The following is a 480,530-nucleotide window of genomic DNA, read 5'->3' as shown; positions in this document are numbered from 1 at the left end:
GACAGCGTTGGATAGTTTCTTGCGATTACCATAGAACTATTAACGTAGCATTTAAAACATCCCGAATTGTACACAAGAACAGTGCTATATTCCCTTAATATCACCGGCCTAATTGATGAATCATCGTCACAAACCACTAGAGAAATGTCGAGGGTTCATATTTTGTGACGACCCGGCAAATCTTCGTTCGTGATGTCAGAGAAATTTTTAAAATAAAACGGCATCTTTATTCTAGGGTCATTTGTGCTGTGTGAGAGTACCTTTGTTAAATTAAAACCTTCCCCGATTACATGAACAATAATTCTTCTACAGTGTCTATGATCTCTGCTGTTTATTGGTTCAGAGAGTAGCACAGTTTAAGGCGTATGAAGTGTTTACTATTATCTCTGCCAAACAATGCACTTCCGTCTGCAATAAATGAACATCAAGACGAAAGAATGGGATATTCTTGTCAAATTCAGATATATTCTTCTTTATTGCAGCTAAAAATACGCTCATCAAATATTACATTTTCTTCGAAAAAGTCTCATAACGCAATTAAATCCTTGTTTTTTAAGTCTAAACGTGATAAAAAGTTTGTAAACACAAACAAGAAATTGCAGACAGATTTACAGTTACAAACTACAGAGAAGATTTTTTGACATCACTGGCTTTTCTTTAAGTCTCTCTTTCTTCCTGAATTTATTTTTTGGGCTCCATAATTTACATTTATTACGGTTTTAATTTAGACTTTATTTTCTGTTACCCTTCTTGCATTAGCTAAAGTATGAGCCCTTTAGTCCTTTCGCTCTCTCGAAACAAACTTCGCTTATTGAAACGATTAGGTACATTTCGGATTTATTACAGTCATTAGATATCTCTTTGATGTTCCACTGTTCTAAATAAATGCATTTAAATAAGTTTTATTAAAGATACAAATAGCGGAAGGCCGGTTTAACCTAATCTAGGACTGACACGGAATGCAACAAACTTCCAGAAACAAGTCGTTAACACGTTGACGGGTTATTTCTTATTTGAGGCGAAGATCAAATTTTTTTTTAAAAAAAAATCAGCCGATCTTGGACCTTAAAAGGGTTAATTATCACAACTGCAACATGTGTGTCGTCTGGCATAGGATTTTGACCACACTTCTTGTATTAATACACGGCTCTGCGTGTTCAGAGCTCTTGCTGGACCACAATGCATTTTTCTCTTTGGAGTTCAGCCAACCGTGTCGACTGATCGGCGAGGGGTCAAGGGGGTGGATGTAGGGTGTCATCACAAAGGGCAGAACTCGCTTTGCAAGACAAGTTAGCGACCTCACTGCCAGCCACCGTCAACGCTTCCACGTCCCCACAACATCAAATGTTCCTACGCTGTCTTGGAGACCCATAAATATCGCAGAGATGTTCCGGTGTTTTCAATTCCCTAGACGAACATGGCGACAGCGAGAATTTGTGGAGTGAGAAAAATGCTGTCACCATTAAATATTCAGTCCTGAAGATAGAGACAATATGTTTCTCCGAAACGGTATTTACCCACAAGTACAAATAACGTTACAATCCAGGTAAACATCGACAGTGACGAGAAATGTCTAAAATTTCGAAGCTAAATTAGTGTTTTAAATTATGGGACTCGATGTATAATATCAGTGTTAACACGGCAAAGGATATAGTCAATTAGAAAAAAAAATTATATTATCTCTAAACGTTTGTTATAAAAGATAATGAATTCTTTCTCTCGGATTATGCTAGTTTCATCTCAATCGTCGTAAGTTACAATATATTCCGAAAGCAGACAACTTATTTTATTTCGTATTTATAGTTCAATACGAGACACAGAGTAAGTAATATAAATGCTGTTGGACGAAACTGCAGATCAGAGAAAAGCTGACATTTGCTGAGTGTTGTAATAATTATCACAACAGATAATTATCAAACGGAAATCCTGGACCATTTCATAAACTGACGAAAGTAATAAAACAGTTAAACACAAAAAAAATTACCAAGTTTTATTTTTTTTTTTCCATGAGGATTTATTAAATGTCACGTTTTTAATTGATAAATGTTAACTTAAATCAAATCCCTTCACAACTGGGAATGATAATTTGAATTTTTACAAGTATTGTCATACTTATAACGAAAAATACAAAACAAACAAAATTGTTGTTGTCACAGACAAATTATAAAATGGCGGACGTTGTGTTTCGTCACTTCCTTTTGAAACAAGTGACGGCGTTAAAATAACATCGCCAGTACACTCTCCCCTTCTGCTGACCGCGGCGCTGCAGGTCCATCTGCAAGAGAAAAACTTTGCTGTTTAATGCATTCACAAAATCAACAAAATTAAGAACAGTTTAAATCAAATATCGGGTTTAAACTCGGACCCGGTTGGAATAAGTTGGTACTCCTGTGAAGAACACTTCAGTTGCCAGTTGAATAATTAAAGTAGCGTCTATCACATTAACATCCGCAGTTTAACAAAGCAAATTACAAGCGGCATTACAGGGTTCCGAAGGTTGAGATCTTCCACCAAAACCCTCAAACATACACGAATTTCCTGCATCTGTATTAGACTTAAATAAAGACTTCATTTCGCTGTTGTCGATTAGACGGGATGGCTCAGTCGGTAAAGGTGAGGGACGGACAACCTGGCTTCGATTCCCGGAAACGAGTTCCTTGCCACCCTACGCCGCTACCCCCCAACCACCACCACATCCAACATGCTGATGCGTAAAAATGACCAATCATATGCATCCATTGCGGGGGTAAATAATGACTGGAGCTATTCCTCCACTCCCCCGTACGTTATCGTCCCTGGAGGACTAGAAGTGTCCAAGGGTTAATTTGCAGTATATAGAAACTCCAGAGCTGAACAGACATCTTTGTCGGGAAAACCAGATATCGAAAGAAAACATTTTTTCTGATGCTCTTTGTGGTTTATTTTCCTTGAGGTTAGAGTACGGACTAATGTAGACACTCGAGAAGCTTCTGTTTGCTCGGCCACTCGGAGGAAGTGGCTTAGTGTCCGGCAAACGCGAAGGTTGTCTAAACAAGGTCCCGGAATTCGCGTGGGAGATGCAATTAAGACGAACATTCTACATGACATTTGTTCGTCACAAACGTTTGTTAACAATATCATAAAAGACATCGAATAAATATGAACGTCCAAACCGAAACTAAACTTAAAATCAATTCAGCTCATTTCACAATGTCAACCGACGTATTGTCACATTTTAATAATGTTTTCAAAAATGAGGTTTTATATTTGAGCGTAAACACGTGACAGTCTTAACTGTGCTCTAAAGTGTTATGTCCTGCCCGTATCAGTTGTATCTCTACTAACTTAAGGACCACGCAACAAAGGCGTATGGACAAGTGGAGGTTTATCTCCACGCATAAACCTCGGTAATATGTGGAGGCAATGGTCGACTTCGATCCGCCACTGCTGCATTCAAGCCAAAGGGTAAAAATGGCTGACCCCCCTCAAAAAATGACATTTGGGGCACGCCGATAAACCTGACCGAATACGACGGACGCCCTTTGTAACATTCCGTGACACAAGTTGCATTACGCATCCATACAATGCACATCTGTAATCAATTATAGGTAAAAGCAGATTTGCACTAATGCGGAAAGACTGGTATAGACGCCGGGAACGTAGGGAATGTTTATCCCATCGCATGGGAGAATTGACCTAACCCAACCTCTACGAAAAAAAGTTTACAGACCAACATCGAGGAGCATATCAGATATCTGAAGAATAATTTACAGACTGCGAAAAAAAATCTGCTGAATTACTAACAAACGCTGATAAAAATGTCTACCGAATGACTCATTAACACTGCGAAAAATACCTGGATCTTTTAATTAACTCCCTGGTCCAGTCTTCGAAACTCAACAGTTAAAATTTTTAACGAGAAACTTAATTTTCTTTTACACAAATTAATCATATACATTAAGGGAGGAATAGGGAACAGTGCGTTTCAGCAAGATCTTGAGGGTATATTTTGGCCGAGGGGGGACGAAGTGACGAGAGGCTGAAGAAAACTACGCGAAAATCTTCAAAAGTCTTCAGCAAATATTATTTGGGTGATGAAATAAAGGAAATTTAGATTATCAGGGAATGTAGCACGCACAGGAATATAATAAAAAGGATTAAAAATCTTGGTGTAAGAGCTGAACGAAGAAACAACTTGAGAAATCCATGCATAAATGAGAGGATAATATTAAAGTGGATTTTAAAAAAATTAAAATTCGACGGTGTAGACTGTACTCAACCGGCTCAAGACAATCCAATGGTGGAAAGAAATTATTGCAACTTTTGGATCCATGAAGTAAGAAGTAACTTTTTGAGAAGTTCAGCGATTATCACCTCCTCAATGAAGTGTCCCACGTGCATATATGGAAGTGCATGCTTCACAGTTTATGATTGTCTTCAGATACAAACCTTAGACTTCACTACCGAAATATTTTTACTGACAAATCCTTCTAGAAATCGCACAATCGTAATACGACAGAAATAATCAGCGACGGCTATCAGAACTATAGCAAAATACCCTGGGAAAAGCAAACAAGGCATCGGTTTGGAACCTGATATCAAACAGTGCACCTAATAATACAACAGAGCACCTACAAGTCTTGGATCCACGACAAACACAAGAATGGACGCAGACACAAGATGACGTCGTGAAAGCGTACGTTCACCTTAACCGTGACGTCAGAACGTGGTGAAGCCAAAACGACAATACTAATAGGTCACAATAGGCCTGTATCAGAGACAATTCCAAGCAACTTAACCTTATTTAAAGCAGGGCAGATCATTTCGGAAAACGCAACGAACTAAGGCCAGTCTGTGTGATGAAGATCATAGGTAATTCATCCCTGAAGATGGAGACAGACGTGAACGTTTCAGCCCTCGTAGGGCCACTGAGTGTCTTCCTCGGTGCTTTTACATTTCGTTAAACATTCTTTTACAGGTATTAATATTTTAATGCGAAAGTTCACAGCAGCGGGTCCGCTGTCTAGAAAATCCGAACGTATTATGAAAAGTTCCGTATGTAACGACTATTTTAACATCAGGAAATTCTGTGTTTTGTGTTCCGTTTTTGAGTTTCTCATTATTCTCAAAATAAAAAGCGACTGTTTCCCTGAACAGTGTCAACCGACTGATCGTTGCCATGGAGACGGGTTTTGTTTTCTTTGGCACAAGAGCTGTAATTTTAAGTATTACTTAGACGAACTTCGTGCTTCAAATAAATGGCACCGAAAGGCCCAGTTGTCAGGTCACATGTGGTTTTATAGAAAAAGTTAATTAAAATTTTGTAGCTAATCTTATATATAATTAACGAACAAAAATTTTATAACTGTGTGGGCAAAATGATTTTCTATATTCTGATAATTTTAGGTTAGCCACTAGAAGAAGTATGGCTCTCGATAGGGACCAGTGGCGGGTTCTTGTGGCCACGGTGATGAACCTTCGGGTTACATAAAATGTTTGGGATTTCTTGAGTGGCTAAGCGACTGCTGGCTCCTCACGAAGGACTCGGCTCCGTGGAGTAAGCAAATAAGCACGCAGAAGAAGTAACGTACTTCGTAATTTCCACTGAACTACAAAGAAACACGTAATCTGTAGAGCTGTGTTTCCGTTTATGGCACATGTGCGTATATAAGCCATTATTTATGTCTGGCCTCGCATTAACGCCTTTTGCATGATAAATAAAATTGTTTTTCTTACATGACTGAGCAATAAGCCTTCCATTTTCCTTTGTACTGTGACAGATCTAGAATCACTGCCACATTTACAAATAAATATGAAATTTCAATACTAAAACGCTGCCTCACGGGTGAAATTAGATCTTTCACATCAAGGAAGGAACGCTGATTGATCGGAAAACAGTGACAACTCAGTCGGTACAGGTTCTGGAGTTTAACGAGCGCGGTTCGATTACCGGAAGGGAATTTCTCATCTCTTTGCCACAATGCCCAGATCGGCTCTGAGGTTCACCGTCTTTATCCACTGAATACAGGGACATTTTTCGCGGGGGTGAAATAGAAGAAGTTTGGACCAACTGCATATAGTGGGGAGTAAGAATGCGTGGAGTTATACCTCCACTCCTCCATATGCCTGCATTACGTGGTGCTGAGCGAAGTGACAGTGGTAGATTGAGGGTGTTTGAGAGAGGGGTGGTGAGGATAAGGGATGAAGTGAAAGGGGGTGGAGGAAGTTGTATTCTGAGGTGCTTCACAATTTGCATTCAAGTCACGCACAAATACGCACCTTGTTCTCTGCAACGTTAGAAGCGAAGTTGCGATCGCCCTTACCATCCTCCACAGCCTTCTGAAGGGCCACCATGATCTTGTCCAGCAGAAGGGCCGTCCTTTTGGGAACTACCACCTGCATGCATGCAAAAACACATCTTGTTACTCACTCAAACACCGGTTCTTACTCAGACACTCGGTACGGAGACAGAATCTTTTCTTCCACGTGCCATCCTACTCACAATTCACAATCATTTAACGCTACATAACCTCATCAGTTGATAACGCAACGTAAAGTTACCAACAAGAAACTTTCTATTGATGTTGCGCCTTATAACCTCGTAGAAATTGACTGACATTTCAGAGGTTTCGTCATCAGTAAGCACCTCCGAAACGTCGGTCAATTTCTTCGAGATTACAAGGCGCAACATCCCTGAAGACGGCCATCCTCATAATTGCCGCTGTGAACCTTCGAGGTGGTCAGTGCGTGAGTATTTCCGAATAAATTCGTCTTCGATTTGTTACGTTTATTTTCGCGAGTATTTTCAGCAACTCGATTTCGACCATAAATGTTACAGCTTTGAGAAGGAGGCGAACTTTGACCTACCAGGGTCACTCATATTAGAAGTCGCCTGGCTTTCCAGTCCTAAACGTAGATTAGCTCTGTCAGCATCGCTGACAAAATGTTTCCCCGATATCAAATCTAAAACTTTTCCCCGATAACTTATCATTAACTCAAAACAAATTCAGATCCGTAAAGAATATATTTGAAGCATACCTTTTAAGACGTGTTCCTTGTTCACCGTCTCTAGCATGAAGAGAAGATCTACCCCAAGATCGTCTAAAAAGTATTTAATAAATTCAGTCCGTACCGCGAAGAAAACACAACACCTCACCATTACAAAGATCAACTGGTTAACGCTGTTTAAGGAAATAATCGCTCGTTACAGTGAGAATCATAATTCGTCTGAATGAAGAAAAAACGTCGATTCTTCCAAGCGGTAGGCCACTATCAGCGTTCCGACACTCTGCTGAGCATTGCAAGGAGCAGCCAACACTACACAGAACTTTGCTACTCTTTGTATCTCTTGCAATTAAGAACTTGAAGGCTTCGGATTACGTCTGCCGTTACAAGCACCGCCCACCTCTTAGAAAGGCTACAAGGAAAGCACAGCAGTGTTTAAATTATAACTGCGATAGGAACGAGATTATTAAAATTGAAGGCCACGGAACTTATATAAAATAACAAAGAGGCGCTGAAATTACGGCGGCCCTTTGGCATTATAAATCATTAGACGGGATAAGCGGACTCCTGAGATAATGAGGTTCAGTTCTGGAATGAAGAAAATAAGCCCGAGTCTTTCAGTAAAACGAGCAAGTGCCAATTATTCTAAGAATTTCTCTTCAGACTTCACTTTAGCGATTAAATATAACGCAGTGTTACGTTGCATGTAATTGCAAAAACACGTAAAAACATCAGCTTCAAAGCCTTGTAGTTTTTTGTTTTCTAAAATATGTCATCCGTCAGATTCTTTTTATGTGGGAATGGCGGAATTAGTGATAACATGTGATGAGGAGTCGCTTTGATTAAGTATGAAAAATTTATTAAACGTCCTTACAAATTATGCACAATCAACTTTTTGGTCAAATTACAATCTTGGCAAAAGATGGAAACATTTGAGGTTATGCCCGACTAATTTAATGTTGCCAGAGGCTGTTGCGGTGAAAATTTTAACAAAAATAAACACAAAATAGTGAAATTATCTCGTTAAATTTATTGTTAACCTGGCCTTAGTGGCGGAAGCCTTTCAGTGCCAGTTTGTATCAAAGTCGCTCCCAGAACTTCTTGCTATGTCGCGTAATAAACTACGTTTCATGTCCCCGAAGAAATTGGGCCCCTTCTATGCAACAAAGATCAACTGGTTAACGCTGTTTAAGGAAATAATCGCTGTTTGTAGTGAGAATTATTGTTCGTCTAAATTACATTTAAGAATTTAGTCCGTACCGCGAAAAAACACAACTCTTCACCATTATAAAGACCAACTGGTTAACGCTGATTAAGGAAATAATCGCTGGTTACGATTAGAATCATAATTCGTCTGAATAGTATTTAAAAAAAACTCAGTCCGTACCGCAAAGAAAACACAACTCTTCACCATTACAAAGATCAACTGGTTAACGCTGTTTAAGGAAATAATCTCGGTTTACTCTGAGAATCATATGAAACGCATAAATGCACTATGTGGACAAAACGTAGTATTACTGTGACGTCAAAGTAAGTGGTACACACAGTTACCACTGTGCTTCGCCGTGCAGTGAGACAGCTGAACGATTATCTGACAGAGGTAGTGTTTCAAAGAACGGGACAGACGTCCGACGACCACAACCGGGGCAGCAAACAAGGCGTCCCGTGGCTGTCAAGCGGCTAACACGATGTAGCATCAGGACGAGAGGGCCTCACCCGCGAACATTCTCAAAGACGAAGCTCGTAAGCTAAGAGTGCGCGCAGATTGAAGGAATCGCAGCTTCTTTCTTCGTAAATGGCTTTGTCGGTGATACAAGAATCATAGCTGACGAGTTTGGTTTCATAAATTTGTGCAAAACAACAAAACATGATTTTTTTTTTTGGAAATTTTTGTTCGCAAGCCTGAAAGTAGGAGACTATACGGAAGACCTAAGAATAGATGGGAGGATATTATTAAAATGGATTTAAAGTAATGTGAGGGAAGTTAACGCGGAGCACCTATAATATACAACTCTCTGAAGAATTTCGATAAACCATCGATTGTAATATCGAGGGCAGTATCGAAGCAGACGCTGACCGAGTATCAGCTGTTCTCCACTGTGTCATTCAGCGCATCGGTCAATCCAAAGTGATTTGCCCCTGACGATCGAGCACTTGACATTACAAAATACTAATTAATTCGAGTAGTCAGTGATGCGAGGGTTATCCCTAGGGCCACGGCCTCCTTCCAGTTACACAAGATTCACTGCCCCACCAATTCCTGTGTCTTGTAACTATACTGAAATTTGTAACCGAAGGTAAATTCTTACCACACTGAGACTTTCAAGAACATCGAAATTAAATTAATAACGTCGCCACTGATGTGGTGCATTTCGGTTTCCGAATGTTTAATGCGTACAGGTTTCAACAAGAGCCCTATTGCCGATGTAGAACCCCTCCTCAAGGGCGTGGTTTAAGTTCGCTGTGTCAAAAATAGCTTTTTTGGGGGCAGCGAACTCTGTTAACACTCATCAGAGTCTAAATATATTTTTAAAAAATTTTAAGCCTGAAAGAAAGATAACATTCTAAGACCTTGGCGCAGATGGGATGATATTAAAATGTTTCAGACACAAACTGTAAGAACGGATTGATTCAACTGGCTAATTACAGCCTTGTCCCTTAATTGTTAGGATGAAAAAATTAAAAACAAAGAGGCTACAGAGTTTTGGTGGGGAAAATCTGAAGAAAAACAACGATTGTAATCACTTTTGCAACAGAACAAGAGAGAGAACAACATTAATATTTATCTGGCAAAAATATGTATAGAATCCTAAGCAATTTTAACGAAGCCGAGCCAAGCTTTTGTCTGGAATTTCTTAGATAAATAACCGATAACTGAATCAGCGATATCATTCCCCCAGTCTAGATATCAACCCGGTACCTCCAGAACAAAAGTAAAATTATTCACCGCTGTTCCAAATCACGTGAGATCAAAACTGGAGTTTCTAAAAGCGAAGGCTTAATTAAATATGACTTTAAATTTTCATCAAACACTTTTCTTACTGAACGGGTGCTATACCGAATTATATTCAAACAGAATGACGGACAGGCGTGTTTGCTTTGTTACTGAACACAAAACTGATTACTGCTGTGTGTAAGGAAACAAAGAGACGACTTGAAAGCGTAGCAGATAAACTAAGAACAGCCAAAAGGAGGGGGAAATTTGAACTGAACTGAGCGCAACGAATTCTTTGATCAGTGATCGACTGTATTTACCAACATCTACAGCGAACTTTTATCCAAGTAAGCCAAAAATCAGGTGTGAAATATTTTTAACAAGCGTTTGAGATAAACCCAAGATCTATATTCGTATGTAAAAAATATTCGTTAAAATTGTCAAATCTAATTGAAGACTGGCATGATTCGGAAATGTTTAATTAAAATCGCCAAAACAGATTTGAATTAAAACCAGATTATCCGTTCTCTAGTTGATTCCAGCGTACGGTGGAACATTATTACGTTCTACGTCACATCAAAATGGACGCTCCTTATATTTCCCACCATGACTTCAAAAGCATTACTTTGAAACACGAACATCATCTGAATAATATTACAAATATAGTCCGTACCTCAAAGAGAACACATCTCTTCACCATTACTAAGATCAACTGGTTAACGCTGTTTAAGGAAATAATACCTCTTTATTCTGAGAATACGAAACCCGTACACTCACTGCGTGGGTCAAACTCAGAGTCACTACAAGTTAGGTTAGGTTTTGCGTAGATTCCATAAGGTCACCACGGCGCTTTAAGGGGTTAATATAGAATGTCATATATTTGGTTACAGAAACGCTTAGTCTGACCACACGAATGATGGAGACAATACAATGTCGGGTCTGCACTTGTGAACTTTAATATGGCGAGCGGTGAAACCAATCAGGAACTACGGTTAAGCTACTGGGGTTTGCACACGTCATGTTCCAACCTCGTCATGACGACAAAATATCCCATTGCAACCCGGTAAAGTTTACTGAAAAAATGTCATAACTTCCTTCACGAAAGTGAAATTCCCTCTTTCCGAGTATTAAATCTATATTAAACTACTGCACTCTAATTTATACATTATTATTAACACTTTAAAACCCTATGGTAAATATATGTATTACCCGTTTAAACAATAAGCAACTTTTCATTTCGTATTTATGTGTTTTGTATGATTTTCACTGTAAACAGCGATTATTTCCTTAAACAGCGTTAACCAGTTGGCATTTGTAATGGTGAAGTGTTGTGTTTTCTTCGCGGTACGGACTGAATTCTTAAATATTATTCAGACGATATTCGGCTTCAAAGGCATATGGCGCTAAGTAGATAAAGTAGAAGCTGAAAAGCCTCACCTGCCCCCACCCCCACAATCAGAATGACATTTGCAGACTTGAGTATTTGCGCGGGCAACTAGCCCACGTCAATAAAGAAAAGGCTTTTAAGTCCGTGGCATTGAAACACAACAGACTTCGCTGTTTTCCAGTCGTACGACTTGAAAAGAAAATATTACACACCAGGAATTTGTTTTAAGCACATAATAGGCAGGGGTATTGAATGTGACACAATGCATTTGTCCCGGAATAAACCACTGCGTTTTTGTGATGAATTTCCAGTTCAGAATGGTCTGTACACGCGTGCAAATGTATGACGCCATTGCTTTTCAGATTCGCTTTAGGAAAGTTGAGGAAAATATGGAGAGATTGCAGTTGAATGGGACACGTCAGCTTCTGTTCCATACTGATGATGACAATTTATTTGGCGAAAATATAAAGACCAGAAAAAAATAAAAAATATTGGATGCTTGAAGGAGGTCACTCGAGAAACAGACAAGGAGAAAATTAAGTGGGTCTGTCCGTCCGTGTATCGTTACGACTTTACGAAACAAAGCCGCTAAGTTCAGTGGTACTTAGCGGCTTTACAACGACAGTGTCAAGCCTAGTTTACGTTCATGAGGAATTTAAAAGCGGATTAAAATAGGAAGGTGTTTGACTTCATAAGGTTCAGAATCGTTAGTCACTACGTCTACTATCATGATTGCAACATACGAAAGCATAATTTAATCGGTCATTTGCAAAATCAGACAACCAGACTGCAACATAGAACCAGATTTTACCGTCAGTGGACAAAGAAGCTGGTAGTCAATGGGACAAGTTCTCCTCTCGAATTTCAAATGTTCGCATCCCAACACTTCTTGACAACTGGCGGAAGAACCCGATACCGTTCCCGCCAAGTCCGTTTCACGGTGGCGCTGTCTAAGAACCTTCTGTCGCCAAGTCGGATAAGCAGTTTGACAATCGCGTTTAACGACAAAGTTGCGTGGTTCGACAGCACGAACTTACACAACTTAGTGTCTCTGTTACCACCACCAACTTTCTTGTTTAGTCGGGGGTACAAAACAACAGAGATCTTCGATACCAAGTCTTATTCAGGGGAAATGAACGAATCGACTAGCTCCAATGGCGAAGAAATTGTTTTGCGAACGCCTGACGCAGATTTCTCTCATCTTCTTACAAGATCGAATGCAGATGCGTTTGTTAACAAACAAAAACCTTCTCCGAGTCTCAAAGGACTGTACACGAAGACGCCGTGTAGTCTGGTAGATATTGACTGACGTTTCAGATGTGTTTTCTGCTTCCATCATCAGGGAGATAACACCTCTGCACCTCTGAAACGTCGGTCAATACACTGCGCATCCCAAAAGACAGCCTTGTTCACACTCGCCACCGAGAGAAACTAAAACTTACCAGGATTCACGTCGATTCTAGACGTGCAATTCGCTACACTTAACTGTTCTCGGTGATTATTTATGACGCATAAAATATTTTCGTTCGATGACGATAATCATTAATCATTTTAATCTGACACGAGAAATGCGTATGGTTTCATGTTAAACGCACATGCCCTGTAATAGTATTAGGAATAAAACCGATTTAGTTTTAACCTTTGGCAGTCATTTCTCGTACCATCGCGATTAAAAGTGTTTTAATACGCGTTTAACGCAAAGGAAGCAAAAGTAGGTTTATTTTTTCTTAGAACATTCCAAGGCGACCACTCCTTGAGTCTCGGTTCACATTTACTTAATTTAAGAAGTCTTTGCAGTCTATCAGATTAAGGCTGTTTGAGAACACAGCGGTAAATACAATATTTGGACCTAAGAATGAAAAAGTGACAAGATTAGGAGCTTTTTAATTTTCACTCTTCAACAGATGTTATTAGGGTAAACAACTGAAAGTGGTGGAGATGGGCGGGGCACGTAGCGCGCAGAAATTCGTACAAAACTGACGTTAAAAACCTTATAGAAAGATATCATTCAACTGGAGAGAACTAGACGTAAATGGGAGGATAATATTAAAATCGATCTCAAGAAAAGTTGTGAGGGCGTAGATGGATTCATCTGGCTCTGGATGGTGAACAGTGGCGGAGTCTTGTAAACACCGTAATGAGCATTCTGGTTCCATAAAAGGCGAGGTATTTCCTGAGTAGCTAAGAGTATTATTAATTTCTCATAAGGGACTCTACTTCATGGGGTTAGTCGTAAATGTGTAGCCACTTTTCACTTTTAAAAATACGGTTTCACCACGTCAGGATTACCAACACTACAATTGTTACCATCCCTTATCGTTAGGGGAGTGTAACTAATCTTGTTTATATGCAAGTGACTTACTGAGGTCTCTCTGGGAACAAATTCCAGTCAGCTGAGGCTTTATAAATCAGCGCATGCGCGGAGAATGTCTGCACGCTTCTAGAACTTAATTACATTCATTTTCCTATAACCCGAAATATGGAACCACCGCAATTAATTGAACTTCAGTAAATTTAAAATAAAATTACCTTCAACACGCAACAAAGCCAAAATATTCAGTTGGAAAAAACGTTGTTAAATAAATCAAACGAACTTTTAAATTAGTTTGTCACAACCCTACTTCTCTGTTAGAACATTGGATATTCTGATGCTAGGTTTTCCTCAGAGCGTCCCTGCAAATGTCTAAAACTGGAAGTTCTTCTACCTGCATCCACTTAAATTCACGGTGATTTCAGCAAAGTTAAACAATATCTAAAGCAACTAAAATCACCTCTTTACCTCTAGCCTTAATAATTTCAGTATATGGTACAAATACGTAAAATAAGCCTCAACGCTACCATCAGCTTATCTTCGCTTAGAACTTCACATTTTCGCGAAGGGACGGCTTCATGCAGCGTACAGTGACAATGAAAATTAAACGAAGATGTCGGTGTTGGTATTCCGGGTTACACATACGTGTCGACTTGTATGTAGCCCTGAAGATGGAAGCAATATATTCCCCCGAAACATTAGTATTTACCTACAAATCCACGTGGCATTAATTACGGAGAAAACCAACGTCGACATTATGCTTTCACTACATTAATCGAATACGAGAAACGAGAATCGAACCAGGCATTTTCTAATTTTCACGAAGATCGCTCTCTGTGAAGACGGCAAGGGTAAAAACGAAGAAGCAGAAAGGTAAGTTCATGTGTACGTAAATGATACAGAACCCGCCTCCGGGGGACGACGTTGGATGTCATCCGACGGCTGGACCGAGGATGATTCTGTGGCCGCTGTAATTTTAGTCCGGTTTATAGAGAGCGCTGTGCTAGCCTCTGTGGGCACTGCCCTTCCACGCAATTCGAGAAGCTTAATGTAGGATTTCCGAATGAAAAGTCTTCATAAATTTTACCTTCCGTAAAATGTGTGTTCCTTCATTAAGCCCCATAATCGCTCGGACGTTCGGTGAAAATTCTCGCTTACGTGTCTAATTGTTCCCAGATATTAAATTTCACAAAAAAAGGACGAAAACTTGTGGAACAAACTTCGTGGTCCAGCAGTTATTAACACTCTTACTTAATATTCGAGGGATCGCAGATATGTTGATCGATGTTTCGTAATTTTTCTCAGTTCCTCCAGCCAAATGTCGTGATAGTAGTCAGACCACGAAAACATCCTTCCACACCCTTTCCAATCCACTGTTCTGTAATTTATTTGTGGGTTATTTAAGGACAAAGTCAGTAGATCGGACTACATAGAGCCTTATGACAGGATTTTCAATGAATAATGAATTGGGAAGGATGTGGAAGGAAACAAACAAGGTCTGATATAAGGCGTTGTCTCGGTATTTGGCTGAAGTGACTCTGAAAAACCACGGAACCCCACAGTGAAAATATCCGATCTCGGGGTCAAGATTTTAACCCGGGACTTCAATCCCTACAGATTTCGTCAAAACACGACAATTCTGTGCATGAGCACTAAACCTTTTCAACTAAGTACATGGAGCAGAGTAGTTCTTTAGAAGCTGATATTTGCTGAGCGAGTAAAGAATTTCCCGGTCTTCTACAGAAACAGAAAGTTCATTCATTACCGCGTTCACAAAAGCCCGGAAACCTTCCCTACCCCGAGCCAGATCACAACCCCATTCCCCAAAGATGTATTTTAATATTATCCCAGATGTTTCGAGTGGTGGATTCTCACTCACCGGGTACTCGTCGTATCTCACTCCGGCCTGGTAGTCGGGGTAGTCGGCCACTGCAATTTCCCCCTCCGAGGGGCTCCGCTTGAACACTCGCTGTTCAACGGGTGACGTCACGGGGTTGCCCTCCGCTGAGGCCAAGAACGTCCCGGAACATGACACGAAGACGAGGGCAAAGAGCCAGAGGTACGAAGTGTTTCTGAAAGGCAGAGATGCGTTCGAGATCGGCGGAGAATGCAGAAGGGCGCAGGGAGTGTGTGGAGTGTTCGCGTGAAGTCTTCGCTGGTGGAGGCGCAGGGTTCGTTGTCCCATTGATGAAGCTGTCGGAACCTATCACAGACAGAGAGAAACGTACTCAGATCAAACTATCGCACGGGCCAATGAAATTCAGCTCTTTAACACACGATAATACTAATTGTGTAGCCACGGTGGTCTAGCGGTTAGAACGCTGGCCTTGTAATCCTGGGGTCTCGGATTCGATTCCCGGCGGTGTCCGAATTTATAACTTGTGTTGGGCAAAGCCGTGGTCTAGGCAACACGGAGTTTTCCTCCGGGGGCTTCCCCGGTTTCTCCGTGGCATCCCAACAATTACTCCATTCACACACAGAAGAAGGCAATGGCAAACCACTTCTGGATCATCTGCCAAGAACGTATATGAACAGGTCCCAGTCCGAGAAAAGGATGGAAGGATCCTGTTCATATGGACCTGTCGTCAGACAGAACACTAAATAAAAAATACTAATTGTAAACAACAAACAACAAAAAATAATACTTACAAAGACAGAACGACGAAACAAATCAGTTTGGTGTAATAATAATTTTATTCAAGTTCTGATCTGATTTCTTCTTTTGAGTTTCCAAAGTAATGGTAAATTTCTCATGGCAAGTAACCTGTCTGTCGATGAAATTAAAATCGCGAGAGAAAAAACAAAATGCACTTGGATGGACAAAAACTCACGCTAAAGTTAACGTGGTTGGGTTACGCCTTCGTGTCAATGAAACAAAAAGATTGACGTTTTCCGAACCACATTCATGTAAGCGGTTAAATTCATCTGTAGAAGCTCGGGTATGTTTGTCTGTGGGTTTCCATACCAACAAATCTACAAGCGTTAACACCTATGAACCTGTTTTCCGCGTTCATCTTCAAAATAACACGGTCGACTGTCGTGTTTATGATACGTCATTAGTCATCTAGACATTATTAGGAAACACACAAGAACATGTTAGATTTATATAACTTTAAATTTCACTGGAAAATGTCTTCATCTATCCACGATCTCCTCATAATATACTCTTATGTCTCGATGCACTAGAACGCGCTAAATACATCCAGAATTCAGTAATTACCATGACGACAAGTAATTATTGTTATTATTAAGAGTGGCTTAAGTGAAAATTAAGTCCAAAATTACCATAGTAACTGTGTTTTAGTTATAGATAAAGCACACTACGACAACTTCCAGTTCAGATCACCAACCACTGTCAAAAATACTTTCGGGGGGGGGGGGTCATAGGAGCCTCAGCGTCTGTGACTATTTGTGACTGTACACAATTCAATTACGCAAATTAGTTACCCGAAGTAAGGCAAAAATACACAGTACCTGTCAGGCAGCGAAGGTTCTGGTAATTGTGCTTAAGAATCAAAAATGAAAATTCTTACAAGAAGTCTTTGTTAGAAACTGCTAAAATGTGCCTGTAAATAAATTAACCTGGATGAAACCTCAAAATGCGTTCACAAAAAACACACAACACCACCTTAAGAAACAATTTAATTTTACTTTAATTTAAAGTAGGCCAACACAAAAAATATTACTAAAAATATTCATTTCTGTTCTGCTTACCTCACTGGCTTTGAATCTCGTTTGTTGAAGACAGAAATGTGCTGGTACAAATTCATTCAAATTAAACAAACCGCAGGACATAATTGTATGCGTCATTTCAGCTTATCTAACGTAGGGGCTTTGTTGACTAGTAATATATATTATTAATATTAATTTCGCGCCAACAATATTAATGCACACAATTACTAACTTAAAGCGTTTTACCTAAATCCAGTAAGTAATTTGGAAGTTGGAACATGCAGACTGACGACCAAAACCTCATCACCGATTTTTTTTATTTTATACAGTGTTTTCTACTCAGCGCAACCGAGAAGCAAAAATATGCGTCAAGGGTCGGCCGGACCTCCGGGAGGAGCGACCGACTCGTACGCTAGCCCGCGCCCACCAAAAATTAAGAACTCCCTGTATAAAGAATTAGCAGAGATCTTCACAAACAAAACTGAAGCGGTGAGCGTAAGTTATTTAACTGGACTTGTGTCTTAATACAAATTTCTCTTTTTTATAATTTACTAGACGTGCTTAAAGCCAATCATGACGACGTTTAAATAAATTCCAAATAAGGTTCTTTAACACTGTTTTAAGAACGTATGCCACAATTAAAATACTTCGACAAATTTGACAAACACACACACACACACACACACAATATGACACTAGTAAGCTGTTAGATGATTCATAAGCACTCCGTCGCTGGAAAACACACGTTGGTACTCTCTTTCTTGACTTACAGAATCCTCAAGCTCATTAGAAGGAACGCTTATATAAACAATTCTATAATTAAACACATTTACAAACGTTTTCTATAATTAAATTTCTTTTCTAGTTAAAACAAGAAGGCGCATAATATATTCGCGGAGAAAAGAGGCAAAATTAATACAAAAAATCACACACAGAAATAAAAATAAATACTATTAACTAGTGTTTCATTAACGATAGCAAAATGTGCACGATATCAAAGCCGTGGCTTGTCAATGTATTTTCCAACTTGCCGAGATCCCTCTTGCCACAAACTAAACTACGTGTCTCGCGAATAATTATAAACCAAGCGAAGAAAATCATACGACGGCTAGGAGTGACGGTACGCAGACTTAAGCAACGCAAAGTGTACAAGCAGTGAACGACTTACAGAAACTTGACGGGCGTTCGGCACACGTTCGCTGTCACTTCTTCCGACACTGTGGATCATGTCGGTCGCCGTCCGCCCTTTTATACGTTCCCCTTGTTAACGTTCGTTTCGAAGTGCTTACAGAAACAGCCGCGACAAATTGTAACTTTTCCCTATTAACCACCCCCGCCCCCCGCCCCCCGCCCCCACGCAACATTTCCGAACGTCTCGATCATGCGCCGTGACAAAATTTATGAACCTATGTCCTTCCGCCCTCAGTTTACGTTCATGAAAGTTTCCAGGATGGCGGGCAGAGGTTACCTTGTGCGCGCCTAGGTTCCCCGACCGCCAGACGTCGCTCACACCAGGCGTCCACGCGCCGATCTGACGTAGTCCACACATAGACAGTCCGGCCACCGCCTCTCTGGGGTACCCGGAGCGAGAAGTCGGCCAGTCACCCCCTTCCCCCCACACTACAACCCCCCCATCCCTTCTCACACTTGATCATCACTCTCCTGTCAGATCCATTTCCCGTCCCGTATGTGTCGTAAGACCGAAGTATGCCCGCAGTTCTTTGCTGCTGCATTTCAGTGGACAACGTGCTAAGGAGATTATCTGGACCAAACAGGGATGAAGTGACAGGAGGCTGCAGGTTCATGGTTCGTACGTTTCACAAACAGTAATTACGACGATCAAATGAGGACGAGATGGGCGGGTTATATAGCACGCATGTTGAGCATTACATAAAAAATTTTAATCACTAAACCTGAAGGGAAGAAATCACTTGGGGAACCTGTTTCGACACTGAAGGATAATATTAAAATTGATCTTTAAGGAATAGAATTCATCTGGCTCGAGATAGGGACTGGTGGCGGCCTCTTGTGAGCACGGCGATAAAGCACAGGGTTCGGGGAAGGGTAATGTAAAGTCTGACCAGCTGAGCCACTAGTTTATTCTCAAGAAAGATTCTGCAGCAAAATAACATATAATTCCAATAAAGTTCATTAACAATTTTCGAAAATTTCATTGAACAGGAAGGCGACGGAGCTAAACTCAGCTTGACGACGTTCTAGGTTTTTGTAGCTGTGTAAACTCGTCCGTGAACGCCACTGTTTCCAAGGAACTGTCTACCAACGAGTTTACTCGGCACCAAAACCAAGAGAAATGTCATAAATCTTACCGCCATGAGAACCTCAGAACTCCACTGCATATGAAGTTCAATCGCTTGAAGCATTTCAAACGCCTAATCGTAAATTATTTTGCGTCTTAAAATAAATTGTCTCCAGGCCTTAAGTAGACTTATTTGGAAAAAAAAGTCAAACGTTTTATGTTTTAATCCCACTGTCTGAAGGCTTAAACAAGTCATTTCTCTGAAGCAATTAGATGATAAATTCTGCAAACCTGATATGATTTAAAATATCCCTTTGATTCTGGCTGGATACCCAGTCATCACTGGAAATGAGGAACTGCATTATAAAATTAAGTACGCTAATAAATGAACGTCGTTTTATGTAGGAGTTAAATTTTGATAGATTAACAGAGATTAAGGGCGTCTCAGGACTAGGCGCGTAAGAGGATATTTTGACCTAAGATAAATAAAGTGAAAGATGAAGGGGAAACAATTCAACAGCAAGCAAGGAGTGATTCATAATCACGCTCTTCACTTTGCGTTCCTTAATCAAGAAGAACGGATGGGCACGAAGCAAGGGAGAAACCTGAAACATATACGAAACGTCGATCTTAAAACCTCGAAAGCATTCGAATGTAAATTATCATTTGATCGGAGCAGAGGGCAGTATATGACACTTAGTCCCCTGAAGAAGGAAACGTTTTGTTCGGTCGATAGCTGTCATCTGTTCAAGGAGTGAAGAGTGTTGCGTATAATTGGGTAACACTATTAATGAACTTAGGGATATAGCAGTACACACCAAAACGTCGGTCGATATGTACAAAATTAGGTTTAGCCTCGCAGCCGTGAAAACGTGAAATCTTACCCACTGCTGGTGTGTTCGATGCTCCGGGAAGTGCAATACAAAAATGGACACTCAGACACATTAATGTGTATTCATTTACTTTATGCATTTAGAACATTTTAACCGCGTAAATTCTGAGGCAAGTGTGCCTCGCATTTCGAACGTGTAGGTTCGCAAAATTAGCTTTCTCCTTTGAGACATTCTGAGCACACGTTTGGTCTTACCAAGAAGCGACTGGGGCATAGAAAATGAAAGAGAACGGGGAGTAATATACAGAATAAAATGTGCGCGGGGCCTGCGAAGGTAGTAACAAGAAAATTAATTTGTTTATGGAAACCCTGCCGAGAGTGAGATCAAACGAGGGAGTTTCCCACCGATGTGTGTCCTTGTTCACGCATCAAAAAGATTTATATTTTATCATCGACGCAGAAACCGTCTTAAAATGTGATTATTATTTTCTTAGCTTTATTTTGCGTTCCACAAATAACGCCAAGATGAGTTTTGCTCCGATTATTTCTCATCATTACAACGCAACGGAGCGTAAAATCTTTCCTCGTTTCCTGATAACGCAGTTCTTATACCCGTGAGTTACAACAAGCATTATTAGGAGATGACGTCACGGATTTTACCTGGCTCCTTTTTTCATTCCTTTATCTTTATCTTTCCCTCTTCTCCTCCTTTACTCCCCTTTCTTCGTTCAGTTCATCTGAACTTGAGAACCTCAGGAAGAATTTTCATAACATTCGATAATCGGATGTTTTACCCAGATTTGTCGACACATTCAATGTTCGTTCATGATCAAACCGTGTTATAGGAAGGGAAATCCCCAAGTAGAGAATCATCAACCATACAGGCGCCCACTTAATTTGTGGGGAATCCTTGGGGGAATCACCACGATTACATCGTCTTGCCAGACGGGTGAAAGACTCTCCGCCCGAGCAAAGTCACTGAGCCAAGACTCTTATGATGTCACTCAGACAATTCGCAAACACCAAAGGTCACGTCTTGACAGAAAAAAGAAAGATTGCCTTTAAGCGTCAAAAATATTTATATAATAAAACACTCTCTAACTAAAGAAAAATTTAAAAATAACGAAAAAGGGAACGTGTCATAATTGATACGCTGTGCAAACATTTCTTAACTCGTTCCCTTTTTGCGTCTTCCTATCTACCTGCTACAAGAGCGTCGTTAAATTCTGTCAGGGCCTCTTAAAAGGACGAGGCCTCTCCAGGGTCTATCGCTACAGCCACTGGATCTACACTGACGGTGACGAAAAGTAGCGACAGAATTCGAGAATTATGACTGATGCCATTATCCCCTTTTTTCACACTTTATATTTCGATTCATTCGTAGTTCAGAAGCTCCCTACTTCGAAAATAATCCGGAAGAGGTCGTAATATCTGAGCACCACTTTAGGAAGATTAATTAAATAAACATCTGAGTCCCTGAATTAATCTTAAAGCTGCCATTGAAACGCCGTAAAGTGGGATTTTTTCTTTGTGCAGAAAGGATTTCCTTTAAATGAACGCAGTTCAATTAATTTTCCTTTCGTCTCCCATTCATGTCATTTCGTTTCACCAAGGTGTGTGTGGGGTTTTTACACAGCTTTATTAAGCCTTGCGTCTATTTGGCTAGATTCGGTACACATAAGTGTGATCTGCGATATAATTTCGGGTTTATTTTTCTACCCTGAATGAAACTTTTATCACGCAATCAAAACCTACAATTGTTTCAAAATTTGAGCGACACGTGAACACAGACGCACTAAAACCAGAACACTTACTTTTCCACTAATGAAACAAGATACTGAAGATGAATCCTCAAAGCATCCTTCCTCTCGCGAGAAATGGTAAAAAAATTTCCCGCGTCATCGTAAGATGAATCTTATAAGACAGTTTGTTTCACGCGGTATTTTTAAAAAAAACCGCGAGACAATGTCCTGAACCCGCGACCCGCGTGTATTTCTTACAACACAGTAAATGTTTAACATGAAAATTTGCTTCCTTGCATCAGAAAACACTATTATCGCAGTCAGTGTTTGTAAGTGATTAACACAGCAATAATCTGATCTGCCCAACAAAAAGAACGTGAAATGAGGGAACTTTTTCATGTACTTTATAAAATCTCGTACCATTACACAAACCTCTATAAGCTAATGCATCGATCTCATGCTATGCACTGTGAGTCCCTTTTATAGCTAACAACTTAACTAAATATCATTTCATGTACGCGATACTTTCAGCATTCAAGAGCCAGCGTGTACATCATCACCTTAATTTTTCTTGGCGTGCCACAGAAGGGTGGCCGGCAAAGAGGGTGATTAGTATGACCCGTTCTGCGCATGCCCTGTTCAGTACTACCGTACTGCACGCGCAGTATGCACTGTAACAACGGAGCGAACACCGCCGCGGACAATGTTATTTGATCGATTAGTATTACCTGCCGTGCCGTCCCGCTGCATAAACAGAACCGAGAAAAAAATGTGTGCAGAAGTCAATAAAGTGACGCCAACAATACTGTATTAAAGTCCACACATTCTATTAATCCTAAAACGATAAAACGTTCGAAGTACGGAAAGAGTATACTAATAATGAAGCCATTATATGCGATTTGTATTTTACTTACTAAGTAACTTCACTGGAACCACAAATCATTTACAAGAATTGAAACACAGCAAACGAGTTGAAAAGAGAATTTAAAATTATTTACATCCACGCTTCAAAAAAAATTAAATATTTATGCACTAGCACATTTGCTCACAGCTGAGTGGTCAGTGTGTACTGCTCACGCGTGTTAACAGTGTACAACTGCATTAAGCCAGTTTAATCCAGAGTTGCGGTAATATTTTAACGACGTCTCCAACAGCACCTTAAAATAAACATAATTAAGTCACATCTCTTACTGGATATTATTTCAATAATTCTCAAAATTAATCTCTACCCAGACGGCAGAGTAAAGTCATGTTTATATGAGCTTAAATATAAAGCCTTTTGACGTTGCAGAATATCGGATAAGGATTCTTGTTTTACGGCGGTATAAGTCGCAAGTTAAGACATGACACATTCGACTTAAAAGACACTTACCGTTACGCTTGAAAATTATTACTACGTGGAGCGTAAAATCGTCGAATTTTAGTTACACTAATTATCACTTGAGTGTTAATTAAATCTAGAATCATCTCTACCGAACACAGGGCAGACAGAGTACAGTACAATTTACATAAGATCGCCCAAAATATCGACTCGAAAGGTCAAAATCGTTGCCATATTAACGCTTTTAAGCCAATGCTCGTCTTCCTGCGGTTCTCTGCATAATAAAACCGTGTAATCGTCTAAGTGGTTATCAGATTTTTATAGGAATATACCACTTCTATCTACCTTGAACACGGCGGCAGCAGGTTCCTTAAAAACATCCGTAGCCACATCAAAATAAACGTTTAGTTCGAATGAGTTTTGAAATTCTCACGGCGTAGAGTGTTATGACGGCTGCCTTCTGGGTTGTAGCGAAGTTTACCAGATACATTTTACCTCTGTAATTACAGCTTTCTCCGTTTCTGGAAGTGCTCACTGGGACGCGTAGTGGAACACAGGCTTTTGGTATTTAATTCCTGTCGCGTGTTTCCATGCTGAAAGTGAGAGACAGGTGGTGGGGGGGGGGGCATTTGATGCGCATTATTAGCAACGAAGTGCCTCAGACGGTATCAGCAATCACTCGTCTCTTGTTACACTCAACAGCCACCTTCAGCTACCTCAGCTCAAGACACCCTCCTACACAGACACCACCGAGGAGGACTCGATGTCACGTACGTCAAGACAGAGCGACAACACTGATCTCATTAAATTTCCAGCAGAATTTAACAACACTGGACTATCACTTCTTTCCCCAAACCTTTTACTAATATTATCTCTGGTATGTTCCAACCCACGAATTTCTGTAACTATCGAACTCATCGCCCTGATGAAGGCGGCAGTAACAACGTGGAAGCAGCCCTAAATTTCTTCAGTTTCTGTTCTCCTACGAAACACCTAAGAAGGCAGAAGACGAGCTTAATATTTATTTACATATTTCGTTAATACGGGGCCTACAGAATACTGAAAATGTTTCATAATAAATGTACAGCTCTAGATGAAGCATGTATTTCTGGTCATGTACTATATTTTTATGCTATGAATAGGTTTAGATGAATTCTACAAAGTTCGCTCTCATGTTTTAGTATGCGATAATGTAGAGCTGATAGATCAGACACACAATTAAATCTACCAAAAAATATGGTTTATGAAATCTCACATCCTCTCAGTTGGTACAAACCTACGTTTAGGAGGAAAACGCATGTGAGGATGGTGAAATCGTGTTCCTTTCAGACGCCTGTATCTGCCATCCGCTCCGCACAGCTTCACTACCCAGAAGATCAATATCGATAAATTTTATGGCCGATCATAACAGCCTAATCCGTTTGAGGCGTAAATATGCAAAGTGACGAAAAGACATGGCCCCGTTATACACTGATCACGTAAAAAAACGCGTAATAGCTTTTTCAATCCTGCAAAACAGTTCATTTTAAAATACCAGATAAAGCCACGTGTCACGTGTGTAAGACAGCCGCACTGTAATGGACAAAACGCGAACTGTAAACCGCTGTGAAATAAAAATGAACAGGAAAATTTTATAGTTACACCCACCTCCATAATCACGCATTAGCTAAATGACATAAGCGGATATTAATTCTCACACTTCTGCAGATGGATTATTAACAGTTACATTAAATGTATCTATAAATTAATTTTGTCGGAACTGGACCTAACAAATTTTATGAAAAAAAAGGAGTGTGAATAAAATCAACATACAAAATTCAGTCCGTACCGCGAAGAAAACAAAATTCTTCACCATTACAAAGATCAGCTGGTTAACGCTGTTTAAGGAAATAATATCATAAATAACGTTAATTAACCACTTGAAGCCGAAGCTCGTCTCAATATTATTTAAGAATTCAGTCCGTACCGCGAAGAAAACACGACACTTCACCATTACTAATATAAAATGTTTAAAGCTGTTTAAGGAAATAATCGCTGTTTACGATGAGAATCATAAATACACTCTAGACCTAATGCAGATTTACTGAATGTGAAATCAGGTGGTACACATATTTACCACTGGACTTTAAAGGGTTAACAGAATCCTACTGTCGCACTATGAAACGAACTATAAACTAACAATCTGTGAAATCAGTGCCTGGATACTGAGGCACTATGTTACTTTGAAAAGCTTAAATCTGCCGACGAGTCTACACGGCGTCAAAACCCAGAAGAATATCATCAATTTACAAATAAATGCGTGCGTAATAAAGTGAGCTCATCAGAACACGTTTTAATAAAGGCAGAATAGCAAAGTTACAATAAAATGTGGAGGCAGGATATTCTCTGTTCCTTACACTTCTGAATTAATGGCGAGAGGAAATTCTGACGAGGCCAATGCTCCACTTTGAGCAGTAAACTCTGACAAAACTACACGAGCAACGAGAACAGGGCCATTTTGAGAAGCGATGGATAAGGGGACAGGCCGACGGACAAAGACTGACACTGTTTTGAGTTAAAGCAACTCACGAGCTAACTCCAAGGAAAAGGGCCCTTCTTGGGAAGATGATGATGGCCCAACAACAAATTCCTCGTCTCTTCCAAGAACCATGAGGTTTCTTAATTTTCCCGCGTAATCCCAACAGTGGGCCATTTTTGGCCCAATCCAACATATACGAGGTGCGATCGGAAATTTTCAAGACTGTGTCAATAGAGGGCGAACCGGATGTAGTACGAGCTTCTGACTTTAGGGGGTGCGGCCTACATTCATAGTGAATCAGTGTGCCAGCCGGCATCATCGAATTAGCATTTGTTTCTTAGTTACGGGAGTTTTGGTAGTGCATTACACCGACCCTCCTGCGATTTCGGAATGGCGTGTGCATCAAATTTTGCCAAAGACTCGCTAAAACGGCTACGGAAACCTATGAAATGCTAAAGCAAGCATATGGGGAGTCCGCAATGGGTCGTGCACAAACATTTGTGTGGCATTCACGTTTTAAAAATGGCCGAACCTCTGTCGATGATGACGAGCGTTCTGGACGACCATCTTCGAGCACAACGCCCGAAAATGTTACGAAGATTCGGCAGGCCATTCACGAAGATCGACGTCGTACCATCAACGACTTGTGCGACATTGTTGGGATAGGCTATGGGATCTGTCAGCTGATTCTAAAGGAAGAACTCCACATGCGACGCATCCTGTCTGAGGACCAGAAGCATAATCGACTTCTCGTTTGTCAGGAGCTCAAAGATCTTGCAGGAACCGACCCCCAACTTCCTTTCTAAGGTTTCCTCTTCCCAAAGATGAAAATTCAGCTAAAGGGAAGGAGATTTGAGACGATAGAAGAGATTCAGGCAGAATCGCAGATGGTGCTTGACAGGCTGACAAAGAAAGATTTCCAGGGATGCTTCCAGGCTTGGCAGCGGCGCTGGGATCGTTGTGTTCACTCCCAGGGGAACTACTTCGAGGGTGATGGATGAATTTAATACCTGAGATAAGTGTACGGGTTTTTTATAGGAGCAGTCTTGAAACTTTCCGATCGCACCTCGTATATACACACACGCCCTTACTAAGATGATTTATGGGATGTTACATCGAACAGTCTTGTGCATATTAACTGACGTTTCATGGTTATTACTGCTTCCATCGTCAGGACGATGGTAAAGGCAGTAAGTATCTTTGAAACGTCGGTGAAGTTCCATAGCAGACGCCTTGAGAACCTAAAATCTTACATATAATGAATTGGTTGTTTACTATGAGCGCTGTTAGCTCCCACGCTCAACCTCCAAGCTGGAGTATCTCCCCTTGTCGGCTGTCCAGCTGTGACAGTCGTCCCCAGACGCAACCCGAGGATGCAATTTCGATGTTGCAAAGGAATCGTGGTTTATCGGATGCAAAATATGCCGCACTTTGGATAGAAAACAATAACGAGACACATCATTATAAATAAGTATAAGACCCAATTAAATAGAGTGATCGTTTTACATAAAACGCCATTTGAACCCGGTCGGCGTGCAGACGACCGCGCCTCGCAGCGGTAGGTAGAAGCAGACACGGGAAACCTCTCCGCGCGCAGTTTAACAACATTACAAACATTGTTGGGGGTCACGCTACAAGAACAATAGCTACAACCATTATAACTTAAAACTGGTGACATTAAGAACGTCGCTTTTCCATTTACTGCCATTGGTAGTAGCGCTGCCAATTTATGACGCAATAATACCTCCTTTTCCTGCGCCGTTCCACTGCGCAGGCAACAAAAGAAGGCAGGCAGGCGCTCCGTAGATTACGTAATAAACGCTGTATAACGGCTTTCTTGGCGTTGAGTCAATACAGAAAACTGCGTTGACCATCTTAATAAGATCACAAAGAATATAATGACGTATTTTATTTGTGATTTCGTGTTGGTTCTGGCTTCGTGTTAATTTATTGAACACGTAAAGTGATATACCGGTACCAATCCGTATTACGTAAGAGCAATTTTATTTGGTCTCCTGTTTTCCTGTGCTCACGAACGATGTGTTTAAATGGGATCGAATCCCGGTGAAGACACTGACATCGTGTCGAGGAATTATTTTTGCGTTGTTCTTCAATTACAAATTGTGGCTGCAGACAGGTCTCCAAGAGACTGATTAATAACGAAATCATATTTAGTAACTGAGAATTACCTTAAATTACGCCACGATGGCCTCCTTCCACATCCTTTCCAATTCATTATTCAATATCATCTTTCTACCCGAAGCTACATAGTATGAGCTACTGAAAAGGCGTTGTTAAATAATAAAAAATACATATAATATTCTTAAAAGTATTTAAGATTTTAAATATTATGCCTACGTATACGTTTAAAAACTGTAAGCATATAAATTCCACAACCATTTTACCTTTAAAGCTAAATCAATAACAGCACAAAAATGTGTTTTTACGCCATCGTTACGAATACATATTGTTAACGCCAGACACGAACAAACAAAGAGCAAACAGTTATGAAGTACAGAACGAGGCAGTTGATACTGTTATTGACTTGTTTTCAAAAACGTCTTTCTACTACTGACAAACTCTTCTTTTTTTTTCCTCGTACTGCAAATTGATTTCGTTAGAATATGTCAAACTGACATTCGAGTGAGAGGTTTGAACATGTTACAAAGAAACCGGAGACATAATGGCGATGCATTCACCCACAGGAATGAAGAGAATTTGAGATGTGTATCTTTCCGATCCAATCAGCATGCCGTTTGGATGGATGACTGTGAATGATTTGCCTTACGACCATGGACATAATTTTCGAGGAGTTGTCTCTCCAAGTGGGACATTTTCAGGGCTTGATCTACTTCAAAGTATTACCCAGTCGTCATAAGGGACTTGGGTAGGTTGATGCCGAATATGCGGATACCCCGGAGCGTAAAATCACTCGACGCTTTGCTACAGACGCGAGAGACTTCAGATCTCGATGCGATACGCCCGAACAGAATTGAGGCCCGTTCTGATCGAGTCTGAAGAAGTTCTCTTATTCCTCCGTAAGAAGGTTCATTCGCCTCGAAGCCCATTCGCGTTTTATTTACGTCTTTGATCGCGTTCAGATAAGGAATACGTACGTTCTGCCATCTGGGCTCGCTGAAAGATTTAATAATCCAGTCCGTACCGCGAAGAAAACACAACTCTTCACCATTACAAAGATCAACTGGTTAACGCTGTTTAAGGAAATAATCGCTGGTTACGATGAGAATAATCTGATTAATATTTAAGAATCCAGTCCGTACCGCGAAGAAAACACAACTCTTCACCATTACAAATGTCAACTGCTTAACTCTGTTTAAGGAAATGATCGCTGTTTATTCCGAGAATCATATACGAAACCCACAAATTAAAAAAAATCAGAGTTACTGGTTGTTCAAACAAGTGGTGCACATAGTTACCACTGAATGAACGCTGAGCTTGTGTAGGGATCTTTATGACAGTGAATGTCAGACCGCATTCCACAGCAGAGCCCTAGAACCCTACAGGAGAGGGCCTTTTAACCTAGAATAGTGTTCTAACAGACTGTGATCTTCAGGTTTAACCTCATAGATGGAGGCGAGAGTTGTTCAGAAAAATTGATAACCGCTGTTATGTTCAGATGTCAATATTATGTTTATTCAAGGAAATACCGTGTATGAAATCTGTTCCATATGATATTAGCTTTCGAATTATTACCTCCTCACTACCATTTAAGGATTCCCGACTTCATTAAGCGGGAAATCTGGTGACACAAAGATAAAGTACGCTTATATTACCACAAGACTGACGATGAAAGTTCTCTGTCCCCAGACATAAATCCCGTCTCAGAAGAAAATAACTCCATTAGCATTAAAACTACGATAAAATCTTAATCATGATCAATGTAGACACAAACATCTTTAAACAATGCGTTACCTTAATGGCTGCTTATTTCTGAATTAGCTGTGTTATTATTATAACCTAACTAACAAGCTCCATTGACGAAAACTAAGTCACTCGGCGACAGTCAAGAAATTTCGCGTCTTTTATGGAACCAAAAGTTTTATTAGCGTGTCCAATACCAGTCCCAATCCTGAGCCAGATGAATCCAGTCTGCGCCCTTCGAAAGTACTTCACTACCATCTACAACTAGGTCTTCCCAGTGATCTGTTCCCCTCAGGCTTCACAAATATAATTTTGCATCTCCGGGGGGGGGGGGGGGGGGTAAAAGGCACAGAAAACAAAAATTTCAAATTTCTCTGCGACTAAATTTAATTTCTTCTGTGTCTTACTTGAAACATGATCGTCTGCTTCTCATGTGCAGATGGAGGAATCATTGTCGTTGATAGAATAGCTTTTAAAACCTCCCCGGGCAAAACTTTAATCACAATTCTTGTGTTTCCTCATGACAGATGATCCCCTAATCGGCTTCTGTTTCCTTCGCATGTGAAATTGCGTCTTCCTCACTCTTTCTCGTTCGCACTGCCCCGTGTTTCAGTAGCAAACAGACGTACCATATTTTGAGTTGTCTGGTTTTACTTGAATGAACTTAATTATCTTAAAGGGGCTCAGTTACGGTTTCACACAGGAGTCTTAAAATATCGAGTCTGTAAAATTCAGTAGTTAAGTAGTAAGAATGGATTAAGAACAGTTACTTTGAAACAGAACATTTTTAATTATGTTCTGGCCTTTCCAGAATATTTACCCTTCCTTCGACAAAGCCAGAGATTCGTAACTTCGAATAGAATGGCAACTACCAGCGTCTAACTCCGTTGCTAACCCTCTGAAGAATGACAACAGAGAATCAGAAAGGGCAGTAGAAGAATAGGAGAGAAGTGAAAAATTATAAGAATAAAATATAGACATTACTGCTGGAGTGTAATATATAATAATATTTGCATAAGGTTCCCAGACTTTGCTCGCTTGTCCTCCTAACAGAGACATGGGATTCTGATTTTATAATTAATGTATGTTAAAATTATAAAATGGAAGTAGAAGTAATTTAGTGGTCTTCACAATAAATTGGTTATTTTGACGGATATGTGGCATGCTGCATCGTGAAATTAACCGACGTTTCGGAGGAGCTTACTACCTCCACCGTCACAGAATGGGATGTACATTACATCGTAGGCGACGGTGCTGATAACAGCGTAATGAATCCCCCCTATCTGTTCATCCACGAATTCATTTTGTCATTGTTCAGATTTCTATTGTCTGGGAACGACAATGTTGTGCCATTGTCTCGTAAATTTTTAATTAAAGAATTTTGTTATTCAAGGTCTTGCTTCCTTGTTGTGCAATTTACGCTCTGGAATTTTGTTAATCTACGCTGGCCTTGTAATCCTGGGGTCTCGGGTTCGATTCCCGGCGGTGCCCGAATTTATAACTTGTGTTGGGCAAGGCCGTGGTCTAGGCAACACGGAGTTTTCCTCCGGGGGCTTCCCCGGTTTCTCCGTGGCATCCCAACAATTACTTCATTCACACACACAGAAGAAGGCAATGGCAAACCACTTCTGGATCATCTGCCAAGAACGTATATGAACAGGTCCCAGTCCGAGAAAAGGATGGAAGGATCCTGTTCATATGGACCTGTCGTCAGACAGAACACTAAATAAATAAATAAATAAATAAATACTGTCAACATAACCTTGCTTTCTTAAAGAAACCTAAAACTAAAAATCATAATTTACAGCTAATAATTCAAATTACCTGCCTAATTCTAATTTCACGACCTCAAGGAAACTCCATTATTCATTCCGACGCCAGGTTTGTAATCATCACCTCATAAATGTTTCATACGAAATCAGTAAACTACCCAAAAGACATGACGAAATACAAATTAAATTCAAGTAGAGGACACAATGGACCGATGGACGGACATACAAAGTTCTTTTTCACAACTGTTGCAAGTAATTAATGTCCCTACAGGTTATTATTGTTGGCGCCTGCATCCGAAGCTTACATTAAAAGTGAGTCGCATTTCTTAGGCCATAAAATTCCGCCAGGGGGACAATTGATTGGCTTTGTCTCCTTTCCAGCTCCTGACTTACACACATACAGTATTAAAGAAAGCATCATAATCCCGGCGCTAAGAAAAACAAACGAAGAATTCATTATCGTGTATTTTCTTGTAATAAAGACATCATTAAACATCATATCTCAAAGATATGGCTAGTACATATAATTGGGAGTGGGTGAAAAAGGACACTTATATAATAAAGAACTCTTGATGGGCAATTCCTGGCAACAAAACGCAGACTCTTAGTAGCATGTTAAGTGCGTCTTGTAAAAGGTTTGTTGTTCTAACAGGCCTAGGATCAAATGTAGCATTCCAGTTCCTACAAGAAATTTCCAAATGAGAACATTCTTATATTTTATGCCCCTCTTTCATTTACAGCAGTGGTATTCAACCTTTTTGTTCGCGTACCCCCAGATATAATTTCTCTTCAACTTTGTACCCCCAAAGTTGTTGGTGTATAATTCAAGTTATACATATTATATATTCTACATCTAAAATAAATTACATTACTGATTATTCAGTGTTTATCATAAAATAATAAGGTAAAGCGAGTAGAGATTGTGCACCATTCGGGAAAAAATCACTAAAAATAGAATGTTTATCTATTTTCGTAAATAAGTATACACATGTGTTCTTTGGTATGTTAGGCATATTTAATGAACAATATTCCGATTGTTTTTTCAATTTTTGATAAGATAATGCAGTTTTTTCAGACATTCGATTTTACGCAATCTCTCCTAACCGGGTAGGTGAGATTGCGCAAATGGGTAGGAAAGATGGTTTATGGTTTGAATTACTTATTTCGATCAAACTTTATTAGAAATTGTTATTATAAAATGAATTAGAAGCTTTATTATTACAGAAAATGAATAGTAATGTTATTAAGAAAAGAAATTGTTTTATTATTACAAAAAATAAATAGATAATTGTATCCGACTGTTTATACTCAAAAGCACACATATTATTCTTCGTAATTTTAGGAAAGTTAAGTCGGCCTATTGTAAGTCAGGAGAAGAAACACACTTAATCAAACAAAAAACTGAATCAAACAACAAACGTACTTAATTACTAATATTAACCCTTTGCGGTCCCTTTTAAATACTACTACAGCTCTCTGCAAGTCTATTTCAATACCACTAAGCTGTATAAATTCAACTACTATTATGAACTGTTTTGATTTTTTTTTACTTGCATAAAACGGAAGAAACTGTGGTAAATATGGCAAAATATGTTCTGAGAGGATCACAGTTCCTCTTATTTGAATTCTGCCCGTGTGAAATATTTTTCACGGACTGTACCACTGTCGCTAGTGAGTTGCGTAATAAGCGGTGGCTACCTGCTTCCTGTCATTCGGTAGAGCAAGTCCAAGTCGGTAGATATGACTTTGGCGACGTCTAAACATCTCTTATTGCATTCAGATACGATGTATAAGCATTGGCTTACACATTCTCAGAGCTGTGCTTCATTTCGTCCTACTTGTTTTCGAAAGGTCAAGACGAAATTCAACACCAGGAAAGTGAAACAGAACGCGAAGTATAAAAGATAAAGTCACTACACACAAAGAATGCTTGATAAGAAGACGAAACAATATGCACATGTCAGTGGTGGATCTTACTGGGAAGACGGGATAATTGTTTTATAACTTTATCAGATATAAAATACTTCTATTCTAAGTAAATATGACAGCCACACAAACGATGATATTCCTTCGCTCTATGTTGTATGGCAAAACACTTCGTGTGGAATTCTGACTTCCTTTAGACACGTGTCAGAATAAGAAGACTTTTCCCTCCTGCCGCCATTCACTATTACAAGGTTCACAAAGTCTTACCAGGAAAACTAGGATAGAACTAGTACAAAGCAGAAGGCTTGAATAATATGCTGACACTGTTTGCCAGCCTCAGTTTGACTCCAGATCACGTAAAATACATGGTGGACTCAGTCCGACAGAGATGGGCTAATTTATTTTCCGTATCGACACCTAGTTGCGAATCTGGACCCAAAGCAGGCTTTCCAAAAACATTTCTCTTTAGCCTAATCCTCGAGGTGGATTCAGGAATATTGAATTTTCTACTTGCAGCGCGTATGGTAGCTTCTATAGCTCGTCGCAAATCCTCCTCTGACCAAGACCCTTTATTAGACTTTCTCACATAAACGTTTGGCATTATGACCTATAAGGAGAAATGCCAAAAATATAATTAGTAATACTCTGCGCTAGAAAAACAGCTCCGAAAACAAACTAGGAATTGCATGTATCATTTTATGCTATTTTATTCCTTAACTTATGTAAAATACAGTTAAAGGCAGTAGATAGGATGAAAACACAAAGAACATACTTAATTTTTGTTTGATTTTGCAATTAATTGAGTGAACAAGTTTATTTTAATCTCTCCTCCCATTGAAACAAATGAAAATCCTGCGCAAACTCTCCTAACTAGCGCAAGCGCCAACTATACTCATTGGGTAGGGAAGATTGCGCACCCACGTGATCGGCATGAAAATTTCCACAGTGACTCGCAACAGCATGAAACACTAGTCTCAACAAAGAACTAACTTAGAAACTACTTTATTTGCAATTATTTAGAGGTGAAACATTTCTTATGAAAATATACGAAACATTCCAGAAAATTCAAGCCCTCACCTTCTACAGAACAAGCAGAAAATTGGCAATAAAACACAGAGAACAGCTTGCATCGACACGTAAATTTAACTGAAGCCTCTACTAGTGGTGTGCTTACTGCTCCTCACGCTGTTGTACGCACATCTTACCCCCTTCCACCTGAATTTAGACATGCGCAAACTCTCCTACCGCGCAATCTCTGCTAGCTTTACCTTATATATATTTTTAAATTTCACGTACCCCCAAAAATGTCTTCGCGTACCCCAGGTTGAATACCACTGATTTACAGTACCTAAAAATCTAGAACTAACAAAGATAACACTTACTTCTCCTCATCAAGCAGTCAAAGGGGGTGACCTCTTCCGGCCTAAAACATAAAAAAATCTCTCTAAACGTCGTCCTTGACATTTAATACGTGTTATTTATTTACTTCTAATTTATTTAATAACGCTCAGATCATGTCATCGAATTACAGGGCGATCAGCGAATAGTGTATTAAAAAGTATATATAAGCAGGCAGTTTAATTTAAAATACACCGACATTTTCTTTATGGGACCGAGAAAAATGAAGAAAATTTTAACTCAGGGCAGTCGGTCTCAGGCATAATGTTTTGCATAACAACTATTCTAATTAACATTTTTAAATACGGTATTATCACACATTCACAAACCTTACAAATTTTCATAATTCTGAACGTCGATTCCTGCTCAATATTCTGGAGGTTCATCTCAGTCTCTAAAAGCAATTTTCAGGACAAAACCTTAAATTAGGCCATAACCGCCTTCTTCCATACGCGTTACAAATTATTTTTCATTAATCATTCATAAATTACTAACTCCCTGGTAGTAGACACCGTAGGTCCAACACCGACAACACCAAAGCTCGCCACCTGCCACGATCCTGAGCCAACCCCACCCATTTTCCACCCTCACAGCCCACCTCCCTAAGATCTATCTTGATATTACCCTCCCATCTACATCTGTGTCTGGCCAGTGGTCGTCTTCCAACAGACAGGCATATCCAAACTATTTATACAGCCATCTGTCTGTCGGTGTTTATAATTTTGATACCATACAGCGAATAAGGTTCGCCACGGTGGTCTAGCGGTCAGAACACTAGCCTCGTAAGCCTGGGGTCCCGGGTTCAATTCCCGGTGGTGCTCAAATTTATAACTTGTGTTGGGCAAGGCCGTGGTCTAGGCATCACGGAGTTTTCCTCCGGGGGCTTCCCCGGTTTCTCCGTGGCATCCCAACAATTACTCCACTCACACAGAGAAGAAGGCAATGGCAAACCACTTCTGATCATCTCTGCCAAGAATGTATATATGTATGAGCAGGTCCCTGACAACCTGAAGAGGTTGGAAGGATCCTGTTCATGATATATGGACCTGTCGTCAGACAGAACACTACAAATAAAATAAAAAAACAGCGAATAAGGCGACTGTCACAGAAATGGAGGGGGGGAAATGGAGTCTCTTCGCGATTGCATAAAATTATCAAAAATTATTATATTCAAAGCGTGTTTTAAAAAACTTCTTTCCACTGACTCCGTTGAAAAAATTCAATTAACGTATTTGCTACTCATATCATAATGGCATTTTCTTTTCAAACAAACGAGTAGTTTATCGACACACATTCCATAAACACGGACTACTCCATAAATCGTAGACTAATCTCACCGAATGTCAGAATAGCCTAATCACGTGGAATGTCAAATAACTTTGCTCTGTGTTAACCAAACAACAATGTCGAACTCTCAGGAGGGATTACGACTTCCCTGTTTATTTGGAACGCAATTAGTAAGTTTGCTGATGTGATTACGTTTTTACGACTTCAAACTGCTTCCTCCAGTGGACACAGATTGGTGCATTAATTCGCTGCAAGGCGTGCAGAAATTACAGAGCGTGTCCTCACAAACGACGCACTGACTCAAACTGAAGTCTTTTCATAACATACATAAATGACATTCCTCCGACAAAGCATAACTTATCAAAACCCATAATACTGACTGATGACACAAATGTCATAATTGCTAGTAAAAATGTTGATGATTTCTGTACATAGTTCCCTTTCGTATGAGTAAATGGTTTACTGCTAACAAAATCCAGATAAAACAAATGTATTAAAATCTATAACAAATAATTCACCACAATATGCCTTAAGTAATATTTATAATGGAAAGTATGTAGAACAGTCAGTAAATAAGAAATCTCCTGGTTTAGAAATTGATAACAACATAAAGTGGAAAAATCATTTTGATCAAATGGTTCTGAAATTAAGTGGAGCATGTTAGGTCAGGTTAGGTTAGGTTAGGTTAGGTTAGGTTAGGTTAGGTTAGGTTAGATTAGATTAGGTTAGGTCAGGTTAGGTTAGTTTGGGTTGGTTTAGGTTAGGTTAGTTTAGGTTAGTTTCGGTTAGTTTAGGTTAGGTTAGGTTAGGTTAGTTTCGGTTAGGTTAGGTTAGTTTGGGTTAGTTTAGGTTAGGTTAGGTTAGACCTATTTTCCATGCCAGCAACACTGACACTCGCAAATCAGCTAATTTTGCTTACTTTCACTCTATAATAAAGTACTGGATAATTTTTTGGGCTAATTCATCTAACAGCAAAAATATATTTACTTTGCAAAAGGAAATTGTTAGAATTTTTGGTGGTGTCAAACCTAGAAATTCATATAGAAGTCTGTTTAAGAGATAAGAGACCTTATCTCTTCAGTTTAAATACATATTCTCATTAATAAACTTCACTGTGAATAACCAAGAATATTTTCAGGCAGATTCCACTTAACACAAGAAATAAATATCAGGTGCCAATCTCTCATGCTCTTATAAAATTTCATTCAATGCTGGCATCAAAATTTTCAAGTTGTACTTTCTAGTCTTATGAGTCATGTGAATAAAAAGTCACAATTTAAAGCAACATTAAAAAGGCACTCAAATACACACTTGTTTTGCTCTGCTGATGAATTTATAATGTTTGAAAATGACCCATAATATTTTTAAAGTTTTTCTCGCCTTTGTTTAGTATAAATGGGTTATAAAATTTATTTGCTCTATATTTAAATTTATTTGAAACAGTTTATTACTTTATCTGAAATCTTTATTCTGTAAAAATTTTGAAATAATCTGAATTGAACTTGTTTATGTATATTGTATTTTTTATGACTTATTTCACATTCTAATGCCATCTGACTAAGTATGGATCCAAGCAATGTAATAATATGTATGTAACTGGTAAAGGTTTGCTGTAAACCACTACAAAACTCAGCTTTTACAAGGTCAGGTATATCAGTAATTTGTGACAGACTGAAGATAATTAATATTAATTTTGATATGTGATATAATAATATTCTAAGTTATTCGACAATCATCTCTTTTTCAGTGGCAGCCTGCCAAATCATTTCACTATACCTCCAGCCAAATCAAAATAACCAAGTTCAAAAACGACTCCAGATAACAAAATGCAGGTGATTTAAAAAAACATTGTAAATACTCGGTACTCACATTTCCAGGATCAGGTGTTATTTGAACAAAAAATATTCTATTTACCGTTGAACTCTGTCACGCTCATCACTAAAATAACCTCAATTCACATATTCACATTCCGTCAACGAACAGGATCACCACTGTAAATCACCACCAACCATATTGGCTATAAACTGCAAGCCTTTTGATGATTTGTTCACTGCGGCCGAATGCAAAGAGATCAAAAACGAGGAGTAGTCCTTCCTGGTTATAACCCTTGAAATAATCGACTAAATAGTGTCATTAAATCGATTGATGATAACGGTAATGAATGACAAATGTTTTGCGTGGAGGAATACATTAATTTCCATACTAACGTTTTCAAAAACGTAGTCCCACCATATCTGAACCTGGGACAGAAGTTATTTATTTAAAACGTCTATTCTATAACAAGTATTCATTTTTATTCCATGAACGGTTTTCGAGAAATGCGAAAATTCGGATTTAAACTTGGTGTAAAGCAGAGGTTATATGCGCAAAATACCGTGGCTAAGGACTGGCAATTTTGTGTGCAGATTCACGAAAATAATGTAATCGAAAACCGAAATATGTAACATGAGACATACAGGCAGACAAATGGGATATGCACGACCGATGCTTTTTTTTATCGTGTGAATATTTAGAGTTTCTCATAGTACACATGAAATGCAATAGGTGGCATTGTAAGCATCATTCCAGTACAAGGAAACCGGTCGTAGCATCAACAGATAACTGTTTCAAGGGCGTGTTCGTCTGTGGTATAACCATCTGAGGCGAGCTAGCATGAGGTTATAGCATTTACAAATTTAAACCGAAGAGGTAAGTCATGTGTTGAACATAATTATAACGGAAAACGAAATTCTGTGGTCTTGTGTCTCGTTAATAAACACATCTTTTAAGACAGCAGTATGCGTTCCTGTCCATGAATTACTACTTTTGTTTAGTTACGTCATCTTCAGTTTCGCTCTCTTTTAACCGAACGCTCTATGTTTGACGGCGATTTCAAACCGCGCTGAATTAAGTTGAACTGTATGCAGAAAGTTATTCTGGCTAAATGTAATAAAAATACAAAAGTTTGTTCGTGACAATGGAAAGGTGTTTTGACACCCAGGAAGTATATACAAAAGTTTTGGACAACATTGTACAAATTTAAGTGTAAGATTACCAGAAAAATATCTTCCTGTTGCAGTCGTCTTCAACCATACCCAATCTTTTCATGTAAACTGCAGTGATAACGTGGACGAAACACGACTTGGATATATTTGTTCCTAGTGCAAGACTCGGACCCGCGATTCTTGTTCGGTTCATCGTTATTATAGTTCTTAGACACGAGTGTGAACAATAATTGTTTCCCTGTTGTCGCTGTGCCTGCTTCCTTTTCCTTGTGCAATTGTGTGATGATGTTTCCTGGTCTGGCAACACAGATTTTTCAAGGCCTTCACGCATCTGATGGATCCTGGCATGCTGTTCGGAATTTCCTGTCCTTCGTACGTTGACAACAAATAACTGCATTTTGAATTTATAGGTTCGTATGATTCTCAGGTTATTTCCCAAATAGCCTTGACCAGTTACTGTCATGGAGATGCGTTGTGTTTTCTTTGAGGTACGGACGAAATTTTAAGTATTATTTAGATGAGCTTCGTGCTCCAAAAAGGTTGATCGTGTTTGCAATTGAAATGTTCTAAAAGTAATCTTACTAGTGAAATTCCAGGAAAACACTTTTTAATGTGTTATATATCGACCAGTGATTTCCAGAGTAAATGGATTTCCGTGTTGGATTGTTCCATTACTTCGTGAGTCTAAAAAGTAATTTTATTAATATAGGTGCGAAATCATCGCTCCCCAACAAGAAAGGGTTATGTTAAGAACGCGTTATTTTCTCGACTACTACCCATCCATATATGGCAGGCTAACAAGGCGGTCTAACGCGCTTCTAGGCTTAACATCATCATCTACTACGCGGATTATACCGGCCCACTAGCCTGTTACGGGTACCAAGGAGTTTGTTCTATTAACCTTGTTCTTGGTGGACTCAAACTACGTACAGCTTGATTTATTCTGTTGCTAATTTTCGCTCTAAATTCTCTTTCATGTTCTGTTTTTCTCTTTTTAAGGCCAAATATAGTCTTTTTCGTACCTATAATACTCCCATTCTGCTTATACTAATATGTCAATCTGTATCGTGCTGTGGATCATAGAAATTTAATTGATGCTGTTTGTATTCATAAATATATTCTATTTTAAATGCCCAAGGCGTGTATCTTGTATGGACCTAAGTTTAAAAATTTTAAGTGAGGGCAACGTAAGATTGCAGGTACAGAACCCTAATTAAACATGTGGGGCTTTTATGGCTTTCTAAAGTTGTATACTTGCAGATGTTGGCTTATCAGTATTAAAATATTTATCTCGTGTACGCTGTGTTGAAAGTCATAATAAAGTTCTGTAATAGCAGGTATTAGTAGACAGTAATCCATATTAAAACAGCAGATACAAAGCTAATTCCAAAACGAATTGTGCATTCAACAAGAGAACAATAATTATGAAACATTTTTGATTTTTGTTCATACAGGAGATAATTGTTGATGACGTAATTTTCCAAAATGGTTAATATAAGAGAACTCTGCAGGTCACCAACATTCCTGGCAAAAATACTGGAACTGGTAAGTAGACAAAATTATACAGACTTACATCTTGTTACGGTATCACGATTCTGCGGATTCTGTTTTCTTATTATGCAAACTTTGTATCATGAAGATGGTTGTCTTCCGGGTTGTTGCGCCATGTAGCATGATAGAAGTTTGGCAGTGTTTCAGAGGTCCTTGCTGCTTCCATCATCAGGGTGTTGGAGGCAGCGAGGACCTCTTAAACGTCTGTAAACTTCTATCAGGTTTCACGGCGCAACGACCCAGAAGACAGCCATCTTCAGACTCACCGCCGTGATACAATTACATATGCATCAATATTCTGAACAAGAAAGAATCTTGTCGTCATTAAGAACACAGTCTCAACCATAATGAACATCAAAGTTAATCCATTTAAAACAGAAATATATGAGCATCAGTTCAAAATATCTTATGTAATTATTACACATTAAAGATATTTACATAAAAATTACATATTTGATGTAACTCTAAAAGGTTCTAATGGCGGTGCGTTCGTCTAAACCGAGTTGAATTATTGATTTAGTCGAGAAGAACAATAAAATTGTATGCATGTTTGGTGTTCGTTATGATTGTGATTGTCTTTGCAATGAGCATGGCAAAGCGCTGATGAAAGCGTGGTTTGCCAAAACGCGTACGAGAACATTTTGTGTTGAAATTTGAATGGAAAATAAATACAAATTTAATAGTGGTTAAGAGTGTCTTAAAAGAAGAACCAACAGCCTCAAAGCACAAATATGGAGATTCATTCAATATTCTTACTAACCACAAAACATTTTCTTTTTAGCTTATAGACCCACTAAAATAATATGTAATATTTCACACAGGTACTGAACTGTCTATCCATAGTCCTGTTTATGTGGGATACGAGTTATCTGATCACAGCAAAGTCAAAATGGGCCGTGGTGTTTGGAACGCTCATAGGATTCCTGATGATCTCCATCATCATAATGGTTGCGATTGTAATAGATAGTCCCTTGCACCGAATACTGGTACGTAATGGTTAAACCCCTGATGATGTATGCGGTCTTAAGATAAATCCAAGAGTAGACTTCTTTTTCTTAAAGGAGCCATATACGGTCAGTTTTAACGCATTTTCAAAGTTTCTTTGACTTGCGACTGTGAGGAGGTGAGAGGTCAGTTTGCAATTGCTCCCACAGAAAAGGGACCGTTGTATCCAATAGATATGAGACTTTCCTCGCAAGAGCATCTTGAACATGTGATGAAAAGAAAGACCCAATTATCCCAACTGGGAACTGAACCTCCAACCCATCTCCAATCATTTTACTGACTTTGAATGTTTGTTATGAACCATAATTTTACTGTCATTTCTACATAATGGAAGACATGTAGCCACGAGCAGTCATATATGTAAATGTACGCAGTTATGTGGAGCTCGCAAGATTGATGTAACATAATCCAGCTCTTTGTGTTTAGATTCTGTTGGTAACGCTGCCTGCTGCCTTTCTGTTCTTTTCAACGGGTGGAATATTAATAGAGACGTGGTACAACGCCAAACACTCGACGGGGTACCTGATTGGATCTGGGATCTTAGCCTTTTTCAGTGGCATTACATACCTTGGGGACTTTGCCCTTACATTCTTCAAATATGGTTAACGTACAGCCATACGTTTCATGATTGTATACGTCAGGTTTGCCTCATCCGTAATTCCCCGATTTCATTGGCATTTATCTGCATGGAAGAAATATTTAGAATCTCAGCTGTGATTCCTCAATATGTCCTTTCCACAAAATGCACAGTGGAAGTTGTGTCAGTCTGGCTGTGTGCAGGATTAATCTCTCAAGCTAGTGAATGGATTTTGATTAAATTTAATATTTGTAATAAACATTGATAAAAATAATTATTGTTCAGGTTTGAGATTCCCATGGCCGGGAACATGAAGGTGGCCGCCTTCTGGGTAGTAGCGCCATGTAGTCTAATTGAAGTTTACTGATGTTCCAGTAGTGCTTGCTCCTCCATCATCAGTAAACTTCAACTGGACTACACGGTGCTACGACCCAGAAGGCAGCCATCTTGGCAATCTAGTTTCTTGTCAGTGCGGTATAACCACATCTTTACATGAAACACAAATCAATACGGATTTTCTCCAGATGGGTTACCACGCAAAGTGTTCATGTTTTTGTATCTACAATGTAAGTTTCAGACACTTCTCACTGTGATGAATATTTTTTGGTGTGACTCAATCTGCAGCAACAAATTTGTATCTGAAATAAATTAATATCAAGGTAAAGAAAAGCATGAATTAGGTGAGAATGCATGTGAAAAATATTCACACTTCACTGCAGAACATTTCTCTGCTTGTTACGAAGCGCATCGTCACGTGAGAAATTAGTTTTCATGAACTGTAAAACAAGTCAGTATAAAACAGTTATATATTTTATGCAGAAACTGTACAAAAAACAAAACTGAATTAAAATGAAGATACCTTATTGTAATTTTGTCACATTTTTCTTTTCGTGTCATATTGTTGTACCCAGTCTCACAGTCGAGTACTTGGCACTTCCCGTTCATATTCCAGAAGTTCCTTGTTTAAATCTTGGCCCGGAGACTGGCTATTCTAAGTTTCCCGCAATTTTCTCAGATACTCCAAGCAAATCCTGGAATAGTGTCTTAAATTAGATCATGGCTGGTTCCTTTCATATCCTTTCCACTTTATTATTCATCCTATTAATAAATGCTACTTGGTCCATCTGGTCACCAAGCAGATGAAACCATTTTCTATGTCTGAATACTAAAGCCTAAAACTTCACCGTCAGTTTTGCACTTTATGGGAACAGGACCCAAAACTTCAACACCAAAGCCTCCCAGTTAATACGATTCTGAAGCAGTTCACGGGCTCATAAAACTTTTCCCCACGCTCTAATCCTATCAGCTCCTTAGTTTTCCAAGTGGCTATTCTAATTTTCAAGAGGTTTCCCTACCATACTTCTATATGCAATTTTACCTTCTCCATCTGAGCTGTATGAGCCTCTCATAAAAACTTTCTTGATTTGATAATCCCAGCAGAACTAGGAGAGATGCACAAATCATGAACGTTCTTATGTGCAGGGTCGTCTGTTGCGATAATAAATCAATAACAGTTCCTCCTCGTGAGCTCCGTTCCATGTATAGCGCAGTTTTGACTTTTGGATTAGTTGATTATGGACATAGGTAAAGCATCAAAATGTGTAATTTAATGATGATAATAATAGTCACAACATTAGCAACACTGATTCACATTAAAACTTGAAACATATGATCTACTTATTGTCAACATAAGACAGTTCACACCAGGCAGAGGAATAAACACTGTCGCAGTTCTAGAAGATTTACTTTTTTGTTAATATGACCCTGATGGTGTGTTACGGTGGAAACATGAGATATATATTTATGAATATGACAATGTTCTGCAACTATTTGTAGTAAAACGACCAGGTAAGTAAACAAAAGCAATTATATAAAAAATGTATTCTTTGGTTATCGCCAGTTTGATAGCGCGTGTCGATCAAGACTGCAGGAGAAAAGAAATTAAAATCACACTTCTTATTTTCATAGAATGAGTTTCAATATCCAATTTCATACCACACAACATAACTCTGATTATCTTCATGACAATGTGATACTGATATTTCATGAATAGCTGCGTGACATTTAGCCAAAAGCGCACTCATCCATTTTTAACATAATATGCGCGCAGAGAAATAGAATGTAACATCATCACATGTTCACTTTCATGATGACACTAATTTATATATATTATGCACCATATTTGGATACATGTCAAGAACTCAGACTTGTGGTATGTTAAAATTAAATTATTACATACTGAAGCAAAATGCATGCAAAATATTTAAATATTTGGAATAAGAGTCTCAAACCCAGTGATTCCGACTTGCAGTTTTCATCAGTAATACAAGATTATAAGGAATAAAATTTGTAAAGTGCTTAATTCAGGACATAAATGTTTATTATATGTTCAATGATTGAAGCCGCTTATACCGAATGGCACAAGAAAAATTTTTATATCAAATATGAAGAGTACGAAAGGCTGCAACAGCATTAGACAACGGACTAGCGGAAACCAGTGGCTTCTGTCTTCATTATCTGCAGCATCAACTGACACAGATTCTGTTAAAAAAAATGTGATTCCATACGTACTTTATAACCTTAAAGATGAAAAATATTTTTCTGTGCAGTGAATAAACCAAATTGAATAAATCTTCTGTATACATACTTAGGTACGTTCTGTGCAATTTTTACAAGTTCCATTAAAATCTATACAGCCATTAATTTTTCAAAAACTTTCTCCATTCACTTTTTTGCTTTGCACCAACATGTATATTTCACAGCATGCATATACAAATAATGTTTAGAACCTAAAATAGCAATAAATATTTGCTTCAAAACTGCAGCTTTAAATGCTTAAAATATTTTTTTCATACATACTTTCTCTAATATTCTGCTCTAAATTTATATAATGTGAAAATACCTGTACTAAACCCATACATACCAATTCACTCTTCAAGAGTTATTTTTATTGTTCTCTTTTAATACTTAATTTAAATAAGTTTAGAATACTAATATATTTGATACTTTGAACAATTAAAATTGTGTTTTTATGTACCAGTAAAATAAATTGTATATATATATTCGTAATTATTCTCACTACAAATGAAGTGACTAGACGTAACAGTTTGCATTAACAACGAAAGCTAATCTAAATGAAGGCACCAAACCTCACCTTCTCATGTAGATCACATTTAAATTCACATCTGCAACATAAGACTCCAAGCATATTGTGCCAAACATCTCTTTTGACAATTTAGAAATGCAGATATTTGTAATAATTTCAATGCTGATATGAATGCTAAAAATATTTGAGCCAGACATTATTACGTAGCTCAATTCTGCCCCCCAACAGAAGTGAATGAAGCAATGGGTCAGAGTAAAGTTCAAACTGTAACTTTTTATCTGACTAAACCTTAATGAAAAACATTTTTCCCATCCTCCAAGTAAATATAACTGAATATATTATCCTCAGAGCGGCACAAATTTTATATTTGCAGGCCTCTGGCACTCCATATGAAATTTCTAAGGCACAAATCAAATCTTAAATTCAGCTGCTAAACTGAATGGCTAGATGAGGGACTCGTAAAATAAATTTGCATTCATTCTTCTCGCTTTGTCAGTACATGCATACATTGATATATATATTCCTTTGCAGAATTGTGTTTAATCTGCTCTTTCTTATACTTTTAATATGCAGATATGAATACGTAATCAATATAATGGTGGAGTTTATGACAAGCATTAGATTCTCTCCTCCCATTGGATGTGTCCGCAGTGCCCCAGATTCCTACAAAAAGGATGTTATCCATGTTCATTTACACACCGAACAGGCCAAATCTAATGAAGATGGTGACCAGTCATTTCATAGTTGGAAATATTTATGCTAAATTTCTCATTATCAATAAACAGTTAAAATAATCTTAAGCAGTTCTGACAAAGGACTTATTTGTCGTTAATATTCAGTTTATAACAAGTGATAGAAATCCCCAGTAATCAATCCGTAAGTCAGTAAAAAGAAAATATATGACAGCCGTGGCAGATACTGAATCTCTTAATAGTTGTTTATAGTAAAGAAAACAATTTCAGATTTTGATAATTACATTTACAGTAAGCTTCTGAATATACAGGCTAACGGAGGAGAGAAGATATGTAATTAATAATATAATAGTAGATAATCCAAAAAACATGGGCACTCCATCTCTGCTCATCAGAATTCTACCTTGTGAATTTTGAGTAACGCACCTCCGACTAGCACAATTGCTCCTGGGAATGTAACTATCATATAAGTCTGCGTTATCAGTATTCTGTAGTTTGAAGCGAGGAATACGTGATCACTAAACGCACTATTTACATGTCTCAATTATTTAATATGTCTCATGCCCTTTTGAATTACTGTAGTAATTATTATGAGATCAATTAATGAATTTTAAGGGAATTTGTGGTTAGTACTTGGACCCACTTGCTATTAATTGCTTTTCGGAAGCTGAACATGTGAAAAATACAAGAAAAAACAAAAAAATTATACTGGATATCAAAGCATTTCTTCATTACATGCATGAATGGCTTACATGATCGAACTTTCAGTTGCACAAGCTTTCTTTGCTTCAGACGGAACGCAGGGACATCCATAAACACAATTTCCCACTTATGACACAGATTTGGCAACTACGTTTGAAGTTCAATACCGTTTGTCGTAGTAGTTAAACACATATCGGAAAGTTCACAGTCATTTGAGTGTACAAAGTTTTAAAGATCCTGTTACTGCAATATTTCATCTTTCGGAAAAATAAATAAAGCCTTATAACTTTCGGACAAAAGTTTTGTTTTCTGAGTTTACATATTTCTTCAGCATGATGGCTCAAGGTCACTAAGAACTTGTAAGCAATTATGTTTGTATAACAAGAACGTTTAAAGAAAATTATACTAATTAGATTATTAAATCTAATTTACATATATTTATTGGAAATAAACCATTTTTTTCCTTTTGATATGAAAGTAAGCATTTTTCATCAATAAATAAATAATGGTAGATTAAAAAATATGTGAAATCACAAATCCATATCAAAGAACCACTTCTATAGAAATATGAGACTGAAAATTCATGTTTGCTTTGTATGTGTCAAAAAAATGGTGAAATTTCAGGTTCTCATGGCAAAAAGCATGAAGATGGCTGCCTTCTGCGTTGTTGCCAGGTGAAGTCTGGTAGAAGTCCACCAAGGTTGAAGATAAACTTGCTGCCTCCAGTATCAGATTGCCCTGATGATGGAGGCAGCAAGTACTTCTAAAACATCAGTAAACTTGTATCAGACTACACCTGGCAGCCATCTTTGCAAACAAACTTGATTTACCAATAATTACTGTAATTTAATTACTCTGTAATTCTTCAGTAATTCAAAAACAAGAAGTGCTGTTAAGGACGAGTAGTAATAAAAAGTATAATATTAAAAAAGTCATAGAGAAATGTGAACATCTTCAACCCAGATGGAAATGGAATTGGTTCATGAATTACAAGAAGCAGAATAAAGCTGAATACAAATTCTCAGTCAGTTTTAAAGGATTATGTGTTAAGTTAGAACTGTACACCTTCTGTTTAATATGTCGCAGGTTGTTCAGCGTTTATAGGTCACACTTACAATTTTATCTCAGTAAGTTACGCCGGAATACGTATTGGTCTGAAAAGGAAAATGGTCATTGTACAGTCGTGTACATCGCATCTTGTGGCACTCAGAGCTTCTTGTACCAGAAAAGGTAGTGATCGCCATCTTCAACAACTAAGCCATCAACTCCTACGGAAAGAATAAAGGGAACTGTTACAAAATGTTGATTAGGAAGTAGACAATGTAAGATGTTACAAAACACGGAACTTCATCGCACGCGCGACTCACCTTGAACTCTTAGAGTGGTCAAATGAAGTTCATGATGGGCAGAATGTGCAGCTAGACAGAGTGGGAGACAAGAAAGGTGCACAGAATATTGGCTGGAAAACCTATTGGAAAATAACAACTTGGAAGAAAACAAATAGGTTTGAGGATACTATTAAAATGGATCTTAAGGAAATGTACCATCAAGTTGCAAGGATCTTGTACAGTGACACTCTTTCATATCATCAATGTTAAACTCTGGATTCTGCTGCCACAAGGTTAAGTAATTTAAGGTTGTTTTTTTTTTCTCTGGCACGACGTGATTGGACATCTTGCAATTGCATTTATTACATTGAAACAAAAAATAAAAATTTGTCTAAAGGTGCATTAAATATTTGTTAAATTGGTGTTACTGTATAATTTTCTAAAAAAGATAGAATGAGGATGTTATTTTCAATATTTTCAAAGTCTGTCTTACCAAAAATAAATTATGCTCTTTCCTACTTTTGTCAAATCTGAGAAAAGACACACCTATTTTTTGAAGAGAAAGTCATTTTTAAGAAAATTACAATTCTCCATACATAATCACATTTCTCATTCACGTCTACACAAGTAAGAACTGAACATTATAGGCAAGTGGTTAGCATTTCTACTTCATACTCGGGAGATCTTGTTTTCAAGACCAGCTACCTTGACAACAGTTTCGTGGTTTTCTTCAGTAACTCCAAACAACTGCTGGTGCAGTATTTAAATCAGGCCACAACCAATTCCTTCCAAATCCATTCTGATTTGTTATTCGCAAATGAACCTACATTTGGCGCTACATAAGAAGTTAACTAAAAAGTGTGTCATTAAATAAAACAAAGAATAAATCAATCAAAAACAACCACTAGTTATGAACAGACTAACTAGTCCATATCTTTCTCGATAAATGGCACGGCAATGCTGACTCACCGACAGGCGTCACGAGATTGTTTCCTGGGGGGCTGGCAGGTTCAGGCAGGGTTGGTACCTGGTACAGCAGCCAGTAATGGTAACATGACGGCTCCTCCTTATAGCCTGCTATGGTGTGCACGTAATGTCCGTTGGGCCACTCAGTTGCCTCAAATCTGTAAGTACATTGTAATTTACCAGACTGTCTTCTGGGTTGTAGCACAGTAGATTCTGACCGACGTTTCAGAGGTGCTTGCCGTCTGCATCACCAGGGAGATGAGTCCCTATCATCACCCTGATGATAAAGGCAGTAAGCACCTCTGAAATATTAGTATCTACCTGAGTACATGGCAAACATTCCAGAAGATGCTCAACTTCAAATTTGAATTATTTCAGTATAGAAATAAAATAATTACAAAACGTACATGTTTGCCTGTTACGATTACCATCACCACTATCACCATCTACCCTATAGGTTGGGCTCAGTCGTATTCCGACATCTCTTAAATGATCGTAAAAGTTTATATATCTCCTTTTGGTTTGTCATGTACACGAAGTTCTGGGAATCTTTACATATTCTGTTAAGGTGAATTAATCATTATTCTTTTTATTCTTGTCTTTTATAACTTAACAAACATATGTTATTTATTTCACATATGCCTATATCATCATTTTAATTGTACCTAACCGGTACATCCCTTGATATTTTTTAAACCATTAATTTCTCTTACTTTAATATTAGTGATATTTTTATGATGTCCAAGGTTGTCACAGTGGCAGATTTCAATGCCCATTAGGGTCGGCAGTGAAGGGATTAAACCAGCAAAGGGCTCAAACACTCACAGGTAATGAGCATCCTGCTCTGCAGCGATCTGCATTACACGATAGAAACTTGAATTTTTCTCGGCCATCACGGTGATGGTGAAGTTCTCTGTCACATTTGTTCCGACCCATAATGTGTATGTCACAGTCACAAATTCCTCTCCTTTTGGATTTTCTCGAGGCGTTGTGCCTTCCACTGTCAAATTCAAGTCTGCGTTGGCCACGGCGGTAGGGGACAGCATTGTTGCCGTAGGTGGGCGAAGTCTGGGAACTGAAATGCGAAAAGGTACCGATAAATATTTGAAACAAACAGGACAAAATAAGTCAAATTCTGAAATGTGGGTTTCTCATGGAGGTGTGAAGATGGTAACAGAGGGGTAACCGTATAGGTTTTACCATACCCGAGGCAATAGTCGCAGAATTATCTCCGAGGGTAAATATCAGCTCGGGTGCAACACTGACCATACACCCCCATCTAGCATCAAGGTCAATAATAAGTAGGAGCTCTCTCCTCAAGCACCTCCATGGCGTGTTATCGGGGACAACTCTACTCTCTACTAGAAGGCCATAATTTTCTTGTACTAACCACTAGCAGCGAAAGCAGCACCTGTATTGCTGCCAGTACAGTTGAGATCCCTGATGGAGTTCAGATGATGTGAGCCTAAGCCAAGTACGACTTCAGTAGTACTGAACACGTCACCAAACGAACCATCAGGTGCCTGATGCGAAATCATGTAGTTTATAGCACTGCTGCGATTCCAATTAACAGGGCCACTGTTACCACCATTGCTTGATAACTCGGCATCCGCGATCTCCAAAGCCTGCAAAGAAGTTCAATGGAAATATTAAGGTCTGAATATAGGTTCAGTCAAAGAGAATTATGAAAAGTAAAGTGTTTTGCAAAAACTGAAATTGCTGTGCTATGCGGATTCAAAGTAACCGCCGCACAATCAATATCACACACACACACACCTGTACCGCCAGTGCCGTGCTGTGCAGATTACCAAAACTGCCATCCACACGCTGCTCCTCAGCCAGCCCAGAACTTGGCTTCTTCACGTAATGATCCAGATTCCGGTTCCGGTGATCGCGCGTGATACAGCTGAGTGCCAGCAATACCATGGAAAGCGTATCTGCATATCACAAACAGAAACACGCGTTCATGGAACTGATGCTATCACGCACCCTGGATTGCTTATGTATAAGATGAAGAGGGGTTAGCAGTCCGGTGCCCTGAAGTAAGTTATAAAGGACTGGACTTGCCTTGCGTACATTTAGAAAGAAATCAGAATTACGTTCATGAACATATTAGGATAAAATTAATTTCAGGGAGTGCTTGATACCATGCAATTCATAATTGTCTTCCCAGCTGCTATCTAAAAACAAATATTAAAATATACAAAACCATAATTTCTTTTTGTATGGGTGTGAAACCTGGTATATTACATTAAGGGAAGAACACAGGTTCAGGGCATTTGATAAGTGGGTACTGAAGGGAATATCTGGACCTTAAATAGGGATGAAGTTACAGGATGAGGTAGGAAGCAGCATAGTGACAAGAATTTATTATCTTCACTAAATATTAGGATAATCAAATTAAGGATGATGATGTGGACAAGGCATAAAGTGCACATGAGAGAGAAGAGAAATGTGTACAAAATTTTGGTAGTAAATCCTGAAGGGAAGAGACAGCTTGGATGACCAAGGGGTAGATGGGAAGACAGTATTAAAATGTAACTTTAAGAAACTGGAATATGGACAGGGTTCAGTAGCTGGTAATGAACCTTTGACTTCCATAAATCTGGGGAACCTGAGCATTCTACTGGGTTCTCAAGGACTCTACACAGTGGAGTTTTAGTTAGTGTGAATTGTAGCTTTATTAATACTATTAACAGCGTCAAGTTCGTACTAGGGTAATTTATGAAAATACTGAATCATGTCTACAAATAATTACATTGGACTTACAATGCTATAGAAATTAATAATTGTCCTGGGTGAAATACAGAATGGCTTGGCGTACGTCTCACTACACTCGAAGAGAAAGATAAAATGCTTTGAAGAACTTGATTGGAAAATGTGCCAGGGTCAAAACTGTCTGCTTACCAACATTGTGATCGCTTGCTCTATCGGCGATGTCCATAAGACGTTTTATTTGTCGTTTCCTGACGTGTGCACCCGAGCTGCAAACAGCTAAAGATGAGAATGCAAATTCAAAATCCAGTTCTGGCTCATGATGTTGAAGTGATCCTAGAAGAAAAATATTCAAATTGAGATCTCGATATTATTCCCGATCCATTATGACATGATTTGCTCTGTAGAACAAATCATAGGCAAGCGCCCACCTCTTAAATGTCAAGTATATTAAATATACTTCAGGAAACAAAGTTCATAACAACTGCTGTATAATTTATTCATGGTGCAGTAATCTGACAGACAAATATTTACATCTATCTACCACAACTACATTACTCACACCATCTACAAGAAAAAAACAGATGTGAAAGAGACGCTTCTGAAAACATAACGCTGGCTACATGTCCTGCCATAATTGTAGTCTTTCTTAAGTTAGGTTATGGTATAAGCATTCTTGTAACTCACCGATGAGGTCATGGCCATGAAACTGCCTTGGATCTCGACACATCGCGTTCAGTGCAAGAGTGTACTGTGCCAGTCGACCTGGAGTCATCGCTGAGTCGTGATGCCTGAAACAAACAAAGGTGCATCAGAATCACATTGAACACATTACAAAACCTGACAACAGCAGTGACAGTCTGAGGAGGTGGCTGAAAGAACAACGTAACTGGCACATTTTTATTTATTTATTTATTTATTAATTAATGCTTTATTTAATAACACTATCAATAGCTCAGTTTATATGTCGCCTAATTTAAGGTATTAACCAAGAATTTTCTGGAGGGACTGAAGAAAACAATGAAGAGATTCAGTCACAATAATCTGTTCCTTGGCTGAGATTTAGACTCAGGACCTTCCATACTGGGAAATCTGGAAGGCCATGAGCGGAAACTACAGTGACCTATATTAAGGTGGTATTGTCACAACTGACTGGGGAAAATAAAAAGAAGAAGAAAATTGATCAGGTCTTCCAGCCAAGATTTAAACTGGAATCATCTCCAGTACAAAGCATGAGTCTGAACCAAAACATTTCCTTTCGCATTACGTGACTAGAATCAAATTCATGACAGGTCACTGAAGAAGTCAAGGAAATTATCCACGGATAAATACCGCCAAAGATGCAGCAGGATTTCCAGTTCCATCTGCTTGCCTGACAGCTGACTCTCAAGGTTGTCGGGTACAAACCACGGTGATATGTTAGCAAGTTGGAGAGCAAGGACAGCTCTCGGGGTGTCGCTACCCCAACCCCAGTCTTCTAACCTTTGTTTCAGAAGCCATTCCACGGCTCGTCGTGCACTTACATCGGCTGCCACGAGGTGTGCTGTGGGGCGAGGTTCTGAAACAGATGAATGTAGTATTCCACACTAACCTTTGACATTATTTACATGTTTACATCTCAGGCACCAGGAAATTTTTAGGAGATGTACAGAATTCAATTTTGCATCTGTGACAGACACAAAAATAAGTTTTGTGCAATTTCCAAGACTTTCCCATGAAAAAGAGTGTGAATAAATAAGCTTGTGGCTTCATTCAAGTAAATAAGGGACTGAATGTATACAGTGACTTCAAAATAATATGGAAAAAGCTACGGTGATAGTAACAGCACAGGATAATTCGAAGTTCCTGTGCGCTTGCACACACTGAGTAGTGCACACACAAGTCATTTGAGTGTGCAGGAATTTTTGACTCATCCTGTAATAAGTATTAATTAAAATGTTTTAGTTGTAGCATAAGACTGATTACAAATCACACTTTGCCATGCTGGGGATTGTGTACATTTCATTAAATATTCCTGTCCACACGTTGTATGGGTCCTCAGTACTCTGTTCTCAAACATCCTTAAGACCAAGTAAAATACCCACGTAAAAAATTAGTAAAGTTGCAGTTTCCATATATTTTAATATTTATATTTTCAGATATCACATGGAAGTATTGTGAACTACATTTTGTCGCCTACTCCTGCAGAAACATGTTTGTATACTAAAAGGGACACCAATGTACAGGCAAATCAGCCTTTATCGTGTGGAAAATTTTAAGGTGACTGAAGGAACGGGTTCCTTTTAGATGACAAGGACTCATGAATGATTTTACGGCCATTAGTTTTATTACACATGACTGCACTCTCTTACAGAGTGACAGATGTCATTTTACACGTCAAAATGAAGATGACAGCTTCCTAAACCAATTTGTCTCCTAGAAACTTGACAGTGACGCTTCAGGCAATGCAAACCCACTTCTCAGCTCTTCAGAATCAGGAAAGGAACAAAAACAATCATTGTAAAAATATAATGAGATTTGCAATGCATAGAGAGAGAGTAAAATCAGCAGAGTTCTGGGACCAATAATTTTGAAAATGTCACTTTCATAAATTTCTTCTTATCTGTATTTTAAGAAATGGAGTTTCTGAAAATGTTCTAACATTCTGAATAAATTGGAAAAGAAAATGAAAATTTGTTCAAATTTCGTAAATATTGGTGAGGTTTATACAGGCCAGGACAGATTTGGTTATCCGTGTCTGCTCTCTGAAGCCGAAGTTAGACTAAATAATGTTTATGAATTCCCCTCCTTGCACCGCGTTCAGTTCAGGCTCTGAGTTCGACCTACCTCCTTTCCAATACGTACCGGATTCTGACAATTGTAGTATTTGGTTAAGAGTACGACCTACGAAGCTCCTCATTATGCAGCCCCCCCCCCCCCCCCAATCTAAAATCTCAGGTCAAAATATTACCCTCAGAACTCCATTCTCAAATAAACTATAGTTTATCAAGTGAAAAGAAAATATTTCAGCACCATTTTGGTTAATTGATGAATCATTCAAACCGTGCACGTGACAAGTCCATAGCAGTACAAACTGACATGCAGCCAACTGTTATCTAATATTTCGGAACCATGACAAAAGACAAGCGATTTCAATGCCAGTTCCCTCGTTACATCGTATTTACATATCTAGTTTCATTACATTCAACACAAACTTGTGCTACCGATTTCCAATGCGTGAGTTTCATTTCCTCGTCTTTCTCTCTGTGTTACACAATTTCTGTCTCTCTCTCTCTCTCTCCCTCCCCAACTATCGATCTCCTATTCCTGGCGTTGGCGACAACAGGGAAAGGCGACATCCAGGCGTCGCGGCGCGGCTGTAAGCCACTGCTACCAGATGGCACAAGATACAGTACCAACACTTTAAAGAGGGGGACATAAAAATGTATTTCCTGACGGCATCAATACGAACCTTGCTGGCATAAATGTGACCCCTACCTTTAATAATGCGAGTCCTGCTGGCACTCGTGCGAAATAGAATACCAGTTATGTTTGTCTTGCGCATGCGCAGACAATTATGCGCAATTGCGTCATCGTTACACATCGCGATTTTAGGCAACTGTCGCGTTGGTATTACTGAGTGCAGCAACTTAGAAGGTATGTGTTTAAATTAGTGACCTGTGGCATAATGTCCATACAAAATTTCATGAATCTCCGTCTAGCTAGTCCCTAGTTATTAAATGCGAGAAGTCGGATATCAGTTACGTTAGTGTTGCGCATGCGCAAAGAATCATGGGTTTAGCATCATCATCCAATAAGACTTAAGGAAAGTGTCACATTGGTATTACCGACTGTAGGGAATTAGAAGCTTTGTGTCTGGATAAATGCCTACGGGGTTCATAAAACGTTCCAGAAAAGCGAATTTCTTTGCCAGCTATGAACTGTGCTCTACGGAGTTAAAAATATGCTGTCAGGTGGAATTACAAACCTACAGGATAAGGAGTAAGTGTAAGAGAGAAAAAATAATATTTTGGGGTCGGTACAGGCATTTAGTTCCTTAACTGTTAAAGGTAAGATGCTTGCATATCGCATTAAATGGAGTTATATCGACGTAATATTTCCAACCATCCTGTTATACCGACTTGCAGTAAATTCAACGCGTCATTCTGTTTGACAGGATGAAATATCGAATAAATATTACTCCGGTTTCCACAGTAAAGCGTCAAAATATTTTAAATTTACATAACGGAAGATACGAGAACGTTTTGCTCATCCATTCAATCCCCCTAAAATGCGTTCCTTATCTTCGACATAGTAAATATTCCCTGACAAATGCACAGAGCAGAAAATATGAAAAATAGTATAAAATTCTACCAGCCTAAACGTTTATATCCCAGCCAAGGCTAATGACTATGTGGGGAGACACGGAATTATTCCAGTTGCTATGCGACAGGATCATCATATTTATTAGCTAGTTATATTTAGTAAAGCAAAGTAAGAAGAATCCACACTTTTTACAATATAATTTGAATTGTCTCTTCTTATTCTTTTGCATTTTAAAACCCGTGCAGCAATTCTACACATAACTGGTATTTTTATGTTTAAGTTTTCAACAAATGAATTACGTAAGGCGGAATTTCTATCCCTAAGCCCGTCTAAATTGCATTTAATAATTCAGTCCGTACTGCGAAGAAAACATGACACTTCACCATTACGAAGATCAACTGGTTGACGCTGTTTAAGGAAATAATCGCTGTTTACACTGAAATCACACGACAAATTCTGCTATAAATCATTTAACCTTCTTTTGTTTCCTAATACGCTAAGGGGGAACCAAGGACCAAGAAATATTTAAAAAGTTACGTAGTTGTCCCTTTGCCCCTGTGTGTAGGTAAAATTCTGTCGAAATAAATCAGGTGTGACCTACATATAAACAAGTAATAAAATTTGACATTACCTGAAACAGTTTGGCTTGTTATATAGGCCCTGGATTCACTGAGCCATTGTTTGTACAAAGATTTTATTGCGAAGCTCTGAACGTTTAATTAGAAGAGCCACAAGAATTAACTGTGTGTGTGTTCAAAGAACCGTAAAAGACATAGTTTGTACCGGAGTTGGGGTATTCTTCACCAAACATTATTAGCGTGATATAAATCAAGGAGGATTGGATTGGCAGGGCACATGGCACGCATGGGGACAAACATGTATATGTACTTTAGTCGGCCAGAGTTACTGGAAAAGACCATTCAGGAAACCCATGGAAAGATAATTATAAAGTGTGTCTTACATATAATAGGGCGTTGACTGGATTGAACTGGCCTGAGCCAGACATCTCTTCTGAACACAAGACCTTGATTCCGAAAAAGGCGGCAAATTTATTGACCTGCTGAGCCAAAAACCACTCCTCGAGATCTGCCCCCACTCCACGGAGTTTCATCGCGATGATATGGTGATCGAGGCCATCAAATTCAGTTGGGAATTGCCACCTAATGCAACTGTGGAGCTCTGTTCGTCGCTATAAGCCACTCGAAATTTTGCTCGTTATATGTTCCAATTTTTAGCGATACGATGCATTAGTATCGACTTTCAGCATTTTGGTGACTAAGTGACGCTTAAAGGAACTTAACCAAAGTAATTTATAGGCCGCAGGAGAGATATGACGTCATTCAACACTTAACTGGAGAGCTGAATGAAACGAAAAAGAGACAAATCAGACGGGGCGTGAGAGCATCAAGGGAATAAATCGCACGCAGCTCCAGAGGCGCTGTCTAGAACTTACAAGACACGTGACACGAACTAGTATCGATTAGAAAGAGATCTAAGCTTTCGTGTTTATAAGAAAATAAATTCGCGTTCATCTGTCCTCAAAATACACTTGCAACAATTATTCTAACATTCAGAATAGGTTTTTTTGTATATTTACTGAATTTTAGAAGCAGTACCTTCGGAGTTCACGAATTTTACACCTGACTGTGAGTTTTTACTGATATCAAGTTTCAAGTTAATGTAGGGAAGATGTAATACCAAATTTACATACAAGATATACGTCTAAGATTACTTTCTTCTGGGACGTTGCGCCATGCAGTCTGAATAGGAGTAGTGACGCTCAAGAGAACTGAGTAATGGCGAACCTCATAATCTGTATTCTTCGCCAAATATTATTATGGTGATCAAATTAATGAGGATGAGATGTATGGGCACGTAGCACGCAAGGTATGCGAGAATAATGGAGGAAAAATTTCTCAAAATGCCTGACAATAACAGCACACCTGGACGACCTAGGCGTAGAAGGGAGGTATATTATTAAAAAGTATGTTTAAAAGGGTTATTACGAACTGCATTGGATTCAACTAGGCCACGACAGAGTCAGCGGCAGAATGTTACGAAAACGGTGATGAATTTCAAGCTTCTAAGTGGGGGGAAAGAATTTCTAGGCCGAATAAACTGTCGACTGAAGGTCTCTGGGCCATGGACGAAGTCACTTCAAATCAATATTTCGTAAACAGGGCTCAAGGAATAATTCAGGAGGAGAAAATGGCCGACCTTGGCCCAGCGGGGGGCAGTCACGGTCCATCGATATCCGCGCTGTCTCCGCCCACACATACAGTGCAAGCTCACGCCTGCAGCTCGACGATCGTACCACCCGCCATACATTCCTGCCGAAGAAGATGCCGCATAAGAACGGCGTTACAAGCTTTCACCTGGAGACGACGTTGGTGAAGGATTCCCCGCCTCGTACTGACATTAACACTTGCAGACAATGAAAGTCGAAAATACAAGGAAGCGATTGGATTATACGGAATGAGTCACAATTAGGTCCCGATTTAAATAGATCATATAACTATGAAATAAACAAAGCTGCGAGTAAGACACGAAAACTCGTCATATTGAAGGAAAATTCAATTTTCTTTGTACAATTCAAATTTTCAGAAGCATTCAATATGACTGAGGCAAGTTGGTTTGAGAGTTATAATTTACTTAAATCCCGACCTTGCTCTGGCACACCCTGTATTTCGCTCGGTTTATAGCCCTCAATTTGTATTTCCTCCGGATGAACCTAATATTGAAATACGTTCCTCTGAAACGTTAGTAACCACACGACGTCACAAATAGGGAGACCATAATTCAAATTTCCTCACATCGCTTCTAGTTCTACGGCGCAAGGAAGCGTAGACCGAACGGGGTCACCACACTTGGGTTAAACAGCGGGGCGGATCACTGTGAGGAGGGCAGGAGTAAAGACAACGGAACTGGCGCAGTGTTCAGTTTATCGGCTCTGAACAAACATTCGGGTTTGTGTGCTGATTTCTTCTCACGCAAGACGAGGTTTAGTAATAGATTTTTATAGACGGTATAAAAATACTAGGCACTGCAATGTTCTGTTATTTGCTCAAAACAGAAAATTAAATGACTTTTCATCCATAAATGTCACGGGTGTCGATCATACAAAGGCCGAATAACGAATTACATACTGGCAGCTGTAAAACGACATTGGAACGTCACCATCAATAAAGTCCCCGTCTATTTACAAAATTTAATATCCATTTAATATTATGAAATATCCCACACCCTGTATTTATTCATAAGGTTGGAAGCCACTGATATTCGCCCTACGAACGTCATAAAATTATATACGAGTTATCTCTAACACATATACCGAAGTTTTGGAATTTCGATAGCTGAATCTACTGCATATTGGACGAATACTTTCTATGAAATGCAGACGAGAGCCATACAGAATTTTCGAGATATTTTCGATGATATGAAAGCAACAAAATCAACGTCTTATATCCTAAACACTCCGTTTAACCCCATTACTTTGAACGCGTTCATACTTGCGTATGGTAAACAGACCCAGACTATAGACGAAGATAAATTATTTTCCAGGCAAAGGACTAAATTTCTAAGGATGCTTCAAATCCGTCGGTGTAAATAACTTTCCTTTGGCTTATTCTGTGCAGGATAAAAAAATAACTTCACTTTTGTTCTGCTGGCTCTGAAATTGTTTGTTCAAGGTCATGAAAATAAATCGTGGGTTCCCACTGCGAGCCACTTCGGCCTGCCTCCCTCCTAATTCTAATCGGAAGATCTGAAGGGAAGAGACAACATGGAAGACCTAGGCGTAGATGGAAGGGTAATATTAAAATGTATTTTAAACAAACAGGGAATAAGAATGGTAAATGAATTCAACTGGCTCAAAAAATGGTCCAGTGACGGGCTTCTGTGAACACGGTAACAAACCCTCGGGTTACATAAACAACGGGATATTTCTTGGCTAAATGAGCGACTATCAGATTCTAAACAAGGATTCCATTCCGTGGAGTTCATCACACTGACAGCACGTAACGTAATCATATTTCTAATTACTACATTTGAAAAACTGGTAACATTTCGTTGTCCTGGTGACGATCACGTGACTTTCCTTCACTTTGGACGCATTAACGAGATAGTTCGTACACAGAATTACATTACACCTCTTCGACAGCGATGAAGCTCTTTAGACTTCATAATAATCTTTTAAGTGATCTTCTTATGTGCTTTGTTGTATTTTAATCGGTATTAAAACAGGTTTTGGCAGTCCGCTACAATCTGCTATAATAACCTAAACTTTATTAGTCACAAGCCTCTGTGAAATCGCCCTATCAAATACGCAAGCTTATTTCTGGAGCCATTAATGTAGTTAAAAAAGATACAATCCGCACTTACCGGGGTTTTGTGATGTTACCATCGACACCACTGCTTGAAGGAGCAATACTAAGAGTGGCGATGTTACAGCCGCCATCTTGGCGTCTTTACCAGAAACAGTTTCAACCTAACCTAACCTGTAAAAGAGATATAACAGTGCAGTTAAGACGACATTTTGCTTTCAGAACGTCATTTGCGCAGCTCGAAAACGGACTTACAGTTTTCAAAGATAGTTCAACTTACTTCATGTAACACAGTCCTTTTTCAACACTTTAAAGTCCATTGGTAACTATACGTTCCACCTGCTTTAACAATCAGTACCCCCTGCATTTTTATTTATGTGTTTCGTGTGATTCTCGATGCAAACAGCGATTATTTCCTTAAACAGCGTTAACCAGTTGATCTTTGTAATGGTGAAGTGTAGTGTTTTCTTCGCAGTACGGACTGAATGTTTAAATGCTATTTAGACGGGCTTTGGTTTCCCACAGCAGCTGACCGCGGTGTGTAGCCACTTAACAGCGAACAGCGGACCGACCAGTCGGAACCAGAAAGTTCATCTGCAATGCGACGCTGGCCTCTGGACCTTCATCACCGTCCCCGGGGCGAGACGAAGTTGGTTCGGAGCGGGTGAACACTGCCACGACGCCACGGGACAGTCTCTCCGGCTCAGCTCACAAAACCAACCGTGCGGTCGCCTTCACCCACTGGTTCGTGTGCATCAACGACGAGAGATCATTTTCACACTCAGCGGATCGGATTAAACGGACTGAGTGCGATCCGCTGACCACTGACGTGCGTGTCCTTATCCTGGCGGCCGTATTCGAGCTGGTAATGTTCGACTGAGGACGCCACAAATGTTTAAATCAACCCACCGGATAATTTTTAGACGATGGCTGTCTTCTGGTTTGTTGCGCCGTGTAGTCTGGTAGAAGTTTACAGACGTTTCAGAGGTCCTTGCTGGCTGCCTCAATCGGGACCTCATCTTCCTGATGATGGAGGCAGCAAGCTCCTCTGAAACGTCTGTAAACTTCTAAAAGTCTACACGGCGAAGCAACCCAGAAGACAGTCATTTGCGGAATCACAAAATACGACTTGTAAATAACTGATTGATTGGCTCAAGACCGATCTGGGACTTACTAATTCTTCTGGTAGCGATGTCCAAACTCAGTTCTGCTGCAGAAACGTCCACGAGCCGTCCTTACGCAATGGCAAATACTAACCTAACCAGTCGACTACTGACCGCCCATTATCACATTTCTCGACTCCCAGATTCTACACGGTGTCGCGTAAAATGACACCCAATTAAAAGTTTAAATAAAAGCGATAATATTCATATAAGGGAACACATATCTTTATGGACATTAATAAATATGAATCTTAAAGTGTTTATTTAAACTCTCAACCGGGTGTTATTTCGTGGGCCACCCTGTATAACAGCATCCAGTGGCTACTGTCTCATTTTGAAAATGCATCGTTCCAAAACCATCCAAGCGGGAAATTAACTGTACTAAAAGTTAAGTGACAGCCAGCTACTGCACGCTAAATAAGACGCCACACAAAGCAGTGTTTCTAGCTTACTTGTGCTATTATCACGAAGGACGCCTCAGGTCTCAAGTCTGTGCTGTACACGCAAAACTTTGCAGTCAAGTTCTTTGGACACAAAAGCGGGACAGGGTAGGTGTGGGGTGGGGGGACGCTGAGTCATCGACATTGACATGAAGTACCAGGAACTTGAAACGAGGCTGGCTGAGGTGGTCCTGGAGAACTTACACTGCAGTATGAGATAACGGAGTTCGGTAATTACACGCATAACAGTCAATAATATTGACGTAATCAATTGAGTTGCAGCAAAGGTTAGTTTCAGGAAGTACTTAATCTTTAATGACGCACGCGGAAACAAAGTTTATTCCATTAATTACACAGCACAGATAATGGGGCCAGTTGTTGTTTGGGCACGTCTCTAGATAAAAATAACCAGGTGACATAACCGTTTATATACAGCGAGATTTCAAGACAGCGAAACTGTGCGTTACGCGCCGGGAGGACTTTCTTCGCGGCGCCAATACAAGACGGCAGAAATGTGGTTAAATCCCATGGAATATAATTGGGCAAGATGGCAGTAAGTCACCGAAAGGCGTCGCGACGAACAGAAAAGACGCAAAAATTTCCGCACCTAATTCCCCATATGTTGAAAAGAAACTATAAAACCGACGCTGAGCGTCTCGAAGCTCTTCGTCGCAGTCTTTCTGTCGCGATGCCAGCAGATGACGCGGTCTTCGAAGGACGCCAATTTCACCGCGCAAGAGGTTCAATGTCCCAATGGAAACAACAAAATCGACGCCTAAAACACCAAATTTCATAATCGGGGGGAATCCGCCAAGACATTTAGGGGGTTTTCTAAGAGAGACAGTGCCTTAAGTCTGTCTTGCTCTATCAAATAAAGAAGGTTAAGGTATAAACAGCCTTACACATTTAATTAAGTTGCTATAACGTGATTACAGCTGAAAGGGAGATTTCAATTGAAGAATGCGCCTTGACAATTCAATTAGACTACCCCACATAACAAGCAGCTGAGTCAGATTTACTACGTACATTAAAATGAGTGCAAGGCTGCCAACTGCTGCGTCACAGCGTTTAACAAGGCGCCAGAGCTAAGCAGGTAAATGAGTCAGTACTTAAATATCAAACGAACTTCGCTGATGGCGAGAGACAGTTAATGTTTATCGTCCGTGAAACAGGTACCAACATTTGGGACCGGATCTGGTGGTTGTGTAAACATCACGAACGCGGCTTCGAATCCTACTCCACGTACTGATTTTACTTTTCATACTTTCGTCATCTTCAAAGCCTTGCCACTGCCTGATCCCCCATCTAAGGGTCCTACCTTTTGTCTTACTGGGAATTATAAAGCGTTTCCAAAAGATAAATGTAAGACTGCAACCCAGTTGATAAACAGAAGACAATGCTGTGTGATTTGTTAAATACACAGACGGGCTGAGGGCGACTGTTCTTAAATTCCTCCATCTTCAGGGCAACATCCCATAAGATAGTGTTATGTTCTTTGAAAGCGGATATTTTCTGACCAGCTTTGCAACTACCAGCCTTTCAACGAAGTCCCTGAATTATGAAGTTACTTAATCAGTTCCAGCTGCAAGCTTAAAGTTTCTGACACTCGAATGAAATTGGTAATCCAGCGACGGTAACAAATGAAGGGAAATTTGTAAAGATTTCTGTGACGTTTGCGACCTCAAGAGTTGCATAAACGAGTACAGCCGGGGTTCAAGTCTGACTTGCATGCGAAATCCAGCTAGGGTCTTTGCAAGGCCAAGCAGATTTCAAATACACGGTCTGGACAATCAATGGCGTGATACTGCAGTGTACAGAATGTTCCGCAACGCAGGTCACCACGTCTGCTCCTGGAATTAACCTTTTGAAGTCCTGTGGTATCTTTACGCACAAACAACTCTTCATTTTGTAATTATGCGTTTCGTAACATTCTCAGAGTAAACAGCGATTATTTCCTTAAACAGCGTTAACCAATTGATCCTTGTGACGGTGGAGCCACTAGTTGCGGCCCTGAGAGAGATGAATCCGGTCCACACCGCCACACCCTATTTTCCAAAGGTATGTTTTAATATAATTCTCCCATCTACACCTACATCTTCCCAGGGGGCTCTTTCCACCGAGTTTTAAAACTAAACATGCATTCATTTCTGGTCGCCCCTTGCGTGCTGCATGACCGGCCCATTTTATTACATAATTTTGCCCATCCTCCTGTAACTTCGAAACTCTTGCGTCGAAACATTCTCCTCAGTGCCTTGTCCTTAGAGAACGTCAGCCTTAAAGTGAAGTACCACGATTTACATCCAGACAAGACAACGGATAAAATGTTATTTTAACCTTGAAGTTTTTATGTCTCATCCGAGAACATAAAATACTCTGTAGAAAACAAATCCCACATTTAATCTGCTCTTTACTTCTTCAGAAATTGAATGTTTTATCTCTTATCAATGTTTGTAGAATAACGTGCACATTTTAACCCACACGACATTAACGGCATGTGATAAGGGGCCATATTAACCTTAAAAAAATATCGCATCAATAGTTTTCCGTACCGAATTAAACTTGCATCAGTGTAAACTGTGCTAAGCAAAAAAACCCGGATCTGTGTCGATTAAAATTGGAAAACTTCGTTCCACATACTTTCACAAATCGCCTGTCAGCGCAAAATAGACACTTTCAACAGTCGTAACTATCGGGAAAAGTGCAGAACCTCGTGTGCATTTTTCGATACATGATTTTAGGCGTGTATTGGTCGAATGCCGGTGGGGGGGGGGGGGGGGGTACGGCGTCAGGCAGCAGACCTTCAAAACCTCTCCACCTGCTATCGATCAGAGCCGCACGGCTGTACGTGCAGCAAGTTCTGACGACCAATGCAACAACCTGGCGTGTTCCACTGATCACCCGTTTTGATTTAAACCCATAAACAAAAATTGCGTCTAGACGTAAATACCTCAGTTCCTCACAAACGTACTAAAAAGAAACTTCACTGAGGTGAGGCATTTTTCCTTAGAGTTCATTAAATACGCATCATATAGAAAATGTTTAAAGCAAATTATAACAATGTAAGATTTCAGGTTCTCACAGTCGTCTGGGATGTTGCACGTCGCGTAGTCTGTTATAAACCGACCGATGTTTCGGAGGTGCTTACTGCCTCCATCATCAGGGCGGTAACTCATCGCCAGACTGCTCAAGCAGTCTACACGGCGCAATATCGCATAAGACAATCGCTTTCAGATGTTTATCACATAAGTGTTTGTATCAAAATTTGATTTTGTTAAATTTGACCGCTCGACTTGAGTCATGTAAAGAAGTGTAAAACTGGACCGATGCAAACCTAAATTAAACAAACTCGAAAAATTTTGGCGCACAGTACCGATACCAAGTTTAGTTGAAATGCTGTCGGTGGTTTCTGCGATGAAACGTCTCACCGGGCACATATCCATATTGTGTGTTCAATTCGTCCACATTAAAACGCCAACCAATAAAAGCCAGACAGGCCACATGCAAGACGCACTTACGTCTCTCCTGGCGTTGTAAGCCGTGCATGCGGACATTAAACCCGAGTTTCTTGATCCCCGGGTCGCAAAAAAGCCATCACCAATAATAACCGCACGACCGGACAGACTTTTAGAAGTCGCGTGGAGGAATTAAGACCAGAATAAAATGCGAATAAAGGCTGATGAGGACACGGACGCAAGCCACGCCGGCGATGGTGTGCGTCCACGAGGTTACACGGCTCGTAACGTACCAAATTATCTTAATTCATTCAATAATTCTACATTTTTTTATAATTGAGATTCTCATAGCGGCAAGCATGCTGTTTAAGGTAACAATCGCTGTTAACATCGAGGATCACGGTTCGTCTAAACAAAATTTAAGAATTCAGTCCGTACCGCGAAGAAAACACCTCACTTCACCATTACAAAGATCAACTGGTTAACGCTGGTTAAGGAAATAATCGCTTGTTACGATGAGAATCATAGTTCGTCTGAATAGTATTTAAAAAAACTCAGTCCGTACCGCGAAGAAAACACAACTCTTCACCATTACAAAGATCAACTGGTTGACGCTGTTTAAAAAAATAATCGCTGTTTATTCTGAGAATCATATACGAAACCCATGAACACACTCTGTGGGCAAAACGTAGAGTCTAGAATGAGTATCTTCTGGGTTCAATGCGGATTACAAAGCTGACCACACACCTCAATCCAACATCGACGTTAAAAATGCGTAAAGCTAAACCTCCTCCCCTCCAGAACATCATTATGGGGTGGGACTTTAGCTACGCGTTCTACAATCGCCAGGCGTCTCATTGTATTCGACTTAATATTTTGTAGACGTTGTTACTTCATCCCTCTTATTTCGAGATTTTCCTCAGCACCCTGTTGTCAAACACCCTCCATCTGCAAGCTTCACGCCCACACAAAACATTAAATCGGTAGGTCGTCCTTTGTCCGCGACCCTGGACTGAAACATTTTTGCTTTCAACGTCTAAAGCTAGAGGAAATAACAGCTGTTTCCTTACCGTGTTTCTGGCACAGCTGAGAGTTGTCCAAAGCGGCGCGTTGTCACTGTATGTGTGTGCGCTCCCCTAGAAAGCACGGGGTAGACTGGCTGACTGGGGGGGTGGCAGAGGCAAGGGGTGGGTCGAAGCAAACCCGTGTGTCGGCGCTGCGAACCACGCCGGTTCAAATAAACCCAGAAGCTTTCGACTGCATCTGTGTTAATTATAACATTATCTTGGTTAGCGTCACAAGCATGAGAGAAGTTACTTTATCAAACAATCAAAAACCAAATTCGTATTTCACTGACAAGGACGCGAATGATTTCGATCTATTCGATTTAACTCAGTGGAATCTGACATCAGAAATTTCTGCTTTGCCCCGATCAAGACGAATGGTTAAGCGGCGAGAAATGGAACCAGCGACCTTGAAATTCAATTTAAAATTATATTCAATATTTACGTTTCCAACGCAAAGACATTGGACAACGACTCCATGGTGCCTCGTACAAACAGCTCAGGGCATGTACAGTACTTCGAAAGAAAAACTGAACATATCGCAACCTTCCTGATTCCTTCAAATCCTTCAACTACGTAGTGATGCTAGCAGTAACCATAAAATAATTACACAAATCAGTCTACCACTTCCACTAGTACAGATTCTGGTTATGAGCCAAATCTCTGATCAGAAACTGGTTAACCTGAGGTTTCTCCTGCCATATCCTTTCCAATTCATTAATCACCCTATCACTTGACACTACATAGTCAGAACTATTGACAACGCCGTTAAATAACCAAACACCGAAGGAAAAAAAAACTTCACTTGACCTCAAACTAATGTTACAGCACAATCAGCCTATGATAGATGTTTCAGAAACACCCTGTATAGTGTCGAAAGAGGAATCGTGCATAAGGAAGCAGCCATGTCCTTAATTATTAGGAGTCGCTCCTTGCATTTGCAGGCGAAATTTTTTGCGTTCCTGCGAATCGCAGTGTACAATTAAAACCGCAAAATCATGACAATCGCCATTCTGACGTCATAATTCTTTCACGCTTCACTTTTCCCGAAAGGCCAGAAAGTTTCAGGCACGTAACAGGTTTTAAAATTTTGTCCCGAATAGGATACTGAAATAAAACCACGTGTGATAGTTTCGAGGGTCGCAGAAGGACCACGAAAAAAAACAAGGGACCTCCATGCCCTCCATTCTCACATTGGGGGCTCTCCCGCGTTGAAAGGCCCCGTCTTAACCGAATGGCCTGTCACATGGCACAGGCGTCCGATCCAATTCTAAACTGAGGAGAAACCACGCCTGGATATGGTTGCCACGTAACACAAGCGTCTCGACGCCTGCCAGCTGCTGAGCCAACGAGTGGAGTGAATCATCGGGCAACTGCAAGCGTCATGTCTCTTCCCCCTTCATCTACACGCGGGATGTGCAATCATTCGTAACTGCATCAGCCCTCAAGCAAAAATACAATTATTCACCCCATTTTAATGTCGTTCTAGATGGAAATCTGGCTTATTTCCACCACGTCACTACCCTCACACCCAACTCCGTTTCATCTATTCTAATATTATCCCCCATCTACGTCTAGGTCTTCCAAGGAGTCTCTTCCATTTTGGTTTTCCAACTAAAATTCTGTACACATTTCTCATCTCTCTCACATGTGTGACACCTCTTCCTCCTTGATTCGATCCTAATAGAATTATTTTTTTTATTTGAAGAGTATAAATTACAAAGTTCCTCATTATGTAGTTTTCTCAATTACCCTGTCACTCGTTCCTCTCAAACATCCAAATTCTGGTTTCTACCCTTAAGATGAGAAACCAAGATTCACGACGATACAAAACAAATGTGAATGACGTGGATGTGACGTAAAAGTGGCCGATGATCGCACGAAGACGTACAAACTTGTCGTCAGTTCACCGTGGCACGGCACATACACACCTACAGACGCAGTAATAGATAGAAACCAAAATATACAACAGAGCAACGTCAAAGCTGGATATTAAATCAATCACCAGTATTTGGAGAGAACAAAACAAACATGGCTTTATTTACAATTAGGGCCTAACACACTCAAACTTCAGGAAAAACTTGAGTTACTTACACACTAATGACCATTTCCATTTCAGTTTTAACAGAAATTAACCTTGTAAATAATTCTACAGATTGACCAACAAAATAAGACTTCCTCCTCCAGTTACAGGAACACAAATTACTAAAATGTCACAACAGACAAGAAATCCATTCACAGGCGTAACCAAGTCTAAAAATGTTTGTGCCGTCTGAGCAAGTGACCTGACGCCGATATCTTAATACGCCGAGCAATCCGTCATTGCTACATCGCAATACTTTGCAGACTTGCCACATCCTCTCTTACACCCCCAATAAATCAGAGAGAGATACTACAAATCCACCGTTAATTTGATCAAATGTCTGCTTGTGGTACCGGCTACTGACCGACCTTCAACTGACGCGGTGTCCACGACTACCTTCCCCACAATTGTGGTTCTCGACATTCCTCTTTCATACAAACATTTAAAAAATACCAATTAATCGGACTAACCCCTTCGCCCCTAACGTCGGCCGGTGACAATCAGTATTCAGGCATTTTGCGTGGCTGCGGCACAAAGCAGCTGCGATTTCAAATGCTGAAACGCATTTTTCCTGACTAAGATCAAGACATTCAATTCCAATAAACATCAGACATACGGAATGTTGGAGGGGGGTCAATATTCACACGGCTGACATCTTAAAAATGTGCGGTACAAAAGAGTCAAGTAAGATGCTGGTGCTCTTCCACATAAATTACTTCTCCTTTTAAACTTCTGCCTGGTAACGAGAAAAGTGACTTACGAACTTTTTATCAGTAGTCACACATTGAATGTGCGACCGACGACACACTAAAATAAGTTGCCTTAAGGATAAGAAATTAAATGCCTCATTTGTGTTTACCAAATGGAAAACGCCATAATACAAAACCATGGATAAATCAATGTACACACATCCACAAACTTCCCCCGCCAACTTACAGAGAACCGCATTTTGAGAGTGGCTGTACAGCTACGACAGATAAACAAATACAAAACATAGTAATTTGTAATGGGTAAAAGCTAAGAAGCGAGGAAATACCGACGACTCACAGATTCACAAAACCTCATTAATCTATTAATATTAGTGCATTCGGCTACTCGTTGACGATCACTTCAACTGCTCATTAAAAGATAAATAAATGATACTTTAAATCATGCAAAATTGCTTTGGACCTTTTCACACGATTAGACACCATATCTTACTCAATAATGATCACAGAACTTCAGGTATTTTTCTCTTTTCTTTTCAATGTAATCAACAACTGGGTAACAAAGACATCTGTTTACACAGATGTCAACATTTTATTATAAAATTTGCTCTGTCAGTAACAGACATTTGACACCAAATACATTCTGGATGTACGCTGTCATTTGTATATTTTTATCCCTTGGACATATTTCCGTTCAGAAAAATACATGATGCTCGGTGCATTAAAGTACATAAAATATTTTGTGTGATCTGTTAAATCTAAGCAGACAAATTTTTCAGAATGGAGGTCATTAAATCACAGCTTACAATGACCTTGAACGCTAAAATGTACACTCAGAGGCATGATTATTACAAGGAGCATTCCAGGCTTTCTAACTGAAATGTGTTTCACCGCAGGTTAGTGCTCTGCCAATAATAAGACTGCCGTTCCATTGCGTCACTGCCGAGGTCCCTCAGCCCAACTACCGAGATAAAAGTGCGTCCAGCAGTTCAGAACGTCAGTGTCAGATTTTAAGCAAAGAAATGTAATCATGACCGCAGAAAAGACAAGGATCCGAAGCAATCCACAAATACATCACAAACATGAATGGAGCAGACAGTGCTGACGAGTCCCGATGCCAAACTCATATGAACCGTGCGATGGAAAAGCAGTTCAACCGCAAACGCACGTCAAGCAGCTCCAGCCACGCTCAAAGAACATTTTGCTAATTTACAGCTTACACATTCCCTTCCACTGTATGACATGAACACGCACGCTATAGATCAAGCAGCGCCACCTGCTACCAGATGCTCTGGTTCCCAATGTTCAGACTGCAGCTCGGTGTCCTCCTCAGCACCTCAGTCAGTTCATGACAAATGCTGCTGCATATCCCACCAAAAGTACGAAACAGCATCTCCCGTTCTATGCCCTTAGCTCACAATTATGACATTAAATGATCAAATAGGCTGATAGACTTAACCTGGTAAATATTAATTTCATATAAAATGGGAAGTCTTCGAAGAATTCAAAATTCCAGATTGCAGAAAATAATGTCACACACGATATTCAGTCTTCAATATCTCAAGCACATGCATCAAGAAAATTTCTGCAGCGAACAGTTTCACGAATATATTTGTCTCCTCCACGATGCCTACTTCACATTTACCCACTACACAGAAATTATTCAAGCAAAATTATATTATACCTTGATTAGGGTAAACAGTGAAATATTTCTTTGATTCTTGGTAAACAAATCTCAAAGAACGGTACGTTGTAATTCAAGATGTGTCAAAGTTCAAATACAAACCCAAACTACACAAAAAAACAATGGAAGAAAACTGCGATTACATGTACAACTCAAAATCCACTCTAGACGAGTTGTAGAACTGACCATCCGTACTGCATTTGCGCACAAGAACCGATTTTTTGAAGTAGCCTTCATCCACCCAGGACTGCATCTGGGATGACGTGTGCGGTCCATGGATATCCGTACTCTTCTCATCCCACTTAAATTCCCACATTACCTCTGTCAAAATAAAAATAAAATCAGGTCTTGCAGTGCGACAGACTGCGAACGATATCCGTATATTAAGAACAGAACAACGATCCAGAGGTGCTCAAGGGAAGAAGGAAAGAGACTACTTGGAAGACACAGGCAAGGATGGAAGTACGTCATTCAGATACATCTCAAACCAGATCTAGGGTATGGACTGGATTCGTCCGGCTCAGGATGGGAACGGGTGGCAAAAACGACTGTGAACACAGCCGTGAACCTTGAGGATCCATAAAAGGCAGGAAATTTCTTGACCAGCTCAGCAAAGTACCAGCTTCTTATCAGAACTCAGCTCTGCTTTACGAGTGATGTGAGGTTGGCACTAAAAAACTTTCAATTCCGAAGTTGCAGCAGACAAAGGATTAAAAGCCTGTACAAAATCTAATATCGTCATCATCATCATCATCGTCCTAACAAACTTTCACACCTTCTCAAGAGGGAGTAGATCAATGGTAAAAAACATGATAAAAGTGCACCCTATATTACCTCGAACACAGCAAATGTCTACTGCAATATTTACCTTGGCTGTCTCCCTGCCCACCGCTCGCAGTTCCATTCCCCGTCGCGCCTCCATTTTCCGACTCTCCGCTTACGCCAGCTACCTCTTCTCCCCTACTCTTCTTCTTCTCTGCTTGCTGCTCCATTCTTGCTTTCTCCTTTTCATCAAAATCATCCGCGTACATATCTAACGCGTCCTCGTAATCTGCTGCTGGCCTGGATTGCATCCTCACATTTTTTCTTTCGGCATTTTCAATCTGTGAGGAGACGGATTTGAGGTTCTTATGGCAGAGAGTTTAAAGACAGCTTATTCTATATCGTTGTGCCACATAAGTAGATTACCAAACATATAGAACAGATAAAAGGAAATAAGGAAGAGGGTGAGAATAAAGATACGATGAGATCTGAGGTTTTCACGACGATGAAGATACCAATGTTCTTCCAGGTTGTGACTCTGTGCAGAAAGTAAGTTTGTCTGAAACATTGGCATGTACCTACGAGGCTACATGGCACCACGACAGAGGACACTGGCATTTCCCGGTGACTTTCAACGGGGTTTTTACACAAGTTTCAATGTGGCTAAAAGTCATAACATATACAGAATATTTCATAACACTAAATGTTCCATAAACAAATTTTATAGCCAGAATAGGTCACTAAGAATATGCTAAGGGCTGAATAACCAGGGTTTGGTTCCACTGCATCCAAAAGAAAACAAAAAAGAAAAAAGGAAAGAAATGTTGACCATTTTGGTTCACAGACATCAACAGTAGCAATGCGAAGGGTCACCAGGAGAATTCTTTTTTATTTTATTTGTAATGCCGACAAAGTACCTAAAACAGTAAGTATGAGGGTTTGCAGATGACAGAAAAAAAAACTGGGAACCACTGCCTTAGACCCAAATTGAGTTCATTTATCTACGACTACACGTCCATCTGTATGTTCAGAGATAAAACATCGCAACAATGTCTATGATACCTACCAACTTGACAATGTGTTCATAGCTTTCCTGGTAAATGTCCATGTTGCCAGTCTTGGTAAGGAGCCGATTCGCTAGCTCAGTCAAGTCTGTAACTTGCTGCTGGTTGTCTTGTGTACCATCATCCTGTCCGGCTTTCTTTCGTCGCCAGCGCTCAGATGCCGACAGACTTTTGTTGCCTCCTGTTAAACAAATGTTTAAATATTTAATACAGAAACAGCACACAAAAGAATCAAACAATTAAGGAAATACAATTACGCCTCAGTACTCAGAGCAATGCAGTTGTAAGTGTGCATCATCAAATAATAATTTTCGAAGAGTGCAAACAGTTGGATGCATTTCTTAGACCTTCCCATACCTCAATAACAACCTCATTAAGAGGGTTCCTTGTAAATTTGCAGCCCTAAAAACAAAACACTATAGGATATGTAGGATGTTGCAGGCAGCTCAAAACAACCATACGTCAGAGCTATTCTGCCATCCATTTCCCTTTCTGGTGGTGTTCTTACTTCAGGCTACATCGACTATAGACAAGAAGCAATGGGACCACCTTATCCATGTATATAAACTCTGCGGCAAAAACCAGAAAAACCTTTACAATCAGACTTGTTTTAAACTTCCGTATGTTCCTTAAATTTCATAACATTAAACAAGTCATAAAATATAAAACTATAAAGAAGTGACCACTAAGAATTCCTAATGCCGCAATGAACTCACCAAGCCTTCGTAATGATTTTGCAACAGATTCGCCTGGCTTCATTAACTCTAGCATTTGTTTATAAACAGCTATGTGATCAAAAGGTGTGCCAACATCAGAATAATCACTCTCGCTGTCACTTCCATTGCCTTCAGTTTCCTGAGGTAACTTGTCTGTTTTCTTTATCTGAAACAAGAAAAGAAAATTCCACATTTCTTCACATCTTCTTAGCATAGGTCCATCAAAGAACTGTACACAGAACAACCAATGCTTACACAAGTTTAATCTTCAGGAATACAAACATTTTCTAAATGTCACATCTGGATAACTTAGGGTTCAACAAATGTTCACTTAGTTCACTCATCAAAATGGAAATTTAATGTCACTAAATCTCTTACAGTGTTTTACGTCGTTATTATTACATCTATTACCACCACACAACCTCAAATGCTTTAAGTGGTTATTACCTTAACCCAGTCAATATTTTCTAACCAATTATCTTTTATTTCTGCTCCTTTTTTCCAATGATAATTGCCTTCAGTATCAAAGTGTCCTTCTTCCAATTCCTCCTTCATGTTGAATGGTGTAATTCTCACTTCACCATCAAAACCAGCTGCTCCCTCTTCTTGACCTGATCGTAAATAAAAACGAAAGAATCTGAATGACAATTTACAATACTAGTTGATATATAGTAATCTCTAAGAGTATCTAATTCATATTGAAAAATGTTAAGTTTTGAAAATTCAAAGTCTAAATTCTCACCTTCAATTTCATCTTCTGCTAGAATATCGTAAGTTTTTTCCTCTCCATCATCTTCTTCGTCAGAATCAAGTGAATTCTTTTTATTAGTTTGTTTGATTTTAGTCCCAGTGTCTGCCCAGTCCTCTTCGAGTTCATCTTCCAACTTTCGTTTTGGCATTTCTATTAAACTAACCACTAAATAAGCGTATAAAATAATGAAAGCGATGTACCAAACCTTCAAGACTGATCTACTCTAAATATCAGAACTTGAAAATCAACTAAGAATAAACTAATGATGGCTTTGCCTCCAAAATATAAAAATAAACAGCCATTAATAGCTTACATTTCGAGATATCGAAGTCCGCTGCGTTTGTGATGAACACAGATGAAAAACCGTAGTAGCTACGACTACTTTTTCATGTTCTGTACAGAACTTCCGTTTCAGAAAATGTGATGGATAAGGGATAATTAATGGGAATTGAAAAATATTTCGTCAATAAGACATTAAAAATATTTACCATCAACTCCATTATTGAATGTAATTAGGATAGACCTGTCTGTGTCGCATTTTTCAGCCAAATTCGTGCTGCCATCAATCGGTGGCACAGAGAACTATTGTGCCTTCAATATAATAATTTCTGAACGGATTTTCATTAAACTTTACAGGGAGATTGGCCATTGAAGCTTATTCAACAGGAAAGCTCCTTAATTTTATACAATGAATAATTTCTCAAACATGTTGCTGGTAACTTTTAACTAAACCAGCTACTATGATCCTGTGGTATGCAAAGATCTAATTGGACCATATACAACCACCTTTGAGAGATATAGTCTATCATAAACTGCTAGTGTAGAACAAAATGGTTCTCCTCCTAGACTCTAGATCCACCCAATGTCCTTCTGCGACATGAACCCTGTAGATTTATAACCTTCACAGAGTTTTAAGAAGAGGTGTTTGTACCTCCAAAATCAAACATGTAATCCAGAATTTGTGGTCAGTAGAATATGTATCTTCTTTACCCCTCGTAATATGAATGTACAACAAAATCTTATATCATCACATACCATTCAATTTTAACAACTGTATATTCTTCTTCCCCTTCCTCATAGTACGTTTCCACTTTATGTGGGTTGTCTATCTACAAATGGCACATTTTCATTAAATAATAAAACTTTCCGTCATTACTACAACCAAGAAGTATGCATTTTCAAAGTAACTTTTGGTGTCTGGCTGATATTCTATTATTAAAGAGTAAGAGTCACATTATAAGCACTAAAGCTCATCTCTGGATCCTGTCCTCAGCCAGTTGAATCAACCCTGACTTACATTTCATATCATCCTAAAATATCATTCACTGCAGGTAGCCCATCATGAACTCTTGTTGTAACAGTTCTACCATTAGTGCGAGATGTGTACATTGGGTAGTGGAAGCTGCAACATTATAATTTTCAAGCAAACAAATAAGTATTTTATTATTATAATAAAAGACATTTTAAGCAATATATATATTTCCTATTTACATGAATACAAATTTTATATTAGATTAGTAAATGAAAGATATATGTACAAATTGATAAAAAATACCTAAACAATTAGGTAGAATCACAAAGAGAAGGCAGTTAAATGTGGACTTTATCGCACAGTTCAGACACGATTTACTACTGCCATCATCAGCCAATAATGTATTGACTCTTCCAGGAAGAAATCTAATGGACAGTTTGCAGTAACACACATTCACTGCCAATAAAAGCAATTACTGTCCAACTGACTGCACTCCTAAAGCACAAATGACAGCTGGCAACATACCTTCATTGTATAAACATTTTGTCTTGCCTACAATAGATATCATTAAATTAACACAGAATCTTCATAGTACCAGATTTTAAAAATATAAATATCTTTATTTCTTGAAAATAGAACATCTGTGTCAGTCTGATCAGACAAGGCTACTTGACCAACACATTTAAAACTGGCACATAACCTCTATTAGCCACATGTCATGGCTTACATGCAGTCCATCTGGTAGCATAAAGTAAAACCATTAACCTAGGAGGGATAGATCACCTGGCATCCCTGAAGCACAAAATTAATTTACTCTATCTATTCTCTATAGAACAAATGTCAAAGCACTGGACCGTGAATGTGTTTTTGCATTGCCATGTACCTTACTACTCTCTTATCTGATCCACATACAATCTTCACAGTGCACGTGTAATTACACTTCAAGAATTGTTTTCAATTTGCCAATAAAGTGTTTCATACACTGAATAAACTCCAGTTTTTGTTTCAACACCAAAATTTCAATGACTTCACAGCTTTCAACCCTAACATGAAAGAAAGCATCAATTTACAACCAATGTAACATTATCTATGTTTTATCACTTTTTTATTATTTACAAAAATATTAAAAATTAAAATCTTACTTGCATGAAAAAATAAAAAGTGTATTAATAAGTTGCCTGTCACTTTGAGAGAAACAGGACCTGATTATGTGCAGAACATTCTGAATGTTTTCTTTAAAGTATTTCCTTACAAATATTTGACGAATAATATGCTGAACTAGACGGGCAGGAAAAAGCTTCTGTAAATGACTTCAACTGCTTAAGGACTGTCTTCAATCTGAAAAATAGGGGGAAAAATGGTCCAAATTTGCTGAATTAATAAATTATTGCTAAATAAGAAAACCAACAACAAAAAACCCTTTGGCTGTTCACACACACAATTACAGCTTGGCCACACAGGGTAACAAAACTTCCAGACCTTAGCAAGATAACTCATCCAAATTATAAATCATGCATGAGAAATCTCATCAGGGACAACTAAAGAATTAACAATATTAATAATAATAATCCGTGGCCTAACAGCCCTTTGAGATCCAAAGCTGGCTGCTGGCCTCACGTTCACATGCCTAAGCAGAGGTGAACGATCATCCAACCAGACATAGAGTGACGTGTGGTCAGCACAACAAACCCCCAGCCATTGCTAGTTTTCATGAAAAGAATTAATAAGAACAACACTTATAACAAAAATACAAACAAATATTTCTTTCAGTGGTATATTACATTTAGTATTACAGAACTTCAGGATTTTGTCCATCACCTGATATTCTGAGAAGAATACATTTTTGAAAACCGAAATAAGTTTCCGCTCTCAGGTGAAAATATGGGGAGAACCTATTGTACGCAAGGCACGAGAGTAGACGTGGCCTGTGTGGAAGGGGGGGGGAAGTGGGTTCTGCACATGCGCTGGTGACTTATTCCTTACCTAAGAACCTTGTGTTATCAGTCAGTCAGTACATTATCTCACGACATACGGCCTGTATAAGCTGCGGGTGTTTTTCGGTCCGCTAGTAGCACAGAATTCTACCCCACCTCCCTCAAAAGATGTCAGGTCTACTCTCGTGCCTCGCGGACAATACTATGTTAGGTCCACCAGAAAGAATCAACGTCAACCACTGGACAACACATACATTATGTTAATATTAGCTACGCATATTAAAAACTATAATTAGCAATGAACCGCTGTATACATTTCAAAGCTGTCTGTAACTCACAATAAAGATCCTTTCAGGTTGAAGCTTATGGTTTCATCAGTATCATCCTGCTGTACCGTAGACACAGAACACAGCATCTGAGGGGTAGAAAATCACAGGATGGATTTAAATATCACAACCAGAACATAATAAAATGTTACACAATAAACTGTGAAATGTTCTTCGTAATCTTCCAATCACACTGTTTCTCGATAGTTTTCCCTTCCCTGATTCAGGTAGTGACACTTCTACAATTTAAAGTATATGAACAGAATCTTATACAGACCTGAGTTTGCGTGATGAAAAATATAGCATCGCTTTCAAACATCTCCATCGCTGGCTGGTGGGTATGAGGCAGCTCGGATAAAGCTGCTACCATTGCCTACACAAGCAAACAAGTATTATGCTCCACCAGAGCTCCGAAGGAGGTTTTATTGTTTATCGCACTACTAAATGCAATTATAACATGCCACCATGTAAATTTCACAATGATTTATGACTTACTGTCAAGAGACCTTCAAACTTTCACAGTGACTATAAGTGATGAAATGTAAATGGCTATGTGTAGTCTGGTAGAAGTTTATTGATGCTTCATAGGTGCTGGCTGCCTCCATCATCAGGACAATAATCAAAACCCTAATGGTGGAGGCAGCAAGCAACTCCGCAATGTCAAAAACTTCTACCAGAATATACAGCACAACAACGTAGAAGACAGCCATCTTCATTTTCATACTAGCTGATGTGAAAACATGAAATCTCAGATGGAAATAAACTGGAGGATTGAAAATCAAGTTAAGAGTGAAAATTAAAATGTACTGTAGAAGAAACCAGGGTAGTTGGTTGAGCGGCAACACTGGCGTAACTCGAAGTGTCCGAAGACAAAGAACTGATCCAGTTAATGTCACAAATTTCTTGAGTTTGCACATAAATTCAAAAACATACAGACCGCACTTTGTTTCTAGCAAATATCTCCAATCCGACATTCACAACAATCCATAATTTCTCTTTCGGTAAGTTATAATCTCTCCAGCTGATACACCATTTATTAACCCAACAAATACATACCAAGTGCGCTTGCCTGATCGCAGCTATTTGCTTCATGGCTGCCAGAGCTGTTCTGTTAGCCACTGACTCTGAAACGTGGCTCAACTTAATTAAATCTTGTATTAGGAACTTTATGGGACCCTGTACTTCAAGGGCTGACTGGTTTACTATCACGTGATCTGACGGAAGGATCTTCCCATCAGCTCCATAAAGAACATCCCACGGAAGGACGGCTGACACAAAGGCAGACGCTAATTGAACGCCCACACCGCCGTACAGAACAGATCTGAAAACAAGAGCATACAACACTGAAGCCATGAAGTAAAATGGAACAAACGCTATCTGGAATGGGTGAAAAAATTACAGCCTCTTGAAGTTATTTTGTGTTGAACTATAATCTGAAATGGAAGCTATAATATCACACTAAGGAGCTTTGGGGAATTTTTATATTCTTACAACTTTCATAAAAAAAAATCAGACTAAACTGCTACTTACAAGGGATATTGTGGATGGAAGGCTGGCGTCACCAAGACATGGAGGGGTGCAACCACTTTGTTGGCTGGTGCCACATACGTCAGGCTGCTGCTGGAAGATAAAGCGTCTATCCACCTGAAGAAAATAAAAACTATACAGCTCATTATCTGAAGTACACAAAACATAACCTAACAGGATTTAACAAAGTAAATAAAAATGTTGTGCAGGTGCTTGTGAAGTGGTAATGAAAATTTAGGTTATGTAAGAAATAAGAAATTTCTAAACTACTTTAGTGGTTATTATCTTAGCAGTTCTTCCAATTTCTGTATTTAACTTCAAGCTAGAGAAAGAGATGAACAGACAGAAAAAATTAGTCAGTAGACCATCTTAAAAAAAGTATGTTGCAAAATTCTGAGGGTATGTAGAAACATTCTATATACCAGAGGCTCCCAAAGTGTGGGGTGCATGTTGTTTGTATGAAAAAAATTTTAACGAAATATGGAGAAACATTTTTAACATCCTTTGCTTGGTTGAGGCAGTTTAGTTGTCTTAAAGTGCTGTATACTCATAGCTAAATTTTATGTCAAATCTGTTTGCTTGCGCCTGTTCTGGAAGGAGGGCGTGAAATTTATGAAATGTTTTAAGGGGGGTGCAAGGTATAAAAGTTTGGGAACCTCTGCTATATACTAATAACATATCAGTCACATCACATACAGCGCAATCTGTTATCATGATCAGGAATGCAATGTGATATGATAACAATATCTGTGCTCACCTATGCTCTTCAGAAGGAGAGGCTAGCCGTTCTTGCTGGATTTCTCGCAAGAACTCCACACCATATTGAATATTTTGAAAGAAATCATTCTTCTGCACAAACAGTTTTGAATAATAGCGCTCCCTGTATTCTTTGGTCAAGAGATTTGGCGGAAATCCAACTTGTAGTTCCAGTGTATCTATCTGTGATAAATCGCAGAAAGTTACGTTTTCGTAAGTCGCTGTTTGTATAAATCATTCTCTTCATGCTTTCAAAATATATGTTCACAATGAACTTGTATTCTTTGTATAGATCACATAACAAAAGAGGCCATGACACCTGCTAATTCATGTTTCATTTCTCCCACCACTTCACAGTTCTTCAACAAACATTATTATTCAAGTATACATCAAGAGCCATCAGATGAATTCCGTTATGGTCCAATCTGGTCCACTATAAAGGCTTCTAAAGCTCAAACTGAACTTTGTCAAATTTCTCAAACACTGATCGATATACGAGAGACAAGAGTGCGTTAGATAAAGTTAACGAGTCATTAAAATATATAATTAATCTTAAACAATTTTATACAGTGTGTATTTTATAAAACATGATTAAAATACGTTCAAACTTTTTCAGTCCTTTACAGACTTGTTTTAAATCTGTCATTTAAGTTCAAACCTAACATTCAGCTGGTTCTGTAACATGTGATGGGGAAAAGGTGGCAGCTCTTACTTCGTAACAAAACTTGAATAGAAGAAACAAGAGACTCACAAATATGTATTTCATGACACACATCTTTGACAAACAATATTCTTAATATTTTAAATGTACCTTCTCCAGTTTGAAAGCTCGGAGTTCAGACTGAAGCCACTCGGCTTGCTCTACTCTCTTCCTCACTTGGTTACGAGTCAAGTCAAACATTTCACTCACCTGTAATGAAATAAATTAAGATAATAACATTAAGGGCCCTTAAAAGTAGTTAACATGCATGTATTAGAAAAAACAATGCAGTGGTATGGAAATGTGTTAGACAAGGGTAACTTCAGGACACCTGAACCCTCACTGAGATTTGAAACATTTACATTTCAAACGCAAATCAGAAATATTAAATTGTTTTCACTGATGACTGTGATGATGATGAGTTTCATCTAAGACACGCGCAATGGGCACAGTACTGTACGCATCCTCCATCTTGCTGCAATCATACATAATACATGATGATCTGAGTACGGTTGACGCCATTACGCATTGCACTCACCACGTTCGTGGCGGCATTTACGTCAGCCTCATTCATGGCTTCGTGCTGCAGTGCTGCTAGACCAAATCCCATGAACCTCTGAAGTGTTTCTATGCACATTTCCCAACGCTGCAGTGGTTCGTTTGCTCCTGAAATTAACACACAAATTTAATTACATAAAAATTCAGTCCATGTTGTGTTTTCTTTGCAACACAAAACAATTGGTTAGTGATATTTTGTAAAATAATCACTTTTTATTATGAGAATCATACAAATACCCTCTGTAGGCAAAATTCAGCGTTACTGGTGGTACATACAGTAACCACTGAGCTTTAATTAAAATGAATCTCAACATCCACTGGATAGGTGGCCTCGTGGCCCAGAGCCAGTCTAGACGTCAAACCAATAAATTCAATGGCACGCTTTTCCATACTGTGGAGGCACAAAAGTATAAAAATAAACATAAATAAACAAGAACGCGGTACACAGAATTTTACCTGTCATTTCTTTCGTAAAGTAATTGACGGTATCCCTGAATTCCTGTGACAGATATGGCAGGTAATGCAAAGCAAGGACCCACATCATATAGTTGTTCAATGACCTGAAATTAAGAAAAACACTTTGACAATTCCAAAGTTTACAATCATTAGGGGGAAAAAAGCAGTCACGTTAATTACGTTTAAAATGTCTTAATTTACAACACCACTTACCCTCTGTCAGTGGTAGACAGGATAGATGATACTTTCGTGATGTAATTCTCTGACGGCATAAGTACCTCTGTTTTGTCCCCAATATTTGCTTTAGGAAACATAGCGAGCAGGATATCATGGAAGGGAATCTAAAGACAGAATGAAAAATGTTACAAATTGTGACCTTATTAAAGTTGCAACATTTACTGCTCAAACTCAGCATATTAATTACTCACACCCAAACTAAAATAAGGTGAGCAATGGGAAAGCATGGGTTGCTGAGGTCCCTGCTTCAACCCTAAACATTGTCATCAATATTAAATATATGAACGTACTAAGAAAAACTGTCAGTGTCATGACGACCAGTCACCTGAAGACAAGATCACAGCCAGCACTCAAAACGTCATATCAAATACTGTGGATTCTTGTTAATTGGGACACATCAGGACTAGAAAACTTCGACCCAATTAAGCGGCTGCCCTGATTAACCGATGGCCCAATTGACCTGAATCTATTGTATATCTCAGACAATGGACAATGCCCAATATAATGTTGCCATAATACATAATCATTTGTCTATTTCTTATAGCCCTCGCCATCACGCAAATGTATTTCATAACCATCATGGGTTTAACTCACAGAAGGCGCCAGTATCTTGAGTTTCTCCACGGTTACAATCGTCGCCTGCGTCGGATCTTGCAAGTCCACAGAAGGCGGAGTTATCTCTGCAATACGCTTCTCAAAATGAAAGGTTTCATCGCTAAAGCGATCTGCAGCTGTACTGGTAGCACCAAGGTAATTGACGGAATCTCGCAGGTGGCGCTTGTAAGCTGTTACAGCCTGAAGCAGAATCATAGAACATGTAAACAGAGTTCAGTGGTTGAAAGTCTGTCTACACAACAATTTTTTATTACAGTTTCAATGTTTATTAAGAATCCACTACATGTTTCGACCTTAATTGATCATCTTCAGGTGGTTCTCTTTAAGTGTTTTCTAAGCTAACAGATATGACAGCTAATACAAATATGAAGATGGTGTCAACATCTGATGTAGAAGAGACCACCAGCATCATTTAATAAAAGACCTAGAAATTCTGTGTGGTGACAGATCTTCAAAAATATACAAAAATTCTGTTGAGGTAAATATTTTGTCCTTTTTGGTTCAAACACCATCTTCAGCGTGAAGACGATTTAGACAACATATTCCTCTATGACGTCCGTAATCACCTACAAGATCACACAGCATCACAACCCAGAAGATTACAATCAACATTCATATCCATGCCACGATGGACATGCACCAGTGGGGAAAGTACTCTAATCAGTACTGCCACCCTTGCAACTCACAATACTTTCTCATGGTTTAACCCATTGCCCCAGTTACCATATAAAAATGTAAGCTAAAATCTATTCCACATTACAATCAATCCCCTTCTAAAATTAAAAGTGATTCATATGTCAAATACCTAAATATAAGTACAAATAGAATCTTCATTAAACTAACCTTTCTTGTCCACATTTCACAGTCATGCAAACTGTGGAATCACAAGAAACATCAATAAGAGACGCAGAAGTACGTTATTAAGAGCAATATTACATAATGGCATGCAAAATAAAACTTAATTAAATTTATACTTTAAATATAAATACATATACTACACAGGAAACTTTGCAATGATATTTATATTTAAAATTAGGCTGCAGATTAGCGTATAGACAGGTAAGGTAAAGATTGTTTATTCAGTTATGTCATGACGTATTACGTCACAAAGTGCCGAGGGAGAGTCTAATAACACATTTGCCAAGGCCAAAAAAGTTTCATTAAAATTGCCTTAAAAGTACGAATTTTATTTGATAAGAATTTTTATTCACATCAGCCATTGTTTTGAAATTAATGGCTCTGAAGAAATTATTTATAAATTACAACTGCATTTGTAATGTGGGTGGAAATGGCTTCTGTAAGTTTTATTGACTACGTGTCATTGCTTGCATCATAGGAATGTATCATTAAACCATTAAATTCCAGCCGGCAGCCATTTAGTTCCGGAGTTAAATACTCTTCACCCAAACGACAAAGTTTAAATCAATATACAAAATAAATTAATACAAAAAATAAATTAAGTGCTAAAATTAATGATTAAACAATTAATACACCAAATAAAGATGGGTGAAAGTGGGTGAGTGCATACAAAAAATTTCCCTGCATAGTATTTTCGAACAACTCAAAGAAATTTAAATAATAGGTACAGTACTGTTTCTACAAATCTGCATCATACATCAAAATTTATAGTACATAACCTCTAAAATATGATACTGTATTCACACGATTAATAAAAAAACTATTTTTATTAAAATGCAAATTTCAATAAGACCTTGCTGTAAAATGATGCCATTTTATAATATAAATACAGAATACTTCAAATCCAGTGTCGTTAAATCCACGGTGCTTTACAGAGTTACTAAATAATTCGTGCTATAAGAAGTCTTCACTACGTCACAAAAGACTAAATCCATGCATCACAGAACACAAAACCACAAAACACATGTACAAGGATAAAAAAGCAGGTTTTGATTTAGAGAATTACATTTCTGTCAGCTATCAGCCTGAACAGGGCTTGGACGGATGAGACATTGGATAGATCGAGACAAACTCGACGGGATGGGGCCGAACCCTTTTGAGGGGGCTTGCCCGCTGAGCCTGGAAACTGCAAAACAAAGCAACAACACACGCAGAATTTTTACTTGCGGCAAGGACAGAGAAGGTCTGGTTGGAGGTTAAAAGTATCAGACACAAGCCGGGAATGCGTCTCGTTAAGAAATCTGCAGTTCCAAACGACTAACATTTGGCGATGTTAGGACGCTCGTCAGACAATTCCGAACACTTTAACCAGCGTTCAATATAATTCGAAGCTGTATTTATCTTGTATGATGTACTGATATCACAACTTCGTAAAAAGAATTGCACAGCGAACTAGATTTTCATTTAAACAGTTTGTGAATCAATCTGTGTGGCAACTGCCCTCAAACTTCCTTTCCAGCGTTCGAGAGCAACTGAACACGCCTATTTACAAAGATAACAGTGTCTATGTTGCAAGGATAATATAATACTTTTGATTTCTTAGATTTCCTTTGTATTACGAACTAAAGTAATTGTCTGACGATGGCCTTACAACTACTAAATTGATTAATTCATTAATTAAGCTTTTATCAACATGTTAAACATAAACATAAAAACCAAATTGTCAATTTCATCAACTCATAGTACCCACTACTAGAATGTTAATATGTAAATGAGCTTATGAAAGCGTAATCAATTACGAGAAAGTAAATTTTGTTTCTCGGAGCAATCAAATTTAAAAATATTGAAGCAAAAAATCTGTTGAAATACGAGTTTAGAATAATAATCACTATCCAATATCTGATACGGTACGAGTATTAAACACGCTGATAAATTAATTAGAAAATGATTAAACGATGTTAAAATACTGGCCTAGCACACGAGTCTTTGCATCACATTTCCTCAAATTACAATCAATTTCATGTGACACGTTAACACAAGATTCTTATTTTAATTTAAAGTCTTTATTTTACGAAAACAAATTTTTTGCTTTCAACAGCTCATTTCTACGGAAATGTTAATAAATCAGAACCGGAATGCAGCATCTGGTGGCGGAAGAATATCAGAGTAACCCGCAAACCCCCTCCCCTCACCTCCATAGCAAAATTAAATCACACCAAACTTCATTAAATTAACGCAAATTAGATAAATCTACTTACCGTACTATCAGATGGCCTATAGTAATAACTGCGGTCTGGAAGTCCTAGTCCAGCTGGGCTAACCTATAAAATTAAACAGTAATGTCTATTAGCCAGCGGACAACTCGCTCGTGGGACGTCTTAACAAATTATCGTACACAGTTCAGTGGCTGCAAACATCTTAACACGCAAAGGCCTTCAAGCCAACGTGTGGTACACGAAATATTTTCTCTCACCTGTATGATTGATCTTAAATGATCCCTAGGGTCAGGTACCACCACGACCTTAAAGAATGGAGATACGCCATACAGAGCATGTAAATGTTGAAGTGCTTGTCGATAATCCCACGAGTGAATTGAGAATTCACGTAGGACATTCCAACCCCCTGCATTAACAAAAAAGAATTTTATTTATAATTGACAGTGAACACTTCCACAAAGCAAATTCGAGATATTATTCGAGGGAAGGCAATGAATGTTCGCGTTCTCAGAAAAATTCAAGCATGTGAACCTAAGACAGAAATTAATAAAAATTGGAAGGAAGTACATGATGAAGAACTTTGTAATTTCATCATTGGCTCTACAGACCTCGAAGGTCCTTGGCCTCCTCACGCATTGAGGCGTCTTAATATTTGTAGGCATTCGGTAGGACTCCTTGAATGGGTAAAACAGTCCCGCTACACGCCATGTAGGTCACTTGGGGGGAGAGGAGGTATAGCTCCTACTCATTTTTGACTGAGTTTTATTAATTTTTCTGTATTGGTAAATTCCTTGATCAAATAACAGGCATAATAAATACACATCCAAAAAAATACAATATAATTCAGGTTACCCATCTGGTTAATGATCTTGCGCAGGGGTGTGTACTTGTCAGATTCGATGGTGTCGAGAGCCATGCATGACTCGTACAGTCGTGTCATCTTCCATTCAATTGAACTGTCCCGCGTTTGATGTGGCAGCGTTGCGACCAGAGCCCGGATAGCCTCTCGATCTGACGGTACGAGAAAGGATAAAAAAATTATCTAACACCAAACTGAATAGTTACCGCACTAAAGAATAACAATTTCTGCGATGATCACCCCTGGAATGGAATTTAATTGCTCTAATCTGTATCAGGGAAGGAATATGTGCTATTCTGTCAACCCCTTCCATGCCAAGTTAATTTTTGGGGATCTTTTCTCAATTCACTGTCAGTATCATACAATTTGAGTATATAAAAACCAAACATGACAAGCTCAAATGCTGATATGAGGGAACCCAAAAAAACTATCAATATGGTAAAAAATAATTTCCTCATCCCACACTGTGACTCACTCCTGAAGGCCATCTCCTCGACCTGACTCCATTTACTACGCGCCGCGGGTGGCAACGCGTGGTCCTTGAGCCAACCGCCACAAGCATAGTTCCAGAAATCCTCACATGGCGCTGCACTTCCATTCATCTTGGGTAACATCTGAAATGAAGTCACATCCGGTTACTTACGACACGTACACGTCCAGTTAACAAGCACTCAAAAGTATTGGAATTCACAGGTTGCAACGCAGCAGAAAACAAATAGTGTTCTCGACTAAAAAAATTATTTCCTTTAGACCGACAAAACCGCCACGGTGGTCTAGCGGTTAGAACGCTGGCCTTGTAATCCTGGGGTCTCGGGTTCGATTCCCGGCAGTGCCCGAATTTATAACTTGTGTTGGGCAAGGCCGTGGTCTAGGCAACACGGAGGTTTCCTCCGGGGGCTTCCCCGGTTTCTCCGTGGGATCCCAACAATTACTCCATTCACACACAGAAGAAGGCAATGGCAAACCACTTCTGGATCATCTGCCAAGAACGTATATGAACAGGTCCCAGTCCGAGAAAAGGATGGAAGTATCCTGTTCATATGGACCTGTCCTCAGACAGAACACTACAAATAAAAAATAAAAAAGACCGACAAACAAATGTCACAAATTCTTGTTAACAACCTAGACCAAATGTAATCATGTTGTAGACCTGCAACTACTTATCTACTGGATACAAACTTTTTGAACACCCTGTACATAAGAACCTCAGAAAGCAATGGAACAGACGCCGACACGTACAGTTTCACACGTCCCGACTCAGTGAACTTCAACATGAATACGTGAACAATCTCGTTAAAACCGTAACGCGTGTTACGCATCCCATCTGTCTCAAGTGCTGTATGGGTGGCATAGCTTCCAGGCGATTTCCTACTTACTATATTAACCGGACAGCGCAAGGGCCCATTTAAGAACGATGACACCGGGATCCCGAGCGTATATTGAATGTCTGGACGATAAATCTCGTCATCTCCATGCCCAAGGGATGTGTAAAACGCTCGAGCATTAACGCCCCCAGTTCGAACCCGTATCGGATCATCGACATTTGGCTCATCCGCCTGTGGCGTTATTTGTATAGAGGTATTAATTTTACACCCATACAAAACAATATGTAAAATTACACTTTTTCATGCGAGATGTCAGATGACGATGACCGTGTTCTGGGATACTGTGTCGTGGTGGCTGGTAGATACTGACAGACGTTTCAGAGGAGTTTACTGCCTCCATCGTCAGGGATAGAGGCAGTAAGGACCATGGCTAAAATAAAATAAATATCAGGCGGTATTAATCGTTTGTTTGTGAAGCTAACAGTCGCTCAACTTGTCAAGAAACCACAAAGTTACGGTCATTTTAGGTTCAATTTTTGGTTGTTTGACTTCGAACTGTAGGTTAGATTCTTGAATATGACGATCACACTAAGACTTCCAACTGAAAAGACCTGAGTTCCATCCCTCCTATAACCAGAACGGCAAGTCTACAGCCGTCCTCACACTGCGCCCTAGAGAGCTACCCGAATCGGTAAAGAGAGTGTTACAGAGAGGAGTAAATGTTTTTGAAAAAGCTGATATACTCAAATGGCTTGTGTTTTTGCATCAAGCCAGTGAATTGCTAACTCATATCCGGGAATTTTATCCCATCATCGCATTCTGGCATCACATATGCAACATCTGTCTCCTAGACACTGCGTGTCGACCCTGGAGACGATCTAGTGCTATGTTATACCGGAGCTGTAATAATTCCTGCGGACTGACACAGCCCAGGACAATGAATTGTAGTCAAGCAGTAAAATTAATTAGAATAAATATTAATCACGATGACCCTGACGGTCACACGGTTTAACCCATCAAACACGATGGTAACTATATATACCACTTTCTCCAATATTCAGTATATCTGCATTTTTCACCCAAAGTATATGTGTTTTGTATGATTCTAAGTGTAAACAGCGATTATTTCCTTAAACAGCGTTAAGCAGTTGATCTTTGTAATGGTGAAGTTTTGTGTTTTCTTCGCGGTACGGACTGAATTTTTAAATATTAATCAGACGAACTATGATACTCAGAATAAACAGCGATTATTTCTTTAAACAGCGTTAAGCAGTTGATCTTTGTAATGGTGAAGTTTTGTGTTTTCTTCGCGGTACGGACTGAATTTTTCAATATTAATCAGACGAACTATGATACTCAGAATAAACAGCGATTATTTCCTTAAACAGCGTTAACCAATTAACCTTTGTAATGGTGAAGTGTTGTGTTTTCTTCGCGGTACGGACTGAATTCTTAAATTATTATTTAGCCGAATTGTGGCTTCAACGGGTTAACCAGTTGATCTTTGTAATGGTGAGGTCCTGTGTTTTCTTCGCGGTACGGACTGAGTTGTTAAATGTCGTTTAGGAAAGCTCTTGCTTCAAAGGGTTAAGAGGTAAATGTCCCTCGTGGGAAAATGTCCATAAAGTTACAAAATTCTATAACGTTTACAGGGTTTGTTACATTTCATTCGATTCTGTTAAACGCAGCAAAGTAGCAAAATGTTTAAAATGAGGAAGTTGACAATAATTGAGTGGACGCTTGACAACGCATTAAAATAATACGTCACGAAGCCGCTCGTTTTGAAGGACACGTCATGCTTACGTCACTGCCGACACATGGTTATGTGCCCAGAAAACGTGCGCAATTCAGAAGCCACGACTCGACGACATCGAAATATCAACTGCGACTATTTATTTGATTGTCACAATCGCTCGGAGGAAGCACGCTTCAAGATAAATGTTATGAGAAACCTGAATTTCCCCTGGGAACACATTACAAAAAAAAAATTGTTTGTTGTTTTTTCTGCAGCGTCCTGTAAATATCTAGGTTTTCTCTCAAGCGCTGCTAACCTGCCATTGCTCAGAGGGTACAAAATCCCGCTTCCATCGCTTCCTTCCGTTAAATTTCGGAGCCATTAATAAAGACACATGGCCCAATTGCGTTAAATTCATTGTACTAGGCTCCACCATCTTGTAATTTCACCAGATTATGTTATATGAGTGTCAGAACCAGTTTGGAAGCGTTCACGAAATATATCGCCTTCAACGACAATAACTAATTCGGTTAGAAGATTAGAAGGTTCGATCCTTCTGAACCCTAAAAGAGCCATGCCAACAGCAAAATATGTTTCTTTAAACCTGCAGATGTTCAACTTAAACCAACAAAAACAGTCGATGACAAAAGCGCAACACATCCCGTTTCTCCAACGAGCCCACATGCCTTCCTACAGCCCGCATTGAAGTGATAAGCTGAATTGACGGGGACAAAAGTCCTGGGCGCTTCCTGGAATCTACTGTAAGAAATCCAGCAACAAATCTGCCCTTTCGCGCATACGCCATGTTATTATTTACATCTAACGAAAATCACTTAAGTAATGTCAGCATTCGTTTTGCGTATTCTTGACCTCGTGATTCAATCTCTCCGCCCTAAAAGTTTTGCTAATTATTTTTGCAGCTTTAAACAAGATGGCTGCCTTCCGGGTTGTAGTGCCGTGCCGCCATCTTCCTACTCACCGTCATGAAAACCTCGATGCTTCATAATTTGGGCTCGTCACCAGATGTAATTAGGATGATCAAATCAAGGAGAAAGAGATGAGATGAGAATATAGCACACTATTCTCACTGTAACCAGCGATTATTTCCTTAAACAGCGTTAACCAATTGGTCTTCGTAATGGTGAAGTGTGGTGTTTTCTTCGCGGTACGGACTGAATTCTTAAATGCTATTTGGACGAGCTCAGCTTCAAATATTTGGCGAATTACGAAAAGTTTAACAAATAGCACCACCTGCATACCCCCTTGAAATTTAACGGTAGATCCGCCGTCACACAGGACGAAAAGGTGAATCTCTTTTCCGACACGCTACAGGACATTTTTACGACTAACACGGACTTAGACCGTGATTTCACTCAACGGACCGAGCACACTGTCAGGGATATTCTAATCCAACCCCCCACCCCGTCGATAAGAAAAACAAACTACAAAGAATTAGGCTGGATAATTCGCCATCTCAAATCGCGCAAAGCAGCTGGTCCCGATGGCATACAGAATATCGTATTAAGAAACTTGCGCCCTCCAGCCCTCAAATTCATAGCCACGCTTTTCAACGCTTCAATAGCAAACAACTACTTCCCGTCTCAGTGGAAGGTTGCTAAAATAATCATGCTTCCCAAGCCGGACAAGGATCAGTCCTCACCACTTAATTACAGGCCAATCAGCCTCCTAAATTCGCTAGCCAAAGTATTAAAAAAAATAATCTTGAAACGCTTAAACGCACAGCTAAAAGAATTAAACTTAATACGGGAGGACCAATATGGATTTAAAAAAGGCCACTCAACCACTCACGCGCTGACACGCCTCATTGAACGCATTACCCTGGGATCCAATAACAACAAAACAACACTAGCCCTCTTTTTGGACATTGAAAGAGCTTTCGACAAGGTGTGGACAACCGGACTCATTTCTAAACTCATCAGGGCCGGAATTCCCGCACAGTTTATCCATATTATACACAACTACCTGAATAACAGAGTCTTCACGGTTGTCCATGGAAATTCGGAATCTACACGGCGTCCTATTCAGGCAGGAGTCCCCCAAGGCAGCCTGTTAGGGCCAGTTTTATTCAATATTTATATAAATGATTTACCAACCATAGAAAATTATAATAATGTGGCCGTCTCGATTTACGCTGATGATACGAGCGTCATTGCTCGATCAGGCAGCGTACAGTTGGCGGCATATAAACTGAATAAAGCCATTACAACTTTCGAGCCTTGGTTTGAAAAATGGAGGATGAAGATTAACGTTCATAAATGCGCGGTGACATTATTCTCTAAACGGCTGTCGCACCTCCGCAGCGAAGTACCTCCCCTGAAGATCTTTGGAGCAACCATCCCCCGGGTAAATGAAGTCATCCTGGACCGCAAACTCACCTACAAATCACATATAAGTAAAGCAGTATGTAGAGCCAACCACAGGCTCAGCTAACTCTATCCAATCCTTACCAAGTCCTCCTCCATCAACATTAACCTCGCACTTACAATCTATAAAACGTATGCAGCCCCGACATGGGGCCACGCGGCCAAAACTTACGTCAGTAAGCTCCAAGTTTTTCAGAACAAGGTGCTCAGAATTATAACGAAACTCCCAAGGGTAACGTCAATCGAAACTTTACATGAGCAAACTGGCATGGAGACGTTCCGCAACCATGTCAGGAAGCTAGCAAATAAATTCTACGCTAAAAGTCAAGCAAGTGAGAACTCCCAAATTAGGCAATTAGGTCAATATGACCCCATTTACGATAAATACCAGCAACCGCGGGCCCTACTAGGGGGCTGATCCTGCACATACTCTACAAATTACACATATTTAAATAAAGTAAAGTCCATTTTGGGCAAAAACCCTACTCATATTAGCCAGCCGTTCATCGGAGGACGCTCCAGCGGAACTCCTGCCATGGACCAGACCACGAAACCATCAGCTGAAGAAGACCATGGAAACACGGATGACCTGCATCCATCATCTTATGTTGTATTATTGCACCAGATGTACCTGACTTTATCAATAAAGCCTATGGCACAAGTTAGGGAAACCCAGGGGTCGTACAAATTCCTCTTTTGTCTGCTGGACCGCTGGCTAGTAGTTAGTGCGCATCCGGAAGGTCCTGCGACCGGCCATCTCGACACAGGTTTTCCTTGGTTTTCCTCTGTCTTCAAGCAAATGCTGAGATGGTTCCCAAGTTCCCACTGCAAGCTTCTCATGCAGCCCTCCCGATTTAAATTAATCAAAATTTACCACCCCTTAACGCCGTCAAAATTTACCCCCCCCCCCCCCCTCAGTAGGAACTTCTAAATTATGTATTAAACTTCCAAATTAATAGTCTCAGCTTTCTCTGATACAAAAATTCAAAATTCCGCCTTCTCTGCCAATCATCACACTAACGCCTTCACTCTTACTTTATCCTTAACAGAAGGACGAGCGGGCATTGCCTGGGGACCTTCTAGCTATAAGATGCTCTTTCTCCCCCCCCCCCAGATATCGAAGTGTCTCTCACTTCTCCCCCCACCAATTTCCACTCTCTCTCTCTTCTCTCTCAGCTTCAAAGGGTTAATTAGCGTTCTCAACATACTTTCTTTCTTAAACGGCGTTAACCAGTTGATCTTCGTAATGGTGAAGTGTAGTGTTTTCTTCGCGGTACGGACTGAATTCTTAAATGCTATTTCGACGATCTTCGGCTTCAAAGGTTTAAACAGGACAATCACTATGAAGTACTGAAAGTTGGCTAAAACGCGTCCAGGTCTGTTCTCGGCACGAGACGATTATCAGATCCTGAGCTGGCGGCTTCAGAGAGATCCGGACTTGCTTCCCGCCCTCAATACGCCGTAGAACAGAGTCGCCTTTGTCCCTAACAGGGAGACGAGTGTATACAAGGCCGGAATACAAGCTACAGCATAAACATCGTTCTTAATCATATGCAGACCGCATCAAAAGTACGAAGCGCCCTCCTCTTGTTTCTGACGCACTTCATCTCTGAACGAGACGGTCCTGAACATTCTGAAGCCCAAAAAAGAAAGACATTTTCAATGGGCATCAGAAGAATAGAAGCAAAGAGAGAAATACTGAGGAGAAGTTTTAGTATTACAATTCGAAGTTGATACTGATGTTGAGATAAATTTCTAAAACCGTAGTTATCAGAGAGATGTCGCCTTCTGGCATTTTCCGTGTCTTTAAACTGTTTATCTTAAATTTCTTGTTTACGATTTGGCCTATGGTGTGCTCAGAAGCACCTCATAACGTATCAGCGTATAAATTGATCTCACTTACTATCGAGAAGAGATCTTGTGTTCTGTTTACCTAGAAAACTATAAAATTCATGCCAGGTACTTTAACTAATTTATTTGCTAACAAATGTTCCCACCAATTCTAATTTCTTTTCTCGATTGTGACAAGAATAAGAAGTACAAATATACAAAATGGTGAGTCGTAAATTGAGTGTAACAGCTGCTTCCCGTTCGTTTTATTTATAGGCCAGCCGTTAAAACACGTTAACTTACACAATACTGACAGATAATCCGTTTATACAACCAATAAAGTATAATTTACTGCTCGTTGATTGGAAAGACATAACGCGATGTTTTAACTTGCGCAGAAGTGTTTCTTTTGTTTCATGGCGAAAGCTTGAACTGCAGCTCTTGACGGCAAATTATTACTTACGGGCGAAAAAAACAAAATACAGACATGCGCAAAAAGACGCCTCAAGACAGACAGATAAAAATCGGAGACGAAAGAAAAATTAATGAACCAGTTAAATGTCAGGCAGAAGAACCAGAAGGTTCAACACCGACAACACCAGATCTCGCCACTGGTCAAGAAAGAATCTTAATATTATCTTCGTGTCTCCTTCTCGGCCTTGCAAACTGACGTTTTCCAAGTTTCCCCACAGAAATTCATAAAAACAGACACGAAATTTCTATGCGTGCTACACGTCCTGAAAGAAAACAACCCGTCTCCATGACAACGATCAGTCGGTTAACGCTGTTTAAGGAAATAATCACTGTTTATTCTGAGAATCATACGAAACACATAAATACACTCAGTGAGAAATATGCTGAGTTGGTGAATGTTATATCAGGTGGTGCATATAGTTACCACTGAGCTTGAAAGCGTTGGAGAGACCATGTCTAATATCAGTAAACAAATCGACGCTTGTTTGAAAGAAACATTTTCGTTATGTTAGGTTAGGTTGGGTTGGGTTGGGTTAGGTTAGATTAGGTTAGGGTAGGTTAGGTTAGATTAGGTTAGGTTAAATTAGGTTAGATTAGGTTAGGTTGGGTTAGAATAAGTTAGGTTGGGTTAGGTTAGTTTAGGTTAGATTAGGTTAGGTTGGGTTAGGTTAGGTTAGGTTAGGTTGGATTAGGTTGGGGTAGGTTAGTTTAGGTTAGGTTAGGTTAGATTAGGTTAGGTTGGGTTAGGTTAGATTAGGTTAGGTTGGGTTAGGTTAGATTAGGTTAGGTTGGGTTAGGTTGGATTAGGTTGGGTTAGGTTAGGTCGGATTAGGTTGGGTTAGGTTAGTTTAGGTTAGGTTAGGTTAAAGTCAGGTAAGTTATTAGTCACGGCCGGTTACTTCCTAATCCTTCGAAATTCATGATTCAGCCATCAGACGGTCCCGAGTGGCACGGTGATCATACTGCACTTCATGATTCGCAGTGAATCAGTGCACACGTACCAAAACGAGGGGACGGTCACGCAAGAAGCTCTGAAGGAAAAATTTGCCCCACTAGACAAACATGACGCAAGTGAAAGCAAACCAATCTGCTGTTATATTTCAGCATTCTCTAAATACCATCTTATTTCGTAACTGATTTACTGCTGAGACCATGTACATTTAGACGAGTTTCGACTTTGAATGGTTAAATATCCAGAATTTTAATAACGTGACATGTAATTTGCCACAAACTTACATAACGAAGTCGAAATACGTCATTCATTGTCTTGACAAACATCCGATAAACACGCCTTCCGCTGTAGAAATTTGGCAACAAAAACATTATTATAATCTTGGAGGTTAGGATTCACACAACGCGAATAACAGTCAAAATGATAACTTGATTTTTTAGCTAGGCACAACACGATCAGAGCTGATAATTAGTGTTCAAGAAGGGCCAGAAAAGTCTTAAATTAAAAGAGTTGCACAGACATAAATAAACAATGTCCTTTGGTAAATGAAAAGTAACTTCCCTTTTTGCGAGTAAGGCCAACCTAGAAACTGTCTCTTACCGGCGTGACCGAAACAATGTACCTGTGTTTTACTGCCGCAATAAAAACCCGGAAGTGGTCTTTATAAACGCTGAAGTTAAAGATAACTCGAAATGCAATCAACGACGCTAATGGCCACACACAACGACGCTCCATCGCTAGAAAACAGCTGTTCCCACCTGCTACATCTCTCCTCTTGTTTTCAAATCCGTTCAGTTATAAACAATTTCCACTCGAAATGCGTCAAGCTTATTTCGTGACGCGCGAGGGAATTTGCCTTGCTTGACGTACAATGGTGTCACTTCAAGACTAATGGAATTGTCGGTAATTAATGACGTAAGCATGTTTGAAATCATGCATTATCTTCAATTCGAAGCATAGTGGTTACTATATTAACCACTTTCTTTAACATTCAGTCACTTCGCATTTTGTCCGCATGGGGTACATATGAATCTCACACAAACAACGACTATTTCCCTAAACAGCGTTAACCAAATGATCGTTGTTGTGGAGACGCGATGTGATTTCTTTGAGGTACGAACTAAATGTAATATTATTTAGACTAGTTTCGGCTTCAAAGGGTTAACTATGTGTGTCCTATCTCGAGGTCTGCTGACTGCAGCCACGCAAATTCTTACGAGGATCTGGAGCTACCAATTTTCGCTGAGCAGATCAGGACATTAACTGAGAGTTTCAACTGAAAGCCACCTGATGTGGAGAACCCCCTTAATTCGGCAACTCGGAAAGCATGTTTACCTACAGGTTTGAGGTTATGTTGGACGAATTTAGCGTACACCAATTCAGAATCGATAATTATATTGTAAGTATCGATTCTGCTTATCGAATTTCTATCGTTTGTTCTTCCAGAAGAGAAAATAACAACAATTATCTTTAAAAAAATAAGTTGTAACTTATTTACAATGGCAAATAACAAAATTATTACGACTCAAGCAGAATTAAGTATGAGTGTCATGTACTCAACACGCCAGGCATTCTATTGTTCGATTATAAATTTGCATATATACATATAACGTTAAGGAGACAAGACTTGTAAAAGTGCGCGTCTGAGCAACTCTAAAATAGACAATTCAAGAGCTATTCTGGGATATCCTTGTCTGTTTCCACAATACGTAACTTTTCAACAACAAAAAAACCACGCTAATACAGAAAAGGACGGCATTTGCAAACAGACAATAGAACAATTGAACGGGGCGATTCGTTGGCTTTGCTACCACAGAATGACACGTGACAGGACAACAAAGGGAACTATGAGTTTGTTTCATTTCGGAAGTGGGTCTGCTATAAACACGTAACAGCCGATTTAGACGTCAGAATCATCGGGAGGCGAGAATAAAAATACACAAACGTTCCGTTTTAAAACGGTACAAAGGGATGAGAACATTTCGACACACGTTTCTTATGTCAGATGGCATTAGTGTTTTCTTCCACACGTGTACAACAGCGTGCAAAATTTATAAGGTTCCTCTGTGTTCGGACGTCTATTTTGTTTTTAAAAATGTAGTTATTTATCGAAAATATTAGTACGCGTTCTGGAGCTAATGGAGAATTATGCGAACTTTATAGAGTGATCATCGTCGTCAGTATAAAACAGAACATCATCATGGGACTAAAAAACATGAAAATTACGTGTCAGCGTGTCTTCTACAACACCCCTCCCCGCCATAAAGAAAATCATAACAAATATAGGGAGTCCCAATACATATGTACGACATACACACGAAAGGTTCATACTCCGTATAACAGCGCGAAAACAACTTTTTGGGACACACTATATTCTTACGCCTTCCGCCCAGCCACGCCTCCTATGAAACAGCGATGGAACATGCAAACCGCATTCCAATTAATTCCCAGCTCCTGAATTACTCTGCGGTTCCATTGGCAACCAATCCACCAGACTCGAGAAGCCATGACGAATCAAACTGGTCGACAGTTCTTATTGCTACCGTCATCTGTTTATCGTATTATTGAGCATGAACAGCGCTGCGTTGCTATACCAACGACAGAGAATATCATTATCGACAAAGAAGTGAAATCCCCGTTTTGCACGACGATCTCATGAACTCAAAACCTCTTAAGACGGGTTTTCTACGCTCCGAGCGTTAATTCACGTGTACAAAACGTCGATTTGTGGACTCTCTCGTCTGTTTGCTTGTTTTGTGCTTAAAAGAACATGCCAAGGCAAAACGAGAAGCCTTGTTAAATCTGCTGACTAACAATGAATATATTACATTACAGAAACCAAGCTTTAACAATGGCTGTTGAAAACCATGTTTCAACTTGACCAAACACATAAACTATAAGCCTTAATTTTAACGCTTCCATTTTTTAAAAATGTAATTTTCACAGACCGAGTCAGTCACCGCGTAACGATTGTTAACTAATTTTAATTATTATCTATTTCCGTTTTTAGAGACAGTGTTATTCCCACATAAAAGATTGCATTGTCGCCGTGTTGGTATTATTATTATTATTAGTGTTCTGTCTGACGACAGGTCCATATGAACAGGATCCTTCCATCCTTTTCTCGGACTGGGACCTGTTCATATACGTTCTTGGCAGATGATCCAGAAGTGGTTTGCCATTGCCTTCTTCTGTGTGTGAATGGAGTAATTGTTGGAATGCCACGGAGAAACCGGGGAAGCCCCCGGAGGAAAACTCCATGTTGCCTAGACCACGGCCTTGCCCAACACAAGTTATAAATTCGGGCACCGCCGGGAATCGAACCCCAGACCCCAGGATTACAAGGTCAGCGTTCTAACCGATAGACCACCGTGATCACAAAGGAGTTTGAAAATATAATTATGAAATGGCTTCCAATAGCGTTATAATATTTACACTGTCATTCGGGTTCGGTAAACTCGTTTCAGATTTTCAGCACAAAGGCTTCAGACTGTCTACATAAACACGTCTTTAACCGCTGACACAACAATTAAAAAGAATGTTATGATGGACTACATTTTTACTCTTATAGCAGTTTTTAAGAAAGGTAAGGAGGCATTTTCTCTAATTATGTTGACCCTTTAAGCCACGAAGCTCGTCTAAATTACATTTAAGAATTCAGTCCGTACCGCGAAGAAAACACAACGCCTCACCATTACGAAGGTCAACTGGTTAACGCTGTTTAAGAAATAATCGCTGTTTATTCTGAAAATCACACTAAATACATAAATACACGGTGTGGACAGAATGAGGAGTTGATTAATGTCAAAGCACGTGGTACCTACTAAGTTTTAATTTAAACGGTTAAGACAAATCTTAACACCGCAGATTTGGGTTCATCGAGCGTCCACTGGGGTTTGAAATGGATTACTACAACGCTAATAGCTTCTTACTGAAAAACTCTTGTCTAGACAAAGAAATCTGCGATGCATCTCAGCAGTACCAACCGTTTGGCACAGAAACGAACAAGGTGCCTTACTTAAACTTTGCTCCCAGATACTTGAAGCCCCGAGGACGCCATCACCAGTCACACGAAGCATTTCCGCGTTCATGACGAGAAACCAGGGTACCACCAAAAAAGGACTCGCTGGTTGCTTTAATCAAAGTCGATGCCAAGAGATACAACTCGCTCTACATGGGTGTAAAACTTGGTCTCTTGTGAAGCGACCGAGTGGCTAGCGCTCCTGCTTCGTACTCGGGAAGTCTCGGGTTCAAATCTTCGCCCGAAGACCGGCTATTCTGGCTTTCCTTAGTCCCTCCAGGGAAGTCACGACCGCTTCCTTCCATATCCTTTACAATTTATCATCCATTAATTATCCTACCATTCAACGGTACATACAGTCTGAGCATAGTTAAATAAACAGCGAATAAATTTTAAAAACTTGAATTTATTAGCTGAGCAACTACTAGCTTCTCAAGAAGGGCTGTGTTCCATCGAGTTAGTTACCTGTGCAAAGCGTATCGGCAATGTTGATGGTCAATGCACCTCAGAAAAGGAATTTTTAATTTAAATGGGCAGAGGATAACAAAATTAATTACCACTTACCATAACGAGGAGTGTAATAAAACTTTGTGGTCGGTCCACTTGACTTGCGTTAGAGGTGTGAAGGTCTTGGGTTAAATAAAAGCACGAAACCTAACCTGCCAACTACCGCAGCGGTGTTCCGGGCGAGTACCTGGACGATCCGACCACAACCGTGGAAGAATGTCCACTGTTCCCTTCCTGCGAGAAGGGCCCTCATTCTACCATCGAGCAAAAACTTGCAATTTCGTCTCGAATCAGTATGAAAAGGCTCTGATTCAAGATTAAAGTTGAAGGTAGTTCTATTAAGAGAGCGAACGAAGAAAAAGGAGATGGGTGGGACATGTAGAGAGCACGAGGGAAATTAGAAATTTATATAGTTTTAGTCACAACACCTTAAAGAGGTGAAAGACCTATGAGTAAAAGATGCTAACATCAAAAAGGATATTAAAGAAACGTGATGTGAAGGCGTGGATTGGATAAAGCTAGCTCAGGATAGATTAATGATCCTTCGAGATCCACAAAAGGAAGGTTATTAGCGACTATGAGCTCCTTAAGAAGGGCTCCGTCTCCACAGAGTAATTCTGAAGCAATAACGTTGCTTACCACACGAAATGTGATCAACCCCCTCCGTTACACAAGATGGCGACCCTTTCTTCCACAAACGTGCAGTGCCATCTATCTGCATAAGTAGTGAAGAGAAAATAACACGACAATGGATGACCGGTTTGTTGTTTCAATCCGGATGCGAACTGGAGGCAAACAAAAAAACCCCGGAAGTTTCACCTCACACTTCCTACGTCCAGTCCCTGTTACAGGTTAATTTCAGCTCGTTTCGCACCAAAATGAAATTTTGTTGGCGGTCGAGAAACAGCAGGTTCAACGGGAAGAGAGAACTGCGAATCCGAACCAGGAACTGCTGTTGGTAATACTGTCGCACGAAGATCATATACAGTCCAGGTAATATTCAAGAACTCAGTCCGTACGCGAAGAAAACACATCTCTTCACCATTACAAACTTCAACTGGTTAACGCTGTTTAAGAAATAATCGCTGTTTATTCTGAGAATCATAATTCGTTTGATTAATATTTAAGAATTCAGTCCGTACCGCGAAGAAAACACATCTCTTCACCATTACAAACTTCAACTGGTTAACGCTGTTTAAGAAATAATCGCTGTTTATCCCGAGAATCATGCGAAACGCATATAATACACTCTGTGTGCAAAATACAGAGTTAGTTAATGCTGAGTGAGGTGGTACATATAGTTACCATTACACTTCACGATTAATCAAACTCCTTTTCGTCGTCCGAAAGTTTAAACATGAGGGTGGATGGAATGCGTCTTCCCACTTTGTGCAAGAATGTGGGAGAGCAGAAGCTAACAAACGAACTACAGACGCGTTACGTAGCAACAAAAGACATTTCCTCTGACGCAAATAATAAGCGATAGTTGCAAATGAAGCGCCGTGAATCAGTTCGCATCGCAGCCAAGTTATAATTCAACGAACGTGACAGGAGACTAGAGAAAATTTCGTAACGAATAACTTCCTAACCTGTGATATTAAAAGATCGATCAATTCAAGGAGATGAAACTTGGAAGGGGGGAATGTAGCATGCATGGAAGAGAGAGAAATACATAAAATCATTTTTGTTGGAATGCCTGAAGAGACGATACCATTCGGAGAATGGGGGATAATATTAAAGTAGGCGGAATAATGTGGACTTGCTTCACAACTTGATACAACGGTGAGCTTTTGTGAACATGGTAATGAGCCTTCGAGTTATATAAGAACTGGGGGATTTCTTGACTAGCTGAGTGACTATAAGCTTCTGAAGAAGAAATGTGCTCCAAGTAGTATCCAACGCACGTGAGATCGAAGCTCCTTTTGTGCTACGAACCGGCATGAAGCCGAGGCCGCAGAAGAGAAATGGACGCCAGACATGCTCTGTCTCTCCTGGTCAAACAAAAGAAGTTGCACTGAAATGCAAAATCATTCTGGGAGCAAGGTTGAAGGATCTGTCTGTCTGTCTCCCAGAGAAAGTAGCAGAGCTGGTAGGTTGTCTGCCCCTCTCAACGAACAGCAGGGCTAAGAACCTTCCTGAAGTGATTGAATTTCCAACACACGCAAGAAACTTCACCCTGAAGAATGCAAGGCCGTCGCCTGCACGTACACTTCCTAACTTGTTACTGAAAACACTGACAACTGCCGTTCCATACCGCAAGGCCTTCCATAATGGCAGGGGATTCCCCGTGCGTGGATTCCCCACCCACTCCCGCGCTCAACGATGTGAATAAGTCTCTTCTGGTTGTCCCAATTTGATCAAAATTTGGATGTGCTGACATATTTTAGTCAAAATATCGGATGTAATTAAAATTCCGTTCAGCCCGACTACGGAATACGGGCATTGTAAGTGTCGTAACCTAGGAAGATCTTCACATTTTCGTTGAACAGCCTCAGAACATGAAAGTTGATTTACGAATATCAGAAAGATATCGTAAACTCTTTCCCAGAACATAAAGCATAAATAGGTTCTTGCTGCCTCCATCATCAGGGCGATGGGTCACCCTGATGATGGAGGCAGGAAGGACCTCTGAAACGTCCGTAAACTTCTACCAAACTATACGGAGCTACAACCCAGATGACAGACATCTTGAAAACACACCACGTCTCCATGACAACGATCATCTGGTTAACGCTGTTTAAGGATATAATCGCTGTTTATTCTGAGAATCATAGTTCGTCTGATTAATATTTAAGAATTGAGTCCGTACCGCGAAGAAAACACCACACTTCACCATTACAAAGACCAACTGGTTAACGCTGTTTAAGGAAATAATCGATGTTTATAGTGAGAATCATAGTTCGTCTGAATAATATTTAATAATTCAGTCCGTACCGCGAAGAAAACACAACTCTTCACCATTACAAATATCAATTGGTTAACGCTGTTTAAGGAAATTCTGAGAATCACACGAAACACATAAATGCACTCTGTGGGAGAAATGCAGAGTTGTCAGTGTTAAAGAACCACTGTGCTCTAAAAGGTTAGCTCATGAAGCAAGTAGATGGAGGGTCACTGAAGTGTAATTCTACTTCGTAGACGTTGTACTGACTCGCTCGGAATAGCTTGGACATCCTGTCCATACAAGGCTTCCTCCATGTTTGGTAATAAAGACAATGAAAGGGACTCAGGAACAAGAAACAGTCGCAGAACAAAGTTAACTCTGCAGAGCGACCGGCCATATATATTACGCGCGATTTTACCCATATCTGAGCTCTCAGGAACGTGACTTCCGTCGCACACGATCAGTTTTTGCGTTAACTCGGGTACCACTGAGTTATGACCGCTTACCGATTCGACGACTCTGACGGGAAAGGGTATTTTACCTCGCACCACGTCAACACGGCGCGAGGCTAACACGGCGAAAGTGAGGCGCCAGGTTTTCGCGGAGGAGAAGATGCAGATCGTGTTCTTCCAGGTTGTGACGCCGTGAATATGGAAGCAATACGTTCCATCGAAACACTGATAACCTTCTACAAGAACGCATGCCGTCACAACCCATAAGAACACTACTGAAGTGTTTCTTGACAAATTTGTTAAATTTTCTGTCTTTGGTGAACGGCAGAGTGTACTGATAGTGAATAAAATTAAAACCTTTCCAGAAATTGTAATATAACCCTCTAACCCAGTGGTACTCAACCTGGGGTACGCGTACCCCCGGGAGTACGCGAAGACATCTTAGGGGGTACGTGAAATTTAAAAAATATATATATTATTTTATGATAAACACTGAATAATCAGTAATGTAATTTATTTAATTTATTTTAGATGTAGATTATATACTATGCATAACTTGAATTATACACCAACAAATTTGCGGGTACAAAGTTGAAGAGAAATTATATCTGGGGGTACGCGAACAAAAAAGGTTGAATACCACTGTTCTAACCCAATGGTAACTACACGTACCACTCTCTTTAACAATGCATAACTGCATTTCGTATACGATTCTCATTGTAAACAGCGATTATTTCCTTAAACAGCGTCAACCAGTTGATCTTTGTAATTGTGAAGTGTTGTGTTCTCTTCGCGGTACGTGCTGAATTCTTAATTAATATTTACACGCGGTTCGAAGGCCTTGGTTCAAGACAACGGATCAGTAGACGGAAGATAATGTTGACTCAGTTATAAAATGAAGGTTTCATAATGAGAATACCAAAGTACATGTGACGGGACATGTAGCATGCACAGGGGACAAGAGAAAAGGACGTACGGCAATGAAACTTCGGGCTCTTGGCTGGATGAGCGAATGTTATCTTGTCAAGCAGTCTGCTCCATGGAGTTACCTAGTCACATGCATATCCAGGTCCTAAGTAATGAAAGGAAATTTTCCGTAATTCATTTTAGAAGCTCTTCCCTCTGCAGGGTAGAATTAAATATTGGGTGTCATAGAACAGAAACTCAATTTTCGGTCCTCAATAATTGTGCCCACATTCAGATCGCCATTTTGCGGACATCCGAAGTCCTTCCCTGTCGGAAGATGAGGATAGGAGACGGGATTTATCCTCCCCTGTGCTTGCTTCCTGCTCCAAATGCCGAGGGGTGCGATCCAAAAGAAGGGTGAATCAGCCACCACTCTCTCCTCTGGGGACAATTAATGATTTCGTCTACCGAAGGGAGAGCTACTAGGACGATTGAATGGGCAGCCCCTGCCGTCGACTGGCAACCGCACAAAGACGATGATGTAACGACACATGGTCCTTGGTTTACGTTCGTCACATTTTAGGAGTCATCATTTCAGCTGCCGACCATCAAAATAGGACGCATCTCAGGGTCCCGTGTCAAGTTATAGTCGATTAATTTTCTTCAACACCAAATTAATTACGTTGTTAACATCTTAAATCCAGTGGTAACTATATGTACCACCTGCTGTAACAATCGGTAACCCTACATTTTGGAGTAATATTTTCTTTACCACCAGCGTTGGTTCAGTTAAAATTCTCACTGGTAATTCACAGACGGGAAGGCAAACAAATGCGGTGGGAAAAGCAGATGGCGTTCTGCAGTGTCAAAATTTCGTCACACAATAGGACAGAACGAGTCTTTTGGCCGGGGCCAGAAGACAAATAAGTGCAGAGGAACAGATGTTACAAGCAGATGGTAAGGAGACGACGCCAAATTCTGCATTTCCGTAAGTTCGAAGAGATTTAAACCTCTGGTCGGATCACCAGGTGCGTCTTTTCAGCGGCCAAGAGACCCTGCCCAAAGCGTCTGAAATGACCTACATTCATCCACAGTCTCGTTTCTTTGAGACCACGCCCCTCTGCTCATGAAAAGGGTTGCCAATATTCAATGCAGTTCACAAACAAAAGGGTTTGTCCCCTAAGTTTTGAAAATAAAGTCAGTCATGTTCTTCTGTGAACATGGTCATGGAACTCCGGGTTCCATAAAAGGCGGGGAGTTTCACTACCAGTTCAGCGACTATCAGCTTCTCATTAAGAATGATCCTTCATGGTTTTTGTTGTCAGATTACAGTAAACTATGAATTGGAGAGAATGCAGAAGGAAGCGACCGTGGTTTAATTTGACGAACTATCCCAGAAATTGCCTTGAGGGACTGAGTAAAACAACGAAAATCAGTATAGCCGGTCTCTAAACCGAGTTATGAACCCTGGACTTACGGAATATAAAGTAGTGCTAACCACACAACCGTGACGTCACAATCTTCGGGTGTTATTCAGTTAAAACACTGATAATTACGAATGTTCCAAGTGGAATGCATAAAAAATAGGCAATGATTTTCCCCAGGACGCTTTACGACAGAGCCGAACCTGGTACCTATAGGTTACAAAACCAAAAGTGTTACCACTGAGTTAATCTGTCCGACAGGACTGCGGTATTTATCCAACGAGATAATATTTGTGTTCCTTCGTGAACGAGCATCTCCATGTTAAATAACCACAGGAGAACGGCCCTCGTCATATAAAGACCATAGGTTAGGGCTCAGTCCTTCCAAATGATGACATAATATCTGGGACTGAAACAGCGTCTTTAAACAATCAAAGAAAAATGTATTAATGACGTAGAAAAACGTGTACGTTGACTATAAGACCTGCTGTTTGTTTTGTTTGGAGTTTTTAGCTTAAAGTCGGTCGAAAGTGGAAGTTTGATTCCAATAAAAGCTGTTAATTACTTCCTTCTAAAGCATCTTACTAAGCCAGTTCCTTTTTAAGTACTCTTAGTGAATCGGCAGAGCTCTCAAGGCAATAAACGTACAGTTAATCTCACCAGATACGTGGTACAGATATTATACCAGCAACGCCTCACTTTATGACGTAAGAAAAGATACGGCTATCGATTATCAAACGATATCGATACATCGAAGTGGCAGGAACATACTGATGCTTTTATAGTGTAGCGTGGGACGGTATACAACCTTGATTGTCAACCAACCAACCAACCAACCAAAAAGCTAACTGAGGGCGGAGGCCTGCGCAAGCGCAAGCATCGTTCCTACCTAGGTGAAACCATTCCTGCGCTCAAGGCGCATTGCTGGAAATGGTAAACGGTCTTAATATAAAAAAAAAAACGGAAATTTTGCTAACGCTAACGGGGTTTCGTCGTGGCGGGAGCCTCGACCATTCAAACTGGGATCCGTTGCTGCTGATGGGAGGTCATCCCGTCAGGCAAGTTGTCCAAAGGAATTTGGTTGGTTGGATCTCCGGGGTTTGAACCCAGAGAGGGAGGGGCCGTTTCGGCTGAAGGCCTCTGCGGCATGGGGGGAGATCATTTCAGCTGATGGCCTCCGTGATCGGGGTGGGGGTGGCGGGCCGTGCCCCTATTAAGTTATACCCTGGCATTCGCCTTACAACTGAGGAAAAGCACGGAAAACCTCAGTCAGGGTAGCCGAGTAGTCTAACCACTCGTTGTGCCGACTTGGCCGTCTTTTGGGGACGGCCTCGGCTGGCGTGAACAATCGACTCGATTGTCAACCCAAACCACCAACCAAAGAAGCTAACTGAGGGCAGAGGCCTGCGCAAGCGCAAGCATCGTCCCTACCTAGGTGAAACCATTCCTGCGCACAAGACGCATTGCTGGAAATGGTAAACGGTCGTAATATAGAACGGAAATTTTGCTAACGCTAACGGGGTTTCGTCGTGGCGGGAGCCTCGACCATTCAAACTGGGATTTGTTGCTGCCAACCAACCAACCAAAGAAGCTAACTGAGGGCAGAGGCCTGCGCAAGCGCAAGCATCGTCCCTACCTAGGTGAAACCATTCCTGCGCACAAGACGCATTGCTGGAAATGGTAAACGGTCGTAATATAAGAACGGAAATTTTGCTAACGCTAACGGGGTTTCGTCGTGGCGGGAGCCTCGACCATTCAAACTGGGATTTGTTGCTGCTGATGGGAGGTTATCCTGTCAGGCAAGTTGTCGAAGGAATTTGGTTGGTTGGGTCTCTGGGGTATGAACCCAGAGAGGGAGGGGCCGTTTCGGCTGAAGGCCTCTGCGGCATGGGATTTGTTGCTGCTGATGTCAATCGGCTTTTATACAAATGCAACAATGTCTATGCAACAATGTCAATAAACAGACGCAACAATGTAGACACAACAATGCTAAATGCAACAATGTCAATAATAATACAACAATGCATGAATACAACAATGTCATTAAACAGTTCAACAATGCCAACCCCAACACATCACAATAGTATGGGACTTTGAAATTGTACGTGGTGCAAAGGTTTCGAAAACGCGATGTCTATCTTCTGGGTAGCAACGTCGTTTGTCGGTACATACCAACATTTCTGAGGATCATAAACGACTCCATCTTCAGGGCTAGGTAGTTGGTATATATCAACAAATATGCGCGGCTAACATGGGCATTTTCACCGCCATGATAACCTGAAATATGTTCCAAAAATTCGCCACTTTCGTTGACTTTAATTAAAACTACAGAATGTATAAACAAGGCTTCGTAACTTAAACCTTACTGCGTTATTAACCACTCCTATCGAGAATAACCTATGAAATACTGAGCTAAAGCCAACACGAAGACACGTCACGTACGTTTCAGAAAATACGCGACTGGATGACACGGGTTCGGATCCCGATTATGACAGAGGTATTTTTTTTATTTGCCACCGCGTCCAGACCGGCTCTGGGGGCTCCTTCCTCGGGGATAAAAGGGCCGGAGCTTCAAACTGTCCACTCAACTCCACATAATTCGTTCAAGAGGGCCTACTCACCTGTGCTGAGGCCTGCAGACACGCCGCCCTGGTACACACGGGGAAGAGATGACTGTGCGGTGTTCGGGGCCAAGTTGAAGCCAGGGTGATGATAACAATGAGAAACACCAGCAACAACACAATCACGGCACAGGCAACAATCAGACCGATTCGAGACAAACCAGTTTTTTGTCGTAATTTCTGTTCCAATTCTGAAATAAACTGAGACGGTTTTCCTGCATCTTCGGAATCTTTAACTTTCCTGTTCTTACTCAGACTGTTAGTTGAAGAAGACTTTAAATTTGATTTCACTTTGACTGGTGCACTGTCTATTTCATCGGGGGACTGTTGTAATTTATTGTTGACAGGTAAACATGGGTCCATTTCTCCCGCTGCTGGTGATTCGGAATTGTCTGGTGATTCTGACTGCCGCTCACGTTTTCCATTAGCTAACGGTATATACACATCGGCTTGCAGCGTTGCCCTGTTCGCCTCTGAGTCTGAGGTGGAAGACCCGCTACCAGATGAACCAGACATTTCCATTAACCACTACTTAAACACGCGAATCGGGCATTTGAAGTGTCGAACTCAAATCCTGACGCATCAAAATGAAAAATAAACATAAATGTAATAAAAATAATACTCGCATCCGAAACAAATGTGTCTGCAGTTAAGTAGCCCAAGCTTCTTCAGCGTGTAAATCAAACAAATTAGAGGTTGCACTTCTGCTTACAAAACAATATGTACTCCAAATTAGCAGAGTTATTGCCCCGTAAAAACAGATGCTAATCGACGCATTGCAGTATTTCACTTAATATTGCATCACTTAAAGTGGCAAAGAGACGCTAATTTGAAATGCGAGTGTCATAACTGTAATATGTAAACATAACTCGAATGTTACTTATTTGTGAGTCGACTCAAACCACATCGCACAATGTGACACAGTAAAATGACGGAGAAAAGTTGCCAACCAACTGCGCGAAAGCACAGATTTCCACTGAAATGTTTCACTACACAAGAAAATTAACAAAGAACGTGACACTTTCCTCTGTAAATAAATAAATAATCTTTAGTTACTCCTTCATAACAGGTTATAAACAAGAACGTTCTCCTTCGACCACTTAAATCCGAGCAGTGTTGTTGGTATTACAGATTCACCGCCTTAACACGACGTTCACAACTCACCGGTAGAGGCTTGTGTGACAGCTTTAAGTTCTGCACACCAGAGGTCAGTCTGAATAGCGACAAAAGAACAAATGCGTATTACCGCGCGCAAGATTTGTGCCACAACAATCAATTATCTTCTTTCTTCCTGATAACAATTTAATCTTCCATGTTAACTGAGAATCTCATGTTACTGATAACAGCAAGACGCCTGGTGACGTGAGAATGGTTTTCTCACACGATATTCCTTCTGTCAGCGAAATGTGGTAATGATAAAAATGGCCGCGTACCCTTTCAGTCAAGGGCAAAAGCAATGATTAGCATTCACGCAGTTAATGGTAGGGATTAGATCGTGGTAGATCATTAAACACGGTTAATAAATTACCAGCTGCATTCATACAGACTTCATCCACTCAAAATCGACGAAAACAAAGCAAATCAAAGTCGAAGCAACGCGAACAAAAATCTGGAGCTTACATTCGAAGTACCGAACATCAGTTTTCATTCATACCGTCTGAATACATTAAACAAAAACAAAAAAAAAACATGGCGGCTGTGTGAGCTTGCAGGCAGTTGGATCTGACCTTCATTCAAAGAACCGAAGACCAAGCAACAGGTTTTGTCGACAAACCCAAGCCAAAGGGATGCACAAAAAATTCCAGGCATGGAAATAAACCAAACAATCCTAAATCACAGTTACACAGAACGAAAGTAAACATTACCGATAAAACAGAGTCCATAATTTAATTCATTACCTGTGACTGTAACAACATAATTATACAGCACGCACGAGGAAAGCAAAAGTGGAGGTCGAAACCAAGCTTAGCTTTAAAGTTGGAGATTTGTAATCTGGAAGCACCCACTTCAAATCTCGACTGTGATTTCGCCTAATCTCAAGGAAGTTTATCATTGGGACATGTAGAACGCATGCAAACAATGCTAAATGCATACAAATATTTCAGTTCGAAGCCCTGAAGATACACTTCAAGGTCAGCGTTTGCCTCGGATGAAATTTAAATTATACTAAGAGTTTCTTAACGTCTCTAAATCAGGCAACATTGAAGCCTGGCATCAGACGAGCGGTTTCGAATTCGTTCTGTGAATAATTAATTATAAATTACGTGAAAGTGGTTGTGACCTGGTCTGAAGTACCATTTCAGCATTTGCCCGAAGCGACTGAGGAAAACTACGAAAAATGTAGTTACGATAACCGGTGTCCAGGTTACGAAGCGAACCACTCAGTTGCGATGTTAGGTTAAAAAAGTATTTGGTGCCTTAAGTCCAACCGAGCGCGGACTGTAGACGTACATTTGTTAGGTTACTAGCCAATAACCATCAATCTATGGGATAAATACGCTAAAGAGTTATTAAAACACAGGGAAACTGCCACTGTTGCCAACTATCGCGTAACCATCATCTGTTAAAACTCGTCATTGCGTCATTGAAGCTGAAACCTCGTCTGAATAATATTTAAGAATTCAATCCGTACCGCGAAGAAAACACGACACTTCACCATTGCGAAGATCGACATACGTAAATATAAAATGGAGAGTTATTGATTGTTACAATAGAGAGAACGTATAGTTTACGTGGCTTTGAAGGGCCAGCACACAAGAAAGAATGCTACTTTATTTTAGTTTTTGTTGGAGACATTTGGAAGACCTCGGTGAAGATGTGAGGATAATATTAAAATGGAGTTTAAAATAATGTTACAAGAGTGTGTGGCCTGGACTTAATTGGGAGATGTTGCTGGATTTTGTGAACACGGTAATGAACATGAAAGATTCCATAATTGGCGGAACAGTTTGGCGACTGTTAGCTTGTCAAATAGTAGCTACTACATTTTTTTTCATGAGCCGCTGGAATTTGTATGTGTTTCTGGAGGCAGTAAGCACCTCTGAAACGTCGGTTAAGGAACAAAATCGCAGGAAACCTTCATTGAAAATGTTGTTTGAACGGATTTAAGCTCACTTCGACAACCATTCTCTTTTCGTACCATTACAAACAAAAGCGATTCCGATAAAAAAAAAAAAAGATTCAAGTTCGTCCTCCATCTTGGTAAGACGTACTTTCTCCCACCCACAGCCAATGGTGAGCCTTCCAGGTCGAGATGGTACAGCAACGACATCTCGAAAGAGCTACACGAGACAGAACATGACCAGTCACTCGCTCCCCCCTCTGCAAGATGGAGATGTAAATGCGCCCAGCATCCATGGATGTCCAAAACAGGCGTGACACAAAACTTATGACATGGTGGTTTATCACAGAGATGGCCGAAACAGGTAATTTACCGAAGTAGGAAACACGAAACGGACCAAATTATACACGGCGAGAATTGCTAAAAGCACATTGTTGGCCGTAGATACCACCAGCTCCAATAATTAGAACTCAAAATTTTGCCCACGCGGTGTGATTATGGTTTTTCGCAAATCAAATTTTTCGTAACCTGGGTACAGTCGTTGCATTTTGCAGACGACTGGGTTGTACCCGACGGAACAGTTACTGGCCATTAACACATTCATCAGGACGCTTCCCATTGCCCGAAGCTCGTGCTGATGGTAGACGGATTCACTCCAGCGAGAAACACTACAATGTGGTGTTCACACAAGGTGGTCCCCCGTTACAGTGGCAAACAGGTATAAACCCCTTAAATAAATACGAGATGTGTTGAGATTCTGCTTACAAACACGATCCCTGAAAGCCTCCGTAACACAATTGCTTAACAAACACCCACATTTTAACTTCAGCTGATCACGTCCTTTGCCAACAATGCAACTGTTTCATCAAAATGTCTTAAGCCCAAAATCTAGTTACAGCGCATAACAATGACATACAAAATAGGTCTAATGATACGTATACCGATTTAACGAAATGCACGTTTTGTTATTTATAAAAGGACATGACAAAAGTTACCGTTAACTAATTAAACATCTAGACGCAACAACGCAAACATTTTCCTACTTTCTTGCGATTTATTCTGACAACCATAAAGACAGAGAGATATAAGATGCTATAAACGCGAAAGCTGGTTTTATATTCGGTTATCACACGAACGTGCATCAACAAAACTGAATTACTTCATTTTAAATCACTCAACAATGGACACAAATTATATCGATAAACCGAACGGAAAGTGAGGTTAGGAGCTGTTTAGATAGAAGGTCTAATGCATTTAGACTTTATAAAATACAAGAACCATGATGCAATGCGAACAATAAAATTTAACAGCGTCAGAAATAGGGCCTCTTCAAACAAAATCTCTTCTTGTTATCTAATGACGTCTGCTGCCGAGTTCAAACTCAAGTATCGTCGAATTAACATCAGACGTCTGGCTACAGGAACCATCAAAAACAGCGCACGGAACGAAATTCGCGTGGTATCTCGAAACTTCTCGGTGGGTTAGGAAGATACTCTCAAAGAGAGAAAAGACATTTACGCTCTCACGCAAAGCGGTAATAAAAAAAATTCCCGAATTTAAATACAAATTAAAATTCTCTTAAAACATTTTCAATTAAATTCTCCAAAATTAAATTTAATAAAAAAACGGTCCATCAGAATATCAATGAGTCAAAAATTTTCACGGCATGTTCAAGATGTACCTTATCAAGCGACAATGAAACCAGTCCACATCCTCAAATCCATTTTAATATTATCCTCCTATACACACCTACACCTCTCAAGTGATATCAGGTTTTCTCCCACACATGCTACATGTCTTGCCGACTGCATCCTCAGTTTTACCAAAATATTATCTGGCAAAAAGTACAAATTATGAGGCGTCACACGACACACATTACGTATGCCATTTAGGGCATGTGCACGGTGACTTTTGAATCACCCTGTAGCAGAAATATGTTTAGAAGAGTTCTCAGTACGTATTTACTACGGATGAAACAAAGAACAAACAAACAAACAAAGAAGAAGAGGAATATTGAGTTTTAAATAACTTTTCAGATGGATGTTCCAAAATATTTCAGGAGCCCCAAATACCATAAACACACTCACATGCTCCTGCATATGAATATGTGCGCGCGCATGTGTGAGATCAATTTATTTGTGCGATGAAAAAAAATTAAGAGTGGGAAAAATTTTGGGGGCACAGACAAATTAATATTTTATTCACTTGACTCGTAAAAATCCTTAAAATCTTTTCATTACTATAACAAAAATATCAACTTATCACCCAACTGCTTTCAGCAACATTGTTTTTTTTACAGAGTACAGCTCTCTCTTACTTTCTGTAAAATGTTAACAACCCATTCAAGACGTAACACGTCAATATTTATAAAAGTGCGTCAGATTTGCAGCACTAATCTCAACACACTGGGTACCAGTCACAAGATTTATTTATTTTTTTACATTTTAATAAAGATAGACCAGTGACGAGGTACATTTGTCATTTTAAAAAATTTACTCCACCTTTTGGTGAAAAGATAATATTAAAAAAACACTAAAACAATTTTTAAGAAAGTAAACATCGCAAATCTTTTCAAATCCTGTTATTATTCTTCGACAAAAATATCTGGTACTCAATGAGTCAATTAACTCAGCTTAATTACATAAAATAGTAGAATTATATGAATTATAATATTCAAATTACAATATAAACACATAAATTGTTCTGAATACACCACCAATAACGTTCAGCACTACATATATTATAATGATATATTAATTATATTTGCGACCAAGTAGCAACGATAATAGAGATTACCAAGAACAAAATTAAGACTATAAAATCTTTCGCAGTGAATATTTTAAAATGGTCTTCCTTGATACGTATCACCATGACAACAAGGCCACACAATGTATTCAGAGTACTAGCAGAAAAATAATGGAGAAGTTCCAATTCCGTCACTTCCGCTACTCCATTCGGCATCAAATCTACGTTTGCATTCCAAGACAGTCCTCCGTCTCAGGACTGGAACGTCCCGCGTGTCGCTACGTCCAATAGTTTAATTTTAAAATTTAAAAACCTGTGTTCTTATGTTAGTGCAATAAGATCAGAGCAGATACGAAGACATTACATAAAAAATGTTTTCTGAGTCTGAACGTGGGACTCAAAACAGTCAAAGAAAATCTTTCGCTTATCGTGGACGAGATATTTTGAGGGTGCAGAAGACGACGTTAAAAAGTTTTAAACATCGCAGATCTTCCTAAAGCTGAGATTTTGTTCTGAAAAATGTCTTGGCAAAAGAGAAAAGAAACTGTCTCTGACACAAAATTACATCTGAAATGTATAAAAAATACCTTTTCGTAGAGATTAAAATTTATCAGAGTCAAAGTTCTGACAACGTGAACACAGATAACAGATACAAGACCATCATTTTGCTGACAGCTGAAGGTTTAAAACACGTGACGCGCGTATTCATCGCGTTCTACAGACAGTAAAATACCGTAAATGAGGAATACACAAAATATCCCTACAAAAACTGAACGTGAGTCCATTAATCAGGGGTAAATGAACAGAATATTTACGACACGCTCGTAACATCAAAGAAAATAAGTTAATATTCCGCGCTAAATTGAGACAAGGTAAAGTTTTCGCAAGAAACATCCAAAAATGTACGTGGACAGCCCCAGAACAGTCTGCCTGATAAAATAAGAAATATTATAAGAATTAGGCCACGTGTGAAGCAGCGAGGACGAAAACCCAAACCACGATTTGAACCAACTGGACTATGACGTCACGTACTATCGAGTTATAAAGTTAAAAGTGCGAACTGCGCGGCAATGAGAATCATTCGGATTCAGAAACAGGGCGACGTTTAAACTTCTGATGTCTGAACTTAATTTACTACAAAAAAGGAAACTTTCAGAGGACAAATCGAGAGGATCTGGTTCCATCGAGCGATTTGCTTCGAAGCAGACGGAGGAAGATCTCAGAATGCAGACTCCAGCAGAATGACCTAGATGCAAACCTAATAACTGTTGTCTTTTACGTATTAAACAGTTACTTCAAGGAGACAAAAGTGAGAGTAAGTCATCTCCCTGAGAAGCGTCTTCCCATCCCTAGGACCCGTAGCCTACGGAATTCAGATCCAGCGAAGAAAGAAACATAATTTCATGTTCGGAGGAAACAGAACTTACGGAAGCATGGATCGAACACTGTACCTGGCAGCCGCAAATCCTCTACGATCTTAACACGACGTTAGGGAGGAAACTGCAAGAAATACACAATTTAAAACACTGGACTGACTATAAGGAAGGTTTACACACTGACACATACATAATGCAACCTTCAAGCACCAAACATCTTCTTCCCCGACAGACAGACAAAGACGGAGCACGTCGTCGACCCCCAGAGGCGTCCTCTCCCGTCGCTGGGCCTGTACATACGTTACATTTCCATTCGCCATCCTGCTAGATCCCTGCCCCACCATCAAGAGCTGTCGTGGTGATTTGCGGTCACAATCGCGGCCGATTTCTCCCGCTTGAATTTGTCTTCAAGAGTGCCAGGAATCTGATACATAAACGAGACTTAATTATAATTGGTTTTTATTTTAATTAGAAATGTCTCTGGGTTGTTTAATTGGCTCAATAGCAGAGTTTACAAAGCATCAAACGAGGAATCATAGGAGAAGTGTGAATTTATAAAGAGCATGAAAGAAAAACAACATAACCTATTTTTATAATCATTTGAAGAGACTGAGAAAAACCATGACACATGGTCTTTATGGATGTGAAACCCCAACCACAGAACAATGCTTGTGGAAAATGTTCGAATAATACTTCTTCCTCACTTTGTAGTTCTGTAATAAAATGTTAAGGAAGAAGGAAATAAAGGAATCATATGGATAAAGGAAAACAAGACAACAAATCTTAGGAGGAGGTAGACACAAACTGTTTCGCACGTCAAAGTCAGATGCTTCATCGCACTCATAAATAGTCAAAAGTCAGTCAGAAATAACGAGGGAAGCTTTCTGCCCCCTTCCAAAATCTTTACCTGAAGCAGAAAGCAGAGTCCAGCTTTCGAACGGAGTTTCACAATTTTTTTATAACTTAGACGATGGACAAAGTCCAAAAGAAGAATTTTACAAATTAAAAATTCCGTGCTTAATCCTAGTAACACTCCAACAGCACGCCACTCAAAACTGTATAAATCAAGCTTTACATTCCAAAGATTTAAAAATTAAAATCGATTTTCTTTTAAAAAGTATAACGCGTTCTTCTATCCTTGAAGTTAATTGATGGCGAATTTTTATATTATTTCAAACCTATTTCATGCACACAATCTTTAAGCAATCCAGTAATGACAGATTTAACCTAAAACTTTCCATACGTAATTCACACCGGAATAAAACAACAGAAGCTCTAACATAAACCATCTACCGTCACGACAGAACAATTGCCTAGCGCGCACCGCACAAAGTCTTACGCCAACTGTCAAGGCACGTGTTACTTCAGGGAGTTCCCCAACAGCAGGTTCTCAATCTGTCGGGCATGACGTTTCGGCAACTCCACAGTCTAGAAATAAAGTCAAGACGCACACACGTGCAACAGCCATTTACTTCCACAATCGTACAAACTAAGACTCAGCTAATGAGTCATTTCGTCTCACCGGCAGATTTCTTCTTGTCAAATAAAATACGCCAACTAATCGCCATAAATAGACATAATTATAATAAATACAGGATATTTATTAAGTAGAATTTCACGATCTCATGGCACCAAATATGAAGACGGCCGCGTAGTCTGGTAGAAATCTGCCTCCATCATTGCCCTGATGATGGAGGCAGCAAGGACCTCTGAAAAATCAGTTTCTACCAGACGGCCATCTTCAGAGATTTAATATAAGCGTATTTTGTTTTGTTATTCATTTCTTGTTAAATTAAGATTATATAAAGACAGAAATTCAATAACAGTGATTTAGAATCCACAACTTAATAAGAGCAGAAACAGATCAAACAAGGCATTAATACAGCATGAATTATAGAGCATTTCTGTTACAAGCAGAAGTTTCTCATGAGCATGTTCACAGTTCTTTCTGTGGCTTACAAATGCTCACGGCAGCCATGCACACTCTGGCTTACTAAAATTACATAACATGCTCAGTACACCTTTCACACATGCACTAGGTTACAGGTACCCAAAAGTCACGTGAATGCTCAAACAAAAATGTCGCTAACGATAAAAGTAAGAGTTTCCAGCTGGTGGGCGATGAAGCACATTTTCGTGATCAGTCACACGTAAAACTGAAAAAAGTGATGACACGTAAAATTGTTTCGCCATCTTTTAAACGAGCAGATCAACAGAAAAGGGTTTTTGTGTTTAGTTCTGCCTGCGTGTTGGAAAAGTCCGCAAAAGTTGTACCGAGAATCAGCAAAATATCTGCCCGGTATCAGTCCGTCTGTTCTATGGTCCACGGTCAAAAATAAATTCGCTGTTACCCCCACCCCTCTTACCCTCCAGACCTCGCTCCCTGTGACGTAACTTTTCCAAAGACGAAGCAGAAGCTCGTCTACGAATTATTTAAGAATTGAGTCCGTACCGCGAAGAAAACACGACACTTCACCATTACGAAAATCAACTGGTTAACGCTGTTTAACGAAATAATCGCTGGTTACGATGAAAATCATAATTCGTCTGAATATCATTTAAGAATTCAGTCCGTACCGCAAAGAAAACACAACTCTTCCCCATTACAAAGATCAACTGGTTAAAGAAACAACGACACAAAACACAAAATGAAGAGTTAGCGACTGTTAAAACAGATGAGACACGCGGTTACTATCAGGCTTTAAAGAGTTAATGATAATTTGCAGATTCAGCGGATGATTAAAGGAATTACAAGAGAACAGCTCAAGACACGCTTCTGACGAAGGCAGAATTACTGAGCCCCGCGCGTTCATTCGTAACGGAAGTGTGACGAAGGGTACACGATCGAAAATTCGGTCACTTAAATAAATCTTCGCTTACGAAAACACATTCTCATAACTTTTGAGTACCACATAATTAATTTTATATATTACAAGGGCTAAGTTCCATATTCACTCAAAAATACAGACAGCAAAGACATAAAAATGCATTTTACAAACAACGTAATGTGTCTCTGACTATATTCATGTTTATGTACAAACATAAATGCACCCATGCACTTCATATATATAAATAAATATCTGTACCCACCTCCCTTCTTTTTAACCACGTCGACAGCAGCAGTTCTAAACTTCTTTGAGTACACGAGTACTACCTTTTACCGCGTTTTAACGTGTCCTAAACGACAACAAATTGAAAAAAGCGCTAATCGTCTCTAGAACGTTGAACAGAAGATTCCAGAAGATATAATTAGCGACAAGGCACGATACCGAATGCTAAGATTCAAAATTCTCAATTACATTTAACTTACTCTTACAAACAAATAAACAAACAAGGCTAAGTAACGCAAAAATTTGACAAATGCCATCAAATGTGGGATTTAAACATATTTCCAAGATTTAAAATTCGGGAAGTTAAAGACTAAACTCATGTTTTTTTTACGGCGTTGCTCCCAGTAATGTTACGTATGTACTTAAATATTTTTTTAATAAAAAATCTTATGATGATATTTGTAAATTTCAACTTGTGTTCACGTGCACCAAAGATTCAGAACCACTGCTTAAATAATCAAGAGTAACCACAAATTACAAGCCCAGAATAAGAACACAAAATAATTACAGTACACTCCCAAATATCTGTGCATGGATCCACACGCCATCACGCCTAATTAGTTTTCATTACCTATTAAATTTATTTAAAAGTTTATAAATTTGCATGTCCTCGTGTGGCGAGTTCACGGAAGAGGCAAACACCAGGACGACCCTGCACGGCGCCACGACTGTGAATACGACCAGCAAAAATTTCACGTGCAAATTGGAAATTTCAAAAAGTCTGGATTGACAGAAACAGTTGAGAGTATACTGCAATAAATAAATTCCAAGAAAATGTAAAGTTTCAGAATCCTAACAGTCAAACTGAACGAGTAGCATTTTCTTGATAACTTTCCATTACATTTATAACCTGGTTCCTGCCCCATTTAACTATCCACATTACCAAAAATTCCCCAATTTAAAGAGACTTGTGTGCGTTTGCAAACAGTTACTGGGAGTCAAAATCACATGAGTCCCGGCCACCATTTTCTAGCGGCTCCTCACAGATGTTTGGGTCTTCCTCATCCTGGAATGAGTTTAAAGTGGCGGTTACAATCCCAGTCTACGGCTACATTTTTGTCATTAAAGAACAAACAACAAATTTTATTTTTGAAAAACACATAAAATGGACACAAGTCTCAACGAAGAAATAAACATTCAAAAGCCCTTGAGCTACAGAACAAATGTCACATTTACATGAAATTCTTCACGACTGTGAAACGTATGAAAACACAGCGGACCAAACGAGATTATTGTTTCTGCCAAGACGATGCATGGACCGATCAACTTACACAATATTAAACGAGATACGTCAGAACCACGAAGAACGAATCAGATCAATGTGGGTACGAGCACACGAGACCTACTTTAAGGTGTCAGCGTACGTCTGGAGAAGACTTACGAGAAATCTCAGGATAATCAGCCTCTTGTTTGTTACTTTCAACCGGGCGTGCGAAATTCAAGTCAAGGCAGCAAAATATGAACAATTTATATACTTAGTAAAAATGAGATGATAAAGTTGCGTCATATTGTGATAAATATATATTTGTTTAAATCTTGTCAGTCTAATCACAATAAAATTCCTATTACTCCTCCACAACTTCATTTCTGGATGATACAAAAACAACAACAAAACGTTCACCCCCACAAAATCATGTTAAGCACGACGTACATATACAGAACAACTTCGAATACGATATTAAAATACAATAAAATCTGGAAGAAAACATCATTTGAAATCTGATAAACATATGACTAAAAGTTGCATTTAAGAAATTATATTTAAGTTTATATAATTTTATACACCTGAAGATAGTTCTTTTAGAACTGAAACATGTCGTATAAAAAAGTGATGATCTAATGTAAATCGAACATTTCGATAGAGAACATCATTTAATATATTTTAAATATTTAAATGTTAATTATGGTAATATTTTAATATTTAATAGGAAGTTTATTGTGATTAGACTGACAAGATTTAAACAAACAAATATACTTAGTAAAAATACTTAAGTACAATTGAGTAGCACTCGTTTTGTGAACAAGCATCATACAAGCTTGTTGGTGTTATTCGCTGGCACCGATGGAACCTCGCGACAGACTACGGCTACATTTTTCTTAACCTTTAAGGTACGGCATTTATATCTCATTAAGGGGTATATTATTCTACAAGGCAGTTAAAGGCGGTGTGACGTCACTGCAGTTGCTTAATTCCAGTGCAGTACTACTCTGAATATTATGTACACATGACCTTGAGACAAAGAATATAAGCCGCTGTGCAATGTGCCAATGAAAAATAGTACTTTGAACAATTACGTGATGGCAAAGCACGCAACAGATGTCACACAACACACTTACTAAGTTTAAGATCACTTAACATTCAACACTGTGGACAATTTTAAAATTACACAAAAATTGAGCCTACGACGCAGGTCGTCCTTGAGGAGCCGACATTCATACAGAAGCTCAAGACATTCCGCCTTTATGGAACCCAAAAGTTCACATTGTCATCACAAGATGACGAAGCTCAGAGACTGGACAACATGCTGTATTACTGATGATTAAAACTTGTACATCGCTGCAGAAACCAGCGTTATGACGCATCCAGTCACAAGGATGTTAATCACAAGGCAGACAAAGCAACATGTCATCAGAATTACATGCAATTCATGATTACGAAGTGTAACTGCGAAAGAAAAGAATCTGCGGCCATTTGACATATTACGCTACACACACACGATTCACAGACATTCTACACACACACACACAGAGATAACATCTTTTTGGTAAACCGTCTGTCCGTACAAGCACCCGAACACACAGCTCCGTCTGTCACGTGTTATCTTCCAACTTTCAGTCTGATTTCGACAAAATCTTGTATATACCAACCCTGTCAAAAGACGTCAATAAACCAGAGATTTTGAGTTAACTTGATCAGTAAATGTTGGCACATTACGTGAGGACTTGAACTACCATATTTACAGGTAAACTTAGGTTCTTGGGGATATGCAACTAGGATAAACCAAGATATAGAGACGTGTGACTTAACGCACCAGCAACGCATTTAAAAGAAATCCCCGTTCATTTTTGACAGCGACAATAAACTTACCTTCGGTTTGGGACGATGTGTGTCAACGCAATCGATGGGAAGTTTAATATGTTCCATTTTACAACCGTATGCCACTGGCGTCAATTTGATGATAGTATGGAGTGGAACGTACAGATACGGCAGCTCATCTGGAAAAACAAAGGATCGACATAAGCAGTTTTTCCTTCGAAGCATATGAGACACAACTGTCACCACAAATAAAAATCTTGCATTTGCATTCCTGTATCAAACACACTTCATTCTTTCATAACACTGTGTGCGTGCGTGCGTGTGTGTCCCCTTCCTATGGGAAAATTATAATTATGGAATAATCATCACCTTGATATTGTAAAAGAGAAATACGTTTCAGGGACCCAAAAGCATGGGTTTTGAAATGCACCGCACAACCTTAACGATGGAAACATGCAGTGTTTTTGTTGGAAGAAAACTATTTTCTAATTAGCCAGCACACATTCATATTAGACATTATTGGATAACAGAGCGTGGAACACACGGGGGGGTGACGGATGTCAGTGCAGTGCTATGGAAAGGGGGCACACTCCAAGCCAATTACGCGAGGCAGTGACCTTACTTCGCATGAAGTCCTTGCAACACAACGTTGTACTGTGTTCACAGCAGTAAGAGCAAGAACAGCGCGTCTGTTTCAATACTGTTAAGAAAAACAAAGCAAAAATATTTTTCATACTGACAGAAAACATTTACCACGTCGGTACGGCTGCAATTATTTGCAAGTGAACTACACATCAGGATGTTTCATGTGCTGTTTACAGACCATATTGTAACTGTTCAACGCAAAACACAGATAAATAAGAGATTCTAGGTGTTACAGCTGTGAAGGCGTTGGTTGTCCTCTGGGTTATCACGCCATGTGGACTTACAGGTGACTCCCGACATTTATAGCAGAACACACTGCCATCATCTTCACGGCTGAAGATGGAAACCTATGTTGCCGTGAATAGTTGGTAAGTTAACAAGCCATCATAACCCAGAATACCACCACTAACAAAGACAAATATTTTACCACATTTCTTCTTCTTCTGCTTTCAAGGATTAGGCCTTCTGGCACGTTACAATTCAGAATTAATACTGAGAAAGTGAATCTTTTTAGATATGTCGCAGGACACACTGCAAGACCTAACACAAAAAAACACAAATATCTACAACCTAAGTGGGATTCAAACCCATAATCTCAATGCACGTGCGATCGAAGACCACAGTTAAGCCTTATACAGGATTAATATTTACTTTACGAGTGACTGTTGGCCATAATATAAATTAGTTGAACGTGTGACATCACGTGGCGCTGGCGTAGCTCATTCACGAGCATGCAAAAGACATTCTGTTTTAGAAAGAGCGATTATAAATTGAAAATATAAAAGTATATTTTACTACAGGGAAAATTAAAAGGCATTTCTTACATCGCACACTCACACGATACAACCCGAAAAAAAAGTTCCACTTTTCATGCAAGAGATTTCATGCCCTCTTTATGTCTCCGAGTACCACCCGAATACACCAGTAATAAAGTCCAAACAGAACAAAGTAAGTTAACATGCTACTAGTGAGAAGGTTTGCTAGCCTGTATCACACATTTCTTATATTAGCCTCTAATATAAAACCGTATTTTCTATACATTTTCATATTTCTACAGACTTTGTAAACAAAAGGAGGAAGAGTAATCATGCTACAATGAACAGTGGTGCCATCTCAAAGTACTTTACCTCTGTCAAACGTTTCTTCGAGGTGGTAAATTGTTACAAGTGCCAAAATGTTTTACTGACCTGCTGATTTATCAAGAAAGTACGCCAGCAAACATCTGATCACTGCCTGGTGGCTCACGACAAGGACATTTCCTTGACGTTCCAATTCCATTATCACTGGCTCGAGTCGCGCTACCAGATCCTCGTAACTCTCGCCACGAGGATATCGGTATGTGAACTTGCTTTGATCGCGGGCTGTAAAATCTTCAGGATATTTCTCAGCAATTTCTTCATATGACATCTCTTCACAGATACCCTGAAAAATTAAATTAAAACTTCCTTGGTGACATGATGGCGGTTTAACCGGAATCTGGGAAAATGTTCATTTTCCTTCATAACATCCAAGTTTTTTGTCTTTCAAGAGCAGCGCAGTGTAATAATAGCGTGATTCAAGTTTCATTTATCACGTATCACCACATTTGTCTCAATGTTCCTCTCCAACAAACTAGCGGAGGATTAACTTCAGTTTCCAAACTACCGACTATCACGACAATTTTGTACTTCTAGGTTTAAAAATCTATACAAGAAATAAAGAAGATATTTTGATAAACATCGATACTCACGGCATCTATTTCATTGAGGGCCTTCCAGCGTTCTTGAGGTGCCGGGATTGTGGCTACTGTCTGAATGGTTCTTTTGAGCCACGACGTCCACACTCTAAGTCCCGGTATGTCTTGCTGGTGGATGTAATTCGCTAGCGCCGTCGCATATAATTTTCCTCGGTAAGAAAGATCCGAGTCTCCTCCGATACGACCCTCGACATTCATGTCGCTCTCACCGTGCTGTCCAAAGATAAATTATTATTAATACAAGTACTGCATATTTTCATATTAAACATCATATTTTAAACTCTCAGAAAGATTACTACATAATATAACTAGGCCTATTGGTAGCAGAAGAAAATTACAATAAAAACTGGTGAGTTCCAGAGAGGCTGCAGAGCTTGCGTAAATGCTGCAACACTGTCTACGACGTCAAGGTCGTGAGAATGTGTTACAGACGGGGAGAAATTAGGAAGACATTTTATTTAAAAAAAATACATCTTGTAGACTGGAATATATAGCGTTTTTCCGAGTCCCATGCCACAGCAATCTGTGTTTCCACCAGAAGAGTCCGCATGAACTTCATGCTGGTTGCCTGATGACCGAACCGTCTGTCGTCCCACAGCTCCACCTCAGTTTCTTTTCATACTCTTCCTTCTGAGCGACATGTATCCCAATCTTTTCCTTTTACTTTCATGTTCAAACCCTTGTTTTGGTGTCTTTCTTCATTCATTCTTAAACCATCCACTTCATTTTATTGTTATTTGTTAATATGAAGTAATGTTATTATAACCTAAAACTTTCACAGCAAGCAGAATTCATAAAATCCTCTCGGGCTATGAACCGAAAACTCACCGATGTCTCGGGAACCGTCTCTGTCTGATGTAATATCAGTACCACTACATTCTGAACGTGTATTAAAGCCTTACCCTTGTCAGGTAGATGGTGCGAGGGGTTATGTGGATGTTCATCAGGTAGTAGACGATTCGACTCTGAATGTGGCCCTCGTGCTTGTGGACCACCACCTTCTCGCCTGCATGCAAATAAACCGGTGACACGATAAGCAGTTTTCCATGAGAAGCAAGAAATAGAAGTAACATTTCTAGACGCAGAAATAATTAAAGAATTGCACTAATACACAAAAGACTACCAGCAAATAGATTATTAATATTATTACAATTCTGACTATAAATTAAAGATAATTGTACAAGTTTTGTTAATCTAAATAGGCAGAATTATGCAAACACACAGCGTATTTAATTCTCTGATTAGATGACCTTGCTGTTTGCACAGACCTGTGTTATATATCTTCATGAAGCTCAAGTCTGATTCCTCCTTCTCGTCCAAAGCCATGTACTTCTCCTCGTAGTGCTCGATCCTCTGCAGAAAGTCCTTCAGTGCCATTTCAGTGTTCATATTCTTATAATCAGGGCTGTTCACTTTAACTTCCTGTTTGAGAAACAATAATCATCAGCAACTAAAAACATTAGTTGTTCTTAGATATCAATTTGTATAACACTGCAAAACATCTGAAGGTATATTACCACACTGACTCCCATCAGGGTCAGAGGCGGGTATCACGAGAATAAATTTTAGAACCACGAGAGACACTGATAGGTCACAGCACTATATTGTTTATATAACGTATTTCTAACATCATAGCTGGGAAAGGAACAACGCATGAGGTTTTTGAGAGCCATCGAAGTGTCATGATTCAAACAGAGTTCTAAATTGTTTTAGGGGCACTGGTGGGTCGCAGGATGTAATTTATGCCTGGCAAAAATCGCTTCGGATCCAACGTGTTAACTCATGTATGAGCCAGGCAGCAGAGTCGACACAGTGACTAGTCTACAGACTGGATGATCTGGGTTTGATTTCTGGCAAGGACAAGAGATTTTTCTTTCTACTACTGTTTCTAGACCAGCTCTGGGGCCCACCAAGTATCCTTCCCAATGAGAACTGGGGGTTCTTTGCCTCAGGGCAAAGTAGAATGGGTGTAAAGCTGACTGCGTACCTGCATTGAATACAAAAGTCAAAAAATGAGTGGATTTAAACCTTCATCCACATACGTCTCCCTAGCAAAGTGCTTAATAATAAGTACCAGAGACAAATTTATTAAATTATGTGGCAGGATATTGAGAATTGAAAATTTTACATGAGCAGAAATATATTTTGAGGAATCATTTTGGACTGAGTAAGCGGAATTAGGCAGAAATTAAAATGGAGTAGAAGTAAACAAAACCGCTGGGCACGGGTTACAAACACGGTGGTGCATGCAGGGAGACAAGAATGGCCAAAGCGTCATCTTCAACTGTGACACAGTTTATCCCAGGCTGCAGGTTACCAATTTTGATTACGTCAAAAAGAAATGATGTGGACAACTCACCATTATGTTCTGTTCTATGATCTGTGGATCATCACAGACTGATTCAACAAAGAACAGCTTGAACCCCATCTTATTCACAACAATCTCCTTAATCATGCGCCGGCGATCCCACGTTGAATTAGTAGCATCAAACACCTGAAAATACAAAATGACAACATAAAATCATAAAATGCTGATACCAGATACTCTCATGTCAACAAATCAATCTAAAAACTAACTCACCGCAACTTCACCACCGTTCTCTAGCCAGGCGCACACATCGTGCAGAGCATCAATGGCGCACTGAGTCCGGATGGCCATAGCCTCTCTGTTGTCCGGCCTGAAGAATTCGTGGCTCTTGTATGCAGTAGTTGCATGTCGGCGGTATTCGCCAAGATTGAACACTGACGATAAAGAATGATACATACTTATTACTCAACAACATGAACCTATAAACTAATTAAGTGAGCAATTCACTCTTCAAGTGCTGTACTGACTGCACGGTGAAGGGCCAAAAAATTAGATAAACAGATCTGATTACTCAAATAAATCTGCTAGCTGAGTGAGACGTTTATACTGGCATTTCAGTGGCTAAAATAAAATAGCAGAAGAGGGAAAGAAGGACTCATTTGAACATGTGTGCATGTCAACAGTACTGACAACTCAGAACAATTTCAAACTAAACCAGTAATAAACTAATTCCACGGAGGACAGTCCTCGAGAAGCTGACAATACAATGTAATAATTACTGATATTATTAAACAAAATTATTGAGTAATTTGTGAACTTGTTAGGATACTAGCAAGTAACATTTTTAATAAAACTCAATGAAGTTCCAATAAAACGACCTCATTTATAACTTTCTGGCACCCGAGCCAATAAAAAACATGGATTTTTACCCTCAGACTTAAAACATTGCTAAAGCTTGATTCAATAATCGTTTTATATCAGCATAAAAATGAAGTAATAAAATGGATTACCTTTTGTGTTAATGCCAATCCAATTGAGGTACCTGGACAGTTTCTTAGAAATGTAAGTCTTGCCTCGCGCCGGGAGGCCGACCATGGCGATGACGTGGGGACTGTTGACATAGTTGGCGCGCTCACCTGCACAAACACAAAGCCACTCCTTACTTCCTTAAAACAAATCAATCAAATGAACAAACTCGTTGTAACATCACAGAGTCCAACTTTAAATTTAAAACCTTGAGAGATTTTTATGTCATTTTATATTTGCTTTCGACAGCAATGGGAAGTAGGGAGAAGAGAAAGACATTTCAAAAGGTAGAGGGAGACAAAGTATGAAGGACATCAACAAAGCAGGGTGTGCCATTTAGAACTTTCTGAGAGTGACAGACTAGAACATTTTAAAACTAGAAACTATGCCACAGCTTTGTCCAATCACAGACCTTGTGTCATTCTGGGTCATGGTAATAATACAGGGTTCTTGCCAACACAGCACAGTGTGTGTGTGTGTGTGTGTGTGTGTGTGTGTTCATCTACCCAGAAGATGGAGGGGTCATGTTCCTCCAAAATGTTGGTAAATGCCTAAAAGACCACAGGATATCACAACTCATAAGACTGCCGTCAGAGTCTCAAACCTCGGGCCTCCAAGAGCTGAAACCACTCTCTGCCCCTCGGAACAGTTTTGAGGTAACTCACACAGGATGGCCTAAACCACGACTAGGAAGGATTAGGAGGAACGAAGCCATAATTATTTCCTTAAGTAATGTATTCTGACATAACAGAAGTTACTTGCTATACCACTGGGATCACAGGTTAAAATCTTGTTCGGGGATTGAATCTTTCTTAACATTTGTCTGCGTTGCATCGCAAATGCGCCAAACTGCATATACAATGAGAAACAGATTAAATGAATGGAACAGACAGAAAAGATGAGAACTAATTATGGATAAGAAGAAAATACAAATGCAATCCAGGTATTAATTAACAGTTGGTTGGCTCCATAATCAGCATTAATTAAATCCTACCAGCATGACGTTTGTTTCTTCGTGAATTACAGAACAGAAGAAGTGCTAGCTGCAATGTTACACCATTTTAAATAAAAGAAATTCCATGCTTGGATAACGCAAGGAGAAATAGTCCATTTACAACTATTTTCTTTTGCTTGAACTGCGTAAGTCTGTTATGGGCATTTGATGACAGTTTGCATGATTTACTGAATCGTCAACTTCAATCCTACAAGATTTTTAAGAATGCCAACATTCAAATGTAAACCCACCACAACAGCCAGATTGGGTCCGTGGCATTGTGACGTATTCAGGAGCGGAGTCAGCTCCAAGCCCCAGCGGCAATACCCCCAGAAGACAAACCCCTCACCAACGTACCAACTGGACAGGATTCTGAGTGGGCCCCAGACGTGACGTGGACTGAAATCTGTGTCCCTGTCGGGATACGAACAACGATCATCCAGCCAGTGGCTAGTAACTTCAGTACTGACTGTGCCAGGGCTCACCCTTAAGAGTCGAGGGTGGGAAAGTTTCTATCCCCCCCCCCCCCCCCAGAACATAACGAATGGTCGATTCACAAACACTTACCTATACGAATGGAGACTTTGCGTTGGAACTGGGAGTTTCTACGCTGCATTTGTATCACGGGCATCTTGTCAGCGGCAAACATAGTCTCAAATTGCGTAACCAACTAAAAAACAAAAGAACGCAGAAACCGCGAACCCAAAATCTCTTCTTCTTTTTTTCACTCCCGGCTTAATCGTGCGCGCGAACACTAGAAACACATCAAATGAAACATCGCCAAGGGAACACAGAACACTACACACTTATGCCAACTCTGATATGCCCTTCAAACATAAGCACGAAACACACTCGTTAATCACACGGCGTGAAGTGTTCTGGACACCTGCCATCTCTTACACGACTAAATGAACAAGCCTAATCCGAAAGTGACTGTACTTGAACTACTTGTTGCAAAAGGGAAAGAAGACGAATGACGGACATGAATGATTACGATGATAACAACAACAACAACGACGACGACGACAAGTTTGACATTATCAATGTAATATTTCAATATTTCCATATCGGTAACAGAACTTATTATCCAAAGATGGCTGTGTTCTGGGTTGTAGTGCCGTGTTATCAGGACATGTCGCCTTGATGATAGAGGTAGCAAGGACCTCCGAAACGTTAGTAAACTTCTACAACCTAGAAGACAGCCATAGTCGGATTCACCGCCGTCAAATCCTACTTAACCAAAGTTTTAGGCAATTTTTACAACAAATAAGGACCTACCGTAACAAACCGTAACTTCAAAACAAACAAACAAGAATGGAATTACAAGACGTGCTTTTCACTAATAACGCCAACTTAATGTATTAAATATTACAAACAATTTTCCTTTTAAAAAAATAATTACGATGTGCGATGATGGAAGTAAGTAGTCACTGCCGAATTTTCCTTTCAATCAGCCAGTGCCAGTGCCAGTGCACTTAACAGGAGAGGTCTTTTCCTCCTCCCAGCTTTTAAAAGTGCAAGTAACAGCCTTGCTCTTCCGACCAAAACAAATTTTACAGACGCTTCTGTTAACAGCGAAAACAAACAAATTACTGATAGCGCGGAGAGCAAAGTACACTCGAAACAAGCCAAAATCTCGTATTTACCAAACGAACAACTTGTTCACAGACAATCCCACTTTATAAAAGGCTGCACAGCTGTGCAATTAACGTCACCGCAAACAAGCAAACGTGTACACACGCGAAAAGAAAGACCAGCTCACACCTTCTGCATCTCGACTATGCCGGATCCACGATAAGAGGATAACCTAAGTATAATTCTAGTTTGTATCTGGACCACTGACAGATGCTACGTTCCATCATCCCCTCCTCAATTAAGATATCAGCCCACTGCAGAAACAAGACAGCTGCGAAAACGTATGTTCAGGCAGGCAGAGTTGTGGATGGACGTAAGGTCGCCATGACAACGATACGAGACGCCATTTATGTGTGTGGAGGCGTACATACCACATTCCATAAAAATTCCCTAAATCGATATAAATGTTATTCGTGACAAGGACACTTCTAAATGTAAGAATAAGAGGGTTTTTTTAAAAAATATGTAATGCATTCAAATATGACCTGGAATTTTGGTCACAGCGTGTGTAAATTGTTTCATTAGGCATTCTTACAGAGACGCAAAGACACGATAAAATAAGGAGTACAGGCCACAGACTGTTGACTGCAAAAAATCACAACATCCACGGGAATGTTTACGAGAAATAACAAAAATTAGCACTCAGTTTGAACCATTTACGTAGCTTCCTTACTCTTTGAGAAGGTAACAGTACATCCTCGCATTTTATGGAACACAAAGATTCACCACCGTGTTCACAAGAGCCCGCCACCGGTCCCTATCACGAGCCAGATTAATCCAATCCACACCATCACACCATATTTCCCCAAGGTCAATTTCTAGGTATTCTTGAAGACATTAAAAGAATTTAACATAAAAGCTATACTGAACATAAAGCTCAAAATGTTTCAACATCCTGACAGAATAAAAGCAAAGCCTCGATAACTATTTTAAAAAAAATCACAAATCACGTAGATTAAGAAACGAAAGACGACTTTAAAGAGTTCTTGAGCAAGATTTGAGGTTCTCACGGTGATAAATATGAAGATGGCTGTCTTCTGGTCAGTTACAACGTGTAGTCTGGTAGAAGTTTACTCTTCGACCTGATGATGGAGGCGGAAAGGACCTCTGAAACGGCGCTAAACTTGTACAGGTCTACACGGCGCTACAACCCAGAAGACAAGCCATCTTCGTAGATTTTTAGGTTAGGTTGAGGCCGTAAGTAGCCTAACTCCTTGGCTATTGAATAATTATGATCATGATTTTCCACGTACATGACCTAACAGATCGCATTATAGACATCGCTCGTGAGAGATAAAATATTATTAATCAACTGCGTAAAAAGTAAACGTAGTTTCACAAGCGACCGACAGCCCGAAATATAATTAGCTGGGAAGACGACTGTCTGTGCGGCGCCAAACAAAACACCGCCTCATAAATAACTGGCTAGCACGGCGGTCCGGTCAGCGCCCAGTCAGGTCCAGGCCACGGGCTCCGTGCGTCGCGGCGGTCAACACCCATAATTCTTACATCGACACTCACAATACTCGATTTCTTTAAACCACGAAGCTGAAAATACTAAAAAAAAATGAGGCGGTACCTGTTGCCGAAACGTCGATCAACATCTACACAGGGCAGTATCCGAAAAAGACTTCCATCTGCGTTTCTTTCCTCTTGACGACATATAACAAATTTCCAGACCATAAAAATATTAACGTCACACGTAACAAATCCATCTCTCATCCTCACTGTTTTTCGTAGATCCATCTCTTTCTTGGTCTGTAAATGACCTTCCCTGCCAAAAATTTGTGCGCATTTCTACCTACACGCCCAGCCCATCACGGCATCCTAACTAACCACACCGAGTGACCTCAATAAATCATCAAGTTCCTCTTAAATGTCGTCTGGTTCCAGCAAGGACTTTGCTTCGGAACACCTGCAGCTTACGTCGCTTAATTAAGCACCACGAATAACTTAGCTCGTGCCTCAAAGTAAGAGACGTCAGACACCCATACAAAACATGTGGCAATACTGTTCTTCGTCGTATCCTGATCTTGCAGCGTTCTGGGATCATTTTTAGAGCAAAAATTGAAGGGGGCACATGATAAAGAAACATTTTAAGAGACAGGGAAACGGAAAGTTCCTTCGCCATACAATTCTGCAGTGGAAGACTAATTCCGTTTGGCAGAATCTCTCAAGTGTTCTGCAATAACCGCAGATCAGCAACTTATTTTAGCTCGGACAAGGGTCGAGAGATGTAGCCTGGGTCACGACGCGCCACGATGTTCCTGTGGGCTCAATCCGTGCGTCCGTCCGTCCGTCCGTCCGTCCGTCTATATACAAATCGCTCATACATGACGGTCATTGCGATAATCAACTCTCTGACGCCACAGATCAAAGCTTGTTAAATCATGTGGTACATACAGTTACCAGTTGGGTTTAAAGTATTAAACACAGCCAGTATCTAAAATTATTCTGTCAGGACTTTTTTTTAAATCACGACGTACCTCTCACCTGAAGACGGAGACAAAACCAGCCTCCGAAACGTCGTGATTTTAAAGAACAGAAGATGGAAAAAGTCCTGACAAAGAATAATCTTAGATGTAAACTACCGTCGTCAAAACCCTTTAGAACCGAATTACAGCCAGTATGTCCATAAGCACAAACCTATTATCACGTATTCGGAACAAGTTCGAGGCTTAATCTAACCTACATTTAACTTGTCTCGGATAACAGCAGGCTTCAGACAATTATTCAGTGTTTAAGTTCTTATATGCTGTGTATATTTATCAAAATACAGATAAATAACTCAAGCCCTGTACAGATATACCTTTTACTTATCAGTAAACGGGAATTTTACTGCTACCAACCATACGCACTAGTTATTTAACTATGTTCTTGCTAAAACCTTGGCCTCCTCTAATACTAAGACTTTCTAAATCCTTACAGACACAGACGGAAGGTATCCTTGTGTGAGAAATCGGCCGATCACAAGGTCTCTAGCTCTGTGGGACAAAACAGCGTGCAGACAAACACGTAACTCGGACAATATTCTGTTAACACAACTACTGGGCCACAATTTTATAAACAAAAGTCTGTGTCTTGCAAGGCCCGTCTAAACAGATGAATGTTGAAATAAAAAGTACAATTCTTGGGCGTTCTCGACCGTGGTGTGGGTGCCCAGGTTCAATTCCCTCTGTGGTTTCATGACGGCAGAGGATGGCCTCGTGCGTTCGTGTCTTGAAATCTCATAATTCAGCCACATGAGACCAAAGCACATATTGTTGAAGAACAGGACAAAAACAAACAGCTAGTTCACCTATCGCCCACGCCACGGCACCAACACAAGACGCAGTGCGACATCTGGAAGTGGTCAATGTAAGCAAGCGAGACAAGCTTCGGCCGCTCAATCGCGCAAACAGCACCGCTTTGCAATATGTTCCGAAGTCGATAACGGGACGAGAAATCACTCACATTTATTTACATAAGGCTCGTTTAACAACGCTTTGACAATTTGGCGTTGAATAACAGGTTGACAATGAATAATAAGTAGGAAAGGATACGTAAGGAATCGGTGATGGTGTAATTTAATGAACAATATCTACCTGGTATTGAGGAAAACATAAAAATCATGTCAGAAACCCATACAGGAATTGATCATGGTGATATTTAGCATAAACATGTCTGTTGATACGAATATTCTTTGTAATAAAATACGTTCAAATAAATCACCACTTCGTTGCAAAGGTGCAGAGCCCGTAAGTTATGGGAAACAGCGTAACCCTTCGAAGGCCATCCGATGCTTTAACAATCACGTGTCTTCGTATGATTCTCAGAATAAACAGCGATTATTTCCTTAATCAGCGTCAACTAGTTGAACTCTTTAATGGTGAAGAGTTGTGTTTTCTTCGCGGTACGGACTGAGTTCTTAAATATTATTCAGACGAACTGTGATTCTCACTATAAACATCGTTAACCAGTTGATTTTCGTAATGGTGAAGAGTTGTTTTCTTCGCGGTACGGACCGAGTTCTTAAATACGTATTATTCTGCTTCCGAAGGGTTAAGAAAAACTTCACCTGACGTAATCTGTGCCAGCTGAAGTATGGACGCCTGCCACACGTCATTCATTAGCTCGCCCTCTTAGCTCGATTAGCAAGTGTAATCACCAGTCGCCACTGGTGATAAAATACAACGCGAGGAATATATTCTATACAGACCTTGACCTAATGGGAAGACACAATTTCCAAGCGTCCTACGCACCACATAAATAAATGAGTGCGCAATGGCGAGGTCTCTCTAGATGTTTACAGCCGAACTGTCATCTTTACTTAAATGAGAACGGACAGCCACACCTTCAATACGTGTCTTAACTCAGCAAAATTTACAGAAGAAAAAAAAAATTAAGAAAATTCAACAGCTGATACTCAGTTCGTACCACAAGGCGTCTCCATGGCAACGATTGATCGGTCAATACAGATTGGAGACATAATCGCTGTTTATTGAGAATCGTAACCCATAAATGCTCTGCGTGGGCAAAATGTGGGCTTGCTGACCGTTAAAACGGGTGTTATATACGTTTCTATGCGATGCATCCCTTATACAGAACACTTTCGGCAAGAATGAAACTTAATTTTAATTATAGACCTACTACCTCAATTAGATTAATTTTATTTGTGAGTGTAATGTTCTTACAAACCACAACAGAATCATAATTACATTTATCGCGCTTGTATCCGTGATCCTAGACATCCCAATTAACACAGTCGCTGCCTAACCGTTTTTAAAAATTTCAACGACACATCCAGTCACCCCGACCCCGAAGATGGACACGATAAGTTCCTCCGAAACGCCATAAACCGATTACACGGCGTCACAACCCCACAAGACCGCGATAAACATTTCTTTCAATCTGATAACAATTGTTTTTAAACTCCACGAGTTAAAGCGGGCAGACGCGAACCAAATTAAGATTCGCCCGCCTGACAAATTCACTGGAGACCATTCGTACAAAATGTCATTATAATCAGCTCCGATGTTTTCATGATGCGGTCTTGCAGCCGAAATTCCCAACCCAAAGATGAATGGGTGTTTCGGTGGGTGGACCACGGGCCGGACACGCGGTCACCAAGGTGATTACACTGCGTCGTAAAATATTAAGAGACGGCTCAAGTTCAAGCTATAAGCATCTCTCAGATATCCTTGCCAAAATTTTAGCGCCAGTAATATAACAGGACTATAGGCGTCTCCCGTACAAGACGCCAAAAACTGTGAGACTTGTTTTATTTTGCATTTCAGACTTTAGCTTACAAAACAAAACGTCCTGGGAATACGTTTGGGGCCTATGGGTGTGTCCCCCCCCCCAAAAAAAAACACACACACACACACACAAGGTAGCAGAAACAGGTTTAAATAAGCATACAATAGATGTTCTATGTTCGATAAATAAAGAAGACATTAAAACATTTCACGACCTATTTCTCTTTAGTGTCCTTTAATAAAATTCCTACTTTCTGATACCTGTCGCATAAACCTTACCGCAAAGACATTTACGATGAAAATAACAGCGGACTAGACACGGGAAATGCAGTTCAGAATCTTTTATATTCCCGCCTACCTAAAAACGTGAGTATTAAAACACAAAAAAAGCTATAATTCTACCTGCTGTTTTGTATGGATGTGAAACCTGGTTTTTCACGTTGGTTAAAACACGCGGGGGGCGTTTGATAAGAGGGTGCCGAGCCGAATACCGGGGCCTAAGAGGGATGAAGCGACAGGAAGGTGGAGAAGACTCCACGATGAGGAACTTCGTAATTTGCACTCTTCGCCAATGTTAAGAAGGTGATCAGATCAAAGCACATACAGAACGCATGAGCGACAGGTGAAAGGAAAAAAACACCAGTCTGAGAACATGGGAGTAGATGGGAGGATAATATTAAAACGAACATCAAGAAAGGTGTGGACTTGGGATCTCGTGAACACAATTAATGAACCTCTAAGTTCAATGAAAGGTGGGTCAGGTCATCCATTAGGACTCTGCTCTGCGACGCTATTTCACGAAGTGCTGGAAGGTGTGAGTTACAGAAACAGAACTTTCGTAAAGCGCGAATAGTCTTAGTTCGGCTAGCCAGCTACGTACTATTATCGTGACCTCACAGGCATTCTATAATTAGTACCAGCGCCTCAGACGCTTCGCAGGCCGATGATACAATGTAAGGTAAGGTAATGTAATGAAATGTTTTATAGATAACAATAATGCCGAATAAACAGATGACGTTTCCTAGGTAACAAAATTGCCGAATAATGTAACGTTTCCTAGGTAACCATTATTGTCGATTTGTTGATAAACAGATGAAGTTTCCTAGGTAAGAATAGTGCCGAGTCAACAATTGACGTTTGCTAGGTAACATAACAATGCAGTTACACTTTTTCCTTTCACTTTTTCCTCCGGGGGCTTCTTCCCCGGTTTCTCCGTGGCATCCATTCACACACAGGAGAAGGCAATGGCAAACCACTTCTGGATCATCTGCCAAGAACGTATATGAACAGGTCCCAGTCCGAGAAAAGGATGGAAGGATCCTGTTCATATGGACCTGTCGTCAGACAGAACACTAAATAAATAAAACCTTACCTTACCTTACATTACTTTACATTACATTCATCTACCACAGACCCATCTTAAGCGTAACTAATTCAAGTTAAATAAGCAATGTCTTAATCAAACTTATCTCAATTGTAAAGCATGTATAAAGGAAATATTTAGAATAAAGCCAATATATAAAATTCCTTTCCGTGTAGACATATTCACGTTAAAAACAATTAACCCCTTGAAGCGGAAGATCGTCTCAATATTATTTAAGAATTCGGTCCGTACCGCGAAGAAAACACCACACTTCACCATTACAAAGATCAACTGGTTGACGCTGTTTAAGGAAATAATCGCTGTTTATTCAGACAATCATACAAAACCCATAAACACACTGTGTGGACGAAATCTAGAGTTAATGAACGTTTAAGCAGGTGGTGCATATAATTACCACTGGATCCTATAACTTTAATGCACGCAGCTAATCGTAACTTGTACGACACTGCCTTCGTACTGCGTCGTAACGTAACAGATACACGAAGTGCGCTTAAGATAATACAAGAACTAATGAAAGAGATAATGGACACGTAACGCCAATGCAGCACATTCCAACCAGCAGCATCCTCTGGTCCATCGTCCTCCGAGCGTTCTGCAACGTCTGGAAAAGTTTCAGAACTTGGCGCAAGACAGAACGGCCAATGAACACACGTCAAGTGAAAAACTTCATAATTCGTGTCCATCTGTAAATACCGCTGGCGAGATCAAATGAAGAAGTATGAGATGGACAAGACATGTAGCTTGAATGGACGGTATAAGATATGCAAACAAAATTTTCTTCGGAATAAGCATCTGCACAAAGGAGAAAATAAGATTACATTAAAATCGATAAGATGGTAAAGTTGCGTCATATTGTGATATAATAAGTATATATTAAATTCTTGTCCGTCTAATCACAATAAATTCTTATTAAATATTAAAACATTACAATAATTAACATTTAAAATATTTAAAATATTAAATGATGTTCTTTATCGAAATATTCGATTTACATTAGATCATCATTTTTTTTCCATTTTTCATGTGAAACATGAAAAATGATGGTCTAATGTAAATCGAATATTTCGATAAAGAACATCATTTAATATTTTAAATGTTAATTATTGTAATATTTTAATATTTAATAAGAATTTATTGTGATTAGACGGACAAGAATTTAATTTATAATTAAAATCGATATCAAAGAAACAGAATATGAAAACATGAAATGCCAATGGCTGGCTCTTATTAACCAGGTAATGTAACTTCGGGGAATGTCGTCTTAAGACTGACGACCATCAGCTTCTCAAGACCATCGCTCCATGGGGTATCATAACTGAATCTTTGACGCTGCAAACTTCACGATGTCCACAGCAAACTGAACAACCTCGAACGTTCTCATGATCTCAAAGTTCAACCAATATTTTATGCCATGATGATAATAATAATAATTACACATATTTCACATTCCGGCCAGTTTTATTACAAGGCCACAAATTAAAAACTTGTACTAGGATAAAGTATTTATTTCTGTCAAATAAAGTCGACAAGAACACATCACACTCGCTTGCTGGACGTCACACTCTGTCGCTCAGTGTTGAGGCAAATTTCGCGTTGGCCCTTCCCTAAAAACTCCAAACATCGCATCGGAATCCACGCGGACCCGAATCCTAATTATACGTACAGCTCGCTGGAAGACCGCGTCACTATAGAGACGTCATGTCATCCTATAAGCAACGGCCTAACGAGTTTATTAAGCGCTTTCTTTGAAGTGTCGACCTTCGGCCAATCGATTAGCAGACATTTCACAAGTAACAAGTGACTGACAGCTATTGTACGGAAAATGACATCTGTCGTACTTGCTGAGACATACGACTGAACGTTTCCTGCGGAGTCCAGGTAACCGACGACAACCTCTCCCATCCACGCCTGGACAGGTTCAGTGGCGGATTCTAACAAACAAGCCAATAAACCTTCTGGTTTCATAAAGGACGGGGAATTTATTGACATGCTGTGCGACTATCAGCTTCTCAGCTATGATTACTGAATGAAGTAGTGATAGCCGAACTCTGTCAAGGCAGGTTTGTACAGTGTATCTTCCTTAACCCATGTTCAAACTCCCCAGGCACACAGTGTGAAATGCTTCGTAGGATATTTGGGACGAAAGAGCACTTATTAGCCTTGGTACGTTCAGCGGGGGGCAGGAGAGGGGTGTGAGTCTGTGAGTCGTACTATTAGCGAAAATACACGACCCAGACATTAAAAATACACGTGAAGTAAAAAAAAACAGCTGAGGCAACATGTTACACATGAACTTCGTCCACTACTTACACTTTTCGTCAATTCGGCAGACACTTTCGCAAGAGTTCGAAATCAGCGGCGAGCCAAAAGGCAAACTTCCAAAACAATTGCCTGCTTTCAAGGTAATGCGTAAGGACAGTCATATTAGCCCTTCGAAGCAAGAAAGAGATGTAAGAGAAAGTGGGGGGGGGGGCATAAATTTGATTTGAGGCTACGAAGGTTCCCAGACTGTACCCACTCGTCCTTCTGGTTCGAAGGGCGAAGTTCGTCTAAATAGTATTTAAAGATCCAGCCCGTACCGCGAAGAAAACACTATACTTCACCATTACAAAGATCAACTGGTTAACGCTGTTTAAGGATATAAGGATATGTTTATAGTGAAAATCATAGTTCGTCTAAACAAAATTTAAGAATTCAGTCCGTACCGCGAAGAAAACACGACACTTCACCATTACGAAAATCAACTGGTTAACGCTGTTTACGGAAATAATCGCTGTTTATTGTGAAAATCATAGTTCGTCTAAACAAAATTTAAGAATTCAGTCCGTACCGCGAAGAAAATACGACACTTCACCATTACGAAAATCAACTGGTTAACGCTGTTTACGGAAATAATCGATGTTTATTGTGAAAATCATAGTTCGTCTAAACAAAATTTAAGAATTCAGTCCGTACCGCGAAGAAAACACGACACTTCACCATTACGAAAATCAACTGGTTAACGCTGTTTACGGAAATAATCGATGTTTACACTGAGAGCCACACGAAAAACATATCATTAAATCAGGTGATTCATATTCCACTGACTTTCAAAGAGTTACTTGTTCAAACATAACTTCCGCAACTCCTGGCAGGAGGTTTAAAGTCAATACCAACTACCAACAAAAAAATGTACCTGTTTTGAAAGCGTCATCTCCATTGATTAATTTGTTCATGAGAACTTAATAATTTGTACTGTTCTCCAAATATTATTAGTGAGGTCACGCAGGACGCAAGGAAACGAAGAGATATCCATAAAATAAAATTTTGTATGCACTTCTGTCAACTTCCCCACCCGTGCTACATGTCCCACCCATGTCACAGTACCACACTAGTTCATGAGCGATCAATGTTTTTACTACTGACCGTAGCGAACTGAAGACTACAAGGCCTACATTGACACAACTCGATCCTGAACTTCGTGAAAAATGGGTCAGTTGGTTCAAAGGTCGAAGGGGAGTTGCAGGGGGAGAGGGGTAGGGCGAAATATGCGGTATCTTCTGTTCGCAAGGAAAAAAAGAACGTACGCTGATGATTCAAATGGCAGTCACAAGACACTGATACCGCATATCGCTTTCCGTTTGACAGCAAAACCAAAGGACACGTTAATGACGCAGAACTTCTCAGCGTGTTTCGATCACATACGGAACAATTACTTTCTTGAGAAGGTAATGAATGAATGAATGGTCTGCTCAGCAAAACAAGAAATGCCTCCACCATCAGGTATCGCCCTGATGATGGAGGCAGCAAAGACTTCTGAAACGTCGGTAAACTTCCACTAGCCGCCTTGAGAACCTCAAATCCTTCTGCTGATAATTTTCACCCAAACACAAACTTAATGTCACAAAACGAGTACGAAAATCACAATTATTTTTTTCAAAACTAAAATTTGTTAATTAAACTAAAATTTGTTTAATACGTAATTTATACGGGAAAAACCTTCGGCGCGCTGTCCAACCAAAATTCTCAAAAAAAAGAGAAGTATTTCCATGAAATTTGGCAGTGGGTAGAGCTACCAATGTTTATCGACACACTTTGCCAAAATCAACAACAACAACACACTTCACATGACGACAAACATGTGCTTGGAAGTCACTGGGTCGGGAATCCCCAGTCAGCCGCACAATCTCATGGTGGATCCCCTGCAAGGGGATCCAACTGCCCTGGGACACAGGCATTGCGGGGGAAGGCATGCTGTCCACGGGTTGGGGACCGAGTTCACTTCTGTGTAATTCAGAGAAGTGGTAGAAGGGCGGAGGGCACGGGTAGGCGATTTCTTGCGTTTTTATCACCACAGTGCGCACTACGCAGTTGATATCGAAGGCGAAAAAAGGAAACTGGTAATTGTCCGCCGTGCAAATTGGAGGGAAAAGTGATGAAATATCATCGGGTTACGAAACACGACCTTCAATTCAATGGCCGGCTCATTGTGCCCACGTGCGTATCAGTAAACGCTAATCACATTGAGGCAGTGCGCATTTACGTGCAATCTAAGAGACCAAGGCTTATAAAAACCCATCACATTATCAGGATTCGCTGGAAAGCGAGCGCGTGATATCCCGTGATGATAAAACGACGCCACTGCGTTCCACACAGCATCGAAGAATACAGAACATATTAGTACGTAAGTGATAAGAAATCAGACATGCCTAACACCTGGCAGGTGCAACTGCGGAAAAACACGAAGTAATGAAAATGTGTGGTGCATTAAAGTAACTCCAGAGAGAAAAGTCCTTTAAAAAAAAAAGTTGAGAGTAGCTCAGTCAGTCAATTCAAGGTTTACAAAGTAGTCCGGCTAGGATGGGACTGAATGGCCGTGAAGCGAACTTCGATTAGGGCCCTCGCAGGAAACTGACAATTCCACTGCAAGGTCGAAACACTGCTTTGGCGCAAATCACAGCGTCTTTCGAGAGTAGTAAAACCACGACAGTTGAATTGGTTTTAACAAATGGATCGGGCAGATAATAAGGAAATCTGGTGGGCAATGACGGGAAACAGCCAAATGTGACGAGGGTAAAAGTTAAATGGGTGTTCATGTACGAACTGGCTTCAACCGGCTCTTAAATTGGCCAATCACTGTCCTGGGACGTATCAGAAGGGCAGAAACTGAAAGGCTGGATTATGGAGAGTCAATCTAACACTTTTAAGCCCACGCTCATCCGAATACCCATACATTAATTCCGTACCGCGAAGAAAACACAACTCTTCACCATTAAAAAGATCAACTGGTTAACGCTGATTAAAGAAATAATCGCTGTTTACGATGAGAATTATTGTTCGTCTGAATAATATTTAAGAATTCAGTCCGTACCGCGAAGAAAACACAACTCTTCACCATTACAAAGATCAACTGGTTGACGCTGTTTAAAGAAATAATCACTGTTTATAGTGAGACTCATACGAAACACAGTTGCCACGTCTTTAAGACACTCATTGAGTAGCCTGACATGGAAGATTTGTGTTCGACCCGCTGGTCCATCAGAGGCACCTGATACGAATCTCTGTTTTCCTCAGACCTTCCGGCAAAATCCAGTGCCAATGCCCTGAAGATGATCACCTCTTCTGATACATTATCGCAGACTTATCACATCTGATCGGACGGTTCACAGCCCTCATCAGAGTCCGCTTGAGGCATCAGTGGCCCTTATAAAACCAAGCGGTAATTATACGCACCGCCCGTTTTACCACTCAGTAACTCTGTATTTTGCCCACAGAGTGCGAACAAGGATCATTTCCTTAAACAGCGTCAACCAGTTGATCTTTGTAATGGTGAGGAGTTGTGTTTTCTTCGCGGTACGGTCTGAGTTTTTAAATAATCAGACGAACTATGATTCTCTCTGTAACGAGCGATTATTTCTTAAACAGCGTTAACCAGTTGATCGTTGTAATGGTGAAATGTGGTGTTTTCTTCGCGGTACGGACTAATTCTTAAATATTGCTTAGACGAAATTCGGCTTCAAATGGTTATTACGTAGCCTAGGGTGTCTGGATTTCGCCAGACACAAGGCCAGATACGCCACTGCTTATCTACCCGCTGAACGACGATGAGTCATAAAACAAGGCAATTCATTTTAAATTCAGCCATTGAAAGCGTAATTTCAAACAGGTTAACACATTACACAGTAAATGTCCTCGCGAAAAACAACCACCAGTCAAACATCTGGTTCTAATCTTTGCAACAGCCAATATGAAGTCTCAGATTCGGCACCCGATGTGACACTCAGGCTTGCGTCTGTTTCGCTAATCTTGCTTAGCAGGTTTGCAGGTGCGCTGAAGGCGAACGGGCCTCATGAAACTAAATTACATGGTTCGTGTGGCTGTCGGTCATTTTCGCACTTAACACCGGTTTTCTCATCGACTTGCAAAGCCATGGTAACCAGCAAAGCAGACCTGCTTCAATTACATTCGCGAAAAATCAGAATATGAACCTAACATCTGGCTAAGTAACCATACCTTCGCGCCTTCTTTCAACACACGAACGTTTCTGTTCTTTAACGTGACGTAAAACCAAAACTTTGCTTAAGGAACTGAAATGTTCGTACATGAGATTTAAGAATTGTAAAAATGTATGTATTACGCATGCTCAAAACCGTTAATTACTAAAATCAACCAAGGACAAACGAAGCAGAGACCTTTTTGAGACAAAAAAGTATTTAGCGAAGAATTTCCCCGTCTTTTATGACAACAGAAAATTTATCACCATACTCACACCCAGCAAACGAACACTTCTTTGCTCTCATCTAGATAAATCCAGTCTCAAAACCTATTTCGTCAAAGATAAATTTTAATATTATCCTCTCATCTATGCCTGTGCCTTCCAAGTGGTCTCTTCTCGTCAGGCTTTACAACCAAAACGTTGAACGCATCTCTTATCTTCTGAATTCATGCTACGTGTCTCGCCCAGCTCACCTCCCCTTGATTCGATCACCGTACTAATATTTGGTGATGAGTAAAAATTGATTAAGCTCCTCTTCAAGTAATTTTCTCCAGTCTTCACTCATTTCATCCCAATATTTTCCAGACACATTCAACTTCGATTCCTTCCTCAGGGCGAGATACCGATTAATACAAAACAACAGGTAAAATTATGGTTGCATTCGTTTTGTTTTTTTCCAGAGCAGACTGGGAGACCTACGACTATCAACCGAATGGAATGTTCACTTGACAGTCGACGTGAAGCCTTTTACTTATTTCAAACTATCATAACCCGGTTAAGGAGACCGACTTTCAGAAAACAGAAACGCGAAGACTTTGCTGATTGCGCTCTCCTAACAATTAAAACGATAGTCATCGTACATGGTGGCTCACAAGTCCGTCGATCGACACCTGACACAGCGTCACTACCCCAATTTCCGTCGCCTTACAATCGGTCATTTCGGCTGTACTCCCTCGAGTACAGGTTCCTACGTGTTTCTGCGACGAATAGGCATAAAACCATAGAGAAATAAAAATTGTAAAGAAAACTCAAGTGTTTTCTAAGCCGGAGTACGCCCTCGTCTTTTAAAACACAGCGGTAAGTATATGTACCACCTACTTCAACGTTCAGTAAGTCTGTACAGAGTGCATTTGTGTGTTTCGCATAATTCTCAAAATAAACAGCTACTATTTCCTTCAGCAGTACTAACAAACTTATCGTTGTCACGGAGACCCGTCTCTGCGGTACGCATTGAATTCACAAATAATATTTGGACAAGCCCTGGCTTTAAAATTTTAAAGAGCGCGTCTATGGCTTTCAGGTAGGACGGAGCGTCTTATTATATTCACAGCCGTTTCGCTTTGTCAGAGTTGAATACGGGAAAACAGGCCTTTGTTCCCAACAAGGAAGATCACGCTTATCAGCAGTGCAAATATCTTGTTCAAATGCGATTGTATCTTCGACTAAGGGGTAAAACCTCATAAATCACCGCTATCTCAAGAATTTAGAACCTACTATCTATCGCATGTAAAATTTGAGGTTTTCACAGCGGTGAGTATGAAGATTTCTGTCTTAAAATCGCCCTGATGACGGCGGCAGTATGGCCTCCAAAACGTTGGTTAACATCGACCAGTCTACACAGCGCAACAACCCAGATGATAGAAATCTTCTTATCTATCGCATATTTGCCTGTATTATTCAACGACTCCGTCTGTAACTCAGACACTAGTGTCGAATGATAAGACAATCGGCGATAACCCTTAAATCCCGGTGGTAACTATATGTACCACCTGCTTTAACAATCGGTACCTGTGCATTTTGTATTTATGTGTTTCCTGTGGTTCTCATTGTAGACAGTGATTATTTCCTTAAACAGCTTTAACCAGTTGATTTTCGTAATGGCGAAGTGTCGTGTTTTCTTCGCGGTACGGGCTGGATACTTAAATATTATTCAGACGAACTGTAATGCTCAGCCATCTCGACACAGGTTTTCCTTGGTTTTCCTCTGTCTTCAAGCAAATGCTGAGATGGTTCCCAAGTTCCAAGTTGCCACTGCAAGCTTCTCATGCAGCCCTCCCTATTTAAATTAATCAAAATTTACCACCCCTTAACGCCGTCAAAATTTACCACCCTCCCCTCTGTAGGAACTTCTAAATTATATATTAAACTTCCAAATTAATAGCCTCAGCTTTCGCTAATACAAAGTTCAAAATTCCGCCTTTTATGCCAATCATCACACTAACGCCTTCACTCTTACTTTATACTTAACAGAAGGACGAGCGGGCATTGCCTGGGGACCTTCTAGCTATAAGATGCTCTTTCTCCCCCCCCAGATATCGAAGTGTCTCTCACTTCTCCCCCACCAATTTCCTCCTTCTCTCTCTCTCTCTCTCTCTGTAATTCTCAGAATAAACAGCGATTATTTCCTTAAACAACGTTAACCAGTTGATCTTTGTAATGGTAAAGTGTTGTGTTTTCTTCGCGGTACGGACTGAATTCTTTAATATTATCTGCTTGATACGACTGACGTAAACCACTTAGATCCTAGGTCGGAATAGCCGGACTCCGGGCCAAGACGAAGCACGATGAGGGTGTCAAAGCACAGAATGTAAAGAGTACACTGCACTGTAGGCTGCATACAACCAAGGCGGCTGTTTATCTGGCGAGGTCGTACATTTGCTCGCTGAAGAAAAACTGTTTTCCTAGAACTATGAACTCCGAACGCAGTATTAATAGAAATTACAGGTGAATAGAACTCTGTCACAGATACAGAGGGCATTTCTAAAAATACGCCACGGATTTACTTGCATATAATCACCTAACTACTTCGTAAACATCAGTGTATTTGGTGTCTGAGATCAGCAGTCTCGGCAGATTGACAACGGCACAGATACGTTTCAGTGCGTGCATCACCGGCGCCCGCCCAGGGCCAACTGCAGCTGGGATTTCTTCGCTGAAGCTGTTCACAGCTGCCGAAATTAAAACCGGAGAATCTTTTTTGAAACACCCTGTATATTTTCGACATCTCTTAATGAAGCAACGTACGTTCATATACCAGGGACCACAACAGGATCCATTCTTTTGTTTGCATTCTACACATCACACAAAACATATTCATTAAATTGTAATACATTTAAACTCGGTATAAAGACAGTCAACAATAGTCTTCATTTCCGAAGCCCTGTGATTGGTTAAATATTCATACCCCATACTACAAACAAAACTTTAAATTCGCTACTGATTACAATGAATCTGTTAAGACACATTCTTCCACTTACCGATCCAACTGTCCTCGGACAGTCTCAGAACAACCATCTCGCTCGCTGCACGTTCGCCACTAAACAATGGAACACCGACAAACCCAAGTTCTCCTGGTCACTCACTTTTCCTTGTAGCGCTCAAAAGATTCCAATGTTTACTGGCTTCTATTATCTGCTCAAAGGGAGGGAGGGAGAGAGAGAGAGAGAGAGAGAGAGAGAGAGAAAGGTGAAGGTGTCCACGTGTTACGACGACCCTCTCTACGAAGGTGTACCGAACCATGCGCGCATGACACACCACAAAACACGAGCTTGATGGAAAATTTTCGATACCAAACACTAAGGAGGTCAAATTCCACCCGATAACAGTCCACAAGCAAAATACAGAAACACGACTCACAAATAATAAGTTCACACTTCTGTGACCCGCGGGTAACTGCCCTTTTATTCAAAAAATAACATCAAACTCCGAACCAGTCGAATGTCTACAGGTTTCTGCCTGTACGTCTAAAAGAACTAACTGCAATTCTTAGCCAAGAGCACGAAACAATGGATTTGTTGTCTTTAACATCGTTATCACAGCAACAATTAAAATACGTTACGCGTAACACGAGTACCGTGTTATTATATCTGCATACATTAGTTTAGTATTCACAATAAATTCATATAACTCAAAATACTTTGTATGTCATGCATCGTGGACTTCGTAAAAACTTATCATCTAATCACACAGAGCGCAAAAAAAAATCTGTACACTATGATCTATCCACGTGATGATCAGTCATTACTTTATCGATAATCACGAGCACAACATTCGATTCCTAACTCTTCTTCTACGCCAAAATATAATCAGCTCTCAACATTCAGTGTCTTCGCCGACGATTAATCGCAACAATGCACAATCAACCTATCGCTCTGCTATTTATGTTACATCCGAGACCTCATTCCCTGATTGGCCAATGTCAATACAGCTGGTGCAATACGAATTTCACAAGACTTGGAACCGGAGATATACGTAAAGCATTTTATCTTTTAAAAAAAGAATATACGTGCCTTAAGCGCACAACTGTACGTGAAACCCGGCACGTGATTGCATCTACCTGACAAATCCTGCATCGGTCATACAGAACCATAACGAAAGTGCGTTCAGAACGTGACTCACCTCACACATTAAGAAATTCCGATGAAAAACTGAGCCTTTGGCTTTACAGGAAGACAGACGCCATGACGTAAAGTGACGTTCAAATCAGTAGGACGTGTTGAAAAGAACGTACATTTAAGAGTCGGCACCCCGTTAAAATAATAACGAACCTCTGGGTTCCTGAAATAATTTCTTGGAATAACCTAGCGACCATCAGCTTCTCAAGAAGGCCTACTTCACTACACAGCACAGGTTTTTGGCTAATACTGCCTTCTGATGAAATAAGAGTCATCCGGACCACACAGCATGCTGAAAGACGATGAAACCTGAATACTGGACCTGACTCAGTTCCAAGTTTACGTCTGGCGCGGGCGAAGGTCAAATGCGCCTACTAACACTGACTGAGTAAACTTCTGCCCGTCTACAAAATATTTAACTAGAAAAATACAAAATAATGATGACCTTATCAAATTAATAATACCCCTGACATAAAAAAATATCCAAAACAGAAATACGATATATACGTAAATGTTCGTGGGAAACGTTCATATATTATATACAATTTAAAAATAATATATTTACAAAATTTTAAACCGTCTTGTAAAGTTAAAATTTTTAAGAGTCTAACTCGTTTGGTATGTGGAATATTTTACAGACTACAGAAACTATGTTTAAAGTTACATTTACATTTTTAATACCGCAACGAATTAAATTATATATTTTAACTTACGTGGAATTAACCTGAGTAACAGACAAATGACAGCAACCAAAATTCTACACACGTATTTCTATTCGAACTATACCATTACCTAATCAGATGCACGGACATACCTTCTTTTTTATAATATTTTAAATTATTAACTTGACGTAAGTTACTGACCTGAATCGATTACCCAAGACAGAGAATCGACCTTAATTATCGATGTTACTACCGACATCTAGTGGAACGGATTATGTCAAAAGTTCAAATGTTGGATTGCAGGTGTCGCAATGCGATTAGTTCGATTGTTTTTAATTTTGTGAATCGTATTATCAACTCGATTTTGATTTCGAATTTGTAAATTACTTTCCAGACTGCTATGTAATTATGGAGATCCTCATTACGCAATATTCTCCTCTCAAACACACTTCATGTGAGAGAGACCAATTTCAAAACAGATAAAAAAAATTACAGCAATTTTGAAACCGCAAAGTAATAGTCTAACGGGTTCACTGGACGATAAAGACGGAACTAAATACGTGTGTTTACCTTCCGCATCACGTCTGTCTGCCGTGTTTAAATCGGTTCTTCCAAATAATAAACTCAGCAAAAGATTGAATGGAATTAAGAACTTGGGGTAAATACGACAGAACCCAAAAATACGACGCAATCGATACTGAGCACTTAACCCTTTAAACATCGTATCAACGTTCACAAACTCCACATTTTATACATTATTATGGGTTTCGAACGATTCTCACATTAAATAGCGATTATTACCTTGAATACCTTTAACCAGCTGGTCGTTGTCATGGAAACGCGCTGTTCACTTAGCGATAAGAATTGGAAGCTATTTAAGTGAGCTTCGGGTATCAAGGGTTAAATGAATCTGTGACCAACAACCCTCCAAGTAGACATTACGTCAGAGAAGCAACCATGTGACTTCTATTCCGTAGTGACCTTCAACCACACACAAATCGATGCAGGGACATGCTGATGGAGTACAAAACTTCTATGAACCATCTCCCCCCTCCCACGAAATCTTCAAACTCCAGCCACTAGATGAACAAGTTAAAATAATAATATAAAACACAACAAAATCCAACAATCGAACTTAAATCGTTCATTTCCATTCGCGTAACAATGGCGTGATTTGGTAGGATGGATGCGAATGAACAGTTAAAAAGACGACGCAAAAGCTATCGTGGCCTGTTTCAAAGCAAAAATGAGATCAACATATTCATTAAGAGAAAATCCACGAAAAACCTGTCACAGGGCCCAAATTCAAACCTGAGACCTCCCGATTCTGGGACCCACGCAGCATAAAGCGGCCTTCATCGAGCGTCGAGGTAAAAAAAATCCTTAAGCACAGGAAGTAACTAACAAACAAGGAATTAATTGGTACAAAGGTGGAAGGAAGCGGTCGTGGGCTAATTTAAGTTAACAGCCCGGCCGAAAAATCACAGTCAGGATAACCTGGGCTTGATTTGAACCCAGGATCTCCAGAATACGAAACAGGAGTGCCAACCACTTCCATAACAAGTCTCGGAAACTTAAATAAATTACCAGTACTCATTATGTTATTGAACGGTTCAATTGAAATGCGCAAAGTTCATACAGCGTCCAAGTTGATGGGTAAACGAGAAAGTACGAACATGGAAATAAATCGCAGATTATACCAAGGCACATTCCAGCACTGGTCTGCAAAAACCACTACAAACATCAATTTCACTCAGTGAATGGCACAGCGGATATAAGAGCTGGGTACGTCCCAAACAAGAGTCTTGCGGCTACTCAACCTGCGATGTTTGTTAAATATAAATACTCTTTCTTGCTTGTAGTGGCTGTATACAATCTTGTCGTCTGAATAATACAACAAATTTTATCTCGCGACCTTGAACTACTTATTACTAAAAAACTTAAACTAAAATGGGACGACGACCAGTATACAATCTTTGCATTACAAATATGTGGGGGGGGGGGGCGCACGCGCGCAGAAATACCTATCTACCTGCTGGTCTGAGATACGCATCCACACCTGATCTAAACACAACTGGAAATTCAACAAGGACAACAAGGCATTTATATAAACATGTCTTTAAAGCACACGAACGGAGCGAATCAAGTTCCCTTTGATAATTTTCTACTTCCAAAGCCGCAGATCAATAAAGCTCAATGTGACGGTCGGCCGGCAAGGGATTTCAACCTAACCTTTACTTTTAAAGACATCCTTTAACAATGAGTTCACTTATCTTTTCTGTCTCGAAATATATCCCGTACTTTCGTTTGGATACTACACTTGATGTCATTGGGTGTGACTCTCCTATAGATGGAAACGTCATTGACACAGAACTCGTGCAATTTATCTCCATCATAAATTTGTCTTCTGAGTTTATACGGGAAACGAGAAGATGCAACCGGTTGTCATGTCAGTCCTATGAACAGCTGATTTGATGTGAACAAATCACGGTGGCTGTGACGTATGGAACAGATACTACTGTGATATTATCACAGATTTGTTACTAGAAACACGTTTCATCACCGAAGAAGTCTAAAATGAATCATTCGAACGATGTTGTAACACTGTTACGTCAAACGATAGGAGTATACATCAAGCACGGAAACACTTTATTGTAAAAGTTTAAAAGGTATTTATAATACATACGGAACATTCTTTATTGAACACTGAAACCTAAACATTTCAGCAAAAGACGATATGCTTCAAAACAAAATGCACAGTCATGCAATGTTGGATTATGTATACAAAATTACATAAAATTTACCGCCTTCATTTAAGTATACCTGGCCTAGGAAAACGAAGTGCAGGATAACTTAGGTCGAAAGGCTAAAACAAATATGGTTCTCACCTCTGACTGGGAATGGCTTCGTCTGAATAGTCTCTGTAGGTGGCGGGATGCTTCTTTTAGTTTCTGGAGACATGGAAGAATTATTAGCAAATAATTTAACTCCGGAAAGCCTGTAAAAATCGCACACACGGACGGAACCAGGCAACACATCCATCACAACCTCATGTTTTGTTTGACACTAGTCGCACCATTCAATGACCGCCAATCACTGGAAATCTGGGCGGGATCCAACTTGTCTTGTAGCCAACCAAAACCACCCGTTCACTTTACCCATAGTTCCATCTCAAGCAGTAAAACAATGCTGCCAATATTACGAAAGGGAAGTACAATACGAAGAAAATCGTACTCCGACAGAATTGTTTGACCAGCATTTAAGATGCAAAGTTAAACATAAATTAATTTGAAAGCCAGTTGACAAGCTCGCATTAATATGTACCAGTATTTGCATTTTTATGACTCGGTGTTACATGACGTATTATTATATAATACTTGAAACACGTCCACCGACAATTCTAGCCGTAGCACTAACCTTAATTACCGTTTCGGAAATATATATTTAAACTAAAATGTAACATATCGAATACGTATGTGCACAAAGCATGTTAACTTCGAACCTCAGGTCACTCTTATATGACTAAGAAAATATAATGAAAATGTCCTACACAATTTTAACCTGTAAATTAGTTAAAATCTATACTAATACTCAAAATTGCACTACAGTATACTAACGTTACGAAATTCAAATATTATATTCTCACAAAAAGCATTGTGTGCATGTAAGCAACAGCACTTACTGACCACTATTAACCCATCAATCCACAGTAGAAATAAACACCCTTGCTTCTTAGACATAAAGTTGCACAAAGCTAAGACAGCTACCAAAATGAAATAACATTCTAAAATACCTTACATCATTCTTAAACTCTCCAGCAAGGAACAGTGTAACTAATTACATCAAACCACACTGTTTACATCACACATCAAATATGCACAAGGTTATAATCAAATTATTCCTGAAACACAAAATAGAAAAAAATATATTTACTACAAGCAGTTAAGGAAATACCTGGAAGAGTAACCAATGAAATGGAATGGTAAAAACATTGTTATGGGATAGGGTGAAGGTAGCATACAAGTGGTTTTATTACACAGCATCAAATGCTACATTCAGAAGGTGTCTCTCACACTTATTATTCAAAATACACTAAAATTCTTAATCAGTTTATCATAAAATTCTTACATAATAAAATTAGTGGCTGTGTTAAATAATAGTTCAACTTATTCTACATGTTTCTTCTGTCCTATATTTATCACAGATCAGCAACATACCAGCTTCACTGTGGATACCTTATTTGTAGTTACTATACCAACTCACTGTGCTTTGCTGTTTCTTCCCTTTTTCCCTTTACTGCTCATGCTGTTCTAGGAATGATTCTTCCCTTGTCTGCATACTTTTGTTCCAGCCATCTTCACAAATTCCTTTCTCTTCATGTCTGTTCATGCCCATTGCTTTCAGCCACGTGTCATGCATCCTGCCTCCACTCGATACTAAACTCCCTTTGTGGATGCCTCAATGTCATGAGCACCGGCTGCTCACGCCTTTTTTGTTATTGAGGCAGCACCTGAACAAAATGTAAAATAACACCGTCAAATTCTAGTACTGTAACCAATGACACAACACATTTCTAAACATTAAATTAACTTAATTTGAGATGAAGAGTAGCAAAACACTTCCTATACATGAGGCCTAATGTTTATTTACCTGACTGGCTAAATGTTACTGTCCATTCTTCTTAAGAAAGATATATGTCACAGCAATGAATGCCTCACCTTGCAAGATTTCTCTCCAGAGCTCCTCCCCTTGCAACATCACTCCACACAGGTGTCCAGTACCTCCCAAACTATGGCACTTCTTCACATGATGGTCTTCAAATAAGGTTATCAAGCCAGGATACATTAAGAGCTTCATGTTGAGTGGGATAATCCCTTGGCAATGTACACAAAAGTCAGACAAAACATGTCCAGAGAACAGTAGCATATGAAACAACTGAACAATGTTCTACTTAACCACATATAATAAAACAGACTAATACAAAGGTATGAATAACATATAAAGCAAACTGACACTTACAGCAATAACATGCGAATATCAGGAAAACTCCTGGACCAACAGGTAAATATTGGGCAATTTTTAAGGCACTATAATGATGCAGGTAATACCACACATGGAAAATAAGTACACTTAACAATCAATATCTTAAACCTTTATTTCACTGTATCATAAATAAAAAAGGCGCTTGTGCTTCAGTGTAATCAAAAACTTCAATATTAAACAAAAAAACCTCTGCAATGACTAAAACAAGGCCAAAAGGTAGTTACAGGATCCGATAAATGACGTAACATGTCCACAGAAAACCGATTAATCATATCAGGAATGTCATAAAAACAAAAGAAGTATAGAAGATGACTGTCTTCTGGGTTGTATTGTCAGTCAGTTTACCAAAGTTTCAGAGGTCCTTGCTGCCTCCATCAACACTAATTGTCCTGATGATGGGAGGCAGCAAGGACCTCTGAAACGCCGGTAAACTTCTACCAGACTACACGGCGCAACGACCCAGAAGAGTCTTCTTCGTACTCGCCGCAGTGAAAATCTCAAATCCTACATAAAAGAAGTAAAGCTTCCGTAAGCTAAAAGTAATGGCTAGCAACCACTGCATTTAGCTACTTTCAAATCAAATTATGGAAAGGTCTTACATCAGTGGAATATCAATTAGGTATGAACCTTATAATACTAAACCACAATACTACAAAGTGCTCAAAAATACCTCGGCGGAGAAAGTAAACAGGCTATCAAATACACCGTTACCAACTGTGATACTGTTCCCTCAACTGTTCAAATAAGAAATCACATGACAAACTGCAGTTCTGGGCACCACATTAAAAAAAAGTCTTGTTTCGTTTTTTGAAGTACCACATTTTAAAGCCAATGATGGCAAGAACGTCATACCTAGAAATTTAAGGCGTGACATTCTACAGAAACAATTCTGACTAAAGAAACAGCCCCTAGGCTACAATTTTTAACTTTTCCACTTTTATCACAAAATGAACCACAAACAGGGATATGAGAACATGCCTGTTACAGATATAAACACTTTGTTTTTGTGGCACAATCTTCCATTTGATCAGATATTTTGTTCTCTTTCAAGCACGTCCGATCATTTCAAGGGACTCATATTTAAAGACTGAACAGTCAATTCTGAAGATAACTGTAGCAACAGACAACTGATAAGAAGCAAACTGAAAAACATACTTTCATGACTTTAAAAAAATTACCATGTTTGTACAGTCATATACTTTAATAATATATAAATTAAAATATCCTATTAAAATGTAATTAACATATCCTCAAAACATGTGACCCTTGAATAACTAGGTGACAACTTTCAGTCATAAAATCCACCAATCATTGTGTCAAGATAATTCTTAAGAGATAAAGTCAACTGTGCTAGCATAGGTACATCAAACAATAATTTAGAAAAGAGTGTCTTCAGTTGTTTTTGAGATCCATTATTAACAGTTACAAGGTTTAGTTTCAATCAAACACGAAGTGGAATACTCAACAGCTGTTGCTCTAGCAATTCGTTCCATCTACATGCATCCTTGTAACCTTTGCTGTAATCTATATTGAACAGCCGGCTTCAATTCACTGAAAAAAGAGCAGAAGAAAAACGGATTAATTTGCAGAATGTAAAAAATTGAAATTTATTTAAGGCTTATGGGGAATTGGTCACGGCCTGGGATGTGATGCCTCGTAGTATCATAGATGGCTACCAATGTTTTGCAGTAACATATCACCACAATCTTCAAGGTTCAACCACATAGCATCAAAATCCAGAAAACTACAATCAACATATTAACTGTTGTAAGAACAGTGAATTCATTCGTTAGGTTGTTTGCTGCAATGCATCACCATTCATGACGGACAGCAACATGTTATGAAGCGGTAATCTGTCCAAACATCACCTTGAAAATATAGGGTCACATTTTCTCAAAAACATTAGTAAATCAACTCATCATAACAGTGGCATCACACAAGAATGAAGCACATGTCATAATTTTACAATAAACACACATTTGGTCTGACTTTCAAAGTTCCACTAAATATCAATCATATTTTCAGATTTTCTATCAATGCTAAAGTTTCAGTTGGCTATTTTCTGATGCTGTGCCTTAACACACAGCGCACGTGTTTCCTACCACATCCATCCTGAAATTCTGCTCACAATCGCCATACCATGTCGGTCCAAAACTATCTGACATTAGCTGTTGATACAGCATTGTAAAAAACCAAATAAATAAGCATCAATGGTAAACTGGGTCTTTAAAACGTGTTATTGGAAGCCACAATCAAAGGAACACCGTGCATCAGCAGCTTTCACATACAGCTACACAAATTTTGAATTCTGCATTACCACTGCATTAGACACCGTAGAAGGATTTTATATAATATGTTAACATGACGTAAGGACTCATTACCACGCATCAGTGTCAGGAGACACAGTGGGATCATAACAAAATACTGAATAGAAAAAACAACACGTTCTTGACTACGAAACAGTTACAGTTCGTTTAAATGATTCATGAGAGACAGCCTCTAACAGAACCTGCACTGACCAAAGATTTTACTGGTACTAAGACGAATCACAAAAAATTCTGACAATTTAAATTTTACCTACTTTCATTACACCAAACATTTTACAGTATTTTAATAAAGCTAACAAACAGCAAACAGAATGCATTATTCTCTACACATACACATTAATTTTATTATGATGCTATTGAGAAATGCTGTCAAAAGGCATGAAAATAAACCACTTACCATGCACACACTTCAATTATGTTGCACCCATTCATACCAACACACACATCCATATTAAGTCAGAAAAAAAAATTCATGTATTAAAGCAAGGTACTGCCCAGAAGAAAAATTGTATGTGACGAATTTCAACAGTCTGCGGTTCTACGTAAAATTAAGTTTACATACCATGCCATCTTCCACTTCACGAACAGCTGAGCATCAAGAAAAATGTTTAGTCATCCACAGTATATGCACGCGTGTTTTCACGGCAAAGTAAAATAAAAGGAAACAATCTTTCAGCCAATTCAGAGACACATGATCATATAATTTAAATGTTTAGTATCCTGTGAAAGTGACATGGTATAAATACACTCATAATCCTCTAGCGGAGGAACTTACCACACAGCACAATTATGCAAAATTGGAATTAAATGAAAAACCAGTCAACGAATATTAGAGAACACATGACTCTCAGCTGGTCAAAGCTGCATCCATCTTAGAATACATGAACTGGGGATTCCATGCATTTCCCCTGCATGAAGACAAACATGCAAAAATCAACAAACAAGCGACACGAAGCAGAAAGCTTGAAAGTGACCCGTCTCAAAATGTAATCCATAAACAATATTGTTCCATCATTCACGTCACATTAAAGACAAAATGCATTTGTTAGTTGTGAACGATGAAATGAGACAGAATTACAAGGACACAAAAAACATCAAGAGGAGAAAGGGGGATAATAAAAGCGGCATGGAGAAAAAATACAGAAAGCTGACAACATGGGGGAAAAAAAATTCCACCAAACCTGAGCAGTTGGTTTAGTGAGCGTAATTTTTTAACAATTATTTTTCTGTGAATGTTGGTTGTCGTGGCCTGTGCTCTACCAAGATTCCCTCCAGTTGCCGTCGTGAAACAACGGCACTCGAGAGACATCAATATCGGGTGACGTCTCTGTAAAATACCGATCAATACCTCAGAAGGATAAGTGTTGATGAATACGGATAAAATGAATAACTAATCCGAAGAACATTTAGGATTTGCAAACAGGTAATCAAATACAAAATTCAGACACAAATACAGAAGCATAAGGAAACCAAGTTTCAGCTAACCACCTGAAAGGACAGCTTTCAACCACTAAAAAGGCTGACATTTCTCGTATAAGAACTACTAACCACAGCAGCAAAAAATGCTGCCGTGAAAAATTAATAGAATAACATGTACCAGGAAATCCTTGTGTGGGCTGTCCAGGGACAGAGTACTGTGGCCGGAAACTGGCAAAGTTAGCTGTAGCAAAACCAGCTGGAAGTTGACCAGCCTGAAAACCTCCAGGGAACTGACTGCTCAGCAATCCTATAATACAAAATTATTGTGATTAAGTAACGGATTAAGACAAAAATGTTTTGTCTGCTGACATCATCAAAGAAATCACGATTCCACCGTCTTTAATACGAGCATAAAATGCATGATGCAGTTTGAATTGTGGCCATAATTTCACTATATAAACACACTATTTTACAAGGCATAGTAAAGTATAGCCATCCCACAACACGCCATGTAGGTCGTTTGGGGGGAGTGGAGGTATAGCTCCTACTCTTTCTTGACCTCGGCACTAGACGGGGGTGAGCGGTCAGCATCACGCCCTGGCCGCACTTTACCCCTGGGGAAAAGACCCCGGTAGTCATTGAATAGGCGGCTGGGTGGGCCCTAGAGCCGGTCTGGACTCAGAGGCTAGAGAAAAAATCCTCTGCCCCCATCAGGGATCGAATCCCAGTCATCCAGCCCGTAGCTAGTCACTACACTGACTCAGCTATCCCGGCTCCTACACGGTGTAGTACTGCAGGTAAAAGCAATAGTAAAATAGTTTAAAAAACATAGGACTGCCTATAACTATGACACTGAATGATGTGCTCAGCGTTCGAAGGATTTATTATAACAATGGTTGAAAGTTCGTACAGATAACAACTTTCACAACTTTACCTGTGGGTCCCTGTTGGGAAGTGGTAGGGGTAGTAGGGGTGGACCCCGCAGTGGTTGTGGCAGCCAGACGCGATAAGATTGATCTTTCTGACATCTGCAACCGCTGCGCTACTGGTGGGATACGAGCCAGAGTGGCAGGAAGGCGACTCACATCAGACTTCATGTCCGACAGGAGTTCCTCTAGTTGGTTGAGAACCTACATTCAAAAGAAATATATAAATCTCTCTCTATAAGTACCAATCAGATGCAACGAAAAGTCTCTGTAATATACTAATTACATGGAAACAGATCTGAAAGCTTTAATATCACAATGGCTAAACCCTATTATTGTAAGACAGAGGTAGTACATTTCTCTGAAATGTTGGTATGAGTCCACAATGCATCAGAACTTGGAACAATATCATTATTATTCAACTGATTCTGTTAATATTTACTTGTGATTCACTTAACAACGCAATATTCGAAACAAACTATTTTTCCAGAAAGAGCAAAAAACACGTAATCATTATAAAATGTATTTCTTTCCAGCCACATTACACTTTGTGCTGATACGTAATATAAAGCTGTCATACCTTGTGAAGCACTGCATTTGCAGGTTTGTTTCCTGCCAAGCTTTCCTTGGAGAGATGCTGGTGTGATTCTGCAAGGCACTCCACTTCAGCAAACCTGGCATTGAGCGACATTGCGGGGTGGTTTGGATCCTGCGTCAAGTTCAGATACGCCGCACGACGCAACTGCTCCTCTATAACCAGTGCCTGTTCCAGAAGCTACCAGCAGAGAGCATCGAGCACAATGAGAACATAAACTAGGCACAACGTAAAACACTAAATTTAACATATCATAGAATGCATATTACAACGCAAATTATTTTAAAGTACGAAGTCTAAAGGTTTCCAACAACGGCGAGTTACATTCTATAAAACTGGTTTGTTGGACTTTGTCCATCATCTTTCAGAACATAACTTTATTTATAATGAAGACGATAAACAAACTCCAAGAAATCAACTGAACAGATTTGATGTAGTCTCTCGCTTCCCATAGAATGAGGAAGAGAAATTATATACCAAAAAAAACGAAGGAAGACATCACAATTAAAACTTACAGTAAAGAGACCCATGGAATGATCCAGAAGATTGTAGAATCCTTCACTGATACATACACAAGAAATTGTGCTATGAGAACAAAAACTAGACACTGCTATGTGATGACTATCTCACTGCAAAAATCAAAATTATAGTTTTCTAATATCATACCTTGAACCTCCTTGCAAGAAATTTGTTCTTTATCTCAAGGAAATTTCCCTTTCCAACATCCATCTTAAAAGGTTCATTGATGATGGCAAACCGTATGTCATTTTGGATGTCCTGCCAGCGACCATATCCGTGAGTTACGATCCCTGCCAGGAGCCAATAATCGTGCCTGAAAAAGTACATTCAGTAGGAAAAAAGTAACAGGCAACACATGTAAGTAATTCTATGGCAAACTATTACTGAAACAAATATCAATGGCTGCAATAAAAAGAAATCACGTGAATGCTGCAGTTGCCACTCAAGCACCAAAGATGGCTCACAACTTGTCACTGCCCAACACACTTTGTTGCTTTCTTCTACAAATATCCAACAGACTACTCAGTTATCTCATATCCCTAGACAATGGTCTATTAATGACCTTAAACATGGCAGTCTTCTGGAATGTAGAAGTACACAATTTCTCAGGTGCTTGCTGCCTCTACCATCAGGGCAATCACTAGACCAGACTGCATGGCACAACCTTTCTGGCTTCTGCCAACCTTAAGCAAATCTGGAAGAGCGAACAGTCGTAACGTAAATGCCATTACTACTGATGGCAGGCCGATCATGAGGATGATAGTCAGCAGAGGGATCTATAGTTTAATGTCGGCTATGGGCTGTAAGGATATAAAATTGAGAAATCCTCAGGTCTCAGTTCTGCCAATACCATACACAAGTAAATGTAGTAAGGCAGTCTATTGTGACTTCAGAACATGGTGTTCATCTCCTGTTTGGGGCATGTAATGCGGAAATAAACACACTGCACACAAAACCCACACATTCACATTTTTTCACTTCTGCTTACAACAGAAAAAACAGCCTGAGCCACTACTTTGAACGCTTTCCACAAGCTGTAACTCCAGTTCTCACCTTCTATGCCATATCTCATATTCTCGTCCAGGAACAGCCGCCTTTTCCTCATTAAGCCAGAGCGTGTGCAGTTCTGTAAAGCCTCCGTCAGCAATGTTGAACATAAATTTCCGTTTGGGTTTGTCAATATCATCTACTCCTTTGATGTCTTCCTTATCCTCCTTTTTATCTTCTTTTGTTCCTTCCTTTCTTTCATCCTGCATCAACAGTGATCAGAACCAGAAAACGAACACACAAATAAAAGACACAACCCGTACCAACTTCCCACAAATTTTATATACGCAGAACCAAAAATCTTATTGCATGGGCATCTACTTAATGACATTTTGATTTGTACCCACATTCATTCAAAAGAACTATACACTCTGAACTTCAAACAATAAATTTACCTCCTTCACACACCACTACCTTAGCTCCTCTTACAGAACCTACCTTGCGTTCTTCACCTTCGTCCTTGACGACAACAATATCGTCGTCTTCCTTCTTTTGCTCCTGACTCGGTGTGACAGGCTTGCTCTTCTCCTCATCTGACATTTCCCCTTCTTTCCCCTTCTCCTCTTTGACCACTACTTCCTCTGCTTTTACTTCATCACTTCCAGCACATTCCTTCTTTTCACTAGTATCCATCTCCTCAAGCTTCTCTTCCTCTGCTCCAGTCACCTTCTCCTTCATCTCTCCTTCCTTTTCGGCACATTCTTCCTTCGCCGTTTCCTTCCTTTCATCCACTTCTACCTCCACATCCTCCTTTCTGATTTCTGTAACATCCTTTGGTTCCTCTTTGGAAGCTTCTTTATTAGTTTCTTCTTTATTTGCAATATCCTCTCCCTTTAACAGATTCAGTTATTTACATTACCAAAACTTACATTAAATAAAAGTGCCTTTACTCTGCGACCAGCCAAGTGAAAGGTCAGAGACGAAGTCCCTAACTTAGTACCGAGGCTTGGTCAGGGCTACTGCACACCGTGCAGGGTGGCGATAGATGAATAAGGACGGAACAATGCAGTGACCACACGCTGGACAAACCCCTGAGCAAGCAGCTAAACAGACTCATTGTATCTTTCTAAGGCATTCTCAGACGGAATTAAGATAAGAAACGGGAATTTACGCCCAGAAAAACTGAAAATCCCCGAGAAGTGGAATGGGTTTAAATCCTTAGGAAATTCTTTGAACACTATTGTACCATCTGTCTTTCAAACTTGCAAAAGATAAAAATGCTGTTTCAGTGGATCCACATAATATAAGAAAACTGTAGACCATGTATGAAAAATATGTTTCACGAAAAAAGGTATTTTCATGAACAGAAAAAAGGGGAGAAACAAAAAATCCAAAGTTTATAACCTCAACTGCAAAGACAGTAATTTAAATAACAACTATTATTATTATTTAGTGTTCTGTCTGACGACAGGTCCATATGAACAGGATCCTTCCATCCTTTTCTCGGACTGGGACCTGTTCATATACGTTCTTGGCAGATGATCCAGAAGTGGTTTGCCATTGCCTTCTTCTGTATGTGAATAGAATAATTGTTGGGATGCCACGGAGAAACCGGGGAAGCCCCCGGAGGAAAACCCCGTGTTGCCTAGACCACGGCCTTGCCCAACACAAGTTATAAATTTGGGCATTGCCGGGAATCGAACCCGAGACCCCAGGATTACAAGGCCAGCGTTCTAACAGCTAGACCACCATGGCGTACTAAATGACAACTATGAGACTGTAAATTCACAAAAAACCAAAATACAGCACAATTCTAACCTCCTTGTCCTTGCTCTCATCCTGACTATTTAGCGTAGGGGCTGGGCTCGCCGCGGCACTTGTAGCCGGGGTAGCACTAGTACTTGTGGTAGCACTGCGTGGCATCTCACCACCCTGTTCCATGCCTGGCGGTACTACACCAGCGGCCGTTTTGATAGGTTCTACAGGTTTACGGATCATCTCAGGCATACTGTAGTAACCATTGATATGTTCAAATTCCTGAACCTGCAAAAAATAAGTGTATTTTAGCTTCATAGCCATGTTTAAGAAAAATATCCGCTGTAAGGGATAAAAAAACACGGACAGGAATAATGAAAGGGCACACAAAGGAAAGGAGATAAAAGTGCATGAGGGGTGAAAAATGGGGAGAAATGATAGGATGGACAAATTAAAAGAATGGGGAAGGAATATGGGAGATATGAGGGGAAGATAAAGGTGTGAAAAGAATAACAAAAAGGAATAAAGAGGGCAAGAGATGAAGATGCAACAAAATAAATCTGTAAAGAAAAATGCATTCTAACACAACTCTCAAGGCTGAATTTGCCCGTTCTTCTTGTATGGACCACTACACATAATTGCTCACGGTTGCTGAACGTTAAAGAGGACCAGTTTTGGTGGGAAATATGTTCAGTTTGCATCAAGATTATGTAACAGTCACAAGATTTTCAATTATTTTCACATTAAAATGATTAATAGCTGAATAAATCAAGTAACGAGTAACCACATACAAGCACTAAATTAAATAATTACCTTCTTACGTATAAGAGACATAACGCCAATTCTTGTCAGTACATGTTGTCGACTGAGGCCTTCCCGAGGAACGCCATCTGCAAATGTCTCAGCGTTATCAGCACCAGGTTCACAGAGGTGGCGCATGAACAGAGAAACATATGCTTTGAAGTTTTTCTCAGACTTCCCTCTCAGATCACGCACCAACCTGATAATAAAACAACATATTAATAAAACAATGATGGTTGCATCTTTATAGAAGTTCATCAAGTAGATGAAACTTGATGTGTCTGTACACAATGCAGTAGTGGATGGAAATTTTCTACCAAATAATAATTTGATATGAAGGAACAGAAAATGAGGAAGAGGCAGAAGAAAAAATAAAGCTCAGATATAAACAGAGTTAAAATCAAAAGACCACATGCAAACCATAGAAGCAGAGGTTTGAAGTATATAGCATTTATGCCTAAATTATGGCCAGTCACATGAACGCTGGCCAACACACAAAACTTACCACTGAGAATTGAAGGCATCTTGAGGTGGCATGCCGTATCGCATAATGGCATTGAGGAATGCTTTCCTTTGTCGAGCATTAAAACCCAGAACCTGAAAAAAAAAATCTTTAAAGGCAGTTCTTAAATGATTGTAGTAATCTAACATTACATTTGATTTTAACCCCATTAAGTGTCAGCCAAAACATGTCAGTAGGCTGGATGCGTATTAGCTGACAGATTATAACTGACTCGTAGGTAAGAAAATGTACAGCATTTACATTACAAAATTTTTTAATTTCATTCACACCTTCGCATCTAAAACAAATTTCGAAGTAATTTACTATTCCAAATGCCAGAATGCACATTCTGAGGTTTCAAAATGCCATAAATTTTATATTTGTACTCTTCAGCACATGACAGACAAATACCCAATTTTCTTTTACTGTTATTGCATAAGTATGAACCATAGATGCATGTTTAAATTAGAATATTCTACATTTGTAATTAAAATTTTACCTGTCACAAGTTCATGGTCTGGTGTATAAAAACGATGTCAGTAGGCAAGATAAACCAGAAAATCTTAAGCTACCTTTCATAATAAAATGTATGGGAAGGCCTTTAAGAGAGGTTTACTACTTCAAGACCACTCCTCTAAAACTTCCCGTGCACCAGTAAATGATGATTACTGTACCGAGTTTCTCAAAATACTGATTCATACCCTTGAATCAATACCGCATTTTAACAAGGAACTCGGATTTAAACCACAGAGGCCCGTGACTCACCTCAATGTTGCCACCCACACGTGCCAACAGCGGCGGCAATGGACGGTCCTTCTCATCCCTACGTTCAAGACGACGGCGACTACGACGTCCAGGCTCGCCGTCAGTCTTCTCATCAAAATCATCGTCTTCCTTGTCATCATCTGCTCAAAGAATGAAGGCATGTCAAAATGCTAACATCTGACATTATCAATATAAAACTTATGTACGAAGACAAGGTCACTAGATGGAAGTGCAAGATAAACTTGGGTGCCAGTAACTGTCATATTTCATCATGAAAAAACTACACAAAACAAATCACCTGAAGGAGCCGAGAAGTCGGAGTTGTAATCCGACAGGTTTTCCTGCCAGGTTGCATCATCTCTGCCCTCTACTGTACCATCATTATAATTAACCTGAAACGAAGATTGCAATTCCAAACAAGTTTTATTCAAATACAGCAAAAACAGACAAATGTTAAATTATAACCTTATGAAATTCAGATAAATACAGTATACAAGGAAGCTGTCTACTGTTATTTTACAGTCTAACCAAAGTAGTTTTACTCGGTCACCATCAATTATCACTAGAGTATATAAAAATATCAAACTCTGCATAAATGTTTATGAGTCACATACGGTCTATTAACAAAGTAACGTGCGTAAAACATTCTAATGTGACGAGTCACACGCACCAGTTGAAGCAGACTGTAATGTCATTGTCCAAGCCTAGAATGTGTTAACATACAATGCGAACATCAACACACCTGTTTGCGCACACGTTTGCCCTTGCCAAGTGTCCGTGCCATATCTTCTTGCTGCTGCTCATAATGGTGACGCAGCAGTTTCACCCAGTACGCCGGATCGGTGTTCTCTGCTTCCTGTTTGATTATCTCTGTGGGTTCTTCTTCCTTCAAGCGGTTAAAACATGAAACAATTCTTTATGTGTTTCAGGTAGAAACTGTAATCAATCATCTGGTACACGCAGCCAGCTAATGATGAATTTAAGTTATTACGAAAAGCAGCGTCATTGCTCTTTGAATACTAAGTTTCAAGATTCCTCTAACAAATGTTTCTTCACTTGCACTTACCTCTTCTCCTTCCTTGGTGACGTAGCTGGCAACCTTGAAGGATGACAGGTACTCGTTCGCCCAGTTCTCTTTCTGTTCAATACCTTCCTTTGTTCTGTCTAGAAGCTCATCAATTGCTCTATCATCATAATGTATTGCTTCATCTTCCTTACCCTAAGGAAAAAACAGTTGATGATTTGAAACACGCAAGAAGTTTTATCAGACCTGAATTTGAAACAATGAAGTGTGACAAATGAATAAACTTAGCCAAGCCAAATGTAAGACATCCTGGACCATCTGATGGCAATTACTATGCGCCGAAACACGTATTTGAAAGCTGACGACAGAAAGAAAAGTAACCTATCTTCACAAATCAAAATGGCATGCTGCAATTAAAATTAGAGAGATGTTTTTGAAAATTTCAGGCTCATGGTGGCAAGTATGAAAATGGCTGTCATCTGGGATGTTATGCTATGTAGTCAGGTAGAAGTTTACCAATGTTTCAGAGGTACTGGCTGCCTCCATCATCATGTCAATGAGCTTTTTTTCATTCACACGTTATTACAGCGTAAAAACTTTACTGTTACCAGCTAGGACTGAGGACTTTTCAGGTACATGGAGAACCTCACTGCATAAGACAGGTTTTGGTTAGGAAATACTGAAAATTGAAGTTTCAGAAAACGACACCAACCTCCTCCTCTTTGAATAGCTCTTCTGTTCCAAAACGCAGGATATCGTCAAGCTCTTGTTTTGAGAATGTTGCACCACGACCGCCCATACCTGGGCGCACAACCAGATGAGTCAACATCATCTTCCGCTTGGCAACCTGCGTCACACGTTCCTCAACCGAGTTGCGCGTCACAAATCGATAGATCATAACCTGCACATCAGGAAATCAAATTGGCATCATAATTCTCAAAAGTATGACCAGTATGTCTGTCTGGAAAAGTTTTAATTTACTGCCTACAATTACTCTGTTTCTGTAACATGGCGCGCAATTTTCACCAACTCAGACACTCGTATATGAAGCCTTGGTAGATATTACCATTTGTATAAAGCGTACTAAAATCTGCAATTTGCAGAACATATTACATACCCCCAACGGTATTGATGTTTATTGCGGATACAAAGCTATTATTGCACAATAAGCACGGTGTGCAACAGTACCCAGAAATCTTCCAGTGTCATACAATTTTGTTCAAAACAAAGTGGCCACACAGCATTTCTAAAGTGCCCACCACAAGCGACAATGTGGTAGCTTCAAAAGCATTAAAATAATGAGCACGCTTTCAATTATAGTGGCTAATGGCAGAAAAGGATAACAACTGAAACACTACCTTATTAGCCTGACCAATTCGATGAGCTCTGGAGAAGGCCTGAATATCATTATGAGGATTCCAATCGGAGTCATAGATAATAACGGTGTCGGCTGTTGCCAGGTTTATACCCAAACCTCCTGCCCTGTTAAAAGTAGGAACACACATCAAACAGTTGAATACAACTCGATACAAGGCTTAGGTAAGCCAGTGTAGTTCAGTCAGTATAGCGACCGAATACAGACTGGACAACTGGAGTTTAATCCATAGCAGGGGCAAACAATTTTTCTTCTAGACTCTGCACCTGGACTGACTTGAATTATACTAACCCACAATATCAAGAGAATATCAGCGATAGAGTTACGACATCCGCATACCTTGTGGAGAGGAGGAATACAAACTGCTGCGCTCCAGGAGCATTGAATCTATCAATAGCCTCTTGTCTAACGGATCCGGTGATATTACCATCAATCCGCTCATATTTATATCCTTCACCTTCTAAATAATCTTCCAGGATGTCCAGCATTTTTGTCATCTGTGAGAAGATTAGAACCCTGAAAATAAATACCATGAACAGTCGAATAGAACACTATTCCGGCATACGCATCATAACAAGCGTTTCTAAGCGTGGTATTGCAGTCCAGTGTCTGCTATAGGACCTATGACAGTAAATATTACGTATCACTTCCATCACACATAATCAGTTTCATTACTTACTGGCACAGCGTTATAATGATGTTACAATGACATGATTTGGTCAGTCAGACACTTTACATCAAATAATTCAATATGGAAAACTAATTAAAAATTTAGTAAAAATCTGATACACCAATATTCAGTTACATATAAAAATGCACGCTGATATACTCTGGCTTTCTTCAAGCACAAAGCAAAAATTTGCATATCCATACCTGTTTTTGATGGCAGGCCACCTATTACACTATCAACTGCAGAGGCTAAATGCAATGAATAAGATTTGTCCACTTCAAAGTAATATCGAGGTATTTGCTTGCAGGATTTAAGACACGAACCCCACGGCAGCACAAGCCCCGACACAGATTCAAACCAAATACAAGTCAACAGTATTGCTGACTGAGCGACCTTGCTCATTATTTTTTCAACTCATTACCTGTGACCTTGTTCCTTGAGTTTACGTAGCATGGTAGAGAGCAACACAAGCTTGCCAGAAGCCTTTATGAGCGCCGTTGTTTCATAGGTTCCATTGGGTGTTGTTGGAGCCTCTTGCGCAGCGGCTGGGAACAAGTAGGGATGGTTGCAGCACTTTTTGAGGTCCATCATGATATTTAATAATGATACCTGTAAAATATGACGTGACAAGGTGATTTGTAGAAGAAGAAAAAAAGCAATTTACAATTTTGTACTGAGGCAGAGGGAACAATGTTCATATAAGCAACCAAAGCGGCCCACAATACAAGCATTCACACACCTACCTGCTGGCCACCACCTTTAGGATTTAAAGCCTCGAAGTTCCTCGTCAAGATAAATTTGTAGTACTTCTTTTGCATCGGCGAGAGTTCTACACGAACGATAAACTCCGACTTGGATGGCATACTCTGAAATATTAACATATAAATCAAATACAAGTCTGTAAAGTAGGTAACTTGGAAAGACGAATGAAAAAATTTTTGTTTTGGAGGAACAAATTTGTAATGGATAATTCTTTTGTTATCAAAACAGCACATAAACAGACAGAGAGAGAGAAATGGCTCTTTCACCACAAGCATTTGCATATGCAAAATAAGTTTGATCAATCAGAAATATCAAATCCTAAACATATGATAATGTCCCATAATGTTGTGCCCAAAAAATGACCTGCCATAAATTGGTATTAAGCATTACACTTTAACATAAATATTAATAATATTAAAACGTACCTTCAGTACATCAGTTTTAAGACGTCGCAACATATGAGGACCCAACATTTCATGAAGTTTCTTAACTTGATCTTCCTTTGAAATGTCAGCAAACTCATTTTGGAAGGCCGCCAAATCATTAAATTTCTCTCGGCACAGAAAATTTAGCAGATGAAATAATTCCTCCAGGTTATTTTGTAGAGGTGTACCTGTTAGCAGTAACTTGTACGTAATGTTGTAGCTTGCCAGCAAGCGGAAGAACTAAAAATGAATCAAAGAATTCAACAGAATAAAAACAACGGAACATGAGTCACATGCCCTCAGAATCCAGCATCTGACTGACATTTCATTCATGGTATTGTCTGTGTCAGTTTAGTTGGCGATTCTGGTTCAATGCATTACGCCTAGGTTTATTCAGTTATATAATTTTCCTAACTTATAAACAAAATACAATTGAATCACTGAATACATAAATCTTAAATACTGAAAATTACAATTCCACAAAATTTTTATTACACTTCCACATCCTCATATACAAAGACTGTTACAGGATCACAGAATAACAAATTAATGCATTCAAGATCCTTACTGGATTAGAAATCTATACATTCTTCCGCTGAAACAGTCTTACCAACTTACTTTTGACTGATTGCTCTTGAGTCGATGGGCTTCATCAACCACTAGGACTGCCCAGTCTATGGACCCAAGACATGCTGCATCAATAGAGATCAGCTCGTAGCTGGTCAGCAGGACATTAAACTTGATGGTATTTGCCCTAATTCGAGAAGCTCTACCACCCCTCACAGCACCTTCTTCAAATGAGAGTTCATTTTCACGGATTACAGCCCTCGAGTCCTTGTCTCCAACGTAGGTCACTACATAGAAATCCGGAGCCCACGTCTCAAACTCTCGTTCCCAGTTAATAATTGTTGACAGAGGTACACTGAGCTGCAAAGAAACAAGCAAATGTTTTCGATATTCTCCACGTGACGTACGTGCAGCCATGGTAACAATCGAACATAAACACCAGTTCTTTCATCAACATCAATAATACCATACAGACAGAAGTAAACAGATTTTATTTTGTTTTTGCATACAATTAAATTGCTCAGAGCATATTTTATATACATCCAGTAATGTAAGGTCTTTCCATATTTTGAAATAATGCGGCCACAGAATATATTTTTGTTCGTTAATGTAATGATCAATAAAATATCTAACAAATAACAAATTTTTCACCGTAGAAGCACCATATTAAAATATAACATTTTACAGACAGGTTTTAGAAGAGTACGGCAAACACTTCAACCTGTTCCCAATGAGATGTGAGATTCTCGTGGCAATGAATATGTTGATCACGGTATCTGCTGTTGTGGCACACATTGCAACACAACACAGGATACAGCAGATACTTTACTGATTAATCTACAATAAAAATATGCCAAAGAATTGTCTTCGTAACGCATTTAAAAGATACCTGCTTGGCACAAAGAAGGTTAAGACTTTCCTGTGAATGTTAACACCATTACTTACCAAAAAAGGACCCTTACAATGGCCTTCTTTGTACAGAGAGTAGAGAAACGTAATGGTTTGAATAGTTTTACCAAGACCCATCTCGTCTGAAAAAGATAAACACTTTAATGCAGAAAGAACTGAAAGAATATAAATGCTACTAAAATCAACCAATTACAACAGACTTCAGCCAACCTCAGCAATGAACTGACTAAAATGAAAATCAGCTAGAAAAATAACAGTCCAAATTTGACGCCCATATAAATGATAGGAAAAATTACAATTCCGTATATAAGTTGTACCCATGGCAAACCATTTGCACGTTGAACCAGCATAAATTACATTTATCTTCCACATGCACAATTTAAGATTCTTGACAGCAACTACAGAATGGCAGTAACAGCATATGAGGAGAGGAAGGGGCACCAGTCAGTTACAGCACATGGAACTGTTAATACCTGAAGACTTTCAGCAAGTGAAGTAAGTTTAACATTGACACCTCAGAATCTCAAAGTGGCAATGTCAATACTGATCTTATGGTGTGTGCTGCCACCGTGCAGACTTATAGGTGCACATAAACACATCTACACCTCCATCACCATCAAGTCTTGCAACACTGCTTGAAAATTAATGCAACACACTACATACTAATAATGAACTTGACTCACGGGCTTTTTTTCTGACAGTCCTACCTGTTTCGTCATTTAAGTATGGTACCTGAGCCCATTTACCTTTAAACGGCCAGATGACGAAGTTGCGAGACATTAACGCCTAAGTTAACGGTATAGTGGTATGCTAGTGTGATGTATGGCCAGGTGAATAATGCGTAAACCACAACACATGGTCAATAAAGGTCATGAGTTTTTCACATCATACTGTGATACTGGGAACGACCCATTCTTCAAGTGCCTGAGCACTGTGGGTCCCAACTTTTCGTTGGCTTGATCTATAGACATTCGGTAGGACTCCTTGGACGAGGGATCGGCCCGTCGCAAGGCCTCTACCTGTACACAAGACAGCACAATGCAGAAAAAAGCGGACAAACATCCATGGCTTGAGTGGGATTCGAACCCACAGTCCCAGCGACCAAGCAGCACAAGGCCAACGCCTCAGACCGCACGGCCACTGTGGACCCGTTTTCACATCATAACCTAAATAAATTAAAACAACTGATAAGGAACAAATTTAACTAACCTGCCAAGATGGTATCAATGCCTTGTCCCCAGCAATACCGTAGCCAGTTGAGACCTTCCAGCTGGTATGGATGAAGCTGCATACCGGTTTGGTCAATATAATCCGGTTGTTTATCCAGCTTCTTCTTCAAGTCTGTCAATGGCTTTTCAGGCGGCGGAGTATAGCGTCTAAACAAATGCACATGTCTACTTGTGACAGATGATGGGTGGAACCATCTAAACAAATATACACGTCTACTTGTACATGACAGGTGAAAAATTGTAAATGACAAGTTGAAAAGTGTAATCATTTTTATAAACAAATTTTATATTTTCTGCTCAAGCATTCTAGAACCTGAAGGACGGATTTATTTCTGCAACTGGTAATTACGTACATCTGTATATATACCTAACACCTGGCTATTACAGTTTTAAAGAGAATCTTACAGCAATAAAACTATATTAAACAGGTAAATGTATCTGAAATTATAACCTCCGCCAATAATGTGATATGGCTCCAGAACATTCCAAAACCAAAATCAGCAATGAACTGATGTAAAATAATGATTCTGATTTTTGATGCCAGAATGATCAATCAGGCTGAGGATCTGATGTCCAGAATAATCAAAGATATTAAATTAGCTGTTGTTATGTTGACAAAGAACTTGAATTAATGTGATTTACAAAAAACCATTCCAGTGGTACTGAAGGACGTTGTCATCTCAATTACACCTCTCAACTATATATGTCCATCAACCCATACATCCCACAGCCTGTGGCAAGTCTTACGTCATTCAAACTATGCACTTAGGAAACCAAACGAGAAACACGTCATGTCTGTCGCCAGTGGCCGATAGGAGTAGGCCATGCTTAAAGGGTTAAAACAAATATCCGAGCAGATTCCGTTGACTAAAATGTCGATGATTGTTAGGCATAAAAATAAAATAACTTGGTTTAACTTACGGAGTTTTATCGCCGTCCTCGTCTTGGAGTTCCCTTGTCTTCATTCTTTTACCTTTTCCTTTCTTGCCCTTTCTACCAGACCCATCAACATTACAAGATGCTCTCAAGTCCTGAAACAAAACGGATACAATTTTCTGATATCATGTTTCCTTCCAGAACATAAAATTGTCATGAATATTATGTAAACATAAAAACAAAAGAAATCACTGTAATGTTTATAAGAAAATAAGATATTCTTGAATAAAGAAATTAATAATGATTCAAGACTGTCATGTACCACACATAACTAAAGAATGTAAGCAATAATGTACACAACATTCATAACTCTATAAATGGCAGGTAATGGCAGATACAAAATTATGTTACAGTCGTAAGTCACACCGCACTACACGCGACACAACCTGCGCATACCAGCGTTTCATCGAAGTTTCAGGAATTTCTGGGGGAGCCACTCCATTAGCTTTAACTCACTCATAGCCACAACACTTCAGGAAGCAGACACCTCCCTACTGTTCAGCCAAATGACTTTTAAATCTTATCTTTACAGTCAATACATGCGAAATAATCAAGCACTTAAAAGACCAGATAACACACTAGACAATAACTCAATTACGAGACATATTGGTCCTGATGTGGAACGAAGTAAATTTTTATTTACGACTTCTTTCCTTTTCTAGCAATCGGAACCGAATGACAACTACACAGTTTTGACAACCATCATAAAATATATTTAATTTATGATGAGAATGGGTTTGGTTATTTGTCTAGAACACTTATAATATTCAATACGGTTGTTCGAGTAACCGTAACTGATTATGCCATAAACTTTTTAAACTCCAAATGCCATATTTACTTTCACACTCTACAACAATTACTACTTTATTTAATTAAAATTATGACCTGTTCTTAAGATGAGTTCAGCATGTTCCTCCGTAAAGTTGGTATCTATATACTATTCCTCCACGTGGCATAACAACCCCACAACATCAGCATTGACATTTTCACCCCCACTGAGAACTTCAAACCCCTGAACTTAAAGTTCATTTGGCAGTCCCAAAATACAGGGATTTAAATCCCTTACTGCCACATGACAAACGTTAAGTAACTCACTTACCATGTAAAAGTCAATAGCCTGTTTCAAGCCAAGAATACTCTCATTTTCCTCTTCCCAAGTAGCTTGATCATAGGACAGATCTCGCCACTTAACCAGATACAGAGTTCGGCCATCACGCATTGTCCGATGATTGATAATTCGATGAACGATCATCCACTCTGGCTTAATACCATACCTTCAATAAAAAAAAATCAACCACCTCAGTTCATTAACAATGGTGAAGTGAAAAACATGAAGAAAATTTGCTAACTTACATCACTGATTTCTTGGGTTTGATATTTTACGTAAGTATGATTTTATTTTGAACTTTTTTAATTTCAGAACACTTTGTTCCGGATGACATTTGGAGACTTCGTTTCTTACGTTTTCAAAGGCAATATAAATTGCCAATCTCACATGACCCAACCAGTATTTTGTGCAAAACCATTACTCAAAACCTAACCTAACCTGTAATATTTGTCCTCTAAAGCAGAATCATCAGCATTGGCTTCCTTTATCCGCTTCATTCGGTTGTCCAATTCATCAATTGGTTCCTCCAATTTTGGAGGTTCATCCATGTCATACTTCCGCATATAATTTCGGATCATCAGAGGATGGAACACGTCCATCTGAAAACAAAATAAAAAATACAGCAAGCAGTCAAAATGCATATTTTGATTTCTGAAATATGATAAACTACTTTGACACAACCACAAAACCATTCCAATTTGAAGTCTGTTCTTCCCTTACAGTAAAATGCCTAAATTTAGAGGTAATACAAAATGTGAAACATTTCAACTTTCCTCCTAGGATTCCCAAAGAAATACATCACGAAGATCTACAAACCTGTAACTCAGAGACCCATTCACAGTGCCAGTAAGACTTCTCATGCCACTTTACAAAGAATTCCCTTTGTGGTTTCGGTGTACGAGGAGGACGTTTGCTCGTTGACGGTTCCTCAGACAGCTTATCTTCCTCCTCTCTGCCATCCGACTTCTTTGCCTCTGCCCAGCGCCAAGTTAGGATCTTTGCAACTTTTCCTGGCAGTGGCTTGGCCTAACCAAAAATAAAGTATGAACAAAATTAAATTTTCTGCACAAAGAGCATTTACTGAATTACATTTTAAGACATTGTGATACTTATGAAATACCTTACAGCCATCTTATTCTTGATTAATTAACAATCTTATAAAATATGTTGTTTTAGTCACAAGAGACCAATTCGTTAATAACTGGACAGGAGGCTGCATAGCGTCCAAAACACTTCCTGACTTGGTTCTAAAGACAAAATTCCTGCCACTGCCACCAGGAGCTGAACACATGCTATCCACCCTGAAGCCTGCCAAATAAACGTAGCTATAGCAACTCGAAGAAAACAGATGACTAACATCAAAACACCGAGACTTACTGAACATCTCGGGCATTTCCAGTCACCATCAGGAATGTCTGTAAGTGGTGGGTTGAGACAAAACGTGTGGTACGCAGACGGGCACGAATCACAACAAAGGAGTTCACCGCCATCCTTACAAACCCTGAGAAATATAAATTCAAGAATCAGAGTTTGCGCTTACGTTTGCAGATCATGATACCAAACAAACAAAATGAACAGCAATTCTTGGCAATCTAACCAACATTATGTTCACTTTCTGAACGCACCTGCAGAACTCCATATGTTCATCATCATCTTGTTCCTGCACTCCCTCTCCTTCGCAGTGAGGACACGACCATTTGCCTTCTGGGGTTTCTTCCAGCTCTGGGTCGAGACACACAAGATGGTATGCTCTTGGGCATGTATCACACAGAATAATTTCACCGCCTTGTTGACACACTTCACAATAATCTTGATGGTCTGTCTGTAAAGTGAACACTTCAACATTATCATCCACGTTCCAACTTCGTAACAGTAAAAACACATCATTTTACTAAATTAAAAATACACAGTATATATTACACTCAGAAAATTGTAAAAATAATTGCCAAATGATTGGGAATGTTGGTTTTTGGATTATTTAATGGCAGTGTATTAACAAAAATAAATTATACTACTGAACTACCTTTACTTTAAAACCAATCAAGTGCCACATCGGAGATGAAGTCCCTAACTTGGAAATGAGAATATGATATATTATGTTTGGTCAGGGCCGTGGAAGATCTCATGGGGCAGCGACAGATGAGTACGGAACAGAGGTAGAATACTGATTAGCAGAGACATGATCTAGGCACATCAAAAACACAGAACAGAAATACCATCTGCTACACTAAAACAAAAGGTGTGATTTATAATCTGAGGGCAAATTGCAAAATCTAAAATTACGTACCTCGTAGCCATCCTCACCGTCTCCACCCGGGAATTTAGACGTGGTTTTTGTCTTTTTCTTTTTCTTGCTCTTGTTGCCGATTTTTGTCTTAGCTTTGCGCCTGACTGGCGCCTGATTGGGAGCTTGGCTAGAAGGAGGCGTATCACCGCTTCCTCCACTTTCTTCCTCCACATTGGACTCTCCACCAACTTCGTCATCATCGGCTTCCGTAGAGATCTTATTTGCTTCCTCTGCTTCTGCCAACATCTGCTCAAACTCAGCATCTGAGTCCCTGTCACTTGCTCCTCCGCTTGCATCGCCCTCATCCTCCTGCGACAAGCAGGGTGAACCATTTACATCAGTAGCAGTACAATGCGGCACCTGCAACATACTGCCCTTTGGGGTCATGCAGGATGGGAAGATAAAAAAAAGAGAGAGATGGAAACCATAAGCGGTTAGTGAAGCTGCCTGCCCCTAGCAAATCACTAATTTTCAAAACACACACACACACAAACACATGACATTTTTTTTCCCTACGGTGAATCCTGCGTTAATCAAAATTCCATTCCTCAAGAAATTTCGTGATTTTTATGCAACCTGAAGTTTCATTACTGTGTTCAAAACAGCCTGCCACTGGACCTATCTGGATGCCCTTACACAAATTAAAATCTGTCACTTGCAATCAAGTAGCTAGTATGTTGTCAGCGCTGTTACACTTAAAACTTATCTTCTTATTCTTTTCCTTTCTACAATGTCTCCATTTCAAGCGGGCTGTTCGGTACTATAACATTTAAATACAGAAGGGAAGCAGCACATTCACTCTGATAAAAATGTAACTCCTTGAAGTGCAAAATTCATGTAAATATTATTTAACGTACAGTTCATACCTCAAAGTAAACCCTGTAACTACATTACAAAGATCACATGGTTAACGCTGTTCAGGGAAATAACTAGCTTACTCCGAGAATGCTTCGTTGGCAAAATTCTGAGTTAATGGATGATAAGCAGGTGGTACATGTAATTGCCACTGTCCCTTTAAAGGGATATAAAGGTAAAAACCCTCTGCAGCAGTTGCTACCCCTGCTATGGGCAGTTACACATCTTAAAATGAAAATTGTGTTTCTATTGATAATGAAGACAAGTCACTAAACTAACTGCGTAAAGTATAAATTCTTACTTTCTTGCAGAGAGTCATCAGCGTGGTAATTTTACAAACCCAAATCATGTCTTATATTTAGGGTTAAAATCAAGTTTCGTATCCACATGTCGACGCTCCAGAACAGAGATTAACACTTCAACTCTTTATGAGAATTTCATTATTAAATGTGTACAAATATCACTTTACATGGTTGGGAACAAAACAGACATAAGTCACATCATGCAAAGTGATCTGGATGAAGACTGTTGGCCCGTTAAAAGTATACAGCAGCTTGCAATAGACGTTAACTCGAGGAAGAGTTTATAAGAATCATTTCTTGCATACTGAAATATACCGCGAACATCAATTCACTTCACTATGCTCAGAATATCACTACTCATCCACATTGCCTGTAATAGATCCTATTCGTCAGAAGTGATGCGATAGTCAAAACCAAATAAAGTAACATGACATGTAGTATGTGAGATGAGATTGCTATTAGTAATCATCCATGCTGAAAATGAAAGACAGTAAACAGACCACCTAGACAACAGCTTCCTTCGCAAACAATATCTAGAGCACCCTGAAATTAATTCATTATGTCACACAGACGACCCATTACACGAACAAACTGGCTTGAAACTTTACATATTACGTCTTATTTTTATGCTCATTAAGATATTTTCTGAACAAACGCAACATCACCGTGCTCTACATAACGAAACGCAAAGAAAGCATAATTAGACACGTTAATTTAATATGAAACTTTACTACTACAGTGATTCAAAGCTGATCAGGAATTTTGATCACAGCATGTCACTACAGTCTTGCCTGCTTTGTATTTGTCTTTGTGACGTTCACTCCCTCTACATGCACAAACTTGACTCATCCTTGCAGGACAGAATATTTTACGGCTGATTTGCAGCCAATAAGAGCGGTGAGAAACAAGCGAGATTTTAACAAAATCTTCTCGGACGATCAGCCGCGTCAAATTGTTAAAAGTAAAATTTTGGATCAAATCTGAACAATCCTTCATATCAACCAGAACACATGATGTGTTACATCATAAAATGACTTTCAAACGCTCTGATTCAAAGGTGTGTACCCTTACCGAACTGCCACGCTTCCGTTTCCCAAGTTTAATCTTGAGAGTGGGGACTTTGCTTGTACTCTTTTTACTGCTACCACCAGCAGTACTACTTTTCTTCCCACTTCGACCCCGTTTCTTCTTGATCTTCTCTTCCCTCTCTTCATCATCGTCGTCGTCCAGACCCGCAAGGTCCGATTCCGCCTACCACACAAAAATACGTAAGTTAGTACAGAATGCCATGGTTCCATAAATAAATTCTCTTTTTAGAGAACGAGCAATTTCCAAGAACACATTACAGCTGATAAATCAGATTACGGGATTCCGAGTTATATTTGCTGTCACAGTCAGGTCTTGTACGTTCAGCACAACGTACTTTCGATCTGAAATAAAGCCTGAAACAGAAATACCTTTGAACTGTCCTTAGAAGGCCTTGACCGGCTCGTCTTGCGTGCATAGCTATCTTCTGCCATGGGTTCAGGTTCTTGTTCCGTGTTTGGGTTGATGTTCGTGAAGTCTCGCCATTTGGCTGCTACTAACATCATCAGTTTTGACATAGGAACCTATTTAACAAACACGTACATCATAAGGAAATATAAGAAAATACTTTCAAAAAGTCTAAAATAAACACCAAGTATTTTAGTTCAGTATTTTTTTTTTACCTTAGGGTTTTCTTTGCCTAATAGTGGTCTCACGTGCTGTTGGAACAGCTTGTACGTTGTAAGGTTCTGGAAGTCAGCCTCAGTATATTCTACATCAACATCAGTCAATCCAAACGTCATACATACTTCCTCCACAGTTGGCATACCTAGATATTAACAAACAGACATTAAAGAATTTCGTGTGGGAAGACAGAGATAGGCGGAGGGAATCGGCTGTCAGACGATTCACGTAAGAAGAGACATCTCGACAAAAGGAATTTATTTAAGATTTAACGTGCAAATGTGTGGCGACATCAACGCATCATGACTACGTAGCAGCGTTCTCTACATTTCTTCATGTCACTTCACTTTCCTACCTGAATTTGAATCCTGAACTGGTGCTGCTTGTGGCACGTGTTTCTGACTGGCTCGAGATTTCCGCGACTTACGGCTACTACTTCCGCTGACAAAATCAGAGTCATTTCCCCCACCATCCTCATCAAATCCATAATCACTTTCCTGGAAACACACACACACACTGATCTGAAGCCTTTACAGCATGTAAATACACTAAAATCCTGTCAGGCGATACATCGGGAGAATCATCACTGAGCCATAAACCATTACTACAAATATCCAATCACAGGCAACACCTCATGCCATTTCTTCTGTACTAAGACACTTTCGAAAGAATATGTAAAATAAATTTACTATATTCTTTTAACCTTCAAAGCCAAAAAAATTATATTAAAAAATTCAGTTCCTGGAGCAAAGAAAACAAAGCACATCAATGAAGATAAACTTGTCAGCAATGTCTAAGAAAATAATCACTGTTTACACTGATAATCGTACAAAACACGAACACACTGTGGTTAATATTACACTTACATCTCCACTGTCAGCCTTTTTCTTCTTCTTTTTCTTCTTTCCCTTTTTGTCCTCACTCCTAGCTTTCCTCTTTTTTCCTTTTTTCCGTTTATTTCGCCCATCTTCAGGTTCATAGTCATCGTCATCATCCTAGTAAAAATAATGAATCTCAGCATCATCATAACATTACATAAACTGTTTCAACATTAACATTTTCATAGAAGGAAATAGAAAATGTATACTTAAGCTAGGTCAAAGCATCAAATCTATCAAGAAATTATGCAGACTGCCTACCCAGCCAAATATTTGCATTAACTACATATGACTATGCATACAAATAGTAGACAAAAATATTATGTAGTTTAAACCAGTAAACTTTTTCAGTCACAAAAACATAACCTAAAATTTACCTTTGGTAGGCAGCCAAGCATGCATAACCTAACACTTCTAGACACGTAGTTGTCCTCAATTTTGGATGTAGATGTAAGACATTTTAATTGTATATAATATTTTTATGATGTGCAATCAAAACAACTTACCCCACCAGGTTGTCCCTCCTCTGATTCTGGAGAGTTTTCTTCGGTAGTGCCATCAGGACGAGACATTCTAGTTCCACTCTCATCCCCTAGGTCATCATCTCCACCTAAGAACCAGATACACACAATATTCTACTCAATCACCTGCACCAATTTTGAAATTAACAACGTACATTTGGTTCATAATGATTTTTCACGACCATGTGTTTTGCTAAGAATGAAAGTTAACCTATAAAACTGGTAATGTACACATCGTGAAATATGGATCTTATTAAATATGTGATATTATCCGACACAGAATAAAAGAAATTAGAACAAAAATTTACGTCTACATGTGAATTATCAACCAACAACAGCTAATTAGCAAAATCAAGTCAAGAAAATACGGTTTTCACCAGATCCAAGAAAGAACCTATTAATTACAGAAAAGACAAATAAATAATATGAAAGTGTAATTTTTTCGCGAAATTCTCGTGTCAATCTCTTTGTTTGATGGCCTCCATTTTGTTAAGGGGTCAGGATAAGCCCGCGCGGCTGTCAGAAAAATAATGACGTCCCCCCCTCCCCCACCAATCTAGATTTTTATCCATTCACGATGCATTTTTTGGCACGTTTATTTAGTATGTGTACCACACTATTCCTAACACCTCCCTTCGTATTTCTGGCATGCACAGGCCTCTCTTTATGACCAACATATCGGAGTTTTTAAGTAAACTTGAACACATGATTTCGTAGTCCCGCTCCGGCAACCAACGACGACGAAGCGATGTCCCAAAACACAAAAGCATGACAAATCTTACCTCCAAAAGATTCATCATCCATCTCATCTGACGCCATGAAGCAGCCCTAATGATGATTTCCTAATGTTAGAAGACTTCTGTAGTAACAGACGGGAAATATAAAAACTTAATAATGGTGAAATACCATAATCTTTAAACAACCTACTCCTCGCTTCAGGTACCTTGAAGACCAAAGTATCGACTGTTGTGCGCATGCGCAGGAACGCCATACATACACCATCATGACCGGGGTATTTGCAATGGCGGGATAATGAGAGCTTCAAAAAATGAAGAATATCTTAAGAAATTCGAATGAAAGGTCTTCCGAAAACTTCTATTACACAAATTTAAATGCATCTGTATTGATAATATGTTGCATCAGAATGTGTAATTATATGTAATTAATTTCAAATTAAATATTTTATTTAAATTAAACTCACACTTCCTGTTCTCATGCAACCCAATTTACACCACCGCCGCGTAGCACTATTTTTCCTGGGCTAGGTCAAATATTGATTGATTCCAAAGGGAAACGTGATGCTCGACATGCGTTATGGCTGTTAAGTACGAGTAACTTGGCTAATTACTTATGTTATAAATGCCAGTAGGTAACACGTACGAACTGAACTTGGTCTTAACTGAGAAGCTTAAAACGTAGTATTAACCCTTGGAAGCCGAAGCTCATAAAAAATTATATTTAAAAATTCAGCCCGTACCTCAAAGAAAACACGACACGTCCATAACACCGATGAATTGGTTAATGATATTTAATGAAACAATTTCCATCTATTCTGAGACTCATATGAAACTTTAAAAATGCACCCTGTAGGCAAAGTGCAGAGTTATTGCACGTAAAAGTATGTGGTACATATAGTTACCACTGAGCTTTAATGGGTTAGTATTTCTTAATATATATATATGTAATATTAAGCAAGGCATAGAGGTTTTTCCCAGGCTAATGATTGTCCACTTCTCATATATTTTAACATGATTTTCTGTTTTGCTGTGCTACAAAATGCCTAGAAATCTGTGGTTCCAATTCACCTTTAACAATGATGCATACTGAGCACAAATTCGTGAGATTTTCGAGATAATCACTCACCTCTCAAGGCACTGGGATTCCTTTTCCAGTTTGGGCTTTCCATCACTTTCTTGGACAACCCATATCTCGTCGTCCTCCAAGTGTACAATGAAAGGCTTTATTTGGAATTCTAGTGCATCATGCCGTCCTTGTGGAAGTTACGACCACCAGGTTCCACATCCCTTTATTTCAATTTACATTAAATGAATTTCTAATTATCCTAGTTCTTCTAACCTCTTTTCATTCTTGTGCATCCTTTCTTAAGAACCCGCTAGCGAAACGCTAAACTAGAGAGCGGAGGGAGCCGGAGAAATTAGTTTCGTCCTTACCCAATAGATGGAGAAGTTGTCAATTGCTGGAAGTAAGAACTTACGCAAACAACGTGTTGTTGTTGTTGTTGTTTCCTAATTAGCTTCTTTTGTTACTTTTACGCCATTCCAGTATGTTGTTCGATTAGCAATTTTTTTAAACACACAGGCGTATAAAAAAGCTCAGTTCTTACGACAAATAAAATACAAAGGGAAAGACAAAAATTAGTCGGTGAACGTTATCAAAACAGATTACTTGCTAGACTTTATTCTATTATATATGGTGTGATAATATTAAAATGTCACTTGAAGAAATGATCAATGCGGTGGATTCAAGTGGACAAAAATATGATCAAGATATTTTGTGACAGTGGTAACAAACGAAGAGTTGGGTAATCTATATTTCTACGCAAAGCGTATAATAAAGCCGAGATTTAGATGGCAGCTAATCAATAAATTCCCCACCTCTTACAAAACCTGATGGTCCATTACCGTGTTCATCAGAAGATTGTAATTCGTTTGTTTTGTTAATAAGAAGATAAAGTAGGTAAGAGTCAATCAGCAAATCTTAAACTTTTATATTTACAACAAACCAACATCTGTCCATTACGCAGAATAAAAATAAACTGGGCATTTCAGAAAGAAAGGACACAAAGTCAGAGAGATACGAGCCTTTAAGTGCACTTGTCCCCAGGAAAGAGACACTAATGCTTGCACTACATCACATCGTGACAGAAACCGGTTTAATATTTAAACCTATTTACTTGTCCAAAAGCCATGGTCGCTTTGTGCAACAATAACCCAGTTCTACAAAATGGCGCGAGTGGAGGAAAGCGGCCGTGGCCTATTTAAAGATGTGACCGGGCTTTCTAGAGGAGGAACTGAGAAAAGCAATAAAATCCCTCATAAATCCGAGATTTGAATCCGGAATCTTCGGAATACGAAGCAGGAGTGCCATCCTCGCCCGGGACATACGGTTTGTACTTTAAGATAAATCAGATATTCAAATTATCAAAGAATGTAATTGGCCACCACCTCCTTCGAGCCAAAATGCAATATATACAACTTACACTTGTTGAGACTGAAATGCCTTCAGTTTAAGGGCTTCAGTTTATAAAAACCGCCCTTTTGAATGGGTAGGCCAACAGCGTAATAAGAGACCCATCGATCTGAAACCTCGAAAGCCCGAAGCGCATCTAAATATTACTTAATAATTCAGTCCGTACCGCGAAGAAAACACAACTCTTCACCATTACGAAACCAACTGGTTAACGCTGTTTAAGGAAATAATCGCTGTTTACACTGAGAATCATAATTCGTCTGAATAATATTTAATAATTCAGTCCGTACCGCGAAGAAAACACAACTCTTAACCATTACAAAGTTCAACTGGTTAACGCTGTTCAAGAAATAATCGCTGTTTGCAGGGAGAATCATAGTTCGTCTGATTAATATTTAAAAATTCAGTCCGTACCGCGAAGAAAACACAACTCTTCACCATTACAAAGATCAACTGGTTAACGCTGTTTAAGGAAATAATCGCGGTTTATTCCGAGAATCATATAAAATCTATAATAAACCCTACGCGGGTAAAATGCAGAGTTACTTACTGTTAAAACATGTGGTTCATATGGTTACCGTTGCACTTTCAAGCTTAATACTAAGCAGTCTTCTGTCCTATACGTAGACACGTCCGTTTTGCGTTCCCACAAGGAGTAAATTGCAAATATTAACATGGGCCTACCTCAAGAATCACACAAGAATAAGATTGTGGGACAGCCTGTAAGATCTAAGATATAAAATGATTAAAAACAGTTACATAAGAGAATTCATGTAGGATCTGAGGTTGTCACGGCGGCCTAATGATGGAGGCGGTAAGCACCTCTGAAACGTCGGTCAATTCCTACCAGACTACACGGCGCAACATCGCAGAAGACAGCCATCTTGAAATCTCACTGCCTTTCAACGTGTTTATCAATTTAAAATAAAATATTAATTCAATTAGGCCTACTGCTAAAACGTTTTCTTTCAAAATTCCGTGCAAGTCGTTTGGTAAGCCCTTTCAATGGCATTAGAGGCCTATGCACCATAATTAGATTAGCTCCCCTCCCCCACATGAACATTCACAACCCAATGGGGGACCGCGGCCCCCAACGTGGAGAATAATGATCTAGAACAGTGGTATTCAACCTTTTTTGTTCGCGTACCCCCCAGATATAATTTCTCTTCAACTTTGTACCCCCAAAGTTGTTGGTATATAATTCAAGTTATACATAGTATATAATGAAATAAATTACATTACTGATTATTCAGTGTTTATCATAAATTAATTTTTTTTTTAAATTTCACGTACCCCTTAAGATGTCTTCGTGTACCCCCAGGGGCACGCGTACCCCAGGTTGAATACCACTGATCTAGAACATTCACGGACGACCCATTTACTTTATATACGCGGTCCATTTCGAAGCTCAGAAGGCAAACGCAGATAAACAATTGGGGGGTGAAGCTAAATCATTTGTGGGGTGTCCGCGTATAAAAGAGTTTTATTGAAGAGAATTTGCGAAGAAAAGAATTAGGGTAGGTTTTGGCCAGTTAGGTGAAAAGGTTTTTTTTTGGGGGGGGGGGGGTGCGGGGGGGATAATTTTGTTGTGAGCTGTGTAAATACGAGCGCACACAGGATTCATGTTGGGGCTACAGTGTCGGAGAGAATTTCTCTTCAGGTGGTGGGGGGTGGTGTGCGAACCTCTGAGCTCAGACAGGATCGATTGTGCTTAAGCGAGTGTCACATGAACATGTTATCGGTGTCAATGTTGTATAAAAGTTCGATCACATTTATCTAGAAGCCATTTTTGACATAATTTCAAGAAAAAAAACTCTGGTGAATTTGAGTTGGTGTTAGGAACATTGTTGGTGACGTGGTATCGATTGACAGCGTGGCCCCAGCCTCGTGTAACATCGGCGAACGTTGTGTTTATATATATATATAAAGGGCCCGAGTAGTTTACAGGGACTGCCGCTCTCAGTGTGATGCCTGAGTCCGTGTGGACCACATCACCCGCAATCATCAACTGTCATTATCATCTCGTGTGACTAACCAATCTTCCAACTAGCTGATCTGTTCTATCGCGACAATCATCGTAAGGCTTCAAGACAGTGCTTCAACACTGACGGTTTAACGGTGTCAATTGTTTAATTTCGTGACTCTCGTTTCTTTTTCTTTTATCACAGACGAACTGAAAGTGCAAACAAATTGTTTGATGGTGAACAGACACAGAAGACGATTTAGAAAATACGTATCATAATGTCGAACAAATGAACAATTTTGATCAGTTTGATGTTTTAGTTTTGAAATACCAAAAAAGAAATGCACATAGATAAAATAAAAATGCAAAATGTTTATTAAATGGTATTACTTCCTGTCAGTAACTTGAAGTGTAAATGACGTCACCAAGCGGAACTGTCACGCGCTAAAGATCACACGACAAAATCAACCAGATCAAAAACAAAATGCCGTCGTCAACGGGTAGTGGTACACGTCCAGAATCTCCGTCAGCTGATCCTGGTATTATCGGGGCTCAAAATCACAGCCCCACAAGTAACAACAATAAGAAACTCTTTCTTAACAATGCAACCAACAACGGATTTCTTAGAGTTCTGTCAGCAAACAATTCACCGACGGGAGGAACACAGACCAGCAACAACGCCTCGAGAAAAAATTCATCAACGTCAGAAAAGAACCACGAAGAACTTCAACAGCTGCTCGGGGTTGGAGGTTTCATTGTCGACGCCCCAGCACAGCAAACGCCGGAGTTGAGAATAACCGAGAACCCGTTACTCAACAGGAAACCAGCGACAATGGGGCTTTCAGATGCGACGCCCGGCCTGACACAACCGACGACGAACACTGTGGTCCGCTACGACGCCCCTACGCCAGTCGTGGAGTCGGCAAGAGGCAGACGATACGGATGCTGGGTGTGGAACAGGAAAGCCAACCGCGCAACAAGAAAGTCACTAGAGCGGTCAGCCGTTGTGGTCATCCTCCTGTTGACCGCGGGCCTTGGGTTCCTCATCTTTGGATTTCTATTTCAACTAGAGTGCAGTGATGGTAAGACATTTAAAAAATTTCAAAGAATTCAATGGGCAGAGATTACCAACGCGGCCACGACAAACAATGCAATTTTTTTTTAAAAAAGTAGTAATCAAATTAAAGTTGGTACCAAGCTCCGTATCGCCTTGGGTGTTAAGCACTTTAAAGCCTAAAGCGCGAAATATAAATTTTTATTCAAAGCTTGCTTTATTCTGCGCGATTAAGTCCACAGAAATAAGTCCCTTTTGACAAGTTGAAACTTGCTAACCCGGTCTTCTGCGTTGTAGCGTCGTGTAGTGTAATCTGGTACAAGTTTACCGACGTTTCAGAGTACCTGCTACCTCCATCATGAAGATAGCAAGGACCTCTGAAAGTAGGCAAACTTCTACCAGACTTTGCATGAATGTAATGTTGTATTTTTCTGTTCTTATTACAACATTTATACCTCAAAAGTAAATTGTTTATGCACATTAAACAGAAACAGCGGTAAATACAGACGATATATGGAATTAAACGGGTTTCATTGTCGTTAGGAGTAAGTTGATTGTTCACTATTGGTTTATCGTGATAGTGAGAACTGGTAAAAGTGAATAATACTAAAATAGATGCGTTTAAAATTAAAATGAAAAGATAAAATATGTTTCTATTGATATTCCCGGACGGATCAAACTTCGAGTAGTTGGTATCATACACGGAGCTCGAAGTGGTACACGCAGATTAAAAGTGACGCCCATTTGCAGTAACAACCTGCCTGGCGACTTGATGTGAATCAGGTCTTGGGTTCAGTAGCAGAGCTCGGTCATTTAACTGGGTTAGTTTACGCGACCTCGCGGCTCCACTAGCCGAGGGCGCGGTTTAACACTTCGAAGACAAACTGAGACCTTACCGCAAAGAAAACAACGCGTCTCCACGACAAAGATAAACTGATTAATTCCTTTTAGAAAAATAATCTCTGTCTATTGTCACGTGAAACCCATAAATACACTCTCAGAGGGAAAAATGTAGAATTACTGAATTTTAAACTATGTAGTGTATATATATATATATATATATATATATATATATATATATATATATATATATATCTACCACTGCGTTTTAAAGGGCTATCTTAAGCAACAGACTGGCGCGAACAGCTGGTGACGAAATCCACAGACGACAGAATCCCACCAAGGGCCTGGATGTCCGCTCGAGTCTACCGTGATTTGATGGTAAAGGTGTTTTGACGGGCTGATGCCTCAGTCGTGGAGTCCTGTCGATAGATTTTCGGGATTAAGTCTCAGTGAGCAGTTCATTTTAATATTCCATCAGATGTAATTTATTCTGTTTGCACTTAAAGTCATGTTCTGACAGACTCCGGGCTCAAAACTTGTTTTTTAAATGTCGGGTTTAGGCACTTTTCTTTCAACTCCACGCCCGGAATCGTCCTGGGCATACTGAACCGCTTTCAAGTCGGTACCGAAGCTCTTTTTCCAAGGGTAATATGGTCGGGGCGTAAAGCTAACGACTCACCTCCATCTTGTGCCAAAGTTAAGACGCGTGGACTTTAACCAAACCCAAGCACGGGTTCAGATAGTCAAGAAACCCGAAGGTTCATTGTCGTTTTCACAAGGGTCCACCACCAGACCCTATCCTGAGCCACATGACAGTAGTCCACATCATCCCACTTCATCTCTTCAACATCCATTTTAATATTATCCTCCCATGCACGCTTACCTTTACAAATGTTCTCTTCCCTTCAAGATTTCCAACCAAAATTTCGTTCGTATTTCTAATCTTCCCCATTCACGTTACGTGCCCCCCCCCCCCCGGAATAAAAATCGATCAATCGAGATAATGCCTGCTTCTTTGCTTGAAGACTGTGCCGTGTTTAGCTCAGATATCTGGGTCAAATATGCAGACTCATAACGAAACAGTTAGGACCTATTACTTTCTCTTTGATTGCTGCTTTAATAACAATCTACCGATTGTTTTATTTTGTTTATTAAGTAGCTGATAATAACAGGGTTAGCCGTCTGGGCATGCCATTACGCTTTGAACACGTCCTTATCAAAATCTTGAGTGTCCTTGCTCAATAAAATACAGCCCACACAAACACACATTAGCTCTCCCGAGTAGTTGCTTCAGATATGCAGATTAATACAAAGCGAAAAGACTGACTTTTAGTTTTCGTTTTAACAAAACAGCAAACGGACAGCCAGCGCTGGTAACCTGCTTATGGAACTGCGTTAACTCTTTGAAACCAAAGCTCGTATAAATAATATTAATAATTCAGCCCGTACCGCGAAGAAAACACAACTCTTTACCATTACAGAGATCAACTGGTTAACGCTGTTTAAGAAATAATCTCTCCTTGTTCTGAGAATCATAGGAAACACGTAAATACAAAACGAAGAGTTACTGGTTATTGAAGCAGGTGGTACATATAGTTACCACTGGGGTTGAAGGGGTTAATCTCGCCTGGTTTGAGGATTTTAACCAAGGATTTTCGTAACGCAAATCAGATACGCTTTCATTTTGCGCCTCGTGGCTAAGTTAGTTTGTAATTACCCTGAAATATCCTTTAATAAGTCTAAAAGAGGTTAAGAAACATCACATGTGGGAGGACGGGGTCTTTCAAGGCCTTTAGAGCCACTAATAATCGTAATAACATTTCTAATTCCTTGATAAACCGAGCATTATGCCACAGAATAATCAGTACCCGAAGCATATACTTTCTCAGAAGCAATTTCCTTCCTTATCCCTGTCATTAGCATGACATGACGTGTGTTGTCTAGGCTGCAACTTAAGACGTGTCTTTCGCAAATTGTCGTGCACTGAGGTAAAAATACACATGATGCCGAGGAAGACATTCCGAATTAAGGCTCATGAAGAAACAGGAAGTGGAAGAAATCCGCGCATTGAAGAGCTCCGTAAACAGTATTCTTCACCAAATATTATTTATTACGATGATCAAACGAAGGGGGATAGATAGATGGGCAAGGCATATAGCGCGCATGGGAGAGATGACACATGCACGCAAGATTTTATTCGGGAAATCTGAAGGGATGTCACCACAGCCAAAGAGGATAATATTAAAATGAATCATACGATTCATCTGGCTCCTGTGGATGTGGGAATGAATTTCAGGGTTCCACAAAGGACAATTTTATGGCAACAAGCGACTGGTAGCTTATCAACAAGGGCTCTCCTCCAGGGAGTCGGTGTCATTCAATTGAAGAATCATGACGGGCTCCCTTTTCAGTCATCTGCAATCGAGTGCCTGTAGAGGCCCCAGCGCGAAGCGCGGGTTCACCGCCCCCGCACCAACTACGCCTATCTCTGCTTTGCTGTACCCCAGCAAGACTGCGATTAAGAACCTGTTTTAACACCCAACGCGTGTCACCTGCTAGGTTATCAGGTTAGGTGCATTGCGCCGACACTTTTTTTCTCGAATTTTAACATGCGGATTAAAACCTTGCAAAAGAAAATGAAGAAAAACAAACTCCGTTAAAAGTACATATACAGGATGTTCGATTTAAAACGCAACCCTAACTATAACACACGAAGTCCAGGTACATAACGCCGAAATCCAGAGAAGGAACGCGCGTGATATTACCGACAGAGAGGATTAATCAGCTCCACTACCCGGCCGACTGTTCCCTTCGAGATAGGGCCCCAGAATTTTGGTCGAAAGACCTGAAAGTAAGAGGCAACTTCGAAGAACTAGGTGTAGATGGAGCAATATTACAATTTACCTTCCAGAAATACCGTGTAGAATGGATTCATCTGGTTTAGGACAACGACCGGTGGCGAATTCTTGCAAACACGAAGGGACGACGTTTCTATGGTACTATATCTACCCACAAGTCCACACGGCGTCGCAGTCCAGATAACCGACATCGCGTATTCACTACCGTGAGAACCTCAAATCCCATCTGAATAATTAACCGTGTAATACGAAGCCAATTACATGTTAGTTGCGCAATTTAATACAGTGTGTTTAAAATAATCAGCGCAGTCGTTAAGCGAACTTACGCGTTACGGGCCGGCCGGACTCCACGGGAGAAGCGACCGTCTCTTCCGCTTGGGTGCGCGCGCACTAGAAATAAACTCCCTGCACAATGAAACGAAAGGTTTTGATGCGACCTATTTTCAGCTACGCTCCCCATATTTAGGGTCTACACATACACAGTGACGCATTACACCACTAACCGAACCGGGAAACTGCAGCAGACTGTTTGACCACCATTCGATTTTAATGCATTCGGTCCAACTTCTCCTTGTTAATAATTGTGATCTGATTATAATCGGGGTACTACCGGAGTGTAATTACACTCCGGTAGTATCCCGTTTCTCGTTCCACTGTGCGCGTTGTACCGACTTGACGTCCCACCCCACCCCCGCGTAATTACAGTAATCACCCTCTGACGTTCGTACCTTAACCCTGGTTCCTTCCTATGAATTTTACATGGCACTTGTTCCGTGCAAAATAGCTTCATAAAATCAATGCGTCTTTCACCTGTCAAATAACCAGAACATTTAACGGTGGTTTCCAGTCAGGTCATGAATGATCACGAAGTAAACACACATCACTGTTTGTCCTTTAACGTTCAGTGGTAACTATGTACCCCCACCTCCTTAACAGACAATAAATCTTCATTTCGTACGATTCTCAGAATAAACAGCGATTATTTCCTTAAACAGCGTTAACCAGTCGATCTTTGTAATGGTGAAGTGTGGTGTTTTCTTCGCGGTACGGGCTGAATTCTTCAATATTAATCTAGACGAACTATGTGATTCTCAGAATAAACAGCGATTATTTCCTTAAACAGCGTTTACAAGTTGATCTTTGTAATGGTGAAGAGTTGTGTTTTCTTCGCGGTACGGACTGAATACTTAAATAATATTTAGATTATCTTCGGCTTCAATGGATGGACTGAAGGTAATGCCGCAACATCTACGAACAGTGTCCACTCCGGTCACGACGGAACCAAAAGCGCTTGACGAAAATTCATTGCAGAGAATGAACACCTGTTTCGTTCCGTACAAAGTTTTGGTCGGACAGCCTGAAGGGAAGTGATCGCCCGTAAGACCTAGGCGTAGATGAGATGGTAATATTAACTTATTACTAAGTGAATAGGGTTGAATTATTGTGGCGCAAGACAGGGGCCTGTGGATGTCTCGTGTAAACACGGCAATGAACCTCCGGGTCACACGGAGATTTCTAGCAGCTTCTCAAAGACGACTCATTCCATGTAGTTAGTTACTACCTATTCGGCTTGTTTAATATAACCTCATGGTACGTAAGACAGTCTCAGGAATCTATCGGCCATTTATATAACCCAGTTTATGTTTTAAAAAGCCGTGTCTCAATGGAACCGAAGCCTCTGACGGTCCCCTTGTCCATCCTCCAGATGGCGAATGAGTGAACATGGACAGCGGATGGCATGTTGATGACAGGGGAAAACGGAGGACCTGTTGCCAGTGCCACTTTGTCCTCCACAAATCCCAAGTGGACAGCCCTGGGGTTTGGTAGGATAGTGCGTGCTTCTTGACCTGACTGTACTGACGGCCATCCAGGGAGGAAGCAACTGTCACGATCAGGCCAATTGAAACATTACACGCAATCAAACACCCTGAAAGAAGCCCTTTACTGACAACCAAGTAGACGCACTGGACAAGTCAGAACCGACAAACTGAAATGGACACGCCACGAAGATCTGTGGGGATGTGGAGGTATACCTCCACGCATTCTTACCCTCGGCACCGGATGGCGGTGAGAGCTAAGATTTACATACTGGTCGCTTTGCCCTGGGTGGGGTGGGCCCCTAAAACGGTTTGAATGCGGTTGCGAAAATGATATCTGCCCCCGCCGGGAATCGAAATGTAGTAGTCCAGCCAGGAGCAAAGTCGTACTGATTCAGTCATTTTCAAACGCACATGGCTTTAAGAATTCACAGGATGGACGTGATATTGGTCAGTTGTCACAAGTGTTCCTTCAGAAGCCATTTACTGAATGCTAAAACAGGTGGTAAATATAGTTACCAATACTCTAATAGTAATAGGACTTCTCATTATCGTGTTCACAAATGCCAGAGTCAGTGGATGATATCCTGAGCCAGTTGAGTCCAATACTTACCTCCACACTTTTATTTACCGATATCAATTATCATATTATCCTTCCATCTACAATTGGGTCTATCGTGTTCCCTCTTTCCCAGTAGTTTTCCGACAAAAATTGTACGTAATTTTAATTTGCACACTGCGTGCTACATGTCCTTTCCGTTTTATTTCATCGCTCTGACAGTTCAGAGAGCACGAACGTCCTCAATACGTAATTTTGTGATTCTCCCTCGACAGAAATTCTGTTTAGAATTTCAGTCGACATTTGTCATTCGGAGCGTACGGCTGAATCCGTGTTGCAAAAGTTTCGCTTGATGCATTGCGGGTGTCCGTGTTGGGTGTGAAGTGGCTAAATCCTGTTCTCTATTTTGAGCCTGATGACACTGGACGGGCAACATAATTACAGGAGCAGTCGAGTTTTAGACAGCTGACGCGACACTCCAGCGAGTCAACAGCCAATGCCAGCGCCTGGCTTCTGAAGTGGGCCAACCGCAAATCGCGGAGTGTTCACAACTAGTTCACACTGCCCCTTACTGCCAGGCAACAGAGAAGCATTTTGTAATGGAGAAAATTACATGATTAGGAGCTCATAACTGGTACTCCTCGCTCCTATTGTCTTGATGATAAAATGGGCATGTAGTAGGCATGGATGAAGCACGTACATTTAAGGTTTTCACGGCGGTGACAATTTTTATTACGGTCTTCTGAATTGTGACGCGGCATTTATTCGGGTAGGGCGGGGCCAAGAACTGACGCCGAAATATGACCGAAATGTCGTACAGGTCCCTCAGCCTCGGACAGGTTATTTAATCGGTTAACAAACTAAATTATAAGCATTCGGTTCATAAATAAATATTCAGGGCTAGTTCATGGCCTAAGTATTCAGGTTTCTGGTCAGGCAACGTCCAAGGAAGCTACCAGCAGGACGGAACACCTGCTTTAGCAGACCACGGCTGTGCAACTTGTAAAGAAAAACCCTCGAGTCCAACGCCAGACCCCAACACTGGGCGCCATCCTCAGCCGTATCTATGACTAGATCTTCCAAGTGTGCCCTTTCCACCAACACCGATTTTGTACGAACGCTTTATTACGACGTACCGCGCCTCGTCCTCGAAGAACGTCTTTGAGATCAAAGCAATAAAACACACCGTGACCTTTGGTTTATGGCAGGGGATCATCTCGTTGCCGTCGTTAATGAACGAGGCCGCGGAGAATCGTAATACAACCTCGAGAGGCAAGTCGTCCAGCTGCCACGGACGCTCTGCTACGCGCACCAGCACTGCCGTCGCTGATAACAATACGTGCAGCGCCGGGCACGTTACGTAAAATGCACACACTTCAGAGGCGTCACTTCCTCTTGCGATGTTCTTAGTTGCGTGACGTTCATGACGGCGATAAGACGAAACGAGAACGTAATTTTGACGGTACGTTCCGTGCGCTGTTTACGCGGCTGAGCTTTATCTTCCATATTATTAAAAAAAACATTTCAGACGACATTTTTATATACTGAGAACCTTAATAATCTACACGTTTCTCCAAATACTGTTCGGATTATCTAAATCAAGGCGTGTGTGATCGTTTAGCACACAAGAGGGGATGAGAAATACGTAAAGAATTTTGATCGGAAAGCTTGGGAGACCTAGACGTGGACGGGAAATTTAAATGCATGTTCGGAAAACATGGCATAATTTCTAGAAACGTACTGGCGATTTTTATCCTTAATAATACCCCTGATTTAATGCAAATCCTTCTCCAGTCACGAAGAGAGAAACAGTGACGGTGTTGGAACGGCACTGAATTCGATGTTGACATGCGATGACAATCAATCCATCAACTTGCTTCTTACACGTACTTAAAGTGTTACATCTCCTCCTCATGCTTCAATCACGCAGATGACGTTTGATTTCGGATTACATAATCCTGGGCAAGAAGTTTTAACATGCGCAGTAGACGTGTGCGCTGCTGTAACCACCAGGAAGAACCCACTCAGGGTGCATCAGATGCGCTCATTCGACGCAGAAGCCCTGGGTCCATTTTCGTCTTTTTCCTTTGTTACTGAAGAATAGGCCTTGGAACAGCCTGATCGCCCATCCAAGAAACCCTACAGGCTTTCATAATAATGTAACTCTTGAAATCACAGTGGTAACTATACGTACCACTTACTTATCATTCAATAATTTTGCATTTTGCTCACACTTTTTATTTATGGGTCTCAATATGAACAGCGATTATTTCTCTGAACAGCATTAATCAAGAGATAGTGGTCTAGCGGTTAGAACGCTGGCCTTGTAATCCTGGTGTCTCGGGTTCGATTCCCGGCGGTGCCCGAATTTATAACTTGTGTTGGGCAAGGCCGTGGTCTAGGCAACACGGAGTTTTCCTCCGGGGGGCTTCCCCGGTTTCTCCGTGGCATCCCAACAATTACTCCATTCACACACAGAAGAAGGCAATGGCAAACCACTTCTGGATCATCTGCCAAGAACGTATATGAACAGGTCCCAGTCCGATAAAAGGATGGAAGGATCCTGTTCATATGGACCCGTCGTCAGACAGAACACTAATAATAATAAAGTTGTCATGGAGACGCGTTGTGTTTGGTTAGACCACCAAGAAAACAAGATGGAGCTACGCAGACGGACGTCCATGTCTGATCGGGGATGAAAACCTGCGACTCAAGTGTTCGAAATATCTAAAATCATCACCTTAGGCTATTCCACCACCATACGTGTACTAGGCTATAAATTAGTGATTATAACTTGTCGCTACTTACAAGTAGGCCACTCCGATCTGCAAAGTCATCGAGACAAAGAGCCCTAGAAAGTCTGCATTATGCATACATAATGGAAAATACTGGGTAATACAGACAAAACATGAAGAGAGCTATGAAGTGTGCATGATCGAATTATAATCAGTGCATCAGAAAGGTCGATCTATTTTGAGAACAGAACGAAAATAATAATGGAACGCGAACATATCTAGAATAAACGAGGGCTGGAAATATAAACTTTCTGGAGTACAAACGTGTTCTTCAAACCACAGGTTGTTGTTGTACTGAGATCCGAAATAATATTTGCGACTTGGGACCTTCTTGCGCTATTTTAATACGAGACAATTCTTGCAGTGTTCTAACAATGACCATTGTTGCGCAACAATGGCCCCATTCGCTTGTATGTGGGGCCTTAGAGCAGTTGTTGACCTCCTCAATAAATGTCTACGAAAGAATAAAAGAAAAAAATAAATACATAAAAGCAGCAAACCCCTAGAGAAAGCACGCAACTCAACGCCAGGAGGTTAGACCACCCAACGGTCACAGCTGCGTGTTGGGTTATCTGACTTCCCCGCTTCCAGCAGTCTACAAAGAAGGAACTTGTGGCTCATCGCGTGTTTGAAAACAGAGAACAGACATCGGAACGAGCGCTCCACAGAGCAAACAGGCCTCAGTGTGTACGCAGCCACCACCTTTATGAAGGAACCCAATCGATGTATTTAACTGAACATAAAGCAGGTTATGACGCAGTTCGTTCCAACTGCACAAGGCAAAATTTTCCCGCTCATTAATAAAGGACGAGGTTATTAAGACGTGTGGGGGAGGAAAGTGGGCACTAGATGGAGGTGACCAGCTTCACGCTCCGACTGCTTTACTCCCGGTAAGGGAGGTGGTATGTATAGTTACCATTCAACTTTAAAGAACCACCAGCTTAACAAGGCGTGTTGTCCTGCATGTGGATGGACGAGCCCTTTCTGACAGATGTTATCAGAACGTGTTTCCAAAGATCTGACCAGAAATTCCTTCTACTTGCACGCAAGGTTCGCGTTTCTTGTTGCCCTCTGCGGAAGCGAATCAAACACGAAGTGATTGACAAATGAATGCGTTGTGATTTGCTGTCCTACTGCGTTCTCGTTTATTTTCATTGGACTGCATGTAGCATTCCTACCTCCCGCAGATCAGAGGAAAACTATAAATCATTGCGAATGTCAAGCCGTCAAGGAATGCCTTTCATTCACGGGTATTTTACAATACATTCGCTACATACAACGTCGCAGAATAAACACGATTTAATCATTTCAGAATTAAAACAGAGATGACCTAATTGCGACGAGTATTATAATACTCGTCTAATATTAGATAATGACGACATATCATCTCCATGTGATTACGTATCGGATTCTTAACGTCGGTGACTTATTCTGATTCCCAATATCCATTATTCTGCGTTTATCAACTCTTCTTATTCTTCTACTTCTCTCTCTCCCACTGTGTCCTTCAATCGGTTTAACGGCGCTAAGGAAAGGCTGGTGGTAAAACGCAGGACATAAATGAACGTATAAATAATTTAAGACGGCTACGAGTAGAGACGCTATGGCCCCGGATAAGTGGACAAGACGTAAGAAGAGGCCGAGTAGACAACATTAAAATGCTGGCTTCCTATTGGTTGGCCAAGCGCATTAACTCGTTCGTAGTCATACCGTTTATTCTAAGAGACACAATGACCGTGGTTTCAACTTGGGACACGTACTCCCCCACTGTAGTAGGACTGCGGCCCAAATCAAATCTGTCCCAGCAGAGTAAGTGGTCAAAAAATATATTAGGACTTCGTCGTACACGTCATAGGAATAAAATGTGAGCGGGAAATATATTTCCCACTGTCCACGAAACCGTTCGAATGATCACTTACGTCGCTGTCGCACTCAGGTATCTGACTAGTGTTGGCCATCTGTCTTGTCCGGAATCGATGTGGCAGGCTGAATGCTGTCAGAAGAGACTTATGGCTTCTGCGCGCAGTCAAACGTAATTATGACGAAATAGCTTTTGTTAATGGGCACACGGTCGATCACTGAAGGGGTCAATTATTCAGATACGAACAATAAATATAATTTATGCGTCGATCAAAAAAGCAACCAACGAAAGTTCCGATGGTACGTGATACTAACAAGTATTAAAAACATCTGTAGTTTCTCGGTGCATCTTGGATCATGCAGACTCTGTTCCAACTACAGAGGTTAGCATGAATTTTTTTATGAGAAAGGAATATGGCCATGAATGAATGAATGAATGACATGCGAGAATTTTCGTTGCGCTATCCTGGAATTAAACTGGAGGAGCTGGGGAAATCCACTGAAGTGGTCGCAGTGGCAACTAACACAGCAGAGATTTTAATCGAGACACTCCCAAACACATGATATGAGTGTTGCCTGACCTGTGATGCATCTGATGGTTCCGAAGGGTTTTCGTAATTACAGGATGCGGTACTGATACTTGGGCACAAATTCAAACCTCTGAGGTGCGACTACGTGGGGCTAAAACGCGGCGTTCAAAGCACTGAACAAGAAGATGAAGAAGAAGGAGAAGAAGAAATTAATGATATAATCGTGTGTGACGTAGGACACAAGGCCAGCTTCTCAGAACTGCCAGAGATATTGTTTTTTGAAGAGAGACAAGGCCTTGGGAGAACGCGTACAAAATACAGAAAGTAGTAAATCAGGAACAGAGGAAGAGGGAAGAAGAATAAGAAGAAGGGAAGAAGAAAATGATAAATAAGAGAATGAGAAAATTAAAGAGAAAAGAGCATAAGAACGAAAAGAGGAGGATAAAATAAAATAAAATGGAAAATTTAAAAAAAATGAACGGGGCGGAGCGCGGAGACGAGAAGAAAAATGAGGAACAAGAAAACGAGGAAAATAAAAATAAAAACATGGAAAGAGAGACGAATAAGGGCAGATACTACTTCTGTCATAAGATCCTGATAATGGAGGCTGAAACGTCGGTCAATTTCCACAAGACTACACGACGCCACATCGCACAAGACAATCTTCTTTATTTAGAAAAGAAAATAATTCAAATTTTGTATCGACGAAAGTATTGAGATATTTATGCCACTCATGCTCTCAAAGGCCCATTTGACCCTTTCGCCTCACAGAAAGCAGAAACCGGACACGCTGGTGCAATAACAAACACCTCACGCTTATAAATAAACACGTAAAAAGATTACTCCGAGCGCGTACTCTAGTATGACAAATCGCTTCCAGTCGTCTGCTTCTAACCCAAAGCATAAATGCTAATGCTGCGTAGCGTACGGGCATCTGGCTTTACGATCGCACGTCATAGGTGCAGAAAATGGGGTCGGCAGTAAACAAAATCGACTTCGTAATTGATCGAGTCTTAGTTTATTTAACGACGCTTTAATATCCGGCAATGTTGCGTCGAATGATAGAACGATTTCGGGGGGGGGGGGGGGGGACGAACTAAAAATATCCTTACGCTTCTTCACGTCGTAGAAACTGAGGAAAACAGCGATATTCTCTGTCTTCTAGCACATATTTCAAACTTAAAGTAAGCTGGTAGCAGTTCTCCTTGAACTGGAGTGTTCTGCTTAGTTCGTATTTGATAACAGGTCTGTTCTCAATGCATGTACGTGGCAGCTGTCCCGCTACACGACATGTAGGCGCTTGGGGGGAGAGGCGGTATATCCGTCAGTTGCCCTCCTTTCCAACCTCATCTCGGATGTAATCCTGACACTTTCTACGTCTTAGGTCAAATGACTTCGCGTCCCTTGGGTGAAATATTCTCGACACGTAATGGGAAATTTCACGAAGATGATACGGAGGGTGAGGCGGAGCCAAGCCGAGGGAATGAAAAAGTTCTTAAAAGTTACGTCCAATCTTCACGGCCTGGCGTTCAATTCCAGAATCTCGGCACATCGTCACGCTCGGTCCTTGGAAAGAACTCAGCCCCTCGTAACTTTTACTCTTCATTTCGGCTTGGACGGTGTTTTTACTCCGTCGCTGCGGGCAACTGAGCAGCTGAGCATACTCTCGAAGGTGTTGGAATTTCACGAAAGACTCTTAGCTGTACCAAGGACTATGATTTGCATTTCATTTCGAGTGCGTAGCAGTTGCGTTGATAGAAGATTACCCAGCAGATTCTTTCAACAGTAACCTCCTAATTTTTTAAGGTACGAGATTAGAATCTCGGCGGCGTTAGGGGCTGACAAAGGATTTTCATGGATGTACTCTGTCTCCCAATACAAATGCCAGGATAGTACCTTACAATACGTCACGATCGTGTCCTTACAGATCCTTAAGTAGTCACCACTTACAATCGCGCCATCACCGTGTAATCTCAGCGGAGCTACACGATCGACTTCGTCACTTGAATCGTAATGGTTAAACGTAATTCGAACTAAGAATACAGCAATTCCGTTAAGGTGGCGACTCGGGCCTTTTAAAAATGCACGGGGTGGAGTCCTTGAAAGCGAGTCGCTCAGCTAGTCAATAAATCCCTATGGATCCGGACGGTTCATTGTCGTCCTCACAAAAACCCGCCAATGGTTCCAAACCCAATCCACGATCAAAAACATCCTCCAATTTCTTTGAAATTAATTTTAATATTATCCTCCCATCTACGCTTAGGTCTTCCAAATGATGTCTCGTCTTGAGATGGATGAAAGTGGCTCAGAATCGACTTCTGTTACCAAACTGTGAATCAGTCCATTCGTTAATTAATGTGCTGCTGAAACAGCTAATGAATTACCAACTATTTCGTGGTCCACACGTCACTGAACTTCCGTGTTATATGCGGAGGCCGCTTCACGGCGCTGCGAACAACAGGAGTGCGCCTCAAAGATCACGTTCAAGCCTTCTTTTGTCCTCCACAACAGAACCTTTGGTAATAATTCTCTAGAAGCCTGAATTCGGAATCAATTCCAGTTGATTGAATTCCAAAAGGATTTCGGTCGATAGAATCGTGTTAAGGGGTGGAAATTTGGAGATTACGGGCTGGAGGAGGGGGTAGCTAACCACCCGTCTTGATATATCCCAGCATCGGAGTGGATAACGCTGCTGTATTTCACTTCCGCCTCTGCGCCCCGTTCTGAAACACCCTCAATGACCATGAAACGATTCATAGACCCACGAACCGGCTTGGTAGCCACTTCCTTATACAACCGGTTCTTCAGTTATGAAGCAACTACCGTAGCGGTGCAGCGATGCTGACATCTGAGAAGGCAACCCTATAAATAGGAACTATGGTAATAATACTTTCAAGGCTCCCTTTTCTTGTCCCTATGGAATTTCAACTGCTAGCCAAGTCCTGGGGCATAGAACCACAAGCACATACAAATTAAAATTGAAACGTAACAAGTTAGAATGGGAATCAGAAGACAGCGTTTACTTTTCAACCCATCCTTTCACGAATCTTCACAACCCAAAAGGGAAGACAAAAGAACTGAAATCTTCATGTAAGGACCCTTAAAAACATCCCTATTCATATATACATTTAGTTTATTTCCGAGCGAGCGCGCTCAGGTAGACGACCAGGTCGATCCCCCCCGTCAAGTCAGGCCGGCACATAACACGGTTGCGCTGCCCAGAAAACATATTTTACTTACTAAATAAAAACAGTAAAGCAATTAATGCATGTGTGTCCCGATCATTTCGGGACACTGGAGGATTGAAGGCAAAGAATCACGGATTATAACATCAACATCAGATGGCGTGCGTGATCAGTGTCATCCAAAGAAAAAGGTCTGGGGAGGTTAGGTTTGGATGCGTAAGGTTAGGTTAGATTAGGTTAGGTTGGGTTAGTTTAGGTTGGGTTAGGTTAGATTAGGTTAGGTTGGGTTAGGTTAGATTAGGTTAGGTTGGGTTAGGTTAGATTAGGTTAGGTTGGGTTAGGTTAGGTTGGGTTAGGTTAGGTTGGGTTAGGTTGGGTTAGGTTAGATTAGGTTAGGTTGGGTTAGGTTAGGTTGGGTTAGGTTAGTTTGGGTTAGGTTAGGTTAGTTTAGGTTAGGTTAGGTTAGGTTGGGTTGGGTTGGGTTAGGTTAGCGATCATTTGTTATTGACTGATTCTGGTTCTTGTTGAGTAACAAGTATTTACGAATGTGTCACTACTTCCGATGTTCTCGTTAATTTACTAGTAAATTAATAAGTGTACAATTAATTACTCATTGAATGCGTACTTCCATTGCGTTAAACCTGTGAAGTAGACATATATTCCAAGCCATCCCACAGGTAAAGTAAAAATTTTCTCCAGGTCTCTCACGGATGCACGTGGAGAGAACCAGTTGACAACAAAGACCTTCAGAACTGTCTTACCGTGCGTCGGATTCTCCCAAATGACAAACTTTATCTGTACTGAGTCGCTGATGCATAACTGCCTGCCGGCCCTAATGATCCCGGGGCACCTTGAGAAGATAAGGACGGTCCTCGCTTCATGGCGAGCTTGAAGTCAGGATTTAATCAACACACTCAAACGAACCTCTTAAATTGGCTTACGCTAATTCTCTTACCATAGACCTATAGTCGGGAAAATCGTCTCTGATTTACAGCACAACTGAGGAAAGTAAACCATTTTATATCCAGACAGTAATTAAACGTAAATGACTAGCATAACTGCGCACTTTAAGCCTGTCTGAGACATTCTGTGCGCTTGCTATAAAACTTGTATTCTGCGTGAGCTGCACAGGCAGAGTAGTTGTAAGATCCAAACAATTTCGAGAAGAATTAATGACGCCAATTATCCTCACATTACCTCACCTACTTAAGTAATCTACTCGTACTATTAACGCCATGCATTTTCTTGGAAAATTTCCTTCGTCTGTTGGGTAAAAATACCCTCTCGTTTCGTTCCTCATTCTGCTTCTGTCAGGAAGTACAATTGTAAAACCTAATCTGTTCAGTCCACTGGATTACGTTGATTTGTACTGTTTCTTTTAAACATGTTACAGGGTGTGCATAAAAATGTCTAATGTTGTGTTTCCTTCTTTCTTTCAGCTGCCATTTCGAAGAAAGTGTGCTTGACGGAAGAGTGCGTGAGGACAGGTAATTCATTTGTTTCTTAAACAATATAATGCGTAGTTTCCATTTTGTTGCACGCCAACACGCGATCCCGACCGGTCAGGGTAAAGTGGGTATAGTTGCCCGACGTTTATTCAACCATGACAGATGGCGAAAACGCGTAGATAAATGCGTGACGCGGCCATTTCCGGAGCTATCGCACGCGTTTGTGCTTCTGATAATGGCGGAAACACTGACGTCAGAAATGTCCAGGGTGAATGCCCTCAGCGGGGACGAGCGAGATTTTCTGAACCTGAGGAGCCACAGGCGGTTTCTTGGCCCTTGGGTCAGAAGGGTCAACTATTCTTCGCTGTAAGGGCGGGGAGAAAAATACAGAATTCAAGAGACAGCTCAACTTAGACATTCAGTACTATCAAATAAGATTGGGAATAAGAGAGTAATGTCAATATCGGAACATTTTCGTTGTGTGAGTGGCAACACTGCTGACGCCTAGTCATATCGTAGTTCAAGGTCAGACTACGACACGCTGCGAGCGCGGTTAGGTTATAGACCGTTTATGCTAAATTTAAGTTAAGTAAACAAAAGACGATATCGAAATCAAAGCGACGTGAATTAATTTATATGTCACATTCGTTGTTGCTAACTGATTAGGTGCCACGTGTGTGCCCCCCCTCCAATTAAATTCGCAGTAACAGAAGGAATCTCATGACATGTACGCAGTGACAGCTTTTTCGAAATACTTAAAATTTTGCTAAGCTCTTGTTCAGAGAGTCTTTGAGCGTCTTTAATCCCGCTTACTGTTTACTGATGCTTTACAAAATGTAAACGGGGCTAGTTCTGTGCCAGAGGACAATACGTATATGCCATTCTTGCAGTAATTTAAATTAGTGCCTACACTTCGTGCACAAACGGCAAACCACCGAAACGCCCAGCGTCACACAGGATCACGAACAGCGACGCTCCATTATACATCACCACGCGGTAACGTATATGGAATTCTATTCTGAATTAATATCATTATTTCAGGTACCGACATTAAGCTGATTAAGTTTGTGATGTGCCTTTATCAGAGCACGAAGCCACTCGTGGGGCCGAGAGGCTTTCTAAGTTGGGTTGCGGAGGAGGGGGGGGGGGGGTTTGCTGTTGCTGCTGCTTAATTAAGCTCGGTTTTCCCTGCGAATAATTACCGCGGACGACGTGTCAGCCACAGGGTTCCAATTACACACGAGCACGTCGCTGTAGTAGCAATCAGGAGTCTCATTAGTTACAAACTGCTGGTAACGTAATACCACGCCAAGCCAATCACAGGTCTGCATTATTTTCAATCAATTCCGTAACCGCACGAACCTGCAATTAATTTTAGTGCCCACTCCCCACCGTCAGGGCAGAAAATGTCAAAATTCGTGGTATTTTCAGATTATCAAATTCTCTCTTATAAAACAAAACGCAGTTCTCTGTGCCAAAGCATCGCACAACATACACATATAGGGAGCAAGGAGGTAAGGCTTCACGCATTCCATACCTTGGTATTAGACGAAGTTGATCAGTACCAAGTTTAACGCAAATCAAAAAATAACACGTAAAAATGTAATTTTGTTTATTTCAATCACTAGACTTGTAGAAGGAAGACGGGAAGTCGAAACAATCTAAACTAAGTGATAAATTAAAAAAAAATTGCCGGGAAAATGTAGAGTTACTGAGTGTTGAAACAGGTGGTACATATATTTACCACTATCATTTATAGAGTTAAATCATGTACATTAAAACTGAAGTATTGCATGAGTGTAATAAGTGCATCGTTGGCCTCAAACTTCTCAACACAAAACAAAATTACACCGGAAAAAGAAAAGTGGATATGACATCTGAAAGTGGTGTTTCCGCAGCGAAATTAGATCACCTTTGAACGCGCTGCGTCGGTTGTGTCAGACGTGCGGTAAAATGCGTACGTCACACTCAATTACCGCATGCGACAAATTACGCAGTTTCAAAGCGCGCCCGTGTTTTAATTGGCACCTAACCCAAACTTTCCGCTTGGACGACACGACAGAATAGTCCCCGTCCAGCGCATCAAATCGAGCGCCATAGGGAAATAGCCACTTCAATAACAAAAATTCCCGAACAGCAGCCACACGTCTGGAAATAAAGTAAAGTTTGTCCCACTATACGCCATGTAGGCGTTTGGGGTGAGTGGAGGTATAGCTCCTACTCTTTCTTGACCTCGGCACTAGATGGGGGTGAGTGGTCGGCATCACGCCCCGGCCGGCTTTACCCCCGGGAAAGGACCCCGGTACCCATTGGACAGGAGGCTGGGTGGGCCCCAGAGCCGGTCTGGACGCAGAGGCTACAGGAAAAATCCTCTGCCGCCGTCGGGGATCGAACCCCGGCCGTCCAGCCCGTAGCTAGTCACTATACTGACTGAGCTATCCCGGCTCATACACGTCTGGAAATGGACGAGATTATTTACCTCATGCACTGACATCAAACACGTGTGACTGATACAGCAATTTAAAACATTTCGTATTCAGTATTATGCACCATTTTTAAGTAAGATTTAGAAGATGGCTGTCTTCTGGGTTGTAGTGCCGTGTAGTCTGATAGAAGTTTACCGACGTTTCGGAGGTCCCTGCTGCATCCATCATCAGAACGATGAGTGACTCATCTTTTACCAGACTTTACGGCGCTACAATGCAGGAGACAGCCATCTTGGTACTTTTTTTCCTTTCATAAAACTGCCATTTCTATAACGTTCCTCTCCTCTGACTGAATTACATCAGGCAGGAAACTGTGACCCCAAAACAAAACTAGACGGACGAACCGTTGAAATCAACGGGGCACAAGATACCAGCAAATACCAACGCAGAAAGCCACCCGTCCATCACTCTAGCAATACGAATGCAACTCAGAGAATGAAGCCATATTGTTCAGGGGTTCTCAACCTACGGCCCGCCGATGAATTTGTGTTCTCCACAAACACATTTGAGTATCGTCCTGTACGATGAAATACAGCCACCACCTTGTCTGGCTGTAAGCAAGCGATTGATACAAATAACTCGTCACTTAATCTGTTACGGGAAATAACGGAGAAGCATGCTAACCTGTTTGCTTAGCGGCATTAATAGTCACCACGAAGTTTCAAAAAAACTCGCCTCGACAGACATGAGAGGGTGGATACAGTTGGTTTACAGGTAGTGGGCCTCCGACAGAGTCGCAGACGAGAGTAACGGCACCCTGTATCAACAAGTTTTTCGACTAAGACTGAACCTTGTTTCTCGCAGCGGCGTCTCTGCTCGCAGCGATGGACAAGACGGCAAATCCCTGCACCGACTTCTTCCAGTTCGCCTGTGGAACCTGGAACAAGAAACACGTGATCCCTGAGGACAGGAGCAGCATAAGTACCTTCGAAGTGTTGGCTGACCAGCTGCAGGTCATCCTCAAGGGTAAGATGTGTCTGATCTCATTTCGTTGCTAGTCGAAATAGCATTTAAGAATTCGGCCCGTACCGCGACGAAAACACAGCTCTTCACCATTACAAAGATCAACTGGTTAACGCTGTTTAAGGAAATAATCGCTATGTATTCTGAGAATCATAATTCGTCTGAATAATATTTAATAATTCAGTCCGTACCGCGAAGAAAACACAACTCTTCACCATTACGAATATCAACTTGTTAACGCTGTTTAAGGATATAATCGCTGTTTATTCTGAGAATCATAGTTCGTCTGATTAATATTTAATAATTCAGTCCGTACCGCGAAGAAAACACAACTCTTCACCATTACGAATATCAACTTGTTAACGCTGTTTAAGGATATAATCGCTGTTTATTCTGAGAATCATAATTCGTCTGAATATATTTAATAATTCAGTCCGTACCGAGAAGAAAACACAACTCTTCACCATTACGAATATCAACTATTAACGCTGTTTATTCTGAGAATCATAGAGAGAGAGAGAGAGAGAGAGAGAGAGAGAGGAAATTGGTGGGGGAGAAGTGAGAGACACTTCGATATCTGGGGGGGGGAGAAAGAGCATCTTATAGCTAGAAGGTCCCCAGGCAATGCCCGCTCGTCCTTCTGTTAAGGATAAAGTAAGAGTGAAGGCGTTAGTGTGATGATTGGCATAAAAGACGGAATTTTGAAATTTTGTATTAGAGAAGGAGAATCATAGTACGTCTGATTAATATTTAAGAATTCAGTCCGTACCGCGAAGAAAACACCACACTTCACCATTCTAGCTGTCAGCTAGTTAAGAAAAGGAACGAGAAACCCCAGTACATCCATACCGCGTGTGGGCATCTGCACTGACCGAGACCGTTCCCTCGAACCCAAAAGGTCAATAAAACCGTTTGTGTTAACTATTAAATTATTTACAAATATTGATTTACTAGTTGCAACTTTCACTTTATCACAAGCACATGAACTCTGAAGCCGATTAATGAGACAGAACAGAACGGCGAAATTCGAAACTTGTCTACAGCAACAAATGTTTTCCATAAAGCAAAAATAAGAACGATAGTCTGTCACATAGAATTCTCATAGACGCACAGAACGCTTGGTTTGACCTAGATCATTTTCTCACTTCCTCCTTGTTTCTGGTTACAGGAGTTCTGGAAGAACCAATCAATGAAAGTGACAACGAAGCAACACAGAAGGCGAAAAGGTTCTATAACTCATGTATCAACATATGTAAGTACAAAATGTGTCGATGTGTTCAAACACAGAAACCAACATGGACGTATTTACTTCTATTGTATCCATATAGAATTATCAACGACGAGAAGATGCAAAATTTCCATTCAACAACGTCTAGGTCTTAAAATGGCATTAAAACACCTCAGTCACTTCATTACGGCGAGACACGGTCAACAATGAAACTTTCAACACGTGACTTCATATAATTCTACAACAATGGGATCAAAATAATAAAGAAATGCAAAAAAAAAAATAATATTCTTCACAGAGTTCAATTATAAATTCTTTTCATGAAACTAAAACAAACGAAATTAACATTGAGATGGTTGCCTTCTAAATTAGTGCCGTACAGTCCGGCAGAATGTAGCGCGTATATCGGATATACCAAATTTCATCAATTTCATTTCATTGTCCTCGGATATCTTATTATTTTGGCTGACATCTGCGTATTGACGCTGTGTCCAGCTGTAGCCGCGATACATCACGGATATGAAGCATGCGGATGGACAAAATGGTTCACTTCGTCCAAAGAAATTACAAAACAAAACAATGTCTAAATCCGCAATCACATGAACTAAGCTGTTTTCTAACGTTATCAGCACTGGACGTTAACAGGCGATATTCTTACGTTCTTAAACACAAATTTACTTCTGGAGGGATAATGATCATCGTCTTGTTAAAGGCTCCCAGGCTTTGCCCGCTCGTCGTTCTTATAATGGCAGAATGGGAGTGAGAAAGTTAGACACTGCACACACGAGCGGATTGAGACGCAGTGGATTTTCTGCCGCATTCATGGAACGCACTGTCAGCGTCATGTCATACTTACGACAATATCAGTCCGCGGGTTTACCTAATAGAGGCCTTTTAAGTTTTCAAGGTCATTCGAAACTCATTTTTTCAAACGCATTTTTCTGCCGATCTGCAGGAATCTGAGTGACCATATTTACGTCCGTTTGAGGTCACGCACATGTCAGCGTCATGTCATAGTCTCGACAATATCAGTCCGCGGGTTTACCGAATAGAGGTCTTTTAAGTTTTCAAGGAAATTCGAAACTCATTTTTTCAAACGCATTTTTCTGCCGATCTGCAAGAATCTGAGTGACCATGTTTATGTCCGTTTGAATTCACGCACATGTCAGCGTCATGTCATAGTCTCGACAATATCAGTCCGCGGGTTTACCGAATAGAGGCCTTTTAAGTTTTCAAGGTCATTCGAAACTCATTTTTCAAAAGCATTTTTCTGCCGATCTGCAAGAATCTGAGTGACCATATTTACGTCCGTTTGAGGTCACGCACATGTCAGCGTCATGTCAAAGTCTCGACAATATCAGTCCGCGGGTTTACCGAATAGAAGCCTTTTAAGTTTTCAAGGAAATTCGAAACTCATTTTTTCAAACGCATTTTTCTGCCGATCTGCAGGAATCTGAGTGACCATATTTATGTCCGTTTGAAGTCACGCACATGTCAGCGTCATGTCAAAGTCTCGACAATATCAGTCCGCGGGTTTACCGAATAGAGGCCTTTTAAGTTTTCAAGGTCATTCGAAACTCATTTTTTCAAACGCATTTTTCTGCCGATCTGCAGGAACCTGAATGACCATATTCATGTCAGTTTGAGGTCATGGATAGGTTAATGTCACCTCAAGATCACGACAAGATCAGTCCATGGTTTTGAGTAATATAGGACTTTAAATTTTCAAAGCTCACTTCAAGAACATTTTTTCTCACGCTTATATCTACCTAACTGTATTAATCTGTGTAACCATACTCATGTTACTTTGAAGCCATTTAGAGCTTGCGCGCATGTGCTGTAGTTTTACCGCTGCGGCAGAAAACCCGCTAGTGCGCGCTACCCCTTATAGGCATAGAAGCTTGAAACACAGAAATTGTGATTTACATAATTTATGGTGAAATGATAATTTACAAATTTAAGCGAATCGAGAGAGAGAGAGAGAAAGAGGAAATTGGTGGGGGAGAAGTGAGAGACACTTCGATATCTGGGGGGGAGAAAGAGCATCTTATAGCTAGAAGGTCCCCAGGCAATGCCCGCTCGTCCTTTTGGTAAGGATAAAGTAAGAGTGAAGGCGTTAGTGTGATGATTGGCATAAAAGAAGGAATTTTGAAATTTTGTATTAGGGAAAGCTGAGGCTATTAATTTGGAAGTTTAGGACATAATTTAGAAGTTCCTACTGAGGGGGGGGGGGGGGGGGGGATAAATTTTGACGGCGTTAAGGGGTGGTAAATTTTGATTAATTTACATCGGGAGGGCTGCATGAGAAGCTTGCAGTGGCAACTTGGAACTTGGGAACCATCTCAGCATTTGCTTGAAGACAGAGGAAAACCAAGGAAAACTTGTGTCGAGATGGCCGGTCGCAGGACCTTCCGGATGCGCGCTGACTTCTAGCCAGCGGTCCGGCAGACAAAAGAGGAACTTGTAAGACCCCTAGGTTTCCCTAACTTGTGCCATGGGCTTTATTGATAAAGTCAGCTCCATCTGATGCAATAATACAACATAAGATGATGGATGCAGGTCATCCGTGTTTCCGTAGTCTTCTTCAGCTGATGGTTTCGTGGTCTGGTCCATGGCAGGAGTTCCGCTGGAGCGTCCTCCGATGAACGGCTGGCTAAAATGAGTAGGGTTTTGCCCAAAATGGACTTTACTTTATTTAAATATGTGTAATTTGTAGGGTATGTGCAGGATCAGCCCCCTAGTAGGGCCCGCGGTCGCTGGTATTTAACGTAAATGGGGTCATATTGACCTAATTGCCTAATTTGGGAGTTCTCATATGCTTGACTTTTAGCATAAAATTTATTTGCTAGCTTCCTGACATGGTTGCGGAACGTCTCCATGCCAGTTTGCTCATGTAAAATTTCGATTGACGTTACCCTTGGGAGTTTCGTTATAATTCTTAGCACCTTGTTCTGAAAAACTTGGAGCTTACTGACGTAAGTTTTGGCCGCGTGTCCCCATGCCGGTGCCGCGTATGTTTTATAGATTGTAAGTGCGAGGTTAATGTTGATGGAGGAGGACTTGGTAAGGATTGGATAGAGTTGGCTGAGCCTGTGGTTGGCTCTGCACACTGCTTTACTTATATGTGATTTGTAGGTGAGTTTGCGGTCCAGGATGACGCCAAGGTATTTGGCTTCATTTACCCGGGGGATGGTTGCTCCAAAGATCTTCAGGGGGGGTACTTCGCTGCGGAGGTGTGACAGCCGTTTAGAGAATAATGCCACCGAGCATTTATTAACGTTAATCTTAATCCTCCATTTTTCAAACCAAGGCTCGAAAGTTGTAATGGCTTTATTCAGTTTATTTGCCGCCAACTGTACGCTGCCTGATCGAGCAGTGACGCTCGTATCATCAGCGTAAATCGAGACGGCCACATTATTACCATTTTCTATGGTTGGTAAATCATTTATATAAATATTGAATAAAACTGGCCCTAACAGGCTGCCTTGGGGGACTCCTGCCTGAATAGGACGCCGTGTGGATTCCGAATTTCCATGGACAACCGTGAAGACTCTGTTATTCAGGTAGTTGTGTATAATGTGGATAAACTGTGCGGGAATTCCGGCCCTGATAAGTTTAGAAATGAGTCCGGTTGTCCACACCTTGTCGAAAGCTCTTTCAATGTCCAAAAAGAGGGCTAGTGTTGTTTTGTTGTTATTGGATCCCAGGGTAATGCGTTCAATGAGGCGTGTCAGCGCGTGAGTGGTTGAGTGACCTTTTTTAAATCCATATTGGTCCTCCCGTATTAAGTTTAATTCTTTTAGCTGTGCGTTTAAGCGTTTCAAGATTATTTTTTCTAATACTTTGGCTAGCGAATTTAGGAGGCTGATTGGCCTGTAGTCAAGTGGTGAGGACTGATCCTTGTCCGGCTTGGGAAGCATGATTATTTTAGCAACCTTCCACTGAGACGGGAAGTAGTTGTTTGCTATTGAAGCGTTGAAAGGCGTGGCTATGAATTTGAGGGCTGGAGGGGGCAAGTTTCTTAATACGATATTCTGTATGCCATCGGGACCAGCTGCTTTGCGCGATTTGAGATGGCGAATTATCCAGCCTAATTCTTTGTAGTTTGTTTTTCTTATCGACGGGGTGGGGGGTTGGATTAGAATATCCCTGACAGTGTGCTCGGTCCGTTGAGTGAAATCACGGTCTAAGTCCGTGTTAGTCGTAAAAATGTCCTGTAGCGTGTCGGCAAAGAGGTTCACCTTTTCGTCCTGTGTGACGGCGGATCTACCGTTAAATTTCAAGGGGGGTATGCAGGTGGTGCTATTTGTTAAACTTTTCGTAATTCGCCAAATATCGCCGTTATTACTGGTGTCTAGCCCTTGCAGCGTATGTTGCCAGGTGTCGTTTAGCTGATTTTTTATGGCCGCGTCTATTTGTTGTTTTAGGGCGTTTATGCGGGGGCGAAGGGCGACGTTGTGCGTCCTTTGCCACGTGGTTCGCAATTTATTGCGTTCCTGGATTAGCAGTCGTGTCGACAGTGTTATAGCTCCTGATGAATTCAGTTCCTACCTCAAAGAGAACATACCCGTCTCCATGACAACGATCAATTGGTTTATGTTATGTAGGGGAATAATCGCTGTTTATTCTGAGAATAGATAAGAAACACACAAATACACTCTGTGGGCGAAATGCAGAGTTATCGAATGTTAAAGCAGAAGGTATATACAGTTAGCATTGCACTTTAAAGGGCTAATGGACGGGTAAATTTTGGGTTAGACCTACTCAAAAATTGATTGATAGCTGTGTAGTTGTAATGTGTTTACTATGGACATTTTCATATCGAACTTCTTGTTCAGAAATTTGAGCCATGTTTGCGAACAGCAGTGACGTATGCTCTCTGTCCGGCTAGACCATCAATCTCTCAAATATTAATGTTTTAAGCAGCATTAAGAAACAAGAATATTCTCTCGCTACTAACAACGGACGTACGAAGTCACAGAATCAGGGGAAAAGTGGGGGGGGGGGGGAAAGCGGAAAAAAGAGAAGTGGTTGGGATAAAAGATTTTAGTCCCTCAGCTAGTTAGGAAATCCCTTACCCTTTAATGGAACCCGAAGGTACATTACCGTCTTCAAACGAACCCAACGCTGGTCCCGATGCAAAAGAATGCAGTGCACACCCTCCCATCCGATTTCTCTAAGATTCACTTTAATATTATCCCAGAACCTACCCCTAGCTCTTCCCTCAAGACTTTCCAGCACAAACTTTATATTCATTTGTTTCTCTTCGCCTCTTTCTGCTACAAAAGTTTACTCTGGAGGGCGAAGGTACGACGTCTTCGCGGACATACGATAACGCCCCGTTCCTCCCTCCTGCCCTGTTGTACGAACTTCGACGTTCCTAGTTGAAGACAGACGTCGTGACCTCGTCCTCTTCCTGTCTTTCTTGCAGCCCAGATCAGGAAGCTGGGGGACACTCCTCTGAGAGAGGTCCTGGCGTCCTTGGGAGGTTGGCCGGTCACTCAGCCCAACTGGACGCCCCCAGAATTCTCCGTCGAGACGTTACTAGGTCGTCTGAGAGGTCAATACAACGAGGGAGTGCTCGTCGAGCAGTGGGTCGGCCCTGACGACAAGAATTCGTCAGTGAACATCCTCCAGGTGCGGACAAAGTAAGAAGAAGACACGGAGCTTCACGTGTGTTACTTCCTGTTCCCTCCCGATATTTCGCCACTCGTCCGTCTCCCATATCTTCCGTCCAGACGCCGCTTTCCCCTGAGAATAAACCTCTCTCACTTTGGTCCAAAACAGTTTACGTTATTTCTTTGTTACAACGAGTTTAACGGCGACGTGAGGCAATGAAGTGATATCGGGAAGGAGGCAAGGGATAAAGATACGAAAGAAATCGTTCCCCGTTGAATTTCAACGGGTATGTCCCACTAGTATGAGTGATGCCTACGGCTGTTTCAGCTGGACCAGATGCAGCTGGCTCTACCCAGCAGGGACTACTATCTCAAAGCCGACTCCGAGGGCGATATGAAGGCTTATCACCGCTACATGACCGAGGTGGCGAAGCTCCTGGGGGCGAACGGCACTCAGGCGGCCGACGAGCTCCTGCAAGTGATCCTCTTCGAGAAGGAACTCGCCAATGTGAGTGAGCGAAGGCTCGGGGATTCATGGTATCAGACTGGGTGACGAATTGTCGAACGTCGTGAGACTTCTGGTTCTCACGTAGGCGAGGATGACGACGACAGTCTTCTGGGACGTTGCCCCGTGTAAGTCTCGTGGAAATTGACTGACTAGTCGCCCTGATGATGGACGCAGAAATCACCTCCGAAACGTCGGTCAATTTCTACGAGACTTACACGACGAAACATCCCATAAGACGTTCATCGTCATGCGAGTCGGTAGGTAAGTTTTTTTTAAATGGAATTTAGAAAGTCCATGTACTTGGGGTCGTCTGATTCATGTTCAGTTCATGCAACGATACGTTGATCAGTTAGTTCTCAGGCTCTGAACAGGCGAACTGACGGATCAACGTGTAAGTCAGCTCGTGGGTGCTGGAGCTAGGTGACGTTGGTTTCCTTAGTTTCGTAGGTGAATTTAAGTTGAGAGATGAAATATTCCATGGCTTCTTACTGTGTACAACCGGATGTACAGGCTTCGCTTCCGGAAGCAGATCGTCATGACACTAGTGCCATCTACAGGAAGTTGAGTCTGGCGCAGCTTCAGCGGGAAGTGCCGCAGCTGAACTGGCTGGAATACTTGTCGGCGTTCCTGGACGCGGACATTGACCACAGCGAGCCTGTAGTCAGCTATGCTATGCCGTACTTCATCGAGATGGGACGCATCATCCAGAAGACAGACCGCAGGTTACGATCAGCAGTTATTATTATTATTATTATTATTACTTTTTATTATTTTAATATTATTATTATTATCATCATCATCATCATCATCATCACTACTGCTACAGAATCTTCGAAAACGTGAAAAAAGTTAAAGCATTCCAGAACGTCAGCAAAGACTCGAAAACAGTAACAAGGTCAGAAGACTTTTAAAATCTGTTAATGCTTCCCAGCAATTAGTTGAGAATATTCTGCTTTCCCATTTCCTGTTTGAAACTACAATTTTACGTCGTCCTATATGAGATACGAGGTCATCTAATCTGTAAAAATTCGGACTGACCATATACAAAACGCATGGACAGATGACATGTGCGTAAAACTTTCGGTTAAAAAACCTTACGTAAAGAGTTCAATCGAAAATCCTAGGTGTAGATGGGGGACAAGACCAATTTGGGTCTTACGGAAACAAAGTTCGAGCATGTGGATTGGACGGTAATAAACATTCGTCTATCGACTCTTCAAGGACTCTGTTCCGTGGAGTATGATACCAACATTCGTAAGTGACGACTTGTTTGTTTGTGTGTCTTGTCGTATTCATCAAATATTTCGCTCTGAAACACCGAACACTTTGTCCCTCGCAATCCCATTGTCTGGATGAGGAATGTCAGGCCAATATTTGATGAAAACGAAACATAAATGGGTGTTATGCTACAGGGTGATTCACAACTACGTGCTGTGGCGACTTGTGATGACCATCATGCCTCATATGATAGACGAGTATCAGCAGAAACGCGTCGAGTTCAGGAAGATTTTGCTGGGGATTCTCAGCGAGAGAAACCGCTGGAGCCAGTGCGTCGAATGGACGAATAAGAAACTCGGGATGGCGGTCGGGGCCCTCTTCATCCGGGACAACTTCAACCACGACAGCAAGGTGGGTGCACTAGCAGTTCACTTCGTAAAGAATCAGTTACCCGGCCCAAACTTTCACTACGCTGTTTACAGAAATCCACCGAAATTGCATTTAAGAATTCAGTCCGTATCGCGAAGAAAACACAACTCTTCCCCATTACAAAGATCAACTGGTTAACGCTGTTTAAGGAAATAATCGCTGTTTACAGTGAGGATCATAGGTCGTCTGAATAATATTTACGAATTCAGATCGTACCGCAAAGAAAACACAATTCTATACCATTACAAAAATCAGTTGGTTAACGCACATAAGCACATATATTAATAGTTATCACTGTGCTATAAATGGTTACCAGACACAGTCTGTCGAAACAAAAAACTTGTTCTGATGGCATTTCATGTAGTTAAGGGGGTGTGAGCCAGCAACTCCACTCTCATTTAACAACAGATAGGAGGATAATATTAAAACTGGTCTTAAGAAAATAGGGTAGCTGTGGGCTGAATTCAACTGGCTCAGGATGGGAACCGGTGGACTTCGGTTCCATAAAAATAGGGAAAGTTCTTGACTAGCTGAGCGACTATCAGATTATCAATAAGGCCCGAGAGGTAACGAGAAAACAATGTGATGTGGCAGGAGACGGCGCTCGAGATGATACACACGATCAGGGAGGCGTTCAACGAGCTACTGGCGGACAACGACTGGATGGACGACGAGACGCGCACCGTCGCGAAAGAAAAGGCCGACGCCATGAACGAGCGCATCGGCTACCCGGAGCTGCTGACGAAACCAGACGAGCTCAGCAAGGAGTACGTGATGGTGAGGCCAATTTGCAACGGCTCGAATAAGCCTTCTGTTCAATTTAAATATATCTTCTGGAAAATTCCAAAAATCTTCTGTTAAATTTACATACATATTCGGGGGAATTTCAATACCATGATAAATTTAAATGCACCTTGTAGGAAACTCAAATAACCTTCCGGTATCAAAAGTATTAGATCACGGCGATGTTGCCACATTGACACGACAGCGAAAGGGGGGGGGGGGGTCTTTCCGGAATAGGGGGAGAGGCAGTGAAGGAAACCAGAAAGGAAAAAAAAATACAGCAACTGGCGACCTGTGACTTCAAAAGGGAACATCGCCCTATCTTCTCAATTTTGACAATTTTAACGGCATGTCCTAAGTAAGAATAATTAAAACACTTTTCCCTCCTTATAATAGTTTTCTGTATTTTGCCATACGAGTAGAACTTAGTTCTACTGTAACCCCGAGCTCACATTTTTGCACATTTCCTGTTTGCAACCGACTACTAACGAATTCCATAAGCGCATGGATTTATCACGAACTCCACTGTCTTTAACAGCTGAACGTGACTGAAGACGAGTTTCTGGCAAACATCCTGAACGTTCTGCGCTACGACGCGTATCACAACCTGCAGAACTTGCGGCAGCCCGTCAACAAGGACAAGTGGTCAACGGAGCCGGCGGTCGTCAATGCCTTCTACAACCCCAACAAGAACGACATCGGTGAGCATCGAGTCGAGATCCGTCCTCCTTGACCCACAACAATCACTGAACTCCAAAGTTCATTACCGCGCTCACAACAGCCTGCCAGTGGACCTTACCTGAGCCGAATGAATCCAATCAACGCCTTCACACCCTGTTTTTGTAACGAATAACGGCATTGTCCCAACTTATCTGTTCTATTCAGATTTATTTTTGCATCTCTCAACATTCTCATGCGTGTTACATGCCCCACCCATCTCACCTCCTTGATCTGCTCACCCTGACATTTTTCAGCGAAGATAACATATTGTGAAGCTATTTACTCTGCAGTTTATCTCCAGTTTCCTATCATCTGTTAAATTCAAGTACAGGACGTTCAAAAAGTTCATATACAGTAGACAAATATTTGCTTACATTTACATTTAAAAAAAATACTGTAAATTGCGTCCTGTATCTTGAAAGTGCTTTCTACTGTCATAAATCCGTGCTACCAACCTAGACAAAAAATAACCATGTTGCCAATCTCTGCATGTTGATGGCTTGCAACTACGTATCTGCTTTATAGAGACCTCCTAAACCACCTGTACTTAAAAAAGCCTAATTTCATGCAACATTGTAATTTGTTCACAGTTTTTCCGGCCGGAATCCTTCAGCCCCTGTTCTACAGCCAACACTTCCCTAAGTCTCTCAACTATGGTGGCATCGGCGTGGTGATTGGTCACGAGATTACGCACGGGTTTGATGATAAAGGTGAGCGAACTACGAGCGACAAGCTCTTCTTCTTACAAGTGCATTCTTTGCAGTCTTACACCCACGACTGCCGTTTATTTCCACGTATCACGGTTGCTTATCTGTTGTTGGCAGGCCTGCATTTAAACATACTTGATGTTTTCCCTGTATTTCGTCAGAGATACACTCGATTACAATGCACTTAAAACACACAACTTTCTGAGATATAAATCTTACGTACAATCATTAATCACTTATTAAAATAAGCAGTTTTTAAAGAAATTATTAAAAGCGATTATTTCCTTGAACAGCGTTGACAGACTGAGCGCTGTCCTCTGCATTTCTATGTGTTATTCAGGCACTTGCGACTTATCAACCCTGAATGTTTAGACAACTCGCTCCACAGCCATGTCGGAGAAGATGCCGCATCTACAGGCGTTTTACAAACTTTAATTGATTCTCAGTGTTAAGAGCGATCATTTCTTTAAATAGCGTTAACCAGTTGAGCTCTGTAATGGTGAAGAGTTGTTTTCTCTTCGCGGTACGGACTAATTTTTTAAATATTAATCAGACGAACTATGATTCCCACTGTAACCAGCGATTATTTCCTTAAACAGCGTTAACCAGTTGACCTTAGTAATGGTGAAGTTTAGTGTTTTCTTCGCGGTACGGACTGAACAATTAACCCTTGAACTCCGAGTGGCAATTACACGCGCCACCTGCTTTAAAGACGCTATATCAACTGCATCGCTACGCGGTATCGAAAGGGAGTGTGAAAAGCTGAGGCGGAAGGGGTCCGAGGCACATTTCTGGGCCCCTGTACCCCCTCGCCCCGACACAGGTAAGATGGCGCTCGATGTGACGACACGTTTCTGCATCTGTGACAGGGCGGCAGTTCGACAAGGACGGGAACATGATGCAGTGGTGGAACAACGCGACGGTCCGCGCGTTCAGGCATCGGGCGCAGTGCATCATCGACCAGTATTCCAAGTACAAGCTCGACGAGGTGGATCTGTACGTGAACGGGCGCATGACTCAGGGCGAGAACATTGCCGACAACGGGGGGCTGAAACAGTCCTTCAGGGTAAGCGCCTGCTCCTCCCACCACGAGGTAGTAAGCTCCTCTGAAACGTCGGTCATTCCACAAGGCAGCCGTCTTCAGTTCATTACCTATGTCACAAAAGCCCGTCCATTTCAGCTTTCCACAACCTATTTCTCGATGATTCTCTTTAATATCAACTTCCTCTCATCTGAGTCCGTTCATTCTACGTCACTCTACCATATATATTCATTTATCATTTTTAACAACGCCTTCAGTGGCCCACATCGTAGAACGTCTATTGACAGGGCGATCAATGAATAATGAATATCAAATAATATGAAAGGACGCGGTAGTGAATTAATTTTTTGTCCTGTCCCGGCCTTTTCCCTGGACGGACTGAGGAAAGCCACGAAAAACTTGTCAGGATCCCCGGTCTCAGGGGGTCAGATCTGAATCCGGGACCTCTCGGGCAAGGAGCGGGAAATCCTAACATCCCGGCAGCTCACAGACGAAATTATTTCAATTTAAATGCTTCGAACAACTTTTACTAAATCCGAACAGTGCCAAATTTCATTAAAATCCTTTCAGCCTTTCTTTTTTTCGAGTTGTTAAACGCGGACACGTGGACAGATCGGCAGAAAGGCGTCGCGAGACTAACACTCGAATTTCTGCGGCTCTTAGTTGCGAATACGCCTACAACCCAAATTATTTCACCGAACGACAATTATTTTATTTTGTTATTATTTTTAATCCAGGCTTACAAGAAGTGGGTGGAGAAGCACGGGGAGGAGCCGGGACTGCCTGGGATAAACCTCACCCACGATCAACTTTTCTTCCTCAACTACGCTCAGATCTGGTGCGGTTCTATGAGGCCAGAAGACGCTCTCACCAAAATAAGGTCATCAGTGCATTCCCCCGGTCCCATCAGAGTCCTGGGACCACTGTCCAACTCGTGGGACTTCGCGGCAGCTTTCAGCTGCCCTTCGGGGTCGCCTATGAACCCTCAGCACAAGTGTTCTGTGTGGTAAATACGAACACGAACGGAACACGTCACTAGCAAAGTTTCGCACTTGGTACAGCTTTGCAGTGTCAACTGTAACAAGTCTTATTCTAAACACAAAGTGACAAATCAGCATTTCATAGTTTTAAAAAAAATTCACCTTCATATCTTGTTTACTGATATAAACGTAACAACAGTTTGCAGATACCCATGTGAGGTACAGCGGTCGTCATGTATGGTGTGATTAATCGATAACTATCGCAGAACTTTCAAAGTGAGCTACCTCATTGCCTGGGCGACTACTAGAGGGGCACAAAGTATCGTATCGTTCACTAAAACCTGTCATATCGTCTGATTTGTCTCGAAATGACTGTTCTGAAACTCTGCTACTAAAACCAAATGCCGACACAAGTTTCTCATTCGAATGCACAACAGACGTTCAATGCGAGAAGTTACTTTACACTTTTGTGACGTGTCTTAAGTAGAATAACACACAAGTCCACAAACTCTTAATAATATATCTCGTAATAAATTAATTTAAGAAAGGATTTGCGAATACACAAGCAAAACAGATATTTGAGAGTGCAAGAACGCTGCATATCACGACAGCCTGATTTCAAAATATCTAACCAAGTATAATATTAAAAAGCATCCCGACAGAAGAACATGGGTTGAACGTGCTTAAGGTAAATTTGGATCTAAGAGAAACTTACAGCTACATAATGAAAATCTTCATTAATTAAACTCCTAATTATTAAAATGGCGCTCATTCTTAGTAATTCTTGATCTGAATCTGAGGTTCTCGAGGCGATGAGGATGTAGAAGTCGTTTTTCTGGGCTCTGGCGCCATCTAGACTTGTAAAACCAAGGGCTGGCGATGAAGGGAACTCTTGTGGGGAAACTCATGAGCGTACCTACAAGTCTACACGGCGTCAGAACCCCGACGTTCATCGATAATCATTTATTAATTTCCGGAATCCTGACGCTTATGGAATTCAAGGTGGACATTTGCCGATATGATTAAATATGTAATTCGTACGAAGGAATTTGGTGATATCGAACACGAGGCGTGGCTTAGCACGGAATGGCACAACAGAAGTGTGGCGCATGTATAATCCGTGTTTCATGATAATGCTTCATTACTAATATAAAGATAAGACAATTCCTTCAGCAAAATGGACAATGGTGATGGACCCTAAAACATACCACGTGCTTACGTACCTTCAAGAATAACAAATCAATGTGTCCATATATCAAGACACATTGGTTGGTTTCTAATGTTTGTTGTGCAGAGTTCTTGTAGCATGACATGTTGGATGATTTGAAAAGAATGTCTGAGAGATCGTGCGTGGGACATTCGTTGCTGGATCGACAAACAAGGGGCTTCTGAATTGTTCTCCCTGCCGGAAGCTGACAGCGGAAACCGATTCCAGGACTCCCCTGGGACTCTATGAGATCCGACGTTCTTGTGGGTTCTGACGCCGTGCAGATTCGCAGACAGATACTAACGTTTCGGAGAAAAATATTGTGTCCATCTTCAGGGCGGTTACCTTTCTCCGAAACGTAGGCATCTACTTACGAATCTGCACGGCAGCATAACCCACAAGAACTACGTCATCACTGTTGGACTATTTTTAATCTATGATTAATGAATAATTCATGTACAATTTTACAAACATATATTCTAATTATATGGTGATATGCATCCTCGTGCCATTGCTAATATTTTAGTTAATTCAGGACTCGCAAAGGTGGCGTTTGTGTTGTATACCTTATTGCTTATGTGGGAAATATTCCGAAGTATCAAAACACCTAATGAAATGTTATACAAGAACATTTAAGTGTAAATAAATACACACAGCCGTAAACTCTGTTTCTGAAAATAAGAATGTCCGAAAAACTCGTGAGATGTTGCCATCTCTTGCTGGCCTGACAGCGGGGGACTTAGGCGCAAAGCATCAGAGTTTCGGAAATAAGTTTCTAGTAGAAATGCCGAGGCAGAAATCACAAAGACACATTTTGTGTCTCGGTGTGAGACACTTCCTCGACACTTTTTTTTGCCCCGCCCCCCCCCCCCCCCCCCCGTCAGCCAAAAATTCTACACAGACGCCGCCTGACTGGATCCTCTTCAGTGTTCTGCTGTACTTACATGTATTAAATAGCGAACTGATTCCCTTACCAACCACGCTGGGTGTAACACATTTCACATATCACAGTCTGTTCGTATGAACTAAACATAAAGATATTAACAATCGTATCTTTGTAAGTGACAATTCTAAAAGTAATTATTACTGTAGCACGTGCCTTGTCCTCCCTCCCAGTGTTTCTGAAACTAACAACAAACAAACTCCTTGATAGCAGAACCCGCAGGTCCAATACCCATCGGCCCCGCTCCTGAGCCAGCTCCATCCACTCTTCCCAGTGTTTCTACTTAAAATTAATGCAAACATCATGTCACATGCACTGCACAGAAACATCCATCAACTTCACTTAGTTTACTATTCACGTATTATAAGGCATTAAGTGTAGATAAGAATGAAATTGTAATATTGTGAAGCAATGTTAAAAACAAAATGACTTTCATCTGTTATAAACGTCAGTCCGTGAAACAGCTCACAATTATTTCTGTTTACTTATTTTAGGCCGAAGTAATTGTAATCAGACTCCAGAGTTTCAGAATCTCATATTTTAGACCAGGGGTGGCCAACCCGCGGCCCGCGGGCCGCATGTGACCCGCCTTGAACATTTTTCCGGCCCGCGAGATTCATCACACTTTTACAAAATATATTTATTTTATAATGGCCAAAGTAGTGAAAACCAATGTATTAAAAAAATACATTATTTGTGCATCCATATATTCAAAAATTATCTGTCGAAATTATGAGAAAAAATTAACTTTGATTTTAAAATAATATTCTTGCGAATATATGACAGATATTGCCTGTTTTATTCATGAGTTTACAGTTATGAGTTCGCAGAATAATTAAACTATATTCTGCGAACTCATGATGCGCGTGCATCTTGGAACATCTAATATAACAGGTTATATGTTTCACTCTTAAGTGCCCTCAGTGACGCAGTGACCATACCTAGATACGCACAGTTGATTGTTGATAGCAGAGCAGAGCAGACTCTCAGTTTCAAGTGAAAATTTGGGGATATATAATTTTATATGTGGCCCGCGGAGTTATGATGCATTTCCAAAATGGCCGGAAAGATCATTTGGGTTGGCCACCCCTGTTTTAGACTTTTATTTTTATTCCACCACGAAGCGCACTCGGTCTGTGGATCAACCACACGGCTGTTTAAAGGGACGCGGTTGAATGAGAGTACGACTTGAAGATGGTTTCCTCAGTACCAAGAGCACAGTATTACATTACACGAATATTTTTAAATGTTAGGATCTTACAAGGAACAGCGCACATTCCAGAGGCCTGTTTATATGAATAGGACTGAAGAATTTAAAATTAAAACTGCAATAAGAATGCACAGAATACGAACTACGAGACAGTTGTTGTTGTTGATACAAGCGCCTGATTGTTTCGTCAGAAATATACGAGGGATTATGGCTAAGCTCATTCTGAAAAAAGAAATACATCTCAAATGTTAACAGCCGTTTGTTTGGCATGAGACGTCATTTGTATGTACTCCCTCAGAAAACAGAATATTCCAGAAACTGCGCTGTGAGAACACGGAGACACACAAACACAACTTGCAAGCGGTTTGTGTTTTTTCCAGTACTGACGCTAAGCGCCTCACGCATTGCGTAGATGCTGGCTGCGCAGTTACCTACGCACGAAGTGACACCTTTTGATATCGTTATCTGATACCTGGGACATTAAGAACTTTTATTTATCGAGCCACAGTCAACGTGTACAGTCATCTCAAAAACTTTATCACTCGTCTCAGCCACACTTTAAAAATCTCCGATATTCCAAGCCTTCTTTTGTTTATCTTTACATATGGTCCATCACAATGCCAGATTCTTCCAACAGCCATCTTATCAGCTGAACTGAAAATATTTGCTACTTAAAATAGAATTTAAACATGATATGAGGGTGTGGAGTGGGTTAAACTGGCTCAGGATATGATCCGGTGACCGCATTTTGTGCGTTTCATAAAAAGCAAGAATCTTTCGATCGACTGAGCGAATCTCAGCTTCGAAAACAGAACTGGATGGAGTTGATCACAGTTTTCTAAATCGACTAAGATGTGACGTCACACAAAGTTGAACCGATTTCCCACCACCAAAAACAAACAAACAAAGGCTCATTCCTTTCCTTGCCAAAGAAGGAAAGCAGGCCAAAATCACTTACAACCTAATCTAACCTAACCTAACCTAACCTAACCTCTCCCAACCACTCACACGTAATTCGACAACATTCAGTCACGTTCGATCCGTATATGTGTATGAAATGAAAGCAAGATAGTGAGATCATGTCTGCTCATCGGCATGGCTTATCTCATAGATCCTTCACGGATATCGAGGTCATTAAAACTCCTGCTGACACGCAGCTGAAATGTGACAGCAAACTTTTTTAAAAAAAATGGATCACCCTGTAACAAATCTGTAAGCGACACAACATAAGCACGCAGTTAAACTTCGTCTTTAAGCGGTGCAACACTGTTTCTGTGTTAACAGGCGATTTCCAAGAATAACACAAATTCTTTCCGTCTTGCGGTTTGTAGGCATCCACAAATGGTTTAGAGCATAAAAATACATATTTGTTATTTACAAGCCTTATCAACACAAGATAATACACCAGCAGCAAACAAAAGGAAGATTGCGAGATAACACACTTTCGCTTTCAAAACCAGAAACCAACGACCAGAATGAGGAAGTCACGGCTGGTTTATTCCAGCGCTAATTAAGAGTAACGCGTGCTAATCGCTTACGAAATTTATTAAACACGCACATTAAATAACTCTGAAATATTCCCTGCCGGCTGGTCCAGAAGTCACGGCTCAAAAAAAAATTACCTTACACCCAGCGCGAAAGACAACGATTTTTTAAACCCCCGGAAAAGTTAAACCAAACACGAGATTGGAGAGGGAACTGTCTGTACTCCAAAGTGGAGTACGTCAGCCTGCTCAGTGTCGCCGAGTGTCTCGTGTTAATACGTGTCATTAAACACATTTTCGTCGACGTGAAGGTGGCGTAGTGTCACGTGCAATGGCAGATAACAGGTCGGCGGAGCACGACGTCACGAAAATGACGACAGGGAACTACAGCTCTTAGTTCAGAGAGACTCACCGCTGGTCTCCACGCCCAGGAATAATCCTCGCTGCGTGTTCTATAGTTTTTCTTTGTGACCTCAAGATTCCAGTGCCCGAGTTCCTTCGTCGCTGCAATGTTCTGTGCTTTTACGTGCGTTCGCCTGACGTCGAACCGGTCGCGTTGTCCCACAACGGCGTTACGAGCATTAATAAATAGTTTTGTGCGGGTGTGAACGTGGACTGAGGGTGTTTTAGAAAGGGTGCCGAGGTGAATAAATAAACAAACAAACAAAAACTGTTGAAGGCTACGAAGTCATCGACAGTGACATGGACGAAACACACAGTACACTCGAGGAAATGGAAATGTATACACAATTTTGAATGGGAACCCTAAAAGAGAGAGAGACCACTTTGGAGAACAGGCGTAGATGGGAGGATAATGGAGGTGAGTTCTCATCCTCACGCTCCGTCCGTTTTAACCTCGGTACGTATTAGACAGGAGACTGTGGGGGCTACACAGCCGAACTGGACTTGGTAGCTAGGAGATTCCTAGCTGGGAGTCGAAACTCCGGTTCCCCAGCCTAGTTACAAAACTGACTGACCCGTCCTAGGTCGGTGTCAGCATTTCGTCACCTTCAACAACGAGAGTGATGACCGCGGTGTCGCATCTCTGCTGCTGACTGTTTGAATACGGCTGTCTTGTGGGATGTTGAACCGTGTGGTCTGTTAGGGCGACGAGTCATCGACCTGATGTTGGAGGCTGCAAGCACCTCCGAAACGTCGGTAGACTCCTACCAGACTACAAGGCGCACCCACCCAGAAGACAGCCGTCTTCACAGTTGATGCCCTGAGAACCTGAAACCTCACAAGATATTTGCACCGTAATAAATTAACAAGAACGCAGGTGCAAAATCAGAGGGCGTCTGGAAAGTGCGCTGAAGTGGGGCATACTTCTCCGCCATTGCTAATTTCCCCTCCAATCGCCAGTAACCGAAAAAAAATCGCGTTTTCCAGAAGTACCACAAGCCACTGAAGAAATTAATCTCCGTAGAGCTGGTTTCTCTTTCGCGTATGGCAACCGTGTTTCCAGGGTTTCACCTGAGGCTCATAAGTCACTGAAATCCAAACAGGAAATTCTCCTATCGTTTTTCGTACTTCGTTCCGTGGCCTCTTTGATTGTTAGCATTTTCAGGCCCTCGGCCTTCGCTACTGCACAGACGCCGAGTCCAAAACTTGTCTGCGATAAAGTACCGACCCATTACACAGGCAGGTTTTAAGAGCAATTAGTCATTATGCAAGACACAAATTTTGTGTCCTTCGATTAAATTTTCTGAAGAGGATGAACACTAATGAACCATCGGTTTCCATAAAATACGTGTAATTTCTCCCACTAAATGAGTGGCCATTAGCTTCTCCATGGAGATAGATTAATATCTGAATATAAAACACAATGTCCGCCATACTGAATATCCTGATGACAAGATTTAAAACGACGTCCAGTGTCATGACTCTGATGTAGAATTTCACGAAAATCTGTCAGTTGCTGTCTATAAAAACCGTAAGACACGCAGAAACCAATTAAAGCAAATAAAACAAAGAAAAAAAAATATAGTTTGGTGCCGAATATGGTGAAATGTTCGTCTGTGTTAATAAATATGACAAATGAATCAAATTTCTCTCTTCTTTGCTGTGTACGACGCCCCAGCGCCGCGCTGCAGTTGTATCAAACGCACACACAAATCGCCTCAGACCCCAGGCCAATTCCGTCACACACTCTCTCTAAACCACGACGTAGGGCAAATGTCATGGAGACGCGTTTTGTTTTCTTTGAGGAAAGAAATTTTAAATTTTTAAATATATGGATGAGATTCGGGCTTCGAAGGACAACATTGAGCAAGTGTTTCGCTCCGCTTCGCTCGACATTTAAGACCGGCTGCATCCGGCTTTACCCTAAAATTTAAGAACGAATGGATCAGCTCGCCGACGATTAACTTAGTCTTGAAGATCGCCGAAGCAGCATGCAGTCTGGTAGAAACTAATGGACGTTTCGGGACGAGTCATATTTATGACGAACTGTAGGTATCTGAATGGCCAAACTCATGTCACGCTGAGGTCACGGTAACATCAAGGTCATGTAGAGGTCACGACAAAATCAGCCCAAGGGTTTGCCGAATGAAGCCTTTTTAATTTTCAAGGTTATTTCAAGGTCATCTTCCTTTCATGCATATCTCTGAATGGCCGGACTCATGTTAAGATGAGTTCGTCGTTAGGGCTAGGTCGTGCAAAGGCAGCAGCACCTTTTGAGGGACTATATGGCAAAACGACCCAGAAGATAACGGTGATAACCTGGTATCTCACCTAACTTTATCTTATTCAAGCATCACAGCATGCATTTATCCTGTTATCAGACTCTTGCTGTACACATATAAGCAAAAAGGCAACTAACCAACATCTGGTAGCAGAATAGGAGGTTCCAATGCTGTCAATACAAAAGTTCACAACCTATCTCCCTAAGATGTGCCATAACAACTTAATGATTCCATTTTAGGAAAGAAACTGGCACACGTGAATGAATTCAGTCAGGCATCTGGATAAATGGCCTTCAGATGACACTGATATAAGCTGCCAGCCAATAATTTAACACCTGTGTGGTTAATAACCTGCTGAGCAGAAATAAAGTAAATACTGGGTACCACACAGAATGTAATACTTCAATACAAAGCCATAAAATATTAATATTAGATTTTCAGGTTTCCATGGCCTTCAGTTTCATACTAAAACTATGCATATTTTCACAGAATGGCAATATGAACTCGACGAGTGGGAATGTGCATATGGAAGGAGGTGCTGCCCCTGAAACTAGCATGTTGCTCCGGGAACGCATCAAGAGACTCATGGGCAATGGAGTCCACGCCTCGTGGAAATCATTACCAGAAGTCAAATCCAGTGGATTGCTGCGTAAGTTCACAGTCTCACATTGAAGATGACTGTTTTCTGGTGATGACAGAGGCAGTAAACTCCTCTGAATTGTCAGTCAATATCTACCAGACTACATGATGCAACACCCAAGAAGGCAGCCATCTTCAAGCATATTTCACTGGAATCGCTGTCAGATGACACTACAGTTTATAAGACAGGAGGAATCAGTTTCCAAAATCCACGTAACCTGTGGTGTTGTATCATTATACGTTGCTTAATATGAATTTTTAACATTTTTTTAAATACAATTTTTTCCACTGTCTGATATAGGCTGTATAGTTTACAAGTCCTGCAGAATTTCCTTCAAAAATTACTTATCATTTTCTTTAACGTATCACTTCAGAGATGTTGACTGAAACACAAATAGAACTGGAGGAACTGAAATTCTGCTTGATCACGTGTGAAGTTGCATACAACACTGAACTCACTGAACTTCTCAACTTGTCCAAAAGATCAGTCAGTTGGGCAGATCCCTTGCCAACATTCAACAGGCGAACAATAGCATCATCAGTAGAAAGAGGTACGCCAGCAGTTCATCGTACATTTGTACATTACAATCAGATTAAGTGTCCTCATGAGTAGATGAAATAAGCATTATAATCATAAAAATTTCAGAATGGGTTCAGGTCAGCTCCAAATTAAGCAAGACTTTCTTTTGAAAAACACATGTGATGGGAAGTGGTAAGAAACAGAACAGAAATTGTGCTTAGTTATGCTCCCTGCCATGAAATGATACGAAGAAGCAGAGGTTTTAGCTCCACACATTCTAACCTCAACAACAGACAGAAGTGAGAATCATGACCAAGTCACTTTACTCTCAGAGAAAGACCCCCAGTGCCAGAGCTGGATTCGATGAAGAGGCAAAGACAGAAATCCCCGCTCCTGCCAAGAATCAAACCCTCCTCCCACAAAAGTGACTGGGTCATTCAGTCATCATAAATTTAACATACAAACAGTAATACTGACTTCATATTAAGGGTCTTATATTTAATTCTATTTTGGTTTTATCTTCTTTCCTTTTGCAACACAACGATGAAAAAAAAATGTGCCTGACAATTAAAATTCATTAACAACTGGATGAGTGTCATTTTTGCATCAATAATTTCGTGGAATAGGGCAAGTGTGTAAATGTAGGAAGAGAGTAACTAGAAAGTACAGCACAGTGTAAAACAGATAAGATGATTTACTGACATGATGATATCAAAGTTCCCGTCAAGTTTAAACCGCCATGTATCACAGAAGTCTCCACAGTTCCTTATTATGTACGTAATACAATTATTGAGCCTCGTATCGCTATAAAATGTACAATTCTGTTCTACATTTGTTTGGTAGTAAAACGAAGCTCTGATGCATTCTTGAACGCCTTCGAGAAACAATGGAATATGAAACCAGTAGTGAACTTGACAATACTGAACAAGACATTCACAGATATGTCACTCCAGTTCCAGAATTATATCACCTACTGCACCCAACAGGAGGACCTCCGCGTAACCCTGTGCACCGCCAAGTAAGTATCACCGCGTAATTATGCCAATCTAACCTCGAAAGACTCACAAATAAAACTATCATTCAGACCTTAATTCTCAACAGAAGTACCTAAAATCATGACAGACAGATGCTTCCAAACTATATATAATCACATTTCTCTGGTGAAATGCAGTTCCAGTATAAAAAAAAAAAAAAAAAAAACTGTGTTAAATTCATCAGATAACCAACATACACTGTATACACATACCTATATGGAGATTATATATATGTCAATAAAATAAATTATAGAATTGTTTCAAGTTTAGAGGTTTGACAATCCATTTAGGTTTTAATTTATTAATGTTACTAAATTTACTGCAGGAGAAGCAAATACGAGGTAGCAGTAGCTTCGTTCAGCAATCGGCTGAACATTGAACGTGTCATGTTACCACTTCAGCATCTCAAGTTATATCACCTACTGTTCCAAGACATCCATTCGAAGCTCACGTCTACCACTAATCGCTTAGACATCTTTCACTGCAAGAGAATATTATCAGACATAACAAAGGTCAGTATGTGGCAGCTGTTTTCAGTTCTGGTGCCAGTTGTCTAAATTTGCCGGCACTTGGCAGCTTCATTTCGAGATACCTTTCCCATTCTACATGTAAACCCCAGCTTCATGGAGTCAATAACGTTAAGAAGTACAATAATACTGGACAGAGAACGTCTAAGATTCTGGTTAATATCAATTATTGCAGCACTTCAAAGTGCATTGTAATCACTAAATAAATTACGAACAAGTAATCAAGTAGGGACTGCAAATTAATAACAAGGAATATGCCATTAAACACATATAACATTTAATAATGTATCAAATGTATTTTTGTTAAAAATAATTGTGCAATTCCTTAAATCTGTGTGTAGAGACAACAAAATACCACAGAAAATTGATTCCACAGGTTTTAAGAATATGTCTGAAGCCTGGTGTTATTATACTGTGCACTTATCAATAAAGTTGAATGCAACTCTCACTTCCCGGCTCCCAACTGGAACTGCAAGACTCACCACAAAGCACTACAATATTTCCCAATACGAGTCAAGTATTGCCTTTCATTTAGTAGTTCACGCCAGGAGCCCGGAAGTGACACTTGCGATCGACTCAGTGAGTGACCACACTGAAGTACAGTCATGCATCCCCTTCAAATTTGCTTCCAGCCAGAATTACAAAATTTTCTTTCTGTCAATCTCTTTCAGCTCTTGGACGAGTGCTACAAAGCTCTTAGAACACTGCACGGTTCAAAATACATTAAAGAAATAGACAGGATAGTAGATGAAAGTCTGCACAGCTTTGAATCAGAGCCAGCACAAAGCAACGTCCCAAAACATCAAGAAAACATTGTGACAGATGCCGCTACATTTCGCAGTAAACAGTCAAGTGTTTCAGTACATGATACAGATTCAAAGTGTTCAGAATTATGTACAGTGCAAGAAGTGAATCAAAACAGGTTCTCAACAGTGAGAGAACGATGCAAGTTCTTCGATCTTAAAAGTGTAGAAAGCTATAGCAAAGACACCGTGAAACGTAAAGATAACGTGACTTTCAAGAGACAGAAACCCCTCCAAGATTGTAAAAGGAAAGTGACTGACACTCCTCTCAATCTCAGATCTAGTCAAATTATCAGTGAAAGGCGTACAGTATTTGAAGTAGGAGAAGCAAATATTCTTTGTAAAAGAAACAGTTATCCTACGAAGTCAAAAATTCCGGTCTCTGAGTTTACAAATATTATTCCAAATACCACAGTGAAAGACAGAGAAACAAGTTCCTCTCCCTATCAAACATATTATAGGTCAATTGAAAATGAGAGGAGCAAGAAACATACAGCCAGGCTGCAAAACAAACTTGACATTTCAATCTCCTGTAACGTCTCCAAACTCTCAGGTGTCTCATCTGTAAACAGTATAATGTCTAGTCATTTGTGTACACATAACTTTTCCAGAAATCTAACAACATCAGGAACTGAACTGTCTTGTGCCAAAGACGCCATTGGAGAGTCCTCAATACGTGACAAGCAGAAAGTGGGAAATTTTAATATTTCTAACAATCTTCAGTCATCTACTATGGAAGAGCACATTCTTCCTTCATCAGTGTTACAAGATAATGGCTGCCAGAAACAATCTGAATCAAATGTGTCTATTTCCACAACTCTCCTTCCACTTACAGTAAAGTGCACAACAGATAAGGCTCACACTTTGGATGAACTCAGTACAAATGGATTCCACACAGGAAGTGAAACATCCACATACGAAGTACAAAAAGAAATTCAGCAGCATGCCCCTCCAAATGAAGAAGAAAAGTGTTCTGATCACATTCCTTTTGACAGCAAGCAAGTTTATGAACATGTCAGACAATCAAGTGATATGCTAAGTTCCATGACCAAAGAAATTTCACACAATGAAGAAGTTGCAGGAAAGGAGTCTTATAATATTGAAGAACCACAAAAGCCTGAACAACAAATTTTTATCAGTTCGTATTACCTTGGTTATCCAAATACAACATGCAACCCACAGCTTCTTTTACAGAAAGAATGTGTTAAAATATATGAAATATACAATGACTGTAAGCCAATGAACGAATCATTAAACGCAGAAGAAAGTGGTGAAAGCATAACAGAATATGACAAGGGAATCAATACGGATTCAGGAATCTGTGAAAATGTGTATGAAGAATGCGATCCATGTCTGTGGAAGTACAATGTGAATATTTCAGACAGCGGTGTACTTCGACACTACAAAAACGTCCCATTGTACCAGGCATACAATTTTGGAACAGTAAGTCTTGAACTTTTTCTACTCTTATTCATCATTATGCATACAGCAGTTCTGCTATGTGCAAAAGTTCCCTGTGTGTTGCTTACAAAACTGTTCCATCGCGCGAACAGTACGCCATAATATCAGTCTTTGGTTTGATAAAAGCAGACAGATTGCTTGCCTTTGACAAACAACAGCATCTAATCCTAATGCACCTTAATAGGCAAAGCAATGATGATTATGATATGTAATTCTGTCTGTCCTGCTGTCACTTCATCCATCTTAAATCCCAATATTCTTCTCAGCACCCAGTTCCCAAACACCATCAATCTTTGTTCTTTCATTAAGGGCGAAAGATGAAGTTTCACACCCATACAAAGCAACATGTAAAATTATAGTTTTGTATATTCTAATATTTCTGTTTTTAGATAAAAGACGGGGAGACAAAATATTCCGATCTGCATGGTAGCAAGCATTTCTTGAATTTAATCTGCTCTTAATTTTTCCATAAATGTAACTTTGATTTTTAATCATTGTCTCCAAATATTTACAATCTGACGTATTTTAAAATAATTTTATAGCCATAATTATATTATGATCTTGCCCTGAACTCTTTGTACAAGGTCAGCTGCAACTAGGTCACAAATAACAAAGCTCATCTGTAACTTTACTTTTATAACTTGACCGCCGATGGTGAGAGGAAGGGACTGTTCTCAAAGCTTATTGGTTAATCTGATAAGAGAGCTCATTAATATTTTTTTCTACTTAAGGTAAAACATTCAAACGCTAAAGTAGAAGAAAACATCTACACAGAAACAGAACACATATACGAGGAAATTAATTTTTGCCTGAAACCCAAAACACAACGCAACGAAACAGAAGTTTCAGTTGCCGACATGGAAATGAAAAGACCTTCTGGCAGCAGTCAACGTGGGCTCTGGGTTGATATCAAAGAAGTTATCGACTCTGGTTTGCTAGGTGAGTGAATATATCTCCAGCGTTACTGCTGGATTATATACAGTGGGCTCATTTTCTTCTAAATTCACGTCTGTCTTGTTACACTAGCATGAAATTGCAGGCTAATTTGACACCACAACTGTTCATACACTTTTCTGATCAAGAGTTTTAAATAGACAATGATGGTTTGAAAACGAATTTGAGTAAAGTTTAGCTTCTCTTCGTAAATTTCAAAGACGATCATTTGATTTTCTGCGGCACGAGGTTCCCAAGGCAGAAAATATATTGATCGTGGTCTTGGCTGCGATGCCATGTAGTCTTGTAAGTGGTTACCAATGATACAAAGGAACATTCTCCTTCCATCTTCATTTTCTTACTTGTACCATGAAGATGAAGTCTGCGTGTTCTTCTGAAACATTTATAACTGTTTACATGACTACAAAGTATCACACTGAAGAAGATGTGATTACCCCTCCTTCTTCGTCACATTTTCTTGACCTCTGACTGTGAATTCTGGTTTACAGACAAGTTGGATGCCAACCAGATAGCTCTACATGAAGCAAAGTATGAGATAATCACATCTGAAGCATCGTACTATAAGTCTCTTCTCATCCTAGACACTGTGTTCATAACAAGCAAGGAACTTACGGACAGATCAGTCTTACCAGAGAAAGACTATAATACTATATTCTCAAGCATTAAAAAAGGTTTGTTGTTCCGCATAAATAGTAGGTTGAAGTATGCATATCTGCAGAATTATTAATTTTATCTTTGCACAGACATAGGTGCCACCAATGATCGCTCTGTCCTAACAGTAAGCCGTCAGCAGTGCAGTTGGTTGGCTCTGTTTAGATTTGACATATTTCAACTGATACAGTGGGCTTACATGTAAGTCTACAGATTGTATTCTTCAACAGTTTTCCGTATGCAAGCCAAAACCTCATAAATTATGGTTTCAACCCAAAGACGTAATTCACTCTTTCATATGCCTGAATGTTAAGGTTTTCCTCCTCCGGACAACATCAAGTGAGGAGATCACTTGCACGATCTAGATATAGATGGATGAATGACTTTAAAACATATCTTAAAACTGGGATGTGAATATGTGAATTGGATTAGTTCAGAATATGGTTCAATAGTGACCTTTCGTGATGGTAAAGAACATCTTTGATCCATAACATTTCCTTGCTAGATTATTAACAAGTATTCAAAGAGAACCCTGCCCCTTGGTGTTACATTTCCCTTGCATAGAAAGAGCACTCACCAAAATGAGGTCCTCACATGCTGATGGTAGCACACATCACACAATTTTCCCCATGACTTGAAGAACAGTTGTATGTCTCAGCCTTCCACAGACTGAAATTCCATAAAATTACGATATTACTTGTTAAAATAAGAAAGATTTTGCCAGCATCATAGAATATATGTGATGGGCAATTTGCAATTTTTAATCAACTTAAAAATCTAGATGTCTTATGGAATGTTGCACCACGTTAAAAGCCAGAAGACCAACACAGTTACATAAATGTTCTTTCCTTTTCGGTTTACTGTCATCCTACCACATATCTAGATTTTTTATTTGCTTTCTAATAAGTTGACTTTTTCTGTTTAATTCCCGCAGTGAAGCAATGCTCAAAGAAATTTCTGGAAGTTCTTTTACGTGGCTGGCAGGAAGATCTGAAACTAGGCTACCTGTGTCAAACAATTACCAAATTTGTTTACCTTGGTTATTTCCAAGACTATGTCAACTGCTGCGCTAGTCAGATATACATACATGAAACACTGCAACATCTCAAGTGAGTGTATTTCTGTCGCAACATAATTATTTTACAAGTAATGTATATTTTTATTCCAATGACTTACTATGCTATCACAGGGATGGAATTCTTTTAGATACTACATTCGTGCGAGTTATTGGTTGCACTTGTAACTAAAAATTTTACTAAATGATTTCACTGACAGCAAAGACATGGCATGTGATGCAATTTTATACTTCTGGCTTCCATCTGAGCTGTGACAAAGAATTTAATCTTGATTGAAGGTCTACAACCTAGGCATAATTATGTTGGCATTAAAAAAATCTAAACTGAACACTAATTCACAAGAACAATTTGCTAAATTGCAGGTAACATGAAATAAAGGCTGTAAAATAACAATCTTGACTTACAGTCATTTACCCTGGCACTGGTAAATTATAGAGTTACAATGATGAGCAAATGGGTTACTAAGGCAGACAAATGAATTGCATGCATCTGCTTACAGGTTAACAAACCCCAAATTTTCTAGCGCACTGTCAAAGTTACAAGCAGACCCCGTCTGTCAGATGTTCTTACTAGAGACATTCCTTATTCTGCCAATGCAGAGAGTGACAAGACTACCACTATTGGTGGAGGCAATACTCAGACGTCTTTCTTCGGATCACATCGAGCACAGCGTCTGGTCCAAAGTACTCATTCAGTTTCAGAAGGTAAGGAATATTACACACATATACACCTGCTGCATGCTTTGAGGAACAGTGATTTGCACTCCTGGCTTTTCTCCAGGCAGTCTCTTGCTCAGATCACACATAAACATCAGAACAAGAAAAAATGTGAACGGAAGCCACAGCTGAGGGCCTGCAAAAGTTCTCAACTCGAAGGCAGGAGTCAGTTTTCTCAAATTTTGAAGTAAAACCCGGTGCAAACATTGTTAGATGCCAATTCTGACAAAATTGTTTCACTCTAAAATTTGTATGTGTGCGAACAAGTGAATAATGAATGAGTGAATTAATTAACTGATTAATCTACATAATATAAATAAAAATATTAACATGTCAAGATTTATGTACTGGAACTCTATTCATTAGCAGAGTTCAGTGTAATAAGAATCTGTAGTCTATTCTGTTCACTTACTGTATACATCACTTATGCCCGTGTTCTTGTTTTAAAAGATCGTAAAAGATTGTAACGAAGCTGCCGGCAGAGCCCAAACACTGGCAACAAATGACAGTACTCTTCATGTGCAGCCAAATAATACGGTGAGAAGATCAATTTATTAATACTGAGCAAAACAAGCTTAATTGTAAACTAATATTTTTGTGTTTCCCCCAGGAAGAATGAAGAATGTGGGACTTGGCTCTTTTATTAATGGTAACAAGTTTTCACAAGGATTATTTAAAAGTTAAATTGTCTAGATAGTAAAGCACTGTACATCATGGCTGAGTGGTTACCAATCCAGTTCTGTACGCATTTGGAAGCCAATTTTACTGGTAGGTTTTTGTGGTTTTCCTCAGCCCCTTGAGGCAAAAGCTGGGATAGTACCTTAAATTAGACCACGACCTCATTAAGGCCACAGCCATCTGCATCATTTCAAACTCACTATTCACTAATCATCCTATTGTTTGACACTACACAATCTAAGCAACTGTAAGCGTTGTTAAATAAATAAAACAGACACAAATACTTATGATTTCATGGGGCATGCTCATCGCAATCTAACATAAGCAGTTTGAGGAAAATACAAAAATAATTCATTCCAACACACACATGATTAAATTGATTTAAAAATGGTTTAAATATTAATTTGTCTGTTTTCAACAATGGTTGATATTTAACTTAAAAAATAATATTTTGTGTGCCTGTGCATTTACATGGGTACACATACATATGTGCACATGTACGTATTTGAATGTGTAATGGGATTTTTGTCTTCACCATTACGACCAAAACAGTTCTGGGGCCCACTCAGCATCCTCTGCAGTGCACACCAGAGCAAAGGAATAGTTCTGCCCTTTACTTGTCAGTGCAGTTTAAAGCTTCTCTTTCAGATATTTTGTTATGCATGCGGACAGCTAAATCATAAATAATTAGTACACTAATATTTTTTTTCATTTTCCAGACACAAACTCTGAACAGGAAGCAACTATCTCAAGAGAAGAAAAAACAGCCAGCCATTTGGAACATATTTGGAATAAGGAGACAGAAAATAATTTGATGCTTAATTATGAATATATGTGAGAATATAATTATGAACAAAGATAAAAACATTCATTTATGCAGAAAGACACCTATCTTCATATTAAAAATGGAATTAATTCACTTGGTTATTTATCATTCATTCATTCTGAAGATAATGTAAAAAACAGACCAGATCCTCCCTCTACACTTTCATTTATTTAGGGTTTATTGAACAAACTTGTCAGAGAATCTAAATACATAGCATCATTATTTGATAATAATAAACTGGAAAAGATATGAATGGAAGTGGTGGTGGTCTAATTTAAGGTATTATTCTGGTATATGCGTCTAGAATCTGTGGCAAACCAGGAGAACTAGAAATCTAAACCTGGGACCTCTGAAATACTAGGCAGAAGTGGAAACTCTTGACTCTATTTACTTTCAGGAGCAGTTTATTCGTTTGATTACTTCCAAAGGCAGTTTAAAAATTATTTGATATAACTAACTAACTAACTAGATGGCTTACCGAACCCGAAGGTTCATCACCGAATTAACCAAAGCCCTCCACCCGACCCTGTCCTGGGCCAACAAAATCCAGTCTCCTTCAACTCCTATTTCCCATAGATCCCGCCTGATATTATCCTCCCATCTACATCTAGGTCTCCCCAGCGGTCTCTTCACCTCAGGCTTCCCAACCAATACCCGGTGCAACCTCTTGTCCCATCCATGCGTGCTGCATGCTCCGCCCATCTCATTCTTCTCGACTTAATCAATATATAACAAAAAATGCAATCTAAGCCTCATTTTGAATCCAGGATAAGACAGACATAATAACCCATTATATTGCGCTATTTGACATAACTATAATACTTACTATATAATTAGCTCAGAATAAGATTACACAAATAACAAAAATAAGTCATTCAAAAACCACCTTTCAAATTACTAAATCTAAATGAAGATCATCGAACACTGCTCACCACAGATTACACATTATACATAATACCAACATATAAATCTGTTACTAGGTATTTTAAGTTGGCAACGAATATGTCGCATGACGTTCCGCATTTGTTCTACCCGCAGCGGTATAGCCATTTACAAGAGCTCAGTCGGTAACAACACTAACTACAATTCAATTGGTTCAACTAACACCTTCCACTTTCCATTCATAACACAGCCACAATGATTTAACAAGTCTGGGATATTTGCCTTGTATTCTGAAAAAAACTGTCCGACGTCTTAAAGGTGATTACTGCATCTGTCATCAACGTAATGCTCAGGATATATCAAAGAAACAAGCAACATAATGAAAACACTGCTTTTGCACTCAGGTCATTGTTGTGGACTTTTTTTAAAAAAAACTATAATTATTACTTTTCCATTTATTGTAATATTATGTCAATCAGAGCCACACCGCTGTATGCCAAATCTCATACTTTGAATTTTAAATTAACTAGGCCCCCAAATGAAAAACTGAGCTAAGCAGAGAGCCTGAAAGGTATTGTACTGCAGGGACCACTGTTCAAGAAGTGGAAAAAGCTTATTTGTTGACTTTAAACTGAATCTTACTAGGAAGAAATGTCAAGTTGTCATGGCTGAAAGACAGAAGTGTTGAGAGGCAAATTCCTGTAATGAAAACGTAAAATTTTACACAGTCCTGCACCCAGACTATGCATGCAAGTGCCCATGTTGGAACATAGTCCAGCAGAAAAAGAAGTAGGGCGTAAGGGATAAGGTTGATGAAATTTTTCAAACTTAATTTGCTAGCCCCACTATGCTACGCAGAGAAGTCACTTTGAAAAAACATAATGAGCAGTCTTGAACCATGGAATCCTACATCACTTGTTGCCTTATGTATTCTAGTACAGTATACAAAATTCAGCTATTAAACACTGATTAAGAGGAGCTCCATATGCTTCCTTATAACTGTGAAATCACGCACAAACATTTTCAATGAAAAAATAAGTTTTCTGTTTAGTCAGGGTTAATTATTAATAAATTATATTATGCATTCTTTTCATTTATTAGGCACATATTCATTTTATTCTGACCATATTTATTTATAACAAGCTTGTTACTTTGTCTAGTTGTAAGGAGAATCAAGATGCTGAGTCGCTAGCTCACAAACATTACAGAGCATTACAGATTAGCCTTTGAAAAAAAAAATACAGTATGTCTTAAGCTAAATATTAATGTCCAAAATATAATAATTATGTTTATGACGATTCGTCCTTTCTCAAAACAAAATTAGTTGTTTTTGAAGCATATCAGTTCTGTATGTAGCTATTTGACAATGTGAACAAACTATTGTTTAACCCTTCAGTGCAGGGGTATGTACTCTTTACGCCCAAAATTTCCATCTCAAAATTGAAAAATATTCATGACATCCTTCAAATATAAATAGTTTTCTTGGTAGAAACATGGTTCCTGTACCACGTTAAAAATTTACAGTACAAGTTATTCAACACCAAAGTTCTGTCTCTTTAAAATTATTGTAGCTCTAACAGCGTTGAAATCTCATTCGTAAAAATACTCCTAATTATTATGTTACATATTTGCAAAGTCAGTTCTTTTACATTTGATTTTTACATATCTTAACGTCTTTGTTCCTAGACCAGAGAAAACTGGACCACAAAGCGCATTTACAGAAATTTAAATGCGCATTGGACTGATAGACGTATGGCAACTGAGATGTCGTCCATTCTCCATCACATTTATAAAAGTGACATTTTTATCACATCACACTCGTCTACAGTTTCGGTATCCACGGTTCATCACCGCCTTCTTCAGCAAGCTGCCACGTAGTCAATTTATTCTTTCCCTCCCTTTAGAGCTGCATAATCACAACGCTTCATCTCCAGGTTCGTAATGACCATTACGGTTCAGCGGCTGTTTTTCCGGCGCGCTACTGGGCCTGTTCCTCTTGAAGAAACCACACTGTAAAATAAAAGCAAATAAGTGTTTAGATAAGATTTTATAATTTATTTCACTGAACCTATTTTTAAAGCGATGTGTCACGATAACGCACAAGTACCCAATATACTTATAGCATCTTCCCCCCACCCCCCACTGGAGTCTTGACTTATCAAAATAGGTTGCTCTTAATTAAGAAATTATAACGAGATAGATTCTGACCTTCCACAGTAAGAATATGAGTAACAGTAGAATGACAGCACCAGCACAAGCAGACAGAACCACAATCCAAAGGGGCACAATCTCTGGTTTCAGTGGTGCATCCGTGGGCACCACTTCAGTGATGACCTCTTCTGTGCGCAGACTGACTTGATCGGGTGCCCCAACGTATGGCAGGCGTGTTAGTCGTGTTGCAACCAAACTTGAAACATTGGCAGGCCTGTTGTATCCAAGCTGTGAATAACAATTTTAATATCACACAGTACGCATATGTACGTAATCCCTAACACACACGTTCAGCTGCAAGCATTCATTATAAACCATGTACTGTATCTTTGTACAAGGCTGCCAACTGTAATGCATTTGTTTCTCTAATGGAAGTTCTGAGCCTCGGGTAATAATACTGTTTCTGTAAAACATCAACATTAATACCAGACTTACTTCCTCATGACCTTGGACAGCAGCATGTTCAAATTGCGCAAAACTGAGAACATAAAATGATGTGACGACAACAAATGAAGGCAAGTATTATGCTGCAATCTTAATTTTACTGAAAATTAAATCCTTCCCATAGCTAAATTCTCATTCTAAATGGTGCTCCTAACACACCATTTGATCTATTTTGTTGAAAGACGCATGTTCTTGAAACTGTTGTCCTGGGTACAAATGAACGTGAAGCTTAAATATAAATGAATATTGAATTTAAGAGTAAAAATTTGAACATTATGGCCAAGTGATGAGCACTCCTCCCAAGTTCAAAAATTTCAAATTTATGTCTTGAGAATGGTCGACCTCAACGAGGTCTTTCATAGCTTAACTTAGCAGCCTCTCAAGGCAAATACTAGAACAGTACCTTCAATTAGACCACAACTGCTTCTGCCCATATCCTTTCCAGTTCATTATTCATTAATCATCCTATCGTCTGACACTGCATATTCTGAGCTATTGACACCGTCTTTAAACATATCACAAATACATAAAAATAAGACTATAAAACTTACCGACTTGAGAGTTTTTGCCCATACAAGGAATCTGAAGGCAAATTTAATTTCTTCGCCCTTAGCCATGGGTCCGAGCACACAGCGCATCTTCGAACATTTAGTAATGTTGCATCGTGTTGCCTGTTCGAGTTCTGCATCGTCCACATTACGTCGTTGTCTTGACCGCCTTTCTTTGTGACCATCTTCAACGGAACTATGGTGCCTGTATTTACGGTACAACTTAAGCTGACCAGAAGACTGATCGTCTGTACCTTCAAGTTTATTCTCACTGACCGTCCTGTCACTTGAACTCCAGCTCGTACCACTCTCACGATGGGAACTGTACTGCCGAGAGACACCAGAGCCATGCTGCCCAGTGCCTTCACCGTAACCCAAATTTGAGGAACTGTAGTGCTGTGTTACGTCAACACTGCCACCGGCACCGTGCGATCCGCTTCCTCTCCTGCCGGCATTGTAGTCGATATTATCCGCATTTGTTTCACGAGCGTCATGTCCTCCTCTCGTCCACGCGTCATAATCACGATTGTTATCTGAACCTTGACTCTGTGTGACACCTCTGTCAACAGTGCTCCAACTATATGAGCCACCAGAATGGCTGCCATGTTGTCGTCTAGCCTCGTCTTCACCGCCAACTACTCCGTACTGAGAAGAACCACTGCCCGAATACCACTGCTTTCCAGCTGCCGCATTGTCTGTTTCAATACCAATATGTGAATTTCTGCCAATATGGCCCCTGGCACTATCTAAACCGGAACTAGAAGTTTCATGCCTGCCAAGAGTATCTCCCGATATTTCGGGCGTCCAAATATAATGACGAAGGCCACCGGAACCCCGAGCACTTTCTTCCAGCTCTGAACCAAATCTACTGGTACCTGCATGAGCATTATCTTGAGTCAACCAAGTCTGATGCTCTTCTAACCTTGTTCTGTTTCCAGTACCCTGAACCAAACCAGTTCTTCCAGCATTTGACAGATGCGGACTCTGATACCTTGCTCCGATATTGTCTGAAATATCTGAGGTTTCAGTCGAAAAAGTTAAATGTGCACCTCCAGCACCATAACCTGCACCTTGATAACCTCTTCCAACATTATCTGAGCCTTCTGCATCACCTGATGACCAACTGTGTTGTCGGACGTTTCCCGTACCGTCCAAGTGCGCAGAGCTACCAACTTGTCCCACATACCCACCTCCTGAGCCAGCTGAACTAGAAGAGGAGTGATGAGAACTTGTCGTCTCATGGCTACCCTTCCCATAGGCGGCAGAACCGACGCCCGAAACTTCCCCTCCAGACGTCCAGTTAGAGTAGCTGTAGTTACTGTAACTGCGTGGGGCCTCACCGTTTTCACTCCATGTCGCAGAAAAGTTACGTGAAGAGTGCGTCCTAGAACCTTCTGCTTCCCCCACCCCTGCACCACCTGTATTTACATCTACTCCACTACCACCCCTTTTATCTTCAACTCTTCCTTTACTGTCACTATCCTGGCCAACAGCTGATCCGCCTCTATAACTATCAGTCCGTCCCCTTTCATTTTCCACTCTAACTCCACCCCCGTGCCCTCTGCCTCCACCATGACGACTTTCTACCTTGTATCTACTTTCTACATCATGTGAAGTACTCCTGCTTCCGCTTGTTCTTGACTGTTCTTCCTCAGCATCAACGCCCGACTTCTTCTCCTCTTCATAACGTCTCCTTTCCTCTTCTGTTAACGTCATGAGTCTACGATCAGAATGATCTTCATCTCGACTGCCATGCTGAGTCCTCGAGCCACTGCTGCTGCTGGATGATGATGATGATGATGATGACGATGAAGAGGAGGAGGAGGAGGAGGAGGAGGAGACTGAAGTACTTGAACTGACCGACGTTGCAACATGAGATGAACTTGAGCTATGTTCAAAATATAGTTTCTTCTTGCGATCCAACTGCAAAGTTAAAATTAATTGTAATCAGTGCTGCATGGAGGTAAATTATTAAGGTCACATTCATCCCTAAACAGCATTAAGCAATTGATTTTGGTAATGGTGACACACGTCTTCTTCGAAGCATAAACTTGATTTTTTTAGTGTTAAGATGAGCATCAGCTACAAATGGGTTTTTTTTACTAAACATTACTTCGGAACTCAGCATGTACATTATGATGCCCTATCATCTTCAAGTAACCACCGAAATACCTTTAAATTTAGAGCATTTGCTTTGGCGTCGCCAACGAGCTCGCATCTCACAGAACCCTCGGTCTCAGGCATCTCAACAAGGTACAAAATGTTTTCATCTGTAACACAAGATAGTGCGCAGGCATAAAAATACTAAGCAGGATTTGAGGTTCCAGGATTAACAGTTTAGTGGTATGCTAGTGCAACACATGGCCAATTTGACCATATATAATCCATCACACAAGGCAGATAAAGGACATCATTTATATTTACAACCCTTACATGTAATGACAGAACACACATTCAACAAAAGATGTAGAATTATAAAGTGGTGGATTGCGTGTTCGAGTGTTTTATCTCAAGTACAATTTTGTTACACTTTATTTTAAAAACAAACTAGTACACACCATCAAATGTAAAGGAAGGCCACACAAAGTACGCCTCTGCTTCTGTGATGCTGGACGGGCCTCTGTTGATAATCGAATACGTATGAACAAGTTGCGGTCCGACTTCTGTTTCGTGGGTCGCGTTGTCTGCACCGTCATACAGCGTCATATTGTAATGAAGGTCTGGGGGCTCTGAAACTCTGAAACATAAAACAGAAAATCTGTTTCCTTCTAGGTTTTGGTTTAAACATCCACATTCAATAAATTGTATAATATTTTAATAATTTTTGTTTTGTTAAGCAAAATTCCACACATTCTTGTCATTTGTGTCCACTATTTATTCCACATTCTGTAAATTTATGTTGATAAAAAAAGTCCTGTTGTTTTATGCTGTTGCATTGCTTCCCGTGTTAAACGAAGGCTAAGGAACAAAACAGCGGTGATAATAGATCACATTATGCTTTATAAAATAATAAATTATTGTTGCGTAACAATATGAGCAAAGCCGGAGAAATTCAGAGAAGAAAGGGTTCTACATGTAAGATATTTGTTATAATTTTCAGTGCTGCCAAAATCACACGAGGTAAATTAAAACAGCCTTTGCTTACTTATTTTACCTCATAAATGTACACTCGTCAAAGGGTTAAATACCCCAAAATCAAGTAAAAGACAACGTAATCAATCTCTAATCTTACCCATGTATCTCCAACTCTGCGTCCACCCAGATTGGCACGGCGAGCTTGAATCTGTTATCATCGGTTGTAAGTTCCTGCTCAGGATTGGTGCTGTTCACACTCATTTTGAACTCATACCGGGGTTTCATCACTTCCGTAAGAGACGGTTTCAAGAGCACCTTGAAGTGCGCAAGTCGGTTCTGGGGCAGCGGGTTACCAAGGTCACAGCGAAGCGTGTTGTTGTTGGTTTGTGACGGTGCTGAACACTGAACAAGGAACTCTTGTTCTGCATTGTCCATACGCTCTATGTTGATATAGTTGACACCCACGGGCATTCCCATTGTAAATGTCGTCTCAAACGAATCTTCACCCTTATTCTCTACAATGACATCCAGTTCCAGGCGGTGACCAGAGCCAAGGAGATATCTATTGACGCTTCTGAAACAGAATACAAGTTATTATTAACACAAATCCACAGCGTCTTGGTGAAGTAAGAACGGGATGGAAGTACATTTTTATATGTGTGACTTACGGTGTTACAGTGAGCTTGAGGTCAGGTATGCAGATGTTGTCTGGCCCACAGTTTTTCTGGATGCTAATGGAGTCACGACGCACAGAATCCTTACTCTGATCCAAGACGGGGACAAGCGAACGAGTAACTCGACGTCTACCTGCCAGGGTGGCATCGCTGCCGGTACGCAGACTATAACGCATCTCTGCTTCCAGGGGAGTGAGCTTGTCTCTGATACCACTCTGTAATTAAAGTCTACTTTAACATTATTCAGCTCAATGGGAACTATCTATACCACATGCTTTAATAAACAGCAACTTTGTATTTTTCACACGGAGTGTATTATGGAGATGCTCAGATACTTTACACCTCTTAAAGAGCACCACACATACCCATTAAAAATAAAAACAGATGAATGATTAACGAATCGATTAAAACCAATAAAATGAAATTACCTGTCACAAGGTCTGAATGTTCACCATTTTCTCAGAATCTATTTTGAATGTACATACAGCTGAGTGCAACTGTTCAAAAGATGCTTTATAAACATTGACAGATATTATGTTATAAAAAACTTAAATACAATTATAAGCCAATTACTTGTATCCACTATACTCAATATAGTTCAGAGATCTTGTGAGACAAAGAGGGTAAACATTTTATGAGATTCAATTGCTACACACATTACATACCTTTATGTAGACAGGAAAACTCTTACAAAAGAGCAAATCCTTGTCAAGTCGCAGCGTGTAGTTCATTATGTTACGGCCTGCCTCTGATAACAGAAACATGCGTGGAGTCTTTGGTTTCTTGGCATCCAGCAAAAACTGCACCTCAAAGTCTTGTGTGGACAAACAGAAAACACGAGTTTTTGAGTGTGTCAAAACGACACATATTTTAATTCCAGATATATCACTTCAGAACTTCATTTATTCGTCTTTCATTCCACTACTTCAACACCACAGAAAACACAAAGCGACTCTACAAACTGCACAGGACAAATGAAGTCAGGAAGAAAATTTATTTCTAGACAGGAAGAAAGGAGGACAAATTATGATGTCAGAACACATAAATAAAAATGAACGCTAAACAAATGTTTCCAGTTTAAACGTTTGAAATCTGAGTAACAGAAGTAAAATAAACCCGACACTACAGTGAACTATTTTAAAAGCTTCAAATTTGGAATGTGTTTATGAGGCAGCAATTTTGATTTCATTAATGTGAAATAATGTGATTCCTGAAAAGTTTATATTTTTAACGCACGTTTTAAAATTCATTTCAAAATGAACTTATAAGATGATTGTGAATGATAATTTTAAAAGTGTCATCACAGCATTTTCCTGAACAAACTGATGAGAACCAGTCAATCTTCAGGCCAAGATTTGAATCTAGGACCTTCTAAATATGACAGACTAACCATTTAACCACAGTGTCGTTAGTTTTACTCTGTACGCTACATGCCCGTCCATCTCAATGACAGTACATGGCTTGCAAATGTACACTAATGTAAAGAGTATATATACTTATACTGACCGAGTTTACGATCAACGCCAACACCGCTATACTCCAGACATGCATTGAGCTCAGTACATACAACATCAGTGCCATCTGGTAGCGTGCATGCCTTCGTATCCAAACTTATCTGCTTTGATTCGTCACGAAACGTGACAGTCGCATCAAGCCTCACAACTGGACGAGCTCTAAAGTATGAACAAACAATAAATTCATGGTTAAATTAACTAAAGGTTAAATAACTTTTAAGTTTACTTTTCGGATTTGGGTACGGTTTGTTTCAAAACACAAATGAAAAGGGTATTTGAGTCAACTTCAAGCCGATACCTGAGGAAGACGGCCGTGTCTGCTTCATATGCACCGACCACCAGATCTGGGTACTCATTTTCATCCAGGTCCATGCCACCAGCCACAGAGAATCCAAATGTCGAAGATGTTCTGTGAACATCCTCTGCCTGGATTACCTGTGATGGCTTCTCCATTATGCCCTTGTCTGAACCATGGAAGATGTAAACTGCTCCACGGCCGTCTGGGCCATCATATGGGGCACCAACAGCAATGTCTGTAATAAGAGAGACGTGATACCTAAGGGTTGAATATGTCTAAGGTAAAAATGCAAAAAATTGATTTTGACCCAAGGAACGAAACAAAGAATATTTATATTTTATAATTCTGGGTGCTCTTTACTTCACCTATATACAAAGCAAATTTTTTTAGTGTGTTCCTCCGTTAAGTGAGCAGTATTTCCCGAGTAGGATTTGAGGTTTTCATGAGGTGAATTTTGAGATGGCTGTCTTCTGGGTCGTTGCGCTGTGTAATCTGGTCGATGTTAACCGACGTTTCTGAGGTCATACTGCCTCCGTCATCAGGGCGATCGAAACGTTCGATCGCCCTGCTGACAGAGGCAGTATGACCTCCGAAACGTTGGTTAACATCGACCAGACTACACAGCGCAACAACCCAGAAGACAGAAATCTTCATACTCACCACTGTGAAAACCTCAAATCTTACAAAACAAGAAGCTTCAATATTTGTCAGTATTAAACATGGTTACAACAAATTTCTCCTTACTTACCTCCATAATTATCCTTGTTAATATCTCCAAGAGTACTCAATGATAAACCGAATCTTGATCTGGAATTTTTGCCATCCCGTTTATGGAACTGTCGAAATCTGTCTTGGAACTAAATGAAGTCAATGTGATATTAAATTATTTTCTTTTGAATAATCTCAAATAGAAGAGAAAATACTTCAAAACAAACACTTGGCATCAGAAGCACTCTTGTGCCAGGCTGCGCTGGGTGACTGACCTGGAATCTTCCTGAACTTGAATTTGAAGGGATTTGATAAAAATGTGCTAATACATTCGTAATTTATACAGAAATTGAAATATACAAAACAAGAAACAAACAAATAGATCTAATAATGTTGGTATTAACCAAAATTAATCCACCCAATGGAACATTTGACTCTTACTAGTTTGGGCATACATTTAAGACTTGTCTTCATTTTAGAGTGTTTGTGAAACACTATTATTTTTAGCTATTTTAAGAAAATATACAATTACTTAATTGTGCCATCTGACTCCAATAGCAGCAGCCAATAAAGTGTACGCTTGGTTTAGCCCATTGTGAATTGCATGTGCATCAAACAGGTATTTATACGTAAATACTAAACAGAAACTTTGCATATTTGTAGTTTAATTAACCAAATTAGTATTCTGAATACTACAAATTCAATTACAATGTGCACATGTCTCTCCCCACTGAAACACAAGCATCTTCTAATTAGCTTAACGTGTTAAAATTCTCATATTAAAGGACACTTACGTCTAAGCTTTGATAGAAGATGTAAATCCGCCCCGTCTCATAATTCCCCTTGTTGTTTGACAGGTCAGTGTAGAGTGGGGCACCAACCACAAGGTCATCCCGTCCATCCCCATCCAAATCCGACACACACAATGCGTAGCCAAAGTACGAACCGAGCTGTTCCCCAGTCAGGTTCAGATGATTTGTCAAATTCCACGTATAGAGAATCACCTGAAACAGCAAGGATATTTCTCAAAGTAAAGAACTGAAGTTCAAAACTTCTGGTGATAACTCTGTGCTCAAATTGGCTGATTTTCCACTGTTTTAGACAGCTTATCTGCCTTCACCTTCGAGGTGATCTCCAACATATCAGTAAATTAGACCATCAAGACACAACCATAATCCCATAAAGTCTGAACGCATCCATAACAAAACTGTTCCTATTCCAGACTTTGTCATATAATACGTAAGCATTCACATATAACAGAATAATGTCATGTATGAACGAAGAACAAAAGCATGTAATTCATCAGAAATGACCAGAGAAACAATTCTAAGATTCGGTCCATAGTCAGACACTGCGCTACATAAACAGACTTCTAAACATCAATTGGGGCAGAGGTTCAAAACAGCACCTTGCCAAGAAGGCCTGCGCCTCGAGGCATCCCAACAGCTGCCCCACTCCCATCACCATCACCAAAATCACCAACAGCAACTGAGTAACCAAGATACGAGTCGTCATCCAGAGCAGAACCCTCCTTCGTGTTTACGACTGCCGGACGATTATTCAGGCTCTGGGAGAACAACTGCCCTGGAAGAAAGCACACGTACAACCCACTCACTTTGACTTACAGAGTACTGTAATACCACTGCTTAGCATGCCAAAAGTGATTTGATGATCCCTCTAATCAGCACTCTGCGCTGTCCCTCTCGAACAGCACTGGCCGACAATCACTCATTTGCCAGGCACACTTCCGCTTCCCCTGTTTTGCCAGTGACCTGGCAGCTGTTTCCACCATCATACTACTGGAATCCACTCTGAGAGCTACAAGCTTCTGACTCCACGCTTCCACATCTGAAGTTCAAATGAAGTGCAAACAACAGCGCTACATTTTTCTGCCCAAGGTGGGGCTTGCTATGTTACACACAGACATGGCCAGGGATCATCAAATCACAATCCTATAATAAGTAGAGTGGCAGACACTGAACAATTGGGAAGCACATCATTTATTTCATCAATGGACTAACAACACAAAGGTTTTCTGTTTTTATATGTTGTGTAAATGGAGAGGGGGCTTCTTCTAGTAAGTCACTTTTATCAATTACTTTATTAACATAAAACTTTACCTGACTTCCAAGACAGATAACAGCTTTACAGTATCTGTAGATGAATTTGAGATTTATTTATTCACTACACTTTTGTTTCTATTCTAACCTGCTTAGTCTTCATTTAAGGTTACTAGCCCTAGTATAAACCATCAAAATAGTCAGTCGCTTTTATAAACGACCAACAATCAACACGGGATTGGTATGCCTTCACAAAATGGCAACCAGTTGCTCATACATTTCATTTGTTTACATATCACTCATCTACATATGTATATATTTGTATACTTCTGACGATCTTTAGACATACTTTGATATTTAACAGGTAAATATGAATTTAGAGACAGGTTAAGTTTGGGTAATTTCACTCAATTTCATGTTTCTTAACTTAGGTTTGAAATGGGTCTAGTAAACATAAATAAAACAAATTTTATGACCATATTGGTGGTTAATGATAGCATGTTGGCTTGTGCTGGGGAACCTCACATATGTGGCCACTATACTCTAAAGTTATTCACAAAATTCAGTTAAAATAACACATCAAGAACACAACAAATTATCTTAATTTAATAATAAGACCACCAGCAAATGTCTTTATTTGCTAACCCATACAATCAATTTATTAGAATCCAGATGTTAAAATAGATTGTACATTTTAAATTGGTTACATGATATGTAGCACCCTGCCGTTATGCTGTCAAATTAACGCACTATTTTTCAGTTAGATGTGGTAATTAGCAATTATAACACCAACTCCCATCACCAATCATATCACTTGATGACTTAACCAATCATAAGAGCTATTACTTTCAGAAGCAAATCATTCCGCATTTATGTACATAACCGTTATATACCATACTTTTGCAGCCACACCATTAGTTTCCATAGCAATAGTTGTATAGGTAGTCCAGTAGATGATCATGAAATCATTAATGAAAATATTACAGCCTACCAAAAAATAACATTTTATAACCAAGTTTTTTGCGTTTCTTCATTAGCTCACACCTTCACTCAAGACTTGGTCTCCCCTGAATTTTACTTTGACAACATCACTTCACAGACGGGACATCGGTTCAACATGAGACCTCTAACGTCACATAACAACACAGAAATGAGCAGAAAATATCTATGCCTCAAGTGTGATTGAAAATTATCTGTGATCCCTCTGTCTAGACCAGTGGTATTCGACCTTTTTTGTTCGCGTACCCCCAGATATAATTTCTCTTCAACTTTATACCCCCAAAATTGTTGGTGTATAATTCAAGTTATACATAGTATATAATCTACATCTAAAAGAAATTAAATAAATTACATCCAAAAAATGTATTAAATCTTTCCCTGATTATTCAGTGTTTATCATAAAATAATATATATATTTTTTAAATTTCACGTACCCCCTAAGATGTCTTCACGTACCCCAGGTTGAATACCACTGGTCTAGACAATAAAGACCACAATCCACTGCAATGGAATCAGTAAATACGTGATACAGAATGCAAGAGAGCAATGAAACCTCTGTAGACTCCAAACTACAACGCATCCTTTAATTTCTGATCATTACTGAGCGTGTTCTCTGTAAATATTTGAATCGCATCCATCAAAGCAGTAAATATATCAAACATAGAGGTCTCTGTTGACAAACTTACATATACAGTTACGTGCTGAATTCCCAGCTGCGGTATAAATACTGTTACTAAAAGGCAAATGGTTAGATCATCAATAATTAGAATACATGATTCCACATGTAAATGATGTGGTGATTGTCTTATGGTGCCTCAGTCGTTGTTTGAAAGTGATGGCGCGACATGCAAAATGTACATTATATTAGCTAAAAAGATAGCTAAGGTTTTCAAACAACATGGACACGTGATAGTTAAATACATAGACTGCCACATTTTGTTTCAGATAATCAATTTTTAAATTTGTTTAGATTTGTTTTAAGAATGTGAATCCAGCACTATTTGCCCAATAGTGAAAAGAGCTTTAGCATGAAATATCATCAAAATCTGAGTAATCTCCCTTCTCAGGAAAATTACACAAAGAAACATAAGAAAGAAATTTAATTCTGGCCAGAAATCTCAAACTTAATTTGTATCCATTCAATTCCACATCTTTTAGGAACAAACTGTAATCCATTCGACATTAATTGGTATCTAAAAGACGATCATTCCACATCATTTTCACATGAATATAAGTGCAGTATTAAATCAAATGTCATGACTTGTGAGCTGGTAATTGGTATCCCATTATCCAAATTCCCTTTGTGACTGTATCCTGAAAAAAATGTATGAGTAGTACAGCATTACGTTTCATTATTAGCAGATTGCCATGAGAGGTAAATGCATGAATATTAAATGCTGGATTTTACAATTCTATAAGGGTTTCTGGAATTAAACAAATATTCCTAAAAAATCACGATAATTTTAAAATCGTAATTAATAAGCCTCAAAGCAAAGTTTTTTAATGCCTTCTTGGCCTCTGTCATGTCACATGGACTTCACTTCTAAAGCAGAAGCACTGATGCCCAATCACAGCACTGCGATGGATGCCATGAATTAGGTGAACTATAGGGAGAGCCAGGAGGTCCACACATTGACAAAGCAATGAAGATGGCAAACGTGAGACCTTTTACATTGGATACTAGCATCTGACACTCGGACAATCCGGCACCAGACGCAAAAAAAGCTACTTCCAGCATTTAATATCGAGCGCATGGGTTATATTGTTTGATGGGTGAGTTGGTATTAAGGCCCTGCAACACCTTTCCAATGAAGGAGACTGGGAAATTTGAAAAGCAGGACATAAGTTTATTACACTTCATGCAAACTGATTCCAACAGAACATGGTATTTTTCGCCAGTTTCTGCATTTCACATGTTTTTGTATCTACAATGAAATAGCCAAATATGAATATTAACCAAATATCAGTTTCTCATGTTCTATAGAAATTCGGTTACTTATTACTGACAACAAAAAAAGCAAACAAATTAAAGAATTCCTCGTCCATTTCTTGTTTCAGGTCACATATTTGATATTCTGTAGTGTGGCAACTGTTCCCAGTGAATAAACACAATTATCACTGTCTTGTAAATTTTAAAATTGTTTTGAACATTTTGTTAAAACTTTCTCCCTAACTTTGATTGAATTAATTGAATTGAATTTTTCCAAATTCACTGGCCATCTTACACATTTTTTGAGCGGCTCAGTATAATAAAATATACCCTAGAACAAAATGCACTAAATGTCTGCATTTTCTTTGCAGTTTTAATCAATGCACTGAATCATCATAGAAGTTAATAATTAAAACTCACGAGCCAGTGCAATCCAGTTCACACCTTACAATCCATTTGCCTGTGATCCATTTTAATATCATACTCCCATCTCCATCCTCCTCAGTTTAAATGCAGTCCCCCCTACAAAATTTACAAGTTCTATATGCACTTCTTGTATCCCTCACGTGACATCATGACATTCCCAATCATGCATCACACTCGAGACCTCATTACTTTCACCTCTCCCATGTCCAAATATTTTTTGAGCTCTTACAGTTCAATGTAAGAAATAACAAGCATTTCAAGCACGCCAGAATAATGTCATTCATTCATGAACATTCTTCTGCAATACATTGAATGTAATGTAATTCAAAAACTGTAAAAATATATTCTTTTTAATTTTCCAGTCAGTACAAACAAATAATTATTTCTACCCCTTTACATCCAATGAAAAGTAAACAAATATTACATACAGTTCTACATACTGGTGCAAGAAATACACCAAGTCGTACAGCAGTGCATTTTAAAGCCTTTGTTCTAAGTTACATACAAACATGCATACGGTACGACATTCAGATAATTTTCAGGGGAAAATATTGTGAAATTAAAATGAAATAATATATTAAAGACAGGACCAACAAATTACATTTAGTTCAAATGTTTACGAAATTCAGAATAAATTTATAAGAATTTCTTCTCCTGTTTTCTGCGTCAAAATAATTTCCTTCTCCACAGTGTTGAATTTTATTCCGATTCCCCTCACGCGCCTCTCATTCCGTTTACTCTACCATTCCTTGCCTTAAGAACAGAAAAGTTATGAAAATCTACAGCAACTACAAACATTTTATTCCATTTCAGTGCACACACTTAAAATTGTAAGCATGTTGATAAAATTCCACTTCAATCAGACACTTTTTTCCTCCAGCATATCCAATTACTTCTCCCCACTGTTCTGAGCTTCATTCGTATTTGCTAAACACCAGAGATCTAGAAAGCCTCACAATTTTGATCTCTCTGCCATTTGCCATGTTCTTGTCAGTGTTGTTTCATCATTATTAATGCACGCTCACTCCTGCCACAATCTCAAGAAACATAATTACATTTTATTATATTGTTGGCAGATCCACCTACTGGTAAACACTTATATTAACTCAATCTCAACCAGCAAGACCACATTTTTTATTTTTATACGAAAATTCTGCGTTTTCTTTCTGTTGCTAATTAGCTTTGTGAACAAAAGATTTGGATCTATACCACAAAGACAAATGAACAATGAAAAATCACAAAGAATGCATTTGGAAAGAATGCACACTTCAAAGGCGACAAACCCGCCCCTAATACCGTTGAATGAAAGACTTGTTGTACAAAAATCCAAAAGAAAAATTATTCTTTACCAATTTTGAAGGGAAAATATCTAAAATTGCAAACATATCGGTGCATTTGGTTCAAAATTATAAGATAAAAAAAAATGTAAATAACGTAGGTACCATTTTTAAAAACACATAAGCACTGGTACAAAAAAACCCTCTAATTTGAAATAAATGTCTTCTAGCTAGCAGTTGCAACACTACTTCATATTAATTTGTGTCTATGTACATCAGTGAGTGTCATAACAGTGCAGTGCAGTGGAGTCCATACTTTAAGCCTTTATCAATACACCAGTAGCTTTATTCATGTTGTTTCACATGTTTTACCTGCACCGTACGCGTAACCTCTCCGCGGAGTATAAGGCAGCTGCACACTTGGGTGTATTGAGTAGATCTGGCCTATAAGAGCAATAAATAATATACATATAATCTATTACATTGTATTTGCTGTATGTTACCGCAGTTGTAAGAAAAGTTGTACTTAAGTAACCTGTGAACAAATCAAAATCAAATGCATTAGTTATCCTGTTCAGAAACGTCGTTAAACCTGATTAACAGGTTACAATACAATTTGGCTAATTGCTCTTCATTAGAATTATTGTATTATCTATAATAAATTCTTCTCGGGCTACCAGCCACGTAAGGTGGCATAATGAAGAAAACACCAGCGTTTCGAGATCCATCTTCGTCCTCGTCCTCAGTATCCTTGGCTGATATTTTCATCAATAAGCCGCCTTTCATGGCTGCCAGCTCGAGAAGAATTTATTATACTCAGTCGCCATAAAAGCTTCAGATCATACAAAACTATACCCCACTTTGCATGAATTTCGCTACATCATGAAACAGAGTAGCATACATAAATTTATCATTTGAACTCAGTGTCAGAGGGAATATAAATGATCTCTATTATTATAAATACATATTTTCTCTTCTGTAATCACATAATAATTTCATAACACTTCTACTTGAGACAATATTATCAATAAAAAGAACTGCGCCATTTAACATCAACATTTACGCACTTATCACATATATTTGTCATTCAATCCACAACGAATCATAACACAGCGCACACAACAGAAGTAAATGAGAAAATATTTTTGGGCAGACACAGCAAATATTTCACAGCTTCCACCTGAAAGTATAATGTAACACTAACATATAAATATTACACTGAAAACCATACTTTAAGCTGAATTCAGTTCATCTTTAATGCACTGAAGGTATCCCAAAAGGTACAGTATTTAATTACTTTACAAATATTAAAAATTCATTAATTTGGTATATTCTTTTTAAGCTACCACTGAAAATTAAATATTAACCAACAATGGCATAAACTTTCATTTGTTTACTACTTCATTGCTGAATAACTAAAATGTAGAATAATTCAAATGTAAGCCTTAAGTAAACAAATGACAAAAAATTAAACATAACCTAAATATTGGTGGAGCAAAATTAAATTGTAAAATATTTTAAAGAAACCTACAATTTTGGCAAGTTTCATGGTGCTGCTCCTATAGTTTCTCTTTGAAATGGATAATATAAATGCAAACCATTTAAGAAAATGTCACTGTTGCTCCAACATTCATCTCCATAAAATTAACATAACTTCAAAAAATAATACCACAGGCACTTTCATGTGGGTCTATAGCACAGCCTCTTTGATAGACAGGAAACAGGATGTAAGCTTTCAAAGCTCAGTCTAAATCCCACTTAAAAGAAATGTACCTCCATTTATTTTTTAAAAAAAGTTGTTTAAAGAAGAAAATCAAAGAATAGTTACACAGACAGAATAAAATCCATGATTTAATCACATAAATATCGAGTTTAATGTGGATTCCCCACCACTTCACATGACTGTTGTTATACTGACCATGACATTCAAAGATAATAGAAATGACATAAACATAACCTAACATTATCAGCAACAATCACCCTGAAGCTTACAAATGATACAATAATGACTATGATGATGATGATGATAGTGATGATACCAGTAAAAAATATTTAATTAACTGCTTACAAATCACTATTTAGAAAATGAGATGCCAAGTAAACTTAGTGTGGATAGAAAAATATTTAAACACCAACTAAAAGATAAAAATTGATACATGAAAGATAAAAATTATAACCTGTAATCAACAGGAATTTTACTTCATGGTGTGACTTACATAGTTCACTCTATCACTAAGCCCACAAGAAACTCTGCAGTCTTGTAATATATTACTGTAATATGGTATACTTTATGTAATAAAGACCAGTTAGAAACTCTGCATTAATGTAAATTAAATCACAGCAACTACAAACAATATGTATGGTAATACAATGCAGGAGAATAAAATATGTCTAAAGGACAAATGTCCAACATAAGAAAAGCAGCCATCTGAAGTTCTAGCGCATTCAAAACAATTACCATCAATCACAATAAATCAATATTTCACTTGACAATGCTCTTTTCCTGGGTTGTGACACCATGAAAACTTGTAGGAGATACCATTGTTTCAGAATAACAAACTGTCTCCATCTATGAAACTGGTCTTTGAAATTTGTGTCTATTTCTGTGCTTTAATTCATGTTCTTTTGTTCTGAGAATAGCACTTGCATATTTTTAAGTTTTGTTTGCTTACTTTTATACTTCACTGCATCTCAGACAATAATAAGTACTAGAATAGAGTGACTGTGTGTGTCAGTGCATACACAGGAGCACAAATGTGCACAACAGAGATTTCTCTGGTGGAATCAATACATGACAAAACAATACAATTATTTGAAATCAAGTAACAAACTTTTTAAAAACCTACTCCATGACTTTGATCTCACAAGGAAATAAAAGCATTAGAATTTACAGGGCTGCCAAAATAATAAGTCATTTATTACCTGTGGTGTACCCAGCATGAAGAACAGATTATGGCTCTCACAGAATTTTATATTTCAATCACATTACTTGTACAAAGTTAAATTTTGAGTTTATATTTTGCCACATTTGGCTTGTTTATTCTGAGGATGGATGAATACTCACCTTGCCAGTACCAACTGCCTACAGCCCCTACATACAGTCTATGCCCATCCTGCCAACAAAACAAAATTAAGATTTCATTAATCGAAAATGACATATGCGGTCTCCAAAGGCTGTCAGTAACCAATCTGGGAAAATATGGCTCATTTTCTGAGCTTTAGTAACTTATGACAGACTCCATACAGTTTTACGAGTTCATTAATTCTATTTAATACGACATTTTCCCTGATGACCAAGGGGTAATTTTTAAGTACACAATTCTTCTGGCAAGACTGTGGCAAATAAAAAATAACGTACAGTCAAGTAGGACGCCCATAACTTTCAGTTCTCATACCTGACAGCCGATCAAACCACTACATTTTGCTCTCTGAACGCAGATAAGCCCTCTCAGAACTTAAGGGTCGCTGGTTTTAAGATAAGGAGGCACAGAAAAAATAAAGTGTACCGAGGGGAGGGGGTGAGACGTGAAGGAAGGAGGAGAAATTCACATCAAATCGACAGGCAGTGTGTTCGTCGTCCACACTTCGGAAACGAACGCACGAACAGAGACATTTTCTTTGAAACTGAATAAATGCCACTGCAGATTCCCTAAATATTCCAATGGATCGGCGTCCATATTGAGAAGATGATGGTCGCTCATCTATCGAATAAATTACCTCCACTTTCTTTATGGAACCAGAAGGTACATCACTATCTATACAAGAGCCCGCACAGCTGTCTCTATCCTTCGCCAGATGAATCCATTCCACACCCTGTTTCCGTAAGATCCATTTTGACACCAAACACCCACCTACGCCTAGGTCTTCCGTTCAGGTTTTCCAAATAAAATGTTGTGCACAATTCTCATTTCCCCCATGCGCCTTACATGCACAGCCCATCTCATCCTACTTCATTTGATCATCTTGAGTACAAATCATGATCTGTGACAACTGTTGATTCGTCATAACAATATAACGGTGGTCGTTGCCCATTGTTTGGGGTATGTTTCAGAAAGAGTTTACTTCATTGTTTGGTTCACTGGTTGTCATTGTTATTATTCCACTTATTTATTTAGTGTTCTGTCTGACGACAGGTCCTAATGAACAAGATCCTTCCATCCTTTTCTCGGACTGGGACCTGTTCATATACGTTCTTGGCAGATGATCCAGAAGTGGTTTGCCATTGCCTTCTTCTGTGTGTGAATGGAGTAATTGTTGGGATGCCACGGAGAAACCGAGGAAGTCCCCGGAGGAAAACTCCGTGTTGCCTAGACCACGGCCATGCCCAACACAAGTTATAAATTCGGGCACCGCCGGGAATCGAACCCGAGACCCCAGGATTACAAGGCCAGCGTTCTAACCGCTAGACCACCGTGGCAAACTATTATGTAGACGCGCTTGGTGCTTCGAAAGGACACACAATAAAATAAGCAGAATATAAAGTGTGGACATTATCAGGTTCTTGAAGACACGTCATTGTCGATTCATATATCTGCGCCAGACTCAACGCCACGTTTACGAGTGGGGAGTCCCCCCTACCTGCTGACCAACAGAGTGTTTTGGCGACACTTGAATGTCTGTCGCTGTGCTATCTGGTGTGGTTAGGTTAGGTCGAGTGGAATATCTTCACATACGTCATAAATCTTTCAGGCACCAAGAACCCCTTTTAACGTATCTGAAACCACTCAACCTCTTGAGTTAAGCAGGGAATTTAACTCGATATGGCAACTTATCACGCACAAAAACCTCAGTGTAGCCATATTTAAATATTTTATATTTCACTTAAGAATCTAACTTCTTTAAAAATAATCTTGACACTTATAGTTCAAGGCTGTCTTCTGACAGAATACTTTCGATCGCATCTTAATTATTACACGCCATATTTAATTTTTCATTTGTTTATTAAACAGCGTTTTGAGATTTCAGGTCCTCACGGCGGTATTACATGTCCGACCGACGTTTCAGAGGTGATGGCCCCGTTGATGGAGGCAACAATAACCTCTGAAACGTCAGTAAACTTTTGCCAGACCGCAAGGCAGAAGTCAGCCATCTTCAAGCGTTAATCAACTGAGGTACGAACCGAACTTGTACCACGCACTTGAGCTCCGTGTCTCAGGCACTGCTCCGACACGTAGCCAACTCACCTGACAACAGCACCGAGTTCCTCCAGAACGCACATTCTTACAGTTAGTATGCTGTGGACCGCGACAACAATTGAATTACGGCATCCGAGTCCTGTCCAGACGCGATCCCTCGCTGTGCCGACTTCTTTTTGTTTCAGCCGTTATTGTTTCAAAAGTATTTCCCCCACTTCTCGAGGAGACAAGTGCGTGTACGGGACGAGGCGGAATTGCCCACTGAGCCACGGATACAGACGCCGCGTTACATGCATATTACATAACCTGAACATGTACCAAATGCGATGACTGTACGCTCGCTGCCGCAACCAAGTAGAGCTCGAGCAGCGACACTCAGCACTGCACACAGTCCAGGACATGTTTGATTCCGCGTGTTTCTCGCGTCACTCCTCAGGCAGCAGCTCCGGAGTTAGCAAACTTTATACTCCGAGGGGGAATCGCCTCTGAAACGTCGGTAAACTTCTACGAGACGGGCAATATCCCGGAAGGCCGTCGTCAACCTCATAATAGCCGCCTTGAGAACCTGATTATCGTGAACCCTTCGGTATTACGCTCCGTTGCGTGTTCACGTTTCTATGATTCTCAGAGTAAACATCGATTATTTCCTTAATCAGCGTCAAGCAGTTGATCTTTGTAATGGCGAAGTGTCGTGTTTTCTTCGCGGTACGGACTGGATTCTTATACGCTATTTAGATGAGCTTCGGCATGCCTCCCATGCAGCCCTCTCAGAGTAATATCAAAATTCCGCTCTATAGTAGCCCCTCCAAAATTAACGTAAATTATTCCTAACGCCACCCCCAAGGCCAATATCAAAATTCAAAATTAACGCAAAGACCCGAATCAACTCCCCCTACCCTATTTCTTACCCCATCCTGTCTCCTAAATCCCTTGTCCTCACTAAACTTATTCATACCAGAAGGACGAGCGGGCACTGCCTGGGAACCTTCGTAGCCCACAACCAACTTTATACCCCTCCCCCATTTATAACAGTAGTGCCTATCGCTACTCCCCCCACTTTCTCTCTTCTCTCTCTCTCTCTTCGGCTTCAGAGGGTTAAATTCCCAGGTTTCGCCGCCAAATTTCAAATTCACTTTTGCTTCGTTTTACGACGTATTCTTAAATTTTCTTGATTTTCTTAATAAATCAGAGAAATAGCCGCCCCGGGAAGGGCTGGCCGCTGTCACAACAAACTGGGCGCCATTGTCTTCTGTAATATCTGTTTCCTAACCCCCTGCGTTGTACCTGTGTTTGAATAACAATGAATTAACAATGAACTCGCTTCTGCTCTGCAAGAGAACCCATTCATTTCAGGACTGGCAGACAGACAGACACTGCGCAATGCAGCTGCCACGCAAGCCGCCAGACAGAAAAGAAATATAACCAGCTTCAAAGTCTGGATGTCACGCCAATGGAGCGCAGGCCCAATTCGAAATTTAAATTCGGTTATACATGTCCACTGGATCATACATTCTAGAGATGACACACGGCCCTAGAATCTGATGTACCGTGCGTCATAATCAACATAATCTCGGTCGGTTGTTGTCATTCAGTTACAGTGGGACTTTTCGCCTTTGGAAGCTAATGCTCGTGTAAATAATATTTAAGAATTCAGTCCGTACCGCGAAGAAAACACAACTCTTCACCATTACACAGATCAACTGGTTAACGCTGTTTAAGAAAATGATCGCTGTTTAAGAAAATGATCGCTGTTTGTTCTGATAACGTATAAAACACATAAATGCACTCTGTGGGCAACATGTTGAGTTACTCATCGTTAGAGCACCGGTCAATATAGTTACCACTGAACTTTAAAGGGTCAATGTGGTACTGGACTCGAAACTGGACACTCCTGTTTCACGTAACTTTCCTTTCTCTCTGGATCGAAACTTGGACGACTAAAATGAATGAAATGGCGGAGACACGGAGGAACGGATGCAGCGCGCCGTTTGCATTACACAACAGAACACCGAAGCGGGGAATGCTAACCACGGATTCCATGATGGAGAGCAGAAGAATAAATCAACAATCATTCAGAGGCATTGTAATTTAGCAACACTGCCGGACCATTCTTTAGAGATTCGGATTAAAACCGAATCAATTCTAAACATCTGGACACTAAAAGAACATATAAGAACGAGTACTCAGAGCGCATTGTTTTCTAATGCGTCTCTCACAGATTTAAATAATTGTAAGCGACAGGAGACGTATAATGCAGCTGTATTTACATCTAATTTCAAGCGCAGGATATAAGTAATGTTTCTACTGTGCTGTCCGCTCTGAGAACTACGAGGGTGTAGATCAGAAAATGCAAAAACTAATTTCTATTGTTATTTTGACTAAACAGACAACCACAGCAGATTTGGGTACAAAAGTAACATGAATCCCGTTATATTTAAACGCAGTTCGACACAGTTTTCAGAAATTACTATTATAACATGTTTCACGTAGCTTTTTTTAAAAAAAAAATGGAGATACGCCCTTCTCACACAGAACCCTTCAGCTGTTAAGAGCGAATGTCAGATGTGAGAGATTTGCAAAGCGTGCCCGGAGGATTTAAAATGGTTGCCGTTTGTGTGGTCTGCCCATAAGGGCTGCATTAATGTAGAACATTCATAACACATATTTCAGTTCTGACCCATTACGACATGAAAAATAGTCCCATACCACATACAGATTCATCTAAATAACCATTCCACAACGAGGCTGTCTGAAGCCTTACTTTCAGTGAACCAAAATCTAAGGGGTTAACAAATTTATCCGCAATTCGCCATGTTTCATACTAACACGCGCCTTTCATAGGCCTTGATAAAGGAATTTTTTTTTTTTTAGATTTAAACGTTAACCGTGTAAAATGGCGTTAAAAATTTGGCAAATGCTAACTTATCAACCGACTGACCAACAAACAAATAAACTAAAATGAGATTTGATGTTTGTATGAAGGTTTCATAGAAGACAAAGAATTTCTTTATCAACTTCTCCTTAAGAGTTACGTGGCGTGCATAAGGATTTTTAACAATGTTGAATTGTGTTACCTTGGAAATGGAAGCTCCAAGACCAGCCTGGCATGAGCCTTGTCTGTGGTGTCCCCAGTTACCTGCAACAAACAGACATCTCTGCTATCAACAGTCTACTAGAATCACACACACACACTCACATATCTATAGTCCTGTCGCGATTTGATAATCCCCCGGGGCTGCCCTTAACTTTGGCCGACGCCGCGCGATACCAATTGCTTTGAGACTCTGTATCGATATTTGTGGCTCTTCTACGAACATTCGAGCTCTCGAATGCACATTTCTCAGTCTGATGCTCAAATTACCAAATCTAATTTAATTTTAAGTTTTGACATCAGCGCTCCATTCTTCCGCCCACGTTCAGGCTTGTTACGTCACACAGAGGTGGGGCCTGGGGTCTACAAATCGCGGAACTACAATAAGCCTATCAGATATTTTAGAAACTTCACAAACTTCGATTTTGTGAGAATCGATTGATCAAGAAAGACCCTGCATCATGCACAGCAGCGGTTCTAAACCCGCATTTAAGAATCCAGTCCGTACCGTGAAGAAAACACAACTCTTCACCATTACAACGATCAACTGGTTAACGCTGTTTAAGGAAAAAATCGCTCGTTACAGTGAGAATCATATGAAACACATAAATATACTCTTTGGGGGAAATGCAGAATTACTGAATGTTAAATAGGTGGTAGATACAGTTACCACAGTTAAATTCTTTGACCGGAGGAACTGTCTCACAGCACCTGTGAATCCCAAGGCTGTTTGACAGACAATGGCGCCCGACCTCTCGGAGATGATAATCGACAAAGGAAGTCGGAAGAAATACTTGGTCTGAAATACAGATGAAGGGAGTTTCTTATCGTCTCAACCAGGAGTAACGTGCGACTCACATACGAAACGAAGTTCTTCAGCATCGCGAAGCTGGCTGCATCTTCCCCCTGAAGCCGAGTTCCATTCCAGAATCAAATAAAAATCTTCAGCCATGAAGATGGAGGCGTTATTTTACTCCAAAACATTGGTATCTCTCTACAGTTCCAAACGACCTTAGTATCGATTAGCCAAACACCGACGAGTTTTATCAAACAAGAACAGTGGATGTACTAAGCGGCTTTCAGTAGTAGAGGTATTACATTTTCCTCAGGTAGAAGCACGTATTTTACAAATGGTCCAGCGGGACATGACAGACGGACACGAGAACAACAAATTACTTTAAATTCCTTCATCGTTGTTTTACTGACGTATATTAACAAGCCAGAGGGAACTTTTGACGATCGGTTTTGCATTTTTGACTCAAGTCTGAATGTTGACGGACTGTACGCGTGTGCTTTAAGTTTGTCAGACGCGTGAATGTGAACCAAAAATAATTTGCACTCTGATGGATCAGCCGGCCAACTAGACACAACTTCCAGCCACAAATAATCATTGATTTTCCGAACAAAAAAACAGCCACACATTTCGTTATCAAAATTAAATGCAACAGATCACTTCCAAAAGCCTCAAGATTTCCAAAACACGGACTGTATTCTTGATTAGCTGAGCAACTGTCAGCTTCTCAAGAAGGACTACGTTCCATGGAGTTCGTTAACAACATAGTTATTATTTATTTTAATCCGTCTAATCACAATATTTGAAATTTCTTATAATTAAGATAATAAAATATCATTGATGTTCCATATCGATTGATCGATTTACATTTCGGAACATTTACACAACATGTTTCGGTTTTTATAAAACCATCATCAGGTGTAAAATATATCTAAGAACTTAAAACTCAATTATGATTTCTGTAGTGTTTTGGTGATGTTTCATTACGTTTGTTTTTCCATTTTTGGGCGAAGGTGTTGTTTTTCACTCACTCACTCCTACATCTTTGGCCGATATGTACATCTAATAACATTTAAGAAAAACAACACCTTCGCCCAAAAATGGAAAAACAAACGTAATGAAACATCACCAAAATACTACAGAAATCATAATTGAGATTTAAGTTCTTAGATATATTTTACACCTGATGGTGGTTTTATAAAAACCGAAACATGTTGTGTAAATGTTCCGAAATGTAAATCGATCAATCGATATGGAACATCAATGATATTTTATTATCTTAATTATAAGAAATTTTAAATATTGTGATCAGACGGATTAAAATAAATAATTGTTATAATATTCACAATATGACGCAATTACACTATCTTATATCATAGTTATTGTCAATGTCAGAACCTTCGATTCCATGTAGAGTAAAAAAATATCTACTCTCGATCTATTTTATGAACAGAATATTAGATTTTTATGTGAAGATTTCCAGAACCTGGAAAACGCGATCAATCGAGCAGTTCGCTTGCCGAAACCTGTCAGAATTTTAGCCTGTGACTTACCGAACGATGACAATGACTGTGTCCATGGAAACGACGTCTAATTTCGGCTCCGTGAGTCAGCGATGGGTCACATCATGTGCGTCTGCTCTCGCAGCCTGTGTGATTCATCACGTGTGCCAGAAGCTAGACGCTCTTCCAAGCAGAATTAAGTCCGACGCCCGTTTCTTAAAATTATCTGATCACGAATCGGCGCTGCACGTCTTGGCCGAGTGGTTAGTACCATGCTTCTTATTCGGGAGGTCCTGTGTTCAAATGTCGGCCCGGTGGACAGCCACCATGTCTTACGCACCTTCTACTTTCAGCTCAAATCTTCCACGAAACTGCCGGTATAATAAAATCAGGCCACGACCACTTCCTTCTATACGTTTTGCAAATCATTATTCAGGTGCTGTTACAGTTCCGATAAACGACAAAATAATTACTTAGTTAATTAATAATAGTAGTAGCTGTCACTCCCAAGCGCTGTATAAAAATTTCAATTTTTTTCAAAATTTTGCTAAAAAATCACACAAAATTAAATAAAATCTAATATTTTTAAAAATCCAAAATAAATAGCCTTCATAGCGAGATGCGACGTTTTGACACCCACGCAGTGGAACAAGCAAAAATCATAGTTTTATCTGTGACAAACGGATTGGAGATGCTGAGATGCTATTCAGCGGTGCACGTGCTGCGCAGTGTAGGCTACGAGCACAGGGGACCGCTGTCTGGCCTTGCAGCGCGGTCGGTAGCCAAGTCAGGAGCTATTAGTGGGGTGAGGAAGGGGGGGGTGTAATTTCCGGTCTCTTGTGGAAGCTGAGGAGGACGCCAGCACAGCAGGGTTATCGGCATCCCTACACAATCTCGAAGTCCGCGCCAGATTTATGTCGACGGATCTCTGTCCCTTCCTTTGAAACCAGCGACGCTTGTAACACGAGGGGCTGTGAAATGATCTGTCGACGACCGGAAGATTGTTTTTGATGATTCCACGCAGCCTGCCGTGTCCAAACCCGCCCTGTGGGACACCAGACCCCCAAAAGAGAGCCGAAAAACTCACTGCCATCATCCGGTGCGATATTTACAATCTGTGGACATTTGATTTCACACTGCAATACGCATTCACGACGTAGTGCAGAATGTCAACCTTATTTTTTAACGAAGACAAGTGCAGTAAAAACCCGTCTCTTGTGGAACTGTTCTGTACCCGAACCAGATAAATCCACTCCACATACCCCTCCCATGATATTTCCTAAAGTTACATTTTAATATTATCATCCCATCTACGCCTAGGTCTACCAAATGGTCTCTTTCCTTCAGGTTTTCCAACCGAAAACGTTCACGCATTTGCCATTTCTCTCATGCATGCTGCAGGACCTGCCAATGATGCGCAGGACCTCGGAAAAAACGTAAGTGTTTGATTTAAACCCGAATGGTGGGTGCATCTGTTGTTCTCCGTCGGCAGAAACCTGACACAAGGGCCGATCCCGCATCTTGGGGTGTCTCAACTGCAAGAACTGGATATTGTCATAATTAATTTTAAATAGGAATAGGCCAGACGAACCAGAAGGCTGGTCACGTGTGCAGAGTTTCAAGAGGAGCCGAAGTACAGACATCCGCCCCTGAGGAACCAGAGTCAGCCCGTGAAATTGGACGGGGCGGTCGTTTTACGGGGGCTTCAGCTGACGACCTCATCTTTTTCTGACCTTTGGTCATAAAACCCTGAATGCGTATGGACAGGAAGAGGAACAAAGCAGAGCCATCTGGAGACAGTAACACGAGAAACATTTTCCGAACCCTAAAAATTAATAGGGGGAAAAGACAGCTCACATGGAAACATGGCAGCCTTTCACAACGCGAGTGGTCTTCCCAACTAGCAGCAAGCGGCAATCCACTTCTTGAGAAGCTGACAGTCGCTCACATGGTCAAGAGATTCTCCACTTTACTGGCACCCAAGGATTCATTACTGTATCCGCCAGTGGACTCTATTCTGAGCCAGATTAATCCAGTTAACATTTCCGCGTCAAATTTCTTCTGGGCGTGTTGTTATTCTCCCATCTACTACTAAGTCTACAAAGGGGTTTCTTTCCGTCAGATTTTTCGACTAAAATGTAGTACGCAATTCTTATCCCACGCGTGCTACATGTCCGCCACCTCACCCTCCTTCATTTGATGGTCCTAATAATTTGGTGAAATATAAATCATGGAGATCCTCCACTCGCCTGTCACTTCATCCTTCTGAAGTGCAGATATTTTCATCAGTATACCCTGTTCTCGAAATAACAACGTCATTCTGTGATCTTCGCTTAATGTCAGCGATAATGTTTCTTACCCATACGTGGTATATACCAGTAATACTAAGAGCTCGTAAGCTGTGATAATCAAATTCTAAAGGTTTTTGACGACGGTAGTTTACACTAAAAATTATTCATTGTCAGAACTTTTTCCATCGTCTTTAAAATCACGACGTTTCGGAGGCTGGTTCTGTCTCCTTCTTCAGGTGAGGGGTACCTACTCTGTTCGGTCCCTTAGATAGAGCTGGACCAGTGACAGAGACTAGCTCTATCTAAGGGACCCAACAGAGTAGGTACCACTCACCTGAAGAAGGAGACAGAAGAAGCCTCCGAAATGTCGTGATTTTAAAGACGATGGAAAAAGTCCTGACAATGAATAATTTTATGTGATAATCCAGAAGCCTAAAGTGAATTTCATGTTTAGTAAGATTTGACGTTCTACGGCTGTGAGTCCGAAGATGGCAGTCTTCTGGGTTGCAGCTCCGCGTAGTCTGGTATAAATTTACCAGCGTTTCAGAGGTCCTTGCAGCCTCCATCATCAGGGCGACGAGTAACACTACACGGCGCTACAACCCACAAGACAGTCAGTCATCTTGTATTTATCATCCGTTCAAGACGTAAGTGATGAAGACATTAACAGACGAGTTCTCTGGGGAAGTCGCTCGCTTTGTTTCGCCCAGATGTAGTTCCTTTGGTATCACGTGATGTGTTTACAACTGAAGAAAAAAACAGTCGATTTAAATATTCGTGTGTTTGGTTACGTTGAGGGACCCAGATACAAACTTCACACGCCAGAGCGCCAGTCTGCTGTTTTCTGTAACTAACACCTTCCCCTTCTTAACCTTTCCGTACTGAAATTGAAGGGAGAATTTTTCCCTCCTCCCTGACATCTTGTAGTTGTGTTTCCGGGTCTAATATTAGACCCGTGGGGTTATTCCTTTGCCTGCTTTCAGGTCTCCTTTCCGTGCCTCCTTTTCTGTAACTGCTGAGGCGACCAGAAACGTTCGGTGCGAAAACGACGTACGTCCACATTAGTATACATTACTCGTGGGCAAACAAAGCAATACTCTGTATTTCTCTCAAGTTTCTTGTTGTTCGTGAACACGTGTGAAATTACACTACCACAGCCATATGAATTCAATACGAGTTCGAAAAATCAGATTATAATAGAACAAGAAATTCTTCAAAAAACGTACGACCCCTGCGGTGGGAACATTTTTTTTATTTGTAGTGTTCTGTCTGACGACAGGTCCATATGAACAGGATCCTTCCATCCTTTTCTCGGACTGGGACCTGTTCATATACGTTCTTGGCAGATGATCCAGAAGTGGTTTGCCATTGCCTTCTTCTGTGTATGAATGGAGTAACTGTTGGGATGCCACGGAGAAACCGGGGAAGCCCCCGGAGGAAAACTCCGTGATGTCTAGACCACGGCCTTGCCCAACACAAGTTATAAATTTGAGCACCACCGGGAATTGAACCCGGGACCCGAGGCTTACAAGGCTAGTGTTCTGACCGCTAGACCACCGTAGCGGTGGTGGGAACATACAGAACCATAAATTAATAATTTCGCCGCTTGGTTGTCCGTTGTCAAGGCGTCGTAAAAAAAGATAAATCCCGACAATAATAAACGAAAGTTTTAAAACCATTACCACGATCCTGAGTCGAAATTATCTTTTTAATCACAGTGGTAACTTTACGTACCACCTGCCTTGATATTCAATAAACCTTAATTTCTCTCACGGAAGGCGTCGATGGCTTTCTCAGAACAAACAGCGACCGTTTCCCTGAATAGTTTCAATGAGCTGATCGTCGTCATGGAGATGATTCGAGTTTCCTTCGCGTTAAGAACGAAATTTTTAGATAAAATTCAGACGAGCTTCAAAGAGCTAACCTGAGATGTGAAAGCATTCTTCTCGACATCCACACACTTACTCCCTACGTTGCTGTAACACCCGTGCAGTTTTAGAATTGATGTCAGCGACCAAAAACTAACATAAACATCCAAGAAGCTACAGCTTTCCTCTGGCGCTGAGAGCATAATATAAACATGAACGTACCCAGTCCTGGCCAAGCCTAAAATAAGAATTACAATGACGTCACATCATCATTCAGCAGCTATGCATATTCTTGATATACCACAACATGGTACACAAGCCGTCGTTAACTTTTCGCGTCTCGTGCATGACGCAAATTTCTGATCCGCCAATTTCATAACACAAAATTCCTTGAACTAGTCAAGAAATTCATTTTTGTTACTGTACGTGGTAATTCACACAGCTCAGACTCAAAGCTCAACAATATACCCCATCTTCAGTCAGCTTAATCCAATCCTTTTACTGATTACCGATTTCTCTCCAATTCGTTTTCATGATCACACTCACACTGAGACAAATTTTTCGAAAAAAAAAAACTTTTCTAAGCTTTTACAACAAAATGTATGTATGCATTTCGTGTTTCCCCCGATATAACTAACACCCACATCTCATCATCCTGCACTTTGTAACCCCCAGTACTCGGAAGGGGTTAGAAACAACCCTCTGTTGTGTAATTATGCACACCACCTACTTTGAGAATCAGGAACTAAAAAGTAGCGGTTGACAAAATATATTTTAAGAAATAGCGAGAAATGAAGATCCATTTCTGTTGGCAGGGCAGGTGACTTTGGCCAGCTACATGCAAAAGATATGAAATGTTTGTGGACGTACTTTACAAGAACACCTGGCCACTCTAAGTGCACAACTGCGCTAACTTTTCCCAAAAATGCCATTTATTAACACAAATAAAAACAAAAATTCATTAAAAAACCTTTAGTCGTATAGTAAATTCAAATAAATCACTGCTTGTACTACAAACAAAATCATGGACCCAAAGCCCCCCCCCCCTCCGGGTTAGATGTCTCTCACATCGCCGAAATCAACCAGAAACAGTCATGGCGACGGACAGCCCCTCCCACGAATCATTTGAATACAGAATGTCTGAAATCGGCTACTCACGTGTTCTGCAGGGAGAATACTCGGAATATTCCCTGAAGGAATTTCGGGCAACGTAGCACGTTCCCACGGGATCTCTCCTGCTCAGAGTCTGGGAAAACCAGACGTAACGGGGAGCACAGGCCTGCAACAACAAGAAAAGGTTGGGAAAAAAGAACCCACAGCGCGGCAAAGCCGCAATGAAGTCATATAGGGGATTCCCCACATGGGGATTCCCCAACCGGTAACTTTCGCAAACAGAAAGGCGGGCGTTAATGTTGTCTGACTTTGACCAAAACCGGGGCGTGAAAAACTCCCAGATGCACATTAAATTAAAACCATGTCCCGAGTCGGCAGGCGCATTTTGCCACGTTTGGTCGAGAACGCGTCGGAGAAACGCCCCGTGTGACGCAGACGATGGCGGGGCATTCAGCACGCATGGGAGAGATAAGAAATTCGCTCACAGGTTCGTTTGGAGACCCTGAAGAGAAAAGGACAACTCAGAGGACCGAGGCGCAGACGGAAGCATAATATTAAAAAGTAGTCTCGGGTGAATTGGGTTTGGTGGGAAACGAGCTCAGGACAGGGGCCAGAGGCGGATCTTGTAAACACGACATTGAACTTTCTGGTTCATGAGGTTTCCTTACCAGCTCAGCGACTATCAGTTTCTCATGAAGGGCCTTAATCTGAGGAGGCAGGGCATGCACCAGTGGGATTGTTTCAGAACGTTCTTGACACACAAACGAGCGTCTCTTTCAACGCCAAGTTGATTGGGTGCACAAGCACCCGAAGATGCCACCCCAATCCACTGTAGGGTAATAATAATTGGGGGCCGGTAGGCTGCAGTAACACGATAGGCCTAGGACGCGCTCCTCACACACTGCCTAATCTCACATCGTTCGTCTCACGTGAATGAGTAGTGACAGAATGGAACACCGTGGAAACCTCAGCGCTGCAGTCGATATTCGTCATTCGTCTGGATCGTTTGTTGCATGTGAGTGAGTAGCAAAGTCCAGGAGCAGAAAACTTCGTCACAAGTCTCGTACCAGAAGCTCTACGAATTCCTTCTAAAGCAGGTGACGAAAAAGATGAAATAACTTAGTAGCGAGCACAGATTATATTAATCGTAGTCTGCCAAGTTGAAAGGGTTAAAATTAACGAGGACGAAAGACGGGCATAAAGTGACGAAAATTATAAAGTATGGGGTAAGGGTTTGATTTCTAAGGACCTTCTCCACTGGTAAGTTTTAATGTTTGCCCTTTGTTGAACCGATTCGAACAAAAATTAAAAGAATTCTTCAGACTTTGGTGTCGACCTGTAAACACTAAATTCGATCGACATTTGTTCTTGAGTTTCTCAGTCGAATATATGAGAGGGCAAAGACAGACTTGATCCGCACACCGTGCGTCCAATATCTGCGCTCGGTGCAGGCGACCTGATTCAGTGGCCGTATTTCTGACGTCCCGAAATAGCAACCGCGAATAACACCCACGCACCGGAATTAAGCGGGCAGAGAGGCGACCAGCTCGGGGCACACCCTGAGCAAGTTCCTGGTTACCAGGAAAAGGCGAATCCATCGCCCCCTCAGGAGCAGAGAGACTCGATTGTTTCTTGACTCATATTGGAAAGATTTCTGCTTCTAGCACGGTCATGAGAACAACCGCACTTTGTACTGTTCCTCAGAAATAATTAGAAATACCAAATCAAGGTGAATGAGATGGGTTGAGCATACAGCTTGCGTAGAGGAAAGAAATGAGTTCAAAACGTTGGCTGGAAAGGCTGAAGGAAGGAGACAACGCGGAAGACAGAGTAGTACATGGGAGGCTAATATTAAAATGGATCTTCCGGAAAGTTATGAGGGCCTGCTGGCTGCGTCTGTCGAGAGAGTAAATTTCCGTCCCTAACACATGACGAACGTAAAGGCGGCCGGAGACGCAAACACGTGAGAAACGCTGTGCGCGCTCCAGGCTGCAGAGCAGACATCACGTGCGCCATTACCGTGACAGCCATTGCTCTGATTAACGTAACGACTTTCAGAGAACCGTCGTTTAAGCTCGTTAATAAAATAAGACAATTATCATTAAGGTTAGTTAAGTTTAGACGTTTGCTATCAGTTACAAAGTCCTTGTAACTACTCCATTTCTCTCACGTACCACGCGCAAGCCTCTTCCATAAAAGTAATCGTCAGAACAAATTACTTTCCTTCGTCATTATTTACAGTTTGCTATTAAGAAACTGCAAGCAAATTATAGACATATTGAAGTTAAAAACTGAAGCCTTTATAAGGATAGCGCATAAGTCGCTTTAATTTGCATTGGAAATCGAATCTCTTACAGATTAGATTAATTCCGTCATTACGTTCGAACAATCAATTCCGTTTTGTTCACGTGTTCAAAGTTTCGCCATACTAAAAAAAATCTGAGAATCTAAAAGAAAAATCGGTTCCGGCCCGAAAGACGATAATTTCTTTATGATTACAAATCCTTTTCTTGCGTATTAAATCGTCTCACCACCGACCCCAGTCACACATGCACACATTCATCCCAAGTTAATGTGTTTCACCGTCATCTGCCGCCTCAGTTCGCAGGACGCACAAATCTCTCCTCAGCATCCTTTCAGACTTCAGACTTCCCCGTCGACTTCTGGCTCCCTCGTTTCCACACGTCGCACATGCCTTTCCGATCCACGTTACTTTCTAAACGGGGTGACGAAGAACTGAAGACGTCTAAGATGCGTGAAGACGCCTTGTAGTCTGGTGGAAACTGACCGACGTTTCAGAGGTCCTTACTACAGACTACACGGGGGCAACGTCCCAGAAGAGAGACATCTTCAGCTACAAGTGCACAGCGTACTGACACAAGACTGATTTCATATCGATAGACTGCCTATTAACCGTTCACTATAACTTTCACACCCTAATAGACATAATGTAGGTAGTCTCTGCAGCTGAAACAGCGTCATCAAATAATCCAAACGAACAGTCCACAGATAAGTAAAGACACAGATACACTCCAAAACCCAGAGCGAATATTAAATCCTTGCGCAAATACGTACACACGCAGGCCTTATCATACACGCGTGTTGTTACGTGTAACTTGTATTTATCTCCACTTCGTGCACAACGTAAATACACGGTCGTACCGAGCAGAAGGTTAAATGTGGGTTAGGAGAAGCGGGAGGTAAAAATCACGCCCGGTAAATTTTGAGAGATCTGCATAATGCAGAACGCGCAGTCCACAACAGATCACGCGGATATTTTATATAAATTTCCATCTCATTTTGATCTCCTGCGTGTGATTCAGATTGCTCTAAAATTGCTTATTCTTGCCCCCCTCCCCTCTGTAATCTCAGTGGTCTGGGAGCTGCCTCTAGATTCCCGGAACCTCATATCAACAACCATCAGATTCGTTTCAATGCACAATCATCAAAGTAGCATCGAAACATCCGTATATTTAATCCAAAAATCTAAGTGGGGGGCGGGGGACAAAACCACAGGAACACTCACTTACTTCAGAATGGTCGGTAACATAAGCGATAAGCTTGTATTAAATTATGTTCATTCAAAAAATTTCATCATATCGTCTATTCCTTCGGCAATCCGTCCCGAATGAGGTGGGTTTCCTCATCCTGGTGCCGAAAATTTTATGGGCATTTGTATAAAGAGACCCGCAAGTTGGTTAGAGGCGGTCGGCAGACCCCAATTATCGCAAATCGGCAAAATTCGCATCCAAAACAATTTGGCGGATTTATTAGTTGGTGGGAAAACAAAAATTATAATGCACGCGCATTCTAGTAAGACTCCAGAGAATTCTCGAATAAAAATCTACAAATTCTATTTTGAAATTCTTTTCAACACCGTAAACAGAAATTACAAAGGAATTGCAAAGAAAATTCTGCCGTGGCTTGAGCTAGGCGTGTGATCAGGTTCATAACAAAAGTTCGTGTCCATCGACCATCAAAGTCACTGACGTAGCAAACATTAAAACAGCACGCTTTTTTTGAAACCCGAAACCAACAGAGTAAATCCCGTTTCTTGAACTGTAAGTCAAGTGTACACAGACTTTAAGCAAACTCAACATGAAAAGCAGTCTATCAAAACGTTAACTTCTTTTTACAATAAGGCACCAGTACGAAAAACGTTTCCACTTTTGAATATTAAGACGGGCACTCACATTTTTACGGCTTAGAAAGTTTACTTAACTTATTAACACTATCCAGCCTTTGCGCAGATAAATATAATTCCGTGTTCGAAGATTACAAGGCCGTGGTTGGTATGGCCACTGAACGTTCGTGCCTTACGCCACTAATGCAACGAGCCGGCATAAAATCGTGTAACAAGGACATAAAGCTCACCTTCACAAGTCCTCTGGTTGTTAAATTACATTTCCGCATCCATAACCACTTCAGGCACTGTGGTAACTATATCTACCACCTGATATAACATTTAGTAACAATGCACTTTAATCACAGAGTGTATTTATGTGTCTCGTATGATTCTCAGTGTAAACATCGATTATTTCATTAAACAGCGTTAACCAGTTGATTTTCGTAATTGTGAAGTGTCGTGTTTTCTTCGCGGTACGGACTGAATTCTTAAATTTTGTTTAGACAAACTATGATTCTCGATGTTAACAGCGATTATTTCCTTAAACAGCGTTAACCAGTTAATCTTTGTAATGGTGAAGTGTTGTGTTTTCTTAGCGGTACGGACTCAATTCTTAAATATTAATCAGACGAACTATGAGTCTCAGTATAAACAGCGATTATTTCCTTAAACAGCGTCAACCAGTTGACCTTAGTAATGGTGAAGTTTAGTGCTTTCTTCGCGGTACGGACTCAATTCTTAAATATTTTCTTCACTCTCATTATACTCTATCCTTATCAGAAGCCCCCTTAGAAATACGTGTCTTTCGATCCCCCCCCCCCCCCCCGTAACTTTCTCTTTGTTTCTAGTCTCTAAGTGACAGGTCCTCGTGAGATTACTGAACGCAAAAGAAGTTCTACGCACAATGCAGAATTAAGACGTGTAGTTAGCCTGTTCTTCCACCCGGGAAGGAGAAACGCCTATGATTCAAGTTCTACTTCAGGTTCTCCTACGGCTTACACTTCGCACTGCTGATGAGAACAAATTTCTTCGGTGCCACATTACTACAGCAAAGAATGTTTCTATCTGCTTTTCCTTAAACATTCGCTGCAGTCAAGAACGGTCCAGAAGAAAACTGCAGAATTCAGTGAGATCATTTGCTTCTTGTGCCATGAGAAGGTTTTCAGACAATATCCAATATTTGAAATGGGTTTTCGTGTTAGACAGGGATTATATTGCATCAATACGAGCCAAAATGACATTCACCTGGAAATGTATGATCAGAAGCTTTCGCGGCGACTAAGTACAACGAATTCTGCTCTGGCTACGAGCCGTGTCTTCATCCTCAGGGTGACCCTGAGGACGACGACGAAGATAGATCTTGAAACGTTGGTGTTTTCTTCATTAAACGACCTTACGCGGCCGGGAGCCCGAGAAGAATTCATTATTCGCCGGGTAATTTTTGGCGTAAACACCCAGAAGTTTCTGGAGCTGACACTTAAGACTAGCAGACAGAGGAAACCCAATCCACAGTCAATTTTATCCTTTCTGGGCACATAAAAGATCTCCAGGTAATACAAGACGAACGGAAATGATAGAAAATTTAACTTCCGTTCACAACTTCAGCGGCAAACCTTCCATTCAGCAGGAAAGAAACCAGTAGAGATGTCAACAAATTTTTGTAACGTCGAGAAAAAACGAATCCTGTTCAATGTGGAATGTGTCCCTATTCATGCTTGGCGTGTATACTCGTAAATGTCAGGAAACTGGTTTCGATTTTCACCGCGGACATGAGGACGCATACTGACGTCCTGAGCTGATTTGTTTTTCTGTCAGTTAGCCTGGGAAGAACGCGGCATCCAATAATTTCTTCACACGCCGGGAGCTCCAGAAGCAGAACAAAGGGGCAGAATACGACGGGGAAAAACTAAAAATTCAACGGAGAGAGCTTCAGAGCTTCAGAATACAGGTTTTGTTCGCATGTGGTCGGATAGCGAGCTGTGTTTGCTCCAAGGCTCTTAGACTACCCGAAATCTTGAGATTCGAGGTTCTCAGGCGGTGAAGATGAAAGCAACGTGTTCCACCAAAACATCGATACCTATTTTCTTATACCCTGGAGAAAAGCTTTTACCTTGGCGGGGCGGATGAACATTATGTGGGGGGGGGGGACAGATACAGCTCTGCATAATGCAATGCTTTAACAGACACGTTTAAAATGAAAAATTTCTACCCGCAGATTTACTGCCGTCGGACTTCAGCGTCAGTCCGCATTTTCAAGGTCAAAGCTTTTCTACCGAGTAACCTAACCTAACCTTATCCAACCCAACCAAACCTAACCCAACCTAACCTAACCTTATCCAACCCAACCAAACCAAACCTAACCTACAAGCCCACCAGAAGACCAACAGCGACATACTTTAGAATCTTGTTGTTTCACAGCTTTTTGTGGTATTTCCTTCTGGTAATCAGCGTCGTTTTAGATTCGTGCTGTATCAGAAGTGTCCCCGATTCACATCTCGGCCCGGACACCAGCTATCTTTCCGCTTTTCGTGCCTTTCTTCAGGACGTGCAGCCTGCACAGAGGAGTTCTTTCCAATACACCAAGGTCGCTCGCTTCCTTCCCAATTGCCCCATTGGGTGGCAGATTGTGACAGATGAAATCGTGAGGGCGTCAAAAAAAGTTCGCGGATTATTTCAGAGAATGTAATTTGTGCGGAACCACCGAGGAAAATCACGAAAACCGTAATTCGGTATATTTTATTCCCAGTCTATAAATGAATCGGGGATTCCCCGAGTACGAAGCAGGACGAAACGATGGCCGAGAGGCAGGAGGAAGTTGAGTAGCCCCACGTATGTGGTCCAGGAGATGGGAATTTCATCTTGTGACGGTCGGTGAGTTCTGAGGTAGCGACGTGGTGGATATTTTGACCGGGATCCATAATGTTTCCATTGTCTTGTCAACTAGACCACGTGTCGTCCATCGTAATGTACAGTCAGCTGACGGTAAAAACTGGATTCCTGATCCACTACTCCAAGGATCAGGCTCGTCATAGCACAGCACACTCGCGAAATTTCGTATTACCTTCGTATTCAATTCTGAGCAAAGTTAATAAATGTCAATCATCGTAATACAAGGTTATAAGAACAATTTTGCCCCAAAAGTGATGAAGTAGGTAAGTACTGATATCAGAAGACAGACGTGTGTTTGATAAAGTGACGCCGTTTCATCGAGACGATTTGTAAATGATGAAATGGTAAGGGCGTGGAGGCCGTGGCCAATTTCAAGGACAGTAAAACCGAAGATGTTACACAATACGACTTTTGGTGAGAGAACCTCTTGTATAAGACCGCCCGAAAGACCAGCACGAGGTCGTTTTAGCACAAAGGTGTGGACGTGGGTTACTAAAAATCATAATTTACTGCCTATTTTTAAAAAATATTAACGTTTTATTTGGTCACTAAAAACGTGACGGACAGTAAACATTTCACAGACATGTGATACTTAAACATTGCAACATGGAGCTAAAATCATCCATTTTAAAAATTGCAGGATCTTTTGAACACGGCAAAAAAAAACTTCCTTAAGCGGAAGGGAATTCGGTGACCAGATGAGTGACAATCAGCTTCTCAAATAGGCCTTTGCTCCCTGGAATTTGTCGTTTTGTGATCATTGAACAAGATGGATTCTCGTCTGGAGCTACGAAATGCATTCTTCGCAAAAGCCCGCCACCGGTAGCCAACTGAATCCAATCCATGTCCCCACACTTTATTTATAATAATATTCTCTCAGTTATGACTAAGCGTCGGAGAAACTATTTCTTTTCAGGGAAGATAACAGCCCGAAGTACGCTGTTACAAATACATCCATTAGTTTAAGAAAGACACCGAAGGCGACGAGGCCCAGTCCTTCGGAACCCCGGAATTTAAACCTCAAACGCGACGCCTCCTTCGTTTCTCTGTGAGACGAACTTATCGAATGTTTACACAGAAACGACGCTGATTTCTGCATTGGCGAAATCTCAATGGATAATTTTACGACGTGATGAGATAACACGTGACAATCTCAAGATCGCTGAACCTTGACCTTTCGGGTGGAATTTCGTTTCGGCGATTCTCATTTTGTTTTTCTTTCTTTCTTAAACTTTATCTTCATGAAAGTTTCGCATTACAGCCTCAAGTTCTGAGAACGCGGTTATTCTAACTACACGAAGAATGCGGACGGCAAACGCACTAAAAATGTCGACAAACGCATTTAAAACAGAAGATTAGAGAAGATGAGACGGCTTAAAAAGTGATCTCGGAAAACAATAGAATCGCTCAGTTGTTTGAGGCAATAACACTACTCGTTATTTTTATAGGGGTTTGAGAGGTCAAGTTCAGTCTCGGGGTCACGTACATGACCAATGTTAAGCTGGCCACTGTTTTATTCTATTCTTTTTACTTACTGACTGACGAGCCACTTTAATTTTCTATCCCTCTCAGTTCTGAACAATGCTTTCGCCATCTTGTGCCCACTGTAGCCGCGCATTCCCGATTATGGAATATTACGAAGACAAACAAAGTGTCTTCTCGGTATACATTCCACTGTTCCTCTTTTAAGTGGTGCCTTTCAGTGGCCCGACGGATATCTATTATTTCAATTGTGAGTGGGCAGTTCCAAAACATCACTTCCAACACTTAACACAAAAAACGTGTAATGTGAGATGTCACAGTGAGAATATTTTATGGCTTCTTCCATTCCTCTGCGTGTGATTCTTTTTGGTCAGCGACATCTATAAGCGGCATTTCATTTGAAGTGAAGAATTCAACGACAGTTTCTTAGCTTGTTGCGAAAAAAAACCCCAATATTCGTTATTTGAAACGCACACATTTCAAGAATATCCTTGAACAAGACAAGCATCTTCGCCGGGGTGCGTTATCTGATGAAGCCAAACATGCCTTAATTGTTCAGTTTCTATCACAAACCGCCTGAAGCTATGAGGGCGGTATTTGTGAGCACTGTACAGTAAATACTTTTGAAATGTTTGAATTATAAAGGTTATAAATACCACTTTAGCAGCGTTGAATACGGTATATAACTGCCTCGCTGAAGAATGTGGACCTCACGTTACACACGACAGTAATCACTGACAGCGAAGCTCATAATTTCTCTGCTCAATGTACAAGATACCGCCATCTGAGGCACGAAGTTCATCTAAATACTTTTTAAAGAATTCAGTCCGTACCGCGAAGTAAACACGACAATTCACCATTACAAAGATCAACTGGTTAACGCTGTTTAAGGAAATAATCGCTGTTTACAAGCGACAATCATACGAAACTGACAAATACACTCTAAAAATTTCTGATTGTTAAAGCAGGTGGTAATTATAGTTACCATTGTACTTTTAAGGTTCAATACACAGTAAACACACTGTGTTTTTCGTTCTTCAGTAGTGCACTGAAATATTTTGTCCGTTCTTTATATTTTGCGGTACATTCAAACGCCATTAAGCTCAATTTGGAATGAAATTACGAGACACAGTAAATAAGACTGAGGAAGACCATAATTTTGGCTCAAATGTTGCATTTATTTTCGTTTCTTATCGTTTCCGTATTAAACAGTTACCTCTTATTAGAAGCAATACTAACGTTACTTTCCGCTGTAATTATCAGAAAATTTCCTGACGAAGACATGGTTGCATCAACCCAAATTTAATTATAAACAGGTTTACTGAACAGAACAGTGTTTAGAATAAGATCCAAGAACTAATTTTCCATTCATCGTACACGATCACATTAATTTTTGTTTTACCCTCACTCCGCGCTGATTACCCTCTGCACTTGGTACATGGTCGTCAAAATCCTGCGATCCTGGTACAACAGAAGCTGATTTCGTCTCAAATTACACGTTAGTTCGCCTGTCCGTCAGTCCACCCGCTAAACGCCGCTTGCCAGAGCAAGTCCTCCAGCTATTTTAGGTAAGACTCGCTAGCCCAGCGCACACGCGAACAAACTTGAGTCCCGAGCCAGCTGATGCTCCTCGTATCAACACAACCGACCCCAAGAACCACGAATGTTATCAGAGCAGTTTCATTTGCAACCTACGAGGTCCAATCCTTCAATCGAGATTTTAAAAACACACGGAACAACCGAAGAGCTGAACCCAATGGTCAGGATTTCACAGCGGCTAGAAGCTGATACTGATAACACCAAGTAAAATCAGTCTGTATTTCCGACGTTTCGGAGATACTCAGCCACATGTCTATGTTCGCGTTAACGAGTGCCTCCCGTCCATATTTCAAGAAACGAACGGTTCGGACGTTCGAACGCCCGTAATGTACTCACCACAATGACGCCGTCCTCACCAGAACTCTGCACGGTCGCTCCGAACCACTGCCAAGACTTGAGGTCGATCTGTCGCCCTTCCGAATTGTTGTTGTTTCCTGCAAAAGGGACACAAGAACGGACATGAGACACAAGGCGGGTCAGGAAGCCCAAATCAAGAACGCGCGTGGAGCGAAACCTGAAGCCAACCATCCACGCGTCTTCGTGATGAGAGCTACAGGACAGACAACCAACTGGTGACGTATTTTCGTCACGTTATATGTCATTCGTCTCGGTTAATGTGTATTGTCGTTATAATTACACGTGTCCTTATTTTAAGTTTCATGACACCAGAAACTAAGTAGGAGAAACTTTTTGGAAAAAAATATGATTCTACGCAGGCCTGTTGCTCCAGAAAAGTGTCGAATCTGAATTAAATTTAATAATTATAACCATCATCATCATGTTTATAAAAAAGAAATATTATATATAATGTGCGGAAGAGCGAGGGGTAAATTTCTTTTAGAAAGAGACAATTCGAAGATGTTTGTCGTCATTAATTAAAATCACGCAAGAAAAAACAATTCATATCAATAGACAATCCTCAGACTGCAAATAAAATCCGCTTCAACTACAAACATTCGTGCAGAGACGCATAAATGCGGTGTTGTATCAACTTTTCATCTTCATCGTTAAAATAATTAAATCTAGAGGGCTCTTGGGGGAGGGGGAGCGCACGCAAGAACGTCGTGTTTTTCCTGCCAACCGCCACTGTCAATGACGAGAACTGGAACATCTTCTTACGTTGTTGGTCACTGTTTCTTGTGCCACTGTTGCAGGAAGACACTCCACCCCACGTGGGCACTTCCTGACGGGCTGACACACACACACACACGCCTCCGTTCAGATGTTGCCAACACAAACCCGTACTTGGTTCGGACGATTCTCTTTAATTCACTCACCTGCTATAAACTTATTTGCAATCTCTCATTCACCCGTCGGTCTTAAAAAATTAGGTTCTGCGTATAGAAAACACGTGGACGTGCACCAGAACCTGTTCCAGCGGTTGACACAGAAGACCAATTGCCTCGCCGATAATTACATCACGTTCTCAGCCACCGTCCGTGTTCATTTTGAGCCTCAAGTAACGTTAGTTGTCAGAATCACAGTAGTCTCAAATCTCCGGGAGATTCGCGAGTTATATCGATTGTCTAATTGCATCGAGCTAGAACACAAACCCGATAATTTCATCACAGATCTCCTCAAGTCTTCATCTTGAACTGTCCAAAGAATTACATCGCGTGAACGTTTATATTTCTGGGCTGTATTCTTCGAGACGAACTTCAATACTTGGAAACGTCGAAAGGTAATCGAATAGGTCACTTTCGGGGCGGGGGGGGGGGGGCGAAAGGGCACTTTTCTGACGCAAGCGAAACAACAGCAGAGCAAATTTTATGCACTTTACGTCCGCAACTGAGGAAAACGACGAGAGTGCAAAGTGATATTCTATAAATATTCTCATAAAATATTCTATTATAAATTTCCTTGCAGATCCATTCCCACATCTGTAACTCATTCTGCAATGAGATGCTATAAAATTTAAAACCAACTAACGCTTTAAACAAGTCCTTCTTGAGAAGCTGATAGTACGCTGAGCTAGCCAAAAAATTGCCCGCTTTCTACTGAACCAGATGGTTCGTTGTCGTGTTCATGACAGACCGCAGCTGAGGAGAGTCGTTGCAAGAAGCAACCACATGACGCATCCGAATATATTTTTGTCGGTAACTTTAAGATTTATATCCGCATTTAAATGTCTAATTTCTAGTTACTGCTGTCCACAGCATTACCTGTCTCACTGATGGCATTTCAACAGTACACCATACGATTCGATAAAATTGCATCGATCGATATTCAGTAGCGGCCTCAAAGCAGGAATGAAATCCCAAAGAAGTCACTGGAAACGAAACGGAAGTGTATCAAGAGAAGATCAGCCTCTTCCATCTGCTGCAGCTTCCAGCTGCACCGTCTCCCAACCCCCCAACCCCCGCTGACAGCCATCTTGTCAATCAAGAATCCTCTACTGGTCCGTCCGTCACTCCGTAAGCAGGTTCCGTAGGAAACACGATGTCAGATCCCAGAAGCCGTAGTCGTCATTTTATAACAAACCGCGCGTACTGACGAAACAAATAGGAAACCAGTTACCGGCCGTCCGCGACATTCTTCAGTCATTATTAGGAACCCGGCACTGCCTTCTGGATTGTAGCGCCGTGTCGTCTGGTAGATGTTCATCAACATTTCAACGCCCTGATGATGGAGGCAGCACACACCTCCGAAACGTCGCTCAACGTCTACCAGACAATACGGCAAAATATTCCAGACGGCGATAACTTCACACTCACGTGTCTCAGAACACAACTTGTTCAACATTTTATATCCTACATAACCTCACACTTATCAATTTCAATCATCAACATATTTGAATCTGTTTTACCTGCATCATTGTTCCGAACAAGGGATTCAACTTGATATCTAACACACTGCCCGTTTCCTACAGACAGGAACAGAGGACACTTGACACTCTAACTTAAGCGCTGGTGGGTTTCATCCTAAGCGGATCGGTTACTTTGGATTCGTTTATCTTCGATTGGGATAAGTTACATTGGATTAGGTTGTGATATTTTGGGTTAGGTTGGGTTAGCTTACGTTACGTTAGGTTAGGTTAGGTAAAGTAAGGTTAGGTTGTTTAGATTAGGTTAGATAAGGTTGTGTTGTGTCCTAGAGAATTTCTAGCGTATTCATCGGGTGGTCGTGGTGATATCCTGGAGAAGTTCTGGAGAAATCCTGGATAAGTTCTAGAGTATCGCCGGAGAAGACCTGGAGACGATATGCGGAAGTTCTTTGGTCATGGAGAATTGCTGGAGAAATCCTGGAGAAGTGATGGAAAAGTCCTGGAAGGTTATGTGGAAGTTCTTAAGCGGCGGTGGGTTTGATCCTATGCTAGTCGATAATTCTGGATGCGTTTAAGTTTGACTGTGATAAGTTACATTAGATGAATTTGCGTTTTGGGCTAGGTTGGGTTAGGTTAAGTTAGGTTTAGCCACGTTAAGTAACGTAACGTTAGGTTGTTTAGCTTAGGTTAGATAAGGTTGCGTTGTTTTACGATGGGTTAGGATGTGTCCTAGAGAATTTCTAGCGTGTTCATCGAGTAGTCGTGGGGTATCCTAGAGAAGTGCTGGAGAAGTCCTGGAGAATTTATGGGAAAGTCCTGGAGAAATCGTGGGTAAGTCCTAGAGTAGTGCCGGATAAATCCTGGAGAGGTTATGCGGAAGTTCTTTGGTCATGAAAAATTGCTTGAGAAATCCTGGAGAAGTGCTGGAGAAGTCCTGGATGGTAATGTGGAAGTCCTTCAGAGGCATTTTAAAAGGAAATGCGTGTACCGAGAGCCATCAAAGATTGCGGCGAGGTTCCATGTTATGACGCACGACAACCACTGTCTAGATGTCAACAGACAGCGCCAAATATGGCCACTCCCTGGTTCAGCTTCCACTCCGGAGCACAACCAGTAAAGCGAAATGCATCGGCACTTGACAACCTTCATAACGCGTCTCCTTCCATACTGTTAAACTTCAAAACTACTGTACGCTTTACACTCTTAAATTACCACCCAGGGCATATTTATTACATTTTCTGTATCTATTTTTCTCATTCAACTATTGAAAGAGTGTACTTGATTGAAATCCGTCTAGAAATAACTTAAACACGCGAACAGATACATATGGTGCTCGTAACCCTTTACAGCACAGTGGTAAATATATGTACCACCTCGTTTAACATTCAATAAGAATGCATTTTCCCCCATAGAGTGCACTTACGTGTCTCGCATGATTATCTCAATACACAGCGATTATTTCCTTAAACAGCTGTTAACCATTAGATCTTTTTAACGGTGAAGTGTCGTGTTTTCTTCGCGGTACGGACTGATTTCTTAAATATTATTCAGGCGAACAATAATTCTCACTATAAACAGCGATTATTTCTTTAATCAGCGTCAACAAGTTAATCTTTGTAATGGTGAATAATTGTGTTTTCTTCGCGGTACGGACTGAATTCTTTAAGAAGCTGATGTCTTCTGGGTTTTGATGCCGTGTAGACTCGACATCGTCTCCATCTTCATGGATGAGGTGTTATTTACAAGAATTTCGTACTTCACAAGTTTAATGCATGCTAACGCACGAAGATAATTGTACTGATAACGAATATAAATGTTTACAAAGGTGGCATAAATTACAGTCTGCGTTTCATAAATCTAAGAAACTGCTTTGAGTAAGGACGAGACAGAGATCCGTCGATTTAGCATCGTCAGATGTCAGTGCACGTTAACTGTAACGAAATATCCAAGCGGCGACTGAAGCAAATTAATCTTAACCCAGATCAGATTAACAAATTCTTCCAACCCCAACCTATTCTTCTCTTGGGCCTTTGTTTCTGATCACCCTCGCTGCATGAAACGCCCTCTCGACAGTCAAGACTGCAAACCCATGTTCCATTAATACTCTCTCTCAGTTTTGCCCAGGGAAATTCAACCCGTGTCATCCCACCGAGACAATCGGATTTCTCTTCTGGGTCTAAGAAATGAAGGACCACTTCCTACAATGAACCACTATCGGCTCCTTCACAATCCCTCATCATTCATCAATTTATTTCGACACTTAGTGACTGATACAGCGTCTTAAAATAATTAAGAAACCGACCGGCCTACCAAAGAAGGCGCTTCTCAGCACAGACACGACGCATATCCAAAATACCTGCTGAATAACAGAACGGCGGACTTCACAGTTTGAAGTCTTAACGTCGCGTTCTCTTTCAGGTACGGGCTTAACTTTTAAACAACGTATTTTTAGATACCTCCTCAGCTAAACTGAAGTCAAACACGTAGCCTCATTGTGTCTCAATCAAAAAGACAAGCGGGAAATGCCTGGTAACCTGTAACCCTCACAGAGGGCGCTTTAATGATTTTTTTCCAGGGGGTTAAGACGGTTGGAGCGTGAGTCTAACAACCCACCTTCGTCTAATGCCAGCGTTGAAAGAGGATATGGAAAATGGAACCTTCGGAACACTGTTGGGACACAAACCGGCCTGGTCACTAGGCAGCCAGTCACCCCGTCCTGCTGCAACAAATCCCATTTACGACCGCGAACACAAAGCAGCGCAATCTTTTCGTTCCTAATGGTTCTGTTAGCAAGATCACGAGTGAACTTCGCCAACTGCGAAGATTATTATTTCCCGTCTGAGTAGAGCCAGAGGCAAAACAAGTGAAATGCGTTACGCCCAGTTATTTCCGCCTCTGCACTGCGCCTGCCCGTGTCACCGCCCCATTGTGAACCTCACCACAAACCCATCAACGTGAAGATGCTCAGGGAACATTTCACCCTGACAGACGAAACAACAGGACGATAGACGATATCAGACAGTTGATAAGACGTCCATAAACTGCACACTTCCCTAATATCACCAACTCCAATAGGGACATTCCTTCTTGAGATGCTGACAGTCGCTCAACTAATCAAGAATTCGCTGCCTTTATGCATTCCGAAGGTTCATCGCCGTGTTCACAAAATCTCACCACCGGTCCTTATCCCGAGCCACATGAATCCAATCCACACACCACTACACTATTTATCCTCGATAAAGCTTAATATATCTCCATCTATGTCTAGGTTTTACGAGTGGTATCTATCCCGTCAGACTTTCGGACCAAAGTCTTGTACATATTTATCACCGTACCCACGTCTTCTGCATGTCCCGCCAATCTCATTATCCTTGATTTCATCACCCTAACAATATCTGGTGAACAGAATAAATTGTGATCTCCGAAGTTTTCTTCAGTCTCCTCTCAAGGAAGATAAAACGGACGGGGAACACGGCGCAAAATTTTAAACCAAAACGTGAAGGAATGAGGCTATTTGGAAGACATAGGCATAGATGGAAGGACAATGCATTGAATAAAGAGGTCGTGAGTGTGTGTTGACAGAAAAGGGTCCACAGGTTGTCTCTTGTAAACGCGGCAAAGAACTTTCGGGTTCCACAAAAGGCTGGAAATTTCTTGGTCAGTTACTAAATAAGACTGCATTTTTTTTGTCATTAAGGAAGTGATTGCCGGTTAACCACAATAAACGGCGTTCTGTTCAGAATCGTCACATCCCTCGGCTCAGTGTGAACCCAGCCTTCCATTTGTCACGTTTGACAACCCCGATCTGCAGGAGGGGCTGAAACAATGAGGGGCAGTGCAGAGGCGCGGATTTGTCCCGTCGACTTGCTGACACAACATCCGACATTCCTCCGCGCTGCGGCCTCTCCGCTTACAAAAGCCACTCTAGCCTTCGATGTTATAAAGTACGAATCATACATCGAACGAGGACTGGGGTACAGTCACGTCCAAAATTCTGGCATTACTCTGACGCTCGATCTCTACTCGTTTTTCACAAGATCCCACTGGCGATCTCGATCCTGAGCCACATAAACCCAATCCGCACCCTATTTCCCTAAGATCAATCTTAATACTACATTTCCATCTATGTCTAGGTCTTCTGCGTGGCGTCTTCCCGTCAGGCCTATACTGGGACAACAGAGATAATTCTAAATATTGGGTCTTTGTGTCTTCGTCTTTCAAGTTACTGAAAATCAAATGGAAAGACAAACATTCCGACGCGAATAACAGCAACACATGACGGCCTCCAGACACGGAGGAAAACTGCGAATACAATGAAGATGACAGTCAACAAGGGGTGGTCCTCAGGGCAGTTGCAGGGAAGAAGCAAAACGTTTGCTCAACATAAGAGTGTCACCGTGTTACGATACGTTACACAGGGTTTAGAGACGCGATCTTGTGAATATTGCTAACGAAACTTCTGGTTCCATAAAAGGCAAGGAATTTCCATACAAACCCATGAGCCTTTCTTTAAAGAACTCGCTCCGCGGAGTTCGTCTCACATTCCAGATCAAAATTACTCCCATCAACCGACACCAAATCGCAAGTAATAATAATTCACACGTCGATTCACACAGAAATACGTGTTAAGAAAAGAACAATGGACGTTTCGTGACCTAACTTTTCAGTTACATACGTCGCTGGACCACATGAATACAAAAGTGACGCATCACGAAGCACATCAATTCGGAATCTGATTTTGTGAAGGATAAAAGGATGTGCCCTCGAGGTAAATTTCTTGGCAGTGCCAAGTGACTCGGCACTTAACCACGTTCTGTTATTTCACTGTCAAGAAAAAGCCCCAGGGTACAATTTGCAACCACCCCCCCCCCACCTCAAAGTACCGGAATAGAATCACTTACATTCCATAATGCAGTATTAAGGCGGCAGGTTCTTGTGAACTAGGTAATGAGCCTCCTGGTTCCATAAAATACGACGAATTTGAGTAGCTGAGCGACTACTAGCTTCCCAAGAAGGATTCCGTTTCGTGGAGTTATTCAATTGGTTATCATAATTCAAGATTTGCACATTTTTGACACCAGTATCTAGTATCAAAGGGGGAATGAGGTTTTAGGTTTCAGTGCCTCGAGTTTCCATGACGACCAGATACTTTTTCGTGTTTGATTTCTATTCACATGTCAAATCGGGTGCAGCTCCAAAGTACCCGCTGAATTAATGCAGTCTCTCCCCCCCCCCGCCCCCAAGGCAACCAAGACGACCCAACGCGTCTCTCAGTTCGTCAACGTCTTCCCGAGGACGGGCGTCTCAAAGTCGCCGCGTCTGTCCGCATGAACTGACATCCTGGTGCCTTCAGAGCCATAGATTTGCGGGGCGAATTCGTCTGTCGGGCCGTAAAAACGCAATACAAATTTACATTTGTATTGTTCAAACGTGAAGGAACGTAAGAAGCCCAAGTTTCATGGCACGTGTAAAATCCTGAGTCGACTTCAAAGCACCGGACACAATTTTCGTTTTGTGACGACAAACTACAGAATTCTTAGCGGTTTGCGCATACTGGATACTTTACACAAGGTACAGAAATATTTTTAGACGTTCCGCGCACGATTACAGTCGCCAACCACTTCTCTTTCCCCTTACTCATCCTACTGACACACAGCTTTACGTCTCGGCAGTACAGAAGGTGGGTGAGATGGGTCGTACATGTAGTATGAATGGCGAGGATGAGAAATTCATCGACAGATTTAGTAGGAAGAGACCACTTGGCACACCCAGACGCATGCAGAGGGATAATATTAAAATGGATGTCAAAAATAAGATGCGACACTTCAGAAAAGATTCAACATTATGATGATGACGACGAAGACGAAGATGATGATGACGATGATGATGATAATGATGAGGACGATGATGATAACGACAGCGATGATGATGATGACGAAGACGATGACGATGATGATAATGATGAGGACGATGATGATAACGACAGCGATGATGATGACGATGATAACGACGAAGATGATGGCGATGATGATGATGATAACGACAGCGATGATGATGACGACGAAGACGAAGATGATGACGATGATGATAATTATGATAACGATGATGATGATGCTGACGATGGTGATGATGACGACGATACTAGTGGTGCAACAAGAAGAATTCGCTGCAACAGCCCACACAGGCATCAAAATCTATGCAGAGACGAACAAGACGGTAATTTCTTCCGAGCATCAACTGCATAGTAAATGCACATATAAAATTTACATGTGCAACGCCGAGTAGTCCGTACGTATATTGAACAGTGCGTACCATAAATCTGATTACAATTCCGTGCGTTAAGAACGCACGCTGTGACGTGGACGCATCTGCCAGGCGACGTCAAACTGACGAGCCGATGAGACCCTCCTCTCCTCGCACCACCACGTTCCTCTTCCGTAAAATACGACACGACAATTTTGCTTCCGATAACTCAAGTTCAATTTCCGGTTTTGGGTTGCCACCGGGTGAGTCATAACGCCGGATAAGACGCGCGAAAATCAAACCTCACAGAAAACACGAGTCTCCATGACAACGATCACACGGTTAATGCTGTTTAGCGAAGTAATCATCACTGACTATTCTAAGAATCACATGGAATACATGAATACACTCTGCTATCTCTTGGTTGTATACCAACGTTACGGAGGAGCATACTGCCTCCATCTTCAGGGCTGAAGACGAAGACTGCTACACTGAAACCCTCAAATCCCTTTGACATTTCTTCTTTCGCTGGTCCAAGTTGGTCCAGTTTGCTCTTAAACGCCTTAAATGTGTGTGTGTTACCTGGTTGGCCAGTTTGGTACCTTTTTTCATCTTTGCAGATTTCACCCCAAGCTCCCCAGAAAATAAGACTTGCAGATGATGTATAACTTCATGCATGTCAGTGCGCTCAACTTGAGGCACAGCCTCGCGCAAAGTCCCCAAACCTGTGTTGCTCACAGTGAGAAAGTCGCCCAAAATCAAAAGAAAAAGATATAGAAAAGTGTAGCGCTATTATTCCACTTGAAAATGAGTCCACTTTGCTCCTGGCACCACCCAATTTGGGCCCATTCACATTTTTATACATTATCTGACCACAAAAATACTTTGAAACTCGAGCACTCTTGAAACACTAAGTGTCGGGTCGTAGTGCTCGATAAAAATGGTCGACGGCAACTGGGAATAAAAGGCAGGCTACGACCACTTCAGAGATTACTGCTTCGCGTTTCACACACATTTCACAGTCGCTCTTACAAGACGACGTAGAACGTCTGTTGAAATGATAACAAGAAACATCAGACGAATGCTACGAACTTAAGTACCGTAAGACACATTTTATAAATGAAAACTCAGATGAAATGCGACTTAAAATGGCTGAGTTAAGTGAAAAGGACACAAAGAATTGCGGCTGGTAGGTCTTTGAAAGCAGAAGCTCGTATAAATAATATTTAAGAACTCAGTCCGTACCGCGAAGAAAACACAACTCTTCACCATTACAAAGATCAACTGGTTAACGCTGTTTAAGGAAATAATCGCTGTTTATAGTGAGAATCATACGAGACACATAAATACAAAATTAAGAGTAATTAATTATTTAAGTAGGTGGTGCATATAATTACCATTCCGCTTTAAAGGGTAAAAGCCTTTTCCCACGGCCAAGGGAAGGCTGTGATGAACACTGCCTCCAAGATGCAAGCAAACATAAACAGACGGACAATCATAAATACGTCGATATAAAGCCAGTGATAAAGCTTCGAGTGCAAAGTTCCCGATTTTACGGGCTACATTGGCCTTCAAAATGCGCTGATGAAAAAGCTAATTGATCGGTGCAGAGATCACACTTCTTCCAAATGTTCAAGCCTAGTACAGACTTAGTAGCAGTGGTGAGTTGTTATGAAAAGTGCGGAGAACACTTTTTATGTAACGTCAACGATAATAACACTCCCTGAAGATGGCTTTCTTCTGGGATGTTGTGACGCGATCTGGTAGAAACTTATCGACGTTTCAGAGGTGTTTACTGTCTACGTGATTAGGACGATGAGTAACAATGGAGGCAATTAGCGCCTCCTTCTTAGTTTCTACCCGACTGCACGGCGCAACATCGCAGAAGACAGCCTTTGCACTCGACGTCTTGAGAACCTCGAACAACCAACGAGGCAGGGCAGACGGAAACATGATCGCAAGCTAGAGAGATCCGAAGAGCAACACGTGATGGCTGAAAGGCCATTGCAACATATCTGAAGAATTAATGGTCATTCACGTGTGATATTTACAGACATTACTTCTAAGCACGTGCAATAAATCATGTGTTGATTTATGGACGCGGCTGGTTACTCAGATGAACATCTACTATTTTACGAAGTCCGAAACCCAAGACAAAATACAAAAAAAGAAAAAAAAATCCAAAGCCAAAAACGTTGATGGCAGTCGAAAGATCCTTCAAGATACTGGTAAGAAATGAATGGCGTTATATTGATACCGAGAAAACACGAAGCAGATGGATATAGTCTGTGCAGTGCGAGACATCCATCTCCCCACATATACGGTTTAGCGAGGAACTAACTGTCTGTCCGTCCGTCCACAGCCAAGACGAAAAGGCGCGTCTCTTGAGGCTGCAATTAAAGCTCCTCTCGAGCGACGATGTCAGGACACTCGAAGAAACCCACATGAGAAAATCCACAATTCACATTCCGTCCAATAACAAAAAGTGGATTGGAGTCTCTAAAACAGATTCCAAAACGGGTATTATCGTCAATTATTTTACGGATTTTAAGGTTACAAAGTAATGTGGTAACTATATGTACCACGTACTTTATTTAACCTTCAATAACTCTGCATTCTTCCCACACAGTATATTTATGTGTTTCGTATATGATACTCAGAATAAACAGCGATTATTTCTTAAACAGCGTCAACCAGTTGATCTTTGTAATGGTGAAGGGTTGTGCTTTCTTCGCGGTACGGACTGAATTCTTAAATAATATTTAGACGATCTTCGACTAAATGCCTTGACTATTAAACCAGCAATTCCCTAGGCAAAGTTTTTGAGAAAATCATCTTGAAAAGACTAAATTTTCAACTTAAGGAGCTCCACATTATCAGAAATGACCAGTATGGTTTTAAACGTGGACATTCCACAACGCACACACTATTAAGAAATATAGAGAGAATCACTCACGGATTTAACAATAAGAAAGCTACAGTGGCATTGTTCCTGGACATAGAAAGAGCATTTGATAAAGTTTGGATCACGGGGCTAATAGCAAAACTCATTAAAGTCAAAATTCCGCCTCACCTAATCCACGTAATTCACAGTTACCTCCAGAACCGATCATTTTCTGTTTCACATGGGAGCTCTCAGTCAAGCTGTCGCCCCATCAGGGCCGGCGTTCCCCAGGGTAGCCTACTCGGGCCAACATTTTTTAACATCTACATAAATGACATCCCATCCATTGAGAATGACTCCAACGTTTCCATCTCAATCTATGCAGATGACACAAATATCAGTGCTCGCTCAGGAAAATTAGACATAGCGATAACGAAATTAAACAGAGCAATAGGCCTTCTCGAACCCTGGTTTCGGAGATGGAGAATTCAGATCAACATTGACAAGTGCACCACAACGGTGTTTTCAAAACGTTTACGTGACTATCGCTGCACTGTTCCCACCGTAAATTTTTTTAATAAAACCGTAGCTTTTACCTCCGAAACCAAATATCTGGGTGTCATTCTAGATTCAAAATTGACGTACAAGGACCACATTTCATCCATTCTCCATACAGTAAACTTCTAAATTATGTTCCAAACTTCCAAATTAATAGCCTCAGCTTTCTCTAATACAAAATTCAAAATTCCGTCTTTTATGCCAATCATCACCCCAACGCCTTCACTCTTACTTTATCCTTAACAGAAGGACGAGCGGGCATTGCCTGGGGACCTTCTAATTATAAGATGCTCTTTCTCCCCACCAGATATCGAAGTGTCTCTCACTTCTCCCCCCACCAATTTCCTCTTTCTCTCTCTCTCTGGTATGATTTTCATTATTAAGAGCGATTATTTCCTTTAAACAGCGTTAACCAGTTTATCTTTGTAATGGTGAAGAGTTGTGTTTTCTTCGCGGTACGGACTGAGTTTTTTAAATATTAATCAGACGAACTATGATTCTCAGAGTAAACCGTGATTATTTCCTTAAACAGCGTTAACCAGTTCATCTTTGTAATGGTGAAGAGTTGTGTTTTCTTCGCGGTACGGACTGAATTCTTAATGTTATTTGGACGAGCTTCGGCTTGAAAGGAAAAAAGCAGTTGGAACAAAGTTGCCTCGTTTGAAATTTGAATACATCAGACAAAAGTTTTTACCCGGCCGAACTACGCCGATACATTCATTTTAATAATATCTCCCCTCTCCGGACTTCCACAGAACCTGCTCCTACTGTTTTATTGCAACGATCCTGTTCCACTCTGTATAATTTTATGTATTTTGAGAAGAAATGCTGCTAAGTAGTGTCCAGTTTTTTAGGGCCTAATCGCCGCATGAAGGAGAATCCAGGAATAGTTTGCAGAATTCAAACATGTAACTTAATCGCAACCATTAATTTGTCATTCCAGGGGATTTTTTTTTCATAAGGACAGCGAAGAACATTCTGTCAATGCCGATCGCTTAGCACGCTTCGCATTCCTGTTTTACGAGCCAACAAATTGTTTATTGTTTAATGTCGTGGAAACATTTGAAATCGCTTCGGTAGGACTACGCGCAAAGTAGTTAAAAAAACAGAATAAGTATGATTAGGAATCCAACCGATCGCGCATGAGACAGTAAAAGAAATCGCTGAGTGGTATAAATAAATTATTAGATCTGTGCAGGGAGGGCACTGACCTCTCGTATAATCACATACAGCAAAAAGAATTCGCCACGGACAAAAGCAACTTCTGTCGATGTAACAAGCAATGACCCCAGATCCTGAATTGAGACCGAGGGCTTTCTCCGTCCCTTCCCAACAACCGACTCGCTGGAAATGGGGTGTGGGGTGTCGCCTCGCCCCATTTGGGTTTTCGATATGACCAGTAAGCGCTTCGCCCCATTAAGTATTCAAACAAATATTATTTAATGACGCTGAGACTATATCGCATCGGGTGATACGATGTTTCGTGAAACTGGAAAGAATCTGGAAGGAAACGGTTCTAGAGCTAGGTAAAACGTGCGGTCTGAGATTTTCACTGCGGTGATGATAATGATGATGATCTTCCCGGGCTTTGGCGGCGTGTGGACCGGTCGATAGATGCCAACGTTTCGTAGAAAAGTACTGTCTCCATCTTCAGGGCTAAAGTGACGATGGTGGGAATGAGACGAGTTATATAGGGTGGCAGGTCGGAAGGTTAAAGGGCCAATCATGACGGAACGAGGTACATACAGACCGCTCCTCTTCCTGCCACAATATGTGATCCTTCTGATTCAAAACATCGTCACCTCAGACCTGAAGATGGAAACACTACTTTTCTCCTAAACGTTGGCATCTACCAGCCAGTCGACACGGAGCCAGAACCCAAAAGAGCACTATCATTGCGTCAATCATGTTAAAGGCTTTCTCCGTCTGCCTCAGTTTCAATAACGTGTGACTTAGCCCGGTATTGCTCCCTGGTTTAGTTGTTCAAAAGCAACAAATGAAGGAGTCTCTTTCGTGTCTTCTGTTTCAAGGTCTAGCGCCTTTCGGTCGCTGCTGACGGCAAAGTAGATCAACAATGAACCGCGCAGTGCAGTCTGAAACGTCGGACACTTGCTATCAGACTACACGACGCCAATATCCTATAAGACAGCCATCTTCATGAGAATCTGAAAACTCACCAAGGACAGAAATGTCAAAGAGGGTAGTTGGCACCTACCTGTGATGTCAAAGGGCACCTCTTGGCAAGCGTTGTCCCTCCTCACGTCACACCTGTACACAGCGCCACCTTTTTCGACTCCAGGTTGATTTGTCTGCTCCTCTGGGGCACCAACCAACACCCTGGAAGACAACACACAGCCCTTAACAAGCTGCGACACTTTATTTACTTATTCGTGGTTCGTTTAGGGTAGCCGTCGGTCGCGTATTACCTGCATTGTACACACATCCAGACCACAACACCGTCTGACATTTCTTCACATAAATTTATCTGCGCAATTTTTCGACTTTTTCTTGTTCAGTAATCTCCCCTTACCAGAAAAAAATTTGCATTTTGAATTTTTTTTTTAGTCTCCTTGAGACAGTGGCATTTGATAAAACGCGTACGTCACAATATCAACAATCTCCATTTCGTCCTTCAACAACCTCACTTCTTCAGGAATCTCTTTTCGGATGCTTCATTTCCCTCTCTCTTTAATTCACTGCGTCATTTCCAATTCATCGTTCACCGACATCCTCACATTAGACGCTGCACAGTCTGAGCTACTGAAGCAGCGTCGTTAAATAAACTGTAAATAAAAATGTACAATGCGGACGTTTCGTCACGCCTGCCAGATTTCCATTGCCCCTTGCAAGTTAGTCTGTGTTATCTCCTCGGCATTTTTCTCGTACATCAGGCTTCCAATATCAGACACAACAAGATCTACGTCAGTTTCCTCTCCTACTGACAGGCATTCAGACTCGCACTTTGGTGCCTGAAAGCATCGAGTCTGTTTGTTCCTTTTCGTCCTTAAGCGACGCAATCATTAACAGATCGCTGGTTGATGGACAGTCGCAAATTACACGGCAAACTTCTACTGATGCGCTTATCAATACCAAATAACCACAAAGTATCGAAATACGACATGACTTCTAGGTAACGAAACCACGAACAACGTCCATTCGAAACCCCCGTCAACACTAAAACTTGTCTTCAGTTACGCCACTTCTTACTTCCACTTGATCAGGTTCAATGTTTACGTAATCCGCAAATACAAATTCCTCGTCCGACCCCTGCAATGACCAAGCCTACTTTTTGTCGTCCTCCTCCTACCTCCGCGTTGTCCTCTTGTGATCTACTGATTTACTAATTTTGACTATTATTCCTTTCGTGTGTATGAAAATCAAAAATCATTTAATTTCTGTGTCTACAGGGTGTGTTATTTTATTCTATTTCTCTCTCCGACACTTTTCCGCCCAGTCGTTGATATGTCCCTCAAAAATTAACATTTTCTGATTAAACTTACCGCCCTAACTTCCAGCAGTTGACAAACCAAGTGAACAGCTTATCACTTACCGCCTTCAGTACAAACTTCTGACATCTCAACAATTCACGTGTCCAGGCATTCGAAAAAAAACCCGCTGTACTCCCAAGCCCTTTCAAAGGTCTGTCGATACTGAATATCTGGCCGTACATGGTTGTGAGTACCAGCCCCAATCATCACGCTGGAGGACCTCCCCTTGTCGTCTGTTCGCAAATGTTTATACACATCTTACTAAGGCACTGTAATACACCAGAATAAATGGTAACAACTTTGTTCAGGATTGACGTTAACAGAGCGTAGTTAAACAAATGAAAGAAAAATCATTCTCCTCGCCTGTGACGTAATGTCGGTTTGCGTTTCTGCGTTACATCACAAGGGCGTGGATAAACATGGCAAAGGTATGCGGTTTTCTCATCTGTGAAGATGAACTGCTCATCATTTCACACTCTTTGAAGTGTCTCTCTTGAAAACAAAACCGCGGTCTCCGAAGGGCGTCATTTAACACGGCGTTGCCTTTAGACACGATCTGTTCTTAAGCGTTCGTTATACACTAATTACCAATCTGCATAATTTAAAGACACGCTGTGAAGAAATTAAAACAATAACTTAAACACAGAACTCGTCAGCCGTAAAATTTCAAAAGGACTAATCATTTATGACAAGATAATATTAAAATGGGTCTTAAAGAAATTTGTTGTGGACTGGATTCGTATCGCTCAGGATAAGACCCCGCCACGGGGTCTTGTGAATACAGTGAAGAAATATTTGGTTCCTTAAAAGGCGAGGAGTGCCTCGACTATAAGCAAAATTGATGTTTTTTGGAACGAAAATACTCCACCGCTTCCACTTCCCGTCGACATCACGCAGTCTTAATTACGCGCAGTGGCGCCACGGGGCAGAGACGTTTAATAACCGAACGTAAAGATAATTGTTAGGAGCCCTTCGTATTCCAGCGACGCCCAATAACCAGGTGTGTCGTGGTAGCTGATGGGGCCACCGACTACATGTTTTAAGCCACACCCACTAATCTCTGTTACTATTAGACAGGACTACCGCTTCCTGCGTCATCATCCACAGCCCTCTATGAAATATTAATCAAGTAATAGAAGCTTCCCGAAGCGACGGGGAACAAATAGGCCGTGTCTAAATTGCCAGCTGTCAACAACACGCGACGCCTTCCGTGATCTGCGTGCACGTCATCAGCTTCATTTTAATATTATTCCTAGGTTTAAATCTTCGGGCGTGAGGTATGAAATAGCAGCCCATCCCTCGCCATTATACCCTCTAGACAGGGAATTTTTGACTAGCTGAGAAACTATCATCTTCTCTCAGGAAGGACTCTGCTCCATGGAGTTGGTTATTAAATGATCATAACTGCAAGGGTTTAATGAAGATGTCTGTCCTCTGTGACGTTGCGTCTCGTAAAAACTTACCGACGTTTCGAGAGAGTTTATTGCCACCATCATCAAGGCTGGAGACAGTAAAACACCTCTGAAACGTCGGCCAGTATCTAGCAGACTACACGGCGAAATACCATCTTCACACTTGTAGCTGAAACATATCACATGCAAGTTCAACCGAAAGTCGCCGAGGTTCAAAAAGTTCAAGGCGAGCCACGACGAATGATTAATTATTGGAAAAAAAAGCCACCCATATACTGTCCTCAAAGCAGAAAACCGCGGTTCTTTCACGAACAACACGCGTGACCCTTGTAACGTAGAACATTACTCAAAGGAACGCACGGGAGTTAAGTGAGACACGGAGGCAGGTCTCGTAAGTGTTTGTGACAGGAGGCAGCAGAATTCCTTGGTAATGACGAAGTACGTACGTACATAAATGGGCTGCCATTTGGTACGCCTTATGTACGCAAGGCGCACCAGGTATGACCGAACCCACAGGCATTCAAAATCGTTAGGAGCAGTGGAAATCTAAGCTCACTCCAGTCTGAAAGACCAATCAGCTACAAACAGGGCATTGCATAACCTGACCAGACTGTCCCTTGATAAACTGATAGTCCCTCAGCGAGCCAAGAAATTCCATTATATTCTTCACAAGAGTTCGCAACAGACTGTATCCTGAGCAAACTGAAATAAGTCCACGCTCCAAAATTATTTCTTTGCGATCCATTTTAATATTTCCATCTAATTTCTGCATGGTTTTCTCATCTGCCCCCTTTTCTTTCCATTTTCTAGCAAAAATTTTGTAAGCATTTCTAATTTCCACGCATGTTATATGTCCCGCCCAATTTCTCTCTCTCTCTGGGGGGGGGGGGTGAGTGGTCAGCATCACGCATGGACCGCACTTTACCCCCGGGAAAGGACCCCGGTACCCTTTGGATAGGAGTCTGGGCGGGCCCCAGAGCCGGTCCGGTCGCAGGGTCTAGAGGGAAAATCCTCTGCCATACGTCGCTTTGCTTGTGAGACTATTACCCAAAAATTAATAGAGAAACATACCGGAGTTCCCTAACCCATTCTTTCTAACGCTGCATCCGTCGTTCGATTTTTTTTTTACTCAGGCAAGAAATTATTGTTAACAGAACAAACCATTCATCGCCCTGAAGATGGAGGCGGCAAAGACCTCTGAAACGTCCGTAAAATTCTACCAGACTACACGGCGCAACAACCCAGAAGACAGCCATCTTCGGACACCGCCGTGAAAACCTCAATACCTACAAATTACCCAGAGTTCGCCTCAAACACAGCGTTACGTCAGTTGTTATGGCTTCCAGCAGCTGTGTTAAGAAACACGTCACTTATGATCAGCTGACATTTGACAGTGACCAGGGTAACTAACAAACGGACTTGACACACATCGAATCATGACCGTCCTCAAAATTGCCCCCTTGCCGCAGTGCAAAGACCGCCAATGAGCATTATCCTAAGATACATTTATTTAATTTGGTTTTTAAAAGCACTGAGACATTTAAACCACTTGAAGGAATGTTTTCATTTTATTAAATACTTAAATAACATTTCCAGAAGTCCGAGACGGATACATGACTGCTAGCTCGCAAAAACTTGAAACAGATGCGGCCTGTGAAACTTATGGCAAAGATATTACGTGCGGACGTATAAGTACAAGTGTTTCGTAGAAATGTCAGCCTCCTTTCACCCTTTCACGTTTCACAACGCCTCGGCCCCAGCGCACTTCATCTCAAGGAGTGGGCAAGAAACATCGCGAGACGACGAAGCCATCCGACCGCGAGTGTCGAGGACCTCAAAGTCTAATTTCCGAATATGGAATAAGTTTACGTCACACGGGACAAACGCTTACACCGCCTGTTCGGTTATATGACGCTGTATCAACTCGTTTCTTCGCTCATTTAACAACACGGTCTCAACGCCTGCATGGCGTTAAATCTGATGGTGATTAGGGAATGAACATTTGAAGAGGAGGTGAAAATATCGTGGTCTATTCCATAATTTCCCTGAAGGGGCTGATAAAACGACGACACTGTCCGGACACCGACGGCGTTTGGGTCACGAACCAAACCCTGGATTTCCCGAACACGAAAAGGGAGTTCCAGACACTTAAAAGCGAATCTCCTTATAAAAATTTGTGATTTGTCGTCTATCAAAAAATTACGTCATCAAACTATGTTACGTTTATTTGTTTACTCGGCATTGTTGTACCAACACAACAATGCCGAGTAAACAAATGACTTGACAAATTACTTGAGTAAGACACTAAACTAACCCCCCATTCGGGGGGGGTTGCGTTTTAAAAACTTGACCAACCCCCCGAGGAGCTCCGAAAGGAGCGCTCTGCTCTAGTCTAGAGAAATCTAGAGAAAAATTCTGAGTCGAGACGTGGTAGGACGACTGGGAAAAAAGCACGTGAGAAGTGGTCGTTTGATACTTTCACTCAACATCCGAGAATTCGTGTAAATTATTAGGAAAACGACGCAAACCACTTCAGTTCCTCCGTCCGTCCCAGACGAGATTCGAAACGGGTACGCTCCGGTTCTGAAGCGTTGTATGACGTCACTGTCTCCTCGCTCTATCAGTCAGACATCTGCGAGGACCGGGACAAAAAGTAGCCGCCACATGTCGAAGTGGTTGTCGGAGAGACGACGATGGATGGACGGACAGCAGCGCAGAGAAAAATTAAACCACAATTTACAACCACTTGCAGCGATGAATAGCATTGTTTTTATAGGCCTATTACAATGCAATCTTCAAGAGTGGCACCACACAACAAATTCGCCTTGACGGCATTAAATCTAAGTTGGCATTCTGAGGTGAACAATAAAAAAGCACGCCATAATCTTTGGTCATTAAGCGCGCAAGAAACATTTCGCTTCTGCAGGGCCTGAAAAAATGGGGGAAAAAAATAGAAAAAAGCAACAGGACCATATATACATGATTAATTCTCGCTTCATGTGATCATCGCCCTGATAATGGAAGCTGCACGCACCTCTGAAACGTCGGTCAGACAACATCCGTGGACAGGAGTCTGTTGCTTATGACGTTTTTGCAGATACACGACTCAGCACCCCAAAATCCGTTTCCAAGGGGATTATTCGTCGTTTCAGGAAACTAAATTTTCAACGACAACGTATAATTATGTTCGTGTTAATTAATTAAGTACCAAAAAGAACTTGGTCCTTCTCTTACTTTCAGCTGCTGATGCTTAATTTTAATGGGAAACAGCAAATCACTTGTCCGTATTAATCGCAGGCCTTATCTTAATTGATCACCTTAACCAAACCAAAGGAACGCCAGTCACGTTTCGACATTGATTGGTCATCTTCAGGAGGTTCTCTTTACGTGTTCGAAACTACAGATGGCGGCTAATTTGTATTAGCAGCCACATGTAAGTAATCTTCTGCATGCATCGAAACAAAGACAGAAACTCTAGTAATCAAAAACCCCGCCTTCTGTGGAACCTGAAGGTTCATTTCACAACAGCCCGCCAGTAGATCCTGTCCTGAGCCAGATGAATCCCATCCTCTCTCCCACCCAGTTTCCATAAACTTCATTTTTTATTTCTCTTTCATCTACGCCTAGGTCTACCTAGTAGCTCTTTCCTTCGGATTTTCCAACCAAAATTCTTCACGCATTTCTCTTTTCCCCATACAAATGACCTCATGTCCGTGGTTGAAGAACGTGGGCATCAACCAATCTGAAGAAGGTGAACAGACAGACAGACATAAACTGGTGTTTAGTAATTTGTATTTTTCAGGAAATATCGTTTCGGCAACGAAATCAAGGAGAAAGTGATTGGCGGAGCATGTTGAGCGCATGGAAGCGCTGAGACACACACCCAGAATGTTGATCGGAAAACCCGAAGGAAACAGACAAATTAGAAGACAAAGGGGCAGCAGATCAGAGGACAATATCAAAACCCTAAACCAAAAATTGTGTGAAGGCGTGGAGAGGATTCAACTGGCTTTGGGCATGGACCAGTGTTGAGAACACGGCAATGAAATTTAGGATTCTACAAAAGACGGTGAATTTCTTGCCCAGCTAAGCAACAGCAAGATTCTTCTCAAAAGGACTCTGGAGCGAGTGAACAAGTCGGCGAGTTGAAATTCTTCAGACTTCCAACTAACTGTGCTGAATGCCTTGGTTCAAAGTACAATGACGGCGCCTGAGAAAGTTGAGGTGTGTTTTAAGGTCGCGTCGGATCGGCCATCGCCGTATTAGGACTGGACACACTCACTCGGTGCAGCGGCCCACGTGGTCGAATTACGTCACAGAGGCAGATAAAACACGTCTTGGAACAAGTGGGTTGCATTGGGCGGTGGGTGACCCAGTTTGCAATGCGCTGGAGGTGAGCAGGCAGAGACAGGCGCTCCAGAGAGAGACGACTCTTGAGAGCACGTTTCTGCTAAAGACGACGCTCTCCAAACAAAATGACACTTACCAGAACAATGCGTCACTCTATTCTCATTTAACACGCGGCTCAAAAGCAATGGCTTAACCACGACGCAAAAATTAAACCACATGCCACGTGACACTAGAGTCAAGGTCACCCTAGTTGCTAGGCCTCTGCTCACACCAGATGCGCAAAAGCGTTTTCACGAACACAACCGCGATCATTCTAGAACATCACTTCGAGTCGAAATCGTGAAACATCGGAATCAATTCTTCTACAGTTTGTATTTCACGGAAATTTCAAATATCTGCATCGTTGTCCATGTTGTTTCATCGCAGATACGAAACAAAAGCCTTTAAGTCCTATGCAAAAATCACCTAATCGTACCAAGACGAGAAACAAATGAAAGTCAATGGATGGCAGACAAATGACTGACGGGACGAGCACTCCACCCAGTACAGTGTTCTGACGTCAAGGATTCTCCAGGGTTTCAATGCCGCCAGTAGTAAAACAAAGGACGATAAGAGGTAACCTTCGTCTGCTTGGAAGGTTTGTCTCCCGCCCCAAGCTCATCCTCAACTGGAGTAGCCACGACAAGCAATCAGCAGACTTCCGGATGGGCGTTCCTCCCTCACTATCAGAGTATCAACAAAACAAGAACAATAATTGTCACGATGGTTAGCATCCCGTTGTGCCCGTTATAAGAAAACATAAAAATTCTAAAAAAATATTTACAATTATCTCGATATGTTTCAGCTCTCCAAGTGGCCATCATCAGAGTTACATTGTCAGTATTTTCGCACGACGTCCAAGCGTAACTGGCGTCGGATTCCCGTCTTCGAAACACATTACAAAATATTACACGTTGTGCAAAGGCGATAAAAGGAACAGTGACACATTGCGAAGGAACGTAAGGACAATGGGAGGACATGTCGCGAGGCGCCCCGTGAAGCCCGTTACACTGTCTCGAATTCAAGCCTTGGGCGCCAGGAACCTTGTACCGTGAAGGAGGAACACGCCATGTTCTTCCGGCACGTCGCGTCACGCCAAGAAGACGATTCTGGAGCGGAGGTAAAACTCCACGCATTCTTAACCCCGACACTTGATAGACGTAAATAGTCTAGCTTCACGCTACGGATGCTTTGCCCACGGTATCGCGTCTTCTTCAGCCAACATCACGTATTTATGTGTTTCAACTAAATTACCTTCAGCGTAAATCGCACGTCATAAACACCCTTTGCAGCCCGAAGATTTTCTATATAACATTTAAAAACGGCACGTACCGCGAAGAAAACACAACACTTCACCATTAGAAAGATCAACTGGTTAACGCTGTTTAAGGAAATAATCGCTGGTTACAGTGAGAAATCATAGAGAGAGAGAGAGAGAGAGAGAGAGAGAGAGGAAATTTGTGGGGGAGAAGTGAGAGACACTTCGATATCTGGGGGGGAGAAAGAGCATCTTATAGCTAGAAGGTCCCCAGGCAATGCCCGCTCGTCCTTCTGTTAAGGATAAAGTAAGAGTGAAGACGTTAGTGTGATGATTGGCATAAAAGACGGAATTTTGAAATTTTGTATTAGCGAAAGCTGAGGCTATTAATTTGGAAGTTTAATACATAATTTAGAAGTTCCTACTGAGGGGAGGGGGGGGTAAATTTTGACGGCGTTAAGGGGTGGTAAATTTTGATTAATTTATATCGGGAGGGCTGCATGAGAAGCTTGCAGTGGCAACTTGGAACTTGGGAACCATCTCAGCATTTGCTTGAAGACAGAGGAAAACCAAGGAAAACCTGTGTCGAGATGGAGAAATCATAGTTCGTCTAGATTAATATTTAAAAACTCAGTCCGTACCTCGAAGAAAACACTAAACTTCCCCATTACAAAGATCAACTGGTTAACGCTGTTTAAGGAAATAATCGCTGTTTATTGTTTGTATCATACGAAAGACATAATAAATACACTCTGTGAGTAAAATGTAGAGTTTTAAAAAGTTACAGCGAGTGGCACGTATAATAATAACACGTGGACAGGAATAACTTCCGACAAACTGTTATATGTAGGCGAGACATCCTCTCAGGGTGACGTGCAGACGCTGTGGGAATTCTGAAAACCATCCACGAAAAGTAACAGATAAGTAACTAACCGCGTCCGTACGAAATATCATGTTTTTCTCGTTATGAGTTGAGCAAGCCTGTAAATGGTGTCATCATCTCCAGAATAGAAGCGCAGTCATGAAATTAGCCAGACAGTGCATCATGCAGCAAACACCAGTCAGTAATCCTTCGTAACGCCATGCAAATACCTGTTCAAACAACTGCGTCTGCTTATCTCACTTTATTTCAAATTCCACACAACTGTAATTTTTAACAGTGGTTTGTAACAGCATTACTGCTTATCAACACAGCGCCCTGAAACAACTTTTACCTTGCAGTTCCGGCTGCAAAATCATTTTCAGCCCCCGGAAAGTGCTGAAGAAACTCAAAACCAAAGTTAAACGGCCTACACACGAGCGTAAAAGGAACGGATTTTTAACGGCACGCAGAAGCAAGAAATTTTATGTAATTAAAATTTGGTTAAATAAATGGGGGCCATCTTGTATACGCGTCTCTTTGAAGCCCGAAGATTTTCTACACAACATTTAAGAACTCAGTCCGTACCGCGAAGAAAACACGACACTTCACCATTACAAAGATCAACTGGTTAACGCTGTTTAAGGAAATAATCGCTGTTTATTCTGAGAATCATAGAGAAAGCTGAGACTATTAATTTGGAAGTTTAATACATAATTTAGAAGTTCCTACTGAGGGGAGGGGGGTAAATTTTGACGGCGTTAAGGGGTGGTGAATTTTGATTAATTTAAATCGGGAGGGCTGCATGAGAAGCTTGCAATAGTTCGTCTAAATATTATTTAAGAATTCAGTCCGTACCGCGAAGAAAACACAACCTCTCACCATTACAAAGATCAACTGGTTAACACTGTTTAAGTAAATAATCGCTGTTTATAGTGAGAATCGTAGTTCGTCTGATTACGATTTCGCAAACTCGAGGGCCTCACTCTGCAATTTGCTGAAGTTGCAAATAACGGGCCCAATTAACCCCAGGGTTACTCCTGCCCGTTTAAATTACGATGTTATTGTTTAACGGATGTTCCTCTCGGGTAAAGTGACTACTCTTTTCCTTATCCAAAGGTACTAGGTTCGAAAGCCTGCCGGGACAAAATACTCGTCCCTCTGCAGTCTGACCATGGAAGGGTGCATTAAAGAGGTCAAGACACACATTTCATAGTCGCCTGCCATTTTACGTTACCTAGTGTCAGCAAGGTACCGAACGTCGTTGCGTAATCTGAAACGGTAAACAAGCGACTAAGTAATAACTGTTTAACTTGAGCGAATATTTGCAGGTGCTTCAAGGTAACGTTCTGAGCGTCAGGTTCACTAACAGCGCGGTTGTGCTCGTCAGACACAATATTTAGCTCTCGAGAGAGAGAGGGGGAAAAAACCCAAAGCATATAAAAGCGATCAGACCTGTAGCACAATCAATTAACGAAGAAGGTAACAGCAGATCAAATTCAGAACAGACAGACAACCGTCTGTCAAAGTTTTATCCAGTAACTTCAATACCAAAATACACGTCAGTATCAAGACAAGTCTTTCGGTCCTGTTTCGTGTTCAAATCTCGGCCAGGAAACCTAACCCAACCTGACTGAGGTATTTCGAGATTTTTCTCAATTCCTACATGCAAATACCGAAATAGTACCTTAAATTAGGCCATGATCGTTTCCTTCCAAATACTTTCCCATTATTTTAGGCGTTTCTCACGCTAGGGCGTGAACAAAGAACGCCTAACAACGCAAGAATGACTTGTGATCATTTCAGCGCGACAACGACCTATGTGATGTGGCGTGAAGGGTTTTTTTGAATAGTTTACTCCAAAGAGTACACCTTAGCAATCTTGTTCGTTAATTATCCCACCATTCTAAGTTCTTTTTATCTGTCAGCTTGTGACAGCATCAGACAAGGAAAATAGATCTTGTAGATTGAATTTATCGAAACGGGGCCCTTTCATTTTAGGTCTACTAAATATCCTTTATAAATTTTCTGTTCGCAATCTCGTGTGTAAGAAATTTCAGAAGCTGAATTCTTCTCAAAAGTAGTGGAGAATCAGCAAAATGTCTGCCTCAGTCCCCGCCGAGCAACTTGTATGACATGTGATTAGTTTCTATTCACAGCGGGGGAAAAAAAATGTAACTCAAGTCGACATTAGTTCTGAAAAGGCAGTAACGAAGACATTTACTGGGACCGCATGCGCTAAATTAACAAAACAAATCATGAACGCCTTATATTTCACATTCACAGCAACAAGTTAAAAGGAATCACCACTTCGCGTTCTGAGATTCAGACAGATAACACAGCGGTCCTCAAACATTCGTGATTCATGCAGAGACAAAAGAACAATGGGCTCTCACAAGGACTTATGCCGTTTCTGCCCAATACTGCACTGTGGGCCCACGCATTAAAATTTTATAGCTGTAATTGCCGGTGAAGTGCGTAAATGCGAACAGCCTCGAAATAAGAATACGTACAGCGGTTGACGAGCAGTCACACTGAGCGGACGAAATTAGCGGGCTGAGGGGAACAGAAACAAACGAACAAACAAACAAACAAACAAACTGAAATTTAAGTCGGGCTCTGTAACAAGTGACAAACTTCTTGAAGTTCTGAAACGAGCGTCTGGAGCCGGGACCAGCTGCGCCAACTGGTGTCAAAAGCGTGCAGTGAGAAGAAAAAAAAGTGAAACTAAAGCCGCCTTTCCGGAAGCTAAGTTTAGTTAGTACGAGTGTTTTGGAAACAGAAGAAAACTGAAATTGAGCTCTATTATCCCGAGGGAAGAACACAAATTGGGTGTGTTTAATATTTAGACCTAAGACGTGTCGAGTGACACCTGAATGGAGAAAAATACATAATGAGGAACTTGAGGCATACTCGCCAAAAATTATTACGGTTAACAAACCAAGGACTACGAGATGTTGGACGCTTGAAACTCCAAACTTTAGTCTATAAACCTGAAGAAGAAAGATTTTGTAGAAGATAATATTAAACTGGGTCTCCCCGGGTGTCGACTGGATTAAAATGCAACATGATACAGTTCAGTAGCTTTCGTATGTCCCTTCTAATATTAATATTAATATTATTAAACACGCATTCATAAAAATTATGCAAACAGAGTCACATAATTATTGACACATAAGAAACAAAAAAACACGACGAAACCTTCAACTGTCGATAACTTCAACACACGTCACAGGAAGTTTGCTGTTAACTTAAGCAGAATTTGGCTACCTTCACGGAATAACAGCTTGCTTCGAACAGAGCACAAATAATCCTGAAGCAAGCGAGGAAAATCAGGGAAACGGTGGTTAATGTCGTCTCATGTTCAAATACAGAACAATATTCGACACGTAACCCACAAAATGTTTTCCACTCATTTATTAACACGTGACGTCACACCGGAGAGAGGCCTCCTGCTATAGCAGCGACAAAAAGTGTCATCGAAATCTTTAATCGGAACGTCGTAACAATTCCTTCCCCCTGAGAACTTTATGGTCCGGCGATCAGAATTTCCCGATGCGTTTACCGACGCACAAATGTCCTGTGGACTGCAGAGATATTATACAGACCAGATATAAATTATCGCTTAAAATGAAGTCCTTAATGCGCACTGGGTCTGATTTCTGACGCTTTCGTCTGATATATGAATTTGCAAAGTTCGAGAGAAAGAGAACGAACCGCCACTGAAGGCAGAGATTGAAGCAGCCTACTATCACACCGTTCCATACAGCGCCAGGAGTTAAACACGACACAGACCGTCTGCATACAAAGAATGACGTTTGTCACCACACACACTTTGTACAATTAAGTAAGGCGACGTCCGAGGTTTTATAAGAGGACTTATGTAACATTATCACAGCGCAGGGCAGTCGTTACTACACCCTGACATTGATGGTCTTGTCATGAAGAACTTTAAATTCAAAATGTGCCTCTGTAAGAGTGTTTTGTGTTACCTGTCACCATTTCATTTTACTGAACGTATATCCAAGGGAAATACGGACCCTCATAGGCCCAAGGAGCTACAATTACATAATTTACAGGGCAATTATAACGTAACACGTGAACACACGACGTTCCTGGAAAATAAAGTAGCCCCAGGTCGGTTTCTTGTGGAGTCTGTCTGGCCTTAGAATTCTTATTTTAACTTATTCTGTACTCTCTGACTTGTCTACAGTCACAAATTTACATTCCAATTGTCCGGAATTTACAGAGAATACCGAGTACAGCAAAAGACGCCACGGTAAATTTTAGTAGAGAAAACAGAAAATTTTAAAAAAAAAATCTCAGCATAAATATCACCGTTTCACTTTGAGAGCTTTTTCAAAAATAAATTAAAAATAATTCCATTTTACTAAGCACAAAAATTTGGTAGAAACGTATCGTGTCCCTGAAGATGGCAGCGACACTTCCCTCCGAAAAATTTGTAACCAATCACAGAACTATACAACGACAACCCAGGCACATTTTCGTTGTCTTTGATTCGATTATTTCGGCATAAGACGTAGTTTCGGGCTTTTGTGAGCGTGGCAATGAACCTTCAGGTATCATAAAAGATGAGAAATATCTTGACCAGATGAGTGACTATCAGCTTCAAATAACTGCGAGCAATCCCGAGCTCATAACAAAGCAAAGTTTCGCTGTCTGAGCAAGAGTGTCATAAGGAACCCCAAATGCGTAGGCGAAGAGCTTGTGACGCCAACGTTCATCCTGAAACAAAGATTCTGTTTCCCTTGACGACTATAAATTATGAACATTGTCAACAGAAGTGTGAAAGGAATAACCCTCCTCCTCCCCCCCTAGCACCCACGTAGCTCCAGCAGCGCCTGTAATATTTACGAAATCACTTTTACACCGCACACGTGAAGTGCGTTCATTGCATTAATGCGATTACCTTCCAGCGACGAATAATATGACCACGTGGTTAAAAGCTTCATAAACGAGACACCGAAGGAAGCGCCACCCTTGTGACGTAACATCCGGTTTCGGCCGTAGTCGTCAATGCTGCCAAATTCACAAAACTTCCTTCACTTATAGAAATGTCAAATTTCGTCAAGGTCACTGCCGTATCATCACCAGGGACGTTTCTTACCCTGACAGATTCGACCAGTATTTAACTCTGCACGAAAATAAAACTGCGCAGTGAAGATCTCATTTGTTTATAAGCGAAATTAAACAAACAAGAGTGTCTATGTCAACTTCCTGATGGAAATTACATAATAGTGACGAAAATTCTTACGCACCCGGTACTGAATCCCTGCAGTACCGGGACAAGGACGGACACGTGTGGGCAGTCGAGGACTGTAACGGCCCGGATCGAACCTTCCACGTGGTCGCCATTTGAACCATCGAATTTCAAAGAATACCAGCAAAATACGTCCTCGCAGTCACCAGATAATGTTTTAGGATTTCCATGAAGAAAAAGCATATAAAGACAATGAATCCCGAAATGCAAGCTAAAAAACAATTCACCATCACTGACTGGCTAGTGTTCGGAAATTTCAAAAAGGTACTTTTATACGGGCCTATTTACAAGCTAAAACGCGTACAGATATTAATGTGTGAAAAAAAACATAAAAAAATATATATGCATATATAAATTTACGATTAATAATCGCTGTAAGTGACGTCCCAAACAGGGTTGGATATCTGGAGTTAGACACCTGGAGAGGGCCCGGATTCCTTCGACCGGATCTTGGGCCAACGCATCCATCTCAGGGGATCGAAACGGCCGGTGCCTGATTCCGACTAATTACCTCCACCAAGCGCCGCTGTCTCGGTCACTGTCACGGCATGATTTTCATGCCTTAAGATAACACTTAACTCAATTCTTAACCCTTTTAAGCCAAATGGTAATTATACATGCCACCTGATTTAACAATCAGTATCTCTGCATTTATGTGTTTTTAAGATTTGTTGACCGGAAATAAACATTACACATCGACAAATGCGAAAAATTTCATAAGAATAGAAAGTTCTGCCTTTTTCGCGCTGCACCGGACGTTTCAGTCAACTCTCAGTCCAAATAAACACACATATATTTCATTTTCACCTTTGTTGTGTATATCTAGTGTTTAAAGAAACGAACAGAATTAAACGGAATGAAAACTGTGGACGCTGTGGGGCATAAACTCACCAACTCGTCCCCCTGTCCCGATGTTCTGCGACACTGAAGCCAAACATGGACCCTTTGGCACCCTGGTATCGAACGACGTGTTCCGTGTCCACATTGAATCCAATCACGACGTGAAATTCAGCTGCCATAAGCGTCACTACGACGATGTAAACTGACAGCCAGTCACACGCCATGGTTAATATCAGCACTGTTTAAATAAATTCTTCAATAAATAAACGTGTTAAAATAAATACTGATGTAAAACACGGATTACGCAGAAATCCAAGTGTCAAAAGTGTACAGTTGATAAATAGTTTTCATAATAAACACACTATCTTTAAGTGTACTTTACACAGCGGTATTAAAAAGTTGTTTCACGTTAATTCGTTCGAAAATGATTAATAAAACTTCCTTTCGATAAAACTTATTTCAAAATACTGCAACATACAAAACGATCCTAATTGACTGGAATAACCAAACAAGCCACCGCACACAACACAACTTTGTCTTAAAGCATTAAAAATGGTCAATTGTATCCGCAAACCGATATTACACTTTCAACAATCGACTCTTTCCCTTTTCCTAGATTTCCAACTTCGATAAGTCGCTACAATGAGACAGAAGGCACAGAGAATGAATGGCCTGTGGTCACGACAAAGCAAGGAATGGCTCGTGTTCGGTTCCAGTAGTAACTCATAGTTCAAGTACGATTAATCGTAATCAAACGGACGAACACGAAGCTTTCCTTCCACTGAGCCGCTACTACTGACCCGACATCTTTAGAAGTCAAACAGCAACTGCAGCAGTGAGCGAAACCCAGTTCATTTCTTCCCCCTCTCTGCGTCCCATCTGCTTCCACACACTGACACTAGCATTACTATAATTGCTGGCTCTCTCTTCACTGGGATCGTCATAATTTTAGCGATTTCTTTCTTATCTTGTTCTTCAAATACAACGGCTGTGTGCACAGAGCAGCGTCCGCTAGAGGTTATGCTAATTCCGTGTTAGTTCGTCTATACTTGGGAATGATTTATTCGAAAAAATTAATTATCCTTCTAACCGCACAAACTAAAGTGTGCTGAAACATGGATACACTGGCTCAGATCCTACTTGGGACACAAATATTTCCCCCGTGAGAAGAGATCTGATCCTCCACACAGTATATCCAAAGATCAATTCCGGCTGGGGAAAAAAACACTGTAGTTTCATTTTTGTTCCTGTGAAATTTTTATTTTATGGTGTGGTAACACTGTGCTAAAATATCGCGTGATCAGCATTGCTAAAGATAACCTGTAAACAGAGTAACAGCTGAAAAAAATAAAGTGAATCTGGGGGGGGGGGGGGGGGGGGACTTAAGAAGATCTGGGTTAACAAAATGTTGACAAAGTTTCTTGTTGCTGAATATTATTTTAAAAGAATTGCTCGTTTTAAGGCTGAAACAATTCTTTCGTGAAGACATTTCAAACGACGCAGTTCCAACGAAATCGATAGTTCATCGGCTGCGTATCGATTACGTGCAACTCGTTAATTCGCCCACCAACAGACGTTTCGACAATGAGAACCGCAATTATCGGAGTCAATAATAAAAGTTAAAACGGATTCCGTGTTTGTTTTTTCTGCGCTTAGGCCTGAAGGTGTGAATGTAACAACAGAAGAACAAAATAATTTTTTGTAAGGAGCCGAGCAGTTGTATAAATTTCTGAAACAACTACTGAACCAAGACGTTTTTAACTCACTTCCTGATATAATAACTAGGCAATACGAGGTGCGATCGAAAGGTTTCCAGACTGCGCGTATAAAAACCCGTACACTTATCTCAGGTATTAAATTCATCCATCACCCTCGAAGTAGTTCCCCTGGGAGTGAACACAACGATCCCAGCGCCGCTGCCAAGCCTGGAAGCATCCCTGGAAATCTTTCTTTGTCAGCCTGTCAGGCACCATCTGCGATTCTGCCTGAATCTCTTCTATCGTCTCAAATCTCCTTCCCTTTAGCTGAATTTTCATCTTTGGGAAGAGGAAGAAGTCACACGGAGCTAAATCCGGCGAATAAGGAGGGTGCGGGATGACGGCCATGGTGTTTGAGGCCAAAAACTGCCGAACTTTGAGGGCGGTGTGCGCTGGCGCGTTGTCATGATGCGTCGCATGTGGAGTTCTTCCTTTAGAATCAGCTGACAGGTCCCATAGCCTATCCCAACAATGTCGCACAAGTCGTTGATGGTACGACGTCGATCTTCGTGAATGGCCTGCCGAATCTTCGTAACATTTTCGGGCGTTGTGCTCGAAGATGGTCGTCCAGAACGCTCGTCATCATCGACAGAGGTTCGGCCATTTTTAAAACGTGAATGCCACACAAACGTTTGTGCACGACCCATTGCGGACTCCCCAAATGCTTGCTTTAGCATTTCATAGGTTTCCGTAGCCGTTTTGGCGAGTCTTTGGCAAAATTTGATTTTTTCATGAAAATCCGCCATTCCGAAATCGCAGGAGGGTCGGTGTAATGCACTACCAAAACGCCCGTAACTAAGAAACAAATGCTAATTCGATGATTCCGGCTGGCACACTGATTCACTATGAATGTAGGCCGCACCCCCTAGCGGCAGAAGCTCGTACTACATCCGGTTCGCCCTCTATTGACACAGTCTTGAAACTTGCCGATCGCACCTCGTATTTCAGCAAAAGTACTGCCAATGTGCGCCATCTACACGACCCTTAGCAAATTCAGTTCAAATCCTAACGTTCCGTGTTTCAAATCCATTTTAATATTATTCTCGCATCTCTTCGGTGTTCAACAGTAACTTTTTTCATAGAGGTTTTCCCACCACATTTCTACGCTCATTTCTTCGGACGGTACACTTGTCCAGCCGAGTCTCTGCACTACACGCTGCTACGTAAACCTATCCTCCGGAGTCAAACTTATCACGAAAGATCAAGTCAGCTAAACGTAATCAACTTGCTTGTCCTATGCCTTAATTCTAAGAATGACATGATCGCAAATGAAGCGTCTTGTTGCCATGGAAACGGTGCAGCAGATGGACAATGAGATGTCGAGGTAGCGTGAGTTTGCACGCAATGAAACAATTCAGACAGCCAAGAATATCAATCAAGTCACTGGAAAGAAATTCCATAAATTATTGCTTCAGCTGAAACCATATTCGAAAAAAAAAATATCATCCTTACATCCATTCTTGCAGTCTGTAGCTGACAATTTTTTTCATCTTCAACAATAGAACAATTTCGTTCAAAACAACACAAAGCTGTGTACTTTTTGAGTCCAACATGTCATTTTTTTTTTACTTTGTTCATTATAACAACTGTTATCCTATTTACAAATAATGTTTAAAAATGTTAATAATGGGAATTTTAGCAATGTAAAGTCGACAAAAAGGAAAATACATCACAATTTCCGATAAGAAATACGAGTTTCCTCCATTATGTTTATCATTATCGATATCTTGTCATCAAATTTGTGTGTCATTTACGAGATTGTTGTGAACTTGTACGCGATACCATCTCTGAAACTTGAATGCTGGTCGTTTTATGAGCATTACAGCTTTATTAATGTCCTACACTCAGCTACAACACATCATCAGACACGCAGACTGCCTGTTGTTTGTCAAGCAGCACGCGAGGAATAGCCCGGGCAGCCCGGTCGTTCTCCTGACTTTGGTATCAACAAGGTGGCACTACGCCTCTCGCTGAATAACAGCAACATCATGGCCTCGACTGGAGACGCACTGGAAGAATTCTTCGCAAATTGTTCAATCCATGGTCTGAAGCACATTGCAAAGAAAAGTGGAAATCACTGGACAGAAAGGTGTGCATATCAACTTATTTGTTGTGCGTTATTTTGTTTGAAATTAAGTATATTTCTTCGTGTGGTTAAATACCGCTAATAATTACAGCCGTCCACGCCATATTGTAACTGTTCACGTCCGCATTAGTAACCAGGTTATGATTTAAGACACTTCGTTGTTGACACGCCCGGCACATACTTAAAGGACCGAGGTTCCGTTCGCAAGATGGCGTAGCTGGACAATGTACGGACATTAAACAAGACTAGAAATGTGCAGTTACTCTTTGGAGTACACTCAAATTACAAAGGTGTTCAAAACGCGGTATCATGGGCGATTATGTCAAAAAGAAAGTGCAACAATAGTGTCATTGTTACATTGTTGATACGATATTTCAAAGGCGAATGTTGCAATAATGCAACAATGCGATCCGAGATCACATGGACCGGCTCGTTTGGCTGACTAAAAATAATTCCTTTTTTGAAGCTTAAATCTAAATTAAAATGTCGAAAGAAGGATTCCTATTGAAAAAGACTTCGTCAATTTCGAACATGGTCACAGTACGAAGTCGGATGACGTGATTGGCCCGGGTACAATCAATCGAATCGAGTCTGTGTTTCGACACACGCCTATAATTTACTTCACGTTTCTGAAACCAGGAAGTTAGGTTAGGTTAGGTTAGTTTAGAGCCGGGATAGCTCAGTCAGTATAGTGTCTAGCTACGGGCTGGACGACCGGGGTTCGATCCCCGACGGGGGCAGAGGATTTTTCCTCTAGCCTCTGCGTCCAGACCGGCTCTGGGGCCCACCCAGCCTCCTCTACAATGGGTACCGGGGTCCTTTCCCGGGGGTAAAGCCGGCCGGGGCGTGATGCTGACCACTCACCCCATCTAGTGCCGAGGTCAAGAAATAGTAGGAGCTATACCTCCTCTCACCCTAAGCGCCTACATGGCGTATAGTGGGACATCTTTACTTTTACTTTACTTAGGTTAGGTTAGGTTAGGTAACAGACGGGAAGACAAAATTTCCCTACCGAAATCCAAAATGTACCCCCGGTGTTCTCCGTCCATGCAGGTTGTTCTGGGCATTGTGCTGCGCTCTGTCAGGTTGGGGCTCCGTCCTGCTTGTCCTCTCATCATACGAGACTTTGCGGACCAACCCCTTGAGCTCCGTGGTTTCTACTTCGTATCTGGACTGGTCCATCAATTTCCCGTCCGTTTCCGTGTGCGAGGTTGAGAACAACAACAAATCGAAGATTCTTGCCAGAGAGTGAGTAAATTTCCAGTGATCCAGAACGTATGGATTCGATTGACGATAAAAATCCGTAACGATACGTTTGTTTTCGGAGATTTTTTTAAGTCCAGATCAAGTTTTATGGAATATCCCCGAATTCCACTCATCTCACACTTAAAATAAGTACTTAGTGTGTGCGTCTGTCTGTCTGTCTGCCTATGGACGCAGATAAACACTGCAATGTTCACAGAACCTGACCATCGCGCTGGACCAGTGTGGACGCTGTGTCGAATGGTACGTCCCGCTGTCAGAAACCGAACCAGGGTTGCCCAGTCACTACAAAACTTAAACCCTTGTTCGTTCCAGGTACTTTGGCGAGTTTTACGACCTCAATAAGATGGGGGCGATGCACGATATAGCATTTTTTCGAGATGCGACGCCATATTTGAAGAAGACTTGCCAAAAGAAGAAGAGTGTGTTCAACTGCTCCGGTATCGACGTGCAGTCCACGGCCCGGGCGGTAAGAATACGCCCCGTGACGGCTTCCTTCCTATTCTTAGCTACGGCGCGGAGCGACGCGTCGCCATCTGCTGTTCTATTGTTTCAGGAAACTCGCTTTTTTGCTTTTTGTGGCTAATGACTAATCTGATGGATGGAGGGGAGGGATTAGACAGGAGTCACTGCACCGCATCTGAAACTGGGCGCTGGTGGTGGGGGGAAAATACGTATATTTGTTATTAAACGTCCATCGGAAACGTGAATGCATGTCTGTCTATCGCCAAGCCTCAACTACAAAATGACTGAACGATTTTAACTAAATTTGGTGGCCTATTGAGAATTTAAATTCAAAAGTTTATGCTAATTTTTTATTATTTTCGCCAGTATCAGTCCCACTGTTATGTTTATTTCACGTCAAACATACACCTTTTTTATCAGCAGATAACTGTCTTCTGGGATGCTGCGTAGGCCTAGTCTTGTAGAAATTTGCCAAAGTCTCAGAGGTTAGGTTACTGGCCTAATTATGGAAGCTGTAAGTACCTCTAAAACGTCGGTCGATTTCTACAAGACTATGCCTACGGAGCATCCCAGAAGACATCTTCATATTTGCCGCCGTGAGAACCTCAAATGTTAATGAGTGTCATGCAATTTATCCGTCAAAACCCAAAAGGAAGAAATATAAACCCCTCCATCAGGAATACGTAACTTTCATTTGAAATAATTTCCTACGCTGTTCATATTTAATGGCGTACAAGGAGACAGGTAATTTAATATTCAGCAGTGGTAGAATTTCTCTAAGGAAGGAGGCGCGATTATTTTCACGAGGAGGACTGAAGAAGACCTCGAAGAAAAATCTGTACTCAGTACAGAATCGCTGGTCATCACTCACAGCGTTGGAAATTCTTTATCGACAGGATGCAATAAAAAATATAAAGTTGTCAATAATTGACTTGGCCGTGATGTTGCAAACTGCTCTAGTGTCGTGTTTATTGCGTCATTTGCAGATACGAAGTTCTTGCGAAGAAACGTTCGACCATTGTCGATGGAACGGAGAGGAATTCAATTGTTGCGATCACTTCCTGCACCTCGAGACGGAACTGGGCGTTTGCTATTCGATCAATAACTTACAAACAAAGTGAGTAACTGGCCATTACAAACTGCAGTCAAGACAGCGGCTCTGAACGTCTTATAGGGCGTCATAAGGCTAGTTTCGGCTTCATATTAATCTTATATCGACGCAAGGCGTCGGTTGCCACAGTCGGTCGTGTTATATCCTTCCCCGGGGTTTAACTTCGCTGCATTTGGAATCTTATCGCTACGTTCGACGTCGATAGTCGATTAAAAAAATATCGACCATAGACCAACTCAAACGGATCAACCTGAAATTTCGCTAAATAAGAAAGTCTCTTATGCTGCCATTTGCAGGTAACATTCAAAATTAATATAGTGCCGAGGTCGATAATGACTAGGAGTTATACTCCTCTCCCCCTGAGCGCCTACATGGCGCATAACAGGATTTTATTTATTTAGTGTTCTGTCTGACGACAGGTCCATATGAACAGGATCCATCCATCCTTTTCTCGGACTTGGACCTGTTCATATACGTTCTTGGCAGATGATCCAGAAGTGGTTTGCCATTGCCTTCTTCTGTGTGTGAATGGAGTAATTGTTGGGATGCCACGGAGAAACCGGGGAAGCCCCTGGAGGAAAACTCCGTGTTGCCTAGACCACGGCCTTGCCCAACACAAGTTATAAATTCGGGCACCGCCGGGAATCGAACCCGAGACCCCAGGATTACAAGGCCAGCGTTCTAACCGCTAGACCACCTCATCTTATTATTATTTAGTGTTCTGTCTGACGACAGGTCCATATGAACACGATCCTTCCATCCTTTTCTCGGACTGGGACCTGTTCATATACGTTCTTGGCAGATGATCCAGAAGTGGTTTGCCATTGCCTTCTTCTGTGTGTGAATGGAGTAATTGTTGGGATGCCACGGAGAAACCGGGGAAGCCCCCGGAGGAAAACTCCGTGTTGCCTAGACCACGGCCTTGCCCAACACAAGTTATAAATTCGGGCACCTTCGGGAATCGAACCCGAGACCCCCAGGATTACAAGGCCAGCGTTCTAACCGCTAGAACACCGTGGTTATCGTAACAGGATAGCTTTACTTTTTTTTCAACTTTTGGAATGTGTCATTTTGGGTTCTGTCAGAATATTAGTAACGAATTTGTGCTTATGGCAATTAGCCACTTGTGTAATGTTCCAGAAACAGATCAGACCCAGAGACATTTATAGACCTGAAGTCAAACAGAAGCACTGGACCTGGTATCCTACGCCTCGATCTGAAGACGACAGCTAAAGTAAGTGTCCCTAGGTCTTCCTCATGTTACATGGCAACTACATGATTTAGTAAAGCATTAAATATAATCGTTTGAAGCCCGAAATCCATCTAAAAATATTTAAGAATTCAGTCCGCACCGCGAAGAAAACACAACTCTTCACCATTACAAAGATCAACTGGTTAACGCCGTTTAAGAAAATACTACAGAACGTAACGCCAATTAACCCTTTGAAGTTGAGCTCGTTCAAATATTATTTAAGAATTCAGTCCGTACCGCGAAGAAAACACTACTCTTCACCATTACAAAGATCAACTAGTTAACGCTGATTAAGGAAATAATCGCTGTTTATTCTGAGAATCACATGAAACGCATAAATGCACTGCGTGCTGACAAAATACATAGTCGCTGAATGTTAAAGAAAGTGGTACATATAGTTACCACTGTTCTTGAAAAGGTTAAATCATAAAAATTCACGTTGGTTAAGGAAAGAGAACAGTTTATAAAATACATACAGGGTTAGCCAAAAGTGCCGCGGCCTCCTTTGATTTCCAGCTCAAAATTCCTGGAGATTTACCGCCACTTCCCCATACACCTTCATGGCGTCGTGATTACACGCCTTTCTTAACTCTTGACTTCGTTCTAACGCCCGTACGAAGTCTCCATTTGCTTTTCCACGGGCAGGTGTACATCCACTCAAGAACCGACGTTCCGAATTTGAACACGGAGCAAACAGATGTCATTGCCCTAGAATCGAAGCCGAAGTCCCAAGACGAGGTGTTCCTGGTTGTACACGACACTGAGAACGAGGAAGGGGTGAGACACGTGGGCGCCGAGAGGAGGAAGTGCAATTTCCCCTGGGAAGGGCGGCCCGAATACTACCCGCAGTACTCGTACTCGGCTTGCATCGTGGAGTGCCGGAGGAGGACCGAGATGGCGCTCTGCAACTGCACCAGACACCTCTTGCCTCCCGCAGGTTCGACCTGACCTCCTCTTCCGCAGAAAACAGCGCGGTTCATCCTTTCACAGTACCTCCGAGGTTGTAACGCCCCCTTGGACTTATACGTAGATACCAACGTTTCGACAAGATCTCCTGCTTCCATCTTCAGGGCTTCTAACAAATTCGCACAAGGCATTATTAGACTACTGCTAATAGCAAAGGGACCTCACAGATACACGCCATTTAACTGACTTCATGGTGCACAGTCATCCTTGAGAAGCTGATAGTCGCTCAGATAGTCAAAAACAAACACCAACTTCTGTAGAGCTCGAAGGTTTATTACCGTGTTCGCTAGAGTCTCTATCCTAAACTAAATGAATCCAATTCACACCCCAAACCGTGTTTCCCTGCGATGCATTTTAATATTATCCTCATATCAACGCCTAGATTTCCTCAAAAGTGTTTTCCCGACGTACTTTCTAACCGAGATTCTGTAAGTGTTTCTAACCCCCCCCCTCCCCACTACATATCCGATTAAGAGAACAAATTAGGGAGCTCATACATGTCAATTTACTGTTTATAATGTTGGTATCTGTGTCTTAATCGGGGCCAGATAAAAAAACGCAAGTCTGAGAACCTCCAGAGTCTTGAATAAGCAACGCACTACAATTTTAGGCGTCCAGAAGAAACAATTTGGCTGATTCCAACTTCTTGTTGCAGGGAAGACCGGCAAGGCTTGTGACATTAATAACATATTTTGCATAAAAGATAACGAATATTGGCTGTTAACCCTGGGACCACCCTGGACCACGAATAGCAACGCCCTGAAATGTCCCTGCCGTTCAGGCTGCGAGGATATTCAGATCGACGCAATTCAAAGCAGAAGCCATGAAAACCCGAAGTAAGTATAAATGAGACGTTTGTTCCTGATTAAATACATTATTATAGTAGCCGTTGTCATAGAAATGGTTACTGGATTTTTGGCCTTCGGTCTGGTTTCCATTACTGACCGTAAAACCACAGCCTCAACAATTGTCATGACCCGAAGAATTTTTTTTTCAGTGTGAATTTACTATCGGTCCATTGTTGTCTGCTTCTTCAGAGGTAAAAATTCAAACCTACAGACAATCCAACGGTTTCAGTTTTGACATTATGTTTAAACAATTTCTCTGTTGTCCTGTGGTCCCGCCAGTAGTAATTATTCACATTTGTTATCTGATAACAGCGCCAGGGACTCTACTAAATCCTCCGTCGAAATGAACCTTCTCTATCTGCCTTCAGAGAAGTACAAACGGACCGTGGTTCGAAGTCGACTGGATCTTGTAGGTAAGTGACTCATATCGATAAAGACGCGCGCTGAGTTGACCGGCTTCAAGCTCAGACCGCAGTACGCCAAGGAAAACACTCTCTGGGTTGGAGGCTAGGTCGGCCCGTATAACTCGATGATTAAGAGAGGTAATCGCTCACGCAAATTCCCCGTCTTTTGTGGAACCCAAAGGTTCACCACCGCGCTCACAACAGCCCGGCACTAGTCTATATCGTAAGTCAGCTGGTTAGCCTGCAGTCCACATGCTCAAACCTTACATAATTGAGATCCAATTTAATATTATCAAGTTTCGTAAAACCCTTTAAAGCCCATTGGTAACTATACGTACCCCCTGCATTTTTATTTTTGTGTTTCGTGTGATTCTCCCTGCAAACAGCGATTATTTCCTTAAGCAGCGTTAACCATTTGATCTTTGTAATGATGAAGAGTTGTGTTTTCTTCGCGGTACGGACTGGATTCTTAAATATTATTAAGATGCCTACGCAGTGTATCAGTGGGTTTAGTGTGATTCTCATAATAAATAGCGAATATTTACTTAAACAGCATTGACCAAATGGACGTTGTCATGCGATATGATTTCTCTGAGACAGGAACTATGCTTTAAACTGTTTTCTCGTCGTCTTCCTGTTCTGTTCTTCTTCCAGTATCAATGGGCAGCGCGTTCGCCCTGTTTTTTGGAGCCAGTCTCCTAAGTTTTGTGGAGATCGTCTATTACTGTACCCTACGATTACGTCGACGACAACCTAACCAGAAGAAAAGTTTACCGACCCCTGAAGGGCGCAAGCATCAACGAATCATCACGTCCGTGGTACAGAATTCATTTTGAAAAGCTGGTAGTCACTCAGCTAGTCAAGAAAGATTTTTGTTCTTTTATCTGTAGGTTCATTACTGTGTTTGCAGATGGACCCTATCTTGAGCCACGTGAATCCATCGTACACACCAATAATCTCTATTTTAATATTATCCTCCTCTCTTCCCGTCAGAGCATGGAGCACCGCCCCATGCGTGCTACATTTCCGCCCATCTCACTCTCCTTTATTTGACAATCCTACTTCTGGTGAATAGAACAAATTTTGGGGATCCTTATGTAATTTTCCTCAAATGTTTAATGTAAGAATATCCACAATAATTTCCTGTTAGTATGAATCAAAGAAATTTTCACCTGAGAAGACGAATTTTTGAAGCACAATAACGAACTACATACACATCAGAAATAAAGATGAACGATTAATTTACATCCAAAATTAAATGGATTACGCAAACATTTGTGTCTGGGTTCGGTGCCAACTGTTCTGAGAATTGAGAACATATGCAGTTTCCACTCCTTGAATAAATGGGAACAAACACCACATTAAAGCTTACAAAAAAAGTTCAACTGGATTTTAATTGTTCTTGAAGCCAAATACGCACGCGAGATTCACTACTACGCGCTATAAGCTATGGATTTCGCATAAAACAACTGCACGGCGGGAATGAGGCTGGTCTTGCACAGAATTAAGAACTTCGATATTATTCCAACAAATTATTTAAAAGTGTGCAGAAAAAAACAAATATATTATGTAACAATAAAATTAAGAAATGGATTTTTGTTATAGTACTTGTTACAGTTCGTAGAGCACTGAGATGGCAGCATTAATGCAGTTTCAAATTCAACGTTATACGGACAATTGCTGCCATCTTTTGAAGCAATTCCGAAACCTTTGAAGAATAGGAACTTTTTACATAACCTAAATACGCCGAGGGTTTTTCTGACGTCATATAATTTCATACAATTGGGTTATCAGTTTTATTTACAAAACATGAATAAATCACGAAAATCCCCAACTAACATCACATTCACATAGCAACAGGAAAATCTTCACACACACAAATTATCAAACTGTGATCTTCAAAATACAAACCAACTGAACCATTGTACCATCAGAGGTTAGCAAATCAATTCCTGGATGAACTAAAAGTTATAACATAATCCTTTGTGTCAACCTAAAAATAAAGGCTAATGGTCAACTTCAATACAGGTCATGTTGCATCACAACCCAAAGGCAATCAACAATAAAACAAATGCTTTAAAAAGGTAAAGAAAACATATTGGCATTTTCTAGTAAGGATGTTTATAGTAAAAATTAAATCGTCCACTGTTCGAATGTTTTATTGAACGAAACTGACAAGTCTTTTATAATACACCACAATATGAAAACATCTTTTAAAATCTCAGCTTCTGGAAGAACCATTTGTTTTTCCCAGACTTGTATCTGTAACAAATAGTACAAATCAATAACAAAATTCTGCAACACACATTAAAAAACTTTACAAAACTTAAACTTATTTGTACTCAACATAAGGAATCAGGTTTCTGTGAACGCAGCAAAACAACTGCTATTTCACATACATTAACGAACATCATTTGTGGACAGTAAAACTTATATTTTACCAATTAGGAACAAGGTACAGGATGTATGGAGTTTGTAGACTAGTGGCACTATTGAAAACTGGGACCACTGAAGGAAGGCAAGGGTTAATCAGGCACCAATAAGAAAGGGGCATCAGCGCTCAAAGATGCTGAAATAGTGCAGTAAATATACACCAAGGTTAATGTTTTCACAAAAAGTTTTGATCTAACATCCCCCCCAACCCATACGAGGGACAATGAGACGACAGAATTTAATGAATTTACCATAGCCTGTACATAGAGGCAAAAAGTTTTTTCCTCAAAAACTACCAAACACAGGACTGCAGATTTCTCACTGTGGCTAGACAACAGAATGCATTAAAACATTTGCAACTCTGTATAAAGCAGAACTCTGAGAAATAATAATTAAATAAAATAATTCAGCATTTGCACCATGTGACAAAGTTTTCTCACAACATGACACCCTCAAAATTAACACGTACCTTTCCTCAAATTTGACCTTAGCTTGGAACCTTGCCTTTTTCCTCTTCATTGGATCTTTCAGGTCCTTAATTGTTGTTTTCTCCAAGGTCAAATCAACTGTGTAACGTGTGGGCATCAGATGATTGTAATTCAGGACCTAGGCGTAAAAATTTAGATAAAGCAGATATTTATACAGATAAATACACTGTACGCAATTTCTGACAACAAAACATTCCCTTACACAACACATGACGTTTAAGTGTTTACAAATTTCAAGTGTAATGTAGGATTTGAGGTTTCCGTTAACATACCTGGACTGGCAAATCAACACTTCAAAAAACAACACAAAAATCTAACTTCTATCACTACAACTGCTCAACAGATGTGGTAACTAAAATCCAAGTCCATAAATTCACACACACGTACAAATGTAAATGAAAAATAACAGTGAACTAAATAAGGGCAATGTTTACTAAAGTGCAGGCCACTCATCACCACAGTCTCTAAGTACAGATTTTGAAAGTGGTCAGTCCAATCAAATTTCACCCATAAATATATGACAGTACTTATCATCACTCACAGTTAAATGTATTTCTGGTTTTCATCTGATACAGCCTCATCTTAATTTGTGTGCTTTAGTTCCCAAGAGCATGCAAATATAACCTAAATGAAATTCTACGAAGTAACCTTTTGATTACAACATAATTATCTATGTCACTATCTGATGATGATGTACCATGTACTGAAAAGGGATGAGTACAAACTTTAAACGCTCAAGATTCTTAACACAGGAATGGTGACAGTGCAGGTAAACAACCATCAAAACAGCCTCTTTGTTACACCAATTCTTTCACCTGAACTGGAAAATGGAAGAAACAGAACAAATTCCATTTCCCCATTTTTAATTCTTTATCATGCTTACATAGTTTACATCCTATTACACATCTGCACTATAAGCAAGCTTACCTTCACAAACGGCTTAATTTTTGACCTCTTGTGTATCTTTGCTTTCCCCATCCTCTTATGGACTTTTCTTGGATATCGGTCAATTCCTGCCACTAGTGCATGGCCATACTGCTTATCTGATGTACCATCATCGAAGTTCCTTACGACAATTGCTTTCTTTCCAGCATACCGGCCACTGAGGACCAGCACAACTTTGCCTGCTTTCATAATCTTCCCCATTTTGAGGCTGAAACAAAGTCCTGTAGTGACAAATAATTATTCGACAGTCACAACAATTCAAGGTGCAAAACCCTAAGTTCTGAATTACCAGACAAGCGTAACTGTTTATGGAATTATACACATTTTATACTTTAAATACGTGAACGACAAGTTTAACCAACGATCCAACAAAGCCACACGCACACGTTTCCAACATACTATACCTCCTTTTTTGTAATAAAATATTGAGTAGTATGGTCAATATTGGTGCCTAAAAATGAGGGGAAAAAACATACTTTCTTACACATCACTAATGTTAATATATGTCATTGATGTTTCATGATTTTATAAATATTTTACACTTCCTATACTTACGGTATATAACCACGAAGGAAAAGGAAGTATATTCACAATCTAAAGATGGCACTGCAATCGACATTAATGGCGTTTCTACAGTACTACCAACTACACTTAATCCAAACATGCTAACGAAAATTATCCGTGCTACCAACTATACCGATGTTTAATATAACTATTGATTTCTTTCTTTAAGGACTTATCAGTAGCTCAACTATACAATTATAGGATTAATGAATTGGCCAGGATCTCGTAGGAAATAGTCACAGCCTAATTTGATCCTATCTGAGCATTTGCCAGGAAGTACTGAAGAAAACCATGTATATCTTCTATTTCTGGAGAGCTAAGTGGCAACATTCGAACCTGGGTCCTCCCATCTACAAAGCATGGGTGCACATATGAACAGGTTATTCTAAAATGGTCTTCTGAGATGCAGTACCATGCCATTGACCTGATGGGAATTTCTACCAGACTAGATGATGCTACAAACCAGAAGACAGACATCTTCATACTCACTACCACGAGAAATTAATATCCTACTTAGCAGTTATTCTAGTTAACCTTTTATTGGCACAGAACACTATTGTCCTTCATGCCAGACATAAATGCTATGTTAAAGGACTTCTCCACTTCTATGTGCTAGGAGATTCAAATATCTTTCCCATACCCTTCCTCTGATCAAAGAGGGATGCAGCTTCAACAATATCTTTCTGTATGGGTTAAAGGTAAATTATTACATACATAAAGAAATAATCCATTTCATAGGTTAAGAACATGTCTTTTATGCAATGACACAACTTTTCTGTAGAAATACACACATAAAATACTTTATTCAAAAATTGTACTTTTCAATTGAAGCGCACACTTTCACTCACACACAAATTTATGAAAACAAAATACATACAATAATTACACAAAATAACATTTCTACCAGCCTTTGATTGTACATAAATACTGTCATGTTACTTTAACCATTAATTTACTGCTGAAATTGTAATATTTATACAAAATGAGGGCATAGTCCCATGATACTCATTGTACTGCTGTCAGTTTTATGCATTATTGCTACTTCCATTTGTTACAGATCATTGGTTGAGAAATATTTGAACATGTAATGGGAATATAAAAATCAACCTAATTTGTCATCTCCTTTTTTAAAGTTTCAGTGTGTTTGTAATAAGCTGGCATCTGCCATGATTTAAAGAATTTTAAATACTTCAGACATGTACATTCAAGTTAAATATTTTATGCTTACGGCTTCGAGATATGACACCATCCCTACATAAGAATCCTCTCTGACATGGATGTCTACAACACAGAAAATTTTTGGTTCTGGATGCATTACGTATTGAATACATTGTTCATTTCAGTAAGTATTTCATGTACCCTAAATTCTCACATACAAAAGTTTACTGTATGTAAAATTTAGGTGAACCAAACAAGGAAAAAATTTATTTTGAGAGTAAAATTCCTAGAAGGGGAGAGAAGAGGGGAAAACAAAAACTTATCATCTCTCTCCAGTCTCAGTTTGCCTATTCTGTAAAATGTAGCCTGAATTCTGCGGTACATTTCTATGTACGAGTATGTCAAACACTATATAAAAAAATTTGCCTGAGAAGAAGAAAGCCACACAAAAATTAGATCATTTTGTTTTTAAAGAACGAATATCATGGACCCAGCTCCGCTTTCACTATTTTTCCAATGCCATTAAGTTTTATGTACATATTATCAGTACTGAGATTGAGCATTACTCTATTCTGAAACCACAACTTATTCCAACTTTTTAAGTACGCATTACTTTTTGTTTCTTATTCAATACTACACTTCAGTTTAAGCACATTTAGACCAGGCAGGTGGGTTCTTAAGTTACACTTTCAAACCTCTTTCTTTCAATTTCATTTTCAAACTAATGTCCATTTTCAATCTGGACAGAAATATTTCAAATGTAAAAATACTGCAACAAAATAATTTAATGTAATAAAAGTAGAAAAATAAATTCTCAGCTGAGGTTGTCAACTGAACGAACGACAAAAGTTGCCAGCTCTTTGGCTGTAAGGTTAGAACTATCAGATTGTGGGTAAAACAAAAAAGTGCTTTTTATATTATAAAATATAATTTCTCCTTACAGCGAACATTGTCAGAACGCTGCCTGCAATCCTCTTATCAACTGCCAAGACAGACACGCTACTTTTCAGATATATGTCACATATTACTATATGGTTACCTCATAGTAGATAATTTTACATGAAGAGATAGGGAAAATTCCACTAACGACACTACAGTATAATGGTCTAACCCTTGAATTTGTGAGGTTTCTTGCCACCTGTCAGAATTTCTAGGGCAGTGATTCTCTATATTATCAGATTCATGGACAACGAACAGCACGTTCATCAAACACCAGTACCCTACCTATATCAATTTATACAGTGAAAAAATTGATAGTCTATGAATCAATTTATTATAACCAGTGTGACACTTGAAAGACACGTCTGTACTCAAAGGATGTTCTGGTGACCCCAAAACTCCAAGTCCTCTTCCTCCACACTCATCCTCTCACACCATTAAACAGCCAAAGGGAAAATTAAAAAAAAAAAAAGTTCAATAAAATCTATTTAGTTGCTAAATAATTTTTTAAAAAAAATTTAGTTGCAAACAGTAATTTTTCCAGCTATAGTAAAATATATACAGTGCAACGCCAACTAGAGATGAGAAATGCATACAAAATTTTGGTTGAAAAGTCCAGAGTGAAGAGACCACTCACAAGACCCAAGAGTAGATGAGGGAATGATATCAAAATGGATCACAAGTAAAAAGTGTGGGTGTGGACCAGTGGTAGGCAGTCGTAAACACAGCAATGAACTTCCAGTTTCCATAAATGGTAAGAAATTTCCAGACTAGCCTAGTGATTTTGATCCATGGACTTGGATCATTAATGCAAACTAGAATATACTGCCATGTAGTGTATGAGACTTTCAGCAGTCAGTGGACTACTAGCTGAGACACAGCGATATTCTCCAATTTTGGATTCAGAAAATGGTATCCAAATTTTTCTGCACCATAATTCCTGCATTTCCTTCATGTTATCATGACTACAGCAATGCAGGCCATAAAATCCTACAAGTATACAACTGCAAATGATTTTAATCTAAATAACACACACCCTAAAACCACATCAACGCACGTGCACACGCACTACTTGAATCACCTACTCAGCCCACTCATTTACACATATATGTAATTGTACACTCATCAAAGGGTTAATACTGTAACTGTAAACTTGTAACTTCTATATTCAGTGCGTAAACATTAACAAAAGTTATATTTGTAGAGATCAAATAATAAGTTACTTGGCCAATTCTCAAGTTTATAACCATAACCACAACATTCACTTCAGTTTTTACAATTAAAATCATGTATGCATTTCTTATTTTGCCGTGCGTATGACGTCCCACTTATCCCAGGTGCTTCGATCTGACCGCTTTGTCAATACGAAAACTACGGTGAAGTAACTTTCTCCATCTTCCTGTTACTTCACCTCTCTTAGGTCCATATATTGTCAAACACCAATATACGACAACACATTAAATTTGGCAAAGGAGAAAATAAATGTTGATTTTGTAAACTCTACATGGATGGACAAAGGTAAAGCAAATTTACATAGACATCACTTTCTTCATAAATTTTCTCCATCTGCTGTCTCTCTATCATAAATTTGTAAGAATTGAATACACCTTTTTAGGAGACGCGTGTTGGTATAAGTTTTACACAGAAGAAATATTCAGCAGCAAATGGGTTAAGAATAAATAAGTGCTTTACATTGAACATAAAAACTCTCACTACTTTTCCACTAAAATATTTTGTTTAGTATGTAACATGTTTTCACACGCAGTAATGCTACGAAACAAGGTAGTTCGTTCACATGAACTGCTCGGAAGTCTGACATAGTCTTAAAATTGTACAAACTAATACGAGTTGCTAGCATCTGTTGTTGGCATCACGAAATAAACAAGTTGATTCTCTAAGAGATGTACTCTGCATTCACTGTTAAAGTTGAATGAAACTGTCACTTCCTGGCTGGAATTACATTACTCACCACCAAGCGCTACAAGGTTTTCCTGATTCAAGTCAAGTATCGCTCCATAAAAATTATAAAAATCAGCTTACCAATTTTATAGCAGTTCATGCCAAAGCTGAAAAGTGAGTTGCATCCAACTTTACTACTGAATACAGCGTGCAATATATAATCCACATTTTTGTAATGGCTACGTTTATCGCTCATTTCTTTGTTTCACGTTCATGGAAGCTGTGACCTTGAAAACCAGAAACTCTAAACACAAAATGCAGAAACTGTTACGAATTAAACTTTCTTCTGACTTTGGAGAATGGGACATAGAGTGAAAGCTACGCCAACAAAAGGTAATGGAAACATGAACTAATGACGCTACACGCAGGAACGACGACAAAACAAAAGAAGAAACAAAGAAAGAACTGAGCATGTAAGAATTTGCTACACCAAAATATGTTAAATCAGCTTGTTTTTACAAAATAACTTTTATTTACTTAATATTAATTAATGCTTATAGTAAACAACTTATCATGGGCAGTAATTATAGTAAATAATTTCACTGTATTTTATGATGTAAAGGTGTGAAAACGTTATGAAAATACATTTTATAGAAGTTCAACTTTATAAAGCCCACTTCATCATTCTGAAATGTGAATCATATTTGGAGAACACTAAATTATGTAAAAGTCAGAGGTACGAGGGGTTTAAAAATCCTACACCCCCAAATTACCTGGAATGAAGAAAATATGTCTTTCTGAATATATTTCGTTTGAAGGAAAAATCTGACTAACGTCATCAAGATGTGTATTAAATATATATGTAACCTTCACATTAACATGAACAAATATGTTTATTTTGTTATTGCACTCTTCACGAATGGATTCACTTTGACAAAACTTACGAAAGCAGGCAGTAAAAATGGCCAAGAGGTCAAAACGTTTCAAGAAAATAAATAACATTAAAAAAAATTATTTTTTGCAAGAAATATGTTTGAAAACTACCTACATTAAATGCGGGCAGTTTTCCAACATATTTATGTGATGCCATGCAATACGAACACGGTAACAGCTTATGAACTTCGTTATACTGATGCCGAGGAAAGAAATCACATATGCCGACTCTCTCCACACTGCCCTCACACAGTTACAGTTATCCGCTGCAGTCTGCAACTAGCTATTCTGTCATGGGAATGTTGGTAGTGACATAACCTTCGCTAGCAACAAGCACTTTGGGCTCGCTCATACAGACCAGAAGGCAACAGAACAGTGCACACACAGAGAGAGAGAGAGAGTACAGCTGTTAAAAATTAACTCTCGCGAATTTGTTTATAATATGGGCTGGTACAAGCACAACCTTCACAAACTCTTGACGATGAGCAGATTTACACGTACACCGGAGGGTTATATTAAAAATTCACACTTATGATATGGCAGCAGAACACCCTGCATATATTGTTAATTACAATCATTAACTGAATCCAGTCATGTGATTTCGCTGACGAGGAAAAACAATGTACCACACCTGAAACTATCCCTCGTGTGAACTGATATAAAATTATTCTGGATGTGTACGAGGGATAGGTAGGCTCAGTTTTTACACAGAACAATATTTATGTGTATGGTCCACATATCTCACAACTACAGAACTCGTGTTTCGTTCTCGCAAGAATACAGGAGTGTCCCGTTCCATTATACTTTGACTTGAAAGACATAACAATTACATCATACCTCTGCCGCTGTACCCACAGAATAAAAACCCATTATTCAACTAACTGTTGCAAAAAGCTTACATTTGCTAGCTTCCTTGCCAAAAATTCCTAAACTGTCTTTATTTCTTTTTATGAATCATGCAGTGATCTGCAAAATATTCTGATATATTGTGCCCATTTCTGTTACAGTATAACGTTCTTCAGGCATATAAAACTAATGTATATTTTTAAAAAGTGTACTCACGTACGTTCAAACACTGTTATTCCATAAAAACGATTTTTTCTTAACCGATCTCCATGATATAAATATAAATGTTGAAAACCTGTGATGTTACATAGCACCAGAATGCATATCATCCGTGTGAACTTGGGCAAGGCAGACAAAGGAGAGAAAATGCAACACCGCGCCTGCAGGTGATCAATATTTCTCAGAAATGTAAACATTAACTCCTCAAATGTTTGCATCACTCATCACTATTAAATTATATACGAACGAGATCTCAGTTCGAATCTCTGAAGCTGTGCAGTGATAAATCTCCTCAAGACAAGCTGCCCCACCTTCCCTCTCCAACCTGCTCCAGACCTGCAGTTTTAATTAGGAAACTCAACTTGAAAAGTCCAACACTCTCAACACGAACAAAAGCTGTTTTACAGCTTCTCATGTCTCAGAAGACTGGAAAGTTCAGTAACCAAAAACACTGTCTATGACAATAAAATGTCCTGATGACATCACCATGTGACAGAACAAAGCAGTATACAGAAGTCAAATAAAAATGCAATTTTCAGTTCATTTCAATCAATTTAAATAGGAATAACATATTTTTGTAAATATAAATTCTAACCATCTGATAAGATTTCTGTTAGAAGACGCTTTAAGCTATCCAGCCCAGTGAGAAATCCGCAGTCTGGACCGTGATGGACAGTAACATTGCTTGCACTGCTGCCACCAGCTCTATTGCTGAATGTAACGTTCGCAAAATCGATCATGCGGATGTCAACTTGCGTGGAGCCGGAGCTCCTTGGCAAGTCTCGCTGTCTCGTTCTATGTATCGCTGCGGTATGTACGGCAGCCTTGTTCTTGGCCCGTAAATCTACTGCGCTTTTCTTCACTCGTTTACTGGATGACGAAAACTCTGGTTGTCCATCGTCATCAACATCGTTGTCGTCGTCGTCATCATCATCATCATCGTCGTCTTCCCCATCTTCATCGCACTGAGAATGCTGACGAAATCTCTTTACTGTCGTATTATAGAAGTCGGAAGAAGCTTCTTCGGAACTCTCAGTAAGCTGCAGCAATGAACAGTCACTACTGTACAACATCCAGCTTTCAACAGGGTCTGCGACACGCGATGATGATGATGGATCCATGAAAACCGTCTCCTCAGAGATCGGGTAAAATCTTGATGCAGCCTTCGCCCCTCTCGCTGCCGCTTCACCGAACCCACGCTGATGGGATGCCTGGTTCACCTCTTCTTGGGATGATGACAGAGCGGGAAAGTCTGAGGAATTGCTAGCATCACCATCATAGTAAGCGAAACCCAGGCTTCCACGAGAGCACTCTCTGGTTCCTTCGTCACAGATACTAAAGTCATCAACCTCCTCTGTTAAACTGTTCAAGTCCTGGTGACAGAAGCAGTTGTCGAGAGATGAGGGCGACGTTCCGCAGTGCTGAGACGCGGGAAAGTCATCTGTATCCCATTCATAGCCCTCGTACACAATAAGGAGTGAACTGTGTAGAAACATCAAGTCACTATCATCAACTGTTTACAATAAGAAGTCTGAATGGACTGAAACCAAACAACGTCTATACTTTTTGAACAAATTTTAGAAACTGATATGAATGTATTATGGCAGCTCCATATTTGGAAAGGCACTTTCATCCACACAAATACAACCATTTACAAAGATCTAGTATCATAAAATTCAAATATCGCAGTGAAACTAATTAACAAACTCCACGGAGCCGTCTCTTTCTTGAGAAGCTAACAGTATTCTCAGCTACTCAAAATACATCCTCAAAGTCTTCTCTACCCTTCAGGATTTTCAATCAAGATTTTTTTACGCATTTCTCATCTCCCTATGCATGTTACATCGCCAACACATCACACCCTCCTAGATCTAATGAGCCTAATAATATACAGCAAAAAGTATATAAAGCACCTCATTATGCAAATTTCAAACGGCTTCCCATCACCTCATTCATCTTGGTTCCAAATAATCTCAACATCCTGTTCCAAACGTCTTCAGTCTGTTTTTATTTGATCGACCCGTAACGGCCGTGTGTCACAGCAGCATACAGCTACACTGTTAACCCCTTAATATGATTAGAATCTACAGTTTAACAACTCACCAAGAATAAAACCGGTAGCTACTTTGACGCTCAATAGCCCTCCGGAGTTCTTCGAGACGTGATATTACTGTGCGAACAACCTGACTACGTAACTGTAATCCATTGTGGAAAAAGTGATACAACGCTCCCTTGAAGCCCTCTTCGTTAAGCTCACGTCCCCAGTATTTATCACGCTTCAGATAATGATCTGTGTTAGCCTGGTACACCTGTAACATGAACATAAATACAAGTTTTCCTAATGACCCAAAACACAATCATCAAACTAATGATTATTCATAAATACCAGGCGACACACAATATGTAAACAAAATTGATTATTTTTAATTTCCGACAACACAAAGGGTCGTTAAGAAAGGGTAAGTGCCCTCACCTGCATGCCACACAGCCTAACTCCCAGAGAGGCTGATGTACTAGCAGCACATTTAGCTATCTGCTTGCTCCTCTTCTCGGCTGAAGCATCGTCGCCGTGTTGCCTCGTTCCCATCTTCAGGTCAAGAATGCACGGCTGAGTGTAGCGAGACGTGATGTTCTCTAGCATCAAGAAGTCTGGTGTATTTTGTCAAGGAAATTGCATGTCACTAATGCCGAGTGTCAAATACAGAAGAACGGAACTGATGAGGTAAATACATTTTAAATAATATCAGAAAAGCAAGATCACATAAATATCCTTCGATGGAACGCGATAACACTCCATTTTTTTAATATCTTTATTATAACTAACTAACTAGATGGCTTACCGAACCCGAAGGTTCATCACCGAATTAACCAAAGCCCTCCACCGGATCCTGTCCTGGGCCAACAAAATCCAGTTTCCTTCAACTCCTATCTCCCATAGATCCCGCCTGACATTATCCTCCCATCTACGTCTAGGTCTCCCCAGCGGTCTCTTCCCTTCAGGTTTCCCAACCAGTACCCGGTGCACACCTCTTGTCCCATCCATGCGCGCTACATGTCCCACCCATCTCACTCTTCTCGACTTAATCACCCTCACAATACTGGGGGAGCAGTACAGATTTTTAAGCTCGTCATTGTGCAGTTTTCTCCACGCCCCATCGTCTTCCCTCTTAGGCCCAAATATCCTCCTCAACACCCGATTCTCAAACACCTGCAATCTGTGTTCCTCCCTCTGAGTGAGAGACCATGTTTCGCACCCATACAAAACAACAGGCAAGATTATTGTTTTGTATACTTTAATTTTCAGGTTCCTAGAAATCAGACGGGAAGACAAAATATTTTGGACTGAGAAGTAGCAAGCATTTCCGGAATTTAGTCTCCTCCTAACTTCCTCACAAGTATCATTTTGATTTGTTATTGTTGTTCCCAAATATTTGAACTTTGTAACCCTTTCAAAGGATTTATTAGCCACCCTAAGATAATTTTGCCCGCCTGTCTTCTGATGACGAGATACTAACATGTACTTAGTTTTTTCTGAATTTACTTCCAGCCCCACTTGTCTACCAGCCTCTAGTAAAACTTCTGCGTTCCTCTTTATTGTATTTATATCGTCCCCCAATAAATTAACATCATCAGCATATGCCAATAGCTGATGTGTCCCATTCAATTGCAACTCCAGGTTGGGGGTTGGGTGTAGGGCTAACAACCTTTCACCTTTAAAAAAATATGTGTTACGAAATATCTTTATTATACAAAACATAATTTGACAATGATGACTTTGCACCAAAGGATACATTGCTTGTTAGAACTGGCGCTGTCAATGTGCCTGACGCACTCAAGGACGTCCCGAGCGCTGCCCTTCCGATGAACCTTCATTCTACGGAACAATACAACAGACTATTACTAACCAGTATCGAAGACATTATTTAACTTTGGTGGTTTCGAGGTTACTGCAATAACTAAAAACACATTCTCAGTTTATGAGACCATCAAAGAGTAAAGGCTGCCACTACACAAAAACCAAATTCCCTTCAAATGTACACCTCACAAGCAATCCATTCCAAAACATATTATTTTATCCCACTTCTGGCCCAGTTAAGAATAATTACTTTGCATTAAAACATTCTTAAATGCACTTACTTTCCTGCTAATGCCAGCCGCGAAGTAGGTCCCTGTAATAATTTCACATTCAAAGATCTGTAGTAAAATCATTAAATTAAGTACACTCAAGTCATGGGTGCGTAAGTGTTCCATCATTTAGCTACAGAAGATAATGTGTGAATAGAAGAACCAGCAATTAACACTAATTTATTTACCCATGACCCTAATGGTACAATAATTAATATTACATATAAACTGATTGTTTCTTACCCAGTATTAGCAGTGTTTTGTGATGTATTACAGGATTTTAGCAGCCGACTTTTGAGCTGATGGCCACACCATGAATACAACACAAAGAAAACTGAAAGCGTCTATCAAGTTACGGAAAATAATCACTTGTCCTAATTTTACAAACACAATCACGTCTCGAGTCAACGGGCGCAGTCGTCCGGGAAAAATTTAATGCTCACCGTAACACATTATCTCTTTTTCTCTTAGATGCCGCCAGCTTGCCTCGGCTGGGGTCATCTCGGAAACTCGGACTGAAGCGGCTGTTTAATTTAACTCCTCCACTGTTGCTTGCTTGCATGACACCTGGAACAAGTGTCGCCACATCGCATTTACTAAACAATTTCATTAAACATTATTTACATGTAAAAGAATAATCTCTGGCTGGCTACTAGGTCATCCTCTGTATCTTACTCAGTTGCAAAATAAACAAGACTTTAAATTGCTTTATACTCTTAGTGAATTCCTAAGAATGTATTCCAAAACAATCTAAAAACAGACGTTCTAAATTATAGGTGCATGGCGACGAAGAACGCTATGAGAAATTATGCCGTCCTAACAAAGTCTGTGTAAGCCATGTGCTTGAACATGCAGTCGTAAACAAACCACAAAATATTAGCAACGTCTCTTTGAAGTCTCTGAGTCCTGCTTTTTTTTTTTCTTAAGAAAAAGAATGAAACAAGATGACAGTTTCTGAAGACGTTATATTTTCACGTTAATCTGCATCCTGTATCAAACAAGCATTAATATGAAATTAACAAAAGGAGATGACGTTACAATTTACCGACGACCCAACAAGTTTGGACCTTTGAGACATCAATCACGGTCATGGGCGACACCCACTTACTTATCATAATGCAAGAAACTTATATTAAAATGAGCGAGCGGGGGTCACCCTCCCCTGAGGATGACAAACGTTTTAAAGAAACATGTCAGATTTATTGGCAAACTGTAACTTCAGTCCTCGTCGGAAACGGATGGTAACGCTCATTCGATCTGGAGACGTTATTTCGGACAGCCACATTTGCACACATGGGAGGATGCCACAGGTCAGTCAACCAAGTACGAGCATCACCAAGCTGGAAAGTACAGAAGCACAGCAAAATGTCGTACAACACAGAATCGGAGCGCAAGCGTAACAGGAATGCCAATAAAAGCCAGAAATTATCTTGTCTTACAAAATGCATGTCACATTTTCCCACTTGATTACCTGACACAAAAAAGATTCACAAACAAAGTAGCACAATTAAAATAATCTGCCAAAACTTCAAGGGTCAAATTTTCCAATACTGATTCTTAGTGATGTACCAATAACCTACGTAAGACGTAATGTTTGCTAACTAGCTGCGTGCACAATCAATTAAATCAATTTATGTTACAATATTAAACATTAATTTGTTACATACTTACATATTTATGTTGAAATAAAGAAAGTACAAAAATTTAGCATTACAGAATCCAAAAAAAAACTGAACGGTCTGCGGAAATGAAATTGCTTCTTCATGTTCTACATAAATCATTTACAAATAACAATGCTCGCTATGAGTGGCAGTAAACTGTCAGTAGAGGTACTGATTCAATTGGTACACCACTAAGGCAAAGCAATACATTGTTGCCAACTTCTATACAAACCCTTGAGTGGGTGACCGAGTGAGCGATCGTGGCAGCCCGACTTTATCCCCCCGAGTATGCGGCGCACGAGCAAGCCATTTCTCGGCTCCCACCGGGAATCACACCACTGTACTGCAGCCTCTCTAGATGGCAGCACTGGTATGGATCTCCTTAATATAACAGGGAGAAACTAGGTTTTGTTTGGCATCGCTGGTGCTGTGAAAAAACACTCGTTCCTTCTTCTGACAACTCTTCACGCCACTAAATATTTCCAATTTTATTCTCTATTCTAACCATTCCTCTACCTCCAGACGATATCAAAACACATCTAAGTTGCGATACAGAAAGTGCCATTTTTTGTAATCTTAAGGAGTTCAAAAAATCCCATCCCACTCATATTTAAAAAAATCTGAAGCTTCGGTGCCTTTTTTGGTTCAATTATAAGGTAAATGTTAGATGGTGAGAGAGAGTACACCAATCACGTGCACAGCTATCCTGCATCCTTCTTGTATGAAAATTCACTTTTCAATTACACATCTTTTAACCTGTCAACCTGAATTTAATTCTGGACAAAGTGATCGGAGTTGTTACGCTCACTACTGGAAAAAAATAAGCACTTTTTTTATCAGAGGTTTTCACTGCATAGATTCCAAGGACGCGTGTCTTCTGGGTAGTGGCACTGTTTAATTTGGTAGAATCTTAATAACGTTCCAGAGGTCCTTGCTGCCCCCATAATCAGGGTGATGATATCATCAACCAAATGACAGAGGCAGCAAGGACCTCTGAGACGTCGGCGAACTTCTACCAGACTACACGGTGTTACAACCCAGAAGATGGCCATCTAAGTGCTTCTTTGGACATTTTCAATTGGTCTAAAGCTGCATCACTGCTTGGCGGCAAGAGATACAGAATGAGTCGGCACATCTGTACAACCATAAAATAACTTAACTTTCTTATGAGTTATTTAATAAAAACCATTAGTTGAATGTCATTTTCCCCATAATTATAACTCACAGTCTTTCAAATGAGTTTAGCAAAAAATCTAGTTCACAAATAATGGATTCCTAGCCAAAAGGACACAAGCATTAATAAACGCTGCCCACAAGAAAATAGCCAATAGAAAATAATGTCCGGTTCGTACAAGAAAAACGTCACTATTATTTTAAATTCAGAAATATCTTAATTTTTCTTTTTTCAACCAACATCCAATGGTCTTGAAATGTAAGCAGATGTAAAAGTTTTCTATATTTTATATTGGCTACTCTTTCATGAACACGTGGAACTGGGTAGAAGCAAACACAATAAACACATTCACTATCATATACAATGCACACTGAATTCCCATTGGCGCACATCTTGTTTTCACTATCAAGCTTGTGTTTCCAAGCTAAAATAGTGCACGACCACTTCGTACACTTTCGTCACCCTCCAGATTCTACGTAAACAAATTAATTATTTTTTGTTAATATTAAATCATGTGCAATTATTTTTCTTCCCACATAAAATTCACGACATTAATGTCTATTCCTTGATGATAATTAAAACACGATATCAGTTTAATTCTTCAAGCTATTTAGACTGACTTAAAACTAATTACTTGTAAAAAAAAAAGCAGACATTTTGAGAAGCAGACTGATATCAAAATGGCCGACAGAGAAATCTCTCAAGGCAAGGCGTAATAAATGGAATGGCGTCGGAATATCTGGCGTCTACAAAGATTGGCCACGATCTGTCAGCTTCGAGGTGGCTTCACGTTCACCACAATTTGACGCAGTCAACAAGAGAACTCCAGCGTCACTCACTTCAAGCAGCCGTGTCGTCCGTTCGGAGTTTTTCAGATCTCGACGCGTGTTTTTTTGTAAAAAAAACTTAGAATTTGGGAGAAGATAAATCGAATTTGGAAAGTTCTGTCTGTCGTTCAGGGCGGTCGTGAGAGTGAAAACAAGAGTAAGCCAGCAACATTTAGGTCAAACACACAGACGCAAGTGATGAAAATCTCACTACAAATATTAAATGTAAATATATAATAAAAATGTCTCAAATAAGATGCGATTTGGCGAGAAATTTTAAGGTTAAAATAATTAGCAAGTGTGAAAATATAAAACAAGTTACATCACCAAATTCTAACTGAAACAATAATTCACACATTTTAAAGTAAAATAAAACATGTCTATTATGTACGAAAAATAAGAAAGGGCTTGATTTTGAATCACTCACTACTCAAATTAATTATTTATCTCATTATACGTCTCAGGGTCTAGCAAATGAAAGGATGATGCAATCACATCGCGTCCTTGCAGAATTACGTATTAGTTTATTTGTCCTATTTAATAAACGCTATCAGCACTTCAGATTATACACGATAATTAAAGAACGGATACAGAACGAAGTATTTGTCTTCAGGGACTGAGTAAAAGCATGAAAACCAAGAGCTGAGCTGCAACATTTATCACGTGACATCGGTCAATCGTCGTTACATCATGCTTTCAAATGCCGATTTAAGCGCAAAAGAACATAAAAATTCACGCCTCTGCCTCCAAATACGAAATCGGACTGGATAAAGACTAATTCTGATAAGGAAGTTACCTTTGTACTGTGGAACAAACGTCTGGATGTCTTGTGGAATGTTTTGGTAGAAATCGAGTTCTCGCGGATTAAGCGGCTTGCAGATGGTCCTCTCGTTCAGCATCAGAAGCCTCGTGTGCCCTCCGACCTAATAAAATAACGCAAACATTTCAGGGCACTCTGGCTTCGTGGCCCATCCTGAGAGGGGCCACATCTCCATTTGCAAATGCCAGCGGCAACTTTACCTTAGTTAGTTAGTTAGTTAGTTAGTTAGTTAGTTAGTTAGTGAAGACTTCTGCTGAGGCACGCTTACCTGATTGCCGAGTGGTATCAACGAAATTTCATTTTCGTCGTAAGTTTCTGGGTGCTGGCACAGAAACTGATGTGGTACGCTGCCATAATGATTGGGGTGACGCTGAAGTTCAGAATCGCCCATGCCCCAGTCCCCCACTCGGTACACCATCCCCACGTTTGTACGTCAAACTGGACTGAAGATAAAACTCGGCGCCTGAAAGCAGTTCGCACGTGTCACACAATCCGACGGCGTAAATAAAATGTTTACATCGTTACTTTCACAAATTTTAGACTAACAAACGATGCATCTCGCCAACAGAAACTCCTCCAGGTTTCCGTTACGTTCAAATTTTGATCTTCAACGCGAACTGTTGTTTCCTGCTGACTCTTACGATATTCAGATTGGTTTAAGAAAGATATTAAATGTACAAAATGAACTCCACGAAGCAAATGGTATAAAACATTAAAATATAAAACAAGGAAATTACTTCGTATCATTCTTACAAGACGTATTATTACCCATTGTTCTCACTCTCTTCGTAACATGGCTGAATATCAGAATCACCAAAACAAAAGACAGGCAAAACTTTCTTGTTCAGTGCCAACACAAAAACGACCTAATTATTTATCCACCTAAGAAAGGCCGACTAGAAAAAAACACTTGAATAACACCTGCGAGTCCTGATCTAGAAGTCAAGTCGCATCGAATTGCTCCAAAAACAACTTCGACAACAACAAAGTAATTAAAATATTAATTCTGTCCAAAACGCCTCTCATAATTACACACGAAGTGTCACTTACCTCTGAACAGGAACTGGGCGCACGGTAAGCAAATTTCTTCAAATATGGCGGGCCCAAAATGTTCTTCTATGATTCAACACTGAAACACGAAACAGCACAATCAACAATCTTGTATTTCCCCCCCCCCCGAAAGCTTTACACCTCTTCCTGAACTCGTGGAGAGAGGTCCTTGCTGCCTCTATCATCGGGGAAGATAAAGGCATCAAGGTCCTCCGAAACGTCGGTAAACTTCTACCAGATATCACGGCGCAACCCAGAGGACAGAGATCGCCGTGAAAACCTCAAATCCTATTACAATATCATTTGGATATTTTCATAGAAATTTTACTTCCGAAAATTCTTATCGCAGATTTCCAACAACCGATTCTGAAGGTCATGTTCGTGTCTCGGCTCGTGTACTTTTGAGGTGATGGGACGCGATTTATTTCTGGAGGCAGGGATTTCCCTTTATGTACTAGGATCTCTGCAGCTGCGTGAGATAAATACGGAACTCAGCGCGACTGGGCGGTGTGAGCTGTGAATGTCTTCTGCTTGTCTCGTGCCAGCACTGAGACCTTTCCACACCATCCAGTCCCATTTGCTCTTCCACGGCTTGTGGTACATACACTTACCACTGCATTTAAAGGATTAACGCGAGACAAATTGGGTAACAGCTGTACGCTTGAGGCCGGAGACAAAGGACGCGTGGATTCGCGGATTTACCTTGAACCATCGCTTCAAAAATACATCGTTAGACACCTTACACACGGCCAACACCGTTCTGCTCGTCTGCAAGTAATTCTCGCAAAACTGCATTGACGCTTCAGGCCCTGAAAGCGCACAAATGGGCCAACAACATCGAGATTTTTCCAGTTCACGTAAGTATGCGACTTTTGACTTTGGAATATTATATTCTCCATTCACAAACAGCAGGATAAATGTTTTCTGCGAAGGCAGTACACGTGTTACGTCACCGCGGCGTGAAGGCCAGGGGAAACCCTTTGCATTTCGGGACTGCAACGGGTCCCATGCAAGGAAGAACTATTCACACGATCATGAAGGCTCTCTAAACACAGCGGCATTTTCCAAACTTTCTTCTCCGCGCGGAATCACACACGAAATCCGAAAACCACAACTGAGCATAAATTATTTCGGACAACTGATAACACTGTCACTTCATGCAAGGAGTTATGCCGCTTATGGCAAGACGCCCACGACACACGCAAACATCTAACCCTTTGAAGCAGAAAATATTTAAGAATTCAGTCCGTACCGCGAAGAAAACACAACTCTTCACCATTTCAAAGATCAACTGGTTAACGCTGATTAAGGAAATGCTCGCTGTTTATAGTGAGAATCACACGAAACACATAAATACAAAAGATTGTTACGGATTGTTAAAGCAGATGTACACATAGTTACCACTCGTCTTTAAACGCTTAAAGCGGTACTTTCATAAACACTTCAGATACAAAGTACATATCGACGATATCTTAAATGTGATGCTTTAATATACGTTAAACCCAATTTAATATCAACATTACAATCATAAATCCAACAATGTGGGCCATTCCTTCTGCGTGAATCTAAATATTCAAGTTAGCTGCGTCTTACATTTGTTGAATTCTGAAAGTAATATCGGAAAGGCGGAGAAGAACACGCCTTTTTAGAAGCAAGTAATTCAACACGGTGGAAACAAAAGAGCACGTACAAGCCGTCACGTTCTCGGGCTCCTGCGAGCACGACAAATGACAACAAAAGACCGTGACTGTTCTGACCAGCTGAGTGACTGTCAGTTTCTATAAAATCTACGTGCTCCGTCTTCAGGTTTCAGTACTCCCACCTGCTGCAACCTTGAATCCTGGACTCCGATTCAGACAGACGAAGAGAGACGGCAAATGCAGACGCTCCACCGAGGTAACCTGCCCCACGTCAAGCCGGTGTTTCTCCTCGTGGGACGCCTGGCCGAAAAATGCGGCCGGCCTACGAACTCAACGATCGTCTTTCGATTCCCGCGCATTCTGGCTCCATCAGCTTCCTGTTTGTCGGGGTTAGTCACTTCGCACTGATGATGGACATACTATCTCCGAAACGTCTTCACTACAACAGCCCACATCTACACGAAGCATCCATCACACAAAAACGGGATCCTTGGTCAAAAAAAAAAATCTCGCTTTTCCTCAGTTATTACAAATTTCCTGTTTCGTTTGCTTGCTTTTTTTTAAGGAGGAGGTGATGAAACGCACAGATGATAATATTCAGCGGTTAGCGTAGAGAATAAATGTGTGTACAAGGAAGAGACAGTACAACGTAAAAACAGGTGTTTAACGGTGACCTACCTCACATTAAATTGCATTCGTAAATAAACTCAGCGCAAAAAATTTGGACTGAATTACCGCGTATTTATTTTAGTATTTGTGGTGGCGGATGGGATCGAAGTTACTGCTCCCGAAACGTCGTTCATATCAAACCCGCCTTAGAAAAACGACAATTTAAAACGTAACATCGGCGCAAAATCAACTTCTACGACGAGCGTCTGGGTTTCGTCTATTTAGCAAGTGGTGCCACCATTAGGCAGCTTTTAAAAGTGTTTCTAACGCTATAAACGAAACTAAAACGATGGACGAAAAGGGGTGAGAGATGAAACGAAATAAATCATCAGCAGGTGAATTTCAACGGGACTTACACGCACACTGGGGCAAAGCTCGATCATGTCCTCACCTGCAGGCAACCCAGAGGAAAGTTTCCAACCTCGACATCGGGGACACGCCCGACGCTTTGGCTGGTTAACGCGTTGCGTCAGTTCTCCGAACAAGTCACGAAGAGAGTTAGTTCCCCGGCGAAACAGGTTTCACTCGCCTCAAGCTATCTGCCCCTGTAATTGTTACGTAACACGCGTCTCTGTACGTCACAGACCGACAGTTAACTGCAGACGCAACGGGGACACTGTCTCGTCCGATTTATGTTAACACTTGCAACGAACGACCGTCCACATTTTTACCACGCGCGGAAAAGCCTCTGACAACAAACCTCGGTGAGAAACTGACAGTAGCAAATCAGGCCAAAAATGCTCTGGTGTTATGGAATCAGAAGGATGGATCATATTCTGGGGTCAATCCACGGACTCATGCCTTATTTGAGATCCATTTTAAAATTATCATCGCATCTGCATCCGCTTACATGGCCAGCACGTCTCACCGTCCATGGATTTACAATTAAGTTCATTACGCTTGTAAAAAAAAGTCTCGCTGTTCCACGTTCTCCGAAACGTCGGCCAATACCTGCCAGAGCATACGGTATTACATCCCATCTTCATCTTTAAGAACAATTTTCTGTATTCTGGTAGAAGATCATGTTCTCGTAGACTCGTAGGTAGATACTAACGTTTCGGCGAAACATACTGTCTCCATCTTCAGAGCGTCGGTTCTACCTATGAGTCTACACGGCGCCAAAAGTCACAATAACATAATCATCAATCTCGACGTTTTTCACAGTCTTGTCCAAGTTCACCGACGTTTCGGAGGTTCTTCCTGCCTCCATCAACAGGGTGACTCCGCTCTATTTGTGTTTTATACGGGTTCCCATAATACTGGATCCTCTTCCAAAACTTGTCGACACGAACGTCCGAGCACTACGCCAACAATTCGCCCGGGGCTGATAACACAGACGATTCTAATGCTCTGTTCTTATCAATGGAAGTTGTAAGTATTTATGGTGTTATGGGTAAGGGGAAGCAGCCTTGTCGTGTACATGTCAAGTGCAATACACCCAGACTACAGGTCAATAAAACCGCTGATAAAGAAACGACGACCTTGGATGTCAAAAGAAGTTCACCCATTCCTCAGCATCAGCTCAGAAACAAAGCGATTCTGTCTGTGCGCGCGCACACAATCCGTCGCCTCAAGGTTCAACGCGCATCTCACGTGAGGTCCTATAAACCCTGAAGTCCGTTAGGCGCACGAAATTCCCCAAGTTTCATTGTCGTCGGAGGCTTTCTTCTGCGTTGTTGCGAAGTTTTCGGCAACGTTTCAGAAGTCTTTGCTGCATCCATCATCAGGGCGATCGTCGGTAAACTTCTACCAGACTGCACGGTGCTACAACCGCGAACACGGCCATCTTAAAACTTACTTGCAATGCGAACTGTCGCAACGTCTTTATTGCAAAGGCGTGGTTCTGCCAAGTACAGCCGGGTACCGTTTACGGCTTATTCTGCCAGGTGAAAGCAATTCAGGGCTCTGCATCAGTAAACTGGTTCCTCAGCACTGCCAACATAAATAATTAACCCTTGCAAGCCGAAGATCTTCTAGACAGTATTTTAAGGATTTGGCCCGTACCGCGAAGAAAACACAACACTTCACCGTTACAAAGATCAACTGGTTAACGCTGTTTAAGAAATAATCGCTGGTTACGATGAGAATAATCTGATTAATATTTAAGAATCCAGTCCGTACCGCGAAGAAAACACGACACTTCACCATTACAAAGATCAACTAGTTAACGCTGTTTAAGGAAATAATCGCTGTTTATTCTGAGAATCATAGTTCGTCTGATTAATATTTAAGAATCCAGTCCGTACCGCGAAGAAAACACGACACTTCACCATTACAAAGATCAACTGGTTGACGCTGTTTAAGGAAATAATCGCTGGTTACGATGAGAATCATAGTTCGTCTGATTAATATTTAAGAATCCAGTCCGTACCGCGAAGAAAACACAACACTTCACCATTACAAAGATCAACTGGTTAACGCTGTTTAAGGAAATTATTAGATTCGCAATAAAAACAAAAATACAAAATTCAGAGTTGCCCATTGTTGGAAGAGGGAGATGTGGCTACCGTTTAGCTTTAAAGGGAGTAACGCCAATTCCACATTCATCCAGTGTTTCGTTTTGCGCTGCCGATTATTCTCGGAAAGTCCCTCAAGAGCATTTTCCAGACCCGTCTCTTTTTCTCCACAGACTACGGCACAAAAAAAAACTGGTTTACTCAACTGACTTTGGTCATAAACGCAAGAACTGAACCTCCCGAGTTCTAAGCAGCTTCGCATCGTAATTCATCTCCACATTTCTGCCTTTCGTCTCCCTCACTCCAAAATATTTCATTAAAAAAAAGATGTTGAAGTTTTCTGTGAGGTCCGCTCGCATTTAATTACAGCTCAAAGAAACATAAAAAACATAAAACTCTACTTTACATAATAAAAGTGTAACACAACGCACGCCATACGGCTTGGATAACTGGGTTCGACTCCCGACACTTGCATGTCCAGATCGGCTTCAGGAATCACCCAGAATGTGTGGAGCCTTATCTCCACGTCTGCCCTGATATTACTTTAACGTTTACCTTGGATATTATTCGAGTTTATTACGTGATTCCAGAAGTACCCTGTCGAAAGAAATCACTGGCGAGTCGATGGACGTAATTTTCCTCAATGCTTGGTGGCACGATCCTGATACAACAGCGCGTAAAGTAACGTAACGTAGTGTAACACGCACGTGTTCATGATTCCAGTGCGTGGAGAAAGTTGGGGTTGGGGAAAGGGGCGGAGAAAACAGTGAAAGCAAAATGCGTTGCGAGAAAGGGCAGGTATGTTGAACGAAGGGGGTGGACAGAAAGTTCTTCTGTGCCATTCACAGTGTTCGGGACGAATCTGTGCGCTCGACGTCCGTTAAAGTAAAAAACATCGGCAGTACTTGGTAGCTCTTTGTCCCAGTTTCCGTGGGAAATGTCTTTGGTTTGCACAGTACACGCGTTTCCATCCACAAACAAGCGAAAGACGTACGCGAAGCGGCGTAAAGCGATGTGAGTTGTGTTGAAAGTGGGACGAACAGATTCCACTCAAGCTGGAACGGAAACGCACACAAACGATGCGGGTAAAACGAGTGACCTTGGATGATACAAACAGCCGGCGGTACATCAACAATGGAAACTCTCCCACCCCCTCGGCGAATCCAACAGCAACAAAATAAATCACCAAACGATAAATTCGCAGCGTTCCTTAACCTTCATTCGAATGACGGCAGAGGAATCAAAATTTCATTCACGGAATAAATTAAACTGACAATACTTTGCTTCCCGACGGCTATCTGAAAACGTGAAGATCAAAATCGGAAACCGGCAACGTCTACGACCTTCAACAATGTGCTTACACAAAACGTAATGGCCGTCGGCCTGTAAAATGCCGGATGTTCGTTATCTGCGGTTGGATTCTTGGAATAAGAACACACAGCAAATTAGCGACGCCATTGACGTCGGAGGAAACGACACGAAATCTTTAAAGCACGGTGGAAATTATATGTACCACCCAATTTAATATTCAGTTCATTTTGCCCACAGCGCATTAACGGGTTTCGTATGATTCTCACTATAAACGATTATTTCCTTAAACAGCGTTAACCAGTTGATATGTGTAATGGTGAAGTGTAGTGTTTTCTTCGCGGTACGGGCTGGATTATTTAATATTATTCAGACGAACTATGATTCTCATCGTAACCAGCGATTATTTCTTTAAACAGCGTTAACCAGCTGATCTTTGTAATGGTGAAGAGCTGTGTTTTCTTTGCGGTACGGACTGAATTCTTTAAATTAAGATTTAGGTCAGCGTCCGTGCTTCACAAGCTTATAAAGGAAACGCCCAACCAGTGAAACGCGAAATGTTGCTCTGGGGATTTTCCATTCAGACAGACAGCGACCCAAGCAGCAGCAGAACATTCCACCCCCAACTTTAACGCAAAAAATAATTCCGACACGTCCTGGAATCCACCACCGAGAAGGAATCGATAACTCGGTGGGGCTCAGACCACTTGATCTGCGCCCGAACACAGAAGAGGGAGAGAGAGAGACGAGGGTGAACGCCAGCAATTCCCACAGCCTCCTGTTACGTGTACAATCTGACCACAAAACCACAATTTTACCTCTTGTTTTGTACGGGTTATTATTATTATTTAGTGTTCTGTCTGACGACAGGTCCATATGAACAGGATCCTTCCATCCTTTTCTCGGACTGGGACCTGTTCATATACGTTCTTGGCAGATGATCCAGAAGTGGTTTGCCATTGCCTTCTTCTGTGTGTGAATGGAGTAATTGTTGGGATGCCACGGAGAAACCGGGGAAGAAGCCCCCGGAGGAAAACTCCGTGTTGCCTAGACCACAGCCTTGCCCAACACAAGTTATAAATTCGGGCACCGCCGGGAATCGAACCCGAGACCCCAGGATTACAAGGCCAGCGTTCTAACCGCTAGACCACCATGGCGTACTAAATGACAACTATTATTATTATTTAGTGTTCTGTCTGACGACAGGTCCATATGAACAGGAACAGGATCCTTCCATCCTTTTCTCGGACTGGGACCTGTTCATATACGTTCTTGGCAGATGATCCAGAAGTGGTTTGCCATTGCCTTCTTCTGTGTGTGAATGGAGTAATTGTTGGGATGCCACGGAGGAAAACTCCGTGTTGCCTAGACCACGGCCTTGCCGTGCGATACTCAAATTAAAATGACACAGAATGGCGCTGTTATTTTGAGAACAGGGTACCGAGGACCAATGAGGATTTCCGTGATCTTCAATCACCAAATAAAATTAAGACCATCAAATCAAGCGAGATCAATTGACTGTGTCTGATTAAAATTCATACGAAGTTCTAATCGGAACCCCAGAAGGGAAGCGGCCACTTGGAAGACGAAGACTAAAAGGGAATGATAACATTAAACTAGATATTAAATAAATTGTATCGGACAGCGTGCTAAGATTTGTGGAGGTTAGTTAAGATCAAACCTAGCACTAAGACGCCTGACGCCAAATAAGACCAGACAGATGATAAACGTCGTTAAACACCGTTTTATCAGCCGTCAATTAGCTTCGTTTACCGCGTGCCAAGGGCATAAGACAACGGCAATGACGGATTAACAAACAAACCTGGGGTAAATCTTAACGTGAACCCCACGGGGTCGCGAAAATTAATCAAGCAATGAATTAGGTTTCTGCACTGACTGTACTGAACGCAAGCGTCGAAAACGCGGTTTATTTTACTTGGAGGATTTTACACACTCCAATTTCAGTTTGTATAGACTTCCACTAATGTTGAAATTAAATTTGGAACTGGCTTCGTAAACAGACTCGCGCGCTGCTTACGATCCGAAAAACATTCGCCCAGAAACCGGTCCAGGGTCAGATCAGCCAATCACAAGCGAAAGTGAATCCTAGACACGTCGCTATTCTCACGCAAATTCTTAGCGGTCCTCTGGGGGTATCCCTGCGTTGCGCCACGAAGCCACCCCCATCGCCATTGGGAAGTCACACGGGGGTTAGTTTCGACTTGTCCATATCGATTAGCTCCTTCAGCAAGCGTGCGCCCCTTCAGATGGAATCTTTCAAATTCCTCTGAAGCGCCTGTTTCTCCGCACATGAGAACTTCCACCCTCCCGCCACCTTATTTCCTCCAGGTCTGATTATCCCCTCTCAAGTAACCTCAGACTTTGTTCTTCGTACAAATAAAATCTGACTTGACTCTGGAGCCAGTCACGTGTCGTTGGTATGACAACGTGCTAATTGGTCGGGGGGGGGGGGGGGGCAGAAGAACTAGGAGAAACGCCTTCTTCAGTGTCACTTCATCCGTCAAGAATCTCACTAGAACTCACTGGGGAGTGAACCGATGGTACAGTTTACTAGACGATTAGCTTTTCAGAAGTTCACAGGTTCAATGCCAAACGTCGCCATTAATCTTAAAAATACAAACTGTCGGTACAACGGCAAACAAACAGCGTCAAGATGATCAGAACCTCTAAGCGTCGTGTAGGTGCAAAAATACGTCAGACAACGCTGGCAGGACTTCGCCTTCACCCCTAGCTTAATTTTGAGTAAAGACACGAAAGAATGTGACGCTAAGTTCTTGGTCTATTTCGAGAAATGACGCGGGTTACACACGAGAGAAGCCAAAATTTCAAGAAAACACGAGCGAAAGGGCATGACGGGGCAAAATGGGGCCAGAAACATGACATGCCCTCGAAATTTTTCGTTCTGTGCGACGGAATCAGTATACGGGGCTGGGCAGTTAACTTCCGGTCGAGGTTCGAACGAGGCTACGGGAATGTGAGAACACGTCAGAATGGCGATGACCTCGGGTGTATTCCTGTGAGGTTACGAGATTAAAATTTCGACGATGGTCTTCTGGCTTGTAACGAAGGCCGTGTGGACTTCTCGGTCGATACCGACGTTTGGGAGGAACCTGCCGCCTCCATCCACCTACGAAATGACGCGACGTGATTGCCCAATCGACATTAAGCCGCTTTTGTTCTCAGAGCAGCGTCGCATTTCTGCCAGGGGTCGCACATGGTCTCTGCCCCATTTGCATGAGCTGACCCATCTCCAGTGGCCTGAGTCACAGAACTCTGATAATGAGCGAGGAACCTTCTTCTGTTGTCTGCTCACTCGGTTACACTCGACGGGATTTGTTCTACCACGAGAACAAAGTTCGACTTTGTTCTATTTAACGTCGATTTATCAAGTGATGTAATGGCTACCTTCATAATCTGTACCAAATTCTGCCTTCTGTGATCAAATCGAGGCGGACACAAAAATTAATACGGGATGATGATAATATTAAAATGTATCTTCAATAAATATGCCTACTGTATGCCCAAGATAGGTTCTGTGTTCACGTTTTGAGACGCAAATGTTGTTAAATGAATCGATCTATCGATATTATTCACGCGAATCGTATTGGGCCTTGGAACACTACGTTTTGCATACAAATGACGTTCGGAGTCGACGAAGTGTGCACAGAACTTTCACGAAAGACATTTCAATGCCGAAGGAGTTGTTTTTAAAACTTCAGAACGAAATTTCTTTTCCACCAGCGCGATCAGTTTTTCTGGTAATGTAAATTACTGTGACATTTTCAACTGTCGTCGTAAAACTGTCATGGCCTACATTATTTAAACGTGCGCAACCGAACTGCATCAGATGAAGCCTCCGTGAAAGCGCAAAAATCGATTTATCCTTCACGTATAAAAGGTAAATCGAATTAGCATACATTCACACGAACATGCATATAAATTAGTTTACTTTCATTCAAAACGCTTGCCGGAAGATCCTAGATTTGGCACAGCCAAAACATCTACACCTGACACGAAAAGTTTATTTAACAATGGAACTACAGACCTGTACGAATTAGTTGTTCATTGTTGTAATGTCAGGACAAGGAAAAAAAAAGTCTGATAAATTTATTCTAATCCAACACACTGTCCGTCCACTTTAACGTACAAGCTAATCAAGAAATTCGCTATAGTATCAACAATAACCCATCACTAGACGTATATCATATCCTTCAGTATTACTTTTTAATAATATCCTCAATTCATGTTTTCCGAATAAAACATTGTCAACCCTTTCATGCGTGCTACATGTTCTGCCCATATCAAACGTTTCCCCAATGGAACTTGGGAGCGACCAGACATGACGCCATTAGACCTCCATTTTGTTAATTTCGTGCGAGGTAAACACAAATAATGCGAAATTATGCTAGGTAAATAATTTTGACAGTGTTTGTAGGAGAGCGTGTCAAAGGCTTAATCTCCAATTAACTTGCGCTAACCTTCTTGTTAATAAACCAGCAGCTAAATAAAAAAAGAAAGACAGAAGAAGATCGAACCGCGTTCCTGGACTCGCGTTTCAACTCGTCTGTTTTCGAGAATTAATACAGTACCAAAAAAAAAAAAATACACGCCAAGACTTGGATTCGAACCCGCGTATCGTGGCGTGTAGAAACGGAGCACCTGTCCGGACGAAATCTCTCCTACCCGGACATCAGCCGACGGAAACAGGACTCGGCCACTACGGGCTCTGTTACCAGCAAACAGCGGCTGATGCAACATCACACAACCAAAAAAAAATTAAATTTTCTTCCGCAGTGCTGCTGACCGATTCAAACCGGAAACAGAGCTCATGGAATCCTTGAACAGCAAAAACCAAGGTCTCTCTCATCACAGGACAATATCACAACCCCCCCCCCCCCCAGCACCCCGACCAACAATTACAAAGCTTGGCCGTGTGACCAATAAAACGCGTGACGAAAGCGATCACCTGTTTTGACCGTCACCTTATACAAGTACGAAATCTTATCGAGATGTGTAAAGATTAATTATCAGCTTCTTTGAAAGTTAAGTGCTTTTCTGAACTGCGTGTTTCCAGACGCAGAACGTGACTGGTTCACGCCAGTTTTAAGGCAGCAAATGTCTCTCCTCCTTTGTGACATGTTCAAGGACGATTCTCACAAAAAAATTAACTCGCGGATTTCGGTGTTAAAGAGCACGGACAATGAATTATTTATCTTCACCTTTCCAGCACTTTGTTTAATTAAGTTCAGACCCTCGGCTGTCACATTTTCCAAATAATGACACGAAACACCCGTTCTCCGAGACGATGAGGTCAGGTTGACCCCGGAGCCCTTAACCAGTCCCTAGATCGCGGTTCCTGTTTTTACGCTGGCAGGGCTCTCTCTCGCTGGTAACACAACTCATAACTCAATTCCGTTCGCCCCAAATCCCACCACTGAACATGATCCTTAATTCCTTCAATCCAATGTACGAAACATCCCACGTAAAATTGTCCTCCCATTTCTCCCAGTCAGCAGGGAAAGTAGTGAAAGTTGTCGCAAAGCTGCAAAAACATCGCGGAAGAGTACCGCGTACGCTGAACGTAAATCGGGACGGACTACGACGACAATTTTAAGAGCGTCAAAATGGTGACCACTAGAACCGCGCACAGTTGATAATTAACAATCTGCAACACTTGTTCACACACCTTGATTTGTCGGGCTGTTGGAGTAAATAAAATTACGATGTGCAATGTTGGCTCAGATAAAAGCCGGGCTATCACATCCTCTTGCAATGACGCAACTCGGGCACACGAGTTATGATTCACGGCGTATCCACAGTTTCAGCCTTGCGTTCTCGAAGCTTCGGTCCCTGTCTTGTACAAACAGCAGCTATAGTATTTCGCTGTGTCGATTTGCGTCTGTTTTCCTTTCGAATCAGGTGAGGCAAATTGCTTTTGCCTTGCCAAAACAACTCACAATGACATCCGCAAGGTGACTAAATCTCGTTGTTTACGGCAAAATCTCAATGAAAGGTGAAAGCTGATCGTTGCGTGTTACACAGAAGTTGAATTAACTTCCTGGTTTCAAACGACGAAACGGACTGGCTGGCTGATCAATACACGAGCCACGGTGTCCAAACAGACTGATCCCGTGGTCACACCTGACTGTTCTGATCTCAGGTTTGATTTATCTCATTCTAGTCTTTCTGATTCGACAGCAATGAAACTCAGTCCGCCCAACTTCACATTTTCTAAACGTGTCCGTTTCGATTTCAAAATCGAGTGTTGCACAGATCCATTGTTAGATATCTTTCTATCAATTACTTCAAAAATACACTGTCAGAAAGCCCAAAAAGTCGACAACGCGCAGAAACAAATCAAAACATAAGTACGATTTTCGTCGAAAACTTTCCAAATGCCGATGCCGATACGAAGATGGCTGTCTTCCGGCCCGTAGCGTCGCGTAGTCTCGTACAAACCCAGAAGGCAGCCATCTTCTTACCACCGTGACAACCTCAAACACCACTTAAAAGCCTCTATAATGTGCATTTCGTAATACGTATGTCTAACAAAAGTTAAAGTTACATTCTTGCTTTGCATTTTCGTTTCTAAGTCGGTTTCGCTTCATTCAAATTCAAGTGAACATTATAATTAATTCTATACTCTCGAGGCCGCATTAATGTTCCCACAAAGTTCTCCATACAATCAAGACTCAGTTTTCAAAAGGCCTTCATGCATTTCCCAATCTGGGTGCAGTATAACACGCGAAACTTTTAACATCTGGGTCAGTGAACAGAGCGCATGTGTACACGAACTCGTAAAACACGCAATTTCATAAAATGCGTTGTTTTTTCAACCGCGTATCTGTCGTTGGTCTTGATGTTCACTTATCGTAGATACAAGTCTACTGACAGCAAAATCGATCAAAAAGCAAATACTGAAATCAATTAAACTACCCCACGATAGAACACTTTCCTCCACTGCTTAAGAGCAACACACTTCATGTCCGATAAGTAATCTTGTAAGGATGAAATTCAATTTGGGCTGAATATAGAACAGAATTACGCAGTATGAGGACGGACAACACGGACGGAGACTTTCCCCCAAAGATTAAAGTGGATCTGCTATTACCAAATTTTATTTAAATCTATTTTCGAAATAACCTATACATGGGTAAGCCATTAAGAATTCATTTGAAGCAGTTTCCACGCCAGTGAACAACGACATTTTAAATTCAAATGCTTTTCTAAACAGTTTCATAAAAGCAGTGAATGTGTCAGACCTGTTTTGCTGCTGCTGCTTCTTTGTTACACTGTTGATACAATAAAAACAATAATTCCCCGATTTTTGAGTGTGCTGTAATATACTGTTGTTATTGTCGTCAGCAACGTTTGCAACTGTATTATGTTTCTTTAGAGTCTTGCTTCTTACACACTGAAATCCTTTCGGAATGGCGATTTCTAAGAACGTCTGTTTTATCACACACATAATTTATAACTCGTTTCTAAAACGGTATTAACCAAATTGGCCTGTAAACTTCAATGGATATCATAAACAATGGCTCAATTGAGAAACAGCAAATACACCGCGAAGGCCAGCATTCACGGTATGGGAACTTGACTGACCTACTAATAATAAAGCAGAAATTTAGACAGTTCACAGGACTGTAAAGCTATTCTCAAATCATTACCAAGAAGTTAAACTCGTGTGGTATCTAAAATTTAATTTCGGGATAAAGTCTGTAACATAAGTTATTACAACTTAACCCTATGTCATTACGTAGATTAAAAAAACAACTAACCTCTCTCTCTCTTCATAACGATAAATTCCTTTCCATGGCTAAATTTTAATATAAAACGCCTTTTTCACGTCCCAAACGTTTCGAGGTAGGGAAAATATAAGTAGTAAGTCCCCACCAGAACCATTTTGAAAACATGGTCCGAAGACAAATAAAATTTATTGTAATTTATTTACCTGTTAGTTCAGAACGTCCTTGCCAGGCTGATGCTTCGTTCTGGTAATAAATCCTGAACCACAAAATCACAGGTCACTCACTCTAACCTCTAAAATCGATCAAAACGTCTTTACAAAAGAAACAAATTGAACTAAAGCAGCACAAACACGCAGTGTGCGTCCCACTAATTCGTAACCTCACAATCTCCTTTGTGAAGAAAAATGGCTGCCCGTCATAACCTTCGTGAAACACTAAAACGATTGAACTGAAGCCTGTAGTTAAGGAAAAATAAACTTCCAGGTGTACTGAAAGCAAATTAAAATACAATTGGGCTAAATATCATTCACTAGTACATGTTCGACTGTAAAACTTTGCAAAACTCCAGCTTTCTGTCAACTTCCCAAACCACACTTCATCACGCATCTATACACATTCGAGTCCTACTTCAAACTGCTGGCAAAAATGAATAGCCAAGCCATATGTTCAGCACGCAGGCGCATTCGGTTCTCACGGCCCGTTCTTCTCCACCCGACCCCTTCCAGTGATACAACGAACCAGTTATTTGTAACAGCTGGCGGGTCACGTGTTCACAGAGTACCAACCCAAAGATAACTCGTTTGTTCTACGGCACATATCACAGATGAGCCTGGAGTAAAGGTCAATGTTAGTTTTCAGCTGCAAAATTGATTGTGACGCTAGTGTAAATGAGATGATAATTACTATCAGCAGAAAGTATTGACGCGTGAAAATGCCCAACAAACTCCAAGGAGCAGAGTCCTTTTGGAGATGTCAACAGTGTGCGAAGCTAGAGAAGAAATTCCCTGTCCGTATTAAGCCCGAAGGTTCATTACCGTGCTCACAAGAGCCCGCCACCAGCCAGATGAACCCAGTCCCAACTCAACATGCTACTTTCCGGGTGAGTTCATTCTTCACTTCCGACTTTCCAGCCGAAAGTTTCTGACGTCATCTATGCGTGCTACATGTCTTCTTGATTTTATCATTCTAATATATTAAGATGACTGTCTTCTGGGATGTTGCATCGTGTAGTCTGGTTGACCGACGTTCCACCAACTCTGAAATGTCGGTTAATTTCTACCAGAATTCTATCACAATAAATAAAGACTGAACGGGTTATTTCTCACGTTTATGTATTGTTGACAAATTATAACGTAAAACATTTTGCTTCATATTAATTGCAATTCTTCTGGAGTATCACATTTATTCTAAAATAATATTATATTTCAGATTATCCTTAAAAGCAATCCAATCCCAAAGTATTACTTCTATCTGTATAGACAGAATAATACAAATCATAAATCATTAACTAACATAAATTGTGCATGGTCGCCGACAGTACAGAGTCAAACTTCCCTTCTTTGACAGCAACTAAAGTTACTTTACTTTAACTTTATCCAGAGTAATTTTAATCGGAAAAATTCGTGCTGATTTACTCACATAATTCCCACAACAATCAGCGATTATTTCCTTAATCAGTGTTAACCAGTTGATCTTTGAAATGGTGAAGTGTGGTGTTTTCTTCGCGGTACGGACTCAGTTTTTTTAAATATTAATCAGACGAACTATGATTCTCACAATAAACAGCGATTATTTCTTAAACAGCGTTAACTAGTTGATCTTTGTAATGGTGAAGTGTCGTGTTTTCTTCGCGGTAAGGAATGTCAACAGATATTTGTTTACTCGGCATTGATGTGGAACACAACAATGCCGAGTACAACACAACAATGCAGAGTAACAAATAACGCTTCACAACAAAGAAATCAAAAAATATCAACCCAGTCGCATTATCACTGCTCCAGAAGCAGCACATCGCATTCTTAAGAATTGACTAACAGTTGGCCTAAAACATCAGGAAAGTGAAAGAAGAAGTTATCAAGTATTTGAAGTACCAACTCCAACAACTCCAACAAGGTAAACTGATACTCATTCGATATATTACGATTACGAAAACTATTATGAAAACTGACTTTATGATCGATTTTAAGACGAGATTTGCAGGGGTAGGGCTGTACGTAGAAAGTTGACTGACCAAGAACAGATGGCCTCTGAACAGCGACGTAAAGAACTACAACATCAGACATATTTAATAAATAAAGAAAAGCGAAGGGAGATTTACATTGATAAACGAGACCACATTAACGACACATGTAGAAAAACAGACGAAGATTTGAAAGGGTTTGATTGGACGTAGAAAGCTGACTGACCAAGAACAGTTGGCCTCTGAAAAGCGACGTAAAGAACTAATCCATCAGACCTATTTAACAAATAAAGAAAAACGAAGGGAGTTACATTGATAAACATAGAAAAACGTATACAACAAGAACAGAAGAGAAAAAAAAGAAAAAACAGACGAAGATTAGCAATGTTGTTGCTGGACGTAGAAAGTTGACTGATCAAGAACAGATGGCCTCTGAATAGCGACGTAAAGAACTAAAACATCAGAACTATTCAACAAAAAACAGAAGATTTGCAAGGGTGGGGTTGGACGTAGATACTTGACCAACCAAGAACTGTTGGCCTCTGATCAGCAACGTAAAGAAGTAAAATATCAGATTACAGAAAGCGCTCCGAAAGGATTAGCCATCGTTGTCGTCAAAAAATGACGTCATCAACAATATCACCTTATATTTGTTTATACACTGGGGTTAGTTTAGTGTCTTACTCAAGATTTTAAAACGCAACCAACCCACTTCGGGGGGTTGGTCAAGTGTTTAAACCCCCCATTCGGGGGGGTTAGTTTAGTTTCTTACTCAGGGGTTAAAACACTTGAATGAGACACTAAACTAACTCCCCTTCGGGACTAACCAAGGTTGGTTGCGTTTTACAAACTTGACCAACCCCCCCCCCCCCCAGGAGCTCCGAAAGGAGCGCCCTGCTCTAGTAATAATAATAATAAAGGCAGGGCACAGCGCTTATCAGCCGTGCCTCAAATAGAATCCCGAAGTGATACGGCCTCTGCCTCTGCGATGTGTTTCGTAATGTCCACTTTGGTACGTGACGCTGTCGTCTCTCAGATGATTATGAAACTTAAAAATGTCAGCCTTGTACCGCTGAATATCGCGGACGATCCACGAACAACACGCAAATATCACGGAGTCAACATTATTTTCCCCCTGAGAACATAGTTTTATATCACAAACGAAGGTTAAAAAAATCACAGCTGAAAAGACAGGATGTCGTGACAAATACTAAGGAAAGTTCCATGTATCTTTTGAGATGCTAATTCTTCCTGGGACAGTAGAAGATTGCAGGCTTCCCAGGAATATGAATCCCGAAAGTTCACGGGTGTTTTCACAGAACTCGACTGTTTCCTTAGGCATTTCAGTCGCCATGTTACAAACATTTTATTTTAACTGAAAACTACATTTCTTTGTAATTCTGCGTCACTTACTTTTCTCCACGTGCATTTGCTGCAGACGAGCAGATTTGTACTCCGTGTAAAACACCGGACAAGAAAGAAAAAATTATGCAATAATTTCGTAATTTTCGGTATGCACGTGAAAGCTACAATTTGCGTTCTTCAGGCGACGAAAGAAGCGGACAGGAACGACCTCCTTATTATGCGTTCGTGTTCTTCGTTCGAAGAACTCACAGAATAAGAAGTGCAGGAAATGCAGAGGCGCTTTGGGCTACGCGCCATGTTTTATTACAGGCCGGCTACCTCGGCTAGACTCTTTCAACTCGGTCTGTCTTCGGCTACGAAGCGATTGGAATCTGCCGCGAACAGCTGCAGACGGGGTCATCATTCAACGTGACGACCTCTCCTCGCTACTCGTGCAGTTGGGAGTGGTCAGGGTAAGACAACAAAAGCAAAAAACACAAAAACAATTTATCATCATGGCCGCCAAGATTCGCGCTGCAGAGACTGACCGACAGCGCGCGAGAGGACTGCACGCCGCCGAGTGGACACTTGCAGGACTATTTCTGCGTTGAAATTCGAAGTTGTTACCTCCAGGCCTCGGACGCCAAGCCCCTGCCAAGGCATCGCTCTTCGTGGGCAGCCAAGTGACCCCAAGGTTTGTCTTAAAAACCACGAAATGCATAAAATTCTGTTCCTCGCTGCTGGCTTCCGAGATATTCTGCACCTTTGCCCCGTGTCACCAGTACAATGCTCGTAACCAGCCACCCAGTACGTCATTCTGACATCGTCGAGTTCGCGGAATAACGCACAGCTGATACGTCATCATCAAACACGGGTCCGTGAGGCAGACATCGACTCCTCCACGCCCCGGAAAGCGACGATGACATTACCGCGTTGCCATGGCAACACGACCCTGGCAATGGCCCAGATGGGGGCGTTCATCGATTCTTCCTCCCACAAGTGACACAGAATATTCCCGAAGACTCAATGTTTAACTGCATGGAGCGAAGGCCTTCTTGAGAAGCTGATAGTTGTTCAGATGCCCAGGACTCACCACCTTCCATGAAACCCGAAGGTCTATTACTGTGTTCACAAACGTCCACGGAGTCCGACGTTAGGTCTTGAAGGTGTGGAGGTGTTCGGGCCCCCTCTCCCCCCCTCCCAAGGCCCCGTATTCCAGGGGACGAGACAAAACAAGTTTTTCTTCGTTACATTTTATTTCTTGATTAATTTATATGCACGTTCAGTGGAAATACATTTTCAACGGACACGTCACTTGTAATTTGAATAGGCGAGAGTTACTTCATTTTCGAGTAGTTTAGATGTTCGTCTTTTATCTTATCTTATTTTGCATTATGATTATCGAAACATGTTCGTACAGATAGAACATCGTATTTAGTGCAATGTTCCGAGAACAAAAATTCAAAAACAACGACATCTGATAACAGAATTCTCAACTAATGGCCTTCATCGGCGATTAACAAAAGAAAGCCGTTCGTTGCCATGGACAAAGTCAAGGCTTAAAAAAACAAGTAATTGTTCGTGGATGAGGATAAATTTCGACTGGATTCTGGGTCAATGCCTTGCCCGTGAGTCCTTCTCAAAGGATAAAATGGGATTTGAGACGAGAAAGTGTGACGTAGTAAAAGATGGAAACAGGGAAATTTTTTTTATGAATGTTGAAAAAAAGTGATTTGGAAAGTCAACGTGATTTAGCGGTAATCCGTGTTGCACTCTGTTCAAATGGTAGCGAGTCTCGTCGGAAAAGCCGAAATAACATGGCGCACGGGATGAATTATTTTTCATTGTTCTCCTGTGACGTCATGTTTCGAAGGGACGGAGATGAAAATGGGAAAAGGACTAACAAAATGGATGACAGGGGATGAGAGGCGAAGATTCCGTCATCGTAAATTTCGACGAACTTTTCACACTAACTGACGAACACAGTCATTAAAATGAGCCAAAACGCTTAAAGCAAACGCAAGAAACTGTATTTCCCTTCATTCTTACGAAATTTTCGAGGGAATTAGCCCCTTCCTTCCCCAAAGATGTTGACCTCGTTGCCTAGTAACGAAACTGAGTGAGCTATTTTGACTCAAACTGGACCGATATGGATCAAACACTGAAAAATGTTTACTTTCTCGTAAAATGTCTCTATAGACGGGCAGGACCTCTCAGTCCCGCGTTAATTTAATTCTCTTTTCGCATAGAAAGTGCAAAGGTCAGAAAATTCATGGAACTCGTTTGAAATCCAATCGGGATACTACGTTAAAACAATCGCCTGCTGATTTGCTTTTGTTCTGGAAGTTACTCGCTGCGCTGTCAGGTGTCACCTTATCGGCTGATTCGTGTCTCTGAATATAGCCACGGAGCGCTGATTAGACGGCGACTTTCCGAAGGCCACGCAAAACAGCAGAAGTGTTAACTCCGCTAAAGGACACTGCGAAGTCTATCAGTGTGTGGCACGTAAACCTGAGATAGCGGCTACATGAAAGGCAGAAGGACAAAAGACGGTGATTTTTAATTGATAACTATGTCATTATCATAATCATTATCCTGGTCATCCGATATCTTCGCCAAAGATGGCGCATGATATGAACGTTGTAGCCGATTTATTGATTCCTCACACATTTTAAAAGTATTTTAACAGACAATTTACACACGATCAAGACAAATTATACCCCGTTATTGCCAGTCCACCCAATTTTCAGTTTTTTACGATTTTAAATAATTTTTTTAACGATTTTACGCACTTTATGCAACGCGAACAAAACGAGCCGATAATACGTAGCGCCAAGAAGAGAGAAAAATCCGCTGGCTGCAATATTCATCTTCATTCCCTTCTTGAAGAGCCTCCATGTTCTACGTAATTCTTGCTTGTAGTTTCACGAATTTTGAACCCGCTAAAACGTTCAGCGCCCTGGTAAATAACTCTTTGGGTTTGAACTGTCCTGAGGATTCAAGTTTTGTCAACTAGACGGAGCGCGCGATATGTGAGCGGTCTCAAAATTACGTCATTGCGTTACGTAATGCGTCTTTCGTCAAATCATTACGTCATCCCTCTCACACCAAATCTGAGGCGTGTAATCGTCGTGTTGTACCGTGTTTCTGAACACAGATCAAAGCAAGAACAATGAAATGGCCTTTCCATGTAGCACGCGTGTTGTTATTCAACTGCTTTGTGTTTTTTTTATCAAAGCAACGAAATTTTATCACCTGCGAGCTTTTTCTTTTTGAAAATCCTGACCATCTGGGGGCACTGATGGTTGTAGGCGGAAACTGTGTCGTTCAATTACGCACTGCGATTTGAACACATGGCTCAGGTGCTCGTTTCGTCATAGAAAGTTTAATTTGTGGGCGTGTAATTTCGCTCGTGTTCCTCGTGACAGAGCAGAGATCACAGATAACGCACGGATTGAGGACTTCAGAAACACCTCGCCGGATGGGCGGGGCGTGCAGCAGGTATGACCGATGAGAAATGCGAATGAAATGTTGATTAGAAAGCGTAAGATGAAACGAACTCACAAGACCCAAATGTAGATGCGTTGACAATGAACCACAGACAGACGTCTTTACCTTTAGACATAAGTAAAACCACGTAAATGCCTTCGCACAGATGAAGACCAGTCGTTCAGGGACGCAAAGCGACGGACAGCGTCGTCTGCATAATTCCTTAACAACTCGGAGTTACACGTAAGTCTTAGCTGGCCACAAATCAGGACAAAATGAGATCAGCAAGCATTTCCTTCCTGTTGTTGGAAGCTGATCACTTCCAAGGTCGGATCTAGGGCTGCGTCACGATCAATTTGCGCAGTTGGAAACGTAGAAATCGCGTTGCCTTGACGCCGAGACCAAGACACGCGTGTCTGTGACCAACGCACGTTTACATTCGACACTGGTCCCTCGCCTGACTGTCTTCGACGCGCTACCTCATAATTCTTCGTCGCGAACACCAGCACGTGGTCTTACGACGTCCCAGTCTCGTTCATGCTTTCGCAAGTTTCGGAGGAAAATATCACTGCCATCTTTAAGAATCCATGAAAGAGACAAAGAATATCTTTCTTTGAGATACTTAAGAGAAATGAAGCTTAAAACTGGGGCTCGTGAACTGCCTTTAGTCACGGCCTTCTATACATTGAAACTGTCGCGTTGCCAGAAATAAGGCGACGGACAAAATGTTTCCTGTAACAAGTGTCACACGAAAAGCAACTTTGGAACTCTTTTATGTGCAGTCAGAAGCGGCTCAAAGTATGTCCGTGAAAGGAAGATGGCTGTGTTCTGGTAGAAGTTTACCGGTGTTTCAGAGGCCTTTGCCGCCGCCATCATCAGGGGCCACGAAAACCTCAAATCTGCATGTCTGAGAAAGGTTTCATGATCCAAATGGCAAGAAGTCTGTTCTACAAAGACAATTAATCACTTCTGTATCATAAGCTAGAAGTCCACAAGAAACTTCCTTTATAAATCACACGAAACTCAAACGAGAGTAGGAAAGTTTAATTTGTACGCAAATAAAATAAGGATGTTCTTAAATTTGTTAAAACAAACCACAAGATGCCAACAGGATGTTTAAAACATCACGTAAACAGCAAATAAAATCATTTAAATACCCATTTTATAAACTGTGGAAAGTTTTGAACAGTTCACTCAATGAAGATGTCTTCTGGTAAGAACTGACCGACGTTTCAGGGGCACCAGTTCGTAGTCAGCAGCAAGCAGTAAGTTTTCTTTTCATGTACAACAACGGAATGCAAATTTTATGAGACCTTGTTCCAAATTTAGAAACACGTTCCTAATCTGCTCATTATAATCAGAAGTAAACAATGTGTAGAATCAGCATCACAACGCGCATGCTCAGTTTGACGTCATTACTGATAACGGCCGCGCTGTTTAGGAAACAAATGAAATATTAATTACGATTCACCTGTGGCATTTATTCACTTTGGATAACAGAATTTGTCGGTCGGCTAAAAAATGCAACGGTTTACGCTGTTCTAACCTCCTGAATTCTGCGTTTCGCCCACAAAGTGCATTTTTGTGTTTCGTACGATTCTCGTTTCAAACAGCGATTATTTCCTTAAACAGCGTTAACCAGTTGACATATGTAATGGTGAAATGTGGTGTTTTCTTCGCGGTACGGACTGAATTCTTTAAATTTTTTCACGATCTTCGGCTTCAGCCTTCACTGAACCTATCTGTACCAGGACAAGCGAGCACTGCCTGGGGACCTTTGTAGCCACAAATCGGAGTTTGCCTCTCGCCACCCCCCACCCCCCACTTTCTGTTCTTTTTCTGCCCCTCCTTGGCTTCAAAGGGATAGTAAACGGGAATTGTACAAGTTGAGTGCGGGTGTTTTCCAAAAGTTGCAGATCCCTGTCATTGAATCGCTTACATCATCGCTCGGAGCAGATCCGCGTGCATCAAGGAACGCGTCTAGGCACATCCGAGATATCTTTGAACGCTCCTGACTAAAAACAAACACAATTTGCTAAAAAAATACATAAAAATGTGTGAACGGGTTCAGTAGCTGCATTAATGAACTCGTCAAGAAGTTTTAATAAACTGTGTTCATTTATGGCCCTTTGGACCCCGAGTCGGCAATCACGGCCCTCAGCCCTAAAAAGATGAGCGCACCTCAAGAACCAGCTCTCGATTAATAAACAGATTCAAGTTCAGCCGCGAATATGCCAGAAACATATTCATAAACGTGCAGAGAGCTTCATCTTCGAACCGGGTTTATTACCCAGTAAGTCGCTCCAAGATTAGAACATGGCAGAAGGCCAGCGAGTGTCAGTTTTCATTATGCCCCAGCTAGTATTCTGCCCAACTGCCAGGACCAAAAACAACTTCCCAAATTCCAACAACACTGAACCGGGCAAGCAACAAGTTAGGAAATACACGCATTGCGTAACAATTATGCAGCGGTCTCAGCACCTTTAGAATTTTTACTCATGAATCGTGTAATTTCTGATGCTTTTCTTTTGTGTCTTACTGTACTTATTTGTTGCTGTGACACTGTAAGGTCTTTCATTTAAAAAACGGAAAAGTACGGGGCAAACAAACTTTCTGGAACGTCGGTATACAGCAGTGATCTCCTCGACTCAACGCCAAGAAAACCTGAAATTTAATCTGAACCTGGATGTTTCGACACCGAGCGCGTCTGTCTTCCCTTACCTAACAGGTGGAAGTCAGTTCACGAGAAATCCCCGCTCGGGGATTTCCCTGATACGCAGAATAGTTCATGGCACTCTGGTGGCGAGGCTCACAACTTGCGTGAAACGCCTCTGACCGAGTAATCGTTTAAAGTACAATGTCAACTTTTTACGTGTCCCACCCGCTTCAACATTCAACACCTCTTTCGTACGATTCTCTGAATAAACAGCGTTAACCAGTTGATATTCGTAATGGTGAAGAGATGTGTTTTCTTCGCGGTACGGACTGAATTCTTAAATAATATTTGTACGAGCTCAGCTTCAAAGGGTTAATTGGCGTCATATTCCTTATTATTTCCTTAAACGGCGTTAACCAATTGATCTTTGAAATGGTGAAGAGTTGTGTTTTCTTCGCGGTACGGACTGAATTCTTAAATAATATTTGTACGAGCTCAGCTTCAAAGGGTTAATTGGCGTCATATTCCTTATTATTTCCTTAAACGGCGTTAACCAATTGATCTTTGAAATGGTGAAGCTTTGTGTTTTCTTCGCGGTACGGACTGAATTCTTAAATAATATTTGTACGAGCTCAGCTTCAAAGGGTTAATTGGCGTCATATTCCTTATTATTTCCTTAAACGGCGTTAACCAATTGATCTTTGAAATGGTGAAGAGATGTGTTTTCTTCGCGGTACGGACTGAATTCTTAAATAATGTTTGTACGAGCTCAGCTTCAAAGCGTTAATTGGCGTTATATTTCTTATTATTTCCTTAAACGGCGTTAACCAATTGATCTTTGTAATGGTGAAGCGCTGTGTTTTCTTCGCGGTACAGACTGGATTCTTAAAAAACGCTTTAACGAAATTTGACTTCAAAGGGAAAAGGTTCAAAACAAAGGCGGATATGTCCAGCGTCCACACGAAGTGTTTTGCAACCAACATGACCAGCAAACAGCGTAATTATCGAACTTACGTGGAGCCTTGCACAAGGTTGTTTTTCTGCACAATAGCCTTGATACCCTTACACCGACGAAGAGAGGTTACTAGGAATCCGGTGGCCATGAACGACGTCTGTTGCCATGCAGTCTGACAATTGTCCGCAAATTGCGAAACAATTGAAATGAGATGACGAGTCACGCAGTGATGTTGCCCCCCCCCCCCCAAAACACACATGCACTGCCTAATCTTATCGTGAGACACGCCACACACATGCGATTACGGTATGAAAATGATCACTGTTTGCAGCGAAAATCACATGCATAATTAGTTATTGTCGAAGCAGGTGGTACAGAGGGTTAAGCACTCTAATAAACGCCATAAAGAGACTTAATAAGTATTCAGCTGCAGAAGGGTCTTTCGGGAACTACAGGTCATTGTCAGATCGTAACAAACAAAACTGTTTTGAATGTTTTTTCGACGACGCTAAGCGACCAAGGGCTTGTCCGGTTGCACTGGTTCTAACCGATTCCTAGAAACCTTGAGAAGCGGAGTGACAAAGCGACTCGTTTCTAGAGCACTGTTTGGAGGACAAGAGCGGAGGCTCCTCCACTGAACACAAGAAACAAGTCTAACCCTTTACAGCCCAGTGGTAACTATATGTACCAGGTGCTTCAACAATCAACTCTTCATTCTGAATTTTATTTTGTACGATTCTCAGAACAAACAGCGATTATTTCCTTAAACAGCGTTAACAAGTTGATCTTTGTAATGGTGAAGTGTCGTGTTTTCTTCGCGGTACGGACTGAATACTTAAAATCAAATTTAGACGAGTTTCGGCTGTAAGTGCAGCTGACACAATGCTCCACCAATTTTAAATTCACTGTGCGCGACGTTCCTATGAAATAAATGTCACTATTTGTGCAGCATCGTCAAATAACGTAGGAGGTTTCTGTGTCCTGGCAATTCGAATTCACGTGGAAGCCATTAGCGTTGTCAGAGGGTCATTAAATAAATACAGCGTCAAGTAGGTCACACAGTCTTCGAATAAATTGAAGAAAGAGGACTCAAGACTTGCATTGGGAAATCATTGACGCGTGAACGGCGATTTTAAAAACAAAAGAAGTCTTGCAATGTCGCAGTCTTGTGACATCGCCTCCTAACCGCAGTTTATTTCTGTTTTCCTTGTGCCAGAATACTTGGAAGAAGACCTAAAAGTTGTCCTGCCGATGTTGTAAAACCGTGTTGGTTGAAGACCTGAAGATGGAAGCAGTGTGTTCCTCCGAAACGTTGGCATCTACGTGATCAAGGGGCCGTGAGAACCTCGTATCTCATACGGGTTGTCCTCTTATTTCTTTGCGTATTTAAATAACTCCGTGGAGCAGAGTGATCCTCGAGAAACTGATAGTCTCTCAGCTGGTCAATAAATTCCCTTCCCTTTACAGAATTCTAGGCCTGTGTGGCTGACATTCCATTTCACGGGTCATTTTTTTCGTGGTTTCCTCAGTACCTCCTTCAAACACGTCACGACGTCTTCTTTCTACACGGCCTATCCATCCTAATTCATAATCCAAAACCATTCGGCACCACCAAATTACCTCATGATTTTGTGAAGTGTTCATTAAATAACAATCAAGACTCCATTTTTAGGCATGCTAACTGCACGTTCATTATCTTACTCCTATAATGGCTCTCTGTGACGGAATGATTGTGTTAATTTGTATTCATTCTTCTTGTACAAACCTCTCCATTTAATACAATTAACTGGTATTTGCTGACATGAAATGCCAAATATTTAAATAAATCAGATCGTGGTTCAACAACGACCCAGTTCAGTTTCGGAGCCTTGGATATTAAGAACGCCAGACAGAGTTTGCGTCATTTAAAAATCAGCCCAAAAATCTAACGCTGCAGTTCAAAAATGAAATCACAAGCGACCCCCCACCCCAGCCCCGTGACCCTAGAGTCGCCATTGCTGATAAGCCGCTGCTCGCACGAAACACACTAAAAAAAAGGCGAATGCTTCTCTTCGAGAAGATGGCGGACGTCTTCAGCGTCTGATGTGAAGTTCTTCTACAAATATTTCGCAAAAAACAAAGATGAAGAAAAACTCGATTCTCGTGTTACGTTGATGTCATCAGAGCTTGCAACTGCTGTCACAATTAGGGTAGCGTTTTAAATAGCACACCCTGTACCTAAAACTACAATGCTTTGTATTTAATTTAAAGTTATATTAATATATGCATTAGAAGCATAACACGTGCTGACGACAAAACTTCAGTTGGAATGCGGCCATGATCACAGCCTGTAGCACCCTTGAGCTAAAAGACACCGCTTGCCACATGAAAGGGACAAACAAAATTTAATGAAGCCAAGAATAATCCCTCGATAATGAAGTCTGTCTTCCCATCCGCATCTAGGTCTTCCGAATGGTGTCTTCCCTTCAGGATATCCAACTAAAATTCTGTATGCATTTCTCATCTCCCCATGCGCGCTACGTGCACCACCCATCTCCTGCTCCTAGACGATCCTAATATCTGGTGAAGATTAGCAGAATATCCTGAATTGCAAGGATTCCCCGACTTTGACCTCCTCTTAATTTTCTACACACACTTCGATGCCTTATTCCACAAACCGAGCGGGGGTGATAAAACTGCGCCATTTTCGTCTAGTCATCAGTGTTCTAGGCTGTGGAAATTTCCAGACGCTGAAGTGTGACGTAACATCGCCTGTGTTTGCGTTTTTTAATTAATTTAAAAATCGCGTTTGTTACGCTCGGAGAACTTCCTTGAAGTGAGCGACTTCACGGTAGGAACAAAAAAGACCCCTTTGCTCAGGGCAGAACGCTTTCTTTCAACAGGGCAATTTCCTTGAAACATTTTCACAGGAAATGATCAATAATTTTCCTTGTTCTGTGAAGGGAGTTCCCCGTTTCGCTCGTGTTTTTCCTCCGTTTACACTTTATTCGAGGTTGCTTACTCCGGCAACAGCCAGACCTACAACATAGTCACCCACGGGGCAGAATTTATTTTCAGAAGCTAATAGTTGCTCAGTTAGTCAAACAATTCCCCGCCTTTTATAAAGCCCGAAAGTTAATCACCGTGGTCAAACGAACCCGCCACTGGGTCCCTAATCAAAGCCAGTTGAATCCAGTCCACACTCTCACATCCTGTAAAAAGGACATTTCAATATTCCCCACTCATCGATCTCGTCCTTCATATTAACTTTCTTCTCATACGTTTAAAATTGAGCCCTTAAAAGTCTAGTGGTAAGTATATGTACCATCTGCTTCAGTAATCAACAATTCTTCATTTTGTATTTATGTGTTTCGTATGATTCTCAGAACAAACATCGATCATTTCCTTAAACAGCGTTAACCAGTTGATCTTTATAATGGTGAAGTGTGGTGTTTTCTTCGCGGTACGGACTGAATTCTTAAATATTTTTCAGACTATCTTCAGCTTCCGAAAGCCAACGCTCTGATCTCACAGTCGGCCAGCCAGCACGAGCCACAAATGCAGGCATCTGAGATCCATCCAGTCACTTTTTACGAACACCCTCGTTCGAGTTCCTGGATGTCCGACCGGGAAATACCTGTGGCAAATCATATGGAACGAGGACGAAATTTGAATGTCGCGTATACCGAGAAATCCTTTCGCTCTGACGTCAGCCTCTCTCTCTCTCTCTCTCTCTCTGACTCAGCACGCTGACTAGAACAGAAAGACAACAGAACTATTCGTTTGCTGGTGAATGGTAAGTCACAGGTCGTAACCCAAATTTTCTGCTGCGTAAATGAAATCGTCTGGATATTGGAGTGCTTGGATCGCGGCCAGCTAGTATCTGCTGGTTTTTATTGTGGACAACCAAACGACAGAGCCAAGGCACTGACCTCCAGCGAAGTGTGGAATTTTGTTCAGAGATTCACACACAAATTCTGGACAGAGATAAACTTTGAAGACCCAATGGTAACTATATATACCACCTGCTTCAACAATCAACAGTTATCCACAAACTTCCCCCAGGGAGCAAAGTCCTTCTTGAAAAGCTGATAGTCACTAAGCTACTCAAGAAATTCCCAGCCATTTATGCAACCCGAATGTTCGCTGCCGCGAAGTCACGTGACATCCTCATAACCCACTTCTTCAAAACGAATATCAATATAGAGCTGTCCAAGTGCGCATTAGTTTCTCAAGCGGAATATTCTGTCCACGTTCCCCATATTCGATTGTATATCATATCCTACCATGCGTGCTGCACGCCTACCCATCTGATCGCCCTAAAAATGCTCGTTTTAACCAGGAGAGAAAAAAACACGAGCCTAACTTCGTCTCTAAGGTCCAAATATCGTCCTCAGTTTTTTTGTTCTCAAAAATCCTAATTTCAAGAAGATGGCCGTTTCCTGGGTTTGCTGCCTCTGAAACGTCGGTAAACTCCTACCGGACTACAAGGCGCAGAAACCCAGGAGTCAGCCATCTTCGGATTCACGGCCGTGAGAACCTGAAATTTCACGTCGTCAGTTCTCGTGTTATTCCGTTAGGGAAGACACCAAGTTCAACACCCACACAAAATAACAGCTAAATTGTTAGACGCAAAATATTCCAAAATCCAATCGCGTGAAGACTTTGCTACGTGACATCATCAGACATCGGCAAAGATCTCTCTGCGACCATAAATTGGCATTGAAACATTTCTTGACATCACAATGACGAGTGACGTCCATGTCGGTCTGTTTACAAGAAAGTTTATTTTTGCTTGTAAGCTTGCATATTTAGTACGACGAAGAAACACAAGGACTATTTACAGAGACGCACCTTTTCGCAACAGCCAATCAGAGCGGAGTGCCTCATATTTATAGCAGAACGTCTATTCGGTAACACAACATTCCATGCGTCATTCAGTTCACATGTGCGTGATTAATTTGTTTATCATTTGCAGATAAAGTTTCTGACGCAGGTTGAAAAAAGCAGAGGTCTCCAGAACACGAAATCGCAGAAGGAGAACATTTAAAAATCGAGAAAATCGACTTCCCGTTCAAAGCCATTCTGCTTTTGAATCCACGCATTTTTACGTCGGAATCTCTCGCGAATAGCAAAGGTTAAACAATGATCACGGAGTTCAGCGCCTGAGAAGCTAACAGGACGCTCAGCCTTGATTTCAAGTCACTGATTTTCATCAGTTGCAGAAATTGTCTGCCATTCTCGCAACGGCTAATTTCAAATTCACATAATGCTGTCCCACGTGACTCTTTGTCCGCGGAGATACAGAATTCGAAGAGAACTTTATTTACAGCACTTCTTCGTTTCGGTTTGTATCGCGGCTAGAAGGCGTGTGTACCCTGAGAAGCATCCAGAAAGGAAACGCATACTTGAGGCGTAGTTAAAGAGTGTTTGTGATATAATTAACCTCCTTCCATTCACAGACGCCCGGCTACTAGCGTCACTCTGCTGCCCCACGACCAAAACAACTTCAGGAAATATTTCTAGAAAATTAATAGCACAAAGCAGGTTCTCGTAAAGAAATTACTACCAGTGCCATTTGTCGATGATTTAGAAACAAATGGAATTCTCCGAGGTCGATACTTTTTGTCTTTCCCACTTTACCCATCGTCATTTCTCTTAAAGTCCCAAAAATCTTAATATTCACTGTTTCGAAGGATGGCTCTTCCTTTGTCGGATGATCTTTAAGGTTCAAATACTTTTAAAGATTAAAAAACAATTGATAACGCCGAAAACAAACAAAGCTTTCATAAGAACCGCGGGTGACTTCCCCTGTTGGTAAGGTATCGGCTTCCTGCACAACAGCGCAGCCGGATAAGTTATCTAACTTCACGGCCCGGAACAGATAAAAGAATCATCACGCCTTGCAACATGTCTCTGAAATATTAATAGATTTACTTAGAAAGATCCTGCAGATGGGACCCCGGGAATGTCACTTTAGAAATTCTGTGCGATCATAACTGGGACACTACAGAAATCACGGAATTCAAATGAACATTTTCCGTGTTCTTTGGTGCATTAATTTTTTTAATTATTGTACCTAATGAAGCATCTGGAACAGAACGTCGAGTTGCTACCTCTTTTTAACTCGGAAAAGAAACCTTCGGGTTCCATTAAAAGATGAGGAATGGTTCGAACAGTTAAGCTACTATCAGTTTGTCAATAAGATGTCTCTTGAGTGTACATGAAGAAGGCATTCAGTGGCGATTTGCAATTGAGAATTGGGCAGATTTTTTCGAATATTTCTAAGGCGAAAATCGAATGTGTCCTTTCGGGCGTAAGGACACTGAATTCTACGAAATGAATGAAGCCTGCATTTTAATGACTGGCTGTTTCCGGAACCGAAATAAACCAGATACGGCCGGCGCATTCGTGACGCCCTATTAAGGTCACCAGATTCACGCCCTGATGCCACACATTCTTACAATCAACTAACTCCACGCTGCAGTCATTATTCAGAACCTGACAGTCGCTCACCTAGTCAAGATATCTCCCACCTTTCATCGAACCCAAAGGTACATAGTCGTGTACACAAGAGCCCACAACACCTTCTTTAAGACATATTATCCTCCATCTACATCTATGTCTTCCTAGTAGACACTTTCCTTCAAGTTTTCCAACAATAATTTTGTGTGAATTCCTCAAATTTCCCTTGCATGCTACATGTCCTGTCCATCTATCAAAGACTAACTGGGTCAAGTCGTCGATGCCAGCGGTCTTCGTGATATTTTTCAAGCAACTTAAGTGTAGCCAGCGTCTGCCCACTTCCACAGACGTTCACTTATTCCGTAAATGTTGGTCATTCCAGGAAAATTTCTTGGATTTCTCCCCTCCCGCTGCTTAGCAGATTCAAGATGTGCGGCACACAAAATGCGTGAATCACATTCAAAGAAAGGATAAGACAGGAAAGTTTTCTTATGGTTACATTTCGAGAGTTACAAAACTCTGACACAAATGTGAAACGTAACATCAAAGTCAGAAACACACACAGACGTCGGATCAGTCTTCCTTAGGATCCGTTAACTTCAAACATCGCAATTACCTTCGTCGGCATTACGAGGACACTCTCGTTAAACCTCCTCGACTACGACAACATGGTCACCACATTCAAACGTGGCTAGACTCCGCATTAGTTAAATTGACTTCTGCACAAACTTGCGTTAGACATTTCTCATTCTAATATAGTACAAAACAGTAACATTGAAAGCACGCTGTTTCTTCCAACAGCCTAATAGAATTTAAAATTAAATTATCCAGACACGTGAGAGCATCAGTCGCAGTGAAAATGGAACGAGGAAACAGCCGACAGACAAAATTACCATTTTAGCTTTCCTCGTTGCCTTCGCTCAGTTTCCTCTTCCTGTTTCCCATCACTGTCCGCGTGATCTCAATGAGAGTGCCAGTCAGCTTCTCCGTCTGCTCCGCCTGCTCCTTCAGCAGCGCCTCGATACGACCGAATCTCTCCTCCTCCCTCTTCTCCCTAGCTTCTTCTCTCGCTCTCCTTTCTTGGTCCAGACTCTGCACGATGGCCAGAACTTCGGCCAAGTTCACAGACTGATTGTGCGGGAACTGCGACGACGACCTGACAGGCGCGAACGCGGCCGAAGAGTCAGCGTCGTTGTCAGACAGGGGATCGTCCGACCTGCTGTCCACTCCCATGTCATCACTTTTCAAGGGTTTAATAAGTTTCCTTGTGGTTTCCAACGCCTTCTGTAATTCTTCCATATAAGGTGGTGGTGTTTTGTTTCCTGGTTTTGTTATGTAAACAATATAAGCCCTTTTCAAATTGCGCCACTTCTGGTGACACGTTTTACCCGCGTCTGGACCGAGATCAAAGCCTTCTTGCAACAGTTCCTCAGCCACTTGGGCCCACACAGTCTTCTTAATTGTATTTCTGTCCAGCAGCATCGACTGAATCCTTTCACTGCCAACGATCCGGATCAGCGCGATCGTCGCTCCGGGTTTGTCCAAGTGCGACCTCCACACGGTAGACTCTGAAACAGAATTGAATCATACATTCTGCACGTAGCTACAACACGCGGTGATTTTAAACCACGCCACAGTCAGAGAAGAAGAGTTTTCGGCGATATCCAGTGAAAACTGACTTCAAAGTCCTCAAATGTATTCAGTAGTACCGCTTACCTCGTCAAGGAAAATCTAAAAGTTAAAGGAGTTAAAACTTCAGCAAACTCAACTTCGACTCAGAAACAATGCACAAATACGAAGCATTGACATGAGTCTGGCAAAAGCAACAACAGATCAGAAGGCAAAGTAATCACAAGGTGAGATTCCAGGTTCTAGTGGCAGCAAGTATGAAGACGGCCGTCTTCCGAGTTTTGCACTGTGTAGTCTGGAAGAATTTTACCATATTCCTGGATGCTTCTGGATCATAACAGTCTCCTGTAGGACTTCATCAGCCGTTTAGACCAGCGGAGAACTGACGGCCCTCTCTGCACTGCTGAGAATGTACTTGGTGGGCGGCGCTGAGTTGGGTATGCAGCACCCTCCAATGAGACATCACTCAGGCTGACCCGGCATCTCCTTGCTGTCGGCCAGGGGGGCTAGGCGCTGAGCTCCATGCAGCTGCTGAACTGGCAGACATCAACCAGACTACACGGTGCAACAATCCAGGAGACAGCCATCAAATGTCAGTGTTCTGAGTAAATATGCCACTGATGTACAGCGTGGACGTGCCGCAGTCAACACGCTGGACAGCCATGAGGGGTTAACACAGAATGAGGGAAGGATAAGAAGCAGCAGATAAATTGAAACAAAATGTGAAAATTTTGGATGTACAAGACGCTGAAAGTACCGTGTACTTACTGCCACTGTCGGTAACAGTGCCTGCACTCATGGCTGCTCTGCGGGGCAGTCTACCTGCAATGAGAAAGCTTTATGTTTACATCAAGGCTTGTGGGACTTGTTACAAATACTTCAATGTAGAACCTCAGTTTCATAAACACAATCTAAATTTTGGTACCTGCATCACCTCCACACAAGTTATAATGGTTATACGATCATAAATTTTATCAATGCATACACAAGAGAAGATCGTCCAGTGAAAAAGTTTATCCAGTGTTCAGTTGGATGTTATATATATCACTGTGCTTCATGTCACAGCCAAAAGAATTTGAATGTGACTCGGTATTTGAACTCACAAGAACAAGACATATTTAGAAATGAGAGATACCGCTCCATAGAAAAGGTGTAATTGGGATACAAACAAACGTAGTGCAGTGATGTCAGAAAATCATAATTTTCTCCGCAAAACCCAACTGATAAATGGGTGGGTATTATGAAGTAGCTCATGTAGCATAATTAATAAACAATGACAAGCAGAACATTACAGAAAGTCGAAGTACAGTGTTATAAAGAGAATATGACTGGATGCTTACAAGCATGCATTTCTTACATAATGGTATAAACAAATGATGATTAATGACACATTCAGTGTCCAAAAAACATGCATTTTATGAATAAAATAAATACATTTTAATAAAATAAAACATTACATACGTCATCAAACGAATCAACACAACGATGTCCGATATACATCTATGCACAAATGACCCCAAACGATTGATGCTTGACTGAAAAGCGGCACAAAGTACACAGTTATATGTCATCGCATTCTAAACGTTGTAACCAAAACTATGAGTCCTCAGGCTTTCAGACACTGGGCCGCTTGTCAGTCCCTTCGCCTTCAAAATGGAAATACACGGGTCCTCTGCAACATCGGCAAATCAGCCCACCACAATAAAGCATCATCAACCAACAAACTAAACAAAATTAGGATATTGTTTGCGTTGCAAGGTTATGTCACCAGTCTCTAACTGAAATCTAAATAACAAATTGTAGTGCTCTAATGTTAACAGGAAGTATATATTCACCAGCAAGAACTCAGATTCCATTCACACACACACACACACGCCGTTTTAAAGTTTTACGAAAAGACGGATTACGTAAAAGTTATTCACACTTTCATTTACACCACAAGACTTCCGACCAACTCCTGAACATGGCTGCCAACATCTACGTGAAACCAACGTAAAGTTTATTATTATTAAGCATTGTGCTTCTCACTGTGCATTTAACGTAATCTGTAACATTTAAGATCCGTGACATTTCTACGTCATGCAGTATTTAATCTGAGTTACATATGAAGCACTGTTGGAATGGTAATCCATGTATTGTATCAAGGGAAATTATGTAAGGAATGTTACTGTAACAGATAAGTGGCGCAAGATTAAATTGTGTAAGAGTGATCACAGCAACGTGTTGCGTTATCATGTCTCTGAAAGAAAGTAACGCTAGCAATACTGGCTCAAGTGAATCAGAATATGATGAAGTTAAAACAACATTATTGTACCACAACCTGAGAGATGTTAGTACAAGCTTCTGTAATTACACTGTTAAATAATTAACATTACATTATATCTGGTATTGAGGTTATGTTGGGATTATCTATGGAGTTTAATTACTGTTACCTAATTGTAGAACAGTTCTATCCACAATGATCATTTAGGTTGTGACGCCCTGTGGACTGGTAGGTGGATACATGTTATATAAACGTTTCGGAGGAATATACTGCCTCTGTCTTCAGCTCATCCAACCTAAAATCCACATGACATACACAACCCATATCACTATAAACAACTTCACTGCCATGAGAACCTCTTTTATAGAGCTCTATCTAGTCTAGTAATTGCCTGCATTTCAGATTTTTGTCCCTGTAAATTTGTCATGTTCTCTGTAACTCTTTATTCAAAATATTTACACTGTATCCTTCTGCAACTACATTTCTTTTTAGATTCCACTTTTTATGTTAAATTATATTTGTACACATTGGATTCATTATGGTGTCACTTTTCAGAGAAATGTAACTGGGCAATTGCAAATGTCACTAGTGGTGTTTGTGGCATTAAAGAATGTGACTGTGTTGAGTAACAGTTTCTAGGGACTGTATAAAATCGTTTCCGATTATGACTATGGCTTTGGCAGTTCCCACAATCACTATCTAAAATATTCTCTGTATATGATTCATTAATTTCATTCCAGAATTTTCAGCAAGTAGGAAGCCAATTGAAGAAGTACAGTGAGATTATACAAGATCTTTCAAAAGATATGGATGACATAAATAAAAGCATGGCTACGCTTCAAGAACACTCTCTGGCCGCAAAGAATCAGGCAGCAATCGGAGAAACAACTACCCAGCAGAAGGAAATGGCAACTATTTTGCCTGTGTCTCAGTGAGAAGTTTATAGCAGATATAAGTGAGATATGGCAGGAAAGAACAATCAGTGGTACTGGTTACGAGTGTCACTAATGTCTCTACTACCACAGTGCACAAACTAGATCATACATCATAAACTCCACTTACTATTAAAACCTTTACATCAAATGAATGCTACAAAATCCTCTTGGACAACCGACCATCAGTACCAAGTTGAAAACCAATTTTTCAGAGACTCAGCATGACCGTGATGATGAAGACTGAGCGAGTCCCCAAAATTCTGGTTTTTAACTCAGCACTGGCACAGCTGATCACCCAAGAGGATTTTATAGCACTCTTACATATTTAAATCAAAGATCATTTCCTTGTGAACTTAATGAAGAAGTGGTTTTTGTAAATTCTAACAAAGTTGGTTTTCTGAGTTAGGTATATTATATTATGTAATATAAGTTCTCTTCAGACCACATTCTTGTATGAAGAACCAAAGGGGAAGTCTAGTATAAATCTTTCCAGACAGTCTACTTTAATTTCTTGGTATGGGACGTCACAGGATAGGTTCTTTAAAGTGTTTGAGTAATGTACAAATCAACAATTAATCTTTGATATGCTTTTCATTAAATTAACAGAATCAATAAATGTACAAGTCACATTTTGCTATTCCTTCTACAAAACGTTTTTTCTTCATATTCTAGCCACACTAAAACACATGTTAATGAAAAATTAAAATAATATAAAAAATAAATCAAGCACAGACAGTTGTAAAGTTGAAGTACAGATGGCAGTGAATAAGTTGACACATTTTTTTCCCTGTCTGCATTCTATCACCCTTTCTTTCAGGTTGACACCAATCAGAATAATTTTTGTTTGTCAAAAAATTATTTCTTGAGCATCGGACAGATACAAAAGTTGTGCTACTGGAAGTCCATTATAAAACTGTACTGCATTTATAAATGTAATATTCTTTAATACCTGAAATTTACCCTATCAGTTAACACAACTGTTTCATTCAACACATCAGTAGATTTTAGGTTTTCACAGTAGTCAGCATCCAGACTGCAATGTTTTAGGTTGTATTGCTGCATACGAGTAAGTCTTAAAGGCAGTTACAAACATTTCAGAGGAACCTACTACCTCCATATTTACAGTCAAATTGAGCATGGCTGAGACAGAAAGACCTTCCCAGGCACCACCTTTCTTGTATAAGCACCATATGTTCCAGCCATACTGACTTAAACCATGAAGATAGAAGCAACAGATTCCTGCAAACCTTTGGTAAACGCCTCCTACAAAACAATATGGCTCAGAACCCAAAGAACACGCAAAACTGTTTTAGGTTTGTTAAGCTGTAAAACAGCAGTGTCAGCCTGATCCTGAATCAAGCTTAATTAAGATCAGTAGTATTTTTTACGTGTATTACCCTTTTGGTAGCGAAGGACAACATTATTTTGAAACATATTAACACTTGTAGGAATATAATCACCACAGAACAGACCATCATGAATGTCTCGGATTTGCTGCACTAACAGTTAAGAAATTTCATCGAGGAAAGTACAAATGTAATGTCTCCATACAAAAAACAAACATCTTTTGTAAGTGATGACTTATTTCGAACCCTCTCCACACCTTCTCCTCCGCAACTTCTTCCCACGTTCCTCTTTCCTTCCCTCTGTGCAACATCTTTCTGAACCTGATGTTCCCATCTTGATCTTGGTCTCCCTCTTGTGCATTTTCCTTTTTCATCCATTCTTAAAATGCATCCAAACTATCTCACTGTTATCTGTTTATATGCATTCCAAGGTGTTTATCATTATATTGTCTAATTTCTTCATTTATTATTGTACGTTTTGGTCTCTTTGAAAACTAAGCAACAGATATCGATGAAATCTGGTATCAAAGAACCATGGTAAGAGCTCACAATCAAACTTTGTAACAAGGCTAAAATTATGCTCACTAACACAAATAACTTGTACACTGAACATCAAGAACTTTCAACTCATTCCTGAATATTTAACTAAAAATAAAAGTATTCTATGTATGTTTGCAGAGTTAAGCTTGTATATTCATTGCCTTTCTTAACAGATTTGTATCTCTTATTAAATGAACTTCATAGGAAATGAGGTATTCATAATAAATTAAAAAAATAAATAAAAGGGAAACATTTTCCAGGTTAGTGCATATCTCAACTTTTGTTACACAGACTAGATACAAACTACATGGTGATACGCATTTGGCGAAGTAATTATAACTGGACTGAGGATTAAATGTGTGATAAGGTATTCACCTCGATATACCAAGTTGGACACAAGCAGGCGTTTAATACTATCAACACTCAGTCAAGCCTGCGGCTCACGTGGACAGCATTTGAAATCACTCAACTTGATGCATAATCTTTTGGTTTTTCCTCCCATACAAATTAGGTTTCTTCAAAGGTTATAACAATACATTCACTGGCAATGAATAAACAACAAATTCAAACGCATAAACTTGCACAGTCTAATCAGAGCGTTTGATGTGGCAAAGCAGACGTGTTACTTGTGGCAGTGTTGGTATTCATGTGGCAAAGTATGTCACATCTAGTTCTTCTGTAGAATAAATGTAACTGGAATGAAATGAAACCTGGCATACTTAATTACTGGGTCATTTAAGCATGCCGAGAGCTAAATCAGCGGGCCCGAGGAGTTCATGCTGCAGCTGTACTATGTAAGAAGCCATTCTCTAAAGGTTTATATGGCAGTGGCTGAAAGACATTGTTCTGTAAAGTTATTTTCACTTAATATTTCTTCTCACATTCATTTGGCATGACAGAGACTGTCACCCTTAATAAAACATTAAACATGAAGTAAGAAGCTAATTACTACATAAAACAATAACGGAAATATACGACCATCCAAGATATAATTCATATTAAATCAGGAAAGGCCTGAAGATGACACAGTTACACACTTCTTTCTGTAATAAAAATCAGCTTGTTAATTGGTAAATAAACAGGAACACCTTGTGTGGTTTTCATATTCACATACATTTTCTTCAAAAACCTGAACCAAATGTATTTAAGACATGCAACATAAATTCTTATTTCAACAATGCTTTGTACTTTACGTAAGTTTGCTTTTTATCTCCCCTTTCCGTCGCACAATACAAAATTTATACCTGATATTCTGAAAATTATTAAAACCACACTCAAGACAGTAAGAAGTACATGTACAAAATATAAAATCAACCCTTTTGTCAAAAGATCTAAGGAGTGTTTAAAATACTGTATTATAAATACAATATTGAAGCATATGACTAATTATTTGCTGCAACACATCTAATATTCACACTCCCAAAAATAAATTTAGTCATATGTGTGATACTATCCCCGTAACATCACGACAGTATCCCAGGAAACAATGTGCTGCTATTCCACAACATGACACATACAAGAATCAATGCATTGAACAGAAGACTGACAAAAAACAGAACGGCTAGGAACAAATTATCCCGCACAGCTGAAAGAAAGGTTCGATGTCTCTGCGCAGCAGTCTCGGTCGAAGACTTGTCCACCGAGCTTCGACTGTCGTTTGAATTTTGACTGCTTGACCGACTGAGAACATCAACTGCTGGCGTGTGTGGCGGCTTCAACGGTATAATAGAAAATGCAGACGGGTTCCAGATAGGACTCAGAGGACGAGGGGATTGAGGGGCATAGTAACAAGGTACAGGCTGTGGCTGTGGCAGCAGTGGAGATCCATAGCTTGGCAAGAAAGTAGGCATCTGAGGAATCATACTGTAGGTTTGGTGAGTGAAGACCGGAGGTCCTCCATAGTACGGAGTCCCAACAAACGTACCGCGCTTTGATCTAGCGCAGTAAGTGGGGGCTGCAGTGTATGAACAAACTGGCTCCGACAGCGCAGAGAAGCTGTCAAAGTCTGCACCACAAGTGGAACCGGTACATGAATTTGGCAGACTCGTAGCTCCATCACAAACGCCAGGCTGACTCGACTGCGAGACAAATCCTGAGCTCTGGCTGGATGATCGTGACAATGGAGCAAAAGCAGTTGCAGTAGACATCTCTTGTGATTCATTTCCTGTCAATGGCAGAGCCTTACCATGAACTGGAGACTGCCAGTACCCTCCAGCTACCCACGATGACTGGGTAACATTCTTACACAAACTGAGCTGAGACGGTCTAATAATGGGTCTCTTTCGGTTTCTTAAACTGCCATTAAAGAGCTCATTGCACCTATTTTGTCCATACACCTTGGTCTCAAATGAAGAAATGCCATTGTTTTTTCTACTCATCCAATTTTCATAAGATGAGGAACCTAAATTCAAGTTTCCAAATCCACGACCTAAGTCTTCTGAGTTGTTGTCTTCATAATTGGACGTAACGGTCGACGGCGAGTGTTCGATATGAGACGAGGTACGGGCAGAAGTGCCGCTAATGGGGTAGAAATCACAGACTTTAGGAAGTTTAACACCAACTTCATGAGATGACGAAGAACTATTTACATGTTTCTGTTGACAGTTTCGTATTGTCGGCGTAGGGCCGTCATCAGAAATATTAGATCTGAAATAAAATGTCCACATTAATACCAAGAGATATGCTGTGCTGAATTCTGTAGTAAATGTAATCACTAGAAACTATAGCTATTCTAAAACAAATGCAAATGACTTACAGCTTGGCCTGAATGCTCTGAGCAAACACCACACATCATTCCTACAATGTGTAAACCCTCGCTTAGGTCCGTGAGAAATAATTCTCGGCTTCCGAACAGAAACAACACAGAACCTTAAAAACTCCAACTTGCAAGTGTAAAACCTGATGCTTAGGCTTTTGTCTTGAGCTTTCATAAACACAGTAGATCTCCATTAACACCAAACAAACGGGCATCTGTCCCGTCCAACAAGTTCCATTTGAACCTTGGTTTAGGCTTTTAGAAACAAAATATCCATACTCACAGATCACGGGATGATTCCAAAGAACTGTTGCGACTACAACCTTTTCTAGCTATGTTGTGACATTTAACTGCAGGGTACCTTCCTCTCGCCACCAGGGCATCCAAGGTGCAAACACACAGAGTCACGAAGGCAATAACAACCTGGACAGAACAGATCTACTGCTAGCAGATCGGACACAAAAAATTTCCAGCAAAGAACATATAAAAATCTACCAAGCTAAAATTCCCAGTCTTATTACGGCAGTAACATCGGATGAGAAAAACACGAGCAGATGGTGCCTAAGAAATATGCAAGGCAACAACAATAATATACTAAATGTTGCAGACGAATAGTTAGCACTCCTGTTTCATATTCAGGAGATCCTGATTCAAATCTCAGCTTAGAGCCTGAGGTTTTGTGTGTTTTCCTCAGTTGCTCCAGGAAAATGCTGGGAAAGGCAACAAAAACTAATTCTGTATTTACTTCCAATTCTTCATTCAATAATCTTACTATAAAAATTTGTGATTAGTCGTTGTCTTCAACCAATTTGTCGTCAAAAAATGACGTCATCAACAATGCCAACAGATATTTGTTTACTCGGCATTGTTGTGGAACACAACAATGCCGTGTAAACAAATATCTGTTGGCATTGTTGAAGTGGACACAACAATGCCGAGTAAACAAATAACGCTTCACAACAAAAGAAATCAAAGAATATCAAGTCAGTCGCATTATCACTGCTCCAGAAACAGCACGTCGCATTCTTAAGAATTGACTAACAGTTGTCCTAAAACATCAGGAAAGTGAAAGAAGACGTTATCAAGTATTTGAAGTACCAACTCCAACAAGGTAAAGTGATACTCATTCGATATATTACGATTATGAAAACTATTATTATATAAACTGACTTTATGATCGATTTTGAGACGAAGATTTGCAAGGATGGGGCTGGACGTAAAAGGTTGACTGAACAAGAACTGTTGGCCTCTGAACAGCGACGTAAAGAACTAAAACATCAGACATATTTAAGAAATAAAGAAAAGCGAAAGAAGACTTATATTGATAAATGTAGAAAATTGACTGACCTAGAAAAGTTGGCCTATGAACTACGACGTAAAAACTACATCAGACCTATTTAAGAAATAAAGAGAAGCGAAGGGAGACTAACATCAATAAAGGTAGAAAAACTTATTCAACAAGAAAAGAAGAGCAGAAGAAAACAAACGAAAACTTGCAAGGGTGGGTTTGGGCGTAGATAGTTCACTAACCAAAAGAATTGGCCTCTCAATAGCAATGAAAAATCTTAAGAATCTGGACTAACAAATGAAGAAAAGAGAAATAAGTCTTACATTGATAAACGCAGAAAAACTTATTCAACAAAAACAGAAGGGGAAAAAAGAAAACGAAGATTTGCAAGGGTGTGGTTGGACGTAGAAAGTTGACTGACCAAGAACAATTGGTCTCTGAAAAGCTACGTAAAGAACTAAAACATCAGATTACAGGAAGCTCTCCGAAAGGATTAGCCATCGTTGTCGACAAAAAATGACGTCATCAACAATATCAACTTATATTTGTTTATACACGGGTGTTAGTTTAGTGTCTTACTCAAGATTTTAAAACGCAACCAACCCCCTTAGGGGGGTTGGTCAAGTGTTTAAAACCCCCATTCGGGTGGGTTATTTTAGTTTCTTACTCAGGGGTTAAAACACTTGAATGAGACACTAAACTAACTCCACTTTGGGACTAACCAAGTTTGGTTGCGTTTTTCAAACGAAAGGAGCGCCCTGCTCTAGTCATCTTATAATTCAATGCTATACTGTCCAAACTACTTACAGCATTGTTAAATACACAACAAATGCATAAATAATTAAACCTGGGTCTTATACATAGATGAACAGACACAATCAGAACTGCCAACAGATGTTCTCATTTAAAAATGCAGTCAACAGCTCAGATTATACAGCGTCAAGACAATAGATTGGCAAGTAATGAACTGGGAAGGATGTAGAAGGAAGCGGCCATGGCCTAATTTAAGGCACTGTCCCAGTATTCACCTGGAATGTCTGAGAACAATCATGATAAACCTTAATCAGGGCAGCAGAGCTGGTAGATTTGAACCTGGAACCTCCTAAAGCACGAGAGCTAATCATGCAACCATCACCTTCAGTAGATATTAAACTTATTTTCTCCAAATGCATGTCAGAATCTACATTTAAGCTAACTTAACCTAGATTTTGGAAATGACATTCCCTCCACACCGCAGATTAGAGGGCCGTTTCTTTAATCATAGGTGTGAAGGTTTTACAGCCGTGAGTCGGCCGGGAAAATTGCTAAGACCTAGTACAGACAAGAATAACGAACATCACAACTAGGAGTTGGTTGAGGAAATGTCAAGTCCTCGTCGACTTTAGACTACTTTATCAGTAATTACCATAAATATCACTTTAAAACTCACGTGCACAATACTAAAATCCAGTAAACTAATATACTCCTCCAACTTCTCCCATCTTTTCAGCCATGACTGCGCGTGTAAAACGATCCAAAAGCATACACAGATTATGCCGATGTTTCCACGTTTCCTTGGCACGGTTACTACGAACTGGGTCACTGTACCAAGTGCAGTCAGAGGTATCTCGTACATCAGCGTCACTGGCACGAGATTAACGACGTGTGGGGAGACATCGACCGCACACCACAGAGTAGAATTCTGCACCAGACTAGACAATGGGAGCTGTCCATCGTTCAGGTCGACAGACGCAGCCAGAACAAGACACGCAGCCAACACGGTAGCAAAGTAACGTGCCACACGGTTCCACGATAAGTAGAACTGGAAACATCTCGCCTTGAGGACAGAGACAAAACCCTGAAACACGAAGCAGCAATTTAAGAAAATTACGGTTACTACCGAAACAAGTTCACTGTGTTATCAGACCGAGTTCTTAGCACTCTTCTCTGTAATCACGAGTTCTGGATTCAAATCTCAACCGGGAGACTGACTCTAACCTGGTTGAAAATCTTTTATATAAAATGAACTTACTTTATGTAACGAAGAGTTACGTAACTGTGTCAGCTTGAAACCAAGAAGCATGGACTTCTGTTTATGCAGTGTCATTTTAAGGACCTCTTCACAGGAGGAGCAAAGGCGATACGCACGTTCCAAATGACGCCTGAAATCACAAGAAGTACTGTTAACTGTAATTACAGACTAATAACAATAAATCACTAATTTTACAAGAACTCTATCGATTTATCTTCTGGCCAGACAAGATGAGGTATGGAACACTTTGAAGACAGAACGTGACTGTGAACTGCACTTTTCAAGGATTATTTATGTTCAAATAAAATTTTATGAAACATAATTTTGTTCACTTCTATCTGTATTTAGTTGACACTCCTTACTTCAGGCCACGATATACAGAACAAATATATATTTTACCACTGAGTTGAGGGTATATTTTATTTAAAACCAACAGTACATTTTGCTCAGAGCAAAGCACCATAAAACAAATAATGTACCTAAATTCATCCACTTCCTCGTCATAGCGTGCTGGGTTAACAGGCATAAACAAAGCCAGTTGTTGTACTTTCAGCTCCTGGTTTATGTTGCACTTTCGACACAGCCCATTTCCATTTGCATCCAACAGTGATTTCTTTCTAGGAGAGACTGCATGGACTGGTTGATTCAAGAGCTCATCATGCTGGGCTGGGATAGTCTTATTGTAGCTTCCATCCTGTGAATAAAGACAATGCACAGTATATGAGACAGCCACATACACAAAATGAAGATAAAACATTTCTTGTAGGTTCAATACACTACACATGTAATAAAAACTCACTGAGAGAAATCCATTGTATTGTTCACAATTCGGGCAATCCCAATAATTGCGGTTTCCATATGGAACATCCGTGTAACTGTTGCAGAACCAACAGTTAACACGAATTGGAAATTTGTGTCTGTGGAAAAAAATAGAATACAATGGTGAAACTGTAATTGTATCGCCTGGTGAACAAAACTGTTCATATACATATTGTATTGTATTGTAATTTAATCACCAAAAGCTAAAGCACTCGGAATGACTGTTAGTTTTTAGAAACTTATTATAAAGTCAAATTTTGCACAAATGACTACTACCTGATTTTGAAATACAAGTTTAAGCCGGTTATGAAGACTACAGATCCAGCCGCTAAAACTGATAGCATTATTGCTAGAGATTCCATAATTCCAAATTGGAACACAATATACTGAACATTCACTTTTATCAAACGGCTTATGGGCCGAATCTAACAATATATATTTCGAAAACCTTTTCCCTCGCATCCCACACGTGCAAACACAACAGCCATTTATATTCCACAGATGAACAGCTTCCAAAGATGGCAGCTGTAGCGTTGCGAAGTAGGTTATAGTTTGGAGGAAGCCAAATACCAGTTTTAAGGTTATGTTGCTAAGGTTATTAAATACGTAATAAATTGTTATAGAATGTCTGGGCCTACTGATTATGGACCGGATTCTGGAGGACGAGTTAAGGTAACACATGTTTTAATAATTTTGAAAGGTTTTAAAAATGACGCCACATTGTGATTAGAATGTGTATTCGTATGGAATCTTGGCATGAGAACTGGCTATCATGACTGTATTTATTAGTTATCCTGCAAAAATTTAATCCACGCGAATGTGATAATAGTAATTGAAATAGCCTACGATCTTTTCCTTCTCCATATTTTCAAATTATTTCCACACAACATTTGGTACGGCATCATTAAATGACCCACGAACTGAGGAATCGACTTCCGAATATTTTACTCAGAAAACATGACAGTGAATTTTAATTGTCTTATAACTTTCACAGGGTGTGTGTATTGTGAAACCAATAGTGTATGGAAACATAGCAAGATACTTTGGAAAGAAACGAGAAGAAGATGGCCATACACATCAGTGGACTGTTTATGTAAAACCATATCATAATGAAGACATGTCAACTTATGTGAAAAAAGTCCATTTCAAGTTGCATGAAAGTTATGCAGAGCCAAATCGAATAGTGGTGAAGCCTCCATATGAAGTTACAGAGACAGGCTGGGGAGAATTTGAGATTGTCATTAAAATATATTTCCATGATCCGAATGAACGCCCAACAGTAAGTCTTATTACAGTGTTGTCATTGTGATACTCTACAATCAGCATTGTAATTTCATAGTATATATAATTATTTAACTTACTGCATTTTAGTTTATAAATATTAATTATTATTGTCTACAGTAACATTATAATAGTGACACAAATATCATTTGTCACAGCAAATACAAAATATTGCTATTTTAGGTGACACTGTACCACATCCTCAAGCTTTTTCAGTCTGGGCCAGACGTAATGCAAGGAAAAAAGACACTTGTTTCTGAATTTTATGAGGAAATTGTGTTTCAAGACCCTACAGTCCTGATGCAACACTTATTGACGACCACTCGACAGCTATCACACGGAACATGGAAACATGAAACTGACTGTAAGTGGAGTGGGGCTTGGCATTTTCTAGCATAGTAAATTGAAACAGAATGATGTGATGTACTGCCTGATAGAGCTGCTGTAAAATCAATTACAGATGTGGAGACTGCGTAGATGCACATAAATTGCACACATTTGTTTGACAGGAATACAAATATTTAACTGGAACTTATTTGGTCAGAATCTGATGTAATTTTAAGACAAACAATAATGTTGATCGGCATTCGTCTAGTTCAGTATTACCGGTCTATCCATCCCAATTCAAACTTGTTTTCAGCATGATTAAAGACGTTCTTTGCGAGTACACTTCTATCGTTTCAGCACATTAAGCGTTTGTCACAAATAGCTGAAGGTTTTATTTCCTTTTGGTCTGATCCCTTTTTATTTTCATTGATCATGTTTTTGCTTGTTTCAGTTGAAGACAAGAAGCAGAAGGCATTGCAGAGCATACTGAATGCCAAAAATAAGATTCGTTATGAGATCAGCGACCTAAAGGAGAGAGTAAAATTGGCAAAAGAGACGATTGTGAAATTCAAAGCCGAAATCACAAAACTCCAAACAAATAACCCAGCGAGTGGAAGTGTGTCATAATTTTGTGTGCGAGATGAAAGAACAAATTGTTGCTATCAGATCTGTTTGAAAATTGCAGACTTGATCATTTTTTCTTCCCTTAATAACTATTTAGTTTGTGAATTTTGTGTAATTTCTTCAGAATGGAGGACAAAATAATGGTTAATAAATCCTTTGTAAATAATACCAGAGTCTGTGTTATGAAGCCATGTGGTCGTCTGCCGCGCTTCATATTTGAAAATCAGTATTATAGATGGTGTTAGACAGAAAATGATTTCTTTTCGGGCTGTCAGGCGGTTGACTGGAGAAAACACCGGTTCAAGAACCATCTTCGTCCTTATCCTTGGGGGATCTTCAGTACCCTGAAGATGAGGATGAAGACGGTTCTCAAAACGGTGTTTTCTCCATTCAGCCGCCCGACATGGCTGGTAGCCCGAGAAGAATTCATTATACCGAGTCAACATGAAAGCTTCAGACAGATTTGCATGAAACCTGATATAAACATAATGAATTTGAAGTCCTGCAGATTTTCATGGTATCCAACCAGGTCGGCTGCAATGCGAGGTTGTGACGTAGGAACAAAACAACACAGTCTTAGAATTTTGTCTTTCATATATAATTTAAAAGTACAGAACTGCCAATTACACAACATGTTAGAAAAATACAAAATAATATAGTGCCAACCTTGCAAAATAATTTGGTGTTGTGAACACGACACACAGAATTTGTAACAGGATCCTGTTATAAACACGTCTACTAGTTGAATGAGTGGTACAGAAACCTACTTAGCTAATCCTTTGGGACCCTGATTTTACGCTTCCAATGGAGACAGATATTTACTGTTCTGCGTTTGTAGAACGTCAGGATTTAAATTGACATTCTGTTTATCAACGTGATCACAGTTCTTGGTGTCTTGAAATATGAAACGCAGACTTCAACTACAAGTAAGCATGTTCTGTTCATGCCACAAGTTATAAATTCCCACAACTTAGTGCCAATTTGTATGGGTGTAAAACCTGGCTTCTCACAAATATTATTAGGATGATCAAATCAAGGAAACAGTGATCGTCGGACATGTTGTATACCTATAAGCTAATTACGGGAATCATAATAATCATATATAGCACATACATGATTAATTATAATGTAGAATAATTAACTTACTAAATGAAGTGTAGTAGTCACATTGAGGACCTTGTACAGAAAGCAAGACTTTCCATTTCCAGCTGTTGTAGACGGGGGCGACAGGATTTGCTCAAGATAAGTTTATTGAAAAGGATTCCAATTATATTCTAAATAGAGAAGGCCTGCTTTTATATGAACTCATGCGTGCATTGTTATGTTACCTAAGAAAGTAATTGTTGCGTCATCTGTTTACTCGGCATTGTTGCATTAGTATATATTGCCGTCAACAATCCGCTTTCGTCATTCCTGAAAGAGCTTTGCTGTGAGTCGTTTGTGGAACAAGTGCGTCGTAGAGTAGACAATTTTGTGCCGTTAAAATCGTTTTAGAAAATCACAGGTACTTATCTTATATAAGAATTATTAAGAAATCTGTGAAACTGCCCGTGGACGTCGTGGTCTCGTACAATTGAACAAAGTTTGAGGTAAGGGATTCTAATTTAATATTATTATTATTTGCAGTTGTATTTGTAATTGTCTGTGGTTTAGTGAGGGTTGGTGTGCAATCGTTAAACATTCACATGCCAGCAACTCGATATGTAAGATCTCGTTGAATCTAGAGGACGCTACTTCTGTAATGTTGCCTACCGGAGGAATTCTGTAGCCACCTTCGTCCTTAAGGCAGAATAGCAGCTGCTGGTTGTATCTATGTCGTGTTATTGGCAACGCCCAATCGTCTGATTTTATTTGTGCTGTCACGAATACTAAACAAATTGAGATAGAACTGTTTTCTACAGCACGAGTTTGTTGTACTTCAAATACCTTCTGCATTTATGGTAAATATTTCAACTTTCCAGCAATACGAAAAAATCTCTTGAATTAATTTCGGAACTGTTTAAATCGGAAGACGGTCTAAAAAATATTTTAGAACTGCAAATAATCACTGCTCGCAATGCAACCCATAAATACAGAATGCAGCGTTAAATTTGTTAAAGCTGATGGTTCATGCACGAAGTGTCGTGAAAACTAAGAAGTTTTCCTTGAGTTCAGTGCGTAACAGTAGCGAAAGTCGCTTGATGCTTTTCAGTTTTAAACGATGAGGAACCAACTGGCAAGTATGAAACCTTCATATTAACTGTGAAGGAACGTAAATTCTGTTTCTCGGAATTGAAATCGTAGAAGGTCAATGCACGTGATCCTTCTTTGATAAAAAGCCCGGAAAAACTTTTTGATGGATCCGAGACATGATTTATTTAGACTAGACACATTTGAAATTTAATTGGGTAACGACTATTTTGATAAAGGAAATCACAGAAGTTTTACTTGGCGCTAGTAGGAAGTTGGGGATGCGGTTTTACGAGCTTTTCCTCAGTTGTAAGGCAAATACAAGGGCACAATTCAAAAGGAGGGTGGCCCGCCACTCCCAAATCATTGAGACCTTCAGCTGACGTGAGCGACCTCTGGGTTCAAATTCCATACAACTCTCCAACCAAAATCCTTTCCAAGAAGGACGAGTTGCCTCACGCGATATGTACCTCTCATCAGCAGCAACAGACCGTCAAGGCTTTCGCCGCGACCAAACTCTCGTTTCAGTTATGAGGCTCTGTTTACCATTTCCAGCAATGCGTTCCTTACGCAGGAATGGTGTTTTCCTAAGAGAGACTTGGGTCTGTGACCTAAGATCCTGTAATTTCCTCTCCGAAACGAAAGAATTTTGCACTGGCGTCGTTCTCTTAACGCGGATGTTTTCCTGTCAACATAAACTATTCTTCTTGTCAGGAGTCGAACCCAGTGTCGAGGCCTTCTCTCTGATCCTGGCGCCGTTGTTCTGTCTCGCTTAGATTCGGAGTTAAAGGAAGCGCCCTTGAAGGAAATCGAACTCAGGACACTTTTCCCAGTCTTCTGACCTTCCTGTGTTCTCTCATTTGTCTTGTGGAATAATCGCGCCAGGTTTCTTCTTCACGGGCCACAAGCGAACGAGTAAAGAAATGTCAACCCACAATTTCGAGTTCCACAGTATTTACTGAGGATGAAATACGACAGTTTCTTACAAATTCATCTTCTGGGTCTCAGACAGTTTTCGGGCTTGTGACCTTAGTCAGTCGAATCATTTCCGAGGAAAAAGACAGAATTTGCCTTAGCGCCATTCGTCCCTAGTGGTCGCTATCCGAACAACAGAAAACATCTTCCCCGGGATTCGAACGAGGAAAACATTTTCTCTGACCCAGGAGCGATGGGCTCAACAGCGCCTGGGCCCCTCAAAAATAATCTTTAAAATGAATCAAGTATACTGAAGCCGGACGTTATTTTTAAATAAGGGCAATTGAAAATGCAGTTTTGTTTTCGTGTCTCTTGAGAATATTTTTAAATTTATTCTCTTCTTATAGGAAAAGTTATTATTATTAATTATCGACTTCTTGCATTTATGATTGAATATAACCTAATTATAAGTTATATTAATTCTCTTTGTATTTTTAACTACCAACAATGTGTAAATATGGACCGACAACAATGGTTATGTTACCTAAGAAAGTAATTGTTGCGTCATCTGTTCACTTGGCATTGTTGCATTAGTATATATTGCCGTCAACAATCCGCTTTCGTCATTGAAGAGAGACCCCCACCGGCACAGCCTGGAGAGAGGTAGGGACGATGCTTGCGCTTGCGCAGGCCTCCGCCCTCAGTTAGCTTTTTGGTTGTGTCCAGTGGGACTCGTGCCGAACGAGGGCTGCCAGAGGTCGCCCAAGGGCAACCGAGGGCGACCGAAGTTCAGCAGGCCAGCCGAGGCCGTCCCCAAAAGACGGCCAAGTCGGCACAACGAGTGGTTAGACTACTCGGCTACCCTGACTGAGGTTTTCCGTGCTTTTCCTCAGTTGTAAGGCGAATGCCAGGGTATAACTTAATAGGGGCACGGCCCGCCACCCCCACCCCGATCACGGAGGCCATCAGCTGAAGTGATCTTTCCCCCATGCCGCAGAGGCCTTCAGCCGAAACGGCCCCTCCCTCTCTGGGTTCAAACCCCGGAGATCCAACCAACCAAATTCCTTTGGACAACTTGCCTGACGGGATGACCTCCCATCAGCAGCAATGGATCCCAGTTTGAATGGTCGAGGCTCCCGCCACGACGTAACCCTGTTAGCGATAGCAAAATATCCGTTTCTTATATTAAGACTGTTTACCATTTCCAGCAATGCGCCTTGTGCGCAGGAATGGTTTCACCTAGGTAGGGACGATGCTTGCGCTTGCGCAGGCCTCCGCCCTCAGTTAGCTTTTTGGTTGGTTGGTTGGTTGGCTTTCGTCATTGCTGAAAGAGCTGAGCTGTGAGTCGTTTGTGGAACAAGTGCGTCGTAGAGTAGACAATTTTGTGGTGTTAGAAACGTTTTAGAAAATCACAGGTACTTATCTTATATAAGAATTATTACATTACATTTTATTTCATTATATAATCGAGACGTATTTACGTCAGATTCTCCGAAAAGGTCCGTGGTTCGACTGTCAACCAATATTTCTTGACATTCCTAATCACTCGTAGCTTACATGAAACCAGAGTATTTTAGGCCTAAAAGTTAAATGTTTCCGTATTTTGCAGAGTAGCAAGTTTGCATCGCAACAAACTTTCTACGTACAAAAGAAACAACGCAGAATCACGAAAACTTGTAGGCTATAGTAAAACCTCTACAATATATTTCTTAAAGTACGACATTTAATGGCGGCTTTCTTTTGACGTAAGTACGTCTTTACGGAAGGGTCATTCGGCAAAAAAACCTAACGAAGGTGTGTAAGATCCATATCAACAATGTGTAAATATGGACCGACAACAATGGTTATGTTACCTAAGAAACTAATTGTTTCGTCATCTGTTTACTACGCATTGTTGTGTTATATTATTGCCGTCAACAATCCGCTTTCGTCATTGCGTTAAGAGCTGAGCTGTGAGTCGCTTGTTTAAGACGTGCGTCGTAGAGTAGACAATTTTGTGCTGTTAAAAAGACCTTTTAGTTTTGATTAAATTGATCACTGCCATCCCACATCTTTTGGCGAGCAATGCAGACAATAAAGAGTGGTAAGTGGAATATTGGATGTTTAAATTTCTTTTAATTTGCTTGTGTTTAAAATGGATGTAATTATGTAATGGGAATACCGAGATAAATATCGCAACTGCAACTGTCTACTAACAAGCCAGTGTTACTTAAAAAAGTGTTTTCGGAATTTAGTTCCTAAGAATGAATCCTTATTTGTGATTTAACATTACGTAGAAATGTCTTTGAATATCACAACTTTATAACAAACTAGAGACGTAGGTTGCAGTGATTAACATCTTTTTTGTCTGGAGGTATTAGAAACTATGCTTGGGAGCCCTAATTCAGACGTTTAGGCTATCGGCTACAAAACTTAATCTGCTAAAGAATAAGCACCTCATTTGCTAAGTTCAAATATTTAGAAGCAATAACAAATAATCAAAATTGTATTCATGAATAAATTAGGAACAGATTGCATTCTGAGAACGTCTGCTACCACGAAGTTCAGAATCTTTTGTGCTCCCATAATTTGTGTACTAGATTAAAGATGATCTACACAAAAAATACAGCTCTATTAATTGCGGTGGTTGGATGTGGTAAAAGAGCAGTGCTTTTTTAATATAGTAATGACAGTAGAGATTCATTAAAAGAAAGGAATTTCTTGAGCAGACAAGTGTCCATTTATCGAGGAGACCAAAATATGATGCGCACTTTCACGATCTTACTAATGGTGTGATTTGTGCTGTTGCAGTTATGTCGTATATCTTACAAGGCATATTATCTACGATCACTGTCTACGATGACAAAGGACGGGCAAGGCTGGTAAACGAGGAGTATAAAGTAGCCATTGCAGCCAATTATCTGGTCATGACGAATATGATTTTATGTATTTTCACGGTAGGTACAATGTCTCTTAATCTGACTGAACATGTCAGACTAAAGTCCTGAGGTGTAAGAGTATACACAAAAGAATGGTGCGGTTTCAAAACTTAATAAAAACTTTATCTCTCACCTTACACGGGCACAACATACACCGTCAGCGGCGACAACTGTCCGCGTTAATTACAGTCCTTCAATGTGTGCACCCTGGGTCACACGACACATCCACACGGCAAACAAACTCGTCCGATCCAGCGCTGTGGATTGAGAAGCACTCGTACATTCCTGTCGAAATGTCCAGTTGTAGAATGTAATCGTCATAATTGGTATTCAGTTGGGGTAACAATCAGCTTTCCAACATGTCCAAAAATGAAAGCGCACCGTTCTTTTGTGTAAGTGGCAAGTAGAAAGAATTACGTAATGAGTTACTTGGCAGTTCGTAAACTTTTAGATTAGCCCAGTCAAGTGGAGCATTTAGTTGCCACGAAGGAAAGAAAGAAAGAAAGAAGGGCCATGCAGTTTTCTTTGGATGATAATGAAAGTGAGAACTTTGTAAATACACAGAAATAAAAATTAGCGACAATATAATCATGTGAAGTGGAGTAATCTCACTCCTCAAGATTCAGTGATGTGTCTTGGTCATCATGATAAATCTGGAGTGAATTTCATGTGTCAGCTAACCGACATTTTTAGAGGTGCTTGCTACTTCTGTCATCAGGGAAAAGGATCAAAACTGATGTGACAATTAACGTCCTAGGAGACATTCATACTTGTTGCTGTGAGAACCTAAAATCTCACCAATGTCAGGGATGACCATGCACCAGATATTTAAGCAGTTTCTTAGAGATTAGACAAGCACTAGTCCAATCAGAGGGCGATAATCTTTGTATCAAAATGAATTGCACAAATATTTTGACAAAGAATATTCATTTTGGTACCACTGATCCAAAATAAGATATGCATTTATAGGAAGTGTATTTTTTGAGGGCTGGTGTACACACATGATCTATACATTTTTAAAACAAAACAGAATAAATGCTTCAAATACAAATTTGTTGGTTGCTTCTGTTTATCAATATCTGAATGTCGTGTCCCTCTGTTTCATTTTGACACATGTTTAAAGTCACGAGTTGCCAACACTACTGGTTCAGCACTCAACTTTACAGGTCTCTTGTGACGAAATGTTGGCACTCCTGTTTCATATTGAGGAAGTTCTGTGCTGAAATCTCGGCCTGCATATTTTTGTTTTGCCAAATTCATTGAAGACCTTTCCATAAATAACAGATTACTGTGACATACAAGTGTAAATGTTATTCTCTCTTGGTTGCAGTTCCTTATACCACAGATAAAATCGATATACAATGAGATTGTCGCGGCCATAATTGAACTTCGTGAGAGAGTGAGATGGTGGCTTCCTGAAGAAGTGGATATGGGGTCGGTAAGTGTGGAGCTCTTTGCTATCATCATTTTTCGGGGTGTAAATCTCAAACTTAGTCAAAATTAATACTTTTGAAACAATCAGATGCACACAGCAAGCAATATTTAAATTGCCTTACTTTTTTATGGGTGCTGTAATTATCAGATTTATTGAAGATTTTTACACCGGTGGCAGAGTATTGTCACACAAGCCTGTAAATGTTATTTTCTCACGGTACTACGACCCCCTCAGGGGGTTGCTAGTTCATAAATTCTTCCCTCACTTGTTTCGCATTTAACGATGCATTTCCTACACGGTTTCTCTGTAAAGGCTCCATATTCGAATCCTCCGATGTAAAACCCGTGTTGATAGTGCCATTTTCGATATCTTCAAAATCCAAAGATTCTTGCGGACGTATACATGACTCAGTGTTGATATTAAAAAATTATGTAAAGCACAACTTGCTTTTACTATAGAATCGATATGTTCCAATGCTACATTTATAGCTGTATGAAAAATTCTAAAACGTGCTGTCAGAATCCCAAATACATTTTCAACAATGCGCCGAGCTCTAGATATTCGATAGTTGTAAATTTTTTCTCGATGCAGTCTAAATCACTCTGCCTGTCTGGTTTCAACATGTTTGGTTCTTAACGGAGACGCAGCATCTGCTACGAAAACATAAGGCAGTTTTCTTAAACCATTTCTCACTTCAGATTTTCTGGGAATGTTTAATAAGTACGAATTAACTACGACGAATATAAATAGAGTTCGTGAGCGAAAAGTTGGTGGATCCTGAGATCAAAGAAGTAACACACTGAGTGGGCTTATAAATAAATTATATACGTGTAGGTTTAAAATCCTCCCGAAGGTATCACCACCTTGTCGAGTGAGGAGCCTGAGGGGAAGAGACCGCTGGGGAGACCTAGACGTAGATGGGAGGATAATGTCAGGCGGGATCTATGGGAGATAGGAGTTGAAGGAGACAGGGTCCGGTGGAGGGCTTTGGTTAATTCGGTGATGAACCTTCGGGTTCGGTAAGCCATTTAGTTAGTTAGTTAGTTCGTTAGTAGGTTTAAAATTACGTGTATGTTCGTAGGAGTCATCCCAGTAACTTTCACTTTGATTTTTATACTTTTTCATGTTTAATGTAATAATTAATTCGTTCAATACAGCATACCGTGTATATTGCAAAGGCCTGACGTAATTTAAATAAACATTTCAAAATATTAGATTATATTGGTGCGTCTAGTTGTGGATATAACTATATTATAATTAAGTAATCGACTCCATACAAAAGTATTTGTAAATGTATGCGCTGTAAACTCATTTACCGCATGTCTTGACTTCGAGAAACTGTCATTGCAACAAAAAATAAGACATTGTATCTAAATGAAATACTGTTCTTTTTCAGATGAGGTCGCTTTTCACAGAAGTAAATTTCTTCAGATTTGTGGCAATTTGCTTGGCTGTTTTGACCCTGGTACGTGCTTGTTTTATTATTGCTTACTATACATTCTTTGATTAGAGGGAACTCAAATAACGGACGTAGTGTTTGTTTTTAGTAATTACAAATTTAAAATTACATAATTAAAATACCATTATCATAACTGTATGGAATATTACTTTTTTCTAATTAAGCATCTCTATGTTCTTGGTGTGCAGGAAAGATCCTTCCATGACTTATCAGATGGGCACAGGGAATGGATATTTCTCTCCGATGGCAGCATCGTAAGCCCAGACAGGCAAATATCCTTGAGGGAGAGGTTTATCGGCCCGCACCCAGGTACGTACTCAATCATGCCAAAGGCCAGTTGTTATTTGGCTTGTGAGAGCAATGAAGTCTCTGTCTCAATTGAAATCTCGCCACCCAACCGTTCGTTTTGGCTGAAATTTGTATGTTTTCATAATGCTTGTGGATGTGACGTATCGAGAGACCATAATGCATTGATCCGTTACAACTTCTTCTTCTTATAGCGTTATAACCCTGTGTGGGTCTTAGCTTGTTCGATGAATTTTTTCCATTCTGTCCTATCATTCACAATTCTTCTCCACCCCCTCACTCCCATCATCCTCACATCCTCCTCCACGTCGTCTATCCATCGTTTCCGTGGTCTCCCTCTCATCCTTCTTCCCATCGGTCTCCATTCCATCACTCTTCTAGTCACCCTGTTTCCTTCCATTCTTGCAACATGGCCAAGCCAGGCTAACCTTTTGCTTTTGATCAGCCTCACAATATCTGCTCCCTGTATGATACAATCTAGTTCATGATTCATCCTAATTCTCCAGGAGCCATCACTATTCTGTATTGGACCATAGATTTTTCGTAATATTTTGCGTTCAAATATTCAAAGTCGTTGCTCATCAAAGCTAGTTAATGTCCAGGCTTCACATCCATATGTGACTACTGGTCTTATCAGAACTTTATAGATTCTCAGTTGAAGTTCCCTCCCCAGTATTTTAGACTTCATTAAATTCTGATAGGCATAGTAACATCTATTACCATTCACAATACGTGCTTTAATTTCATTAGGTACTGAATTTATAGTATTAATCTGTGAACCCAGGTAATTAAAATTCTGCACATGTTCAAAATTATAATGCCCTATTCTCAATTTATTTGTGACATTTCTTGCTGCTCTTGTAACTTTCATATATTTTGTTTTCGATTCATTTATTTTTAGCCCCCTTAATTCTGTTTCTTCTATCAATTTTAATACTGTTTCTTCCAGTGCAGCTTTATTCCTGCTAATAATAGCTAGATCATCTGCATATGCACTCACGTGTATTGATTTGATGCCTATATGTCCTGAGATCTCAAGTTTCCGAATAGATGCTTCCAGCGTCAGGTTAAAGAGCATTGTCGAGAGAGCATCTCCTTGTCTAACTCCCATATTGACATTAAATGGTTTAGTTAGCTCACCATCTTCTCTTACTACTGCCTTGGAGTCTTTCAACGTTGCTCTAATGAGCCTGACGTATTTAGATGGTATCCCTAATAGGAGAATATCATTTAACATTTGGTCCCTATTGAGACTATCAAATGCTTGTCTGAAGTCCACATATAAATGATTTAAGTCAATGTTATATTCATAGGCTTTCTCTTGAATCTGTCTCAATACAAATATCTGGTCTATCGTTGATCTATCTGCTCTAAAGCCACACTGATACTCTCCTAACATTTCTTCTACATATACAACCAATCTATTATATAGAGTACTTGACAAGATTTTATATATTACATTCAGAAGTGTAATTCCTCTATAATTGGTACACTCCATTTTATCTCCTCTTTTATGTATAGGTTGTATTACTCCTAGGGTCCATTCCTCTGGAATCTTTTCTTCTTTCCAGATCAACAATATCAGATAATGTATTCTCTCCCATAACTTGACTCCCCCTTTTTTTAGTAGTTCAGCAGTAATCCCATCATTTCCGGGTGCTTTACCATTTTTCAGACATTTGATTACTTTTTGCACTTCTTCAAACGTAGGATCTTCAATGTAATTATCCACAGTATAATATGTTGGCTGCCCTGTCTCAATTATATTTCCGGTCAGGATACCACTAAAATACTCTTTCCATCTATTAACAATATCACGGTTCTCTGTCAATAGATTTCCTTGACTATCTTTACATGCTACAGCTTTCGGTCTGTATTCTTGTGTTACTTCTTTAAGCTCCTTATGAAATTTTCTACTTTCATTTCTACGATGGTGTTCTATCATATTGTCGATCTTTCTTCCTAACATTTCTCTTTTCTTCTTTCTACATATTCTGGTGGCCAATATCCGTTTTTCATTATAAAGATTTCTATTAGCTCTCGTATTTCGCTGTAAACATTTCATTCTAGCTTGCTTCTTCTGTTCCACGACCGATCTACATTCATCATCATACCAATCTTCATTTCTTGATCTTCTTGTCTCTCCAACAGTTATATGTGCTGTATTTAAAATGGCATTCTTTATGCAGTTCCATTCATCTTCAATATTAGGCCCTTTTTCTATCTTTTGTAATTCTGAGTTTAAATTACATTGATATTCCTGTACTGTACCCCTATCTTCTAATTTGTCTACATTCCATCTTTTAATTCTTTCCATTTTCCATTTCATAACCATACATATTTTTTGCTTCATTCTAAACCCAACTAAATAATGGTCCGAGTCAGAATTTGCCCCTCGGAATGTGCGCACATTTTCTACATCTGTCGCCCATCTCCTAGATACCAATATATGATCTATTTGATTAAAATTATTTGTTCCAGGAATTTTCCAAGTACCCTTATGAATATCTTTCCTTGGGAAATATGTGCTCATGACCCTTAAATTATTTGCAGCTGCAAATTGTGCTACCCTTAGGCCATTATTATTAGTTTCTTCATGTAGACTATTCCTTCCAAATAGTTTGACATAGACTTCTTCTTTCCCAAGCTTTGAATTATAATCACCAAGTACTATTATCATGTCATGTTTCGAAATTTTATCACATACAGACTGCAATTCATCATAGAAACCATCTACTGCCACCTCTTCTGTCCCCTCGGTTGGTGCATAGACATTAACAAGTGTTATATTATGGAGTTTCCCTTTTACTCTAAGTGTACATATTCTTTCACTTACTGGCGTAAAGGCCAGCACAGCCTTACGCATTTGCCTGGTAACAATAAATCCTACTCCACATTCTCCTTGCCTATCGTCTTTCCCAGAATAATATATGGAGAAGTTTGCCTTATTTATTACTCCCTTATTTTTCCATCTAATTTCTTGTATAGCGACAATTTCCATTCTATATTTTATAATTTCATCAGCTATATCATTCATCGCTCCTACTTGTAGCAGAGTGCGCACATTCCATGTTCCAATATGTAGTACCAAATTTTTATCCTTGTTCCTAGCTAATGTTCGTCTTCGTGAGGACAGTCCGGCTTCATTCATCAAATTATTCTCAACTTCATTCTTTTTTACGATGCAAGGTTGTTAGCCTTGCGACCAACCCCCAACCTGGAGGACCAGGGTACCTGTCTTAGTCTGACCTCTCCCCCTCGACCAATCTGGCTTGGGAGGCCCTACCAGTAGCAATGCTACCGCCAGCATAGCTCTTGGGGTCACTGAGGTACTCAAGCCCCACCACCACGACAAGGTGCAGGTACCATTAAGTGGGGATCCGTTACAACGATGTTAATAAAAAGAAGTAGGTCTGCGCTGTTTCAAAAATAAGTATAACCAAAAAGGTAACTTCATTCGAGAATTATTAATTATAATATATTACATAAAATTTTCTGCGGTCAGACTTCGATATTTTGTACAGTTAACTTCTTGAGTAAAAAAAACAATCAAAATTTGTCCTTATTTTATTTATTTGTGATTCTGCTCTTCTCGTGATCGGTTTTGTGATGAGACTTAAACTCGCATTAGATATGCGTTCCTTTGATACAGACCTGCAACTTTACGACACAAGTCAAGTAGCACACAGGCTAAAGTGGTAGAAGTAAACAAACAAATTTTGGTCATTAACATTTTTTAGCGTAAATTGCTGTTTGTGTAAACTCTAAAATCGAGATTCTTTGGTTTCAGTCCTTACGTTGGAGGAGGATGTGTCTTTGCTGTATGCCGCTTTGAGAATCCTGACAGGATCTATGATGCTGTTAGGAATATTCAGGGTGAGTAATGTGTCCAATGGCGTTTCAGAGACCCTTGTTGCCTCCATCATCAGCATATCTGAAACCTTAGTAAAGTTCCATCAGTCTATTCCTCACAACAACCCACGAGACTTCCTTCTTAATACTTGCAGTCAAGAAAACATTAATTCTCACTTATATGATATTTTTGTTTTCTAGGGCAAAGCAAGGTTGGTGCGACAAAGCCTGTGGATTTCATTGATTATTCTGCTGCTAGATGTGTTCTCTTATGTCTCGGGCAGTTACTATATAGCAAGTGACATCAGCATTGAAGCTGCCCTCAACTTTTATAAAGAGTAAATCCTTCTTATTCGTAAGTACTGCTCATACTAAAGCATTTGTTGCACTATTCTTAACTCCTGAAAGTGTGATATGATTTTGGTTTTATTATTCACTTTCGACTGTTTGAGAACAAATTGCCGAAATAAGTTGTACTTTTTACCAAGTAGTATTAGGGTGATTAGATCAAATATGAGATTGGTAGGGCATGTAGAAAATTTGATAAAATCGTACCAAATTCTATCCATGTAATCTCTGGTGAAGAACTTCTTACTTCAGAAACAGAAGTTTAATTGGGAAGATGATATTATATTTTATAGAAATATGGCTTGAGGCTGAGGAATAGATTTACGTTACTCATGACAGGGCACAATGGCGGTATTTTGTGAATATGACAAAGGACCTTTGGTTTCCATGCAAGCAGGTAATTTCTATAATAGTCAAAGTGGCTACTGAGATATGTACATTTGTGGATATTACTTGCTTGGTAACATCCACTTGCGTTCTCTTATTTTCCATTATCTTATTCCTTTGTTTCTCCTTACAGTTTTGGAAGTCGTCTTGAGACAAGCGACCAGTCGGTTTGTGGAACCTCTATAAAGAAAACCGGAAGAAACGAATGAAATAATTGGCCTAGGACCAAGTTATGACAGCAATGCCACTGTGTCAGAGGCTTCCTTCGGGCACTCTGTAAGGGACTTACATAATTGGTTCAGGTGGAGGTCGTCTTTCTGGCTCGTGTTGTTAGGGCACCGCTTCCCAAACTTTTTCCTTCATTACCCAAAACCGCTCATCAGAACGTCCTTTTGACCCAAAGTAGGTAAAACACAAACTGCACAGAAAACATATTTTAAACATCTTAAACATTTTAGCAGCCACAAAAAATTTGGTAATTATTCACCATGAATATTTCTTCACCAGGTCCCAGCTAATGAGTACAAAGCCACTGCTCCATCTTTTTTACTAGTTCTGCAAAATTGGGAGGAATTGGAGACAGAGCAAACCTCACATCGTATTCGGGGTTCAGCAAAGTTTCGTTTTGTGCCCTTTATGAAGGCAAAAGCGGAAAATCCCACTTCACACATGCAGGTGCTCGGAAACTGCATCGCGGCCTCCCCAGCCCCCACAGGATATTCTCTCTTCACTTGTCATATACATTACATTGGGTTAAAAGGACGTTCTGATGAGCGGTTTTGGGTAAATCTAAATAAATACTTGTTAGTTCAGTAGAAACTTGGGCCAAATGATCAGAGGGGATGCTGAGTTCAAGCTACGCCTTACGAACAGGAGGACGGCCTGTGCCTGATGTGGTCTTCAAATCCACTCCCCGAAGACCATAGGAAACCTCTGCCACATGTTTTGTGTGATTTTTGATGTTGATGTCCTGATGGCACTTACAAGAGCTGGTTCCTCTGTTATTTCAAGTCTCGATTATTGTTATTATATATTTTACTTCCGTTTCGTTTTCTTATTTCTTTTGCCTGTCCTCATTCCTCAATTTGTATTCTGTCTAAAGATCCCACATTGGCTCCACTGTTGCCTGTTCTCACCTATTTCCCTCCCCCTCCCCTCATCTGTCTCGCCAAGTTTTGTGGTAATAATCTTGCATTATTATCTTATATCTGGATTTGAATGCATACATTTTTCTATTATATTATAAGCTTAAATACAATTTTAATAGTGAATAATTATTGCAGCTTCTTATTCTATGCCCCCCCCCCCCCCCCCCAATTCGAACATTCTCGTACGTTCTTTTCCACACGTAACACACGGTGTATTAGTCTCAAAAAGAAATGGCGGCTGCTGGCAAGGGACCGGTGTTATTGTCTTCGTCTTTCTGTACTGCGAAGATCCTTATCTTCTATCTCTGGACCTCTTCTGTGTCCTATTCAGGGACATCATCTTCATACAGAATTTTGAATCAGTATTTGATACATTTGGCAAGTATCACATGAAAATTCTGCTAGGAGATTTCAATGCAAAAATTGGGAGGGAGGATGTCTTCAAACCCACAATAGGCAGCGAGAGTCTCCATGCACTTAGTAATGATAATGGCGTCAGAGCAGTGACCTTCGCTACGTCAAAAGATTTAATTGTAAAAAGTACAAAATTTCCACACCGTGATGTTCATAAATACACTTGGACTTCCCCAGATGGCAGAACACACAATCAAATAGATCATGTTTTAGTAGATAAGAGAAGGCAGACAAATGTAATTGATGTGAGATCATTCAGAGGAGCAGATTGCGACACTGATCATTATCTGGTGGTAGCAAAAGTGAGGGAGCGGCTTTCAGTAAGTAGACGAACTAAACAAAATTTTGACACAGAAAGATTTGATTTGAAAAAATTAAGTGAGGGAGAGGCAAAGGAACAATATCAAGTTGAAATTTCGAATAGGTTTCAAATTTTAGAGACAAATGAGGATAATGAAAGTGTGGACATCAACAGGGAGTGGGAAAATGTCAGAAACTGCATCAAAATTTCAGCAAAAGAGAAACTAGGATACTACAGGAGAAAGCAAAATAAACCGTGGTTTGATGAAGAATGTTCAAAATTAATAGATCGAAGGAAGCAAACAAAATTTCAATGGTTGCAGAACCCAAACAAAACAAATGCGGATAATCTATGTAACGTGAGACGTGAGGCTAGTAGAACCTTTAGGACTAAGAAAAGGGAATACCTGAAGGGCAAAATTGCTGAACTTGAGACAAATAGTAAGGAAAAAAACATCAGAGACCTGTACAGAGGCATTAATAACTTTAAGAAAGGATATCAACCCCAGACTAATTTGGTAAAGGATGATAGTGGCAATTTGCTTGCAGATCCAATAAAAATTGTGAATAGGTGGAAAAATTTCTTTAGCGAGCTCTTAAATGTTCATGATACTGGTGATATTAGACAGATTAAAATGCATACAGCTGAACTGTTGGTGCCAGAACCTAGCTTAGATGAAGTGGAACTAGCCATTGGGAAGTTGAAAAGTTATAAATCTCCAGGAATTGATCAGATTCCGGCCGAATTAATTAAAGCAGGTGGCAAAGGGTTGCATATGAGGATCCATAAGCTTATTCAGTTAATTTGGGATAAGGAAGAGATGCCACATCAATGGAAGGAATCCATAATTATTCCTATTTATAAGAAGGGGGACAAGACTGAGTGTGGTAATTACCGAGGAATATCGCTGCTATCAACCTCATACAAAATTCTATCCAACATTCTTTTGGCAAGATTAACCCCATATGCGAATGAAACTATTGGGGATCATCAGTGTGGGTTCAGACGAAACAGATCAACGATTGATCAGATCTTTTGCATTCGTCAGATACTAGAGAAAAAATGGGAGTTCGGTGGGACTGTACATCAGTTATTTATAGATTTCAAAAAAGCCTATGACTCTGTGAAGAGAGAAGTGCTATATAATATTCTTATTGAATTTGGTATACCAAAGAAGCTAGTGGGTCTAATAAAAATGTGCTTAAATGAAACCTGCAGCAAAATTCGAGTAGGTAAATATGTATCTGAGACATTCCTCATCAAGAACGGTCTAAAACAAGGAGATGCTTTGTCTCCCTTGCTCTTTAACTTTGCGCTAGAATACGCCATCAGGAAGGTCCAAGGTAGGCAGGAGGGTTTGCAATTGAACGGGACACATCAGCTATTGGCATATGCTGATGATGTTAATTTATTGGGGGACGATATAAATACAATAAAGAGGAACGCAGAAGTTTTACTAGAGGCTGGTAGACAAGTGGGGCTGGAAGTAAATTCAGAAAAAACTAAGTACATGTTAGTATCTCGTCATCAGAAGACAGGCGGGCAAAATTATCTTAGGGTAGCTAATAAATCCTTTGAAAGGGTTACAAAGTTCAAATATTTGGGAACAACAATAACAAATCAAAATGATACTTGTGAGGAAGTTAGGAGGAGACTAAATTCCGGAAATGCTTGCTACTTCTCAGTCCAAAATATTTTGTCTTCCCGTCTGATTTCTAAGAACCTGAAAATTAAAGTATACAAAACAATAATCTTGCCTGTTGTTTTGTATGGGTGCGAAACATGGTCTCTCACTCAGAGGGAGGAACACAGATTGCAGGTGTTTGAGAATCGGGTGTTGAGGAGGATATTTGGGCCTAAGAGGGAAGACGATGGGGCGTGGAGAAAACTGCACAATGACGAGCTTAAAAATCTGTACTGCTCCCCCAGTATTGTGAGGGTGATTAAGTCGAGAAGAGTGAGATGGGCGGGACATGTAGCGCGCATGGATGGGACAAGAGGTGTGCACCGGGTACTGGTTGGGAAACCTGAAGGGAAGAGACCGCTGGGGAGACCTAGACGTAGATGGGAGGATAATCTCAGGCGGGATCTATCCGAGATAGGAGTTGAAGGAAACTGGATTTTGTTGGCCCAGGACAGGGTCCGGTGGAGGGCTTTGGTTAATTCGGTGATGAACCTTCGGGTTCGGTAAGCCATCTAGTTAGTTAGTTAGTTAGAAACAATAAGAATTTAAACACACTCACTTCATAAAACACACAAACACTCAAAACAGAACACTGCTCACTAATTAACCTTTGATAGAGTCGCTTTGACACTCTTATGCACAATATGTCTTTTAATTAGTTGCGAAGTGATGTGCGGATTTTCGGGAAATTTGTTACTAAAAATTTGGAAGTAAGTACCTTAGATCACAAATTTGATTACTCAACGAAATGCCAAAACAGTGTGAATAATTGAATGTGAAACATAATTCAAATCATTATATTATTTGTTTACGATCTTATTTGAAAATATTGGCACCAATGGAAACGCACATTGGGTAGTTGCTATGGATACGAAACTAATAATGCCTTGAAACTTTGCACTACTCACTTATTGCACTGATACTGATGATGATGATGTAGAATTATGCTTCTGCAGTTTTTAGAATGGTTTTTTAGAAAACAAATAGCCTCACTACCCCACTCTTATGTTCATATCTGCCTCCAGGTACGTCGTGGCCCTGATACTTCAGTAATGTTAGTTGGCATTAATATAATAGAAGACGCCGACTTACTAAGGACAGTCCGGTTAAACGATCGGTTACAAAAACCTCGATTTTGGTTGTAGTGAGGCTTCTTATTCAAAGTTGCAAAATTGTTCAGGTGTTGTATACTTATGTAGAATAATCTAATTACGGGGAATCATAATAACCACATAATTAATTATAAGGTAGAGTTATTAAGTTACTATATAAAGTATAGTAGTCACATTTTAGACCTTGTACAGAAAGAAAGACTTTCCATTTCCAGCTGTTGTAGACGGGGGCGACAGGATCTGCTCAAGATAAGTTTATTGAAAAGGATTCCAATTATATTCTAAATAGAGAAGGCCTGCCGAGGTCAGGACGCCCGAACTTTGACGGGGCAAGGGGTCGCGTTCCTAGGGGTTTATCGTGTCCTCTAAATGGATCCAGAACCACGCCTTGGGACGACACGTAAAAAGCCGTCACTGACGTCACAGTGGTGATATCGGGGATTTGCTTATAACCAGTGAATTTCGAAGACGCATTGGACGTTTCACGTTACTCGTCAGGCGGAAACTCTGCTGGTCTACTCTTTTATATATATTCAACATTGTGTTTCACACGAACTGTACTCATCTCAATTATCAAATAAATCATCAGCATTCGAACGTCTTCTCGTCAGACTAGGCATTAACCTTAAGCTGTGTAACCGAACCTACCATCGTTCCTAGTCGCTCGGGAATATTGCACTCCAGCGGGACTGGCCAATCCCCCGGGATACAACAGACATGTAGCACGCATAGGAGAGACGAAAAATATATACAAAGTTCTGGTCGATAAACGTGAAGGGAAGAGACAACTTGGAAGACATAGGTTTAGATGACAGGATAATATTAAAATTGATCTTTGAGAATTAGGGTTTGAGACTGCGGAATAGATTAATCTGGGTCAGGATAGGAGCCGGTGACGGGCTCTTGTGAATACGATGATGAACCTTCGGGTTCTGTACAAGAGGGTGAATGCAGAGACAAGCTGAACGACTGTTAGCTTCTCAAAAAGGGCTGTAGATACCCTTTTTATATGTATCAATCCATGAATTACTACAATGCATAAGAATTTTATTTTTTACGTTGCTCTCTCTGGGAATTACAACTGCCTTCTGTCACGCGATGTTGTCGTTGAAGCGTCCTTAGCAACGACCAGGTAGTAATATAGACACAAACAATGAAATGAAAGTTTGTTCGACTCAAACAGCGACCAGTAATATCGATAATATTCAGCGACAACCACAAATTACGAAGGTCCTCATTATTCATTTTTCTTCCAGCCTTTTACTTTTAAAAGCAATTTCAGACTTTAACCTTACTAATGATTCTGTCCTGTACCGACGTTACAGAGGAACATACTGCCTCCATCTTGAGGACTGAAGTGAGTTTATAATATCATGAATATGGAAGCGGTAAGTTGCTCCGAAACATCAGCAACAACCTACAAGACTACACGGCGACACAAACGAGAATGCCCCAATCCACAATCGGCATAGGAAGTCGAAAAACTCGCAACAAGTTTGTAATTGTTACGAATGAAATAAGTCGCGCGCTGTATAAACAGCGAGTGACTTGTTAAAATTTGTAAATATTAGAACAGGACTAGGGAAGGCTCACTAATCAAACCAAAGGGCATTTTGCGCTTTCGGTTTATCGTGTGCCCCCTCGTTTCCACTCACGCCGATCAAAGAAATTGCAAGCCGCCGACTGTCGGTCTTTTCCTTGTCTCGATGATAAAGTTTTTGCATTGGAAAGTTCTTTGCTTGACTCGATGACTCGCTTTTCTTATCTTGAACTTCGAAATTTGAAGGGACGACGAGTGAGGTATTCCCTTGCAGCTGGGTAGCCGCTGGATCGCCTTCAATAACATTTTCATCCTCTTTGGGTAACCGAGGTCCGAAAGCCGCTGTACCAGACGACTGTTTAAGCTGATTCTGAGATTCCGCTATTTCTTTCTTCTTTTGTTTCATTTCTTTGAATCTGCCATCTGTGTTTTGAAAGGCAAAACTAACAACGGGGCCTTTAACGAACTTTGGTTTCAATACGTTGTAAGTTCCTTCCCTGGTGAGTTTCTGTGCATTGTCGTCATTCGACGTCACTGAAATGGAATCACGACTTTCTGACACTTCATCGTCACTGTTATTTATTGGTTTAAACTTTTCTCCAATGGCCGGCAAAGGCTCATATGGAGATAATATTTTTTGCCCCCCTGTTGAAGTTGATGGCCTTCTGATGTCACTGGTCTCAGACAGAATCTTGTAAATATCGTCCTGGGTGGGGATGCGTCTCAGGTACGGCTGGCCGTGTCGCCCGACGTTTCGGCTATCATCTGAGAAGAACGGCTTGCTGCTGGAGCTCGTATCTGTAAGTGATTTACTTCGTCCTGTCAATCGTTTGCTTTTCTTCTTCCTCTTAGATGACATGTCAGTGACGCCAACTTCAGAACTCAGACGACTCCTTCCTAGGACTTCAAGGTCTTTCACAGAGCCGCTGCTAGTTTTTACCATCATTCTCGTGACAATTTCTTTCATGTAATAAAGGTGTGAACGCTTTCATACTGTAAAGAAACGATGTACAGCAAATAACACTTTATTTTTATTTGAAACTGTAAAGTCAAACAATCCATTCGGCCATTGTTGGAAATGTGATGCTATCAGACAGATAAAATCAAAGTTAAATGTAATAAACATGTTCCCTACGATATTGGGGCAACGTAGAATTATACGAGGCTTAATGACGATGCGAGTATAGCCATTTCACACGCAAAAAACAAAATGTAATTATTCTTGTTTCATTTTATATAATTAGAATATTCTCTTACCTTCATAAACATTATGAGACATAATCATTTATGATTACTTTTCTGCCGTATGCTGTCGTCACTTATTTATGGCTGTCAGATGGCAAAGTCTGACTTGGCATAAAATTGTACACTGCACGCACATCTAAACAGAGAAGTGACTACGAATGACTCAGAACGTTTCTTCCTGACCTCAGCAACATGAACTAACACCGCAAGGACAAACCTGGCTGCCGGAAATCAATTCCTGTGACGTTCTTTGTCATAGACTAGCCCCTGCCACATAGCCTACTTGGCAATACACCGCCCATCCGAGATCGAACAAAAACAAGCGAGACATAAAAGAGCAGTTCTTAACTAAATGACGGTCAACATTTACTTGCGTTGTAACAGACGGGGCTGAAAGGAAGTAGTATTTAAATATCCACAATCTTTATTTCTGACAAAGGAAACGCGTATTATTCCAAAGTTTAAATAAGTAAGGGTGCAGCTAATGCCTTTGTCAGGGAAGGCTCATTTTCAGTAAACATGACATGCACAGGAATGTTAATGGTGTAACATTTAGGACTCTACAAGAAAAGTCAACAAACAATGGAATGTTGTACATGTAACTTTCAAACGGCCGAAGCAACAATAAAGCACAGGACAGTGGTTTGCAGCCTGTGGTTCGAGAAACACTGCAGATTGTTTGGCTAGCGACATCTTTCCACCTACTTCCAAGTTGAAGAAACTTCCATACAACCATGCAGATGTTCCTGTCGGAAGTTACAAGGTTTCTCCGATCGCTAATTAAGTAGCTAGAAATCTACCCAGTATCACAACCCAGAAGACCAAAAGCGTGTTCACGGCTGCAAAAACCTCAAATTAATGTAACCACTATTGTCTTTTAGTTCAACATTTAAAACCCACATTCTCAAAGACTTCACGCACCCCTGACACAAAATCATAAACACACTTAAAACGATTGTCGGCGAGGTACACTTCTCGGAAACTGCAAATGGGGGAGACAGCGATCTGCAAGATCAAAATGTCATCCGATTTACAGCATTACCCGCACTTTTCACAGAGCGTGTTGCGACTTCACTTCTAAACTTGCGAGGCTCAGATAAGCCACGCAAACCACTCACTGCAGCCACAAGACCAACACGAAGTGAAATGCCTAGAAAAGCAAAAGAAATGTCAAGCAGGCGGAGGAGACCGTCAATCTTACAAACACAGCGGCAAGTTAAATCAAGATATTGTACCTTTATTGGGTATTTCTCTTAATTACAACTTACAAAGCAAAAATGAAGCTAATATATAGTAATTAATATGGGAGTGCCATGAGTATTGTGGTCGGACAGTCCTTGATATGCATTTCCGACATCAGTGGTGGCAACAGTCCCAATAAAACATATATATCATACATTTTATTATAATAACTTCTCTCATACTATGTCATGCCATATTTTTTTTAAATCACAATTCAAGTGACATTTTCCTATTACTTTCTTCTCTTAATAAAATCTCAGTAAGTATACAACTATGCCTACACTATTAATAAAAACAAGCCGAGCGGTTTGTAGGGGAAACACACTGACGACAGAAGACGGCAACATTCTCGTCTCTCTATATATGATTTCTCTTCTTAAAATTCTGAGCTGCCTTGAATAACTGAGGGGTGGGACTGTGGGAACCATGTTCCAGGTGTCACCACTGGCAGGAACATGGCTCATCCAGCCGGCGGTTTGCGCGCTGGTCCCGGAGAAGACCCGCTCGCTCCCGCGCGTCTCTCAAAATAAATGGCTTCCTTACACCTAGTGAACAATTCATACAGATGTAACACACAGATCAAGCTAACACGGGTACAGATTGGGTGGATACAACGCGGGCGACTTGGCGTCGCCCGCGTCGCGTCACATCGAGAAGGCGGAGTGGAATGATGGGCACCTCGCAAAAAGTTCAAATGGGGGAAACGACCATCGAACTGTTCTAATCCAGACATGTAGACATAGAAAATTCATTAACTTTTTTGGTCTCTTTTACAAAAAGCTACACAAATAACCCTCAAAATTTCAGTATTTCAAAAATGCTTATATAAAATGTATTTATAATTTTTCTCTTCATTGTTTTGCACCAGAATGAACACCACCACAGCAGGGGGCAGACCGCTTCACTTCGTCTCCTTCTCCTCTTTCTGTTTGTTCTCTTCCACATCCTTCTCCAACTCCTTCTCCTCCTTTTCAGACTGCAAACAGAATGTACCCCCAGCGTCAATAAATATGCATCTACAATAACCTCACTTCACTTTTCTGCTCTGACAACGAGCGAACCCCACCTTTTCTATCTCCTTTTCAATTTCCTTGTCACCTTCTTTCTCATCTTTCTCCTTTTTGTCCTCCTTATTCTCTTTCTCCTCTGATGGTGGTTTTGGCAGATGAGAATTGAGGTCCAGTGTCTTGCAGATGTCCTCCCAGTCAGGGAAACACCTGAAACAACACACGCGATCAGACTACAAGTAATCCTCGCTAATGCCCAAGGAATTCCAAACACTTTATGAGAGCAGAGCCGAATACTACAAACGACACTGTAACAGTAGTCTCGACTACTACGCACCTAACACGATGCAGATGTCAAACTCGACAAATTTCCGGCTATATGAAATGGCACGTGCAAAATTCGGGTTAATATTATATCCCGTTCCAACGACAAACACATTACAAAGCCACTCATAAGTGAGCCACGTACCTCTCCTTCATCCTGTTGACATGCCCCACCAGATTCGGACAGCTGTCCTGCATGTAGTCCCGTAGCGTATACTGCACCTCCTTGTCTATGAAGTAAATCTGCGCGAGGCTTGCAAATGCCACGACGTCCAACTGAAATACACAAGCAACAACATGAACAACCGCGCTTCCACGTCAATTCTACGCGGACACATCATCTCTAGGTACTCACTGTAGTGGGCTCGTCACCGAAGAAGAACGGCTTGTCAGCCAGCATGTCAGACAGGACCTTCAAGTCGTTCTGGCCAAATTCTATGATTTCCTCTGGCTTGTGGACACCCATGCCTTGTGCCTTCACTTTCTTCGCTCCCTGAAAATGTACATCAGAAATCCACTCTGTGAAACATTTTGATATGAACCAATTAGTGACAACCGAACTTCACACCCCACCTGCCACATCGTGGAACCATAAGCCATTTCACGAAAACAAACGCCGGGCACACTTAAAATCATTTGTCAGATGCCAAGCTCACATACTTTCGCTGGCTACCATAACATGAATAGAGCCACCGCGTGGGGACAGTGTGGTCTTGGGGTTGAGATACTCAAATCTTCTCATCCAGAGGATGCTGAGTTTGATTCCCACACCTCTGTGAAAGATAAAAGTTTGGGACACCCCAACTTGGTTCAGAACCCACATTAAAACTGTACGTTTCCTCTGATGACCATCTTTGTAATCACCCCATCACCAGGGTAACAGAACCTGTACTATGTGCGCCAACCTCAGAAATTGACTCTAAACTTGCATGGGATCAGGAGAGGTCTCCACAGAGAATACCTAGGGGCATTAGAAACATTTTTGCAACACATATTTCTAGAAAAAATGGATGAACGATAGTTAGTCTGTTGTGACACTGCGCATCAAACAAATCTGATCTGGGACATACCAAGAAAGCGCACTTTATGTAGATAAGAAAATGAAATCACGCAGAAGTTCCAGAAATAAAATCCGAAACAGAGCGATTCTGAGTTTTCGCAGTAAAAGCCCCACCACGCACCTTGCGGGCGAATGTTAACTTGAAGAAGAAATTGAGTATTCCGTTGGGGATCCTGGTGCCCAGTGCGTGCTGCAAATTCATTTTGTAGCCCTTGATGGCGTTGTCTGGAAACTTGGTCCGCCACCATGCCACCACCCTGCAGACATGGCAGAAAACTGTCAGTTACAGTTCCAAAAAAGATGAGACACCCCTCACCTATTATACATGGCAGACAGACAATAATTCACACACGCGTGTAACATACGTGAAAAAGATGCCTACAAGCCTTCTCGGCCTGATTTAAAATCATAAGGTAAGGCACAAAATAGGATACGCGCTACAGCAACAGTGTTACAAAATCCATATCGTCCAAAACAGATCAGCGGAGGACACCATGAAGTTTGTAGAATACGCATTTCAAACGGCTAAGAAGTGACAAGGACAGTTGTCTGTAAACCCACGGTCAGAAGAAAGAAATACAATGTTCTACTAACTGTATTTTTCACTCACCAGACCAAATGGTTCTCGATCATGGAAATCATAGCGTGCGAGACGTTCTTCTGGTCATTGCTGAGGCCTGCATCCAGATCCTTCTCGAATCGCTGAGCTAATTCTTTAAGGATGATGGCGCTATCTGCAATCTCCTCGCCATTCAGTTCGACGAAAGGAAGTTGGCCCTTTTTTGACCGAAACTTCATCTTGTGGTCCACATTCTGTAATGAAATCATTCTATTAACATTCTGCTGCATGTTCCAGGCCCATAGTTCGAGCTAATCGGCAGGAATCTCTCAGGAAATGGATTATGAACTCTAACTAATCACACACCGAAACAAAACTCATCATTTTGTCTTTTGCCCTCCTATATCTTGAGCATATTACAGCTTTATGAAGTTTCTTAGGCAAAAATTACATTCCTGGGTGACAAGTTCCAAAAGAAAGCACGGACAAAGACCTACTAGTAGACGCAGACAAACCCGGAGAGCATTCAAAATGAGGAGGACTGAACGGGGCCAACACCCAAATAAAACTACACCTCAGTCTAGTGCTGATACAGACCACGAATGTAATTTAGTTGCATAACGGAAAGACTTAGGTAGCACCACACCATCGCAGGATTTGAGGTTTTCACGGCGGTGAGACTGAAGATTCCTGTCCTCTGGGTCGTTCCGCCGTGCAGTCTGGTAGATATCCACCAACGTTTCAGAGGTCCATGCTGCCTCAATCATCAGGGCGACCATTAAGATATATGGAGGAGTGAAGGCAAAGCTCCATGCATTCTTAACCTCAGCTCTAAACGGTAAATTGTAAAGACTGATAGAGGGTTCGTAGGTCATTGACCAAGGGCTGGAACTTACAAATATTCTTAGCCGAAATGACACAGTTTTTTTCTTGGACAAAATCCTCTCAGGCATGGACATGCTAATGGTTCTCACTTTTAGACAAATCTGCTAGTAGTTTTCAATTACCCCAGCTGCCTTCAAACTTGCAAACAATAAAACAAAGACATCTTTGTAAACTTCAAGATTCACAAAAGGCATTTCTCTTTCTGTGCCACTGCTTTGCTTTACCCCTGCTGCTACAAGACTGAGGCTGGTCAGAACTATAAAACTGGCCATTTGTTTAAAAACTAGAAAACAAAGACATTCACCACATATGACCAAGCAAGAACACAACGCCACGATGCAGAATTCAAGATTCGAGGGTCCCAGGTTCGTATCATGACCAACCAGTGCGTGGGCTATGCCCCACTTGAGGGTTCTCGTAATTACGATCAGTTCTTCTGGACGTAGAACCGCCAGTTCCATTGACACGCGGTGTGAGAGTGTTCCTTCTTACATCGCATTTCTGTGGTCGTCTGCGCCAGTCCCCACGTGACCCATCGCGTAAACTAAATCGAGCGTCGGAACAATTGAATGACGTGCGTCCATAATTTGACAGACGCCGTATCAATCCCATCTGTTCTATTAATAAGACGCACGGAGTTTGTTGTGGCCAATCTGACAGGTTTTAACGTCCCATCTTTGTGTTGCGATCAATGCTGTGGTTACTATGGCAACGCGTGCTGTCGGGTGGGCGGCAGGACGGACGGACGGACGGACAGACGCGACTGGCTGGGGAAGCAGCAGTATTGATCTACGTACCCCTGGCCGGAGCGCTAGGGGATGAAACAACCCTTAACACTCTGCTTGCAGCGAGACGCACCATCTCACCCGCTACGAACCCGAGTCTCCCGGCTGTAACACGAGGGCTGATCCCCCACCCAGAGTGAAGGTTGAAGTAGCAGAAGGCGACTAATGACAACGGTCACACCCCGGCATCTTTATTTTCGAGTAAAGAACCCGGTAGTCACTGGACAGGAGGCTGGGTGGGTCCCAGCGACGGCGGGGCAGAGAGAAATCGACGCTCCTGTCGGGAATCGAATCCCGGTCGTCCAGTCAACAAATGGATGACATCCATAAAATGATCCGTTCCCTCGTCTCATGGGACTCTGACGACATAAACCGATGTTCCCGGCGCTTGGACCGTAAACAGAACGCGTCATGTCCGATTATAAAATCATGATTTGTTTAAAAAAAATGATTCGACGTATTTCGATGACGAAATTTGGTACTGACGTGCGTAAAGGAGATAGTAGTAAAAGAATGTATGGGCCCATAACCCATATTCCACGGGGCAGAACAAAGTCGGTATGTACAAGGCGTCGTACAAACGAAGGACAGGAACGTAGTGGAGGCGGTGTGACTGGCACGTAGCCTGGTTGCCGTCTATACCAGATTCGTGTCTGTAATAAATCAACGTAAGATAAACCGCAGATGCAACACCGGAATCAACAGATTTAGAAAATACGTGCATTCCAACTGGAGCTACGTCTTACCAGGCGTGTTTAATAAACAAACCTGTTAGGAAGTGTGCGCACCGCGTAACAACTGCGAAGACTTTCAAAATGGCTGTTAATTATCTCCAAATCAGTAATACGTTAAAGGTGTAATAACGCACAAAATGCTTCATTTTTGGGGGGAGAGGGGAACAAATTTCTTTCGAAATATCTTCGGTGCGATAAATATTTGGCGAGTTACAGTCCAGATGCGAGCAGGAAACACAGGCATTGTCTTCCCCTGCTGTAGAATCTTAAGTCTTTATTTTTTTTTTAGTGTTCTGTGTGACGACAGGTCCATATGAACAGGATCCTTCCATCCTTTTCTCGGACTGGGACCTGTTCATATACGTTCTTGGCAGATGATACAGAAGTGGTTTGCCATTGCCTTCTTCTGTGTGTGAATGGAGTAATTGTTGGGATGCCACGGAGGAAAACTCCGTGTTGCCTAGACCACGGCCTTGCCAAACACAAGTTATAAATTCGGGCACCGCCGGGAATCGAACCCGAGACCCCAGAATTACAAGGCCAGCGTTCTAACCGCTAGACCACGGTGGCGGTGTGATCTTAAGTAGAAGTCAGAACGTGTCGACAAATTTTTCGCGAGTCTGTTCAAGGTCATCGCGCGGATCCAGAAATGGCGTGGCTGACGGCAGACTTGCTAGCGAGGCGGGACCCCATGCCCCCAGAAAAATGCGCTGCAGTCTCGCGCCATTCCTAGCCGAGTTAATGCAAATCATGCCCGCCCTTCACTCACGCACAAACCGGAAGTGTGGCATATTCCATCCACGTCGGACTTCCTGTTCCCCTATTAGGGCGCGCGACGAATCACACTTTCAGGAGTGACATGCGGGTATCGCCGTCGCATCAACTGGCACGGTTATTTCGCTAGAGTCAATACGGTGACCCGGTTTATTCGGACTGCGGCGTCTGGCGAGACAAATTGGATGTTGCGGCAGCGAAGTGGAAAGAGGGTCACTGGCACGAGAACTCCCGTGGCGTAGACCCCAGTGTCAGCAACGCGTTGGTTCCTGAACGCTCACAAACACGGCGTAAATACATACACCACCTGCTTTTAACATTAACTAACTCTGCATTCTGCCACACAGTGCACTTATTTATGTCTTTCGTACGATTTCCAATGCATACAGCGATTATTTCCCTAAACGTTGTCATGGAGACGAACTGTGGTTTCTTTGAATACAGAGGCATCCGGATTGACCTGCGACCGTGGTTTTCCTCGGTATTAGAACAAATGCTGACACTAACATCCACACGATTCTGCTCTCCCAAGGTCAATAACAAAATTCAAAATTTTAACATTTGCAGGCATGACTTAGCGACGAATTTACAGATCACTACGCATGCGCCCTGCCTACTTCCAAGTTAAATTTCTGCCTTGCGAATACAGAATCGCGTCACCTAGCGCCACAACAAAACTTTTGGGCCCAGAGGCATCAACAAGCGAAAATAACATTTTAATGTCGATATTTAGAACAAAAGTTACACGTCGATGGACAGATCTCGTGGGTTCAAATTCGACTTAACTGCACGCCGGTTTTTAACGACAGATAAAACCCAAAAAGTCGAAGTAAACCTAAATTTAGTAGTGGTAGTTCCCCAAGTAACACCACAGCAGCTACCCAGGGAACACAACCCTCAGCCACCTTAATCCAACGCACGAGACTTTCTGTCAAACGACGTCTCCTCGCTTGCTGATTACCCGTAAGACCACTCACAGCCCAGAGCTGCATTCCAACATCGCTGGAATCCATCTCCTTGACGGTCTTCCAAGTGGACGTCTTCTCGCCATCCCATCTCAGCCCCCCAGAACTTCATTCTCCCATCGGTGACTCCCAATTACAGGTCTGAATGGAACAATCCAACCGCAGGAAATCACTTGCTACAGAGCTTCAAACGCTCCCGTTAACTGCCCTCGAATTCTGCTTGGCGTCTGTGACTTTGTTCCAGTTACAGTCGAGAAGAGGCTGTCGGCGCTTACCAGTGCCCACCCTACGACGCTCGTCGGTAACCTCCCGGCCTTAAACACGTCGTCGGCTTCGTACGGAAACATCAATTTTTTAGTCAGTGCCTAACAGCGTCGAACGACGTGGAAGGAATTTTCCTGGAGGGGCTGAGGAAAACCATCAATCAGCATCCGGGCAGATATCTGAACAGAACACGAGGCACACGTGCAAAAAAAAATTCCACGTGTTTAACTGAATTAATTAAGTTCATTAATATGACGGGGAAACCTGTTTTAATAAGCACATTTACATAAAATTAAATCGAGGTAAACCTCTTTATATCGGAAGATACACACATTTACAAATTATTTTCTACCGTAACGTGTAATATAATCATTTCCTTAAACGGCGTTAACCAGTTGATCTTTGTAATGGTGAAGAGTTGTGTTTTCTTCGCGGTACGGACTGAATTCGTAAATATTAATCAGATTATTCTCATCGTAAACAGCGATTATTTATTTAATCAGCGTTAACCATTTGATCTCTGTAATGGCGAAGAGTTGTGTTTTCTTCGCGGTACGGACGGAGTTCTTAAATAATATTTGGACGAAATTAGTTTTATTAATATACGAAACGCATCGGATCAAGACTTTTTAAAAATAAAAAGCAGTGGAAGTACATTTTGGGGGACGATCGACAAGAATATGATGGAAAGACAAAATTCCAAAACACGTGTCTGATTATCGGTTTACAAAATTATATTTCGGATGAAATAAAATCAACGCGTCAGGAAAGATACGGGGGGCCACACACAAACAAACATCGATGGTATTGTATCGAAAATAGAAACCTGTATTGATAAACAACAGGCTCACTTGTTAACATGGCAACCCCCCCCCCCCCCACACACACACACACACAATAGTGCTGTGATAAATAACAGGCCTTCTTCTTATCAGGAGAGCTGAAATGCTGCATCGTTCGACTCGAAAACGTCTTTCGGCTTAACGCAGGCCGAAGACATTGAAACGAAACAGTTACAGAAAGACATTTACCACTCCGCACCGCCGTTAAACAAACGGGGTCGACGCACCACAACTGACATTCGTGGGACGAAGAAGAAGAAGCAAGCGAATGGACGGAGCAGGCTTCGAGGGGGTCGCGAGCATCAACTGCATAGAAAATAGCTCAAGGAACTAAGCCACAGCAGTTCTTACGCCCCTGATTAATTTATTTTAATAAATCTCGTTAGCCGCCTGTCTGTACACCCCTAGTTTGACCAACGATCTGAAGTGGATCTTTCCCGTCTGCCGGCCGAGGCGTCTCGTGGGCCCTCCCCACCTCGTATCAATAACACTAATCTTCTTCACATCATAATGAAATTATTTTTACATCTTCTGCCTCTTATTCGGGAGTTCCCGTGTTCAAATCGCACTTCGGAGACCGAGCTTTCCTCCCCCCCAGGAAAACAGCAGGGCATTACCTTAAATTAGGCCACGACCGCTTCCTTCCCCATCCCTTGCAGTCCATCGACCAGTCGTTAAATGAATTTACAGAAACGACAGAAAGGAGGAAAGCGGTTCTCAGGGCGGCGACTTCAAATTCTGGCACAAGTTTACCGGGACGTTTCTGAGGTGCTTGCTGCTGCTATCATCAGGGCGATGATGGAGGCAGTAAGGACCCCCTGAAACGTCGCTAAACTTCTACCACAATTTCAAGGCGCCGCTGTCTCTTTAACACGCACTTCGCGTCTCGCCTTTCATGATCCACGGAGCGACGGATTCAGTCCTGCAGTAAACAAGACCATGCACAGAAGTGGTCAGGCGGATTTGCGCCAATCAAGTTATTTTTGCTGCCAGAACTTGCCGACGGGCGGAACACCGCCCGCACCTCCCGGTGTCCAGGTTTCATGTCTGAAAGAACCAGGTTCGAACTTCGGGCGGGGAACGGCGTCAACTCTGGAGGAACGCGAATCGAGTGCATTTGAGAACGGGGTCCCGACGGGAATATTTGGATCCAACGCGAAGGGCTGGAGAAATTCGCTTGTACTCCCTGCAAAAACATTACGACGGTCGAAACACGTGGATAAGGCCACACAAGGGCCAATGCGAAAATAAATCTTTTAGGAACTGCGGAGTGAGGGTGTGGACTGAACCTTCGGGTTCCATAAAAGGCGAGGAATTTCTTCACTCGCCAAGAATGCTATTAACTTCTCAAGGACTCTGTCTGCTCTACCTCGTTAATTCGTTTGTCTACAGTGTACCTAGACGCAGGAATTCCAAGCTTTTCCTCAGACAGCCCAAGCAATGTGTCCCACTAATAAACAGCTGTTACGCGCATTTGTTAGGTTAGGTTTAGACCGTGTTCGCCTGTGACCTATAAAAACGGCGTCGCTATGTGGACGGAAGTTCTGAAATTTTGACGACCTGGGTTCGATCCGGCCAAGGCGCTGAGAAAATTTTCTTTGTCCTTCGCTAGCAGAAAAGCGGTCAAAACTGACAACGCACGGCCAGCAGAAGGGCGAGGGGACATCTTCAACGACGTGACGGAGGAATCCAAAGATTCGGATCAACAAACCACTTCAACTTGTCTCAATTAAACCAAGCTAAACTTTTACGACGATGAACTGGGAAGGAAGCACTCACTGTCACAGAGCATGCGTGTGGGCTGCATATTTCCGGGATAAATTTCGAACTTGCGACCTCCCGATTACGAGCCGCCGTGACACTACGACCTTTGATAAACGTATCTGCCAAGACACGAACGACAATGCATCCCGTTGTAGAGCCAACACGAATTACTGTCCCTGTCCACCGACGCACAGAAATTTATAACGCACGTCTTACAACGCCAATCGAAGACAAGCAACACGCCTCGACTACGAAACACACATCTTCATGGTTCAAAAAAAATGTTAAGGCTGGTAATGATATAAAATATAAAAAGTCATGAAGATGGCTATTATCATCATCGAAACATGTGGCAAATCAACTGACTGCCTTTGCAAACGCTGCAGTTTTTACCATTTAAAGCCCTGTGGTAACTATATGTACCACGTTTTTCAACAATCTATGATTCTGCATTTTGAGCAGCGTTCGTCTGAATTTCGCTGTAAACAGCGATTATTTCTTTAATCAGCGTTAACCAGTTGATATTTTGTAATGGTGAAGTGTCGTGTTTTCTTCGCAGTACGGACTGAATTCCTAAATACTATTTAGACGAGTTTCGGCTTCAAAGGGTTAACATTTAATCTTTTTGAAGGTCACCCTCGTGCTCTGCGAACTAGATTCTTAATTATTTGGAGTTCAAAAGATTAACGACATTTTTCAAATACACTACACGAAATGGTGGAATTATTACGGACTGCTAAGTACCGAGCTTTGTCACGGCGCGGTACTAGGGCGCCTCTGCAGGGGTCGGGGGTAAGCTACGGAATGTCTCTCGAAGTAACGACCACCAAGATACGAAGAAAAACTGGTCGGGCCTTAACATTCTACCCAAATTACAGATTTGTTATAAATGGCCCCACCAACCAAAAGCAATCATCATAACAAGCGACAGTGATTTCTTAGCTTTACGACTTGTGACCGAGTGGGAGTTAATTTAAAAGTGGACTCAATTCAAGAACGAACGATATAATCGGTCATCAGAACTCTGGAATGCCAGCCAGCAAAGTCGGCAGACATGTTGGGACTCGCTCGACTGCTATTGTGATGACCACAAACCGATGCTTCACATTGTCATTTAAAACGCTGTGCAAGACGAAGTACAGTTCCATGCGATGGGATTAAATGTTAGCAGCGCACAAGTGCAAGACAGCTGTCCGACTTCCAGCGGCAGTCGCCACAAAAACACAATGAGACGTTTGTTTTTCAGGCTGCAGGATGAGTTGGCAAAGTGGAAGGAAATGTGGCTCATCAAGTGTGGCTCCAATTGGGAGCAAAACTACAGAAAGCACAGAGAGGCATTCATTCCATTCTACGCCATCTTGGATCCCAACCTTTCGATCATAAACAGGACCCACTTTCAAATCACACTTCCGCTCAAGAAACTAAAATAATTCCTCATGATCTTTCGCAATTATGAAATAATAGAATACCCTAAAGATGAAGGCAGTGTGTTTATCTGAAACACTGATATCTACCTACAAGTCTACACAGGGTCAAGACCCAGCTGATCATCACAATCACCACCACCACGAAAAAATCAAATCCCAAAACAAAACATTTCATAACACCCTGCCTTTTCTACAGCGAATGGTCTTAAACTTCTGTCTGATCCTTAAAAGTGCAGGGCTACCCTATCAGTTACCCACGACTTATTCCTGGAGGAGAAAGACTACATGGAAGACCTAGGCATAGATGGGAGGCCAATATTAAAGCAGATCTTAAAAATAGAGTGGAAGTGTGGATTGTATTAAACTGGCTCATGATATAGGCCAATGGCAAGCTCTTGTGAACACAGTAACAAACTTTCAGGTTCCGCCAACAGCCACAGAATTTCTGGACTATCTGAATGACTGGAAGCTTCTCGACAAGGAGTCCGCTCCATGTGCTTCATTACTTATAACTTTATGCACTGAAATGGTGAAGCAAATACGGTGGCTATAAGAGAAATGTTGCTCATGCCTGCTTCATGTTGGCGTAAATGCCGAACTTTAAAAAGTCTGCCAGTCACACAGATCTCTGTTCAAGACCATACATCAGATGTTTCCTCTGATACGCTGGAGACCACCTATGACCACAATCCAAATTATCGCCACCCCGAGAGTCTCAAATTTAAAAAAAAATCCAAAGTCCTCTTTAAGTACATTTAAACAAGACACATTCATCTGCAAATGTTGGCCCCACACTGTACTGAGATTCAAAACTGATGCCCTAGTACAAGGTTAAAAAATTAAAGAGATTCGAGCAACATTCACATACAAGGGGAAGGCATATCACACCAATTAAAAAGAAAATGTCCCAATGACTGAAACAATGAACTCAGAAGCAGCTGATAAGCAATGAATCATGCAGTATCACGTGTCATGTGCTCAGAAATAGGAAATGAGCTCAACAGGAAACTGAGCACATTCTGATTGACCCAAGATGTCATTACCAAACATTCTGTGCCCCCACGCAAAACTGACCAAACACTGGACCTTATAACCTGCTAACTAAATTTTTCAAAAGTCTTGATTAACCTGCCAGTTGGCAAGGAGACGACGGAAGACTCGGGGTCTGGACCAGCATGTTGCTCCTGAGGGAGGATATTCATTCAGTTCAGCCTCACGGCATTCCTGACCAGGAATTTTCACCAATACGCACACTGCGTTTACAGGAGTAAACAGTAGTTTCTGTGAACTGTCTACTATGGATGCCAAGTTTACATCATTTATTACTCCACGCTGTATCAACACACATTTAAGCACAAACTTCAACTTCAAATACCAGACTGTTTTCCTCAGTCGTCATACCAAATGATACATATTAATACATCACAAAATGGCCACACATATTTTATTATTCCTCTTGGGCAGAATCTCCAGATAACTACAAAATCCCCAGAGAGAGATCAACATATTACAAGGAAAAATCATCTTAAATGCAAGTTCACGGCCTCGTTCCTATCACATTTTGTTATTTGGATAAAAAGTTACCATGTCCTAACAGACTGGAACAGCTTTGGAAGTAGGCAGACAGCATTTACGCAAACTTCCAGCTCTTCGGGGCATTGGATGCATAAGGTACGCTGCTAACTAGACTACACCTGTAACCCATCTGCTTCTAGGTCAGATTGACCTGAAGCATGACCCATGAACAGAAATGAACTAGTAAGATTCTTTACGTGTGAACGAGGCACCAGGCCACCAGCACAGAGGTGTTGTACAGTGTATGAAAGCTCAAGGGACAGTTGCAACATCCGTTGCCTACCATTTCCTCCTCACCAGGGCTTTGAACTGCTTGAAACAAAAAATTCAGTCGGAAGAGTAACCTCACATTCTGGTTCAACGCTGGTAAGATCTGGGATAGATTCAGAATCAGTTGAAACCAGTTCACAGAATGTTAACAAACAACTAAAGTATTCAAATGTTACATTTGAAAGCACTCGTACAGTAGAGCCCTTCCTGAGAATCTTACAGTTGCTCAGATAGTCAAGATTTTCCATACTATCTTCTCAGCCAGAAAATTAATTACCATGTTCAAACCACATTCCTATCTTTTTAATATTACTCTCTCATCTATGCCTAGGTCTTCCAGCTAAAATTTAATATACACTTCCCATGCATATTTCATGACAAAAATGCTTGCGACGAAGATTTTTTTGTCACAGGTCACTCAAAACAAAAAATTAACGTTGATACCTCATTACAAAATGACATAAATAAATATCTTTTCAACCATGAGGCCAACTTCAATCAGTTTTATGACCGAAAGTGGTGCTTATCTGCTTTAAGACAAACTGTTTAATGATTTTGTCATTCATCAACCGGGTGGAGGCCATGGGGCCACTCACAAATGGGTTCCATACTTCTCGAACTTTCCTTCCTCCCCCGCCCTGCTCAATTACATCTAAACTTTCAGCACTGTATGGAGAGGGGTGGGGGGTACTGCTAACAGATCAATTAATAAACTCAAGATATTGGCCAGCACAATTCAGATAAAGCCCCGCAAACGTCCGTTACAATCTCCGTTAGAGCAAACGTTGGGCCGCGGACATTGTGGGTCCTCGCTTTGGCCCCCAGTTGCACCATCTTGAAAGGGTTCAATGACATTCAAGGCCATGGGACTTACCTCGTATTTGAGCCCAGCCAACCTCAACCAGGTCTCCACCTTGAGGCAGTAGGGCGACATTGAAGGTAGCACAGGGGTGCGGGAGAACTGGTAGAGATAAATTACATCCTTTTCGTAGTTCTGTTTGTGCACCGCCGGTTTGGTGACCGGTTGCTGCTCGCCCCCTGGACCTGCAGCCATCAACGGTTCCGTGGCTTCTTGCTTATTACTGTCGTTCTGCGTTGAATCCGTTTGAGGGACCGTGCCCGAACCATTCTCTTCGCTCGCCATATTAACTTTGAGCTGCTAGGATCACAAGGCTTCTCCGCCACAATGCTACCACTCGCGCTCACTGACAAAACGTCAGGCAGACCCAAGCCATGACGTCACGTACAACGCTAGTCGTTGAAGCTCGCTTTCAGTGCGGCCGTACCGGAAACTACTGGAGACCCCGCCCAAAAGCAATGGTGGACGCTGGAGCTGCACTGACTCCAGCAGTCGCGACACACCCTCAATTATCGAGAGGGTGCTAGCTCTAGGCAGCCAGCCCCTGCCGCTTTCTGAGTGTCATTACCCTCTCGGATCCCTCACGAACAAAAGCACAAACTGCGAAATACGTTTTATATGCTTGGAGCTCCCCGGTAAAGACACATTGCAACATCGCCATTGTTACGAAATATATATCGTAATCTGCTTATTCATTCACAAACTGCGGTTTGCCCAGAGTCACTGTGACTTTCGCGTTTTCTTGACGTAAATACGTCTATATTTTAGGGTCACAGTGTCATTCGGCAAAAAGGAGAACGAAAAAGTGTAACAATGGTTTATCAACAAATAAACAACAATGGTTACCTAGGAAACTTCATCTGTTTATCAACAAATCGACAATAATGGTTACCTAAGCACCATCTATTTACTCGGCATTTTTGTTACCTAGGAAACGTCATCTATTTACTCGGCATTGTTGTTACCTATAAAACATTTCATTACATTTCCTTACCTTACATTACATTACGTTACCTTACCTTACATTACATTACAATACATTACCTTACCTTACCTTACCTTACATTCCCTTACCTTACCTTACATTACATTCAGCTACCACAGACCCATCTTAAGCGTAACTAATTCAAGTTAAATAAACAAAGTCTTAATCAAACTTATCTCAATTGTAAAGCATGTATAAAGGAAATATTTAGAATAAAGCCAATATATAAACTTCCTTTCCGTATAGACGTATTTACGTCAAATTCTCCGGAACCGTGGTTCCACTGACAACTTTTTTCCGGAATACAGTCCACATCCGATTTTCATTACTTCGAAACTGACGTTTCGGAGCGGCGAACATTAATGAAGAAATTTCTTGCATTATTCTGTCAGTCTGTCGAGTAACGCTTTCCGAGCGACGGCAGAGTTCCGGCCACATAACTCGGGAACGAATGGACGGAATTTTATGAAACTTCGTATGGGGAGTATGCCGTTGGAGCCTAGTTCGAAACGTCAAGCTGGAAGTCTTGAGGAGAGAAGAAGCCGTCATTACCCATGAAAATGTGCGCGTACTCGATAATGTTATCGACCTTGAATGTCAGGTTAGGTTAGTCGTGAATCGTTGCATGGATTTTCATATCAAATTTGTTGTCGGAGTTCCGCCATTTTTGAGGCTTTTAAAAAATCGTTCCGAACTACTTCCTACAATTTTGAATGCCAATGATCCGGATGCTGTAAGTCATGGGTGGAAGGGGATTTTATCAACATTGCACTTTGTTCCTGTCGGATTGTTCGATCCTATTCGGTGAGATGGAACGGCTAGAACATCATAATTTTTCATCTGCGCATGCGTGACGTTGCAGACCTTGATGGCCATGCCCAATGTCTGTCTGTATGCATATCCACTTTGTGAGCAAACCCGGAATAAGTTCAAATTAAGCTCGCAGTTGTTTCCGGAATCTGCATGAAATATCTTGAGAATATGAGGACGGATTTTCATGACATTTGAGGCTGACCCAAAGTCATTTAATTTCACACAATTTTAAAAAAAATCAAACGCGATGGATGCTGACATTTGTGGGGCCGGACGATGAAGACGTCATTAACCATGCTAACCTGTGCACACCCTTCAGGCTTTCCAACCAAAATTTTGTACGCATTTTTATATCCCCCATGAGAGTTTCGTGCCCCACCCACGTTTAAATCAAATCAGTACAACAACGATCTGCCTCGAAGAACAGTTTTGGAACGTCAGTGTACTCCAAAGAGTACAAATTTCCGGTCTTGCTGTTGGCCGCATTCCGATGAAAAGGCCAATCCTCCGATTGGCCCCGCAACTTTTCTATCCGTCGTCTGAGAATTTAACTTCGGCGTCCTGGGAGACAGACAGGATCTCTCTTATCTAGGATACAAAGAATATTAGATAAGAAAGCGATAAGGAAACTATTTGTATTCAATAGAAAGGAAGTCAGCAGGGAGTGGAGGATATTACATAACTACAAACCAGTATTTAAAGACGACTGTCTTCTGGGATGTTGCGCCATGGTACACGTTTATCGACGTTTCAGAGGTACTTGATGCCTCCATCATATCCCTAATGATGCAGGTAGTTCGCACCTCTGAAACGTCGACAGACTTTCACAAGACGTGGCGCAATATCCCAGACGATTCACACTCGGTCCAGGAAAAACTGATGGTCGCTCAGCTGGTCAAGAAATTCCTTGTCTCTTCGCCTTTTAAAACACAAATTATGAATCTCCTCATTACGAAGTATCCTTCAGCCTCTCGGTGGGTCAAATCGCGGACGTCACTCGGGTATTAGGACGTGCGGCACAGACTTCTAGTGGGGAAGGTACACCAGAATTAAGGGCAGGCGCTGCCAGGAACCTGAGGTCGTCCAATATTCTTCGCCGTGACGGGGACTAGTTAGGGTCTCGAGGTCGACACGGTGACCTCTGCTCCCTGTCTGAGGAACGCGGCAAAGAAGCGGTGAGGAGGTCCGAGGCCACAGTCGCCCTGACGCTAAGAAGCAGAACTGAGGAGCTTCGAAATCTGTATTCTGCATCAGGTTTCAGCAGGGAGATAAAATCGAGGAGCATTGGACGGGCTGGACATGTAGCACGCATGTGAGTTAGCGATAAATGTGAGCGACATTTTACCGGCAAGTAAAAATCCGCAGGGGAAAAGGCTTGGACACAGGCGTGGAGTGGATTGAACTGGCGTCAGATACGGACCTAGCGGGCACTAACATTGTTCTTTAGTTGACTCAAATCTCATTTTGAAGAAAGAACTGCGGACGGGGGAGAACGGAGGAGCAGGTCAGAACTTCTAGCGTAGGCGAATTCAAAATTCCCAACAGTCGATTTCCGATTCAAATTTTGCTGCAACGGAAAAATAAAACGTCTTATCAAAGACACGAGGACGAAATAAGAGTTCTTATCACAAATCACATCAAAATGTCCAGATGTAAAGCGCAAGTTGACAATTTCTGCTTGAATTTTAGTATCAATTACCAAGTGTCTGGCATAGAAACGACTTTAAGCGTTTTAGCAACGACGCATCATTTCGCCTGGAATTCCAGTGTCTGTATATTCTAAAGGCCTGAATAGAAACGCGTTCTCTTTCTGTTGTTAAGAGAATTCAAACGCCAACGCATTCCAACAATGTAGCGCAAGACGACACTTAAGAATCAAACAGGCCGTGAACAGAGTCTGGTCTGCTTTGTTGCTTTGGTCAATTGTTGTTTACTTTCTTTGCTGCTGAAAAGGAAACACATTTAAAGCTACAAGAAATGTAATTTTAACATTCTTAGCCAAACAAACTTCACAAAACCGCAGATCGTGAAGTTCCATGCGAGAGCTATTCGGACAAAATGAAAAGTACCAAAAACAAAAAAGCTTCTGGGATTTGAAGCAAGGTCGATATCAAAACACAGCGCATGTCATTAGGGAGGCAGATGACCGATTCTTTCATAATAAAACCCGATGACTCAACCAGCGGAGCCAATCCTGAGTCACTTCAGACCGCATCCAGAATTAAAGGCAAAATTCTGTGCGTGGTTTTTGTTTCCAGCCAACGTCAATTCGCCACTTCAGTTACCACTGGGACAATTTTAACTCAGTAATGCTTTGGTTTCCAACAAAAGGTAGGCAACAGGGCCATTCAGGTAAGGAGCGACGCACGCAATTAGGAAGACGCCAGTCGTCTGCGATGTAGGACCACGTCAAAGTACAGTTAATTTTACGACCCAACTGACCAGCCGAGGACAAAGGAACCAGAAACACTTCAGTTCGTGCAGAACAGACAGAACTAAAAGTTCCGCATTTCAGATAAATGGAGATAGGAATGTGTACTGAAGCACACTTAACCTCAATTACTTAACCTTCTGCAGCGCGAACAAATGACGGAATACGAAGCGACGAGACGCCTTTCAGACCGGGGGAGGAGACAGAGATAAACTTTCGGTTGCTGAAGGTTCCCATGCAGAGCCCGCTTGTCCTTCTGGAAAAGTTGCATTGGAGGTAAGGAGAGAAGTTGAGCAGTTTGTTTTAATAACATTTAAGTTCCTGCCACAAAGAAAGCAATTCGTCTCCATTCGCCACATGCCCCCCCCCCCCCCATCCAAATTATTGTACACGCGGTCTTCAGCCTGGGGGGGGGGGGGGTCCCATGAGGTGATTTCTAAGTCTCCTGTAGCAGTTAGAAAAGTGGAGGTCAAGTGTCGTGGGTTTCGTCTCTTCAATACGAATGACAGGCCCTGGAACGCAAATAAAACTTTGCGCTGGCGTCCGTCCTGTGGAACGCCAGTCCAACAGATTCTCGATCACCAAGGATCTGAATAATGAGGGTGTGCCCCTCGCATGACACGTAACGAGCTGCAGCGCATTCCGCACTGACGTGCTCCATCTTATTGCATCTGTTGCGTGTTTATTAAGGTCACAACGACGGCGTTCGAACTCTCTGGTCGTACGTAACTTGTGGCGAGCGTGTTTCAGCAACGCGCAGCTGATACTCATTTCCCCTTGGAAGCCAACGCTAATCTAAATAGTATTTAAGAATTCGGTCCCTACCGCGAAGAAAACACGACACTTCACCATTACATAGATCAACTGGTTAACGCTGTTCAAGGAAATAACCGCTGTTTATTCTGAGGATCACACGAAACACATAAATACGAAATTCAAAGTTTGTGATCGTTTCAACACGTGGTACATATAATTACCAATGGGCTTTAAACGGTTAAAACTGAACACAATAGAATGGGTTACAGGAACGAGGAGACACCCGTACTCCGCCACTTCCTACACCACTGATCTGTAATTTACTAAAAAAGAAAATCTGCCTACGAGTAGTAGCTTCACGCCCTACTCGAGAAGCTGACAGTCGCTCAACTAGTCACGATATTTCCCGCTTTGTACATAACCCGGAGGTTCACTAGTGTCCGCTAGAGCACACCACCAGTCCCTAACTTGAGCCAAACGAATCCAGTACGCCCTATTTACGTATACTCCACTTTAATATTTACCTCCCATTTATGACTGGGTCTATCAAGTAGTCTCTTCCCTTCAGGTTTTTCGATTACAGTTCTGTACGTATTTCTCATCTCTCCGATACGTGCTACATGCCCCTCCCATCTCATCGTCATTGATTTACTCACCCTGACAATGTTTGGTAAAGGGTACAAATCGTGGACCACCTCGATGTGCAAAGTTCTCCAGTCTCCCACCTCTTCATCCCTCTTGGGGCCCAAACATTAACCTAAGGCACCCCGTTCTCACCCACCCTTCACGCGGTCTGTAAATATCTTCTCTTCGTACTTTTATTCGGGACAGAGAGCTTATCGACTACACGCTCCAGTTCCTTCGAACAAGCTGTCCTTTATAAAACCATTTTTATCATCAATCACAGCTTACAAATTCAGAAAAATACCAGGTCAACGAGGAACAAACGTGTCTGTAGTTTCGTTGCAACTTTTAAACATCTACATGATTGTAACTACGAACGCCAAATGGGAGATTTAGTTCAACATAGAGGACTTTACTTCCGTAAGGTTGGCAACGTTTCAGACAATTTAATTTAGCAGGATTTGAGGTTTTCACTGCGGTGAGTCAGAAGATGGCTGTAAACCACAGCCAGCCACTAGAAATGACCTTGAACCAACCTTTTGCCGGGGGTGGGGGGAATTTTTGGTGTCATCCGGTTCCGAGACCTATTGTTGAAAGCGTCAAAGCACATCCTCTTTAATCGCCGCTAGCCAGACCCAAAACTATAAAACAAAGATCGATCTATTCGAGGGAATTATTGAAGTTTCGGTCTAGCCAAGATGTGATTAAGGCACAGAAGAACGCGAGTCTGCATTATTACGCACAAGATGATGTGCGAGAGACGGATTCCTAGCCAACAGCTTGACCTTGCTTACAGAGCAGCTCGTCTGTGGGGCCCTGATAACCTCCGAGCACGAACTGCGCAAAAACTTCACATACGCAGACTGTCGACAGAAGTTCTGCGAAATAACCACACGAGGTGAAGTTTCGGGTTCTCACGTCGGCGAGTGTCTTCTGGGTTGTTACGCCATGCAGGCTGGTCCAAATTTACCGACGTTTCGGAGGTGCATACTGCTTCCATCAGGGCGATGAGTAAATCCCTTATTACATAAAGTCTAGCGAGTCCTCACGCTGCGGAAGAAACCCTGGGACATCGAAACCAACCTGCCAGAATATTCGTCATCTAGGTCGAAATTCAAGCCGATTAAGAAAACGAAAAATTTCTGAAATTATGTTAACATTGGGAGGGGGTGGGGGGCAACTTTAGAGCCGGATTTCGATGTCAACATTGACGGGGTTGCACGGCGAAGTGGGACTTGGCTACCAATTCAGCCTTTGTTCTATGACCAAGGAAAACCACGTAAAGCCTTGATCGATTTGGCCGGTCACATGAACTTCCGGTTGCGTATGCTGACTTCTAGCCAGCAGACAGGCGTTTAAATATGCCAGACCTAACGAGTCCCTTTCTCCCTGACAACGTTCAACTGGTTAACACTATTTGGGACAACAATCAATGCTTTATCGCGTGAACCACACAAAACATAAATAATGTGCTGGCAAAATACAGAGCAACAATATTGAAACTGGTGGTACATATAGTTACCACTATTTTAAAGGGTTAAGTAAAGAGATGCACCTGTACATTTTCCTGTCCGGACAGGAGACGTGAAATTACAGTTGACAGCCGATTGTTTCCGTGCTGAAATATCTAACCTCGACCTTGAGACCCCGTGGAAGAATGGAAAAGCAGTAGAAACTAATTTCTCTGGAAAGAGATTCACGTATATGAAGCCACTTCACGTTATGTTATGTTCGTCTTTCATTTGTCTCCAAGGCAACACGGCTTAAAAATACCAATTACATTGTTGATTATAACAAGTTCAATAATTTATCAGTCTTCACCAGCGACCGCAACAATTTACGAAGACATTAATTTGCGTCGCTTTCTGTCCTGCCCCTAAAACACAAATTTTGTTCGAATTCTTGTGTGGTCTGATCACCCAGGGCCCCTTCACACTTGATAATATGTTTCGAACAGTTCAGGCAGGAACTCCATGTTAAATTTAGGTTAGGTTTGTTCACACTGGCGAACGAGCCTATAAACCCACAAGGACGGACGAACGCGACGCGTGTTCAGCGAGACGAGCAGAACGTCAAGATTAATGTTAGTTCTACACAGAACAGGTACATTTTAACCATGCAGGAAGAACTGACCAAGTATTTGATCGCCGTACCTTTGAGAAATCAAACCGCCGAAGCGATCGCACGACATTTTGTTGAAAATGTAGTTTTGATGTACGGATGCCCTCAGGTCGTACTATCAGATTGCGGAGCCAATTTTTTGAGTGACATGTTTAAGAATGTTTGCAAGTTACTGCACGTGAAGAAAATAAACACCACTGCAGTGCATCCAGAGACGAATGGGTCTTTGGAACGCGCCCACCGCGTTTTAATTGAATTTATCAGGCATTTTGTAGATAAGGATTATTACATGTACCCAAGTTCATAGTTGGAGATCTTGTTTTATTACAATATGAGAGTCCGCGGAAAAATCGCTCTAGGAAATTAGGCCCATACGCAATAAGAGAGATACAAGGGGTAAATGTTACCTTACAACTTCGGAGAACCAAACAAACTACAGTGCATGCAAATAGAATCAAGCCATTCTTCGTGTGATTTACAGATTGGGTAAATTTAACAGAATGCAGGTCTTCGATTAAGAACGTACACAGAAAACTACGTAAAATTGAGTCTATGAAAATTACGTTAACAGAAGTGACCCAAAGAGTTTCGATTTCAGATCGTTTTAAAAGCAGTTTATTTGGATTCATAGGAACAATACACTGTTCGAAACGTTCGAAACGTCAGGTATCCTGTACTGTCTGACATTTATTCCCCTAGTCTTATCAATTGTGGGTGTCGGGATCGAATGCTGAATGGTCTGAGTACAAGACAGCTTGTCTCCCGGCAGGTAGAAGATGTCATTGTACCTAATGCATAAATTTAGAATTTCCTTCCCTTCCTCCCCATTTAAATTATTCAATCGCAGATGTTGACCCAATAATTTGGCTCTTTCTGAATCATAATTCTTACTGACAGTATACATTATCCTCATGTTATCCGATTCGCATTCGTATGGTTCTAACTGTACCTCCGGTGCTTGCATGATGACTTCCATATCTAGTGTGTTGGCAATACAAATTATGCAACGACCGTTCACTGATTTCGTCAATGATTCTGACATGTAGACTCCTGGTACTAGTTCTTCCTTGGCCGCAATTCCCGTCAGACTCCCCTCATGTAATGTAGGTACTTCGACTATGGTCTCTGATCTTGGTGCTAACTTAATATACATTTGTGCGTTCCCAGCACTGTTTTCTAGCCTGTCATCAAAGTTCACCTTTAACATGCCCATATCTATAGTTCCAGTCTCAAAATCTATCTTAGCTCTCTTGGATTCCCAAAAATCTTGTCCCAAGACGGCGTCACACGGAATGGAAATACAATCACTGACCACCTGGAATTTGTGTGTTGCGTACATATCTTTCATCTCTAACTGTAACTCAGTCGAACCCATTGTCTGAAGGACAGCTGTTGAAATCCCTTGAATCCTCACCTTGTTCGTACTGTCATACCGCAGTCCTTGCTGTAGACTGGACTCCTTGATTATTGATATGTGCGCCCCTGTATCAATAAGGAACACTAACCTAAGTGTCCTTCCGTCTCTTACTTCAAATGACACGGTGTCTAATGCACTTATGCTACTCTTACTACATATGCTGCAACCCCTTAAACTCTCCGAGGCCCCGATCGCTGCTTGCCTGACCTGGCTCGATACTCCACATTTCGGCTTCCAACCGCAATTACAGTAAAACCCCTCTAGTTGGACACCCCTATATCCTGGACACCCCTCTATATTGGACACTTTTAATTGGAACCGGCGAATATCCTATAATTTTACATGTCCACAACATCCTATATCTTGGACACCCCTTTATCCTGGAACTTGAACACCCCTTTTGTTGTAAGTTGGACAGGTTCATGCACTTAGCTTCAATGCTTTTATGGGAAACGTTTACAGTTAGTATTTTGTTGCTTTGAATTTATGACTTATGAATGCCTTCTACCTGAGGATTACCTTATGGTTGAAGGTGTGAGACTTTGAACACATCAATGGAATAATTTTGTTGAACCCTTCACTGGACTACAGTACGTATTACTGGTACAGTTTTAACTTTGTCAGTACTGAGCTTGCAGCTGAGTTAAACAGAAATTGGAACGGTGTGCTTTCGTTCATAACCAACAAGGAATGTTTGAAACTTTATTCGAATTGCGGCAAAAATTAGAAAGAGGATGGACAAATTCAAAGATAAAATCAAAAAAGCAGTGTTTTGTGACGGACTTTTTTATAAGAAATAAGTGACATCATATGTTGAGCTAATGCCTTAAGTACAATTAAAAAGAATACATTCTGAACATTTAAAATTTCATTGAGGCCGGGGTGTAATGTGCAACCACGAGAGTGGGTTTCAAAAGATTATTATAATTAATAATTATTCTTAATTCGAGCAAGCCTACAGTAGTTAGATTATGTAAGTAAACAGATTGCATTGTCGGTAAACGTAAAGTATCAGTGCCCTTCCCTTTGAGCTTATCCATGCAAGTTTAATTTAGTGAAAACAAAATTTGTAAAAATTTAATTTACCTTTTTGATTTTTCTTATCAATAATTTCCTTGTTGGGAAGGGCTCCATAATACTCAACAATTACCATATTGTCATTACACGACAATTTGAAAGGATGATTTTCCCCTTTCCCTCTATCCTGGACACCCCTGTAAGTTGGACACATTATCGTGGAACCGCAAGTGTCCAAGTTAGAGAGGTTTTACTGTATTTCTCTTTCCCTCTATCTTGGACACCTCTGTAAGTTGGACACATTTTCGTGGAACCACAAGTGTCCAACTTAGAGAGGTTTTACTGTAGTTGATCAGACTAATGGCTCCCGCCAATTCATGTTCGTTGCACACCTTACTGGTAGCTAATCTCAATTCGCTTTGCATCTGGTCTACTCTTGACCCCCAACTTGAAATTCTTTCACGTTTTTCTTGCCTGCTACTGAACATTTTACACGCATAAAAATCTATCGTCCTCCGGGTTGCATAATTTTCTTCTAATATTGCTTTAACTTGACTCCAGGTGCCGGTTAAATCTCTCACGAGTAGCTTCGATCTCGCGTCTCCCGAAATCTTAGCCTTAATGAACTTCAAAAGTAACCCATGGTTTACTGGATCTACCAACTCAAAGGCGGCGTCAACATTATCAGTAAATTCCTTCAGCTTACTTTTGTCACCTGAAAATGGTGCACCTATCAGCTTCATTGCCTCTGAAATGCTACAGTAATTTTGAGATGCAATTTCCCCCGTTCCTCCTACAGGCTCCTCTGACTCAGACATTAAGCTATACTCCTATTCACTCTTACCCAGCAATATACAGCAGATCACTCGAGTTTACACTCTTACGTTAATGAAGGGAACGTAAACTCTTTTATTGTTTATTGAAAATTTGCTTTTCTATTAAAGTTACTTCCCCAACTAACATATATTGCAATTCACTGAAATTTTTAATAACTCCCCCTTAATTCAACAAACAGTTTGCGTTGGAAGAGGATTTGAGCTCAGCTTACCCTTTTCTGGAAGTGCTTGGCTGTGAATAAATTCAGAGGGGACCCCGAACTCTTCCTGGAAGAATGAAGATGGTGAAATGTGCGGTATCCTGGAGACTCTGGGGTGGTGATGGGCGGTATTCGGCACCCTCTGGCTTCTGACGACGAGCAGAGACGGAACTCTGAAGTCACCGCGATCGTCTTGCGCCGGGTTTCGTAGTGGAGGCGGCGGTTGTTGGCAGCCCTCAGGGAAGCACGGTTCTCGGTCCGTTCCACCTGATGAGTGGAGGTCTCCCTGAGCAACAAGGTCGCAAGAGAGGCGATCTTGCACTGTAGCAGCGTAGCAATTCACGCCAGCTATCAATGTCTTCTTGTTCAAGCGACGTCGGCAGTGTCTATCAGATTCTATCAGGACCGGTAGCTCGTCATCTGAAGTCTTGTAGAATACTGTAGTCTCAGCAGTTCGTCCTGTTGCCGCTGCTTTTAATTAGCTTGAAGTCTTCCGTCGACTGTGTGTATCCCACTTCTGACACCAACAAATGTTTCTCATCTGTTGTATCCCGGGGGATTGGCCAGTCCCGCTGGAGTGCAATATTCCCGAGCGACTAGGAACGATGGTAGGTTCGGTTACACAGCTTAAGGTTAATGCCTAGTCTGACGAGAAGACGTTCGAATGCTGATGATTTATTTGATAATTGAGATGAGTACAGTTCGTGTGAAACACAATGTTGAATATATATAAAAGAGTAGACCAGCAGAGTTTCTCCCTGACGAGTAACGTGAAACGTCCAATGCGTCTTCGAAATTCACTGGTTATAAGCAAATCCCCGATATCACACCTGTGACGTCAGTGACGGCTTTCTACGTGTCGTCCCAAGGGGTGGTTCTGGATCCATTTAGAGGACACGATAAACCCCTAGGAACGCGACCCCTTGCCCCGTCAAAGTTCGGGCGTCCTGACCTCGGGAGGCCTTCTCTATTTAGAATATAATTGGAATCCTTTTCAATAAACTTATCTTGAGCAGATCCTGTCGCCCCCGTCTACAACAGCTGGAAATGGAAAGTCTTTCTTTCTGTACAAAGTCTAAAATGTGACTACTACACTTTATTTAGTAACTTAATAACTCTACCTTATAATTAATTATGTGGTTATTATGATTCCCCGTAATTAGATTATTCTACATAAGTATACAACACCTGAACAATTTTGCAACTTTGAATAAGAAGCCTCACTACAACCAAAATCGAGGTTTTTGTAACCGATCGTTTAACCGGACTGTCCTTAGTAAGTCGGCGTCTTCTATTATATTAATGCCAACTAACATTACTGAAGTATCAGGGCCACGACGTACCTGGAGGCAGATATGAACATAAGAGTGGGGTAGTGAGGCTATTTGTTTTCTAAAAAACCATTCTAAAAACTGCAGAAGCATAATTCTACATCATCATCATCAGTATCAGTGCAATAAGTGAGTAGTGCAAAGTTTCAAGGCATTATTAGTTTCGTATCCATAGCAACTACCCAATGTGCGTTTCCATTAGTGCCAATATTTTCAAATAAGATCGTAAACAAATAATATAATGATTTGAATTATGTTTCACATTCAATTATTCACACTGTTTTGGCATTTCGTTGAGTAATCAAATTTGTGATCTAAGGTACTTACTTCCAAATTTTTAGTAACAAATTTCCCGAAAATCCGCACATCACTTCGCAACTAATTAAAAGACATATTGTGCATAAGAGTGTCAAAGCGACTCTATCAAAGGTTAATTAGTGAGCAGTGTTCTGTTTTGAGTGTTTGTGTGTTTTATGAAGTGAGTGTGTTTAAATTCTTATTGTTTCTTGTGATCAAAATTCTGTATGAAGATGATGTCCCTGAATAGGACACAGAAGAGGTCCAGAGATAGAAGGTAAGGATCTTCGTAGTACAGAAAGACGAAGACAATAACACCGGTCCCTTGCCAGCAGCCGCCATTTCTTTTTGAGACTAATACACCGTGTGTTACGTGTGGAAAAGAACGTACGAGAATGTTCGAATTGGGGGGGGGGAATAGAATAAGAAGCTGCAATAATTATTCACTATTAAAATTGTATTTAAGCTTCTAATATAATAGAAAAATGTATGCATTCAAATCCAGATATAAGATAATAATGCAAAATTATTACCACAAAACTTGGCGAGACAGATGAGGGGAGGGGGAGGGAAATAGGTGAGAACAGACAACAGTGGAGCCAATGTGGGATCTTTAGACAGAATACAAATTGAGGAATGAGGACAGGCAAAAGAAATAAGAAAACGAAACGGAAGTAAAATATATAATAACAATAATCGAGACTTGCAATAACAGAGGAACCAGCTCTTGTAAGTGCCATCAGGACATCAACATCAAAAATCACATAAAACATGTGGCAGAGGTTTCCTATGGTCTTCGGGGAGTGGATTTCAAGACCACATCAGGCACAGGCCGTCCTCCTGTTCGTAAGGCGTAGCTTGAACTCAGCATCCCCTCTGATCATTTGGCCCACGTTTCTACTGAGCTAACAAGTATTTATTTAGATTTACCCAAAACCGCTCATCAGAACGTCCTTTTAACCCAATGTAATGTATATGACAAGTGAAGAGAGAATATCCTGTGGTAGCTGGGGAGGCCGTAATGCAGATATTGCAGTTTCCGAGCACCTGCATGTGTGAAGTGGGATTTTCCGCTTTTGCCTTCATAAAGAACACCAAACGAAAATGTTTGCTGAACCCCGAATACGATGTGAGGTCTGCTCTGTCTCCAATTCCTCCCAATTTTGCAGAACTAGTGAATAAGATGGAGCAGTGGCTTTGTACTCATTAGCTGGGACCTGGTGAAGAAATATTCATGGTGAATAATTACCAAATTTTTTGTGGCTGCTAAAATGTTTAAGATGTTTAAAATATGTTTTCTGTGCAGTTTGTGTTTTACCTACTTTGGGTCAAAAGGACGTTCTGATGAGCGGTTTTGGGTAATGAAGGAAAAAGTTTGGGAAGCGGTGCCGTAACAACACGAGCCAGAAAGACGACCTCCACCTGAACCAATTATGTATGTCCCTTACAGACTGCCCGAAAGAACGAAGGAAGCCTCTGACACAGTGGCATTGCTGTCATAACTTGGTCCTAGGCTAATTATTTCATTCGTTTCTTCCGGTTTTCTTTATAGAGGTTCCACAAACCGACTGGTCGCTTGTCTCAAGACGACTTCCAAAACTGTAAGGAGAAACAAAGGAATAAGATAATGGAAAATAAGAGAACGCAAGTGGATGTTACCAAGCAAATAATATCCACAAATGTACATATCTCAGTAGCCACTTTGACTATTATAGAAATTACCTGCTTGCATGGAAACCAAAGGTCCTTTGTCATATTCACAAAATATCGCCATTGTGCCCTGTCATGAGTAACTTAAATCTATTCCACAGCCTTAAGTCATATTTCTATAAAATATAATATCATCTTCCCAATTAAACTTCTGTTTCTGAAGTAAGAAGATGTTCTTCACCAGAGATTACATGGATAGAATTTGGTACGATTTTATCAAATTTTCTACATGCCCTACCAATCTAATATTTGATTTAATCACCCTAATACTACTTGGTGAAAAGTACAACTTATTTCGGCAATTTGTTCTCAAACAGTCGAAAGTGAATAATAAAACCAAAATCATATCACACATTCAGGAGTTAAGAATAGTGCAACAAATGCTTTAGTATGAGCAGTACTTACGAATAAGAAGGATGTACTCTTTATAAAAGTTGAGGGCAGCTTCAATGCTGATGTCACTTGCTATATAGTAACTGCCCGAGACATAAGAGAACACATCTAGCAGCAGAATAATCCAGGAAACCCACAGGCTTTGTCGCACCTATTTCATGTCGCTCTAGAAAACAAAAATATCATATAAGTGAGAATTCATGTTTTCCTGACTGCAAGTATTAAGAAGGAAGTCTCGTGGGTTGTTGTGAGGAATAGACTGATGGAACTTTACTAAGGTTTCAGATATGCCGATGATGGAGGCAACAAGGGCATCTGAAACGCCATTGGACACATTACTCACCGTGAATATTCCTAACAGCATCATAGATCCTGTCAGGATTCCCAAAGCGGCATACAGCAAAGACACATCTTCCTCCAACGTAAGGACTGAAACCAAAATATCTCGATTTTAGAGTTTACACAAACAGCAATTTACGCTAAAAAATGTTAATGACCAAAATTTGTTTGTTTACTTCTACCACTTTAGCCTGTGTGCTACTTGACTTGTGTCGTAAAGTTGCAGGTCTGTATCAAAGGAACGCACATCTAATGCGAGTTTAAGTCTCATCACAAAACCGATCACGAGAAGAGCAGAATCACAAATAAATAAAATAAGGAGAAATTTGGATGGTTTTTTTACTCAAGAAGTTAACTGTACAAAATATCGAAGTATGACCGCAGGCAATTTTATGTAATATATTATAATTAATAATTCTCGAATGAAGTGACCTTTTTGGTTATACTTATTTTTGAAACAGCGCAGATCTACTACTTCTTATTAACATAGCTGTAACTGGATCAATGCATTATGGTCTCTCGATACGTCACACCCACAAGCATTATGAAAACATACAAATTTCAACCAAAACGAACGGCTGGGTGGCGAGATTTCAATTGAGACAGAGACTTCATCGCCCTCACAAGCCAAATAACAACTGGCCTTTGGCATGATACAGCACGTACCTGGCTGCGGGCTGAAAATCTTCTCCCTTAAAGATATTTGCCTGTCTGGGTTTACAATGCTGCCATCGGAGAGAAATATCCATTCACTGGGCCCAGCTGATAACCGAGAGATGGTTTTTCCCTGCGCACCAAGAACATATACACTTAGAGATGCTTAATTAGGAAAAAATAATATTCCATTCAGTTATGATAATTGTATTTTAATTAAGTAATTTTAAATTTGTAATTACTAAAAACAAGCACTACCTCCGTTATTTGAGTTCCTTCTAATCAAAGAATGTATAGTAAGCAATAATAAAACAAGCACGTACCAGGGTCATAACAGCAAAGCAAATTGCCTGAAATCTGTAGAAATTTACTTCTGCTAAATGCGACCTCATCTGAAAAAAAGATACAATGTCTTATTTTTTGTTGCAATGACAGTTTCTCAAAGTCAAGACATGCGGTAAATGAGTTTACAGCGCATACATTTACAAATACTTTTGTATGGAGTCGATTACATAATTATAATATAGATATATCCACAACTAGACGCACCAATATAATCTAATATTTTGCAATGTTTATTTAAATTACGTCAGGACTTTGCAATATGCACGGTATGCTGTATTGAACGAATTAATTATTACATTAAACATGAAAAAGTATAAAAATCAAAGTGAAAGTTGCTGGGATGACTCCTACGAACATACGCGTAACCTCCGCAGAACACCGAGAGCGAGATTCCTTAGACTAAACACATAACTAGATGGCTTACCGAACCCGAAGGTTCATCACCGAATTAACCAAAGCCCTCCACCGGACCCTGTCTCCTTCAACTCCTATCTCCCATAGCTCCCGCCTGACATTATCCTCCCATCTACGTCTAGGTCTCCCCAGCTGTCTCTTCCCCTCAGGCTTCCCAACCAGTACCCGGAGCACATTTCTCGCCCCATCCACGTGCGCTACATGACCCGCCCATCGCATTCTTCTCGACTTAATCACCCTGACAATACTGGGGGAGGAGTACAGATGTTTAAGCTCATCATTGTGCAGTTTTCTCCACGCCCCATCGTCTTCCCTCTTAGGCCCAAATATCCTCCTCAACACCCGATTCTCAAACACCTGCAATCTGTGTTCCTCTCGCTGAGTGAGAGACCGTGTTTCGCACCCATACAAAACAACAGGCAAGATTATTGTTTTGTACACTTTAATTTTCAGGTTCTTAGAAATCAGACGGGAGGACAAAATATTTTGAACTGAGAAGTAGCAAGCATTTCCAGAGTTTAATCTCCTCCTAACTTCCTCATGAGTGTCATTTTGATTTGTTGTTGTTTTTCCCAGATATTTGAACTTTGTAACCCTTTCAAAGGACTTATTACCTACCCTAAAATAAGCTATTTATTTTTTTTGCCACTTTATCATGATCGGCGCTTGGGTCTATTTGCTTCCATTTTTTCCACTAATCCGTTGTATGCAGCATCCCTTTCCCCATGTCATGGTAATCCTTTGATTTGATGCGCCACAGACATGGCTCGCTTTGGTAAATGCGAATAAATTCTTCGACTACCTCGCGATTCCCTTTTCGCAGATCGCTCGACATAGCGCGAAACTGTTAATTTTAACTCGCACCTCCAACAACGCTGAGCGTTTGTTGTTTGTTTTCCTCCCTGTTGTAGTGTCCTGACATTCCACGTTCCTATAGCGAATTTCCTAAAATAATTCTCCTGCCTGATACCTTCTCCCGAGACAGTCCTCGTCCGGAGATCCGAATGGAGGACTAGTTTGTTTTGCCTCTGGAGAAAGCATCATGCACATTGTGACTGCTCCTGCTGGGCAGAAGCTGTCCTGGAAAAAGTAATGTGGTAGTTTTTCCATTTGCTTTCCACATCGCGGTACCACAACCCTTAAAGCTGCTCATTTCCTTTGCGCTTCAAGTTGGTAATAGTGATCGCTGCTGCCCTCCACTATGCTAGTTTTTGTCCGCCCCGGGTATTTGATTTTCCCGGTACCACCCATATCTGGGAAGCATTTCCCTATCCTCAACCTGGGGAGGCGCCCGATGGGGGACTAGCAACCCCCTGAGGGGGGGTCGTAGTACCGTGAGAAAATAACATTTACAGGCTTGTGTGACAATACTCTGCTACCGGTGTAAAAATCTTCAATAAATCTGATAATTACAGCACCCATAAAAAAGTACGACAATTTAAATATTGCTTGCTGTGTGCATCTGATTGTTTTAAAAGTATTAATTTTGACTAAGTTTGAGATTTACACCCCAAAAAATGATGATAGCAAAGAGCTCCACACTTACCGACCCCATATCCACTTCTTCAGGAAGCCACCATCTCACTCTCTCACGAAGTTCAATTATGGCCGCGACAATCTCATTGTATATCGATTTTATCTGTGGTATAAGGAACTGCAACCAAGAGAGAATAACATTTACACTTGTATGTCACAGTAATCTGTTATTTATGGAAAGGTCTTCAATGAATTTGGCAAAACAAAAATATGCAGGCCGAGATTTCAGCACAGAACTTCCTCAATATGAAACAGGAGTGCCAACATTTCGTCACAAGAGACCTGTAAAGTTGAGTGCTGAGGCAGTACTGTTGGCAACTCGTGACTTTAAACATGTGTCAAAATGAAACAGAGGGACACGACATTCAGATATTGATAAACAGAAGCAACCAACAAATTTGTATTTGAAGCATTTATTCTGTTTTGTTTTAAAAATGTATTGATCATGTGTGTACACCAGCCCTCAAAAAATACACTTCCTATAAATGCATATCTTATTTTGGATCAGTGGTACCAAAATGAATATTCTTTGTCAAAATATTTGTGCAATTCATTTTGATACAAAGATTATCGCCCTCTGATTGGACTAGTGCTTGTCTAATCTCTAAGAAACTGCTTAAATATCTGGTGCATGGTCACCCCTGACATTGGTGAGATTTTAGGTTCTCACAGCAACAAGTATGAATATGAATGTCTCCTAGGACGTTAATTGACACATCAGTTTTGATCCTTTTCCCTGGTGACAGAAGTAGCAAGCACCTCTAAAAATGTCGGTTAGCTGACACATGAAATTCACTCCAGATTTATCATGATGACCAAGACACATCACTGAATCTTGAGGAGTGAGATTACTCCACTTCACATGATTATATTGTCGCTAATTTTTATTCCTGTGTATTTACAAAGTTCTCACTTTCATTATCATCCAAAGAAAACTGCATAGCCCTTCTTTCTTTCCTTCGTGGCAACTAAATGCTCCACTTGACTGGGCTAATCTAAAAGTTTACGAACTGCCAAGTAACTCATTACGTAATTCTTTCTACTTGCCACTTACACAAAAGAACGGTGCGCTTTCATTTTTGGACATGTTGGAAAGCTGATTGTTACCCCAACTGAATACCAATTATGACGATTACATTCTACAACTGGACATTTCGACAGGAATGTACGAGTGCTTCTCAATCCACAGCGCTGGATCGGACGAGTTTGTTTGCCGTGTGGATGTGTCGTGTGACCCAGGGTGCACACTTTGAAGGACTGTAATTAACGCGGACAGTTGTCGCCGCTGACGGTGTATGTTAGCCCCAGGAGTAATAATAGCAGATTCATTAACAACGGCTCGTAGCGGTACTTGTCTTACAAGCATTTTGAATACGACCAGTCTGGAGTTAAGGGTTCGTTTACCCACAGTAAAGTTAGAATCGTATCAGGAGAAGGCAGTGCGTAGAACAGCCGTTAGTGCTAAAGGGATGGATGTAGCAGAGGAAAGAATTCGTGAGTGACAGGGAGAGGAGATCTATCGTCAGGATATGTGAAGATTATAATGATATATTCTATTTGCCAGGAGACAATTTAACAACCACATCAGCCGCAGAGCACGCAATTCCCACCCCAAGTGTTGATCCATGTAGGGGCATTACTAGCAGAAATTACCGAATACCGGAGGCCCTAAGAGGGGAGTTGAAGCAGATCACCAATCAGATGTTATCGGACAAAATCATTAGGCATTCAAGTAGTCCGTGGAACTCACCCATGATTCTAGTAAAGAAAAAAGAGGACGCCTCGAAGAAACAAAAATGGAGGTTGGTCATAGATTTTAGAAAGTTGAATGACGTTACGATAGGAGATTAATTTCCCTTACCTTTGATAACGGAGATTTTGGATGCATTAGGGAAAGCACAGTACTACACGACAGCAGATTTAGCTAGCGGTTTTCACCAGATACCGTTAAGAGAAGAGGATCGGCCCTCGACCTCTACCTTATAATTAATTATGTGGTTATTATGATTCCCCGTAATTAGATTATTCTACATAAATATACAACACCTCCCCCTTTTCTAAAATGCGGTTAGCTCTTGGGATTCACGATCCTTCCTTGAATTGCATCACCAGGCCGGACGGATGTCACATTATCTGTCTCACACGAACACACAACTCCTCGCCCATGTGACTGGGCGGGGCCAACGGAACAAATGAGATTCATTTTCGTAAAAACGCCACAAAAACTATTATTTTATGGAAGTCTGTTGTAAGAAAACGAAACATTTTAAATGTAAAAGCTCAACAATGGCAAATTGGCGTCCTAAGAGTTAAAACACAACAATATTAAACGTTAACTGTGGCAGTTACAACATTTTGGGATTTAACAAATCAAAACTGCATTTTAGAAATAAATAAACAGCAGATTGAACTCCGAGAATACTTGGTACCACGCAATTCAGAACCACATTTCTTCCTATTTACCAACGTAAGGTTACAAACACAAGAAACAATGATTTTATGTTGTTTCATGTGGCTGGTAAATTTCGTCCTGCACATTAAGGGAAGAACACCGACTGACGAGAATATTTGGACCCAAGCAGGGGGGAAAGTGACAGGAGACTGAAGAAAATTGCATAATGAGGGTCTCCATGATTTATACTCTTCACCAAACATTATGGTGATCAATTGAAGGACGGTGACATTGCTGGGTCATGTAGCATGCATACAATGGATGAACTCGTAGAAAACTTTTGTAAAGAAATTGGAAATGCAAGCAGCTGCACGGTCTTCTCGAAGGACTGCGGCAGAGGAAATGCTTGTAAATTTTTCTGAGTGTTGTGGCCTGTAGGATCATAATGAAGCCACTAACAAATTCAGGAACGGAGAAGAGAAACTCAGTAAATGACTTTTTACTCACCTGCAGGTGTATGGTCCACGGTGGCCATGTCGTTTTAACACTGAACGCGCGTTTTAATTCAAGACTACTACAACACCATCACATCTTTATATTTACTGCTCGCTCTATCCAAGAAGGCTGATCGGCTGTGGTGCGTCTTATGGCATTCAGGAGGGATCTCATTCAAATCTTAAGGGAAGTAAACACTATCCTGGGTTTCCTCAGTACTTCCAAATCAGTGTCTGTATAATACTTGCTCCATTCTTCCCAGTCCTTTCAATCCTTCACTGCATATAAAATGCTTCCACACAGAAGTCATGAAATTATCAAATTCCCTCACCTCTTTTAAGGATTATGAATTGGGGCGTCTGCTGGTACGCTGCATTTTACAAAATTTAGAACTTCTGCACTCCCAAATTGGTGTTACGAGCTCATACTTTGATTTTATATGTTTTTACCAATGCAAAAAAAAAAAAAAAAAAAAAAAAAAACAAACCACAACAACTTGATCTTTTTCTTCTAATGGCCACAAAGTTATGCCAATGAGTGTCCTGTTCTGGCAAAAAAAAGGTGGAACAGTTTGAAAGGCTCTTCAATGGTCAGCAAGATCTCTTCATCATATTTAACACTGCCTTCAATTAATATTTTATTTCTAAAAATATTGCAACAGTGCTAATTTCTTGCACAGTGTAATAATATCACATACACGTTACAATAATGTGCCTCCATCATAAAGTACAGAGTTACATGGGAGAAAAAGAGAAACGACGTAACTCAAAGAGTCTGATCCTTTTTAAATCAACTCAAGCAGACGAAATAAAAGTTCTCAGACTTTTCTGAATATATATACAAGGGCTGTTCAATAAACACTGACATTAACTTATTTGCAAAATCTTTGGAAGACTTGAGGGAACTTTCATTTATAGTGGTTGGCAGCACTGACAGGTTGCTGCATGTTTAGCTGTGACCTTGATTACAAGCTACACCCATCTCACCTCCAAAGTCACACATCCACCGTGATGGATGTTATAGCGGAACGACGTGCCGTGATTTTGAAAATGATGCCCAAAAATGGCTTCAACCGCGTCTTTGACGAGCGGCAAAAATACTGGGATAAGCGTACCGAGTTCAGGGCAGCCCATTTTGAAAAGGAACTCGCTTGTAATGATTAAGAATAAAGGAGGAATGTTTTAAGAAACATTCTTAGTCTTTATTGAACCACCCTTGCATTCACGATATTCATATTATATTTCTGCCACTCAACAGTTTAGATCTGAGGGCCACCTTAATCTGTTGACCCCAATGCATCATTTACTTAAATCCAAATTTCTTTGAGGACATACTTAATCCATTTTCTGGTATTATTTAACCCTACAACCCATCTTGAGCCAGTACTCACTCATACACACTCACACCTTAATTATCCTTCCATTCATAATATAATTTACGCAGTAGCTTTCACCCTTTACAATACTTTGTCTGCATTTCTAATTTTTCCCCTTATGATGTACCAGTACATCTCAGTTCAACTTCATTGCTCTAATTACCTGGTGGAAAGGAGTTCACCTTCATGTAACTTTCTCCATTGCCTAGTCGGTATATTTCTGATAGTTATAACCACTAATCACTTTTAGAATAAATTTAAAGTTTCATTAAATGTGGTATGAACACACCCTGTACAAATCTCCATCTTCAGAGTACTTGTACTCTGAAGATGAAGGTGACTGGTTCATATGAAATATTCGTAACCAACTCCACGATTAACATTATCACAAGCCACAAGACAAAAATCAGAATTTTCACAGCTTTGGAAAGCTCGAAACTCACAAACGCTTAAAAACTTCCACATGCGACCGCTAGACGATCGTCAGAAACAACTGGCGCCACGTCAACCCTTCACTCATCCTAACAGAGTAGAACATAAGAGAATTAAATGATCTCCATTCCTTCTGACATAGTAAAATCTAATTTAAAATTTAAACACTGATACCTGAAAAGAAAACTGTGCTGGCACCACACAACGCCACTCCGCCATAGAAGCAGCTTTCCATTCTAATTCTCCCAATATCGGAGTTTACATTACGACACGCAACGATTGGTTCAGGTATTACAGGAATGGGTAGTTCTCCTCACATTAAATATTGCATACACGAAGTTCCCATTGTTTATTAAGACTAAAGAAAGTTTAGATATCCGATGGACCCAGACGTTGAACATCAGTGAAACCTAGATGCAAGGCAGGCAACTTCCCAACTAACAACACACATAGGTACAGAAATTACCGTAGCTACCAAGAAACTACCCTGTGGCAAAAGTGGATGGAATGTGCAGAAACACTAGAGACAAACATAACCTAAATACTCCATACACACTCGCACACACATAAGAATTATTAAAAAACTTAAGTACAATGCTTACAGATTCTGACACTTCCCAATACAAAATAAAATAATAGCTACAAATTAAAACATTTATTGATAAGCAAATTATTCTAAAAATGTGAGTATTTCATATTTCTAGCCGACTTCCGACATAATCATAATACTTCGCCGCAAACTGTAATATCAGAATGACAGGTCACACATGTGTATGCGACCGACAATGGTACGTTCAGGCTACCAACTTTACCGGGCCTCTCATCACCTGATAGTAGGCATTAAAACCGTGTTCTGGTAGACCGATTCCAATGAAATAACTTCATCGAAGTGATTAAAATGTCACTGCGTCAAAAGAAAAAGATCGAAGGACATGAATTTTCACATATGGAAAGCATGTTCATCAGATTTCAGACGATTATTTGCTTGGCCTGCCCCGTCTCCCGACTTCAAATCCCCTCAAACATGACGAACCACCTACAAGTGGTGCTAATGATTGAAACTGGCTGCTTTTCCACGACTCATCCTTTTGGCAGGCTGCCTACCGTAGCAGTAAGAAGTGTGACAAATATACATGCTCCACTGTACGCAACCCATTTATTTCAATTACCAAATGCCTAGGAATACTTTCATCTCAATTTGACCAAACTAGAGCACTTATACATGAATACAACGGAACTCGCGTGTATTTTGTCGTACACAAAATTCAGTGGCCATTTCTGATCCACGTCTCTCCTGATTCTCTACTAGATGGCTCTAGAACACAAATCAGGATCGAGTAGAAACTGTGCAGAGGCAGTGGGCTTGTCACTCACTACTCACTCAAAAATGCACAAATTCGACAAAGAAACCCCCAAAAGAGGTGGCCAAGACCCACGGGAAGAAGACGTATTTTGTGGTAGTGGCTACTATGTCATGCAACATGGGCCACAGAATTTGAATCGCATTACGTCACAATGAACACATCACCATTGCAGCATATAACATGTGCATCCTGCAGTCTATTCCGGTCACTGAATACTGTAACGCTTAATACTGTCGTCCTTACCAAATCTCGTGTTATGCCGGTCATTGGAAACTCTTCTACAACTGCATTTATAAATTAATACATATAATAACAACAACACACTGATGATGCAGACAGCACCTGTCCTCTTAAACTTCAATTAGCGTCAAAATTTCACAAAATACACTATTTACATCTCACAGAATATACATAAAATAGGAACACAAATAGCCGTCTTGTTCCCTCAGAATAAATACATTTGACCTTTATACTCCTCAACTCTGAATACAATTGGAAAGAATGGATTCAGAGTGAACTGAATGTCAACAACAGAGAACAGTTGTACCAACTACAGTGCAGGAATAAGTAAAAGGAGAAGGTAATGTAAATGAGAACTTACCACAGCACGACCCTCGGTCCAGTCGCTGCTCAACCCTTTCTCATTTACATACGCATCACGAACTGCAAACTCTGCTGGTCGAAAGCCGAGGTCACAGGCAGGACCAGGTGATCAGGAAACCAGGAATGGACAGGAAGCAAGAACTAACCAAACACGATTTCTACGAGGCACTCCAGACACAGGCTCGAGTGACTCGTATCAGACCTCCGGACTCGGATCAGCTGCATCGCCATTGTGTCTTGCAGCGGGGCTCATCTCTGGGCTCGAAGAGCCGCTGTTCAGGTGCAGTTGGAGATCGGAGGGCTCGTCATGTTCGCTCTCAGTGTCGATAGATGCAGAACGGGATGTGGGCATGCGGACTGTGGTGCAGCCACCTACCCACCTTTCCTTCCAGATCTCCAGCCTCATGATCTGGAACAGTGCACACCATGTGACCTAAACATCCTTGAACAGCGGTGTGCTGAGCATGCGTCAGACATGCAACAACCGCGACTTGATGCCTTCCTGCATTCTGCCACATTCAGTCTAAAAACTTTGTACATGCATGATGCTGGGTTTTCTTCTGTAAAGCTACAGCATGCGTAAAACTCACGGCAGCTCAAATGATCCGCCGACGACACAGCATGCTACCAAAATTACGTATTTCTATATGCCAATCAAAGCTGCTACTTGCTCTGTACTCTAATGCAGTTTTTAAAGAAACAAGAAAGGTTTTAACTTTTGAGCATAAAACTCAGAAGGATAATCTGTTAACCTTTTCACTAGTCTGCTATAACCTGATGATACTTTGAGTTACTGGAAGGTTTAATTTTATGTGCAGGAAAGTCAGTGGTCTGGTAATTAATACAAAATCAATGTTCTGTTTGGGGACAAATGTGGAATAATGTCATGCACCAACTTGAGAAAATACCACATAATTCAACTGACCTGTTACAGTATATAATAAAATTTTAAAAAATTACAATTTTTGTGTTGCAACTTTGAAAAAAACACAAAACTCATTGTTTGGCAATCCTAGGCAGCAAATTTGAGATTCAGCGAAAGTTGGAGACTTCTCATGCTGTAAATTAGCCAGTTGAGACATGCAGTCTATAGGGCACACTCAGAGATCAGCAACAAACTCAACTTACACGCTGCGAGAGAAAAACCTAGCGACGCAGTTAACTGCTTGTGAGAAAGGGAATGTACAGCTCCTTCCTTTCTTACGTCGCTGAGGACAGAGAAACTCCACGGCAAAAGATAATTTTTGAAGACCTCAACACTTACTGTGCAGGCCAACACAGTCCATACTTTCATGGAAGGATGATCGCATCAAAAATCACTACCCTGATCCAGTTAAATAATTTTAATATTATTCTTCTATCAAAACACAAACGAAGTTTTCAACAACAATTTTGTGCTCACTTCCTGGTTTTCCCATGCACATTACATTCAACAATCATCTGATGAAATCAAACCAACGATATTAGATCAAACTGTGTGACGGCCCCCATTACGTTAATTTTTTCTTCTGTTACTTCGGCCCAAATCTTCTCGTCTGCACGCTCCCGGTCTATGTTACTCCTTTCTCACGCACTTTTTATAAATGGATAAAGCAAAAATTTTATCATAAATGAAATTTACATTTCATCTTGTCTGCACAGTAACACTAAGTTCAGTCGGCGAGTCTGACAACATGCATTACAGAACCAAGCTTAAAAAAGAAAAATGGCATATTATTGCAGCGAAACTTTTTCTGACGCCGGTCTTCAAACATACGCATTGACAGAAAGTGCAGATTGAGTTTGTCGCTTGCAAGCAAGTAAGCATGTGTTCGAGCACTTACTCCAGCCACTTCCATGGCTCAACATCCGGGCTCGTGGGCGTGGGAAACTAAACACAGGGCCATGTTAGTAACACGCGACGGCAACACCAGGCTTCAGAGCTGAAACCTAGCCAGCCAAGCAAATAGGACAGAGAGCAGGGACTTCCAACCTTAGGAACAAGATTGCCTCGCCCAAACTGGAAGTCCCTGTCCCGTGAGAGTGCAACTGTAGACGTAACACAACAGCTGTGCCTTATCCCTCCCACAGACAGCAGGAATATAAATTTCATGATGACGGCAGTGAACTCTCTGTTACATTTGTGTTTTACTTGAAGACACCATCAGAAGCTCAGAATATACAGCATCAAATGACAGCGTGATTAATAAATAACAAATTGTAAAAAAGTGTGTAAGGAATTGATTGTGGCTTAATTTAAGGTACTATTTCATGAGTAGCCTATAGGGACTGAAGAAAACCACAAAAAAAAATCAACATAACTGGCCTTGAGGCTGAGATTTGAACCTGTGACCTTATAACACACCACGACTTAGAAGTACATATTTATTTTTATTAAAATAGAACAATAATGAAAACTACCTATTACTTTCATTAATCTTATCACCACTTCTTTTGTGATTAAGGGTGGAGAAGAATGCGGAGTGAAATCGCAATTTTGTTCACTACGGGCGAGGACTGTCTCGGGAGAAGGTATCAGGCAGGAGAATTCTTTTAGGAAATTCACCATAGAAACGTGGAACGTCAGGACACTACAACAGGGAGGAAAACTGGAAAATCTGAAGATCGAAATGGATAAAAATAATGTGTGCATTGTGGGTGTCAGTGAAGTTCGATGGAGGGATCAAGGTGATTTCGAGTGTGGAAACTATCATATGTACTACTCGGGAGGTGAGAGTGCTGAAAGAGGTGTTGCAATAGTGATGCAGAAATGGATCAAGAAAAGTGTAATCAAAGTGCAAGCGTGTAGTGACAGATTGATGTATATCAAGTTGAATGCAGAACCAGTGGATATTCTGATAATGCAGGTGTACATGCCAACATCGGATCATGACGATGAAGAAGTGGAAATAATATATGAGAAGATAGAAGAAATCATCAGGATAGAAGGAAGAGGGAAAGTGCAAACCATAATAATGGGAGACTGGAACAGTGTCATGGGGAAAGGAGCAGAAAACAACATTGTCGGCCCTCATGGACTGGGAATAAGGAATAGGAGAGGGGACATGATGGTTGACTTCTGCCGAAGAAATGGACTGGTAATCACCAACACATCACAGGAGATTGTATATGTGGAAAAGCCCAGGAGACAGGAGCAGATACCAGATAGACTATATCTTAGTGAAGCAACGATTTAGGAATAGCGTAAAGGATGTGACAACAGTGCCATCAGCGGACATCGACTCAGATCATAATATGTTAGTTGCAAATGTCAGCACCAGAATGAAGAAAATCAGGAGAAGGGGGGTGAGGAAGAAGAGATGGGACTTGGAGAACCTGAAGAGCGCGCGAGACGAAGTAAGAGCAGAATTGGAAGGAAAATTAAGTGAAAGTGAAGGCGAAAGCGTTGAAGAGGAATGGACGAATGTCAAGAAGTGTCTAACAGTGGCACTAGAAGAAAAGGTTGGTAGGATGAAAAGGATACCAAGGAAGGCATGGATTACACAGGCTATGCTCGATAAGATGGATGAGAGGAGGAGATGGAAGAATATCAACAGTGAAGAGGGAAGACAGAAATACCGAAGACTGAACAACGAACTGAGAAGAGAAACAGACAAGGCGAGAGAAGATTACATCAACGAAGTATGTGATGAGATAATGACACTCCAGAGAATTGGCACATATGATTTGATGTATGCAAAGGCGAAAGAACTAGGATGGAAAGAGAACACCGGAATTCGAACACAGGAAATAGAAGACTCATCAGGAAAGATAGTCAGTGATCAGAATGAAGTTAAAGCTGTGTGGGAAAATTATATTGAAGAGCTCTATGACAAGGCCATTCGACAGGATGAGATGGAGATGGAATTGGAGCCAGAAGAAGAAGTAGAGGAGGACGACAAAGGTCCAGAGATACTGAAGAGCGAGGTAGAGAGGGCCATAAAGGATATGAGAAGAAGAAAAGCTATGGGAGATGATGAAATCCCATCGGACTTATTGAAAGAACTTGGAGAAAAAGGAGTGAAGGTTCTTACTAGACTCGCTAACAAGATATACACCTCCGGTGAGTGGCCCAAGGACTTTCTGGAAGTAACAATGATTCCATTACAGAAGAAAAAGAATTCCAAGAAGTGTGGCAATTACAGGACCATCAGCCTAATCTCACATGCGGCGAAGATAATGACTAGAATACTGACTAAAAGGCTAGAAAAGAAGATAGAGGAAGTGATGGGAGACAACTAGTTTGGATTCAGGAGAGGAAGAGGAACCAGAGATGCCATCAGAGTTATGAGAATAATTTCAGAGAGAGTTCTCGATGTCAAGGAAGAAGTATGTGCCTGCTTCATCGACTGGAAGAAGGCTTTCGATCGAGTAAAATGTAAGAAATTAATGAGGATCCTACAGAGAATTGGAATTGATTGGAGAGATAGAAGACTAATCGAAAACCTGTACATGCAGCAAAAAGTCAAACTGAGACTGGACTCAGGAGACACCAACAGCGTTGAGAAAGGTAGAGGTGTAAGACAGGGATGTTGCTTATCACCAATTCTTTTTAACCTGTACGGGGAATGGCTTGCCAAGGAAGCTCTGGAGGGAACAGGAGACTTCAAAATTGGAGGAAGAGTGATAACAACTGTAAAGTATGCAGACGAGTTAGTAGTATTGCCGAAGGAAGAGGAGGAATTACAGAACATGATGGACAAGTTAGTGGAAACAGGTAGAGAGTATGGAATGGAAATCAACATTGAAAAATCAAAGGTAATGAGGATAGCACCGAGAGCAGAACCATTGAACGTTGTAGTTGAAAACCAACAGCTGGAGAATGTGAAGCATTTCAAGTAAGTCGTAATTTATCCTTTGTTTGTATTTTTGTGACATTTATATGACTTGTATTTGTATAACATGTATTGTATTATTATGACTTATTCTACATCCTATTGTCATCTGACTAACTTATGGATCCATGGAATGTAATAAAGATGTATGTATGTATGTAAGTACTTGGGAAGCATAATCACGACGGACGCCCTATGCACCAAGGAAGTAAAAGCAAGGATAGCCATGGCCAAGGCAGCTTTCGTCAAGAAGAGGATACTTCTCACTAATAAGTAGGGCTTGGAGATGAAGAAGAAACTAGTGAAGTGTTACGTATGGAGTGTCGCGCTGTATGAAGCAGAGACTTGGACACTCAGGAAGAAGGAACAGAAATACCTGGAGAGTTTTGAAATGTGGTGTTGGAGAAGAATAGAGAAGATCAGGTGGACGGATCGAGTGACCAACGAAGAAGTATTGAGGAGAGTCAACGAGCAAAGAAACATTCTGCAGGCGATTACACGAAGGAAAGCTAACTGGCTGGGACATATTATGAGAAGGAATGAATTACTGAGTGATATCACCGAAGGCCAGGTTGAAGGAAAGAGAGGACTAGGAAGAAGATTGATACAGCTAACCGACGATCTTAAACAAGGAAAGAAGATGACGTTCCAGGAATTAAAACGAGAAGCCGAGAATAGGGAAAACTGGAGAGCTCTTTTTGGGCAGAGCAATGGACCTGTCGTAAGACAGAACACTGAATAATAATAATAATAACTTCGATAAAGTTCAGGAGTAACTAGAGATACGCCTCAGTTGTGGCCTCAGTAACACAACTCAGCGATTTCTGAAATCCGTTGGCTAGTCAGTCCACCGCAATAGCCGCTGCACTTACCAGAATGCGTTTTTCCTCACATACCAAAGCTGCTGGGAAGCAACACTGCCAACTTCAAAGACGCAAATATTAATCTGACGATATTTGCCATCATTACGCTGAGGTGTATTTAACACGAGAATCACAATTTTTCTAATAATATGAAGGCTGTGTAATTATTGTTATGATTAATTCTGTTACAAGTATCAATTATTAACAAACGTAAAATAACACCAGAAACAAAAACTGTTCTGTCATTTTGCAAGGACTCGTATCATCACGAGGCAGCAATCTAGTAAAATAAGAAGTTAAGAGACAACTGATTCCGAGTTGCTGACTGGAGTGAAACGCATGTACATATTTACAGTGTGAGTTCAGTCTGTCAACTGTTTGTATGGTGTAACTACAGCAATGCTGTATCAACTGGAGAGATTACTTAGCATCAGGCAAGGGAGCATGACGGTGATGATAAATGAAGAATCGAGAGGATGTACCCGTCGCATACTGAATCATACTTCCCCACATTCACCAAGGTTAGTCATTTGTTTTCAACTTTATCGTTTGTCTGTTTGAGATGTCTTAAAAATCTTAAAACATTATTTGATAAACATGGCCGTACTCATTTTGACTGCTCAAAGTGTTTTCAAACTCCACAGTTAAATTTACACAGTACAATCAACTTAGAAATGATCCACCTATTTAGCAGAGCCTGAAGGTTCATTACCGAGTTCAGAAGAGCCTAAGAACACTCCCTATTCTAAGCCAGATCAATTTAGTCCACGCTCTCAGTCCCTATTTAAATATAATCCATTTAGTATAATTTTCCCATCCATACCAAGGCATCTTTCCTTCAGGCTTTCCAACCAATATTTTGTACGCATTTCTAATCTCCCTCATGCATGCTACATGCCCCATCCCTGTGTAAAGACAAAGGTTCGCCTACTCTGATGCTTCATTGAGCAATGAACGTCTGTTCTACGCAAAATAAAGGAAACCAGAAAAAAGAAATTCTTGATCAGAGGAGCAAAGATTCAAATCAAGAACTTCCCAACTACAAGACATACCACATCTGACAAGCCATTGCTGCAGTCACGCCTTTAGACACGCCCCACCCCCTGCTGCACCAGATATGTACACTGATGGAGACAAAGTGTGCTACATCACAAGCAGAAATGTGTGCAGCAGAATGAAGCGTTTGGGCCAGACGTTGCGAAACACCTCCTGATAAGAAAAGCGAGTCTTACGCACCTCAGCCTTCAGGTCAGCCACCTTGTCCTGCAGCTCGCGGACTTTCTCGCTGTCGTCCATGTTGCTCCGAAGCTCTCCCTCGGTCACCATCTCTTCATTCTGCGAACAGAGAAGTTCGACTCATAAATGGGGCATCGTCAACGAAGCGACAGCAGCGTTCGGATCACACGCCACGTACCTTCAGCTCTAACCGAGAGATCTTCTGCTTCAACTCGGCTACGTACTGGGAGTGCTCGGCATCCCTGATCCTGGCCATCATGAGGTTCTCCTTCATCTAGAAATGAGCATCAGTAACAAAGTATTTCCTGCTAATACGGAGAGCATATCGAGAAATAACACTCTTCAGAGCTCGTCTGCTACAAAATAGACAGAACCTATTTAAACAATATTTTTATAAGAAAAATGAAAAAGTGATTTTGCTGAAAACAAGTCTAAAGCTTTTGAAGACATACCTCATGCACTAGATATATATATAAACATGGGCAATATATTTTGTGGCATTTATTTGAGTGCTGTATTATGATTCTCACCTTGGACTCGAGGTCTGTATACCGGTGATTCTCCTCCCGCAGTTTTGTGACGTGCTCTCGTTCCCGATTCTCAGCCTTCTCCAGCTCCTCTCGGAGGTTTTTGTTCTCCTCGTCTTGCCGACGCAGTTGGTTTGTGCTCACCTGGACCTACAAGCATTATGTGTTGACTGGTTCCAACAGCTCAACTGCAGTGGTCATTTGTGAATATCAAACCAAAAGTTGAAAAATGATTTCGGTTTTTGCGGAGAGAGGGAGAAAGGACATGAGTACATGGCAAATATTCACAAGAAGAAAATGTATGAGGTGGTGTGCTTCAACACTTAGAAAAGACTAGTAGTCTATCCCATTAAGCCAACCACCCCACCATAAACAGGCCACCATGCACCCAAAGTCTTGAGGTTTACTTGACAATTCTGAATGGACTACAGCAGTTATATAACGCAATGAGTAATAAATACGGACAGAGAATTTGAAAAAAGCAGCTGTAACATACTTTAACTAACTGAAAATATCCACAAAACATTTATTTTGTGAAGCAGATAACCAGACCAAAATTGGGTATGGCTCGACTCTCTGACCCCCGAGTCAGTCGCAGAACAAGATTACTGACTGCCGCCAGTGCATTTTCGTACACTGCAGTCCATCCTCTCACCTGCGTTTCCAGCTCCATGACTTTGAGCCGCAGTTCCTTCACTTCCGTCAGGACCTCCATCTCTCTGATCCGCGTCGTCATCAGTTCTTCCTCGAGCCTCTGAGTTTCATTTCCGCGATTCTCCCAGAACAGCAGTTTCTTTGGCGTGCTGTCAGGTGGAGGGGTAGCCTCTACACGATGCTCCTGTACAGACCAGAACGTCAGTGAGGCTCACAAAAACAACTTCCAATCTAGACCACAAAAATAAATTACCTACAAAACAGTACAGCAAGCAGGCTCTGTGTGTGTGTGTGTGTGTGTGTGTGTGTGTGTGTGTGGGGGGGGGGGGGGCAAACACGAAAATATTGCAGATACAGAAACTCAGTTTGCTGCTGCAAATGGTACTTAGCAAATTTACATGCTTCCTGACCCTCCCTCTTCATCTAAGCCCCGCACAGTTACCTGAAGGTGGCGCTGCCACTGCTGGCTCAGCTCCCCGACTCGTTGTCGCAGATCCTTCAGCGAGAGATTTGCCTCTGCCTCACGTAATTTCACTGCTATTAGCTCCTCCTGGAGGTGAGCTACCGAGTTGTCTGGCGTTGATTCTCGCAGCGTCTTCTTGTCCTGAGCGAAAATTATTCCTTTCCATTCATATACTGATACCTGCACATCTAAAACTCACTCTAAATTCGAACCACAAAACAAATTATGGATCAATATCCACCTCAATCTTAATCTTTCCACTTACTTTACAGTCCTCCCACTGCCAGAATAGTACCTTAAATTATGCTATAACTGATTCCTTCCAATATCCTTTACAATTTATCAATCACTAATCATCCTGTCATCTGATGTCACATGGTATGACCTGCTGACGTCATTACATAAATCATAAATAAATAAATAAACACTCCCTTAATGAATTCTTCTCGGGCTACCAGCCACGTAAGGCGGTTCGATGGAGGGGGGAAAAAACACCAAAGTTTCAAGAACCATCTTTGTCCTCATCCTCAGGGTACTGAAGTTACTTACCTTACAAGGCTCGTAACCCGAGAAGAATTACGCTTTGTCGCTGTAAAAGCTTCAGGTCACGAAGCAGTGGACTGTTCATACCTCCTCGAGCTCCTGTATTCTTGCACGCAAGTCACGTATCAGTGCGTCGTTTTCAGCTTCACGCAGCCGCACCTTCACCAGTTCCTCCTGCAGGCATTCGATAAGCTCCTCCTTTTGGCTCAGCTGTTCCCGCTTCATACTGATCTCCTCTAGGGACGACTGTCTTGAAGTGTGCTGAATTGTACAACATGCGAAGCTGCCTTTGATTTTTATATGTCAAAGAAAATAATGAATGGCTCCAAACAGAACATTTTAACGCAAGACAAATTCACATCCCACAAAGTAGGACAACTTTGACCTACCATCAGTGGATTATTATATTCTGCGCATGCAATAGCTTAGAACCAAGTCTTATGACGCAGAACTTTATTCATAAAATAAGAGTAGCATGATAAAGACCAGCCCACAGCAAAAAGCAAGGGTTACAACTCACAGTCTCCTCCATCAGAAGGGAAAGGTTCCGTATTTCCTCATGAGCTATTTCCAGCTGATGTGACGTCTCAAGATGAGTGTGCCGCAGGGCTGCCAACTCTCGCTGCACCACGAACGTCGTCTCTTCCTCTTCGGCTCTTGATACCTGTCCCCTCACCAGTCGGTCGGCTAATTCGCTTGATTCCGCCTCCAGCAGCTCCACACGCTGGCGGAGCAGTCGGTTCTCCGTCCGTAATCGCTGTGCAGACAAATCATTGACTCTTTTATAGACCTATAATTTAATTGCCGTGCCAAAATTATATAAGTTTTCTATGAAACTATACAAAGCTACGACCCGTGTTCATATTTGCCATGAGAACTACAAATCCTACTTTGGCTTGACTGCGTTTACAGTGCGGCTGAAACGCGCGGCCCAGCACAGGCAACGAGATCAGTACATTGCCCACGGAGAAAGCCTTTTGCTCTTCCTCACATAAACATACCCTGAGCTCCACCATTTCCTCCTGCTCCTTCGTCTTCATCACTGTATACTCCTTCTCGAGTTTCTTCATACGTTTAGGGTTGAACTTCATGTTGTATGCCAGCAGCATAAGTCCATCAGGATCCGACTCCGCACGGGGAGGCAGATCTTTCTGGAAGAACTACAACACACAATCCTTGTTTACATTTCTCCATCCAGCAATGGAAAGAGGCAGAATCCACATGGATCATGCCCTACCTTCAACATGCCCTCCATGTCAAGGCAAAGGAGATCTTCCTTGCCCAGTGTAAGAAGGGCCAGAGCCACCTTGAAGATGACCTCCATCCCTTCAGACAAGAACGCATCCATGATCCTACACGCGACAGGCAGCGGCAGTGCGGTCGTGAAGAGAGTGAGGAACCAGCTGGAGGCGTACATGCTGGTGTGAAAGCTCTGCGACTGGAAGTGGACGTGCAGGTCTGGAATCAGTTCCTGGTAGAGAAGATGCGCAATTCGTACTTTAGCTTCAGGACGAACAACACGACTCAACACATATTAAAGGGGACGTGATGTTGATGTAGTGCAAGTGAAGATTCTAAAGGATCAGATATATTCTAATTATACCACATGACCATATTTAAAATTTATCTGAATGACATAAAGTACATCTTGCATCAGTTTGGAATTATGTATCTGATGTTTAATGACGAGCTTTAAACTTTTCTAAGCTTTCGTTCAACCAATAATTAATCGCATATTTTCACGTTGCAACAGAGTAAGAAATGTGACAGTCTTGCTGGTGCCGAGGGAACGACGACCTGGCCGTACCTGAACCAGGTTCTCCAGTTGATACATGCAAAGCCCCAATTCTGCCATCGTTGGTTTAAACATGTCCCGCATCTTGTATTCCTGCATCAGCTTGACTAACACTGCAAACGCTTCTTCTTCTGGCATCTGAAATACAATATACGCTCCAATGGATATCCTTCGTGTTTAAGATTACATTAATAAAATAGTTATGAGCATAATACATTTAGGGGATGGTTGCAACTGTCCAGTTTAAAATCCTCTTTTTTCTTCCTGTCACATATCTAAAAGACTAAAGATTAAAAAAAATTAAAATCAAATTTTATATCTTTTTTTACATGGATATGATAATCAGTCACTCATCCTAAAGGACGGACAGATTAGTGGTGTCCAAGACGAACGCGTGAGCCAAAGACAGAGGAAAAGGAGAATGGAGAAAATTACATAATGAATAACTTCATATTTTGCATGTTTCAACCAAATATTATTAGGGTGATAATTTGACAAATCTGACAAATAAGTGCTGTTAAAACAAAAATATTAAAAAATTCTGCTCCTGTTTCTTTTAACCCCAAATCTAGTAGTTTTATTCTCATAAAATACAGTATAATTAATCTATACTAAAGGTCATCATGTAAATTGAATGTTCAGCCTTAATGTCATACAACACTGCACAGCTGCCACAAATGCGTTCATCCACAATGATGCATCTTGATTCTACCTTGCCTGCAGACGCAGATGCATCATAGCATGTACTGGGTATGCATATCATACACTTGTGGGCCAAGCACTCCTGCTTTACCTGCATGAGAAGGAGCCCCACGATGAAACCGGACCCCTGGCAGTAGCCCACCTCACGGTCGTGCAGTGAGTACGCCTTCATCACGTTGAACAGACTCTCCTGTCCCAGTCCATCCTTCTCCTTGAAGAAGTCGTGCTCCGGATATGTGCGTGCTATGTCCCGTCGGATCACCTTCTCGCATGCCGACGTCGCCTTGATGTAGTCAGCATACTGCTTCTTGACGGGGGAGTCATGAGCGCAGCACAGCAGCTGCCACACGATGCCTCGGAAGTGATGCGGCACTCCCTTCCGAACCAGTTCCTGAACAAAGACCAACGGCGATCAGCTTTGCGCAGGCCGCGAAGAGACTGAATGCACATAAGCCTAGAGGCTGTCCACCACCTTGGCATGCAAGTTCACTTGGCCGTCCTTTTGCAGAACTTAGGGAAGAGGTTACATGTTAGTGTCCAAATACACATGGCAAGCACTGTAACACTAATTCCAATATTGTAAACCCTACCCTAAGCAAAATCAGCACAGAACACAGCTCTGTTATGCACGTCCTCAAACTGTGGCCCAGTTTCATAATATCAATTATCAGACTCAAATACGAGCCGGGCAGCTCGGTCAACGCAGCGATAACTATAGGCTGGGAAGTGAGGCTTTAATTCTGAACAGGGGAAAAAATTTCCACTGCCAAACTATTTGATGGTGTCTTACTCTAACGAAGGAGTTGCGTTTCTTCCAGAAGTTGTCCCAGTCATTAGACACTCTGCCCCACAGGGTCCAGTTGTCTTCCTCCCCATCCTCAGTGCGTTCTTGACTGGAGCTAGTACCTGAGAACACAAGACAAAGCACAGTGAGACGGCGTAGACGCATGTCAATGTAATTTCAATTTATCATCATACAACTGCTTACCTGAGGTTAATGATATCTGGGATGTATCTGAACTCTTCCGGGAATGGCCACTGTTCCCAGAAAGGGAATTCAATGATTTGGCATCGGCTTCAATAAGCCTGAAATCACAAATCGTTCAAACCCAATGAAATCTCTGCAGTACCTGAACTGGACAAACCTACAACTGATAGCGACACAATTGCCTATACTTAAAGTTTTCTATGGGGTACTTAACCTGCATGACCTGGGATAATAGTTCAAGAATGGTCTAAGAGCCAACAATGATATGAGATTATAAGAGTGCAACAACTTTTGTGACATGGGATGAAGAACACTTTTGGAATGTCCACACACTCCAAACAGGTTGCCTTTTCAACCGCATTCACCTAACACTCATCAGACAGCTGTTATCCCAATAAAGGAAGTTGTCTCACCTGTTGGCCTCTTCTAACTTAGCAAGCAGCGCCAGGTCGCTGGGTGAAGGATCGTTATTGTTCACGTGAAAGCTGCTGTTGTTATTGTTGTTGTTGTTGTTGTTGGCTGATACAGTTCCTAGCAAGGATTCGCTGCCGGAGTGTGCTACCATGACGGAACTCATGGCCAGCCCAGCAGTGCACCCACCACCTTGCCCGTGCGTCGCGAGTCGGGCAGCGGGGTTGTTGAGACGGCCATCACCCCCGAACACCACGTGGCTTCTGACAGAGAGACGCAGTGTTAGAGCAGATTAAGTTTTCAGAATGAAAGAATCCGCAGATATGGATATTTCATGGCACTACATGTGCTGCAGACTATTCCAAGCGCACTCCGACCAAACCAATTTTTACAGTTCCTTCCTTATTTCATACAGAATGCGGGGCTTCCGTTATTTGAGTTGGATCCTCAAAAATATTTTTAGAATCAACTGATTTGTATAAAACTTGGCAAGGATGTCGTGCAATGTGACTCTTCCATAAAAATAAAAAATTTCATCAAATCATATCCTGACTTGAGACACCAGTCTTGTAGGTCAATGCCAATGCCTTCAAAGAACACGTCACCTGAAACGTTGCCAATCACCTACAAGATTGTATGATGTCACATGATACACATTTCCATTGCCAAACTGCCTCAGAATGGAATCACATTGACCAGAAGTGTTTTGACATTTACACAATTTTTCACCCAAACCACGTGACTAATCTCGACACAGAATGCGTTCACTGTCGGACTGTAAAATAATTTAATAGCAACCACAATATATTTTGAAGTGTATTTACGTGTTTTTATTCTTTGCACTCAGTGCGCAGAAGGAAGTAAGAAAGGCAGGAATAAAGAAGTGGGGATAGAACGGGATAGGGGAGAACAGAAAAACCAACAGGGGTGGAGTTACAGGACAGATTTCTATCAAACGATTCCTACGCATACAGAAGACGGTCCATTAACTAAAGCAAGGGAACAACAGAGTCCTTCCTGCAAAGTAAAGACACTCGACTAGTAAACATTTATCAATTCTTACAGAACGTAAACGTTCATTGCAATTTTCAGATAAGCCTGCCATTAGTTCCTATTCTGAGCTACAAATCCAATTTCTCTGAGATAAATTTCAATATTCCCCATTCCACCTATGCCTAGGTCTTCCAAGTGATCCCTTTCCTCCAGGTTTTGCAAGCAAAATTTTTGTACGCATTTCTAATGTGCCAACTCAAACTACATGTCGTTGATTTGATCATCCAAATATTATTTTTAATTAATGAACAAACTCATTATGCAACTTTCTCCACCCTCCTGTAACTTCAATACAGCACCTCTCAGATCCCTGAACCGAACGGGTTAAATTCAATGACGCTCAGAATTGGCGTTCATTCGAAAGGCGGCCAGAGACCAACCCAGACAGACCATCGAGGGCGTCCGGCTACAACCCTCGCACCGTTTATCGATCGCGGTCGTCTTCGTGCGTCATGAAACGTCTTCCAACTGATTCAGCGTCGTCAAATAACACAAGAATCAATCACGTGGTGCGGGGTGCGACCCCCAGACACGGTCCCGGACAGTCTGATGCACGATCAATACGTGGCAAACAGCCATTGGCTCGTGATCCAATGTGGGCGTGGCACTGTGAAAAAAAACAAGGGAAGAGCAATTTGACAGCCCGGAAATAAATTAGTAACACGTGGCTTAACACTGTTATGGCAGGTGGGATCACGCGTGGCTAGGCGAAACGTCTGTCGTTCACACACCGTGGGGCGAAGTAACGGTATTCAGTTCACACTGGAGGGGGTGCTGACACCCAGAACTCACCTCTTCTTGGGGCGCCCGCGCTGCCAGCGACACGGTACCAGCTTCTGAAGCACCATGCCGGACCTTGGTCGTGACACTCACTCCGAAACAAAACCCCTTCTCTGCACTAACGCCATCTGAGCGAACGCGTCGAAACTACTCGCCCAAAAGAACTCGTGGCTTCAGTGATTTCAAAACAAAAGGCTAAACAATGCACGTGTCGTAATTACAAAAATATGTTCCTGAGTTCGACGCTCTCATCCGTACACTGACTGGATCCACACTGGTGACTGCAGACCCGCGTTCTGACACTAATTGCAGCTCAAATTAGTCTCGCGGTCTCACTAGCAGATTCCACGTAGCGGTTTGACGCGCGTGGCTGCCCGGCCGTCAATTCTACACATACGAAAGGCGTATGGGAGACGTGGAGGTAAAGGCCGTATTCTCAAGATCGGCAATCCACTGCCAGTTTCAGGCTGCTACCACTTTTACCCCCCGGCTCAAGATATTACGACAGATGCGCAACTGTTAGTTTGCGAAAGCTGTCGTCGTTTACAGACCAGGATCAACGGGACTGAAAATGGTCAGATGTTACAGTCACGACGGAATAGAAATCCGCTCAACCCCCCCCCCCCCCCCCCCCAGATATTTTCAGTTTAGTTGACCACTGCCAGTTTTACACAGCAGAAGGTCTGCATTTTTAGGCGCGGGTCATAAAAAAGCCTCGACTTGAACAGACACATTTGAGATATAAGACAATTGTTATCCGCAATACAACAATAGAGTGCATTTACTACGCATCGTCAAACAATGAACAGAAATAAACAGCAGTTCCCTCTTTATCACACGTCTCAGATACTAACGGCGTCGTTAAATAAACCACAAATAACTAAAAGAGTGAAATTTAGTTCTGATTCGATCTGCAACAATCATTTCCAACAATGCAACGAAGAACTGCCTTCCTCTTTATCAAACCTTTACTGCCCTAAAGCCTACCACAAGCCTGATCATTCGGTAGACACCATTGTTGAATTTCGTAGGTACAAATTATTATCCCTAAACCCAAAATCTTCGTCGAGACTTGAACCAACCAAGGACAGTTTTGGGGTTTGTAACCCTGATTCCTGAAATCTCTTAGTTGAAACGAATAACTTTTTTCTGTCTAACTTATTTTCGGAATCTCTCTCGTTTTCAAGAAATAATCACGCCACGTCGAGGGAAAGCTGGTGCATCCGTTCTCGCGCTAACAGTGAACACACGCAATTTCACTTTTATGTAAGAAGACGAATGTCGAGCGAAGGCCTGCGTGGCCGGTCTTCGTAATAACAGTGCAGGTCGAGCCGATATACCCGGGGCCCAGTGCGCCCTTGACAAGCAGCGCATTTACAGCGACAGAGACACTAGAAAATGAGACGAGACCATTCAACAATCGCGTCTACTGAAGCTAGACACCGAATTTCCCCACGGCTCCCATTGTTTATGTCAAAGCAATTGTTGTTTTATTTAAAACTTAACGTCGAGGTTCAATGATTTTCGCTGTGTTAACGGAATATTTTTAATACGTCACAACAAATCTTCTACCAGTGAAAGCCCCAATTACATCCGTTAGACTTTGAAATTCCATTTCGCAAGGAAAAGCGGGCAGTTTCAGGGCCGCCATTTGCCGAGGCACGCATCGCGGATTTTGCTGACTGCAACAAATGTCGAGGAATGTGACAGTCGACACAATCGTGCTTCTTCATGCACACGGGGCATAAACAAGAATGGAATTCCATGTTACGTCTAACCCAATTTTAAATTCCGTACACGTGACATAACGAAACGTTTTAAGTGAGATATGTTTGCGTCAATTCTCTAAGCGTTTTAACGCAGTTTAAGCGGAAGAAACATTTCTTACTACGGCCAAAATCCCCCACACTATGACACAAGACACAACAAGGCAGTTATAGTTGACTGAAATACAAATGTGTAATAACACAGCGCCAAACCCCAAGCTCTTCTACAACTTAAAACTTAATTTAGGAGATCCAGACAAAAATCTTGATCACATTCACCCGCTACAAAATCTTTTTACCACATTTCTTTATCACGAATAGCAGGTCATATTCTAGTTCACTGCATGACAAACGCACGGACATTTATGTGAAAACAAAAGAAGCAGATGTGCGTGATCTCTCGCACTCAGACAAGGCCGTCGTGTCACCACCAGGTCGCCAGCACATGTGACGATGCTGGCTCGGTCCGCTGGAGCCTCGATGCGCCCTGTTCAGATCAATACGGCGGCCACCCCCTCCCCCGTCCCTGGAAAGGAATCTGGGCTTGTTTACCAAACAAGCGCCCCAGATGGTGCATGAAGGGCCTACAGAGAAGTTACTCCAAATTTTATTAAGGAACATTTGATATTCTCCTCTACGCCCAAGTCTTCCGACTGGACTTTTCCCATCAGGCATTTCAACAAAAATTCTGCACAAATTTCTCATCTCCACCACGCGTCCTGCACCAGGCTGCCTTAAGTCAGAATTCAGAAGTAACTCTCTGAAGCCCGAAGCTCGTCTGAATAATATTTAAGAATCCAGTCCGTACCGCGAAGAAAACACATCTCTTCACCATTACGAAAATCAACTGGTTAACGCTGTTTAAGGAAATAATCGCTGTTTACAGTGAGAATCGCAGTTCGTCTGATTAATATTAAATAATCCAGTCCGTACCGCGAAGAAAACACAACTCTTCACCATTACGAAAATCAACTGGTTAACGCTGTTTAAGGATATCATCGCTGTTTATTCTGAGAATATTACGAAACACGTAAATATGAAATTAAGAGCAACTGAATGTTAAATAAGGTGGTAAATATAATTACCACTGATATTTTTAGGGTGAAATGAGTCGTTAACGGAGGAAAAGAGTAAATGAAGTCCAACAGCAAAATCACACGGTTTGGACACATTATCTTGGTCCCTCCCTGCTCTGCAGCGACCTGCCAACAGCGGTCTTCTGCAGTTGATACAGCACCTCGCGGTGTCACTTGCACACAATCTTCGCCAATGACTAATCCGGCCCCCACAGCACCGAGTGACGCCAGCCGAATTATCACGACATTATCGTGTGAATGTCAGCTCCGCGTGGTCACAGTGAGCGAAGGACTACAGGCGTCCACTGACTGGGCGACCGGGGATGGATCCCGGCAGAGGTAACGGCTTTCCGTCTCGTGCTGGGGCAGAAAATGAAACTTATTTACGGAGGGGCGTTGATGTACCATCCGAGGCCGGAAGGGGTGAGGCATGTTGACACGTGGTTCGACCGGGAACACCGCCTCGTTGTCAGTCACATTCTGGGCGGCGGGCCTTGGGTGAACTGCCGGGGGTCCACAGGAACAAAACCAGAATGGCGGATTACATTTTTGGGGGGGCAAGTCCGCAAGACCGTAAATTTGATTGGCGCTTCCCGTTGTCAAGGTGAAGGAACTGTAGATCGACATATTAATCGATATAACAGCCTGATATCGACGAACAATGCTGAAAAGTCTGAAAACTCTCATTTGCAAAACAAAACAAAAAAAGAAGAAGAAAGCGAAACGTGAAATGGGGGGATAATGCTAAAATGTCTGCTCGCGAAACGTTAATGCGGAGTGAATCATGAACTAATTAACGAGTGTAGAGAAAACAGGTTTTGTTCTGATGACTTACGTCTAATAAGTCCAGGACTTAACAGAGAACTTCGGATAGGCGCAATATCTGCGCAAGATGGCCGCGTGAACCTTGCGAAGGAGAGGCGAAAATCTACGAAACATGTAATCAGGTACGAAGACATTACACTAAAAAAACACTCTAATCATTTGAAGTGCATACAACATTAATTGTGGGGGGAAAAGACTCAAAGAAATATAATATGAGGTTTCGTACTGAATTAACCTAACTCAGGAAAGGGATTTATGACGAGCTGTAACGAGCACAGTAACAGACCGTCGCGTTCCATAAAAGGCGGGGAATTTCTTGACTGGTTTAAGCCTTCTCAAGAACTGCTCTGCTCCACGGAGTCCGTCACTGAAACAGGTTGATCGGACGTGAGTTAGATGGCAATGACCCAGTGAGTGGCGAAACGTCGCTCAGGACAAGCCATATCGGCCTCAAGGCATCCTCGGACCCGGCCTGGCGCCTCTCAGGGTCTCACGTCTCACGAGACTTTCGCCGTCATAATCCCCACGACGAGAATGAAGACGGCTGGATTCTGGGATGTAGCAATGCCACGTGACCTGGACCTTGCTGTTTCCATTATAAGGGCTAGTATTTTCTGGTAGACTGCAATGGTACAATATTCCTGACGATAACAAAAGATTCCTGTCTTCTAGGTTCACCCGGACGAAACAGGCTGCAAGCACTTCTGAAACGTCGGTTTGCACAGACATAATACCACAGGCCTGCGTCTGCCCGTTTAAAGCAAGGAATGTGGGTTAAACGAACAGGACAATTACATCTCGCGAAGGCTGTTTGTTTGTTACCTTCAAAGCGAACAGCGCTCGGGTGGCAACAACGCACTGAGTCATCGCGACCAGCCCACAATGGCTGCTCTGAGTAACACATGGAGGCCACAATTCACACCTGACACCGGTTACATCAGCGCCGGCTTCGTCACAGGTGCCCCAAACACAAGTTGCTTAGCAACCGGAAGATTTATCTTACCCACCGGGTCACTTATCGTCCTCAGAACCCATTCTGTAAATTGTAAGCGTCCTGTATCGTATTCGGGATATTCTGGGTTCAAATCTCGGCCTAAAGAAGGGTTCGTGGTTTTCGTCAGTCCCTCCACGGAAGTGCTGGGACATTATCAGCCATCAACCCCTCCTTCCACATCCTTACCAGCACAAACTGTATTATTATCTTCCTTAACACCAAGCGAAGTTCAAGCAAGGATTCTCGAAACTCGATTAATGAATAATGACTTCGAAGGAATGTGGAAGGAGGCGATAGTGTAATAATTTTTGGTACTGCCTTACGGGGCCAATGAAAATATCGAAAGACGACGGTGAATACAGTCTGTCCCTGGGGGGCGAGATTTAAAGCCGGAACCTCCAGAATTCGAAGTGCAAGTGCTTACAACTTTCCAGAACTAGTCCCTTTTTCCAAAATCATATAAAATAGCGAGAGAGGGAATTACTTTTCGCCTAAAAGAGCCCGCGGTAGGCGAAATTTAGAAGCAGAGCAAAACGCTGGCTGAAAAATGTAAGCGCACGAGTTGATCTGGTACTTTTATCAAAAGTATTTTTAAACCAGGCAACTTCGCGACCCACAAGACCTCACTCGGGAACATCCGGACACTCGAAACAAGAAAAACGATAGGCGAATAAGCAGCCAGAATGGAGAAACAATAAATCCACACAGAAGCCTACATGGCAAAAGGTAAAACAACCGACAGTCGCTTAGCTAAGCAACATATTCACGTCTCTTTATATAATGACAAGAAACAAAGAATGCGACATAAAATAGGAAAAGAGACACAGGGGAGAAGGGAATTACGTAGCTCAATATACGTTTGTTCATCGGACACATTTACAGAACAGAACACACAACCACGAACAAATACCCCACGCGGGACGAGTTTAGTTTGCTTATCGCAGATATTTAAAATCTGTACCGCAAAGAAAACAGGAATCCATGACAACAATCAAGTGGCTGTAAAACTAGTCAGGAAGTCAAGAACTTCACAGCGACAACAAACGATCACGCACTGAAACTGACAGAAATCTCAAATAACAAGATCATCCCGTATAAGACACTGATGACAACTTCTTTGGTGTTTGATGATCCATTACAAACTACGACTCTTATAAAAAAAATACAAATATTTTTATCTTTAATGGCAGGTCTTCCAAATAAATATTTACAGACGTACATAAACAGATGAATTTTGCCCTTCAGAAATTTCATTGTTCTCCAATTAAAACCAAAATTAAATTTTATAGAAAGAACTCTACGGAAAATTTAACCGATTTGGTTAATTTATAGCGTGCGGTCAGAATACGCGCATGCTCGCTTACGAAGCGATGCATTTCGGCCGAGGAAAGCCTCCCTCAGCGGCTGATTAATACGCATGCCCTCTGAATGCTTCGTACTAAACCAAATAAATCTAGATTTCTAGCTTCTGAAAAGAATATCTGGACCCAAGAGGGATGAAGTGTGAGAACGATGGATAATCTGCATATTGAGGAGATTCATAATTTCTACTCATCACTGTACATTTTCAGGATAATAAAAATCAAGGAGGATGAGATTGGTGATGCATGGGAGAGACACGAAATGAGTGCAAAATTCTGGTTGGGAACCTGTTGCGAACAGGGACCACAGAAGACCGAAGTGTGGATGGATCTCTGGGAAACAAGATGTAAGGGTGTGAACCTGGTTCATCTGGCTCAAGATGGACGGTGTCGGACAGTCCGGGTGGGCCAACGAACTCAAAAACTTGTCCCACGCGACGAGACCTTTGGGGTTCAAACACGGGCCTCGCACGGTGACGTAATTTCGCATTTCACGCCAACAACTGGACTCGCCTGTTTTGTCCACCATAAATGGAGCGGGAATCGAACAAACTGCATGCTGACGTTACAAGACCACACCCACTGGGGAAAATAACCTATGCAAAGTATAATTTAAAAACGTAATTAAGGTGAGATCATGCCTGACAAGTCAGCGGTTAGCGTGATAACTTCGTCACTCCACAACTAAAAATAACCGATCTGCCACGACCATTCAAAACGACGTCAAAAATCTGCCGAAGCAAACTCAGACGGCAGCCAAAAATGGATATAACGGCAGACGCGTCTGTGCGTGGTTCTTATACCATGATTATGACGGTGACAACGACAATGAACTACAGTCGATTAATCCCACTGGAATACCTCCGGGGGGTTCTACGTAATACACGCTCTACATACCATTTATACTTCACGAATTTGCTTCAATCCGCGTAATTATGTCGTCATTATTTGATAACTACCGTTGCCAATGTTTAAGGATCAACAATTAGCTGAACTGAAACGTACAACACACGAGTATCTATCTCCACACACCTTATCAGATAGGTATCTCTTATCTTGTAACTGCTCTACTTTCCCGTCATATCGTCCATGAAAATAGATGATGTGGCACCTATATGAACTTTAATTATGTACAGGCCATTTGTTACAAATAAAATGTTACTTGTCGCAATCGGTTGAAAAGGACCCCTCTACATTTTAAACCATAACTGGTGTTAGTTGCCATTCACGAATCAATCAGTTGGCGCATTTAATAATTATGTGTAACACTACGTAACAAACTTAAACTTTACAGTGTGAATTTATGTTTAAAATACAGCTGGACGTGGTTCTACATACCAAATATCAAAGTGGAACTAGCAGCAACAAGAGAAAGGCAACTATGCTCGAAACAGTGATCTCACTCCTTTGAAACCCACACAAATGTTGGTTGTAGTCAGCTCACTCAAATGTCAAAATTGCTTGCCCTACTTTGTTTACATCATACGTGTGTAAATCATTCCACCAACACCAAAATATAAGCTAAAATGCAAATAAAAAATTTAGATCTTAAGAACTTACGTCCAATCGATAGGATGCTGACAAAATTTCACTTTGTGAACGAAAAACAATGCCAATGTCACAGCAAGTGCTAACGCACCAATACAACTAACCGCCAGCTGATACTTCCATTCCCGATGTGAGCTTTTCCGCCACTCAGTCGCCCAGCGGTACAGTTTTAAAACGATTTATCTCATTGGTGTATTTGTTCCTACGTCACGGTTCCTCGGAACTCCAAAGCACCAATAGAAAGTGTGCTTTCATACATCTTGGTGTTGATCAAAACCTGAATCGAGTTTCATTAATAATTTCGTTCTCGGTATCTCCACGTTTTACGTACAACATTCGCAAGCTAATTCAGTTGATTTCCGGTTCAACAATGGCGGAGGAAGAGTTACCGTCTGGGTGGGAAAAGCGTTTAAGCAGGTCTACTGGTGTGTTTCTTCAACTTATATTCCTTCTTTGAAATTTATATTTACTGTATAGGGTTACATCGTTATGAATTGTTGTTTTCATTCCTGTAATTTGCTGTAGCGATTATTTCTCTTCGGTAGCGGCCAGTGGATCAATACGTTTGAGTACGTAAATGCCATGGTCTAACAAATATACACGATGTACACTTGTAATAAGGCACAAAACTGGTTACTGTATTTGTATGGGACAGAAGCCATACATCAGGAGATGGTACTGTATGGGGAATAATTTGTAGCTTGATAACAATTTGAATAGATCCTGAATTCCGCCAACGGTTTGCTTGGTATTTGTTTGTTAAGTTAGTTAATCCGAACTGATCTGTTACATCACATTACCCTTGCATGTGTCGAAAGTATTGCATAAACAAAGTGGGCAGCACGTAATTCAAATTTGAATTTTGTATGAAGTGTAGCATGGTTTGTTCTGTTGACCAGCGCGTCTTACGCCATCTCTCCTTTAGCTGTTCAACTACGTTGAGTAGGTGAAATGGGGACCTTGCTGAAGTGATTAATAGTGGCTTATTTAACGACGCTGTCAGTTCTGACTATTTCCTCAGATAAAAAATGCCTTTAATATGGCTTTTAATCCCTTGCTGACGATTCTCATCAGTTATCATGTCTGGTGCGATTTATTTTCATTTCTGATACACATGTACCTACGCTATTTTGTGTTTTTCTCTCATTTACAATGATAGAAAACATAAGAGATATTAAATGGATTTATTCTGGTTTGTCTTACTAAGGTGTTACGTTTGCCTTAAAATTTTACGGCGCTAATTTGCCCCAAAATAGTCAAATATGCCATGATTCGCACCCAGGTGTGGCGTTGCAATATACTGTAAAACTTTATCAGGATTTGTTTTGTCGCAGCAGACAGGTATGTTCCGTTGCTATATGTCAGTCGTTTACCTCGACTTAATTTTCAGGTTTTCGCGCCTTTTTCGATAGGAAGGGGTTACCACGATCGAGAAAAACGATACATTACCGAGCTGCTGGATTCTGAACGTATCCATACATTTCGGTAATTGTCGTGGCCAACTTTGCGACCTCTTCATTCCAAGAAATTTCTTTTCATCAAATTTATGATAAGTATGCGAATCAGTATGTCGTCTTTGGGGCATTCTTCACAAGAGATGCGGATGGCGAAGTACAAATTACAGGTGACCTTGAACTAAGTCGCACACGTGAACCAAAACAAATGAGGCGATATTCGAACTCTGGACCACAAAAACTGAAGTAATTCGTAAATGAAACAATGGCGTGTCTTGAAGAAAACAGCTGATCGCGTTCCTTCGTATTTGAACAGCTACCAGCGTCCCACACTTTTAACGCTCTGAGGCCTGGCTCTCGTGAACCTTATTTAAATATTCAGTCAGTGCCTCAAATCGCAACACTTCTACATTACAGAGATCAACTGGTTGATGTCGTTCAAGAAAATAATCTGTTCATTGCGAGAATTACAGAAAACCCAGTGTAAATTAATGTTGAAGTAGATGGTACACATAGCTACCACTTGAGCTTAAAGTTTTTAAAGTGCAGAAACAAGTAACTGTTCTGTGACTTCGTACGTTTTAGAGGGTTGGGGGTAATACAGACCACTCCTCAAATCATGTAATAATGTCATATTCTACCTCGCCTCACCTCTGGCGATGCCTTGCACTTGGTTCCAACCAGAACTTCATATGAATTCCTCATCTCTCCGATGCTCATCTTCCTCCTTGACCTGATATTAAATTTTGTAAATATTCAAATTCACATACTTGTTCTGTTTGTTTATTTTCTGGAGCAGTATTGTATGTTATAATTATTCTCCTTTAAAGAAAATATTTGCAATTCAATAGCAGAAATTTTCATATGAAACTCATTCTTCTTCCCTTTCTGATAACAAAGTTTGGCCAATAAATGAAATGTTCCAGTCGAAAAATTATAACCTTCTAGTAGCGTGTTTAATGGTTGCCAATGTTTGATACTCCAGAAGTTGTCTGGGGATAATTCATCCTTCTGATATCATCTGACCAGTTGTGTTTATGCTCCTCTCCTTTTGTGTCCTCTGAATTCACCAGCTGCATGAATGTTTTATGATGTATTACAGTACATTTTTCACCTGCCCTCAATAACATTGACACCCACAAATAAGATTACCATTTCATTGTAATACAATATGCATGAACGCCTAATGCTTGCCTGTCTGCTGACGATAGCACAGCATTTCCAAAATTAAATTTTCTCACCAACCTGTAGTGAATTTTTGAGGTATAAGAAAGTTCACTACTGGCAATTATGGAATGTAAGGATACATATATTTCATATGCTGTACATTCTAAAAACTGTCTGTAGGAAACTTGGTAACATTTGATTCCGAAGTAAAGAATATTAGTATAAGAGCAGGTTGAAGCCATAAACACAGTCCAGTTGATGCAGCAACTGCTATCAACCTTTCAATTCATGTTTACTAGTGACATCTGTACATTTCAATGCTGCCCTCAGAATTTGAAGACATCAAATTTCAATTTATTTTCCACACAGGTCAGCACTATTACCTGAACGTGTACACAAAGGAGAGCCAGTGGGATCGTCCAGAAAAGCCAGCGGAGCCTGTGTCCAGTGGTGGACCAGACCAGGTCCAGTGTAGTCATCTACTGGTGAAGCATCAGAATTCTCGGCGACCGTCGTCGTGGCGGGAGGATGAAATAACTCGCACCAAAGAAGATGCTTTGGACCTGGTGAAGAGTAAGTGTAACTCTTCATTCATTATCGGTGCGAATGCATGACATACTTCAAGCAGGTTTACAGAATGTAACGTTCGTTGGCATCGTCAGATAGTTTTTCTTCTCACTTCCCCTTTTACAGAGCAAAAATGTTTTGAAAAAAAAAAATTGTTTTCCCCCTTCAAGTAGCATAATGGAAGGCGCATGGAGAAGCCTCGCTCATATGCATTGTGTCTTGAAACCCGCAGCCTACCGAGAGCAGATCGTCTCTGGCCGGGCCTCCTTCGCCGAACTGGCACAGAAGTTCTCGGACTGCAGTTCTGCCCGTCGAGGCGGAGACCTTGGTCCCTTCGGGCGGGGCGCCATGCAGAGACCATTTGAACAGGCGGCATTTGCCCTGAAAGTGGGGGAGCTCAGCGAGCCTGTGACCACTGACTCGGGCGTTCACATCATTCTGCGCACTGCTTAAGTTGCCACTTTAAACACCAGCGATTCCATTTTGACTGTGCTACACCACTGTTCCATTCCAGCAGTCAGGATTGTGATATTCTGCTTCCAAACTTTAGCTCAATTCATTGTTGTTCTGTTAAGTTAACATATTCTTTGGTCCACCAATACGCAGGACTCATGCTATTGTTTTTTTTTTTTTGTCCCAAACTGGTTGCTAGTGGCAAGCGAAACATGGGCCGAGTCCTATGTGCCTATAGATGCATCCTGGCCAGGCTAAACCTCTTCCATTTTGTGTTTAATATTTTTTTATATAGAGTTACAGCGAAGTAAGCGTATGGAAGTTTCATTATCCATTTCAACTATTCTAACTTCAATTTATATGAATTTCAGAAAAGTACTGGATAATTAAGCTTCATCTGTGATGAGCGTGAGATGGAACGTAGTTTTCTTGTGGCGTCACTGGGATCTGAAGTTGGTGGTTCTGAATTAATAAAACTGTAAGCCAGTTTTTTCATTCTAAGTAAAGAAATGCAATTGTGAGCATCGTGTGTATCGTCGCAAGATCGACTTCTATATTCAATGAAATATCATCGCCGGACGCACATGCCACTTCATTGAGAGACCCGTGGGTTTACTCTCAAGACACAGAGAATGGTGCCATGAGAAGAACATGATTTCAGATATAATGTTGAATGCAGACGGGAGCCTCGCAATTTGCCGGCCACACCAGAAGGTGCCAAGGGTCTAACACTTTTCCATCGACAATTTCCAGTCGGTTCCCATGAATATTCCTTCGTCGAGAAGCACTTTCATGCTAACATTCGCTACACAGTCTGAGCTAGAAACATAATTATTAAATAAAGCATAAATAAAAGGTGTTAATGCTATTTTTACTCTTATAGACTTCGTACGCTGTGCAAGAACTACCACACTCTTTTGTATTTACTGCCGAGAGCTCTGTTCCGAAGAGGTGACAACAGAAAGTGTTAGCTGTGCGTTCCTCGATATGTATTTGTTACCTGCGATGTCAAACACGTCCAGAGGTTGAAACAGAGCGGAGCTTGTTTTTGGTGGAAACTTCTGTTTCTGGGTTGGGTACCAAAAAATACACAGAATTGAGTTTCGCCACGTGATACAGTTCACTCTCGCATACTTCCGAAGTTAATCTGTGCATAGCGAGCTTCGAAATTGTTCTCTGACAACGTCCTTTATTTTTAGACGTGCTCCTGTGTTTCGCACTGTGACAGTCAATTCACGCCATTATCTTTTTCAAACGAGTCCTCATAATTTTACATCTGCGACTTGTCTCGATGTTCATTTATTGCTGACAAAAATCTGTTGCCAGTCGACGTCCTCTCAAAATGTACCAGTGACAAAGCTGATCAACAGATATCACACTCTTGGAGGCATAAAATATTTTCTCCTGGTATTTTGCTATATATTAAATACACTGGAAACCGCATAAATAAAATATTAAATGGTTAATAAAATCTTTTTTCTGTTGCGCTTATTTAAAGAGCAGTTTTTTTTTAAAAGTGGAATCTGATTTGAATGTAATAAAAAAGAAAGTCACTGATATGAATGAGCCAAATGTGATGTTTGATGTGGAATGCAGTACCTAATTTTAATTGACACTTTTAATATTTCTGGATAAGAAGACAAATTTGAATGGACACATCTTTGCTGTTACAATCCTTTTTTCATACACTTCGTAGAAAGAATGATTACGATGTAAACTTGTGAATGATCTCAGAAGTAAAAATGTAGTTTGATAAGTTATCAGTACTATCAGTGACAGTAACACTGTCTCAAGCTTTTAGAGCAAACTTATCACAACTTCACTCCTGGAACAGCAGAAGCAATCGCACTGCATGACCAGAGCCAGCAAAGAACATTTCATGATGGCTTTTTGCTCAGTCCATAACAGGTTTAAAATTACAGCTGCAGTTATAATGATAAACCAGAAAACTCAAAATTGGACTGGAACTGTTCCAAAGTTGATGTTCTTCTTAAATTAGCCGACTTAGATGTTACAGGAACTTCTTCAGTCATAAACTCAATGTTCTGCACCACACTTAGAAACATCGCGCAATCGGCGAGTCCTTGTCGGCTCGAGAAATACGCCGTAGCCCGCTTGGCTCCTTTTCTCGGTCCCTCGAACATTCTGTCCCCAAAAACGCCATCACTACCGTAGCGAGAAACAAGTTAATCACACACGGTGAAAATGTTTGCGAGTTCTCGGTCATACCCATGTCATCACACAAATTCCTAATTCCACATTCTCACACGGCGTAACATAGCAGCTAGATTTTCTTGGCCTAAACCAATTCTTATTGCAGCATCAAACTGAATGACAGTATATTTTTTGTTGACAACAGTTTGTCATGTATTTATTATCAAATATATGTTTTTCATTTTGCAGGATTACTGCGGTGTAAAGTGTCAGTTGTTAACAATTATTATTATATGTTATAGTAAATAAATGAGGATGAATAAGATACTCTATTACTGTATAATGTTCAATAAAATATGAGGACAACAACAAAATATAATGACGCTTCCCCTTTGAACACGACTGTCTTCTGGGTTGTAGCGCAGTGTAGTCTCATAGATACTGACCCAACATTTCAGAGGAGCTTAATGCTTCCACCACTGCCCTGACGCTTAATATCCCACAAGACAGCCTTCTTTACACTTGTTGATGCGAGAACCCGAAATGTCACATTTCCAGGTCAATATCTGCTACCTTTGAAAAAAATCTATTCAACATTGAAGGTTCTGCCTTATCACAGAAAATAGTACATTTGTACCTCTTATCAATGCTTATTATCATATTATGATGACAATCTCAACAGGAAAGTACATTGATAGGATTCGATACATAATTTTAATGGAGGGATAAGCCCTGGCTTTCAAATTAAGTGAGAATAAGCCACCATTGGGGAAGACTATAAAGTCTTCTGGGTTGTAGTACCACGTAGTCTGGTAGAAGTTTACCAACGTTTTAGAGATCCTCATCGTCCTGATGATGGAGTCAGCAAGGTTGCCAGAAACTTTGGTAAACTTCTACGAGACTACACGTAACTACAACCCGGAAGACGGCCACCTTCGGACGGACGGAGTGTACGTAGTTTGTTGGGAGCATGTAGCAGGTTGTACATTTACACTGTAGATGGCGCGCCTGTTGCCGAAATTAATCAGTCCAAACTTTTAACTTTCCGATGCACTAACCTCCGTCATGACAATCGCTTACTGTTAGCAAAATTACTCTTTTCATTATAAGTTTCTGTGTGAATTAACGCGACGGATTTCGATGGGGTCTTTTTTATTTATTTCACACTCTCCGAATATTCATTACCGTGCAATCTGTGATTCACTATACCTTGTTTCTGACCCAATTGAATCCACTCCGCATTTAAACATTCCATTTAGGATCCATTTTAATATTATAATTCCATTTTCGCCTAGGCGGCCGAAGTCTTCCTTCCGCCAAGGGGTTTATGATGGTGGAGGTAGATTCACGTATTCTTCACCTCGGCATTAGCTAGCTACAAGAATTCAGTCCGTACCGCGAAGAAAACACAACTCTTCACCATTACAAAGATCAACTGGTTGACGCTGTTTAAGGAAATAATCGATGTTACATAACGCTAATTAACCCCTTGAAGCCGAAGTTCGTCTCAATATTATTTAAGAATTCAGTCCGTACCGCGAAGAAAACACAACTCTTCACTATTACAAAGATCAACTGGTTGACGCTGTTTAAGGAAATAATCGATGTTATATAACGCTAATTAACCCCTTGAAGCCGAAGCTCGTCTCAATATTATTTAAGAATTCAGTCCGTACCGCGAAGAAAACACAACTCTTCACCATTACAAAGATCAACTGGTTAACGCCGTTTAAGGAAATGATCGCTGTTTATTCTGAGGATCGTACGAAATTAAAAAAGTGAAAATGAAGAGTGTTTGACTGTTGAAACGACGCTAAAAACTTTTGCTCACGAGTGTACTGCAGTTGGGCCATCGTTTGAATGAGGACATCCGCACTTCGCTTCAACAGCTATGAAGTGGCGAGGGTCGCTCGAGTTTCGCCCTGAGAGGGAAAGCGGACTTGATTTGCGTTGATAAGCCCGCATCGCGAAGGTCAGTCCGTTTTCTGTGCCTCATTTCATGCTGTGACCCCGATTTTAAGCGCCTTCCCATCCTCGTGGAACGACTATTAAAATGGATTTGTCCTTCCGTCTGTACGCATATAATTCGAGAAAATGGCCAGAAGAATTTTCATGAAATCTTATATGGACGTTCTGCCATGGCCCACAAATAACACGCTGCTTCAGCTACTAACGCTACTTAATGTAAGGGAAAAAATTAGGAAAAAGAATGTTAAACGTTGTCTGTCTCTGCGCCCTTTTAGGAAATCATAGGGACTGTAAACCGCGGTCCGCAGTCGGAAGAGGGCTGTGTAGGATACTGAGTGGCTAACCCAGACGCCAAATAACAATGCACCGAAATTATTAAATATTATTCAGACGAACTATGATTCTCACTGTAAACAGCGATTATTTCCTTAAACAGCGTTAACCAGTTGATCGTTGTAATGGTGACTTGTCGTGTTTTCTTCGCGGTACGGACTGAGTTTTTAAATATTAATCAGACGAACTATGATTCTCAGAATAAGCAGCGATTATTTCTTAAACGGCGTTAACCAATTGATCTTCGTAATGGTGAGGCGTTGTGTTTTCTTCGCGGTACGGACTGAATTCTTTAATATTATTTAAAGAAGTTTCTTCTTCAGATGGAAAACGTCAGAACATAAGGAGCGTGTGCTACATGTGCTGAAAATTATGAACAATGGGAACCTTCGAGAACGCGTCTGATGCTTGCTGGATTTGCCGATGACGCCCGTGACATGCGCACTGATGATTGTCAACGGTAATTCGACTGCAACATCGAGTCCCAGCGAACCAGAAACCCTTGTTAACAAACAACACGTGAAGAACAATTGTATCTTCAGTTCAGATATTTTCGTGTGAAAAGGAAATTCTTTTACAAACAAACACAATGAACGGCAAAGTATTATTTAATAACAAGCAAGCGAGATCTCTTAAGTACAAAGATCAACAGAGAAACGCGGGAATCAGTGGTACCAACGTTCATACTGTGTGAGATGAAGCCTGGCACAAGAGAGAGGGATTTCATTCCTTACCACTTCCTGCCGTGAGCAAAGATGTTGCAGTTTTTTTATCTCCCGAACTAAGCGACAAACAAACATGTTTTGTTTATGTTGCAAACATGAGAATTTCGTATAAACCTGTCAATCGGTACTCTCAAAAAATACTATCGTGTGTAGCCAATGCAGAGATTCTCTCTCTCTCTCTCTCGCCCATTAATTTCCTGACCCGCGGCAAATTTCGCCCAATTTATTGGAACGTTAGTAATTTCCACCGCATTTGCTTCAATGATCTCTGAATATCAGGTTTAATTTCTGTTTTTATCCCAAATATTGGTCTTATCTGACGTTCTCAATTGAGACGAACTCATTAAATCGCACGGAGTATAACGAAAACACGTGGATCGAACAAATCACATCGATGTGCCGTATGCGGTCCGGGAACCGCGAATTGAGAACCAGCGCACGAGGACGCCTTTTCGCAGCAAAAACCCGCAACTGTGTTACGAATTCATAATTGCCTTGTCATTGTGTTCCAACTTGTGACAAACACAAGCATTTTGCGTGCGCCTGTCTGAAAAGCGGTACTTTTTTATGATGCGTACTGTACGGAAACTTTCCAAGTTAAAATTTCTCATGAGATGACTCAGAAATAAGACGAGGAGATGAACCGGTCTGACCGGATTCACAGGTTTCGAAACAAGGCAATTTGAAGCCTCGCTACAATGCATTCTAGGTTGGCCTTGAAGATGTTTTCTGGGTTTTCGTGCTGTGCAGATCCGTCCGTAGATGGCCAACGTTTCGAAGAAAAATTCTGTCTCCATCTTCAGGACTTACGTGGCGATGCAGGAAAATGGAGGGTGGAGATAGCACGCTTCTCCGAGGACCATCGTCTTCACCACAGAGATCAGATCTCTTTACGAACAATTATTTCCAATTGCTTGAAACGTACAGAATCATCAAAGCAACGAATGAGTACTGACGATGGAGGCAGCAAGTCGGACAGCCAAATTTAAGAAAGCGTGTAGCGTCAATGCTGGATCGTACATTCATGACAAAAGCCTCCACCTGTCTGCTGCAGTCACGAGGCCATCACGTGAACAGTCCGTGGCTTGTGTCGCGAAAGGGCGGTTCCGGCCAACGGGGAAACGGACGGACCGCATGTCCCTTCTTCCTGGACTTCAGCCCTGAAGATGGAGGCAGTATATTCTCTCGAAACGTTTGTATGTACCTACAAGTCCACAAGTTTTCTTGGCTTGTTTGACGATGCTCATTCAACTTTGTTTTATGGGAACGTACCGCCTCGGTTGTCGGTATTGAACGTCACTGCAGTGATAGCCTCGTATCTCAAAATGGCGTAAATTCGTAACAGACAGCGTGGTCCCAAATGATTTTCCTCGTATTTCAATAAATATAAGACATTTATATCGCAAAATGTTTCACGTCTCATTTTTTAACTTAATTTCAATTCGTGTCAAGAACTTCAGTGAAACTGTGAGCGTCTACCCGTAATTGCCTTCGAGCTGCAGACGTCGAGAGTTATTTTGTAAGAAAAACAACATCACCGCTTGAATGCGCACGAACCAATCCGACATTTGTATTCAGAATTCAATTCTGAGACGTAAACCCGTTAGTTGACTCGATACTTGTTTATTTATTATAGTCCACACTTGCATTAACACTTTCAGCTTCTCGTTCATTTCAACGGGATTTCCTCCACAGAAACAAATACGTGCCACAAGCACCTCCTTTCCGTTCCCTGCTCCAACACTGAAACAAGGAAAACACTGTTCCGCCTTGCCCCAGCGTCTGATCGCACGAAGGGGTCAAAGTGCAAACTCAGCGTCGCTGTTAATTCCGAGAATCATACGAAACTCATTAATACCATCTGTCGGCAAGTGGTACATATAGTTACCACTGAGCTTCGAACGGGAATTGGGTAGCAGCAGAGACCCCGCGGGGCCCAGTCACTTCGCCCCGAACTATTGTCGTCGTGGTTCTGACTCGTTGATAAGATACTGCGCCTCCACAGGGCGCGGGTCAGGTTCAAAAGTTAAACAAACAAACTAATTGTAGTTTATCGCGACCCACAAACGTAATGTCTATTATCTTTTATCTGTGATGGTTCGATGACAATCACGTGACAACTCTCAACTTCGTTTTCCCTTTCTTTGTGTCAATAGTTGGGGGGGGGGGCAGATCCTACGAGGTGTATCCGAACAGACGAATGTCTGATTAATGTTAACTGATGTTAATCCTTTCGGGTTCAAATCATTCCACCCGACTCCACGGTGCAAATTCCTTGAAAAGCTAATAAATAATACGCTCCGCTTATTAACAATTCCCAGTCTTTTATGGGACCACAATGTTCATTACCGCGTTCACAAGAGCCCCTATCTTAGGAATTTTAAAAATCCTTTTTTCCGCAGTTGGTATTTCCAACAGCTGATTGCAGGAAACCAGGTCACCACCGCATTGTTGTCAGGTTAGTGATTTTATTGCAAGGGTGTCCGGTTTACAAGAGAGAAGTTATTTATTTATCAGGAACGCGTTTAATCTGTCGCCACACTTAAGAAAGAAACCCGTCTATCGTAACCGAGCACT

The 480,530-nt window shown here is 40.8% G+C and overlaps 21 protein-coding genes and 3 long non-coding RNA genes across 63 annotated transcripts; 8 read left to right on the top strand and 16 right to left on the bottom strand.

Moving 5' to 3' along the window:
- Window positions 1–1,969: 1,969 nt before the first annotated feature.
- On the bottom strand, window positions 1,970–38,256 carry AstCC (Allatostatin double C). Of its 4 annotated transcripts, XM_022081975.2 has the most exons (5): window positions 38,094–38,256; window positions 34,922–34,962; window positions 15,497–15,820; window positions 6,259–6,375; window positions 1,970–2,275 (listed from the first exon to the last, which is right to left on the bottom strand). In XM_022081975.2, the coding sequence occupies exons 3-5, from the start codon at window positions 15,800–15,802 to the stop codon at window positions 2,189–2,191; spliced, it is 510 nt and encodes a 169-aa protein (XP_021937667.1). In that variant the 5' UTR covers window positions 15,803–15,820; window positions 34,922–34,962; window positions 38,094–38,256; the 3' UTR covers window positions 1,970–2,188. The 4 variants fall into 4 exon arrangements, with proteins under 4 accessions (XP_021937667.1, XP_021937666.1, XP_021937664.1 ...); XM_022081974.2 differs by lacking the exon at window positions 34,922–34,962; XM_022081972.2 differs by lacking the exons at window positions 34,922–34,962; window positions 38,094–38,256 and adding an exon at window positions 18,758–18,844.
- Window positions 38,257–38,779: 523 nt separating this feature from the next.
- On the top strand, window positions 38,780–43,210 carry LOC110838633 (uncharacterized). Of its 2 annotated transcripts, XM_087342395.1 has the most exons (5): window positions 38,780–38,912; window positions 39,518–39,618; window positions 40,663–40,753; window positions 41,581–41,745; window positions 42,191–43,210. In XM_087342395.1, exons 3-5 carry the CDS (start codon window positions 40,694–40,696, stop codon window positions 42,368–42,370), a joined length of 405 nt encoding a protein of 134 aa, XP_087198521.1. In that variant the 5' UTR covers window positions 38,780–38,912; window positions 39,518–39,618; window positions 40,663–40,693; the 3' UTR covers window positions 42,371–43,210. The 2 variants fall into 2 exon arrangements, with proteins under 2 accessions (XP_087198521.1, XP_021937670.1); XM_022081978.2 differs by lacking the exon at window positions 39,518–39,618 and having other exon boundaries at window positions 38,786–38,912.
- LOC110838632 (uncharacterized protein CG3556) lies at window positions 43,130–66,743 on the bottom strand. Of its 4 annotated transcripts, XR_002546178.2 has the most exons (11): window positions 66,603–66,737; window positions 60,536–60,651; window positions 53,183–53,408; window positions 52,538–52,641; window positions 52,043–52,186; window positions 50,912–51,072; window positions 50,526–50,760; window positions 49,961–50,210; window positions 49,139–49,293; window positions 47,957–48,109; window positions 43,130–43,372 (listed from the first exon to the last, which is right to left on the bottom strand). XR_002546178.2 is itself a non-coding variant. In XM_022081976.2 (10 exons), the coding sequence occupies exons 2-10, from the start codon at window positions 60,609–60,611 to the stop codon at window positions 48,048–48,050; spliced, it is 1,413 nt and encodes a 470-aa protein (XP_021937668.1). In that variant the 5' UTR covers window positions 60,612–60,651; window positions 66,603–66,737; the 3' UTR covers window positions 43,927–48,047. The 4 variants fall into 4 exon arrangements, 3 of the variants coding, with proteins under 3 accessions (XP_021937668.1, XP_021937669.1, XP_087198520.1); XM_022081976.2 differs by lacking the exon at window positions 43,130–43,372 and having other exon boundaries at window positions 43,927–48,109; XM_022081977.2 differs by lacking the exons at window positions 43,130–43,372; window positions 66,603–66,737 and adding an exon at window positions 60,758–61,076 and having other exon boundaries at window positions 43,927–48,109.
- Window positions 66,744–70,979: 4,236 nt separating this feature from the next.
- Window positions 70,980–74,702, bottom strand: holn1 (CD2 antigen cytoplasmic tail-binding protein 2 homolog holn1). The gene is made up of 6 exons (XM_022082009.2): window positions 74,355–74,702; window positions 74,060–74,223; window positions 73,613–73,778; window positions 72,899–73,077; window positions 71,939–72,173; window positions 70,980–71,391 (listed from the first exon to the last, which is right to left on the bottom strand). Exons 1-6 carry the CDS (start codon window positions 74,509–74,511, stop codon window positions 71,210–71,212), a joined length of 1,083 nt encoding a protein of 360 aa, XP_021937701.1. The 5' UTR covers window positions 74,512–74,702; the 3' UTR covers window positions 70,980–71,209.
- Window positions 74,703–75,779: 1,077 nt separating this feature from the next.
- Window positions 75,780–109,719, bottom strand: goe (endothelin converting enzyme 1). 3 transcript variants are annotated; one of them, XM_022082011.2, is made up of 17 exons: window positions 108,173–109,698; window positions 87,133–87,271; window positions 86,651–86,809; window positions 86,056–86,204; window positions 85,841–85,903; window positions 84,649–84,768; window positions 82,704–82,904; window positions 82,086–82,213; window positions 81,873–81,976; window positions 81,397–81,524; window positions 80,970–81,068; window positions 80,160–80,341; window positions 79,406–79,519; window positions 78,932–79,196; window positions 78,153–78,248; window positions 77,888–77,964; window positions 75,780–76,953 (listed from the first exon to the last, which is right to left on the bottom strand). In XM_022082011.2, the coding sequence occupies exons 1-17, from the start codon at window positions 108,692–108,694 to the stop codon at window positions 76,851–76,853; spliced, it is 2,649 nt and encodes an 882-aa protein (XP_021937703.1). In that variant the 5' UTR covers window positions 108,695–109,698; the 3' UTR covers window positions 75,780–76,850. The 3 variants fall into 3 exon arrangements, 2 of the variants coding, with proteins under 2 accessions (XP_021937703.1, XP_021937704.1); XM_022082012.2 differs by lacking the exon at window positions 84,649–84,768 and having other exon boundaries at window positions 108,173–109,687; XR_002546183.2 differs by lacking the exon at window positions 75,780–76,953 and having other exon boundaries at window positions 77,946–77,964; window positions 78,945–79,196; window positions 108,173–109,719.
- Window positions 109,720–112,944: 3,225 nt separating this feature from the next.
- On the bottom strand, window positions 112,945–151,041 carry Pfrx (6-phosphofructo-2-kinase/fructose-2,6-biphosphatase). Of its 10 annotated transcripts, none has more exons than XM_022082000.2 (12): window positions 129,856–130,012; window positions 128,777–128,963; window positions 127,200–127,325; window positions 126,463–126,623; window positions 126,241–126,375; window positions 125,150–125,303; window positions 124,784–124,887; window positions 123,876–124,094; window positions 123,334–123,568; window positions 122,124–122,201; window positions 121,553–121,680; window positions 112,945–115,778 (listed from the first exon to the last, which is right to left on the bottom strand). In XM_022082000.2, exons 2-12 carry the CDS (start codon window positions 128,856–128,858, stop codon window positions 115,698–115,700), a joined length of 1,503 nt encoding a protein of 500 aa, XP_021937692.1. In that variant the 5' UTR covers window positions 128,859–128,963; window positions 129,856–130,012; the 3' UTR covers window positions 112,945–115,697. The 10 variants fall into 10 exon arrangements, with proteins under 10 accessions (XP_021937692.1, XP_021937695.1, XP_021937694.1 ...); XM_022082003.2 differs by having other exon boundaries at window positions 129,974–129,991; XM_022082002.2 differs by lacking the exon at window positions 129,856–130,012 and adding an exon at window positions 129,488–129,830.
- A 137-nt stretch (window positions 151,042–151,178) lies between these two features.
- LOC147874970 (uncharacterized) lies at window positions 151,179–153,016 on the bottom strand. Its single transcript, XR_015533536.1, has 2 exons — window positions 152,715–153,016; window positions 151,179–152,506 (listed from the first exon to the last, which is right to left on the bottom strand). It is a non-coding gene; the product is annotated as an uncharacterized LOC147874970 (long non-coding RNA).
- Window positions 153,017–153,133: 117 nt separating this feature from the next.
- Mi-2 (chromodomain-helicase-DNA-binding protein Mi-2 homolog) lies at window positions 153,134–236,334 on the bottom strand. 8 transcript variants are annotated; one of them, XM_022081985.2, is made up of 39 exons: window positions 236,237–236,334; window positions 232,692–232,783; window positions 179,179–179,282; window positions 178,661–178,789; window positions 178,150–178,291; window positions 177,794–177,939; window positions 177,542–177,694; window positions 177,156–177,335; window positions 174,928–175,302; window positions 174,266–174,462; window positions 174,018–174,141; window positions 173,457–173,666; window positions 173,079–173,239; window positions 172,632–172,806; window positions 171,518–171,627; window positions 170,577–170,791; window positions 169,404–169,489; window positions 168,510–168,818; window positions 167,892–168,131; window positions 167,448–167,570; window positions 167,126–167,313; window positions 166,374–166,550; window positions 166,018–166,141; window positions 165,372–165,560; window positions 164,702–164,854; window positions 164,378–164,521; window positions 163,934–164,027; window positions 163,636–163,775; window positions 162,874–162,965; window positions 162,381–162,567; window positions 161,631–161,855; window positions 160,311–160,703; window positions 159,879–160,075; window positions 158,973–159,138; window positions 158,292–158,486; window positions 157,720–157,915; window positions 156,964–157,092; window positions 156,548–156,693; window positions 153,134–154,590 (listed from the first exon to the last, which is right to left on the bottom strand). In XM_022081985.2, the coding sequence occupies exons 3-38, from the start codon at window positions 179,242–179,244 to the stop codon at window positions 156,623–156,625; spliced, it is 6,201 nt and encodes a 2,066-aa protein (XP_021937677.1). In that variant the 5' UTR covers window positions 179,245–179,282; window positions 232,692–232,783; window positions 236,237–236,334; the 3' UTR covers window positions 153,134–154,590; window positions 156,548–156,622. The 8 variants fall into 8 exon arrangements, with proteins under 8 accessions (XP_021937677.1, XP_087198514.1, XP_021937671.1 ...); XM_087342388.1 differs by lacking the exons at window positions 232,692–232,783; window positions 236,237–236,334 and adding an exon at window positions 204,426–204,623; XM_022081979.2 differs by lacking the exons at window positions 232,692–232,783; window positions 236,237–236,334 and adding an exon at window positions 179,976–180,176.
- Window positions 184,347–219,867, top strand: LOC110838637 (neprilysin-1). The gene is made up of 13 exons (XM_022081995.2): window positions 184,347–185,448; window positions 201,307–201,354; window positions 204,606–204,767; window positions 205,933–206,016; window positions 211,424–211,629; window positions 211,939–212,118; window positions 212,629–212,840; window positions 213,531–213,747; window positions 214,360–214,542; window positions 215,087–215,249; window positions 215,859–215,978; window positions 216,845–217,041; window positions 217,755–219,867. The coding sequence occupies exons 1-13, from the start codon at window positions 184,851–184,853 to the stop codon at window positions 218,025–218,027; spliced, it is 2,643 nt and encodes an 880-aa protein (XP_021937687.1). The 5' UTR covers window positions 184,347–184,850; the 3' UTR covers window positions 218,028–219,867.
- Window positions 223,107–235,668, top strand: LOC110838638 (uncharacterized). Its single transcript, XM_022081997.2, has 12 exons — window positions 223,107–223,661; window positions 226,015–226,174; window positions 226,539–226,715; window positions 227,528–227,702; window positions 228,044–228,230; window positions 228,917–230,491; window positions 231,241–231,448; window positions 231,952–232,134; window positions 233,049–233,223; window positions 233,690–233,894; window positions 234,357–234,443; window positions 235,304–235,668. Exons 1-12 carry the CDS (start codon window positions 223,656–223,658, stop codon window positions 235,397–235,399), a joined length of 3,234 nt encoding a protein of 1,077 aa, XP_021937689.2. The 5' UTR covers window positions 223,107–223,655; the 3' UTR covers window positions 235,400–235,668.
- Window positions 236,335–237,364: 1,030 nt separating the features above from the next.
- Window positions 237,365–309,171, bottom strand: if (integrin subunit alpha inflated). Of its 5 annotated transcripts, XM_022081990.2 has the most exons (20): window positions 308,373–309,171; window positions 293,010–293,131; window positions 278,682–278,779; window positions 268,295–268,415; window positions 260,666–260,727; window positions 255,521–255,569; window positions 252,829–252,900; window positions 247,173–247,348; window positions 246,559–246,768; window positions 245,805–245,913; window positions 245,057–245,291; window positions 244,751–244,917; window positions 243,910–244,058; window positions 243,239–243,459; window positions 242,728–243,144; window positions 242,054–242,232; window positions 241,668–241,765; window positions 239,499–241,418; window positions 238,501–238,731; window positions 237,365–238,302 (listed from the first exon to the last, which is right to left on the bottom strand). In XM_022081990.2, exons 1-20 carry the CDS (start codon window positions 308,543–308,545, stop codon window positions 238,207–238,209), a joined length of 4,905 nt encoding a protein of 1,634 aa, XP_021937682.1. In that variant the 5' UTR covers window positions 308,546–309,171; the 3' UTR covers window positions 237,365–238,206. The 5 variants fall into 5 exon arrangements, with proteins under 5 accessions (XP_021937682.1, XP_021937683.1, XP_087198517.1 ...); XM_022081991.2 differs by lacking the exon at window positions 252,829–252,900 and having other exon boundaries at window positions 308,373–309,170; XM_087342391.1 differs by lacking the exons at window positions 255,521–255,569; window positions 260,666–260,727; window positions 268,295–268,415; ... (1 more) ...; window positions 293,010–293,131; window positions 308,373–309,171 and adding an exon at window positions 255,379–255,411 and having other exon boundaries at window positions 247,173–247,343.
- Window positions 309,172–312,066: 2,895 nt separating this feature from the next.
- On the top strand, window positions 312,067–317,203 carry LOC110838620 (sodium channel protein Nach-like). Its single transcript, XM_087359589.1, has 6 exons — window positions 312,067–312,167; window positions 313,218–313,412; window positions 313,743–313,896; window positions 314,879–315,009; window positions 316,144–316,237; window positions 316,772–317,203. Exons 1-6 carry the CDS (start codon window positions 312,067–312,069, stop codon window positions 317,201–317,203), a joined length of 1,107 nt encoding a protein of 368 aa, XP_087215715.1.
- A 3,413-nt stretch (window positions 317,204–320,616) lies between these two features.
- Window positions 320,617–322,985, bottom strand: RpL27 (ribosomal protein L27). Of its 2 annotated transcripts, none has more exons than XM_022081970.2 (4): window positions 322,895–322,985; window positions 322,322–322,560; window positions 321,376–321,512; window positions 320,617–320,735 (listed from the first exon to the last, which is right to left on the bottom strand). In XM_022081970.2, exons 1-4 carry the CDS (start codon window positions 322,956–322,958, stop codon window positions 320,687–320,689), a joined length of 489 nt encoding a protein of 162 aa, XP_021937662.2. In that variant the 5' UTR covers window positions 322,959–322,985; the 3' UTR covers window positions 320,617–320,686. The 2 variants fall into 2 exon arrangements, with proteins under 2 accessions (XP_021937662.2, XP_021937663.1); XM_022081971.2 differs by having other exon boundaries at window positions 322,322–322,547; window positions 322,895–322,975.
- Window positions 322,986–323,674: 689 nt separating this feature from the next.
- On the bottom strand, window positions 323,675–353,108 carry Ip6k (Inositol hexakisphosphate kinase). Of its 3 annotated transcripts, none has more exons than XM_022081967.2 (9): window positions 352,603–353,108; window positions 338,555–338,633; window positions 337,773–337,967; window positions 337,481–337,607; window positions 333,466–333,589; window positions 332,689–332,771; window positions 331,371–331,546; window positions 331,001–331,206; window positions 323,675–330,379 (listed from the first exon to the last, which is right to left on the bottom strand). In XM_022081967.2, the coding sequence occupies exons 3-9, from the start codon at window positions 337,920–337,922 to the stop codon at window positions 329,488–329,490; spliced, it is 1,758 nt and encodes a 585-aa protein (XP_021937659.1). In that variant the 5' UTR covers window positions 337,923–337,967; window positions 338,555–338,633; window positions 352,603–353,108; the 3' UTR covers window positions 323,675–329,487. The 3 variants fall into 3 exon arrangements, with proteins under 3 accessions (XP_021937659.1, XP_087198512.1, XP_021937660.1); XM_087342386.1 differs by lacking the exon at window positions 352,603–353,108 and adding an exon at window positions 350,335–350,747; XM_022081968.2 differs by lacking the exons at window positions 337,773–337,967; window positions 338,555–338,633; window positions 352,603–353,108 and adding an exon at window positions 334,916–335,064.
- Window positions 353,109–369,947: 16,839 nt separating this feature from the next.
- LOC110838625 (uncharacterized) lies at window positions 369,948–373,063 on the bottom strand. 4 transcript variants are annotated; one of them, XM_022081963.2, is made up of 4 exons: window positions 372,931–373,063; window positions 372,557–372,767; window positions 371,864–371,917; window positions 369,948–371,034 (listed from the first exon to the last, which is right to left on the bottom strand). In XM_022081963.2, exons 3-4 carry the CDS (start codon window positions 371,892–371,894, stop codon window positions 370,364–370,366), a joined length of 702 nt encoding a protein of 233 aa, XP_021937655.1. In that variant the 5' UTR covers window positions 371,895–371,917; window positions 372,557–372,767; window positions 372,931–373,063; the 3' UTR covers window positions 369,948–370,363. The 4 variants fall into 4 exon arrangements, with proteins under 4 accessions (XP_021937655.1, XP_021937656.1, XP_087198513.1 ...); XM_022081964.2 differs by lacking the exon at window positions 372,557–372,767 and having other exon boundaries at window positions 372,931–373,059; XM_087342387.1 differs by having other exon boundaries at window positions 372,557–373,057.
- Window positions 373,064–373,192: 129 nt separating this feature from the next.
- LOC110838627 (uncharacterized) lies at window positions 373,193–374,930 on the top strand. The gene is made up of 2 exons (XR_002546177.2): window positions 373,193–373,424; window positions 374,099–374,930. It is a non-coding gene; the product is annotated as an uncharacterized LOC110838627 (long non-coding RNA).
- LOC110838624 (uncharacterized) lies at window positions 374,866–383,462 on the bottom strand. Its single transcript, XM_022081962.2, has 7 exons — window positions 383,329–383,462; window positions 383,033–383,150; window positions 382,713–382,927; window positions 382,234–382,363; window positions 381,652–382,059; window positions 379,218–379,357; window positions 374,866–378,825 (listed from the first exon to the last, which is right to left on the bottom strand). Exons 1-7 carry the CDS (start codon window positions 383,412–383,414, stop codon window positions 377,643–377,645), a joined length of 2,280 nt encoding a protein of 759 aa, XP_021937654.1. The 5' UTR covers window positions 383,415–383,462; the 3' UTR covers window positions 374,866–377,642.
- Window positions 383,463–383,554: 92 nt separating this feature from the next.
- Gas41 (YEATS domain-containing protein 4 Gas41) lies at window positions 383,555–385,450 on the top strand. Its single transcript, XM_022081966.2, has 4 exons — window positions 383,555–383,724; window positions 384,047–384,331; window positions 384,517–384,697; window positions 385,112–385,450. Exons 1-4 carry the CDS (start codon window positions 383,677–383,679, stop codon window positions 385,285–385,287), a joined length of 690 nt encoding a protein of 229 aa, XP_021937658.1. The 5' UTR covers window positions 383,555–383,676; the 3' UTR covers window positions 385,288–385,450.
- A 1,238-nt stretch (window positions 385,451–386,688) lies between these two features.
- Window positions 386,689–400,117, top strand: LOC147874969 (uncharacterized). 3 transcript variants are annotated; one of them, XM_087342385.1, is made up of 8 exons: window positions 386,689–386,873; window positions 391,159–391,304; window positions 392,617–392,724; window positions 394,118–394,186; window positions 394,369–394,489; window positions 398,277–398,362; window positions 398,540–398,693; window positions 399,207–400,117. In XM_087342385.1, the coding sequence occupies exons 2-7, from the start codon at window positions 391,161–391,163 to the stop codon at window positions 398,678–398,680; spliced, it is 669 nt and encodes a 222-aa protein (XP_087198511.1). In that variant the 5' UTR covers window positions 386,689–386,873; window positions 391,159–391,160; the 3' UTR covers window positions 398,681–398,693; window positions 399,207–400,117. The 3 variants fall into 3 exon arrangements, with proteins under 3 accessions (XP_087198511.1, XP_087198510.1, XP_087198509.1); XM_087342384.1 differs by lacking the exon at window positions 386,689–386,873 and adding an exon at window positions 389,681–389,783; XM_087342383.1 differs by lacking the exon at window positions 386,689–386,873 and adding an exon at window positions 390,198–390,451.
- A 4,641-nt stretch (window positions 400,118–404,758) lies between these two features.
- On the bottom strand, window positions 404,759–406,749 carry LOC110830806 (uncharacterized). Its single transcript, XM_022066111.2, has 2 exons — window positions 406,530–406,749; window positions 404,759–406,265 (listed from the first exon to the last, which is right to left on the bottom strand). Exon 2 carries the CDS (start codon window positions 406,237–406,239, stop codon window positions 405,325–405,327), a length of 915 nt encoding a protein of 304 aa, XP_021921803.1. The 5' UTR covers window positions 406,240–406,265; window positions 406,530–406,749; the 3' UTR covers window positions 404,759–405,324.
- Window positions 406,750–407,733: 984 nt separating this feature from the next.
- Window positions 407,734–422,232, bottom strand: fax (failed axon connections). Its single transcript, XM_022066112.2, has 7 exons — window positions 421,869–422,232; window positions 410,761–410,963; window positions 410,272–410,407; window positions 409,446–409,583; window positions 409,236–409,366; window positions 408,826–408,976; window positions 407,734–408,735 (listed from the first exon to the last, which is right to left on the bottom strand). Exons 1-7 carry the CDS (start codon window positions 422,136–422,138, stop codon window positions 408,661–408,663), a joined length of 1,104 nt encoding a protein of 367 aa, XP_021921804.1. The 5' UTR covers window positions 422,139–422,232; the 3' UTR covers window positions 407,734–408,660.
- A 13,121-nt stretch (window positions 422,233–435,353) lies between these two features.
- LOC147874968 (uncharacterized) lies at window positions 435,354–443,456 on the bottom strand. The gene is made up of 6 exons (XR_015533534.1): window positions 440,083–443,456; window positions 438,101–438,169; window positions 437,790–437,910; window positions 437,128–437,213; window positions 436,797–436,950; window positions 435,354–436,280 (listed from the first exon to the last, which is right to left on the bottom strand). It is a non-coding gene; the product is annotated as an uncharacterized LOC147874968 (long non-coding RNA).
- A 127-nt stretch (window positions 443,457–443,583) lies between these two features.
- Window positions 443,584–463,766, bottom strand: Evi5 (ecotropic viral integration site 5). Of its 3 annotated transcripts, XM_022066095.2 has the most exons (18): window positions 463,628–463,766; window positions 461,575–461,949; window positions 459,732–459,992; window positions 459,319–459,416; window positions 459,121–459,236; window positions 458,422–458,721; window positions 457,641–457,766; window positions 457,071–457,304; window positions 456,835–456,993; window positions 456,354–456,590; window positions 455,921–456,094; window positions 455,270–455,431; window positions 454,829–455,011; window positions 454,177–454,323; window positions 453,825–453,920; window positions 453,647–453,745; window positions 448,557–448,603; window positions 447,002–447,142 (listed from the first exon to the last, which is right to left on the bottom strand). In XM_022066095.2, the coding sequence occupies exons 2-18, from the start codon at window positions 461,628–461,630 to the stop codon at window positions 447,136–447,138; spliced, it is 2,502 nt and encodes an 833-aa protein (XP_021921787.1). In that variant the 5' UTR covers window positions 461,631–461,949; window positions 463,628–463,766; the 3' UTR covers window positions 447,002–447,135. The 3 variants fall into 3 exon arrangements, with proteins under 3 accessions (XP_021921781.1, XP_021921783.1, XP_021921787.1); XM_022066089.2 differs by lacking the exon at window positions 448,557–448,603 and having other exon boundaries at window positions 443,584–447,142; window positions 463,628–463,765; XM_022066091.2 differs by lacking the exon at window positions 448,557–448,603 and having other exon boundaries at window positions 443,584–447,142; window positions 459,732–459,989; window positions 463,628–463,765.
- Window positions 463,767–469,475: 5,709 nt separating this feature from the next.
- Window positions 469,476–475,259, top strand: LOC110830821 (putative peptidyl-prolyl cis-trans isomerase dodo). Its single transcript, XM_022066129.2, has 3 exons — window positions 469,476–469,557; window positions 472,123–472,326; window positions 472,553–475,259. Exons 1-3 carry the CDS (start codon window positions 469,503–469,505, stop codon window positions 472,771–472,773), a joined length of 480 nt encoding a protein of 159 aa, XP_021921821.1. The 5' UTR covers window positions 469,476–469,502; the 3' UTR covers window positions 472,774–475,259.
- The last annotated feature ends 5,271 nt before the right edge of the window (window positions 475,260–480,530 follow it).

This window comes from Zootermopsis nevadensis, unplaced genomic scaffold (genome assembly GCF_977971745.1).
Source record: "Zootermopsis nevadensis isolate Lab colony 2312 unplaced genomic scaffold, Znev_1.0 Znev_ptg000003l, whole genome shotgun sequence".
Classification (NCBI taxonomy): domain Eukaryota; kingdom Metazoa; phylum Arthropoda; class Insecta; order Blattodea; family Termopsidae; genus Zootermopsis; species Zootermopsis nevadensis.
The sequence above is the reverse complement of the archived record's forward strand: the minus strand, read 5'-3'. Positions and strand labels throughout refer to the sequence as shown.

Bases quoted from the DNA above. Each gene is read 5' to 3' on its own strand.
- AstCC (XM_022081972.2), bottom strand. From the start codon at position 18,838: ATGTGTGGACTACGTCAGATCGGCGCGTGGACGCCTGGTGTGAGCGAC. The intron at 15,821-18,757 runs GTAACCTCTGCC...TGTCTGTGATAG, and splicing joins GGAACCTAGGCGCGCACAAG to GTTCCGACAGCTTCATCAAT. The intron at 6,376-15,496 runs GTGAGTGAGAAT...GCATGCATGCAG, and splicing joins TGAGATACGACGAGTACCCG to GTGGTAGTTCCCAAAAGGAC.
- LOC110838633 (XM_087342395.1), top strand. From the start codon at position 40,694: ATGGTTAATATAAGAGAACTCTGCAGGTCACCAACATTCCTGGCAAAA. The intron at 40,754-41,580 runs GTAAGTAGACAA...TATTTCACACAG, and splicing joins TGGCAAAAATACTGGAACTG to GTACTGAACTGTCTATCCAT. The intron at 41,746-42,190 runs GTACGTAATGGT...CTTTGTGTTTAG, and splicing joins GTCCCTTGCACCGAATACTG to ATTCTGTTGGTAACGCTGCC.
- LOC110838632 (XM_022081976.2), bottom strand. From the start codon at position 60,611: ATGGCGGCTGTAACATCGCCACTCTTAGTATTGCTCCTTCAAGCAGTG. The intron at 53,409-60,535 runs GTAAGTGCGGAT...CATCTGTTTCAG, and splicing joins GGTAACATCACAAAACCCCG to AACCTCGCCCCACAGCACAC. The intron at 50,211-50,525 runs GTTAGTACAAGA...TTCGCATTTCAG, and splicing joins TGCTGCTTTCGCTGCTAGTG to TTCCCAGACTTCGCCCACCT.
- holn1 (XM_022082009.2), bottom strand. From the start codon at position 74,511: ATGCCAAAACGAAAGTTGGAAGATGAACTCGAAGAGGACTGGGCAGAC. The intron at 73,779-74,059 runs GTAATAACCACT...TTCTTGTTTCAG, and splicing joins AAAATATTGACTGGGTTAAG to ATAAAGAAAACAGACAAGTT. The intron at 71,392-71,938 runs GTAAATATTGCA...TTATTTTGACAG, and splicing joins TGGGCAGGGAGACAGCCAAG to AGGTAATGTGGGAATTTAAG.
- goe (XM_022082011.2), bottom strand. From the start codon at position 108,694: ATGGAAATGTCTGGTTCATCTGGTAGCGGGTCTTCCACCTCAGACTCA. The intron at 79,520-80,159 runs GTGAGCACAGAT...TATTTTCTTCAG, and splicing joins TCTCCTTCTGAAGAGCATAG to GTGGATAGACGCTTTATCTT. The intron at 78,249-78,931 runs GTATGTATTTGT...TTGCTTGTGTAG, and splicing joins CGATCAGGCAAGCGCACTTG to GCAATGGTAGCAGCTTTATC.
- Pfrx (XM_022081998.2), bottom strand. From the start codon at position 151,038: ATGGATGTGTTGCCTGGTTCCGTCCGTGTGTGCGATTTTTACAGGCTT. The intron at 125,304-126,240 runs GTGAGTTGTCCA...TTTCTCAAACAG, and splicing joins TCATAGAACAGAACATAATG to GAAGTTAAAGTGAACAGCCC. The intron at 121,681-122,123 runs GTAAGGTCACTG...TTGTTTTTCCAG, and splicing joins TTGCAAGGACTTCATGCGAA to ATGAGCTGCCGTATCTGTAC.
- Mi-2 (XM_022081979.2), bottom strand. From the start codon at position 180,012: ATGGCGTCAGATGAGATGGATGATGAATCTTTTGGAG. The intron at 162,966-163,635 runs GTGAGTCACGGG...TTTTTTTTTCAG, and splicing joins GTGTGGGTGGCAACATTGAG to GTTCTGGGTTTTAATGCTCG. The intron at 160,076-160,310 runs GTAGGTTCTGTA...CTGTTGATGCAG, and splicing joins ACGAAGGTGAAGAACGCAAG to GATGAAAGAAAGGAAGGAAC.
- LOC110838637 (XM_022081995.2), top strand. From the start codon at position 184,851: ATGCCGTCGTCAACGGGTAGTGGTACACGTCCAGAATCTCCGTCAGCT. The intron at 213,748-214,359 runs GTGGGTGCACTA...GTGATGTGGCAG, and splicing joins ACTTCAACCACGACAGCAAG to GAGACGGCGCTCGAGATGAT. The intron at 215,979-216,844 runs GTGAGCGAACTA...CATCTGTGACAG, and splicing joins GCACGGGTTTGATGATAAAG to GGCGGCAGTTCGACAAGGAC.
- LOC110838638 (XM_022081997.2), top strand. The intron at 230,492-231,240 runs GTAAGTCTTGAA...TTTCTACTTAAG, and splicing joins AGGCATACAATTTTGGAACA to GTAAAACATTCAAACGCTAA. The intron at 233,224-233,689 runs GTGAGTGTATTT...ATCTGCTTACAG, and splicing joins GAAACACTGCAACATCTCAA to GTTAACAAACCCCAAATTTT.
- if (XM_022081990.2), bottom strand. From the start codon at position 308,545: ATGGCGTGTGACTGGCTGTCAGTTTACATCGTCGTAGTGACGCTTATG. The intron at 238,732-239,498 runs GTAAGTTTTATA...TGTTATTCACAG, and splicing joins GGGCAAAAACTCTCAAGTCG to CTTGGATACAACAGGCCTGC. The intron at 238,303-238,500 runs GTCAGAATCTAT...TTTATTTTACAG, and splicing joins TCATATTCTTACTGTGGAAG to TGTGGTTTCTTCAAGAGGAA.
- LOC110838620 (XM_087359589.1), top strand. From the start codon at position 312,067: ATGGCCTCGACTGGAGACGCACTGGAAGAATTCTTCGCAAATTGTTCA. The intron at 312,168-313,217 runs GTGTGCATATCA...CCGTCCATGCAG, and splicing joins GGAAATCACTGGACAGAAAG to GTTGTTCTGGGCATTGTGCT. The intron at 316,238-316,771 runs GTAAGTGTCCCT...TTTGATTTCCAG, and splicing joins ATCTGAAGACGACAGCTAAA to CTCAAAATTCCTGGAGATTT.
- RpL27 (XM_022081970.2), bottom strand. From the start codon at position 322,958: ATGTCGATTGCAGTGCCATCTTTAGATTGTGAATATACTTCCTTTTCC. The intron at 322,561-322,894 runs GTAAGTATAGGA...TTGTCACTACAG, and splicing joins TTCCTTCGTGGTTATATACC to GACTTTGTTTCAGCCTCAAA. The intron at 320,736-321,375 runs GTACGTGTTAAT...TATTTGTTACAG, and splicing joins AAGGTCAAATTTGAGGAAAG to ATACAAGTCTGGGAAAAACA.
- Ip6k (XM_022081967.2), bottom strand. From the start codon at position 337,922: ATGGTGTACCGAGTGGGGGACTGGGGCATGGGCGATTCTGAACTTCAG. The intron at 337,608-337,772 runs GTAAGCGTGCCT...TTATTTTATTAG, and splicing joins TGATACCACTCGGCAATCAG to GTCGGAGGGCACACGAGGCT. The intron at 331,547-332,688 runs GTATCCTTTGGT...AAAATACACCAG, and splicing joins CGCCAGTTCTAACAAGCAAT to ACTTCTTGATGCTAGAGAAC.
- LOC110838625 (XM_022081963.2), bottom strand. From the start codon at position 371,894: ATGAGTGCAGGCACTGTTACCGACAGTGGCA. The intron at 371,035-371,863 runs GTAAGTACACGG...ATTCTGTTTCAG, and splicing joins CACTGTTACCGACAGTGGCA to AGTCTACCGTGTGGAGGTCG.
- LOC110838624 (XM_022081962.2), bottom strand. From the start codon at position 383,414: ATGGAATCTCTAGCAATAATGCTATCAGTTTTAGCGGCTGGATCTGTA. The intron at 382,364-382,712 runs GTACATTATTTG...TTGTGATTTCAG, and splicing joins GAGGAAGTGGATGAATTTAG to GCGTCATTTGGAACGTGCGT. The intron at 382,060-382,233 runs GTAAGTTCATTT...TTCGTGTTTCAG, and splicing joins GTAACTCTTCGTTACATAAA to GGTTTTGTCTCTGTCCTCAA.
- Gas41 (XM_022081966.2), top strand. From the start codon at position 383,677: ATGTCTGGGCCTACTGATTATGGACCGGATTCTGGAGGACGAGTTAAG. The intron at 383,725-384,046 runs GTAACACATGTT...TAACTTTCACAG, and splicing joins ATTCTGGAGGACGAGTTAAG to GGTGTGTGTATTGTGAAACC. The intron at 384,698-385,111 runs GTAAGTGGAGTG...TGCTTGTTTCAG, and splicing joins ATGGAAACATGAAACTGACT to TTGAAGACAAGAAGCAGAAG.
- LOC147874969 (XM_087342383.1), top strand. The intron at 394,187-394,368 runs GTACGTGCTTGT...CTTGGTGTGCAG, and splicing joins GCTTGGCTGTTTTGACCCTG to GAAAGATCCTTCCATGACTT. The intron at 394,490-398,276 runs GTACGTACTCAA...CTTTGGTTTCAG, and splicing joins GTTTATCGGCCCGCACCCAG to TCCTTACGTTGGAGGAGGAT.
- LOC110830806 (XM_022066111.2), bottom strand. From the start codon at position 406,239: ATGAAAGAAATTGTCACGAGAATGATGGTAAAAACTAGCAGCGGCTCT.
- fax (XM_022066112.2), bottom strand. From the start codon at position 422,138: ATGGCGAGCGAAGAGAATGGTTCGGGCACGGTCCCTCAAACGGATTCA. The intron at 410,964-421,868 runs GTAAGTCCCATG...ATTTCATTACAG, and splicing joins TGGCTGGGCTCAAATACGAG to AATGTGGACCACAAGATGAA. The intron at 408,977-409,235 runs GTACGTGGCTCA...GTGTTGTTTCAG, and splicing joins GTCAACAGGATGAAGGAGAG to GTGTTTCCCTGACTGGGAGG.
- Evi5 (XM_022066089.2), bottom strand. From the start codon at position 461,630: ATGGTGCTTCAGAAGCTGGTACCGTGTCGCTGGCAGCGCGGGCGCCCC. The intron at 459,993-461,574 runs GTGAGTTCTGGG...TCTCTCTGTCAG, and splicing joins CGCGGGCGCCCCAAGAAGAG to AAGCCACGTGGTGTTCGGGG. The intron at 457,767-458,421 runs GTAAAGCAGGAG...ATTGTATTTCAG, and splicing joins TGGGGCTCCTTCTCATGCAG to ATGCCAGAAGAAGAAGCGTT.
- LOC110830821 (XM_022066129.2), top strand. From the start codon at position 469,503: ATGGCGGAGGAAGAGTTACCGTCTGGGTGGGAAAAGCGTTTAAGCAGG. The intron at 469,558-472,122 runs GTGTGTTTCTTC...TTTTCCACACAG, and splicing joins GCGTTTAAGCAGGTCTACTG to GTCAGCACTATTACCTGAAC. The intron at 472,327-472,552 runs GTAAGTGTAACT...TGAAACCCGCAG, and splicing joins TGCTTTGGACCTGGTGAAGA to CCTACCGAGAGCAGATCGTC.